The following is a 542,674-nucleotide window of genomic DNA, read 5'->3' as shown; positions in this document are numbered from 1 at the left end:
CTTTATTTAACCTGGTAGGCTAGTTGAGAACAAGTTCTCATTTACAACTGCGACCTGGCCAAGATAAAGCAAAGCAGTGCGACACAAACAACAACCCAGAGTTACACATGGAATAAACAAACATGCAGTCAATAATACAATAGAAAAAGTCTATATACAGTGTGTGCAAATGAGGTAGGATAAGGAGGGCAAGACAATAAGTAAGCCATAGTGGTGAAATAATTACAATATAGCAATTTAACACTGGAGAGATAGGTGTGCAGAAGATGAGTTATAAAGACACTGTGGTACAAATATAGCAGTGTACAGGAAAAAAAATATTTGTGCCTGTGTAAAAGGGGTTGGGATTACTTACTAGGGTCTGTAGAATATACAGTGCCAGGTAATATTCAGAACCCTTGACTTTTTCCATATTTTGTTACATTACAGCCTTATTCTAAAATGTATTAAATAAAAATGTTCCTCATCAATCTACACACTATCCCATAATGACAAAGCGAAAATATGTTCAGAAAATGTTGCACATTTATTATAAATATAAACAGAAATACCTTATTTACATAAGTATTCAGACCCTTTACTATGAGACTTGGAAAGGGTACCAAAAAACTCTGCAGCATGAAGGTCCAAGAACATAGTGCCCTCTGTCATTCTTCAATGGAAGAAATTTGGAACCACCAAGACACGTCCTAGAATTGGCCGCATGGCCAAACTGAGCAATCGGGGGAGAAGGCCCTTGGTCAGGGAGGTGACCAAATACCCGATGGTCACTCTGACAGCGCTCTAGAGTTCCTCTGTGGAGATGGGAGAACCTTCCAGAAGGACAACCATCTCTGCAGCACTCCACCAATCAGGCCTAGAGTGGCCAGGCGGAAGCCATTCCTCAGTAAAAGGCACAAGACAGCCCTGGCACCATCCTTACCGTGATGCATGGTGGTGGCAGCATAATGCTGTGGAGATGTTTTTCAGCGGCAGGGTCTGGGACACTAGTCAGGATCGAGGGAAAGATGAACGGAGCAAAGTATAGAGAGCTCCTTGATCAACACTTGCTTCAGAGTGTTCAGGACCTCAGACTAGAGACGACGGTTCACCTTCCAACAGGACAACGACCATAAGCACACAGCCAAGACAACGCAGGAGTGGCTATTGTGTGTAGATTAATGAGGAGGAAAAAAACTATTTAAGCCATTTTATAATAAGGCTGTAACGTAACAAAATGTGGAAAGGGGTCTGAGTACTTTCCGATGGCATTGTATATACACACTACACGAAAAAAAGTATGTAGACACCTGCTCGTTGAACATCTCATTCCAAAATCATGGGCATTAATATGTAGTTGGTCCCCCCTTTGCTGGTATAACAGCCTCCACTCTTCTGGGAAGGCTTTACATTAGATGTTGGAACATTGCTGCGGGGACTTGCTTCCATTCAGCCACAAGAGCATTAGTGAGGTTGGGCAGTGATGTTGGGCAATAAGTCCTGGTTCGCAGTCAGAGTTTCAATTCATCCCAAAGGTGTTCGATGAATTTGATGTCAGGGCTCTATGGAGGCCAGTCAAGTTCTTCCACACCGATCTCGACAAACCATTTCTGTTTGTGCACGGGGCATTGTCATGCTGAAACAGGAAAGGGCCTTGAAACTGTTTCCACAAAGTTGGAGGCACAGAATCGTCTAGAATGTCTTTGTATGCTGTAGTGTTAAGATTTCCCGTCACTGGAACTAAGAGGCCTAGCCCGAACCATGAAAAATAGCCCCAGACCATTATTTCATTATTACAGGTTGCAATATGCATTGGGGCGTTCTCCTGTCATCCGCCGAACCCAAAATCGTCTGTCGGACTGCCTGATGGTGAAGCGTTATTCACCATCAGGGTAGGGCAGGGTAGCCTAGTGGTTAGAGCGTTGGACTAGTAACCGGAAGGTCGCAATTCAAACCCCCGAGCTGACAAGGTACAAATCTGTCGTTCTGCCCCTGAACAGGCAGTTAACCCACTGTTCATAGGCCGTCATTGAAAATAAGAATTTGTTCTTAACTGACTTGCCTAGTTAAATAAAGGTAAAAAAAATAAAAATCACTCCAGAAAACACGTTTCCACTGCTCCAGAGTCCAATGGCGGCAAGCTTTACACCACTCCAGCCAACTCTTGGCATTGTGGACTCAGCAGTGTGTGTGATTATATATATATACTGTACATACAGTGGGGCAAAAAAAGTATTTAGTCAGCCACCAATTGTGCAAGTTCTCCCACTTAAAAAGATGAGAGAGGCCTGTAATTTTCATCATAGGTACACTTCAACTATGACAGACAAAATGAGAAAAAACATACAGAAAATCACATTGTAGGATTTTTAATGAATTTATTTGCCAATTATGGTGGAAAATAAGTATTTGGTCAATAACAAAAGTTTATCTCAATACTTTGTTATATACCCTTTGTTGACAATGACAGAGGTCAAACGTTTTCTGTAAGTCTTCACAAGGTTTTCACACACTGTTGCTGGTATTTTGGCCCACTCCTCCATGCAGATCTCCTCTAGAGCAGTGATGTTTTGGGGCTGTTGCTGGGCAACATAGACTTTTAACTCCCTCCAAAGATTTTCTATGGGGTTGAGATCTGGAGACTGGCTAGGCCACTCCAGGACCTTGAAATTCTTCTTACTAAGCCACTCTTTCGTTGCCCGGGCGGTGTGTTTGGGATCATTATCATGCTGAAAGACCCAGCCACATTTCATCTTCAATGCCCTTGCTGATGGAAGGAGCTTTTCACTCAAAATCTCACGATACATGGCCCCATTCATTCTTTCCTTTACACGGATCAGTCGTCGTGGTCCCTTTGTAGAAAAACAGCCCCAAAGCATGATGTTTCCACCCCCATGCTTCACAGTAGGTATGGTGTTCTTTGGATGCAACTCAGCATTCTTTGTACTCCAAACACGACGAGTTGAATTTTTACCAAAAAGTTATATTTTGGTTTTATTTGACCATATGACATTCTCCCAATCTTCTTCTGGATCATCCAAATGCTCTCTAGCAAACTTCAGACGGGCCTGGACATGTACTGGCTTAAGCAGGGGGACACGTCTGGCACTGCAGGATTTGAGTCCCTGGCGGCGTAGTGTGTTACTGATGGTAGGCTTTGTTACTTTGGTCCCAGCTCTCTGCAGGTCATTCACTAGGTCCCCCCGTGTGGTTCTGGGATTTTTGCTCACCGTTCTTGTGATCATTTTGACCCCACGGGGTGAGATCTTGCGTGGAGCCCCAGATAGAGGGAGATTATCAGTGGTCTTATATGTCTTCCATTTCCTAATAATTGCTCCCACAGTTGATTTCTTCAACTGTGTCCTTTGATAGGTTGTGGACAGGTGTCTTTTATACTGATAACAAGTTCAAACAGGTGCCATTAATACAGGTACCGAGTTCTTAAAGAAGAAGTTACAGGTCTGTGAGAGCCAGAAATCTTGCTTGTTTGTAGGTGACCAAATACTTATTTTCCACCATAATTTGCAAATAAATTCATTAAAAATCCTACAATGTGATTTTCTGGATTTTTTTTTCTTCTCATTTTGTCTGTCATATAGTTTCCTGTCTTAGGTCAGTTAGGATCCCCACTTTATTTTAAGAATGTGAAATGTCAGAATAATAGTAGAGAAGGATTTATTTCAGCTTTTCTTTCTTTCATCACATTCCCGTTCGGTCAGAAGTTTACATACACTCAATTAGTATGTGGCAGCATTGTCTTTAAATGGTTTAACTTGTGCCAAATGTTTCAGGTAGCCTTCCACAAGCTTCTGACAATAAGTTGGGTGGATTTTGGCCCAATCCTCCTGACAGAGCTGGTGTAACTGAATCAGGTTTGTCGGCCTCCTTGCTCGCACAAACTTTTTTAGTTCTGCCCAGATATTTTCTATACGATTGAGGTCAGGGCTTTGTGATGGCCTCCAATATCTTGACTTCGTTGTCTTTAAGCCATTTTGCCACAACTTTGGAAGTATGCTAGGTGTCATTGTCCATTTGGAAGACCAATTTTTGACCAAGCTTTAACTTCCTGACTGATGTCTTGAGATGTTGCTTCAATATAGCCACATAATTTTCTTTCCTCATGATGCCATCTATTTTCTGAAGTGCACCACTCCCTCCTGCAGCAAAGCACCCCCAACACATGATGCTGCCACCCCCGTGCTTCACGGTTGGGATGGTGTTCTTCGGCTTGCAAGCCTCCCCCTTTTTCCTCCTAACATAACGATGGTCATTAAGGCCAAATAGTTCTATTTTGTGTCATCAGACCAGAGGACATTTCTCCAAAAAGTAGATATTTGTCCCCATGTGCAGTTGCAAACCGTAGCCTGGCTTTTTTATGGCGGTTTTGGAGCAGTGGCTTCATTCTTTCTGTGCAGCCTGTCAGGTTATGTCGATATAGGACTTCTTTTACTGTGGATAAAGATACTTTTGTACTTGTTTCCTCCAGCATCTTCACAAGATCTTTTGCTATTGTTCTGGGATTGATTTGCACTTTTCGCACCAAAGTACGTTCATCTCTAGGAGACAGAACGCTCCTCCTTCCTGAGCGGTATGACGGCTGCGTGGTCCCATGGTGTTTATACTTGTGTACTATTGTTTGTACAGAATGTGGTACCTTCAGGCATTTGGAAATTGCTCCCAAGGATGAACCAGACTTCTGAAGGTCTACAATTGTTTGTTCTTGTTGAGGTCTTGGCTGATTTCTTTTGATTTTCCCATGATGTCAAGCAAAGAGGCACTGAGTTTGAAGGTAGGCCTTGAAATACATCCACAGGTACACCTCCAATTGACTCAAATGATGTGAAGCTTCTAAAGCCATGACATCATTTTCTGTAATTTTCCAAGCTGTTTAAAGGCACAGTCAACTTAGTGTATGTAAACTTCTGACCCATTGGATTGTGATACAGTGAATTATAAGTTAAATAATCTGTCTGTAAACAATTGTTGGAAAAATGACTTGTGTCATGCACAAAGTAGATGTCTTAACCGACTTGCCAAAACTACAGTTTGTTAACAAGAAATTTGTGGAGTGGTGGAAAAACTAAACTTCCGACTTCAACTACATATATACAGTGCCTTGCGAAAGTATTCGGCCCCCTTGAACTTTGCGACCTTTTGCCACATTTCAGGCTTCAAACATAAAGATATAAAACTGTATTTTTTTGTGAAGAATCAACAACAAGTGGGACACAATCATGAAGTGGAACGACATTTATTGGATATTTCAAACTTTTTTAACAAATCAAAAACTGAAAAATTGGGCGTGCAAAATTATTCAGCCCCCTTAAGTTAATACTTTGTAGCGCCACCTTTTGCTGCGATTACAGCTGTAAGTCGCTTGGGGTATGTCTCTATCAGTTTTGCACATCGAGAGACTGACATTTTTTCCCATTCCTCCTTGCAAAACAGCTCGAGCTCAGTGAGGTTGGATGGAGAGCATTTGTGAACAGCAGTTTTCAGTTCTTTCCACAGATTCTCGATTGGATTCAGGTCTGGACTTTGACTTGGCCATTCTAACACCTGGATATGTTTATTTTTGAACCATTCCATTGTAGATCTTGCTTTATGTTTTGGATCATTGTCTTGTTGGAGGACAAATCTCCGTCCCAGTCTCAGGTCTTTTGCAGACACCATCAGGTTTTCTTCCAGAATGGTCCTGTATTTGGCTCCATCCATCTTCCCATCAATTTTAACCATCTTCCCTGTCCCTGCTGAAGAAAAGCAGGCCCAAACCATGATGCTGCCACCACCATGTTTGACAGTGGGGATGGTGTGTTCAGTGTGATGAGCTGTGTTGCTTTTACGCCAAACATAACGTTTTGCATTATTGCCAAAAAGTTCAATTTTGGTTTCATCTGACCAGAGCACCTTCTTCCACATGTTTGGTGTGTCTCCCAGGTGGCTTGTGGCAAACTTTAAACAACACTTTATGGATATCTTTAAGAAATGGCTTTCTTCTTGCCACTCTTCCATAAAGGCCAGATTTGTGCAATATACGACTGATTGTTGTCCTATGGACAGAGTCTCCCACCTCAGCTGTAGATCTCTGCAGTTCATCCAGAGTGATCATGGGCCTCTTGGCTGCATCTCTGATCAGTCTTCTCCTTGTATGAGCTGAAAGTTTAGAGGGACGGCCAGGTCTTGGTAGATTTGCAGTGGTCTGATACTGCTTCCATTTCAATATTATCGCTTGCACAGTGCTCCTTGGGATGTTTAAAGCTTGGGTAATCTTTTTGTATCCAAATCTGGCTTTAAACTTCTTCACAACAGTATCTCGGACCTGCCTGGTGTGTTCCTTGTTCTTCATGATGCTCTCTGCGCTTTTAACGGACCTCTGAGACTATCACAGTGCAGGTGCATTTATACAGAGACTTGATTACACACAGGTGGATTGTATTTATCATCATTAGTCATTTAGGTCAACATTGGATCATTCAGAGATCCTCACTGAACTTCTGGAGAGAGTTTGCTGCACTGAAAGTAAAGGGGCTGAATAATTTTGCACGCCCAATTTTTCAGTTTTTGATTTGTTAAAAAAGTTTGAAATATCCAATAAATGTCGTTCCACTTCATGATTGTGTCCCACTTGTTGTTGATTCTTCACAAAAAAATACAGTTTTATATCTTTATGTTTGAAGCCTGAAATGTGGCAAAAGGTCGCAAAGTTCAAGGGGGCTGGATACTTTCGCAAGGCACTGTATATATATTTATATATGAGTGCCGTGTTTGATTTTGGTTGTAGATATGATAATATTCAGTATCAAAAATATGATAAATTTGAGAAAATTAGAAAATGGGGCAAATACTTTTTCATGGCACTGTTTATTTATAAAGCCCTTTTTACATCAGCCAATGTCACAAAGTGCTATACAGAAACCCAGCCTAAAACAGCAAGCAGTGCAGATGTAGAAGCACAGTGGCTATGAAAAACTCTAGAAAGGCAGGAACCTAGGAAGAAACATAGAGAGGAACAAGAGGTGGCCAGTCCCCTTCTGGTTGTGCCGGGTTGAGATTAAATCAGTACATGACCAAGATTTTCAAACGTTCATAGATGAACAGCAGGGTCAAATTATAATCACAGTGGTTGTAGAGGGTGCAACAGGTCAGCACCTCAGGAGTAAATGTCAGTTGGCTTTTCATAGCCGAGCATTCTGAGTTATAGACAGCAGGTGTGGTAGAGAGAGAGAGTCGAAAACAGCAGTTCCAGGACAAGGTAGCACGTCCGGTGAACAGGTCAGGGTTCCATAGCAGCAGGCAGAACAGTTGAAACTGGAGCAGCAGCACGGCTGAGTGTAGCCCACGAAGATCTCCCCCACAGCACGAGTCTTCTTGGGTATGACGCTACAAGCTTGGCACACCTGTATTTGGGGAGTTTTTCCCATTCTTCTCTGCAAATCCTCTCAAGCTCTGTCAGGTTGGATGGGGAGCTTTGCTGCACAGCTATTTTCAGGTCTCTCCAGAGATGTTCGATCGGGTTCAAGTCTGGGTTCAAGTCTGGGCTCTGGCTGGGCAACTCAAGGACATTCAGAGACTTGTCCCAAAGCCCCTCCTGCGTTGGCTTGGCTGTGTGCTTAGGGTTGTTGTCCTGTTGGGAAGGTGAACCGTCGCCACAGTTTGTGGTCTGGCAGAGGATCTCTCTGTACTTTACTCCGTTCATCTTTCCCTCGATCCCAACTAGTCTCTAAGTCCCTGCTGCAGAAAAACATCCCCACAGCATGATGCTGCCACCACGCTTCACCGTATGGAGGATGCCAGGTTTCCTCCAGATATGACCAGATATGACACTCAGAATTCAGGTCAAAGAGTTAAATATTTGTTTCATCAGACCAGAGAATCTTGTTTTCATCATCTGAGAGTCCTTTAGGTGCATTTTGGCAAACTCCAAGTGGGCTGTCATGTGCCATTTACTGAGGACTGGCTTTCATCTAACCACTCTATCATAAAGGCCTGATTGGTGCAGAGATGGGAGAACCTTCCAGAAGGACAACCATCTCTACAGAGGAACTTTAGAGCTCTAGAGCTGTCAGAGTGACCATCGGGTACTTGGTCACCTCCCTGACGAAGGCCCTTCTCCCCTGATTGCTCAGTTTGGCCAGGTGGTCAGCTCTAGGAAGAGTCTTGGTGGGTCCAAACTTCTTCCATTTAAGATTGGAGGCCATTGGAGGTGTTCTTGGGGACCTTCATGCTGCAGAATTGTTTTGGTACTCTTCTCAAGTCTCATAGCAAAGCATCTGAATACTTATGTAAATAAGGTATCTGTTTTTTGTTTTTAATAAATTAGCAAAAATGTCTAAAAACCTGTTTTCGCTTTGTCATTACAGATATTGTATGTGGATTTTAGAATAAGGCTGTAAAGTAACAAAATGTGGGAAAAGTCACAGGGTCTGAATACTTCCCGAAGGCACTGTACATGCTACAGACCCTAGTGAGTAATCCCAACCCCACTTTGACACCGGCACAAATAATTGTTTTTCCTGTACAGTGCAATATTTGTACCGCATAGTGTCTTTATAATGCCGTATGTCCACCAGAAGCACATGCGCTTTGCCTTATGTTGTTTTTGCCGGATGTCTAGCCTGCATTTTCAGTACTTGACGCACATGTGCTTTGCAAGGCTGCAGAAAGGTTTGCAGCATGGAGAAGGTTATTTTCATTGTCTCTGGGTTCCGTGCTGTGTTCGACCAAAGCACCGTTTGCTACCAGGCCCTCCATGCTAAAAATGCTGCATGGAGACACATTGCCAATAAGATTGGACTACCTGGTCAGTTGAGTGAAATAATTAGCTGAAAATTGGAAGCTAGGTGCTTGCAATTCATTTGCTAAACTATCCAGCAAAGTGGTTAGCTTTTTAATTAGATAGCTAGATAACTAGCTTGACTGTTTATGAACTTCCGTTTGTACCAACACACAGTCATGCGACGCACAAGTTGAAAATATTGAAAGCATGTGGTACACAGATTGCACCGCAGCCTAGTGTGGTATCCCCAACCTAGCGTTGAGGACTGCTTCATTGACAATTCATAGTGGATATGAGACTTGAGGATTAAGCCAATATGTAATGCATATACAGTGATTTGCATTGGGGGCATTTATTTGACATTGGAACATGTTTTAAAACCCACATTTAATGCAAATGTAAATTAGATATGAACAAATAAGTCAAGGGGTCTGAATACTTTATATGTTACTATATTATACATTGTAAAATACTAGTGAAGACATCAAAACTATGAAATAACAGAGTTGGAATCATGTAGTAACCCAAAAAGTGTTTAACTAATCAAAATATATTTCATATGAGATTCTTCAAAGTTGCCACCCTTTGCCTTAATGACGGCTTTGCACACTCTTGGCCTTCTCTCAACCAGCTTCATGAGGTAGTCACCTGGAATGCATTTCAATTAACAGCTGTGCCTGGTTAAAGGTCAATTTGTGGAATTTCTTTCCTTCTTAAATGCATTTGAGCCAATCAGTTGTGTTGTGACAAGGGAGGGTTGGTATACAGATGATAGCCCCATTTGGTAAAAGATCAGGTCCATATTATGGCAAGAACACCTCAAATAAGCAAAGACATTCCATCCTTACTTTTAGACATGAAGTTCAGTCAATCTGGAACATTTCAAGAACTTTGAAAGTTTCTTCAAGTGCTATCGCAAAAACCATTAAGTGCAATTATGAAACTGGCTCTCATGAGGACCGCCACAGGAAAGGAAGATCCAGAGTTACCTCTGCTGCAGAGGAAAGGTTCATTAGAGTTACCACCCTCAGAAATTGCAGCCCAAATAAATGCTTCACAGAGTTCAAGTGACAGACAACTCAACATCAACTGTTCAGAGGATACTGAGTGAATCAGGTTTTTATGGCCGAATTGCTGCAAAAAAACCACTACTAAAAGGACTCAAATAATAAGAAGAGACTTGCTTAGGGCAAGAAACACGAGCAATGGACATTTAACCAGTGGAAATCTGTCCTTTGGTCTGATGAGTCCAAATGGGAGATTGTTGGATCCAACCGTGTCTTTGTGAGACGCAGAGTAGGTGAACGGATGATCTCCATATGTGTGGTTCCCACCGTGAAGCATGGAGGTGGTGGTGTGATGGTGCTTTGCTGGTAACACTGCATTCTGCAGCGATATGCCATCCCATCTGGTTTGTGCTTAGTGGGACTATCATTTGCTTTTCAACAGGACAATGACCCAACACACCTCCAGGCTGTGTAAGGGCTATTTGACCAAGAAGGAGAGTGATGGAGTGCTGCATTAGATGACCTGGCCTTCACAATCCCCCGACCTCAACCCAATTGAGATGTTTGCATTGAGTTGGACCGCAGTGTGAAGGAAAAGCAGCCAAGAAGTGCTCAGCATATGTGGGAACTCCTTCAAGACTCTTGGAAAGGCATTCCAAGTGAAGCTGGTTGAGAGAATGCAAAGCTGTCTTCAAGGAAAGGGTGCCTACTTTGAAGAATTTGTACAACACTTTTTGGGTTACGACATGATTCCATATGTGTTATTTCATAGTTTTGATGTCTTCACTATTATTCTACAATGTAGAAAATAGTCAAAATAAAGACCCTTGAATGAGTAGGTGTGTCCAAGCTTTTGACTTGTACCGTATATACAGTGCATTCGGAAAGTATTCAGACCCCTTCCCTTTATCCACATTTTGTTACATTACAGCCTTATTCTAAAATGGATTAATCCAAATCCTCATGAAACTACACACAATACCCCATAATGACAAAGTGAAAACATATATATTTTTTTAATTTTCACAAATTTACAAAAATATATATATACAATGAACAAAAATATAAACGCAACTTGTAAAGTGTTGGTCCTGTAAAGGGATTCGTCCTCCTCTGATGAGGAGTAAGAGAGATCGGACCAATTTGCAGAGTGGTAAGTGTCCATATTGTATTTATTATATGAACACAGAACAGAAAATAATCACCCACGAAACACGGGTGGGGAAAGGCTACCTAAGTATGATTCTCAATCAGAGACAACTAACGACACCTTCCTCTGATTGAGAACCATACCAGGCTAAACGCAAAATACAACATAGAAAAACAAACATAGACTGCCACTCCAACTCACACCCTGACCATACTAAAACAAAGACAAAACAAAGGAACTAAGGTCAGAACGTGACAGTACCCCCCCCCCCCTCAAAGGTGCGGACTCCGGCCGCAAAACCTGAACCTATAGGGGAGGGTCTGGGTGGGCATCTGTCCGCGGTGGCGGCTCTGGCGCGGGACGTGGACCCCACTTCACCATAGTTTTTCTCCTCCTCTTTTCCGCCTCCGTGGTCTCTTAAAAACGGCGATCCTCGCCGCCGACCTCGGACTGGGACCCTAGCCCCGGGTCCCGAATGGAAGGGAGATTCCGACTGACGGCTCTGGCAGCTCCTGGCTGACTGACGGCTCTGGCAGCTCCTGGCTGACTGGCGGCTCTGGCAGCTCCTGGCTGACCGGTGGCTCTGGCAGCTCAGGATAGACGGGCGGCTCTGGCAGCTCAGGACAGACGGGCGACTCTGGCAGCTCAGGACAGACGAGCGACTCTGGCAGCTCAGGACAGACGGGAGACTCTGGCAGCTCAGGACAGACGGGAGACTCTGGCAGCTCAGGACAGACGGAAGACTCTGGCAGCTCAGGACAGACGGGAGACTCTGGCAGCTCAGGACAGACGGGAGACTCTGGCAGCTCAGGACAGACGGGAGACTCTGGCAGCTCAGGACAGACGGGAGACTCTGACAGCGCTGGGCAGGAGGAGGACTCCGGCAGCACTGGACAGGCGGCACGGTCTCGAACAGGTGGCACGGTCTCAAACTCGAACCCAGCTTGTTAACCTTCGGCATTTCGGTCACATTAGCCATCTTACTTATTGCTAAAGCCAGGCCAAGCAATTAGAAGAATAACTAACTGTTCGTGATTAGGAATCTTATGAGCACCATACAAACTTCAGTACACAACGTCGAGGGGGTGAGCACACTCTGCCATTAAGGGACCATTTGGTTGGCGCAACGTAAAATAATTGTTTTTTTTGTAGAGGGAATCATTCCTGTTCAAACTAAGGTAAAAAGTGGAATAAATGAAGGAATGAATACGAGCCTCACGCTGATCACCTGTGGAAGGCGGGGCTTCCAGAGAGGCACGGATTTCATTCACCTGGTCAGGCGTGATTGTAGATAACACGCCCCCCTCAGAGAGAGAGACAGAGCTTAATGTGAGCTCTCACATCTTTCAACATGTTTTTTACAAAAGGATAGATTTGGAGTTAGATAAACTTGGATTTTTCGGAAGGTACATATGCAGGATGCTACTCTCCACAGCATGGCCTTTGCTCCAGATCAGAACTCCAAACCTACAACCTAATTTTGACCAAAATTAACAGGAGAGATAACCATTTCCAAGGGATCCTTTTTCCAAGCTATACAGAGGGTGCTCTAGCAAACAGCAGAGACCTGAAGACACCATTCCAACCTGGAACTGAGCTCCCAGGCTTGAAACGACAGATCAGATACAAACTAAATTACCACCAAGGTGTGAAGTAAAAGGGCTTTTGGCCCAACAAGCATCCTCTGAAGCCCCCTCCTGCTGTTCAAAGACCATTCACTGGCATTTTCTACAAGAGATCTGCCTCCAGAAATGAAAGCTTCTTCCAAGTGGGTGTGACACAAACCTGCTGCACTGCTGCTTGGATTCCACCTAGCGATCTGTTCACCGTCTTGCCCTGTCCTGTCCTGTCTCCCCCTGTCTGGTACAGGTACCTCCAACACACTCACCCCTCTCTCCCGAGCTGTCGCTCGCCTCCAGCACACACGCACTGCTGGGGCAAGTGACTCTGAACTTACAATGGCTAGCCCCAAGTCGATTTATACATTAAAACAAAATATTGTGCATTTTGCTATTTGCCTCATGACTCCTGCATACTTTGTTGACTACAAACTTTCTTTACCCAACCGTGTGACGGTGTAACGATTTTCTTCTATTTCCTCCTCTGACGAGGAGGTGTAGCAAGGATCGGACCAAAATGCAGCGTGGTTGTTATTCATGTATAGTTTTTCTTCATTAAAAAACCATGAATAACAACCACGCTGCATTTTGGTCCGAACTAAACAAAACAAGAAAAGTGAAAACCTAAACAGTCCTATCTGGTGCAAACACAGAGACAGGAACAATCACCCACAAAACACTCAAAGAATATGGCTGCCTAAATATGGTTCCCAATCAGAGATGTGGGGGTAAACCCAGGCCCTGCATGTCCCCAGGCACCCTCATTTATTGACTTCTGTGATCAAAAAAGCCTTGGTTTCATGCATGTCAACATCAGAAGCCTCCTCCCTAAGTTTGTCTTACTCACTGCTCTAGCACACTCTGCTAACCCTGAAGTCCTTGCCGTGTCTGAATCCTGGCTCAGGAAGGCCACCAAAAATTCTGAGATTTCCATACCCAACTATAACATCTTCCGTCAAGATAGAACTGCCAAAGGGGGAGGAGTTGCAGTCTACTGCAGAGATAGCCTGCAAAGTAATGTCATACTTTCCAGGTCCATACCCAAACAGTTCGAACTACTAATTTTGAAAATTACTCTCTCCAGAAATAAGTCTCTCACTGTTGCCGCCTGCTACCGACCCCCCTCAGCTCCCAGCTGTGCCCTGGACACCATTTGTGAATTGATCGCCCCCCATCTAGCTTCAGAGTTTGTTCTGTTAGGTGACCTGAACTGGGATATGCTTAACACCCCGGCAGTCCTACAATCTAAGCTAGATGCCCTCAATCTCACTCAAATCATCAAGGAACCCACCAGGTACAACCCTAACTCTGTAAACAAGGGCACCCTCATAGACGTCATCCTGACCAACTGGCCCTCCAAATACACCTCCGCTGTCTTCAACCAGGATCTCAGCGATCACTGCCTCATTGCCTGTATCCGCTACGGAGCCGCAGTCAAACGACCACCCCTCATCACTGTCAAACGCTCCCTAAAACACAGGCCTTTCTAATCGACCTGGCCCGGGTATCCTGGAAGGACATTGACCTCATCCCGTCAGTTGAGGATGCCTGGTCTTTCTTTAAAAGTAACTTCCTCACCATTTTAGATAAGCATGCTCCGTTCAAAAAATGCAGAACTAAGAACAGATATAGCCCCTGGTTCACTCCAGACCTGACTGCCCTCGACCAGCACAAAAATATCCTGTGGCGGACTGCAATAACATTGAATAGTCCCCGCGATATGCAACTGTTCAGGGAAGTCAGGAACCAATACACGCAGTCAGTCAGGAAAGCTAAGGCCAGCTTCTTCAGAAGTTTGCATCCTGTAGCTCCAACTCCAAAAAGTTTGGGACACTGTGAAGTCCATGTAGCTGCCCACTGCACTGAGGCTAGGTAAACACCACCGATAAATCCATGATTATCGAAAACTTCAACAAGCATTTCTCAACGGCTGGCCATGCCTTCCGCCTGGCTACTCCAACCTCGGCCAACAGCTCCCCCCCCCCCCCCCCCCCCCCGCAGCTACTCGCCCAAGCCTCTCCAGGTTCTCCTTTACCCAAATCCAGATAGCAGATGTTCTGAAAGAGCTGCAAAACCTGGACCCGTACAAATCAGCTGGGCTTGACAATCTGGACCCTCTATTCCTGAAACTATCTGCCGCCATTGTCGCAACCCCTATTACCAGCCTGTTCAACCTCTCTTTCATATCGTCTGAGATCCCCAAGGATTGGAAAGCTGCCGCAGTCATCCCCCTCTTCAAAGGGGGCGACACCCTGGACCCAAACTGTTACAGACCTATATCCATCCTGCCCTGCCTATCTAAGGTCTTCGAAAGCCAAGTCAACAAACAGGTCACTGACCATCTCGAATCCCACCGTACCTTCTCCGCTATGCAATCTGGTTTCCGAGCCGGTCACGGGTGTACCTCAGCCACGCTCAAGGTACTAAACGATATCATAACCGCCATCGATAAAAGACAGTACTGTGCAGCCGTCTTCATAGACCTTGCCAAGGCTTTCGACTCTGTCAATCACCGTATTCTTATCGGCAGACTCCGTAGCCTCGGTTTTTCGGATGACTGCCTTGCCTGGTTCACCAATTACTTTGCAGACAGAGTTCAGTGTGTCAAATCGGAGGGCATGCTGTCCGGTCGTCTCGCAGTCTCTATGGGGGTGCCACAGGGTTCAATTCTCGGGCCGACTCTTTTCTCTGTATATATCAATGATGTTGCTCATGCTGCGGGCGATTCCCTGATCCACCTCTACGCAGACGACACCATTCTATATACTTCCGGCCCGTCCTTGGACACTGTGCTATCTAACCTCCAAACGAGCTTCAATGCTATACAACACTCCTTCCGTGGCCTCCAACTGCTCTTAAACGCTAGTAAAACCAAATGCATGCTTTTCAACCGTTCGCTGCCTGCACCCGCACGCCTGACCAGCATCACCACCCTGGATGGTTCCGACCTTGAATATGTGGACATCTATAAGTACCTAGGTGTCTGGCTAGACTGTAAACTCTCCTTCCAGACCCATATCAAACATCTCCAATCGAAATCGGCTTTCTATTCCGCAACAAAGCCTCCTTCACTCACGCCGCCAAACTTACCCTAGTAAAACTGACTATCCTACCGATCCTCGACTTCGGCGATGTCATCTACAAAATTGCTTCCAACACTCAACTCAGCAAACTGGATGCAGTTTATCACAGTGCCATCCGTTTTGTCACTAAAGCACCTTATACCACCCACCACTGCGACTTGTATGCTCTAGTCGGCTGGCCCTCGCTACATATTCGTCGCCAGACCCACTGGCTCCAGGTCATCTACAAGTCCATGCTAGGTAAAGCTCTGCCTTATCTCAGTTCACTGGTCACGATGGCAACACCCATCCGTAGCACGCGCTCCAGCAGGTGTATCTCACTGATCATCCCTAAAGCCAACACCTCATTTGGCCGCCTTTCGTTCCAGTTCTCTGCTGCCTGTGACTGGAACGAATTGCAAAAATCGCTGAAGTTGGAGACTTTTATCTCCCTCACTAACTTCAAACATCTGCTATCTGAGCAGCTAACCGGTCGCTGCAGCTGTACATAGTCTATTGGTAAATAGCCCACCCATTTTCACCTACCTCATCCCCATACTGTTTTTATTTATTTACTTTTCTGCTCTTTTGCACACCTGTACATAACCATCTGATAATTTATCACTCCAGTGTTAATCTGCATAATTGTAATTATTCTCCTACCTTCTCATGCCTTTTGCACACAATGTATATAGACTCCCCTTTTTTCTACTGTGTTATTGACTTGTTAATTGTTTACTCCATGTGTAACTCTGTGTTGTCTGTTCACACTGCTATGCTTTATCTTGGCCAGGTCGCAGTTGCAAATGAGAACTTGTTCTCAACTAGCCTACCTGGTTAAATAAAGGTGAAATAAATAAAAAATAAATAAAAGAGACAACGATAAACACCTGCCTCTGATTGAGAACCACTCCAGACAGCCATAGACTATGCTAGAAACCCCTACAATAATACAAACCCAATACCTAACAAAAACCCCAAGACAAAACACAACACACACACAAAACCCATGTCACACCCTGGCCTGACCAAATTAATAAAGAAAACACAAAATACTAAGACCAGGGCGTGACATGGGTTTTGTGTGTGTGGTGTGTTTTGTCTTGGGGTTTTTGTTAGGTATTGGGTTAGGGTTAGGCTTCCTGTGCGTGTTCTCGGCCCAGTACCACCAGTGCCAGCACCACGCATTAGGCCTACAGTGCGCCTCGCCTGTCCAGCGCTGCCAGAGCCTTCCTCCTTTCCAGCGCTGCCGGAGTCTCCCGCATATCTAGCGCTGCCAGAGCCTTCCTCCTCTACAGCGCTGCCGGAGTCTCCTGCCTGTTTAGCGCTGCCAGAGCCTTCCGCCTCTACAGCGCTGCCGGAGTCTCCCGCCTGTTCAGAGCTGCCAGTCTGCATAGAGCTGCCAGTCTGCATAGAGCTGCCAGTCTGCAAGGAGCTGCCAGTCTGCAAGGAGATGCCAGTCTGCAAGGAGCTGCCAGAGCTGCCAGTCTGCAGGATGCCGCCAGAGCTGCCAGTCTGCAAGGAGCCGCCAGAGCTGCCAGTCTGCAAGGAGCCGCCAGAGCTGCCAGTCTGCAAGGAGCAGCCAGAGCCGCCAGTCAGCATGGAGCAGCCAGAGCCGCCAGTCAGCATGGAGCAGCCAGAGCCGCCAGTCAGCATGGAGCAGCCAGAGCCGCCAGTCAGCATGGAGCAGCCAGTCAGCATGGAGCAGCCAGTCAGCATGGAGCAGCCAGAGCAGCCAGTCAGCATGGAGCAGCCAGAGCTGCCAGTCAGCCAGGATCTGCCAGAACCGCCAGTCAGCCTGGATCTGCCAGTTCCATTAACCTGCCTGAGCTTCCTCTCAGTGCTGAGCTTCCTCTCAGTGCTGAGCTACCCCTCAGTCCCGAGCTACCCCTCAGTCCCGAGCTACCCCTCAGTCCCAAGCTACCCCTCAGTCCCGAGCTGCCCCTCAGTCCAGTGGGGCCCTTGGTGAGGACTACTAGGCCAAGGTCGGCGGCGAGGGTCGCCTATCTAAGGACGCAAGGCAAATGGACTAAGACTTTGTTGGAGTGGGGTCCACGTCCCGAGCTGGAGCCGCCACCGTGGACAGACGCCCACCCGGACCCTCCCCTATGGGTTTAGTTGTGCGGTCGGGAGTCCGCACCTTGGGGGGGGGGGGGGGGGGGGGGGGTTCTGGTCTTAGTATTTTGTGTTTTCTTTATTAATTTGGTCAGGCCAGGGTGTGACATGGGTTTTGCATGTGGTGTGTTTTGTCTTGGGGTTTTTTCGTACGTATTGGGATTGTGGCTTAGTGGGGTTTTCTAGGTAAGTCTATGGCTGTCTGGAGTGGTTCTCAATCAGAGGCAGGTGTTTATCGTTGTCTCTGATTGGGAACCATATTTAGGCAGCCATATTCTTTGAGTGTTTCGTGGGTGATTGTTCCTGTCTCTGTGTTCGTTGTCACCAGATAGGCTGTTTAGGTTTTCACACGTTTATTGTTTTGTTAGTTTATTCATGTATAGTTTTCCTTCATTAAAAACTATGAATAACAACCACGCTGCATTTTGGTCCGCCTCTCCTTCACCTAAAGAAAACCGTTACAGACGGACTATGTTTGTTCCCACACTCGGGACTCTCTATTGTTTACACAGACTTTTGGCCTCCCATCCTATTCTAACCACCTCTCGCTGGCTTTGTATTCATGTTACCTGATGAAATTGCTGTACAATATGATCTTGTTGCCATCTGATGCACATTCAGATGTCATAAATCAACCTCTCCCTGTCCTATGCCGTGCCTTGATGGTATTACTGTTGATATCTGGAAATGTGCATGTACACCCTGGCCCACCTAATGTTGCTAGCCCCAATTCTGACTTGTGCTCTGATATCTGCTTCACTGATTTCTGCTCTTGTAAAAGCCTGGGTTTTCTGCATGTTAACACGAGAAGCTTATTACCTAAAATGGATCAATTGAAAGTGTAGGTTCACAGCTCCAATCCAGATGTGTTGGTCATTACCGAGACGTGGTAAATCATGCAGCGCCTTGTAAATCATGCAGCGCCTTGTGTCAAGATCGCAGATTTTAGAGAAACAACAAATCTCGGTACATATAAAAGTGTCTTATATGGTCTGAAAGCTTAAATTCTTGTTAATATAACTGCACTGTCTAATTTACAGTAGCTACTACTGTGAAAAAATGCCATGCTATTGTTTGGGGAGAGCTAACAACAAAACACTTTTTTTCACTGCGATGGGTTTGATAAATTCACCTCTGAAGGTGAAATGTGTACTTACATTCTGAAATCTTGCTCTGATTTATCATCCAAAGGGTCCCAGTGGCATCATCAAGTGTCGTTATGTTAGATAACATACTTTTTCATATCCTAAAAAGGTCCATATAGCATGCACAATCGATATTGTATTTCCACTTGTTCAATTTGCAAAGAAAGGAATCTGTGAAAATCTCACCCTTAACGTTGTTTCAATGAGTCAAATGTATTCCTCAGAGATCGTAGGACATAACAAGATTTCACTATATACCATTAGGGGTGTAGTATATCCTATAGGACAACCATATTTGGTCAGAGAGCGGTCAGAGAGCGACGCCTTCATGGCACGCCAATGACGAGGGTGGTCTTGAACAACTCTAACTTTGTAAAATAAGCACCAAAATAAGCACCATAAGCTGGGCTTTATGGGAGTATCCAGAAACTCTGTGTCTGTTGCAAAATGTAGGTGCTAACCTTTTGCGACAACAGGCCTTTTCCTTTTGGACAAAAATTATACGAATATTCAGAGTTATGAAGTTATGAAAACTGGTTGTTTTGCAAATGTTGAACTTATAAAACGGCTACTAATACTGGAAAAGCTAAATCAAAGTCCAAGTATACAGATTTGACGATATTCTTGCAGAAAAATGTAATATGAATGTCTCCTTCACGATTTGCCCATGTGTACCTTGGTGACTTCACACTAAATGTCATGGAGAACGCTCATACTTCAAGTTATCCGTCTGAAACGTTGCACATACACTGCTGCCATCTTGTGGACACCATCGGAATTACAACCAGAGTGATGGCTAGAACTGGGACCTTTCTCTTGCATTTCAAAGACGGTGATAGAAAAAAAACTTTTGTTTTTTTCTTTGTATTTCTTCTACTAGATCTATTGTGCTATATTCTCCTACATTCAATTCAGATTTCCACAAACTTCAAAGTGTTTCCTTTCAAATTGTACCAATAATATATATATCCTTGCTACAGGCAGTTAGATTTGGTATGTCATTTTAGGCAAATATTTTTTTTTAAAGGGAGCTATCCCTAAGTTAACCTTTTTGGTTATAACCTTTTTCGGCAATCTTTACCAAGGATCACCTTCAGTGCTCGGTTGTGTATACCAAGTCTGTCCCCAAACAATTTGATTTTCTAGTTTTAAGCATTAAACTTTCAAATAGCTCTTTGTTTGTTTGTTTGATTGTTTCTGGGTGCTATCGTCCTCCATCAGCACCGGCCTGTCCTACCTGCCCTAAGCTCTCTCCTGGCCCCTTACACTAAGTTTGAATTTGTCCTGCAAGGTGACCTAAACTGGTACATGCTTAAATCCACCTGACCAAGTCCTAAAGCAGTGGGACTCCCTAAATATTTCTCAGATTATCACCAATCCCACAAGGTATGACTCCAAACACCCAGAAAGGCTAATCTCCTCGACGTTATCCTCAAATAATCCTGATAGGTATCAGTCTGGTGTTTTCTGTAATGACCTTAATGATCACTGTTTTACAGCCTGTGTTCTTAATGGCTGCTCAGTGAAACGACCGGTCCTGATTTGTCATAGACGCTTGCAAACCTTTAATGAGCAAGCCTTCCTTCATGAACTGGCCTCTGTAAAATGGTATAGAATCAGCTTGATCCCCTCTCACTAAGACGCTTGGACCTTCTTTTTAGACATTTTCAGTGGTATTGTCAACAAACATGCCCCCATGAAAAAAATGATAATTAAAAATAGGTTCAGCCCCTGGTTCGACCGCGATCTTGCAGAGTTACTCCACCTCAAGAATTGCATTTGGTGAAAGGCTTGGCACACGCATACTCTGGCTATTGTCCAGGCAAATTAGAAATAAGTGTACTCAGGCTATCTGGAAGGCCAAAGTTAGTTACTTTAATGAGCAGTTCTCTCTCGGTGGGTCTAACCCCAAGAAGTTCTGGAAAACGGTTAAAGACCTGGAGAATAAACCCTCCGCCTCACAGCTGCCCATGTCCATTAATGTTGATGATGCGGTTAATGACAAGAAGCACATGGCTGGGCTCTTTAATCACCACTTGATTAAGTCAGGATTCCTATTTGACTCAGTCATGCCTCTTTGCCCATCCAACATGTCCTCATCTCCCACCCCTTCTAATGCGACTAACCCAATGCTTCTCCCTCTTTTTCCCCTTGCCCCGCTACAAAGTTTCTCTCTGCAGGCAGTCACTGAGTCCGAGGTGCTAAAGGAGCTACTTAAACTTGACCCCAAAAAAATATCTGGATCAGATGGTTTATACCATTTCTTCTTTAAGGTTGCTGCCCCTATCATCGTAAAGCCTGACTCTCCTTTCTGGGGAGGTTCCCATTGCTTGGAAGGCAGCCACAGTTCATCCTTTATTTAAAGGGGAGATCAAGCTGATCCTAAATAATAGGCCTATTTCTATTTTGCCCTGTTTATCAAAAGTGTCAGGCAACTTGTCAAAAATCAACTGACTGGCTTTCTCGGGTATGCAATCTGGTTTCCGCTCAGGTTATGGATGTGTCACTGCAACCTTTAAAAGGTCCTCAATGATGTCACTATTTCCCTCGATTCTAAACAATATGGTGCTGCTATTTTTATTGACTTGGCCAAAGCTTTTGACCATTCCATTCTTGTGGGCTGGCTATGGGATATTGGTGTCTCTGAGGGGTCCATGGCCTGGTTTGCTAACTACTGTACCTCTCAAAGAGTGCAGTGTATAAAGTCAGAAAATCTGCTGTCTCAGCCACTGCCTGTCACCAAGGCTCATTCCTAGGCCCCACGCTCTTCTCAATTTACATCAACAACATAGCTCAGGCAGTAGGAAGCTCTCTCATCCATTTATATGCAGATGATACAGTCTTCTACTCAGCTGGCTCCACTCCGGATTTCATGTTAAATGCTCTACAACAAGCTTTCTTAGTGTCCAACAAGCTTTGTCTACCCTTAACCTTGTTCTGAACACCTCCAAAACAAAGGTCATGTGGTTTGGTATGAAGAATGCATCTCTCCCCACAGGTGTTATTACTACCTCTGAGGGTTTAGAGCTTGAGGTTGTCACCTCATACAAGCAATTGGGAGTATGGCTAGACAGTGCACTGTCCTTCTCTCAGCACATATCAAAGCTGCAGGCTAAAGTTAAATCTAGACTTGGTTTCCTCTATCGTAATCACTCCTGTTTCACCCCAGCTGCCAAACTAACCCTGATTCAGATGACCATCCTACCCATGCTAGGTTATAGAGACGTAATTTATAGTTCGGCAGGTAAGGGTGCTCTCAAGCGGCTAGATGTTCTTTACCATTCGGCCATCAGATTTGCCACCAATGTTCCTTATAGGACACATCACTGCACTCTATACTCTTCATCTCTGTATACCCATCACAAGACCCACTGGTTGATGCTTATTTATGAAACCCTCTTTGGCCTCACTCCCCCCCTATCTGATACATCTACTGCAGCCCTCAACCTACACATACAACACCCGTTCTGCCAGTCACATTATGTTAAAGGTCCCCAAAGCACACACATCCCTGGGTCGCTCCTATTTCAGTTCGCTGCAGCTAGCGACTGGAATGAGCTGCAACAAACACTCAAACTGGACAGTTTTATCTCTATCGCTTCCTTCAAAGACACAATCATGGACATTCTTAATTGACAGTTGTGGCTGCTTTGTATGATGTATTGTTGTCTCTACCTTCTTGACCTTTGTGAGCAGAGTTTGTGGATGAGGTACGTCACTTGGCCACTTTCGCCTACCCTAATGTGGAGTTGGCACTGCAAGACCAGCTAGCCACTGATGCATTTCACAAAAGTAGGCTACAAGGTCATGAACCAGGACCCCAGCTCACTGGTGTCGGCTCAAAAGCTAGCTGAGGCCCATGAACATACTGTAACTACCGATCCACACTGGCATGTGAGCTTGATGGGAAGAGAAGGACCAGGTGCATTACTTGGGTGGAAGAAGGTCATGTGACCTGCAATCCACCTCCAGTAACTCGGAGAGTTGAAGCCCTGACCTATGTGACAACTGATCAGTTCGTGGTCCTCATGGAGAAGATCGAGAACATGCAGTCAAAACCCGACCTCCAGGACAGGAGGAGAGAGAAGGGCATTAGCGATCACAGCAGGGATATACAGTGGATTCGAAAAGTATTTAGACCCCTTGACTTTTTCCACATTCTGTTACATTACAGCCTTATTCTAAAATGGATTAAATAAATAAAGATCTCATCAATCTACACAAAATAGCCCATAATGACAAAGCGAAACAGGTTTAGAAATGTTTGCAAATGTATAAAAAAACGTATACCACATTTAAATAAGTATTCAGACCCTTTGCTATGAGACTCAACATTTTGCTCAGGTGCATCCCGTTTCCATTGATCATCCTTGAGATGTTTCTACAACTTGATTGGAGTCCACCTGTGGTTATAATTGAATTGATTGGACATAATTTGGAAAAGCACACACCTGTCTATATAAGGTCCCACAGTTGACAGTGCATGTCAGTGCATGTCAGAGCAAAAACCAAGCCATGAGGTCGAAGGAATTTTCTGTAGAGCTCCGAGACAGGATTGTGTCGAGGCACAGATCTGGGGAAAGGTACCAAAAAATGTCTGCAGCATTAAGGTCCCCAAGAACACAGTGGCCTCCATCCATCTTTAAATGGTTTAGTTTGGAACCACCATGACTCTTTCTAGAGCTGGCCGCCCAGCCAGGGAGGTGACCAAGAACCTGATGGTCACTATGACAGAGCTCTAGAGTTCCTAAGTGAAGAAGGACAACCATCTCTGCAGCACTTCACCAATCAGGCGGTTATGGTAGAGTGGCCAGACAGAAACCACTCCTCAGTAAAATGCACGACAGCCCGTTTGAAGTTTGCCAGAAGGCACATAAAGGACTCTCAGACCACGAGAAACAAGATTTTCTGGTCTGATGAAACAAATATTGAACTCTTTGGCCTGAATTCCAAGTCAGGATCTAGTCAGGAAAGATGAACGGAGCAAAGTACTGAGAGATCCTTGATGAAAACCTGCTCCAGAGCACTCAGAAGCTCAGACTGGGGCGAAGGTTCACCTTCCAACACCTTCCAACTAAGCACAAAGCCAAGACAACCCAGGAGTGTCTTGCTTTGTCATTATGGGGTATTTGTCATTATGGGGTATTGTGTGTAGATTGAGGGGAAAAAACGTTTTAATCAATTTTAGAATAAGGCTGTAACAATTTTTTGGGGAAAAGCCAAGTTTCCGAATGCACTGTACATCAACTGAACCCTAACCAGTTCAAGTACACTTACATGGTAATCCATGCACTAACACGGTTCGGAAGTCCATGGTGGAGGATTGGTCAGGAGAGGTCTGACCAATCCTAGGATTTTAAGATCCCCACCAAGTACAGCCTGTGATTGGCTGACCAGGTCACATGACTCTAGCTAGGGAGGGTGTTCTGGAGGGGGCTTTGACAACCACTTAGCAAAAGTAGACATGGCCAGAGGTGTGAAACCGGGGGATGGTAGCCTCTGCTGGGGCCAGAGAGTCTTTAAAACCTGTTGCCACTCTAGGGGCAGTATTTTCATTTTTGGAAAAAAAACGTTCCCGTTTTAAATGGGATATTTTGTCAGGACAAGATGCTAGAATATGCATATAATTGACAGCTTAGGATAGAAAACACTCTAACGTTTCCAAAACTGTAAAGATATTGTCTGTGAGTATAACAGAACTGATGTTGCAGGCGAAAGCCTGAGAAAAATCCAATCTGGAAGTGCTCCAGGTTTTGAAAGCGCTGCGTTCCAATGAGTCCCTATTGAGCTGTGAATGTGCTATCAACCAGCTTACGCTTTCTACGTATTCCCCAAGGTGTCTACAGCATTGTGACGTAGTTTTACGCATTTATGTTGAAGAATAGCCGTAGACGGCTACATTGCGTAAGTGGTCACCTGATGGCTCCCAGGGTGACTCTCGCGTAAAATACAGAGGTAGCCATTACTCCAATCGGTCCTACTGAAAAACGAATTATCCGAAGGCATAATGCTATGCTAGGCTATCGATAAACTTACACAAATGCTTGTCTAGCTTTGGCTGTAAAGCATATTTTGAAAATCTGAGATGACAGGGTGATTAACAAAAGGCTAAGCTGTGTTCCAATATATTTCACTTGTGATTTTCATGAATAAGAAGATTTTCTAGGAAGATTTATGTCCGTTGCGTTATGCTAATTAGTGTCAGTCGATGATTACGCTCCCGGATCCGGGATGGGGAGTCACAAGAAGTTTTAAGTTTGTTTCTAACCCCCCCCCCCCCCCCCCCCCCTACAATTAGTGTGCTCTGCTCAGTGCTCACACAATCCAATCCTCACCCATTAGTCCTTCTGGTCCTTCTGGAGGCAAGCAACACTGAAATATGCATGCGAGCATCAGCTATTCCGGACAACTGTGATCACCCTCTCCGGAGTAAAACCATTAAACAGGTCATCATTCACATGGCCGCAGGGCCAGACGGATTATCAGGACGTGTACTCAAAACATGCGCTGACCAACTGGCAAGTGTCTTCACTGACATTTTCAACCTGTCCCTGACCAAGTCTGTAATACCAACATGTTTCAAGCAGACCACCATAGTCCCTGTGCCCAAGAACACCAAGGTAACCTGCCTAAATGACTACCGACCCGTAGCACTCACGTCGATAGCCATGAAGTGCTTTGAAAGTCTGGTCATGGCTCCCATCAACACCATTATCCCAGAAACCCTAGACCTACTCCAATGTGCATACCACCCCAACAGATCCACAGATGATGCAATCTCTATTGCACTCCACACGGCCCTTTCCCAACTGGACAAAAGGAACACCTATGTGAGCATGCTATTATTGACAACAGCTCAGTGTTCAACACCATAGGGCCCTCAAAGTTCATCACTTAGCTAAGGAGCCGGGACTAAACACCACCCTCTGCAACTGGATCCTGGACTTCCTGACGGTCCGCCCCCAGGTGGTGAGGGTAGGTAATTCTCAACCTGGGGGCCCCTTAGGGGTGCGTGCTCAGTCCACTCCTGTACTCCCTGTTCAACTATGACTGCATGGCCAAGCATGACTCCAACACCAACATTAAGTTAGCCTATGATGCAACAGTGGTAGGCCTGATCACTGACGAGACAGCCTACAGGGAGGAGGTCAGAGTCCTGTCAGTGTGGGGCCAGGATAACAACCTCTCTCTCTATGTGATCAAGACAAAGGAGATAATTGTGGACTACAGGAAAATGAGGACCGAATAGTCCGGCTACCCGGACTATTTGCATTGTCCCCACCCCATTTTTACGCTGCTGCTACGCTCTGTTTATTATCTATGCATTGTCACTTTACCTCTACATATTACCTCAATTACCTCGACTAACCTGTGCCACCGCACATTGACTCTGTACCGGGAACCCCCTGTATGTCGCCTCACTACTGTTATTTATTGTTGCTTTATTGTCTATTTTCATCTATTTATTTTTACTTAAGTTTATTTTAGTAAATACTTTAACACTTATTTTTCTTAAAATACATTGTTGGTTAAGGGCCTGTAAGTAAGCAAGGTGATATTGTTGTATTCAGTGCATGTGACAAATAACATTTGATTTAGATTTTTTTAATTGACAAAGAATATAATTTCTCAAACACAAGTTAAGTGACATGGTCAGTCTGAGGCCTTCGCAGAGGTTAATCCCACGAAGGATCACAGTCACCACCTTAAAATTCCTGAGTGACGCAGCGGTCTAAGGCACTGCATTTCAGTGCAAGAGGCGTCACTATAGTACATGGTTCGAATCCAGGCTGTATCACTTCTGGCTGTGATTGGGAGTCCCATAGGGCGGTGCACAATTGGCCCAGCGTCGTCCGGGTTTGGCCGGAGTAGGCCGTCATTGTAATTAAGAATTTGTTCTTAACTGACTTGCCTAGTTAATTTTAAAAAAGCATTTGAACTATTTGCAGTTGCACTTAAACTGATCAACCAAATATATTTGCTCTCTGTCTCTCTGATACATATTTCCACCCACAACTTACTTATTTTCGCCAGGCCATACTTTTAGCCATGGCTAAAAGTATGCAAATAACGATGCATCTCTTCTCTGTCCTCACAGCTCCCACATGCCCTTGTGTATGAGGATGCAGTGCAGGTGGACAGCACTGTTTGGTCCTGGAGAGCAGGAAGAGCAGAGGATTATGGGGAGTTTCACCTCAAGAAAAGGCTCTTTGTGCTCAATTCCCTCATAGAGCGGGCGTGTGAAGAGAAGTGGTACATTGAGGATGATGTCTTCACTGTCAAAAAATTATACTCACATGAGCAGGAACATTACACAGAGAAAGATCGATTTTGTCTTGGGGAAAGAACTGTCCATGTTCAGAAGGGCTTTTGGCATGGCAGTGGCAGAAACCTTGAAGTGGAGGACATTGAGGAAGTGGATGAGGATGATGACTATTATGATGACAATGACAGCGATTACGATGGCGATATTGATTGAAGGATAGATTAATGAGGCTGAGAGTGAGGCGGGGGGGTCTGCCTTGTCTATTTGTTGTCATTTTTTTGTTTTATTTAACATGTCCATTCTGTTTTAATTTAGGTAATTTTATTCCTTGTTTTTGTTTAAAATGTTATGTTTTATTGCTCTTTTTCAGTTAAAAGATTAAAAGAAGCACTAAGGATCTGTGGACATTTCTGTTTAATTGTTAGATGCGATGACAGGCCATTGTTGCAAGTCATTTACCATTTATGTCATTGTGAGGGGAACCTGAAGTGTGCCTGGTATACCCCAACCTGAGTCTAATGGAATAGACAGGTTTGCTTCCTCCTAGGTATTGTATTTTACATTTACCTGTTAGTTGTGGAGTTTGTAAATATCAATTTAGATTATTTTGTAAATATTGTAATTTGAACATCTAGATCACCATTATCATCTTTAAATAAAATAACTTCTGCACCTGCAACATTTAACGGTCCCAAAATGGGTTTAGCAACTAAGGATTCTGGCTTTAAGCGTTAAGTATGTAGCCTACAGCGAAATCAATTTAGAGATCAAGCCTTGTAGACTTGTAATGTCTGATAAATTGACTTTGCTGGGGAGAGGAGACTCAAGGCCATGATGTGGTCGAAGTAGCATAATTATTCTAAACAAACCACAAAGGGGTTAGAACTTCCGGTCGCCGCTGCAGGACACGATGCAACTTGAAACAGGCAGTTCTAGTTCTTCACAGAAACGTGGCCATTTTTGTTTAGTAATCACAAAACACCCCATAAACATATTATATAAGGTTCCCTGGGAGGGGTGCGTCACTTGAGTGGGTTGAGTCACTGATGTGATCTTCCTGTCTGGGTTGGCGCCCCCCCCCCCCCCCCCCCCCCCCCTCAGGACTACCTGACATGATGACTCCTTGCTGTCCCCAGTCCACCTGGCCGTGCTGCTGCTCCAGTTTCAACTGTTCTGCCTTATTATTATTGGACCATGCTGGTCATTTATGAACATTTGAACATCTTGGCCATGTTCCGTTATAATCTCCACCCGGCACAGGACTCTTAGTGGTGAATTTTATTTTTGATAAATAGGCCTATAGCCTTTTAGCTAGGGTTGAACATGCTCATCAGTAAACTTTCTAAACAGCTTGATTGTACTACTAGACACTTTTAATGATAAGAATAAGCATTTATATAAAATGGATCAGATGGGTTATGTCCACATGCCAAGGCAACAGGCTCTGGGCAAGTGCTTAAAACAAAAGTTTTCACTATCTGAACGCCTGAATCACTACATAGGCCAGGCTACACAGTCATATACAGCATACATAGGCCTACAAGTTGTAGGTCATACGAGTTTTAGGTCAGAGGCATGGTGCCGTGAGGCGTTGCCTCACTTGAAGCTAACTGCTGCGTTCCTGAGTGACCCAAGATAGATGGTCATACAGAATTCCCTTCTGAACTCTGACCTCTCCTACCTGCTGTGGATGAAACAGCTTTAGCGGAGACTGCATTCTCGGTAAATGCTGCATATGTCGGCTCAATCTAAAATTACCTTAAAATATGTCTATGTCTAAAGTATGTCTCAGATGTGATTCTTTCAGAACTTTCTGATTAATAAATTATTGTTGTTCTATCGTTGTTTCGTTTGATTCACAACTACGTTATCGTATATGGATTGTTTTAAATAATGTACAGTGGGGAGAACAAGTATTTGAAATACTGCCGATTTTGCAGGTTTTCCCATTTACAAAGCATGTAGAGGTCTGTAATTTTTTTATCATAGGTACACTTGGCCCACTCCTCCATACAGACCTTCTCCAGATCCTTCAGGTTTCGGGTCTGTCGCTGGGCAATACGGACTTTCAGCTCCCTCCAAAGATTTTCTATTGGGTTCAGGTCTGGAGACTGACTAGGCTACTCCAGGACCTTGAGATGCTTCTTACGGAGTCACTCCTTAGTTGCCCTGGCTGTGTGTTTCGGGTCGTGGCTGGAAGATCCAGCCACAACCCATCTTCAATGCTTACTGAGGGAAGGAGGTTGTTGGCCAAGATCTCGCGATCTTACTGAGGGAAGGAGGTTGTTGGCCCCATCCATCCTCCCCTCATTACGGTGCAGTCGTCCTGTCCCCTTTGCAGAAAAGCATCCCCAAAGAACGATGTTTCCACCTCCGTGCTTCACAGTTGGGATGGTGTTCTTGGGGTTGTACTCATCCTTCTTCTTCCTCCAAACACGGCGAGTGGAGTTTAGACCAAAAAGCTCTATTTTTGTCTCATCAGACCACATGACCTTCTCCCATTCCTCCTCTGGATCATCCAGATGGTCATTGGCAAACTTCAGATGGGCCTGGACATGCGCTGGCTTGAGCAGGGGGACCTTGCGTGCGCTGCAGGATTTTAATCCATGATGGAGTAGTGTGTTACTAATGGTTTTCTTTGAGACTGTGGTCCCAGCTCTCTTCAGGTCATTGACCAGGTCCTGCCGTGTAGTTCTGGGCTGATCCCTCACCTTCCTCATGATCATTGATAGCCCACGAGGTGAGATCTTGCATGGAGCCCCAGACTGAGGGTGATTGACCGTCATCTTGAACTTCTTCCATTTTCTAATAATTGCGCCAACAGTTGTTGCCTTCTCACCAAGCTGCTTGCCTATTGTCCTGTAGCCCATTCCAGCCTTGTGCAGGTCTACAATTGTACCCCTGATGTCCTTACACAGCTCTCTGGTCTTGGCCATTGTGGAGAGGTTGGAGTCTGTTTGATTGAGTGTGTGGACAGGTGTCTTTTATACAGGTAAAGAGTTCAAACAGGTGCAGTTAATACAGGTAATGAGTGGAGAACAGGAGGTCTTCTTAAAAAAAACGAACAGGTCTGTGAGAGCCGGAATTCTTCCTGGCTGGTAGGTGATCAAATACTTATGTCATGCAATAACATGCAAATGAATTACTTAAAAATCATACAATGTGTTTTTCTGGATTTTTGTTTTAGATTCCGTCTCTCACAGTTGAAGTGTACCTATGATAAAAATGACAGACATGATTTGTAAGTAGGAAAACCTGCAAAATTGGCAGTGTATCAAATACTTGTTCTCCCCACTGTATGTAACAAATAGGCTAACAACTGACATTGTTATAGACACCAGAAGAAATGTGAACTACAAACATGGCACCGTTTTGTAGTTTCTCCTAAACCTATTTGTTTACAAATCATTAAAGTGTGGTTACAATTGACCGTTGGGGTCGCCACCAAGGGTTATAGGGTTGGAAAATTCTCTCAGAATCATCCCAAAGATGTATTTGTGCCAAACCCTAAGTCTGAGCTACAAAATACAAGAAAGATCTGGCTTGAGAAACACATAGGGTTTTAAGGCATCAAAAGCTGAATGATAGGCCAAACAAGTAACCAAAATTATATCGACATTAGAGCCTCAAAAAAAAAAAAAAAACTATTTAGTCTTTATATCATATGTGTGGACATTAAACCTCCTATAGCCTATACTGGCACATTATCATAGGCCCTATGTATATTTAAGATATTGCTTGACAATGATGCACTGAATTCATTATCATGCAAATAGAGGGCCATGATTTTTGTTTTAACTTTTGATGATGTTTGCCAAGGACAAGTAGGGCTCAAGCAGATGGGTACATGTTCTCCACCCGCATCAATTACCTATAAGCTGTAGCGCCATATGATGCATACGTTAGAACATAGCCTATATTAAAACCATGCAAATAAGTGTGTTGCCATATAGATCAATGTCAAGTAGTAGCCTATAGAGCCCAAGCAGACATGCACCTATCGCATCCTTGAGCCTATAATAAACTCCACTATAAAGATGTGCTTATTATCGCATAGGCCGATAGCCTACGCAATAGCCTATTTGAAGGTAAGTCGGCCATATAACAACATCGACTGTTGTTCCTTGTTACGAATCGATTCAACATATTGGCCTTAATACAATTAGCCTAATATTATGGAAAGTGAACTACCAGTGGTTCATTCTGTACCGCAGCTCCGTGTTTTGGATGTTAGGCCGATAATTTGTCTTTATCCTTTTTTGACGTTGCTTACTTGCTGTATATTTCTCTGACTTCTTGTCTGTCGGTCACCCATGCAAATTCATCAGGAGAAAGTAATACTACGGGAGGTGCCCGGCTTGTACTTAATGGTGCATCATTCAGCCCCTCCAAAACGCCCCAATTCATTTGACATACCCCTCACGCAGATCCAATGTCAGAATCACTATTTAAATTTCAAAATGCAACATTCTCATACATTTAGGATTGTTTCTCATTTAGAGACACTCACTAAGAGGCTATAAATTGTTCAGACCAATGTGCTGCGCTAACATAGTAACATCATGCCATGTGACTATACTGTAGCCTACATCTATAGTCTACTGTAAAATCATATGCTGCTTTAGGCTAAATACTAGTTTGTGTGCTTCAATAGGACAAATGGAAAGAGTACCTACTGTATGTCCTACCATTTGAAATTGTGTTGTAGTGTACCTACAATACACTGCTTAAATGTATATGTTGGGTAACATTCCACTGACTAGGAGTGATACGGTTGGATAGGCCTTACTATTGTTGGATTTGGAAAGTCACATTTTAGAAAGGTATTATTGTAGTGTTGCAATGGGCAGAAATGTATTTATACAGCAAAATAATTCACACATACTTACGTGGATGATGTCTCCATAGTCTAGGACTGGAAGGAAAGTTGACCGAATTATCTGCTTCTACTACTTAGCGAGAGGCCATTTTCCTGCTGCTCCTATGAGCCCTTCTGGCTTGCACAAGCCAAGGCTCCTTCTTACTTACCGACATGGAGCCATTTGAACCCTGAAGCACACTCCACCACACCATTTTCTTTATCTGGTGAGATGTTGTAGATCATAATATACAGCCCATTAGTTAACATCCTAAATCAACGAGAAAAATGCAGTTTAAAGTAATTTACCAAATGGATTGAGAAACGAAGATGCTACGTCCATCGCAATAGAGCAGCACATGATTTCTATCTGGTTTATGTATCTCTAAATATATTGTGACATTTTCATTGTTCTCATAGCCCTTTAAGTAATGACATTAAGGACAGTGACCGTAATATAAGGTAGTATGCATGTGTGCTATGCCTACTGCTTCCAGAATTTATAAGAAACGTTTACAGTGAATGTCATTTTATCTGGACCATGGATGACAGCGCTGACAGTTTTAAACATATGGCTCAGTTGGTATGAGCAACACAAATACTTATATGCCAACAAAAACAAATGGGCAGATTGTTTAAAAATGCTTTTCTCTTTATTAACAATATGCATACATCCTATTCATAATACTGTACATGCAACCAACTGATTGCAGCATTACTGCAAAAAAAGAAGGCAAGTGAAAAGGGGAGAAAGTAGAGAACTTGTCTGTCTACCCTATATTAACAACCAAAATACAACTAGGAAGATTTGTTATATTTGAAATGTTCATGAAGTTGGGCGATAACCCCAGACACCCTGGTGACATTAGACATCTGTAACAAATGTATTAGGACTCATAAACAACTGCATATTTAATGTATATTTATGAAATTGACTAAAATAGTAACATGTACTGCCTTGCAGTTAAATATTATCCCACGCATAACATGTAAAAAAACAATTAATTTATTTCATTCATATATCACATAAACAGCAGGTAGATTCCATCCTCATGATGGAAGCATTTCATGTCAATTTTTTGTACACTTAATTTTGGCCCATCCTACCCCTCACCTTCCCATGCATGCAAATGGGCCAAAGTTTGATGATGTAATAGAGTTTGTGTTTTCAGTCAACTTGCTTGGTAAAAGAAGTGCCAATAAAGAAATACAAACTGCTGAAAGAAGTAGTAAAGGACAACATAGCTAAAATGAAAGAACATATAAATTCCTAGGTTAGACAAAATACAGCTAGGAATGCGTTCAGCCCAACGTTAGCTAATTCTTTACACGCAAATGGACTTCCAAGTGCAAATTCAAATCAAATGTGATTTGTCACATGCGCCGAATACCTTACAGTGAAATGCTTACTTACGAGCTCTCAAACGATTTCCCCTTTAAAAGCCTAATGACAAGTAGCTAGCTAACCAGATTTGATATGTCCCCTGTTGAAGGGTATTGTTGAACATAGGGAGAAGTCATCATTCAGTGGGAACAGATACATTACATGTAGCTACAACGTGATGAGGATAGCTAGCTAATCTGTTTATAGCTAGCTCCTGTAACTAACATTATTTTGGCAATACTAGCTAATTTAGCTAGCTCAGAGACTATAAAATAATTCAAGCATGCTTTTATACGAATCATGCTAAACCTAAATACGATAGAATATATCATTGCAAGTGACATAATTACGTTGTAGAAGAAGAACTTTCCCTTCCTGTAAATATTACACTGTACACCCCAGGTCAAAAGCTCAAACACAATTTCCCGCGAAACCCAGGAAAGTGATGGTAAAAACTCCCTGGAAACGTTTCGGCTTTGGGTTCTATGAAGCACACAGTACGATGGATGTGTAGTTCTGAATCACTATTAAAAGGTAACGCGAACCAGACATGTGGGGTACTATATGAATGTGATATGTACGATGATTTCCTCCTTTTAATGGGGTGATTGTCGTCTAATCAGGTGCGAGCATACACAACACTCCGGACCGCCCCACCGTTTACTCACTCAGTAACAACCAGGGGCCGGCTTCACAAAACCTTCTTATTAAGAAGAATTGTATTCTTAACTGCCATTTTTTTCCTTAACTATAGACTTAAAAATAAAGTTAAGCAAAGTTGTTATTGCTTTAAAAATGTTGTTGGAAAGTCTCTTGCGCTATTACTTATGTTTCTCCTGAAGCAAAAAGTTTAAAAGAAATTCGATTCTTGAAAATAAAGTTCTTGGAAATGTTCTTAAATTCCAAGATAGCTAAACCCTTGTTTTAAACTCAACCCCTGGGCCCTGCTCACTGCCTGATACATACATATATATATATATACGGCCATGGGATTTCTCATAAAAAAAATATATAATTATTTCAACCCTGACACTATGGCGCCGCCGGTAGAGGGCGGCTTGGCATCGCAACTATATTAAGAAGTTGAAGGAAAACATCAACTCAAATAGCTCCTTTTGTAATGACCACCCAGAAACAGTTGTGCATCTTTTTTGGCATTGTATGCATGTAAGAAAACTGTGGCAAGACATCAGTAGGTTTATAATTGAACACATTTATGAAGATTTTACACTATTGTGGAGAGATGTACTGTTTTGATTCTTTACATACAATAGAAATAAGCGGAATCATTTTTATGTAATTAATTTCACTATTCTTTTGGCCAAATTTCATATACACAAATGTACATTTACAAACAGAAAACCACATTTTAGTACCCTAGAAAAAGAAATGTAACTGTATTTTAAGACGGTTAAATGCTCTACTAACAAAAAAGCTGTTAGAATTGTAAGTATATGCATGTCCCTTAAGGTCCTTGTGTAATTGTAATGTGATATTGTACCCCCTAGCTCGATTGTCTATTGTTTGTAATCTATGTATGCTTGTGTTCCCTCATGTGCTTTATGTATTGATTTGATATTAAAAAAAAAAATTAAGAAAAAAAAAAGGCTTGGCATCGCACCTCCGTCACGTGACGTGGCAGAGGTGCGACCTATGAATACACAGAAGCCTGATTTACCATGCACACTTATCCTCTCTTATCAGCACAATCAAACTTTACATAAAACCTTTCAATATTCTACCTTGACATGAGTGAATATATGTGTGTAATATGCACTGCACAACTAAGTCATCAACTTCTGACAAAAGTTCCTGTCTTTCTGGTCAGGCGCAGTCTGTGGGCAGCTAAATTTGGGCTCCGTCTGTTGATTCTAATAGCCGTTTTCCGCCATCTGCCTCTTGATTAATATCCACGATAGCTATCTTGACTCGAGGAGGTTGCAGCGTGTTCCTTCAGAACCATGGCGTCAGGCGAACCAAGAGCGAAGAAACTCCGACTGTTAGATGAGAAAAAGGAGAAGAAAACCCCAGAAAAGAAGACCCCAGAAAAGAAGACCCCAGAGAAAACTCAAGAGAGTTCAAGGAAAGCCCCGACCAAACTGGGGTAGCTATAGTTAACTCAATGCAGCTCTGCTGAGCATGGCTACTGACTACACGAGTCTGGCTGCAGCTATAGCTAGTTAAATACTTTACACGTGCTTATGCTTTAGATGTTTGCCAAAACCTTGAGGCGTGGGCCAAAACCTTGAGGCGTGGGCCAAAACCTTGAGGCGAGGGCCAAAACCTTGAGCCGAGGGGCTAGCTTGTGAACTCTGAATCAATGAGATATCGATCAAGCATTTAAACTTCTGCATCGTTCATTCATTATTAGTCTGATCACGTCAATGGAAAGAATGTAACATCAGCTAGCTAGTTTATGCAATGCGTACATGTTTTGTCCGCTAGCTGTGTGTGGAAGCATTATTTAGTTGTGCCTTCAGAGTATGTCACACAGTATGACATACTCTAAATGACCTAAAATTAAATAAATCTCATATCTTTCACAGTCAGGCCAACCCAATGTGTACTGTGCAAGAAGCAAATAGTAGGCCTACTATTGAAACGGATATATTAGGCTGTCAACTGAGTAAGAAATTCACAGGTTTCAGATTGTCCCTTTTTTATTGTTCAGGTTTTCTCTCTTCCACTCTTTAGTTTAAAAATGGAAAGACTGAACAAACTTGGAAGTTCTACATCAGTGCTTCCCAACCAAGGGGTACTGGCACCCCTAGGGGTACTTGGCCTATCCACATGGGGTACTTCAGAAGACTCATGAGACCATAGGCTGGTTGGTCTCTACTGCTAAAATACACTTGAGGGGTTACTTAAGAGAGAATCCGGGCAGAGCAAAATTCAGTTGGTGGTACAATAACTGAAAACAGTAACAATGTTTAGACCACTTTTGAGGTCTGAGAAACATGTACAAAATGTAGATTTGAGTGACCCTTTCCCTTACAGAAAAAATAAGATTATCATAAACCTTTATTATAAGAATATTATAGTACTGGGCTCCACCTCTTCCCGCGGCATTGTCCATTATTTCCAACTTAATGTACAGAACGTCAGCGTTTATCCCTTATGGATTCATAGGCCTAAATAGCCTATAGGCTACTGACATTACAAATCATGTCTTATAGTTAATAAACATGTTTATTATAATTATTGAACAATTCGTCAAGCAAAGAAGATTAAATTACTGAATAAATGTATAGGCCTATCAATCACAATGTAGATCTATATGATTTGGCTTCATTGTTGAGCTTGGACCTCATTATCTGTGGTTGAGTATTGGTTAAGTGGGACACTTACGCTTTGTAATGGATATCTTTAAATGTGTACAATAACAACCAACCATCAATGACTGTTAGTGAGGAAGTATGTGATGATAAAATGCGTTTGATGGGTGTGCCGCCGTCATTGTGGGCGTGGTATCCCGTGTAATGACACGTGTCTCTAGAGTCATAGGCTGCATTCCAAACACTTAACAGACACACGCTCAGCCCTCAAATTAAGTGGACACTTTTGATAACTTATGACGTCTGATGAGTTTACACTTGCAGAGCAAGGGGTGAGGGAGGAAGGAATACATTTTAAATGGACTGCCCTTGCCCGGAAATTCGTCACTCGTTCGTCCTGCGACGATTGTGTTTTCAGCCACCTGTAGCTTGTGGTGCTCTATATGCGTTACAGTCAATTATAATTGCATGTCTACTTATATTAACTATATAATTATTAATATATGCCTACTGTATGCCAGCTAGCAAATTAATTAGCTAACTAACGTTAGCCTGTCAAGCTGGAACTTCTGAAGAAAGAAAATGTTTTCTTTGTAGAATTTCCAAAAGCTAACCAAACAAAAACATAATTTCATACTTTTGAGAAGTGTTTGTGCATTAGTAGCACAATTTCGAACTTATTTACATTCGTTTTTACTTACACTTGTTTGTTGACTCCATGTTGAGATTAAGTTTTAGCTGACTTTTCTAGCGGATGTACAATCATCGCAAATTGAATTATAGGACGTTTCAGGCCCCGATGTGAACATAATTGTACACTCACAAACTCCAATAAAAACGAGGCTGAGGGGCTTACGTTGCAATCTTCTCTTGCTTGGCTAATAACTTGGACCAACAACAAATATGGCTTCAGGGATTATCCCACAGGCATAAGATGAGGGTAAGTGGATGAGGGTGTGTCATTTATGAGTTTGAAACACTGCCTGGTAAGGAAAATGAAGGGTTCTGAGGTAAATAATGTAAGGGTTATAAAAAAACTAAGGATATTCAGTGTCTCATTACAACATATTTTGTAATGGGATGTAATTGTAAGTCATAATGACTGTTCATGCTTTCTGTACTACTCACACCTTTTTAGAATATTGACATTTTGACAGTGTCCCAGTATTCCAATCGCCTACTGTCAAACTGGGACACTCCTCTAGGCCATTTTTTTTAATGCAGACAAAATATTTTGGTGGACTATGAAATACCAGTGCCGTGTATTCATGGATGCCAAGTGAAGCCAGGCTTCTCAAAAAAATGGACCAAGAAAACATCAAATAATTTATCTTTCGTCTTTGTATTTTCATAATTTTCCTTCAATTCCCAAGAGGCTGAATGTATCTCACCAGAGAAAGCATCCGAACGGGAGAAACAGCATGACATTGTTGCCACCCGTAGCATTAAATGCAATCGAAGCAAGCCTCCCTTGATAAATGGAATTTGGCCTCCCTTGATAACATTTTTTGTATAAAATAATAGCCAATCAGCGTTGAGTTCAACTGGGTGAGCTCAACTGTGAATGGTCCTGAGCACCAAAAAAAAGTGTCATGGGAAGCCAGTTTGTATTTGGCATCACTCCTATCGCATCAAGAGAAATACGTTGTTGTCCTCCAGTGGCTGGCAAGCTAGCTAAAATTGTTCTTTTCCTAAATTAGCCATGGATGGAGATGGGGATTTGGACTTGTGGTAAAAGCGTGTAGGCCTATGTATGGCATAGTCCGATTGTTTCGTCATCATGAAAGAGAGGAGGGTGGCATTGGCGTTTCTCTACAAGTAGGGTGAGTCAACATGATTTTTTTCTACTTGTACGAACGCAGACACACACAAATCAGAACCGTGGACAGCCACATCATATTTAGTGTACATTGATGGGACAATTGTTTTGGTTATCTTTTAGTTGTCACTGTATTAGACTAAGCATAGATGATTTGATGATGTTGAAGTTGAAATGGTGCTGGAATAGTGGAGGCTTTGCGACTTGCGGTAACTCTCAGTGGTTCTAAATCAATAGTTGTTTAGTAGTCCAAAAATGATGAACATTAACTTGCTTGACCATGCTGTAGGTCATGTAACTGGTTGTTACACGCAGTATGCTTTGTGGACCACCGGACAGAGGTTGCTCTCCGGTTTTGTGATGAAAAAAAAGGTGGTTGAATTTATTCTGCCTGCCATGGTCTTATTGTATCGGTCTTAGGCCTATATATCACAGTCGCAAGGTATATGAACAGGTTATAGAGCAAACAACGCAATTATCATAACACATAGCTTCTAATATGTGACGCGTTTCAGGAAACTAGGCATATGTCACAAGTCATGACTTCACAGAAAATACATTTTGAAAGTTTGTTTTTAATCTAAATGCATTTTTGGGCAGAAATGCCTTCTGGAAAATGTGAATTTTCATGTGCCTTAATAACAAACTTGTATGAAATCTGTAAATACGAATAAAATTGTTAAATTACGAGCTTGTTCAGTTTGTCTCAATTGTTGAATCTTGTTATGTTCATACAATTATTTACACATGTTAAGTTTGCTGAAAATAAATGCAGTTCTTTTTTTGCTGAGTTTATATGGCAAACCAATTCGAACTCCTCTTTCGGCATGTCCAGTTCACTCATTATCTCAGCCAAACACGGCTCGTGGGAAGGTTGCCGTTTTTTTCTGTGGCTTAACTTGGCTTAGATAATGGCTTAACTTGTTGGTTAAGCCACAGAAAAAAACGGCAACCTTCCCACGAGCCGTGTTTGGCTGAGATAATGAGTGGACTGGACATGCCGAGAGAGGAGTTCGAATTGGTTTGCCATATAAACTCAGCAAAAAAGAACTGCATTTATTTTCAGCAAACTTAACATGTGTAAATAATTGTATGAACATAACAAGATTCAACAATTGAGACATAAACTGAACAAGTTCCACAGACATGTGACTAACAGAAACTGAATAATGTCTCCCTGAACAAAGGGGGTGGAGTCAAAATCAAAAGTAAGTCAGTATCTGGTGTGGCCAGCAGCTGCGTTAAGTACTGCAGTGCATCTCCTCATGGACTGCACAAGATTTGCCAGTTCTTGCTGTGAGATGTTACCCCACTCTTCCACCAAGGCACCTGCAAGTTCCCGGACATTTCTGGGGGGGAATGGCCCTAGCCTTCACCCTCCGATCCAACAGGTCCCAGACTTTCTCAATGGGATTGAGATCCGGGCTCTTCGCTGGCCATGGCAGAACATTTACATTCCTGTCTTGCAGGCAATCACAGAACAAATGACTGGTGGCATTGTCATGCTGAAAGTGTACCATATGAGGGAGGAGGATGTCTTGTTCCCTGTAACGCACAGCGTTGAGATTGCCTACAATGACAACAAGCTCAGTCCGATGATGCTGTTACACACTGCCCCAGACCATGACGGACCCTCCACCTCCAAATCGATCCCGCTCCAGAGTACAGGCCTCGGTGTAACGCTCATTCCTTCGAGGATAAACGCAATCCGACCATGACCCCTGGTGAGACAACCGCGACTCGTCAGTGAAGAGCACTTTTTGCCAGTCCTGTCTGGTCCAGCGACGGTGGGTTTGTGCCATAGGCGATGTGGTTGCCGGTGATGTCTGGTAAGGACCTGCCTTAAATCAGGCCTACAAGCCCTCAGTCCAGCCTCTCTCAACCAATTGCGGACAGTCTGAGCACTGATGGAGGGATTGTGCTTTCCTGGTGTAACTTGGGCAGTTGTTGTTGCCGCCATCCTGTACCTGTCCCGCAGGTGTGATGTTAGGATGTACTGATCCTGTGCAGGTGTTACACATGGTCTGCCACTGCGAGGATGCCTCCTTGCAGCATACCTGAGGCATGTTCACACAGATGAGCTGGGACCCTGGGCATCTTTCTTTTGGTGTTTTTCAGAGTAAGTAGAAAGGCCTCTTTAGTGTCCTAAGTTTTCATAACTGTGACCATAATTGCCTACCGTCTGTAAGCTGTTAGTGTCTTAATGACCGTTCCACAGGTGCATGTTCATTAAATGTTTATGGTTCAGTGAACAAGCATGACGTGTGATTTTATACGTTTACCTAGCTAGGTTCATTGTTTACCTAGCTAGGTAAGTGTCTTAAGCTGAAGTGTACTGTTAGCTAGCTAATGTTAGCTGGCTGGCTCCCTAGCTGACGTTATTATTCGTATTCCAGAGCTGTTTGTTTTCCTAGTTAGAGCCTAATGTTAGCTAACAGATTCATGCATGGTAGTAACGACATGATTTGGCACTATGTTCATTGTTGTTTAATTAGCTAACGTTAGCTGGCTGGCTCGTTAGCTAACTTTATGTGACGTGTGTTATCTTACACGTTGTTTACCTAGCTAGGTTCATTATTTACCTAGCTAGCTACCTACATGTCTTAAGCTAAAGTGTACAACACCAGTTGAATATGGCCGGTGTTAGTAAACGTCGGCAAAAAAGCGTCATGAAATTGTTGCCAGCAGAGCTGGTTAGGCTGTTTTCATATTATCCAGAGGTAAACAAATCATTGGCCAGAGCGTCAAGTGTGTGTGCTCTGAACGCTCTGACAGCGAAACAAGATTTGTGGGGCTTAAGCTTAAGAGGGTGTGATTGATGCTTAATGGGTGTAGACAAAGAAGAGCTCTTCACTAGATACCAAAACATTCAAAAGGGATTTTGTCTAAAGTGAGTTTACAAGTTATCAACTTTCAAAGCATAATTACTTTGCCATTGTTCCTCAAATGCAGTGTATGATATACTGTTTGGTAGCTCTGCGTCTCTACTTTCATCAAATATAAAATACACCATTTCAAATTTTGCTACAAAAGACCGAATCCAAGTGGTGAGCCTTTTAACTGGATTTGCTTCTCCAATTATTTTACCCACCACCGCCACTGTGAAATAGTGTACATGTTTTTGTAACAGAAATCCATATTCTAAATGCACTGAACAAAAATATTAACACAACATGCAACAATTTCAAAGATTTTACTGAGTTCCAGTTCACATAAGGAAATCAGTCAATTGAAATAAATTCATTAGGCTGTGATCTATGGATTTCATATGACTGGGAACACAGATATGCAAAAAAAAAAAGTTGGGGCTGATCAGAAAACCAGTCAGTATTTTTGGTCTGACCACCATTTTCGTAATGCAGTGCAACACATCTCCTTTGCATAGAGTTGATCAGGCTGTTGATTGTGGCCTGTGGAATGTTGTCACACTCTCACAAAGCTGCGCGAAGTTGCTGGATATTTGAAGAACTGGGACGTTTTCAGCTTCCAGGAATTGTTTTCAGATCTTTGCGACATGGGGCCGTGCATTATCATCCTGAAACATGAACCGATAAATGGCACGACAATGAGCCTTAGGATCTCATCACGGTATCTCTGTGCATTCAAATTGCCTTCGATAAAATGCAATTGTGTTCGTTGCCCGTAGCTTATGCCTGTCCCATACCATAACCCCTTCACTAACTACCATGGGGCACGCTGTTGACATACACACCCTGCCATACAGTTTTATAAAAAAATAAATGTAACTCCTTCTCCCCAATTTTGTGGTACCCTCCCCTAACCCGGACGACACTGGGCCAATTGTGCGCCGCCCCATGGGTCTTCCGGGTCACGGCCGGCTGCGACAGAGCCTGGACTCGAACCCAGAATCTCTAGTGGCACAGCTAGACTGCGATGCAGTCCCTTAGACCACTGTGCCACTCGGGAGGCCTGCCCGGTACAGTTAAAACCGGGAATCAGTCGTGAAGAGCACAGTTATCCAACATGCCAGTGGCCATCGAAGGTGAGCACTTGCCCACTGAAGTCGGTTACAACGCCGAACTGCAGTCAGTTCAAATCAAATCAAATTTTATTTGTCACATACACATGGTTAGCAGATGTTAATGCGAGTGTAGCGAAATGCTTGTAGTTCAAGACCCTGGTGAGGAAGACGAGCACACAGATGAGCTTCCCTGAAACGGTTTCTGACAGTTTGCAGAAATTCTTCGGGTGTGCTAACCTACAGTTTCATCTGCTGTACGGAGGGCTGGTCTCATACGATCCCCAGGTGAAGAAGCAGGATGGGCTGGGCTGGCGTAGTTACATGTGGTCTGCGGTTGTGAGGCCGGTTGGACATACTGCTAAATTCTCTAAAACGATGTTGGAAGCGGCTTATGGTAGAGAAATGAACATTAAATTCTCTGGCAACAGCTCTGGTGGACATTTCTGCGTTTAGCATGCCAATTGCACGCTCAATCAACTTGAGACATCTGTGGCATTGTGTTGTGTGACAAAACTGCACATTTTTAGAGTGGCCTTTTATTGTCCCCAGCACATGGTGCATCTGTGTAATGATCATGCTGTTTAATCAGCTTCTTGATATGCCACACCTGTCAGGTGGATGTATTATCTTGACAAAGTAGAAATGCTCGCTAACAGGGATGCAGAGCTACATTTTACTTAAAGATATTACCTCACCAACATGTTTTATTTTGCTGTATTTGAGGGGTAAGGTCTTTCTGGTTTCATTCTACAAAATATCCACTAGAGTTTAGTGTTGAGAATGTTGAGCTGATAGGCCTAGATTTATTTTAGATGTATTTTATTTATAGGCTATTCAATTACATAATTTATATGATGATAATAATAAATTATAGTTATTAATGTTCCACAAAAATAACTAAAGAATGTTATAATAGATTTAATTTGTATGAATAATTGAAGTTTATCATAAAAATATAGAAATTGCTTTTATAGGCTCTAATTTATCCGTCTTTACAATAAAGAATTATGTGTCCCACTTTGCCAATATGCCAGTATTAACTGAACAAATGTGGTCTCGGGACAATTTGGGTTTGAAGAGCCATCCATCCTGTGTGTTTTTAATATTTCTTAATTTTGTGTAGGAAAGTTCTTGAGCTATTTAGAATGGTATCATGTTGGGGGTTAAAACAATGGGATGATTCTCTAAGGTGTACCGGAAAGCACATTTTCAGAAAGTGTCCCACATCACCAATACTCACACTATTGCTTCCTTTGTGCTCATGCTTGGGCACACTTTTATTACGCAGGCGGTAAAGAATAGAAACCCGATTCAATGATAATGCACTCAAATAACAATTCAGACCTGCCAACTTGTGTACCCGACTCCGCTATATTTCGCATTTCTTTGGCTTTCTTTTTTATTGAAGTATCCGCTTAATCGGGAGCTGTGCTCTCCAGCCAAAGCAAAGATAATTTGTGGGTGAGTGAAGCCCCTTCAGACAATTGTTATAACGTACAGCCTACGATGACTATTAGTTAATTTGTTACATTTATTGTTAACCAAAAGCATATCTTTAATTTCAAACCACATAGTTACGGTCCATGCTAAACACAATTCTTGGGGAGTTGAGCTCTTGATCTCTCCAGCCGAAGATCTGTGCGACAAGCGCAAGTCTAGCATAAAAAGGGAGGCATTTCACTGAACCCAGCAAACACATACAGTACCAGTCAAGTGTGGACACCTACACATTCAAGGGTTTTTCTTTGTTTACTATTTTCTACATGTGTAGAATAATAGTGAAGACATCTATGAAATAACATATATGGAATTATTTAGTAACCAAAAAAGTATAAAAAAAATCAAAATATATTTTAGATTCTTCAAAGTAGCCACCCTTTGCCTTGATAACAGCTCTGCACACTCTTGGCATTCTCTTAACCAGCTTTACCTGGAGTGCTTTTCCAACAGTCTTGAAGGAGTTCCCACATATGCTGAGCACTTGTTGGCTGCTTTTCCTTCACTCTGCGGTCCAACTCATCCCAAAACATCTCAATTGGGTTGAGGTCGGGAGATTGTGTCAAATAGCCCTTACACAGTCTGGAGTCATTGTCCTGTTGAAAAACAAATGATAGTCCCACTAAGTCCAAACCAGATGGGATGGCGTATTGCTGTGGTAGCCATGCTGGTTAAGTGTGCCTTGAATTCTAAATGAATCACAGACAGTGTTGCCAGCAAAGCACCATCACACCCCCACCTACATGCTTCACTGTGGGAACCACACATGCAGAGATCATCGGCTCATCAGACCAAAGGACAGATTTCCACCGGTCTAATTTCCATTGCTTGTGTTTCTTGGCCCAAGCAAGTCTCTTATTCTTGGTGTCCTTTAGTAGTGGTTTCTTTGCAGCAATTCGACCATGAAGGCATGATTCACACCGTCTCTGAACAGTTGATGTTGAGATGTGTCTATTACTTGAACTCTGTGAAGCATTTATTTGGGCTGCAATTTCTGAGGGTGGTAACTCTAATGAACTTATCCTCTGCAGCAGAGGTAACTCTGGGTTTTCCTTTCCTGTGGCGATCCTCATGAGAGCCAGTTTCATCATAGCACTTGATGTTTTTGCGACTGCACTTGAAGAAATCTTCAAAGTTCTTGAAATTTTCCGCATTGACTGACCTCCATGTCTTAAAGTAATGATGGATTTGTTTCTCTTTGCTTATTTGAGCTGTTCTTGCCATAATTTGTACTTGGTCTTTTACCAAATAGGGCTATCTTCTGAAAACCAACCCTACCTTGTCACAACACAACTGATCAACTGATTGGTTCAAACACATTAAGAAGGAAATAAATTCCACAAATTAACTTAACAAGGTACACCTGTAAATTGAAATGCATTCCAGGTGACTACCTCATGAACCTGGTTGAGAGAATGCCAGGATTTCAAAGCTGTCATCAAGGAAAAGGGTTGCTACTTTGAAGAATCTCAAATATAAAATATATTTTGATTTGTTTAACACTTTTTTGGGGGTTACTAACATGATTCCATATGTGTTATTTCATATTTTTGATGTCTTCACTACAATGTAGACAATAGTAAAAACTAAAGAAAAACCCTTGAATGAGTAAGTCTGTCCAAACTTTTACTATATATGTCATGGGATAACAAATAGGCATAATAGGCCTGGTGTGGGTGAACAAAATCAACTTGCACGTGATTGCGGTTTGGTCAGCATGTAAGCTGTTGCTTGAAGTTCTACCTGCTACACAGAGTGCGTTGTTTTGGGAGAGGAGCAGAGGGGAAGAGCATCTTTATTATATTTTCCCCTACTGTACTAAATTAATCTATGTGTAAGTACAGTAGATTTGGTCCAGTTTTCTGCAAGTACTCATTACATTTTTGTGAGTGGTTGTACTAAATTATCCTCTAATTGCACAAGTTGCATTTGTTTACATTGTGAACCTAGCTAGTCAATGTAGTAGCAGTAGTAGTAGTAGCAGTAGCAGTAACTTCAGAAATCTTAGTAAAATAACCAGTGGTGTATGCAACCAAAATCAATTTCATTTCTCATTATTTCAATTCACAAGATGGAATGGGAAAATGTATGGAGTAAAAAGTATTATATTTTCTTATGGTATGTATAATAGTAAAAAAAAAAAAATGAAACCCATCCAAAATAACGACTAAAGTACTTTACACTACTGCTAAATGTCCATGAATGTTTCTACCTGTCCCCAAATTAATGTAGTTGGTGTGGATGTACAAAATCAACATGCGCACGCGCGTGGCCGGTGTAGTTAGCGTGTGAAGTTATCTGCGTTCATAGTAGGTCAGGGGTAGGGGCTCAGTACACTGTCACCCAAGTCTCGGTCTGTCTGTGACTCAAAGTCCTTGAAGCACCGACGAAACTAATGTGTAGTCTGAGGCAGAGTAGCGCTTTCCTCTGCATAATTTCAATGTCACTCGTGTCACAGGGAACTAACTACCCACTCCGCTAGCTCGTCGTCTAGGCTCGCTAACGTCAGCTAATTATAATTTACAGAATGTGTTTTCTGAGTTGCTCTAATAACGACTTAAACGTTATTTAGTACATGCAAGCATGCCTCCCGCGTGTTCACAATTGAATCATTGCATCATTATTATGCGCAATTTTCTAAAGACTTGTACATCTCCCTCTAATTTAGTTAGTTATTCTGATACTTGGTGTGTTTCTATCGCGAAAGTGTCTGAATATGATCTCTGCACATTTTGTCACACACATTACGCTCTAATAATGAACGCCCGGGAGACAAAATAGTGAAGCTTACCAATCACAGATCCAGACAGCAGTACTTTGTCACGCCCTCTTCTCGCGTAGCCTATCAGACCAGGTCGAAAGGAGGGTTCAGGCTTTCAGAAAAAAAATCGATTCAAGCGATTCATCAAGGGAGATTTTAAACCCGAGGTTTGGGACGGAGAGTCCTTTTTGGCTGGTTTGTCTGAGGCGGCCAACAGGTCTGTTACACAGAGTGAAACTGTTACTGAGACAAAAAGACGCACACCATGCCAGCAGCACGGTAAGGACACTAGACTAAGGAGAGGACCTGATGTGCATTGTGTTATATAGTCTGTAAAGTACATGGTTCAATGCTGAGCTGTTGGGTCTATCTATACAGTGGATGGTAGGATGCTGAAATGATGGTGTAGCTGGTCTGCTGGTAGGGAAATTGGCTCACCACTCTGTAATCTTAAACGAGCAGATGGAGAGTTTGTTCAGTAGGAACCTATGTGTATTAAGGGTGGGGTGTCAATGAAACACTGATGATTATTTTATTAAGAACGGGCCAACTCCCTATAGGCCTATTAACATAGTGTATTAATGAAGACTATATAAGCTACATTTTATTAAAGTGTCACTGCACACTGATACAATTTGAGAATACAAAATACAGATTTTTTTTTAAACTACATTGTGGACCACTCAGAGTTTTGAGACACTAAAAAACAACCATAATCAAACATGGTACATATTTCCTTTGGTGTCATAATACATGTAATCCTCTATAGTGTATATATTAGTATCAGTTATTATACATTATATCATTTATAAACATGTATGTAAAACAATTAAGTACAGTAGATGAAAGGACATTTATAAAGAAATGACTCCGTTGGAGGATAAGGTAGCAGGCTTAGGCGCAGGAATTTATGTTATTGTTACCTGATACATTTTCACACTTCTACAAGGCTGTGCAGAAAGCAAACGACTGAAACGGGGAGGGAATAACCTGAACTTGTCCATCAATAAACACTTATTTTCGTTTTGCTACGGTGTGCAGTGTGCACTAATGAATACACCCCAGATGTACAGTAGCGAGAGAGAGTTCAACAAGGTTCATTCACCCTGACCCTGCACAGCCTGTCCTCTTTTATTTTTCTTAAGGTTGAATATTATACCTAAGTGTGTGTGTGTGTGTGAACTGAAGCCTGATTTAATATGCTTATCACTCTGGCACTGTGTCCCTCGGTGGTGTCAGTCTTTTGACCCGTAGCTGAAACTCCCTGACACTCTCCCACACACAAACGCAGGCAGGCAGGTTTGTTTGTTCAGTCTTCTGTTTTACTATTGGGTCTCAGAGGGGGAGGAGAGGTGGGTAAGGAGAGATGTTGGTTTAGAAACATGTTTGGGATAACGCTCGTCACAAGACTCTACAACTGTTACAAAATAAAGCTTTGTGTTCAACTCGTCCCTGGAAGACACACTGCTATCCTCCTGATTGTGCCTTTTTGTGAAATATGTCATGTGATGATGCATGCATGCATGAATGAATATAGGGCTTCTATCACATCTGTGTTAACACCATCTGTGTTCACAGTCCATATTCTCACCTATTGACGTGAGACGGTTTAGGCCTACCTATAATTCTGCCGTTGCGTGAATGGTACACTTCAATGGGACGCATAGACTATGTTATTCCACCATATGCATATGACATTATCTTATGGTTTGTAACAATACAAAACTAATGTTGTGACTGATAATAATTGTGTGTGTTTTACAGCCCTAATTCTCTGTTCGGGATGGGGAACCCCCTGCTGGACATCTCAGCCGTCGTGGACAAGGACTTCCTGGAGAAGTGAGTCACTGGGGAAGGGGCATAGGTGGCTTTCACACCTAGTTGGTTAGGATTTTTGTTTTGTTTTTTACTCTGGTGCGTTTACCCCCTATGTTTGGTTCGTTTGAACAGGTGTGAACACCATCTGGACTCTGATGTGCACTACACAAGCGCACAGTTAGTTGAGGTAGTATGTACATGTAGGTAGAGTTATCACCTGCAGTGGTGTGAAGAGGGGGGGAGGGGGCATTGCAAATAGTTTTGGTAGCCATTTGACTAGATGTTCAGGAGTCTTATGGCTTGGGGGTAGAAGCAGTTTAGAAGCATCTTGGACCTAGACTTGGCGCTCCAGTACCGCTTGCGTTGCGGTAGCAGAGATAACAGTCTTACTAGGGTGGCTGGAGTCTTTAACAATTTTTAGGGCCTTCCTCTGACACTGCGTGGTATAGAGGTCCTGGATGGCAGGAAGCTTGGCCCCAGTGATATACTGGGTCGTTCGCCCTGGGCCGAGCAGTTGCCGTACCAGGCAGTGATGTAACTAGTCAGAATACTCTTGATGGTGCAGCTGTAGAACCTTTTGAGGATCTGAGGACCATGCCAAATCTTCTCAGTCTCCTGAGGAGGAATAGGTTTTGTCGTGCCAGCTTCACGACTGTCTTGGGGTGCTTGGACCATGTTAGTTTGTTGGTGATGTGGACACCAAGGAACTTGAAGCTCTCAACCTGCTCCACTGCAGCCCTGTCAATGCTCGGCCCTCTTTTTCCTGTAGTCCACAATCATCTCCTTTTTCTTGATCACGTTGAGGGAGAGGTTGTTGTCCTGGCACCACACGGCCAGGTCTCTGACCTCCCTATAGGTTGTCTCGTCGTTTTCGGTGATCAGGCCTATTGTTGTGTCATCTGCAAATTTTAATGATGGTGTTGGAGTCGTGCCTGGCCATGCAGTCATAAGTGAACATGGAGTACAGGAAGGGACTGCGCACGCATCCCTGATGGGCCCCTGTGTTGAGGATCAGTGTGGCGGATGTGTTGTTACCACCTGTGGGCGGCCCGTCAGGAAGTCCAGGATCCAGTTGCAGAGGGAGGTGTTTAGTCCCAGGGTCCTTAACTTATTGATGAGCTTTGAGGGCACTATGGTGTTGAACGCTGAGCTTGGTTGAAATTGGTTGTTGATCATTGATAGAGAACTGTTTAAGTCTTTCCATAGATTTTCAAGCAGCCTTAAGTTAAAGCTCCCGAGTGGCGCAGCGGTCTAAGGCACTCTCTCAGTGCAAGAGGTGTCACTTCAGTCCCTGGTTCGAATCCAGTCCGTATCACATCCGGCTGTGATTGGGAGTCCCATAGGGCGGCGCACAATTGGCCCAGCGTCATCCAGGTTTGGCCAGGGTTGGCCGTCATTGTAAATAAAAAATGTGTTCTTAACTGACTAGTTAAATAAAATAAAAATACAATTTAAAAAACTAACTCAGCCACTCTGGAACATTCACTGTCTTCTTGGTAAGCAACCAGTGTAGCTTTGGTCTTGTTTTTTAGGTTATTGTCCTGCTGAATGGTGAATTCATCTCCCAGTGTCTGGTAGAAAGCAGACTGAACCAGGTTTTCCTCTAGGATCTTTCCTGTGCTTAGCTCTATTCCGTTTCTTTTTTTATTCTACAAAAACTCCGCAGCCCTTAACGATTACAAGCATACCTATAACATGATGCATCCACCACTATCTTTGAAAATATGGAGAGTGGTACTCAGTAATGTGTTTGGGGCAAATGCAATACAACTCCTTGTATATAGGACAAAAAGTGGGGGGGAAAGCCACATTTTTTGCAGTATTACTTTAGTTACTTTTTGTACCAGGATGAATGTTTTGTAGTATTTTTATTCTGTGCAGGCTTCCTTCTTTTCACCCTGTCAATTAGGTTATTGTGGAGTAACTACAATGTTGTTGATTCATCCTCAGTGTTCTCCCATCACAGCCATTAAACTCTGTAACTGTTTTAAAGTCACCATTGGCCTCATGGTGAAATCCCTGAGCAGTTTCCTTCCTCTCTGGCAACTGAGTTAGGAAGGACACCTGTATCTTTGTAGTGACTGGGTGTAATGATACACCATCCAAAGTGTAATTAATAACTTCACCATGCTCAAAGGGATATTCCAATGTCTGCTTTTTCTATTTTTACCATCTACCAATAGGTTCCCTTATTTGTGAGGAATTGGAAAACCTCCCTGTTCTTTGTGGTTGAATCTGTGTTTGAAATTCACTGCTCAACTGAAGTACCTTAAAATGATCTGTATGTGTGGGTTACAGTGATGAGGCAGTCATTTAAAAAATAATGTTAAACACTTATTGCACACAGTGAGTCCATGCAACTTATGTGACTCCTGAACATATTTAGGCTTGCATAACAAAGGGGTTGAATACTTATTGACTCAAGACATTTCAGCTTTTCATTTTTTATTAAGTTTTAGAGAAAAATGTAGAGAAACATCATTCCACTTCCAGTGACAAAACATTTTATTTAATCAATTTTAAGTTCAGGCTGTAACGCAACAAAATGTGGAGAAAAGTCCAGGGGTGTGAGTACCTTCTCAAAAGCACTGTATAACACACTTTTCAATGTAAATTTGGTCGGATCAACCAAAAAGTTGTTTATTGCAGCTTTTAACCATTGTATGTCAAAATAAATCATTTAGATCCAATAATAAAAACAAATAAACAGTTCTACAACTGAACATCAATAATCAAGAAAGTGCCTGCCCTGCAACAAAATGCTGAGTGATACAGCGTATTTAAGCAATAAGGCCTGAGGGGGTGCGGTAAATGGTCAATATACCATGGCTAAGGGCTGTTCTTAAGCACAACGCAACGCAGAGTGCCTGGATACAACACTTAGCCGTGGTAAGCTGTTTAGCTGTTCATGAATAAACGTTTTTGGAAGTGATCCATGCTAAAAGAGTTCCTTAAACCTGACTTTGACCTCAGATGGATTAGACCCTTTCTTCTTAAAGGTTGCTGCCCCTATCATCGCAAAGCCTATCTCCAACCTTTTTAACCTTTCTCTCCTTTGGGGAGGTTCCCATTGGTTCCCTTTATTTAAAGGGGGAGATCAAGCTGATCCTAACTGTTATAGGCCTATTTCTATTTTGGCCTGTTTATCAAAAGTGTTGGAAAAACTTGCCAATAATCAACTGACTGACTTTCTTGATGTCTATAGTATTCTCTTGGGAATGCAATCTGGTTTCCGCTTGGTTTGTGGATGTGTCACTGCAACCTTAAAGGTCCTCAATGATGTCACCATTGCCCTCGATTCTAAACAATATTGTGCTGCTATTTTTATTGACTTGGCCAAAGCTTTTGATACGGTTGACCATTCCATTCTTGTGGGCTAGCTAAGGAGTATTGATGTCTCTGAGGGGTCTTTGGCCTGGTTTGTTAACTACCTCTCTGAGTGCAGTATATCAAGTCAGAAAATCTGCTGTCTCAGCCACTACCTGTCACCGAGGGAGTACCCCAAGGCTCGATCCTAGGCCCTACGCTCTTCTTAATTTACATCAACAACATGCTCAGGCAGTAGGAAGCTCTCTCATCCATTTATATGCAGATGATACAGTCTTATACTCGGCTGGACTCTCCACGGATTTTGTGTTAAATGCTCTACAACAAAGCCAACTTGCTTTCTCTGGTAGTCACCTCATACAAGTACTTGGGAGTAATGCTAGATGGTGCACTGTCCTTCTCTTAGCACATTGCCTTTTGGTAGGACATCATTGTAAATAAGAATTTGTTCTTAACTGACTCGCCTAGTTAAATAAATAAAAAATGCTCAATCACGCACAATCATACGGCCTCCCGAGTGGGGCAGTGGTCTAAGGCACTGTATCGCAGTGCTAGTTGTGTCACTAGAGATTCTGGGTTCGAGTCCAGGCTCTGTAGCAGCCGGCCGCAATCGGGGGTGGCGCACAATTTCCCCAGCGTCGTCCTGGTTAAGGGAGGGTTTGGCCGGCAGGGATGTCCTTGTCCCATCGCTACTCCTGTGGAGGGCCGGGTGCAGTGCACACTGACACGGTCGCCAGGTGCACGGTGTTTCCTACGACACATTGGTGCGGCTGGCTTCCGGGTCAAGCAAGCATTGTGTCAAGAAGCAACTGTGGCTTGGTTGGGTTGTGTTTCGGAGGACGCACTGCTCTCGACCTTTGCCTCTCCTGAGTCTGTACGGGAGTTGCAGCGATGAGACAGGACCGTAACTACCAATTGGAATACTGGGATAAATTGGAGAGAAAAAGGGGTAAAAAAATAATAACCATTAGGTGAGAAACAATTTCATTTGGCCTTTTAAGGGAAGGGCTGTTATGTTAACATGGTAATTTGGGCACTCCCTGGTCTGTGATTTTGTTTTAAATCTGACTGCAATATCTTCCTAGCAGCAGACAGTTGCAACAAACTCAAACTAACTTCGAAAAACAACCTATCATGTGAACAAAATGATTTAACTGACCAAGAAACACGTCAACATTTCGTCATTTCGACCTGCTTCTTTCTAACTTGGGCTTTGGATTATTATTATTTTTTATTGTTCCCAAAAGCTCTGTGTGACCACCTGCCAACGTGGTTGGCGGAATATACATTCATACAAAATCTACCCTCATTTGGCTGGTGTTAATTTCCAACCCTGGTGACAATATTATCAAATTGAGAATGAAGAGACTGATGACCAGCGCAGCATGCATTGACTAAGAAGGGAACAGAGTTTACCAAATAGCACTTCTTTCATATCCTCCTACAGAAGTCGATGCAGGACAGACGTTTTGATTGCTATATCCTATCTGAAAGAGAAGATTCCAAGGTTTCCAATTAACCTATTTTTGCCAAACAACTCTACAAATTTTGCTGATGGTCTCTCTGTTTCATAACTTTTTCCTAGAATAACCATGGTGACAATCAGCAACAGCTATACAGGTGACAATCAGCAACAGCTATTTGGGATTTTATTTTTCTGTTATATTCCATTATATATTTACTGTAAAGTATGTGTTGACTGTGGTAGGGCATGGCGTAGCCATAGATTTCCATGGCTCAGCCATGCACAGATAAATACAATTATGTAATCACTAATTGTGAATGAAGAACAGGGTGGGCCATTCTATTGTATTAATATTTTCTAATTATACTCTCAAAACAGTTTACCCTTTATCAGTCCACCAAATCCAAACAGTCTTATTAGTTTACTCTAGGTCTATTTGAAGTAGGTTACACAGTGAGCGCGTGCGTAATTTACAATAAGAAGAGCAAGACGAATGGATGAACATGCTGCATTAGCGTTACTACAAGATTTGAATGAGAACGACTTGGATGGCGGGGAAGAAATGGATCACGACATCTCTGATTATCCTTCTGATTTAGTGCTGAACAGCTTTCCATATCTGGGAAAGACCCATATCGGGCAGCAGGTGAGCGAGTGTTGGATAATGTGGTGGGGATGCTTGTGGAACCTTACATTGGCAAGGGGCAAAATGTCACCATGGACAATTTCTTCACTGTCATTGGCAAACAAGCCTGGTCGGCACCATGAACAAAGGAGATGGGAGCTCCCTCCCTTAGTGCAAAAATAAGGCAACTGCACAGTAACAGTTTCCCACAACCTAGTTAAATAAAGGTTAAATAAATAAATAAATATTCAAACAGTGCTTCGGAATTGCAAGCCAACACTCGCACATTATCAAGGCAAGAAATAACATTTGAGTCTTGAGCACCATGCATCCGACAGTCGACAGTTGCCATTGATCGGGGCACAACGAGAAAACCGGAGGCTATTGCACACTGCAACGAACAAGGTATGTCACTATTACGTAATACACATCGCCATATATAGATAAACATATGCAATGCATTATGCTCTTCTGTATCACACTTGTTGTTTTTCCTATGAGAAAATTATCCTCACCTTTTTTTATTCTATTCCATAGGTCGGTGCGGATCAGATGCCACTGCTGTACTCGGTGAAAGGTGGAACTCGCCGCTGGCTTGTTGCTGTGTTCTACAACCTGCTTGACTTGGCTGCTAACAACGCACACGTGGTGTTCAAGCAGTAATTTAACAAAACCATGAGCAGGAGAGACTTTATCTGGCACACGGGCTACGTGAGAGACATATGAGGGCCAAGGCAGCAGCAAAGATTCCACGCGAGCCATTGCGCAAGCAAAATTGCATACAGCTCCCGGGGAAGAGAAACTGCCAGGTGGGCAGATGCACTCGGAACAGAACCCGCAACACCCGTTTCAGCTGAAAGTGACTTGTTTGTGGGAAGTGTTGCAAGTGAAAGTGACAAAGATTTGTGTCGACTGTTAGGACAAGGGATTGTTATCCCTAAATGAGATCCAGCTGTTGCGTGAAGACGCACACCATACTGTAAGCGCGAGCGAAGCAAAAAATGTGTCCAATAACTATTATATAACTAATATACTAGTTTGACCGCTGTCTTATGGACACTTAAATTAATTATAAATCCATTATAACTTTTGTGCTGATTTTCACTTCACACCCACCCACACATGGCACTTATACTGATGTTTAGGCTACTGATATTTTCTTCATTGAATGCGTATCTTGCGTCATGGTTTGGTTATTTTTATTTGTTTTGTCGTTATAAAAATGAGATTTTACTGTGTTCCAACGTATATTTTTGATTCATAGTTGTAACAAAGGCACTCTACAAATAAAATGTATTTGACACTTGAAATTCTGTTTATTTTTTTATAGATATTTTTTTACATATAGCCAGCCTACAGTAACATAAGGAAAAGTTATGTTCTTTCAAATATAAATGTTTCCGGATTGTAATGTTACCTAAGGCCTTTAGAAACCCAACCAAATGATTATATTTCCAATCGCATATATTTAATATATTTATTAGACTGTTAGGAAGTTGACATCCAGAAGAGGTGTCATTGGCTGCTATTGGTACTCGTCTTGGCCCTGCTATTCTACTGTTCAATATATGCATAAGGTCGTGTCATGGCTCTTTTGAGAATGAAATGCTTAAAGTTATTGTATTTTATGATATTTATCTCAAAGTACTCCTATAGTGTAAAATACACCATATTTAGGGAAAGTCAGGGACTGGTAGGTTAAAGGTTTTTATTGAAATTAAGTCATTCAAATTACTAAATTGAAAATGGTCAGATTGACCATCTTGGCCGTTTCTACTATCTTTTGGTATTTTTTTCATTGGCCCATTGTTGATACAGTCCCAAAATGTTTTGAATGTCAGCAGTCAAGTTTTCAAGATATAGGATTTTAATTTTCACTGCGTTTTGCATCATGGTGATACAATTTTCATTATGATGTGGCAAGTGAAACTTTGCTTCTTGAAAATTGTATATCTTTAAAACTTGACTGCTGACATGCTAAACATACTGCAAGATAGTTTGAGTGGATTATTTGTTTAAGCCTAGCTATCGCACGGTCTACTTGAAATGAATGTAGCCCAGTAATAACCAGGCAATTGATTTAAACAATATTTATTATTCAACAGCTTGTACTTTGTCAGTACAACTTTTTATATAACCATCCCGAATTAAGCATAAAGGCTAACCATGATATAATTCTACATGGCTTGACCTAGCAATTTGAAAATAGGTTTGAAATACAGCTTTCCCTTTGCTTTTTTCAACAAACATAATTGTTCATGGATAGCCTCCCATAATTCAAACAATGAAAATACCAAGACATGCCTATTTTCTTTACTTCCGCCACCTATAAAACAGAGGAATTCACCTCATCTCAATGTTTTGAGATGCTAACATGAATTGACCAGGTAGATAACCTCTTCCAAAGAAGTCACACATTTCTATCTTACAATTATTTGGCTACATCGCACTCTAGATTGGGAGGAATAGGCTAAGTACTGTGACAACCAGCCCCGGTCTCCCCTATTCACAGCAATCAGCGGTTATTGCGTTTCCTCCCGCATGTTGTTGCTGTCTTTTATATTAATTCCCAACCTTTTGGACAGACACCACACCCATACGCACCTGAGTGGGTGGAAGCCGCAACTGTCAGCCACTGAGCAGGTTAGGGTAACAGATGATCCATCCTCAAGGCCACAAACTGCAGTAGGTGGCCCCTTCTCTGAAGTATATTTTCTTAGTTTAACATAATGTTAAACAGTAAGCCTACATGTTACACAAACCTTTTTGGGGGGGCAGTTTTGGAAATGCTATATTGTAAAACTGAATAAACAGAAACTGACTTGAACTGGAAGTTTGGAACAAGAACCCTTTTTGCTCACGAAAGCTACCTGCTCCGCATCAGTTGCTAGCTACCACTTACCCAGTCTACCCTGACTGAGACCATGCCCCAGTGCTCCACAGCGTGCGTGGAAGGAAGTGTCCTGTACTGACACGTAGGGCTGACCGTCCGATCATTCCAAAAGGCCAGGGCCAAACTATTTCACTGGCCTCATTTCTCCCCCACTATTCGCCCTCTCTTCATCCCCCCTCTCCTCCCGTACCCCTGTCCTATCAGTGGCGTCTTGGCTGGCATGGGCTCAGAGATGTCACGTGTACACTATCGGTCAAAAATTTAGAACACCTACTCATTCAAGGGTTTGTCTTTATTTTGTACTATTTTCTACATTGTGAAATAATAGCGAAGACATCAAAACTATGAAATAACACTAATGGAATCATGTAGTAATATTTTAGATTCTTCAAAGTAGCCATCCTTTGACTTGATGACAGCTTTGCACACGCATTCCCTCAACCAGCTTCATGAGGTAGTCACCTGGAATGCATTTCAATTAACAGGTGTGCCTTAAAAGTTCATTTGTTAATGTGTTTGAGCCAATCAGTTGTGTTGTGAGAAGATATTTGGCAAAAGACCAAGTTCATATTACGACAGTCATATTACGACAGTCCATCATTACTTTAAGACATGGAGGTCAGTCAATACGGAACATTTCAAGGACTTTGAAGGTTTCTTCAAGTGCAGTCACAAAATCCATCAAGTGCTATGATGAAACTGGCTCTCACGAGGACTGCCACAGGAATGGAAGACCCAGAGTTACCTCTGCTGCAGAGGATATGTTCATTAGAGTTACCAGCCTCAGAAATTGCAGCCCAGAAATTGCAGCCCAAATAAATGCTTCAGAGTTCAAGTAACAGACATATCTCAACATCAACTGTTCAGAGGAGACTGTGTGAATCAGGCCTTCATGGTCGAATATCTGCAAAGAAACCACTACTAAAGGACACCAATAAGAAGAAGAGACTTGCTTGGGCCAAGAAACATGAGCAATGGACATTAGACCGGTGGAAATCTGTCCTTTGGTCTGGAGTCCAAATTTGAGATTTTTGGTTCCCAACGCTGAATCTTTGTGAGACGTGGTGTGGGTGAACGGATGATCTCTTCATGTGTATTTCCCACAGTAAAGCATGGAGGAGGAGTTGTTATGGTGTGGGGTGTTTTGCTGGTGACACTGTCTGCAATTTATTTAGAATTCAAGGCACACTTAACCAGCATGGCTACCAAAGCATTCTGCAGCGATATCCCATCTGGTTTGGGCTTAGTGAGACTGTCATTTGTCTTTCAACAGGACAATGACCCAACACACCTCCAGGCTGTGTAAGGGCTATTTGACCAAGAAGGAGAGTGATGGAGTGCTTTATGAGATGACCTTGCCTCCACAATCCCCCGACCTCAACCCAATTGAGATGGTTTGGGATGAGTCGGACCGCAGAGTGAAGGAAAAGCAGCCAACAGGTGCTCAGCATATGTGGAAACTCCTTCAAGACTGTTGGAAAAGTATTCCAGGTGAAGCTGGTTGAGAGAATGCCAAGAGTGTGCAAAGCTGTCATCATGGCAAAGGGTGGCTACTTTGAAGATACTCAAATATAAAATATATTTTGATTTGTTTAACACTTGTTTTGTTACTACATGATTCCCTATGTGTTATTTCATAGTTTTGTTGTCTTCACTATTATTCTACAGTGTAGAAAATACACTGCTCAAAAAAATAAAGGGAACACTAAAATAACACATCCTAGATCTGAATGAATGAAATATTCTTATTAAATACTTTTTTCTTTACATAGTTGAATGTGCTGACAACAAAATCACACAAAAATGATCAATGGAAATCAAATTTATCAACCCATGGAGGTCTGGATTTGGAGTCACACTCAAAATTAAAGTGGAAAACCACACTACAGGCTGATCCAACTTTGATGTAATGTCCTTAAAACAAGTCAAAATGAGGCTCAGTAGTGTGTGTGGCCTCCACGTGCCTGTATGACCTCCCTACAACGCCTGGGCATGCTCCATTATTGTCAATCAGTGTTGCTTCCTAAGTGGACAGTTTGATTTCACAGAAGTGTGATTGACTTGGAGTTACATTGTGTTGTTTAAGTGTTCCTTTTATTTTTTTGAGCAGTGTAGTAAAACATTAAGAAAAACCCTTGAATGAGTAGGTGTTCTAAAACTTCTTACCATAGTGTATGTGTGAGATATAGCTAGCAGGCTGGCACGGAGACGGCCATAGTAAGGGACCAGATTGCGTGTGTGTGTCACTCCTCTGGCCTGTACCATCATGTCACAGTGCTATGAAGTTGTATGTCACCAAATGAAGAGAAAAGGGGAGAGATGATGAGTTCAGAGTGGAGGAAATGTATCTGGACTGAATCATTGGGGTTATTGGCCTGCTGCACTAGACCTGTAACTTTTTCAGAGCGTGAGACGCTCCTCGATGCACTGGTGTAGCTCCTATGTTGGTGTAGTAGCTGTATGTAGTGAGTGCATGTTAAGGGTTAGATGGGGTTTGGATAAAGTTTATATAGGTTTAATTAGTGTTTAGTAGTTGTATGTAGTGGGAGCGGATCAAATGGCTCTGCTAGATTACAGCCCCGAGACCAGTCTGTCTCAGACCACTTACGTAAACAATGGATTAGAACTAGAATGTGACCAAACCTTGAACATTCTTTGGTTTTATGGAACAATCATTTTAGTCTAGACACACACACACACACACACACACACACACACACACACACACACACACACACAAACACAAACACACAAACAAAGCTGATAAATCCAGAGAGAGCTGTGGTGTAAAGTAATCAACTAGATCCTGATCAAAGTGGAGTGGGTTTTAATCACCTTGTTGTGTGCGTATGTATATAATCAGAGGGGATTTCTTTGTGTCGTAGAAAATGACATTTAAAGGGCACAGACTCAGACTTTGTTCCCTGAAGCTCTCCTGTTTTTTCATCCTCAACGACTGAAAGATACTCATCTCTTTCTTTCGTTCCCTCTCCCCCTTCCTGCCCCTTCTCTCTCATTCTCTCTCTCAGGTACGGTCTGAAGCCCAACGACCAGATCCTGGCCGAGGACAAGCATAAAGCATTGTGGGTACCTCCTACCACTCACATTAATTCAATCAATCATTCAACATCGTCCGAGGTTCATCTAAAGTCTTAGTTGCCTCACATTTGCCTTATTTCTTTGTTGCATGAAGAAGTGTTTTTCCATTTTAAACTCCTGATTGTCTGTGGTCGCTGTTCAGGCACACACGCACACATATAGGGTCCGTAAGTTCACACACTGAGCTGTTCTCTTTCCTGGAGTGGGCTGGACAGAACAGGCACGTTCTAGAATTCACCAGGACGAGTCTAGCCAATGATGGGGCAGGAGGTTCAGAACTAGCCAACAGAAGGGCAAGAGGCCTAACCTCCCCCACCTTGCCGGGCCAAAGCAGTTTGAGGAAGAAAGTCTACATTTAATCACATAGAGATAAGAAGACAGCTGCGGTGAAGGAAAGGACCGTGGAGGTTTTCCCCGTGGTTCAGTAGGGTAAAACCAACGTTGTCTTCAGATCAGATCTGTATATCATATGAATGTTGTACCATAAAACATTGAGCACTTCTTTTGGCATTGGGAGATTAATTTGGCATGTAGCTAGCTAGATAAGCATTTAGCTTGCTTCATCAGATATTAGGCTTTTGGAAAGAGCTTGACATCAGCAAGTTCTCGTCCTGGCAAAGTTGTCAGTCGGACTACTGTCATCACCATTATAGATGGCAAGCAAATCAATCAATATTTGGATATAGCCATCTAGTTTATTTCCTGAAAGTTAGCTTGTTAACTACTCTACCGGTCAAAAGTTTTAGAACACCTACTCGTTCAAGGGTTATTCTTTAATTTTTTACTATTTTCTACATTGTAGAATAATAGTACATTGTAGAACAATAGTGAAGACATCAAAACTATGAAATAACACATATGGAATCATGTAGTAACCAAAAAAGTGTTAAACAAACATTAAGAAGGAAAGAAATTCCACAAATGAACTTTTAAGTAGGCACACATGTTAATTGAAATGCATTCCAGGTGACTACCTAAGGACCTCATGAAGCTGGTTGAGAGAATGCCAAGAGTGTGCAAAGCAGTCATTAGTTCTACTTACCACTATGTGTAGCCAAATGTACAAAGTTTATACCGGTACATTGCAAAGTAAACATTATCAGACAACAGTACATCGCCAAATGCGCCCTTCTGCTGCTTGACAGGCAGAGCCCACAAAGGATGGGAAATTAAGCTAAACCACTCATACTTGTCAGGTATAGTTCACTTTTATTTTATATCACTCAAACATCAAATTAATGGTGGCTGATATCGTGAGGCTTCCCTCGCGTATCTGAAATTACACGATCAATTGATGTTTACTGATCATGAAAAGCATGCAGTTACTTGCTGTATAACTCTGATGATAAAGCTAAATGTGAGCAATTGTTTTGCATCAAGTAATTGGAAATGTGTAGTTCTGGCTATGCTCTTCAATAGGTGATGATATTCCAACTAAATATTTAACATTTATTTAACAATCCATTGAAAACGACACACAGTTGTCAATAGTTTTAGCGGAGCTGGGAGTCTCCTTGCCCTCCAGCAAGCAAATTATTGATAAGGACCTATTAACTAAGCGTCTCAGAGAAGGAGTGCTGATTTGGGATCAGTTTTGCCAATTAGATCACAATTAATATTTTTTTTTATTTTTTTATTTATTTCACCTTTATTTAACCAGGTAGGCTAGTTGAGAACAAGTTCTCATTTGCAACTGCGACCTGGCCAAGATAAGGCATAGCAGTGTGAACAGACAACACAGAGTTACACATGGAGTAAACAATTAACAAGTCAATAACACAGTAGAAAAAAGGGGAGTCTATATATACATTGTGTGCAAAAGGCATGAGAAGGTAGGCAAATAATTACAATTATGCAGATTAACACTGGAGTGATAAATGATCAGATGGTTATGTAAAGGTAGAGATATTGGTGTGCAAAAGAGCAGAAAAATAAATAAATAAAAACAGTATGGGGATGAGGTAGGTGAAAATGGGTGGGCTATTTACCAATAGACTATGTACAGCTGCAGCGATCGGTTAGCTGCTCAGATAGCAGATGTTTGAAGTTGGTGAGGGAGATAAAAGTCTCCAACTTCAGTGATTTTTGCAATTCGTTCCAATCACAGGCAGCAGAGAACTGGAACGAAAGGCGGCCAAATGAGGTGTTGGCTTTAGGGATGATCAGTGAGATACACCTGCTGGAGCGCGTGCTACGGATGGGTGTTGCCATCGTAACCAGTGAACTGAGATAAGGCGGAGCTTTACCTAGCATGGACTTGTAGATGAGCTGGAGCCAGTGGGTCTGGCGACGAATATGTAGCGAGGGCCAGCCGATTAGAGCATACAAGTCGCAGTGGTGGGTGGTATAAGGTGCTTTAGTGACAAAACGGATGGCACTGTGATAAACTGCATCCAGTTTGCTGAGTAGTGTTGGAAGCAATTTTGTAGATGACATCGCCGAAGTCGAGGATCGGTAGGATAGTCAGTTTTACTAGGGTAAGTTTGGCGGCGTGAGTGAAGGAGGCTTTGTTGCGGAATAGAAAGCCGACTCTTGATTTGATTTTCAATATGATTACATGGACACGGGGAACCTGATCCTAGATCAGCACTCTTAGGGGGCTTTTCACGTCAAATTGTTTTGGAGCGTTTCTTTTACAACTCTAGTGCGTTTCCCCCCTAATTCGGTTTGTTTGGACTGGTGTGAACACTATTGCACTCGGGAGCGCACTAAATAATGCACCGTGGTTCACTGCAGGTGAGAACTTATGATTGGTTGCAAAATGCATGCATCATCATAACTTGACATGTCTGAAACATTCTGAGTAGAAACGCATCCGATTAGGGGCGATGTGGGCTATAGGGTTAGGGTTGGAGTGGCTATTGCTCAGTTTCCTCCCGCATGTTGTTGGAAGACCAAAGCGAAAGTATTATGAAGATTGGGACACGCAAGTGTTGCTCACAGATGGATTTAACATGAGCATTTTTTCCAATAAACAAATGACTTGCATGGACACGTGGTTTTTGTTTAGGACTTTTTTTTAGTTTGACATTTGGCAATGTGAAACCAACTGGACCAAAAAAAAGAAATACAATGTAACAAAGAATCAGACTCTGATTCAAATTATAGCTCAAAACTATGTGGGAAAGCCCTTACTCTGAGACATTTGATTCATTCTGCCCCAGAAAATCTGTACATAATTAGTATATCTGGAGCATGTCCAGACAGAGGGAGCAACAGTCTCAGCTGTGCAGAGTTTTGTTGTAGCCTTGGGAGTTTCCCTCCGCTCTAATCCAGGCATTCTTATTGGTCGAGGAGAAACGTCTCACTGCAGGAGGCTTATTGAGACTAAGAAGTGTAACATTCATGATGTTGCAGATATAAATTAGTCGATTTATTCTACTCTTCAGACAATCATGTATGTTCTACACAATACATTTCTATCTGAACGTTTTGTAACTTTGTGTCATTCTGAACGGACCCCAGGTTTAGGTGTTTGAGCTGTGTCCTAGGTTTGTTGGCCCCCTTCCCCCCCAGCCTTAGTCCATTCCTGTCCAGATGTTTGAGTTGTGACCAATACTGACCTCAGCTGTTCTGTTAGCACACAACCACCCTGCTCTAGTTGAGTCAGCAGACAGACTGGGCAGTAAACAAACCACTAAGGTTGGGAAATAGCTGTGCTGGAGGGGGAAGGCATCTGATTCACTCCTGTGCGTCTCTTTCAGCCAATGGCGCAAACAGTCTCGCAAAATCTCATCCTCACCTCCTTAGCTCTGTTCTGCTGGGCCAGCCCTATTTTAGTCCGTTTAACATGCATCCCCCCATTAATACACACGTGGACCCGCATATGTACGCACGCAAACACCTCCCTCTTTCCCCCTCTACCATCCCCTCTCCATCTCTCACACTCTCTCTGTCCGTCTGTGTGTGTTATCAGTAGGTGATAAGGCTCCTATATATAGAGAACAGAACATGTTACTTGGAGCTACTGGGGCCATAATGGTCTTTAGCTCTGTCTCAGAAGAAAAAATATTATGTTTCTCATACCATATGTACTGAATCCTGGTAAAGCTTGAAACCATACAAAAAACTTCCCTGTTGTCTTAAACATTGTACGTGCATGTGTGTTGTAGGTTTGAAGAGATTGTCAAAAAGTTTAAAGTAGAGTACCATGCCGGAGGAGCTACACAGAACTCTATAAAAATCGCCCAGGTATGAGACGCACACACACACTTAGTCATTACACTATCCCACTGTACCTTTTTCAAAATGTGTAAAGGTTGCCCAGGTATGTTTCATTCAGACACACTGACACACACCACACGTGCTAACCTACTTAAACACACACACAGTGGATGATCCAGGATCCCCACAAGGTGTGTACGTTCTTCGGCTGTATCGGAGAGGATAAGTTTGGGGAGATTCTGAAGCAGAAGGCAGACGAGGCCCACGTGGACGCCTACTACTATGAGCAGACAGAGGAGCCTACAGGGACCTGTGCCGCATGCATCACCGGAGACAACAGGTAAACACGTCACTCTCTCACTCTCATAATACACACACTCAAAGGACAACAGGTCAAGGCTCCACTCCATCTACAGTGGCAAGATAAAGTATGGGAACCCTTTGGAATTACCTGGATTTCTGCATAAATTGGTCATAACATTAGTCACAACAATAAATAAACACAGTGTGCTTAAACTAATAACACACTGATCATTGTATTTGTATTGTATATATTGAATTCATCATTTGAACATTCACAGTGTAGGTTGGGAAAAGTATGTGAACCCCTAGGCTAATGACTTCTCCAAAAGCTAATTAGAGTCTGGAGTCGGCTAACCTGGAGTCCCAATCAATGAGACAAGATTGGAGATGTTGGTTAGAGTTGCCCTGCCCTGTAAAAAACACTCACACAATTTGAGTTTGCTCTTCACAAGAAGCAATGCCTGGTGTGAACCATGCCTCGAACAAAGATCTCAGATGAAGAACTGTTGACTTGCATAAAGCTGGAAAGGGTTACCAAAGTATCTCTAAAAGCCTTGATGTTCATCAGTCCACAGAAAGACAAATTGTCTCCAAATGGAGAAATTTCAGTACTGTTGCAACTCTCCCTAGGAGTTGCCGTCCTGCAAAGATGACTGCAAGAGCACAGCGCAGAATGCTTAATGGGGTTAAGAAGAATCCTAAGGTGTCAGCTAAGACTTACAGAAATCTCTGGAACATGTTAGCATCTCTGTTAACGAGTCTACAATATGTTAAACACTAAACAAGAATGGTGTTCATGGGAGGACACCACGGAAGAAGCCACTCCTGTCTGAAGTTTGCAAAAGAGCACCTGGATGTTCTACAGCGCTTCTGGCGAAATATTCTGTGGACAGATTAAACTAAAGTTGAGTTGTTTGGGAGGAACACACAACACTTTGTGGAGGAAAAAAAGGCACAGCACACCAACATCAAAACCTCATCCCAAATGTAAAGTATGTTGTTGGAAGCATCATGGTTTGGGGCTGCTTTGCTGCCTCGGGGCCTGGACAGCTTGCTATCATCAACGGAAAAATGAATTCCCAAGTTTATCAAGACATTCTGCAGGAGAATGTAAGGCTATCATCTGTTCGGCAATTGAAGCGCAACAGAAGTTTGTTCATGCAACAGGACAACGACCCAAAACGCAGAAGTAAATCAACAACAGAATGGCTTCAACAGAAGAAAATACCCATTCTGGAGTGGCCCAGTCAGAGTCCTGAACTCAACCCGATTTTAAAATGCTGTGGCATGACCTCGAGAGCGGTTCACACCAGACATCCTAAGAATATTGCTGAACAGAAACAGTTTTGTAAAGATAAATGGTCCAAAATGCCTCCTGACTGTTGTGCAGGTCTGATCCGCAACTACAGAATATGTTTGGTTGAGGTTATTGCTTTCAAAGGAGGGTCAACCAGTTATTAAATCCAAGGGTTCACATACTTTTCCCACTCTACACTATGAATGTATTCAATAAAGACATGAAAACGTATAATTGTTTGTGTGTTCTTAGTTTAAGCAGACTGTGTTTGTCTATTGTTGTGACTTAGATGAAGATCAGATCAAATTTCATGACCAATTTGTGCAGAAATCCAGGTAATTCCAAAGGGTTCACATACTTTGTCTTACCACTGTAACTCCACTGTGTCCCTCTCATCAACTCCACTCGTTCTTCTCTTCCTTCCCCCCTTCCTCTCTCAGGTCCCTGGTAGCTAACCTAGCGGCAGCTAACTGTTATAAGAAGGACAAACATCTGGACTTGAAGGAGAACTGGAAACTGGTGGAAAAAGCCAAAGTTTACTATATCGCTGTATGTAACAAAGACCACATACACACACACTGAGTAGCATTGTTGACAATAGTAGCATTGGTTATAACATACTGTGTAGCATGGATTATAACAGGCTGTGAATAATTGATTATAACAGGTTTAGTAGCATGGAATAATAACATACTGTGTAGCATGGATTATAACAGGCTGTGTAGCATTGATTATAACAGGCTTAGTAGCATTGGTTATAACATACTGTGTAGCATGGATTATAACAGGCTGTGAATAATTGATTAATACAGGCTTAGTAGCATTGATTATAACAGGCTTAGTAGCATGGAATAATAACATACTGTGTAGCATGGATTATAACAGGCTGTGAATAATTGATTATAACAGGCTTAGTAGCATTGGTTATAATATACTGTGTAGCATGGATTATAACAGGCTGTGAATAATTGATTATAACAGGTTTAGTAGTATGGAATAATAACATACTGTGTAGCATGGATTATAACAGGCTGTGTAGCATTGATTAATACAGGCTTAGTAGCATGGAATAATAACATACTGTGTAGCATGGATTATAACAGGCTGTGAATAATTAATTAATACAGGCTTAGTAGCATTGGTTATAACATACCGTGTAGCATGGATTATAACAGGCTGTGAATAATTGATTATAACAGGCTTAGTAGCATTGATTATAACATACTGTGGAGCATTGATTATAACAGGCTTAGTAGCATGGAATAATAACATACTGTGTAGCATTGATTATAACCGGCTGTGTAGCATTGATTATAACAGGCTTAGTAGCATGGAATAATAACATACTGTGTAGCATTGATTATAACAGGCTGTGTAGCATTAATTATAACAGGCTGTGTAGCATTAATTATAACAGGCTGTGTAGCATTGATTCTAACAGGCTGTGTAGCATTGATTATAACACGCTCAGTAGAATTGGTTATAACATACTGTGGAGCATTGGTTATAACATACGGTGGAGCACTGATTATAACATACTGTGTAGCATTGATTATAACGGGCTCAGTAGCAGCATTGGTTATAACATACTGTGGAGCATTGGTTATAACATACTGTGGAGCATTGGTTATAACATACTGTGTAGCATTGATTATAACAGGCTTAGTAGCATTGATTATAACAGGCTGTGTAGCATTGATTATAACATACTGTGGAGCATTGATTATAACAGGCTTAGTAGCATTGGTTATAACATACTGTGAAGCATTGGTTATAACATACTGTGGAGCATTGATTATAACATACTGTGGAGCATTGATTATAAAATACTGTGTAGCATAGATTATAACATACCGTGGAGCATTGGTTATAACAATGTGGAGCATTGGTTATAACATGCTGTGTAGCATTGGTTATAACATACTGTGCAGCATTGGTTATAACAGGCTGTGTAGCATTGATTATAACAAACTGTGGAGCATTGATTATAACAATGTGGAGCATTGGTTATAACATACTGTGTAGCATTGGTTATAACATACTGTGTAGCATTGGTTATAACAGGCTGTGTAGCATTGATTATAACAAACTGTGGAGCATTGATTATAACAATGTGGAGCATTGGTTATAACATACTGTGTAGCATTGGTTATAACATACTGTGTTGCATTGATTATAACATACTGTGTTGCATTGATTATAACATACTGTGGAGCATTGGTTATAACATACTGTGGAGCATTGGTTATAACATACTGTGTAGCATTGGTTATAACATACTGTGTTGCATTGATTATAACATACTGTGTTGCATTGATTATAACATACTGTGTAGCATTGGTTATAACAGGCTGTGTAGCATTGATTATAACAAACTGTGGAGCATTGATTATAACAGGCTGTGTAGCATTTAGTATAACATGTTGTGGAGCATTGATTATAACATGCTGTGTAGCGTAATACAGGCTCTGTGTAGCATTACAACTGGCTGTGTAGCAGTGATAACAGGCTTTATTATCTCCTCCGTAGGGTTTCTTCCTGACGGTGTCTCTGGAGTCCATACTGAAAGTGGCCAAACACGCTTCTGAGAACAACAAGCTGTTCACTCTGAACCTCTCCGCTCCCTTCATCTCTCAGTTCTTCAAAGATGCCCTCATGGAGGTCATGCCCTATGTGGACGTGCTGTTCGGCAACGAGACGGTACACACACACACACTCATTCATTCATTTATCCAGTATCTAGGTACTTCTGGAGAGAGAGAGAGCGAGAGACAGACTGAATGGTAGAGGGAGAGAGTGATGGAAAGAAAGAGACCAACGGGCAAATAGGCAGAGAAAGGGCGACAGACACAAGTAGACAGATGGGGAGCGAGAGGACGATGGAGAGAGAGACCGACAGGCAGACGAGATAGGACGACATGGAGAAATACACTGAATGTACAAAACATTAGGAACACCATCCTTTTGCCCTCAGACTCAATTTGTCAGGGCATGGACTCTACAAGGTGTCGAAAGCGTTCCACGGGGATGCTGGCCCATGTTGTCTCCAATGCTTCCCACAGTTGTGTGAAGTTGGCTGGATGTCCTTTGAGTGGTGGACCGTTCTTGAACTGTTGAGCCTGACAAACCCAGGAGCGTTGCAGTTCATGACACCATACTCCTTTCGAAGGCACTTAAAATCTTTTGTCTTGCCCATTCACCCTCTGAATGGCGCGCATAAAACTCCATGTCTCAAGGCTTAAAATTCCTTCTTTAACCTGTCTCCTCCCCTTTAGCTACACTGATATGAAGTGGGATTTAACAGGGGAAGTCAGTAAGGGATCATAGACTGACCAGGTGAAAGTTATGTCATGAAAAGAGCAGGTGTTCCTAATATGTTTTGTACACTCCCGTGTAAATGGAAACGAATGGGATATTTCTGTTTTTCAGGAGGCGGCCACGTTTTCAAAAGAGCAAGGCTTTCAGGTGAGTGGACTGCGATTTGAAACACAAACACACACACTCTTGTATATTAGTATAGCTTGTTTGTGACTATGGTGTGTGTTTGTAGACTGAGGACATCGAGGAGATTGCTAAGAAGGCCGAGGCTCTGCCCAAAGTCAACAAGAAGAGACCGAGAATCGTTGTCTTTACTCAGGGGAAGGACGGAACCATCATGACCAAAGGTAACTACACACACACACACACGTTGACAGGCACACACACTGTCACTCGCACACTGATTTGAGTGCAGAAACTAGCCTGCCTTCAGCAACTCGTTGGAATTGGCCATTATGTATAAGGCCAAATTGAAATGTTTCTTACACAAGAAATATGAAACAATATGCATAACCATGGTAGCAATTTAACGGGAACAGTTTGGAGATATTCAACTAAAGGTGAGGACACAACAGTTCACCGGACGCAAGACTGAATCCGAACATTACACTGTTGATTTTATGTGCATTTTACATTTACCATACTTTTCGCCACATTTGTTGATAATGAAATCTGAAAACACTGATTCAATAACATAAGACTATTCCTGAAAAAGGTGTGGTAGGTGCAACATAAGACAACTAAAATTTCAAGGGTTTGAGTGAGAGGACTAACTGGTGTCTGTCTCCAAGTGGCCACACACATCGACAACGTGTGTACAGTTTCTAAGCAATTTCAATGCACTTTTATGACTCAAAGAAGATTCTTCAACTATAAGATGCTTTTTTGGAGCTCTCCTAGCTGTGCATTTGAGGAACTAGACCAAGCACACGTAGTAATTGTTTTGTTTGGAACACAATCCTGCATCCCTGCCATCAAACAATTACTTTTTACGTTATCCCAAAACGGGTCCATTATAAATCACAATCTGGGTCAGGTGGGCATCATTTGAAAGCATGTTCTTTTGCCAACATATGTTATAAAATATGATCTTACAGTGTTAGGCTTTCACAAGGCAATTCAGAGAAACAGATCGTAAACTTGGTGCTCCTAGAAAGGAGTTATGAGTGCATTCAGGTGCATGTGCTGCAGTGAATTTTCTTCACAATAAACAAACATGGGCTCATTCTGTTCGGAACAACCCAGAGTATGACATCATATCATCATGTATCTGTACATCAAACATGGATCATAAACATTGACACTGTAAATGACATTATTTATTTCCTCACAGGTATGGCTTGCTTGTATGACATCAAAGCATTATTTATTCTCAACGTCTCATCATTCAAAATACATTGAGTCATCGCAATTTACATCATTGCACTCACTGACAACAAAATAAATTGTGCGCAATGCTTAAATTCAGAACGACTGTCAGTCAACACCCATAAAGATGTAGGATCTTAACTTGATCACTCTTTTGTTGCCGTGATTTACCTGCACAGCAAGAAATGCATACTTGTATTGTAGGTTTAAAATGGCTTCTAAAGTTGGTAATTTCCACTTTAAAATGTTCAACTTGAATTGCCCAAACATGAAAATGTATTAACCCCTACAAACAATGTTTGTTAATTATAATACACATAATAATTCACAGTTCCTGTTGCTGCAGGAATATTTTCAAATTATGATCCTATATCTGTACAGCGCTGTGAAGCGTAGAGCCAGAGTTCTGACATGTATAGCATGATACTGTACAGCCACTACATTCCAATTAAGGTGCCTATTAGTGCCCAAATTTGCCATTTTCAACCCGTATACCGTGTGTGTGTGTGTGTTTTGCTTTGCCATTTTCAACCCGTATTGTGTGTGTGTGTGAAGGAGGTGACAAGGTGGAGACGTTCCCAGTGCTGAAGATTGACCAGAAGGACATTGTGGACACAAATGGAGCCGGAGATGCCTTTGTAGGAGGTACGTGTCCCTGAGTGTGTGTTTGTCTATGTGCATGAACATTTTGGGTGGCTTTCTGTAGGGATATTTGTCTGGTCCTTGGAGTTGGTCCTTGAGAAAGTTGAATAAGTGTGTGTGTGTCATGCAGGATTCCTGTCAGAGTTGGTCCAGGACAAGGAGTTGGAACAGTGTGTGAAAGCAGGACACTACGCTGCCAACGTCATCATCAGACGAGCAGGATGCACCTTCCCCGAAAAACCAGACTTCCACTGATGACCTGTAACCTTAATTGCTGACCTCTTACCCCTACCCCATCCACCCTTACCTTCCAACTGAATGAAACCAGGTCCCCCCTGTCCTTTTTTTTCTTTCAACCATCCATCTATGCCTTCATCCAATCTATCCATATATCTGTCATTGCTTTCATCCCTTCTTCCCTTGTCTTTCTGCAACCAGACTTCTGTGCCTATTCTTCTTGTCCTACGCTAGGGGATGCTCTCGGGCCACACTGCCTGATACAGCAGTATCTGTTTATACTGATGTTCAACTGCCCTCCCCAAGGACTGCTGAAGACTACTGCCCTCTGTAAACACAGTTTTAGACCTTAGGTACCAACGTAATACTGCCGATTCACAGTTAACTATTAGCCTCTCAATAAACTAATGTTTAAACACACTGCAGGATGCTGCTGGAATCCGACTGCTGTCCAGTCTTCTCCTTGGAGACCGAGCTAAAGACCAAGTTAGTGAGTCAGGATTAGGTAATAGGTTAGGGACATGGTTAATGGGTTAGTTACGGATGGGTGAACACTGCGCATAGAAATTAGATAGGCGGTGTCATTGTGGTTTAGATTTGATCATTGTTTTCATTGATTTATGTTTTATTGTGACTGGAGGCTTATTGAAGCGGAGAAGTGTTGTTGCAGGGTAGTGTTGCTGTAAAACCAAACAGATTCCTTAACCTTAAAGCGCACAGTACAAGTGTAAAGTTCTCTGTACACTTTGTAAACGTGTCAAAGCCTCTTGAGTCATTAGTGATTTTTATGGCTGTTTTACAAATGATTCATATTTAAATAATGCATTTTAAAGTGATGCGGGTGTAGCCTGTAGATATTGGCTAATAAACACATTTCAGTTGGTCTAAAACAAAATATCATAATAGGCTTTTTGTAATTTTATAAACAGCCTGTGTATAAGTCTCATAACACTCTAGGAACCTTTGTGCAAATGTTTAGTTTGTAAATGGGGAACTTGGTCTGCAGGGGCTGTGAGGCTTAGGGCAGAAGTAAGCACCTCTCCTCATGTGTATGGTTGTTGATATCATTGAGTCTGCGTGTGGTATTGTGACTTGCTGCTTCTACAGAATACTTCACTCATTGTCCATTGACACAGGCTAGCGATACATTTTTAAAAAATAAAATCACTGTTATGATTCAGGAAAGGATCCTATGTATCCTCGATATGAGCTGCTAACCCAAATTACCAAGGATATTTAATTAACACATTTATTTTTGTCTTAATTTCCCCAGGTAAATTGAGAACACATTTATTGATAGGCGCCATCGCCATATTGCTTTCAAAATATGAATGAAATGACAATATGGTTGATTTTTTAATAGTGTATTTACTGTGTAATAATTTAACAGTATGGCAATATACACATTTAACAAAGTACAATGGAGTTGAACATACAAGCAGTGAGCATTCAGACAGATTATTATAGTTTCTTCCATTCATGTTGTTATAGTCCATCTCCTGTTTGCTTCTCTACTGATGAATGTGTGTGTGTCAGTGTCTTAGTATGTCCTCCTGTAGTTGTATATCCAGGTCTGTCAGTTGTTTGAGGAAGCCTCGATTGGGCAGGACGTAGTGTCGACCAGTTCCCTCACTCGATCATCATATACCCCAGGACCAGCGCCCCTGACCCGTCACACAGTGCACCAAGATCTTGCCTGATTTACAGAATTGATATGCACTCACGGGCATAAATCTGAGTCTGAACTTTTTGCTCACTACCACTTCCCCTTTAACAACCACCTCTCTTGGTTACAGTGTCTACTGATCTCTCTCTACTCCAGGGTTCCCCAACTGGTGATTTTATTTGCTCCCCGAAGTTTTCTGGACACCAGCCAATCAGCTCCAAGTCATATTAATTTGGGAAATCTATTCCAAAGTATTCCCACGCATAATAGATCTGGTATTGTGAAAAATCACTTACGTGTAGTAAAAAGATAAGTATTTTTTTTAAATAAGAAAATGTTTCTAAACACTACATGAATGTGGATGCTACCATGATTAGATAATGTTGACTAATGATCAATGACAAAGTTAGACGCACAAATGCTAACCTCCCCTGTTATTGCAATGGTGAGAGGTTAGTATGTCTTTGGGGTATATTTGTGCATTTGTAGCCTTCTCACTCATTATCCACGATTCATTCTGGATTATCCGTAATCATGGTAAACATCCACATTATTGTAGAATTGTTTAGAAACATATAATTTACAATAAAAGTGACTCAAATGACACTACATGATTTACCATTCAATTTATATTGGGCACAAAATGATCTGAAACACAAACAGCAAACGATTTCAACAAATGTGTAGAAACGCAAGCTTGATGTAGTCATTGCGTGCTATGAATATGCGACCAAATATTTCACCTTTCACTACTTTAATACACACAAGTTAATTTGTCCCAATACTTTTGGTCCCCTAAAATGGGTGGTCTATGTACAAAAAGTGCTGTAATTTCTGACCGGTTCACCCTGACAGCCAGGTGTAAACAGAAGACTGTATGGAACGTCGTTTGGTACTATATACTGCTGCAACCTATATGCATCATCCGGGACTAGCCTTCATAAGCATTAAAACCACATAAACATGGCGGTGGAAAATGGTTTCATAAAGAAAGTACACATATCTTGCCCAATATTTTTCACGATTTCTTGCCATTAAATCCAGTTAAGGAGGAAATCGACACCTTTGCAGCATGAATGGAGAATGTTTTAGATACACCCCGTGGAAAGGTTTGTAAGAGTTTCTTGGCAGCTGCAAACTGCGTTTGGACGGTAAAGACAAACGATTCAACATCGCCATCTGCCGGGGAAATGGGAAAGAGTACTCCTTTGCCCTGTAAACAAATCAGATTGAACAAAATTATTTGGAACATTTTTCATTCGCTGGCTATACCGATCACCAATTCCGTATATTTAAAATGAGCGGTAATTCATAACTCGCACATTCCTGAATTAACTAGTTAGTTTAATTGTGATTGTTCGTCTAAACTGACGAGATCACCTGCTAGCTATTTCGTTAGTGTCCAACGTTAACTAGCTTGGCTAGTAGGTCAATGTCAAACGTAAACACTCGTTTCATGCCCCAATGATCGAATTTTACATTCAGAGGAAAGTCATTTGTTGAAAATGTTCACATAATATGTTGACTAACATTAAAGTCTTCTACCAGGAAATGGCCAAATGAAAATTATATGTCGTCACTCCGCACGTCACGTGACACAGAATTATCCCAGTTTTCTTCGATGAGGTTTAACGGCGGTTGGCATCCAATATGTTGCATTACCGCCACCTACTAGACTGGAGTATAACTCCCTTATACTTTTCTTTAAAAATAAATAAACAAATACCATACCATCTAAATAACACTAAACTCCCTACATAAAAAATAAATAACACCACCCTACTCCACTATTTAAATCTATTTAGTTCTACCTCATGCCAACAACCTGAAAGGATGGGACATCACCACTTAATACCTTAGTAACTCTTCTGATGTCAAGTCTCACACACCCAAATACTACTCTGCTGTTGCCACCACAACCACAATTTTCCGTGACTTATGTTCCATCCCTGCAGTACAGTTGATAACCATGGCTAAAATAGCAAAGAATCCAATCTTACTGAAACATACAGTGCCTTGCGAAAGTATTCGGCCCCCTTGAACTCTGCAACCTTTTGCCACATTTCAGGCTTCAAACATAAAGATATAAAACTGTATTTTTTTGTGAAGAATCAACAACAAGTGGGACACAATCATGAAGTGGAACGACATTTATTGGATATTTCAAACTTTTTTAACAAATCAAAAACTGAAAAATTGGGCGTGCAAAATTATTCAGCCCCCTTAAGTTAATACTTTGTTGCGCCACCTTTTACTGCGATTACAGCTGTAAGTCGCTTGGGGTATGTCTCTATCCGTTTTGCACATCGAGAGACTGAAATTTTTTCCCATTCCTCCTTGCAAAACAGCTCGAGCTCAGTGAGGTTGGATGGAGAGCATTTGTGAACAGCAGTTTTCAGTTCTTTCCACAGATTCTCGATTGGATTCAGGTCTGGACTTTGACTTGGCCATTCTAACACCTGGATATGTTTATTTTTGAACCATTCCATTGTAGATTTTGCTTTATGTTTTGGATCATTGTCTTGTTGGAAGACAAATCTCCGTCCCAGTCTCAGGTCTTTTGCAGACTCCATCAGGTTTTCTTCCAGAATGGTCCTGTATTTGGCTCCATCCATCTTCCCATCAATTTTAACCATCTTCCCTGTCCCTGCTGAAGAAAAGCAGGCCCAAATCATGATGCTGCCACCACCATGGTTGACAGTGGGGATGGTGTGTTCAGCTGTGTTGCTTTTACGCCAAACATAACGTTTTGCATTGTTGCCAAAAAGTTCAATTTTGGTTTCATCTGACCAGAGCACCTTCTTCCACATGTTTGGTGTGTCTCCCAGGTGGCTTGTGGCAAACTTTAAACAACACTTTTTATGGATATCTTTAAGAAATGGCTTTCTTCTTGCCACTCTTCCATAAAGGCCAGATTTGTGCAATATACAACTGATTGTTGTCCTATGGACAGAGTCTCCCACCTCAGCTGTAGATCTCTGCAGTTCATCCAGAGTGATCATGGGCGTCTTGGCTGCATTTCTGATCAGTCTTCTCCTTGTATGAGCTGAAAGTTTAGAGGGACGGCCAGGTCTTGGTAGATTTGCAGTGGTCCGATACTCCTTCCATTTCAATATTATCGCTTGCACAGTGCTCCTTGGGATGTTTAAAGCTTGGGAAATATTTTTGTATCCAAATCCGGCTTTAAACTTCTTCACAACAGTATCTCGGACCTGCCTGGTGTGTTCCTTGTTCTTCATGATGCTCTCTGCTCTTTTAACGGACCTCTGAGACTATCACAGTGCAGGTGCATTTATACGGAGACTTGATTACACACAGGTGGATTGTATTTATCATCATTAGTCATTTAGGTCAACATTGGATCATTCAGAGATCCTCACTGAACTTCTGGAGAGAGTTTGCTGCACTGAAAGTAAGGGGGCTGAATAATTTTGCACGCCCAATTTTTCAGTTTTTGATTTGTTAAAAAAGTTTGAAATATCCAATAAATGTCGTTCCACTTCATGATTGTGTCCCACTTGTTGTTGATTCTTCACAAAAAAATACAGTTTTATATCTTTATGTTTGAAGCCTGAAATGTGGCAAAAGGTCGCAAAGTTCAAGGGGGCCGAATACTTTCGCAAGGCACTGTACCTGCACTGTGATAGTCTCAGAGGTCCGTTAAAAGCGCATGAAGAACAAGGAACACACCAGGCAGGTCCGAGATACTGTTGTGAAGAAGTTTAAAGCCGGATTTGGATACAAAAAGATTTCCCAAGCTTTAAACATCCCAAGGAGCACTGTGCAAGCGATAATATTGAAATGGAAGGAGTATCAGACCACTGCAAATCTACCAAGACCTGGCCGTCCCTATAAACTTTCAGCTCATACAGGGAGAAGACTGATCAGAGATGCAGCCAAGAGGCCCATGATCACTCTGGATGAACTGCAGAGATCTACAGCTGAGGTGGGAGACTCTGTCCATAGGACAACAATCAGTCGTATATTGCACAAATCTGGCCTTTATGGAAGAGTGGCAAGAAGAAAGCCATTTCTTAAAGATATCCATAAAAAGTGTTGTTTAAAGTTTGCCACAAGCCACCTGGGAGACACACCAAACATGTGGAAGAAGGTGCTCTGGTCAGATGAAACCAAAATTGAACTTTTTGGCAACAATGCAAAACGTTATGTTTGGCGTAAAAGCAACACAGCTGAACACACCATCCCCACTGTCAAACATGGTGGTGGCAGCACCATGGTTTGGGCCTGCTTTTCTTCAGCAGGGACAGGGAAGATGGTTAAAATTGATGGGAAGATGGATGGAGCCAAATACAGGACCATTCTGGAAGAAAACCTGATGGAGTCTGCAAAAGACCTGAGACTGGGACGGAGATTTGTCTTCCAACAAGACAATGATCCAAAACATAAAGCAAAATCTACAATGGAATGGTTCAAAAATAAACATATCCAGGTGTTAGAATGGCCAAGTCAAAGTCCAGACCTGAATCCAATCGAGAATCTGTGGAAAGAACTGAAAACTGCTGTTCACAAATGCTCTCCATCCAACCTCACTGAGCTCGAGCTGTTTTGCAAGGAGGAATGGGAAAAAATTTCAGTCTCTCGATGTGCAAAACTGATAGAGACATACCCCAAGCGACTTACAGCTGTAATCGCAGCAAAAGGTGGCGCTACAAAGTATTAACTTAAGGGGGCTGAATAATTTTTCACGCCCACTTTTTCAGTTTTTGATTTGTTAAAAAAGTTTGAAATATCCAATAAATGTCGTTCCACTTCATGATTGTGTCCCACTTGTTGTTGATTCTTCACAAAAAAATACAGTTTTATATCTTTATGTTTGAAGCCTGAAATGTGGCAAAAGGTCGCAAAGTTCAAGGGGGCCGAATACTTTCGCAAGGCACTGTATATATATATATATATATATATATCACAAAAGTGAGTACACCCCTCACATTTTTGTAAATATTTGAGTATATCTTTTCATGTGACAACACTGAAGAAATTACACTTTGCAGACGTCTAGTAAGGGACCGTACATTTGCAATATGGAGATCCTCATCAATCATACAGGTAATGCCAGCGTCCCTTATGCTGTGTAGGTACAAGAAAAATAATTTCTGCCATGTTCACAAAAAAGTGCAGAATTATGTTTTTGAAATTCGTGACCCAGAAACGGTGTCTCCCTTCATTGAGAAACCACCGTTATGCCGTATAGGTACTAAAAAATATATGTTCTGCCATGTTCACGAAAAAGTGCAGAAAAATACATTTCAAATTCCTAAGCCAGAAACGATGTCTCCATCATGACAAACTAGCGGCATGGGGCCTAAAAAAAGATTTTCAAAAAGTGTCAGAAAATAAGTTTCAAATTCGTTTCCATACATTGTTCTAACATGCCAGAGGCTGTTCACTTTGGAGACCTGCTGTGGATATGGGTACGGCCTGGCGGGAGATTTACAGCCTCTCCCCGGATTTTCAAGGGCCAGCGAAAGCTCACCCACCATACGCCGCCGGAACCGTGATGCTTTCCAGGGCTTGGGCCCCTCTCTCGGGGCGAACCCATTCAAGGGCGCCCTGTCCTTCACAAAGAAAAGAGAACTCCACCCGGGGCTCCCGCCAGCTTCTCCGGGATCGGTCGTTTTACCGCACTTGACACCTCGCGGCGGATTCAGTGATCTGAACCCGACTCCCTTTCGAACGGCCGGGGGCGACGGAGGCCATCACTCCCTTCCGAACGGCATCCGCCCATCTCTTAGGATTGACTGACCCATGTTCAACTGCTGTTCACATGGAACCCTTCTCCACTTCGGCCTTCAAAGTTCTCGTTTGAATATTTGCTACCACCAAGATCTGCACCCGCGGCGGCTCCACCCGGGCCCTCCACCCGGCCCTAGGCTTCCTTGCTCACCGCGGCGGCCCTCCTACTCGTCCTGACATAGCCCTCGAGGCTCCCGTGGCCGGCGACGGCCAGGTATGGGCCCGACGATCCAGCGCCATCCATTTTCTGGGCTAGATGATTCGGCAGGTGAGTTGTTACACACTCCTTAACGGATTCCGACTTCCAAGGCCCCAATCCTGCTATCTATATTGACCAACACCTTTTCTGGGGTCTTATGAGCATCGGCATCAGGCGCCTTAATCCGGCGTTCGGTTCATCCCACAGCGCCAGTTCTGCTTACCAAAAGTGGCCCACTGGGATTCTTACCCATTTAAAGTTTGAGAATAGGTGGAGATAGTTTCGGCCTCAAGACCTCTAATCATTCGCTTTTCCAGATAAAACTGCGAGACTTCGAGCGCCAGATATTCGGAGGGAACCAGCTACTAGATGGTTCGATTAGTCTTTCACCCCTATACCCAGGTCGGACGACCGATCTGCAAGTCAGGACCGCTACGGACCTCCACCAGAGTGGGTTGCCGACATCGCCGCTGACCCCTGGCGCCAGTTTACGTGAGCCGATCCCCGCCCTGGCGACGCAACGCGGTCGGGTGCGCACTGAGGACAGTCCGACGCGGTTGACAGTCGCGCCGGGGGCAGGTGTCCCCTGGGTTAGTTTCTTCCAAACTGGAAGTCTTCCGACTAGCTTGGAAGGACAGTCCCGTGCAGTATCGAAGAGTTTCTTACTGCTGCTCAATCATCCTATTTTTCCAACTTAATTGAGGAAAATAAGAACAATCCAAAATGTATTTTTGATACTGTCGCAAAGCTAACTAAAAGCAGCATTCCCCAAGTGAGGATGGCTTTCACGTCAGCAGTAATAAATTCATTAACTTCTTTTGAGGAAAAGATCATTATTAATAGAAAGCAAATTACGGACTCCTCTTTAAATCTGCGTATTCCTTCAAAACTCAGTTGTCCTGAGTCTGCACAACTCTGCCAGGACCTAGGATCAAGAGAGACACTCACGTGTTTTAGTACTATATCTCTTGACACAATGATGAAAATAATCATGGCCTCTAAACCTTCAAGCTGCATACTGGACCCTATTCCAACTAAACTACTGACAGAGCTGCTTCCTGTGCTTGGCCCTCCTATGTTGAACATAATAAACGTCTCTCTATCCACCGGATGTGTACCAAATTCACTAAAAGTGGCAGTAATAAAGCCTTTCTTGAAAAAGCTTGACCCAGAAAATATGAAAAAATATCGGCCAATATCGAATCTTCCATTCCTCTCAACATTTTTAGAAAAAGCTGTTGCGCAGCAACTCACTGCCTTCCTGAAGACAAACAATGTATACGAAATGCTTCAGTCTGGTTTTAGACCCCATCATAGCACTGAGACTGCACTTGTGAAGGTGGTAAATTACCTTTTAATGGCATCAGACCAAGGCTCTGCATCTGTCCTCGTAATCCTAGACCTTAGTGCTGTTTTTGATACCATCGATCACCACATTATTTTGGAGAGATTGGAAACCCAAATTGGTCTACACGGACAAGTTCTGGCCTGGTTTAGATCTTATAGAAAGTTTGCAGCCATCCACTTCCTTATGTCTGAAACACAGGCTTCTCGCGAGGGTTTCATTGAAATGTCAGGCTGTGTGTCATCCGCATAGCAGACAGAGAAAGTTAACATTATGTTTTCGAATGACATCCCCAAGAGGTAAAATATGTAGTGAAAACATTAGTGGTCCTAAAACGGAACCTTGAGGAACACCGAAATTTACAGTTGATTTGTCAGAGGACAAGCAGACAAACTGATATCTTTCTGACTGTCAGGATCCCTCTGTTGACAAGGAATATTGTCTGGTGTGTCTACTCCTGCTAACATTATTTATTCAATTTCACTCCTTTCTTCCACTCTTCTCAGACCTCCACATAGGAGACATGCTGGACAGTCCTTATTCGTACCACCTCTGTCTCCTTTACCCTAACCGGACACTTCAGAAATTTGGGTGCATGTTCACTACCACAATTGTAGCATTTAAGCTCAGCTGGCATACGATACCCCTCCCGTCTACATAAACTTGAGACTCTTCATAAAAAACAATAGAATGGATGGATTGGCATTCCTCACTCCATCCACCATGTGGGTCAGTCGGTGTGCACCAACCACTTGATCCAATTCTTCACATAGAGTGACTTCGGATAGTTTTATGACCCATTGACTTTTTCCACATTTTGTTACGTTACAGCCTTATTCTAAAATGTATTACATTGTTTTTTCCCCTCATCAATCTACACACAATACCCCATAATGACAAAGCTAAACAGGTTCAGAATGTTTTGCTCATTCACTAAAAATAAAAAACTGATATCACATTTACATAAGTATTCAGACCCTTTACTCAGTACTTTGTTGAAGCACCTTTGACAGCGATTACAGCCTTGAGTTGACAGCGATTACAGCCTGGAGTCTTCTTGGGAATGACGTTACAAGCTTGGCACACCTGTATTCGGGGTGTTTCTCCCATTCTTCTCTGCAGATCCTTTCAAGCTCTGTCAGGTTGGATGGGGAGCGTTGCGTCTCGAAGCCACTCCTGCTTTGTCTTGTCTGTGTGCTTAGGGTCGTTGTCCTGTTGGAAGGTGAACCTTCACCCCAGTCTGAGGGCCTGAGTGCTCTGGAGCAGGTTTTTATCTCTGTACTTTGCTCTGTTCATCTTTCCCTCGACCCAGACTAGTCTCCCAGTCCCTACCTCTGAAAAACATTCCCACAGCATTATGCTGTCACCACCATGCTTCACCGTAGGGATGGTGCCAGGATTCTTCCAGACGTGACGCTTGGCATTGAGGCCAAAGAGTTCCATTTCGGTTTCATCAGACCAGAGAATTTTGTTTCTCATGGACTGAGAGTCTTTAGGTGCCTTTTGGCAAACTCAAAGTGGGCTGTAATGTGCTTTTTACTGAGGAGTGGCTTCTGTCTGGTCACTCTACCATAAAGGCCTGATTGGCGGAGTGCTGCAGAGATGGTTGTCCTTCTGCAAAGTTCTCCTATCTCCACAGAGGAACTCCAGAGCTCTGTCAGAGTGACCATCGGGTTCTTGGTCACCTCCCTGACCAAGACCCTACTCCCCAGATTGCACAGTTTGGCTGGACGGCCAGCTCTAGGAAAAGTTTTGGTGGTTACAAAATTATTCCATTTAAGAATGAATGAGGCCACTGTGTTCTTGGGGACCTTCAGTACTGCAAATGTTTTGCTACCTTTCCCCAGATCTGTGCCTCAACACAACACTGTCTCTGAGCTCTACGGACTATTCCTTTGACCTCATGGCTTGGTTTTTGCTCTGACATGCACAGTCAACCTTATATAGACAGGTGTGTGCCTTTCCAAATCATGTCCAATCAATTAAATTTACCACAGATGGACTCCAACCAAGTTGTAGAAACATCTCATGGATGATCAATGGAAACAGGATGCGCCTGTGCTCAATTCCGACTCTAATAGCAAAGGGTCTGAATACTTATGTAAAAAAGGTATTTCTGTTTTTTATTTGTAATAAATTAGCAAACATTTCTAAAAACCTTTGTCATTATGGGGTATTGTGTGCAGATTGCTAAGGATTTTGAAAAAATGTAATCAATTTTAGAATAAGGCTTTAACGTAACAAAATGCAGAAAAAGTCAAGGGGTCTGAATACTTTACCGAAGGCACTGTATATCCTTTGCTTTTACTTCTAGTGCCATCCCAGAGATTACACCCTTGATAGGCGCCCAGCTTCGTTGATCCACAGACAACACATTTCAATCCGATATCTTCTTGAAATGCAGAGCACGCTCCTTCTGTTCCATAGATACACTAACAATTTTAATAAGCCCACTTCTCATTACTCACATCGACGACATCTCATCCAACACATCCAGAATTTTAATAGTCTTCAATCGGATCTCCCAGGTAACAACATCGATCAAACCCTTACTCTGACTAAAGAAATATCTGAACTAGGTTTGGATTTACTAGATTTCACGACCACTTTACTTCTCTTATTTCCTTCTGCATTCGCCACTGTAATCCAATTCTTCTCACTCTCATCTCCACTCGACACACCATCTGATTCAAACATAACATCCACTTCTGACATTTTCTCGGCAGGAGTTCTCCTCGTACTCGACCCTCTCCATCTTTGGAGGAAGCAGCTTTCAAAGATTTGGCCTTTATTGGTTGACCTGTCACCTGTCATGATATATTGCTTGTTTGTTTTTTGCTTTTGAAGCACTTTCGGATGCTTTGAAAAGTGAAATAGAAATGTAATTATTATTATATTTACTGATCACGAAAAGAATGCAGCTACTCTCCTTGCCCCTGCAGCCGAATCGAATGCTCTGCACCGTATTGGGATGTTTTATTGATAATGACCACATGGTTTGAGCAGAGGCTGCGCTCATTACAACTGAAAACTTGGAATTCCAATTTGGAAACTTGGGCCTCTTTCTAGAGCTCCGACTTTCTGACCTGAATATCACTGACGTCATGATTTGACCTTGTTTTTTTCCAAGTTCCCAGCTGTTTTGAAAGCACTAAGAGGGAGGATAAACGTGAAAAATCTATCCCCACACTTGATCCTGCCCACTCGGCACTAGTCTCCCATTGGAAACTACAGGATGCGGTCTATCTTGGGTTAGTTTAAAAAAATCTTTGATATTACTTAATGTACTGTAAGGCCAAACCAATTGGCACTTTGGCATACAAACTCCAGTCATACTATTACCATTAAGCATACTACATGCTCAATTTACGTCACGAATAGTACGGTCTGTGCGGTTACAATGAGTATTCGAACAATGAGTATTCTGTGGGTAAAGTGCGCGAACGCCAACATACAGAAGAAGAACAATAACCCATACTCAGACCAGCAAACTGGTGAAAACAAAATATGACGTCATTTTACCCCTACGCAAAGCCTGCTGGGAGCATACGCTTTCCAGAGGACATTTTGGATTTAAAGGGACTGGTCCAGCTGTTAGTCTCAGCTCTCGGTGAGTCCAAGTTCGATATTAATTTTATTTTTCTTCAAGTCAACGTGTGACTGCCATAAACGTATATTATTAGAATAAGTCATGTCACTCAATTATTGTGGTTTGCTGGTGATTTACAGTTTATTCTCAGGTTGTGGTGAAACCATTGTCTAGCTTGATAATGCTAGCAAACATTCATTAGATAACGTTAGCTTTCTCTGAACTGGCGTGAAGCATTTCGCATTGTTTTTGTAGCAATCAATTTTAACGCATTAGGTATGTTCTAGTAGCTACCTATAATCTTAATGGATAAAATAGGCTGCTAAGTGGTATAACCACATATTTAGTCATTGTTCTAGCTGTGGTATAACTACTACAGCTACGATTGGAAGTTCATTTTTCGTAGCAGGTAAGGAGAACTTACGCAGCAAATTAAGATAATGAACCTAGCTAACTAGGTGAATTAGGTTAAGGTTAGGAAAAGGGTTAGCGAAAATGTTCTCCTAACCTGATACGAAAAGTCACTACCAGTCGTAGTTGTACTCAATCAATGCCCCGTTCACAACAACTGGGAACTTGAATATCTCTGACTTGTGATTTGAACGGTTATCCAACTCGAACTCGGACCTCTTTCTAGAGCTCCGACATCAAGATAAAGGACGTCATTATTTGACCTTGTATTTTTCCAAGTTCCCTGTTGGATAACCGTTCCCTGTTCCCTGAACGCATCTAGTGGTTGTGACTAGTGCCATTTATATATTTTTTTCTCATTTTGTCATCAGTTTCTAAACCAAGAGATGCAGCATCACAATACTTCCAGGAATGGTTGTGATTCAGGCTAAAGCCATGTTCGCGTTGGCAGTTTGAAGTGACTCCAATCCTATTTATTTGCATATTGGAATCTTATTTTTCCTGCAGTCTTAACATCCAAAAAATAACATGAAATTGTATATTTCAAGCCACATTTCAAACCATCTTAATAGGAAATCTAGCCTCAGATACATATCTGATTCCTGGCCATGTGACTTGTCTGAATGGTCAAATCTGATTGATTTGTTTTTTTTAGGTTATTTAGCATATCTTGTTGCTTGCTAGCGACTCAAATAAAATGGTATTTGTCACATGCGCCGAATACAACAACCTTACCATGAAATGCTTACTTACAAGTCTTTAACCAACAACGGCAGTTTAAGAAAATATTTACCAAATAATCGGTCAAAAGTTGCACAAAATGACAATACTGGGGCTATATACAGGGGTACCGGTACCGAGCCAATGTTCGGGGGTACAGGTTAGTCGGTAATTTGTACATGTAGGTAGGGGTAAAGTGACTATGCAAAGATAATAAACAGCGAGTAGCAGCAGTGTAACCTTTTTGGATTAATTGGTTAAGCAGTTGTCAGTGATCAGGCCTACCACCGTTGTCGTCAACAAACTTCATGATGGTGTTGGAGTGCTTGCCCACACAGTCGTGGGTGAACAGGGAGTACAGGAGGGGACTAAGCACATACCCCTGAGGGGCCCCAATGTTGAGGAGCAGCGTGGTAGATGTGTTGCCTACACTTACCGCCTGTCAGGAAGTTAAGGATCCAGTTGCAGAGGGAGGTGTTTAGTCCCAGGGTCCTTAGCTTAGTGATGAGCTTAGTGGGTGCTATGGTGTTAAAAGCTGAGCTGTAGTCAATGAACAGCATTCTCACATAGGTGTTCCTATTGTCCAGGTGGGAAAGAGCAGTGTGGAGGGCGATTGAGATTGTGTCATCTTTGGTATGCAAATTGGATTGGTTTTCCGGGATGATGGGTTTGTGAGCCATAACCAGCCTTGCAAAGCACTTCAAGGCTACTGACGTGAGTGCTACGGGGCGCTAGTCATTTAGGCAGGTTACATTCTCTTTCTTGGGCACAGGGACTATGGTGTTCTGCTTGAAACATGCAGGTATTAGACTCGGTTAGGGAGAGGTTGAACATGTCAGTGAAGACACTGTATTAGACTAAGCATAGGTGATTTGATGTTGAAATTGTGCTGGAATAGTGGAGGCAGCTCCTGTTTTCTTTACGACTTACGGTAACTCTCTTCTAAATCAGTAGTTTAGTGGTCCGAAAATGTTAGGAACATTAACTTGCTTGTCCATGCTGTAGGTCATGTAACTGTCTGTTACTGTACATGCAATATGCTTTGTGGACTTCACTGGACAGAGGTTGTTATCCAGTTTTGTGATAAAACAAAGGTGTGGTTGAATTTATTCGGCCACTGTCTTATTGTGTCGGCCTTTAGACCTATATATCACGGGTCACAAGGCATATGCATTTAAAGGTTATAGGCAAATATTGTTTTCTCTGTCTTCATATCTGTGCATATGAAGTCAACCATCACTATATTGTAAACAAACAATACGTGTACAGAGAAGCCAACGAATATGCTGTGCCATCTGATTTGCTGCACATCTGGCTCGCTTTAGCAATACACTTAACTCTTTTGATATTTTATCTGTGAGGCCACTGTCTGTACTACAGAGAGAGCACAGTGTCTACCAGCCTACCTCAAACAGACCCCATCAAACCTGCCATATGTGGAAAAATCTTCCCTAAAGCGGTCTGGCAGTGGCTTATAGGGCAGATTATTGAATTGGAGCTGTGTCATGGGCACTTCTCTCTCAGCTGTCCCATGTCCTGCCACACCCTCCCAGTTGGCTGACGTTTCTTTGTGTCTCTGGTACCACTGGGGAGGAAGAGATGTGTGTGTGTGTGCAGTAAACAGGAAGATTGAATTATCTACTGGTGTTCAGCAGCCAGAGCAAGTGGACAGGAAATGCTTCTCTGGAGAGATGGTACAGAGGTCTTGGTTTCAGTCAAACTGGCTTGTTTTTGAAGTACTATTGTTCTCTCTTTTTATTGTTGTAACAAATGGTAATTTTAAGATTAATCTCATGGCCTATTGATGTTTTGGCTATACCATGGGTGGTGAGTTAGTTCAAAGCTGAGATGTCAGGTTAAAGCGTACCACACCCAAACAGCAGGGTGACATGTATTGTCAATAATCTTGCCCTGGAGGCAGCTTTGCGAAGTGGCCACTAGCCGGAGTCAACCAGCCACAAAATCATAAAATAAGATTTGAAACCTAACCTTAACCACACTGCTAACACTAATGCCTCACCTTAAATTAAGACTGAAAAGCACATTTTTAGTCTTCATACATTTTTATGATATAGCCCATTTTTTTTACTTTGTAGCCGGCCCATCTGGTGGAAATCGCTCAGTTCTGCCTCCAGGGCAGGATTCAAGACAGACGTCAACCTGCACCCAAACACTCACTATCAACTAAAAGTTTAGTTGTTATTTTTGCTTGTGTGCTTATGTTTCTAGCTCCAACAGTGCAGTAATACCTAGCAATACACACATAATCCAAAATCGTAAAGTAAATAAATATAACAAATTCATAAAGAATAAGCAATGTTGGTCCGTAATATACGGTACCAGTCAAAAGTTTGGTCACGCCTACTCATTCCAGAGTTTCTTTATTTCTACTATTTTTCTACATTGTAGAATAATAGTGAAGACATCAAAACTATGGAATAACACATGGACTCATGTAGTAACCCAAAAAAGTGTTAAACAAATCACAAATATATTCGATATTCTTCAAATTAGAGGTCGACCGATTAATCGGAATGGCCGATTAATTAGGGACGATTTCAAGTTTTCATAACAATCGGATATTGGTATTTTTTTTTGGACGCCTTTATTTAATCTTTATTTAACTAGGCAAGTCAGTTAAGAACACATTCTTATTTTCAATGGCGGCCTAGGAACGGTGGGTTCACTGCCGCGTTCAGGGGCAGAACGACAGATTTTTCACTACAACGCAATATAACAACCTGCCTCTTGTTGCACTCCAAGGAGACTGCGTGTTACGCGAATGCAGTAAGCCAAGGTAAGTTGCTAGCTAACATTAAACTTAACTTATAAAAAACTATCAATCAATCATAATCACTAGTTAACTACACGTGGTTGATGATATTCCTAGATATTATCTAGCGTGTCATGTGTTGCGTATAATCTCACTGAGCATACAAGTATCTAAGTATCTGACTGAGCGGTGGTAGGCAGAAGCAGGCGTGTAAACATTCATTCAAACAGCACTTTCGTGCGTTTTGCCAGCAGCTCTTCGTTGTGCGTCAAGCATTGCGCTGTTTATGACTTCAAGCATATCAATTCCCGAGATTAGGCTGGTGTAACCGAAGTGAAATGGCTGGCTAGTTAGCGCGCGCTAATAGCGTTTCAAACGTCACTCACTCGCTCTGTGCCTTGGAGTGGTTGTTCCTCTTGCTCTGCATGGGTAACGCTGCTTTGAGGGTGGCTGTTGTCGTTGTGTTCCTGGTTCGAGCCCAGGGAGGAGCGAGGAGAGGGACGGAAGCTATACTGTTACACTGGCAATACTAAAGTGCCTATAAGAACATCCAATAGTCAAAGGTTAATGAAATACAAATGGTATAGAGAGAAATAGTCGTATAATTCCTATAATAACTACAACCTAAAACTTCTTACCTGGGAATATTGAAGACTCATGTTAAAAGGAACCACCAGCTTTCATATGTTCTCATGTTCCGAGCAAGGAACTTTAACGTTAGCTTTCTTACATGGCAAATATTGCACTTTTACTTTCTTCTCCAACACTTTGTATTTGCATTATTTAAATAAAATAAATTGGCCGATTTAATCGGTATCGGCTTTTTTGGTCCTCCAATAATCGGTATCGGCGTTGAAAAATCATAATTCGTCGACCTCTACTTCAAATAGCCACTGTTTGCCTGGACAGCTTTGCACACTCTTGGCATTTTCTCAACCAGCTTCATGAGGTGAGGAATGCATTTCAATTAACAAGTGTGCCTTGTTAATTTGTGGAATTTCTTTCAATGTGTTTGAGCCAATCAGTTGTGGTAAAATAGTCCTATTTGGTAAAAGACCAAGTCCGGATTATAGCATGAACAGCTCAAATAAGTGAATAGAAACGACAGTTCATTACTTTAAGACATGAAGGTCAGTCATTCTGGAAAATTTCAAGTTTTTTCAAGTGCAGTCACAAAAACCAACAAGCGCTATGATGAGAGGACCGCCACAGGAAAGGAAGACCCAGAGTTACCTCTGCTGCGGAGGACAAGTTCATTAGGTTTACCAGCCTCAGAAATTGACAATTATCTGCACCTCAGATTGCAGCCCAAATAAATGCTTCAGAGTTAAATAAACACATCTCAACATCAACAGTTTTTTTTGGGGGGGGTTCACCTTTATTTAACCAGGTAGGCTAGTTGAGAACAAGTTCTCATTTGTAACTGAGACCTGGCCAAGATAAAGCAAAGCAGACTGCGTGAATCAGGCCTTCATGGTCTAATTTCTGCAAAGAAACCACTACTAAAGGACATCAATAAGATGAAGAGACTTGCTTGGACCAAGAAACATGAGCAATGGACATTAGACCGGTTAAATTTGTCCTTTGGTCTGATGAGTCCAAATGTGAGCTTTTTGCTTCCAACCACCGTGCCTTTGTGAGACGCAGAGTAGGTGAACGGATGATCTCTGCATGTGTGGTTCCCATCGTGGGGGTGCTTTGCTGGTGACACTGTCAGTGATTTATTTAGAATTCAAGGAAAAAATTAACCAGCATGGCTACCACAGAATTTTGCAGCGAGACTCCATATAAAGCCAGTGACCTTGATCTGTGCAGCCAATAGCCAAAAAAAACAATATCTGGGGAATTACTTTTAATGCTATATTTATATTAAATGTAGCAATTATATGACAAGGGAACAACATTCCCACTTTTTTCATTATCAATAACAAAATGTTGCCCATATTATTGATGCAGAATGTCAAACTATAATAACCAAAATAGCACTGCCAATAGCTTTATATTGAAAATAATGTGATTTAAGAAAAATTGTAGTTCGCCTACGGTAGCCTAGGCAATGTGTTTGTGTATTCTTTGTGGCCTGAATGTCTGTTTTTGTTAAATAGCCTGCGTTATGTCTGCATGACCTTACTCCACCTGGATAATGGTATGTGAATGTGAACTGGCAAACGTGCCCAAACCTGTGCGTGCAGATTCCCAATATTGCTAGTGTTTTGTGCATGGTGGTGGCTGCAGAGCAGAGGCAGTGTCTGCTCTCTTGATCAGGACAGCTCCCTCTCCCCTCCCCCTACTCCCACCTGACCTGCTCCTTTGTGAGGGTGGGGCTCCACACTCTGATGCCTGCTCCGTCACCACATGCTGAGGCTGGCCGTTCTCAGTCAGTGGGAAGGTCACAGTCCTGCAGGCACAGTGCTCTCCCATCCTCTCCACCACAGACACGCACTCCTTCCTTTCTATCCCTGCAGTGCCTAGCTGTTTCCATCCATTCAGTGATTCTCTTCCCTCATCCAAAGGAGCCTCACTCAGTCTCTTTCTGTTTGGATTAACCTTCGTCTTTCTGTGATGCTGTTGCTATGGTGATAGTGCTTGGGTCTATTGCTGGTGACAGTCATTATTTCAACAGCCTGTCCTTGTGTCGAGCGATGAGGATCTGATCATCTGTTGCCGAAACAGAGGTTTGTTTTCTGATCCACTGAGTTAGCTTTATTTCAACGTCGGTACATATTAACGGTACAGGGACTTAATAGATTGTGTTTAGTGCCGGTGTTTAGGAATCACTCTTGGACCAGGACATTTTGGGATGAGGTTTCTTATGAAACACATTTTCTCAGCGTTTTAAATGGTTTTCTCTGCGTCTGTTTTTTTTTCTGCTGGAATATTTAGATGTGGGCCTTTCTACGTCGTCCATGTCAAGTTAACTGAAAACACTGGGGAGATGTTTTGATAACCAAATGTCTGGTTAGTGTCATGTCTAGAAAAATACTGCCAACATGTCATTTAGCCAAGTATTTTGCCTGAAGAATGTTCTGATGGAAATTATACTCACTGATTTTCTTGTGTGATTTAGATTAGACCTAGGTTAAAAATCGGTAAAGTTTGTTCCTAGGTTAGATGTAAGCATCAGGATAATTACGTAGGACTTGATTCATCTAACCTTTCTTCTACAATGTAGCTACTTTGCTTGAACTGCTTGGATATCATCATTATTAGCACATGGGCCACCATCTCCCACTTTTCTTATCCCATCTGCTTATTAACAGAACTAGCAAGTCTTTAGCCTACATATGGGCAGGAGTAGGCTATCATGCAGTGACCTGCAGTGTGGTGTAACTAACGCTTTCTCATTAGGAGTGTCGCGTGATAGCCGGTGTTTTTGCTAATAGGTGTAAGCATGTCTAAGCATGCCTGCAGACTATTGTAGTAGCTACTGTACTGTGCAAACTTCATTGCCTCAGATAAACCTACAATGGAATTCCGTGGCACCCTGAGGGGATTATAGACCTGCTCTGACTTGAGGGTGTCATTTTATATATAATGGCTAACTGCACATGGACTAACATCTTCCGCAGGTAACACCTCACAAAGCAACTGTTTTGATTATGCAGAGGTTGTTGATTCTGCTCTTCACAAGTCTTTTGTGACCCCCCCCCCCCAAAAAAAAAAAATTGCGCTTAGAACAGGGCACTCCAACCCTGTTTCTGGAGAGTTATCCTCCTGTAGGTGTTCTCTCCACCCTAATCTAGTGCAACTTGATTCTAACAATTATCTTTTTGATAAGCTGACTCAGGTTAGTTACAACAGGGGTTGAAACAAGCCTACAGGAGGGCAGCTCTCCAGGAACAGGGTGGAGAGCCCTGCACTAGAGCCTACTTTACCATAATCACTGGAGACCCTCTGGTGCTGGTATGGGAAAAAGGTAATTAACGCTACTTGCTTGTATCTATTACACCACCTTAGTACCTGGTAATCAATGGTAATGACTAGGTCACATTGTAAACAAAAAAAATAAACCCCCCCAAAAAACACTTGTTTGGAAAGAATATAGCCTAGGCCTAGAAATGTATTCTGGTACGTGATTGTCTAATGCTTACCCTACAAAGCAACTTACCCCCTTCCCTAACGCAGGTTGGCATTTATTGGGATGACTCCAGTACTGGAGGCAGCACTGCAGTGGTCACGAGCTGGTACAGCCACAAAGTCATAACATCTGATTTTAAACGTAACCTTAACCACAGTGCTATGCCTAACCCTAACCTTAAATTATCATGTTTTCATACATTTTTATAGTATAGGCAATTTTTACTTTGCAACTGGCCGATCTAACAGAAATCACCCAGTTCTGCCTCCTGGGAAATACTCATGACAAACTTCAACTTTTTGTTGGTTATTTTGCATTTTAAATGGTTGGATTCTAGACGAGCCCTTACATACCAGTAAGAATTCTGTTTGAGCTTTCACAGCTCTTGATGATCTAATAGCCATTTACTGGAGTAGCTAGAAGTCGTAATCATACCTCATGTGGGTTTGTTCTTACACTGTTGCACAGTGATGCCTTACCGCTTGAAACAATAGCTCACGCCTTTTTTGTTGTCTGAGACCCTGGTTAGTCTGGCGCTGCTGTGAGCCTCTGAGACTTGTATCCTTTCATCCATAGCAGTGGAAGTCTCACAGTGAGACTTTATTATCCCCAACAGCCTGATTTGTGAATGTGTTTCCTCGTTTGAGCTCAAATAGCATAGAAATATTCGCTTGGGAAGCTTTGAGCACCACATCAACCAGAAACATAGCCTTAGCTTCTGTGGCACTGCTGTTTCATGTTTGTAATCCCTTTTTTTCCCTTTCAGTGCAACCTTGGTGAGAGGCTTGTATTATTCTCTCACTCTATCCAGTGTTTCTCTAAATCCCCCTTCTCCTCTGTTCACTGGATTCAAGTTTGTGTGTGTGTGTGTGTTAGCAGTTGATTTTCAAAATCTACCCTAATCGTTTGGCTCCTCCTGGCTTAGTTTGACTGTAATTTTCTGTTCAGGTAGAAATTTGTCATATAGCCTAGGCAAGGAGAATTATACAGTCATTTTGTTTGTAAAGCAAGATAAGGCCTATAGACTACTAGCCTATGCAAAGTTATTCTTCGCACACAGCCACATCCTTCTCTGCCACTGACGTTTTAACCTTCGATAAGAAGTCAAACTACTGGAGTCCAGCCCACCCACTGGGGAGTCAGGCCCACCCAATCACATTGCGCAACAACAACAAAAAGTTATTTTTTTATGCTCTACTTGTCAGTGTTCCAAATGGGACATTTATTTTTTACCTAAACATGCAAACACCATCAGAATTCATAGCAGTGCACTGAAATTACATTCAGATGAACTTGAATGACATTCACTCTCATGGGATTTGTGGCCAAAAATAAGCTAAAAGCCACACCCGCAATAAGCCACAAATATGACTGCATTAAGGCATATGTTACTGTGCTTCTTTGGCTGTATGCACCATGCCACTGCCTACTTAATTTGTTCACTTAGCAAACAAAACTGCTCATAATCCATTGCCTTTATCACTGTCAACACACACCTATAATTGAACTCTAATTAGCTTTAAAACAGCACTATTTTCTCTCAGCTTCATGGCAAAATGTGTAGAATTGCATGAGATTAGCTATAAAACTGCAAATGTTTCTCTTTGCCCAATGGCAAAGTGTGTAGAAGTCAGAGGTTCTGCTTATGCTACTGCTGGAGTCACCTGGTATTTCATTAGCCTACAGGATTAGCCTGTAGTTTCAAAGAAGCAGGTTTTGCAGGTTTCTTGTCTTGAAAAGTAAACACACCTTGATGTAAGCCATCACGCTATTTCTGTACATTTTGTAGGCAATTCTAGCACTCATAAAAACATGTTTCATCTTGTCTGGCTTCATTTTGAGACTTTTTAAAAACGTTTCCTGTTCATTCATGGCCCGGCCCTTCTGAGATACACTAGAATAATTTTGCACGCCCAATTTTTCCGTTTTTGATTTGTTAAAGAAGTTTGAAATATCCAATAAATGTCGTTCCACTTCATGATTGTGTCCCACTTGTTGTTGATTCTTCACATAAAAATACAGTTTTATATCTTTATGTTTGAAGCCTGAAATGTGGCAAAAGGTCGCAAAGTTCAAGGGGGCCGAATACTTTCGCAAGGCACTGTAGATATATGTGTGTGTGTATATGTGTGTGTATGTGTATTTGTAGTAATGACAATTACAACAATACTGAATGAACAATGACCACTTTTATTCTAACTTAATATAATACATCAATTTAGTCTCAAATAAATAATGAAACCTGTTCAATTTGGTTTAAATAATGCAAAAACACAGTGCTGGAGAAGAAAGTAAAAGTGCAATATGTGCCGTGTAAAAAAAAAAAAAAGAGTGGAAAAAAAAAAGAATAAGAAAAAAAAAGCTAACGTTTAAATTCCTTGCTCAGAACATGAGAACATATAAAAGCCAGTGGTTCCTTTTTTAACACGAGTCTTCAGTATTTCCAGTTAAGGTGTTTTAGGTTGTAGTTATTATAGGAATTATGACACGTCGACTATTTCTCTATACCACTTGTATTTCATATACCTTTGACTATTGGATGTTCTCATAGGAACCTCAGTTTTGCCAGCCTAATCTCGGGAGTTCATAGGCTTGAAGTCATAAACAGCGCTGTGCTTCAAGCATTGCTAAGAGCTGCTGGCAAACGCAGTAAAGTGCTGTTTGAATGAATGCTTACAAGCCTGCTGCTGCCTACCACCGCTCAGTCAGACTGCTCTATCAAATATAAAATCATAGACTTAATTATAATAAACACACGGCAATACGAGCTTTTGGTCATTAATATGGTCAAATCTGTAAACTATAATTTCGGAAACAAAACGTTTATTCTTTCAGTGAAATACGGAACCGTTCCGTATTTTATCGAACGGGTGGCAACCTTATGTCTAAATATTGCTGCTAGTTTGCACAACCTTCAATGTTATGTCATCATTATGTAAGATACGGTCTTTGTTAGGAGGCCAAAACTACTGCATATACCCTGACTCTGCTTGCACTGAACACGAGCAGTGACAATTGCCTGCTAACATTTATTTTAACTAAATATGCAGGTTTAAGGAAATATACTTGTGTATTGATTTTAAGAAAGGCAGTGGTGTTTATGGTTAGGTACATTTGTGCAACGATTGTGTTTTTTTTTTCTTTGCAAATGTGCTTTTGTTAAATCATCACCTTTTTGGCAAAGTTGAAGTTGACTGTGATTCGGTGATAAATTAACAGGCACCGCTTTAATTATATGCAATGCAGGACAAGCTAGTTATCCTAGTAATATCATCAACCATGTGTAGTTAATTAGTGATTGTTTTTTGTAAGTTTAACACTAGCTAGCAATTTACCTTGGCTCCTTGCATCCACAAGGTCCTTTTGATGCTGCACTCGTGTAACAGGTGGTCAGCCTGCCACGCAGTCTCCTCGTGGATTGCAATGTAATCGGCGTCCAAAAAGGCAGATTACCGATTGTTATGAACTTGATATCGGCCCTAATTAATCAGCCATGCCGATTTAATTGGTCAACCTCTAATCTGTGTGCCCTCAGTCCACAGCCGGCCAACTGCAGCCCTGTCCTGCTCTGAACCTGGTGTTATTGGGATTGGCCCAAAGCATTCCCGCCTGCCAGCCTATCCACTAGAATTTGCCTATCCCATTCTCCCCCACGGCTGTTCATCATGGAAAGCAGGTCTATACAGGTCTTGTATAGACAAGTTCACCTTCCATATACTGTAGTGTACATGAAGTCTATACAAATTATAGGAATAAGAGCACCTGAGAAGTAAACAAGGCCAGTGTTACAGGCCTACAGTTTGTAAAGAATTTGTCTCGTCTGTTTTTGCATACAATTTTCTTAATTGTTTTGCCGTTGTAGTTATCTGTGATAAGGCTGGGTCTAACATTCTTCTATCAAGGCCACACAGAACAGTGAGTAATGTCTTTCATAGGGTACTCATTAAGGCTGCAGTAGTGACTCACTTTGGGCAGTTAGTAGCCTAGCCTAATCCTAGTACATTTGTTAGTCATGGCATAATTTTAACAGCATACAAGTAATGACCCATCTCACTGATGAAGTCTCTGAATCCTTTCATCTCTTATTGTATGTCCAGAAAATCTGTTAATTTGTCAGTCACGCATCCTCAGTCTTACGCTTACTGTGTCATGACTGGAGCAGAGAGATGACATCGTGCCTGCCTGTCACTGAAGGGCGGGTTCACTGAGCCACTGAGATGTAGACTGATGTTTTGTGTTCATGTTTTTTTTTCATCTACATTAAACAAAAATATCAATGCAACATGCAACCATTTCAAATGTTTTACAGAGTTACAGCTCATATAAGGAAATCGGTCAATTGAAGTAAATGAATTAGGCCTTAATCTATGGATTTCACATGACTGGGAATACAGATATGCATCGGTTGGTCACAGATAGCTTTAAAAGAGAACCAGTCAGTATCTGGTGTGACCATTTGCCTCATGCAGCGCATCACATCTCATTCGCATAGGTTTGATCAGGCTGTCGATTGTGGCCTGTGTAATGTTCTCCCACTCTTCAGTGACTGTGAGAAGTTGCTGGATATTGGCGGGAACTGGAACATGCTGTTGTACGTGTCAATCCAGAGTATCCCAAACATGCTCAATGGGTGACATGTCTGAGTATGCAGGCCATGGAAGAACTGGGATATTTTCAGCTTCCAGGAATTGTGTACAGATCTTTGCGACATGGGGCCGTGCATTATCCTGCTGAAACATGAGGGGATGGCGGCGGATCTTGTTACGGGATCTCTTGTCCATTCAAATTGACATTGATAAAATGCAATTTTGTTCGTTGTACATAGCTTATGCCTGCCCCGTACCATAACCCCACTGCCACCATGGGACACTCTGTTCACAAAAGTGACATCAGTAAACCGCTCGCCCCCACACACGCCATCTGCACAGGTACAGTTGAAACCGGGATTCATCCGTGAAGAGCTCACTTCTCCAGCGCGCCAGTGGCCGTCGACGCTGAGCATTTGCCCACTGAAGACGATTACGATGCCGAACTGCAGTCAGGTCAAGACCTTGGTGAGGACAACGAGCATGCAGATGAGCTTCCCTGAGACGGTTTCTGATAGTTTGTGCAGAAAGTCTTCGGTTGTGCAAACCCTCATTTTCATCAGCTGTCCAGGTGGCTGGATGTGGCTTATGTTACGATGTTGGACGGAGCTTATGGTAGAGAAATTAACATAAAATTATCTGTCAACAGCTCTAGTGGACAGTCCTGCAGTCAGCATGCCAATTACATGCTCCCTCAACTTGATACATCTGTGGTGTTGTGTGACACAACTGCACATTTTATTGTCCTATTATCCCCCGCACAAGGTGCACCTGTGTAATCATGCTGTTTGTCAGATTCTTGATATGCCACACTTGTCAGGTGGATGGATTATCTTGGCAAAGGAGAAATGCTCACTAACAGGGATGTAAACAATTTTGTACAAAGAAGTTGAGAGAAGCTTTTTGTCCGCAAGGAACAATAACGGGCTCTTTTTATTTCAGCTCATGAAACATGGGAAGAACACTTAGTGTTGCGTTTTGTATATTTCTGTTCAGTATAGATTTGACAGTACCCAGCTCCACTCCTGTCATACCTCACTGACTGCTGAGACAGTGCGCACTGATCAGTAGTGTGAAGATTGAATCCGTTGTAATTGAGGCCAGAGGTTGAGGCTTTAACTTTGACATGCATAGCATGGAAAGTGAAGGAGGTGCTGTACTTTGGCTCTGGAACTTCAATCCAGTCAAACCCTCTCCTGTCTCTCTGTGGATAGGGACTGTTAGGCTTATACACAACCCCACTTTCAAAATCCTAACATCGCTGAGACTCTCAATTTAAACAACCGTCTTTCCTGTCCTGCCAATGTAGTGGTGTGCACATTAAACAATGTTGTACAGACGGGTCACTTAATACAAGATTCTTCATCTCGATACCACGCTGTCTCGCGAAAACAGTGATTTTAGATTGTTTGAACTTCAGAGATGTAACGATTTGACGCTTTGGTTAAAGGCAAGTACGAAATCATACTAGTAGTAGTCATCGCTCCTGTTCAAGTGTCTACACATTCTGGTTGATGCGATAACTTCGTCTCTGGCGTGCTCATTGGTTATTGCTCATCACAGTTCTCAAAACTTGCAGTTGCACATCTCACACTACAAGCGTATTGCAGATTTTGTGCCGATGTTTAATTTTTGATCAAACATGTTTTGAAAATATTGGGACGTCTGGGGAGGCTCCGACGGGATTGGTAGCCCTCAGATTGTGTCTCTGACCCCATCACATTAAACGAGCGTCGGTGACGTCAGTGTGCCCCGAGTGGCAACGACATGGTGATTTTGGATATGATCTCAAACTTCTCTGCGACAGCTAAATCGGGGCCATAATTATGTATTGTACGCCCGGCTAAATAGGCTCTGTGTAAATGAACTCTGCTGTGTCGGAATACTAATCAAATGTGTTGTTTACTTGTCTTCTAATATGCCCTGCAATAATTGCCCCACTTGGATGCATAGTTTTATTTAATTGACATTTCTTTTCACCTGACATTGAGTGGGCCCATCTACCTTGCAAAACTTCAGATTCTGGGGAGTCTTCCAACCAAGTTTTTTTGAAAGCCTGGGAATTTTGCAACCATATATATATATATATATATATATATATATCTCCTCTCTTCCAAGACATCAACCCACCCTTGTCCTCCTGTTTCCCCCTTCCTCTCCCCCAGGTCCCCCCTACGGTAGACTAGACGATGTCCACGATGGTGTACCCAAGGGAAGAGAAGCTAGAGAAGCTGTCCCAGGAGGAGATAATCTCCAACACCAAGCTGGTGATCCAGGGCCTGGAGGCACTGAAGAATGAGCACAACTCCATCCTGCACAGCCTGTTGGAGACCATCAAGTGCCTGAAGAAAGATGAGGCTAACCTGGTGCACGAGAAGTCCAGCCTTCTGCGCAAGTCTGTGGAGATGATCGAGCTGGGCCTTGGAGAAGCACAGGTATGTAAGCCTGAGGGAGGAGCTGAGTAGTTTGGTCTCATATCTATTTAATGCTGTCTTGCAAAATGTATTTGGTGTTAAAATTACCATTGGCTAGAGATAGACAGTATAACAGATCTGGGATAAGGTTCTCTGCAAATGACTCAAGTTGGTTGCTGCTTTAACTTCTGAGGGTACTTATATTACACAGCAACTTCATCTACAGTATATTAGACCAAGCTTAGGAAATCAGTCATGATTCACCCTTAACACAGCTGTCTGTTGTCTGTTAGGGTCTCTGTCTTTCACAAGGCTCTCTCTGCAATTGCCTTGTTCTCTTACCTCTAATGCTATTTCTCCATCTGAGGAACCAGGGAGAACTAGGATGAAAGCGGACTGAAGAGAACCATGGACAGCTACTGATGTGCAGTGGTTTGATAACCTCCTCCCCCCTTCTCCTCAGGTGATGATGGCCCTGTCCAACCACTTAAACGCGGTGGAGTCTGAAAAGCAGAAGCTGCGAGCCCAGGTGCGTCGGCTGTGCCAGGAGAACCAGTGGCTGAGGGACGAGCTGGCCAACACACAGCAGAAGCTGCAGAAGAGCGAACAGAGCGTGGCACAGCTGGAGGAGGAGAAGAAGCACCTAGAGTTCATGAACCAGCTCAAGAAGTACGACGAGGACGTCTCACCCACTGTGAGTTAACAAATGTGTGGATTCACGTATGCACGTACAATACCAGTCAAAAGTTTGGACAAACCTACTCATTCAAGAGTTTCTTTATTTTTATATTGTAGAATAATAGACATAAACTATGGGATCATGTAGTAACCAAAAAAGTGTTAAACAAATCTAAATATGTTTTATATTTGAGATTCTTCAAAGTAGCCACCCTTGAGGACAGCTTTGCAGACTCTTGGCATTATCTCAACCAGCTTCATGACGTAGTCACCTGGAATGCATTTCAATTAACAGGTGTGCCTTAAGTTAATTTGTGGAGATTCATGCGTTTGAGCCTATCAATTGTGTTGTGACATGGTAGGGGTGGTATACAGAAGATAGCCCTCCTTGGTAAAAGACCAAGTCAATATTATGGCAAGAATAGCTCAAATGAGCAAAGAGAAATGAGCATCATTACTTTAAGACATGAAGGTCAGTTAATGCGGAAAATTAAGAACTTAACGTTTCTTCAAGTGCACTCACAAACCATCAAGCGCTATGATGAAACTGGCTCTCATGAGGACCGCCACAGGAAAGGAAGACCCAGAGTTACCTCTGCTGCAGAGGATATGTTCATTAGAGTTACCAGCCTCAGAAATTGCAGCCCAAATAAAGTAAGACATCTCAACATCAGCTGTTCATAGGAGACTGTGTGGCCTTTATGGTTGAATTGCTGCGAAGAAACCACTACTAAAGGACACCAATAAGAAGAAGAGACTTGTTTGGGCCAAGAAACACGAGCAATGGACACTAGACCGGTGAAAATTTAGAGATTTTTGGCTCCAAACGCTGTCTTTGTGAGACGCAGAGTAGGTGAATGGATCATCTCCACTTGTGGTTCCCACCGTGAAGCACGGAAGAGGAGGTGTGATGGTGTGGGAGTGCTTTGCTGGCAACACTAAGTTATTTAGAATTATAGGCCCACTTAACCAGCATGGCTACTACATCATTCTGCAGCGATACGCCATCCCATCTGATTTGCGCTTAGTCCCACTATCATTTGTTTTTCAATGACCCAAAACACACCTCCAGGCTGTGTAAGTGCTATTTGGCCAAGAAGGAGAGTGATGGAGTTCTGCATCAGATGACCTGGCCTCCACAATCACCCGACCAACCCAATTGAGATGGGTTTGGGTTGAGTTGGACCGCATAGTGAAGGAAAAGCAGCCTACTAGTGCTCAGCATGTGTTGGAAAAGCATTCCAGGTGAAGCTGTGTGATAGAAGGCCAAGAGTGTGCAAGGCTGCCATCAAGGCAAAGAGTGGCTACTTTTGAAGAATCTAAAATATATTTTGATTTGTTAACACTTTTTGGCTACTACATGAGTCCATGTGTTATTTCATAGTTTTGATGTCTTCACTATTATTCTACAATGTTGAAAATAGTACAAATAAAGAAAAACCCTTGAATGAGTAGGTTTGAAACTTTTGAGTGTGTGTGTGTGTGTGTATATACATACATGCATACATACAGTTGAAGTCGGAAGTTTACATACACCTTAGCCAAATACATTTAAACTCAGTTTTTCACAATTCCAGACATTTAATCCCAATAAAAATTCCCTGTCTTAGGTCAGTTAGGATCACCACTTTATTTTAAGAATGTGAAATGTCAGAATAATAGAAGAGCGAGTGATTTTTATTTCAGCTTTTGTTTCTTTCATCACATTCCCAGTGGGTCAGAAGTTTCCATACACTCAATTAGCATTTGGTAGCATTGCCTTTTAAATTGTTTAACTTGGGTCAAACATTTAGGGTAGCCTTCCACAAGCTTCCCACACTAAGTTGGTTGAATTTGGGCACATTCCTCCTGACAGAGCTGGTGTAACCGAGACAGTTTTGTAGGCTTCCTCGCTCGCACATGCCTTTTCAGTTCTGCCCACACATTTTCTATAGGATTGAGGTCAGGGCTTTGTGGTCAGGGCTTTGTGATGGTCACACCAATACCTTGACTTTGTGGTTCTTAAGCCATTTTATCACAACTTTGAAAGTATGCTTGGGGTCATTGTCAATTTGGAAGACCCAATTGCGACCAAGCTTTAACTTCCTGACTGATGTCTTGATATGTTGCTTCAATATATCCACATAATTTTCCTCCCTCATGAAGCCATCTATTTTGTGAAGTGCACCAGGCCTTCCTGCAGCAAAGTACCCCCACAACATGATGCTGCCACCCGGTGCTTCATGGGTGGGATGGGATGGTGGAATTGATTTTCACTTTTCAAACCAAAGTACTTTCATCTCTAGGAGACAGAACGCGTCTCCTTCCTGAGCGGTATGACGGCTGCGTGGTCCCATGGTGTTTATACTTGCGTACTATTGTTTGTACAGATGAACGTGGTACCTTCAGGCGTTTGGAAATCGCTGCCAGACTTGTATATTTTTTTTAGGTTTTGGCTGATTTTATTTTTATTTTCCCATGATGCCAAGCAAAGAGGCACTGAGTTTGAAGGTAGGCCTTGAAATACATCCATAACTCAAATTATGTCAATAAGCCTAACAGAAGCTTCTAAAGCCATGCCATAATTTTCTAGAATTTGCCAAGCTGTTTAAAGGCACATTCAACTTAGTGTATGTAAACTTCTGACTCACTGGAATTTTGATACAGTGAAATAATCTGTCTAAACAATTGTTGGAAAAATTACTTGTCATGCACCAAGTAGATGTCCTAACCAACTTGCCAAAACTAAAGTTTGTTAACAAGACATTTGTGGAGTGGTTGAACAACTAGTTTCAATGACTCCAACCTAGGTGTAAGTAAACTTCGACTTCAACTGTATATGCACACACACACACACACACACACAGGTTATGGTGTGAGATTAATGCAGCCATCACGTCTTTACCGGGAAGGGGAAATGACCTGCATGGCCTTCCTGGAAAGTGATTGGTCAGGGCCTCATTGATCCAGTGGTTGGAATGAATCCCCCTGGGTCATGTTAACTAGGGTATGCAACGTGTTTTACAACAAAAAATAAATGTTTCTTATTGGACAAGTCTAGGTTGTCGCTCCCTTTTTCAGTCCTTTCTTTGTCTTCTGTTTAATGCATATTGAAAATGACCCTGGCTGTATTCGTGAGTCTGTTTTAGAAGGTTGCAATGTTAACAACATTCAGATAGAACTGCATTTTGTAGGACAGATAATTTTCTGTCATATAGAATTGGCAGTTGTCAGGTTGATTCATTAAATGTATATCTGCAACGTTGTCACTGAATGTCATTGAATGCACCAGACTTTCTCCTTAGTCAGTCACTGAAGCTGTAATGGCCCACGCAATTACTGCTGCTTAACTCAGCAGGACCCGTTCCAGATTAATCTCCTCTGGGACTACAACCCTCACCCTGCTATTTATTTTAAGGTCTTTGAAGAGGTTGCCTGACTAAGAAAATGTTTAAATGCATATGGATGTGCGATTTTCCCCCTAGGGTTCTTGAAGAACGCTGACAATATAGAATTTAAAATCTCTTCTGGGTCGTGTCATTAGTTCATAAAACGTAACTGAATTTTGAAAAGGAATCAAATGGTTCAGGTTTTTTCCCCCACTGGTCTTGAGATGACTATGAATGAAAAATTATCTGGTTTTCAGAATATCTGAAGAATAAGTACTGATGACATTCTACTGAATGCAAGATTTTTCCAACATGGCTGGTAAAGAAACCGCATGACAGCTGCTCAGACAGACATGCCTCAGAAATGGCGTTCTGTCATGCGTTCAGGACGCAGCTGTTTAGATAATTAGGAGAATATGCTTGTCATTCTCGGTCTCTCTCTATTCTAGTGTCACTTGACTGAATGATTGCCATGAGTGATTTTAATATTGTAGCGGTCAGGGGTGCCGGGCTTGCCCACAAGTGTGAAGTAGCACAAGCTCAGACCAAGGTGGACCTTTTCTCCAGGGAAACTACCCAGGACTTTTATTCATTAACAGAATGTGCCATCGTGCTGGGTAACAATAAAACCAAACCAAAAACCTAGCTCTTCCTTTGAGCCTTTCTATGTGTTTTTCTGGTCCCTCTGCTACCGGACAGCTAAGCTGTTTACCGGCATATCAAACAAAATAAAACATTTATCTAACATACTTCTCCTTACTGGGGTCAGGTCTACAGCCAATTAACGGCCGGTAAGTTCTTGTCCCGTTTTGGTCTGATATCCCTTTCAGCATTAGAGGGCTCAGCGTTTCAGCTCTTGCTGCTCCAGGGACACAAGCAGATCTGGCCAAAGCCAGGTTAAAAACAGTCTCCACCCAACTTCCAAGTGAATTATTTTCAGGTGTGTAACTTACCCTTTCAGGCCACCCCCCTCTCCTGGCCAGCTGATGTAGCCAACGAGAAGGAATATAGTGGCCATCTCACACATCCACCCTTTCTGGGTAGGGTGGTCGTCGTCCACACAGCGTTCCAGCGGGACAGTGCGTCTGCATTCCCGTATTTTGATCCAGATCTGTGGACGTGAGAGAAACCACCTGGACACTATTGTTGGTCTCCTTGTTCCTGGACATCCAGACCAGAGGAGCATGGTCTGTGACCAGCGTGAGTGTCGTCCCAGGAGATACTTTAACTTCTTCAATGCCCACAGCACCCCTAGGCACTCTTTCTCCACTGAGTATTTGGTCTCGTGGATACAGCTTCCGGCTGATTTATATAGGATGGTATGCTCCTCCCTGCATATTTATTGGGACAAGCCTGCGCCCACCCATTTGTCTGAGACATCAGAACTGGACCACCATCTCTCCCCCAAAGTCCGGCATCACCAAGACCAGTCTGGAACACAGGGCCTCCTTTGGGTTCTGGAAGGCTTCTTCCGCTTTGTCAGTCCACCTGACCAGGCTGGGCTGGGGCTTTTATGGTCAGGTCTGTGAAAGGACCAGCTACAGTTGCATAGTTAGGAATGCTGGTTAGCCTATCAAAGGTTTTTACCTGAGACTTGGTTTGTGGCTGTGGCCACTGTTGTTGGGCTTGAGCTTTCTTCTCTAGCAGTTTGACTTTGCCCCTCCCGATGGTGATGCCAGGTACTCTCCTTACTCAAGTCCCAGCCTGCATGTTTTTGCATTGGCGGTTGGACCTGCTCTGCGAAGTACCTCCAAGACAGCTTTGAGCTGCTTCAGGTGAGATTCCCGCTTTGTGTACAGCCCTATCACGTTGTCCAAATATGCTGTGGGGCAGTGGTTCTTAACCTGGGTTCGATCGAACCCCAGGGGTTCGGTGAGTCAGTCTCAGGGGTTCGGCGGAGGTCAAGACACACATTCGATTAATATGATTTGTGATGACACGCTCCGCTTGGCCATCATTGGCTGCAGGTGATCACGCTACATCGCTTGGCCTATCTGTGCTGCAGGGAATTTGGTGCGCTCAGTAGTCGACTTGTGATTTCTTTCTTAATATTTTAATCCCTTCATACTTACTATGTCGAGCAAAAAAATAAAGTGGTCGGACGAATATGTACAATATGGATTTACATGTATAACCGAACGTGATGGGAGTCAGTGTCCTAACTGCATGATTTGCAATGCCAAGTTGAGCAATTCTAGTCTAGCACCGGCAAAACTAAGAGAACACCTTCCTTAAGCTGCATGGAGATGGAAAATACAAGAACACAACGCTCGCTGAATTCAAGGTGAAGAGAGCCAGATTCGATGAAAAGGCTACTCTGCCTGTTCTCGGCTTTGTACCCATCAACAAACCGATCCTCACAGCATCGTACGAAGTTGCTTACCTGATCGCAAAGCAGGGCAAACCACACACCATTGGTAAAACACTCATAAAACCAGCTGCGTTGAAGATGGCGAATATCATGCTGGGAAAAGAGGCCGAAGTTAAGTTATCCCAAATTCCTCTTTCAAATGACACCATCAGCGACAGAATAGAGGACATGAGCAAAGACATCTTGGCTCAAGTAGTTGCAGATCTGATTTCAAGCCCGGCAAAATTCAGCCTTCAACTCGACGAGACCACAGACGTTTCCAATCTAAGCCAGCTTGCTGTATTCGTGCGCTATGTGAAAGACGACGTGATAAAGAAATAATTTTTATTTTGTAAGCCTCTTACAACAACAACTAAGGCAGCCGATGTGAAGAAACTTGTGGATGACTTCTTCAAAGACAACAATCTTTCGTGGGATATGGTTTCTGCAGTTTGTTCGGACGGAGCTCCAGTCATGCTGGGAAGAAAGTCTGGTTTTGGTGCGCTAGTGAAAGCCGATGCACCACACATCATTGTTACGCATTGTATTCTGCACAGGCATGCGTTGGCAACAAAAACCTTGCCTCCAAAACTGGCAGAAGTATTAAAAATTGTAGTGGAATGCGTGAACTATGTGCGAACTAGTGCTCTGCGGCATCGCATCTTCAGTGAGCTGTGTAAAGAAATGGGCTCTGAATTCGAGGTACTTCTGTACCATTCTAACGTTAGGTGGTTATCCCGGGGACAGGTGCTGAATCGTGTTTTTGCCGTGCGTGTGGAATTAGCCCTGTTTTTGCAAGAGCACCAACATTGTCATGCAGATTGCTTCAAAAATTCTGAGTTCATTCTCATTTTAGCGTACATGGCCGATATCTTCGCAGCTCTCAATCATCTCAATCAAAAGATGCAGGGCGGTGGAGTCAACATCATCGAAGCGGAGGAAAACCTGAAGGCTTTTCAAAAAAAGCTACCGTTATGGAAATGACGAACAGAGAACAATAACTTCGCAAACTTTCCCCTGCTGGACGACTGTGTAAGTAAGATCGAAGATGTATCTGGAATCGGAGACATTTCTGTACCCGCTGAACTGAAGCAAGCAATTGCCACGCACTTAGATGAGCTTGCAAATTCTCTCGACGGATACTTCCCTACAAGAGAGTCATATCCAGCATGGGTGAGACAGCCGTTCACGTTTAGTGTTGAGACAACAGATGTCAATTATGAATACCTCGATGAAATCATTGAAATTCAGCAGAGCCAGGTTCAACAGCAAATCTTCAGAACAACAACGCTTTCATCGTTTTGGTGTCAACAAATGGTAACGTACCCTGTTATTGATAAGAAAGCTCTGGAGATTTTCATACCGTTTGTTACAACATATCTTTGCGAGCAATCCTTTTCGAGGATGCTGGACATAAAAACGAAGAAAAGGAACAGACTTTGTTGCGAAAATGACATGAGAGTGGCACTTGCCAAGGTGAAGCCGCGCATTTCTTTTTATTTATTTTTTTTACCCCTTTTTCTCCCCAATTTCGTGGTATCCAATTGCTGTAGTACCTACTATCTTGTCTCATCGCTACAACTCCCGTACGGGCTCGTGAGAGATGAAGGTTGAAAGTCATGCGTCCTCCGATACACAACCCAACCAAGCCGCACTGCTTCTTAACACAGCGCACATCCAACCCGGAAGCCAGCCGCACCAATGCGCCGGAGGAAACACTGTGCACCCGGCCACCTTGGTTAGCGTACACTGCGCCCAGCCCGCCACAGGAGTCGCTGGTGCGCGATGAGACAAGGACACCCCTACCGACCAAGCCCCCCCTAACCCGGGCGACGCTAGGCCAATTGTGCGTCGCCCCACGGACCTCCCGGTCGCGGCCGGTTACGACAGAGCCTGGGCGCGAACCCAGGGACTCTGATGGCACAGCTGGCGCTGCAGTACAGCGCCCTTAACCACTGCGCCACCCGGGAGCCAAAGCCGCGCATTTCTGAACTGGTCTCTGAAAGGCAACAGCAGAAGTCACACTGATTTGCAGTAAATATTCATTATTATGTTTTTGTTTTTGTGTGAAAATGATCATCTGTGTGAAAATGTTTTGATGATTTTGTTCTTTGAACACAGTGATGTTGATGCACGGTTCATTTTGTGCACCAGTCAAATATATACCTATGTTTTGAATTTGATTTTTTTTTCAATTAAGAAGGGTTCGGTGAATGCGCATTTGAAACTGGTGGGGTTCAGTACCTCCAACAAGGTTAAGAACCACTGCTGGAAGGTCTCAGGACCCTAGCCGTTATCCTCTGAAAAGTAGGCGAAGCTCCATGCAGGCCGAAGGGTAAAACCGTGTAATGGGACAGCACTGTATGTGTGGCAAAGGCAGTCTTCTCCCCCCTTTTTTTGAGCCACGGGAACCTGCCAGTACCCCTTAGTAAGATCCAGGGTGCTGATATACTAGTCGCTGCCAAAGCGGTCAGTCAGCTCATCTACACCGGCATAGGATAAGCGTCACATCTTGATATCTTATTTAGTTTTCAGAAGTCAAAATCAAAACAAATGTATTTATATAGCCCTTCGTACATCAGCTGATATCTCAAAGTGCTGTACAGAAACCCAGCCTAAAACCCCAAACAGCAGGCAATGCAGGTGTAGGAGCACGGTGGCTAGGAAAAACTCCCTAGAAAGGCCAAAATCTAGGAAGAAACCTAGAGGAACCAGGCTATGTGGGGTGGCCAGTCCTCTTCTGGCTGTGCCGGGTGGAGATTATAACAGAACATGGGCAAGATGTTCAAATGTTCATAAATGACCAGCATGGTCAAATAATAATAATTACAGGCGGAACAGTTGAAACTGGAGCAGCAGCACGGCCAGGTGGACTGGGGACAGCAAGGAGTTATCATGTCAGGTAGTCCTGAGGCTCAGGTCCTCCGAGAGAGAAAGAAAGTGAGAATTAGAGAGAGCATACTTAAATTCCCACAGGACACCGGATAGGACAGGAGAAGTACTCCAGATATAACAAACTGACCCTAGCCCCCTGACACACACTACTGCAGCATAAATACTGGAGGCTGAGACAGGAGGGGTCAGGAGACACTGTGGCCCCATCCGAGGACACCCCCGGACAGGGCCAAACAGGAAGGATGTAACCCCACCCACTTTGCCAAAGCACAGCCCCCACACCACTAGAGGGATATCTTCAACCACCAACTTACCATCCTGAGACAAGGCCGAGTATAGCCCACAAAGATCTCCACCACGGCACAACCCAAGGGGGGGAGCCAACCCAGACAGGAAGATCACATCAGTGACTCAACCCACTCAAGTGACGCACCCCTCCTAGGGACGGTATGAAAGAGCCCAAGTAAGCCAGTGACTCAGCCCCTGTAATAGGGTTAGAGGCAGAGAATCCCAGTGGAAAGAGAGGAACCGGCCAGGCAGAGACAGCAAGGGCGGTTCGTTGCTCCAGAGCCTTTTCGTTCACCTTCACACTCCTGGGCCAGAATACACTCAATCATATGACTCACTGAAGAGATGAGTCTTCAGTAAAGACTTACAGGTTGAGACCGAGTTTGCGTCTCTCACATGGGTAGGCAGACCATTCCATACAAATTGAGCTCTATAGGAGAAAGCCCTGCCTCCAGCTGTTTGCTTAGAAATTCTAGGGACAATTAGGAGGCCTGCGTCTTGTGACCGCAGCGTACGTGTAGGTATGTACGGCAGGACCAAATCAGAGAGATAGGTAGGAGCAAGCCCATGCAATGCTTTGTAGGTTAGCAGTAAAACCTTGAAATCAGCCCTTGCCTTGACAGGAAGCCAGTGTAGGGAGGCTAGCACTGGAGTAATATGATCACATTTTTTGGTTCTAGTCAGGGTTCTAGCAGCCGTATTTAGCACTAACTGAAGTTTATTTAGTGCTTTATCCGGGTAGCCGGAAAGTAGAGCATTGCAGTAGTCTAACCTAGAAGTGACAAAAGCATGGATACATTTTTCTGCATCATTTTTGGACCGAAAGTTTCTGATTTTTGCAATGTTACGTAGATGGAAAAAAGCTGTCCTTGAAACAGTCTTGATATGTTCGTCAAAAGGGAGATCAGGGTCCAGAGTAACGCCAGGGTCCTTCAGTTTTATTTGAGACGACTGTACAACCATTAAGATTAATTGTCAGATTCAACAGAAGATCTCTTTTGTTTCTTGGGACCTAGAACAAGCATCTCTGTTTTGTCTGAGTTTAAAAGTAGAAAATTTGCAGCCATCCACTTCCTGAATGTCTGAAACACATGCTTCTAGCGAGGGCAATTTTGGGGATTCACCATGTTTCATTGAAATGTACAGCTGTGTGTCATCCGCATAGCAGTGAAAGTTAACATTTATGTTTTCGAATGACATCCCCAAGAGGTAAAATATATAAAGAAAACAATAGTGGTCCTAAAACGGAACCTTGAGGAACACCGGAATTTACAGTTGATTTGTGAGAGGACAAACTATTCACAGAGACAAACTGATATCTTTCCGACAGATAAGATCTAAACCAGGCCAGAACTTGTCCGTGTAGACCAATTTGGGTTTCCAATCTCTCCAAAAGAATGTGGTGATCGATGGTATCAAAAGCAGCACTAAGGTCTAGGAGCACGAGGACAGATGCAGAGCCTCGGTCTGATGCCATTAAATGGTAATTTACCACCTTCACAAGTGCAGTCTCAGTGCTATGATGGGGTCTAAAACCAGACTGAAGCATTTCGTATACTTTGTTTGTCTTCAGGAAGGCAGTGAGTTGCTGCGCAAGTCCTTGCAAAACCTTACTGACCCGTCCAGCTTTGGCACTAAGAAGATGAGGCTGCACTATATACTCTGGGACGGCTCGATAATTCCCTTTCTTTAGCATCTGGTGGTCCTCCTTTTTGATGGCCTCCAGTCTGGCCTCTAGGACCCTATAAGGCCATAATGTTTCCTTTCTGGGTTCTGTGTGGATGTGGTGGTGCTTCAAGGTTGTGCACCCTGGGAAGGGAGAGAGGTCCCTGCTCTGGTCCACTAGTTCCCCCATCTCTTGCCGCTGTAGTTTTGTAAGCTGCGTGTTGATTGCAACCTCCTTTCGAGCTGCTTCTGTGCGGACAGGCAACTCGTCTGAAGAACAACACCAGTCCCTTGGCAATCCCTTTCGAGGTTATAGTTCTTATGGGAATGGCCTATGGTTAGTGGGTGGCATAGTCTAGAATCACCAGGATCTATTGGTGCCCTTTGGTGGACTTCACCAGGGGCCCCAGCAGGTCCGTTGTGATTCTCTCAAAGGGGACATCTATAATAAGAAGAGGGATTAGAGGATGTGTGCTTTAGATGCACTGAGTTTCCATTCGGGACACAACGGACAATAGTCCCCCATGGCTCTTACTACTCCCAGCCAGTAGAAGCGCCAGAGGATCCTGTCCTTTGTCTTCTGGACCCCCAGATTGCCTCCAAGGACATCAGAGTTGGATAATTTGCAATATGGTGGGGTCATACTGCCTTTGGACCAATAACAGTTCGTTAACTTTAGAATTGACTTATTTAGCATAATACAATAGCTGCCTCTTAATCACAAATCAAGGATATCTTAATTCGCTCACCCCAGGGATCATCTTTCCATCTACTTCAGTGACCTGGCTCCTCGCTTGGGAGCCCTCAGTCTTGTCTGTCTTACCAGCTTTCAGCATATCCATTGTGGTCTGGTGGCACTCCACTAGGAGGACTAGTTGGTACATGGATTGTGGATTGCCCTGGCTGGCCACCTTCTTGGCCCGTAGGAAGTGGTCCATTACCACTCTCCTCCACACTAGGCCCTGAGGGGTCACTCTGCAAACAGGCCTTCGCCAGCCACATAAGGTAGTGCATCTGGGCCCTAACTGACTGGATGGGGACAAAGGTCCATTCATGGAACTCCAAGACCTGGCTAATCAACGTGTAGCCATGCTGCGCCAGAATTGCTGCCTAACCACCTTGTTACCTTTTAGCTTGATCATCTGATAGGTCATAGTAGGACCGGTGTGCATCTCTAGCCAGGAAGGGTCCATGCAGCCCAGCCCAGGTGCTCTCGGGCCAACCCTCCCATGTTGCGGTTCTCTGAGGCAAGAGGTATTCTCCACCAGTGTAGCGGTCAGGGGTGCCGGGCTGGCCCACAAGTGACGATAATGTGAAGTAGCACAAGCTTAGACCAAGGTGGACCTTTTCTCCAGGGAAACTACCCAGGACTTTTATTCATTAACAGAATATAAACCAAAAACAGAATCAAAACCAAGCCTTTCTACATGATTCCTCCGGTCCGTCTCTGCTACTGGACAGCAAAGCTGTTTGCCGGCATATAAAACAGAAATCTAGCAGTCTTGTTCTTACTGGGGTCAGGTCTACTGCCAAGTAACGTCCGGTTGGTTCTTGTCTCGTTGGGTCTGATATCCCTCTCCGCATTAGAGGGCTCAGCATTTCAGCTCTTGCTGCTCCAGGGACACAAGCAGATCTGGCCAAAGCCAGGTTAAAAACAGCCACCACCCAACCTCCAAGCTAATTATATTCAGGTGTGGTTAATTAGGCTCTTACCATTCCGGGCCACCCTCTCTCCTGGCCAGCAGATGTAGCCAACAAGCAGGAATATACCGGCCATCACACACACACCCTCACTCGATCACAATATAATATTCAGATTTTACATTGCTCTTACTCCATCACAATATAATATTCAGATTTTACGTGGCTGTTCATGGTAGTCGAGTGCTTGTGTTAATTGGGCTAATGACTGGTGATGTGTATCTCAGCAGGAGGAGAAGGACGGCGAGCCACCAAAGGACTCTCTGGATGATCTCTTCCCCAACGATGAAGAGGAGCAAGGCCAAGGCAGTAAGAACCATTGACATCATTACTAGCCGTCCATGACATCTCTGTACTTTTTAGGATGCTTCCCAAATGTAAACGAGATGTTAATCTCAATGTGACCTCTGTGGTTAAATAAAGGATAACAATGTCAGCCTACCCTCAACCCTATCAAGTGCACTACTTTTGACAAGGGCCCATAGGCTGCCATTTGGGACACAGTCTTAGATATAATTGTAGATCCTTGGCTTGTAATGTATTATTGGAGTTCTGCTACTCAACTGCAATAAAAAAAAATGCACTGTTGTAGAAAAGATTTCTCCCTCACACACACACACACACACACACAATTACCTCTGCACATTGTTTATTGTGGCAACATTTCAGTCTTTCACTTTCACTGCACTGTTCGGTTGACCTTGTTATTGGTAACAGTGTCCTTCGTCTTCTTGTTGACATGCTCTGTGTCCCCTCCTTCCTTCACCCCCACAGTGCAGCACCAGCACAACAGTGCTGCGGTGGCCGCAGCCCAACAGGGAGGCTATGAGATCCCAGCCCGCCTGAGGACCCTCCACAATCTGGTGATCCAGTATGCCTCCCAGGGGCGCTACGAGGTGGCCGTGCCCCTCTGCAAACAGGCCCTGGAGGACCTGGAGAAGACCTCCGGACACGACCACCCTGATGTCGCCACCATGCTCAATATACTGGCCCTTGTCTACAGGTGAGGCCTGGCATTCTCGTGATCTATATCAGGGTCGTGTTCATTAGGGCATCTAGCAGACAATGATTTAAAGACCCAATGCAGACATTTTTTTCTAAATCAAATCATTTCTGGATAACAATTGAAGTACCTTACTTTAAAATGGGCGTAAATAGCTTTTTAACATGACACTTTTCTCATGCAAGAATTTAGCTAGGACAGTCTGAGAGTAGTCTGAGTTGGGAGGGGCAAACTGAAAACTATGTTATTGGCAGTGGTTTGGAACTCTTATTGGCCTGTTAACCAATTTACCGCATGGTGATGTCACTCCTGCCCATGCAAACCTGCTGATTAGAAGGTCCTGTGTAGGTCCTGTGTAAATTTGTATTTTCAACTGGCAACTATCAAGAAATAACACTGATCAAATGTTCTCACACTTTTACTGTTAGTTTCATCAGCAGTTGTACAATATCATGCAAAACACAGGAAAGACTACATTTTGACTGCACTGGGCCTTTAAAGTGTTTTGTAACAAGTTTTTATATTGGACAAGACTACAAAGTCCCACCCTGTTTCATTCAGTTTTCTTCCATTTTGTTTGTGCCTAGGGACAATGCTGCATGGTTTTCCTGTTATTTTGTTCAGTTTGCCTTGCTAGGTTTTCCTATTTGCAGTATTTGTAGGATTTGTAGTATTAATCCTTCATTGCTTATATACTATACTGGCTTAATTTCTGCATTTCAATGCATGCAGTGAAGACGGCGCATTATGACTTTGCGGTGTGCTTGTATGCTGAGATTATATTGGATCTCGCGCTCTCCCTCTCTCTAGGGATCAGAACAAATACAAAGAGGCTGCCCATCTGCTCAACGACGCTCTGTCCATCCGGGAGAAGACTCTCGGCAAAGACCACCCTGCTGTAAGCAAGGACCCTCTTCATGACAACCACACTATGTGGACAGACTGACCCATATGTGGAATAAAAAGATTTGTCATCGGGTGTTAGTTTATAATAGCCAGAATGGCTTGGTGAGCTTTGTCACTGGGGAGCCAATAATGTACAAGCCCGCCTTACTTACCGTCCCACACTACGTCTGTATATGCATTTCTTGCTTTATCCACATCAATTCCTGATATGGATTTATGTTGCTAGTCTCTTACCTGAGGGTCATCAATCACAACTGTTCAATACCCTTTCACCTAAACCCACAACTAATGCATTTCCAAAACAACCTCACACACAGAGAAATGGTCCTTAGGTGTTTATGACCACTTCATCAACATCCATGAGAATGATCCATAACAATCGGCTGCATCCCAAATGGAACCCTATTCTCTATTTAGTACAATACTTTTGACCAGGGCCCCTAGAGTGCTTTATGTAGGGTGCCATTTGGGACAAAGACTCGTATGCTGCTGGTGTAGTCAAGACAAAGGAAGGATGACTATGTTTTTGTTGACTTCCTCCAACCCTTATTCTTCAATTTGAAGCATGCGCTAGGTGCCATGCCCCGAACTCCCCCTCCCTCTCTCTCCCTGGTCCTCTAGACAAACTAATGAAAACACTGTTGGCTATAGGAATCTCACTTATACCAGACCCAAGTGACGGATAGCTAAAACATGTTAGACTGGGCAATATCCATGTTATGGTCTTGATACATCACCTGATGACATAGATGGAAATATTGATATTATATAAAAATGGTTACTGGTTAGTGACAACTCCAAGTAGTCTAATCCTTGTTGTGTGTGTTTGTTCCTGTCATCCAGGTTGCTGCTACACTCAACAACCTGGCCGTGCTCTATGGAAAGAGGGGCAAGTACAAGGAGGCCGAGCCACTGTGCAAGAGAGCTTTGGAGATAAGAGAAAAGGTAGATCATATCCCTGGACCTCTTATCTATTGCTACCCTGACATAATATTGCTCAGATAACCTGAAAACACACACTTATCTAGGCTTCAGTTCTGATAGAAACTCTCGCAGAATATATTCCTGTGACGTGATGATTATAATTACCAGGGAGGAGAGAGGGGTTTGGAAGAAAAGAGAGAAAGAACAGTGCGGCCGTAACGTAGCAGATACGTTCTGTGCCTCAGAGCCCCAAACAGCTCGCTCCATATTGATCTGGGTTTTATTAGATTTGCTTCTTTTGAGTGGAGAAACCTTATGTTGACTGCTGGAAGAGACTTGGGGATATTATTTAATTAAGCAGATTAGAACACAATCAAAGGTTGAGACATACTTGAATGTTAAACAACAAAACAGTTAAGCTCTCTGCCTGCAGCACTAAGATAGTTGTATAATATGCTTAGAAAAAGCTACTGACTTGTGTTAATGTTTTGGCAGTTGTTATTTGACCGTTTTATAACGGTTTTGGTTGAATTTCTGTTATTTTGCCATTTTAATTAAGTGATTCGTTCATGCAACCACATAGATAATTACATGGATACTGTATTGACCTTCCTGGTTGCCAGACAACATATAAATACAATACCTCTTATGTTTTTGTCCCTCTCAGGTGCTGGGCAAGGACCACCCAGATGTGGCTAAGCAGCTGAACAACCTGGCCCTGCTGTGTCAGAACCAGGGCAAGTATGAAGAGGTGGAGTACTACTACTGCCGCGCCCTGGAGATCTATGAGTGCAGACTGGGTCCCGACGATGCCAATGTGGCCAAGACCAAGAACAACCTGGTGAGTACTACTGGGCAACACTCGGGTGGTGTTCAATAGGCACCAAACCAAATAAAATTTACTGAAACAGGGAGAGGGACTACCTGGACTTGTCCAATTAGAAAACAAATGATCATGTGCATAGTCATTCACTTACAAAATCACACCCATATAAACCATGTGTGGATTAGTTTGAATTTGCATGTTTGGTTAGAGTCAGGGTTTCTGTGTCCCTAGATTAGTTATGTTCCTGTGGGAGTGGCTTGTAATTACAGTTGTAGATGCTTAAGATGCTTGCCCAGAGTTTTGATAGATAGAAGCATCACTTCACATTCAGCTGTGGAGTTTCAACGTTCGTATTCTGAAAGACACAGAATTTTATTCAGTCAGGATGAACCATCTATATTGGATACTTTTAGATTTTGCTTCACATTCAAAGCATGATTGACACACAATGGCACCTTTGCTTTGTAGTTAATTGAACTTGTCGCTCTAAAAAGTGGGAAAACGGTCTCAATTAGTATGTAAAGCAAACTGGTGCACTGCACAAGGTCACTAGAGCTTTGTCTATTCTCCGCCAGCTTTCAGAGTCCCGTAAGCTAGTCTCGTCCGCCCATTCATATCTTGTCTGCTTTATGATTCATTGAGGTGTTGTATTGAGACCCAGAGGCAGGTGCAGCAGTGCTATATCATTGTTCATGAGCCCCTGATCTACACTGGGGAAATATGTGGATGGATGGATTGGCCATGTTCTTTCAGGGAACACAGTGTGATTCAATACCCTCATTTTGATACAACATTGATACCTTTTTTCTCTCCTCTTTTCTCTCCAGGCATCCTGCTTTCTCAAGCAGGGGAAATACAAAGAGGCTGAGATTCTGTACAAAGAGATTCTGACCCGTGCCCATGAGAAAGAATTTGGATCTGTCGATGGTAAGAAGAACTGAGTTCTACTGTATGATCCAACGCATCTGATGGGTTCTGATTTGATATATTGTTAATCATCAGGGAACCTATGGAAAGGAGGTCCACAGTCTGGTTGTTACACCAGAAGTTAATGGTTATCTGTAGGAGGAATGTATATGGTGGAGTCAATTAAGGTTGGATATGAGCCAAATTGCATTTCCTACGTCAATGCTTTTCAATGAAGCTCTTACCTCAGAAGGGGAATATACAGGTAACTGCCCAAATAAAGGAAACCCCAACAAAGTCAATCAATCAAATGTATTTATAAAGCCCTTCTTACATCAGCTGATGTCACTAAGTGCTGTACAGAAACCCAGCCTAAAACCCCAAATAGCAAGCAATGCAGGTGTAGAAGCACCCTAGAAAGGCCAGAACCTAGAGAGGAACCAGGCTACGAGGGGTGGCCAGTCCTCTTCTGGCTGTGCCGGGTGGAGATTATAACAGAACATGGCCAAGATGTTCATAGATGACCAGCAGGGTCAAATAATAATAGTGTCTTAATGTCTTAGGGTGTTAGGCCACCATGAGCCAGCTTAAATGCACCTTGGCATAGATTTATACAAATGTCTGGAACTCTACTGGAGGGATGCAACACTATTTTTCCATAAGAAAGTCCATAATTTGGTGTTTTGTTGATTGTGGTGGAAAACACTGTCTCAGGCACCACTCCAGAATCTCCCAGAAGTGTTCAGTTGTGTTGAGATCTGGTGACTGAGACAGCCATGTTATATGGTTTCCACTGTGTTCATGCTCATCAAACCATTCAATGACCACCCGTGCCCTGTGGATGGGGGATTTGTGATCCTTTGGTGGCATAGCCATAGTAGCTAAAATGAATGGCCTGCCCGGCATTTTTATACATGACCCTAAGCATGATGGGATGTTAATTGCTTAATTAACTCTGGAACCATACCTGTGTGGAAGCACCTGCTTTCAATATACTTTGTATTCCTAATTTATTCAAGTGTTTCCAATATTTTGGCATTTACCTGTAGTTTTCCATAATCAAGATATGAGCAGAACTGATGGAGGTGGTAGGGCAGGGCTCCCTTAGAAAGATGTCATGTTTTTACAACATGCAAATCTTCTCGATATGCCTCTTGTCTTACTGCTCGTCTTTCCCCAGCTAACAGGGTCACTGACGGACACAGGGTTAAAAAATGGACAGTGTTCTAAACAGTGACGTTGGTTCGTCAAGGCAAGGCTCGCCCACCAGGATAGGATTTTTCAAGAGACCATTCTGAACAAAATAAAGAGGGGTTTTCCTGGTTTAACATGAACTTTCCTTGCTCTTATTCTTTTTACAATAAACTTGGTTAAACTCTGCTATTTAATGGTCTGCCTCAAGCGATTCGATATCCTACTTTGGAATGTCGCTTTGGTACAAAAATAGAAAGAGTGCGACTTGGCACAAGGGAACATTAACGCTGACAGAGCAAAACTAAAAGAGTTTGGTGGATTCTCGAAATTGCCTCGAGGCTTGTTCATGAATTGGGACAAGGCTCTCTTTGTTTCTGTTGGTTTCGTGAAGTTTAGACAAAGTAGGTGCAGTATAACAATTTTACCATGTGCCATATATTATCTTTGTCTTTTTATTCTTAAAATGGACTATATTTGTGACCTCTGTCTCAATTTGCAACATAACTTACTTGATTGGTCCAGTTTCAATGAGAGCAACTGTATTTAGCAGGTTACATTTAATCTCTAGGAGAAATGTTAATGGTACAGTCAATTTCTTGTGAAAGTCCCAAGTCTTGATCGTTAATAGTTCAGAATACCTATTGGTTTGAAACAATGACACTTTAAAATGACAGCTTTTATTCCGTCTGAAGAGTGCTGCGTCACACACTTTAAAGAATAGAAATGAGAGGTGCACTGCCTGGTCCTCAGAGCATATACAGTGCATTAGGGGTCTGAAAACTATCAGAGACTTTCTCCACATTCTGTTACGTTATAGCCTTCTCTGAAATGGATTAAATAGTTCCCCCCCTCGTCAATCTACACACACTACCCCATAATGACAAAGCAAAAATGTATTTTTAGACATTTTTGCAAATGTATAATTTGAGGGGGAAATATTACATTTACTTAAGTATATTCTGACCCTTTACTCAGTACTTTGTTGAAGCACCTTTTGGCAGCCTGAAGTCTTCTGGGTATGATGCTACAAGCTTGGCACACCTGTATTTGGAGTTTCTCACGTTATTCTCTGCAGATCCTCTCAAGCTCTGTCAGGTTGGATGGGGAGCATCGCTGCAGAGCTATTTTCAGTTCTCTTCAAAGATGTTCAATCGGGTTCATGTCCGGGCTCTGGCTGGGACATTCAGAGAATTGTCCCAAAGCCACTTCTGCGTTGTCTTGGCTATGTGCTTAGGGTTGTTGTCCTGTTGGAAGGTAAACCTTCGCCCCAGTCTGAGGTCCTGAGAGCTCTGGAGCAGGTTTTCACAAGGAGTTCTCTGGACTTTTCTCCGTTCATCTTTGCCCCGCTCCTGACTAGTCTCCCAGTCCCTGCCTCTGAAAAACATTTCCACAGTATGATGCTGCCACCACCATGCTACACCGTACGAATGGTACCAGGTTTCTCCAGACGTGACGCTTGGCATTCAGGCCAAAGAGTTCAAGATAATCTTTTTTCTTGTAGTCTGAGAGTCTTTAGGTGTATTTTGGCAAACTCCAAGTGGGCTATCATGTGCCTTTTACTGAGTAGTGGCTTCCGTCTGACCACTCCACCATAAAGGCCTTATTGGTGGAGTGCTGCAGAGATGGTTGTCCTTTTGGAAAGTTCTGACATCTCCACAGAGGAACTCTGGAGCTCTGTCAGTGTCCATCGGTTCTTGGCCACCTCCCTGACCAAGGCCCATCTCCCCCAATTGCTCAGTTTAGCCGGGCGGCCAGCTCTAGGAAGAGTCTTGGTTGTTCCAAACTGCTTCCATTTAAGAATGATGGGAGGCCACTGTGTTTTTGGGGACGTTCAATACTGCATAAATGTTCTGGTACCCTTCCCCAGATCTGTTCCTCGACACGATCCTGTCTCTTAGCTCTATGGACAATTCCTTCGACCTCATGGCTTGGTTTTTGCTCTGACATGCGCTGTCAACTGTGGGACCTTTATATAGACAGGTGTGCTTTTCTAAATCATGTCCAATCAATTAAATTTACCACAGGTGGACTCCAAATTGTAAGAACATCTCAATGTTGATCAATGCAAACAGGATGCACCGGAGTTCAATTTTGAGTCTCATAGCAAAGGGTCTGAACTGTGTGTGTGTTTGTAACACTGTTTTTGCTTTGTCATTATGGGGTATTGTGTGTAGATTGCTGAAGTTTTTAACTTCTTAGGGCTGCGGGATTGATATGACAACAGCCAGTGAAAGTGCATAGCGCCAAATTCAAACAACAGAAGTCTCATAATTAAAATTCCTCAAACATACATGTATTTTATACAATTTTAAAGGTAATCTTGTTAATCTCACTACAGTGTCCAATTTTCAAATAGGCTTTACAGCGAAAGCACCACAAACGATGATGTTAAGTCAGAGCCAAGCCACAGAAAAACACAGCCATTTTTCCAGCCAAAGAGAGGAGTCACAAAAAGCACAAATAGAGATCAAATGAATCACTAACCTTTGATCTTCATCAGATGACACTCATAGGACTTCATGTTACACAATATATGTATGTTTTGTTCGATAAGGTGCATATTTATATAAAAAAATATCAGTATACATTGGCGCTTTATGTTCACTAGTTCCAAAAACATCCGGTGATATTGCAGAGAGCCACATTTTACAGAAATACTCATTATAAATGTCGATGAAAATACAATTATTGGACATGGAACTGTAGATACACTTCTCCTTAAATGCAACCGCTGTGTCAGATTTCAAAAAAGCTTTATGGAAAAAGCAAACCATGCAATAATCTGAGTACAGTATTCAGACAAAGCAGCCAAAAAGATATCCACCATATTGGATAGTCAACATTCGTCATAAATAGCATTATAAATATTCACTTACCTTTGATCTTCATCAGAATGCACTCCCAGGAATCCCAGTTCTACATTAAATGTTTGATTTGTTCGATAATGTCCATTTTTGTCCAAAGAGCTACTTTTGTTAGCACGTTTGGTAAACAAATCCAAAGTCATGAAGTGCGTTCCCTAGTTGCAGACGAAATGTCAAAAAGTTCCGTTACTGTCCGTAGAAACATGTCAAACGATATATGGAATCAATCTTTAGGATGTTTTTAACATAAAACTTCAATAATATTCCAACCGGGGAATTCCTTTGCCTTCAGAAAAGCAAAGGAACGCAGCTCCCTCATGTGAAATGTGCGTGACCAGCGTGTGACTGCTGGCAGACCTCCGACTCATTCGGTCCCACATCACAGTAGAATTTTCAAACAAGTTTCTAAAGACTGTTGACATCTAGTGGAAGCCTTAGGAAGTGCAACAACCAATATCCCACTGTGTATTCAATAGGGGCTGGGTTGAAAATCAACCAACCTCAGATTTCCCACTTCCTGTTTGGATTTCTTCTCAGGTTTTTGCCTTGCCATATGAGTTATGTTATACTCAGACATCATTCAAACACTTTTAGGAACTTCAGAGTGTTTTCTATCCAATACCAATAATATGCATATATTCGCAGCTGGGACTGAGGAGCAGGCAGTTTACTCTGGGCACCTTTCATCCAAGCTACTCAATACTGCCCCTGCAGTCATAAGAAGTTAATCCATTTCAGAATAAGGCTGTAATGTAACAACATTTGGAAAAGTCCAAGTGGTCGGCGGCCAAGTCCAAGCGGTCGGAAAGTATTCAGAAGGCACTGTATACGTTTGTCTGTGCTCTCTTTATCTGCAGCTGAGAACAAACCCATCTGGATGCACGCCGAAGAGAGAGAGGAGATGAGTAAGGTGGGTTTTGTGTATTTGCCTACGTTGATCTCACATGTGTACCTAAGGCCATACTAGGTGGAGCTCTATAACACCTACCTGTTTAACGGCATGAATGTTATAGTTACTGTCTGAAGTTCCACTCATCTCTTGCCACTTCCATTCGTGTCTCCTTCTCCCTTTAAAGACTTCTCTTTAATTACTACACTGTTGGAGCTAGTAACATAAGCATTTCGCTGCACCTGCGATATCATTGGAAAATCTGTGTATGCGACCAATAACTTTGATTTGATTCCAGGGCAAGCACAGAGACAACACCCCGTACGGCGAGTATGGAGGCTGGTACAAGGCCTGCAAAGTGAACAGGTGAGCCAAGAGCCATGAATTTGGATGACTTAGCGGAGACAACACATGAAGTCATTAGTCTTGCCCCTATTCAAACATACATTGAGATTATGTATTTCAAAGGTTTCAATATAACAGGGCAATGTAGTTTTGTCAGTTATGCATAGCGTTATTAAGAGATTAATCTCATGTTCTGAATTTGCAAAACTACGGTGTACCCTACTGAACACACACCTGTCATCATTATGAGTGACCACTGCTGTCTGTTGGCCCTCTAGCCCGACAGTGAACACCACCTTGAGAAACCTGGGAGCTCTGTACCGCCGACAGGGCAAGCTAGAGGCCGCTGAGACCCTGGAGGAGTGTGCCATGAGGTCCCGCAAGCAGGTCAGGATAATACTGTAGCTATAAATACTCACACAGTGTGTAATGTACACAAATGACCACGAATGACACTGTTAACTCGGGACACTAAGGGGTTAAAATGGGTTTAATTGTAATTTTTTTGTCAACAATCTACACAAAATATGCTCTAATTCCAAAGTGGATGAAACATTTAAATATTTCTTAAAGATTAATGAAAAAATAAAACATGAATATACTTTGATTAGATTAAAGTATTCACCCCCCTGAGTCAATGCATGTTAGGAACACCTTTGGAAGCGGATCAGTCTCATAAGAGCTTTGCACACCTGTATTGTGCAATATTTGCCAATTATTATTTTCAAAATTCTTTAAGCTCTGTCAAGGTGTTGGGATCATGGCTAGACTGCAATTTTCAAGGCTTGCCATAGATTTTCAAGCAGATTTTAGTGAAAAGAGTAAATTGGCCAATCAGGAATATTCACTGTCTTATTGGTAAGAAACCGTGTAGGTTTGGCTTTGTTGTAGGTTGTCCTGCTGAAAGGTGAATTCCTCTCCCAGTGTCTGGTGTAAAGCAGACTGAAGCAGGGTTTCCTCTATGATCTTGCCTGTGCTTGCCTCCAAGTTTATTTTTATCCTGAAAAACTCCCCAGGCTTTGCCGATGTCAAACATACCCATACCCTGATTAATCTACCACCATGCTTGAAAATACTGTAAATAGGCAGTTACTCAGTGTTGTTGGATTTGCCCCAAACATAAAGATTTGTATTTAGAAAAAGTGTATTCCTTTTCTCTGTTTAATGCAGTATTAATTTAGTGCCTTGTTTCATACCTATGCATGTCTTGGGATATTTTGTGTTATTTTCACTGTCATTTAGGTCATTATTTTGGAGTCACAACAATGTGTTGATCCATATTCTCTTTTCTCCCATCACAGCCATTGAACTGTTTTAAAATCACCAATGGTCTCATGGTGACATCACTGATGTGTCTGGGTGGTTTAATACATCATCCACAGCATAATTATTTACTTGACCATGCTTGAAGATATATTCAATGTCGGATTTATTGTTACCCATCTACCAATCACTGCCCTTCTGAGGCTTTCGAAAAGCTCCCTGGTCTTTGTAGTTGAATGTGCTTGATATTCAAGGAACCTTACAGTTGTTGTATGGGGGACAGAGCAAGGGTTAGTCATTCAACAATCATGTCAATCTCTATTTCACACAGTCAATACATATAACTTGTGATTTGTTAAAGGGAAATGTATTAAAAAAAAATGCCAGCTTCATATTCGTCATCTCCAGCACCACCCCAACATCAACATATGCGAAAAAAGAATTTAAGCCACATTTGACTGCTGAACTAATTTAGTTTTGTCTAAACAAAGGTGGTGAATACTTATGAAATTACTACTTTAGTTAAAGAAAAAAAAATGAAATCACTTTGACATTATGGAGTATTTGGTGTAGATCAATGAAAACAATTACAATTCAATCTATCTCAATCCCAAAATGTGAAAAAAGTTTGAGGGATGTAGACTTTCTATAGTTACTGTATATGCCTAAAGCTACAATGCTTTTGTGATACTTGAATACTTGTATGATTTGAATAAATATTTCCTCATATACCAGTAAACTATTAGTGTACATCTATTGCGTAAGTGTGTACAGTATGCACTACCTGCTCATAGGCTGGGCAAAGAATCTCATGCTATTTTTTCCTCTCTCTACCATGCTTTGGATGCAGATCAACACAGTAAGTGGTTTAATTATAACTGGAACAGTCAATAGTCTCCATGTATCCCTACTAACATCACTCTCATGTAACTGTCATTGTAGTGTCCATGTCTCTGTAGTGGCTCCATTGTCTCCATGCACCAGCAGAATGCCTGAGGCAGTGGAACGAATATCACATAACACCCCTGTAATTCCACTCTAATTTCACAGCCTATCTGTACCAGATTTCTTAAAGTGTGTGTGTGGTGTGTGGTGTGTGTGTGTGTGTGTGTGTGTGTGTGTGTGTGGGGCGATTTATCTTTGGAACCTCCCCCAGGGCATAGACCCCATCCAACAGACACGTGTGGTGGAGATCTTAAAGGATGGCGAGGGGGACAGGGAGAGGCGGAGGAGCCGGGACAGCCTGTCCAGCGTCAAGTACGAGAGCGGCTCTGAGACCGTCGAGGAAGTGAGTATGGGCGTAGAGTGGAATGGGGTGAGTACAAATCCACAAATTTATTCAGTCCCCTAAATTTCAGTGGCCTTAATGATGGACAGAGCAGTTATACACAGTACACTGCTGAGCTGATGGGCTGGTACAGGTTGCACACCCCCCGCAGCCCTAATCATAAACACTGCACACTGCATACAGTGGTTGTGTACCAATTCTACACACTTTTCCTGGCGTGTGTACTTGCACACTATCTATCATGGATTTAAAAGCATTGGATTGGTGTGTAAGCATTTTGCTGGAGGGAGTTAAATCCATGAGAGGGAGTGTACCGTTGTCTGAAGCGCACATTTCGGGTGAAGCATGAAACATAGTTGGGAGGCTGACAGTGTCATCAGTAGTCAAGTATGTGTGCAAGGCAATCAAGGCTGTTCACTCCTGGTCCTGGAGATGCATCTATAAGGAATTGTATTATTGTGTATATGTGTGTGTATATATATATATATATATATATATATATATATACTGTATCAGTCAGCCAGCTCTCTGTATTATTGCCCTGTCCTCACCAAAGCGTCACCTCTAAATCCTTTTTGGAAAGGCACAAAGCTGATTGAATGCTGGCATAACCTGATATGTAACTCCTGTTCATTTTAACTGCTGGCTTTGAATGTGTTACATTTTTTGGGTGGCGCTTGTTGAAGTATTTTATTTCTCGTTTTAATATCCAACGGTTTTGTTAAATGTTGCCGATGTTGCTTAAACAGAGGAGAAACAAATGGCACAGGTTCACTCTGGGGCATCCTGGGAAGGCAGAATCCCTTTTTACAGAATTCACAGGGCTATACTGTTTGTCCTACCTTACATAGCTAATGTGTCAATCTGATAGCTCACAGCTTGATTAGTATAGGGGTGGCAGGTAGCCTGGCGGGTAGAAGTGTTGGACCAGTAACCGAAAGGTTGTTGGATCGAATCCCCGAGCTGTCAAGGTAAACTGAACTGCCTTGTTCAGGGGCAGAATGACAGATTTTTACCTTGTCAGCTCAAGGATTTGATCCAACAACCTTTCGGTTACTGACCCAACGCTCTAACCACTAGGCTACCTGCCACCCCTAGTAGTATCTAACAATACACAAATCTAAAAGTAAAATCATGGAATTAAGAAATATATATAAATATTAGGATGAGCAATGTCGGAGTGGCATTGACTAAAATACAGTAGAGTAGAATACAGTATTAACATGAGTAAAGCTGTATGTAAACATTATTCAAGTGAGTAGTGTTCCATTATGAAGTGGCCACTGATTCCATGTCTATGTATGCCCTGTGCAGCAGCCTCTAAGGTGCAGGGTTAAGTAACGCCGAGGAATTTGAAGCTTTCCACCTTCTCCTGTCGATGTGGATAGGGGCGTGCTCCCTCTGCTCTTTCATGAAGTCCACAATCAGCTCCTTCATTTTGTCGACGTTGAGGGAGAGGTTATTTTCCTGGCACCACTCTGCCAGGGCCCTCACTGTTCCCTGGGCACTGACGACTTGGATGTCGATTTAAGGCAGTCCCCCGCACATCTCTGATTCAGAGGGGTTGGGTTAAACGTGGAAGAAACATTTCAGTTGAATACATTCAGTGACTAGGCAGAACCCCTTTCCTTTCACTCATCCTTGTTTGGGGAAGTTCCATTTCAATGCACTCAATTCAGAAAGTTGAATGGATTTAAATGCCATTGACCCCAACCCTGGAAGGGCCCAAACCTGGTTAGAATCCAAACCAATTGAGCCTGGCAGTGAAATGCCTCTGTTAGATGCTGGCTGCTTGTCCCTGTTTGGACATCTGGACTTCCAATTCTGGCGTGTGCTTTAATCCCCTTCTCACTTACTGCACTTAATGGGCTATTTCTGCGCAGGCAAGTCAGGCTACAGATCTGCTGCCGATGGGCCATGACTAAACCGGTGCGGGATAGTGAGAAGGGATTCTGCCGATAGGAGCAAATAGGGAGAGTTTACTGCTAGGGTGCGTCCAAAATAGGCACTGCGACCTCATCGTTAGTGTAGGGGAGGAGGGAGGGGGGGGGGGGGGGGGGGGGGGGGGGGCATGGTAGTGGGCGTGGCCAATGGCATTGTCTCCCAAACATTTTTAGAGGCCCTCTTGGCCTCTAAAAGAAATGTTTTGTTTTAAAGCTAATTTCCTGCAATAATACACATTTTGCCATGGTTTAAGACATGCTCTTATGTTATCTGAGTGACTCAAACATACAGTGGCAAGAAGAAGTATGTGAACCCTTTGGAATTACCTGGATTTCATACAGTTTGATCTGACCTTCATCTAAGTCACACCAATAGACCAACACAGTGTGCTTAAACTAATAACACATAAAGTGTTGTATTTTTCTTGTCTATATTGAATACATAATTTAAACATTTCACAGTGTTTGGCAGCGGCTGCCAAATGGGTATAGGGGAAACACTGTAGGGTGCCATTTGGGATGCCCGTTTCTGGTACTGCCCTGAGATCCCCAGTCTGAGTCTGTGCCTTCTTCTACTAGCACACCCAGCCACTCCTCACTGCAGCCCTCCCACTTCAAACGCGCATGTTCCACAACTGCTAGCCTGCGAGGCACAGCTTTTTTTTCACACAGTCCAGCAATATTTAACGTGTTGTGTTCTGTTGGTTTGAACTGCACTACATTACCCATTTAACCACCTGCTGTGCTACGGCTGATTCATGTGTCATCATAATCCTTTCTGTTATTTTCTGCATATGCTCATGTAATTATTTTCAGATCTGGAATTCATCTTCTAATGAAGGGTAGAGCATATATTTGTTGAATCGTGTATGATGGCTGAACAAATATGATGCTTGCTATCATAGTCTGAACTCAATTATTCGGATATGCAGAGGGTTTAAAAATATATATTTTCCATATCATAGTACCATATCATCAGACCTTTCACATGGGTGTAATTAATGATCTTGTAAGAAGATTACAAAGCTCACTCATCCACTTGAGTTCTGCCAATGAGATTGCTACAAATTGATTTTGATAGATCGCACTATTAAATTGTCCAATGAGGTTCACAGCAGCCCATACATTTATTGAGGTTTGTGCCGGTCTCCTCAAGGTCAATCTTGTTTGGCGAATGCTCGCGTTTACCATCATTGTGATGGCCATAGCTGTTGAAATAATATCATGGCAATCGCGGGGGAAACTCTTCAGATTCAAGAACATGTTTCTCCATCCATCCATTGCAATGAATAGAGAATCAATCAATATTTCATACATGTACAACTGTAAGAACATGTCAAATTTTACAATAAAAGGTTCCTTCTAAGCATAACACATTTTGAGTATGGGATGCTCATCACTTCCCATGTATAATTCTGGTGTGGTACTTACTACCAGTTCATCACCTACATTGATTTATAAACTGATGTGTCTTTTTCATTCAATCTTTTTTTGACTCCTCTTGGGTCCGTATTTCAGACGTCTTTCACTTTGAATCGTTCAAAGTGCAATACAGTTGGTTTGTTGAAACGTGAACTTGTCTTCTGGATTCTGACTCCTTTGTGCAGTTTAAAGGCCAGTGTGTGACTCACTGAGTATACAAAACATTAGGGACACCTTGTTCCATGACGTAGTTTTCACCTGGTATGTCTATGATCCCTTATTGATGTCACTTGTTAAATCCACTTCAATCAGTGTAGATAAAGGGAAGGACTTTTAAGCCTTGAGACAATTGAGACAGATTGTGTATGTGTGCCATTCAGAGGGGGAATTGGCAAGACAAAAGTGCCTTTTGAATGGGGTACGGTTGTAGGTGCCAGGCGCACTGGTTTGTGTCAAGAACTGCAACACTGCTGGGTTTTTCACGCTCAACAGTTTCATGTGTATCAAGACTGGTCCACCACCCAAAGGACATCCAGCCAACTTGACACAACTGTGGGAAGCATTGGAGTCAACATGGGCCAGCATCCCTGTGGAACGCTTTCGACACCTTGTGGAGTCCATGCCCAGACGAATTGAGGCTGTTCTAAGGGCAAAAGAGGGGGGGTGCAACTCAATATTAGGAATGTGTTCTTAATGATTGGTGTACTCAGTGTATATTGAATAGCCTATTTACTGCATTATCAGTTATGAAAAAATACAAGTATGCTGAAAACAGCATTGTTGGCACAAGGTCCCTTCCCTCTTACATCCTTACTCCTTTCTCACTGTGTTGAACAAGTGTTTGAGAGCGGTACACGGAGGGTAGTGGGGATTTTCTGTGCAGCATGAAAGCAGGTGTTGTCTTGTGGTCGTATCCTGTAGTTATGTGGAACTTGTCTCAGTATATGTTTGCCTGTTAAAAATGCATGATTTGAATGTGCGTATGTATTCTGCTTGTGATGTAGGTGCCTTTTTTGCATCGTCTATGCATGTCATCCTCTTCAAGTTCCCTTTTCTTTCTGTTTGTGCAACTATTAACCTACCCTTTTGATGATTACCCTTGCCATGGCAACCAATCAGCCTGTCCATCAAGTGTTCCTCCTTCGTTCAGTGGATTGTACTCTTCCTCTTGATTCTGGTATTCTACTAAGGTTGGACCAAAGCTGGGGGGGCTGGGGCGGGGTCTTTATGTCAGAAAACAGACTACAATATCAGAGCTATTATATCTTGTGTATTATAATGTAGCCTAGTACGGGGTGTGGGTTACAATTTTGGCTGTTATCACTTAATATAGACTACCTTATGTTATTGAACATATCTATAACCAAAATGTTTATTTATTAATTTGTAAGGTATGTTCATAACAATTATCTGTCCTGCATTCATATGATCAGGTCTATACATATTCCTCTTGTGCCACTGCTAGTTTCTTCACAGCAGTATATCATATGTATAGAGAGATGGATAGATTTTCAGGTGTATTAGCCATCGTCATCCTCTCAATTTGTTAGTTCGATGACTGTGCTGCTGAAGTGCTGATGCTTGCACATGCCCTTCAGTCTGCAGTGCACAGTCACTGGCTGAGCTCGGTGTGCCAAGTCCACCCTTGCTTGTCTGCCCACAGAGACGGTACAGCAAACGGCTGAGTCACAGTGACTGACTGCACACAGACACAATAGTAGCATCACTGACCAGCACTGTAGGTGGAGGAAGGCTGTAGCACCACCCATAAACTGGCCACTGTTTATTCATTCCTCAAACAAAACACAGCTGTGATGCTGCAGGCTATTTAGGTCAGTGGATGCATTTGATGTGTTAGGAAAGGCTACTTGAATTTATTTGATTGGCAGTCATTAATTTGCTATTTTATGGTGAAGCTGTAAAAGTAAATTGATAAACGCATAGGCCTACACATTATTTCTGAGCCTCGAATAGGAAGGCAGAGCCACATCATAAGCATGCTTCCTTTCTATTTAAACATTTATACCATGCAAATTAAGATGGATTCTATTTTAAATCAAGAGTAGATCATACTGCAGTGCAGATTTGGCCAAGATCACGTCTTTTCTCATTAGGATAATTAAGATGCCCCCACCCCAGAGCTTTTTAATCATATGTTTGTTTGTGTTTTTCCTCTTTCCTTCAGGCCTAAGCCACATCAAGATTATTCCTCCATCCTTCTCTCCTCTTCCCCAACAAATAGTAAAGGATGTTTTTGTCGATCCCCTTTGGCCTTCTCTTCTCTCCTACCACCAAATGAAAAGCTCCTCCTCTGCCGTTCCTGGTGTCCTCTGCGAGACTGCTCCCTGTTGTCACATCTGTCCCTGTACTGACAACTGTTGGGATGTTTGGTTTCCTCTTCCCTCTGATCCCTCTTTCTCTTTTCACCCTTTTCTTTCACTAACCTTGCCTTGCTCCTTCGTCAGAATTTTCTCTCCCTATTCCCATAACATGAAGTCATGCCTATCACATTCTCCTCTAAAACTCACCAACTCTCCCTCTCCACCTCAGTCTTCTTCTAACATGCATCTGTAAAATTCAACTGTATTTAGTAATGGCATGATAGAAGGGGTAAGTGTTTGGAAATACGGTTGCCCGTTGGGAACACAGAGCAAAGCAGAAATGCCAGAGTGGTTTTGGACAATGACCTGCAACTGCTTCCACAGCCCTTAACATCGGCCCAAAACGCCAGTCTGTTACCATGATAACGCCTGTCCTTCTGCCTTCACAACGTAGCTATGGTTTGACTGTCTGCATCTCACATCTCCCTTCAGGACTTCACTGTTGCTTTGCATTGGCCTCAGTCTGTATTTGTGTTGGAGTGGCTTTGCCTTCTAGAGCGTACACGTACACTCCCAGGACTGTAAGCAGCTGGCAGGTGAAAATAGTCTGTGATCAAAAATGGCTTGGGGTCTGCAGTTGATTAACTTGGTGCCTGTATCTTAATAATAATTTGCTTCCTTAAAGTTAATTTCATCATTTTGAAGTGTAACCATATGCCTGAGCAGTTTTAAAAAGGTACTGTATTGTAATAAATGCGTATGACTTTGGTATATTAGGTTGGCTAACTCTGACAAAAGTGGTTGATGTTGGGGTTTCAAACTTATCCTCTTTTTATATATATTTTTCCTATTCATTTTTAATTTAGTGTGTTTTTCTTCTTATTCTTCTGTATTGACTGCCGAAGGCGGCGGTGGTATGTCAACCTATTATACTACCAATATCTGGTCTTATAGTAGCCGCTGCCTGTTTTGTCTTGATTGACTAAAACACACTGCAGCCTTTTTCAGCCTGTGTCATACAGCAGCTTTATAAGCAAACTGTCACCTTCACAATTTCCCGAGAGCTCGAGTTCTTCTTGGCTAGACTGCTCTCCCTTCTTTGATGCATAGCATTTTACACACTGTAGGCCTATTGTTTACCGTGCATCGGTTACATTTTAAAAAGGGAATAGTGGCACATTATCTGGTTAAAGGCTACTGTAACAGAACCAACATGTAACGTTGCCAAAACATCCCTGTCGAAGCAACAGCACATCTGTTGCCTTCAAATGAGATTTTCTAACCTCTTGAGACCCAAGGGCAAGTTAGTGACCACGTGGGCTCTTCATTGCCTGCTTCATATTGCCTTTGAATGTGTTGTTGAGATTATAGGACATATTAGTGTTGCCATTTGAGGAAATGTATGAATCATTGCATGTGTGTATTTGTGTGTTTTAATATGTTGCCTTCCCTACCCCTTACGTCACACAGTTCATTACAGGTGAACATTGTCCATTTTGACTAGACCTCTTTTTGAACTGAAAAAAACCATAGTCAGTGCTGGTTTAAGATCATTATCGTAAGTGTTTAACTAACTGAATGTACTATAATTTCCATATTATGCGTAAATGTAGTAATGATATTTATGGATTTGATAAGGCACTCGTCACACAGGCTTTTGAAATGTCCTTTGCCATTCCTAGCCATAAATCATACTTTCAAGAATGCAAGCAACACTGAAAAAGAGGGAGAGAAACGACAATGTTCATCATGTAATTCGGACAATATTGTTGTTATAGTGGAATGCTGATTTAATTATTAAAGTTGTCTGTAATTGATGTTATATAGTGTGAACTTCTGTTTCCTAGGGCAGAAGTAAACTCCATGGCAAGCTCTATAAGCACCATCTTAGAATGTAGGACTGCATAATATTTACCATTTCTTCTTGCATTGTGATGATTGTTGCATCAATGCTTGTTGGTATTCCCAAATAAAGTTTTTAATTTGTGAGGTGTCATTTCTCTCTGCATATCTTCCTGATTATGAACATTTACGCAGCAGGTTAGTAGAATTAACTTAGCAGGTTACGTGACTGGGGTTAAGGGTTAGCGAAAATGCTATGAAAATCACTATCGAAATGCTGTGAAGTGTCCAGTTCAAAAGATGCTACAAAGTCCTGTGAATGTCTGGTTTGGATCCAGAGGGACCTATTATGTAGGACAGACACGTCTGGATGAAAGTGATGCATGGATTGACAGGTGGAGCCCACTGTAGACCACTTCTATAGTGAAATAACAAACATTCATACCTCTTCCACTTGTGTACCTTTTACCTCTATTCCATAAAGTTGGCCACGTTACAAAAAAAAAAGGGATCCCCTGCCTACAGGAAATACTAATTGGCATCTACCTATGCCACAAGCATATTCATGTCAACTTCAATCTGAATTTGAAATTAACATAACTGATAACCCAGTAACGCCACGTCTATTTAATCAATGTGGAGTGTGTGGATTGGGCTGCAGTCTCTTTTTATTGTGAAAGTGCCTGCCAGCTTAATGAGCTGTGGTTTTCTGCAGGTCATCTGATTTGCGCTGATTGTGTAATTTGAATATGTGTATATGGGGTCCCTGATGTGTGGTTATCTTCGTGTTTACTGATTGGTTTGATTGTATATGTGAACAGTATGTGTAGGGTCATTGATGTGTGGGTGTATCTACAGGATGGTAGTGGGGCGCTACAGCGCAGTGGTTCCCTAGGGAAGCTAAGGGACGTCCTGCGTAGAAGCAGCGAGCTACTAGTGAAAAAACTACAGGGCAATGGACCTCCAGAACCAACCAGAACCAGCACCAAGTAAGAACAACACCATCACTGTCCAGATGAATATAATTAAGAACTGAGTCGTGTTCTTTAGGGCACACAACAGAAAGCATTTTGCAATGGACATAGTCCAACATCTGTTTGGTGCCTAATGAAAATAACTCAATGAAAGTCACGGGGAAAAAACGCATCAAGATGCCTGGCAAAGCTGAAACACACTTTTCACATTGACATGACAAAATCTGCTAAAGCTGGGTTAGATGGATCATAATTTGATGTCTAAAAGACTAGCAGTCACCTGCTCAGATCACAAACAACCTCTTGTGTCCTTCAGAATTGGGTTCAAATACAATTTCAATTACTTTCACATACATTTGGATATTTCTACTCTTTTTAAAATGCAAGTAGTTTAATATTTGGAAATACACAAATATTCCATGCAATTGAACCCAGGTCTTTTTCGTCCTAGGGGTATTTTAAATAATATATTTGGAAACAAGTATTTGAAAGTAGTTTCTAATACTAGGCTATTTATGGGAACTTTTACTTCTAATACTTTTTTTGAAACTAATACTTCAAATAGAAGTAGTTGATTCAGCCACATTATTTGAAAAAACTAAAATACACAATTATTTAAAATACAAATACTTAAACATGCATGTATTTGAACCCAGGTCTGGTGTTCTTAAAAGCCCAGTGTTGTCAAAAACATGATTTTTCTGTGTTGGAATAATACTGTGACAATGATAATGCCCTTTTAGTGTAAGTGCTGTTAGATTTTCTGCCTGTTTTGGTGGCAAGGCAATAGTAGACCATAATAATAGACTAATAACAGAGTTTCAATCCTCTGCCAATAACCGCTAGTTTTCAGGTTAAATATCCCTCCCACTAGGCTTGTCGACCACTCCCAGACAGTCCTAGCAAAAGTCTGGCTTGAGAAAATCTGTTGTTCTGCCCCTGAACAAGGCAGTTAACCCAAATCAAATGTATTTATATAGCCCTTCGTACATCAGCTGATATCTCAAAGTGCTGTACAGAAGCCCAGCCTAAAACCCCAAACAGCAAGCAATGCAGGTGTAGAAGCACGATGGCTAGGAAAAACTCCCTAGAAAGACCAAAACCTAGGAAGAAACCTAGAGATGAACCAGGCTATGTGGGGTGGCCAGTCCTCTTCTGGCTGTGCCGGGTGGAGATTATAACAGAACATGGCCAAGATGTTCAAATGTTCATAAATGACCAGCATGGTCAAATAATAATAATAACAGGCAGAACAGTTGAAACTGGAGCAGCAGCACGGCCAGGTGGACTGGGGACAGCAAGGAGTCATCATGTCAGGTAGTCCTGAGGCATGATCCTAGGGCTCAGGTCCTCCGAGAGAGAGAAAGAGAGAATTAGAGAGAGCATACTTAAATTCACACAGGACACCGGATAGGACAGGAGAAGTACTCCAGATATAACAAACTGACCCTAGCCCCCCGACACACAAACTACTGCAGCATAAATACTGGAGGCTGAGACAGGAGGGGTCAGGAGACACTGTGGCCCCATCCGATGACCACTGTTCCCCGGTAGGTCGTCATTGTAAATAAGTATTTGTTCTTAACTGACTTGCCTAGTTAAATAAAGGTTACTTTAAATGTAACTTTTTGGGGGGTGTTCCAACAGCATGAAGAGAGCTGCCTCCCTGAACTACTTGAACAAGGCCAGTGACCTAGATGGTTTCCAGGTAAGCGACCCTGTCTAGTAGCTCCGTGGGATGTAGAAATGAGGGAGCCATATGACTGCTACAGTAATATGCATATATTAAGGTATGAAAGCAGTGAGGCTGAGATGTTAGTAATGAAAGTGATTCTTTGTATACTTCGCCGTCCTGCAAATGGTACCAGAGCATCTTCTCTCGGACCAACAGGCTCCGAGACAGCTTCTACACTCAAGCCATAATAGCCAGACTGCTAAATAGTCAACCAATGGTACCCGAACTATCTGTATACACACACACTGTCACTCCCACACACGTCCCTCACACTTTCAAACAACGCATACAGACACAACACAAACATACATTTGCACACACACACTTTTACACATAATTTGCTGCTGCTACTCTGTTCTTTATTTTACTCTTATCTATCCAGATGCCTAGTCACTTTACCCTGCCTTCATGTACATACACTATCTACCTCTAAGTACCTCGTACCTCTGTACATTGATCTGGTACTTCCTGTATATAGCTCCATTCATGTGTATTTTATTTTATACCTCTTATGTTAGTTACTATTTCCTTTTTTAAACTCTGCATTGTTGGGAAAGGTTCGTAAACAAGCATTTCATTGTAAAGTCTACACCTGTTGTATTTGGCGCATGTGATAAATAAAATTGTATTTGTGTGGTAGCTTCTTTCCTTTAATTATGATGCATATATTGATGCCCCCCTTTCTCTAACTCCTCTTCTCTCTCTTTCTCAGGGTCCAGGCATCAGCAGGCTAAAGGAGAGCCGTGGCCTGAGCTCCAGCACTGTAGATCTGTACAGCGGAAACTGAGAAATGAGCAACATACTAGCACACGTTACTCCTGTCTCAGCCCACCATAATAACCACTGCCCCAAAGAAACATCTACCTACTACACCAAGTCATCTCCCAGAGCCAGAAGCCCAAAGATTCAGCGACACCTCGATCTCTGCTACCACAACCACTTCCCTAAAGACACATCCATGTTGCTCTAAAGTCTTCTGAGCCTTGAACCCAAGGCAACCATGCGGTTGCCTGTTTCTTTCAGATACTCTGGTCCCAAAGACATGCCCGCTTCTCCCTCTCAGTAATCAGGACCTCCTCCCAAAGACCCCCCTGCCACACCCTCCACTGGTGAGGGAATGTTTTCTGGGCTAGAGGTATACAGGGCATGTTGGCTATGGGACACATTAAAAACAGGGCATTTCCTGAAACAGGCGTGTCCCTATAGGCTATTGGGATCAGACTGGGAAACTACCCAGCAAGAAACACACCTCTTGTGAAATGTTTCCTGTATACCCTTAGTAAATAACTATAGGTGTGTGTGTGTGTGTGTGTACACGGTTTAGTTACATCTGGAATCTCTGTTGCCATTGCTGTGCTTTTCTGTAATTGCGATATGTTATACATCTCTGTAAAATACTTTTTTTTCATTGTGCTTAATCCTACAGTTTTGATTTATTATTCCTGTGCCGCTATTCCTTGTTTTAACTTTGCAAATTGTTTTGCATTTTTACCTTGTAAAACAAAAACGGACCACCCCCCCCCCCCCCCCCCCCCCCCCCCCCAGATAGAGCTTACTACATGTTGGTAGGAAATTGGTTAGCTGTCATTCTGGCAGGATTTAAGTAACCTTAAGATTTATTAACCCTTTAGTTGCCTATTGAGATTGCTAGGGAGACAGGGTGTTGGTAGAAAGCTTTGGATAATAGGGCAAAAAATATGAAATACTGTGTGACTAGTATAGGAGGGTGTCCTAAATGGCATCCTATTCCCTACATAGTGCTCTACTTTTGACCAGGGCCCTCCTATGGGCCTTGGTCAAAAGTAGCATACTAAATAGAGAATAGGGTGCCATTTGGGAAGTAACCATAGATAACAGGGTTGATGTTAAGCACATTGCTGCCACCCACTGGTGCCATGGTGCCATCTGAAGTAAGATGCTTGAAAAGTCACTGAATTCACCAGATGGCTCCACCCAGAATGAGGTCATTGAATTTTACTGTCTGATGTTATGATCACCACCAGCAGGCACTCTCTTAAGATTATGGTTTAAATTAGAGTTACTTAGGATGATACATTTCTAAATGTGTATATATGATTCTTTTTTTGGGGTGATAATTTTGCACAACTCTTGGATGGGTCTCTATTTTTTTATTTACATTTTACTCATTTAGCAGACGCTCTTATCCAGAGCGACATACAGTAGTGAGTGCATAATTTTCATATTTTGTTTGTACTGGGCTCCCATGGGAATTTAACCCACAACCCTGGTGTTGGAAGTGCTACACTACCAACTGAGCCACATGGGATCAACTGTAATGTAAAGAAAATCAACATTGAACATAAATGGCATGTTATGTGATTGTAAAGGAGTTGCTTGGCTTGTTGTGTGTTTGGTCATATTCACTAGGCACAAAATGAAAGAAAGCACCTCCCCGTTTGACTGTTATCTGAAAATGTACAAAAGGAAACACTTTTTCGTTTGACGTTACACAAAGTCTTGAAACGTTTTGAAACAGTGTGCCCTAATGAATACAACCTTGTTCAACACTTTGTTTTCGTTGTCCTTTTAACACTGGTACATATTGGGTATCTGCGTAGTAGTTTGACAGATACAGTGCCTTGCGAAAGTATTCGGCCCCCTTGAACTTTGCAACCTTTTGCCACATTTCAGGCTTCAAACATAAATATATAAAACTGTATTTTTTTGTGAAGAATCAACAACAAGTGGGACTCAATCATGAAGTGGAACGACATTTATTGGATATTTCAAACTTTTTTAACAAATCAAAACCTGAAAAATTGGGCGTGCAAAATTATTCAGCCCCTTTACTTTCAGTGCAGCAAACTCTCTCCAGAAGTTCAGTGAGGATCTCTGAATGATCCAATGTTGACCTAAATGACTAATGATGATAAAAACAATCCACCTGTGTGTAATCAAGTCTCCGTATAAATGCACCTGCACTGTGATAGTCTCGGAGGTCCGTTAAAAGCGCAGAGAGCATCATGAAGAACAAGGAACACACCAGGCAGGTCCGAGATACTGTTGTGAAGAAGTTTAAAGCCGGATTTGGATACAAAAATATTTCCCAAGCTTTAAACATCCCAAGGAGCACTGTGCAAGCGATAATATTGAAATGGAAGGAGTATCAGACCACTGCAAATCTACCAAGACCTGGCCGTCCCTCTAAACTTTCAGCTCATACAAGGAGAAGACTGATCAGAGATGCAGCCAAGAGGCCCATGATCACTCTGGATGAACTGCAGAGATCTACAGCTGAGGTGGGAGACTCTGTCCATAGGACAACAATCAGTCGTATATTGCACAAATCTAGCCTTTATGGAAGAGTGGCAAGAAGAAAGTGTAGCTGAACACACCATCCCCACTGTCAAACATGGTGGTGGCAGCATCATGGTTTGGGCCTGCTTTTCTTCAGCAGGGACAGGGAAGATGGTTAAAATTGATGGGAAGATGGATGGAGCCAAATACAGGACCATTCTGGAAGAAAACCTGATGGAGTCTGCAAAAGACCTGAGACTGGGACGGAGATTTGTCTTCCAACAAGACAATGATCCAAAACATAAAGCAAAATCTACAATGGAATGGTTCAAAAATAAACATATCCAGGTGTTAGAATGGCCAAGTCAAAGTCCAGACCTGAATCCAATCGAGAATCTGTGGAAAGAACTGAAAACTGCTGTTCACAAATGCTCTCCATCCAACCTCACTGAGCTCGAGCTGTTTTGCAAGGGGTAATGGGAAAAAATGTCAGTCTCTCGAATACAAAGTATTAACTTAAGGGGGCTGAATAATTTTGCACGCCCAATATTTCAGGTTTTGATTTGTTAAAAAAGTTTGAAATATCCAATAAATGTTGTTCCACTTCATGATTGTGTCCCACTTGTTGTTGATTCTTCACAAAAAAATACAGTTTTACATTTTTATGTTTGAAGCCTGAAATGTGGCAAAAGGTCGCAAAGTTCAAAGGGGGCAGAATACTTTCGCAAGGCACTGTATCTGTTCACACTTTTCATAATCGGGGTTTGATTCATCTTTTGTACTTAAAAGCCATTCAGGTTCAGCTGAACAATATGCTGCAATGCATCTGCTCTAGTAAGGTTCTGTCTGTCTTGTATCTATTTTGGTTCTTACATGTTATACTGGATATGTCATCTGTACATCTGACTTTTCCACTGTCGGTTCTGCCTTTCTGTCTACCAATAAAAATGTGTTCCCCTGCCCATTGTGCCTAACTCTCTTGCTCTCTGTTATATTACATTTTAGAAAGTGACGTGTATTCGACTGGCAGACACCTGAGGGGTGTACTATGAAGCTGGATAGAGGACTTAGTGAGCTAACGTTACGACCAGGAATACGACATTGCCGAAGCTGATCCTTTGTTCCACCACCCAGGGCATTTGATCTGATTCCAGAGGCCGACCCAAAACAACGTTGCCGCAGAAGAGGTAGATTGGGCGGCCTCCTGGTCAGGCTTCGAAGGCGAGCACACCACCCACCGCTTCCGAGTATATTACTCGCCAAAGTCCACTCTCTAGGTAACAAGGTAGACAAAATTAGGGCAAGGCTTGCTTTTTAGAGAGACATCCGGGATTGTAACATTCTCTGTTTCACAGAAACATGGTCCTCGGGATATGTTGACGGAGTCGGTACAGCCACCGGGATTCTTTATGCGTTGTGCCAACAGAAATAAACATCTCTCTGGGAAGAAGGGTGGGGGTGTATGCTTCATAATTAATGAGGACCATAATTAATGAGGACCATATTATCTCCCAAGAGAATTCTCGTTGGGTTATTTTCACAGCCGGGTATATCCATTCTCAAGCCGATACCACAACGTCCCTCAAGGAATTACACTGGACTCGATGCAAACTGGAAACCATATATCCTGACGCTGCATTTATTGTAGCTGGGGATTTTAACAAAGCAAATTTGAGAACAAGGCTACCTAAATTCTATCAGCATATTGATTGTAGCACTCGTGCAGGCAATACACTGGATCACTGCTACTCTAACTTCTGCGATGCATACAAGGCCCTCCTCTGCCCACCCTTCGGCAAATCCGACCAACTCCATTTTGCTCCTACCGTCCTATAGGCAGAAACTCAAACAGGATGAATCCGTGACTAGAACTATTCAACGCTGGTCTGACCAATTTGAATCCACACTTCAAGATTGTTTTGATCACGCAAACTGGGAAATGTTTCAGACAGCCTCAGAGAATAACATCGATGTATATGCTGATTTGGTGAGTTTATAAGGAAGTGCATTGTAGATGTTGTACCCACTGTGACTATTAAAATCTACCCTAATCAGAAACCGTGGATAGATGGCGGCATTTGCACAAAACTGAAAAGTGCGAACCACTGCATTTAACAATGGAAAGATGACTGGGAATATGGCCGAATATAAACAGTGTAGTTATTCCCTCTGCAAGGCAATCAATCAAGCAAAATGTCGGTATAGGGACAAAGTGGAGTTGTGATTCAACGGCTCAGGCACGAGACGTATGTGGCAGGGTCTACAGGCAATTACGGACTACAAAAAGAAAACCAGCCATGTCACAGACACCGACGTCTTGCTTCCAGAAAAACGAAACACCTCTGCCAGCTTTGAGGATAATACAGTGCCACAGACGTGGGCCGCTACCAAGGACTGCGGCCCTCTCCTTCTCTGTGGGCCAACGTGAGTAAAACATTTAAATGTGTTAACCCTCACAAGGCTGCCGGCCCAGATGGCATCCCTAGCTGCGTCCTCAGAGCATGCGCAGACCAGCTGGCTGGTGTGTTTACAGACATATTCAATCTCTTCATATCCCAGTTTGCTGTTCTCACATGCTTCAAGATGGCCACCATTGTTCCTGTTCCAGAAGGCAAAGATAGTCATTTAGCTCAGTTATCGCCCCGTAGCACTCACTTCTGTCATCATGAAGTGCATTGAGAGCCGAGTCAAGGATCATATCACCTCCAACTTACCTGCCACTCTAGACCCACCTTAATTTCCATACCGACCCAATAGGTCCACAGACGATGCAATCGCCATCACACTGCACACTGCCCTATCCCATCTGGACAAGAGGAATACATTGGTAAGAATGCTGTTCATCGACTACAGCTCAGCATTTAACACCATAGTACACTCCAAGCTCATCACTAAGCTTGAGGCCCTGGGTCTAAACCCCGCCCTGTACAACTGGGTCCTGGACTTTCTGACGGGCCGCCACCAGGTGGTGAAGGTAGGAAACAACATCTCCACTTCGCTGATCCTCAACACTGGATCCCCACAAGGGTGCATGCTCAGCCCCCTCCTGTACTCCCTGTTCACCCATGACTGCGTGGCCATGCATGCCTCCAACTTAATCATCAAGTTTGCAGACGACACAACAGTAGTGGGCTTGGCCTCCCGAGTGGCGCAGTGGTCTAATGCACTGCATCGCAGTACTAGCTGTGCCACAAGAGATTCTGGGTTCGAGTCCAGGCTCTGTCGCAGCCGGCCTTGACCGGGAGACCCATGGGGCGGAGCACAATTGGCCCAGCATCGTCCGGGTTAGGGGAGGGTTTGGCCTCCTGTCAGCAACGGGTGTGGCTGAAATATCCAAATCTACTAATTGGAAGGGGTGTACACATACCTATAATTTCAATCCATTTTTCTGAAAAAGGTAAACGCGTTTACCCTTCACTAGGCCTACACTGCCGGTAGCCTACCATCTCAATGGAGGCAATTTTACACACATGAACACACGCAGAACGGGTAGCCTACATTCAAGATAAAACATGAGTTGTATCAAAACATGTTTAAGACCCTAGTTCATGTGACATAAAACTCTACCTTTCTTTCCATACATGAATGACATTTATGACAATGTTCTTTGTCAAGAATTTAACAATTGAATTAGGACATTGAACTTAAACCCTGTACGAATCATGGATCTTGGAGATCTCAGAAAATGCACCGTAAGTGTAACAATACCTAAGTAACATTTAATTACGTATGTTTCGCTGTGTTTCGCTGTCGGTTTGGTAAAAAGCGACCGCTGTGCTTTCAATACAAACTTGAGCTTGTCAACTTTCTTTGAACTAAGCGTGCTCTTTAGCGGATAGGTTTCTTTGAACTTGGATGGTGTGCTGCCGCTCCACCTTAACCCTTTTTGCGAGCGCTACAGCCAACAAATCAGGCAAATCCTTTCATCCTTAACTACGGTGAACAGAAAACCGTGTCCCCATTCTACATGAAAATACGTTTTTTTTGCTTTTTCCGTTGTGCCTCCGCTGTCGTTTCGTTAGCTTGCGTATTGTTAGCTTGCGTATAGCTCGTGAGCGTTACAACAAGTGTCTTTGAGCTAGTCAAGGCGGATATACCCCTCTCCCGCCCCTCGACCCTCGTCACTACACACAGGGCTCACACGGGGCGCATTTGAAATTAAATTCATAAATAATAATAATACATTTAAAACATTTAGACATTTATGATTAAAAAAATAATAATCTCTTCGTGATTGACTTGGAATGCTTCCAAGATCGGCTTGTCGACAGTGATCAACGGGTTGGTGACTCCTGGTTTAAACCATGACAGAGTGTTTATTTCATTTGGAAGCTTTTATTTTAATATTTATCATTATAAAACATATTTTCGACTAGATTTTAAACAAATATGAGAATGGTTTAATTTGCATTATTTAGAGGCCCCCCAAAGTTGGACTTTTGTTGCTTTTAGGGGAGCTAATGTCTCACCATAATTCGCACCTTGCCTAAATAATATTCAATATCAGAGTATCTTTAAATCAACCAATTGGTGCTGAAAAGGAGACAAATATGTGTGTATTTACATGGCTTTCTTTCATTGATCCCTACTACACTGCTCAAGAAAATAAAGGGAACACTAAAATAACACATCCTAGATCTGAATGAATGAAATATTCTTATTAAATACTTTTTTCTTTACATAGTTGAATGTGCTGACAACAAAATCACACAAAAATTATCAATGGAAATCAAATGTATTAACCCATGGAGGTCTGGATTTGGAGTCACACTCAAAATTAAAGTGGAAAACCACACTACAGGCTGATCCAACTTTGATGTAATGTCCTTAAAACAAGTCAAAATGAGGCTCAGTAGTGTGTGTGGCCGGTATGACCTCCCTACAACGCCTGGGCATGCTCCTGATGAGGTGGCAGACCTGGACTAAAGCATCCGCCAACTCCTGGACAGTCTGTGGTGCAACGTGGCGTTGGTGGATGGAGCGAGACATGATGTCCCAGATGTGCTCAATTGGATTCAGGTCTGGGGAACGGGCGGGCCAGTCCATAGCATCAATGCCGTCCTCTTGCAGGAAATGCTGACACACTCCAGCCACATGAGGTCTAGCATTGTCTTGCATTAGGAGGAACCCAGGGCCAACCGCACCAGCATATGGTCTCACAAGGGGTCTGAGGATCTCATCTCGGTACCTAATGGCAGTCAGGCTACCTCTGGCGAGCACATGGAGGCCCCCCAAAGAAATGCCACCCCACACCATGACTGACCCACCGCCAAACCGGTCATGCTGGAGGATGTTGCAGGCAGCAGAACGTTCTCCACGGCGTCTCCAGACTCTGTCACATGTGCTCAGTGTGAACCTGCTTTCATCTGTGAAGAGCACAGGGCGCCAGTGGCGAATTTGCCAATCTTGGTGTTCTCTGGCAAATGCCAAACGTCCTGCACGGTGTTGGGCTGTAAGCACAACCCCCACCTGTGGATGTCATGCCCTCATACCACCCTCATGGAGTCTGTTTCTGACCGTTTGAGCAGACACATGCACATTTGTGGCCTGCTGGAGGTCATTTTGCAGGGCTCTGGCAGTGCTCCTCCTGCTCCTCCTTGCACAAAGACGGAGGTAGCGGTCCTGCTGCTGGGTTGTTGCCCTCCTACGGCCTCCTCCACGTCTCCTGATGTACTGGCCTGTCTCCTGGTAGCGCCTCCATGCTCTGGACACTACGCTGACAGACACAGCAAACCTTCTTGCCACAGCTCGCATTGATGTGCCGTCCTGGATGAGCTGCACTACCTGAGCCACTTGTGTGGGTTGTAGACTCCGTCCCATGCTACCACTAGAGTGAAAGCACCGCCAGCATTCAAAACTGACCAAAACATCAGCCAGGAAGCATAGGAACTGAGAAGTGGTCTGTGGTCACCACCTGCAGAACCACTCCTTTATTGGGGGTGTCTTGCTAATTGCCTATAATTTCCACCTGTTGTCTATTCCATTTGCACAACAGCATGTGAAATGTATTGTCAATCAGTGTTGCTTCCTAAGTGGACAGTTTGATTTCACAGAAGTGTGATTGACTTGGAGTTACATTGTGTTGTTTAAAAGTTCCCTTTATTTTTTTGAGCAGTGTATGTACACCAAATTTAAAAGGATGGCTTTAAATACATGTACTGAAAACCCTATTGAATGAACACTCCAGGAAAAACGTGTTGGCCAGCAAGTGGGAGGTTTTTCAGCAGTTAAATTAAATGTATTCAGCGTCCGCAAGGGAGCAACACCTGCAAAGCCCATTATGCATCTGTACAAGGTAAGTCTCCTAACACGCTGTGTACTACTCCCTTCACAGGACAGAGCAAACTGGCTCTAACTAGAATAGAAAGAGGAGTGGGTCTCAACATCAACAGTGAAGAGGCGATTCCGGAATGCTAGCCTTCTAGTCAGAGTTCCTCTGTCCAGTGTCTGTGTTCTTTTACCTGTCTTAATCTTTTAGTTAAATTGGCCAGTCTGAGATATGGATTTTTCTTTGCAACTCGGCCTAGAAGGCCAGCATCCCGGAGTTGCCTCTTCACTGATGATGATGGTGTTTTGCGGGTACTATTTAATGAAGCTGCCAGTTGAGGACTTGAGGCATCTGTTTATCAAACCAGATACTCTAATGTACGTGTCCTCTTGCTCAGTTGTACACCAGGGCCTCGCACTCCTCTTTCTTTTCTGGTTAGAGAACATTTGCGCTCTTCTGTGAAGGGATTAATACACAGCGTTGCACGAGATCTTCAGTTTCTTGGCAATTTCTCACATGGAATAGCCATTTCTCAGAATAGAATAGTCTAAAGAAGGCCAGTTTTATTGCTTTAATCAGAACAACAGTTTTCAGCTGGGCTAACATAATTGCAAAAGGGTTTTCTAATGATCAATTAGACTTTCAGTTGGCCTATGTACAGTTGAAGTCGGAATTTTACATACACCTTAGCCTAATACATTTAAACTCAGTTTTTCACAAATCCTGACATTTAATCCTAGTAAAAATTCCCTGTCTCAGGTCAGTTAGGATCACCACTATATTTTAAGAATGTGAAATGTCAAAATAATAGTAGAGAGAATTATTTATTTCAGCTTTTATTTCTTTCATCACATTCCCAGTGGGTCAGAAGATTACATACACTTAATTAGTATTTGTTAGCATAGCCTTTAAATTGTTTAACTTGGGTCAAATGTTTCGGGTAGCCTTCCACAAGCCTCCCACAATAAGTTGGGTGAATTTTGGCCCATTCCTCCTGACAGAGCTGGTGTAACGGAGTCAGGTTTGTAGGCCTCTTTGCTCGCACACACTTTTTCAGTTCTGCTCACACATTTTCTATGGGATTGAGGTCACACCTTTGTGATGGCCACTCCAATACCTTGACTTTGTTGTCCTTAAGCCATTTTGCCACAACTTTGGAAGTATGCTTGGGGTCATTGTCCCTTTGGAAGACCCATTTGCGACCAAGCTTTAACTGATGTCTTGAGATGTTGCTTCAATATATCCACATTATTTTCCTATATTGATGCCATCTATTTTGTGAAGTGCACCAGGCCCTCCTGCAGCAAAGCACCCCCACAACATGATGCTGCCACCGACGTGCTTCGCGGTTGGGATAGTGGTATTTTCCTCCAAACATCACGTTGGTCATTATGGCCAAACAGTTCTATTTTGTTTCATCAGACCAGGGGACATTTTTCCAAAAAGTATGATCTTTGTCCCCGTGTGCAGTTGCAACCCGTAGTCTGGCTTTTTTTTGATGGCGGTTTTGGAGCAGTGGCAGTACCTGTTTCCTCCAGCATCTTCACAATGTCCTTTGCTGTTGTTCTGGCATTGATTGGCACTTTTCGCACCAAAGTACGTTCATCTCTAGGAGACAGAACATGTCTCCTTACTGAGCGGTATGACGGCTTCGTAGTACTTGCGTACTATTGTTTGTACAGATGAACGTGGTACCTTCAGGCGTTTGGAAATTGCCCCCAAGGATAAACCAGACTTGTGGAGGTCTACAATGTTTTTTCTGAGGTCTTGGCTGATTTCTTTAGATTTTTCCATGATGTCAAGCAGAGGCACTGAGTCTGAAGGTAGGCCTTGAAATACATCCACAGGTACACCTCCAATTGACTCAAATTATGTCAATTAGCCTATCAGAAGCTTCTAAAGCCATGACATCATTTTCTGTAATTTTCCAAGCTGTTTAAAGGCACATTCAACTTAGTGTATGTAAACTTCTGACCCACTGGCATTGTGATACAGTGAATTATAAGTGAAATAATCTGTCTGTAAACAATTTTTGGACAAATTACCTTTGTCATGTACAAAGTAGATGTCCTAACCGACATGCCAAAACTTTAGTTTGTTAACAAGAAATTTGTGAAGTGGTTGAAAACAAGTTTTAATGACTCCAACCTAGGTGTATGTAAACTTCCGACTTCAGCTGTATATATATTCGTATTCCGGGCTCTGACATTGCTTGTTCTGATACTTCTTAATGTCTTCATTTTTATTTGAGGGATTTGTGTGAATTGTTTTGTACTGTTAGGTATACTTCACTGTTTGAGATAGAAACATAAGCATTCAGCTGCACCTGCGATTACATCTGCAAAATATGTTACGCGTCCAATACGATTTGATTTGAGATGTTATAGCGGGTGCAGCGACATGCTTATTTTACTAGCTCCTAACATTACAGGAAAATGTTAGGTACACAAATAATAAAATAAATAAAGATTGACAAGAAATGTCTGGAAAAAAAATCCAATACCAACCCAAATAGCACTGTAACAGTAATCCGAATGCAATCCATACGTACCTACACCAGATGAATTTACACAAGATATCCTAGGCATGATATGTATAGCAGTAGATATATTTGAGTGAGCTATGTCAAGAATCCAGTATATAAATAAATATGCGGTGAGTATAAACAGTGGAACTAAAGTGCCATGTACAGTAGTAGAAATATTAGAATGAGCTATGTCGAGAAAACATTATATAAATAGACAGTACAAATCCCCATAGGAAAATGTATGGAATTGCAGGAATTTAGCTTCAAGGATAAGTAATATATATGTGAATGGTGTGTATAGACATTATGAACAGTATGTGAATAGAAAAGGTGAGTATAGCAGTATTTATAGCATGAGCCATGACCAGAACACACTATATACTGTATAAACTGTGTTAAATAGTGTGTAAACATTATTAAAGTGACCAATGTTGACTATATGTACATAGGGCATAGGGATCTAAGGTGCAGGGTAGAGTGCCGGGTGGTAGCCGGCTAGTGAAAGTGTCTGAGGTTCAGGGCAGGATACTGGGCAGAGACCAGCTAGTGGTGACTGTTAAACATTCTGATGGCCTGGAGATAAACAGATTCTATCAGTCTCTCAGTCCCAGCTTTGATGCACCTGTACTGTCTACGCCTCCTAGAAGGTAGCGGGGTGAACAGGCTGTGGCTCGGGTGGCTGGAGTCCTTGACGATGTTCTTGGCATTTCTGTGACACCGGTTGCAGTAGATATCCTGGAGGGCAGGCAGTGTGCCCCAGATGATGCAATGGGCTGTCCACACCACACTTTGGAGAGCCCTGTGGTCTCTGACGGTGCAGTTGACGTACCAAGCGGTGACACTGCCCGACAGGATGCTCTGTATAAATTTGTAAAGGGTTTAGCGGCCAAGACAAATTTCTTCAGCCTCCTGAGGTTGAAGAGGCGCTCTTGTGCCTTCTTCACCACACTGTCTGTGTGAAGGGACCATTTCAGGTCGTCAGTGATGTGTGCACCGATAAACTTGAGACTTTTGACCTTCTCCACAGCCGCCCCGTCTATTTGGGTGGGGGTGTTCTCTCTCTGCTGTCTCCTGTTGTCCACAATCAGCTCCTTCGTTTTGTTGACGTTGAGGGAGAGGTTATTTTCCTTTCACCACTCCGCCAAGGCATTCACCTCCTTCCTGTTAGGCTGTCTCGTTGTTGTTGGTAATCAGGCCTACCACTGTTGTGTCGTCAGCAAACTTGATGATTTGAGTTAGAGACGTGCATGGCCATGGAGTCATGGATGAACAGGAGGGGGCTGAGCATGCACCCCTGTGGGCCCCTGTGTTGAAGATCAGTTGTTGTCTATCTTCACCACTTGGGGTCGGCCTGTCAGGAAGTCCAGGACCCAGTTGCATAGGGAGGGTTTCAGACTGTAACTAGCCTCTCAAAGCACTTCATGATTACAGAAATAAGTGCTACGGGGAATAGACATTTAGTTCAGTTACCTTCGCTTTCTTGGATACAGGAATGATGGTAGACATCTTGAATCAAGTGGGGACAACAGACTGGGATAGTGAGAGAAGGCTGTAAACACTCCAGCCAGCTGGTCTGCACATGCTCTGAGGATGCCGCTTGGGATGCTGTCTGGGCCGGCAGCCTTGCTAGTCTTAACCCGCATACACGCCTTACTCACATTGGCCACAGAGATCAGGAGCACATAGTCCTCGTGAGTGCTGGGGACCCATGTCGGCAGCTCATGTTGTTATCCTCAAAGCAGGCGAAGAAGGTGTTTAGCTAGAAGCGAGGTGTTGGTGTAGGGATGTGGCTGGCTTTTCCTTTATTCACAAGGTCTATTCATGAGATGAATGCCAATCAAGAAGATTATATTCTTGTGCCTTTCCTAACTTGTAGGCTAGTAATGAAAGTGTTACTACAGAAGTGTCCAAGAGTGGACAGACTCTCAGTGTAAACTTGACTCTTTGATCGCCAAAGTCCAGGATGCATAAAGGTAACAAGGTAACAAGCATTTCACTACACACTCAATAACATCTGCTAAACATGTGTATGTGACCAATACATTTGATTTGTGTTGAATTGCGCCTGGCTGAGAAATCAAAATAATTTATGCTAGGCTATACAAACTGTACATTTAGGAAATGACCCATTATTTTAGGTTATTTTGAATAATTTGCAGTGGAGTTATAGTATTTCCATAACAATTAAGTTATTTAATACACGTTGAACAAATCTCTCCTGACTACTTTCAACCAGAGGGAAGCAGCATTGTATTCTTTATCCCTAGCATGCGATTACCAGCCTAGGTACCGGAAGCGACGGCAATGGGAGTGAGTAAGAGTGCGCGTTGTAGGAGAAAAAGACGAGTTCCAGGCACCGATGATCGAGACTCATGTGGGTTCAGGACTGAACAGGTCTTTTGATCGGATTTCTAGGTGGACGGAACATAAGAGAGAGGTGGAGTACGAAATCAACTAAAATATTGTGCAAATACTAGATTAATAGTCCCAATCTACATTTCTATTACAGACTACAAGAAGAACATGGGATATATGGCAAACTTGTTTTCCAAATTTATCTAACTATTCAGTCATATCTAAACAGTGCTCTTTTACGTGGTTGTCTTCCCTCTTGGTGTTCCCGGAGAGGTGGCTGAAGTAGGTTGTCATACCTTCCATACCTTCTGCTCGACCTGCATAGGTTGTGCTCTTTTTGCGCAGACGTTGACGTGCGGAGTTCCCTGTTTTCCTTTTGTCGCTACAGTCTCTAGTACCAAGTAGCTGACAATCATGGAACTATCTACGAAGAATGCCCGACAACGGCGAGAAGGCAATACAAACTCTAAGGTTACCAACACCAGAAAGCCACTGGTGGCTACTTTCCTCTCAATTGGCATTATTTGCATGAAAGGTAAGCTATAAACTCGCAAGGCATTCACTGTCTGTCACACGAACCGCCTATTAGCTTAGAAAGTATTGTCCGAGCTAAGGAATTCAAGCGCGGGATTTCTATACATTATTTGCCATTTTTTGTCAATTGTATTTAACCTTTTATTTAACTAGGCAAGTCAGTTAAGAACACATTCTTATTTACAATGATGGCCTACCCCGGCCAAACTCGGAAGACGCTGGGCCAATTGTGCGCCGCCCTATGGGACTCCCAATCATGTCCGGATGTGATACAGTCTATCTAGATCAAGTTTGACATTAGCTTCTTCATCGGGGTTTCGGTAGATAACTGCCCAAGGTTGGCTGCCTGTGAACTACAATCCGACGCTGTGTTTTAATGTTTAGAAATGTTAATAAACATGCTGATATGCCCCTTCTCTTAGCCTGAAATAATCTTAACAATAAAAAGATACTGTAGCAGACATAGCCCTGGGAAGTAGGGGTGCTTCAGCACACCCATAAGAAGGGAAACATTTATATATATATATAAAACAAATAAAATAATATATATATTACAAAAGTAGTGCACCAGCCCTTACAAGTATTAGGGACAGATATAGACATCTGTAGGGTGGCATTTTTTTCCCACCTCATCTCTGCTTTGGCAAAAAAAGTAGTTGTATAATTACTCGATAATGCCCGAGAAGCCGGTATTTGGAGGATATATTGTCACCGGTGTTGTTCGTCTCGGGCCTGCAAACCGTGCCAATATATCCTCCAAACACCGGCTTCGAGGGCATTACCACTTTAAACAACGGGTTACCATCATATTACAATAATGATTTACATATTTCCATTAAAAAAACTTTTTTTAAATGAATTTATTCATACTATTTCATTCTTGCACAAGATATAGCTCCTGTATCTATGGACGGGACCCAGTCATTTGTTCCATATTTTCCACTTACAGTCGAGTCAAACAGTTCAGCCAGAATAACAACAAAGTAGCTGTATTTGTGTTTGTTTAAGCTGTTTTCTAGTGACATTTATTTGGATACATCCATAATAATGAGCTAATGATGCGCAATTTCGCCTGGCATAAAACATGTTCTTTCTTGTCAGGACACTGTTGTTCAGAGGAGCTAGCCAACAACACACCTACCACAATCACTTCAAACTGAAGTTGGAAAGACATCAAACTAGCTGCATTTTGTTTTGTTTTACCTGTTTTCTATTGTCCTTGTATATATCCATAACAATGATGCCAGATAATTCACGATTTCGACTGGCTGCCTTGCCTGCCTGTCTGTCTCCTCCCGACTCCAGGGATGTTCATTACTATGGGGCAGCTGGAGATCGAATTTCAATTTTGAAACAATGTTGCAAATGTCGGAGAGACAGTCAGCAAGGTTTATACAAATCTCCGCTGTTGAAAATCAAATGCTAGTCTAAAAGAAATGGGAGATGATGCTTTTTAAAGTCGAGATCAAGTTTATAAATTGCCTGGCTGGGCTGATGAGACAGTGGATTGCGCAGTGAGATGGAACAGAGTAAATAGGCTTTTCAACGTCATAGCTTTAGTCGGTGGTTAACTTGTGGAATAGACACCGGCTGGAATGCGGTTTTAACCAATCAGCATCCAAGATGAGACCAACCGTAGTGAACTTAAGAACTTAAGTCTTGCAGGATTCAATAATTGGGATTGTAAGAGTTGTTGCCCTGTCCCTTTCTCTGCAATTGTCATTCTAATGTAATGTTTTTGCTTCTACATCCCTCCCCACATCGGCCCAAAAAATCGCAGCCCCCCCCCCACCCCAAAACTACTTCCCGTGATTATGGTAGCAGATTTTGCACAGATCCTTATGCTGTGTGTTCCTTCAGTTGACAAACTATACTTCCTCCCCAGTTACGCTTACACACAGGTTTTCGGAGCACGCTAAATAGATAATAATTGGCATCTCAGACAGAAGACAATCTACCGTAAACAAGCGCTGTAACATACAAGCACTGTAACGTGGAGATATGACCATGTGGGACTCTAACCCTGTAAATGTGTAGTAATTAAACTTTTTGTAAAAAAAACAAACATTTAGAGCAGCAAATGTTTAAACCAAACCCTTAACAAAAGTACCCCGGGAAGAATATAACTTTGTCAATTGCATCTATAAATGGGTTAGTTCGACAAATCCATAATAATATACTTCTGGTTCCATACATTGTGCTCCATGATCAAGGCATGACAGTCAACCGATATTTGTTCGGAACTTTGTCACCCGTTTCTTTACATTTACCTACATCCGGCTGTCATGTTGCAGTATGTAAAAGTACGCTACCATTTCTATCTGAAGAAAATAAAGTTGAAATGTTGAGGTTCACACTCAACTTTAAAAGGCTCACACCGGGCATATGCAACATTGTAACATAGCCTACCTAAAGATTGGAAGTAGTTTACCTGCTGAGAAGAATGTAACATAGCTTTATTTGCAACACATATCTCATCTAATACTATGGTGGCATTGCACCTTAGAGCTTAGTACTATTTTATTGCTCTTGTAAACTGTATACTCTTGATGGTATAGGCCTAACCTTATTGTAAATGGAAAAGATGGGGTTACAAAATTATATTGTGTTTGTATCCCATACTGGAAAAGACGTTGTTCTCCTCCATGTTGGAATGCATGCACTGTGCATGATGCACTACATTCCTCAAATACACAGACAAGATTGGCTTTCATATTGGCTTATTAGCATATTCATTCAGATAGTTGCTATTTTTGCAGGTCTGTCTTCTTGGCCAACTTGCCATGCTTTTCTTAGCTCCAGCCATATGTATGCTATGGAGTACAGCTTTGGGGGGTCGGTGCCAATGAAACAAAGTACAAAGAAAACAAGAGGGATAGAAAAAAGATCAGAATCCTCCCAACCAGTTGATAAAGACTTGAGAGTTCATAACCTCTGCAGGGTGTTACAAAGCCAAGAAAAAGCCATGGATCCTTCCTAGTTTTATGAAAGGAATGTTCTTATCCTGCCCATTAACTCTTAACTCTCATGTCATATTTAGGGTATGTTTTGATCTCTGCCTATCAAATGAGCTGCAATGAAATGTAGTTGGCTGCATCATGTGTATTCCTTCCAGGTGTATGTGTTCCTTTAGAGGAATTCACTCTGCTGAAGTTGAGAGCAGGATCGCCCCTCTTTCTCCACTCCACTCTCTGCACTAGGCCTCTGAAGGGAATGGCTGTCTGTTCTGTTAGGGAGATGAATAGACCAGAGCTAGGTACACTCACAGCCAGATCACATTCTAACACGCTTCAGTAATGTCCCTCATGCACATGATCAAGGAGGTAGGGTAGAGTTGTCAAACTTTCTTTTGTTGCTTTCTTTTGACCTCCCTTTGTGGAGGGATTTTTCTAAAATCACACAATTCAAAAAAAAATATTGGGCACATGGGAGGGTAGTGCATTTCCCCCCTGTTTTACAGTCCCCATTTTGCAGTTTTTACTATGTAATTTATTCTATATTGCCAAATGTTCTCATCTCCTTGCATGCGCCTCTCCTATCAAGGTGTTTTGGTACTTCCCTTATGCACTACGCTTTTCTTTTTCGCTTACTATACAGTCACCTCTATCCTGTCCTCTATCCATAGCGACAATAGTGGTAGGTGGATTGTTTGTCCAGATCTTAACTAACAATCATACCACACATAAAATCAGTCAATCTGCACCAATTTTCTGTATAAATCCACAAGAACATAAAGGAATAGCGGAGAGGCCAGGTGCCTCATTGCGCATGAATGTCAAGACAGCCAAGACATGAGACACGCAGCTCAAAAAGCTCTTGTTTAGGCCATACAAATGTAATTGACTCGAACCCAGAATCTCTAGTGTCACCCAGCTAGACCACTGCGCCACTCGGGAGGCTCTCAATTGAAACTGTTGTTAGAAAGTACAACTTGTTGGAAGATAATTTGAAATTGACAAGTTGAAACAGCCTATAGATAATTAGCAGGCAGCGGGTGTTAACTGTTGTGTTGCGTAACAATCACTTTTTGGGACAGTTGGTGCAGTTTGACGTCACGTGCATAAAACAACTCACGCTGGGGCAACCGTTAGATATATTTGGAATTCGCATGTGAAAAGGTTAAATAGATAAAAAATGATGCACAAAATAATTTAGGCAACAGGGATCTTGATCCAGGAGGGGATTGAATGTCTCTGATGTATCTTAACATCAAGCCACTTAGCCAGCAGGTTAGCAAACCATATGCATAGCTGGAGCCATGAGCTGGATATAATTTATTTTACACATCTTAGATGGTATAAATGGTATATCACCCAAGCCTACTGGTCCCTGTGACTGTCAATCCAAAACCATTATACTGTCATAATCCTTGCTATATGAGCCATGATACAATTCCTACCAAGTGGGCACAATGCAGAGGGTGTTTGCCTTTCATGCCAGTGACGCGGATTCACTTCCTTGTCCTGCCGTTTAGGAATAGTAGGAATAAACAAAAGGTTGAAATTTCTTGGTGAGTTTGCTAGGTTTTGTACACGGGTTGTTTTGTATTATTTCAAGGGGTACAACATTTTTTGTAAAATAATTAGTATGATTCATTTTTTTTTTGTTGCTGGCTCACCTCACAAAATCAAAAAAAATCTGTTATACAGTTAATCCAATCTGTATGGCCTTGTGGACAATACTATTATTCTACCTAGACTAGCCTACAACACCATAATGCAATGAATATTGCATTATTGTTTTCAAGTGAGTACAATTGGAAACTGTATTCAAATGTAATTTGAATAATGTCAAAAAGCCCTGTTATTTGAATGTTTCATTTCATCCATTCCATTTGAATCAGTTGTGGGTCTACTCTCAACATATTATAAGATTTAAAAAGGTCCAATAGGACAGTCTGGCTCAGGGTTTCCATTAACCGGTAAAAATGTTTTTAAGCAGATAAATAAAAATGTTGCTGGCTAAATTCACTCTGAGGAAAAACAACAGTTGACACGCTATCAGTGTGTCACCCAACACTTTACAATGTGAGCTGGAGGCAGTATGCATTTTGAAAACATACTTAATTGTGTGAAACCTGAATGTTTTACTTTCACATTATGAGGCATGCCTTACAGTGTTCGTACGGTTATGAACATCCTGGAAAAGTCATGACATTTTAAAATAGTGTTTTCCAAGCCTGGAAAAGTTTTGGAAAAATCATGGAAATGTATTTAATCATTTCTGTGAATGTAATTTATTTAGGCACAGTTCTTTAAATATTTGATCAATCAAATAAAAGTAAACTTATTAGCCAGTATCAGAATGATACTAGGGAGTCTGTGTTTGTGTGCATCACCTGCATAGTGTGAGACAAGTGGGCCGTTGCACAAGTGGAGAGACAGAAAGGACATTACAGCAGCAGGTAGGCCTATCCAATAAAATATGATAGAGAACAAATGAACTAGGTAGCCAATTAAAAACACGTTTTGTACCCTCTAGTTACACGTATTAATGTTTTCGTCATGTTCCAAAAAACCTTTCACCAACACTCGCGAATAAGGCCATACAATTAAAAAAAAAAAAACTACTCATATGGTTCTTTTAAGCAATTATTTTTGACTAAATGATCGATTCACTTCACCATTGTATTAGTTGGGATTCGGTAAATCAAAATAATAATTTGTGAATTGTGAACACATTTTGGGGAAAAAAAAGATTATTTTGGATTATGTGGCTTCAAAACTTGTTTTGTTGATACTTCTAGTTGATATGGGCATCCAATGTATGGGACATTTGCAACTCAATTATATGAGTCAGCCTGCAAAGTAAACACTTCTAAAGTAGCTAAGATAAATATGACTAAACTAGAAAAGGTACATTTCCAGAAAATGTGTCAAATCAAATACAACTTTATTGGTCACATGCTCCTAATACAACAGGTGTAGACTTTACAGTGAAATGCTTACTTAAGAGCCCATTCCTAACAGTGCAGAGTTAAACAGTAACTTTACTAAATAAAAAAGGAAATAGTAACTCAATAAAAACAGTACCAGTACTGAGTCAATGTGCAGGGGTACGAGGATTTGAGGTAGTACAGTATGTACATGTGGGTAGGGGTAACAGTTACTAGGCATCATAGTGCTAAAGGCGTCACTACAGTCCCGGGTTCAATCCCGGGCTATGCAGCCGGCTGCGACTGCGAGACACGAGGTTGCGCACAATTGGCCCAGCGTCGTCTGGGGAAAGGAAGAGTTTGGCCAGCTGGGATGTCCTTGTCCCATCGTGCTCCAGCGACTGCTTGTGACGGGACGGGCGCATGCACGCTGACATGGTCGGCAGTTGTACGGCGTTTCCTCCGACACATGGCAGGGTCGTGTTTCGGCGGACGCATGGCTCTCGAACTTCGCCTCTCCAGAGTCTGTATGGGAGTTGCAGCGATGGCACAAGACTGTAACTACCAATTGGATATCACAAAATTGTGGCAAAAAGGAGATAAAAAGTATCACAAAAAAAACAAGTGACTAGGCACATGCCTTTTGGTCCCAGATTTAGAGTGAGGTCTGGGTAGCCCTTTTGATTAGCTGTTCAGGAGTCTTATGGCTTTGAGATAGAAGCTGTTAAGAAGCCTTTTGGACCTAGACCTGGCGCTCCGGTACCGCTTGCCGTGCGGTAGCAGAGAGAACAGTCTATGACTCGGGTGGCTGGAGTGAGTCTTTGACAATTTTTAGGGCCTTCCTCTGACACCGCCTGGTATAGAAGTCCTGGATGGCAGGAAGCTTGGCTACGATCACTACGATCTGTAGTGCCTTGCGGTCGGAGGCCGAGCAGTTGCCATACCAGGCAGTGATGCAGCCAGTCAGAAAGCACTCGATGGTACAGCTGTAGAACCTTTTGAGGATCTGTGGACCCAAGCCAAATCTTTTCAGTCTCCTGAGGGGAATAGGCTTTGTCATGCCCTCTTCATGACTGTCTTGGTGTGTTTGAATCATGATAGTTTGTTGGTGATGTAGACACCAAGGAACTTGAAGTTCCACTGCAGCCCCGTCGATGAGAATGGGGCTTGCTCCGTCCTCTTTTTCCTGTAGTCCACAATCATCTCCTTTGTCTTGATCACGTTGAGGGAGAGGTTGTTGTCTTGGCACCACACGGCCAGGTCTCTGACCTCCCTTCTTCCTATAGGCTCTCATCGTTTTCAGTGATCAGTCCTACAACTGTTGTGTCATCGGCAAACTTCATGATGGTGTTGGAGTTGTGCCTAGCCATGCAGTCATGAGTGAACAGGGTGTACAGGAGGTGACTGAGCATGCACGCCTGAGGGGCCCCCGTGTTGAGGATCAGCGTGGCGGATGTGTTGTTCCCTACCCTTACCACCTGGGGGCGGCCCGTCAGGAAGTCCAGGATCCATTTTCAGAGGGAGGTGAGCTTTGAGGGCACTATGGGTGCTGAACGCTGAGCTGTAGTCAATGAATAGCCTACTCACATAGATGTTCCTTTTGTCCAGGTGTGAAGGGGCAGTGGAGTGCAATAGAGATTGCATCATCTGTGGATCTGTTGGGGCAGAATGCAAATTGGAGTGGGTCTAGGGTTTCTGGGATAATGGTGTTGATGTGAGCCATGTTTAGCCTTTCAATGCACTTCATGGCTACAGATGTGAGTGCTACGGGTCGGTAGTCATTTAGGCAGGTTATCTTAGTGTTCTTTGGCACAGGGACTATGGTGTTCTGCTTGAAACAGGTTGGTATTACAGACTCAGTCAGACTGGTTGAAAATGTCAGTGAAGACACCTGTCAGTTGGTCAGCGCATGCTCGGAGTACACGTCCTGGTAATCTGTCTGGCCCTGCGGCCTTGTGAATGTTGACCTGTTCAAAGGTCTTACTCGCATTGGCTACGGAGAGCGTGATCACACAGTGTGTCAAGAAGCAGTGCGGCTTGGCAGCTGATGCTCTCATGCATGTTTCAGTGTTACTTGCCATGAAGCGAGCATAGAAATAATTTAGCTCGTCCGGTAGGTTTGTGTCACTGGGCAGCTCGTGGCTGTGCTTCCCTTTGTAGTCTGAAATAGTTTGCAAGCCCTGCCACATCTGGCATCGGAGCCGGTGTAGTACAATTCAATCTTAGTCCTGTATTGATGCTTTGCCTGTATGATGGTTCGTTGGAGGGTATAGCGGGATTTCTTATAAGCTTCCAGGTTAGAGTCCCGCTCCTTGAAAGCGGCAGCTCTACCCTTTAGCTCAGTGCGGATGTTGCCTGTAATCAATGGCTTCTGGTTGGGGTATGGTACGGTCACTGTTGATGAAGCAAATGACAGATGTGGTGTACTCCTAAATGCCATCTGAAGAATCCCGGAACATATTCCAGTCTGTGCTAGCAAGACAGTCCTGTAGCTTAGCATCTGCGTCATCTGACCACTTTCTTATTGACCGAGTCACTGGTGCTTCCTGCTTTAGTTTTTGCTTGTAAGCAGGAATCAGGAGGATAGAATTTTGATCAGATTTGCCAAATGGGGGGTGAGGGAGAGCTTTGTGCGCGTCTCTGTGTGTGGAGTAAAGGTGGTCTCAAGTTTTTTTCCCTCTGATTGCACGCTTAACCTGCTGGTAGAGATTAGGTAGAACGGATTTGAGTTTCCCTGCATTAAAGTCCTCGGCCAATAGAAGCGGCACCAATGGATGAGAGTTTTCCTGTTTGCTAATGGCCGTATACAGCTCATTGAGTGTGGTCTTAGTGCCTGCATCGGTCTGCGGTGCTATGTAGACAGCTACGAAAAATGTTGATATAAACTCTCTTGGTAAATAGTGTGGTCTACAGCTTATCATGAGATACTCTACCTCAGGTGAGCAAAACCTTGAGACTTCCTTAGATTTCGTGCACCAGCTGTTGTTTACAAATATACATAGGCCGCCACCCCTTGTCTTACCAGAGGCCGCTGTTCTTTCCGCCCCAAAAAAGCTTAAAACCCGCCAGCTGTATGTTAATCATGTCGTTGTTCAGCCACGACTCGGCGAAACATAAGATATTACTGTTTGTAATGTCCTGTTGGTAGGATATACGTGCTCGTAGTTCGTCTATTTTATTATCGATTGATTGTACGTTGGCTAATAGGACCGATGGTAAAGGTAGATTACCCTCTTGGCGACGGATCCTTACAAGGCACCCGGACCGTCGTCCATGATATCTCCATCTTCTCCTCCTGCAAATGATGAGATGATGAGGGCCCTGTCGGGCGTCCAAAGTTTCCTCCAGTTTCGGTCATAAGACATGGTGGAAGAAATATTATGTACAAAATAAGTTGCAAAAAACATACACAATAACACAATTGGTTACGGGATCGTGAAACGACAGCCATCTCCTTCGGCGCCATTATCATTAATATTGCTACTTTTTATTTTAATACCTGCAGTCAACTTGTGCAATACATTAGGAGATAAAGCAGATTGCATTCTTAATTTCACCAGTCACATTATTTTTACATTATGAAGCTTACCGTAGTTCCCGTGAACAGTTGAGGCAGTCACGTGTTGGTTTGTAAATAGCTCAACAGTATAATGCAGGAGCTGGTGAGTTTATAGTGTTCTATATCTATCGGCGAGACTCTGTTGTGCGGCACACATAAGGGGATGAAGTTGCACTTGTATGCAATTCACTACTAAACGCCATCACATTTCCCATCAGATATCTTATAATGGCTTTCAGCCAGAAGTTGAAAAGCTCTGGATGAGTTATCTGTTTTTTTTCCTCCTCTGTTCTCCCCTACGCTCTGTGTACACATTCTGATCTTACTTCTGAAAAGCAGACATCACAACTTTGTTCATTTGCACAATTTCTCTCATTCACTTTCGCTTGTAAATATTCACACTTACTGAAAATGAACATTGGTAGCTACTAGCTATGCTTGTATAATTTTATGAGCTGGATTTGCCTGTCTTTGCAATTAGTTATGTTTCTTTTCACTAGTTAGTATTTAGCTAACAGCGTCCCTGTGATTTCGCTATTAGTTTGTGCTAATTTTGTTAGCATTCTGCTCATAGAGGACCAATGAGCTGTTCTTGCGTTTTCAGCGCCCCCTTGTGTGTTATGTTGGTAATATCATAAATCCCGGGATTAGAGAAGGACTGTATGACGAAATGCAAATCTGGATACCCCCCAAGCCTATCAACGACAGGAGATGGTACATCGGATCAGAGAGCAGCTTCCCAGTGTCGATACCACATTGCACTTACTTTTTTATATGTACATAGAGAAGCCGCCAATAGTTGGTCATGGATATTTGTTTAAAAGTCATGGAGAAGTCATGGAATTCCAACTGCCCAAATTTTTAAGAACCCTGGTCTTACCTTGCTTGAAAATCCGACCGTAGAAAGGTGGAGGCAATTATTTTATAAAGACTAAATAGGCGGTGCGTGAGTTTCAAGTTTGGAGAAGCATAAAATGTATCCTACCATTGCTAGTGACCTGCGTGCCAGTTATCATATTCATATCGTGGAACAGTTTCATTTCAATAATGACATATATGTTTCTAAAAATCATTATCACGTGGTTAATCATAAAAATCTGAATTAAAATTATAAAAATGTCAAAGTTAAAATTCAACTAATGTGAGAGCACCAGCCTCTGTCATATAGGCACATTGATTCACCGTGATCATTAGCGGCTAACTAGCCTGAATGAGCACATGGAACTCAGAGAAGGCAAATGCAGCCGTTGGCCACTTCCATTTTCAACTAATTAAAATACATAAAATAAAAACAGTAGAACATATACTAATGAAATTCTGGTTCTTTCAATCACATTTATGTCTCTTCTCAGCCTTTCTGCCTTCCTTTCTATCTGTCTTGACTTGAGCTATTGCTAGTGAAGTGCAACATTCTATCAAATCAATCACTGGATCCCGCATGAAGCGGTCTCTAGTGATCTTTCAACATCATATCAACTAGCCTATTCAGGGCCCTCAGTTTCCAGTGCCAGTGATCACGCTCAGGACTGGATATATGTGTAACTATGTGCGCTGAGAGTCGGGAAGCAAGTTCAGGGAGTGAGTGTTTTAATAAATAAACACAACATAATACAAAAATAAGAAACACGACCAACGCGCAGACATGTCACAGGAACAGAAACAACGCATGGGGAAGGAACTAAAGGGAGTGACATATATAGGGAAGGTAATCAGGGAGGTGATGGAGTCCAGGTGAGTCTGATGATGCGCAGGTGCGCGTAACGATGGTGACAGGTGTGCGCCATAACGAGCAGCCTGGAGAGCTAGGAGCCGGAGAGGGAGCACACGTGACAATATGGGATCGTTAGATTATTATATTTTGCTCTTTCACACCAAGGCTTTGTGATTATCGAGGGGGAGGTTGTTGGACTTTTTTTTCCCAAATAGGCCTACTGTGAAAAAAAACCGGACTTCGTTGACTTACAGTGTGAGGTGAATAAAAAATGACAGAGAAGCTCAGCTTATTGGTGGTGGACATGGTGTCTAAGACAATCAGATATCAAACGTCCTGAAATGGGCACTTTCCTACATTTGCGCACAGCAGGCCAGGTAGCCCTTCTACGCATGTTCAGGCACGCGCGCCCCCGAAACTTTAACAAGGTCAGACAAACCAGACCCATGCTCATTGCTCACATAGAGCACTCCAAATAAAAACAATGAAAATATTGACAACTCGATGGTTATTAAATAAATCAAAGCTGGTTTCTCATAAGTGTAGCTGGCTGTGAACTCTGCAAACAATGTTTCCACTCCGAGAAGGGTAAATGACTCTAGGCCTAGTTAGTATTACAATGCATCTTTAGATTCACCTTCTAAGTTTCTAAAGGTGATTTTCATTTCTATCATACAGTGCATTCGGAAAGTATCCAGACACCTTTACTTTTTGTTACGTTATAGCCTTTTCTAAAATGGATTAAATAGTTTTTTCCCCTCATTATCCTACACACATTACCCCCATAGTGACAAAGCATAAACAGGTTTTTAGAAATTTCAGCAAATGTATAAAAAAAAAACGTGAAATTTCACATTTACATTAGTATTCAGACCCTTTACTCAGTACTTTGATAAAACATGATTATTGCCTCGAGTCTTCTTGGGTATGAAGCTACAAGCTTGGCACACCTGTATTTGGGGAGTTTCTCCTATTCTTCTCTGCAGATCCTCTCAACTCTGTCAGGTTGGATGAAGAGCTTCACTGCACAGTTATTTTCAGGTCTATCCAGAGATGGTTCCATCGGTTTCAAGTCCGGGCTCTAGCTGATCCATTCAGCGGCATTCAGAGACTTGTCCCAAAGCCACTCCTGTGTTGTCTTGGCTGTGTGCTTAGGGTTGTTGTCCTTTTAGAAGGTGAACCTTCACCCCAGTCTGAGGTCCTGATTGCTTTGGAGTAGGTTTTCATCAAGGATCTCTCTGGACTTTGCTCTGTTCATCTTTCCCTCGATCCTGACTAGTCTCCCAGTCCCTATCGCTGAAAAACATCCCCACAGCATGATGCTACCACCAACATGCTTCACCGTAGGGATGGTGCCAGGTTTCCTCCAGACGTGACGCTTGGCATTGAGACCACAGTTCAATATTGGTTTCATAAGACCAGAGAATCTTGTTTCTCATGGTCTGAGAGTCCTTTAGGTGCCTTTTGGCAAACTCCAAGCGGGCTGTCATGCCTTTTAATGAGGAGTGAATTCCATCTGTCCAGTCTACCATAAAGTCCTGATTGGTGGAGTGCTGCAGAGATTGTTGTCCTTCTGAAGGTTCTCCCATCTCCACAGAGGAACTCTGGAGCTCTGTCAGAGTGACCATCCGGTTCTTGGTCACCTCCCTGACAAAGGCCCTTCTCCCCCGATTGCTCCTTCTGGCTGGGCGGCCAGCTCTAGGAAGAGTCTTGGTGGTTTTTTACCATTCCCCAGATCTGTGCCGCGACACAATCCTGTCTCGAAGCTCTACAGACAATTCCTTCGACTTCATGACTTGGTTTTTGCTCTGACATGCACTGTCAACTGTGGGACATTATATAGACAGGTGTGTGCCTTTCCAAATCATGTCCAATCAATTGAATTTACCACAGGTGGACTCCAATCAAGGTGTAGAAACCTCTCAAGGATGATCAATGGGAACAGGATGCACCTGAGCTTAATGTTGAGTCTCATAGTAAAGGTTCTGAATACTTATGTAAATAAGGTATTTCTGCTATTTATTTGTAATACATGTGCTAAAGTTTCTAAAAACCTGTTTTCGCTTTGTCATTGAGGGGTATTGTGTGTAGATGGATGAGGAAAATGTTTTATTTAACCCATTTTAGAATAAGGCTGTAACGTTACAAGATGTGGAAAAAGTCTGAATTCTTTCCCAAATGCACTGCTTGCATCAGGTGCACTGTTTAGAATAGTGTTTCAAGTCCGGGCTCCTGCCAATTGCATTTTGGCAAATGTTTGAAAATGTACGTTTTGTTGGCTCCCTCATTACAGGAGTTGCATGTTTGGTTAAGATGAATTACCATAATATAAATGTGATTTCTGTCATTCTGAAAGCCGTGGGTGGATGCCCAAATGGGTTACACACTCAATGCATCTGTGTCCGGTAAATTTCTCAAATGGACGGTAAGTTTAAAATCTTCCCGGTCACGTTGTCAGGTGACATATTTTCTTAACTGAAACCGTGGCCTGGCTGTATTTCTGTACTTCTGATACTGATGCCCTGTCTGTTGCCGTTCTGTGGCCACAAAGACCTATGCTCCCAGCAGGTCCAGTTATTCAGGAAAGCTTAACGCTTGTTCTGCCTCCTTTCCGTTCCGAGCGGCTACTACTCGACCTCGAACGTAAGGCTTCAATATAGCCTAAATATTTGTCATTTCATTTTTACACTTGTATTACCTTTTTATGTGCGGCATAAACACAACCAGTTATAATGTTTTAATCTGATTACGCTACTTCAAAAGTCTCCTGTAGGCTACCTGTGCACGTTCTTCCACTCCACTCTAATAAAATCCCAGCATCCAAACGGCATACCTGCCATTTGATGAATGGAGAGAGACATCTGTTACAAAACACCAAAAAGTTGAATGACATTCGGCGATTGTTAAGCCAGGCGTTTGATACTGAGTAGGGAGAGATGCATTTTCTGTTTGTCGAGATTTACATACTCTTTATTTCATTGTGATTTTGACAACAGAGCAGCTCACAGATTATTGCACCTGTACATGGCCCACCTATAATTTAGCCCAAACAACTACCTCTTTCCCTACTGTATTTATTTTATGTATTTATTTACTTTGCTCCTTTGCACCCCATTATTTTTATTTCTGCTTTGCACATTCTTCCACTGCAAATCTACCATTCCAATGTTTTACTTGCTATATTGTATTTACTTTGCCACCTTGGCCTTTTTTTGCCTTTACCTCCCTTATCTCACCTCATTTGCTCACATCGTATATAGACTTGTTTATACTGTATTATTGACTGTATGTTTATTTTACTCCATGTGTAACTCTGTGTCGTTTTATGTGTCAAACTGCTTTTCTTTATCTTGGCCAGGTCGCAATTGTAAATGAGAACTTGTTCTCAACTTGCCCACCTGGTTAAATACAGGTGAAATAAAAATAAATAAATAAACAACGCAAACCACGATGAAGCGCTCAGTCGTTAATTTGCAGTTTTGCATTGTTTATTTGTGTGTGGTTCATTGGCTGTTGGTGGAACATTTGTAGCATATATTTTATATATACTGAACAAAAATATTAGTGTTGGTCCCATATTTCATGAGCTGAAATAAAAAATGCCAGAATTTTTCCATATGCACAAAAAGCTTATTTCTCTGTTATGCACAAATTTGTTTACATCTCTGTTAGTGAGCATTTCTCATTTGCCAAGATAATAATCCACCTGACAGGTGTGGCATATCAAGAAGCTGATTAAACAGCATGATCATTGCACAGATGCACCTTGTGCTGGGAACAATAAAAGGCCACTCTAAAATGTTCAGTTTTGTCACACAACACAATGCCACAGATGTCTCAAGTTTTGAGGGAGCATGCAATTGGCATGCTGACTGCGTTAATGGCCACCCCATTTCTCTACCATAAGCCACCTCCAACATTGGATTCGAGAATTTGAAAGTATGTCCAACCGGCCTCACAACCACAGACCACGTGTAACCATGCCAGCCCAGGACCTCCACATCCGGCTTCTTCAACTGCGGGATCGTCTGAGACCAGCCACCCGGACAGCTGATGAAACTAAGAAGTATTTCTGTCTGTAATAAAGCCCTTTTGTGGGGAGAAACTCATTCTGAGGACCCTAGCCTAGGGTCCCCCAAACTTGTTCACTTGTTCCCCCTTGTGTGCACAATTTGTTTTTTGCCCTAGCACTACACAGCTGATTCAAATAATCAAAGGTTGAAGATGAGTTGGTTATTTCATTCAGCTGTGTAGTGCTAGGGCCCTGCATGGCATCGACTGTGCCACAAAAACATGCTGAAGTCGTCAAGTCGATATCCATATTTATAATCACAGGGTTGCTAGCGTTATTGTAATTTCTGGTGGTAATCATTATTTCTGAGTACCTTTTATGAGGGGGGAGGTGGCACAATTTTTTTGTACAGCAAAAGGGAAGAGATGTGAACATATTTTTCACGTTGGGGATGGGGGATACGATTTTGGGGAGACACCTCGAGTTGGACCAGACCCGAGTTTATCATAAGACATGAACAGAATGTGTCAGTGATTCGTATTTCCTGCAACTTTGTAAAGAGGCAATGAGACCCCCCCCCCCCCCCCCCCCCCGTTCCTCTACGAATCACTGACGCATTCTGTTCATATCTTATGATAAACTTATGCAAATTAATAAATGTTCTTTACATTTAGTTGATTCCCTACTTAAATTCAATGTACACTGCTCAAAAAAATAAAGGGAACACTTTAACAACACAATGTAATTCCAAGTCAATCACACTTCTGTGAAATCAAATTGTCCCCTTAGGAAGCAACACTGATTGACAATACATTTCACATGCTGTTGTGCAAATGGAATAGACAACAGGTGGAAATTATAGGCAATTAGACACCCTCAATAAAGGAGTGGTTCTGACCACCACAGACCACTTCTCAGTTCCTATGCTTCCTGGCTGATGTTTTGGTCACTTTTGAATGCTGGCGGTGCTTTCACTCTAGTGGTAGAGTCTATAACCCACACAAGTAGCTCAAGTAGTTCAGCTCATCCAGGATGGCACATCAATGCGAGCTGTGGGAAGAAGGTTTGCTGTGTCTGTCAGCGTAGTGTCCAGAGCATGGAGGCGCTACCAGGAGACAGGCCAGTACATCAGGAGACGTGGAGGAGGCCGTAGGAGGGCAACAACAAATGTGCATGTGTCTGCTCAAACGGTCAGAAACCGACTCCATGAGGGTGGTATGAGGGCCCGACGTCCACAAGTGGGGGTTGTGCTTACAGCCCAACACCGTGCAGGATGTTTGGCATTTGCCAGAGAACACCAAGATTGGCAAATTCGCCACTGGCGCCCTGTGCTCTTCACAGATGAAAGCAGGTTCACACTGAGCACATGTGACAGAGTCTGGAGACGCCGTGGCGAACGTTCTGCTGCCTGCAACATCCTCCAGCATGACCGGTTTGGCGGTGGGTCAGTCATGGTGTGGGGTGGCATTTCTTTGGGGGGCCGCACAGCCCTCCATGTGCTCGCCAGAGGTAGCCTGACTGCCATTAGGTACCGAGATGAGATCCTCAGACCCCTTGAGACCATATGCTGGGTTCCTCCTAATGCAAGACAATGCTAGACCTCATGTGGCTGGAGTGTGTCAGCAGTTCCTGCAAGAGGAAGGCATTGATGCTATGGACTGGCCCGCCCGTTCCCCAGACCTGAATCCAATTGAGCACATCTTGGATATCATATCTCGCTCCATCCACCAACGCCACGTTGCTCCACAGACTGTCTAGGAGTTGGCGGATGCTTTAGCATGCCCAGGCGTTGTAGGGAGGTCATACAGGCACGTGGAGGCCACACACACTACTGAGCCTCATTTTTACTTGCTTTAAGAACATTACATCAAAGTTGGATCAGCCTGTCGTGTGGTTTTCCACTTTAATTTTAAGTGTGACTCCAAATCCAGACCTCAATGGTTTGATAAATTTGATTTCCATTGATCATTTTTGTTTGATTTTGTTGTCAGCACATTCAACTATGTAAAGAAAAAAGTATTTAATAAGAATATTTCATTCATTCAGATCTAGGATGTGTTATTTTAGTGTTCCCTTTATTTTTTTGAGCAGTGTATATATTTTTTAATTGTTAAATTCCATTTTATTTTCTGGATTGCTTAATTCCTTCCACAATTTCCATTTTGTAGATTTTATAGGGCCTTAGGAAAAACAACTCTGATCATCATGCGTGTTGATAAGGGATGCTATGCTAGTTCTGTTTCTCAGGGGTCCACCCCTGTTTATCGTAATGTTTTGTCTCTATGAAATGTATGTTTTTGCCCTTTTTAAATGCAGCTGGCCTATCTGCAAAGCCTATCCCTGGCTTTCGTTTGGATTCTTTATCTCGATCTTGTATCCATTTGAAGCTGAAAAGTGAAGGGCTCTTGACGCAGCACTCTCAGCCTAGATGAAAGCCACTTATAAAGTTAAACATCCATAATGTAAATGTACCTTACCAGTGTGTATTGTGTGCCCCACAGCCCCATGTTATCCCTGCTTGTTTTTTCCCCCTCTCCTTGGGTTTTTACATTCCCAGAAAAACTACTTCATCATCAAAGCATATTTCTCTGCAAATCTGTCATTTTAAATGCCCAAATGCAGCTGTATTTATCTCAATATCAAATAATTTAGTACTAATATGTACTTCACTATGATTAAAAAAAAAAAAAAAAATGGTCAAAAATAAACAAAAAGCAAGGTTAGCAAGGTGCAAATTTTTCAAGCAAGAATTTTGATAGAAATGTCTGAGTAGGGAGGGGAAAACTGAAAATGTGCTGTTGTCGGCAGGGAGGTTTGGAACTCTCTTTCTTATTGCTCTATTAACTCATTTACCGCCTATTGATGTCACCAGGCAGGCCAAAACTCTATCCCACCATAACAGGCTGAAATTTCAGGCGGCCTTTTCAAACAGCTCTTACACTAAAAGGTCATTATCGTTATTTTCACAATTTCACAGTATTATTCCAACCTCCTTGTGCGGAAATATAAAACACAGGGCAATCACATTTTTGACCGCACTGGGTCTTTAATTTCACAAGATGACTGGAGTAGCAGCTGGGTGGAGATAGAGAGAGATGGACTTGAAGTGTTTAGTTACCATCCTCACGCAATGCAAGCTATTCCTCCCAGGCCTGTCTTTGATCTAATGCAAATGGGTGGCTGGAGAGGATCTGTGGTTCAGACCAATCCTTATACAATTTCTCCTCATTTTTGAAGAGGCAGCATAGCCTACTTACAGTAGTACCGGATGTTTTAAACCATGAATGTATGTTATTACCATATAAATAGTAATATTGTTTAATACTATGGTTATGGAACCTGGTACAAATCATTTTTTTCATGTTGATTACCCCCCCCCCCCCCCCCCCCCCCCAAAAAAAAAATATATATATATATAGTGCCCCAGTATAACAAGTAACAGTGGTTTTCCACAGTATACAGTTGTTCAGATGTCCTATTCAACAAAGCAAGCTCTGCCTCAGGGTTGTATACAGGAACCAGACATGGTCTGTGCAGCAGAGAGGAGTACTGAAAACCATATTTGGATTGTCGTTTACACTGAAGTGGTTCCGCTGCCATGATTAGAGGATCCATGTGGTCATCTAGAACGTTTGTACTCCACTGCTTTATTGTGTACCGCTTCAAGCTCTCAAATGCCTAGCGGTTAACAGCGTTGGGCCAGTAACCAAATGATTGCTGGTTTGAATTCCCGAGCTGACAAGGTGGAAAAATCTGCTGTTCTACCCTTGAGCAAGGCAGTTAACCCAAGAACAACAACTGCTCCCCGGGCGCCGATGAGGTTGACTAAGACAGCCCCCTGCACCTCTCCGATTCAGACACATTTTGGCTGAATGCATTCAGTTGTGCAACTGACTAGGTATCCCCTTTCCCTATAAACTATTTGTTTCTCCACAATCTACCCATGATCCTTTTTAAAGAGGCACACACACGTTTTGTTCTTCTATCCTCGTGGGGACCTAAAATTAATTTAAATTCATAATCCTATTTTCCCTAACCTTAACCCAAACCTAACTCCTAAACCTAACCACTAACCCCTTAACCTAAACCTAACCCCTAAATTTACAATAGCCTTTGTCTTCATGGGGACGTGGGAAATGTCCCCACGAGGGAGAATTTTCCTTGTTTTACTATCCTTTTGGGGATTTTTGGTCCCTACAAGAATAGAAGAGCATGACGGCAAACACAGTCGTGTATGCTGCTTTTGAGGGAGCAAATCAAACTAGGCTACATAATGCTCATGCTATTACACACTGAGATCTGTGGCCTCAAGGGTTCCATTGTTTTGGCCTTATTGTATGATGTGTGGTTGTATAGACGGTATAAGGGGAATGTCATTTTTTACCTCAGGATATCAAAGGTTCCTCCCTGTTGTGTGTGTGTCTTTGGAGGCCAGGGGTCTCGAACACTGATGTGGTCCTGCAGTCTCCAGTCAATAAACAGGCCAAAGACAGAGGCCCCTGCAAACACTCTTTACCCTTTTATCAACATGACCCTTATGACCAGAGTGGGCTGTGTAGGAAGACCATTACATTCCCCATGAAATGTCAGACCTGACCCAGCACATCCAACGTTTCCTCTACATCATTTCAGTTTGCGACAGCAGTAAAATATATCCAATCTGGTCTCACAGCATTTCATATTATTCTGTATGTAAATCCGAGACACACATTTAGTATGATATGTTACGTTTTGTATGTTATGTATTCATTTGTGGATGACCATCACCCATTTCGTATGATATGTTACGAATTACAATTCGTATTATAAGTTACGGAATTGTGCCCTCAAATCTCATCAATAAGTTAAGGACACTGGGACTAAACACCTCCCTGGATTCTGGACTTCCTGACGGGCCACCCCAGGTGGTAAGGGTAGGTAACAACACATCCGCCATGCTGATCCTCAACAATGGGGGCTGGCTTCGGGAAGTTTCTGAATGTCCTTGAGTGGCCCAGCCAGAGCAGGGACTTGAACCCGATCGAACATCTCTGGAGAGATCTGAAAATAGCTGTGCAACGACGCTCCCCATCCAACCTGACAGAGCTAGAGAGGATCTGCAGAGAAGAATGTGAGAAACTCCCCAAATACTGGTGTGCCAAGCTTGTAGCTTCATACCCAGAAGACTCGAGGCTGTAATCGCGGCCAAAGGTTCTTTAACGAAGTCTTGAGTGAAGGGCTTGATTACTTATGTAAATGTTGTTTTCAGTTATTATTTTAAATTTTTTTACCAGTTATTTTTTTGTCATTATGGAATTTTGTGTGTAGATTGCTGAGGGGAAAAATGATTTAATCAATTTTTGAATAAGGCTGTAACGTAACAAAATGTGGAAAAAGTCAAGGGGTCTGAATACTTTCCGAATGCACTGTATATCTGCATTTTTTTTTTTCTAAAAGAGCTTCATTGTACAATTAAAGGTAAAATACATGGGAACATATGGCAATAATCTTATTTCAGGGTTTGTGAAATTACACCAAGGCTAAATATAAGCCTTCCGCAATCATAAGACCCACTAATAATTTCATTAATTCATCAAAATAGTTTAAACTGCTTCTTTTTGCAATAATAACAGATATGGCTTTCAAGTCCGTCTATGAAAATGCCCTTTACAAATATAACCAGAACCATGCGCATTCACTTATATTTACCAACTTCTTGTAGCAGGCATAGAAAATTAACACAGCTAGGTCTCATAAACAATCTCTCATGCACAAGCCCATGTGCTAGTGAGTAGCCAGCTAATCTTTATATTTGAAGTCTAGCCAATTTTGGTCTATTTGATAGCTAATGAGGCACACTACCGGTCTAAAGTTATAGAACACCTACTCATTCAAGGGTTTTTCTTTATTTCTACTATTTACTACATTGTATAATAATAGTGAAGACAACAAAATTATGAAATAACACCTATGGAATCATGTAGTAACCAAAAAAGTGTTAAACAAATCAAAATATATTAATCTTTGATATTCTTCAAATAGCCACCCTTTGCCTTGATGATGGCTTTCCACAATCTTGGCATTCTCTTATCCAGCTTCACCTGGAATGCTTTTCCAACGGTCTTGAAGAAGTTCCCACATATACTGAGCACATTTTGGCTGCTTTTCCGTCACTTTGCGGTCTGACTCATCCCAAACCATCTCAATTGGGTTGAGGTTGGGGGATTGTGGAGGCCAGGTCATCTGATGCAGCACCATCACTCTCCTTCTTGGTCAAATAGCCCTTATACAGCCTTGGGTCATTGTGTTGGGTCATTGTCCTGTTGAAAAATAAATTGTATAAATTATATATATTTTCTATATATAGAAATTATATATTTTACCTTTATTTAACTAGGCAAGTCAGTTAAGAACAATTTTCAATTTTCAATGACAGCCTAGGAACAGTGGGTTAACTGCCTTGTTCAGGGGCAGAACAAAAGATTTGTCCCTTGTCAGCTCTGGGATTCGATCTTGCAACCTTTCGGTTACTAGTCCAACTATCTAACCACTAGGCTACGCTGCCGCCTCAAGTCCCACTAAGCCCAAACCAGATGGGATGGCATATCGCTGCAGAATGCTGTGGTAGCCATGCTGGTTAAGTGTGCCTTGAATTCTAGATAAATCACAGACTGTGTGACCAGCAAGCAACCCCACACCATAACACCTCCTTCTCCGAGCTTTGCTGTGGGAAATACACATGCGTAGATCATCCACACCGCGTCTCACAAAGACATGGCGGTTGGAACCAAAAATCTCCAATTTAGACTCCAGACCAAAGGACAAATTTCCACCTGTCTAATTTCCATTGCTCGTGTTTCTTGGCCCCAGCAAGTCTCTTCTTATTATTGGTGTCCTTTAGTAGAGGTTTCTTTGCAGCAATTAGATGAAGGCCTGATTCACGCAGTCTCTTCTGAACAGTTGATGTTGAGATGTGTCTGTTACTTGAACTCTGTGAAGCATTTATTTGGGCAGCAATTTCTGAGGGTGGTAACTCTAATGAACGTATCCTCTGCAGCAGAGGTTACTCTGGGTCTTTCCATTCCTGTGGCGGTCCTCATGAGAGCCAGTTTCATCATAGAGCTTGATGGTTTTTGTGACTTCACTTGAAGAAACTTTAAAAGTTCTTGACATTTTCAACATTGACTGACTTTCATGTCTTAAAGAATAATGGACTGTCATTTCTCTTTGAGCTTTTCTTGCCATAATTTGGACTTGGTCTTCTACCAAATAGGGCTATCTTCTGTATACCCCCTACCTTGTCACAACACAACTGATTGGCTCAAATGCATTAAGAAGGAAGGAAATTCCACAAACTTACTTTTTAAGAAGGCACACCTGTTAATTGAAATGCATTCCAGGTGACTACCTCATTAAGCTGGTTGAGAGAATGCCAAGAGTGTACAAAGCTATTATCAAGGCAAATGGGGGCTATTTGAAGAATGTCAAATATAAAATATACTATGATTTGTTTAACACTTTTTTGGTTACAACATGATTCCATATGTGTTATTTCATAGTTTTGATGTCTTCACCATTGTTCTACAATGTTAAAAATGAAGAAGAACCCTTGAATGAATAGGTATTCTTAAACTTACGGTAATACGGTAATGTATTACAATTGAATTGTTATGAACATACCCTTCCAACTGTAGTCTCCAACTGTTTGATCAGCATGTTAGCCTGTCCACTTTGTTCAGAGGTTGAAATCGAGTGGCCTACCTTATTTTTCAGAATGAGAATGAGTTGTAAGTAAGCATTTCACAAATAAGAATTTGTTCTTAACGGACTTGCCTAGTTAAATAATGGTTACATTTTACATTTTTTATTACTTGTTAGATATTACTGCACTGTCGGAAATAGAAGCACAAGCATTTCACAACATCTGCTAAACATGTGTATGTGACCAATAACACGGACCCAAACCGGCTGCGCGTGTGTGCCATCGTGCATAAATATATTTTGTCCCCCCACACCAAACGTGATCACGACACGCAGGTTAAAATATCAAAACGAACTCTGAACCAATTATATTAATTTGGGGACAGGTCGAAAAGCATTTAGCTAGTTAGCTTGCACTTGCTTCTAATTTGTCCTATTTATCTAGCTTGCTGTTGCTAGCTAATTTGTCCTGGGATATAAACACTGAGTTGTTATTTTATCTGAAATTCACAAGGTCTTCTACTCCGCCAATTAATCCACACATAAAACGGTCAACCGAATCATTTCTAGTCATCTCTCTTCCTTCCAGGCTTTTTCTTCTCTTGACTTTATATTGCGATTGGCAACTTTCATAAATTGGGTGCGTTACCGCCACTGACCTCGTCTTTCAGTCACCCACGTGGGTATAACCAATGAGGAGATTGCACGTGGGTACCTGCTTCTATAAACCAATGAGGAGATTGGAGAGGCAGGACTTGCAGCGCGATCTGCATCAGAAATAGAAAGGACTTCTATTTTAGCCCTTGGCAACGCAGATTCTCGTTGGCGCACGAAAGCAGTGTGGGTGCAATAATTGAATAATATAGATTTCTACATTTATTTTGAAACGCTCCCACACGCGACACGAGCAGTGTGGTCAGCCTGTGAGATTTGATTTTGATATACAGTTGCTTGAAAATGGTAGGGTGTGTGTGCTGGAAGAGGTGGCTGTGGAGAGGGTTAATGTTGGAGAGGGGCCCGGCCGGGGCCCCTGGTTGTCTCAGGCCTGTCACCCTGGCCTGGTGCAAACTGACACTGAACAGATTCATTCCCCAGGGCCCCTGCCTGGGTCGCTGCCAGCCCTATCTCACGTCTGGTCTGGGGGAGTATATAATCAGACCCCCCATCCCAATATCCACTCCCACCACCAGTACCACCTTCTTATAGCAGACACTCAATTGGGCTCTGTCTGTTTCAAGGGTAAAGTTTTCTATTGTAAACTGTACTTGACTTTGAGATTTTTTTCCTCATAATTTGTAATGTACACTTCACACCTCGATGCTTAATTTGAATAGTACAGATGCAGCCGTTTTAATTCCAGGTGTCCCATTCAGGGCGAGTTTCAGTGACTTAAGTGCAGATGAGCGTTGAATGCCTTCACTTGATCTCAAAGTGGCAATGATGCGAAATCAAACAATGTGTGTTTTATTCTCATATTCAGAGACATTGTTTGCTCATCTATCTAGATTCACATTTTCCCTCTGTACTGGGGTGTTCACTCTACACATCACATGGGATTCAGGATCCCTATCTACAAAATGTGGTTGGATCCAAGTATAGCTAGTATTGTTTAATGCCACATAAACACATACAGCCCCTGTAAATCCATCACATTAGACCTTTTTCCCTACAGCTCAGGTGTTAGGCCAGGAAGTACACTCCAGAGAGAGCTTCAAATGCAGTTGATTAAAATGCACGTATTGCCTAATTTGGCCTCACCCCGTGTGAAGGGCAGAAAAGAGGAGGGGACAAATGAAGTGTTGCGTAATCCCAGCCATTAACCCCCCCTCCTTCATTTCCTCCCTCCCTCCTAAAGGTGAATGAACTAATCGTAGCAATAGCTCAGTAGCATGGCTGACATGATTCAGCGCTCAATTGCCCCTCTGCTCCTCCACGCTAATCCTGTTTTATTTACAGCGGGCATTTGACATTCCCACACAAAAGTATTCACTGTAGTGTTTTTACTGTTGCTTTTACTGTCCTTAAGTTGTCCCTATGGCAGCCTACAGTGCTGTACCCTAACCCTCAATTAGGCTTGGGTGGTATACCATCTATACTGTATACCAGGGTATTTGGAAATAGCCACGGGATGGTTTTTCAATACCAACAATACCGTTGAAACAATTTCTTAGAAGTTTTTAATAAATGTTTATATTTGTCGCTTGCACCTTGTAGCTTCATTTCACCTTTCACATTCTTTTTCATGATGAAGCTTCCCATTAGTCCCCAGTCACATAGTATTTGTTTACAAGCACACAACAATGAGAGAACGGAGCCTTGAGTCACTGACTGTTGTGGAGCATACACCAGGTGGTCTAGTTACAGTATGCAATTCACAACTAACTGCCAACTAGATGTCTTATAACTACACTGAACATAAATATAAAGGCAACATGTAAAGTATTGGTCATATGTTTCATGAGCTGAAATGAAAGATCCCAGAAATGTTCCATAAGCACAAAAAGCTTATTTCTCTAAAAGGTTATGCACACATTTGTTTACAACCCTGTTGGTGAACATTTTTCCTTTGCCTAGATTATCCATCCACCTGACAGGTGTGGCATATCAAGAAACTGATTAAACAGCATTATCATTACACAGATGCACCTTGTGCTGGGTAGGTCTCTCTAAAATGTGCAGTTTTGTCAAAAACACAATGCCACAGATGTCTCAAGTTCTGAGGGAGCATGCAATTGGCATGCTGACTGCAGCAATGTCCACCAGAGCTGTTGTCAGAGAATTGAATGTTAATTTCTCTACCATAAGCCTCCTCCAACGTTGGTTTAGAGAATTTGGCAGTACGTCCAACCGGCCAACCAACCGCAGACCATGTGTAACCACGCCAGCCCAGGACCTCCATATCCGGCTTCTTCACCTGCGGGATCGTCTGAGACCAGCCACCCAGACAGCTGATTTAAATGTATTTTATTTAAATTTACTGCTTTCCTTAAATGAACTGTAACTCAGTAAAATAGTTGAAATTGTTGCATGTTACGTTTATATTTTTGTTCAGTATACTGTAGTTATCTAGCTAACTGGTTAGCTTCTTGCAAAATCAATCTTATCTTGGTAACAGCAGTGAATCCTCTCTTGCATCAAGAGCCTTGCTGTCTGATATTTGTTTGGTGCGTGCAGCAAACTATGAGTAGCATGTCTGTCCTGCGAACAGAGGTTGGAACCAAAATTATGTTCCAATTGTTTCGTTCTGAACAGAACCATTATTTTTGGGTTCCATTCCACTGCAAAACCTGCAAAATAATGTTATGAACCGGTCCGAACCCCCAAAAAAGTACTGGTTCATTGCATTCCTTTCTGTTCCTTTTTAAACCTCTGAAATATATATTTTTTTACATTTAGCTCCATGTTAAATTACTTCACCAATCAGTGCGGATAGAGCAGCTGGCTATGGAGCGGGCAAGCTATAGAGTATATTTGTTTATATGCACGATGGACAGATAAGTGTAGGGTGGATGAGGATGCTTTGACTGAAGCGCTGGGCATGTTGTTATGATTTGCATTATCTGAATTAGGTCCACAGAATTATACCTACAGAGGAGTGAGTGGCTTCTATGGAGGAAGTTTGAATGTCTTTGAACTTCTGAGAGTTGGCTTAACTTTGGACCAGAGCTAGCTAACAGGCTTGTGTGTGCAGAGCGGCACCAGAAATTAAAAACATCTTACCTTTTTGTAGTTAATAAATCCAATGTGGAACGTGATACATATAGTATCCTTAACTAGCATTGAAAAAGTGAATCCGTTCTTCTGTAGTTAAAATAAATATTTCCCTAATTTCTGAATCAGCTACAGTAGCCTATGCTTTTGGAGGGGGAGATGCAGGTAGCCGACACATGCACTGGCAAAGATTTTTAGCTGACAGGCAGACACTGGAATACGTTTCTGAGTGACAGAGTGAGGGCTTTGCATAGATTGCTTTGTTGCATTTTTTGCGGGACTGAAAAAATTGGCCAGAACGTAACATTTTTTATTAACCAGTTGTCACGACCTGACCTTAGAGAGCTTTTTAGGTCTCTATTTTGGTTTGGTCAGGGTGTGTTTGGTTGGGTGGGCATTCGATGTTCATTTTTCTATGTGTTGTATTTCTTTGGTTTGGCTGGGTATGATTCTCAATCAGGGACAGCTGTCTATTGTTGTCTCTGATTGGGAACCATACTTAGGTAGCTTTTTCCCACCTATTTTTTGTGGGTAGTTGTTTTCTGTTTAGTGTTCTGCACCTGACAGGACTGTTTCGGTTTATTTAGTTTCCCACTTTGTTATTTTGTTCTAGTGTTCAGTTTTAAATAAAATCGCGCTTTGGTCCGATCCTTCATGCAACGACGACCGTTACACCAGTTCCCATGCTTTAAAAAAGAACAGTTCTGTTCCGGAACAGTATAGATCACTTTCGTTCCAGGTTATGATTCTGTTCCTCAAAAAAGTATTTATTTTTGGGTTTCTAGTTCTGGTCCCTGAACCGGTTCCATTCCCTGCTTGCAAATAGTTGCACTCATTTAGCATTTAGCTAGCATTTTCTATGGGATTTGACATGTGCTTGTTAGCATTGCTAACCTTTTGGATTACAGAGGCTCATCGGGCTTTGAAGTGCCCCTTGTGTTCAGTGCCGGTATTACATAATATCCCAGGATGGTACAAGGTTGGTATGAATGTATGACAATCTGGGTATTGCCCAAGCCTACGCTCAACCCCACATGCACAGGCTCGCCCCTAGCCGCCCACTGTGGAGCTGGGGATTACTATAGGATAGAGTGTAAAGGAGAGTGTAAAGGAGGACTCTGCACCATTGGCACAGAGTTCATATGAATGTTTAGAGCTTTCTGATCTCTGTCCCAAAAGGTGCCCTATTCCCTATGTAGTGCAATAAATAGGGAAGAGGGAGCCATTCGGGACGCACCCCTTGTGCTTTTGAAGCTACTCTCCTCATACATATTGGACCAGAACCAAAAGCCACAGTAGCTCCAGTGTTCTTACAGACTTTGGAAAAGCACGGTTGCAGCTTTTGAGCAGCAACTCCTTGCAAAGAGGAATTTCTTACAAATATATTTATTCTAGAAGTTAGAAGTTTGCAGTTCTCAGAGTTTCAAAAGGGGGCTTTTGTGTGTATGCCTCTTTGGCACTGGGAAACCATGATTCAGTGTACATAGGATTGTGGATTTGGAGGAAGTCTTACTGTAGTTTCTTTTCCCCCGCTCTCACTGTTTTCATTCCTTTAAGTGAGAGAAGTTTGGGGAGTTAAACCATCTGACTCTATGTGTTTTTGGTATGTCAGGTGATCCTTTAACCATGTTGACTTTGGGAAACAAAGCCAGTTGTTGGCATACATTTTCTGGCTAAATCTTATTGTTACTGTTCTTCTGAAGGTGGGATGAATGAAATGGAATGAAACATGCAGAGAGAGGAGTCTGTGCCCGTGGAATGTGAGGTTTAACAGAAGAGAGGGAGAGAGACAGAGACCGAGAGAAAGAGTTTCACAGCCCCCTACAGTGACTACTCTCAGCTAGCGTAACTACAAGCCGCTCATTCTTACTGTTAGCGTGCTGGCTTCAAACACACCTGAGCTTACCTTTGACAATTTTCTGTTTTTCACAACTCTCTCTTTCCAACTCTCTCTCTCTGTGTGTGTTAAAATGTCAGTCAGAGGTTTTCAAACTGTTTCTGAAATGAACAGCTGAATCCCCTGTCAGTCTTGCTCTCTACCACCTTTTCTCCTTTTCGCTCCCTCTCCCTCTCTTTTTCTCGCTCTCTGCACACACTGCAGAGGCTGACTGCTTGCTACCCTGCTTTGTAATTGTTTGTGTATGGATTTGTGTATGGATTTGTGTATGGATTTATTTATTAGCCTATGGGAAAGACAGTCCAATGGTACTGCAGCTCTGTTGACCTGTGATCTCAATGTGGCCTCACTGGCCTGGTGCTAGCAGTGTTTAACTTACATGTCCCCATCCATTGGATTTTCAGTGAGCATTGCATTCACTTCTTATTCCCCATTGTGATGCGTGTCAAAGTAGTGTAGTGGAGGTATACGGTAGTGATGCACCGATATGACATTTTTAGCCGATACCGATATCCAATATTGTCCTTGCCAAAACAAACGCTATCGATGACCAATATTTAAAAAATTGAGGCCTTTTAAGCATTCTAGTACAGTTAAATAGTTACCACACACACACATGGATGCAGCGGTCTAAGGCATCAGTGCAAGAGGCGTCACTACAGTCCCTGGTTCGAATCCAGGCTGTATCACTTCCGGCCGTGATTGGGTTTCCCATAGGGCGCCACACAATTGGCCCAGATTCGGCTGGTCTGTCATTGTAAATAAGAATTTGTTCTTAACTGACTTGCCTTGTAAAATATAGGTTACACACACACACACCACACTGACCAAAAAGTTAATTTGTTGGCATTTACGTATGTCCCCATGACCAGTAAAACATCATCAAAACCTATTTCTTTCACTTACTTGCTGTGCTGTTTCATTGTTCATTTGTTCAGTCATTTCATTCTCAACCAGGATTTCTATGGAACGCTGTTTGAGTCTTTGTGTGTCAAAAAAGATACACATCAAATAACACTATTTGAAGTGTCAAATAATACAACATAATCTGTTTCAGTAGCTATAGTTAGCTAGTCGGAACCATCTATGTGAAGCTAGCCACAATAAGGATTAGCCACAATAGTAGACTTTCCAGTTAGCCTTCAAAATAAAAGTATGGCATAATTCTACTATTTGTATTCATTTGCATCACTGTCAATGACATACTTTTATTTTGAAGGCACACCGCAATTCCACTATTGTGCCTAATCCTTATTGTGGCTAACTTCACAACACATAACCTGGTCCGGTTGAACCTCACTAGTCAGATGAAGCTAGCTGGCTGCTTATAATGTTAGCTTTGGGCAACAGGGTTAAGTTCAATTTCAATAGGTGAACAACATGTGCTAGGTAACAAGCTAGAGCTAGCTACTCCGGAAGTTGCGGTTGAACAAATGAGGCTTTATTACCAACGCGGTATTGTAAACACATCGTTCGTGGTCGGTGCTTGCTTGTTTGCTGACTTTTTTGTACAGCTTTGACAGTGCTACTGTGTCTTTTTTGACACGCAAAGACTCAAACGGCGTTCCATAGTATGTATGTTGTGAAGCTAATAGCATTGACGCTATTACTGTGATAATCCATCGAAAAAATTGCGTACTTGGTAGTGTTAACCGGTGCTCGACCAGTCGGCGAAAGCCAACATCACTCAGGACAGAGAACGGTTGATTGTCAATGGCAATTCATTCCATTATCTTGGCTTTAATGGATTTCACCTTTGAGTTGTCTCGTTGAAATTTTGACTTGTTGACTGCTCGATCCACACAGCAGACATTGTGGGCTAATTTAGGAATGCTGTGTTGCACGTATAGCGCAATTTTTTTGCATTACATCATGTCCCTTCATTATATAGGTATGCACGTCAGCTTTAACATCGGTTTTGCACATCGGGCGTTAAACTAGACATCGACCTATACCGATGTTGGCATTTTTAGCTAATATTGGCCGATTCTGATATGCTCATCGATATATCGTGCATCCCTAGTATACGGCTTATCAATTATGTAGTTCAGTAGAGAAATCATGCACAAAGTAGCTTACACAATCGCAAAGCACATTCGCAGCAAGAGTGTGCAGTTAATTGTCTCATGGAGCTGGTAGGTAGGAAAGACCATTAAACTTATGATATCTACCTGTAAAGGCTAAGGCCACATTGGGTATGCAATCCAGTTGTTGAAAAAGTTTGGTCCGGTCTTGGTTGGATCTTTGCGATGCACAATTCAATCATCATCCGCTGTTTGAATGAACATTTCCAAATGCTTTCCCCAAAAAACTTCCCAATTAATTGTTGACTGCAAAGGAGGCCTACCTGGCAAAATTATTACATGAAGATTTGAATCAATTGGGAGGGCATTTGTTTTGCAAACTCTACCATTACACATAGCCTACACTGTAGGTCTGCATTGTCGTACAGCATAGAAACACAGCTAGAAAAACAGTCTCTTGCTAAGTGCACATTTGAATTAAAGGGAAACTACACCCTCCCTCAATGAAATTTTTCCCAGACCTAAATTTTTTTCTCCTGATGTGGTATACGCATTAGAACATCCTTTTGTTGCTGTCTTTCTATAAAGCAAATATATTTTGAGAGTGAAAACCTGAAACTATAGGAAAACATATTTTTTCACACAGTGGGCCATTTTGGATTTATTTTTCTAAATTAGAGTATGGTCTGGTTATACGCAATACTGCTTTAGCCCATAATATACAGTATGTCCTGTTTCAGTGGGCAGTAATTAGACAAGCGGAGCGAGGAGCTCGATAACAAGCAGCGAATCATTCTCCCCGCCGCCTCAATTGCGTTAATTAAACAAACCAGGCCTCCCGAGTTGCACAGTGGTCTAAGGAACTACATCGCAGTGCTAGCTGTGCCACTAGAGATTGTGGGTGCGAGTCCAGGCTCTGTCGCAGCCGGCTGCGACCGGGAGACCCATGGGGCGGCGCACAATTGGCCCAGCGTCGTCCGTGTTAGGGGAGGGTTTGGGCGGCAAGGAGTTTCCTTGTCCCATCGCGCACTAGCGACTCCTGTGGTGGGCCGGGCGCAGTGCACGCTGACACGGCGTGTCCAACTTGTCCCAACGTGTCCCAACCTTGGCTGTGTCCAACTTGATTTGTTCCCACAGAGGAATCGCGCAGCAGAGGTTGAATAATTAAAATGTAACTTCTTTTTTTAAACACAACACTGTCAACTCATTGCTTAGGGATTTTGGAGGTGGTTATTTTTTCCTTCTAATGTGATGTGTGCTGAAATGACCTTGTGTTCTGTTCTGTTATTAAAGTCAGCAGAGCCCCATCTGGGCTGCTTTTGTAAAGTTGCCTCTCTCCAAAAACATCCACCGTCTCTCCCCAGTCTTTATTGACACTATGGAGCCTCTTGTTTTGCTCCGCTCGGCTCTGTGAGAGCTGGCTTCTCTGGCTAGCTCTGACAGGGTCTGGTCCAACAACCACAGCTTCTGACTGCAGGGCCCACTACAGGAGATGAAATCAGCCAACCAAAGCCTGCTCTTACACAAACCCTCCTCTGTGATTGGCTCTCCACAGCACGGCTAAGAGGTCAAACGCGGGCCCATGTAACAACATCATGTTTTTTCGCCACGAAATGGATGAAAACGGACTGAAACGCAGAGGGAACCCGGGCTTATCCAATAAGAAATGAACATTAAATGTTTCTGTTGCAAAACATTTGAAAACGTTTTTATAATTAACACTACGCTGCCATGTCAACCTGTTTCCTGTTTGTCCTATACGATCCCTCCTCTCCTTACATCCCAGTGCTGCTGTTCATTGGTTATGCCTGGGCCTGTATCCCAGAGGGCAGCACACAAACAATGGTCTGTCCATGCAGGTGCAGGCTAACACAGCCTTGCTGATCAGGGAACACATTCAGGCCTCGTTTCCTCTCCTTATCTACCATGGTGATGACATATATATATAGAAAGGCCAACGTCAGTGTTGTGTCTGACCTGACAATGGGCTCCGCTCCGCATTATGTGCCAGGCCAGCAGAGGAAATGTATGTTTTTGTTTGTTTTCCTTTTGATGTTGCATCAGTGGGCACATAGCTGTGCGGCCTGCCAGCCCCCCACGTCCTGCCTTTTACCACTGTTCCCCCGACAGGAACAGAATTGGCAAACAAGGTCATGTTACAATGTCTTCCAGTGATACAGCGGCTCCTGACCTGTGGTTCCTGTGTGGTCGGGTGGTCAGGGACCCAGGCTCGGCTGTGTGTGTGTGTGTGTGTGTGTGTGTGTGGTCAGGAGGACCACACAGCTGGGGTTGTTCCCCTAAGGCCATGGAAGGTTAGCCGGTGGTAGTGGGACTTCTGCAGCTGTTTTGCTGTTGACTTCCTGTGTTGCAGATGGAGTGCCACACACTCTCCATACGGGGTTTCACTGCAGGACACAAACAGGCACAAACAGGCACACACAGGCACAAACAGGCACAAACAGGCACAAACAGGCACACAGACAGGCACACAGGCACACAGACAGACAGACAGACAGACAGACAGACAGACAGACAGACAGACAGACAGACAGACAGACGTCATAGGAAAGAATGTCTCTGCTTATGTTTGTGTTAATGCTTGTGTGTGTTTTTTAGCATTTGTATTCATTTTTTTTTCAATCTTATCTTTAACTCTGCGTTGTTGGAAAAGGACCCGTAAGTAAGCATTTCACTGTTAGCCTACACCTGTTACCTACGAAGCATGTGACAAATAAGATTTGATTTGATGGGTATTGTCGGTCTCTTTGCCTCAGTGTGTGTATATGTGTGTGTGTGTTGTGCTTGTCCTGGAGTGCATCTGCCCTGACAGTGTTGGTGTTGGGGCAGACACTAATGCAGCAATGGCTCCCTGTGTTTCCATTAGAAGTGGGTAGTATGGTACCCTGGAGTATACATTGAAGTTCATACAGTACGTACGATCTCCTTCACACACATTTACTCGCCTTTTTTATTCATCCCCTCTTCCTTCCCCCCCTCTTTCCAGACCTCTTACCGTTCACAAATAGTTGGGGATGCCTCCTCGTGGTATAACTTTAACCATAGTTCCATGGTCAAATGCAGAGCCTCAGACTCAGCCTTTGCTTAGAGGCACTGTAGTTGGCTAGGCTGGTGGTCTGATGGTTTTATACTCAACCAAACTAGGACATAACTGACATTGAAGTAGTCCAAATTATATACTTTTTTATTTAGCACTGTATTAAAATATTGTTATATACCGGTATGGATTTTTACAATAGCATATGTCGATCCGTACTGGTATTCACGATATCTCCCAACCCTAACACACACACACGCACACACACACACACACACACACACACACACACACACACACACACACACACCCTGTCTTTAGATGTCAAGCTGTGAGGAATACAACATGCCAGTTTTCAGTAATGGAGGAGCTCTGTATTCCTGAATGTTGCGTTTTTGTCGAGTGACTTCACCACAGTGCTTTCATCTCTGCGGATGGTTTCCAGGAAGATATTTCACTCTGATTTGTGTGGGCCGTTCTTTTTTTTCTATCGTTTTGAGAAAGAAAAGAAAATGGGGAGTGAAAGAGTACACCCCTGCCTTCTCCACAACCCGGCATGTCCGTCTTAAAATGAGGTCAGGTGACACATGAGCCCTGGGTGTATCTCTCTCTCTGTTCAGAGGACGAGCCGCTTCCTGTCATCTATCTGCTCTCTCTCTCTCTCGCTCCCTCTTTCTGTCTCTCTCTCTCTTTGTCATCCCCTCGTGCTCTTTGAACGTGGCGAGGCAGGGTAACAGGCATGAAAAGAGAGACGCAGGAACCAAAGGACCCTCTCTGACTGACTCAGGAACAGTGACTGCCATTTCCTTTGATGTTCAACCAACGTAATTACACCAGTAAATAGTACTATTTTGTTATACCCATGGTATACTTCAGTGATAATGCCCAATAATCTGGTGTTTGAGGGGATTATCACTTTTATACAATGGGTTACCAACATATTCAAGTAATGATTGACACATTTGAATTAACTTCTCTAGGGTAGGGGACAGCATTTGGAATTTTGGATGAAAAGCATACCCAAATTAAACTGCCTTCTACTCAGCCCCAGAAGATAGGATATGCATATTAGTAGATTTGGATAGAAAACACTCTATAGTTTCCAAAACTGTTAACATAATGTCTGTGAGTATAACAGAACTGATTTGGCAGGCGAAAACCTGAGAAAAATCCATTCAGGAAGTAGGATTTTTTTGTTGTTGTTGTAGTTTTCTATTCAATGCCATTACAGTATCCATTGACTTAGGACTCAAAATTGCAGTTCCTATGCCTTCCACTAGACAGTCTTTAGAAATTGTTTCAGGTTTGTATTCTGAAAAATGAGGGAGTAAGAGCAGTCTGAATGAGTGGACCCTGCCGTGTCACAGAGCTTTTTCATGTGCGCGACCGAGATTGCCTTTCTTGTTTACCTTTTATATTGACGACGTTGTTGTCCGGGTGAAATATTATTGATTATTTAGGCTAAAAATAACCTGAGGATTGAATGTAAACATTGTTTGACATGTTTCTATGAACTTTACGGATACAATTTGGATTTTTTGTCTGCCTGATGTGACTGCGTTTGAGTCTGTGGATTACTGAGGTTTTCGGATATAAAGAGAGACTTTATCGAACAAAAGGAACATTTATTGAATAAATGTCTTCTGAGTGCAAACATATGAAGATCATCAAAGGTAGGTTATTAATTGTATCTCTATTTCTGACTTGTGTAACTCTTCTACTTGGCAGGTTACTGTTTGGAATGATTTGTCTGCTGGGCTATGTTCTCAAATAATCGTAAGGTATACTTTCGCCGTAAAGCATTTTTTAAATCTGACACCGTGGTTGGATTCACAAGAAGTAAATCTTTAAACCTATGTAAAATAGTTGTATATTTTCTGAATTTTTATAATGAGTATTTCTGTATACTCGTTCGTTATAAATGTTCCATTGCCATACTGGCTGGCAACATTCTTATCCCTTCCTTGCTAGCTAGCCAGAATTAAAAGTGCAGCCAGAATAACAGCAAAGTAGCTGCATTTGCATTTGTTTAAGCTGTTTTCTAGTGACATTTTATTTGGATACATCCATAACAATGAGCGAATGAGGCGAGATTTCAACTGGCACTGAAAACAACACAGCTAACACAATCACTTAAAACCGAAGTTGAAAAGACTGCAAACAAGCTGCATTATAATTTCAGTTGACCTTTTTTCAATTTACATTTTGTAGAAAATTATGTGTTACATTGGCCATAAACTGGTTACCAATGTAATTAGAGTAGTAAAAATAAATGTTTTGTCATACCTGTAGTATACGGTCTGATATACCACGGCTGTCAGCCAATCAGCATTCAGGACTCGAACCACCCAGTTTATAATTAATCAATAAGGCACGAGGGGTTTTGATATGGATTCAACCCTTAGCCGGGGTATATTGGCCATATACCAAAACCTGTGAGGTGCCTTATTGCTATTATAAACTGGTTACCAATGTAATTAGAGCAGTAAAAATAAATGTTTTGTCATATCGTTGGTATACGGTCTGATATACCACGGCTGTCAGCCAATCAGGATTCAGGGTTTTAACCACCCAAGTTTATAATGTCTGATATACCACGGTTTTCCGACGATCAGTATTCAGGGCTCGGACCACCCGGGTTATAATTACCAGACTACTGCTTTTGATTCAGTCTTGTTTGAATTTGACATTTTCTATGGAGTGCCAATTCCTTCTCCTGGGTGATTTAAGGACTGATTAAAAGTGAACAGTTTTTTTTGAAAGCAATATCACTTGGTTTTGAGAAACTTACTGCACCAGCAATAGACTTCCTCATTGCTCGTTCTGCAGTTTGGGGGCCACCGCAGATGAGGCTGGTGGGAGGAGCTATAGGAGGACAGGCTCATTGTAGTGGCTAGAATAGATTCAATGGAATGGTATCAAACACATCAAACAAAAAGAAACCACATGTTTGACTCCATTCCATCAATTAATTCCATTCCAGCCATTACAATGAGCCCATCCTCCTATAGCACCATTCACAAATTTCACAGTATTATTCCAACCTCAAAGTGTGGAAATAAATATAATACATATAATATAATACATGCAAATCACGTTTTTGACTGCACTGCCCCTTTAAGTGCAAAGCAGCTTGAGTGGAAATTGCAGCATTTCTTCCATGAGTGTTTTCCCAAATGGAAGGAAATGCTGAGAAATGTTCAGTGAATATGCTGAACACGGCAATACGCGTCAAGCCACAGAATGGCTTGTAGTTTTCCACAAGCTATTAGGGCCATAGTTACTACTGTATGCTTCCCTCGGTAAACATACAGCAATTTACTTCAATAAACATTTTCCTTTTTCGGGTAACCGAGTTCAAAGCAATGCCTTCATTGTATTAGCATTTGGTGTTATTTTTCAGCTATTTTATATGTAATCTCAACAAAAATAAGTGTTTCAATTTATAACATTTATATAACTTATATATAAAAAATATAAAAACACCCTTTATTATACTTATATGAAGGGTAATACGATGGATGTGTAGCTGTTTACTTACCTGAATTAGGCTTAGTTAACGGTACTTACCTCATGAAGGTCCGGGGGCCATCAGCTACGACAGGACGACTTCTTATATAACATACTTTTCTTATTACAGTCTCCTGGTGCAAATAACACGTCCCCTTTCCCAGACATGTTCTGTGGTACTAAACTCAGCGAGTCTTGTGTCCTCTACGTTACATGGAGCTCCTGGTTAGTTTGGTTAAGAGGAAGACATAGGCTCACAAAGCAAGCAGAACTCTTGGCAAGGCTCCAACATCAACTATCACTGCGGTCTGTAGTCATTCCTGATCAAACCGTCACTCAACAAGCACCTCATGTGATCCTAGTGCTGTCATACACTTAAATGATGACGGGGGGGGGGGGGGGGGGGGGGAGCAACCATGTAAGCCCCTCTTTTGAGCTGACCTCAAAAATGTTACCTAAAAGAAAAGGACCCCAGGCCACAACTTGGAGAAGGTTATGAGGCCATTTGGAACCACAAAACAGCCCCAAAATGAGGGTAGTCTCAAGTACATCTTCTGTGAAACCCACAATTCACTAGTCACAGATTTGTTTCAATCTCTGATTTATGACTCGATGTCAAGAGATGAACCTCTTCATCTTGTTCATGTTCCAGCTGGTAACCTGAGTTAATCAAGGAGGTTTGGGCCGAATAGAGTATTTCAAAGTAACTTTTACTACCTCTGGCTTCCTGTTGCTTGGTTTGTCCAACAAAACTTAGGGTCTTTGGACTGGAGAGAGTTATTGCTTGCAGTTGAAGGCTTCCAGCCTCCTTAATATGACATGGATTGTGGTTTTGTATATTCTGGTAAACACTTTGTGAGACTTGAGCCTAGAGTTGGGCTGCGCTTAGCCAGCACAAGATTTGGTTCTGGCTAGCTAGCCAGCTATGCATGTCTGTCACTAGGGGCTGCCCTCTGTGGTGACCCATTCAATTGGTCAGCAGGAAATAAGACCATTAGGGAGGGAGGTGAGTAACAGGCCTGGGGTCAACCCTGAAGGAGTCAGAGACACTCATGTTTCACAACAGATGGTCTGTTATAATAAGCATTACGTCTTGATACATGGTGGGAGATGGAGATGTTTGATGCCACTACAAGTGTGAGCCCCCAAGCGGAACTATGGCAAGATTTAAAAGCTAGATGACATTTCTACCAGAAGTGGTAGCTGAAAAGGTTATCTGTTTAGGGAATTGGTACCTAGATGTATTTCCTAGAGAGATGCTTCATGGTGGTGGTACCACAACTACCTACTTCAGCAATTTCATCACACAACTTTTGTATTGATGTGGACAATTCTTTAGAATGTACTGTAAAGTCCTAGTCAGTATTAAATAGAATCTTGAGTCCCCTCCCGCCTTGGGGGAAAAACACCCATGGTCACCTTGGTTACCCCATTGGCTCACAGCAAAAACAATTTTCTTGTTGTCTGCTTGTTTAAGTCAAAAAATAGACTGCTCACGAGCATTCTCACTACTTAGAAAAACATAATATTGCAGGGCTTCCCTCATGCCCCTTTTCATGATGGTGCTAGCAGCCACATTAGTGAGTGCTAGTTAGCTACCAGCCGGAACATTAAGCTAGCCAATACCAACAACGCACAAAAACAGAGTATACAGATGCAGATACTGAGTGGATTTACAAACATACGATACTAAACAAGTTATATGTCTTACCTGTTGTTAAATGTTTTCCACACACATAGCTACGTTTAGCCTACTTAGACACCGGGTCTCCACAATTTCACACTCACCCACGCTAAATAGCCTGAAGCCACAGGGCTCTTTTAGCAGTCTCTGTTTCCCTACGTGGGAGCAAAGCGAACCGTAGGTTTTGTTTTTGACCTAGTCACATGTACATTGAACTACACGCCAGCTTTTTTTTGTGCTATTTATGTATAACTAAAAATCAGTGACGAAGTTGGCCTTTTTACAGTGGGGGTCAATGGTAAAGAATGTTTGTTTTCCCCAATTTGTGGCCGTGGTCGAGGGAAATTCTGTATTATTATGTGAGTCCGAGTATATACAGTAGATGATTGTATACAGTATATTAATGAGTAGAATCTTCATTCCATTCCTGCCTCAGATCTGTCATCTCTATCTGGCTTCAGTGTACTGTGCAGCGATCCTCTGATCATAATCTGATTTTCTGTGTGGATCAGGAGATGTGAGAGACCCCGGGGCCTTTGTCTGACAGAGCTCAGAGATGAGTGTGTTTGTACAGAGCTTTCCCACCACAGCTCTTTCCTACCACATGGAAGCACTTTGATCCTACTTCTGACACCAACAACTCACCTTGTGGGAAGAGGTGCATAATGGGTATTTTGATCAGGATTTCAGCTTCTACAAAACTTTCAGGCAAACTTGTTATATTGCCTGGCTCTGGTTTTTGTTTGAGCTGTCCTTTTTTTGTAGTCTGCCTAATTGAAAGATGTCTCATTCCTTCTTATTCTTACATCATTGATCTCACTGGTGTGAAACTCCTGGAAACAAATCCTGAGACGAAACTCACCTCTGGATGCGTTGCATAAATCACTATTTTCAAAGAAATAGCCTAGCAAGCTGTTAATAATGCCCTTTGCCCATAGAAGGAATTCAACTAAGAATCCGTGTTTTCTCTGCGGGAATTGTCAGTCTTCCGATGTAATGCGTGAAGAGGCTTTATAGATTGGATTAACGTAACAGTATATCTGGGGTAAAGCTAAATACATGTTTGTATTAAGTCATCCTGTCATTCAGATTACCCAATGGTATTAGTTCCCGCTTGACGGCCTCTGTATTGCGGCTTCATACGCATTTTGTTTGTCTAGTTATTTATTTGCCGACCTCTAATGTAATTTGTTTCACATTTGTTGGTGTAGTTTAATGTTGTGTTGTGTGGATTCCAGCAGGTTACTGGTCCAAGGTGAATCCCTATTTCTAAAAGCTTCTGCTTTATGACTTAACTGTGTTCATGGACTTTCCATCCCTCTCAAGCGCTGGAAAGAGATACTCCTTTTGTTGTGTGGTCTGATGTTCCTTCGAGGTCTGTTATGATCCCGGGCTGCTCTTTGGTGACGGGTTCCTGAGGTAATTCATTTTTAGCTGTGCGGTGAGATTATTCGTTGCTTCCCTGGAAGAATGTCAGTAGAGAACAAGTAGTTGTTGTCAGCAAGAACGGAGGAAAAGAGGCTATGACTAAATGTAAGCCCATATGCTTTTCATTTGGGTGCAAATCTTTTTTTAAATCTTAGCTAATTTTAGCATTGCCAAAACATTATTTTAAGTCATGAAGAACAGGCTAGATCCCAAAGTGTTTTTTATTTTTTTTTATATATATTAGGAAAATACATCAAATAAATCATAACTGACTCGAATGTGCATTTTCCAATAGCGTTTCGGTTTTCAAAGAAAAGCTTAATTAGTGAGGTTTCCCTCAGACCTCAAACAGCAGAAACCAGTGCAGTGATGAATTATCACTACACCCATAAAACATTGCCCTACTGTATATATGATGACGAGGGCTTGATAAAGTGTCATCATTGATAAAAGTAGCATCTTAATTATGTTCATATGATGATCTACGATTCTACGTGGTCTGATCAGGACACTTTTGTATAGCATTAACGTCTTAACCTTGTTATCCTCCTCCCAAAACACAAAACCATCATTCAGCGGTGTCCCTACTGCCCCTTGGTGCTCTTATGGCAGTCAATCATAATGTTGTTTCCTAGAACTTTATAAGTCAAGATGAGAGCAGGTGGCTTGGTGGAAAAGAGATCTGTAGCGATTTGAAGGTATGTTGGGGGTACAAACGCTCAAGTGTGCTGTTACACTTGGCCGCACACCAGTGAAACACTGAACGGTGCTAACACAAATGAAGCAAGGCCTCTTCTCTTCCACTTCAGGACAGCCTGCATATTTTTCTGCTCTGCTTGTTTGACTTAGTGGGTAAGTTGTTGGTTGATTGAAACGCTTAGATTTTTCTGAAGAGAGGTGGAGGGAGAGAGAGAGGGGGAAATGGAGAGAGAGATCGAGTGAGAGAGAACTACAGAGAGAGAGAGAGAGAGCTGCTCAGAGAGACGGCAGGGAATATGGATTGTAGAAGAAGCCCCGGAAAGGCATGTTCCCTTGTTGAGCCTCAGTGTTCTACTCTGTAAGGGGTAGAACTGTGGATCATTGAAATGACAGCATGCACATTGACACAGGAACAACACATAAGAGACACTCTAAACTCCAATATATCTAAAGACTCTGGCTGGCTGTCTCTAGCTACAGTTTGCGGACCCTCAGGTTTTGGGCTTGGATCAGATCAGTGTGTCTTTGTTGGCCTAGATTAGGGAAAATGTTTTCTGGCCCTCCATGCTCAGAAAGGGCTACAAGTCCATGTCTGAGTAGTTAAACTGACCCCAAGTGCTAAAAATGTCAGTCAGAGTTAGAGGTCTGACATTTAGGGTCACCAACTCAGGGCATTTTGTTTCAACCTTCGACCCAGAAACACTGGGTTTGGCGTATAATGGGATTCCTTCTCATCTCGGATCAAGCAATCTTGTTACAAGGTCATTATCTGCGTATCCCCACTATATCAATTCACACAGGAAACTCCATCCCAACAGCCTTCAGCAATGTTGTATTTATGTTGTATATTCAACTGGAGATGAAACCCTAACAAAATGTGACTTTTTCCAAACAGTTGGCATGGTTTTCTTCCTGCTATTGTCTTGACTGTTGCAATCCAGTGGTTTGTTTATATGCTTTGAGGTATAAATTCCTGCGTTGTTAATTCTTGGTGATGGACTTTCGAAAGGCTATCTCAGCTGTAAAATGCATTTAGTCTCATAACCCAACTCTGTTGACATGATGGTCATCCTTGGTTTCTCTTCCCCTCTTTCTCTCTCTCTCGCACTCCCTCTCTCTTTCTGTTTTGTTGGTTGAGAACTCAGTCGAAGCCAACCTTGTCATGCATACCTTCCCTTCAACCTGTCCATTGATTTTCCACAGAACACCACAGCCTCTTTTTAGGCTAGAATGTATAAACCTGGGTGACTGACAGTGTATATGCCAGGGTGTCTTCACTTGTTAGGAACGCACAAAAATAATGCTGCAGGTCTCCTTCAACCCTTGACAATGTTTTACAAGGTCTTATCGACTTGACAGTCAACCTTATTTGACAGACAACATTTGGACGTAAATAAGGCATTTCAATGTGAAGGAACAACAGGAAGTCGAGACGAAAGAGAAAAACTGATTGTGGGTGATGAATAGCAGGTCTGGGTGGAAAGTGTCCCCTTTCGGACGACAGAGGATCAGCCTTTTTGTCCTGAACTGTGAGCTTGTTGCTGCCACAGTATCCACAAGGGAGAGAGAGGAAGATAAGATAAAGAAAATGAGAGGAAGAGAAGATATAAAATGGCTATTATGTTACACGGATGCCTTGGGGTGAAGAGTTTTAGGGCGGCTTTGGAGGATTGTGTTAGTTTGGAAAATGGGAGTTGTACTGAGACCGAAGTAAAGTGGCCCCTTATTACTGACTGGCTGACTTGACTACAGGCTAGCTTTTATAATGATTCTCATCCACTTTGGGCTGAGTTCCTCTTTGTCTGTCTGTCTGTCTCTGTCTGTCTCTCTCTATCTCTGTGTGTTTCCCTCTGTGTATTCATCTTTCTCTCTCTCTCTCTGTGTTCTTGGTCTCTGCCTCTGCCTCTGTCAGTTCAGTGTGTGAGAGGGAGAAAGAGCGGGAGAGAGATAGTGGAAAGAAAGATGTGAAAGAGAGCAGGTTTCTGTTGACACTGTGTGATGTCATGTGATGGATGGGAGTCTAATCTACTTTAGCTGTGTCATTGATGGATCTGAGTTGCTGAGATGGATACTGTATAGGCTCATTACCATGTCTGTGCCCCAAATGTCACCCTAGTACAGTACAGTACAATGTAGTGTACTCAACACTAGAATGCTCTACTTTGTACTGTTCTGAACTATACCCTACTTTTCTTCACTGTGATGTCCAAACTTGTGAGCCCAACTGTGGTTTGTTACTTCTAGGATTTCCCATTGTAGCCAATTCAATTGCAGAAATTGAATTGATTTGGAAATTGAATTTTGAATTTTAATCACTTAGTAATTCATAAGCAGAATGTGTATCAGTAAAAACACTTATGTGAACACTCCATTATCCTCCCTCCACGTGAGGGAGAGAAATTAGAAAATATCTTAAAGATATGTAGGTTTTTGGTAACGGAATTACAAGACACAAGACAATGTTACTTAAACTTACATAAAGGCAGAAAAATGTAGCCAAAACTAAATATAAGTGTTGATATTAGTTGGCAGGGGTCTTTACTTACAGTGGGGAGAACAAGTATTTGATACACTGCCGATTTTGCAGGTTTTCCTACTTACAAAGCATGTAGAGATCTGTAATTTTTTATCATAGGTACACTTCAACACAGAATCTAAAACAAAAATCCAGAAAATCACATTGTATGATTTTTAAGTAATTCATTTGCATTTTATTGCATGACATAAGTATTTGATCACCTACCAACCAGTAAGAATTCCGTCTCTGTTAGTTTTTCTTTAAGAAGCCCTCCTGTTCTCCACTCATTACCTGTATTAACTGCAACTGTTTGAACTCGTTACCTGTATAAAAGACACCTGTCCACACACTCAATCAAACAGTCTCCAACCTCTCCACAATGGCCAAGACCAGAGAGCTGTGTAAGGACATCAGGGATAAAAAGGCAAGCAGCTTTTTTTTTTCTTCAGGAAAATAGGCAAGCAGCTTGGTGAGAAGGCAACAAATGTTGGCGCAATTATTAGAAAATGGAAGAAGTTCAAAATGACGGTCAATCACCCTCGGTCTGGGGCTCCATGCAAGATCTCACCTCGTGGGGCATCAATGATCACGAGGAAAGTGAGGGATCAGCCCAGAACTACATGGCAGGACCTGGTCAATGACCCGAGGAGAGCTGGGACCACAGTCTCAAAGAAAACCATTAGTAACGCACTACACCGTCATTAATTAAAATCCTGCAGCGCATGCAAGGTCCCCCTGCTCAAGCCAGCACATGTCCAGGCCCATCTAAAGTTTGCCCATGACCATCTGGATGATCCAGAGGAGGAATGGGAGAAGGTCATGTGGTCTGATGGGACAAAAAGAGAGCTTTTTGGTCTAAACTCCACTCGCCGTGTTTGGAGGAAGAAGAAGGATGAGTACAAGCCCAAGAACACCATCCCAACCGTGAAGCATGGAGGTGGAAACATCATTCTTTGGGGATGCTTTTCTGCAAAGGGGACAGGACGACTGCACCGTATTGAGGGGAGGATGGATGGGGCCCTGTATCGCGAGTTCTTGGCCAACAACCTCCTTCCCTCAGTAAGAGCATTGAAGATGGGTCGTGGCTGGTTCTTCCAGCATGACAACGACCCGAAACACACAGCCAAGGCAACTAAGGAGTGGCTCCGTAAGAAGCATCTCAAGGTCCAGGAGTGGCCTAGCCAGTCTCCAGACCTGAACCCAATAGAACATCTTTGGAGGGAGCTGAATGTCCGTATTGCCTAGGGACAGCCCCGAAACCTGAAGGATCTGGAGAAGGTCTGTATGGAAGAGTGGGCCAAAGTCCCTGCTGCAGTGTGTGCAAACCTGGTCAAGAACTACAGGAAACGTATGATCTCTGTAATTGCAAACAAAGGTTTCTGTACCAAATATTAAGTTCTGCTTTTTTTTTCAAAATTAAATTTGTATTTTTTATATATTATATATTTTACCCCTTTTTCTCCCCAATTTCATGGTATCCAATTGTTTTAGTAGCTAATGTCTTGTCTCATCGCTACAACTCCCGTACGGGCTCGGGAGAGACGAAGGTTGAAAGTCATGCACAACCCAACCAAGCCACACTGCTTCTTAACACAGTGCACATTTGGATAACCCGGACGACGCTAGGCCAATTGTGTGTCGCAGAGCCTGGGCGCGAACCCAGAGTCTCTGGTGGCACAGCTGGTGCTACAGTACAGCGCCCTTAACCACTGTGCCACCCGGGAGGCATGTTCTGCTTTTCTGATGTATCAAATACTTATGTCATGCAATAAAATGCTAATTAATTACTTAAAAATCATACAATGTGGTTTTCTGGATTTTTGTTTTAGATTCTGTCTCTCACAGTTGAAGTGTACCTATGATAAAAAATTACAGACCTCTAGATGCTTTGTAAGTAGGAAACACTGCCAATTTTGCAGGTTATCAAAGACTTGTTCTCCCCACTGTAGGTATTTCTAATAGGACTGACCCCATTTAGTCGACTGGTCGATTGTTTGGTCGATAGGCTCTTGGTCGACCGAGATTTCTTAAGTCGAGCAGTAGCAAGCAAAGTTTTTTAGATACATATCATGGTTTTCAAGACACCTGTCTGAGTGGACTAATATATTGTGGAGGCTGTGGGGATGGCACAGTCCATCACTCTAAGCCATGTGCTACTGAAAATGTATATGCATATATTACATAAGAACAATTGTGCAACACTAATACAAATATTTTTTATAACAAATGTGCTCTCCCACCGCTGTCCGCGGTTCTGAAACACATCAGTGCGCTGTTGAATTGGCGCCTTTTCCTAGACCATGTTGCTATGTGCATAATATCAAAGTTAACCAGCATATTGGTGTTGAGAACAATGCGGCAGAGGCAGCTGCAGAATGAGAAGATGAGAAAACATTCCTTGATAAGATAAGTGAGGAGAGAGGAATCCCAAATGAAGCAGGTAATCAATAACTTTTTTTTTAACTGTTAAATGTGCCTGGCTTTATAAATCATCAATATATCTACAGAAATAAGACAGATCCTGCTATTGTTGCCTGTTTGAGTGTTTGTTTAATAGCCTACTGATTCAGTGAGCACCAACCTTCACACAACATGTCAAGTATACAATTTCACTAATTCGGCTGTTTTTAAACTTTGCTTTGCTGTAATAAAGGCTTTACACTTTTTTCCCGTTAGAACAGCCTTTCTGGTATTATTTGTAATTTATTTAGTGTTGTTTTCACTGTTCCAAATTGTCCGAAATTATTTATTTATAATAATAATAATAACAATCTTTTCATTTTATTTTGTTGTTATTATTACTATTGTTATTATGATCATAGGTAATGTCTTTATCATTAGTAGGCTTAGTATAGCAGCCTTCGGAGCTGTAGGCCTAAGAACACATCCTGTTTAGTCTTAATGCGATAACTTACTTTGGCCTATATTTCAATACTTATATAGGCTACTGTATCAATAAATCATTAATTAGTTAATGTCATTACACAGCATACAATACATTCATGGTTTGAAATGCAATCAAAATTTTAGTTTTAAAATAAAATAAAGTGAGCCTTGAATAATTTGCTTAAAAAGCAAATAAACCATTCCATTTTGTAGAAATTGCATTCGCGAATGAATGCGACTGTCTTTGCTGTAATAAAGGCTTCACAAAAAAAACCATTAAAACACTCTCTGGTACGCTAATGAGCTATTTGGTGTTGTTTACATTGTTCCAAACGGTCAGAAAAATGATGTTGTAATCAGTACAGGACCTGTTTGGCACAGATAATATGCAGGCAGAACTTGCTCCTTACCTTCTTTTTCTTGATCTCTAGTATTTTCCACAACGAGTCATCTGTCTTCTCCTTTACCTCCTGAGCAACCAGTAAACATTCCCCCATTTCGAGTTTATTTGTCACGTCCTCTGCATCCATTTAGCTGTCACACGTGTTACGGTGTCCAGAGTTTGTTATAACCAATTATTGGTGTGATTATGATATGCTGTAGGTCAGGCCCTATTGTGTCCTATTTGGACGGGATTAGTGTTACTGGGGGAGATTGGGTAATGTCATTATGTGCACAAGCACAAAACAGCACATTATCATTTTTGTCCTGTCCGAATCTGCCATTTCAGTAATTGTTACATGACAGGAGAGTAACAATTCCAGCCAGAATACCCTACTGCTTTTTGGCAAACTCCAAGGTCCTCTGATAATACTAGTCCTGTGCGAGTCGACATCCCTGTTTTTTGAGAAAAATGTCTGTGTTTGAGATGTTTTGCTCGCGGTTTGCACAAGAAAGCAATAACTGATTCAATAAATTGAACTAAGTGCTGCGCATAAGCTATATATGAATGGCCTACATGTAGCCTATCAACTTTCACAGTGAATGTTTTTGTTTATATGTTTTGTGCATATGAATTGAATATTGCCAAATGCATCAGTAAAAAATATTGATTCTATTAAATGCAACCCTTGATGTTAATAGATCGTAAGGCAGCTTACAACTGACCCAAACGTTTTGAAATGATAAGTTAAAGTTCTCATCCATAGCCTTAAAACGCATCTCAAGTGCAATTGAGTGCAACTGTTTAGCTCAAATCTGAAGGCTGGTGGCCATTTAGGACGTACTGCGGATCGCTAAAATATCCTTATGTGTCAGGAATCAAGACCCAAGTGCAGACTGTGTGAAGTAACAATGTTTATTGTAACCACAGGGGCAGGCAAACGACAGGCAGGCGGGTCGATAATCCAGAGCAGAGGCCAAGGTAAATGATGGCAGGCAGGCTCAGGGTTAGAGACAGGCAGTGGTCAGGCGGGCGGGTAAGGGTCAGGACAGGCAAAGGTCAAAAATCAGGAGGACGAGCAAAAGAGAGACAAGAGAAAAACAGGAGCTGAGTAGATAACAGGAGCTGCTGGTAGGCTTGAACAAACAAGACAATCTGGCAACAGACGGACAGAAAACACAAGTATAAATTTAGAGGGGATAATGGGGAAGATGGGCAACACCTGGAAGGGGGTGGAGGCAAGCACAAGGACAGTTGAAGCAGATCAGAGCGTGATACTAATGACTATGATCACACCTCAATTCAAATATTACGCCGACACTATACCAAAGATGGTTTGGTATGGTTTAGAAACTTTGGAACCAAGCTCGAGCTATCAGTGTGACCCTATCACCTGAAGATGTTGAAATACTGTATCTTCACGCCTAGAATAAAAACCTCCAGGCTTCTGTCATAACTGTGCTAGTCACACAGTCACTTGCTGTCTTTTTCTTTTTTAACACAGCACAGCAAGTTTGAGCTGGCCCCGGCACAATCAAATCAATTGCTGATCGGGCTCTCTCTAGTCATTTCTGTGTCTTAATTATTTACTCAAAGAGTGCTTAACGCATCAGACAAGCTCCGTGAATATAGTTGATTGAATTAAATCACATAGGATGTGTCATTATATGGAAAAATACACATTTTAAAATGTTGACCAATCGATTGGTCGAAAGAACCGACTACACTTGGTTGACCTAGAAAATTGGGTCGGGGACAGCCCTAATTTCGAATACATTTTAAGAATTTTTCTGCTAGATGTTTTTTAAGACCCCTTTTCCATTTGTTTTGCTTGAAACATGGTGGAAAAATATGCCTTACGGAGGTGGTCCCTGCACAGGAACAGCTCAGCGGAAATTTCAGAGCGCCACCTATAGTACTCAAGTATAGTACTCGATAAATCTCAAACTTTCATAAAAATACACATGCAAGGTACTGAATTAAAGCTACACTCGTTGTGAATCTAGCCACCAAGTCAGATTTGTAAAATGCTTTTCGGCGAAAGCATGAGAAGCTATTATCTGATAGCATGCACCCCCCCAAAATACCAGCACGACACGTAAACAACAGATTTTGCGGTAGCCGGCGCTACCCAAAACGCAGAAATAAAATATAAAACATTCATTACCTTGGACGAGCTTCTTTGTTGGCACTCCTATATGTCCCATAAACATCACAATTGGGTCTTTTTCCCGATTAAATCCGTCATTGTATACCCAAAATGTAATTTGCTGAAGGCCAGTCTGATGCTGCAAAAAGCCCATTTACAAGACGCAACGTCACTTTTTAAAATTACAAAAGTCGCCTATAAACTTTTACAAATCACTTTAAATGACTTTTCTAAACCAACTTTAGGTATTAATAAACGTTAATGATGTATCAAATTGATCACGGGGCGATCTGTATTCGATAGCAGCAAGTCTGGAAATCATCGTCCATTTTTTCAGTTTCACAACATACTGTGGTGCGCCTCAAGAAAGGAGGGGTCTATTCGTGTTGTAACCAAGGATAAATGAGTCAGAAATTGACAGCAATGGCGACATTGTGTGGAAGCTGTAGGCGTACAGGGGATCCTCATTTATTTTAGGTCGCCTTAAACAATACATTGAATGGCGGACAAATATTTTTTTTGTGTTTTTGGTAAACAGTTTTACCAGGGATTTTTACTCCTAAACACGTTCTGTTATAGCCACAGACCCGATTTAACCAGTTTTAGAGACTTCAGAGTGTTTTCTATACACACATACTTATCATATGCATATACTATATTCCTGGCATGAGTAGCAGGACTTTGAAATGTTGCGCGATTTTTTACAAAAAGCTGCGAAAATTTGCATCATCCATAACAGGTTATTAATAAATCAAAAATATAGACTCTCATTTTGATACGCTGCTATGAACTTCAAAGGTAGGTAGGTGCGCATGGGTCCTTTTACATGGAAATGACCATATTCCATACAGTCCAGGATGTGAACTCTCAACCCACTGCACTGGGACACAATCTGAGATGTACCAGCCACTTTAATAATGGAAAAATTGATGTAATCAATTTATCACTAGCCAATTTATATAATGTTTACATAACCTACATTACTCATCCCATATGTATATACTGTACACTATACCATCTACTGAATCTTGCCATCTTGATGTAATGTATCACTAGCCACTTTAAATAATGGCGCTTTATATGTTTCATACCCTACATTACTCATCTCATATGTATATACTGTTCTCTTACCATTTACTGCATCTTGCCTATGCCGTTCGGCCATCACTCATTTATATATTTTTATGTACATATTCGTATTCATTCCTTTACACTTGTGTGTATAAGGTAGTTGTTGTGGAATTGTTAGGTTACATTACTTGTTAGATATTACTGCATGGTCGGAACTAGAAGCACAAGCATTTCGCTACACTCGCATTAACATCTGCTAACCATGTGTATGTGACAAATACATTTGATTTGATTTGAATACCACAGACCCTTGAAAAAACAAGGCATTTCTAGGTCCAAGGAGACAGTACTTCTAGGGCTCAGGAAAGCAGTGACGATGCTTACTCTACACACATACAGGACAAGCTCTCTATGTACTACTATGGTCTATGAGTGTGATTTTATTTAGGCTTTAGTGTCTGAATTAATCTCCTCAAGCCATGTTTCTCAAATTCTCAAACCATCATGAATCAGGGGATATTCCGACCACATTAGGACCTTTCCAACCCTTTTCTCCGAACTGTGACCCAGCTAAGACACATCTAAGCATGCCTTACTGATTGATGTAGGTGTTCAGCCCTGCACAGTGGTTCAGCACACACACACACACATCTATGTCTTACTATACTTGCAAGGACGTTTTGGGGACCAACAATTGATTCCCATTCAAAATCCTATTTTCCCTTACTTAAACCTAACCCTAAATCCTAACCCTTAACCTAACCACTAACCCCTAATAGGCTTGGGTCGTATCCAGATTGTCATACCTTCATACCGACCGTGTGCCATATTGGGATATTCGGTAATACCGGCACTGAACACAAGGGACACTGTTTTCAAACCCCACTGATACGCTGTAATCCGAAGTGCATGTAAAATCCCATACAAAATGCTAACTAAATGCTAACGAGCGCATTGCAAAAATTTTATACAGCCACCCTAGTCATAGACTCAAAAATGCTAGTTGCGGTTTGGTGCACACACAAAACAAATATTTGACCGCAAGGCTCTTGATCCAGGAAGTGATTCTCTGCTGTTAGATAGCTAACTAGCTACTAAATTAGCAAATCAAATGCACAACTGCAGGGAATTTAGCACATTTGAGACAGTTAATAGATATCTAGCTGGCAAACATTTAATTGTAAATTCCATACTTAGATCACCTGGTGCATGCGGCAAAACAGTGAGTGACTCACAAGGCAGTGCTTGTAAACAAACACCATGTAACTGGGGACTACTGGTAAGCTTCATAATGAAAAATGTGATAGGTTAAATTAAGAACGTAATCTATCTCATAACTGCAGGTATTTACTTACAAAGTAGCTACAAATATTCAAATGTATAAAAACCATCCTGTGCCTTTTATGCGATATACCGCCCAAGCCTAACTCCTAACACACGCGCACACACACACACACACACACACACACACACACACACACACACACACACACACACACACACACACACACACACACACACACACACACACACACACAGGTGGTAAGGGTAGGTAACAACACATTCACCATACTGATCCACAACACCGGGGCCCCTCAGGGGTGCGTGCTCAGTCCCCTCTTGTACTCCCTGTTCACTCATGACTGCACGGCTAGGCACGACTCCAACACCATCATTAAGTTTGCCGATGACACAACAGTGGTAGGCCTGATCACCGAAAACGATGAGACAGCTAATAGGGAGGAGGTCAGAGACCTGGCCGTGTGGTGCCAGGACAACAAGCAGTCTCTCAACATGATCAAGACAAGGGAGATGATTGTGGACTACAAGAAAAAGAGGACCGAGCACGCCCCCCTTATCATCGACGGGGCTGCAGTGGAGCAGGTTGAGTTCCTTGGTTAACACATTAGCAACAAACAAACTTGGGCCTAGCACACCAAGACAGCCGTGAAGAGGGCACGACAAAACCTGTTCCCCCTCAGGAGACTGAAAAGATTTGGCATGGGTCCTCAGATCCTCAAAAGGTTCTACAGCTGCACTATAGAGAGCATGGTTGTCATTGCCCCCCCCCCCCCCCCCCTCTCTTACCCTGCTGCTACTCTCTGTTGTTATCATCTATGCATAGTCACTTTAATAACTCTACCTACATGACATATTACCTCAACTAACCGGTGCCCCCACACATTGACTCTGTACCGGTACCCTCCTGTATATAGTCTCACTATTGTTATTTTACTGCTGCTCTTTAACTACTTGTTACTTTTATTTCTTATTCTTATCCGTATTTTTTGCATTGTAACTGCATTGTTGGTTAGGGGCTTGTAAGTAAGCATTTCACTGTAAGGTCTACACCTGTTGTATTTGGCTAACACACCTGTTGCATGTGACTAAAAACATTTGATTTGCATGTCTGAAGGAAGAACAGTATGGTGTACGGTGTTTCCTCTGACACATTGGTGTGCCTGGCTTCCAGGTTAAGCGTGCATTGTGTCAAGAAGCAGTGCTGCGAGTAGCAGTGATGGGACAAGACTGTAACTACCAATTTGGGTTTGATGAAATTGGGAAAAAGTAGGTAAAAAAAGTTATATTATAAATACATTTGCAGGCCAGAGTCATGTTCATTAAGCACCGAACAGAAGAAAACGGAATTAAACAGGGATAGACTACCTGGACTTGTCCAGTAAGAAACACACATTTTCATTTTCCGTTTTTTTTGTTGCAAGCTCTAATGAGCACGACTCAAGAAACCACACTCCCACAGGCAGAAAGTCCTCTGAATTTCCTTGGGTCTGCCACAACATCAGCTGCAGCTGCAGAGTAACTACTCCAGTGTGAGTTTGTGTGTGTTTGTGTAGCCCCCTCTACATTTGAGTGTGCGTGCATGCGTACACATTGCTGTGTGTGTAGCCCACTTCTCTAAAGGGCCTTTTCTCCATGCTAATGTGAGCAGGGCTATTTGCAGAGCTGCATTGGTTGGAGAGCTCATTGAAGGACTAGTGGAGGGGGGTTGGGCTGTCACCCTCTCATTGAGCAGGCAGTGGAGCACGCCCCAACACATCTTATTTCAATACAAAGGGAGGCTGTGATGCACATACAAATGAGCCAATAATAGGTGGTTTTGTCACTCAATTCCCTCCAAGTTTAATCTCACGAACAAACTCCCTCTTTGTGCATGGTGAGTTTGTGTGTGTGAGTGTGGGGGGGGGGGGGGGGGGGGGGGCTGTATTTCAGTGTGTGTGTGCTTGCATGTGTGTGTGCATGGATTGAGTGGATTGGTGTGTGGGCAGAAACTCCTCCTTCGCCCTTATCCCCTCCCCTCAAAGCTAATGCATGGGAATGTAACAGAAATGCACTTATTCCCGGTGTGCATGACCTGCACAAAATTGTGTGCAACAGGAAATAATTAGAGATAATTGTTCCTCTCTAATCACAGAAACTGTGTGTTTCTGTCTGTGTATATGAAGGTTATTATAGTATAGTGATCTTCTATTAGCTTCAGTTCGTTTTCAGACTTGATTTACTAGTTTTTATTCAGTTTCAGTTTGATAAAAACCTTGCTATTTCATTTTTATGTTATTTTGTTTTAGTGTTAGCGACAGTAATTTGCCTTATTCACGTGGGCTAGGAGCCATTTACAGTTGAAGTCAGAAGTTTACACACACTTAGGTTGGAGTCATTAAAACTTGTTTTTCAAACACTCCACAAATGTCTTGTAAACAAACTATAGTTTTGGCAAGTCGGTTAGGACATCTATTTTGTGCATGACACAAGTCATTTTTCCAACAATTGTTTATGGACAGATAATTACACTGTATCACAATTTCAGTGGGTCAGAAGTTTACATACACTAAGTTGACTGTGCCTTTAGAAGCTTCTGATCGGCTAATTTACATCATTTGGGTCAATTGGAGGTGTACCTGTGGATGTATTTCAAGGCCTACCATCAAACTCAGTGCCTCTTTGCTTGACATCATAGGAAAATCAAAAGAAATCCGCCAAGACCTCAGAAAAAAAATTGTAGACCTCCACAAGTCTGGTTCATCCTTGGGAGCGATTTCCAAACGCCTGAAGGTACTAAATTCATCTGTACAAACAATAGGACACAAGCATAAACACCATGGGGGACCACACAGCTGTTATACTACTCAGGAAGGAGACGCGTTCTGTCTTCTAGAGATAAACGTACTTTGGTGAGAAAAGTGCAAATCAATCCCAGAACAACAGCAAACGACCTTGTGAAGATTCTGGAGGGAACTGGTACAAAAGTATCTATATCCACAGTTAAACAAGTCCTATATCGACATAACCTGAAAGGCCGCTCAGCAAGGAAGAAGCCACTGCTCCAAAACCGCCATAAAAAAGCCAGACTATGGTTTGCAACTGCACATGGGGACAAAGATAGTACTTTTTGGAGAAATGTCCTCTGGTCTGATGAAACAAAAATAGAACTGTTTGGCCATAATGACCATCATTATGTTTAGAGGTTAAAGGGGGAGTCTTGCAAGCCGAATAACACCATCCCAACCGTGAAGCACGGGGGTGGCAGCATCATGTTTTGGGGTGCTTTGCTGCAGGAGGGACTGGTACACTTCACAAAATAGATGGCATCATGAGGGAGGGAAATTATGTGGATATATTGAAGCAACATCTCAAGACATCAGTCAGGAAGTTAAAGCTTGGTCGCAAATGGGTCTTCCAAATGCAATGACCCCAAGCATACTTCCAAAGTTCTGGCAAAATGGCTTAAGGACAACAAAGTCAAGGTATTTGAGTGGCCATCACAAAGCCCTGACCTCAATCCCATAGACAATTTGTGGGCAGAACTGAAAAAGTGTGTGCGAGCAAGGAGGCCAACAAACCTGACTCAGTTACACCAGCTCTGTCTGGAGAAATGGGCCAAAATTCACCCAACTTATTGTGGGAAGCTTGTGGAAGGCTCCCCAAAATGTTTGCCCTAAGTTAAACAATTTCAAGGCAATGCTATCATATACTAATTGAGTGTATGTGAACGTCTGACCCGCTGGGAATGTGATGAAAGAAATAAAAGCTGAATTTAATCACTCTCTACTATTATTCCGACATTTCACATTCTTAAAATAAAGTGGTGATCCTAACTGACCTAAGACAGGGAATTTTTACTAGGATTAAAATGTCAGGAATTGTGAAAAACTGAGTTTAATTGTATTTGTCTAAGGTGTATGTTAACTTCTGACTTCAACTGTATGTGTCGTAGGCCAATAGCAAGTACTATTTGGGATAGTCCACATACATTTCCTAGGTGACAAAGGTTCGGATGGGTATTGTAATTTATTAGCATAGTAGCAAACCCTCATCTCGCAACCCATGTGAACACAAACTCTTCACACCTTTCTTGTTGGCAGAGAGAACAATTAGCAAATGTTTTTTGCTCATTTTTGGCAATTCTACACATTATGCATTGAGCAAGGAGAAAATGTAGCAGTTTTAACACTCATTTCCTGTAATTGTGTTTGTGTGTGCACACACACATGTGTAGACCTGTTGCTTTAGATAATGCACACAGAAGGTGCTTTGTTAGTTACAGAGACTGAATGGCAATGCATGGGGACGTGATGCCCTTGGTTAGTAACCAACCACTCAATGAATGCAATAATATTGGATTTGTGACGCAGTTCAAGAGAAGGGGTTAGCATAACCCCTTCTCTTGAACTACGTCACAAATCCAAGATAATTCCCGCACAGTAACAAAAATTCAACACTGTCAAACACACTCAATGTTCATGAGAGTTTCTGTCCAATTACATGCAGGTGTTTAGGTTAGCCAGAGCAGGGTTGAAAGCTATTATGAAGTCGCATACCTCAATGCAAAATGGCTGTTGTAAGATTGGCCGTGTAGCTTTGACACAGTGTTCAGAAGCTTGAGTCTCACCGAAAAGCTTCAGAACTAGAGGGTCAACACTTCTGTTGACCTTGGTGTGACTTGTGTATCCTAGTTGCTCATCTGGGCCATATATTTGTGGGTGCGTTTAACAGTGTTTGGATTCTGTTGCCGTTTGTAGTGCTTTGCTCTCCGTGTACTCTTTGGTTTGTTTAATGGTACATGCGTCCTTTAGACATCACCGATGTTCTGTTTCGTCTCAAAAGGTTAGCAAATGTCCTCCAAGGATATTACCTCTGACCCCAGCTTTGTCCGTCTTTACCTTTGACCTTTTTTACCTTTCCCCCGCATCTGGTATATGCCCATTCCTGACCTTTTCTTTATGTATCTTTCACTCTCTCTCTTCCCATCTTTCACTCTCTCTCTTCCCTCTCTTCCCAACTCTGTTCATCCACACATGCATCTCTGCCTGCTTCTACCGTTCTCCCCCTCCCTCTCCATTTCTTCCCGGTGGTTCTCACTGGGATACCTGTAGTTCTCCCTAGGGAGCTCACTCACTCGCTCACTCACTCACTCAATGCTACTTATCTGAAGGAGTGATGCAATGCTTTGAAAAATGCCACTTTTCCCCCCTTCACTAACCACTGTTAGAGCAGAGGAATATATCTGTATAGATTGTGATACATGGCATGCTGGTTTACACTAAACGCATCGAACTTGTGACAGGGGAATGTTGTCCTCACGATGCAGCTCCATGTGGCTCTCACGGTGCAGCTCGCTCACATGGAGCTAAATGTGGTCCTCACGGTGTAGCTCGCTCCTACAGTGCTGGGTTTCTGGCCTCTAATTGCCAGGGGAAATAGGACAGCCGTGCTGGGAGGTTTCCTTTTCTTGTCAAGACAATTAACGCTCCTTTTTTTTATCCTGGCGTCGCCTTTGAAAAGAGACATTGTGTTTGGCAGCTTGGCGAACACAAGAATGGGGGTAGAGCTGTTAGCGACAACCAGCGCTCCACCAGAGGGGAGAAGGAAGGGCAAGGGAAGAAAGGGGTGTATAGTGTTGTGGGGACGATTGCCTGTCCGTGTCGCGTACCCAGTGCTGAAGGAGACCGGCAGGTCCCCAAAGCTGTCAGGTCCAATAACTTTTATGTGGTCTGTCTCTTGGCCTAGATGGGAAACGGTTCATGCTATAGGAACGGACAAGAGGTGTTTGTCCTCGCTGCAACACTCAAACTGTTTCTGAACTGATTTGTCTCTCTCTCTCTCTCTCTCTCTCTCTCTCTCTCTCTCTCTCTCGCTGAGGCCATACTCTACAGGTGTCAGCGTTTAGCCTCAACTCAGTTTTAATTGCCTCATTTGAGCAATGAGCTGCTTGATCCCATGCCTGACTTTTTATTGTTCTGTACGTAGACTAGAGGCCCTATTAAAGCTTGGTGGACTAAGGCCTACAGGTCCTTGGGTAAGAAAATCCGGACCAAGGTCCTCAATCACTGCTTCTCCTTCTCTCAGGAGGTGGCTAGATTGGTATTGGGGGGTCATGCCAGGGGCATAGACGCCTTCCTGGCTGCTGGGTTAGAACCAGCTTGGGGGAGCTGTGGGGGGTCATAAGCTCTGAGTTGGCGGTGGTAACGTTAGGGGGGGGGGGGGGGGTTGTCAGAGACAAAACTCCATCCTGTGAAGTTCTACAGAGGAGCGTGTGTGCAAGCCTACTACTATGCATATCTGGCTGCTAGTGGAGTGGAAAGGGGCCGGGCTGGGCTAGGCCAGGGTGGTGGAGAGGTGAGCAGGGGGATTCAGTTGGAAATGGGGGGTAGTAGGGGGATGTGGAGGGGTTAGTGGGGGGGCTCACAGCCCTCCCAACCGGCACGCTGTGAATTAGGAACTGACACAGACAAAATTACTTCAACATGTGAATGAGCCATCACTTAATTTGGCAGAACTAATCCCTGGAGCCCCCTCCCCCCCCCTTCCCTCCATCCCACCCTCTATTCTAACTCTGTCCAGCCATGCTCGGGCTCAGACTCCTCACTGTCATCACACTCGTAGGCCCTGGGATGATTGAAAAAGCTGAAAGGAATTCCTCATCCATACTGTGGACTCAGCCTTCTTCAGGTTTCATCCCCTCCCATCTACATTTAATTAAAACATCAAAGAGGAGTAACCGTTGTAGCAAGGAGAATTAGGCCGTATGTTCAACAGATAAGTCGTTAGAGGAACATTTGGGGAGCGTTGGCGTACTGTAGTAGTACTCCTGTAGTTTTCTGACCCAGTTATTCGTTCACCAGTCTCCCCTTCGGGGAATCTACTTCATCTACACTTTGGAAGGGAGCAGTTCACATATTTTAAGCTGTTACTGCATTTAAAATGTTAATGTGGAAGTGTTGGGTCTCATCCAGGGAAAATAATTGTCTTTTGTACTCGCAGTACTGGAATTTGGGGTAAAGAAGACACCTGTACTGAAACTAGGAATTGTTGTAATATGATGCTTCGTGCTACACTTTTATTTTACCAGACAATTGAACAGATATTTCATACAATGTGCAATAAATCACCTGCCCACTGTCTTTTGCACAGCTGTCAAGAGTTGTTCCCATTCACACACAGATAACACACTTGACTGCATCGTGCATCCCTTCCGTGCTGGAGAAAGCATGGGGAAAGCACGCAATTTCATCATGAGAGAATGACAATGGTGTCTGTTGGTCTTTACAGTGGTGAAATTCCAGGTTTGTGATTTCTGGGGAGGATGCATGTTAACCCCACATGTTGTTAGCTCTGGTCCATCCACCCCCCTGAAGGCAGTTCACGACCTCCATGGTTGAGATATAGCCCATTGGTGTACTGCATCTGTGTGTCTGACACTGATTCTTGTGTAACAGTGTCTGGTTGCCGGTTGGTGGTAGTGGTGGGATAGAGGCTAGTCTACTCAACCTCAGTCTCCCTCCCCTCTCTCCCCACCCACTCAGTTGGAGTAGGGTTGACGGGTCAGTAGCTTTCCCTGTGAATGCCTACCTTTGTCTCCCCGTCTGTCTCCCGGAACACTAGCTGGCTTGGGAGTCCTGGCTTGGGAATCCTGGCTGGGGTTCAGAAACTATTTAGGGCCAGAGATTAGCAGAGCATGGCAGCCTCTGTGATAACTGACACCCTCATGCAGGGAGATGTCTGAGCCCATCTCTCCCTGGATGGGCTCACACACACACACACACACACACACACACACATACACACACACACGCACAAAATTATCCGATACCATCTAAATAACTCCCCCAGTAAATGTCAGTTAGCCTGAATTAGCCGTAAAGTATCTCCTGATGCGGGTCTATTGCATTGCACTCAATGCACTGTGTGAAGTTAAATATTAAAGGTTGTTTTGACCCCCCCCTCCTCGATATGCTTGTTGGGTATTGGGCTTAATAAGGCATGCATATAGAATAGAGGTCGACCGATGATGATTTTTCAACGCCGATACCGATTATTGGAGGACCAAAAAAGCCGATACCGATTATTGGAGGACCAAAAAAGCCGATACCGATTAATCGGCCGATTAAAAAATATTTGTAATAATGACAATTACAACAATACTGAATACACTTATTTTAACTTAATATAATACATCAATAAAATCAATTTAGCCTCAAGTAGATAATGAAACATGTTCAATTTGGTTTAAATAATGCAAAAACAAAGTGTTGGAGAAGAACGTAAACGTGCAATATGTGCTATGTAAGAAAGCTAACATTTCAGTTCCTTGCTCAGAACATGAGAACATATGAAAGCTGGTGGTTCCTTTTAACATGAGTCTTCAATATTCCCAGGTAAGAAGTTTTAGATTGTAGTTATTATAGGAATTATAGGACTATTTCTCTCTATACCATTTGTATTTAATTAACCTTTGACTATTGGATGTTCTTATAGGCACTTTAGTATTGCCAGTGTAACAGTATAGCTTCCGTCCCTCTCCTCGCTCCTCCCTGGGCTCGAACCAGGAACACAACGACAACAGCCACCACATCGAAGCAGCGTTACCCATGCAGAGCAAGGGAAACAACCACCCCAAGGCTCAGAGCAAGTGAAGTTTGAAACACTATTAGCGCGTGCTAACTAGCCAGCCATTTCACTTCGGTTACACCAGCCTCATCTCAGGAGTTGAAGTCATAAACAGCACAATGCTTGACGCACAATGAAGAGCTGCTGGCAAAACACACAGAAGTGCTGTTTGAATGAATGTTTACGTGCCTGCTTCTGCCTACCACCGCTCAGTCAGATACTTAGATACTTGTATGCTTGTATGCTCAGTCAGATTATATGCAACACAGGACACGCTAGATAATATCTAGTAATATCATCAAACATGTGTAGTTAACTAGTGATTATGATTGATTGTTTTATATAAGATAAGTTTAATGCTAGCTAGCAACTTCCCTTGGTTTACTGCATTTGCGTAACAGGCAGTCTCCTTGTGGAATGCAAGGAGAGAGAGGCAGGTCGTTATTGCGTTGGACTAGTTAACTGTAAGGTTGCAAGATTGGGTCCCCCGAGCTGACAAGGTGAAAATCTGTCTTTCTGCCCCTGCACGAGGCAGTTAACCCACCATTCCTAGGCCGTCGTTGAAAATAATAATGTGTTCTTAACTGACTTGCCTAGTTAAATAAAGATGAAATAAAGGTGTAAAAATAATAATAAAAAAATTGGCAAATCGGCGCCCAAAAATACCGATTTAAGATTGTTATGAAAACTTGAAATCGGCCCTAATTAATCGGCCATTCCGATTAATCGGTCGACCTCTAATATAGAAGTCACCCACAGGGAGGTTGTCGTATCAAATCAAGTTGTATTGGTCGCATACACATATTTAGCAGATGTTATTGCAGGTGTAGAGAAATGCTTGTGTTCCTAACTCCAACAGTGCAGTAATATTTATTTATTTAACCTTAATTTAACTAGGCAAGTCAGTTAAAAATACATTCCTATTTACAATTACGGCCTACCCCGGCCAAACCCTGACCCGGGTAACGCTGGGCCAATTGTGCTCCGCCCTATGGGATACACAACAATACACACAAATCTAAAAATGAAAAGAATGGAATTAAGAAATATAGAAATATTAAGACAAGCAATGTCGGGGTCCGGAGTATAAATAAATATATACAGTATATAGGTGATGGGATGTATAGACAATATGGACAGTATATGGATAGAATATATAGTATACAGTGCATTCGGAAAGTATTCAGACCCCTTGACTTTTTCCATGTTGTGTTACGTTACAGCCTTATTCTAAAATGTATTAAATTGTTTTTTTTCCCTCAGCAATCTACACACAATACCCCATAACGACGAAGCAAAAACTGTTTTCTAGAAATGTTGCAAATTTATATAAACCCCCCCCCCCCCCCCCCAGAAATATCAAATTTTACATAAGTATTCAGACCCTTTACTCAGTACTTTGTTGAAGCGCCTTTGGCAGGGATTAGAGCCTCGAGTCAATGTCATGTCTCATAGCCAAGGGCTTGAGTACTGATGTAAATAAGGTATTTCTGTTTTTTGTTTTTATACAATTTGCAAAAAATTCTAAAAACCTGATTTTGCTTTGTCAATATGGGGTATCGTGTGTAGATTGATGAAGACATGTTTTTATTTTATACATTTTAGAATAAGGCTGTAACGTAAAAAAAATGTGGAAAAAGTGAATACTTTCCCAAGTCTCTGAATGTCCCTGAGTGGCCCAGCCAGAGCCCGGACTTGAACCCGATCAAACATCCCTGGAGAGACCTGAAAATAGGTATGCAGCGATGCTCCCCATCCAAACTGACAGAGCTTGAGAGGATCTGCAGAGAAGAATGGGAGAAACTCTCCAAATACAGGTGTGTCAAGCTTGTAGCATCATACCCAAGTAGACTCAAGGCTGTAATCGCTGCCAAAGGTTCTTCAAGAAAGTACTGAGTAAAGGGTCTGAATACTTATGTAAATGTGATATGACTTTTTTGTTGTTGTTATAGATTAGCAAGCATTTCTACAAACCAGTTTTTGCTTTGTCATTATGGGGTATTGTGTGAAGATTGATGAGGGATTAAAAAAAAAAACATTTTAGAGTAAGGCTATAATGTAACAAAATGTGGAAAAAGTCAAGGGGTCTGAGAACTTTCCGAAGGCACTGTACGTATCGTGTCTGAGCCTTTGAATTGCAATTCCATTTTGTCTGTACTTACGTTTTCCCTGTTTGATTGCGTTATGGAGGACATAACTGGACTGTTTGTACTCAACCATATTCCCATGGTTTTTGGTTTGGACAGGTTTTAATCATCACAGTAGGAATAACATCCCCTATACACTTCTTGATTAACTCAGTCACTGAGTCAATGTTATTATCAGAGGCAACCTAAAATATATCCCAGTCCGCATGATCAAAACAATCTTGAAGCATGGATTCCAATTGGTCAGACCAGCGTTGAACAGTCATTACCATGGGTACTTCCTGTTTGAGTTTCTGCCTATAGGAAGACAGGAGCAGGATGGAGGCGTGATCTGATTTGCCGAAGGGAGGGCGGGGGGCCTTGTAGCTGTCCAGGAAAGGAGATTAGCAAAGGATGAGAGTTTTTGAAGCGCAATTGGAGCAGGTGACGTGTTAATAAAGCTTTGGCAGCTTTTCCCTTAGATTAGCTTTTTTAAAGTCCCCAGCCACAATAAACGCGGCCTCAGGATATGCGGCTTCCAGTTTGCACAGAGTCCAGTGTAGTTCCTTTAGAGCCATCTTGGTATCGGCATGAGGGGGAATATACACAGCTGTGACGATAACCGAAGATAATTCTCTCGGGAGGTAATGCGTCGGTGTTTATTGTGAGGGATTCTATGTCGGGTGAACAGAAGGACTTGAGTTCCTGTACATTACCACAATCACACCATGAGTAATTAACCATGAAACATACACCTCCGTCTTTTTCCCGGAGAGTTCTTTATTCCTGTCTTTGCAATGTACAGAAAACCCTGCTGGTCATAAGTATGGGGACAGTATATCTGGAGCGAGCCATGATTCCGTGGAACAGAGTATGTTACAGTCCCAGATGTCTTTCTGGAAGGAAAGAGAAAATGCTGGTGATCCAGGGAAATGCTGGTGATTTACCATTGCTCTAATATCCAGAGGGATTGGCTGAATTGCCTGGAGGTTTAGGTCATTTTAGTGGCTTTTTTAAAGGTATCTTTAAGATTCATCTAACATGTTACCGTCTCACTTTTGGCCCCTCACTAACTCCATAGCCTCAATCTCATAGACTCTTAGAACAGTGTTTTGGCTTTAGGGGGTTAACACTTTAAAGCCAACCGCCTCTGATATTGCTTTTGCGTTCCCTCAAGTGTAAATACTCTCAAGTCAAAAAGATTGACTGCTTCCCAAATGGTACCCTTTTCTCTTTATAGTGTACTACTTTTTAATGTATTTTTTATATATTTTTGTTGTTGTTGAATTTTACCCCTGTTTTCTCCCCAATTTCATGGTATCCGTCTTGTCTCATCGCTTCAACTCCCGTACGGGCTCGGGAGAGACGAAGGTCGAAAGCCATGCGTCCGCCGAAACACAACCCAACCAAGCCGCACTGCTTCTTAACACAGCGCGCATCCAACACGGAAGCCAGCCGCACCAATGTGTCGGAGGAAACACCGTGCACCTGGCGACCTGGTTAGCGTGCACTGCGCCCGGCCCGCCACAGGAGTTGCTAGTGCGCTATGAAAACAAGGATATCCCTACCGGCCAAACCCAAAACTGCGATGCAGTGCCCTAGACCACTGGGAGGGCCACCCGGGAGGCCCTAGTGTACTACTTTTGACCAAGGATCACACGGCCCTGGAATACCGGGAATAGGGTGCCATTTGGGATGTATCCACCCACTGTCTTGACTCTCCAGTCTAGGCTTATCCAGGTCAGACAGACATCATTAGATTGATGTTACTGTTTTGTTGTCAAGCAAGAGTAATGGTCCAGTAATGGGTTTGTGAATATTGAGGGTAAACATCATGGGGTTGACTGATATTTTATAGGGCTCTGTGACTGAAGATGTCTTGTGTGCCTATGTGCATGCATACGTGCTTCCGTGCCTGCCTGCGTGTGTTTGAGAAAGGGCTGCTGAGTGTGAATTCTAATAAAGCGAAGCCGGTTCAGAAAGGAAACCCAAGTGTAGTGGCATCAGCTGATTGCATTAGTGGATATTGCACCACTTGAAATCACACTGTACTTACATGCTGTCTATTTAAGTTGACCAGTTTTACACCTGCTTCCTCAATGCCATGTGCACGCATGCGCTGGTGTCTCTTACTTCCATTGCCATTGCTGCTGTAACTAGCTGTTACTCGCTATGCTTGCTGTTTTCTGATATCCCACCACCACCCCAGCCTCCACCTGTCTGGGTTCTGTGTTTCTTCCTTCAGGGGATTTGGTATAGCATATTTTGCTCACTGTCTGTAGTTATTTTCTCATCTTTATATGACTTTTCGCTCTGGCAGTGAGCTACCCTGAAGGAGCAGAGCCTAACACCAAGACTATGCATTGCACTCCTTTCTAATAAACGGTTAAACATACACGTACGTGGTGTTTCCTTTCTGAAATGAGAATCAAGGGAGGACCTTCCTGCACATACAAAATTAGATGATCTCAGCGCATAATTGTAATAGATCTATGACAAATTGCCATGAAGCCGACGTTTTGTAAAAATGAATGAATGTCACAAAATACTGTCCCATTGGCAATCCGTAACCACTGACTGAACAGTGACCGTCTCCCTGTGAAGGGTATCATGTTGGAGAAAGGATGAACCCCATCCTCTCTGGTTGCCTTGGGAACCATGTTGCTACAAGATGTAGTCAGGACAAGAGCCAGATGGAGACAGAGAAGGGATGGATGAGCTGGGTGTCTCCATGTGCCCTACCCCCAATCCATCTCTCCTCCTCTTCCTATCTGACATCCACACATACATACTGCACATGCTGCTCTCTAAGGTAGGCTTGTGCAATTACATGCACAAAAAAAAGCAGACTGTTACATTTTCTCTTTTGTAAAATGTAGTCATTAGTACTTTCTGTATTTTTCACTTTGCATATTTTTTTCTGATCTCAGAACCTATTCCCTTCATACCGAATTAAAAGATGGAAGAAGAGCCCCCTCCCCCCATAAACCCACATTTAATTTGGCCATTACTGACCCGTAGGCCTGCAGCTATGGTCTTAAAGGTCCTGTGTGTTCTCTCTCTTGTATCACTCTGCTTAAGGGAGATTTCTAGGTATCCCTCATTTCAAGTGTAAACTAAGCCCAAGGAGCTGCCTAGAAAAATGGATCAATACCCACTGATTAAAAAGATAATGGAAACAAACAATGCAATGTGTTAAAAGCCTTCCGGACATGGAGCCTCACTGCCTGTCGATACTTACCCAGAGGCGTGAGCTCTGTTTCAGACCTAGAGGGGGCTATTATACCCCCACCCCACATTTACAATCATTTAGCAGACACTGTAATCCAGAGCAACAGCTTACATTTGGTCATACTTTTTTGTACTGGTCCCCCATGGGTATCAAACCCACAACCCTGGCATTGCAAGTGCCATGCTCTACCAACTGAGCCACATGGGACACACAATTTTTGCATGTACACACAGCTGGCCCTAAGGGTCTGGGTTTAGCCAGATGGAGAGAGAGGTGAGACTGCACTCTAAACGCGAGAGGAGGGCCAGGGGGCTGCAAATTAGACATGGTGTGGATCAGGATGGTATCTTTTTTTCTCAGCACTACAATCTACCATATGACTTTATCCTTTGCCAATTTGACCTTTCAAGATGTGGTTTGGGAGAGGTATTTTTAGTTTAGCTTTAACCTTTATTTTATCAAAAGGTAAACCATCCCTGGCTTATAAGAATTAGGCAACGACAACTGTTTTCCAACCCCCTGTCGTCTGAGAGTGTCTACTCAACATTAAATCATGGTCTATCTAAGGAAGCGGGCAGGTCTTTCCATTGATGTGGTAAAGGAGAGCTTCTCTTTGTGCCACTGATACAGGGCTGGGGTTCTGGGGGAGAGGGGACTGGAGATAATGCTACTGTGGGTGTATTCCTTTTCACTTAATGTAGCTCCAGGCATGCAAGATTTATTAGCCATCTTAATTTGAAGATCGTTAAAGATAAATGCAGGATGTGGGACCCAAATAATTTTTTATCTCCGTCCATGTTAGGTTAGGAAGCTGGGGCCGTATCAAGCGTCTCAGAGTAGGAGGCCTGATTTAGGATCTGTTTTGTTGTTGTTGTTGATCACAATGAATACGTTTTCATGGATAGGGGGGCGGCCTGATCCTAGATCAGTACATACAGCCCCTGGGCCACTGTGTCTGTATAGAGCCCCTCCTGGTTACTAGGCTGCATTGCAGTGGGAGTGAATTGTGGTTAGAAAATGGCCTATAGAATGAGGAGGTCGTCTGCGGACCCTTGTTGTCCGGAAGCAATTTAGTAATTTATTGTAGTCATTGCGATCTGTAGAGTTGCTATTTTCTCAAGGTTTCTCATCTCAATTAAGTCTTGTCATTCCTAGATTATATTAATATTCATTATATTAATTAAGTCAGAGTTAATTAACAGATACGATGGTCAGTTGAAAAAAGGTTAAGGGTACAAGACTGTGTACAAACAGTGCCTTGCAAAAGTATTCATCCCCCATGGTGTTTTTCCTATTTTGTTGCATTACAACCTGTAATTTAAATAGATTTTTATTTGAATTTCATGTAATGGACATACACAAAAATGTCCAAATTGGTGAAGTGAAATGAAAAAAAACGTGTTTTAAAAAAAATCTAAAAAATTACAAACAGAAAAGTGGTGTGTGCATATGCATTGTGGTCATTGCTATGAAGCCCCTAAATAAGATCTGGTGCAACCAATTACCTTCAGAAGTCACATAATTAGTTAGATTGCACACAGGTGGATTTTATTTAAGTGTCACATGATCTGTCACATGATCTCAGTATATATGCACCTGTTCTGAAAGGCCCCAGAGTCTGCAACACCACTAAGCAAGGGGCACCACCAAGAAAGCGGCACAATGAAAACCAAGGAGCTCTCCAAACAGGTCAGGGACAGAGTTGTGGAGAACACAGATCAAATTTGGGTTATAAAAAAAGATCAGAAACTTTGAACATCCCAGGGATCACCATTAAATTCATTATTAAAAAATGGAAAGAATATGGCACCACAACAAACCTGCCAATCATGGACCAGGCAAGGAGGGCATTAATCAGAGAAGCAACAAAGAGACCAAAGATAACCCTGAAGGACCTGCAAAGCGCCACAGCAGAGATTGAAGTATCTGTCCATAGGACTACTTTAAGCCGTACACGCCACAGAGCTGGGCTTTACAGAAGAGTGGCCAGAAAAAAAGCCATTGCTTAAAGAAATAAATAAGCAAACACGTTTGGTGTTCGCCAAAAGGAATGTGGGAGACTCCCCAAATGTATGGAAGAAGGTACTCTGGTCAGATGAGACTAAAATGTAGCTTTTTGTCCGTCAAGGAAAACACTATGTCTGGTGCAAACCCAACACCTCTCATCACCCTTGGGGAACCATCCCCACAGTGAAGCATGGTGGTGGCAGCATCATGCTGTGGGGATGTTTTTCATTCTGCAGGGACTGGGAAACTGGTCAGAATTGAAGGAATGATGGATGGCTCTAAATACAGGGAAATTCTTGAGGGAAACCTGTTTCAGTCTTCCAGAGATTTGAGACTGGGACAGAGCATACAGCATACTGCTGAAGAAACACTTGAGTGGTTTAAGGGGAAACATTTAAATGTATTGGAATGGCCAAGTCAAAGCCCAGACCTCAATCCAATTGAGAATATGTGGTATGATTTAAAGATTGCTGTACACCAGCAGAACCCATCCAACTTGAAGGAGCTAGAGCAGTTTTGCCTTGAAGAATGGGCAAAAATCCCAGTGTTTAGATGTGCCAAGCTTATAGAGACATACCCCAATAGACTTGCAGCTGTAAGGTGGCTCTATAAACTATTAACTTTGGGGGGGTGAATAGTTAAGCACGCTCAAGTTTTCAGTTTTTTTGTCTTATTTCTTGTTTGTTTCACAATAAAAACTATTTTGCATCTTCGAAGTGGTAGGCATGTTGTGTAAATCAAATGATACAAACCCCCCAAAAATCCATTTTAATTCCACGTTGTAAGGCAACAAAATTGAAAAAATGCAAAAGGGGGTGAATGCTTTCGCAAGCCACTGTATCTGGCTTGCAAAATCACTACATATCCCATTGAGCCAAGCGGGGAGAGGCTGCCCATAGTCACAGTTCCAAGACCAGTCAGAAGTGCCCAGCTAACCCTACGCCAATTCGCCGGTGGATCTCAAAACTGGACTTCGATCTGCCTTAAGAAGCAACGATATCCTTCACCACAGTCATCTTATGACAGACATGTCAAATAGTCATGACTATCATGACTATTCAACAAAACAATAAAACAATACAAAATGTAAGTTTCTTTCAAATTTCTTAGTTCCGTGATTGTATAACCTAGCAAAGAAGTTTTGAAGTTGAGGGTGCAGTGTTTTTTAAGTTTGGCAATGAGGATGAAAACTAGCATAGTTCTAGGGAAACCGGGGGAAACGAGCTTGGGCCTAGTGCGCATGTGCACTAGCTGGACGCACATGCCCACTAGGCTAATTCAGGAGACAGATTGTAGTTTTTATGCCCTGATATCAGGAGCTGGCAGCGTAAAGTTTGATTAAACAATTCAGAGACTGAAACAAATAAATCAGATGACTTGTATTTAAGTAGAGCAAATCGATATGCAATCCCGAAATCAGCTGTAACTGTCATTAGTAAAACAAAGCTTCAAATGACATTTGAGTGAACCCTCAATACATAAAATGTATGCTGAATTTGCTTCCGGACACGTTAGACTCCTCTTCCTCACCACTCTATAGAGACTCAATAGTGTATTAGGCCAGATTCAGCTGTTTTCCTTTTACCATTCCTGCTCAGTAGGAGTCTGAATAGGACGGCTGGTCTGGTTTTGTAGGTGTCAGTTGTATGTACCTTCCTTTGAAGATGTGTACTTTAGCCATTTGATCCCTGATTCATTGAATGAGGAAATTCTTTCTTAAAGACACAAAGTTTTTGTTTGTAATTGTAATGTTGCTATAATCTATAGGCTATTAAAGGTTGGGCAACCTTCCTCAAAGACAGCCTTAACCCAATAGAGTTGATGTTTGTACCCCCGTGTAAATTAGCATAATACAAAAATCCCCATAAAAATCGGTCAGTTTAAGCTAGAGATCTGTTTCTTTTTATTGGATGCGTCTCAATCCATCACATCTGCCGATGTCACACTTCCCATCTGCAGTGAAAGGTGACAGACCTAGAGGGGTGTTTGTCAGACCATGAGACATCCCCAAAATCGGTCTTCTCACAAAATCATCTGTAGAGTCCTGACGGTTTGACCCCTCTATGGAAAGATGAGACTCTCACGAACACTGTGTGTGTGTGTATGTGTGTGTGCGTGTGCGTATCTTGCTTTGAAGTTGCCTACTTTAGCCATTTGATCCCTGATTCATTGAATGAGGAAATTATTTTTATAAAGGCAATGTTTTTGGTTATAATTGTAATGTTGTAGTAATTTATAAGCTATAAAGGTTGTGCAACTTTCCTCCAGGAGTACTTTAAAGGGGCAGTGTTGTATTTTGTCTGATTCTCTTTATGGTAATAGGACTATTAATGATAATACATTTGATTTTATAAAGTGGTTCCTTGCATCATACAACCCAATTTACATTTTTGCCCATTTTTTGGGTGATGTGAGCTTTTGAAAAAAAATCCCGTCCTACTTTTCCGAAAGACAAGTGGCTGAAAAAATTAACATTGAGCCCCGTTTGTGTGAGTTAATGTTAAGCCTTTTTTGTCTGTCTGAGTGTGTACCATATGTGTCTGTAGGTCGACTAATCTTCCCAAACCCCACCTGAAAGCAGCTCCTCCTCCTGAGCACATTGGCCCTGCCCTGTCGCATGGCACCCGGCAGCCATATTGGACTTATCTTACTTTGTGCTTTTCCATTTGTGCCGTCACAAAGTGCTCAGATGAGCAGAAACGCAGACACTGTCCCATGGATCCAAAACACACAGACAGACAAGCTGGTTTATGTTGGACTCCTCCTTACCATGGCAGGCTACATGATGTATACACGGAATGTTCAAAACATTAAGAACAGTTCATCGGGGCATGGACTGTACAAGGTGTCGAAAACATTCCACATGGATGCTGGCCCATGTCGACTCCAATGCTTCCCACAGTTCTGTCAAGTTGGCTGGATGTCGTTTGCGTGGTGGTCCATTCTTGATACACATGGGGAAACTGTTTCGTGCGAAAAACCCAGCAGCGTTGCAGTTCTTGACACACTCCTGGCACCTACTACCATACCCTGTTCAATGTTTTGTCTTGCCCATTCACCCTCTGAACAGCACATGTATACAATCCATGTTTCAATTGTCTCAAGCCTTAGAAATCCTCCTTTAACCTGTCTCCGCTACACTGATTTGAAGTGGATTTGAGAAGTGACATAAATAAGGGATTATAGCTTTCACCTGGTCAGTCTGTCATGGAAAGAGCAGGTGTTCCTAATGTTTTGTACACTCATTGTATGTGTTGTATTGTGCCGCTAATGGTTCCTCCCCCTGAGGCTAAGAGTTCTGGCAGAGACGGAGCTCTCTCCCGCCGTCTTTCTTTCTCCCCGTAATCCTTTTATAAATAGGCCACTGTGTCTATTTTACAGCCAATAGAGCAATGTGTTCAGAGCATGTGGTGAGGTATGGGTGGCGGCCTCCCGCTATGGCAAAGGTCGGCTCCCTTGGTGGCGCAAGATGGATTCCTACCTCTTCCCATTTTCAATGTACCATTTTGTTTTTTGTTTTTTGTGTCCCAACACAGTGGGAAGATGGATGGAGAGAGAGTAAGGGAGGAACACAATTATTTATACTGGTCTGCTCAGGGGCCTTTTAGAGAATGTTCATTCCTTTGAGAGAGAGAGAGAGAGAATGTCTGAAGTGACCTTAGATGCTCTGTGCTGGATGACAGCACTACCCAGAAGCCTCTTTTTTGACTTCATGCCCACGTGATTGGGTGCTGGAGCTCAGGTTGGTTTCCAACGCCTCCAGTAAGTTCTGCATCATAAATCCATCATGGCCATCCAATTTTAGGAAACTTTCATGAGTGATGAAAATAATCTGGATTGATTTATCTCTCCTTCTCAGATGTGTGGGGTTTCTGCACCAGTAGCGATATCTCACTGTTATCAACGTGATGTATTGTGTGTGAGATGTGAGACACAACATGAAATAACAGCATGTGAAATGTCTCGTTGCCCCAAGGTTACACTCAAGCTGAAGTATTGCTGTCTGAAATACCCTCTTCTCTGTTTTGTAGTCAATGTGTAAAATTAATTTATGTTGAGCCTGTGGCTAATGTTCTCTTTTCTTTTCTCTTCATTCTCCCCATGTCATCCCTACCCATGCGGTTGTCACTGATGCTGCTGTCCCCATCAAAGGTGAGTTTACACACTGCATCTCCATGGTCTCCAAGCCTAACAGATTGTATCTGAAATGGCACCCTATATAGGGCACTACATTTGGGCTGAACCTTTGAAATGGCACCCTTTACCCTATTATCCCTCATAAGGCTCTAGCCAAACAAAGTCCACCATAAGGGGGATTTGGTGCCATTTCAGAAACACTCCAAAAAACAAGGTGCCTTTTTTGGTGCCCTTAATTAAAGTCAACGTGCCGGGATCATTCTAATAGTTGTTATTGCGGCTGGTGACCCAATGATGGTCTTCCAGGGAGACGAGGGGAGATGGTGTTCTCAGACAGGAAGCTGTATTGTCCAATCCCGTTTTAAAGAGGTCATGGCTGGAAGGGATCCAGCTTTTGTCTAATTAATATCAGATTTGACTTTTCATAGCACGTTAGGAAAACTTACGCAGCAGAATGGGAGAATGAACGTAGTAGGTTAGGAGAATTAGGTTGAGGTTAGGAAAAGCACAGGGTTAGCTATTTAAAACAAAAAAAATCTAGGTCAACTTTCAATGTTAATTTGACAAAGGCTGGATCCCTTCTACAAGAGGGGTGGGGGGGTTCTGGGAAATAGGCCCAGGCTCAGACACAGTGAATTGGTTGGAAGCATAGAGACGGCACAGCATGAGACCTTTCTCGCTCTTCTTTCGCTCTTCTTCCTCTCTTTACCTTAGAGCGGATGCTCATCACAACAGCTGCTGCCATGTCCTCCTCAGTATTCCCCCCCCCCCCCCCCCAATGAACTGGTGGCAATTAGCGGCCTTAACGCGAAGAATAGGGACTCTGTGTGTGTCTGTCTGCCTGTGTCTCACTGTGGGTGTCACCGCGTGTGAAGGTGTCATTACGTTAGCTCTTATGGAGCCCGTGACCTCATGCTGTGAGGTGTCTCCCCCTGTGTCTTGAGTGGCACTGGGCTTTCAGGGGGGGACCTTTGTGTCCGTTAGGCCTCAGTGGTTTGCAATGCCATTTACATTGAGAGGAAAGGAAATCATTACGGGGGTTTTGTATGGTGACCACGTCGAATTTAACGACTTAGGAAAACGCAGTCAATCCTAGTATATACTGTAGCTATAGGAAGGGATTAATGAATTTGGTCCGCAGATTAAAATGTTTATTTGAGATTACCCAGACGAGCACAGTGCAGAATATTGTAGTGATTTTGAAATGTTTTTTACATTTTTTATTGGCACTCAGAACCTTTTAAGGGCTAAAACAGGGTCACACTGAGTGCTTCTTGGCAGTCTTAAACACATCTACTTTTAAACAAAAGTATACACCTCACACACATAAAAGAAAAGATGAGACCTGTACCATATTTAGATATAAAATGACACTTCTAGTTTTATGTGAATGTAAATAGCCTGGGTGGCCATTTGATTAATTGTTCAGCAGTCTTATGGCTTGGAAGTAGAAGCTGTTAAGGAGCCTAGACTTGGCCCTCCGGTACCGCTTGCCGTGCGGTAGCAGAGAGAACAGTCTATGACTTTGGTGACTGAAGTCTTTGACCATTTTTTGGGTCTTCCTCTGACACCGCATAGTATATAGGTCCTGAATGGCAGGAAGCTTGGTGAAGTACTGGGCCGTACACTCTACCCTCTGTAGTGCCTTACAGTCTGATGCGGAGCAGTTGCCATACCAGGTGGTGATGCAACCGATCAGGATGCTCTCGATGGTGCAGCTGTAGAACGTTTTGAGGATCTGGGGACCCATGCCAAATCTTTTCAGTCTCCTGAGGGGGAATAGACATTGTGGTTCCCTCTTCATGACTGTCTTGGTGTGTTTGGACCATGATAGTTTGTTGCTGATGTGGACACCAAGGATCTTGAAACTCTCGACCCGCTCCACTACAGCCCCGTCGATGAGAATGGGGGCATCCTGCTAAGTAGAAAATAGTAAAAATAAAGAAAAACCCTTGAATGAGTAGGTGTGTCCTAACTTTTGACTGGTACTGTACATCACAGAAGACTGAAATTTAACAACACTGTTAGCCATAGAAACATTGAACTTTCATCTGTTTAAAAAAAAAAAAGTATTTATTAATGACCAAATTATGAAAAATGTTAATAACATTCCACTAATGAGGCAAAGAGGCTGCTTTTGGTCATTGGCTGCAGGAAAGGGCTACATGACTTGGCATCATTGCCACTCAAGCAATTGCACTCAACTCCTCAGTCTACAGAGAGCAGGAAGTCATTCAGAGGCGTAGTTCCTTCCTTCCTGTCTCTTAAGTGGGGAAACATCGCTCTCTTTCATTATGTGCTCAGATGGAAGACTTGAGACTTCACTCCCTCCTGGAGAGGAGTCCTTGGCTTTTATGAACCATACTGAATGACTTATCCTTTGTGTTCTGCCCTCTGTGGCCCTCCAGGGGAGTGGGGGAGCTAGCTTCAGTAAGTTACCCTACCACCACACTACCCTAGTCAGAATCTGAGAATCCCTCCAGAGCTTTCCTCATTATCCCAGTCATGTAGGGAAGCAGGCCTCCAGATGGTTCCAGACTCACTCTTTGATAGCCATGAAACATCCCTAAAGAGAATCCTCCAATTTGCCAGCAGTCTCCAAACAATGGCGATGAAAAAGAGAGTGGAGCCGAAGGGCACGCTTGTAGCCTTGTATGCATGCAGGCACATATACACACACACACACACACAGAAAGAAAAAAATAAATAAAGAAAAAAATAAATGTACTCATTATGGTGTGGGTTGGGGCCAGGCAGTTTGTTGACCAGATGTAGGGATGGATGTCAGGTTTGCCACAGAGGGGAGTCCAACTCTGTTATGAAGGATGATGACTGGAATGACCATAGGGACCTGCACACTCCTGTTAAGACTCCATACAGTCAAGGATAACTGCTTGGAAAGACATTAGGGGAGAAACTTAATCTTGGAGGCTAATCAACATGGTTTTCCACCAGTCCTCCTCATCATAATTCATCACAATTCTACAGGGAGATTTGTTTTATAGTGGTCCAACATTTATAAGAAACTCGCATTGTGTGTTACCTTATCTGAACCAGTTTTCTTTGTAAAACTGAGTGTAGCTGTGATTAGGTTGGTTGACTTTGAACACCTGTTTGTTGAAAAGTTGGAAAAAACGTTACTTCTGTGTTGAAGGTTGATGGTGACTACCTTTTTGTTTCTAGGGTAGCTTCAGTACCGGAGAATTGACAGTGTGTGTTTTTGAGAGTGGGTTTGTTTGGTCTTGCTACAGTCTAAAATGTGACCCCTCACGACGAGAATAATTTTGTGGCCCCCGTCCCAGTTAAAGTTGCCCCTCCCTGGATTAGAACACTGTCACAAGTGGATGAAGAAGGAGAAGGTGAAAACCTGTTGAACATTGATAGAACGGAGCCTTTAGCTTGTTTGATCATAGAGGCCATGCCATTCGGTCTAATCACACTAACCACACACACCCCACCAACCCATTGTGCTCTGTGATTCGTTATCCTTCCCACAGGAAGTCTGACATCTCTCATCATGCCCTATCACTGATCTCTATGCTGTCTGTGTTAGCTTATAGATCAGTATCGGGCGAAAAATACCCGGACAAACACTCGGGCTGTGGACACTGTAACGAGACCAAACATTTCATGTGAGACATCATCTGATCTCTGCTGAAGCAACCAACACAGACCAGGGACAAAGCTCTTTTCTTACACAGGCCAGATCCTTAACCTAGAGACTATGGCTATGTGCCTTCTGGAGTGATTATGATTAACGCATAGTCACCTTGACCATGTTCAGCTGTACACTTAGAAATAGAATAACTAGAACATGCAAAGCCCCTCAGACCATGGGGCATTTCCATCGAAAAAGGACCCATAAGCATCAACATGTAAAGTTAATAGGAGCATATCAATTTGGGTATCAAATGAAGGCTAAGAGTCTATGTTTTGGGGACATGGAGGCATAGATACATTTTTCAACCATTTTCCATAAAAAAAAGTGGCATAATTAAAGACTTTGATTTCTGCATAAACAGATGGAAAAGTCTTGAAAAAATATGGAAAGGTCTTAGAAAACATCTACAAGAAAAAGTCTTGAAAGGTATCAGAAATACATCAAACCCTAAGAAATATTGCCTTGTGCCTTGCCATTTCCAAAAACCCACATATTTTCAAGATATTTTCAAATTTCTCTCCCTCAAGAGGAGGGAGGATAATGAAAGTTTACAGAAGTAACAATTAACGGTAGACCTATCAATTATAGTGATTTTATGATTTCAGTTTAATATATGAATTATTAAGTGATTAAAACTCGTAATTCCATTACCAAAAAATCTGTACAAACAACAGTTGGGTCACCTGCTACTGTGATCCATTCAACTGGCATGTTATGTTCAGCTGATAACTGGTTTCTATGTCTTTCTGTCATCCGGCGATCAAACCAAGAGTGTTAAAACAGTCAATCTGAATAACCTCTCTCTCTTTCTCTCTCTCGTTCTCTCTCTCTTTCTCTCTCTACCCCCCCCCCCCCCCCCTCCCCAATTAACATCACCTCTCACAGCTCTTACTGACACCTCCCAATGAGCCCCCTCTCTTTCCATTTACAGTGCCTTGCGAAAGTATTCGGCCCCCTTGAACTTTGCCCAATTTTTCAGTTTTGGATTTGTTAAAAAAGTTTGAAATATCCAATAAATGTCGTTCCACTTCATGATTGTGTCCCACTTGTTGTTGATTCTTCACAAAAAAATACAGTTTTATATCTTTATGTTTGAAGCCTGAAATGTGGCAAAAGGTCGCAAAGTTCAAGGGGGCCGAATACTTTCGCAAGGCACTGTACTTTAACCAGCATCGTCACCCACTGAGCGCCGACCGGCACGGGATATCCATGGACGTTGAAATTTGGTCAGTCCACCAGCATTGGCCTTGATGTTAATGTCCACAGATGGACCTAACTGGACCAAATCTGACATATGTTTCACATGTTTAAATAGTGCAGTACTGCAGGGGTTCCCAGACTTTTCCAGCATTGGGGAACATCCCGCGCCCCCCTGCGAGCACGTTCCACGTCTATTTCTATGTCTCTGTTCACACCCCTCTTCTTGGTGCAGAGAACATTTGGCAGGTTTAAAGCTTATTCCCTGCAATTCTACACATTTTGTAATGGGATGCAAGAGAACATTTTCTCTATACATTTTGCCATGTCTAATGTATATTCATGTGATATTTGACTGACTTAAACATTACAACAAATTATATGGGCTAACAAACCTTATCTAAAACGTTATCTAACATGGGCTACTTGATCTGGACATTTCTGACAAGTTATAAATAGCACTCTAAGGTATGCAATGACTGACGAGAGGAAAACGTATGATACACTACCCAATTTTGAAATGGACCTCTTTGGGTGGCGCACCCCACAGTTTGGGTACCACTGAAGTGCAGTACAGTGAGTAGAGCACAGTAGAGTACAGTACAATACAATACAGTACCAGGGCCGGCGCCAGAACGAAGCAGTTGGACGGGCATTTGATTTCAATAGGCCGGTTAGTTTTTTATCACAGGTCCTCCTGTGTTCACACGCTTGTTAATGGGTGTTATAATAATAAAGACCCTAGTCCACAATTTATCCTATTTCTACCAACAGTATCTGCCTGCCAAGTTATGAAAATTTGTGCATTTTTCGTGTAACAGTTTATTTTCAATAATATCATTTTTGTGTCTCAAAATAACTGCCACGTATTTAATCATGCAAATCTGAATTATGATAAATGATAAATGATAAAAATCTAAAAGGTCAAATTCAACTAATGCAAGAGCACCGGCCTTTGCCATATGGACACATTGATACTCCGTGATCCATTGGCAGCAATAGAAACGAGGTCATGAAACTCAGAAATAGCCTATAGGCCAATGCAGCAGTCGGCCTATAACTTCCATCATCAACTAGGTAAAATACATAGGCCTAAAGCCGACTAATAAAAACAGTAGAAAATATCCTGATGAAAATTCTGGTTCATTCAATCCCATTAATCTCTCTACTCTGCCTGTCTGCCCCCCTTTCTATCAGTCTTAACTTGAGCTGTCGCTAGTGATGTGCAACATTGTATCAACTCAGGAGGTTGGCGTGCTCAGGTGCGCACACGCTCCCTCAATGTTATCAGGACAGAGAAACCAGACACATGTTCATTGCTCCCATGGTGCACTCCAGACAAAAGACAATGAAAACAATTACCAAACTCTTAAATGATGGCGATGAAATAAACCAAAATGTGTATTTCACAAGTGTAGCAAGTTGTCAACTCTGCAAACAACGTTTCCACTCCGAGACTGAGAACGGTAAATGACTGTAATGAATACATGCATTAACATAAATGAATGTAACCAAATGACAGGGATTGACGGTACATTTACTAGACATACTGATTACAAATCTAATGGGGAATTGGTCAAAATTAACAAAGAGCAAATAATTCACACAATGAAACAATGAATGTGCAATAATTGGCGGTAGACAGCAGTGCACATTCTGGAGAGCTGAGAGCATGCATTCTGTAGAGAGACGCCTCTATCTTTGCCACACAACCCTCCCTTTTCTGCTGTTCTTGTTCATTAATGTTCCGTATTATGTCATGCTTCATGTTTTGTGTGAGCCCCAGGAAGAGTATCTGCTGCTTTCGCAACAGCTAATGGGGATCCTAATAAAATACCAAATACCCTTGTTCTTGTCTCAACATTTAAAATTATTCTCAAGGCACATTATCTTCACACGTTTTAGATGCTTTTCACTGATAAGTATTTTGAATGATTTTATTTATAGTAATGATATAATTTTGGCAAAACATACATTTACCTTTGGAGAAGCCAGCATCCGAACAGTGCACTGTGCACCCGCCAACTTTCCTTTCTAAATTGCAAGTGGCTGAAGAGATCTGTATATAATGTCCGTGTTGCCCAGCAAACAGCCCCAAAACATCACTGCTCTAGAGGAGATCTGCATGGAGGAATGGGCCAAAATACCAGCAACAGTGTGTGAAAACCTTGTGAAGACTGACAGAAAACGTTTGACCTCTGTCATTGCCAACAAAGGGTATATAACAAAGTATTGAGATAAACTTTTGTTTTTGACCAAATACTTATTTTCCACCATAATTTGCAAATAAATTCATAAAAAATCCTACAATGTGATTTTCTGGATTTTTTCTCCTCATTTTGTAGTTGAAGTGTACCTATGATGAAAATTACAGGCCTCTCTCATCTTTTTAAGTGGGACTTGCACAATTGGTGGCTGACTAAATACTTCTTTGCCCCACTGTACATGGCATACCCATATGGAGACAGAGGAGCGCTGTTTCGCTCGCTAGGTTGCTTTATCTTAGATTGTTGCGTCTTTTTGTCGGTCGTACCACTTGGTCAGATAAATGATCACTATTTCAACATTTTGTTTGGACGGGAGGTACAGTACGTCGGGCCAGGCCACCTAGGGCCCACCCATAACACAGACCCTGTACAGTACAATGAGTAGAGTACAGAAGAGAACAGTCCAATACAATCAGGGGTTGGAACCGGTTCAGGGAATGGAAGCGGAAACCGGAAAATAACAAACATTTTCTATACCGTTCCGGAACAGCGCCTTTATTTTAAAAGCAAAGTTGACCTATTCTATGCAAGAAATAAATATTCCAAACATAGTCTGGGACAGTTGTGGGATGCGATAGATCCCAAATTAATACAACCAAAACCTTTTCACACAATGTCCCTGACGCAACAGATCAGAACAATTTAGCTTAAAATGTTGATAAATGATTAGGCCATTTCTTGACATTATAAGTGCAGCAATGCGCACATGGTAGTAGGATATGAGCGTGAATGTTCCATTAGCGGAAAAACATGATCAAAAGTGACCGCAAAGGCAATTATGTATGTAATGCTTTTATTATAGGTGCATTTTTATGGTGGAAAGGATCTTCCCCAAACTTGAAACTCGTATGTATTCCAGTTAGGCTCTTACACCCCTTGTAAAGCAGATTAATGGGCAAAATTTTAAGAAGTTATTTCGCCACTTTAGTTGTGATACAAACCTTATTAAAACATATAGGCCTATGGGCTAGGCTACATGAGGTGTGACACCAACCTTATTAAAACATATAGGACTATGGGCTAGGCTACATGAGGTGTGATACTAACCTTATTAAAACGTATAGGCCTATGGGCTAGGCTACATGAGGTGTGATACTAACCTTATTAAAACATATAGGACTATGGGCTAGGCTACATGAGTTGTGATACTAACCTTATTAAAACATATAGGCCTATAGGCTAGGCTACATGAGGTGTGATACTAACCTTATTAAAACGTATAGGCCTATGGGCTAGGCTACATGAGGTGTGATACTAACCTTATTAAAACATATAGGACTATGGGCTAGGCTACATGAGTTGTGATACTAACCTTATTAAAACATATAGGCCTATAGGCTAGGCTACATGAGGTGTGCGAATATTATTAGAAAAAGTAGCAAAAAAAAGGCATTGTTTCTTAAGCTGATGATATATATATATTTAACTAGGCCTGTTGTAAATATAACCAATGTGCTTAATATTAGGAAAGTTGATAAATAAATATAGTAGGCCTAGCCTATAGAAAACTGATGGGATCCTCCTCTTTTTATTAGCGACCATCACTCTGTTTTCTGGCGTAATTGCATAGCCTATAGAAATAATGCACAACATGAGCTCATGGGCTCTCATGAAGTGTTTGATTAGATTTTTGAATAGATTTGCATTGATGTCAGAGTGATTAGAGGGACTACAGAGTGCTGAGCACCAGGCAGTTAGCAAGTTTGGTAGGCTACTAATGACCATCAGTAACAATATAAACCTTTTACTTTTTTGGGGTTTGAACCAGTTAGAACAATATTTTGCTGATCGGGAACAGTGGAACAGAACAAAAAAAATGATGGTCCTGTTGAAAACGAAACGATTGGGAAATAATTTTGGTTCCAACTCCTCAATACAATACAATCCTGTTCTGCACCGTACTACTGTAAAGAAAAGTATGGTAGAGTAGAATACAGTATATTGTACTGTACTGATCTATACTCTACTTTAATGAGCTGTACTGTACTGTAATGTACTCTACTGTCCTGAACTCTACTCTACACTACTCCTCTACTGTGCTCTGCTGGGCTGCACTGCTATGTCCAAATTTGTGTTGTACAGATCAGTGACCCATGATGTAATTCTGTTCCCGTAAATCCACTTCACTTACTGTAGTTCAATATACAAAGGATTTTTTTATAACTTAAGGTGCCACGTCATAGCTGACACCCCATTCTTTCTGGATACATCTTTTTGAATCTTATTTCCGAGCTTATATTGAAGAGTTTAGAGGAAATGACCAATCTGCACAGTTCTTCCACTGAATTGATGAGTTTTAGTAAATGTTTCAGAGGAAAATGGGTACACTGCTGAAATGGGCATGGCTATGTCTGATCTATGGGGGGGGGGGGGGGACATAACAGGTGACAAGACATGATATATGCCTTGAGTAATGGCACATTAATGATTTGACAGGTGGAACAGAAGGTGCATTTTTTTCAGATAAAAATGCAAGCGCTTGACTTTGAGTTAACCCAGTTGTTTATCAGTAGTGCTGATCTACATCTGGAACTTTTTCCTACTGTTTTCTCATTTAACATAAGTACAATCAGCAGGATTCCTGCATCTCTCATTTAACCTCTGTTATAGGGAGCAATCAATGAATATTGATTGACTAATAAATGTCATAGCGATAATGAATGGGAGAGTATATCAACTATTCATTTGAGATGCCTGGTAGGGATAAAGAGGGTCTTTGGGGTCGGACTGATGCTTCTCTCTCTCTCTCTGTCCTATCGCTCTCTCTCTCTCTCTCTCTCTCTCTCTCTCGCTCTCTCTCTCTCTCTATCTCTCTGTCCTCTCTCGCCATCACTCTCGCTCTCTCCCTCCCTCCTCTCTCTATCTGCCATTCATCGAGTTTTAAAGCAAATGTTAGATACTCTTTATATTAATCCAAGAAATGCCATCACACAGTGGCATTCACAAATGGGGGCCCACATGTGGCCGTAGATCTGATTTTACCTCTGGTATTCCAATGACTTGATCACCTGGAAATGTCACATGCCTAATAATGCATAATAAATCAGTACTTTAGTTACCACAATGATATGCATCACATCTTAAACGTGCTGTTCCCATGAATAAACCAGGATTTTTTGGGGTCTCTTAGATGTGCTTCTTCGCTGTTCTCCAACGAATTTGAAGACAACTGTTGCTACTGTGTATTCTGAGAGGGATTCCTCTCTCCTACATATTGTAGGAAAGCTATTGCCAGATGCTCACAAACACACACGCGTACAACCCCCTGTCAGCTTTTATTCTCTTAAAATGCACAATTAGTTCCTTGTGTTTCCCATGCGTCACTCCCTCTTGTATCTTTTCATGGGAGGTTGCTTGACAAGGTGTATGCTATGAATCAAGGAGTCATAGCATACCCCCAACTCCTATCTGTTACACTAGAGGCCTGGCCACATTCATTAGGTCGCAGTCTGACCCCGGCACCTATCTTTTATCCTCCATAGGTTTCTCACACACGTTATTATAGCACTTACGGAAATGCATTTACTGCGTTTACCTAATGATCTCTGAAAGGCCCTCATCAGAATATTTGTCAGCATTAGCACTATCAAGTTACCTACAAAAAAGCACTTTACAGAAATGCTTAGTTCACCACTTACACAAGACGTACAAAGATGCATACACACACTAACAAAGCGCTACGTGTTATGTTGAGGAATCCCTAACTGTTCACTAGTTGGTAGTTGATTATAAGAAGAAGAAGAAAAAGAAGATGCATTTATTGTCCAATGTACACGGATGTCCAATAGAAACGTACTCCAGCCCCTCCGAAAGAGATATACACATACAGCGGTTGGAGAGGCTGGAGCAGAGGATTTCTTGTGGACTTCTCAGTCCACATACTGTCACCTTAACAGCCCTACAACACTTTTACCCCTGTTGCCCAATCTTCATCCTCTCATTGGAAAGGAAGTCATTATCATGCCTGTAGAGCCCCACTCAGGTTTAGAGAGCAGGGGGTTCTGGGTAATTAAGCTTTTATGACTGCACAGTGCTGCTTACTCACCGGATCCAGCCAGGCTCTTCTAGGAAGAGAGCCTGCATTGTATGACCGCAGAGCTGCCTGGAAAATGTCTGGCCTCCAGGTTTGTTTGATTTGGTCCAGCCAGAGGCAGCATCTACGTGTGTGTGTGTGTGTGTGTGTGTGTGTGTGTGTGTGTGTGTGTGTGTGTGTGTGTGTGTGTGTGTGTGTGTGTGTGTGTGTGTGTGTGTGTGTGTGTGTGTGTGTGTGTGTGTGTGTGTGTGTGTACGTGTGTGTGTGTGTGTGTGTGTGTGTGTGTGTGTGTTTGTGTGTGGGTGTGACAGAGACATCAGCCTTAAATCTCCACAGACCCACACTCATCAGAGGCTACCCGTGTTTTCCTCCCGGGTTGTGTTCATTAGGGCATGCAGCGTTTTGCAATGAGAAGTACAAAATGAGCGTTTCATATCGAACAAGTCTGTCCCTGTTGTAGTCGGTTTTCTTCTGTTTGGTGGAATGAACGACCCTGGATTCCTAATAGAAAATGAGGATGGGAAAACACTTGAGTGCCTCCCTTTCCTTCCCACCCCCCGGGTCTGTATATTGAATGCCATGTCTTGTTTATTTATTGAGCCCCACTATGACCATGCTCCCCTAACAGGCCCGCTCAAATGAAATAACATTTTATTCGTCACATGCTTCATAAACAACAGGTGTGGACTTACTTCCCAACAATGCAGAGAGAAAGAAAATAGAGAAATAATAGAAAAGTCAAATGCATTATAATAAAAGTAACAATAGGTACACAATGAGTAACGATAACTTGGCTATTTACAAGCAGTACCAGTACCGAGTCCATGTGCAGGGTTATTAGGTAATTGAGGTAGATATGTACTGTACATATAACTAGGAATAAAGTGTCAGATAGTAAACAATAGCAGCAGCGTATGTGACGAGTCAAAAAAGGGTCAATGCAGATAGTTCGGGTAGCTATTTGGTTAACTATTTAACTAACTATTTAGCAGTCTTATGACTTGGGAGTAGAAGCTGTTCAGGGTCCTGTTGGTTCCAGACTTGGTGCGTTGGTAACACCGTGTGGTAGCAGAGAGAACAGTCTATGACTTGGGTGGCTGGAGTCTTTGACAATTCTTAGGGCCTTCCTCTGACATCGCCTGGTATAGAGGTCCTGGATAGCAAGGAGATCGGCCCCAGTGGTGTACTGGGCAGTATGCAGGGATGCCGGAAGCGAGCATTCATTCTCATGAAAACAATGAATATTGCCTTCTGATCACTTCAATAATTCCATTGGTTGTTGATCATTGCTTATGCCACAGGGGTTAGAGAGGGTTTTTAAGAAAATGCTCCGTACTGATAACGAGGGGGCGGGGGTTGGGGCTGTTTTCCTGCCGGATTGCTACCATGGTGATGTGTAAGGCCTTATAGTTGAAAGGGGGAGGTGTGTTGGTATCGTTTGTATGTGAACGGTGTCTGTGCGGGAGAAGTTGGTTGATCTGTCATATTCAGGTTACAGTATGAGGCTCTTATGCATTAGTGGAATGGCGGAACATATTTCACCACGGAGGCTCCTGCAGCTTGAGTGGAGGAATATCTGGCCCAGAGCCGAGTGTGCTTGTGCGAGTGTGTGTGAGTTTGTGCGTGTGTGTGTGCAAACCCTACAGTTAATCTTTCCAAGGAGCTCCATCTCTCTGACAAAACCCATGCCCATTCAGCCATCCTTTCACTCCCAACCCGTCTCTGGCACTAGATCAGTGAGCTAATATTGGTGTGCTCACAGGAATTTAAGTCATTATCTCACTGTTTTTAATTATGCAACTGAAGACATATTAGGTGTTTGTTTGATGTGTATGGCAAAAGTCTGACTTTGGATTGACTTAAAATAAGGCTGTACTGGAATAGACAAGCGTACAGGCTGGGGATGTTTTTATCCCCCCAACCTACCTAGCCTCCTCCAGTCTCCCCTATCCTTTAAGATAGTGGCAGAGTAATGGGTATTACAGACACTCCGCCCTCCCCCTCATCCCCAACAAAGCCCAAATGTCTCTCTGAGGCAAAAGATCCGCTGGCAAGCAGAATGAAGGAAATTAGGAATTCAGACTCCTCTCTTCCCCAGTTACATACCTCTAGTCCTCTCCTCTTCCTCCCCTTCCTCCCTTCTTTCTACCCTCTTTACTATTCTCTACATTTCTCCGCTGATCTTTCTCCTCCTTCATTCCTTCTCTCTGCTTTGCTATTCTTCCTCCTCTCTTCTTCCTTCCTTCTTTCCTTCCTCCTCTCTACCTGCTTCACACATCTCGCTGTTGGCACACAGATCTGGCCGGAGACCAGGTGCACACATGAGCCATGTCAGCCTGCAGAGAGCGAGGGGAAAGGGACAGAGACCTAGAGAGACAGAAATAACAAATTTGAGGCCAGGACCAGGACAGACAGCCAAGGATATTCATAGTCCATCTGCTGCCAAACAACACCACTGAGGGGAGCATCAGTTATCACCACCACTGATGCGAGTAGCATCTTCTGCCATTCTGACGACTTATTGCTCTGGTGCCTGATCCCAGCAGCCCGTAGTGTCTCTGACTGTCCCTAGCTGACGGTTAGTTTTGCAGAGCTAATCACAGGTCACAACACTCTGTCTCTGCTTCTTGATGCTGTGTCTTTCCTTTCATCTTCCTTCACTCTCTGTTTAAACCGTTGGCAGTGCTAATCCTCACAGATTGTATTTCAGAGTAGAGCTGGTGCGATAAATTTAAAATTAACGACACTGACAAAATCAAACCAGTTAATAGTATTGTGGGTATTTTGCTGTTATTGTAAATTATGATAAATAACCTATAGGGCCTTACAAAAGATAATTGAAGTTTAAAATTGATTTATTTTATTTATTTTATTTCACCTTTATTTAAACAGGTAGGCAAGATCAGAACAAGTTCTCATTTACAATTGCGACCTGGCCAAGATAAAGCAAAGCAGTTCGACACATACAATAACACAGAGTTACACATGGAATAAACAAATATACAGTCAATAATAGAGTAAAAAAATAAGTCTATATACAATGTGAGCAAATGAGGTGATAAGGGAGGTAAAGGCAAAAAAAAGGCCATAGTGGCGAAGTAAATACAATATAGCAAGTAAAACACTGGAATGGTAGATTTGCAGTGGAAGAATGTGCAAAGTAGAAATATAAATAATGAGGTGCAAAGGAGCAAAATAAATAAATACAGTAGGAGAAGAGGTAGTTGTTTGGGCTAAATTATAGATGGGCTATGTACAGGTGCAGTAATATGTGAGCTGCTCTGACAGCTGGTGCTTAAAGCTAGTGAGGGAGATAAGTGTTTCCAGTTTCAGAGATTTTTGTAGTTCGTTCCAGTCATTGGCAGAAGAGAACTGGAATGAGAGGCGGCAAAGGGAGGAATTGGCTTTGGGGGTGACCAGAGAGATATACCAGCTGGAGCGCATGCTACAGGTGGGTGCTGCTATGGTGACCAGCGAGCTGAGATAAGGGGGGACTTTACCTAGCAGGGTCTTGTAGATGACCTGGAGCCAGTGGGTTTGGTGACGAGTATGAAGTGAGGGCCAGCCAACGAGAGCGTACAGGTTGCAGTGTTGGGTAGTATTTGGGGCTTTGGTGACAAAATGGATGGCACCATCCAATTTATTGTTATTGTTATTGTTTTGGAGGCTATTTTGTAAATGACATCGCCGAAGTCAAGGATCGGTAGGATGGTCAGTTTTACAAGGGTATGTTTGGCAGCATGAGTGAAGGATGCTTTGTTGCGAAATAGGAAGCCAATTCTAGATTTAACTTTGGATTGGAGATGTTTGATGTGAGTCTGGAAGGAGAGTTTACAGTCTAACCAGACACCTAGGTATTTGTAGTTGTCCACTTATTCTAAGTCAGAACTGTCCAAAGTAGTGATGCTGGACGGGCGGGCAGGTGCGGGCAGCGATCAGTTGAAGACCATGCATTTAGTTTTACTTGTATTTTAAGAGCAGTAGGAGACCACGGAAGGAGAGTTGTATGGCATTGAAGCTCATCTGGAGGGTTGTTAACACAGTGTCCAAAGAAGGGCCAGAAGTATACAGAATGGTTTCGTCTGTGTAGAGGTGGATCAGAAACTCACCAGCAGCAAGAGCGACATCATTGATGTGTACAGAGAAGAGAGTCGGCCCAAGAATTGAACCCTGTGGAACCCACATGGAGATTGCCAGAGGCCCGGACAACAGTCCGGCAATAATTTGAGAAACCAAGGTTATTGAGTCTGCCGATGAGGATGTAGTGATTGACAGAGTCGAAAGCCTTGGCCAGGTCAATGAATACGGCTGCACAGTATTGTTTCTTATCGATGGCGGTTAAGATATCGTTTAGGACCTTGAGCGTGGCTGAGGTGCACCCATGACCAACTCTGAAACCAGATTACATAGCTGAGAACATGTGGTGGGATTCGAAATGGTCGGTAATCTGTTTTTTGACTTGGCAGGGTAGGATAGATATAGGTCTGTAGCAGTTTGGGTCAAGAGTGTCCCCCCCTTTGAAGAGGGGGATGACCGCAGCTGCTTTACAATCTTTGGGAATCTCAGACGACAGGAAAGAGAGGTTGAACGGGCTAGTAATAGGGGTTGCAACAATTTGGGCAGATAATTTTTAGAAAGAAAGGGTCCAGATTGTCTAGTCCGGCTGATTTGTAGGGGTCCAGGTTTTGCAGCTCTTTCAGAACATCAGCTGACTGGATTTGGGAGAAGGAGAAATGGGGAAGGCTTGGGCGAGTTGCGGTGGGGGGTGCAGTGCTGTTGACCGGGGTAGGGGGTAGCCAGGTAGAAAGCATGGCCGGCCGTAGAAAAATGCTTATTAAAAATCTAAATTATAGTCGATTTATTGGTGGTGACAGAGTTTCCTATCTTCAGTGCAGTGGGCAGCTGGAAGGAGGTGCTCTTATTCTCCATGGACTTTACAGTGTCCCAGAACTTTTTTGAGTTTGTGTTGCAGGAAGCACATTTCTGCTTGAAAAAGCTAGCCTTGGCTTTTCTAAGTGCCCATGTATATTGGTTTCTAACTTCCCTGAAATGTTGCATATCATGGGGGCTTTTCGATGCTAATGCAGAACTCCACAGGATGTTTTTGTGTTGGTTAAGGGCAGTCAGGTCTGGAGAGAACCAAGGGCTATATCTGTTCCTGGTTCTAAACTTCTTGAATGGGGCATGCTTATTTAAGATGGTGAGGAAGGCATAACAATAAAAAAACAGGCATCCTCTACTGACGGGATGAAGTCAATATCCTTCTAGGATACCCGGGCCAGGTCGATTAGAAAGGCCTGCTCGCTGAAGTGTTTCAGGGAGCGTTTGACAGTGATGAGTGGAGGTTGTTTGACCGCTGACCCATTACGCATGCAGGCAATGAGGCAGTGATCGCTGAGATCTTGGTTGAAAACAGCAGAGGTGTATTTAGAGGGCAAGTTGGTTAGGATGATATCTAGGATGATATCTAGCCCGTGTTTACGGCTTTGGGGTTGTACCTGGTAGGTTCATTGATAATTTGTGTGAGATTGAGGGCATCAAGCTTAGATTGTAGGATGGCTGGGGTGTTAAGCATGTCCCAGTTTAGGTCACCTAGCATCATGAGCTCTGAAGATAGATGGGGGGCAATCAGTTCACATATGGTGTCCAGAGAGCACAGCTGGGGGCAGAGGGTGGTCTATAGCAGGCGGCAACGGTGAGAGACTTGTTTTTAGAGAGGTGGATTTTTAAAAGTAGAAGTTCAAATTGTGTGGGTACAGACCTGGATAGTAGGACAGAACTCTGCAGGCTATCTCTGCAGTAGATTGCAACACCGCCCCCTTTGGCAGTTCTATCTTGTCTGAAAATGTTGTAGTTAGGGATGGAGATTTCAGAGTTTTTGGTGGTCTTCCTATGCCAGGATTCAGACACGGCTAGGACATCCGGGTTGGCAGGGTGTGCTAAAGCAGTGAATAAAACACACTTAGTGAGGAAGCTTCTAATGTTAACATGCATGAACCCAAGGCTATTACAATTACAGAAGCCATCAAAAGAGAACGCCTGGGGAATAGGAGTGGAGCTAGGCACTGCAGGGCATGGATTCACCTCTACATCACCAGAGGAACAGAGGAGTAGGATAAGGGTACGGCTAAAATATATGAGTATTGGTCATCTAGGACGTCCGGAACAGAGAGTAAAAGGAGCAGGTTTCTGGGGGTGATAAAATAGCTTCAAGGTATAATGTGCAGACAAAGGTATGGTAGGATGTAAATACAGTGGACCTTAAATAGGTTTGCAAATATTATTTATGTGACAATTGATAGCTACAACATTAAAATTAGTAGCTGTAGTTTTAAGAGTAATATAAAAAAATATTCTAACTCTGGTGCACATTAATGTTATAAACTTGGTGTTCAATTTATCGTTATCGTGATATGGATCCCTCTCCTTCCCTTTCCATACCCCCTATCCTCTCCCTTACTCTGCTTCATCTCAGAGCTGTAATATTACTCATTAAAGTCTACAGTATCTCTGTAGGGGAAGGATTTTAGCGCCACACAAGTTAGAGTTCTGGGTTTTTCCCCTAGCACTGGGCCATTTCGGCCTGGATAATCTATCAGCAGTCATATTGATCTTTCAAAGCTACTGTATTTCTGTAGGGGAATGATTTTAGCCTGATACCAGTTGGGGTTCTCCCCCTGAACACTGAATAACTTGGTCTGGAATAACTGTCTGTTTAATGGGCACTGTTTGCATGGACACATAATGCTGATCTCTTCTGTTGTACAGTCTCCTAATCTTCCAGCTCCCAATTCTGGAAAAATGTTGGAATGTTGATTATTGTGCCTTTTTATTTTCAGTCTGATATGAAATCTGTGAAGTTAGCCTTCGCTTTAGTCTGAGCTGTTAACACTTTATCATGTAAACAGCTTGTAGTAGATTTTGACCGTGTGTACATTGTATGTGTGTAGAACAGTCCTCTCTTTGAGATATAAACACCAGGGTCGTGTTCATTAGGACAACCCTGTAAACCATAATGAGTCGGTTGGACGTCCGCGGATCATCACATAATTTTCTTGGGACATTGTGTATTGTTCTCATGGAGGTTTGGTGTAGTTCCCAGTTTGTCCCGGGGACGTCCCCAAGGACATTCTTGGGATGTTGTGTCATGGTCTCCTGGAGGTTTTGTCTAGTCCCGGAGATGTCTCCGAGGATGTCTTAAGGATGTTTTTGGGATGTTGTGTCATGGTCCCGTGGAGGTTTTTTGTCTAGTTCCTGGTTTGTCCCTCGGACGTCACCCGATTGAATCAAATAAACATTAACATTAAAACAGAATAATATGCCCCACCAACATCAGACCACTATACTAAAAACCCAAACTCAAATAGCTGAAATAAGTCAATGAAAGCAATGAGAAAATATTTAAATACTGATAATTAAAATAGCAGTGCATGTGGTCAGTACTAAGTGATCATGTAAAATGTAATCATATTGTCATAGAGTAAAGATTTTTACACTATTTTAGCTAAACAGCGTACCACTTACCTTAAAACCCTGATACTATTTAATTACTTTACTTATAATGGTTTGGGATACCTGGGACCATCACGTGACATAAACCTCCAGCGGACCATGACACAATGTCCTAAAAACGTCCCCGGGACAAACCGGGAACTATACAGGGGATTAGGACACAATGTCCAAATAATGTCCCGAAAAACATTAGTGAGATAACGTTGTGATGAAACCCTAAAGGGACCTAATGGGAATGTTGCCGAATGTCCTTAGGACACCCACTGTTTGCTGCGATTACATTTCTTTTATGCTTTGCAATGGAAAAGGAACATTTGCATTTTTGTAGTCCGTTTTCTTCCATTTGGAGCCAAATGAACATGACCCAAATAGTCCTGTAGGCCATGTTTTCCTCCAACTTTGGGAGGAAAAAGAGACGGATGGCAACGACAAACCAGCTCTACTGTACCTGAGTGAATCCTAATCCAGCCTAATCTACTAATTGTCTCTATATTCACTATATACTGTATATATAGTGAATATAGAGCCAATATATACACACACACAGATAGACCGGAGGTAATGGGTTCTTTAATAACACTGTGCAGACACACACACACTCACTCATACACTGACTGTCACGCACCATGTGTAATAACACCACAGCCCTCTTTCATGGCCAGGATCAGATACTGTCTGCGAATGGAGCATGGGCATGTTTTTCTCCTCCTCTTTCTCTTTTCCTCCTCCCCGACGCCTGGTGCTCCATACTGGGTTGTATAACCTCCTGTTCCTGCATTCCCCTCCTGGATAGCTCATGTTCGGTTTTCCAGGGCTACTGAATGTGCTGCGTGGCACTCTAGTGGGATGCATTAGGCTGCCGTCGCTTCAGCACTCAGCCTTTTTATGAGTGGGTGTTGAAAACCGTTGAGAGCTCACTGTGCACTGACATCTCTATTTTAGATAGGCTGTGACAGACTTATGAGGGGAAGTGGAGAGGGATAGAGAGAGTGAGGTAGGACGATGAGCGATGACGCCACTCACGTCTCTCCTATATCTCTCATACTGCATGGTACCCTTGGCGGGTCAGTCACTTGCAACAGGAAAATCGCAAATGCCACTCAGTTCTCCAGAATAGCACTGTCCATGGCTCTCCAGGGGTTGGTACGGGCAGTGTCAAAAGAAGGCCAAGAGGATCGTTAAACCCGAAAGGGTTAAGCCTTTGGGGGGGGGGTCTGCTAATCTAATATATGGTTTTAATATGTTCATACCATTGATCATTTAGCTATTTGATTTCAAATGTTAGGACCCCTGTACGTATAAAAACAAAATCCTCAAATATTAGTTAGCCTAGTGGATAGAGCGTTGGATTTGCAACCGAAAGGTTGCAAGATCGAATCCCGAGCTGACAAGGTACAAATCTGTCGTTCTGCCCCCTGGACAAGGCAGTTAACCCACTGCTCCTAGGCCGTCATTGAAAATGAGAATTTGTTCTTAACTGACTTAGCCTAGTTAAATAAAGGTAAAATAAAAATAAAAAATGAAATTTGGCCTTCACTACTATAGCCCATAGAAACACATTGACTAAGAGATTCATAAATGTGAAACAAGACAGTCAAAAAAGAAATCATGAGGAATAAGGTTTTGAAGTGTCCGTCCTATACAGTGCATTCGGAAAGTATTCAGACCCCTTGACTTTTTCCACATTTTGTTACGTTACGGCCTTCTAAAATGTATTAAATCGTTTCCCCCCTGTAATGATTCAATTGTTTTCCCTCCCCATTTTTCAGTCTACACACAATACCCCATAATGACAAAGCAAAAACAGGTTTTTATTCCATTTTGCTAATTTATAAAATATTGAAAACTATCACATTTACATAAGTATTCAGACCCTTTACTCTGTACTTAGTTGAAGCACCTTTGGCAGTGATTACAGCCTCGAGTCTTCTTGGGAATGACGTTACAAGCTTGGCACACCTATATTTGGGGAGTTTCTCCCATTCTTCTCTGCAGATCCTCTCAAGCTCTGTCAGGTTGGATGGGGAGCGTTGCTGCACAGCTATTTTCAGGACTCTCCAGAGATGTTTTATCGGGTTTAAGTCCGGGCTCTAGCTGGGCCACTCAAGGACATTCAGAGACTTGTCCCAAAGCCACTCCTGCGTTGTATTGGCTGTGTGCTTAGGGTCGTTGTCCTGTTGGAAGGTGAACCTTCGTCCCAGTCTGAGGTCCTGAGCGCTCTGGAGCAGGTCTTCATCAAGGATCTCTCAGTACTTTGCTCTGTTTATATTTCCCCCCTGATCCTGACTAGTCTCCCAGTCCCTGCCACTGAAAAACATCCCCACAGCATGATGCTGCCACCACCATGCTTCACCGTAGGGATGGTGCCAGGTTTCATTCGGACGTGGCACTTGGCATTCAGCCAAATTGTTCAATCTTGGTTTCATTAGAACAGAGAATCTTGTTTCTCATGGTCTGATAGTCTTTTAGGTGCCTTTTGGCAAACTCCAAGTGGGCTATCATGTGCCTTTTACTGAGGAGTGGCGTCTGTCTGGCCACTGTCTACTGTAAAGAACTGATTGGTGGAGTGCTGCAGAGATTCCCCCATCTCCACAGAGGAACTCTGGAGCTCTGTCAGAGTGACCATCGGGTTCTTGGTCACCTCCCTGGCCAAGGCCCTTCTCCCCCGATTGCTCAGTTTGGTCGGGTAGCCAGCTCTAGGAAGAGTCTTGGTGGTTCCAAACTTCTTCCATTTAAGAATGATGGAGGCCGTTGTGTTCTTGGGGACCTTCAATGCTTGCAGACATTTTTTGCTGCCCTTTGACCTCAAGGCTTGGTCTTTGCTCTGAAGTGCACTGTCAACTGTGGGACATTATATAGGCAGGTGTGTGCATTTCCAAATCATGTCCAATCAATTGAGTTTACCACAGATAGACTCCAATCAAGTTGTAGAAACATCTCAAGGATGATCAATGGAAACATGATGCACCTGAGCTCAATTTGGAGTCTCATAGCAAAGGGTCTGAATACTTATGTAAATAAGATAGTTCTGTTTTTTATTTCTAAAAAAAACATTTTTATTTTTTTATAAAAACCTGTTGTTTTTATACTTCGTCATTATGGGGTATTGTGTGTAGAAAAAAAATGAATAAGGCTGTAACATAACAAAATGTGGAAAACGTCAAGGGGTCTGAATACTTTCCGAAGCACTGTGTCTACTGCTGTATATACATTTGTTATTAGTTGATCTTGTGTAAATTCTCCCAGTGTTCATACGTATATATTGCATTTGACTACTGAAGCAGTGCAATTTGAGATTCGTGTTTTTTTGTTTCCCTTACATTTGAATTGTTTTACATTTTACTGCATTGTTAGGAGCTGGTAACATAAGCATTTCGCTGCACCCCCTATAACACCCGCTAAACTATGTATGCGACCAATAAACTTTGATTTGATATGTTAGGTACAGTATGGAGGTTGAATGTGTTCTGTATTTGTATGGCTGCAATGCAGGCTAACATGTTTTGGGCAGATTCTCAAATCCTCTCTTCTCATTTGTGTCATCTTGCCTGAAGCAAAAGTCATATTTTGTCCTGCATCAATAATGTGTGAGGCGCCTTTTTAGTACTCAGTCTATGAATGATGCCGTGCTTCCCTTCCTCCTGACCCTGTTGGATAGATAGTTAGATAGATCTCCAATGGAGTCCCCCATGGTTCAGCCAGGCTGGGAGGGAGCTCCTGTCCACGTCCCTGGTGTGGGCCTTGGTAATGAGGCTGTAATGAGGCTAGTCTGGGTGGCTATTAAAGCTCACTCAGAGGAACACACACACACACACACACACACACACACACACACACACACACATAGATAGACATAAGTTTTTTGTAAAGTTTTGAAAAGCAACATTTTCATTTGATGTTTACTCAATGGTGAAAGCTATTCCACGGTACCGTTCGGTTACTGCATGATTGAGTGGAACAGAACAGAATAGAATGCTCTGTGATCCACCGGGTCTCATTGAGGACGGAAAAGAGAGGGGACGATGGTCCACGGATGAACAGAAAAAGGGAATGAAGGATTTGGTTGCCATGCCAATGTTGCCTAGCGATACCGCCGGGGGTCTTGGTTAGTGTTTGTCTTAGTGCTCGTTCCCTGCTGTCAGTGGAACAATGAGAAATGGCAGTAAATTGATAGTGATCTCAATTGGTGGTACATTGTAATTACCCTGGCCATGCCTCAACACTGGAGCTGCAGCGCTGCCTTTCAGAGTGCAGCCCCTCGATGTAGCAATTACCTGCTCAATAAGAGCAATGATTGAATTAGACTGGAGGGGTTTGCATAGCAGTATTTCAACCAGCGCTCATTTCAAGCAGCAGGTTTGGTTCTCCTTCCTTGGAGCATCATTTTCAATTTGAGACATTGAAATGAACATGTCGGGGAATATGTGGGTTTGTAATGTAGTATGCCTTACAGGAATGAAAAATACATGAAAGAACCTGGTGTTGGATAGCCTCTAAATCAGGGATGGACAACTGGCGGCCTTGTAGGTCCGCGGATATCTTTTTTTAAAGAACTCAGTCGTGGTCTCAGCTTACTGTTGAGAGTTAGAATAGTATAAATTGACCACCCCTGCTCGAAATGGATAGTCTCTACTCAGTGAGCACCAGTGAACACCTGGGCTGTATCTGAAAATGTTAACTAGCTGCCAAATCCTTGCTTCCTCTGTCCTTGTTTCCTCCAATTCCTTACCTCCCTCTCCTATTGAAAGAGAGGATCCAAGGTCCCTCCTCCAGACGTCCTCATCCAATGAGCTTTTAAAGGCAAGTAAGGAATTAGAGGAAACAAGGATAGAAGAGGCTTTGCGGGCAAGTAACTTTTTCAGATACAGCCCTAGTCGGGACTGTGAGGGCCAGTCCCCTGCTCTTACACTTGAGTTTTTGTCCTGGGCTGATTTGGTCTGGCTTGAGGTTGATAGCAGTCTGTGTTTGAACAGACCATACCGTGTAGACTGTGGTGGACCATACTCTGTCACTGGCGTAAAGATGACTGAGTAGAGAATGGAATCTGGAGTTGACTTTAGACCATAATGACAAAGTTGGTCTGTGTCCGCTCTTTTTAACTTTCATTCTCAACCCTCAAATGAGAGCTTGAGCTTGAGCTCTATATTTTGTCGATTTGGGAGGAGAAGCGGAATGGCACAGCATGGAATTTCCCATGTGATCTCACTCAAACACATACTCTCTTGCTAAAAAATTCTCTGAAATGAAGCATAAAATGCTTCACCAAATAACTTCCTTGTAGAGATGACATAAGCATCTGTGGTGACGACTTCTCCAAACTTTGCTGACTTATACTTTTTATTTGGCGAAGTTTCCCGCCTTAGTCATGTCTCAACAATGGAAATGTGCGTTTTAACTGGTGCTCTTAATTAAAGGTTTGTCCAATGTTGTGACAAAGTCACGTACGGGGTTGTCAAAGTGTTGTTAGAAAGTTGTAATAGGTCACTGGGGCCCACAACTTCGAGTCAACATTGAGACACCGTCGTGTGGTGGATTTGTGTTTGCTGGGATGAGTCATGTTTCCCCACTATAAGTCATATAGAGCTTGCGTCTGAGTTTTCAGTCTTTTCTATTGGCCATGGAATGTTTCCCAGGTTGTGACCCTGTTCTAATGCTTTACTAAAACACAATAACGTTTGTAGAGGAATCCCTACCAATCCCATTTGGAACCCTGGGACATCAGTTCAGCCAGTGGAAAACCACAGCATTGCGATCCATACCTTCCCAAAGTCTGTTTTCTTCAGTGTTATGGCTTGAAGGGATGGATAGGCCTTTGGCTTAGGAATTAGTGTCCTCTTTCTCTGTTCTTCAGTTGTTATCACCTTTGCTTGATGAAGGGAAGCCACACGCACTTACGCAAGCAGCACTTGCAAACGCGGACACGCACACACATACGCACCACTCACACACATACGCACCACTCACACACATACGCACCACTCACACACATACGCACCACTCACACACAAGGTGATGACAAACCACTAGAGAGCCTGTCAGTGGATGGACTGTGTTGTGTTTTCTTCTCTGGCGGCAGAGGAGTTTTTCCTTTCATTCTTGCCTTATTCCCATTTCTTTCCTTGACATCTCAGTCTACAAAGAGCTAGTGATGAAGACGTCATGCTTGGAAACAGAGTGTGGGAGATTTTAGTTGTCTTTAGTATGTACTGTGTTCAATCTTTCTAATCGAGTACAACTAGGGATACTTCCAGCCATGCCATTAGTCAGAGACAAAGATAGATAGTGATGCGTATTGGCACACATTGCCAGTACATTACAGTTATCTTATCAATGTTAGTAGGTCAATATTTCATATCATGTATTCTAACAAATCAAATTTTGACCATGTCCTGTCGAAATCTTCTTGAGATTTGCTTTCAGAAAGCTAAAGGCATCTGACTGATGTTTACTCAATGGTGAAAGCTGTTCCACAGTACCATTCGTTTTACCTTTCCACTACCGTTCCCTCCACCCACAGCCAATGTGCTCTCCTCCCATTCCTTCCACCTCCTGGTTAGTTGGAATGCTAATCTCGTTAGCCAAGCACTCCAGAGCAAGCGGGCAGGAATTTGCGATGATTGCTAAATTGCGTAGGACATAAAATGTTTAACTGCGTTGTGACTGCTGCCGCCAGCCCTGTGCTGCTGGGTTAATGGGCCACTTAGACTAGACTGTGTTAGTCTGGCTGGGGATGACATCACAGCATGCGTCAAACGCTCCCCTCTCACGTGACTGCTTTATAAGGATTTTATAGAGGTAAATCTACATACATGCAAGGGTTTTAAATTCTAGATGTCAGCTCGGTGCCTTGATAAGGTTTACTTGAAAATAGGTGCAGTACATGTTAGATTTACAGATACAGATAAGTGGGTTTTCCATTAGGATACTGAACCATACCATGCTGAAGCTTGTGCAGATGCACTTCTTTTTTCATTGGCCTCAGTTTGGTTCCCATTTAAAAGTGAACCTGTACGATACAGTACGGTGCAGTACCCATATGGAGAATAAATAGATTATTATATGACCCTAACACAAATTAACGTTTACAAAAAAAAAAATACGCATACTCCCTTTCTGTTTTGAAGTGATGCCTGTCAATCAGGATGAAGCTATTAATCATTTGAAACTGTACTCTGTTTGCAGTCTGTGTTCCAGTGTAGTTTAGGGCCTTGATGTTATCTGGAGTCTTGCTGTTTCACTCTAATTGGGTTATGTGGAGTTGGAGGCTGGGCCGACAGACTGTATAGAAGATATCGACTGTGAGACTGAATGATCAGTCACATCTTCAGTCACAGGTGGAGAAGTGCAGAGGACGATGGTTGTTTCAGACAGACGTGTCTGTTTCTCAGCTCTTGGACATGCGTCATGTATGATGTCCCTCTGTCTAAACAAATGCTTCATGTTTGGACACACCAGTAGTGTCACCGGTACAGTACAGTGCTGGGTGGTGGTGTGTAAAGTATGTGTGAGCGCGTACGTGTATGTGAGTGTACACAACCATCTCCTGTTTTATCTCTTTCACAGGAGCTGTCTTATTGAGATGTAGTTCATTGAGAGGGTGCTAAATCACAATCATATTGTTGCTAGGTGTGTGTGTGTGTGTGTGTGTGTGTGTGTGTGTGTGTGTGTGTGTGTGTGTGTGTGTGTGTGTGTGTGTGTGTGTGTGTGTGTGTGTGTGTGTGTGTGTGTGTGTGTGTGTGTGTGTGTGTGTGTGTGCGCGTGTGTGCGCGTGTGTGAAGCTCTATCAGCTGCCTCAGACATGCTCCTGATCTCTGTCCTCACCCTGGCCTGAAATGACTCTTTTGGGGAAAGTTTCAGATACCATCTCTCCTGTCTTTTGTCTGGCTCTCTGGGAGGAGAAGAGGAGAGGAGAGAAAGTGTGGGGAGGAGGAGAGGAGAGAAAGTGTGGGGAGGAGGAGAAGAGAGGAGAGGAAAAGAGAAGAGGAGGCAGGAGAAAGTGCCACCACACGTTGAGTCCGTTGAGACTCACCCATATGGCTGTCATGACTTTTCAGTTTTCACGCTAAATTGAACATGAGACAGCACAGCCTCCGCCTGTTACCTCCCCTCTGTAGAATACATCAGACACTGCATGTCTATGACCTTTCACCTTTATTGAGAATGCTCAACCAAGAAAAAATCGGATTAAGAGGGAAGCAGTCAAAAAAGCAAAACTCATGATTACAGAATGCCAGTCAAGTCTACCCTGGCCAGCCAGCCATTGGCTGCCAACCACATCCCAAAACAACATGGCAGAACTAACTGGCTGCCCCAGTGCTGCTCTGCATTGTGTGTGTGCCAGGATCTCTGTGTGCATGATGTTTTCCTTTTAAAGATCAAACAGACGCTCACTTATCTGATTAATTATCCTTTTCCTGCCACTTTCAAGGAGACGGTTGGAGTACTCCAAGCAGGACGACTGTGCACAGCTCCTGTACATGTCAGCTACGTTTGGGTTTCCCTTTCATCCCTGTACTGTTACAATATGGCAGTTTTGTGGAGAGGGAATTTGATTAAATTCACCCGTTTCTCTGTGGAACAGTTTGGCTGAGAGAGGAAATAAGGCAGGTTGATGTCCACATATCTCTGGTTCTGCCTGTCATGATCCTGACACTCCAACACTAGACTCCGTATTACCTGATAGCTAGTTGGAAAGAGCTAGGAACATAGTGGGGGCATAGCTGAGTTTAATAGATCCCTACTGCAGGGATATTCAGGAGGAGAATCCCCTCTGCAGGATTTATTTTACATCTCTCTCTCTCTCTCTCTCTCTCTCTCTCTCTCTCTCTCTCTCTCTCTCTCTCTCTCTCTCTCTCTCTCTCTCTCTCTCTCTCTCTCTCTCTCTCTGCTCTCTCTCTCTCTCTCTCTCTCTCTCTCTCTCTCTCTCTCTCTCTCTCTCTCTCTCTCTCTCTCTCTCTCTCTCTCTCTCTCTCTCTCTCTCTCTCTCTCTCTCTCTCTCTCTCTCTCTCTCTCTCTCTCTCTCTCTCTCTCTCTCTCTCTCTCTCTCTATATATATATATATATATATATATATATATATATATATATATATATATATATATATATATATATATATATATATATATATATATATATATATATATATATATATATATATATATATATATATATATATATATATATATATATATATATATATATATATATATATATATATATATATATATATATATATATATATATATATATATATATATATATATATATATATATATATATATATATATATATATATATATATATATATATATATATATATATATATATATATATATATATATATATATATATATATATATATATATATATATATATATATATATATATATATATATATATATATATATATATATATATATATATATATATATATATATATATATATATATATATATATATATATATATATATATATATATATATATATATATATATATATATCTCTCTCTCTCTCTCTCTCTCTCTCTCTCTCTCTCTCTCTCTCTCTCTCTCTCTCTCTCTCTCTCTCTCTCTCTCTCTCTCTCTCTCTCTCTCTCTCTCTCTCTCTCTCTCTCTCTCTCTCTCTCTCTCTCTCTCTCTCTCTCTCTCTCTCTCTCTCTCTCTCTCTCTCTCTCTCTCTCTCTCTCTCTCTCTCTCTCTCTCTCTCTCTCTCTCTCTCTCTCTCTCTCTCTCTCTCTCTCTCTCTCTCTCTCTCTCTCTCTCTCTCTCTCTCTCTCTCTCTCTCTCTCTCTCTCTCTCTCTCTCTCTCTCTCTCTCTCTCTCTCTCTCTCTCTCTCTCTCTCTCTCTCTCTCTCTCTCTCTCTCTCTCTCTCTCTCTCTCTCTCTCTCTCTCTCTCTCTCTCTCTCTCTCTCTCTCTCTCTCTCTCTCTCTCTCTCTCTCTCTCTCTCTCTCTCTCTCTCTCTCTCTCTCTCTCTCTCTCTCTCTCTCTCTCTCTCTCTCTCTCTGTCTCTCTCTCTCTCTCTCTCTCTCTCTCTCTCTCTCTCTCTCTCTCTCTCTCTCTCTCTCTCTCTCTCTCTCTCTCTCTCTCTCTCTCTCTCTCTCTCTCTCTCTCTCTCTCTCTCTCTCTCTCTCTCTCTCTCTCTCTCTCTCTCTCTCTCTCTCTCTCTCTCTCTCTCTCTCTCTCTCTCTCTCTCTCTCTCTCTCTCTCTCTCTCTCTCTCTCTCTCTCTCTCTCTCTCTCTCTCTCTCTCTCTCTCTCTCTCTCTCTCTCTCTCTCTCTCTCTCTCTCTCTCTCTCTCTCTCTCTCTCTCTCTCTCTCTCTCTCTCTCTCTCTCTCTCTCTCTCTCTCTCTCTCTCTCTCTCTCTCTCTCTCTCTCTCTCTCTCTCTCTCTCTCTCTCTCTCTCTCTCTCTCTCTCTCTCTCTCTCTCTCTCTCTCTCTCTCTCTCTCTCTCTCTCTCTCTCTCTCTCTCTCTCTCTCTCTCTCTCTCTCTCTCTCTCTCTCTCTCTCTCTGTCTCTCTCTCTCTCTCTCTCTCTCTCTCTCTCTCTCTGTCTCTCTCTCTCTCTCTCTCTCTCTCTCTCTCTCTCTCTCTCTCTCTCTCTCTCTCTCTCTCTCTCTCATACTGCGTCATCCTCTTCCTTATTTTTAGGGAGTAATTGAAATACATTGGGAATATGAGCGTATTTAAATGAAATCTGTTAATATTGCATGACTTTATTTTCATTTGGTTGTGTGCGTTAGTGTATTCTCATTCTCTTCTTTTCCTATCATTTCTAAGCTTCTTTGAATTGACTTGTATCAGCGCTTGGCCTTTCTCTGCAGGAGCCACTCCTCTGAGCCAGCTTGCAACACTGCAGCCTGCATCTCTCTAGATTAGATGTATCACCAGATCAACAGATTAGCCTCTGTCTGTCACATCTGTGAATAGGCACCATTGCCTTAAACTATAGGCTTGATTTTTGCCTTTGTTGAGTCTGGTGAAGTTGCATTAATGGGCAAATGAATTTTACATACAAAAAAAAAAATCAAAAGCACATCTTTGAATGAAGGGTATTTTGTCAACAGGGATGTCTTGAAACGTACATACAGTGAAATGTTTATAATGTTTAATTGAGGGCTACAATATGGTATTCATCAGATAGTTTAACATTCTCTGTCCCCTCCCTCCCCCATCCTCCCTTTATTAGACTTTAGTAGGTATGAGAAAATAAACCTGCCACAGCCATCCCCTCTCCTCTATCTCCTTTTATCTCTCTGTCACTCTCTCCAGCTCTCTCTCTCTCTCTTTGAAGGGCCCAGTCAAGGGGTGTAAATAGCTTTTGGTTATCTCAGGGAAATGTCACATTGAGTGGAAACAGGGACATCTCTCTCCTCCATTCTTTAGATAATGACACATGGACAATTATGGGCTTAAAAAAAAATGATATTTTGGTCTGTTGGTGTGAACATGATTGATCAAATCTACAGCGGGTCCAAGATTATTGACACCTGTCACGGATCCCTCCGGAACTTTCATTACGCACACCTGTCCCCACTGATTAGTACTTAATACTTAAGTGTGCCCTTTGGTTTCCATTGGGCTATCGATTATTGTTACAATGTCTGTTGGTGAATGTGAGTACGTGTGCTGTGTGTTTTGGCTTTCGTGCCATTGTGAATTGCTCAGATGATTGCGGGTCTCGTCCCATGTGTTAATCATTGTGCGCTTGTGTTATTTATTCGAGGTACTCCTCGCTCTTTTGTTTGGGTTTCAACCCTGTGTTTTGATTAGTGTTGGTTTGGTCTTCATCCCCGTGCCTTTACATGGCACGCCATAATTTGGGTGCAATAAAAAAAACTATTATGCATTTCTGCATCTGTCTCCCGGCTCAATGATACCAGTGTGACAACACCCTTGATTAAGATAAGCAAAAATTACTGCAAAAAATGTATAATTCTTATTTTATAATACTAATACAATTGCTCAAAATAGATTTTGTTTAACAAGTAATATATTTTTTCTTTCTCAAAAAGGTAGGGGTGAAAATGATTGACACCTCTGTTTTCAATACATTTTAATACCTCACCTTGCGAGGATACTGGCACAGAGCCTTTTTCTCCAATTATTTTTGAGTTGGAGAACACAATGGGAGGGATCTTAGACCATTCCTCCATACGGAATCCTTTCAGATCCTTGATATCCTTAGTCTGCACTTATGGACTACCTATTGAAAACCACAGGAAGAATTTCACGTCTGGAGACAGATGGCCATTGCAAAATGTAGATTTTGTGGCCAATTAACCATTTCTTTGTAGATTTTGATGTGTGCTTGGGGTTATTGTCTAAAATGTCCTGGTACTGGGTAAAGTTCATGATGCCATTGACCTTAACAAGGGCCCCAGCACCAGTGGAAGCAAAGTAGCCCCATAACATTAAAGATCCACCACCATATTTTACAGTAGGTATGGGGTTCTTTTCTGCTCATGCTTTCTCATTTCAACGCCAAACCCTCCACTGGTGTGCGTGGCAAAGAACTATATTTTCATGTCATTCAACAAATGTAAATGCCTGGAGTTTGCTTAACGGCATTGTCACTTGGATTGGAACCCATTCTTTGGTCAGATGACATGAAAATAAAGCTCTTTGGCCACTCACACCAGTGTTGTACCCCTTTTCTTATCTGACACCATTGCACGACAGCTTGGAAATGACTTGTGCTTTTTACATTTGTTGGCCCTGAGGCCACATCTTTTCCCCAATAAACATGCACATACTGTGTCTTCGGAAAGTATTCACACCCCTTTTCCCACATTTTAGTATGCAACAGCCTGAATTTAAAATGTATTAAATCTAGATTTTGGGTTACTAATCTACTTTTTAAAAAATTGTATATTCAAAGCTGAAATGTCTTGTGTCAATAAGTATTAAACCCTTTGTTATGGCAAGCAAAATAAGTTCAGGAGTAAAAATGTGCTTAACAAACAAATCACATAAGTTGCAAGGACTTATTTTGTGTTCAGTAATAGTGGTTAACATGATTTTTGAATAACTACCCCATCTCTGCACCCCACAATCGAATAGTGAATTTCAAGAACAGATTCAACCGCAAATACCAGGGATGTTTTTCAGTGCCTTGCAAAGAAAGACACCGATTGGCAGATGTCTAAAAATATAGCAAACACTGAATATCCCTTTGAGCATGGTGAAGTTATTAATTAGGCTTTGGATGGTGTATCAATACACCCAGTCACTACAACTGTCACGAGTTTTGGACCTGGGAGGACATGAGACCCCTACGCCAAGGAGCATAGGGGGACGGCGACTACGCCTGGGACCGCGGCCACAGAAGCCTCAAGATTAATTATTTTTTGGGGTGGGGGGCACATGGGGCGGACGGCTGAGCAGCGGAGAGTGCCAGAGCCCGAATGGGAGTCTCTGGAGGAGTTCAAGGAGGGATACCGCAGAGAGGTTTTGGCTTGGAGTATGCTGCAGCGCAGGTGTTTGGAAGAGTGTGATACCAGTCCGGTGCCATCTGCGCCAGCTCCCCGCACTCACCCTGAAGAGCCAGAGACCGTCAGGGAGGCAATGGAGAAGTTGGGAGAGAGAGAGAGGAGAGCGATGTTATGTAGGTGTGTTCTGCACAACATTCAACCTGAGGATCCTGTCAGCAGTCTAGTGAGTCCTGGGCCAGCTCCCTGCACCCTCCCGGAAGTGCGTGTCATCAGTCTGGTGCCACCTGTGCCGGCTCCACGCACCAGGCCTCCAGTGTGCCTCCCCAGTCCGGTACATCCTGTGCCAGCTCCACGCACTCGACCTGAGGAGTGTGTCATCAGTCCGGTGCAACCTGCGCTGATGCCCAGTCCAGGCACGGTGTCCAGTCCCGCTCCCTGGCAGGAGCCTTCCTCTGCGCCGGTGATCATAATAATAATAATGGGGAAAATATTGTACAATCCAGGTGTGCAACATTCTTAAAAATACTTACCCAACAAGAATCAAATCTACAATCGCACCAAAGTGGCGCAGCACTGCCGTGATCGTGAGTCCCATAGAGCGGTGCACAAGTGGCCCAGCTTCGTCCGGGTTAGGGCCGGGGTAAACCGTCATTGTAAATAAGAATTTGTTCTTAACTAACTTGCCTAGTTAAATAAATATATATATTTTTTTTAAACAGGCGCTTCTACAAAATATTGACTCAGGGGTGTGAATACTTATGTAAATGAGATATTTATGTATTTCATTGTCAATACATTTGCAAACATTTCTTAACATGTTTTCACTTTGTCGTCAGCAAACTTAATGAGGTATGAGGTATTGTGTGTCGATTTTTTTTATTTTTTATTAATCCATTTTGAATTCAGGCTGTAACACAACAAAATGTGCAATATGTCAAGGGGTATGAATGCTTTCTGAAGACACTGTACATCAGTGTAGTGGTTAGTATAGGTAGAGGTAGAGGTAGAGCCTCTCCCTGAGAAATAAGAGAAGACCATTGAAATACAGTGCCTAGTGAAAGTCTACACACCCCTTGCACAGCCTTCACATTTTGTTACATTAAAATGACATCTAAAATGGGACCACATCTACACAACCAGGTCTACATTTTAAAAGTAAAAGAAAGTTACAGAATATTGTCAACATTTATTGCAAAAAAGAGTACAACAAAGATGTCTTGATTGAGTATGTCTTCACATCCCCGAGTTAATGCTTGGTGGAAGCACCTTTGGCAACCATTACAGTTGTGAATAATTTTTTATAAGATTCTACAAACTTTTTACAAATCTTCATGCAACATAGATCCGTTTTTTTAAATTGCTCAAGCTCAGTAAAGCTCAGGAATCATTGATAGATAGCAATATTCAATTCTTGTCTCTGACATTCAAGACAATTTAAGTCAGGACTGAGACTAAACCACTCGGGAACACTCAACTCCTCCTGGAAAGCATTCTAGTGTGTCTTTGGCATTGCAATTTGTGTAATTGTCTCACAAAAAAATACAACTATCCCAAGGTGTCACGTTCGTCATAACGAGGAGACCAAGGCTCAGCGTGATAAGAATACATACTTCTCTTTAATGAAGAATAAACACTGAACAAACTATACAAAACAACCGTGACGCTATGAGACGCAAGTACTGACAGGCAACTACACATAGACAATAACCCACAAAACCAAACATCTCTATTTCTTGAACTGTATTGTTGGTTAAGTAAGCATTCGGCGCATATGACAAATTAAATTGGATTTGATTTGAATATTGCTGTCCATCAATGATTCCCGAACAAGTTTACTGAGCTTGAACAATTTTGACAAAAACAATGGACATGTGTATTTTGCCCTGATGGTTGTGCAAGGTTGGTAGAATATTATTCACAGCTGAGCTGTAATGGCTGCCAAAGGTGATTCTACCAAGTATTCATTTTAGGCTGTGAAGACATACACTGTCAATACATTCTCTTTTGTTATTTCTTTTTGTGGAAAATGTTGTATACTTTTTCTTTCACTTTTAAAATGTGGAGTAGGTTGGTAGGATAAAAATAAATAAATGTAAATCCCTTTTTTTATTGAATTTTAAGGCAGCAAAATGTGAAGCCTGTGCAGGGGGTGTGTAGACGTTCACTGGCGACTGTATAATAGAATAAAAATTATATTTCTAGACTATATTGATATTCTATTAATTATATTTTTATGGAGGAGACCCCCTTACTCACTGGGCCAGCAGCATACCACCCTGCATCCCACTGCTGGCTTGCTTCTGAAGCTAAGCAGGGTCTTGGTTGGTCCCTGGATGGGAGACCAGATGCTTCTGGAAGCTGTCTTTTGGATGGGACGTTAAACGGATGTCCTGACTCTCTGTGTTCAGAGATGGCCCATGACACTTATCGTCAGAGAAGGGGTGTTAACTTCGGTGTCCTGGCTAAATTCCCAATCTGGCTCTCAGTCACCTAATCATCTCCAGTTTACAATTGGCTCTTTCATCCCCCTCCTCTCCCCTGTAACTATTCCCCAGGTTGTTGCTGTAAATGAGAATGTGTTCTCAGTCAACTTACCTGGTTAACTCAAGCAGCCCTGTCACCTTACTAGGTGTTCCCACTTCTTCCACCTTCCCCCACCAACTAGTGGACTTGGCAGTGCTCACCTGTGTTTTTTTCTGCCTCCCACGGCCAGCTGCAAGGAGACAAAGGCCGGACTGAGGGGAGATGAGGGAGGCCAGGTGAGGAGGTGGGGATGGGATGGGAGATTACCTCAGCTCATCTTGATTTAATCCTCCTGAAAGATTCTCCTTGGCTTCAACCCAGACAGAAGCATTATAGAGGCCGCATTGCAGCTCACGCTGAGGCAACTTTAAACAGCAGCCTGTTATATACTGAACAGAAATATAAACACAACATGCAACAGTTTCTAAGATTTTACTGAGTTGAAAGGAAATCAGTCAATTGAAATAAATTAGGCCCGAATCTATGGTTTTCACATAGGAATACAAATCACAGAGACCTTAAAAAAAAGATAGGGGTTTGCATCAGAAAACCAGTCAAGTATCTGGTGTGACCACCATTTGCCTCATGCATCGCGACACATGTCCTTCACATCAATAAGATGTCATTCTGTTCATGGTCCGTAGCTTATGCCTACCCATACCATAATCACACCGCTACCATGGGGCTCTCTGTTCACAACGTTGACATCATCAACACCACTCGCCCCCACAACGCGATACACGCGGTCAGCGATTGTGAGGCCTGTTGGACGTACTGCCAAATTCTCTAAAACGACATTAGTGGCGGCTTCTGCCAGATAAATTCATATTAAATTCTCTGGCAACAGCTCTGGTGATCATTCCTGCAGTCAGCATGCCAATTGCACGCTCCGGCAAAACTTGAGACATCTGTGGCATTGTGTTGTGTGACATTACTACACATTTTAGAGTGGCCTTTTATTGTCCCCAGCACAATGTTCACCTGTGTAATGATCATGCCGTTTAATCAGCTTCTTGATATGCCAGGCTTGTCAGGTGGATGGATTATCTTGGCAAAGGAGAAATGCTCACTAACATTTCAGAAAAACAAGCTTTTGTGCGTACTGTATGGAACATTTGTGGGATCTTTTATTTCAGCTCATGAAACATGGGACCAACACTACATGTCACGTTTATATTTTTGTTGAGTGTATGGCAATGTCGGGATGACTAGCAATTAAGATCAGTATGAATAATGGTCTCGATGGCTTGCACAAATACAATTGGCAAAAAAGGAATCCGGTGCGTGGCCAGAATGCTCAGAACTAGAATTCACATATAAGCGAAGTTACTTAATCATCTCGCATCGGACCAATACAAAAGCCCTTTAACCCACATGAGCCCAGTCCTTGATGAACAGAGAAACCATACACACACTCAACTAGGTGTATTTTAAGTTTACGTCAACTCTGCCAATGGACCTTTCACTTTGATAATACACTTTGCCACAGACCATGACGTGAAAACTCATAACAACACTCAGTGGGACATGATTTAGTGTAGGCCTACTGAGAGGCCTGGAATGCATCCCAAATGGCACCCTATTCCCTACATAGTGCACTTATTTTGACCAGAGCCCTTTAAATGCCACCCGCCCCATCCCTTATTTCTCACTGTTTGTCCTATGGTCAAATTTAGTCTGTCACATTTTGATATAGATCAACTTATTCCCATCCTTTTCACTGCTCCTCAAATCATGGAGACATTAGTAAATAGGGCAGAAAATATTTCTCTATAGTGCTGGGAGTTAAGTGCGTGTGTGCTCACGGTATGTCTGTGAGCTGATGGAACATGACCGTGAGGAAGGAGAGGATGTGTGTCAGAAGTCTCTCTTTCCTTCTCCCTCTGTTCTCATGAAACACAGCTCTTTCATGAGACAAGCCTGTACTGCAGAAGAAAAAAAACATATAGAAAGGGCTTGAATTATTTGTCCAATACATTCGGGAATGAGAATCTACTTTTCTTTATCCTTACAACATTTTAGAAATACATTTCAGTTTTCAATTCAGCTGTCCGTTTCCTGACAATGTTTATTCACTGGATTAAGACCTACTATTAAACAACATTTAAATGTCTTGAATGACTCGAATCAAACCTTTTAATGGCTTCATTACTCAAGACCAAATGTTGTTGTGGTACAATGGTGACTAATGGAAACAGCAATAAAAAATGTACTATTGTGGTCAGTGGTAACCTAATTTCAACATTATCTCTCTCTCCCTCCCCACATTGTCCCTCCCCTCCCCATCTCTCCTCTATTTCCCTCAGTTCTTTGCATCCAGGCAGCACCTATCCAGTTCACCAAGGAGCCCAAATCCCAGGATGCATTGCATGGCCGCAGTGCCATGCTCCGCTGTGAGGTCAGCGACCCAGCAGACATCCAGTATGGCTGGCTAAACAACGGTCAGCCCCTGGATGACACCGAGAGGCGGTTCCGCGAGGTCAGCAACCTCAAGTTCACGGCGGTGGACCGGAGAGTGGACGCTGGCAACTTTGAGTGCGTGGCCACCAACACGGTCACAGGAGAGGAGGCCCACTCTACTAATGCTTCTTTCAACATCAAATGTGAGTGTTAATACATGTCCCCTACACTTGGGGTTGTGTTCCTTGAGGTGCAACATTCAGAATAGATGTTAAATGCTGCAGATAAAAAATGTATGAATATAGTTGACATGGTGCCCGGGTCATCATGACAGAAAATCATATCTGTTACAAAAATGCATTTCTATCTAACCGTTTTGCAACGTTTGCACCCTTTTGAACAGACCCGTAACCATGCGCTGAACATGTGCAAGATTTTCCTCATGGACGTTAAATACAGCCCACAAGTTTCAGATATGCAACACTGGTGGATTGTTATGTCTCAAAGCAGTCTACCTAAATTAAAAAGCCACATAAAAGCCTCAATATAGAATGTCCTGTAAGGTTTGTACAAGATGAGAAAATGTTTCTATACCTTGTGGGTACCTTGTTCTTTGTTGCCTCCCTCCCATTCAAAAGGAAACTTGATATGTGTGCCACCAAGCATGTGTTTCTTGTTTCTTTTCTCCGTTGTGTAACACTCACTTTTCCCACAACCCCTCAAAAGGCTTTTGTGTGTCGAAATTACTGAGGAGTGAAACTCACTTTACAGCCATATCATTACTTACGTTCTAGATTAACAGTGTCTTGTTTCGACACATTATTCATTCATGTTTTTCTCAACTGCCCCAAAAACCCAAACCCTGTGCCGTTTTAAGGCCTCTTAGTACTCATTGATCTCTTACTAAAGCAAATCAAAGTTTATTGGTCGTGTACAAAGATTTGCAGATGTTGTCACAGGTGCAGGGAAATGCTTGTGTTTCTAGCTCCAACAGTGCAGTAATAATACCTAGTAATACAAAACAATACGCACATAATCCAAAAAGTAAAGAGAAAGAAATTAAGGAATATCAGAACGAGCAATATATGTACACATACATACAGTGCATTCGGAAAGTATTCAGACCCCTTGACTTTTTCCACATTTTGTTACATTTCAGCCTTATTCAAAAATGTATTAAATTAATTTCATCATCAATATATACACACAATACCCCATAATGACAAAGCAACAACAGGTTTTTAGAAATGTTTGCAAATGTATTACAAATAAAAAACAGATACAGTGGGGCAAAAAAGTATTTAGTCAGCCACCAATTGTGCAAGTTCTCCCACTTAAAAAGATGAGAGAGGCCTGTAATTTTCATCATAGGTACACTTCAACTATGACAGACAAAATGAGAAAAACATTGTAGGATTTTTATGAATTTATTTGCAAATTATGGTGGAAAATAAGTATTTGGTCACCTACAAACAAGCAAGATTTCTGGCTCTCACAGACCTGTAACTTCTTTTTTAAGAGGCTCCTCTGTCCTCCACTCGTTACCTGTATTAATGGCACCTGTTTGAACTTGTTATCAGTATAAAAGACACCTGTCCACAACCTCAAACAGTCACACTCCAAACTCCACTATGGCCAAGACCAAAGAGCTGTCAAAGGACACCAGAAACAAAATTGTAGACCTGCACCAGGCTGGGAAGACTGAATCTGCAACAGGTAAGCAGCTTGGTTTGAAGAAATCAACTGTGGGAGCAATTATTAGGAAATGGAAGACATACAAGACCACTGATAATCTCCCTCGTTCTGGGGCTCCACACAAGATCTCACCCCGTGGGGTCAAAATGATCACAAGAACGGTGAGCAAAAATCCCAGAACCACACGGGGGGACCTAGTGAATGACCTGCAGAGAGCTGGGACCAAAGTAACAAAGCCTACCATCAGTAACACACTACGCCGCCAGGGACTCAAATCCTGCAGTGCCAGACGTGTCCCCCTGCTTAAGCCAGTACATGTCCAGGCCCGTCTGAAGTTTGCTAGAGAGCATTTGGATGATCCAGAAGAAGATTGGGAGAATGTCATATGGTCAGATGAAACCAAAATAGAACTTTTTGGTAAAAACTCAACTCGTCGTGTTTGGAGGATAAAGAATGCTGAGTTGCATCCAAAGAACACCATACCTCCTGTGAAGCATGGGGTGGAAACATCATGCTTTGGGGCTGTTTTTCTGCAAAGGGACCAGGATGACTGATCCGTTTAAAAATTAATGGGGCCATGTATTGTGAGATTTTGAGTGAAAACCTCCTTCCATCAGCAAGGGCATTGAAGAGGAAACGTGGCTGGGTCTTTCAGCATGACAATGATCCCAAACCCACCGCCCGGGCAACAAAGGAGTGGCTTCGTAAGAAGCATTTCAAGGTCCTGGAGTGGCCTAGCCAGTCTCCAGATCTCAACCCCATAGAAAATCTTTGGAGGGAGTTGAAAGTCCGTGTTGCCCAGCAACAGCCCCAAAACATCACTGCTCTAGAGGAGATCTGCATGGAGGAATGGGCCAAAATACCAGCAACAGTGTGTGAAAACCTTGTGAAAACTTACAGAAAACGTTTGACCTCTGTCATTGCCAACAAAGGGTATATAAGTATTGAGATAAACTTTTGTTATTGACCAAATACTTATTTTCCACCATAATTTGCAAATAAATTCATAAAAAATTGGATTTTCTGGATTTTTTTTCTCTCATTTTGTCTGTCATAGTTGAAGTGTACCTATGATTAAAATTACAGGCCTCTCATCTTTTTAAGTAGGAGAACTTGCACAATTGGTGGCTGACTAAATACTTTATTGCCCCACTGTACCTTATTTACATAACTATTGATTGGATATGATTTGGAAAGACACACACCTGTCTATATAAGGTCCCATAGTTGACAGTGCAACCATCTCTTCAGCACTCCACCAATCAGGCTTTTATGGCAGAGTGGCCAGACGGAAGCCACTCCTCAGTACAAGGCACATGCCAGCCTGCTTGGAGCTGTTGCGCCTTCTTCACCACAATGTCTGTTTGAAGTGACCATTTCAGGTCGTCATTGATGTGCATGCCGATGAACTTGACGCTTTTGACCCTCTCCACAGCCGCCCCGTCTATGTGGATGGGGTGTGCTCTGTCTGCTGTCTCCTTTAGTCCACAATCAGGAGGGGGCTGGGCACACACCCCTGTGGGGCCCCCATGTTGAAGATCAGCGTGGCTGAGGTGTTGTTGCCCACCTTAACCAATTGGGGTCAGGCCGTCAGGAAGTCAAGGACCCAGTTGCACAGGGAGGGGTTCAGACCCAGGGCCCTGAGCTTAGTGATGAGCTTGGTGGGTACTATGGTGTTGAAGGCTGAGCTGTAGTCGATAAACAGCATTCTTACATAGTTATTTCACTTGTCCAGGTGGGATAGGGCAGTGTGCAGTGCAATGGCGATTGCGTCGTCTGTGTATCTGTTGGGGCTGTATGCGAATTGTAATGGGTCTAGGTTGTCGGGTAAGGTGGAGGTGATGTAGGCCCTTAACTAGCCTCTCAAAGCACTTCATGATGACAGAAGTGAGATCTACAGGGCGATAGTCATTTAGTTCAGTTACCTTCGCTTTCTTGGGTACAGGAACAATGGTGGACATCTTGAAGCAAGTGGACACAACAGACTGGGATATGGAGAAATTAAATATGTCCTTAAACACCAGCCGGCTGGTCTGCACATGCTCTGAGGACGCGGCTTGGGATGTCGTCTGGGCCTGCAGCCTTGCGACGGTTAACACACTTAAGTGACTTACTCATGTCGGCCGCAGAGAAAAAGAGCACACAGTCCTGTCACATAACCAGTCCTGTCACAATATGTTCCTGTCACATAACCAAACCACAGCAGCCCTCTTGTGTTTCAGTATGAAAACCAAGGGAACTCTGTCCAGCTGCACTTCTGATACAAGCAGCAGCCTTATTTAGTCCTGGGGGTGAAGCCCTCCAGGAAGGGACTGGTGAAAAGGCTTTATTTCTCAGGAACTCAGTTGATATATCGGAACGTATGTCCCTTTTCCCACATGATGGCCTTTAAAAACAACTGATGGCTTTTTAGAAAGCAGCTGGATAAGGCAATGCCCAGATGATTCCACTGTTTCCCTTCAACGTGTTGGCTGGGTGGTTTTGACTGTGTGGTCAAGGCTAGGTTTGTCCTGTAGCTCCTGAGCACAGAAGAAGCAGATGAGCATTAGATTGCAGAGTAATGGAGCAACACAGAACACACGGGCATGCTCGTACGCACGCACGCACGCACACACACGCACACACACACACACACACACACACACACACACACACACACACACACACACACACACGTCAATGAGGCTGTGGCGTTTGCTGCCTTGGCTCTGCTCCTATTACTGAAGGACAGCCTGTTATCCCAAAGAAACATTATTTTATGAGGCCCTCGTCTGACCTGAAGGAAAATGCTTTTATGTCCTTTAATTAAAAGTGATTTATCGCTGCAATAAAAGCGTAGACTGACTCACTGAAAGAGATAAAAACAAGTTAAACATGAACTACCAGTTGTCATAACCCAGAATAAACTAGATGATCTTCCAGGTCACGATTGTCAATTCAAAGAACTCAAGAATGCTTTTATGTGTTAATCATTATTAAATATGGTGAACGTTTTTTCTTCTAATTAAAAATGGACTTTTATGGGTCTCCCGAATTTGCGCAGTGGTCTAAGGCATTGCAACTCAGTACTAGAGGCATCACTACAGACATCCTGGTTCAAATCCAGGCTGTATCACAACTGGCCGTGATTGGGAGTCCCATAGGGCAGGGCACAATTGGCTCAGCGTCGTCTGGGTTTGGCCGGTGTAGGCTGTCATTGTAAATACGAATTTTCTCTTAACTGACTTGCCTAGTTAAATAAAAGATTAAATGTGTAGCTGACCTGAAGTTCTATGCTTGTGTATGTGCAAGTGAGAGAGACAGGAGAATTCAGGAGTGAGAGAGACAGGAGAGTATTAAGTGTATTTATGAACTTTTGTATGAGCTCATGCATGTACAGTATGTGCATACGCTCTGAGTGGTAGTTGTATATAGTCCACTTTTCCTTGACACAGGGGTGTGCGAGAACATGTTTATAGGTCACCCTATATCAAACAGGCTACTCGGTAGTTCAGGAGGCCAAAGGTTGTACGTGTACAGTGCTTTCAGAAAGTATTCAGACCCCTTGACTTTTTCCACATTTTGTTACATTACAGCCCTATTCTAAAATGGATGACATAAATTACAAATCCTCAGCAATCTACACACAACACCCCCTAATTACAAAGCAAAAACAGGTTTAGAGATTTTTTTTCTCCAAATGTATTAAAAATAAAAAAGCAGAAAAACCTTATTTACATAAGTATTCAGACCCTTTGTTATGAGACTCAATTGAGCTCTGGTGCATCCTGTTTCCATTGACCATCCTTGAGATGTTTCTACAACTTGATTGGAGTCCACCTGTGGTACATTCGATTGATTGGGCATGATTTGTAAAGGCACACACCTGTATATATAAGGTCCCACAGGTGACAGGGCACGTCAGAGAAAAAAACAAGCCACGAGGTCGAAGGAATTGTCCGTAGAATTCCAAGACAGGATTGACTCGAGGCACAGATCTGGGGAAGGTTACCAAAAAATGTCTGCAAGCATTGAAGGTCCCCAAGAACACAGCGGCCTCCATCATTCTTATATTGAAGAAGTTTGGAACCACCACTACTCTTCCTAGAGCATTCTCAGCAATCGGGGGAGAAGGGCCTTGGTCAGGGAGGTGACCAATAACCTGATGGTCATTCTGACAGAGCTCTAAAGTTCCTCGGGGGAGATGGGAGAACCTTCCGGAAGGAAAACCATTTCTGCAGCACTCCACCAATCAGGCCTTTACGGTAGAGTGGCCAGATGGAAGCCACTCCTCATAAAAAGGCACATGGCAGCCCGCTTGGAGTTTGCCAAGTGGCACCTAAAGACTATCAGACCATGAGAAACAAGATTATTTGGTCTAATGAAACCAAGGTTGAACTCTGGCCTGAATGCTAAGCGTCTGGAGGAAACCTGGCACCATCCCTACAGTGAAGCATGGTGGTGGCAGCATCAGGGAATGATGAACAGAGCAAAGTACAGAAAGATCCTTGATGAAAACTTGCTCCAGAGCGCTCAGGACCTCAGACTGGGGCGAAAGTTCACCTTCCAACAGGACAACGACCCTAAGCACACAACTAAGACAACGCAGGAGTGGCTTCGGGACAAGTCTCAGAATGTCCTTGAGTGGCCCAGCCAGAGCCCGGACTTGAACCCTATCGGGCATCTTTGGAAAGACCTGAAAATAGCTGTGTAGCAAAGCTCCCCATCCAAACTGACAGAGGTAGAGAATCTGCAGAGAAGAATGGGAGAAACTCACCAAATACAGGTGTGCAAAGCTTGTAGCATCATCCCCAAGAAGACTCAAGGCTGTAATCGCTGCCAAAGGTGCTTCAACAAAGTACTGAGTTTTATAAATGAGTGAAAATGTATAGAAACCTGTTTTTGCTTTGTCATTATGGGCTATAGTGTGTTGATTGATGAGGGGGAAAAAATTATTGAATCAAGTTTAGAATACGGCTGTAACGTAACAAAATATGGAAAAATTCAAGGGGTCTGAATATTTTCTGAAGGCACTGTATGCACACGTCTCTGAGTGTGCGTGTCTATGGTGGTGGGCATGTATTTTTGCATTTGTCCTACACACTATGGACAAGAGGGTGTTGATAGAGCATCCTATCAAACAGGCCTTTCTGAGGGCTAATCGCTTAGGCCCTTTGAGGTTGGCTGGTGGATGGATGAGGCTTCTGTCAGAACAAGGGTGAGGGTTGGCCGGGGGTCCAAATAGAGAGACTCATGGTGTTTGGGTCTGGTGGGTCTGGAGACCGATGCCCTTCCCAGCACAGCCCTGCTCTTCCCCTCACTGCTCACTATAGCTACACAACATACTCTGATGCATGTCCTCTCTGATGCACTGCTGAGAGTCAGTTATTACATGGGCACAGATACCAGGGTGAAAACACTGATCAGATAACTATAGTAGTAATTTCAGTTTGATAAGAGAGGGGAAGAGAGGGAAAGCCACCAGACTAGAATGATCTAATATGCCTTCAGATATGGCCCATTTTGCAGTATATCCAGACTTCCGTGGCCTATTGTAAATAATCTTAAGGCTAGGCGTCCCGCTAGCGGGACAACTTCTGGTGACACTGGAGGGCGCGCAATTCAAATAAATAATCATATAAATGATGGATATTAAACATGTAGGTACATACAAGTGTCTTATATCGGTTGAAGGCTTAAATACTTGTTCATCTAACTGCACTGTCCGATTTACAGTAGCCATTACAGCGTAAGAATGCTATGTGATTGTTTGAGGACGGTGCCCCGCGTCAAAATATTTCTCCACCGGCACAGGTTTCATAAATTCACAAATCGCGATTTAAAATATTCACTTACTTTTTGAAATTCTTCCTCTGATTTGTCATCCAAAGGGTCCCAGCTATAACATGTAGTGTTGTTTTGTTAGGTAAAATCCTACTTTATACCCCAAAAAGTCAATTTAGTTGGCGCCATCGATTTGATTAATCCACTCCATACCGCTAAACGTTGTTAAAACAAGTCTATTGACTCCTCAGATACCATAAAATGTTATCAAACTATAATATTTCATACGGAAAGAAGTATGTTTAATAGGAAAACGATATTAGCAGGTGCATCTCGTCTTCATCGCGCGTGCATACACAAATTTCCAATAGTGTGTCCCAGTACTAAAACTCAGTACTGAAACCTTGAACATTCAATTCTGACACCCAGTGGAAGCCATAGGAATTGCATACTGGGAGGTAGATTGAATTATTTCCCTATACTTTCCACTGTAAGAGCATGGGCTCTCAAAAAAAAACAAATTCTGGTTTGTCTCTGGATTGTCTACTACCATATCTAGTCTCCTATATTATTTTAACATTTCCCCAAATTTCAGATTGTTTTCTTTCCAATGGTACCAATTATATGCATATACTGGCTTCAGGGCCTGAACAACAGGCATTTTACTTTGGCCACGTCAGTCAGGCGAAAACTGAGAAAAAGGGACCCTAGCCTGAAGAAGATATATATATATATATATATATATATATATATATATATATATATATATATCTTGGAGGAGTTCCCACATCCGTTCACCTACTCTGCATCTCACAAGGACATGGCGGTTGGAACCAAAAATCTCAAATTTGGACATATTTCCATGGTCTAATGTTCATTGCTCATCTAATGTTCATTGTTTCTTGTCCCAAGCAAGTCTCTTCTTATTATTGATGTCCTTTAGTAGTGGTTTCTTTGCAGCAATTCTATTGGCCTAAATTATTGATGGACTAACTAAATAATCATGCAATTACACAAACAGGATAGCTTACACATTGATTACTACACAATGCAATGAAAAGTCCCTAGTGGAATAACCCAATATGATGGCTTGTTAAAAAAATGAAAAGGGCATGTAAGAAAGAGCCAGAGAAGAGACCAAGGACTTTACCTACAGTTGAATAATACGCTCATCGTAAATATGGATATTTAGCACCCCAACAACCACTCATTCGGATTTTGAAATGCTTGTAAATATTTATGATTGTATGTCTTTGTTGTCTCTGTTGAAATCGCTGGTCCATCTGGGGAGAGTAGTTCAACAGAAGTCTCTGGTTTGTCCCCAAAGGTCACAATGGTTTTTGTAGTTGAAGCTTTTTGGTTTCGAAGTGTCTGTGAGAACGGATCTTCCAGAGGAAGTGTTCGTTAGAATGGATCTTTAAAGTGCCACCCAGTGGTTCTCAGTCGAGTTTACTAGACTAAAGTACTTAAACAGCTGCAGACTGAATGTTCACGTGTATTCTTCTTCTTTGAGAGAGTTTCAGAGTTTCTAACCATTTCAACGTGCAACTACACTCCGTGTTTTTCTGGTCTCATAGAGTCGGACCATTCGTGACGTCTGGTTCAACACTGTCCGTCTGCTTGGTCTGATATGTTAATTCTTCACAAGGGGTTTTATGCACTCTGGCAAAAGGGGCATTCCATGACGCCTACATAATGTCTGTGCTCACGTGGTTGTGGTCACTGACTGGGTAGAGCTTTTATATGAAAAATAATTCTAATTTAGAAGGCTAACATCACATTTCATCTTCTCACAGATAGTTTCATATTTAATCATATAAGTTCCACAACATTTAGATGTAAATCTGATAAATGGGAAATACGTATACACATTCAGAAATACAGCTATGTTGTTAAACCATCCTTAATGAGATCCCAAAACACGATCTGAACTGACATAATTGTTCTTTCAGTGCCCACGGACCGTTCCAACTGTTTGGATTACAGAAATATTGTTTCAATATCCATCAATCTTGGATGTCACAGTCCTACAAAATCTCTCTGTTGTAACAAAGATATTTCTAACTTCCATTTGCAGAGCGGGAGAGAGAGAGTTCCTGCAGGTTTTTACAACCATCATAAAACGGCCAACTTCACCCCTCTCTCCTTCTGCAGGAGAGAGAGGGCGCTGCAGAGTGGACCCACTGTAACCTGATCCTTCAGATATTCACAGGAGAGTCATGACACTATTTTTAAAAAAAAAATGTATTTCACCTTTATTTAACCAGGTAGGCTAGTTGAGAACAAGTTCTCATTTGCAACTGCGACCTGGCCAAGATGAAGCATAGCAATGTGACACATACAACAACACAGAGTTACACATGGAATAAACAAAACATACAGTCAATAATACAGTAGAAAAAATAAAACAAAAAGTCTATATACAGTAAGATAAGGGAGTTAAGGAAATAAATAGGCCATGGTGGCGAAGTAATTACAATATAGAAATTAAACACTGGAATGGCAGATATGCAGAAGATGAATGTGCAAGTAGAGATACTGGGGTGCAAAGGAGAAAGATAAATAAATAAATAAATAAATACAGTATGGGAATGAGGTAGATAGATGGGCTATGTACAGGTGCAGTGAACTGTGAGCTGCTCTGACAGCTGGTGCTTAAAGCTAGTGAGGGAGAAATGAGTCTCTAGCTTCAGTGATTTCTGCAGTTCGTTCCAGTCATTGGCAGCAGAGAACTGGAACGAGAGGAGGCCAAAGGAAGAATTGGCTTTGGGGGTAACCAGTGAGATATACCTGCTGGAGCGCGTGCTACGAGTGGGTGCTGCTATGGTGACCAGTGAGCTGAGATAAGGCAGGGCTTTACCTAGCAGAGACTTGTAGATAACCTGTAGCCAGTGGGTTTGGCGAAGAGTATGAAGCGAGGCCCAACCAACGAGAGCGTACAGGTCGCAGTGGTGGGTAGTGTATGGGGCTTTGGTGACAAAACGGATGGCACTGTGATAGACTGCATCCAATTTGTTGAGCAGAGTGTTTGAGGCTATTTTATAGATGACATCGCCGAAGTCGAGGATCGGTAGGATGGTCAGTTTTACGAGGGCATGTTTGGCAGCATGAGTGAAGGATGATTTGTTGCGATATAGGAAGCCGATTCTAGATTTCATTTTGGATTGGAGATGCTTAATGTGAGTCTAGAAGGAGAGTTTACAGTCTAACCAGACTAGTTGTCCACTTATTCTAAGTCAGAGCCGTCCAGAGTAGTGATGCTGGACAGGCGGGCAGGTGCGGGCAGTGATCGATTGAATAGCATGCATTTAGTTTTACTTGCATTTAAGAGTAGTTGGAGGCCACGGAAGGAGAGTTGTATGGCATTGAAGCTCGTCTGGAGGTTAGTTAACATAGTGTCCAAAGAGGGGCCAGAAGTATACAGATTGGTGTCGTCTGTGTAGAGGTGGATCAGAGAATCACCAGCAGCAAGAGCAACATCATTGATGTATACAGAGAAAAGAGAATTGAACCCTGTGGCACCCCCATAGAGACTGCCAGAGGTCCGAACAACAGGCTTGACACACTGAACTCTTATCTGAGAAGTAGTTAGTGAACCAGGCAGGCAATCATTTGAGAAACTAAACTAAGGCTGTCGAGTCTGCCAATAAGAATGTGGTGATTGACAGGGTCGAAAGCCTTGGCCAGGTCGATGAATACGGCTGCATGACCTTCATGTCTTAAAGTAATGATGGACTGTCGTTTCTCTTTGTTTATTTGAGATGTTCTTGCCATAATATGGATTTGGTATTTTACCAAATAGGGCCATCTTCTGTATACCACCCCTACCTTGTCACAACACAACTGATTGGCTCAAATGCATTAAGAAGGCAAGAAATAAAGAAAAATCTGTGTCCAAACTTTTGACTGGTACTGTAAGTCTACCATCCATATGTGCATTGTATATGAGTATATTTAGACCTAGAAACCCACTACCCACATTTGTTCAGCGATACAGTTGAGTGCAGCTGGGGTCTGGAAGAGTAGACCTGCGTTCCAAACGGCACCCTATTCCCTATATTATGGCCCTGGTCAAAATGGCCCTGGTCAAAATTAGGGCATTGTATAGCGAATAGGGTGCCATTCGGGAAGCAGCCTAGCACTAATCTATTTCAGACTCAATGGAGGCTCCTCTAATCCCTTCAATTCAGAGCAGTAATTTAGAGTACAATTAAGCCCTGTGTTTTCTAATGAAGGCTTAGCCTAGTCCCCTCTGCTAGCTCTTTGTTTCAAGGTTTCACGTTTTAATGTCACGTGCACAAGTACAGTGAATGTCACGTTCTGACCTTAGTTATTTTGTTATGTCTTTGTTTTAATATGGTCAGGGCGTGAGTTGGGTGGGTAGTCTATGTTCCTTTTTCTATGTGGTGTTTTGTGTTTGGCCTGGTATGGTTCTCAATCAGAGGCAGGTGTCGTTAGTTGTCTCTGATTGAGAATCATACTTAGGTAACCTTTTCCCACCTGTGTGGTGTGGGTGATTATTTTCCGTTTCAGTGTTTGCACCATTCGGGACTGTTTCGGTTTTCATTTTGTTTTTGTATTCTGTATACACATTTTGTTTTTGTATTCTGTATTCACTCTCATTAAATTACATTATGGATACATACCACGCTGCATTTTGGTCCTCCGATCTTTCCTACTACTCCTCCTCAGAAGAGGAAGAAGAAAGCCGTTACAGAATCACCCACCAACCAAGGACCAAGCAGCGTGGTATCGGGCAGCAGCGATCTCCGGACTCCTGGACATGGGAGGCGATTCTGGACGGCAAGGGACCCTGGGCACAGGCTGGGGAATATCGCCGCCCCAGGGAAGAGCTGGAGGCAGCCAAAGCAGAGCGGCGGCATTTTGAGGAGTTGGCACAGCAGCGCAACAGAAACGAGAAGCAGCCCCAAACATTTCTTGGGGGTGGCACACGGGGAGTGTGGCTAAGTCAGGTAGGAGACCTGAGCCAACTCCCCGTGCTTACCGTGGAGAGAGGTGGACCGGGCAGGCACCGTGTTATGCCGTGAGGCGCACGGTCTCCCCGGTGCGCAGGCATAGTCCGGTACTTTTAAATAGCAGCGCCTCGTATCGGCCGGGCAAGAGTGGGCATCGAGCCAGGTGCCATGAAGCCGGCTCAGCGCATCTGGTCTCCAGTGCGTCTCCTTGGGCCGGGGTACATGGCACCAGCCCTGCGCACGGTATCCCCGGTTCGCCAGCACAGCCCAGTGCGGTCTGTTCCACCTCAGAGAGTATCCAGCCAGGTAGGGATGTGCAGGCTTGGTGCTCGAGACCTCCAGTGCGCCTCCACGGTCCGGTCTATCCGGTGCCTCCTCCACGCACCAGGCCCCCGGTGGCATCCCCCCGCACCAGGCTGTCTCTCCGTCTCCTCCCTACAGGTGCTCCCGCCTGTCCAGCTCCCAGCAGATTCATGCAGTGTACTAACGACATGATTTGGCACTATGTTCATTGTTGTTTAACTAGCTAATGTTAGCTGGCTGGCCTGCTAGCTAAAGTTACGTGATGTGTATGATCGTTGTTTACCTAGCTAGGTTTGTTGTTTACCTAGCTAGCTAGCTAGCTACATGTCTTAATAAAAGACTCCACTACACAAGTAACCATTTCGGGTGTGTTCGTAAATTCAGTCTGAGTATGCCAGAGCGCAGAATAACTGATGAATTTATAAACGCACAACTCCCGTTGAATATGGCCAGTGTCAGTAAACGTCAACAAAAAAGCATAATGAAATTGGTGCCAGCAGAGCTGGTTAGGCTGTTTTCATGTTATCCAGAGGTAAATGGAGGTAAACGTGTGCGCTCTGAACGCTCAGAGAGCAAAACGAGATGGGTGGGGCTAAAGCTTAAGAGGGTGTGAACGATGCTGAATGGTTGTAGACAAAGAGGAGCTCTTCACTAGGTACCAAAACATTTAAAGGCCATTTTCTCAAAAGTGAGTTTACAAGTTTATCAACTTTCTAAGCAGAATTACTTTCCCATTGTTCCTCAAAAATGCAGTGTATGATATACCATTTTATAGTTATCTACTTTTATTCAATGTAAAAAAAACACAATTTAAAATTTAGCTACATAAGACGATTTGAGCCGTTCGGTCAAATATTTTCATTGTGCAGGGATACTGGAGCGATAGAGGTGGATATTTATAGGGTTAAGGTGACTAGGCATCAGGATAAACAGAGTAGCAGCAGCATAAATTATGATTGTATGTGAGTGTGTGTGTGTGTGTGTGTGTGTGTGTGTGTGTGTGTGTGTGTGTGTGTGTGTGTGTGTGTGTGTGTGTGTGTGTGTGTGTGTGTGTGTGTGTGTGTGTGTGTGTGTTTAGAGTCAGTATAAATGTGTGTGCATGTTATGTGTGTGTTAGAGTGCATAGAGACAGAGCAAAAATTAAAATACAAGGGTCAACTCAGCTCAACTCCGTGTAGCCATTCTGTTAGCTATTTAGCAGTCTATGGCTGGGGATAGAAGCTTTCAGGAGCCTGTTGGTGTCAGACTTGATGCAACGGTACCGCCTGCTGTGCGGAAGCAGAAAGAACAGTCTATGGCTTAGGTGGTTGGAGTCTTTAGCAAATTTCCGGTCCTTCCTTTCACACCGCCTGATATAGAGGTCCTGGATGGCAGGGTGCTTGGCCTCAGTGATGTACTGGGCTGTCCATACCACCTTCTGTAGCGCAATGTGATCGAGGGCGGTGCTGCTAATTACTCCAATATGGAAGATCTCCAGCAATCCAATTCACAGGCAGGATGAATGAATCACAAAAAGGAGAAACAGACAGTCCATCACCCATAGTCACTTCCTGTTGAACATAGAACGAGGGAGAGTTCGGTTTTGTTGTTTTGAAAAGTTTGTTGTTTTGAAAGTGTATTGGAAAGTTTCTTCAGTATTTAGCTAACTTTTTAGTTTGTATCTCATGACGCAGATGGCCTCAATTGCTGGGACTGCTAGTCTCTCTCCAGTGATCTTTCCAACCAAGGCCAGTTCTGAAGAGCTATTTGGCGTAGCAGTTAGCCTAGCTGCTAGCTAGCTGCCTATCAAGCTGTTTGGCCATAATGACCATTGTTATGTTTGGAGGACAAAGGGGCAAGCCGAAGAACACCATCCAAACCGTGAAGCACGGGGCTGTGGCAGCATCATGTTGTGGGGGTGCTTTGCTGCAGGAGGGCCTGGTGCACTTCACAAATTGGATGGCATCATGAGGGAGGAAAATTATGTGGATATATTGAAGTAACATCTCAGACATCAGTTAAAGCTTGGTCACAAATGGGTCTTCCAAATGGATAATGACCCCAAACATACTTCCAAACAGGTTCCGCTAACGGAACCTCCCCCCAACATTCCACTGAAAAGGCAGTGCGGGAAATTCAAAAATATTTTTTGAAATATTTAACTTTCACACATTAACAAGTCCAATACAGCAAATGAAAGATAAACATCTTGTTCATCTACCCATCGTGTCCGAATTTAAAACTATTTTACGGCGAAAACACAACATACTGTATATTTATGTTAGATCACCACCAAATCCCCAAAAACACAGACATTTTTCCCAGCCAAAGATAGAGTAGCGAAAGCAGAATTAGAGATAAAATTAATCACTAACCTTTGATAATCTTCTTCAGATGACACTCATATGACATCATGTTACACGATACATTTATGTTTTGTTCGATAATATGCATATTTATATCCACAAATCTCGGTTTACATTGGCGCCATGTTCAGACTCAACTCATAGGGCAGGCAAACTTCCAAACAGAAGTGGAAATTCTGGGGCTGGTTGATTTTCAACTCATCGCCTATATCTTATTTGGATTTCAATAGGCGATGAGTTGAAAATCAACCAGCCCCAGAATTTCCACTTCCTGTTTGGAAGTTTGCCTGCCCTATGAGTTCTGTTATACTCACAGACATAATTCAAACAGTTTTAGAAACTTCAGAGTGTTTTCAATCCAATAGTAATAATAATATGCATATATTAGCATCTGGGACAGAGTAGAAGGCAGTTCACTATGGGCACGCAATTCATCCAAAGTGAAAATGCTGCCCCCTATCCCTAAAAGGCTAGGGTGTCTGGAATGATGGAGTTGATGTGTACCATAACTAGCCTTTCAAAGCACTTCATGATTACAGATGTGCGTGCTACAGGGCGTAAATAATTGTTGCGTGAAGCCTGAGAGTTATTGGGAACAGGAAGTATTGTATTCATCTCAAGACATGTGGGGATTACAGACTGGGACAAAGAAAGGATGAAATTTACAGTGAAAATGCCAGGTGATCTGTGCATGCCCTGAGAACGCGCCCTGGAACAGGCCTTTGTATCCAAGCCGGCCAACACTTGATCTCACTGGTAAAGAATGGAGGCGACAGGAAGCCTATTGTCAGCTTGTTTGTTAGTCCTAGGGTTTGTAGGGTTGAACTTGATTGATTACTGTACCGAGATGTGGAATTACAGTGGGATGTGGAAAGATGGGTAATCTGAAAATTTTGATTTTTAAACACCTTCGGTGTATGTGCATGCATCTGCACACATCCAAATGTGCCCGTGCGCACACACACACACACACACACACACACTCCTCACCGTCACATTCGGACTATCTCCCTAATAGAATTCCATGTTTTATTTTCCCCACAATGCACCACAGCATCTCAGAGCTACCTGGGAGAGCAGCATCTGTGGTGTTTGATAGCAGAATTACAGAGTCTCCCAGGACCCCCTACACCTCAAGCTCTTTTATTTCCTGTGGTTGGCTGTCAAAATAAGTCCCCCATGTGTATAGGTGTAATGATCCAGACAGTGCCTGCCTGTATGTGATATGGCCCAGGGGCCTCATTTATAACCGTAGCGTAAATTTCACACTAAATATTTGCTTGTGCCATTTCTGAAAAGACTGCACACATACAAAAATATTGAGATTTATAAACTTGGTGCACTCCATACATACGCATGTTTCCCGTTAAAAATCACACCCGCCCTGAAACTGTGCGCGCGTGAACAAACATTAAAACTACCCTTATTTGCTGTACAATTAGGAAGTATTCGAATTAGGACGAGGCAATAGCGAACTTGATCAAATGTCTTTGGAGCTGATGGCAGAATGTTAATCTTTTGCAGTGATATTTGCTGTAGGTCTAGGTTGTCTTACATACACAAAGTGTTTAAAGACAACAATGTTTTGCATTGACTTTTTCTCGAATCTTTGCTGCACTGCCCGCAAATTCTGAAACATTTTCTACTTACGGTGGTTGCCATAAGTAGGTTAGAGTCAGTTTGGTTAGAGCCAGTTTGCGCTGTTCTGTGAAGGGAGAAGTAACACAGCGTTGTACGAGATCTTCAGTTTCTTAGCAATTTCTCGCATTGCAAAAGGGTTTTCTAATGATCAATTAGACTTTTAAAATGCTACATTTGGATTAGCTAACGTGCCATTGGAACACAGGAGTGATGGTTGCTGATCATAGGCCTCTGTACGCCTATGTAGATATTCCATAAAGAATCTGCCGTTTCCAGCTGCAGTAGTCATTAACAATGTCTACACTGTATTTCTGAACAATTTGATGTTATTTTAATGGACAAAAAATATGCTTTTCTTTCAAAAACAAGGACATTTCTAAGTGACCCCAAACCTTTGAACCGTAGTGTATTTTGGAACATTGCGGCGTGGACTTGCTTCCATTCAGCCACGAAGCAGCCCCGAACCATGATGCTCCCTTCACCATGCTGTACAGTTGGGATGAGGTTTTGATGTTGGTGTGCTGTGCTGTGCCTTTTTTTCTCCCCACATAGTGTTGTGTGTTGATTCCAAACAACTCAACTGTCTGTCCACAGTTTTTTTTCCAGTAGCGCTGTGGAACATCCAGGTGCACTTTTGCAAACATCAGACGTGTTTTTTTTGGACAGCAGTGGCTTCTTCCGTGGTGTCCATTCTTGTTTAGTGTTTTACGTATCGTAGACTCGTCAACAGAGATGTTAGCATGTTCCAGAGATTTCTGGAAGTCTTTAGCTGAAACTCTAGGATTCTTCTTAACCTCATTGAGCATAATGCGCTGTGCTCTTGCAGTCGTCTTTGCAGGACGGCCACTCCTAGGGAGAGTAGCAACATTGCTTAACTTTCTCCATTTATAGACAAATTGTCTTACCGTGGACTGAGGAACATTTAATTATTTTTATTTATTTAACTAGGCAAGTCAGTTAAGAACAAATTCTTATTTACAATGACGGCCTACCCCGGCCAAACCCAGACGACGCCGGGCCAACTGCGTGCCGCCCTATGGGACTCCCAAACACGGCTGGATGAGATACAGCCTGGATTCGAACCAGGGACTGTAGTGATGCCTCTTACACTGAGATGCAGTGCCTTAGACCACTGCGCCCCTCAGTAGCACAAACATCAAGGCTTTTAGAGATACTTTTGTTACCCTTTCCAGCTTTATGCAAGTCAACAATTCTTTGTCTTAGGTCTTATGAGATCTCTTTTGTTCGAGGCATGATTCACATCAGGCAATGCTTCTTGCGACTAGCAAACTAATTTTGTGAGTGTTTTTTATAGGGCAATGCAGCTCTTACCAACATCTCCAATCTCGTCTCATTGATTGGACTCCAGGTTAGCTGACTCCTGACTCCAATTTGCTTTTGGAGAACTCGTTAGCCTAGGGGTTCACATACTTTTTCCAACCTACACTGTACTGTAAATGTTTAAATGATGGACAATATAGACAAGAAAAATACAATAATTTGTCTAATTATTTTAAGCACACTATATTTGTCTATCGTGACTTTTTTTAAATGTGTCTATTGTGACTATCGTGATCCAATTTGATGACCAATTTATACAGAAATCCAGGTAATTCCAAAGGGTTCACATACTTTTTATTGCCACTGTATGTGTATAAGTGCAATATTGTCTACTCGAGGAATTTGAAGTGAAAGTATTCAGACGTAATAAGAATACAGAAGTAGCATACAACCAACCGTCTGTTCCACGTTAATAAACTGTGCTTTGGATCAGATTACATAGAGCAAAATATTTCAACTAGCTTATCTGTTTACTACTTTGAAGTGGATCCAATTAAACGAGAGATGGGACGAATGGTTTCCTTGTTGCTGGCCTATTGGCTACCTCTTGAGTATGAAACCATCACAGAAAAGGTGAGGAATTGAACTTTTGCATGGAAACTGGGGCACGCATGTTTTGGTGGTATATTTTGTACTTAAGCACGGTTTATAAATGAGGCCCCGTTAGAGCAGCTCAGTCAGTGTGAGCCCTTCGATCTCCAGTCTTCCAGTGTCTGTCAGACCCACACTGCTAGACTGGCACTGAGCAGAGAGACAGCATTAATGTGTGTGTGTGTGTGTGTGTGTGCGTGCATGTGTGCCAGACAGCAACGCTCTGGGTTGTTTTTAACTTGCCATCGATTCACTTGTCTACTTTCTGTCACTCACATCAGAAGAGTATGGACACCTCCCCCAACAGAGAGCACTGGCTCCACAGCACCAAGCTATGTTTGGCGACAATAGAAGATTAGAGATGGGTAAAGCACATAGTATTGTATGGATACATAGCCTACAGTATGTTTTAAGACATTGTATTGTTTCGTGTAATTTCACGTCTCATGTTTAGAAAGCTGTACGTGTATCCTTCTTTTTTTAACCCTTATTTTACCAGGTAAGTTGACTAAGAAGAACATATGAAGAGCTTATTTCCATAATGCCATATCCACACATTTTTCACATTTGTGTTTTTTCACCACATATTATTGCTTAAGGGTACCTTCATTGTGTGTGTGTTTTAAAAATATTGCTGTTCTCAGATTTTTAATTCAGATATTTTAGGTGTGCATCGAAATGTTTTTTTTTTGTTGCAAAAAGCTATACATCTATTGTTTAGCTGGAATGGAATATTCATACACTGTATATTTTACTGTGATATGTTGTTGTCTCACCTAGCTATCTTAAGATGTACTGTAAGTCCCTCTGGATAAGAGCCTCTGCTAAATGACTAAATGTCAAATGTAAATGTTTTACATATAGATCTCATATTACTAGTTAGATTTTTTTTAAACAATGTTTTTTTTGTGTCGATGTCACAAATGTATCACTTATGCAGTTATTTTATGTAGTTATTTGTTACATTTGACTGTGTAAAACCTAGCAGTACTACTTATTTCTCTGAGAGTGAAGCGGATATATAGCGTTTAGCAATAATTATTTGTCTCTCTGAAATGAAACCATCAAGTGACAGATTTCAAACAAATACATGTCTGTCATTGAACAACCCGATGTGATGATTAGATGGTGAAAAAACACAACACCCACTGGGCACAGACGTCAGTTAAATGTTTATTCCAGGTTGGTTCAACATCATTTCATTGAAATGACGTGGAAAATGTGTTGATTCAACCAGTGTGTGCCCAGTAGGCAATCTCTTTCATAAGTTCTTTAAACAATAAAAACATATTTACCAACATTTCTGAAAAGGGATATATAGTGTTTTGGAAAGAAACTGTTCATATTATCTTTTGCAACAACGACTTGGGGAATAGTTGCAGGAGAGTCTGTATTCATCATGTCCATACCCATCTGAAATGTTTTTCATTTTACCATAATACAGTAGCCAGTTATGTCTATTTTTCTGACCAAATCCACCCGTAACTCAGGTTACTGTGGGTTGACTGCATCAGGGAAACCATTCACCATGGCAACAAATCATCACATTGAGTGTAACCCATACATACACACACATATTGGTCCCTTGGTGCGCCGAGGCGTGAATAACCCTAAGCCTCTGTCCTAACAATGTCCTAGCATTCATCTCTGTTATTAACACTAGCGATGCAGACCTGGCGTTCTGCCTGCCTCCTAGCTTTTATAAAGCCTTGTTGCTCCTAATGGGTTGTGGTTGCCAGGTTTCTCCTCTTTCCCCCCCTTTTCATTGCCCTGGTTCCTGTCTTGGTTGAGCATTCATTGTCAATAGAGTTTAAAAGTCAGATAATATCTGTCTGTAGTAACGGATGTATTTTGTAGAGGGAAGGTGGCTGTCATATTACCAAGCAGACTGACAAGGCATGGCAGCCATATGGATGAGTATTTGTGGACTGTGTGGTGTTGTTACTTTCTCCTCTCCTCTCTCCCTTTGTGACTCACTGTTTCCTCTTGGTTGGAAGGTTTGCCTCATCCCTCCTTCTCAGCACCCCCTAATGACAGGTCTGTGTGTGTCTGGCCCCAGGTCATAGTGAGAGCCCCATCTCACCCACTCATAACAGTAGAGGACTTGACTGAAAGCCATAGCCAATCAGCATCCCTAAGTCCATCATCAGACATACTGCAAACACACACACACACACACAAAGACACACACAGACGATGTAGCACTAGGGCACGCTCTGTCACGGTTAGCTAATTCAATCAAATGCTTCAAAAACAACAGGTGTAGTAGACCTTCAGTGAAATGCTTACTTACGGGCCCTTCGCAACAATGCAGAGAGACAGAAAATAGAGACATAATAGAAAATAATAATAATACAAGTTATAATAAATACACAATGAGTAACGATAACTTGGCTATACACACAGGGTACCCGTACCAAATCGATATGCAGAGGTAAGAGGTAATTGGGATAGACATGTACATATACAAGGAATAAAGTAACTAGACAACAGGATAGATAATAAACAGTAGCAGCGTATGTGATGAGTCAAAAAAAGTGATTGCAAAAAGGGTCAATGCAGATAGTCCAGGTAGCTTTTTGGTTAACTATTTAACTAACGATTTAGAACCGCTTGCCTTGCAGTATCAGAGAGTATCAGTATCACAATTTTTAGGGCCTTCGTCTGACACTGCCAGGTATAGAGGTCCTGGATGGCAGGGTCCTTAGCTTAGTGATGAACTTGGAGGGCACTATGGTGTTGAACGCTGCTGAGCTGTGGTCAATGAACAGCATTCTCACATAGGTGTTCCTCTTGTCCAGGTGGGAGAGGGCAGTGGAGTGCAATAGAGATTGCATCATCGGTGGCTCTATTGGGATGGTATGCGAATTGGAATAGAACTGGGGTGTCTTGAATGATGGTGTTGATGTGAGACATGACCAGCCTTTCAAAGCTTTTCATGTCAACAGTTGGTATTACAGACTGGGTCAGGGAGAGGATGAAAATGTCAGTGAAGACACTTGCCAGCTGGTCAGTGCATGCTCTGAGTACGTGTCCTGGTAATCCGTCTGGCCCTGTGGCCTTGTGAATGTTAACCTGTTTAAAAGGTCTTACTCACATCGGCTACGGAGAGTGTGATCACACAGTCGTCCGGAACAGCTGGTGCTCTCATGATGTTTCAGTGTTGCCTGAGTCGAAAGCAAGCATGGAAGTCATTTAGCTCGTCTGGTAGGCTCGCGTCACTTGACAGCTCGCGGCTGGGTTTTCCTTTGTAATCCGTGATAGTTTGCAAGCCCTGCCACATCCGATGAGTGTCAGAGCCGGCGTAGTAGAATTTAGATCTTAGTCCTGGATTGACACTTTGATGGTTCGTTGGAGGTCGTAGCGGGATTTCTTATAAGTGTCCGGATTAGTGTCCTGCTCCTTGAAAGTGGCAGCTTTAGGCTAGCTGTCACAAACCGGCTCGAAGTTCAGAACAAATGGGAGACAACATGGAGATAAAGAATAACAAAATATATTTATTAACTGAAGTAAAGTAAATACAATTAACAATTGTGTTTGTAATCAGTAGTGTGAGTAGTGTTGAAAGGTGCCAACGCAAACAAACAAAACATCCACATAAATGCCACCCGAGCCCAGGTGTGTCCCATTTCTCTGACGACCCTCCCGGCTCCACCCACCGACATCCTATTAAGGAAAACAAGAGCAAAGAGAGAGAATTCGGCAGACAGAGTGGGAGGGACATCACACTAGCTCAGTGAGGATGTTGCCTGTAATCCATGGCTTCTGGTTGGGATATGTACGGACGGTCACTGTGGAGACAACGTCGTCAATGCACTTATTAATGAAGCTGGTGGATGATGTGGTAAACTCCTCAATGCCATCGGATGAATCCCGTAACATATTCCAGTCTGTGCTAGCGAATCAGTTTTGTAGTTTATCATCCAATTCACCTGAGCTGGTACTTCCTGTTTGAGTTTTTGCTTGTCAGCAGGATTTCGGAGGTTAGCCTGATGACGGGTTAGGGTTCCCTTTTGGGAACGACCCCTCCCACGTTCAGCTGGAACGTGGCGCATGGAACGCAAAAATATTCTTAGAAATATTTAACCTCCACACATTAACAAGTCCAATACCTCAAATGAAAGATAAACACCTTGTTCATCTACCCAGCATGTCAGATTTGTTAAATATTTTACGGCGAAAACACACCACATATTTATATTAGACCACCACCGAAACGAAGACAAGAGGCAGCCATTTTGTCCCAGAAAATATAAAATTATAAAAGCAGGATTAAAAAATAAATCATTCACTAACCTTTTGAAAATCTTCATCAGATGACAGTAATAGGACATGTTACACAGTACATTATTTTTTTTTCTCAATAATATGCCATTTATATCCATAAATGTCCATTTACATTGAATTCATGTTCAGAAAATACTCAAAAATGTCCGCAGAAAATATAGGTAGCTCCGCAAGATAACGTAAATAGACATCATAAACTTTGACTAAATATACATGTTCTACATATAGTTAGAAAGATACACTGCTTCTTAATGTAATCGCTTTGTTACATTTCTTTTTAACGTTACAGAAATCGCTCACTATTCAATATTCTGAGACGGCGCTCAGATATAAGCAATATTTCTCCGCTATGTTGGAGTCAACAGAAACACACAATTTCAGCATAAATATTCCCTTACCTTTGATGGTCTTCGTTCAGAATGTACTGGAAGGGTTCATACTTACCCAAAACATTGTTTGGTTTCAAGTCTTGTGTCTTTGTATTAGCATCTGCTAACAATATCAGCTGAAATGCACCCAAAATGTCCTCTGGTCCGGAAAAGTTGCGCATCAAAACTTCAAAATTACATATTATATGTCGACTAAACAGGTCAAACTACGTGCAGAATCAAGCTTTAGGATGTTCTAAACATACAAAACAATTTTCAATTCAACCGGTCATTGTTAGTTCTCCTCCGGAGTGCTGGAACAAAGGAATGGCTGGGACCAATTCGCGCCCTAACGCACAGGTATTTTCTCATGGCACTCACTCAATTCACTCCCATAGGGCCAATTCTCGCGGGATTTGAACGATTAAACGCTCTACTGAATGAGGACATCTAGTGGAAGACATAGAAAGTGTCCCCAGATCCATAGCTGGTTGGGAAGGGTGGGGGCGATCATGTCAAAGTTGCCCCAACTTTCATGACCACAAAACTAGTTTGGAAGAATGCCTGCCCTGTGAGTTCTGCTATACTTACAGACATAATTCCAACGGGTTTAGAAGCTTTAGAGTGTTTTCTATCCAATAATTATTATTATATGCATATATTAGCAATTTTTGACAGATTTTCTTTCAGTTTACTATGGGCACGCAATTCCTCCAAAGGGGGCAGTATTCTGCCTAGCCCTAGTTATGGTCAGATTTGCCAAATGGAGGATGAGGGAGAGCTTTGTATGTTTTTCTGTGTGTGTAGTAAAGGTGATATAGAGTTTTGTCATCTCTAGTTTGTTTCACAGGTGAATTGCTGGTAGGAATTACGTAAAATGGATTTCAGTTTCCCTGCATTAAAATCCCCTGCCACTAGGAGCGCCACCTTGCACCTCTGCATATGTTTTCTTATTTGCTTTTGGCCCTATACAGCTCTTTGAGTGCGGTCCTAGTGTCAGTATCAGTTTGGGGTAGTAAATAGACAGCTACGAAAAATAGAATAACTATTTTAGTACATAGTATGGTCTGCAGGTTATAATGAAGTATTCTAACTCAGGCAAGCAGAACCTCAAGACTTCCATACTCTGAGTGATTGCGCACCAGCTGTTGTTAACAAAGACACACACACCTCCCCCTTGAGCCTGCTGTTTGGTCCCGCTGATGCATAGAAAAACCAGGTAGATGTGCAGTTGAAGTCGGAAGTTTAGATACATTTAGGTTGGAGTCATGAAAACTCGTTTTTCAACCACTCCACAAATTTCTTGTTCACACACTATAGTTTTGGCAAGTCTGTTAGGACATCTACTTACTTACACAAGTAATTTTTCCAACAATTGTTTACAGACAGATTATTTCACAATTCCAGTGGGTCAGAAGTTTACATACGCTAAGTTGACTGTGCCTTTAGAAGCTTTAGAAGCTTCTGATAGGCTAATTTACATAATTTGAGTCAATTGAAGGTGTACCTGTGGATGTATTTCAAGGCCTACCATCAAACTCAGTGCCTCTTTGCTTGACATCATGGGAAAATCAAAAGAAATCAGCCAAGACCTCAGAAAATGTTTTGTAGACCTCCACAAGTCTAGTTTATCCTTGGGAGCAATTTACAAACGTCTGAAGGTACCACGTTCATCTGTACAAACAATAGTACGCAAGTATAAACACCATGGGACCACACAGCGATCATACCGCTCAGGAAGGAGACGCGTTCTGTCTCCTAGAGATTAACGTACTTTGGTGTGAAAAGTGCAAATCAATCCCAGAACAACAGCAAAGGACCTTGTGAAGATGCTGGAGGAAACAGGTACAAAAGTATCTATATCCACAGTTAAACAAGTCCTATATCGACATAACCTGAAAGGCCGCTCAGCAAAACCGCCATGAAAAAAACAGACTACAGTTTGCAGCTGCACATGGGGACAAAGATCGTACTCTGGTCTGATGAAACAAAAATAGAACTGTTTGGCCATAATGACCATCGTTATGTTTGGAGGAAAAATGGGGAGGCTTGCAAGCCAAAGAACACCATCCCAACCATGAAGCACGGGGGTGGCAGCATCATGTTGTGGGGGTGCTTTGCTGCAGGAGGGTGCACTTCACAACATAGATGGCATCATGCGTGGAAATGATGTGGATATATTGAAGCAACATCTCAAGACATCAGGATTAAATGTCGGGAATTGTGAAAAACTGAGTTTAAATGTATTTGGCTAAGGTGTATGTAAACCTCCGACTTCAACTGTAAGCACGGTTTGAAATTATTATGTTTTGATCAAATCTTATATCTGTTTGTGATTCTTGGGGTCAAATTGCGGTCTACAAGTGATTTGTAATTATGTTCCAGCCCCCCCGGCGATCCACTCTAGAAAGAATTGGCCCGCGGCTGAATCTAGTTGATGATCCCAGGTTTACAAAACATCTAATCATGATCAAACATTTTCTATCCAACAAAGGGGAACACTTACTGTAGGTATATCGTTTTCTCTTCTTTCTTTTCATCTCGTTGCCTTGTCAGTGCGTTTATTCCCCCGTTTGGTTAATTAACTTTGATAAGCACATGGGTCAAAACCTTTTTAGTTCCCTGTCTACGATTTCTGACGATACCCCCATCCTTTTGAGACATCGTTTCACACTTCTCTTGATAGTAAAGTCCAAGATAAAATGTGTTTTGCTCAAGTAGTGGTATGAATATTGTACGTTTCTATTTTGAAAGCAGTCTGTGAATTTACAAATAGTTGACAAATCTTATCCATTTTGCCAACACAGCCAAATGAAAGCTGAACTGTGCTGTATTCTCAGGTGGGCTTGACTTGAGCCTTGCTACTAACACACACACACACACACACACACACACACACACACACACACACACACACACACACACACACTGGCTAAATGGATGTGCCCTCATTACGTCAAATGCATACATTTAAGCATGACAAATATGAAGGCACGTATTACTGTATATACCATTATATGAATGAGCGTAGTCTACACGCTCAGTTAGTGCCAATATAGAGGTTGCATCCCAAATGGAATCCTATATTCCCTATATAGTGCACTACTTTTGACCAGAACCCTGTTCCCATTGGGAAGCAGGCTGTCACACAACACAGCAGGGGTGAATCAAAGACTAAGAAGCGCTATCATTATGAAAATCAATTGGTTACACTTCAGTTGGAATGGATCCGTGAGGGAGATTCATGCTGCTTCATGCTGTCAATCTCTACTGACTCCCCTGGTTAGATGAAGGTTAAATAAAAAAAGAGCTGTGAGGGAAGTTTAGCCATGCTTCACTATAATCTGCCAGTCTCATTTTATCATACATCATAGATACATGCCAGTATGGTGGATTAATCTGATATAATGACAGATATGTGCTATTTTTGTTGAATTTTCCTTATACATTGGAATTGGGTCAAAACTGGAAAGGAACTTTTCTCAGTGTGGCTGCTACCATTAACATCACAGTTAGCCTGGATACTGTGTTACAGTGTGTTTCATGAGAAGTGACGCAGCATAAGAATACCACTTATCTAAATTTTCATCCTGTCCCTCTCATCCTCTCTCCCTCTTCTCTCTCTGCTCTTTCTCCCTCTATTCTGCTCTCTCCTCGCTGCAACACGCAAACTGTTTCTGAACTGAATTCTCTCTCTCTCTCTCTCTCTCTCTCTCTCTCTCTCTCTCTCTCTCTCTCAAACTCTGTCATGCGCACTTTCTCTCTCTCTGTCATTCTCTCTCTCTCCCTCCCCCTCCCCCTTTAACAGGGTTGGAAAGTGGGGGTGTGACCCTGAAGGAGCCAACCACGGAGGCAGAGATCGAGAGCTCTGCACCAGTGACATTGCGGTGCCACATTGACGGACACCCACGGTGAGCCCCTCCACCTCTCTTCCTTTACCTTGAATTCAGAATTCAAGGGGTGCATGTACAGTGCTTCGGAAAGTATTCAGACCCCTTGACTTTTTCCACATTTTGTTACGTTACAGCCTTAATTCTAAAATGTATTACATTTTAAAAAATCCTCAGAAATCTACAAACAATAACCCATAATGACAAAGCGAAAACAGGTTCTTAGAAATTTTAGCAAATTATAAAAAATAGAAAACAGATACTTTATTTACATAACTATTTTGACCTTTTGTTATGAGACTTGAAATTGAGCTCTGGTGCATCCTGTTTCCATTGATCATCCTTGAGATGTTTCTACAACTTGATTGGAGTCCATCTGTGGTAAATTAAATTGATTGGACATGATTTGAAAAGGCACACACCTGTCTATATAAGGTCCCACAGTTGACAGTGCATGTCAGAGCAAAAACCAAGCCATGAGGTCTAAGGAATTGTCCGTAGAGCTCCGAGACAGGATTATATTGAGGCACAGATCTGGGGAAGGGTACCAAAATATTTCTGCAGCATTGTAGGTCCCCAAGAACACAGTGGCCTCCATCATTCTTAAATGGAAGAAGTTTTGAACTACCACGACTCTTCCTAGAGCTGGCTGCCCGACCAAACTGAGCAATCGGGGGAGAAGGGCCTTGGTCCAGGAGGTGACCAAGAACATGATGATCACTCTGACAGATCTCTAGAGTACCTCTGTAGAGATGGGAGAACCTTCCAGAAGGACATCCATCTCTGCAGCACTCCACCAACCATGAAGCACGGGGGTGGCAGAATCATGTTGTGGGGGTGCTTTGCTGCAGGAGGGTCTGGTGCACTTCACAAAATAGATGGCATCATGAGGATGGAAAATGATGTAGATATATTAAAACACATCTCAAGGCATCAGTCAGGAAGTTAACGCTTGGTCACAAATGGGTCTTCCAAATGGTAATGACCCCAAGCATACTTCCAAAGTTGTGGCAAATGGCTCAAGGACAACAAAGAGTGGCCATCACAAAGCCCTGACCTCAATCCTACAGAAAATGTGTGGGCAGAACTGAAAAGGCGTGTGTGTGAGCAAGGAGGCCTACAAAAGGCAATGCTACCAAATACTAATTGAGTGTATGTAAACGTCTGACCCACTGGGAATGTGATGAAATAAATAAAAGCTGAAATAATCATTCTCTCTACTATTATTCTGACATTTCACATTCTTAAAATAAAGTGGTGATCTTAACTGACCTAAGACAGGGGATTTCTATTAGGATTAAATTTCAGGAAATGTGAAAAACTGAGTTTAAATGTACTTGGCTAAGGTGTATGTAAACTTCCGACTTCAACTGCATATTACAGTATGTGTATTGTAATATCAAATACGGATTTTTACTCTCCCCTGAACTGCCTCCTCTATTCTCCTTCCCCCTCAGGCCTACGTGCCAGTGGTTTCGGGATGGGATGAGGTTGACAGAGAAGACCCATCAAATCAACAACAAAGAGCGCACCCTCACCTTCAAGAGTGCCAGCCCCGACGACAACGGCCTGTACTACTGCTGTGCCAAGAATGCAGCCGGCCATGTGTGCAGCAACGCCAATTTCACCCTCAACATCATAGGTATGTGTGGGTGGGGGAGTGTGTGTGTGTGTGTGTGTGTGTGTGCGTGCATGCATGCATCTTTTTTGTCTGTGCACGTTTATCCTGTGTGTGTGTTTTAGTATATGTGCGTGTGGGGGCTCTGCTTCTCAGTAAATGCTGCTTCATAATCCTGTTCTCTTTGTTGACATCGCACACACTTGGGCCCCCTGGCAATTTGGCCCCATTACTGAGTTGCATTTTCTCGTTCCTACCTTTGCAGCATGGTCTTCAAAGAACACACACACACACACACACACACACACACACACACACACACACACACACACACACACTGTGCCTGCTGCTCTGTTGAGCCAGGCAACAGTGTGACGTTAATAAAACCAAATAAAGGTTATGGCGTGTTAGCATATTTTCCACTTTTCATAAATATTTTCACACCTGTCATGGTGTGTTTCGTCACCTGATAGGCCTGTTAGAGGCCTGGCGGCACTATGAGATTTGTTCTGCAGTGAATGTGTAGCTGTGGACCGTTAGTGTGAAGAGAGAGCCTGTAATGTGATTACTACAGGGCCTACCGTTATGTAAGTTATGTAAGTAGCCACAGCCACTCTCTCACACGCACTATAAATCACAAATCCACTTATTGTAAAGGTACTGTACATGTAAACATTAGCTTCCTCAGTTTATTCCCCGAAATTCCATTTAACTGGTATGTTCAATTTTTGGTGATTCTGTTCTATTTCAATAAGCACAATTTCACAGTGCGAGTCCCTGTATTTTTGTCCTGGTTTCTGTATACATTTTTGCTCATTACACAGTATGTGTGTGTGGAAATGTGCCCCGGAGTACATCACCACACAAAATAGAGTACTCAGTCAGGAGCACATCTATGGGAGGAACCTGATCTCCACTCCGATTAGCCACCTGCTCTGCTTACACACACGCATGCACGCATAGACACACCACACCGCACGCACATCAGATTAGCACTTGGATGGAGAGAAGAAATAAATAAATAAAAAGATAATTGTTGAGTTTCCACCCGCTGCACAGTGCACTCCCATAGTCCTTCAGTATGAGTGAATAGTTGACAGACAGCTTTGGACAGGTTCCTAAGTACAGTATGGCCTGCTCACATTGTGGGTGGCACAAGTTCAAACCTAGGGTTCAAATAATGTTTGAAATCACGTCCAACGCTGGACTGAGCTTGCTTGTTGTGTAACCAATTGTCACGCCCTGACCATAGTTTACTTTGTATTTTCTATGTTTTGATTGGTCAGGGTGTGATCTGAGTGGGTATTCTATGTTTCATGTCTTGTTTGTCTATTTCTATGTTCAGCCTGATATGGTTCTCAGTCAGAGGCAGGTGTTCGTCATTGTCTCTGATTGGGAACCATATTTAGGTAGCCTGGGTTTCACTTTGTGTTTTGTGGGTGATTGTTCCTGTCTATGTGTTTTTTCACCAGATAGGCTGTTTAGGTTTTCGTTACGTTCGTTACGTTTTGTTTTGTAGTATTGTATTGGAGATTCGTGTTTCGTATTATTAATAAACATGGATCGTAAACCACACGCTGCATTTTGGTCCGACTCTCCTTCGTATGAAGACGAAACTCGTTACAGAATCACCCACCACCAACGGACCAAGCAGCGTGTCAACAGGCAGGAGCAGCGCGAGGAGAAGCGCAATAAGGATTTCTGGACATGGGAGGAAATCCTCGACGGGAGAGGACCCTGGGCTAAACCAGGGGAGTGTAGCCGCCCAAAGGTGCAGCAGGAGAAGAGGCAACAGGAGCAGCCCAAAGAGGAGGTATGGACATGGGAGGACGAATTAGAAGGAAGAGGACCCTGGGCTCAGCCAGGAGAATATCGCCGCCCCAAAGAAGAACTGGAGGCGGCGAAAGCTGAGAGGCGCAGATACGAGGAGGCAGCACGACGTAGCGGATGGAAGCCTGAGAGGCAGCCCCAAAAATTTATTGGGGGGGGGCTAACAGGGAGTATGGCTATGCCAGGTAGGAGACCTGAGCAGACTCCCTGTGCTTACCGGGGGGCTAGAGAGACCGGACAGGCACCGTGTTATGCAGTGGTGCGCACGGTGTCTCCAGTGCGGGTGCATAGCCCGGTGCGGTATATTCCAGCTCCGCGTGTCGGCCGGGCTAGATTGAGCGTCGAGCCTAATGCCATGAAGCCGGCTCTACGCAGCTGGTCCCCAGTGCGTCTCCTTGGGCCGGCTTACATGGCACCAGCCTTGCGCTCGGTGTCTCCGGTTCGCCTGCATAGCCCAGTGCGGGCTATTCCACCTCGCCGCACTGGCAGGGCGACCGTGAGCATTCAACCAGGTAAGGTTGGGCAGGCTCGGTGCTCAAGAGCTCCAGTGCGCCTGCACGGTCCGGTTTTTCCAGTACCACCTCCACACCCCAGCCCTCCGGTAGCAGCTCCCCGCACCAGGCTTCCTGTGCGTGTCCTCGGCCCAGTACCACCAGTGCCAGCACCACGCATCAGGCCTACAGTGCGCCTCGCCTGTCCAGCGCTGCCAGAGCCTTCCTCCTTTCCAGCGCTGTCGGAGTCTCCCGCCTGTTTAGCGCTGTTAGAGCCTTCCATCTCTACAGCGCTGCCGGAGTCTCCCGCCTGTTCAGAACTGCCAGTCTGCATAGAGCTGCCAGTCTGCATAGAGCTGCCAGTCTGCATGGAGCTGCCAGTCTGCAAGGAGCTGCCAGTCTGCAAGGAGCTGCCAGTCTGCAAGGAGCTGCCAGTCTGCATAGAGCTGCCAGTCTGCATGGAGCTGCCAGTCTGCATAGAGCTGCCAGTCTGCATGGAGCTGCCAGTCTGCAAGGAGCTGCCTGTCTGCAGGATGCCGCCAGAGCTGCCTGTCTGCAAGGAGCCGCCAGAGCTGCCAGTCTGCAAGGAGCCGCCAGAGCTGCCAGTTAGCATGGAGCAGCCAGGGCCGCCAGTCAGCATGGAGCAGCCAGGGCCGCCAGTCAGCATGGAGCAGCCAGGGCCGCCAGTCAGCATGGAGCAGCCAGGGCCGCCAGTCAGCATGGAGCAGCCAGTCAGCATGGAGCGGCCAGTCAGCATGGAGCAGCCAGAGCAGCCAGTCAGCATGGAGCAGCCAGAGCAGCCAGTCAGCATGGAGCAGCCAGAGCTGCCAGTCAGCATGGAGCAGCCAGTCAGCATGGAGCAGCCAGAGCTGCCAGTCAGCATGGAGCAGCCAGTCAGCATGGAGCAGACAGAGCTGCCAGTCGACCAGACTCTTCCAGATCTGCCAGTCGACCAGACTCTTCCAGATCTGCCAGTCGACCAGACTCTTCCAGATCTGCCAGTCGACCAGACTCTTCCAGATCTGCCAGTCGTCCAGACTCTTCCAGATCTGCCAGTCGTCCAGACTCTCTCAGATCTGCCAGTCGTCCAGACTCTCTCAGATCTGCCAGTCGACCAGATTCTCCCAGATCCGCCAGTCGACCAGATTCTCCCAGATCCGCCAGTCGACCAGATTCTCCCAGATCCGCCAGTCGACCAGATTCTCCCAGATCCGCCAGTCGACCAGATTCTCCCAGATCCGCCAGTCGACCAGATTCTCCCAGATCCGCCAGTCGACCAGATTCTCCCAGATCTGCTAGTCGACCAGGATCTGCTGAAACCGCCAGCCAGCCAGGTTCTGGTAGTTTCTACTACCTGCCTGGGCTTCCTCTCAGTGCTGAGCTTCTTCTCAGTGCTGAGCTTCCTCTCAGTGCTGAGCTACCTATCTGTCCCGAGTTACCTCTGTCCCGAGCTGTCCCTCTGTCCCATGTTATCATTGTGGTGGGTAACCTATTTAGGGACGTTTAGGAGGGGGATTAAAACTGTCATGGAGTGGGGTCCACGTCCAGCGCCAGAGCCGCCACCGCGGACAGATGCCCACCCAGACCCTCCCCTATAGGTTCAGGTTTTGCGGCCGGAGTCCGCACCTTGGGGGGGGGGTACTGTCACGCCCTGACCATAGTTTACTTTGTATTTTCTATGTTTTGATTGGTCAGGGTGTGATCTGAGTGGGTATTCTATGTTTCATGTCTTGTTTGTCTATTTCTATGTTCAGCCTGATATGGTTCTCAGTCAGAGGCAGGTGTTCGTCATTGTCTCTGATTGGGAACCATATTTAGGTAGCCTGGGTTTCACTTTGTGTTTTGTGGGTGATTGTTCCTGTCTATGTGTTTTTTCACCAGATAGGCTGTTTAGGTTTTCGTTACGTTCGTTACGTTTTGTTTTGTAGTATTGTATTGGAGATTCGTGTTTCGTATTATTAATAAACATGGATCGTAAACCACACGCTGCATTTTGGTCCGACTCTCCTTCGTATGAAGACGAAACTCGTTACACCAATAACAAAATTCCCAAATGCCCAAACCCCGTCCACCTGGCACTCTTAAGGCAGGCTTAAGCAAACATTTCAAATAGTATTTGAATCAAGGTCTGCCCCAGGTGTGTCCTGTTCTGCCCAGTTAGCGTTCAGCTTTTCTCTGTTTTGAACACCCTAATGGGGTTTCTGGCACCCACATCTCTTTATGGCTGTGAAATCTGAAGAGCCTTATCCATTAGACCTGGATTAGGGGCATTAGACACGAATGTCCAAAATCATATTTAAAGCGCTGCAGTCTGCACTTTCTGACCTAAGCTGTGGCTAGGTGTTTAGAGGTAAACCCTGTGACTCTGACACCTCACTGGGCACGCCAAGCCAGCTGCAGCCCGAAACAGGGCCTGGAGAGTGGGTGTGTTTGGCAGGCAGACAAGTTCTGGTGGTGGAGGAGGGGAGAGAGGATGCCCTGTTAGGCCCCGTTGTCTTGCAACACGATCCGCAGTCCCTAAACGAATGTTGTGCTAACTGACGTAAGACCATTAGGGCCTGATGGTAAAAACAGAGTTTAGAATCTGGGCCTGCCTTTAATTACAGTGTGACCATCAACTAATCAAAGAAGACATTCTGGAATCTTTCTAACAATTACAAGATTAATTTAATTTATCAAAGGACCTATTGGTATAGGGTAGAGAAGATAGGGGAGAATGTCCTGTGTGGTTCTTGGGATGTAGGGGGGGGGGTGCCCTGTCATGGTTTTGCCGTGAGCCTAGTTATGGAATGTGCTTACTGCCCTCATTACGTCTCCCTGGGGCCAAGAGGTGTTGACATCCTGAACCTCCTGAAGGCCCCTGCCTACCTCACACTGCTGTTAGCAACGTTGAGTAAAACCTGGTATGAAATGTGTGTATGTGAGTGTATGTGAGTGTGTGTGTGTGTGGGTGTTTTGCATGTGTGAGTGTGGGTGTTTTGCATGTGCATCTGTGCGGCATGCGTGTGCATGTGTTGTGTTTTTATGGACTGATGCCCACAGATGTAGTGATGTGTCTATCTCTCTGTCTCTTTCTCTCAGATAAGAGTTTCCCCCGGCCAGTAGTGACTCCAATGGACCAGGTTGTCCTGAAGAATGAGGAGGCTGTCTTCCACTGTCAGTTCACCGCTGTCCCAGAGCCCACTGTGGAGTGGTACTATGACGCTGAACTTCTCACCAACAAGTCCCGGTAGACACCCGTCCTCTAACCTCCTTTTCACCTTGTTTACGCCTTCTCCCTCCATTCCCCCTCCCTCTCCTCTACCTCTTCCTCCATCTCTTCTTCCAACTCATCCTCCTCCACCTCTCCCCCTCCCCTCCACAACCTCAATCTTCCTCCACCTCCTCTTCAAATAGCCCATTGTCCAAGGCTATCTGTCCTCCTCTGTCTGTGTGTTGTATGTGTAACTGGAGTCCTTTGAGGCCCAGTGAGGTGGAACCCCGGTGAGGTGGAACCCCTGTGTTGGCGTCTATAGCTCTTTGTTTGTTATCACAGCTCAGGCCTTAATGAATTGGAAGGGTAATGTTGCATGCTAAGGAATGTTATTTCTGGAACTGTGCAGTGTAATGCAATTTTACAGTGTCTGCGTCCCAAACGGCACCCTATTGCTTCTATGTACTACTTTTAAACCAGGGGGCGCTGTGAGGGTTATTTAACATACTCTTCAATGAGGTAGGGTTTCAGGCGTTTTCGAAAGATGGGCAGGGACTCCACTGTCCTGACTCTAGGGCGAAGCTTGTTCCACCTTTGGGGTGCCAGGACAGAGAAGAGCTTTGACTGGGCTGAGAAGAAGCGTCCCTCCCGTAAGGGTGGGATGGCCAGGATGTTGTAGAGCATGAACCTACAGGAGCGGGTCACTGCTTTGATGTTTGCAGAGAATGACAGGGTTTTGTCTGGGGTCATGCCAAGGTACACCAGTTGTGAGCGCACAGGGTGCAGACACAGATTCTCTCCACGTCACCTGGTAGAAGCAACCTGCCAGGTAGGATGCAATCCAGGAGTGTGCAGAGCCTGATCCGCCCAACCCTGAGAGGGCGGAGAGGAGGATCTGATGGTTCACGGTGTCGAAGGCAGAGGATAGATCTAGGAGGATGAGAACAGAGGACAGAGTCAGCTTTGGCAGAGCGGAGAGCCTCTGTGAAATAGTGTAGAGCGGTCTCAGTTTAGTGAGCCGCCTTGAAGCTTGACGGGTTAGAGTCAAGAAAATTATGCTGAGTGAGATAACGAGAGAGACCGCATGCTCAAGTGTTTTGGAAAGAAAATAAAAAAAGAGTTTCTAGTCCGTTGTTTTTTTACGTCAGAGGGGTAGAGTGTTGGTTCCTTGAGGAGGCGAGCGCAGCCAGTTGTCAGGGATGAGTTGATGAGGAGAAGTGAAGAATGGGAGAAGGTCTCCAGAGATGGCCTGGAGAAGGTGGATTGGGTCGGGTAGGCAAGTTGTCGGGATTTGAAGGAGCTTTCAAAGGTTCCTCATCACTGGTGGCAAACCTGTTGTCTGGCTGACACCAAACTCGAAGTCCTGCGGACTTCAGAGTCTGGAAAGGCTGTTTTGATTTTGTCGGTACGATGCCGTGCTTTTTTACTGATTGGTTCTCCTCTGTGTCTTTCTCACTTAAACACCCACATGGACAGCCCCAGAGCACTGCCCCCTTTCAAAACGACTGTTGGATTTTCAAATCGCCCCAGGAAAAATTCACATTTGAGAGAACCAATCAAAGCTCAAGATAATTTTTGCGTGAATATTGCACCAACAAACAAATTCCTGTCCAGACCACTGTGTCACAACTCTCCCTCACTGTGTAACAGGTGAGTCACATCAGCCAGGCTAGTAAACCTGAGGCCTTGTGGATACAAACAGCCTGACAGAAGGTTTTATGTCAACCTGTAAGAATTTCACCAATTCATTTTACACCTACCATTCACCTCTCTGTGACGCTGTCCCAAATGTTTTTTTTAGATCCACTTTACTGGTTTTTATTCAGTTATGTTTTATAAAAACATTTCTATTTTGTTTTGATATTATTTCGTTTCAGGGTTAGGGTTAGGGACAGAAAGTAGCCTCTGCAATGGAAGCTAGGAGCCATTTATTAGGGATGTTAAAAAAAACACTTTGGTCCTTGATTCAAATGTTTAAGATACAAGTACATAATTCTGCGGACACCAAAACGATCCAAATGTAGCATGCATTGGTCAGAAAATCGATTTAAATGTTACGAATAGCCGGTTCACGTTTTTTGGGGGGCTCATATTGTATTTTTTTTTTACCTTTTGAAAATACCTCTTATTTTTTGACAACTGATTTGTCCTCTCTTTGAGTGTCGAACTGCATGTAACTGTGTTGACAGTCATTGATCTGCAAGTCATTTTGCATGCCGAACAACCCCAGGTAGAGGGCTGCGGGTCCCGACAGAGATCACTGCAGTGTAGTCAGCATTTTTCATGTTGCGGTTGGAAGTGGGCGGTCAGACAGACAAATTTGGGATGAAAATATTTTTGTTGTCCTGCAGATTATTCTGCCCTACCAAGTAAAAAGGGCAGTAAATGCTCATAGCGTGGAACTGAAAAAAATTGCTTATGTTTACCTTGGTTTTAGAGTAACTTTATGCAATTACTGCTAACATAACCCACATTTTCTCCAGAACACAATACAATAGAGGCAGGATACTTGTCCACATGATTAACCATGTATTTAATGTAGAAAAAATTATATTAACTAATTTTAGACCAAATGAGCAGTTACTGTCTTTTTGCTTCGTAGGGCAGTATTGGAAACGGTCGTTTTTCTGCTTTGTATGCATTATCCTACCTATTGTATTAAAAGCACATACAGTTGAAGTCAGAAGTTTACATACACCTTAGCCAAATACATTTAAACTCAGTTTTTCACAATTCCTGACATTTAATCCTAGTAAGAATTCCCTGTTTTAGGTCAGTTAGGATCACCACTTTATTTTAAGAGTGTGAAATGTCATAATAATTGTAGAGAGAATTATTTATTTCAACTTTTATTTCTTTCATCACATTCCCAGTGGGTCAGAAGTTTACATACACTCAATTAGTATTTGGTAGCAATGCCTTTAAATTGTTTAACTTTGGTCAAACGTTTCAGGTAGCCTTCCACAAGCTTCCCACAATAAGTTGGGTGAATGTTGGCCCATTCCTCCTGACAGAGCTGGTGTAACTGAGTCAGGTTTGTAGGCCTCCTTGCTGCACACACTTTTTCAAGTCTGCCCACAATTTTCTATAGGATTGAGATCAGGGCTTTGTGATGGCCACTCTAATACCTTGACTTTGTTGTCCTTAAGCCATTTTGCCATAACTTTCGAAGTATGCTTTAACTTCCTGACTGATGTCTTGAGATGTTGCTTCAAAATATCAATTATAATATCAACTAATTGATGTCAATTAGCTTATCAGAAGCTTCTAAAGCCATGACATAATTTTCTGGAATTTTCCAAGCTGTTTAAAGGCACAGTCAACTTAGTGTATGTAAACTTCTGACCCACTGGAATTGTGATACAGTGAATTATGAGTGAAATAATCTGTCTGTAAACAATACTTGATTCCAACCTCTCTTTTAAAAAGCATGTGAAAAAGGTCATTCAGATAACCAAATTCAACCTAGCTAATTTCCGATTTATACGAAATTGTTTGACTACAGAGGTAGCAAAACTGTACTTCAAATCTATGATACTCCCCCAATAAACATACTGCATGACTAGTTGGGCCCAAGCTTGCTGTACAACATTAAAACTTATTCAGTCTGTCTACAAACAGGCTCTCAAAGTGCTTGATAGGAAGCCCAATAGCCATCATCACTGTTACATCCTCAGAAAACATGAGCTCCCGAGTTGGGAAAATCTTGTGCAATACACCGACGCATGTCTTGTATTCAAGATCCTAAATGGCCTGGCTCCCCCTCCACTCAGTATTTTTGTTAAACAGAAAACCCAAACATATGGCAGCAGATCCACAAGGTCTGCCATGAGAGGTGACTGTATAGTTCCCTTAAGGAAAAGCACCTTTAGTAAATGAGAGCTTCCCATGTCTGGAATACACTGCCATCAGACACACATAACTGCACCACCTATCACACTTTCACAAAATGTATGAATACATGGCTAAAGAAAGGTCAATCAGATTTGTAATCATAATCCCTAGCTGTGTATTGCCGCTTTCTATGTTGTCTGTAGCTTGTGAGGTGTGGAAACACTTTGTTGCTTTTCCAAATTTTGTCTTGCTGCTTTTTGTTCTATGTTGCTCTGTCTGTATGCTACGTCTTGCTTGTCCTATGTTGCTCTGTCTGTATGCTACGTCTTGCTTGTCCTATGTTGCTCTGTCTGTATGCTATGTCTTGCTTGTCCTATGTTGCTCTGTCTGTATGCTATGTCTTGCTTGTCCTATGTTGCTCAGTCTGTATGCTATGTCTTGCTTGTCCTATGTTGCTCTGTGTGTGCACACTACTCAATGATTGTTTATATTGTTTTTAATAACCTGCCCAGGGACTGCGGTTGAAAATTAGCCGGCTGGCTAAAACAGGCACTTTTACTGAAACGTTGATTAATGTGCACTGTCCCTGTAAAAATAAAATAAACTCAAACTCAACTCAACATGTATGTGTAAATTCGCACATAGCGCAGCATGTAGTCAGCATGTAGTCAGCATGTAACATGGTGCAAGCGCGTGCCTGGTCTGGTCACCATGTAAGGGTTAAAATTACTTAGACTTTTTCTTGGTGTTGTAGCCTGTCCTCATTTAACTTTTAGTTCTGCAATTTCAATTCCATCTTCCATAGGTTAAAGTACACTTCGGTTCAAAAGTTTGGGGTCACTTAGAAATGTCAGTGTTTTTGAATGAAATGTCAATTTTTTGGTCCATTAAAAAAACATCAAATTGATCAGAAATACAGTGTAGACATTGTTAATGCTGTATGTAGATGACTATTGTAGCTGGAAACGGCAGATTTTTTTAATAGAATATCTACATAGGTATAGAGGCCCATTATCAGCAACCATCACTTCTGTGTTCCAATGGCACATTGTGTTAGCTAATCCAAGTTTATAATTTTAAAAGGCTAATTGATCTTTAGAAAACCCTTTTGCAATTATGTTAGCACAACTGAAAACTTTTCTGCTGAGTTAAGAAGCAATAAGAATTTTATCTCCTTCACCAACTTCAAACATCTGCTATCTGAGCAGCTAACCGATCGCTGCAGCTGTACATAGTCTATCGGTAAATAGCCCACCCAATTTACCTACCTCATCCCCATACTGTTTATATTTATTTACTTTTCTGCTCTTTTGCACACCAGTATCTCTACCTGTACATGACCATCTGATAATTTATCACTCCAGTGTTAATCTGCAAAATTTGTATTATTCGCCTACCTCCTCATGCCTTTTGCACACAATGTATATAGACTCTCTTTTTTTTCTTTTTTTCTACTGTGTTATTGACTTGTTAATTGTTTACTCCATGTTTAACTCTGTGTTGTCTGTTCACACTGCTATGCTTTATCTTGGCCAGGTCGCAGCTTCTCAACTAGCCTACCTGGTTAAATAAATAAATAAAAAATAAATAAATAAAAAATAAAACTGGACTTCTTTAGACTAGTTGAGTATCTGGAGCATCAGCATTTGTGGGTTCAATTACAGGCTCAAAACGGCCAGAAACAAAGCACTTTCTTCTGAAACTCGTCAGTCTATTATTTTTCTGTGAAATTAAGGCTATTCCATGCGAGAAATTGGCAAGAAACTGAAGATCTCATACAACGCTGTGTACTACTCCCTTCACAGAACAGCACACACTGGCCCTAACCAGAATAGAAAGAGGTGTGGGAGGCCACGGTGCACAACTGAGCAAGAGGACAATTACATTAGAGTGTCTAGTTTGAGAAACAGACCCCTCACAGATCCTCAACTGGCAGCTTTATTAAATAGTACCTTCAAAACACCAGTCTCAACGTCAACTCCGGGATGCTGGCCTTCTAGGCAGAGTTGCAAAGAAAAAGCCATATCTCAGACTGGCCAATAAAAATAAAAGATTAAGATGGGCAAAAGAACACAGACACTGGACAAAGGAAGATTGGAAAAAAGTGTTATGGACAAATCTAAGTTTGAGGTGTTCAGATCACAAAGAGGAACATTTGTGAGACACAGAAAAAATGAAAAGATGCTGGAAGAGTGCTTGACCCCATCTGTCAAGCATGGTGGAGGCAATGTGATGGTCTGGGGTGCTTTGGTGGTGGTAAAGTGGGAGATTTGTACAGGGTAAAAGGGATATTGAAGAAGAAAGGCTATCATTCCATTTTGCAATGCATGCCCACTTATCCAAGATGGCCTAGCAGTCGGATGTGTGTTTTTGTCTTTTCCCGTGTATATATCGTTTCCTTCAAATATATTTTAATCTCACTTTCTATCTATGGACTGAATATACACTCCTGCAACCCGCCTCACCCAATGTGGTACGGATCTGCTATTTTTATACTTTAGAACCAGAACCACCTTCAGAAGCTAGCTAGTTAACTAGCTACTAGCTAATAGTCAGTTAACCACTGCTAGCCGTCCTCGCCGTTAACTCGGACATTAGCTAGCCTCAACCCGGTCAATTCCTGCCAGTCTGCACAGCGCGTTATCAACCCAGAGCATATTGGACTGCTTTTTCTATATCACATCTCCGGATTCCTACTGCAAGCACTGAACCTTTACACCGGATCATCGCAGCTAGCTAGCTGCTATCCGAGTGGCTACTCCTGGCTAACATCTCTGTTCCGAAGCAAGCATTAGTTAGCCTGGAGCTAGCCTCAAGCTAGGCCCATCTCCCAGCTAGCCAAAAACATCCACCAGCCAATTATTGGGCTACAATACCTCTTTTGCCATTTGGCCTGGACCCTTTACTGCCGACACGGAGCCCCGCCGATCCATCACGACTGGTCTGCCGACGTAACTGTCCGAGGTGGTTTCAACAGGCTCTTCCGCTGCAACGTCAATGGATGCCCATCAGCTAGCCTTAGCCCGCTAGCTGTCTGAATCGCCGTGTCTCCAGCTCGCCTAGCGTAGCAGCGACTACAGAATTGGCTCCCTGACTCATCTAGTGCTACTTATTGGAACCTATGATCACTCGGCTACACATGACTCTCACCTAATGTCAATATGCCTTGTCTATTGCTGTTTTGGTTAGTGACTATTATCATATTTCACTGTAGAGCCCCTAGCCCTGCCCAATATGCCTTAGATAGCCCTTTTGTTCCACTCCCCAAACATGCAATGACCTCACCTGGCTTAACTGGTGAGTCTTGATACAAAACCGCTCTTATCGTCACTCAATGCCTAGGTTTACCTCCACTGTACTCACATCCTACCATACATGGTCTGTACATTATGCCTTGAATCTAATTTTCCGCGCCCAGAAATCTGCTCCTTTTACTCTCTGTTCTGAACGCACTAGACGACCAGTTCTTATAGCCTTTAGCGTACCCTTATCCTACTCATCCTCTGTTCGTCTGGTGATGTAGAGGTTAACCCAGGCCCTGCAGCCCCCAGCACCACTCCCATTCTCCAGGGGCTCTCATTTGTTGACTCCTGTAGCTGTAAAAGCCTTGGTTTCATGCATGTTAACATTAGAAGCCTCCTCCCTGCTTTCCACCTGGCTACCCCTACCCCGGCCAACAGCTCAGCACCCCCTGCAGCAACTTGCCCAAGCCCCCCACTGCTTCTCCTTCACCCAAATCCAGACAGCTGATGTTCTGAAAGAACTGCAAAATCTGGATCCCTACAAATCAGCTGGGCTAGACAATCTGGACCCTCTCTTTCTAAAATTATCAGCCGAAATTGTTGCAACCCCTATTACTAGGCTGTTCAACCTCTCTTTCGTATCGTCTGAGATCCCCAAAGATTGGAAAGTTGCCGCGGTCATCCCCCTCTTCAAAGGGTTAGACACTCTAGACCCAAACTGTTATAGACCTATATCTATCCTGCCCTGCCTTTCTAAAATCTTCGACAGCCAAGTTAACAAACAGACCCACCGTACCTTCTCCACTATGCAATCTGGTTTCTGAGCTGGTCATGGGTGCACCTCAGCCACGCTCAAGGTCCTAAACGATATCCTAACTGCCATCGATAAGAGACAGTACTGTGCAGCCGTCTTCATCGACCTGGCCAAGGCTTTCGACTCTATCAATCATCTCATTCTTATCGGCAGACTCAATAGCCTTGGTGATTCTCTGATCCACCTCTACGCAGACGACACCATTCTGTATAACTCTGGCCCTTCTTTTTATTAGCTTTTAAATGCTAATAAAACTAAATGCATGCTCTTCAACCGATTGTTGCCTGCACCCACCTGCACGACTAGCATCACTACTCTGGACAGTTCTGACTTAGTATATGTGGACAACTACAAATACCTAGGTGTCTGGTTAGACTGTAAACTCTCCTTCCAGACTCGCATCGAGCATCTCCAATCCAAAATTAAATCTAGAATCAGCTTCCTATTTCTCAACAAAGCCTCCTTCACTCATGCTGCCAAACATACCCTCGTAAAACTGACTGTTCTACCAATCCTTGACTTCAGCGATGTTATTTACAAAGTAGCCTCCAACACTCTACTCAGCAAACTGGATGTAGTCTATCTCGTTGGCTGGCCCTCACTTCATATTCGTCGCCAAACCCACTGGCTCCAGGTCATCTATAAGTCTTTGCTAGGTAAAGCCCCACCTTATCTCAGTTCACTGGTCACCATAACAACACCCACCTGTAGCACGCACTCCAGCAGGTATATCTCACTGGTCATCCCCAAAGCCAACACTTCCTTTGGCTGCCTTTCCTTCCAGTTCTCTGCTGCCAATGACTGGAATGAATTGCAAAATCACTGAAGCTGGAGTCTTATATCTCCCTCTCTAACTTTAAACATCAGCTGTCAGAGCAGCTGACTAATCACTGCACCTTTACACAGCCAATCTGTAAATATCACACCCAACTACCTCATCTCCATAGTGTTATTTATCCTCTTGCTCTTTTGCACCCCGGTATCTCTACTTGCACATCATCATCTGCACATTTATCACTGCAGTGTTAATGCTAGCCAGGTCGCAGTTGTAAATGAGAACTTGTTCTCAACTGGCCTACCTGGTTAAATAAAAGTTAAATAAAATAAGCCCTGTGGACGGAGCTTAATTGGAGCCTATTTCCTCCTACAACAGGACAATGACCCAAAGCACAGCTCCAAACTATGCTATAATGGAGTGGCCAGCACAGTCAACGGATCTCAACCAAATTAACTTTGACGCTACCCATCCCTTAAGCGGGATAATTGTCATCAGCAACCCCTGAATAGCATAGCGCCTCAGTCAAATAATATTACTAAAAATATTCATATTCATGAAGTGCAATATTGCAAAACACAGCTTAGCCTTTTGTTAATCCACCTGTCGTCTCAGATTTTGAAATGATGCTTTACAGAGAAAGCAATCCAAGCATTTGTGTAAGTTTATCGATTGCAAGACAAAACATTAAGTACAATTAGCATCAGGTAGCTTGGTCACGAAAATCAGAAAAGCAATCAAATTAATTGTTTACCTTTGATGACCTTCGGATGTTTTCACTCACGAGACTCCCAGTTACACAACAAATGTTCCTTTTGTTCCATAAAGATTATTTTTATATCCAAAATACCTCCGTTTGTTTGGCGCATTATGTTCAGAAATCCACAGGAAAGAGCGGTCACGACAACGCAGACAAATTCCAAATTATACCCGTAATGTCCAAAGAAACATGTCAAATGTTTTTTATAATCAATCCTCAGGTTGTTTTTAAAATATATACAGTGCCTTGCGAAAGTATTCGGCCCCCTTGAACTTTGCGACCTTTTGCCACATTTCAGGCTTCAAACATAAAGATATAAAACTGTATTTTTTTGTGAAGAATCAACAACAAGTGGGACACAATCATGAAGTGGAATGACATTTATTGGATATTTCAAACTTTTTTAACAAATTTAAAAACTGAAAAATTGGGCGTGCAAAATTATTCAGCCCCCTTAAGTTAATAATTTGTAGCGCCACCTTTTGCTGCGATTACAGCTGTAAGTCGCTTGGGGTATGTCTCTATCAGTTTTGCACATCGAGAGACTGACATTTTTTCCCATTCCTCCTTGCAAAACAGCTCGAGCTCAGTGAGGTTGGATGGAGAGCATTTGTGAACAGCAGTTTTCAGTTCTTTCCACAGATTCTCGATTGGATTCAGGTCTGGACTTTGACTTGGCCATTCTAACACCTGGATATGTTTATTTTTGAACCATTCCATTGTAGATTTTGCTTTATGTTTTGGATCATTGTCTTGTTGGAAGACAAATCTCCGTCCCAGTCTCAGGTCTTTTGCAGACTCCATCAGGTTTTCTTCCAGAATGGTCCTGTATTTGGCTCCATCCATCTTCCCATCAATTTTAACCATCTTCCCTGTCCCTGCTGAAGAAAAGCAGGCCCAAACCATGATGCTGCCACCACCATGTTTGACAGTGGGGATGGTGTGTTCAGGGTGTTGCTTTTACGCCAAACATAACGTTTTGCATTGTTGCCAAAAAGTTCAATTTTGGTTTCATCTGACCAGAGCACCTTCTTCCACATGTTTGGTGTGTCTCCCAGGTGGCTTGTGGCAAACTTTAAACAACACTTTTTATGGATATCTTTAAGAAATGGCTTTCTTCTTGCCACTCTTCCATAAAGGCCAGATTTGTGCAATATACAACAATATATACATATATTGTTGTCCTATTGACAGAGTCTCCCACCTCAGCTGTAGATCTCTGCAGTTCATCCAGAGTGATCATGGGCCTCTTGGCTGCATCTCTGATCAGTCTTCTCCTTGTATGAGCTGAACGTTCAGAGGGACGGCCAGGTCTTGGTAGATTTGCAGTGGTCTGATACTCCTTCCATTTCAATATTATCGCTTGCACAGTGCTCCTTGGGATGTTTAAAGCTTGGGAAATCTTTTTGTATCCAAATCCGGCTTTAAACTTCTTCACAACAGTATCTCGGACCTGCCTGGTGTGTTCCTTGTTCTTCATGATGCTCTCTGCGCTTTTAACGGACCTCTGAGACTATCACAGTGCAGGTGCATTTATACGGAGACTTGATTACACACAGGTCGATTGTATTTATCATCATTAGTCATTTAGGTCAACATTGGATCATTCAGAGATCCTCACTGAACTTCTGGAGAGAGTTTGCTGCACTGAAAGTAAAGGGGCTGAATCATTTTGCACGCCCAATTTTTCAGTTTTTGATTTGTTAAAAAAGTTTGAAATATCCAATAAATGTCGTTCCACTTCATAATTGTGTCCCACTTGTTGTTGATTCTTCACAAAAAAATACAGTTTTATATTTTTATGTTTGAAGCCTGAAATGTGGCAAAAGGTCGCAAAGTTCAAGGGGGCCGAATACTTTCGCAAGGCACTGTACATGACACCTGCCTCTGATTGAGAACCATACTAGGCCGAAACATAGAAATACCCAAATCATAGAAAATCAAACATAGACTGCCCACCCAACTCACGCCCTGACCATACTAAATAAATACAAAACAAAGGAAATAAAGGTCAGAACGTGACACTATCATCTGTCAATTATATGCATATTCTAGCATCTGGTCCTGAGAAATAGGCCGTTTACTTTGGGAACATTATTTTTCCAAACATAAAAATAGTGCCCCCTAGCTTCAAGAGGTTATGCTGTTTTGGGAGCAGCTTGACCGTATGGTACGTAAAAAGTGCCCATAAAACTTGTGGGAGTTGCTTCAGGATGCATGGGGTGAAATCTCTTCAGATTACCTTGACAAATTGACAACTAGAATGACGGAGGTCTGCAAGGCTGTAATTGCTGCAAATGGAGGATTCTTTGACGAAAGCAGTTTGAAGGACACAATTATTATTTCAATTAAAAATCATAATTTATAACCTTGTCAACGTCTTTACTACAATTCCTATTCATTTTGCAACTAATTTCATGTATGTTTTCATAGAAAACAAGGACATTTCTAAGTGACCCCAAACGGTAGTGTAGATGTCTCCTAATAACTTGCCACATGGCTCTAGCTCTATGATTGTAGCCTTTGATGACTCGTGATTGGACGACAACAACAACAAGCTACATGCACCACTCTTGTGAAAAGCAAGAGCACCAGCAGCATAAATTATACAATTTTCACTCTCCGCGTGGGAAGTGCGATGAAGACCATCTTAATTGTGAATTCCAGTGGTGGAAAAAGTACCCAATTTTTATACTTGTGTGAAAGTAAAGATGATGTCGGTCTGTGACTATAATTAAATGTGAAGTCTGTTATTTTATCAAATCAATTCTCTATGTGTAATTATTATTACGTGATTAAACTAATCATGTCAACTTTAATTAACTAGGAAGTCGGGGCACCACGGGAAAATGTTTATAGAGTCTCTATTTCCCAAATCAACTCTACAGCTATTTTCATATCTTCTCGATTAGTCTTCTATTAATGTGTCATTATTACCTCATCAGTTCTCATTACTGAACGTCGCAAACCCTTGGATATCTGCACGAACCCTAGTCTCCAAAATGAATCAGCGATATACAAATTGGCCTAATTTTTTATTTACTGACTAAGTAAACAAATCACAGAAATACATAAACAAACAATATAGTTATTGGTTACTAACACAATGCATTGATAAGTCCCTAGTGGGCTAAACCAGTATGATGGCTTGGTAGACAATGGAAGGGGTGATAATGGAAGGGGTGGGGACAGATAAAAAGCGGGAATGACAAAATGGATTCACAACACACAGTCGATAATTATAGTCATTGAAATGCTAATCCTTTGCACATGAACGGCCGCTCATTTGGAAATAATTGGAATGTATATATTTACGCCCGTATGTTGTCGTTGTCTTCTCTGATGGAATCGCCAGTCCGTCTGCTGGAGAGTCAGTTCATCAGAGAGTCTATGGTTAACGTCCCCAAAAGTTACAATGTCTTTCGGAGTTGTTGCTTTCTCTGCTGCTCTGGATAGTGTCTGTTGTTATGGATACGCCAGGCGTACAGATGGTTGTTGGATAGAATGGATGCTTCCGCGGTTGTCGGTATTCTCGTACTAGATTTACGTAATTTCCAGCTGCAGACTAGTAATTCTAAGTCTAGGGTTTGCTCATATTCTGTAGTGATCGATAGTCTCATAGTTTCACAATTTCCAGCCGGGTAGCCAACACTACACGCTGTCTGGTCTCCTAGGTCTATACAGTTGTAGTTCTTAACCATTTCAACATGTAGCGTCAGCTCCATATTTTCTGTTCTGATGGCCCATAGAATTGTAGCCGTTCCAAAGTGGGGACTCCATACCGGCGTTCTCTGACTTAATGTACATTTTGTTGGAAGTGGGTTTTATTCTGTGGAAGAAGGGGCGGTTCTATAACGCCTAATGTGATGTCCGTGCCCACGGGGCTGTGACCACTGACTAGTAAACTGTATATGAAAATCCATGCTCTCATCTTTTCACAAATAGTTTAATATGTAATCATATATTTTACACAACCATCAGATGTAAACCCCATAATTGGAAGGTGTACACAACCAGAGATACAGTAATGTGGGTCTCCTCTCTTTCATGAGGTCACCAAATGAAACAACTTTGACAGGATTGTTCTTTAAATACCCCTGGACCATTCCCACATTCTCAAAAATATAAATATTGCTTAATTATTCAAACTTTTGATTGTCCAAGTGTCTCTCTGTGTTCCACAGTTTACATTCCAAACTCGAACACTACAGAGCATGGGGGCAGCGTATTTTACGACCACCATAAAACAGCCGACTTCCCGCTCTCCCCCTCTTCGAGAGAGATAGCACACTGTAGAGTGGACCCACTGTAACTGTCACACCCTGACCTTAGAGAGCCTTTTTTATGTCTCTTTTTGGTTTGGTCAGGGTGTGATTTGGGTGGGCATTATATGTCCTTTATTTCTATGATTTGTGTTTCTATGTATTTTCCGGGTATGGTTCTCAATCAGGGACAGCTGTCTATCGTTGTCTCTGATTGGGAATCATACTTAGGTAGCCCTTTTTCCCTCCTTTCGGGGTGGGTAGTTAACTTTGTTAGTGGCACTTAGCCCTGTAAGCTTCACGATTGTTTCTTTCGTTTGTTGTTTTGTTGGCGACATTTTAAAATAAAAGTAAATGTACTCTCACCACGCCGCACTTTGGTCCACTTCTTTTGACGTCCGTGACAGAACTACCCACCACCAAAGGACCAAACAGCGTGGTAAAGAGGACTCCTGGACATGGGAGGAGATCCTGGACAGAAAGGGACCCTGGACGCCGGCTGGGGAGCTAAGGCGGAGCGGCGGCGATATGAGGAGGCAAGTCAGCGAATGACTTGTGGTGTCTCGAGTGAGCATTCACAGGCTGGTGTGCTCTGTGCCAGCGTCCCGCATTTGCCGGGTGGAAGTGGGCATCTAGCCAGAACGGGTTGTGCCAGCTCTGCGCTCAAGACCGCCAGTGCGCCTTCACGGCCCAGTGTATCCAATGCTCACCCACGCACCAGGCCTCCTGTGTGTCTCTCCAGCCCGGTGAATCCTGTGCCTGCTTCAAGGACCAGGCCTCCCGTTTGTCTCCCCAGCCTGGTGAGTCCTGTGCCTGCGCCCAGGAAGAAGCCTCCAGTGATGATCCATGGCACGAAGCCTCCAGTGATGATCCATGGCACGAAGCCTCCAGTGATGATCCATGGCACGAAGCCTCCAGTGATGATCCATGGCACGAAGCCTCCAGTGATGATCCATGGCACGAAGCCTCCAGTGATGATCCATGGCACGAAGCCTCCAGTGAGGAGTCATGGCACGAAGCCTCCAGTGAGGAGTCATGACACGAAGCCTCCAACGATGTCCTCCAGTCCGAAGCCTCCAGCGACATCCTCCAGTCCGAAGCCTCCAGCGACATCCTCCAGTCCGAAGCCTCCAGCGACATCCTCCAGTCCGGAATCTCCAGCGACATCCTTCAGTCCGGAGCCTCGAGTGACGGCCTCCAGTCCGGAGCCTTCAGCGACGGCCTCCAGCGAGGGTGCCCTCCTTTCGGGGTGGGTAGTTAACTTTGTTTGTGGCACTTAGCCCTGGAAGCTTCACGGTTGTTTCTTTCGTTTGTTGTTTTGTTGGCAACATTTTAAAATAAAAGTAAATGTACTCTCACCACGCTGCACTTTGGTCCACTTCTTTTGACGGCCGTGACAGTAACCTGATCCTTCATATCGTCACAGGAGATTTATGACAAAACCTTAATAGAAAATTACTCAAGTAAAAGTGAATGTCACCCAGTAAAATACTACTTGAGTAAAAGTAAATAGGTATTTGGTTTTAAATATAATTAAGTATCAAAAGTAAATGTAATTGCTAAAATGTACTTAAGTATCAAAAGTCAAAGTGTAAATATCAATAATTCCTTATATAAAGCAAACCAGACTGCATCATTTTCTTGTTTTTTATTTACAGATAGCCAGGGGCATGCTCTAACACTCAGACATAATTTACAAATGAAACGTGTGTTTAGTGAGTCCGCCAGATCAGGAGCAGTGGGGATGACCAGGGATGTTCTCTTGATAAAAGCGTGTGAATTAGACCATTTTCCTGTCCTGCTAAGCATTCAAAATGTAACGAGTACTTTTGGGTGTCAGGGAAAATGTATGGAGTAAAAAGTACATAATTTTCTTTAGGAATGTAGTAAAGTAAAAGTTGTCAAATATAAATAGTAAAGTGCAAAAAACTACTTAAGTAGTACTTTCAAGTATTTTTTTACTTAAGTACTTTACACCACTGGTGAATTTACATGAAATGTTATGTTTTTTTCTTATTATTTTTATGTGGGGGAAATGTCTGTTTAAACGCCCTGTAAGCTTCACGATTGTTTCTTTCGTTTGTTGTTTTGATTATTTAAAGTACTATTTGAAGAGGTGTGGTTTCAGATGTTTTCGGAAGATGGGCAGGGACTCTGCTTTCCTAGTTTCAGGAGGAATCTGGTTCCACCGTTGGGGTGCCAGGACAGAGAAGAGCTTTGACTGGTCTGAATGGGAGGTGCCCTCCCTTAGGGGTGGGAGGGCCAAGAGACCAGAGGTGGCAGAATGGTCTGTTGATATAGTTGTCTCTTAGAATAGTTGTAGTTTTTCAAACATGTTTGTAAATTATTTTATTTGAGTTTGCTAAAAAAAAATGTTATAATCTTTGTTACTTTTTTTATATCCAATTGGTAGTTACAGTCTTGTCCCAATCGCTGCAACCCTGTCAAGCCACACTGCTTCTTGACACACTGCTCGCTTAACCCAGAAGCCAGCCACACCAATGTGTCGGAGGAAACACTGCTCAACTGGCGACCGGCCGGCAACAGGAGTCGCTAGAGCGATGCAGTGCCTTAATTAAACCACTGCGCCACTCGGGTGGCCCCGCTAAATATTTTTTTGTTATGATTAATTTTCCTTTACTATAATAACCCTGGCACACGCGCACACACACACAGCTTATATGTTCAGCTGTGTTTGTCCTGTACACACATCTCTTGCTGTCTCCATTGAAGTGAACAGGGATCTCAGGCTGCGGTGTCTTAGAGCAGCCTAAGGGGTTTGTGTGTGTGTTTGTGGGTATCTGGGTTTATTGATCTCTTCTGGGGTAATATCTGGGGAGCACTTCTTTCTTGTAGGGGTTTTGACTGCTGGCCTTGTACCTGGATGGTAGACACAGCTGAAGGGGATATATGTGAATAATATTTGACGTTCATTTGATTCAGATGCTTGAAACCAAAGAGAACCTGGAATCTCACTGGATTTTCAAGGTTGTTTAGAGTTGAGAAAAAAATAGGATTTTAGCCTCATGGGCGAGATCATTGGTGTACCAAAATAAAAGCTACCAAAATAGAAGGGTTTGTTCAAAGCTGCTGAAATGTGTGTGTGTGTGTGTGTGTGTGCGCATGCGTGTATGATTGTGTGTGTGTGTGTGTGTGTGTGTGTGTGTCTGTCTGTGTAGACATGGTGTGTTATCAGAGAGTAGAGATGGGGTTTTTAAATAATTTCACTAATTTAAATTATTTTTTGGTTGAATATCCAGCAAAGAAGACAAATAAGAGCTCTCCAGTAGGTGTACCAAAACATTCAAAGGCCATTTTCTCAAAAGTGAAGTTACAAGTTTATCAACTTTCAAAGCAGAATGACTTTCCCATTGTTCCTCAAATGCAGTGTATAATATACCACTTTGTAGCTCTGTGTCTCTGCTTTTATCCAATGTCAAAAAAACACTGGATAAAAGCAGCTACATCTACATAAGACAGAATCAAGGTGGTCGGTCACATATGTGGGAACTCCTTCAAGAGCATTCCAGGTGAAGCTGGTTGAGAGAATGCCAAGAGTGTGCAAAGCTGTCATCAAGGCAAAGGGTGGCTGCTTTGAAGAATCTCAAATATAAAATATATTTTGATTTGTTTAACACTTTTTGGATTTACTATATGTTTCTATGTGTGTTATTTCATAGTTAAGTTGTCTTCACTATTATTCTACACTAAAGAAAATAGTAAAAATAAAGAAAAACCCTTGACTGAGTAGGTGTGTCCAAACTTTTGACTGGTACTGCTGCGCGAGGGGGAGAGGCGGGTACTTTATGCGAAGGGGGTGGTATGTGTGAGATGGGAGCGAGCTAAGGAGTGAGCAGATGGAGGAAGAGCAAGCCAGCTGTATCTAGCTAGGCTGATTGAGGCCATATGTTGCGCTTTCTCCCCAAACCTATTCAGATAAAACAACAGCCTACCTGTTGATGGCTCGTTGTCGCTTACTCCTTCTCATTTCCTTCTCTCCTTCTCAATTCCTTAATTTTCTTCCATCTTGCATTGCATTAGTGAACTCTCACTTGACTTGCTACACATTGAGCCTCTTTGCCGCTTTGATTGGCCAACATAAACAACAAGCTACACACGTGAAGGCTAACGGTCGGCTACCAGTCTTTATATGGGGCTGGACCGTGTACATCATATGCTGAACACAAAAAGAAATGCAACATGCAACAATTTCAATAATTTTACTGATTTAACATTTCATGTAAGGAATTAAAGCAGAATGAAGCAGAATTTAAATTGAAATAAATACATTAGGTCCTAATCTATGGATTTCACGTGACTGGGCAGGGGTGGGCAGCCATGCTGGGCAGCCATGTTTGGGCAGTTAAGGGCATAGGCCCACCCACTTGGGAACCAGGCCCACCAACTGGGGAGCCAGGCCCAGCCAATCAAAATAAGTTTTTCCCCACAAAAGGGCTTTATTACAGACAGAAATACTCCTCAGTTTCATCAGCTGTCCGGACGGCTGGTCTCAGACAATCCCGCAGGTGATGAAGCCGGATGTGGAAGTCATGGGTTGGCCTGTTTACATGTGGTCTACGGTTGTGAGGCCGTTTGGACGTACTGCCATATTATCTAAACCGACGTTGGAGACGGCTAATGGTAGAGATAGAAACATTCAATTATCTGGCAACAGCTCTGGTGGACATTCCTGCAGTCAGCATGCCAATTTCACACTCCCTCAAAACTTGAGACATCTGTGGCATTATGTTGTGTGACAAAACTGCACATTTTAGAGTGGCCTTTAATTCTTCCTAGCACAAGGTGCACCTGTGTAATTAATGATCATGCTGTTTAATCAGGTTCTTGATATGCCACACCTGTCAGGTGGATGGATTATCTTGGCACAGGAGAAATGCTCACTAACAGGGATGTAAACAAATGTGTGCACAAAATTGGAGAGATATAAGCAGGACAGACTTAGTTATTTTCCTGCAGATCTTTTAGCCCTTTATAGAACTAGTTTTGTTGATCGAGTGGTAGAGTGTAGTGCTTGATACAGTACATATTCCTCTTTCGCATTGAGGTTTGCAGTGTTATTCTGTCTAGTGTTAGCCATGCTACAAGCTTGTTGTGAGCTAAAAAATGAGTTCGCAAACACAACCTACACCCGCCTCCCGAAAACAAGCTCCGCCGGTGAAATGGCAAACACACACAATCAACACACATGCACCAGTACGATAAACAGAGAGAAGGCGGAGAACTTGCTCACTGTATGGATCCTGGCTGCACTTTACTAAACGAGCGGGAGATTACCACCTCGCAAGTTAGTGCTGTGGATACAAGCAGTATGCGGGGCAGTAAGCCAAACACCGGTAAAAGATGCTTGGGAGAGACAGTGGTAGGAGCATTCACTTTCCCACGGAACGAGCAGCGTAAACAATGTCAGAGTCCTTCCGGGTTGGAGTTAAGATCAGAATGAATGGTGGATTGCCATGCACATCCCTATCAAAGAGATCGGGAGCTGGGTGATTACTTTTTTTAGGTTACAAACAGTGTTGAAAATAGTCCCTACTTTTGTATCATTTTCCCAAGTGTATATCAATAAAGTAATACTCTAATGTACTCTAAACGAACAAAAACGTATATAATATAAAGGCTTAATATAGGCAATTCATAAAGCATGCATAAGCACAACATAAATGCTTCACAAATCATTTATATGCAAGTCATACTACATACATGTAGTATGTGGGACCTAAAAATTGTATCTATGTGTATTACATGGCACTAGCCTTGGCGATAGCATTTCTCTCTCACTGCATATTTCACTTCCTTTAAAGCTACATTTTGGTATTTAAAAAAAAACTAACATTCAAGAATCAATGGCTATATATCATTCATTTAAAAGTTTAAAAACAAATACATCAATCTTAGGCTGTAGCTTTAAATGGCAGTCCGTCTAGTAGCTAGCCAGTGAAACCTAGTATCATATTGCTATGAGGGAAGAATAGATAATGATGGTGTGCCAGTCTGTCTTGCTCTCTGTGTTGTTATTGGATGTGAAGCTCCTTAGCTGTCAGACTTTGAGCTGACAAAAGGTCAGACAGTTAAGAGTCTTTATCCTCTCCATCACACACACCGATACTCCTCTTTCCCTACCAGGGGCCAGAAAAGGGGCATGGCGTACACTGGGCCCGATAGAATAGACACATACCCTTTTCACACTGAGCCGAGCCAGGCTGTTGGCCTGGTTACGAATCCACCACAGCTGGAACCCTGCTGGAAAGGACCATTTGAAAAGAAAATATCCAAGCCTGCAAAGCCAACACAGTATGGTTCAGGTCGGCATGGTAGTGTGAAAAGGGTATTACCCTGAGTGCATACTGTAAAATCACCTATTCAAAATATGTCTTTGCATAGCTAAACCTGTTCTATTAAAGGAAAACTCCACCCAAAAACAATATTTTGGTATTGGTTTCATTAGTCCATTGTTGACATAGTCCCAAAATGTTTTGCTTGTCAGCACTTAAGTTTTCAAGATATGTAACTTTCAAAATACAGAAATCATCCCTGTATGATGCATTTTGGGACAATTTTGGGGTGAAATGTTCCTTTAATGTACGTACCTTCTTCAGTTTCTACATTCGTACGATGGTTTGGTTGAGAGTATCAGCAAGTGAATGGCAGTATTGATGTTCATCTGAGTACTACCTGTGTCCCCTTTCCTCTCCTCTCTCCATAGAGTGATCCTGTACACTAACGGCACCCTGCTAATCACCCAGGTGAAGCCCAGAAACACTGGCTCCTACAGGTGTGTGGGTAGAGGGCCCCGGGGCCCCGACGTCACGCTGGAGGCCTCCCTCCTCATAGCAGGTACTACACTAACATACACACAGATACACACACATGCAGACGTAAACACACACACACCTGATTGAATGTGTGGAATGGAGGATATATGGCAGTGTTGAAGCAGCAGCTATACTTCCTGGGATCCACACAAAAACATAAAACACGACAAGTAACAAAACACCAATACACTGATAGAATCAAATCAATCAATTAAATGTTTTATTTGTGACATGCTTTGTAAACAACAGTTGTAGACTAACAGTGAAATGCTAACTTACGGGTCCTTTTCCAACAATGCAGAGTTGAAGATAAATGTTTTTTTTTATTATTTTTTTATTATAATGGCTCAAGGAATAATTATGCAGTGAGTGATGAATAACACAAACGATTAAAAATAACATGGCTACTGTGCCTTTTCAGAAAGTATTTCATACCCACATTTTGTTGTGTTACAGCCTGAATATATACAGTGCCTTGCGAAAGTATTCGGCCCCCTTGAACTTTGCGACCTTTTGCCACATTTCAGGCTTCAAACATAAAGATATAAAACTGTATTTTTTTGTGAAGAATCAACAACAAGTGGGACACAATCATGAAGTGGAACGACATTTATTGGATATTTCAAACTTTTTTAACAAATCAAAAACTGAAAAATTGGGCGTGCAAAATTATTCAGCCCCCTTAAGTTAATACTTTGTAGCGCCACCTTTTGCTGCGATTACAGCTGTAAGTCGCTTGGGGTATGTCTCTATCAGTTTTGCACATCGAGAGACTGACATTTTTTCCCATTCCTCCTTGCAAAACAGCTCGAGCTCAGTGAGGTTGGATGGAGAGCATTTGTGAACAGCAGTTTTCAGTTCTTTGCACAGATTCTCGATTGGATTCAGGTCTGGACTTTGACTTGGCCATTCTAACACCTGGATATGTTTATTTTTGAACCATTCCATTGTAGATTTTGCTTTATGTTTTGGATCATTGTCTTGTTGGAAGACAAATCTCCGTCCCAGTCTCAGGTCTTTTGCAGACTCCATCAGGTTTTCTTCCAGAATGGTCCTGTATTTGGCTCCATCCATCTTCCCATCAATTTTAACCATCTTCCCTGTCCCTGCTGAAGAAAAGCAGGCCCAAACCATGATGCTGCCACCACCATGTTTGACAGTGGGGATGGTGTGTTCAGCTGTGTTGCTTTTACGCCAAACATAACGTTTTGTATTGTTGCCAAAAAGTTCAATTTTGGTTTCATCTGACCAGAGCACCTTCTTCCACATGTTTGGTGTGTCTCCCAGGTGGCTTGTGGCAAACTTTAAACAACACTTTTTATGGATATCTTTAAGATTTGCAGTGGTCTGATACTCCTTCCATTTCAATATTATCGCTTGCACAGTGCTCCTTGGGATGTTTAAAGCTTGGGAAATCTTTTTGTATCCAAATACGGCTTTAAACTTCTTCACAACAGTAGGTCCTAAAAGCGCAGAGAGCCTGCCTGGTGTGTTTAAAGCCCAAAAAGATTTGTAAACATCTTCGATAATATTGAAATGATGCTCTCAGCGCTTTTAACGGACCTCTGAGACTATCACAGTGCAGGTGCATTTATACGGAGACTTGATTACACACAGGTGGATTGTATTTATCATCATTAGTCATTTAGGTCAACATTGGATCATTCAGAGATCCTCACTGAACTTCTGGATGTGAGAGTTTGCTGCACTGAAAGTATTAAAAGGGGCTGAATAATTTTGCACGCCCAATTTTTCAGTTTTTGATTTGTTAAAAAAGTTTGAAATATCCAATAAATGTCGTTCCACTTCATGATTGTGTCCCACTTGTTGTTGATTCTTCACAAAAAAATACAGTTTTATATCTTTATGTTTGAAGCCTGAAATGTGGCAAAAGGTCGCAAAGTTCAAGGGGGTCGAATACTTTCGCAAGGCACTGTATATATTTTTATGCTTACCATCTACACACAATACCCCATAATGACAAAGTGAAAACATGTTTTTAGAAATGTTTACAAATGTATTGAAAATTAAATACAGAAATATCTCATTTACATAATTAATCAAACCCGTTTGTAGCAGCACCTTTGGCAGCGACTACAGCTGTAAGTCTTTCTGGGTAAGGCTCTAAGAGCTTTCTACACCTGGATTGTGCAACATTTGCCCATTTTTACTTTTCAAAGTTCTTCAAGCTCAGTTAAATTGGTTGTTGATCCTTGCTAGACAAGCATTTTCAGGTCTTGCCATAGAAGTCTAAGCTGTAACTCGGCCACTCAGGAATATTCACTGTCTTCTTGGTATGCAACTCCAGTGTAGATTTGGTCTTGTTTTTTAGGTTATTGTCCTGCTGAATGGTGAATTCATCTCCCAGTGTCTGGTAGAAAGCAGACTGAACCAGGTTTTCCTCTAGGATCTTTCCTGTGCTTAGCTCCATTCCGTTTCTTTTTTTATTCTACAAAAACTCCCCAGCCCTTAACGATTACAAGCATACCTATAACATGATGCAGCCACCACTATGCTTGAAGTGGGACTCAGTAATGTGTTGTATTGCATTTGCCCCAAACATAACTCTTTGTATTCAGGACAAAAAATGAATTGCTTAGCCACATTTTTTGCAGTATTACTTTAGTGCCTTTTTGCAAACAGGATGCATGTTTTGTAATATTTGTATTCTGTACAGGCTTTCATCATTTTCCCTCTGTCAAGTAGGTTAGTATTGTGGGTTAACTACAATGTTGTTGATCCATCCTCAGTTTTCTCCAATCACAGCCATTAAACTCTGTAAGTTTTTTAAAGTCACCATTGGCCTCATGGTGAAATCCCTGAGCGGTTTGTTTCCTTCCTCTCTGGCAACAGAGTTAAGAAGAATGCCTAAGGCCTCCCGTGTGGCGCATCGCAGTGCTAGCTGTGCCACTAGAGATTCTGGGTTCGAGTCCTGGCTCTGTCGCAGCTGGCCGCGACCGGGAGGCCCATTGGGCGGCGCACAATTGGCCCAGCGTCGTCCGGGTTAGGGGAGGGTTTGGCCGGCAGGGATATCCGTGTTTCCTCCAACACATTGGTGCAGCTGGCTTCTGGGTTGGATGGGCATTGTGTCAAGAAGCAGTGCGGCTTGGTTGGGTTGTGCTTCGGAGGACGCCTCTCCAGAGTCCGTATGGCAGTTGCAGCAATGAGACAAGACTGTAACTACTACCAATTGGATACCACGAAATTGGGGAGAAAAAAGGGGTGAAAAAAAGAAGAAGAATGTATCTTTGTAGTGACCAGGGGTGTAGTAGTGCTGCCGGAGAGCGGATGAGCGGCGTTCCCTCATATTTTTCAATTTGAGAATAAGCAGAGCTGGTAAAACTATTTCAGGGAAATTAATTTGGATACATTCTAAATGAATTCTATTTAATTACAACATGTTCATAAAACTCCATGGACCCTCTCTTGTGCAGTGGAACTCAGAATGATATTTGACCACTTGGTTACAGTGCCACCATTCTGACGAGGACACCCACAACCAGAGTGGCCACGGCAAAGCCCAAGGAGCCTGACCCTCTGTGGAAGTTGCTGTTGCCCTGCTTGGGATGTTTAGCTTGTAATGGCTATTGGTTGAATATATCCAAGTTGGAGGTAATAATGCATTTAGGTTCTAGTTTATTGAGATGCATTACACCACACCAAAAGCTTGATTTTATTGCTGTTTTTAAATTAATTTCCTTCAATTCTGCGTTGTAATGATTTTATTTTCACTACTTGGTCAATTGATTTGATGATTTAATCTATGCAAATGAATTCTATGAATTGATAGTTCACCTCAGTTAAAAAAAAATGTATTCTGTAATAAGGTATATTGTAACCATGTGTTCAAGCTAATCAAATCAACGTTTATTTATTATACATAGTGTAAGCTAAAACAATACAATAAAATGCCTACTCGCAACTAAAGCTCTCCTCGCATACAGTGCTATATTTATTTGTATTTACATTAGGCTATAGCCTACAACTAGCTATACCACGTAGACTTACACTTATTACGCTTTTTCCTTAAGTGGCCTAATAGCAGAACTATCATTCAGCTATCCTTCAACTTCTATTTCATCATTGCGTGATCTTGGTGTTGTCCATTCAGAACCACGAAGAGTGCTCCAATCGTTTAAAATAACACTCATCAAGATTCGTTTGCCTACGCCTGATAGTCCTACTTATTATTATTGTTATCATTACAAATAGAAGACGATCACTTCTCACAGTGGTGCTCGTTTAGTCAAGTTAGATCAAAGCTGAATCAATGTCTCGCAAGATGACATAACGATTCATTTGTATTTTACAGAACAGAATATAATAGCAGAGTAGGACTATAACAATCCTTTTACACCAAAAACATCTGCTCATTTTAGGATGGTCAGCTGAAGCTGAATAGTCCCCAAAAAAGGGTCATGCGCCAACACTCAACAGAGCCCGCCACTATTCAGGATGTATGCTTTGACTGAAACAAAATAAAAGGCTAATAGCGTTTTACATTTTTTAAACATTTGCTCTAATCCGCTCAAAAAATAATAATTCAATAAGATAGAAATGCATTGGCTTTTTCCATGACACTGATTTGAGATCAATCAAATGATTGGCATGCAGATGCAGTTTCACCAGTAAAACGTGAGTAATTATCATTCACAGTTGACAGTGATGATGGTCTATTTTGAAATGAGGTATGTCTAACTTGGTGTTTGAGGGTATCATTGTTGAGTGGTCCCCTGCAGCGTACCATCGCAAATATGTGATTGGAACAGTAGCAACAGAACGTATGATGCCACAAACACGTCTAAACAGCGTCGTTGTCTGAAAAGCATCTAAACAGTGTTTTGTACTGATTGGAAATAAAGGACTTCACAACTTTATTCCTCAAGTTCACCTTTTATTGTAAAAAATAAATGCGAACTTCATCATCCAAGCATCACAGGGAACACATCCACAGCCAAACTCATTCCATAAACCAGTCTAAATAACAGGTTGCGCTGAAACGGAAAATAACCACCTACAAACAAGAGGGGGAAAACAGGCTACCTATGTATGGTTCTCAATCAGAGACAACGATTGACAGCTGCCTCTGATTGGGAACCATACCAGGCCAAACATATAGAAATATAAACACAAGAACAAAACATAGAATGCCCACCCCAACTCACGCCCTGACCAACCTAAAATAGAAACATACAAAAGGAACTAAGGTCAGGACGTGACAACATCTTTGGTGAGTACATGGGAAAATGTAATATTGTTTAGAAAAGAGATGCGTGTAAACTAAGTTAACAGCAGCTACATTCTTTACATTCTTTTAACTAAGTCCGAAAAATATTAACTTAGTTTAGCCACTTTTCAACATATTACAAATCTTTGATGTACTTGTTACAGTGTATACAAGAACCGGAGCACATTACTTAAGTCGTTTACAGTTTTTGACAAATCACAAATAAGATCAAATTTCATCACCTCACAGATCATCACCTCAAATACAAGCCTACTGCCTAGCCTAACTGTAGTGTGAAAGCTAAACAGGGTTGGCAGATTTTGGTGAAACTATTTTAGGAGGGTTTGTGGGTGGGTTTGTTTAATTTGTGGGATATTTCAAGTCCATGATGGGTAGGAATGGGGAAAGGTATCCTGGGGGGATATGATGCAGGAAATAGTACTGTTATTATCAGTAAATATGGGGCAAACACAGAGGATGTCTGCAAGCTAAATCAAAATAAAACCCCTGGAAAGGGGGCTCTGAGCTGACAACCCTGAGTAACGATATTTACAATCTAAGTCAGTCGAGTGAACCATCCCTTCACCTCGTTTTGTTATAACATCTTTGGTCTAACAGATGTTTATGTGACAACCAGAATGCATTGTATGATGTCATCAAACATGGCGCCACACATACAGTATCTGTCATTTCGTTTAGCATTAGCTCATCATAATCAGTACAATCTTCAAAAAGTATTTTGTACCCAGTACTTGAAAACATGTGAATAAAACAGTAAATACATTATGCTCCATACATACATACTGTAAATACATACAGTACCAGTCAAAAGTTTGAACACACTCATTCCAGGATTTTTCTTTATTTTTACTATTTTCGATATTGTACAATAATAGTGAAGACGTCACAACAATGAAATAACATATATGGAATCATGTAGTAACCACAAAAGTGTTAAACAAATCAAAATATATTTTATATTTCAGATTCTTCAAAGTTGCCACCATTTACTATGTCACAACTCAACTGATTGGCTCAAATGCATTAAGGAGGAAATCAATTCTACAAATTAAGGTACACCTGTTAATTGAAATGCATTCCAGGTGACTACCTCATGAAGTTGGTTGAGAGAATGCCAAGAGTGTGCAAAGCTGTCATCAAGGCAAAGGGTGGCTACTTTGAAGTATCTCAAATGTAAAATATATTTTGATTTGTTTAACACTTTTTTTTAGTTACAGTGCCTTGCGAAAGTATTCGGCCCCCTTGAACTTTGCGACCTTTTGCCACATTTCAGGCTTCAAACATAAAGATATAAAACTGTATTTTTTTGTGAAGAATCAACAACAATCATGAAGTGGAACGACATTTATTGGATATTTCAAACTTTTTTAACAAATCAAAAACTGAAAAATTGGGCGTGCAAAATTATTCAGCCCCTTTACTTTCAGTGCAGCAAACTCTCTCCAGAAGTTCAGTGAAGATCTCTGAATGATCCAATGTTGACCTAAATGACTAATGATGATAAATACAATCCACCTGTGTGTAATCAAGTCTCCGTATAAATGCACCTGCACTGTGATAGTCTCAGAGGTCCGTTAAAAGCGCAGAGAGCATCATGAAGAACAAGGAACACACCAGGCAGGTCCGAGATACTGTTGTGAAGAAGTTTAAAGCCGGATTTGGATACAAAAAGATTTCCCAAGCTTTAAACATCCCAAGGAGCACTGTGCAAGCGATAATATTGAAATGGAAGGAGTATCAGACCACTGCAAATCTACCAAGACCTGGCCGTCCCTCTAAACTTTCAGCTCATACAAGGAGAAGACTGATCAGAGATGCAGCCAAGAGGCCCATGATCACTCTGGATGAACTGCAGAGATCTACAGCTGAGGTGGGAGACTCTGTCCATAAGACAACAATCAGTCGTATATTGCACAAATCTGGCCTTTATGGAAGAGTGGCAAGAAGAAAGCCATTTCTTAAAGATATCCATAAAAAGTGTTGTTTAAAGTTTGCCACAAGCCACCTGGGAGACACACCAAACATGTGGAAGAAGGTGCTCTGGTCAGATGAAACCAAAATGTAACTTTTTGGCAACAATGCAAAACGTTTTGTTTGGCGTAAAAGCAACACAGCTCATCACCCTGAACACACTGTCAAACATGGTGGTGACAGCATCATGGTTTGGGCCTGCTTTTCTTCAGCAGGGACAGGGAAGATGGTTAAAATTGATGGGAAGATGGATGGAGCCAAATACAGGACCATTCTGGAAGAAAACCTGATGGAGTCTGCAAAAGACCTGAGACTGGGACGGAGATTTGTCTTCCAACAAGACAATGATCCAAAACATAAAGAAAAATCTACAATGGAATGGTTCAAAAATAAACATATCCAGGTGTTAGAATGGCCAAGTCAAAGTCCAGACCTGAATCCAATCGAGAATCTGTGGAAAGAACTGAAAACTGCTGTTCACAAATGCTCTCCATCCAACCTCACTGAGCTCGAGCTGTTTTGCAAGGAGGAATGGGAAAAAATGTCAGTCTCTCGATGTGCAAAACTGATAGAGACATACCCCAAGCGACTTACAGCTGTAATCGCAGCAAAAGGTGGCGCTACAAAGTATTAACTTAATAATGAATTAACTTAATAATAATTTTGCACGCCCAATTTTTCAGTTTTTGATTTGTTAAAAAAGTTTGAAATATCCAATAAATGTCGTTCCACTTCATGATTGTGTCCCACTTGTTGTTGATTCTTCACAAAAAAATACAGTTTTATATCTTTATGTTGGAAGCCTGAAATGTGGCAAAAGGTCGCAAAGTTCAAAGGGGACGAATACTTTCGCAAGGCACTGTATGTCACATATCAAATCAAATCATATGTTATTAATCACATGCGCCAAATACAACAGGTGTAGTAGACCTTACAGTGAAATGCTTACTTACGAGCCCCTAACCAACAATGCAGTACAAATAAGAATAAGAAATAAAAGTAACAAGTAATTAAAAAGCATCACTAAAATAACAATAACGAAACTATATAGGACCCATGTCAAATCTTTAACAGTCTCATGAGCGGGAATAGGTTTTGTCGTGCCCTCTTCTCGACTGTCTTGGTGTGCTTGGACCATGTTAGTTTGTTGGTGATGTGGACACCAAAGAACTTGAAGCTCTCAATCTGCTCCACTTCAGCCCCTCGATGAGAATGGGGGCGTGCTCGGTCATCTTTTTCCTATAGTCAACAATCATCTCCTTTGTCTATACTCGCTCTCCGACGTTTGAGGTGGCCAGTCTGTTTATTATTACGCACACCTGTCACCATCGTTACGTGCACCAGCACCTCATCAGACTTACCTGGACTCCAGCACCTTCCTGATTACCTTCCTGATTACCTCCCCTATAACTGTCACCCTTTTTGGTTCTTTCGCTAGATGTTATTGACTCTGTTTGTGTTCCATGTCTGTATGTTACTTGTGTTTCTTGTTTTGTTCTATGTTAATTTATTCAATACACACCCCATACTTGCTTCCCGACTACCAGCGTACACGTTACAGAATAACGCCTCACCAAAGGGGAGCATCAGGGAGTGGTTTTTGTTTTTTGTTTTGTAGGTGACGTCGGGTCCGGGTTTCGCTACCGGAGCTACCAGGGATGCCTAGGCTCGCTCATAGGGCTTCCATGCCTCTGCTGGCTCGTCAGGTTTTCAAGACTCGGTTGGCCCATCACGCGTCCGTGGCCGAAGTTACCGAGGATGCCTCAGCTAGTTCGTCAGGCTTCCTTGCCTCACCTAGCTCGACAGGTTCACGAGACTCGGTTGGATCATCAGGCTCCCATGCCTCAGCCGATTCGTCAGGCTCCCATGCCTCAGCTGTCTCAACAAGTTCCCACTCCTCAGCAGAAGCGATCGGCCCGCTCCTGGTCCCTGGGACTGTCCCTCTGGTCGGCGTCCTGCGGCTGGAGCCAGTCTGCTTATTGTTACGCACCCCTGTCACCATCATTACACACACCAGCGCCTCATCAGGCTCACCTTCCTGATTACCTTCCCTATAATTGCCACTCCCTTTGGTTCTTTCCCTAGGCGTTATTGACTCTGTTTGTGTTTCATGTCTGTTCGCTACTCATGTTTCAAGTTACTACATGATTCCATATGTGTTATTTCATAGTGTTGATGTCTTCACTAATGTTCTACATTGTAGAAAATAGTAAAAAATAAAGAGAAACCCTTGAATGAGTAGGTGTGTCCAAACTTTTGACTGGTACTGTAAATGTTTTACATCTTCAACAAAAGAGCCCTGAGAAAACATTTTGTAGGTTTTTTTAATAAATTACTTTAGGTCCAACTTTTGGCATTTTGGCTTTCCTAGTTCTTGCCACAATGTTATGGTCACTACAGCCAATGGGAACTGATATTGCTTTGGTGCAAAGTTCTGCAGCATTTGTGAAGATATGATCAATGAGAACGGATGTCACAGATCAAACACAGTTGGTATGCACTATATGTAACGGCTCTCATTGGTGGTAGGAAGAGTAGACCAAAGCGCAGCGGGGAAAGTGTTCATGATACTTTTATTCAAAAAACACTCAAACAAAATAACAAAAGCGAAAACAAAAGCGTACAGTTCTGTCAGGCTAAGACACTAAACAGAAAACAAGATCCCACAACCTAATGGTGGGAAAAATGGCTGCCTAAATATGATCCCCAATCAGAGACAACGATAGACACCTGCCTCTGAACCACACTCGGCCAAAAACAAAGAAACAGAAAACATAGAATTTCCCACCCTTGTCACACCCTGACCTAACCAAACATAGAGAATAATAAGGATCTCTAAGGTCAGGGCGTGACACTATAGTTGGTTTAGTGATAACCTGGGTTATATTAGTCACAATTAGAAGCTTTAGAGGACAGCTTGTTCCTAACCAGTCAATGCTCAGGTCACCCAGAAAATAAACCTCTCTGTTAACATCACACACATTATCAAGCATTACAAACATATTATCAAAATACTGACTGTCAGCACTTGGTAGCCTATGCAGGTGACCTCTTTTCTGTAGATGTTATAAACTTGTATTGCTACTGCTGTAACATCAAATTAACATCAAATTATCTTAGTGAGTTTCAGAGATGGCCAGTATATGAATGTTATTGATTTCATTAACATTATTTCTAAGACTACATATATTAATATAGGCTATTATTAAAATGGGCTACCCTTTCCTGTGTAGCTTATCATAGATAGACATAATATGGAGAAGAACATAAAATACAAATACAAACATTGTTTGGCTAATAGAGTCAGTCAATCAGGCACTTGAGTGTCAGTTGGTGTATGTGTGTGTTTGTGATGAAGCTACTGACCCAGAAGTTTAGCTTAGCTTTTGGGAGGGAGGGTGGACAATGAGCTTGTCGTAGCGGATGTAAGCACGCTCTTTGGCAGCCTTCATATGGATTTTAGTTATTGTGTATAAACATACATTTCACTGGAGATGCATCTATTAAGCAGCTAATCTGGGTTGTGTTCATTAGGGCACACAATGCAAAAAGGTTTTAAACGCAACGGAAGACTAAAATGAACGTTTCTGATTAGACAAGTCCAGGTAGTAGTACCTCCCTGTTTCAGTCCATTGTCGTCCATTTTGTTCCTAATGAACATGACCCAGGTAATTTTTGTTTTCTGATGATGGATCAAGTGTCACACCCCTCCCAGGCCCTAGTGTACCTCGGTTACTGTGGCCCCCGGGACTTTGTATGGGCCCTAACTGGGCCCCATACAGGGGCCTCTGCAGTCTTCACCCAGTGAACCACACTCCATTTACATACCTTAATTCACCTAATCTGTTGTTAATCCCTGAAGGCATTAAACTGGAATTGTGTCACATCGACCCGGGTTCAGCGTATTTGGGACAAGTTTAAACAGTCACTCTGTTTAAACACACACACACACAGGCATCAACAGGCACACACAGGCACGCACGCACACACACTCCCTTTCATCTGCTGAAGAATGTGGTGCGTTTTTTACATCTTAACTATAATGAGTCTCAAATGGCAGTCTATTCCCTATATAGTGCACTACCTTTGAAAAGGCGAGAGATTGGGACTATAAGGTTCTATCTGCATTTTTTATTGACATATTCTATTTTATTGATATATTCTGTTCCTTATTCTGTTCTACGTTCTCTACCTACATAGGACTCTAAATACCCCAATTCATGTTAAGTTCAAAAGAATACAAGATAAACATTTCTGACACCATTCAAACCATTGAGGGTTCAGAAATATAAAGCCAATTATCTCAGAATCATCTTTTTGCAGATAGAACCGTACAGTCCCAAGCTCTCAAAGGGCCCATTGGTCCCTGGTCAAAATGTGTGCACTATGTAGGGAATAAGGTGTCATTTGAGACTGTGTTTATATTAACCTGGGAAGGATCAGGATCAAACTGGTGACCTGCTTTGAGAGGCATGTTTGGCAATGCACAGCTAATGACTTCCAGTTAAGAGCTGCACCTACTGTAGTAGCTCACAGTAGTAATGAAAGAAAGAGAGGCAGTCTTGTGAGTCTTAACTGTAGAGCTCCTGATCGCATTCCACTTACTGTATACTGAGTTGCCTGCCAGTTGGAATGGACGATATATGGCAGTGTCAGCCTCCCTCCCTCCCTCCCTCCCTCCCTCCCTCCCTCCCTCCCTCCCTCCCTGTCTGTCTGTCTGTCTGTCTGTCTGTCTGTCTCGTGTGTCTCGTGTGTCTCGTGTGTCTTTCTCACTCCTTCACTTAGGGGCAGATATCTCCTGTGATAATCTCATTCCCTTATTGACATACGCCCCAGCTGTATCCTCCACAGGCGGTGTGCTGCTTCCTGCTCTCCTCTTCTCATCTCCTCTCCTCCCTCAGAAGCTGTTTCCTCCCCTGCTTCCTTCCTCCCTCTCGCCTTCCAGCTGTTTCAGACTCATTGTAGAGACCACACACACACGCATGAGCTCACATGCGTGCATGTACTCACACACACACACACACACTATCATGTATGGCTTTGTTAGGAAAGAGAATGTGGGATGATTTGAATAGAGCAGTTAGTGGGAGACATGGGGTGTCATGTGGCAAGTTGACAGCAGGTGAGGTATGACCTAAATTGCCTAAATGAATATCAAATGGGTTTGAGTAATTGTGTGTAAAAAAAATAAATAAAAAATAAATAAAAAAAAACATGTCACTGGAGATTAAATTAAAATGCAACGAAAAACAAAAATGTACGTTTCTGATTGGACAACTCCAGGTAGTAGTACCTCCCTGTTATAGTCCATTTTCTGTACCTGGGCCCTAACTGGGTCTCATACAGGGGGTATCTGCAGTCTTAACCCTAGTGAACCACAGCTCCATTTAAATACCTTAATTCACCTAATATCTTGCTAATCCCTTAAGGCAGTGGTTCCCAAACTGTGGGACAGGCAGGGGGGGGGGGGGGCTCAATTTACTCTTCAAAGTTGTAATAGTGGAAGGCACAATTTGGAAATTGGGTAGTGCATCATCATTTTTCCTCATCATGTTACATACCATAGAACTATTTATAACTTGTCAGAAATGTCCAGATCAGCCCATGTCAGCTAACATTTTTTTAGCTAGGTTTTTTTGGCCCAATAGATTTTGTTGTAATGTTTGATACACATTAGACATGGCGAAATGTATATAATTGCAAGTAAATTAGATTTAAAATGGCATTGAAATATACTGTATATATACTGTATATATATACTGTATACTGTACTGGATGTATTTCAAGGCCTACCTTCAACCTCAGTGCCTCTTTGCTTGACATCATGGGAAAATCAAAAGAAATCAGCCAAGAGCTCAGAAAAAAAGTGTAGCCCTCCACAAGTCTAGTTCGTTATTGGGAGCAATTTCCAAACGCCTGAAGGTACCACGTTCATCTGTACAAACAATAGTACGCAATTATAAACACCATGGGACCACGCAGCCATCATACCGCTCAGGAAGGAGACGCGTTCTGTCTCCTAGAGATGAATGTACTTTGGTGCGAAAAGTGCAAATCAATCCCAGAACAGCAGCAAAGGACCTTCTGAATATCCTGGAGGAAACAGGTACAAGGTTATCTATATCCACAGTAAATTGATTCCTATATCGACATAACCCTAAAAGGCAGCTCAGGAAGGAAGAAGCCACTGCTCTAAAACCGCCATAAAAAAAAGCCAGACTACGGTTTGCAACTGCACATGGGGACAAAGATTGTACTTTTTGGAGAAATGTCCTCTGGTCTGATGAAACAAAAATAGAACTGTTTGGCCATAATGACCATCGTTATGTTTGGAGGAAAAAAGGGGAGACTTGCAAGCCGAAGAACACCATTCCAATCGTGAAGCACGGGGGTGGCAGCATCATGTTGTGTGGGTGCTTTGCTGCAGGAGGGACTGGTGCACTTCACAAAATAGATGGCATCATGAGGGAAGAAAATTATGTGGATATATTGAAGCAACATCTCAAGACATCAGTCAGGAAGTTAAAGCTTGGTCGCAATTGGGTCTTCCAAGTGGACAATGACCCCAAGCATACTTGAATGGCAAAATTACTTAAGGACAACAAATTCAAGGTATTGGATTGGATTGGCCATCACAAAGCCCTGACCTCAACTTACAGAAAATTTGTGGGCAGAACTGAAAAAGCGTGTGCGAACAAGGAGGCCTACAAACCAGACTCAGTTACACCAGCTCTGTCAGGAGGAATGGTCCAAAATTCACCCAATTTATTGTGGTAAGCTTGTGGAAGGCTACCCGAAACGTTTGCCCCAAGTTAAACAATTTAAAGGCCAGGCTACCATATACTAATCAAGTGTTTGTAATCTTCTGACCCACTGAGAATGTGATGAAAGAAATAAAAGCTGAAATAATCATTCTCTCCTCTATTATTCTGACATTTCACATTCTTAAAATAAAGTGGTGATCCTACCTGATTTTATACAGGGCATTTTTACTAGGATTAAATGTCAAGAATTGTGAAAAACTGAATTTAAATGTATTTAAATGTGTTCCCCTGGAAGGTGGGCCTGAGTGAAAATGTTTTGGAACCCCTGCCTTAAGGCATTAAACTGGAATTTTGTCACACCGATCCGGGTTTAGCGTTTTTGGGACAAGTTTAACCCTTCACACTCGTACATTTATACTGGTTGAAAATGGCCGATTTGGACACTGATAAGCTCCTAAATTGGAACATAGTGGCCATACATTAACATGCTATACATTACATCAGAACTCTGGCTCTGAGCTTCACAACCGTTCTGAAATTGAGCACCGCACGCAACAAGAAGTTACCCCCATCCCTAATTGTGCAACTTTTGCAAGGGTTTTGTTGTCTGAGTGAGGGAAATTCTGTAAATTAAAAGGACTCTATGTATTTTGAAATATGAGACGTTGTGGATTATAATAAATACCGCTTTGATGTCATATAAGCAAGCCAACCACCCATGAGTCCAAATTTGCAGTTACAAGAGGACATGGCATCATACCCTGGGTTGTTGTTTGTTGTGAAGACAGTTATCCGCGCACCAAAATTGCGATCGGTTTCTCTGAATTGCCTTGTGAAAGCCTAACACTGTAAGATCATATTTGATGTTTTAGCTAGTCATATTGGCAAAAGAACAAGCTTTGAAGTCATGCCCACCTGACCCAGATTGTTATTTATAATGGACTGTTTTTGGATTATGTGAACAACAACAGTAGTTGTGTGATGGCGGGATGCAGGGTTGTGTTCCAAACAAAACAACTACAAGTGTGCTTGCTGTAGTTCCTCATCGGCACAGCTAGGAGAGCAAAAATAAAAGTACCTTAGCGTTGAAGTTTTAAAAGTGCATTGAAATTACTTAGGAACTGTGCCCACTTTGTAGATGTGTGTGGCCACTTGAAGACACCAGTTAGTCCTCTCACTCCAACCCTTGAAATTTTAGTTGTCTTATGTTGCAACTACCACACATTTTCCAGGAATAGTCTTATCTGACAGATTTTGTTGTCAACAAATGCGGCGAAAAGTAAAGTCAATGTAAAATGCACATCAAATCAACAGTGGAATGTTTGGACTAATCATTTCCCCAATTATCTCAAAACTGCTGTTCCCTTTCAATTGCTACCATGGTTATGCATATGCTTTTCATATTTCTTCTGTAAGAAACATGTCAATATACACCTATCCATATAGGCCAATTGTAAAAGGTTAAACAAGTGTAAAAGGTTAAACAGTCCCTCTATGTCAGCCCCAAAACACACACAGGCATGCACACACACAATGCTCTCTTTCATCTGCTGAAGAATGTGGTGCGTTTTTTCCCTCTTAACTCTAATAACTTTATTTCAAATGGCATCCTATTCCCTATATAGTGCACTACCATTGACAAGGGCCCGTAGGGCTCTGGTCAAAAGTAATGCACTAGGTAGGGAATAGGGTGTCATTTGGGACTCTTCTTATGTTCACCTGGTAAGGATCAGGTTCGAACTGTTGACCTGGTTTGAGAGGCATGTTGGGCAATACACTGTAGTAGCTCACAGTAGTAGTGAAAGAAAGAGAGGCAGTCCTGTGAGTCTCAACGGTAGATCGCATTCCACTTACTGTATACACAGTCGTGGTCGAAAGTTTTGAGAATGACACAAATATTAATTTTCACAAAGTCTGCTGCCTCAGTGTCTTTAGATATTGTTTTGTCAGATGTTACTATGGAATACTTAGTTTTCAAGACCTCTGCAAAACATCAATATTTTGGGTCCATGGCCAGGAAACTCCCAGACCTTAATCCCATTGAGAACTTGTGGTCAATCCTCAAGAGGCGGGTGGACAAACAAAACCCCTCAAATTCTGACAAACTCCAAGCATTGATTATGCAAGAATGGGCTGCTATCAGTCAGGATGTGGCACATAAGTTAATTGACAGCATGCCAGGGCGGATTGCAGAGGTCTTGAAAAAGAAGGGTCAACACTGCAAATATTGACTCTTTGCATCAATTTCATGTAATTGTCAATAAAAGCCTTTGACACTTATGAAATACTTGTAATTATATTTCAGTATTCCATAGTAACATCTGACAAAAATATCTAAAGACACTGAGGCAGCCGACTTTGTGAAATTAATATTTGTGTCATTCTCAAAGCCTTTGGCCATGACTGTATACAGTCAGACATACATAGACCTGGGTTCAAATATTATTTTAAATAATTTCAAATACTTTAGCTGGGCTTAATTGAGCTTGCCTGGAGCAATACAACCATTAGGATATCAGCAAAAATGCAGACCACACACATCTGGCACTCCAGGCTGTCTAAAGCAAATGCTCAAAGTATACGGAAGATAGTGTATGAAACTAGTATTTCAAAACTGTAACGTCTTCTTCCAACTCACACTCTCAAACACATAGATCCCCTGAACGCATCTCACTTTCCAGCCCACTTTCCAGCTCACACTCTCAAACACATAGATCCCCTGAACGCAGCTCACTCTCCAGATCCCAATCACCTGAATTCTGATCACCTGTTCACACACCTGTATGTCATTATCACACACTATTTAGTTCAGTTCTTTGCACCCCATCAATGTCAATGCTGTGTTTCCCCATAATTTATCCTCCCGCATATGATAGTTTTTGCCTGCCTCATTATCGACGCCTTTTGCCTATTCCCTGCCTGTACCTCGGATTTCCTGTTATCAACCTATTGCCTGATCTCCCAGATGACGTTACTAGCCTTTTCCCTGCCGGTACTGTTGCCTTTTTAGACCCCCTGTGTATGACCTTCTGCCTGCCCCTGGACCCAGCTACCTGCCTCCTCCTGTGGTCCTTCACAATAAACACCTGCTGCGCCCTGTGCTTGAAACCCGCTCTGTCTCCCATCGTGTTCATTACAAATACAATTCAGGATTTGTCCTCTAATTGCTGTTCCCTTGCTGTACAGTGCATTCAGAAAGTATTCAGACCCCTTGACTTTTTCTACATTTTGTTACGTTACAGCCTTACTCTAAAATTGATTAAATTGTTTATTTTTCTCATCAATCTACACACAATACCCCATAATGACAAAGCAAAAACAGGTTTTGAATTTTACCTGTTTCTTTGTGTGTTTCTTTTTACTGAAATATGTAATTTACATAAGCATTGAGACTCTTTACTCAGTACTTTGTTGAAGCACCTTTGAGAGGGATTACAGCCGTAAATCTCCTTGGGTATGACACCACAAGCTCGGCACACCTGTATTTGGGGAGTTTCTCCCATTCTTCTCTGCATATCCTCTCAAGCTCTGTCAGGTTGGATGGGGAGCATTGCTGCACAGCTATTTTCAGGTATTTTCAGAGATGTTTTATCAGGTTCAAGTCTGGGCTCTGGCTGGGCCACTCAAGGACATTCAGAGACTTGTCCCGAATCCACTCCTGCATTGTCTTGGCTGTGAGCTTAGGGTCGTTGTCCTGTTGGAAGGTCAACCTTTGCCCCAGTCTGAGGTCCTGAGCGCTCTGGAGCAGGTTTTCGTCAAGGAACACTATGTACTTTGCTCTGTTGATCTTTCACTTGATCCTGACTAGTCTCCCAGTCCCTGCCACTGAAAAACATCCCCATAGTATGATGTTGCCACTACCATGCTTCACCGTAGGGATGGTGCCAGGTTTCCTCCAGATGTGACGCTTGACATTCAGGCCAGAGTTCAATCTTGGTTTCATCAGACCAGAGAATCTTGTTTCTCATGGTCTGAAAGTCCTTTATGTGCCTTTGGAAAACTCCAAGTGGGCTGCCTTTTACTGAGGAGTGGCTTCTGTCTGGCCACTCTACCATAAAGCCCTGATTGGTAGAGTGCTGCAGAGATGGTCGTCCTTCTGGAAGTTTCTCCCATCTCCACAGAGGAGCTTTGCCAGAGTGACCATCGGATTCTTCTCCCCCAATTGTTCAGTTTGGCCAGCCGGCCAGCTTTAGGAAGAGTCGTGGTGGTTCCAAACTTCTTCCATTTAAGAATGATGGAGGCCACTGTGTTCTTGGAGACCTTCAATGCTGCAGAAATATTTGGGTACACTTCCCCAGATCTGTGCCTCGACACAATCATGTCTCTGAGCTCTACGGACAATTTCTTCGACCTCATGACTTGGTTTTTGCTCTGACATGCGCTGTCAGCTGTGGGATCTTTTGTAGACAGGTGTGTTTCTTTCCAAATCATGTCCAATTGTCACGGTTTTCTAGGTGTGAAGGAGAGTCGGACCAAAATGTGGCGTGGTAAGTGTCCATGGTAAATCCTTAATAAAGAAAGTACTGACACTGCATACAAAACAATAAACCAATAACGACCGTGAAGCTATAAATGAGACCTGTGCTGACACAAGCCACTGACATAGACAATCACCCACCAACAAACAGTGCAAACCAGGCTACCTAAGTATGATTCTCAATCAGAGACAACTAATGACACCTGCCTCTGATTGAGAACCATACTAGGCCGAAACATAAAAATCCGCAAATCATAGAAAATCAAACATAGACTGCCCACCCAACTCACGCCCTGACCATACTAAATAAATACAAAACAAAGGAAATAAAGGTCAGAACGTGACACCAATACAGCTGGACTCCAATCAAGTTGTAGAAACATCTCAAGGATGATCAATGGAAACATGAATCACCTGAGCTCAATTTTGCGTCTCAAAGCAAAGGGTCCCAATACTTATGTAAATAAAGTATTTCTGTTTTATATTTTTTATACATTTGCTAAAATTTCTGAACCTGTTTTCACTTTTTGTGTGTAGATTGAGGGGGGGAAATTTATTTAATACATTTTAGAATAATGCTTTGACATAACAAAATGTGGAATAAGGCAAGGGGTCTGAATACTTTCAGTAGTTGTTTCTTAAAAATAAAATAATGAATTTTCGGCGTCCCTGAATAGCATTTCAGACTGAAGACAAGTATGCTAATGCCTCTGAAATTCAAATTCGAAAAATGCTTCATTGGCATGAAACACATTTTGATTATTATCTCCTGAGACTACAGTAGTTTAAATGTAAATCAATTTGAGCATTAAAATAATGCCACATTCTCTCTCTCTCTCTCTCTCTCTCTCTCTCTCTCTCTCTCTCTCTCTCTCTCTCTCTCTCTCTCTCTCTCTCTCTCTCTCTCTCTCTCTCTCTCTCTCTCTCTCTCTCTCTCTCTCTCTCTCTCTCTCTCTCTCTCTCTCTCTCTCTCTCTCTTTTTTTTTTATTTTTTTTTTTTTTACAGAGATTGAGGATATGTCCCCCAGACAGTCCCGGGTCTTCACAGCAGACACCATGCAGCGTGTGTCCTGTACAGCCCCGCGTGGAAAGCCCCAGCCTGAGGTGTGGTGGGAGCGGGAAGGGGTGCGGGTCCCCACGGAGGGACGGGTGTACCAGGAAGGCAGTGAGCTGGTCTTCAGCCCCACCGAGCAGGGCGACTCAGGCTCCTACACCTGCGTGGCCCAAAACAAGGCGGGCCGCAAGACCCAGGAGCTGACCTTCACAGTTGCCAGTGAGTCAGGCCACCGTCTTCTGACCTATTACATCATGGCTAGGGCCAGCAGTGTGTCCTGACCATGCAAAACTCTGGTCCCTATTATAGGGTTGTGCTTTAGTCGTTACTTGTCCATTCTGTTCCTAAGCAAGGGGTAAATTTGGGATTCAACATGATTGACTCTGGCTTGTACTAGAGTAATAATTATTCATTTGTGTGTGTGATTCAGCTGCCCCAGTGTGGGTAACCAAGCCCCAGGACAGCAACCTGGAGGAGGGAAGACCAGGCTACCTCCATTGCCACGCTCAGGCTACCCCTGAGCCTGAGGTCACGTGGCACCGAAACAGCATTATGGTCATGCCTGAGGTCAGTATCTCTCTCTTTCTCTTTCTATCACACACAGACACATGCACGTATGCACACACACACACACACACACACACACACACACACACACACACACACACACACACATAAAAAAAACGGTATCTAGGCCATTCCTCTCCATTCTCTTACCCTTCTCCCTCTCTTCTTTATCAGGACCCACGCTTTACAGTGTTCCCCAATGGTACTCTTCGCATCAATAATGTGGAGGTGTATGATGGTCAGATGTATGCCTGTGTGAGCAGGACAGAGGGAGGCAAGCTGTCTGGAAATGCCAGAGTCTATGTACTGGGTGAGCTGGAACTACATGATGTGCGTGCGTGCATGGGAGAGAGCATGTGTTTGAACGTGATCAGCCAGTTTAATTCAGTTTAACCTTAGATGTTCCCCTGGTGCTGCTGTTCTAGTGTTGTTAACATGGGTTGTCTAATTCCTGACTTGCTTTGTCTACCTCGTCTTTGTTTTGGTGATCTAAGATCCTGATACTCTTGTGATTCTTCATTCAGCCATGTGAACGTGTGTGCTTGCATCTGCATGTTCTTAAATGTGTCTGAACATGCTGTAAATAGCTTTGTATAGTGTACCATGGGGTGTACCTGGGACCAGGCTACTCTCTCTTAGCTGTGTGGGTCTTGGTGTGTTTGACCTTTTTACCTGTGTGTTCCAGAGAAACTGAAGTTCACCCCTACGCCCCAGCCATCTCAGTGCCTGGAGCTGGACAAGGAGGTCAACATCCAGTGTTCTGCCACAGGCAGAGAGATCCCCACCATCAAATGGACCAAAGCAGGTGAGTGCAGGGTGGTCTTACTCAGTGCTAGACCACAATATCCTAGATGCCATTTCCTGCCATTGTGCCCTTGGGAAAAGCACTTAACCCTTGAACTGCTCCAGGGGCGCAGGACTGAGACTGGCCCTGTGTTCCAACCTCTCCGTAGGTGTGTGTATGTGTGTTTCCAGGGGTTGGGATAAAGCCATTGTCACAGCTCACAGAAATAAGAAATACAATGTCTATGTCCTGTGACAATAGACAATAAAATCTTCTTATAACATCAGATTATGGATAATGTTAGAATACGGAATCATTTCAGAAGGGATGCATTGTAGATAGAATCAGATGAATGAAAAGTGAAGACAGGATTACAAGAAGAAAGCCATTTCTTAAAGATATCCATAAAAAGTGTTGTTAAAAGTTTGCCACAAGCCACCTGGGAGACACACCAAACATGTGGAAGAAGGTGCTCTGGTCAGATGAAACCAAAATGGAACTTTTTGGCAACAATGCAAAACGTTATGTTTGGCCTAAAAGCAACACAGCTCATCACCGTGAACACACCATCCCCACTGTCAAACATGGTGGTGGCAGCATCATGGTTTGGGCCTGCTTTTCTTCAGCAGGGACAGGGAAGATGGTTAAAATTGATGGGAAGATGGATGGAGCCAAATACAGGACCATTCTGGAAGAAAACCTGATGGAGTCTGCAAAAGACCTGAGACTGGGACGGAGATTTGTCTTCCAACAAGACAATGATCCAAAACATAAAGCAAAATCTACAATGGAATGGTTCAAAAATAAACATATCCAGGTGTTAGAATGGCCAAGTCAAAGTCCAGACCTGAATCCAATCGAGAATCTGTGGAAAGAACTGAAAACTGCTGTTCACAAATGTTCTCCATCCAACCTCACTGAGCTCAAGCTGTTTTGCAAGGAGGAATGGGGAAAAATGTCAGTCTCTCGATGTGCAAAACTGATAGAGACATACCCCAAGCGACTTACAGCTGTAATCGCAGCAAAAGGTGGCGCTACAAAGTATTAACTTAAGGGGGCTGAATAATTTTGCACGCCCAATTTTTCTGTTTTTGATTTGTTAAAAAAGTTTGAAATATCCAATAAATGTCGTTCCACTTCATGATTGTGTCCCACTTGTTGTTGATTCTTCACAAAAAAATACAGTTTTATATCTTTATGTTTGAAGCCTGAATTGTGGCAAAAGGTCGCAAAGTTCAAGGGGGCCGAATACTTTCGCAAGGCACTGTAACTTATTTATTGAAATAGGTTATAGCAAATAGGAATAGATTAGTCATTGCGAGTCGCAGTTTTTTACTGTACAGCGCCAGTATAGCTCAAATAGGCTAAACCATCGTCTGTCACGCCAATTAGTCGTCACCGTCGACGATGGCGGTCAATAATTGTCGATAGACGATGGTATATCGTCCAAGCCTACGTCCATTACACTCATAACCTTTTCACAGTACTGAGCCAAGCTGTACTGCACTGGCCTGGTTACACATCCACCACAGTTGCACTGGATAGGACCATATTAAAGGAACATGTCCAACCAAGTATGTATCGGGACAGCGCGATAGTGGGTAAAGGGTACCACAGTACTGTAGTTTCTCAGCCCCTCCCCCCATTGAGCTCCTCTCTGACACTATGTCGCCCCGTACAGATGGTGGAGAGCTGCTTCCTCATGTGGAGATGAGGAATAGCCAGCTCCACTTCACCAAAGTGACGCGCAGCGACGCAGGAAACTACACCTGTATCGCCTCCAACAGCCTACAGGGGGAGATCAGAGCCATGGTCGGCCTCACTGTGGCAGGTAAGGCGCGTGTTTTCTTGTGCGTGTGTGCATTTGAGTGTGTGTGCGTTTGAGTGTGTGTGCATTTGAGTGTGTGTGTGTGTGCGCAGCGTGTATGTGTTTGATTAACTGTAGTTCACTTTGTATTTTCCTTTGCAAAAGCGAAAGAGACTGTGCACAGCAGTGTGTCTAGAGGAGATCCAGGTGCTGGTTCAAATCAAAATCAAATTTGATTGGTCACTTACACATATTTTGCAGATTGTGGGTTGTTGCGGGTGTAATGCTTCTGTTCCTAGCTCCAACAGTGCAGTAGTATCTTACAATACACAACAATACACACAAATCTAAAAGTCAAATAATGGAATTAAGAAATATATAAATATTATATTGAGGAATGTCGGAGTGGCATTGACTAAAATACAGTACAATAGAATACAGTATATACATATGGGATGAGTAAAGAAGTATGTAAACATTTTTTAAACGTTATTGAAGTGGCCAGTAATTCCAAGTCTATGTATGTAGGGCAGCAGCCTCTAAGGTGCAGGGTTGCGTAGCCGGGTGGAAGCCGGCTAGTGATGGCTATCTAACTGGTTTGGGCTGGCGCAACTAATTGACGACTGACCTTGACTTCAATCAAATAAAATAAAACATGCGCCTTGCAATAAAAAATGAAAAAAGTCACGCACATTCGTCTACTGGTGTGCGTTTTTTACACTAGTTTAGGGGTTTGTATTTTCCTCACCGTCCTCATAACGGCAATCCTTTGGGATCACTGTTTGTCTCTTCTCTTAGTTGATGCACTGTTTATAATCAGCTTTCCAATGACCATTGTCGATGTAGTTGTTCTCTTTCATTCATCCATGCACTAGAAGGCCATCTGGCTGCCATGTAATGAAACTCCATTAGGTGTTGAAGACACTTGTGGTTGACACAAAGAAAGCCCACCACAATGTAGAACTAGCTGTTCGATATGGACAAAAATCCCACATTGTTATAAATTGCCTGAATTGATGCGATAACGATAAATAGAATGATACGTTTATAACATTAATGTGCACCACAGCTTTTTTTATTTATCATCCTTTAAACTACTACTACTAGTTTGATGGTAGTAGCCATCAATTGTCCCATTAACAATCACCCATATCAGCAAAAGTATTTAGTTTCGAACGTAACATTTCTCTAGTATAGGCTACCTATCGCAATGAATGATATCAGCAAAATGCCCGCGATAAGTTATCTGTATGGTCGGCCTCGATCATTTTCGGGTTTATTGTCCCAGCTCTACAACACTGTCACCACAGTGAGTCTATAGGAAATCAGTTTCCTGGACTTTGTTTAGAGATGGAGTGTGGTATATTAACTGTGTGTGTGTGTGTGTGTGTGTGTGTGTGTGTGTGTGTGTGTGTGTGTGTGTGTGTGTGTGTGTGTGTGTGTGTGTGTGTGTGTGTAGTGTATATCCGCTTTAAGCTGGAGCCAGAGAACACCACAGTGTACCAGGGCCACACAGCCATCCTACACTGCCAGGCCACAGCAGACCCTGAGCCCCGTGTCCAGTGGATGGTCAAGGATAAGGTGCTGGACACCAGCAGGAGAAGGTAAGGCTTTACCCACAGAGACGATAATAACACACACACGACAACATTGTCTTCCTTTGTGGTGCTCTGGAATTTAAAAAAGCACTGGATTCTAATTAACACAAGTTGTGACATAACATACACCACCGTTCAAAAGTTCGGGGTCACTTAGAAATGTCCTTGTTTTTGAAAGAAAAGCGACAAAAAAAATTGTCCATTAAAATAACATCAAATTGATCAGAAATACAGTAAATGACTATCGTAGCTGGAAATGGCTGATTTTTAATGGAGTATCTACATAGGCGTACAGAGGCCCATTATCAGCAACCATCACTCCTGTGTTCCAATGGCACGTTGTGTTAGCTAATCCAGGTTTATCATTTTAAAAGGCTAATTGATCATTACAAAACACTTTTGCAATTATGTTAGCACAGCTAAAAACTGTTGTGCTGTTTGAAGAAGCAATAAAACTGGCCTTCTTTAGACTCGTTGAGTATCTGGAGTATCAGCATTTGTGTGATCGATTATAGGCTCAAAATGGCCAGAAACAAAGAACTTTCTTCTGAAACTCGTCAAGTCTATTCTTTTTCTGAGAAATGAAGGCTATTCCATGCGAGAAATTGCCAAGAAACTGAAGATCTCATGCAACGCTATGTACAGTCATGGCTAAAAGTTTTGAGAATGACACACATATTAATTTTCACAGTCTGCTGCCTCAGTTTGTATGATGGCAATTTGCATATACTCCGAAATGTTATGAAGAGTGATCAGATGAATTGCAGTTAATTGCAAAGTCCCTCTTTGCCATGCAAATGAACTGAATCCCCCAAAACATTTCCACTGCATTTCAGCCCTGCCACAAAAGGATCAGCTGACATCTTGTCAGTGATTCTCTCGTTAACACAGGTGTGAGTGTTGATGAGGACAAGGCTGGAGATCACTCTGTCATGCTGATTGAGTTTGAATAACAGACTGGAAGCTTCAAAAGGAGGGTGGTGCTTGGAATCATTGTTCTTCCTCTGTCATCCATGGTTACCTGCAAGGAAACACGTGCCGTCATCATTGCTTTGCACAAAAAGGGCTTCACAGGCAAGGATATTGCTGCCAGTAAGATTGCACCTAAATCAACCATTTATCGGATCATCAAGAACTTCAAGGAGAGCGGGTCAATTGTTGTGAAGAAGGCTTCAGGGCGCCCAAGAAAGTTCAGCAAGCGCTAGGACCGTCTCCTAAAGTTGATTCAGCTGCGGGATCGGTGCACCACCAGTACAGAGCTTGCTCAGGAATGGCAGTGAGTGCATCTGCATGCACAGTGAGGCAAATAATTTTGGAGGATGGCCTGGTGTCAAGAAGGGCAGCAAAGAAGACACTTCTCTCCAGGAAAAACATCAGGGACAGACTGATATTCTGCAAAAGGTATATGGATTGGACTGCTGAGGACTGGGGTAAAGTCATTTTCTCTTAAGAATCCCCTTTCCGATTGTTTGGGGCATCCGGAAAAAAGCTTGTCCGGAGAAGACAAGGTGAGCACTATCATCAGTCCTATGTCATGCCAACAGTAAAACATCCTGAGACCATTCATGTGTGGGGTTGCTTCTCAACCAAGGGAGTGGGCTCACTCACAATTTTTCCTAAGAACACAGCCATGAATATAGAATGGTACCAACACATCCTCCGAGAGCAACTTCTCCCATCCATCCAGGAACAGTTTGATGACGAACAATGCCTTTTCCAGCATGATGGAGCACCTTGCCATAAGGCAAAAGTGATAACTAAGTGGCTCGGGGAACAAAACATGCATATTTTGGGTCCATGGCCAGGAAACTCCCCAGACCTTAATCCCATTGAGAATTTGTGGTCAATCCTGAAGAGGCGGGTGGACAAACAAAAACCCACAAATTCTGACAAACTCCAAGCATTGATTATGCAAGAATGGGCTGCCATCAGTCAGGATGTGGCCCAGAAGATATTTGACAGCATGCCAGGGTGGATTGCAGAGGTCTTGAAAAAGAAGGGTCAACACTTTGCATCAACTTCGTGTAATTGTCAATAAAAGCCTTTGACACTTATGAAATGCTTGTAATTATACTTCAGTATTCCATAGTAACATCTGACAAAAATATCTAAAGACACTGAAGCAACAAAGTTTGTGGAAATTAATATATGTGTCATTCTCAGAACCTTACTCCCTTCACCGAACAGCACAAACTGGCCCTAACCAGAATAGAAAGAGGAGTGGGAGGCCCCGGTGTACAACTGAGCAAGAGGACAAGTCTCACTCTCTCTCTTTCTACCCCCTCTTGCACTCTCTCTCTCTCTTTCTCTCTCAGGTTCCAGTTAATGGTCAATGGCTCTCTGGTGATAACAGATGTCACCACGGATGACACAGGCAAATACACCTGCATTGCCGGAAACAGCTGCAGCATCAGTGACCGTGTGGCACAGCTCTACGTAGTGGGTAAGTCTCTCTCTCTCATACAGATGCACACACATACGCACAAAAGTATGCCACCCCCACCATGTTACTGTGTGTGTGTGTGTGTAGCAATCACGAGGACTGGATGAGGACTGCAATTAACCACTCAGCCATCTGAGCATTCTAATAACCTGTCTCGCCAGAGTCATTGGTGAAGTGACAGGGACAGACCTTAGATTGAATCAACCCTCTCTCACATACACTGTGGCTCCTCCTTGTGCTTGGGCTAGTAGTTTAAAATAGGATGTTCAGGGTTTTGTATTATTCAAACCTCTCCCTGTGAGGGGTTAAGGGAGGCAGACCGTTTAGTTCGCAGAAGTAGTTAATTGTAGGACAGAGGAATTCATTCAGCATTTTGTTCCAGTTTCTAAGGCTCTGGTTAGAAAAGGATGATGTGAGTGTGAAATCTTTGGAAGTTTTTTTCTGTGCCAGTTTCCTTAACAAAAACATTCAAGAAAAGAAAGCTTGGAACTGACAGCTTGGAACTGTAGCCTTTTACACTCGTACTGTACCCGTATACGGATTTAAATTTGAATTTGGGCACTGATAAGCTCCTACATTGGAACGCAGTGGCTGTGCAGTAACATGCTATAAATTACGTCAGAGCTCAGGCTCTGCGCTTTACAGAGCTGTATGGGTTTTGACTGACAGCCATTCTGAACTTCAGCACCGCACGCAACAAGGAGCTGCCCCCATCCCTCCAACTAACTGGGAAACTTAAAAAAAAAATGTTTTGTCTGAGTGGGGGAAATGCTGTAAATTATTATGGTTTTTCTATTCGCTGCAGAATATACCTATGACTCATTTCAATGCACAATAAATGACAATCTGTTTCTCTGAATTGCCTTGTGAAAGCCTATCACCGTACAGTGGTATTTTGTAACTTAGCTGGTCTTGTTGACAATAGAACAAGCTTTCAAATGATGCCCACCTGACCCAGAATGCAATTTATAATGATCCGTTTTTGGATTGCGTGAACAACAACAGTAATTGTGTGATGGCGGGGATGCGGGGTTGTGTTCCAAACAAAACAACTACAAGTGTGCTTGCTCTAGTTCCTCAACGGCACAGCTAGGAGAGCTCCAAAAACACCTTATAGTTGAAGACTCTTCTTTGAGTCATAAAAGTGCATTGGAATTACTTAGCAACTGTGCACACTTTGGAGAGGTGTGTAGCCACTTGGAGACACCAGTTAGTCCTCTCACTTAACATTTTTTCTTATGTTGCCCCTAGCCCATATTTTCCAGGAATATTCTTATCATGTTACTGAATGTATCCACATTATTTTCAGATTTCGTAATCAACAAAGAGGCGAAAAGTACAGTAAATGTAAAATGCTCATAAAATCAACAGTGGAATGTTTGGATTCAGTCTTGTGCCAGGTGAAATGTTGTGTCCTTAAATTTGGTCTAATACATTTCCCAGAATCTACAAACTGTTCCCTTTCAATTGCTACAATGCTCATGCATTTCATGTTTCCTCCGTAAGAAACATTTGAATCTAACCCTGTTCATATAGGCCAATTCCCACAAGTGTAAAGGGTTAATGATCCACATGATGTGTATTCAATATTACTTGGATGGACACACAACACTCTTTTCTCAAGCAGTGGGTACCAGATTGAAGAACATACCAAGCCAGAGATATGTCTACCCATGTTCAATACCATCTGTTGTGTATATGTCTCAATCCCAAATTTGAACTACCACTACTCACTCCTCTGTTACAGCAAACCAGGCTGCTATTGTTAAAGTGAATGTATTCTCAATAACCTACATGGAGAAATACAAGTAACATCTGATGAACTATCACTTATTCAACTTTAATTAACACAGCTCATTCTGATAAACAAAGAGGATGTGCTCTCATCAACCTACCTGGATAAATTAAATTAAATAACCCTAATGTCCTTTTCTCCTCTGTCTTTGGCAGAGAAACCGGTGCAGACATTGGTGGACCACGAGGAGAAGGCACCCTATAAAATGATTCAGACTATAGGTTTGTCTGTGGGGGCAGCCGTGGCCTACATCATCGTGGTGCTGGGCCTCATGTTCTACTGCAAGAAGAGACGCAACGCCAAGAGACTGCAGAAGGGCCAGGAGGGAGAGGAGCCCGAGATGGAGTGTCTTAACAGTGAGTTGGGGGGGATAGGGGTGTGTGTGTGTGTGGGGGGGATTCACAAGTGGCTAGTTTGCATCAATACCTTAACTAAAACCACTACAAAGGTTTTTGCTTGCAAACTTAAGTTTTGAATCGCGACGTTCTGGCATGTCTGCCTCTCGATTTGTTGGGAGACTCCCCGATTCCCCCCCCTTTACTTATCAACGTAGGCAGTGACGTAGTTCCTCTATGCCAAAAGAGTCCCTCGTTGAAACCAGACCCTATTCACTGTTGCCTAGGGTCTGGTTTTCCAGACTAAGCGTCAATTCCCGGTGGGTTTCTGAGTAAATCCACTGTTTGCTATAATCTTTTGTAGGCTACATGTCTGGCAAGTAGTTGTGTCTTTGTGAGTCACAGAAGAAACATTTATTTATGAGTCTGATGTGTGTCTGAATGCTCTTGCCTACATCATGCTCTGCCCGTACATGTTGAACATTTGGTGCTCATTCATACCCAGTTGACTTGCTACCACCTTGTGGCTGCCAAGAGCATTGCAAGGAAAGTGCAAAAGTCACCATAGTCAAATACCTGGGTTTTGAGTTGTTTTATATAATTTGGTAAAACTCTTTAAGATTAACTAAGCAAAACTGGGGTTCTCTCCTTACAAACTAAATATGTATCTTTGTGAAGTTAATCTAGATATAATGGCTCCATTTGTTCTCATCTGTACAACCACACTAAGGCCGGCAGCATACCACTCTGCAACCCACTGCTGGCTGGCTTCTGAAATATCTGAATGCCCTAAGGCAGTGATTAGGGACATTGACCTGTGTAGGGTGCTGTCTTTTGGATGTGATGTCCTGACTCTCTGTGGTCACTAAAGATCCCATGGCACTTATTGTCAGAATAGGGGTGTTAACCCCGGTGTCCTGGCTAAATTCCCAATGTGAGTGTCATGGCCACCTAATTATCCCCAGTTTACAATTGGCTCATTCATCTCCTCTCCCCTGTAACTATTCCCCAGGTTGTTGCTGTAAATGAGAATGTGTTCTCAGTCAACTTACCTGGTGAAATAAAAAATGCTCAGTTTTGGCACTGAAGTGCTCAAAGTAGGGGGTTACAGACTCAGGGAACTTTTCTCTCAGATGTCAAAATATTAGCATTATTATAAAATGGTTATTAAATATTTATAATCATCAAACTGGAGTATGTTTGAATTGTGTTGTGCAATATCTGCCCACATTACTGTCTGCACATTTTCTTGTGGAGTTCACATCACATTTTGGTATATTGGTATTTTATGACACAACATTCGGTGTCTTTCAGGGGATCATTTTGACCAAGGCGAGGTGCAGAATCGCTTATCTTGACCACATAATGAGTAGTTATTTGGGATGCAAGGTGATTTGTACATCAGTGATTCTGTGCAGTCCGACTGCAATGTAGTCAATCTCAAACATACACATTGTGTAATGTGGTTGATGTCCACCAGGGGGGGCTGTACAGCAGAATGGCCACACCACCGCTGAAATCCAGGAAGAGGTGGCTTTGACCAGCGTGGGCACCACAGCGGCAGCAGAGAAACGCCATAGCAGTGCCAACGAAAAGCTCCAGTTCCCCCGAGAAGACCTACACACCATCACGACACTGGGTAAGATGGTCATGTGGGTATGAGGAGTGAGTCTAATTGAGAACGTGCCGAACAGCTGTGCACTGTAACTGGAGTGAACACATTTTCATTCACTTACTTAATTTCACCTCTATTTACCAGGTTTGTCTTTACTCCTAACCCTGGAAGAAAATGTTGGCATATCTGAGTGACCCTCTAATCTCTGACCTGTGCATGTGCGTGCCTACCTGTCTGTCCGTCTGTCTTCCTGCCTGCATCTGTCTGTGTGTAGGGAAGGGTGAGTTTGGCGAGGTGCTGCTGGCCAAGGCAAAGGGCATCGAGGAGGGTGAGGAGGAGACAGTGGTGTTGGTGAAGAGCCTGCAGAGCAGAGATGAGCAGCTACAGCTGGATTTCCGCCGTGAGGCCGACATGTTCTCCAAGCTGAGCCACGGCAATGTGGTGCGACTGCTGGGACTGTGTAGGGAGGCCGAGCCCCACTATATGATCCTGGAGTATTATGACCTGGTAAACACACAAATACATGTGCGCAAAAAGACGCACACACACACACATACAGTTGAAGTCGGAAGTTTACATACACTTAGGTTGGAGTCATTAAAACTAATTTTTCAATCACTCCACAAATTTCTTGTTAACAAACTATAGTTTTGGCAAGTCGGTTAGAACATCTGCTTTGTGCATGACACAAGTAATTTTTCCAACAATTGTTTACAGACAGATTATTTCACTTAGAATTCACTGTATCACAATTCCAGTGGGTCAGAAGTTTACATACACTAAGTTGACTGTGCCTTTAAACAGCTTGGACAATTCCAGAAAATTATGTCATGGCTTTAGAAGCTTCTGATAGGCAATTGGAGGTGTACCTGTGGATGTATTTCAAGAAATTGTAGACCTCCACAAGTCTGGTTCATCCTTGGGAGCAATTTCCAAACGCCTGAAGGTACCACGTTTATCGGTACAAACAATAGTACGCAAGTATAAACACCATGGGACCACGCAGCCGTCTTACCGCTCAGGAAGGAGACGCATTCTGTCTCCTAGAGATGAATGTACATTGGTGTGAAAGTGCAAATCAATCCCAGAACAACAGCAAAGGACCTTGTGAATATGCTGGAGGAAACAGGTACAAAAGTATCTATATCTGTAACATCTGAAGAGTGAGGGGTGTGGAGTCAGGCGCAGAGAACAGAAGATTCAAGGGAAAAACCTCACCCATTTTTGTACCAGGAACAGGTACAAAAATGGGTGATGCCAAAACACAGGTGCAAACACAACCCAAAGACCACTGGTAAATAAACCGGACAGCGAAAACCCAAATAAACAATACACCTCTTACGTACAACGACAACAAGCCCGCACAAACACAAGCAGGCTAAACAAACTTAAATAATACCCACCCCAAAACCCCAACAAGGAACAGGTGAAAACAATTAGACAAAAACAAACAAAAAGGAAAAAGGGATCGGTGGCAGCTAGTTGACCGGCGACGACGACCGCCGAGCGCCACCCGAACAGGAAGGGGAGCCACCTTCGGTGATATTCGTGACAATATCCACAGTAAAACGAGTCCTATATCTACATAACCTGATAGATCGCTCAGCAAGGAAGAAGCCACTGCTTCAAAACCACCATTAAAAAGCCAGACTATGGTTGGCAACTGCACATGGGGACAAAGATTGTACTTTTTGGAGAAATGTCCTCTGGTCTGATGAAACAAAAATAGAACTGTTTGGGCATAATGACCATCGTTATGTTTGGAGGACAAAGGGGGAGGCTTACAAGCCAAGGAACACCATCCCAACCGTGAAGCACCGGGTGGCAGCATCATGTTGTGGGGGTGCTTTGCTGCAGGAGGGACTGGCGTCATGAGGTAGGAAAATTATGTGGATATATTGAAGCAACATCTCAAGACATCAGTCAGGAAGTTAAAGCTTGGTCGAAAATGGGTCTTCCAAATGGACAATGACCCCAAGCATACTTCCAAAGTTGTGGCTAAATGGCTTAAGGACAACAAAGTCAAGGTATTGGAGTGGCCATCACAAAGCCCTGACCTCAATCCCATAGAAGATTTGTGGGCAGAACTGAAAAAGCGTGTGTGAGCAAGGAGGCCTACAAACTTGACTCAGTTACACCAGCTCTGTCAGGAGGAATGGGCCAAAATTCCCTCAATTTATTGTGGGAAGCTTGTGGAAGGCTTCCCGAAACTTTTGACCCAAGTTAAACAATTTAAAGGCAATGCTACCAAATACTAATTTAGTGTATGTAAACTTCTGACCCACTGGGAATGTGATGAAAGAAATAAAAGCTGAAATAAATAATTCTCTCCTCTATTATTCTGACATTTCACATTCTTAAAATAAAGTGGTGATCCTAACTGACCTAAAACAGGGGATTTTTACTCTGATTACATGTCAGGAATTGTGTGAAAAACTGAGTTTAAATGTATTTGGCTAAGGTGTATGTAAACTTCCGACTTCAACTGTAGATGCACACATGAGCGAGCGCACACACATACGCACGTGAGCAAGCACAGGCGCATGCACACACACACGCACACACCCGCACACACACACACACACACACACATAGTGTAACACTCTTATCCATGATTTATATTCATGTAGACTATAACAATAGTCTATGCAACGTTGATGAAGTTGTGCAGTTTTATTTGGTACATGCCTCCAAGTGTGTTCTTTTTATTGTTATGCTTCCTACATTTACAAAGTGAATGTTTTTGACCTTTGATTCTTTCTTTTTTTTTATATCTCTTTCCTTTCTCTATTTCTATTTCCTTGGAAATAGGGAGATCTGAAACAGTTCTTGAGAATCTCCAATAGCAAAGATGAGAAAATCAAGTCTCAACCTATCACCACCAAGACCAGAGTAAGTAGCATTCACTACACTTTGGATGAAATTTGCTCATTTCATTTGAAAAACAAGCACATGACACATGCCATTATGCCCCCTTTAATGGAAACATTATGTTCCAGCTTGAGGGCACACGGGTTTCTGCATTTTGATGCAAACTAGTCCTCTTTTCTTTTGACAACTCAAAAAAAAAAAACTAATATGTAAAACCTGTTTGATTCAGGCCATCCCATGTTAAGCTGCTTTGTATTATATGCTAATGCCATTTCTCTCTCTCTCTCTCTCTCTCTCTCTCTCTCTCTCTCTCTCTCTGTCTGTCTCTCTCTTCATCTACCCAGGTATCCATCTGTGCCCAGGTGGCTCTTGGGATGGAGCACATGTCCAATCACCGCTTCGTTCATAAAGACCTGGCTGCTCGTAACTGCCTGATCAGCGGCCAACGCAGCGTCAAAATCTCAGCTCCCAGCCTCAGCAAGGATGTCTACAACAGGTAAGAGATGGGGCCTGCAATTCTATTTTTTATTTAACCTTTATTTAACCAGGTAGGCTAGTTGAGAAAAAGTTCTCATTTGCAACTGCGACCTGGCCAAGATAAAGCAAAGCAGTTCGACACATAAAACAACCCAGAGTTACATATGGAATAAACAAACATACAGTCAATAATACAGTAGAAAAAGTCTATATACAGCATGTGCAAATGAGGTAGGATAAGAGAGGGAAGGCAATAAATAGGCCAAGTAATTACAATATAGCAATTAAACACTGGAATGGTAGAGGTGCAGAAGATGAATGTCCAAGTAGAGATACTGGGGTGCAAAGGAGCAAGAAAAATAAATAAATAAATACAGTATGTGGATGAGGTAGTTGGATGGGCAATTTACAGATGAGCTATGTACAGGTGCAGTGATCTGTGAGCTGCTCTGACAGCTGGTGCGTAAAGCTAGTGAGGGAAATATGAGTCTCCAGCTTCAGTGATTTTTGCAGTTCGTTCCAGTCATTGGCAGCAGAGAACTGGAAGGAAATGCGGTTAACCAGTGAGATATACCTGCTGGAGCGCCTGCTACGGTTGGGTGCTGCTATGGTGACCAGTGAGCTGAGATAAGGCGGGGCTTACCTAGCAGAGACTTGTAGATGACCTGGAGCCAGTGTGTTTGGCGACGAGTATGAAGCGAGGGCCAGCCAACGTGAGTGTACTGGTCGCAGTGGTGGGTAGCATATGGAGTTTTGGTGACAAAACGGATGGCACTGTGATAGACTGCATCCGATTTGTTGAGTAGAGTGTTGGAGGCTATTTTGTAAATGACATTGCCGTAGTCAAGGATCGGTAGGATAGTCAGTTTTACGAGGGTATGTTTCGCAGCATGAGTGAAGGATGCTTTGTTGCGAAATAGGAAGTCGATTCTAGATTTAATTTTGGATTGGAGATGCTTAATGTGAGTCTGGAAGGAGAGTTTACAGTCTAACCAGACAGCTAGGTATTTAGAATATGTGGACAATTACAAGTCAGAACCGTCCAGAGTAGTGATGCTGGACGGGTGAGCAGGTGCGGGCAGCGATCGATTGAAGAGCATGCATTTAGTTTTACTTGCATTTAAGAGCAGTTGGAGGCCATGGAAGGAGAGTTGTATTGCATTGAAGCTCATCTGGAGGTTAGTTAATAAGAACTTCTTATGGCTGAGATCCCGCTAACGAGATCGATATGACAACAGCCAGTGAAAGTGCAGGGCGCCAAATTCAAACAACAGAAATCTCATAATTAAAATTCCTCAAACATACAAGTATTTCACACCATTTTAAAGATACACTTCTTGTTAATCCCACCACAGGGTACGATTTCAAATAGGCTTTACGGCGAAAGCACCACAAACGATTATGTTAGGTGAGTGCCTATTCACAGAAAAACAAAATTTTTCCAGCCGAAGAGAGGAGTCCCAAAAAGCAGAAATAGAGATAAATGAATCACTAACCTTTGATCTTCATCAGATGACACTCATAGGACTTCATGTTACACAATACATGTATGTTTTGTTCGATAAAGTTCATATTTATATACAAAAAATCTCAGTATACATTGGCGCGTTACGTTCAGTAGTTCCAAAAACATCCGGTGATTTTGCAGAGAGCCACATCAATTTACAGAAATACTCATCATAAATGTTGATGAAAATACAAGTGTTATACATGGAAATTTAGATAAACTTCTCCTTAATGCAACCGCTGTGTCAGATTTCAAAAAAGCTTTACCGAAAAAGCAAAGCATGCAATAATCTGAGAACAGAGCTCAGAGACCAAAACAAGCCATACAGATATCCGCCATGTTGTGGAGTCAACAGAAGTCAGAAATAGCATTATAAATATTCACTTACCTTTGATGATCTTCATCAGAATGCACTCCCAGGAATCCCAGTTCCACAATTTTGTTAGCGCGTTTGGTAAACAAATCCAAACTCACAACGCGCGTGCAAGTTCAGTGGAAAGTACGAACGAAAAGTCCAAAAAGTTTTATTACAGGTCGTAGAAACATGTCAAACGAAGTATAGAATCAATCTTTAGGATGTTTTTATCATAAATCTTCAATAATGTTCCAACCGGAGAATTCCTTTGTCTGTAGAAATGCAATGGAACAGAGCTTGCTCTCACGTGAGCGCGCGAGACTGAGCTCGTGGCACTCTGGCAGACCTCTGACTCATTCCCCTCTCATTCCCCCCTCCTTCACAATAGAAGCATCAAACAAGGTTCTAAAGACTGTTGACATCTAGTGGGAGCCTTAGGAAGTGCAACATGACCAATATCCCACTGTGTAGTCAATAGGCCAAGAGTTGAAAAACTACAAACCTCAGATTTCCCACTTCCTGGTTGGATTTTTTTCTCAGGTTTTTGCCTGCCATATGAGTTATGTTATACTCACAGACATCATTCAAACAGTTTTAGAAACTTCAGAGTGTTTTCTATCCAAAATCTACTAATAATATGCATATTTTTGCTTCTGGGACTGAGTAGCAGGCAGTTTACTCTGGGCACCTTATTCATCCAAGCTACTCAAGGGGGATCAGAGAATCAGCAGCAGCAAGAGAGACATCATTGATGTATACAGAGAAGAGAGTCGGCCAGAGAATTTAACCCTGTGGCACCCCCAGCGGTCCGGACAACAGGCCCTCCAATTTGACACACTGAACTCTATCAGAGAAGTAGTTGGTGAACCAGGCGAGGCAATCATTTGAGAAACAAAGGCTGTTGAGTCTGCCGATAAGAACGTGGTGATTGACAGAGTCGAAAGCCTTGGCCAGGTCGATGAATACGGCTGCACAGTAATGTCTGTTATCGATGGCGGTTATGATATTATTTAGGACCTTGAGCGTGGCTGAGGTGCACCCATGACCAGCTCTGAAACCAGATTGAATAGCGGGGAAGGTACGGTGGGATTCGAAATGGTCGGTAATCTGTTTGTTAACTTGGCTTTCGAAGACCTTAGAAAGGCAGGGTAAAATAGATATAGGTCTGTAGCAGTTTGGGTATAGAGTGTCTCCCCCTTTGAAGAGGGGGATGACTGCGGCAGCTTTCCAATCTATGGGAATCTCAGACGATACGAAAGAGAGGTTGAACAGGCTAGTAATAGGGGTTGCAACAATTTTGGCAGATAATTTTAGAGAGCGTCCAGATTGTCTAGCCCGGCTGATTTGTAGGGGTCCAGATTTTGCAGCTCTTTCAGAACATCAGCTATCTGGATTTGGGGAAATGGGGAGGCTTGGGCGAGTTTCTGTGAGGTTGGAGGGCTGTTGATCGGGGTAGGGGTAGCTAGGTGGAAAGCATGGCCAGCTGTAGAAAAAATGCTTATTGAAATTCTCAATTATAGTGAATTTATCGGTGGTGACAGTGTTTCCTAGCCTCAGTGCAGTGGGCAGCTGGGAGGAGGTGCTCTTATTCTCCATGGACTTTACAGTGTCCCAGAACTTTTTTGAGTTTGTGCTACAGGATGCACATTTCTGCTTGAAAATGCTAGCCTTAGCTTTCCTAACTGCCTGTGTATATTGGTTCCTAACTTCCCTGAAAGTTGCGTATCACGGGGGCTATTCGATGCTAATGCAGAATACCACAGGATGTTTTTGTGCTGGTCAAGGGCAGTCAGGTCTGGAGTGAACCAATGGCTATATCTGTTCCTGGTTTTAAAAAAATGGAATGGAGCATGCTTATTTAAGATGGTGAGGAAGGCACTTTTAAAGAATAACCAGGCATCCTCTACTGACGGGATGCGGTCAATATCCTTCCAGGATACTCGGGCCATGTTGATTAGAAAGGGCTGCTCGCTGAAGTGTTTTAGGGAGCGTTTGACAGTGGTGAGGGGTGGTCCTTTGACCGCAGATCTATTACAGATGCAGGCAATGAGGCAGTGATCGCTGAGATCTTGGTTTAAAACAGCAGAGGAGTATGGTTAAGATGATATCTATGAGGGTGCCCATGTTTACGGATTTGGGGTTGTACCCTGGTGGGTTCACTGATAATTTGTGTGAGATTGAGGGCATCAAGCTTAGATTGTAGGATGGCCAGGGTGTTAAGCATGTTCTACTTTAGGTCACCTAGAAGCACGAGCTCTGAAGATAGATGGGGGGCAATCAATTCACATATGGTGTCCAGGGCACAGCTGGGGGCAGAGGGAGGTCTATGGCAAGCGGCAACGGTGAAAGACTTGTTTCTGGAAAGGTGGATTTTTAAAAGTAGAAGCTCGAATTGTTTGGGTCCAGACCTGGATAGTAAGACGTGTGTAGTTACGGTCTATCATGTGAGAAAAAAGTATAGCAAAAGTGTACTAGGATGATCCATGCAGCCATTGTTAAGTGTAAAGTCAAGACAAAATAGTAACATGGTTTAATTATGTGCATGATAACATCTTGACATTCTATCTCTCTGTTTGTCTCTCTTTCTGTCTTGACTGTCTGTCTGCAGTGAGTACTACCACTACCGGCAGGCGTGGATCCCCCTGCGCTGGCTCCCGGCCGAGTCTGTGTTTGAGGATGACTTCTCCACCAAGTCAGATGTCTGGGCCTTTGGGGTGCTCATGTGGGAGGTGTTCAGCCACGGGGAACTGCCATACACCAAACTCAGTGATGACGAGGTGCTAGAGGGTCAGTATAAATCAATAGAAATGTACTTAGTGCCCACCAATCTGTGTGCTCCAATGGCTGAACAATCACTGTTCAGATACAGTGGGGCAAAAAAAGTATTTAGTCAGCCACCAATTGTGCAAGTTCTCCCACTTAAAAAGATGAGAGAGGCCTGTAATTTCCATCATAGGTACACTTCAACTATGACAGACAAAATGAGAAAAAACATACAGAAAATCACATTGTAGGATTTTTAATGAATTTATTTGCCAATTATGGTGGAAAATAAGTATTTGGTCAATAACAAAAGTTTATCTCAATACTTTGTTATATACCCTTTGTTGACAATGACAGAGGTCAAACGTTTTCTGTAAGTCTTCACAAGGTTTTCACACACTGTTGCTGGTATTTTGGCCCATTCCTCCATGCAGATCTCCTCTAGAGCAGTGATGTTTTGGGGCTGTTGCTGGGCAACATAGACTTTTAACTCCCTCCAAAGATTTTCTATGGGGTTGAGATCTGGAGACTGGCTAGGCCACTCCAGGACCTTGAAATTCTTCTTACTAAGCCACTCCTTCGTTGCCCGGGCGGTGTGTTTGGGATCATTATCATGCTGAAAGACCCAGCCACATTTCATCTTCAATGCCCTTGCTGATGGAAGGAGGTTTTCACTCAAAATCTCACGATACATGGCCCCATTCATTCTTTCCTTTACACGGATCAGTCGTCCTGGTCCCTTTGTAGAAAAACAGCCCCAAAGCATGATGTTTCCACCCCCATGCTTCACAGGAGGTATGGTGTTCTTTGGATGCAACTCAGCATTCTTTGTACTCCAAACACGACGAGTTGAATTTTTACCAAAAAGTTATATTTTGGTTTTATTTGACCATATGACATTCTCCCAATCTTCTTCTGGATCATCCAAATGCTCTCTAGCAAACTTCAGACGGGCCTGGACATGTACTGGCTTAAGCAGGGGGACACGTCTGGCACTGCAGGATTTGAGTCCCTGGCGGCGTAGTGTGTTACTGATGGTAGGCTTTGTTACTTTGGTCCCAGCTCTCTGCAGGTCATTCACTAGGTCACCCCGTGTGGTTCTGGGATTTTTGCTCAACGTTCTTGTGATCATTTTGACCCCACGGGGTGAGATCTTGCGTGGAGCCCCAGATAGAGGGAGATTATCAGTGGTCTTATATGTCTTCCATTTCCTAATAATTGCTCCCACAGTTGATTTCTTCAAGCCAAGCTGCTTATCTATTGCAGATTCAGTCTTCCCAGCCTGGTGCAGGTCTACAATTTTGTTTCTGGTGTCCTTTGACAGCTCTTTGGTCTTGGCCATAGTGGAGTTTGGAGTGTGACTGTTTGAGGTTGTGGACAGGTGTCTTTTATACTGATAACAAGTTCAAACAGGTGCCATTAATACAGGTAACGAGTGGAGGACAGAGGAGCCTCTTAAAGAAGAAGTTACAGGTCTGTGAGAGCCAGAAATCTTGCTTGCTTGTTTTCCACCTTAATTTGCAAATAAATTCACTAAAAATCCTACAATGTGATTTTCTGGATTTTTTTCCCCATTTTGTCTGTCATAGTTGAAGTGTACCTATGATGAAAATTACAGGCCTCTCTCATCTTTTTAAGTGGGAGAACTTGCACAATTGGTGGCTGACTAAATACTTTTTTACCCCACTGTATCAATCTTGCAAAGGGTACTGGGCCTGTCCGAATACCCATACTTGCATATTAACTAGTAGGCTGATTGGGTATGAGAAAATAGAATGTTTTATAGTATGTGAAAATTTCAAAAATGTAGTATGCTTTAAATGCAAAGATGTCATACTCATTCGTGGCTCTTCATCCAATATGAATTCGCTGCACACAATTGAGGACCCACATGTGTTTGACAACACCCTATAATCAGATAAGGTGATGCGCTGTACCAAAATGAACGAATGGAAGGAAACAACACAATTGTGCATTAGATGATACATTCTCAGTATGGACAAGTCTAGTATGTTAATATTTTTTTGTATTACATACGTTTTTACTAAACAGTCAATTCTAAATAGTATGCAGTTTTAGTAAGTAGTAGGCAAGACAGATTTCAGACATGGCCACTCTTCTATTCTTGGGGTAACTTTTGAAGTGGCTATTCTCAGTCTCAGAACTGTGATGAATCATTTTCATGGTTCTGTTAGGGGAACACGTATTTGGTTGACATTGTATTGACATGCACTGTACTATAGGCCACCTTGACAAAGAAAGTGGCACATACAGTATCATCATGTTATTATCAAGCTGGGGGCAGGCTGTCTGTCCAATCATTTTTATGAATCCCATACCAGAAACAGCTTTACACCATTCTTATGATGATTTCACTCATTGTTCCATAAGAATGGAGTGAATGAGTCAAATCACCTTGACCTGTATGTTCTGTCTCCCAAGTCTAACCTCCCCTGTTTCTCTGCTCCACTTTTCTCTCCCCAGGTCTGCAGGCCGGCAAGATGAAGTTACCCGTGCTTGACGGCTGCCCCTCCAAAGTCTACAAGCTCATGTGCCGCTGCTGGGCCCCAAGTCTCAAAGAGCGTCCCTCCTTCAGCGAGGTTGTCAACACCCTGGGGGATCTGTCCTCCGACAGCAATGTCTGAAAGGAGGACAACTGAACCCACCCCACCCCAAGGAGTGACATCTCCCCCCGCCCCCCCCCCAAATAAAAAATAAACACAGAAATTCTGGATTCTGAGTCACACACATTTCAGGGACCAGGAGTTATTATTTAAAAGGGTGTGTGGATAAGAACAAAACACTTTTGTTATACCAATGGATTGGATACATACCGTTGAGTGTGTGTAGATGGTTTCATGTGAGGAGGACACGAGTGCCAGGAGTTTACATTTGCCTTAATTGCAGCATGGAAGGCATGCCCGCTGACACTGTCCCTTTTGGCCCATGTGGTTCCAGTGGGCCCATGCCTGGCATGGGTCTCTCAGGGCTGGTTTGTCCCAGAGACGCTCTCCCTCTCTTTTTGACCCGCGCAGCACAGGAACCATAAAAACTAAAGTGCCTCTCCTTGCCAACCTGAACCTCAATCTACCAACTCTAAAGTCCCCCCAACCAATCCAGGAGATCCTAAGCTACTTTTATCCATCAGGGGGAACTTTCTGTATGTGCTGGACTGGACTCACCCCCTGAAAGCTGTATCTAGTGTGATTCAGACTTGGAATTTGCAGCCTCTAATGTGTGCCACTGATGCTGTTGTTCTGATATCTATTGAAGAGGTAAGATCTGAGTATAAGCACCAACGGACAAGATTTTTACAGAGTTTTAAACTTGAAAGTCTGTTACGCATTGTGTCTGGGGAACTCAGTGGATTGACTTGTCTGTGTTAATTATATACTTTACAGGAACAAATGTACTATCAAATGTATAGCCAAGGAATATTTTTGAGTGAGTGAGTTAAAAAACAAAAATCTCTTATGAGTGTGTTACAAGTGACATTTTAACTCTGAAGTGCTCGATGTTGACCATTACTGATGGGATTACCGTATAATAGACCACATATTAGCTGTATAACCATGTTATCACTTTATCAGTCTGTCATTATTAAATGGCCGACAATGCTGTATTTTCAGAGGTCCAATCACAATTCCCTTTTTTTTCTAGCTGGTCCAATGATTTTGTGCAATGTTGTAATGTGGACCATCCCACAAGGCAATGTGTACATAATGTAGAAACCATGCACTATAACTTCACTTAAAAATATCCCTTTTTATTACTATCATATTGTAAAAGGATGTACCTACGGGAACCTCTTTATTTATTATGAAGGTCCCGTCTTTTTACCCATTTGTTTTCTTCATAAAAAGGTACTTTGATGATCACTTAATGCATTTGCATATGTATTCAGTCTTGTATGATACATCTCAGTAACACAGTCAGTTTGGTAATACATTTGTTGTTACCATGAGCAAAGACGGATGAGAGAGAATCACCAATGCTCTTCAAGGGACTCTTAAGTGCCTTGTAAATGAAGGATTATTAGCTGTTTTTCCGCTTTCCTTTTTCTCAATATCTAATCAAAATGCAATGGTCTTTTTTGTTTGCAAAGACCTTGTTTTTATATATTGTTTTGAGTGCAAAACTGTTTTATGGATGCTAGGCGCTCACACCTAGGCCTCTTTCTAATCCCCTTCGACTAATAATCACAGTAACCTCAATGTATACAAGCTGCTCTCAATAAAGGATCACGTTTTTTTTTTAACTGAGGAGTCTTGGCTGTCTTAATTGCTGTGTAACATAGAACTCACTCTGATTGGCCCCATACACACTCAAGTTGTACAACTGATGTACAATGCATTTTGCATGTACGGGATACAACAGAGTTCTTCTACACATAAATGATTACACAAGCATTGTGGAGACACCACACAATGGTTGTGTAAAAATTTTTGTGCAGACAAACTCTCCACCGTGTTGCAAAATATCAGTTGTGCCACAACCATTGTGTCAAATGCGTTGTACAGTTGACCAACCTGAATGTGTACAGGGCCATGTAGACTGGAGAGATTGGAGATACTGAAGAGCTAACACTGTAACATGCTGACCAAACTTGCTTGCCATCGCGTGCATGTTGATTTTGTACCCCCACACCAGACACGATCAGGCCACGCAGGTTGAAATATCAAAACAAACTCTGAACCAATTATATTTATTTGGGGACAGCTCGAAAAGCATTAAACATTTATGGCAATTTAGCTAGTTAGCTTGCTGTAGCTAGCTAATTTGTCCTGGGATAAAAACAATTGGGTTGTTATTTTACCTGAAATACACAAGATCCTCAACTCTGACAATTAATCCACAAATAAAACGGTAAACCGAATTAGTTTCAGATGAAACGGTAAACAGAATTTGTTTCGGTAAACTGAATTTGTTTATCGTCTGTCACGTCCTGACCTTAGTTCCTTTTTTATGTCTCTGTTTTAGGTTGGTCAGGGCGTGAGATGGGGTGGGCATTCTATGTTTTGTAGTTCTATGTGTTTGGCCTGGTATGGTTCCCAATGAGAGGCAGCTGTCAATCGTTGTCTCTGATTGAGAGCCATACTTAGGTATCCTGTTTTCCCACTTTTGGCTGTGGGTGGTTATTTTCCGTTTCAGTGTTCTCACCATACGGGACTATTTCGGTTTTCCTTTATTCTCTTGTTCTTTTGTATTTTTTATTCATTCTTGATTAAAAGGTATTATGGATACATACCACGCTGAATTTTGGTCTACTCCTTCTTCCACCAATGACAGCCGTTACATCGTCATCTCTCCTCCTTCCTTCCGGCTTCTTTTTCTTCTTTGGACTTTATATGGCAGTTGGCAACCAACTTTACGGTGCATTACTACAACCGACTGGAGTGTGGACGTCAGTTCATCTTTCAATCACCCACGTGGGTATATGCTCCTAAAAACAAATGAAGAGATTTGAAAGGCAGGACTTGCAGCGTGTTGAGCATCACAAATGTTTGTGTTTTTTGTTTTTTAACCAGGTAGGCTAGTTGAGAACAAGTTCTCATTTACAACTGCGACCTGGCCAAGATAAAGCAAAACAGTGTGACACAAACAACAACCCATAGTTATACATGCAATAAACAAACATACAGTCAATAATACAATAGAAAAGGTATATATACAGTGTGTGCAAATGAGGTAGGATAAGGGAGGTAAGGCAATAAATAGGCCATAGTGGCGAAATAATTACAATATAGCAATTAAACACTGAAGTGATAGATGTGCAGAAGATGAGTGTGCAAGTAGAGATACTGGGGTGCAAAGGAGCAAAATAAATAAATAAAATAACAGTATGGAGATGAGGTAGTTGGATGGGCTATTTACAGATGGGCTATGTACAGGTGCAGTAATCTGTGAGCTGCTCTGACAGCTGGTGCTTAAAGTTAGTGAGGGAGAAATGTGTCTCCAGCTTCAGTGTTTTTTTTTGCAGTTCGTTCCAGTCATTGGCAGCAGAGAACTGGAAGGAAAGGCGGCCGAAGGAGGAATTGGCTTTGGGTGTGACCAGTGAATTATATCTGCTGGAGCGCGTGCTGCTATGGTGACCAGTGACCTGAGAAAAGGCGGGGCTTTACCTAGCAAAGACTTAAAGATGACCTGGAGCCAGTGGGTTTGGCGACAAATATGAAGCGAGGGCCAGCCAACGAGAGCGTACAGGTCGCAGTGGTGGGTAGTATATGGGGCTTTGGTGACAAAACGGATGGCACTGTGATAGACTGCATCCAATTTTCTGAGTAGAATATTGGAGGCTATTTTGTAAATGACATCGCTGAAGTCAAGGATCGGTAGGATGGTCAGTTTTACAAGGGTATGTTTGGCAGCATGAGTGAAGGATGCTTTGCTGCGAAATAGGAAGCCGATTCTGGGATTTAATTTTGGATGCTAGATGGTATAATGTGAGTCTGGAAGGAGAGTTTACAGTCTAACCAGACAGCTACAGTAGGTATTTGTAGTTGTCCAAATGTTCTAAGAACCGTCTCGAGTAGTGATGCTGGACGGGCGGGTGGGCAGGTGCGGGCAGCGATTGGTTGAAGAGCATGCATTTAGTTTTACTTGCATTTAAGAGCAGTTGGAGGCCATGGAATGAGAGTTGTATGGCATTGAAGCTCGTCTGGAGGTTAGTTAACACAGTGTCCAAAGAAGGGCCAGAAGTATACAGAATGGTGTCGTCTGCGTAGAGGTGGATCAGAGAATCACCAGAATCAAGAGCGACATCATTGATGTATACAGAGAAAAGAGTCGGCCCGAGGATTGAACCCTGTGGCACCCCCATAGAGACTTCCAGAGGTCCGGACCACAGGCCCTCTGATTTGACACACTGAACTCTGTCTGAGAAGTAGTTGGTAAACCAGGCAAGGCAGTCATTTGAGTGACCAAGGCTGTTGAGTCTGCCGATAAGAATGTGGTGATTGACAGAGTCGAAAGCCTTGGCCAGGTCAATGAATACAGTTGCATAGTATTGTCTCTTATCAAGGAAGGTATATTGTTTAGGACATTGCGGATGACCGCGGTAGCTTTCCAATCTATGGGGATCTCAGACGATACAAAAGAGAGGTTGAACAGGCTAGTAATAGGGGTTGCAACAATTTTGGCAGATAATTTTAGAAAGAGAGGGTCCAGATTGTCTAGCCCGGCTGATTTGTAGGGGTCCAGATTTTGCCGCTCTTTCAGAACATCAGCTATCTGGATTTGGGGTGAAGGAGAAATGGGGAGGCTTGGGCGAGTGTCTGTGGGGGGTGCAAGGCTGTTGACCGAGGGAGGGCTAGCCAGGTGGATAGCATGGCCAGCCGTAGAAAAATGCTTATTGAAATTCTCAATTATCGTGGATTTATCGGTGGTGACAGTGTTTCTAGCCTCAGTGCAGTGGGCAGCTGGGAGGAGGTGCTCTTATTCTCCATGGACTTTACAGTGTCCCAGAACTTTTTGGAGTTTGTGCTACAGGATGCCAATTTCTGTTTGAAAAAGCTAGCCTTTGCTTTCCTAACTGCCTGTGTATATTGGTTCCTAACTTCCATGAACAGTTGCATGTCGCGGGCGCTATTCGATGCTAACCAAGTTCTATTTTAATGCCTGGCCATCCAGACTCTCGCAGTCACGCGCGAGCAGAGTGGGTGCAATGATTGAATAACATGTATGTATACATTTATTTTGCAACTGTCCGGTCTGGTCAGCATGTAAGGAACTTTTGTAGAAGTTAAATAAATATTGTATAAAGATGTATCTGATCTATTATAGATGGCTAGCCAGCGAATTAATCTATTGAACATGAATGGTTGCATTTACCATGCCTGTCATGGTATATGAGTATGAATGATTACAGTGGATATTCTGTCACGGGTGTAAATTTTTATAAAGTCTTTGATGTAGCTGAATTCAATTTTCAGCTGAAGAGTAGACCATTTTCTAGGCTTACCCACATCCACTCACAAAGTAATCTTAAAGCTCCACCCCGTGAATCATCTCATCATTGTGCTGATAGAGACCATTGTGTGGATAGAGAGCAGTGGGTGTGGGCGTTTTGACATGCAAATGTGGCCTTTCCGTTACCACTCTCTTCAGCCTCTTGGTTCATTCTCTCTTTCACATGGGGATCATCATTATACACCTTCAGGCCATGTGACTCATTATCATGTAGCCCTGTGTGGCATGAAACTCTGGGACTGTTCACGTTGACCTACTGCTTATCATAAATTATGATATTGACCCTTGATTGGCCTGATAACGCAATCTCAATTGCACTTCACACTGCTCTCTCCCATCTGGAAAAGAGGAACACCTATGTGGGGATGCTGTTCATTAACTACAGCTCAACGTTTAACACCATAATCCCCTCAAAACTCGTCACCAAGCACGGGACTGTCCAAGCTCTGGACTCTTCTAAAAAAATCTCTGAGAGCTTTCCACATCTGGATTGTGCAACATTTTCCCAATTTTTCTTTTCAAAATTCTTCAAGCTCTGTCAAATTGGTTGTTGATCATTGCTAGACAACCATTTTCAGGTCTTGCCTGTAGATTTAAGTCAAAACTGTAGCTCAGCCACTCAGGAACATTCACTGGCTTCTTGGTCAGCAACTCCAGTGTAGATTTTGCCTTGTGTTTTAGGTTATTGACCTGCTGGAAGGTGAATTAATCTGCCAGTGCCCTAAACATAACACTGTATTCAGGACTAAAGTTAATTGCTTTGCCAAATTCTTTGCAGTATTACTTTAGTGCCTGTTTTGGAATATTTGTATTCTGCTTCCTTCTTTTCACTCTGTCAATTAGGTTATTATTGTGGAGTAACTACAATGTTGTTGATCCATCCTCAGTTTTCTCCTATACAGCCATTAAACTCTGTAACTGTTTTAAAGTCACCATTTGCCTCATGGTGAAATCCCTGAACGGTTTCCTTCCTCTCTGGCAAATTGAGTTCGGAATGACGCCTGTATCTTTGTAGTGACTGGGTGTATTGATACACCATCCAAAGTGTAATTAACAACTTCACCATGCTCAAAGGGATATTCATCATCTGCTTTAATTTTTTTTACACCGCTACCAACATGTGCCCTTCTTCGAGAGGCATTGGAAAACCTCCCTGGTCTTTGTGGTTGAATCTGTGTTTGAAATTCACTGCTCGACTGAGGGACCTTACAGAGTATTGTATGTGTGTGGTACAGAGATGAGGTAGTTATTCAAAAATAAATTTTAAAAAAGCCCATGCAACTTATTATGTGACTTGTTAAGCAAATGGTTACTCCTGAACTTATTTAGGCATGCCATAACAAAGGTGTTGAATACTTTTTGACTCAAGACATTTCAACTTTTCATTTGTAATTAAATGGTAAAATTTCAAAAAACATAATTCCACTTTGACATTATGGGGTATTGTGTCTAGGCCAGTGACAGAAAAAATCTCAATTTAATCCATTTTAAATTCAGGCTGTAACACACCAAACGTGTAAAAAGTCAAGGGGTGTGTGAATACTTTCTGAAGGCATAACTTACATTTTGGTGTGTTTTATTTCTCATTTGTTGATCTTTATCTGACCAAGTGTTGTTTCCGTGCCTTTTTAAAGATCTTTTTCTATTTCGTACCTCTGATTTTGAACTCTGCATTGTTGAGGAAGAGCTTGATAGCATTTCACTGTATGGTTTACACCCGTTGTATTCTGCCATGTGACAAACTTTAATTTGGTATAGTGTACAATAAACTACTGAGGGCTTGTAGTCCATGGCCCTTGGTGGAAGGTGACTAATGGTGTTAAATACCTCTGATATAATGTTAACTCTTTATTACTAAGTGTTTAACATAGGACTGTCAAATGATTTCAAAAATATATTGAGTTCATCGCATTGTTTTCTGTGCGATTAACTTGATTATTAATCAAATTTTTTGAAATTGTTCAAATTTGATTGAAGCGGCCTAATTGAAGCGGCAATCAGCAGTTGAAACAATAGCAAAGCGTTCTACCCACCCGCTTCGGTAAAAAGCCGAGGGATGGGCAGAGAAACTGTAACCACTCTCACTGTACACTGAACAAAAATATTTACGATTTTACTGAGTTACAGTTCATATAAGGAAATCAGTCAATTTAAATGAATTAATTAGGCCCTAATCTATGGATTTCACGACTGGGAATACAGATATGCATCTGTTGGTCACAGGTACCTTTAAAAAAAATAATATGGGCGTGGATCAGAAAACTAGTCAGTATCTGGTGTGAACACCATTTGCCTCATTTACATGAACAAGGCAGTTAACCGACTGTTCCTAGGCCGTCATTGAAAATACGAATTTGTTCTTAACTGACTTGCCTAGTTAAATAAAGGTACAATTTTTTAAATAATAATAATAATTTTAGCGTGACAAATCTCCTTCGCATAGAGTTGATCAGGTTGTGGATTGTGGTCTGTGGAATGTTGTCCCACTCCTCTTCAATGGCTGTGCAAAGTTGCTGGATATTGCCAGGAACTGGAACACGCTGTCGTACACATAGACTCAGAGCATCCCAAACATGGTCAATGGGTGACAGGTCTGGTGAGTATGCAGGCCATGGAAGAACTGGGACATTTTCTGCTTCCAGGAATTGTGTAGAGATCTTTGCGACATGTGCATTAACATGCGGAAACACACTGGTGATGGCAGCGGATGAATTGCACGACAATGGGCCTCAGGATCTCATCATGATACCTCTGTGCATTCAAATTGCCATCGATAAAATGCAATTGTGTTCATTGTCTTTAGCTTATGCCTGTCCATACCATAACCCCACCACCACGGGGGACTCTGTTCACAACTTTGACATCAGCAAACCGCTCCCCCACACAACGCCATACTGTCTGCCATCTGCCCGGTACAGTTGGAAATTGGGATTCATCGGTGAAGAGCACACTTTTCCAGCGTGCCAGTGGACATTGAAGGTGAGCATTTGCCCACTGAAGTCAGTTACGATGCCAAACTGCAGTCAGTACGCAAATTAGCTTATCTGAGATGGTTTCTGACAGTTTGTGCAGAGATTCTTCGGTTGTACAAACCCACAGTTTCATCAGCTGTCCAGTTGGCTGGTCTTAAATGATCCCACAGGTGAAGAAGCCGGATGTGGAGGTCTTGGGCTGGCGTGGTTACATGTGATCTGTGTTTGTGAGTCCTTTTGTTAGCTACAGTGGGGCAAAAAAGTATTTTGTCAGCCACCAATTGTGCAAATTATCCCACTTAAAAAGATGAGAGAGGCCTGTAATTTTCATCATAGGTACACTTCAACTCTGACAGATAAAATGGAGAAAAGAAATCCAGAAAATCACATTGTATGATTTTTAATGAATTTATTTGCAAATTATGGTGGAAAATAACTATTTGGTCACCTACAAACAAGCAAGATTTCTGGCTCTCACAGACCTGTAACTTCTTCTTTAAGAGGCTCCTCTGTCCTCCACTCGTTATCTGTATTAATGGCACCTGTTTGAACTTGTTGTCAGTATAAAAGACACCTGTCCACAACCTCAAACAGTCACACTCCAAACTCCACCATGGCCAAGACCAAAGAGCTGTCAAAGGACACCAGAAACAAAATTGTAGACCTGCACCAGGCTGGGAAGACTGAATCTGCAATAGGTAAGCAGCTTGGTTTGGAGAAATCAACTGTGGGAGCAATTATTAGGAAATGGAAGACATACAAGACCACTGATAATCTCCCTCGATCTGGGGATCCACGCAAGATCTCACCCCGTGGGGTCAAAATGATCACAAGAAAGGTGAGCAAAAATCCCAGAACCACACGGTGGGACCTAGTGAATGACCTGCAGAGAGCTGGGACCAAAGTAACAAAGCCTACCATCAGTAACACACTATGCCGCCAGGGACTCAAATCCTGTAGTGCCAGACATGTCCCCCTGCTTAAGCCAGTACATGTCCAGGCCCGTCTGAAGTTTGATAGAGAGCATTTGGATGATCCAGAAGAAGACTTGGAGAATGTCATATGGTCAGATGAAACCAAAATATAACTTTTTGGTAAAAACTCAACTCGTCGTGTTTGGAGGACAAAGAATGTGAGTTGCATCCAAAGAACACCATACCTCCTGTGAAGCATGGGGGTGGAAACATCATGCTTTTGTAACGGAAGTGAAACGGCTAGCTTAGTTAGCGGTGGTGCGCGCTAAATAGCGTTTCAATCGGTGACATCACTTGCTCTGAGACATTGAAGTAGTGGTTCCCCTTGCTCTGCAAGGGCCGCGGCTTTTGTTGAGCGATGGGTAACGATGCTTCGTGTGTGACTGTTGTTGATGTGTGCAGAGAGTCCCTGGTTCGCGCCCGGGTATGGGCGAGGGGACGGTCTAAAGTTATACTGTTACATTGGTGCCGTGACCCGGATCACTGGTTGCTGCGGAAAAGGAGGAGGTCAAAAGGGGGGTGAGTATAACGGATGTGAAACGGCTAGCTTAGTTAGCGGTGGTGCGCGCTAAATAGTGTTTCAATCGGTGACGTCACTTGCTCTGAGACCTTGAAGTAGTGGTTCCCTTTGCTCTGCAAGTGCCGCGGCTTTTGTGGAGCGATGGGTAACGATGCTTCGTGGGTGACTGTTGTTGATGTGTGCAGAGGGTCCCTGGTTCGCGCCCGGGTATGGGCGAGGGGACGGTCTAAAGTTATACTGTTACACTTTGGGGCTGTTTTTCTGCAAAGGGACCAGGACGACTGATCCGTGTAAAGGAAAGAATGAATGGGGCCATGTATCGTGAGATTTTGAGTGAAAACCTCCTTCCATCAGCAAGGGCATTGAAGATGAAACGTGGCTGGGTCTTTCAGCATGACAATGATCCCAAACACACCGCCCGGGCAACAAAGGAGTGGCTTCGTAAGAAGCATTTCAAGGTCCTGGCGTGGCCTAGCCAGTCTCCAGATCTCAACCCCATAGAAAATCTTTGGAGGGAGTTGAAAGTCTGTGTTGCCCAGCAACAGCCCTAAAACATCACTGCTCTAGAGGAGATCTGCATGGAGGAATGGGCCAAAATACCAGCAACAGTGTGTGAAAACCTTGTGAAGACTTACAGAAAACGTTTGACCTCTGTCATTGCCAACAATGGGTATATAACAAAATATTGAGGTAAACTTTTGTTATTGACCAAATACTTATTTTCCACCATAATTTGCAAATAAATTCATTAAAAATCCTACAATGTGATTTTCTGGATTTTTTTTCTCATTTTGTCTGTCATAGTTGAAGTGTACCTATGATGGAAATTACAGGCCTCTCTCATCTTTTTAAGTGGAGAACTTGCACAATTGGTGGCTGACTAAATACTTTTTTGCCCCACAGTATTTAGCAGTCTAATGGCTTGGGAATAGAAGCTGTTCAGGAGCCTGTAGACTTGACTTTTGTGCAAATTAAGTTTTTGCTGTCATCTAAAGAAATGCCTAGGAATGTGTTTATGGTTGAATTTTCTGTAAGTTTTCCTTCAAAACTGTTGCTCAATGCTGAGCACATTGTGGATTTTTAAGCACCACAAAAGAGACAGACAGCTCTACAGCAGCTGCTAGCTACTGAGACCCAGAGCACACAGCCATAGATTACAAAGATGGGCAGAAACTGCTTCTCCAGTAGAAATCCCCTGTTGTCTTGTGCTGAACTAAGCATGTGTGCAGGCCATCAAATCAAAGTCAGTCCTTCAAAATAAAGATTTTGATTCGATTTTTGAAGTTGTTTTTTACAAAAATTAAAAGGTATCAGTCGGTCACTTTGATGAGGTTGGAGTAACAACATGTTCAACTACTTAAGACATTGGCTCGAATCTAGGTTGTACCTTTAGATTTCGAGAAACTAAGGTAAAATTTCACTGTTCTCTTTGACTTCTCAAACTCCAAAACCCAGCCTGGTCTGCTTCGCAAGCGTTCCCGGAAGTTTTGCGAGGTTGCGCCTCTCGGTTTAAAAACTCTGTGGAATAGTAGAGCGCGTTGTGTGTTGCGCTCTAAAGGGTCCGTGCGGAAACACGGTTAAGGTGACGCAACAACTAATGGTTGCGTGGCACGTCATCAACAGTGCCGATTAACAATAACATATGTGGTTAAATATTAATTTTTTAAACATATAATGTGGTTAGCTGATATCTAAAATACCTATCCAGGCATTGTAAGATCTGTCATGCCTCAGCAACGTCTATTGGTGCTTTCAAGACAACTGAGAACTAGGGGGAGAAAAACGAGATCAGTGATTTTGGGAACATTTCTAGAGCTACAAAGTTTCTAACTGGGAAATCAACTCCATCAAGTTGGATGACAGTTCGAAACAGTCGGAGATCGTTTTTTATTTTTTTTGCGCCCTTGTAGTCGGAAATGTCTGAGTTCCGAGTTGAACGCTGCATAGGCATCGGAAGAAGACCAACATCTCCTTGCCAGTCCACAGTGTACAGCAACCATTTTGGTATTTATTCTAATGAACATGCCCCATTGACCAATGGTAGCTCAACCTAGATCCCAATCGGCCAATCCGTAGACGACGCTGTGACTCGCCAAATAAGGAGATACAACTCCATAAAAGGAAACATTGTATCTCTTTATAAGGAGGAAAGTAGATCTTGGGTTGTAGTCCGCTCTCGAATACATTATTTAAAAAATACATCAGTTTTGTGTGAAAATGCACGACTGCAAGACTGATATTCGATGAAATATCTGCAGCCTTTGTGAATTGAAGGCGGATACCGACGACATTTTACGCGATTATGGTGTGAACTTACATGACATGGCGGAGTAATAACGAATGCTCTCTTCGATTTTCCCTCTTTTTTGAGAAAGTGCTCTGAGTTTTGGAAATATAGGAGGTTGAGCTAAACTGAACCTGGCTGAAAGGTCTCAGGGGCAGCGTCACTTTTGAAAGTTTGCTTTAGTGGTTTCAAACAGATGACAATTTTGCAATGTCCGCAATTTCGTTGTTTGTTTACCTTTTTGGTGGTTGGGTTTTATGAACCGTGCTGTAATTTTTACTGACCCGCGCTCCAGCAGTCGGCTGACGATTTCAGGGACCGGGTCCTCTAACTAGAATGCTACCAAGCCAGGCTGGATCAGCACAATCTGGAAACGGGTTAGCGTCTTTCAGGGAAAACACAGGTCACGGTTCTGGGGTGATTGGGATTCGCCCTGTGTTGGTCAGAGCAAGGCAATCGAAAACTCGGGTCAGCGACAGCATCAGTGCGGTGGGGATGTTGGGAGGCAACGGTCCAGGAGTGGGTGCAAGAGGTGGGGCGAGACCAGGGAACGGGACGGGACCGACGATTCCACAGACCGCTGCTCAGGGAGGCATCGGTCTGAACATGGGAATTGGGGTTCGCGGAAGCAGCCGCTACGACCCGGACAAAGAGTGTGCGCCAATGGGTTGCAGTGGGTCGGACGCTGATTCAGACTCGGGGGATGAAGACGATCCGATGAGTTCAATCGGGGACAACAGAAGAAGTGTGAAGCGGGAGAGACTGGAGATGGAGGCTGCGGTGACAGGGCAGGAGGCCGGGATACCACCGGGGGGTTATGGTGTGGTCCCCCAAGGTGTCGCTGGCGCAAAGCCAGGGAAGAAGACACGTGGGCGCGTGAAGATAAAAATGGAATTCATCGACAACAAGTTGAGGCGATACACAACTTTTAGCAAGAGGAAGACTGGTATAATGAAGAAGGTGAGTGATCACAGTGACACTCAGGTGTGAGGGGACACTCCAAAGTTTAATTTGGTCATACAAGATGTTGCATTGATTGATGTGTATGGGGCACCTATAGACTACACTGACAGATAATGTAATCACTAGGTACATATCTCAACTTTCTTGTACAATAACCTTCCCTTCTGTCACTGACTTATGATTTTTAACCAGTGGAAGGCCCATTCAACCCCAAATCACACACACAATTTGTCATAACCTGATGTAATAAGACTCCCAGACATAATGTGTAAATAACCAAGTGGGACATGTCATCTCTGCCAACAGTCATGACTGGCTCTGTCCTTTAAATAGACAAGAGCAACTGACATTTCGATTTCTGACCATGACCCTCTACGTACACACCTCCTGTCCGTCTAAACTATTTTCAATTTATATTAATTTAATCATGTTTTCAAAGAGCCGTTTGTACTCCGTAGTTGAATGTTTTTCATTCAACCTTTTTAAAGTAACTATATTACCTAATTGAGTAAAATAAGATGTAGGAGTACTGCAAACTAAGGTTGGTAAATTACTAAACACTCACTCACTACTGTACATTCACTACTGCAGCCTTTGGTCAGCTGTTCAGATCACAGACCCCCTGGCCTACAGTGTGTCAGGCAGAGCCAACAGATGACTAAACCCCAGAGTCAGAGGTCAGTCAAAGGGCACTAGGCAGACTAAACGGGCCACTGCACCACTGTAAGGAACACATGATGCTTCCATCATGCTCTAGCTCTCACATACAGTAAGTCATCAGAGGAGGTCTGAAAGTGAAAACCCCATGGCTGCATCTGAAGTTGTGGCCGGTGTAGTCAGCATGTGATGCTGTTTGGACAAAAATACAATGATGTCATTCTTTTTGGCAAGACGGTATCAGATACAGTGCAATCAGAAAGTATTCAGACCCTTTTTTTTCCACATTTTGTGACATTACAGCCGTATTCTAAAAGTGATTAAATATTTTTTCCCCTCATCAATCTACACACAATACCCCATAATGACAAAGTGAAAAGTTATTTAAAAAAAAAAATGTATTAAAAATAACAAAACAGATACCTTATAAGTATTCAGACCCTTTGCTATGAGCCTTGAAATTGAGCTCAGGTACATCCTGTTTCCATTGATCATCCTTGAGATGTTTCTACAACTTGATTAGAGTCCACCTGTGGTAAATTCAATTGATTGGACATGATTTGGAAAGGCACACACCTGTCTATATAATGTCCGACAGTTAACAGGGCACGTCAGAGCAAAGACCAAGCCACGAGGTCAAATACATTTTCCGTAGAGCTCCGAGACAGGATTGTCGCACCGATATGTGTAGGGGTACCAAAAAATGTCTGTCCGCATTGAAGGTCGCCAAGAACACAGTGGCCTCCATCATTCTTAAATGGAAGAAGTTTGGAACCGCCAATACTCTTCCTATAGCTGGCCTCCCGGCCAAAATGAGCAATCTGGAGAGAAGGGCCTTGGTCACGGGGGTGACCAAGAACCCGATAGTAACTCTGACAGAACATGACAGCAGCACAACATGGTAGCAGCACAAAACATGGTACAAACATTATTGGGCAAAGACAACAGCACAAAGGGCAAGAAGGTAGGGACAGCAATACATCAGGCGACGTAGCCACAACTGTCAGTTAGTGTCCATGATAGAGTCTTTGAATGAAGAGATGGATATAAAACTGTCCAGTTTGTGTGTCGCCCCCCCCCCCCCCACAACTTGTTCCAGTTGCTAGCTGCAGCGAAAAGAGAAGTGAACTGAAAGTGACGCAGGGATGTGTGTGCTTTCTATGGAGAGACCTTAAAATAGCTGTGCAGCGACGCTCCCCATCCAACCTGACAGAGTTTAAAAGGACTTGCAGCGAAGTATGGGAGAAACCCCCCAGATACAGGCGTGCCAAGCTTGTAGTGTCTTACCCAAGAAGACACAAGGCTGTAATCGCTGCCAAAGGCGCTTCAACAAAGTACTAAGTCAGAATACTTATGTAAATGTTATTTTTTTTATATATTTTTTGATACATTTGTAAAAATTCTATGAACCTGTTTTTGCTTTGTCATTATGGCGTAATGTGTGTAGATGAAGGGGGAAAAACAGCAATTTAATCCATTTTAGAATAAGGCTGTAACGTACAGTAACAAAATGTGGAAAAAGTCAAGGGGTCTGAATAAATTCCGAATGCGTTGTAGCTAACTACATCTATGGGCTTTTATGTTTTGCTGTCGTGTGTAATGTACAGTAGCCTATATCATAAATTATATGTATTGGATAACCGCACAAAAATTTTTTTTTGGGGGGGGGGCTTTGGATCATTAAATATCTTTTAATGTAGGGCCCATAAAATGTGTTTAATGTATGGCTCAGGTAGCATCAGGCCTGGATTTTCAATTAAACCTCTAATCTAATCCAGACAGGTCTATTTATATGCTTTATATAATGCTTTTGAATGACACTTCCAGTTTTGGTGGGAAATACCAGGTTAACCAGGAGAAAAGTGATTTACTCTTGGAATGGAACATTTTGTGAAATAGCTGGAATATATTCAATCCTATCTGTGCCCCACCTTGGCCATCCCAATCAAAATGTTCTGGACAAGTCACTGATTCAGTGGATTCATAATCTGTCATCAGTTATACTACGTACCATGAAGGCTCTAGTATCCAAGCATGCACATGGAATGTAGGCTACTCACTATTCCCTGTACCATCGTATCCAAGATCACTCATTATGTTTCAATTCAGACATTACCGTATGTCTGAAGCAGATCAGCTCTTTGTCGAGCCAAGAGGCATCTGTTATCTCTCTCATGAAAGATACGTTTGAGAACTGCTGCAATGCAGACCAACAGTCTTTTTGGATTGTTTCACCAAAATAATTGTGATACCACTGCATCTGACTGATGAGCACGTCCCTGCTTTGCTTGTGCTTTATTCCCTTTGGCATCCTCCTTTGTTGTCGTGGAAACTGAGGTTTCTGTATTGTACAGTGGGCTGCATGATTGTTCTGTGCCTTGAGTCGGGTTATGACAAAGTATGACAGGATTTACAGTGCCTTCAGAAATGATTCATACCCTTTGACTTCTTCCACGTTTTGTTGTTACAGCCTGAATTCAAAATGGATTCAAATTATTTCTCTCACCCATCTACACACAATACCCCATAATGACAAAGTGAAAACATGTTTTTAGAATATGTTGCACATTTTATGAAAATTGAAGTACAGAACTGTCTAATTTACATAAGTATTCACACCCCTGAGTCAATACTTTGTAGAAGCTCCTTTGGCGGCAATTACAGCTTTGAGTCATCTTGGGTATGTCTGTATCAGCTTTGCACATCCTGGATTTGGGGATTTTCTCCCATTCTACCTTGCAGATTTTCTCAAGCTCTGTTAAGTTAGATGGAGAGCGGCGGTGAAGAGCAATCTTCAAGTCTTTCCACAGATTAAATCGGATTCAAGTCTGGGCTTTGGCTGGGCCACTCAAGGATTTTCACATTCTTGTTCCGAAACCATTTGTGTTGCTTTGGCTGTGTGCTTGGGGTCATTGTCCTGTTGGAATATAAATCTTCACCCCGTCTAAGGTTGTTTGCATTCTGAAGCAGGTTCTCATCAAGGATTTGCCTGAATTTGGTTCCATTCATTGTTCCCTCCATACATTCTTCCAGGAAAGCTATTGTCCAATGGATTGATGATCATATCATGAGCAACAAGATCTGCTCTTTTATTCAGTGGAGGAGGTGTTAAGCCTGTTGAAGTCATTACCTGATGGTAAATCTACAGGCTATGGTCTTATGGATAATATTTTGCTTCGCTGTGCTGCTCCCCAGATTGCAGTTCCACTGAAATACATATTTAATTGGTCACTGGAGAAGGGGATGTTTGCAAATGTATGGAAGCATGCGAAACTGTGTCCTATTCCGAAAGACAGCAAAGAACCCATTACTCCTGCCAATAGTCGACCAATTAGTATACTCCCTACACTCAGTAAGATATTGGAGGGTATTGTGAGTAGACAAATATGGGAGTACATGGAAAAGAATGATCTGATTACAGCCAATCAGCATGCTTATCGTAAAAACCATTCCACAACCACTGCATTGGTTGATATGACTGACCAGAGGCTAAATTCTATGGATAATGGCAAGTTTGTGGGTGTACTATTTTTAGATTTCAGTGCAGCATTTGATTCAGTGGATCATGAAATAATTTTGATAAAATGAATGCATTATGGTTTTAAGGAGGTAGCATTGAATTGGGTACAGTCATATCTAACTGACAGGAAACAGTCCACCTATATCAATGGTTAATTTTCTTCCCCTCGTGTTAAACTGTGGAATACCGCAGGGCTGCTGCCTTGGGCCACTTCTTTATTTAATATATACCAACGATCTTCCCTATGCCTTAGCTGAAACTCAAGCTACTATATTTGCAGATGATACTACAATTTATGCAGCAAGACAATCGGTTAAACGGGTACAGCAAGCTTTACAAGGAGATTTGGAGAATATCAGGGAGTGGATTTGCCAAAACAAACTTGTTTTAAACATAAAGAAAACCAAAGTGATGTTGGTCTGTTCAACTAGGAAAAGGCCAAAACAGCATGGGATACAATTAAGTATGGGAGGAGTACAAATTGAAGAAGTGGCAGAAACCAAACTATTGGGAGTGCAACTAGACTGCTTATCATGATCGTCACAAATAACTAATCTATGTAAAACATTTTAAAAAAAGATTAAAACAGCATGCATAATCAGAAGGATAGCTAAATATTTACCGGGAAAAATTCTTCAGCAAATAACACAAGCATTAATTGAGCGTCAGGTGAATTACTGTTCTGTGGTCTGGGGAAATGTATCATTAAGTGAAGTTAGGAGGTTGCAGAATGCACAGAACAAAGCAGCAAGGATTGTTTTAAGGTGGAGATATGGTTCTTCTGTTGCAGTCATGCGCAGTGTTGTTGGTTGGTCATCAATCGACAGGATAATTGAAAAAAAACATGCTTATTTTATTTCATAATATACATAATTTAAAATGGCCAAGTTCTATTCACAACGGTATTCAGTTGGTAAGAGACAGACATTCCGTAAATACTAGGAATAGATTGTCCACCATCTATGCGTTATCCTGACAGAAAAGAGAAATAGGCAAAATAACATTTAGATTTAGAGCAATACAGAAATGGAATAAATTAACTGAGCAAACTAGAAACCTTTCAATATATAAATTTAAACATTATTATAAAACAATTTAAATATAATACATAAACTTTGTATGACTATATAGTAGATGAAGAATCAATATTTTTTAGATTGAGTATTTATTGGGTCATTGTGTTAGTATATTATGTATGTTTGTAATATGTGAACATGTGGTCGTATTATAAATTGTATTTTAATGTTTAAGGACTCTTGGCAGGTTAGTCCAAATGGGGACTAAAAGATATCCCTGCCGCTCATAAGCATCCCCATAGCATGATGCTGCCACCACCACGGTAGGGATGGTGTTAGACGGGTGATGAGCTGTGCCTGGTTTTCTCCAGACATAGCGCTTTGCATTCAGGCCAAATAGCTACATTTGTGTCACAGATCACAGAATCGTTTGCCTTATGATCAGACTTTCACATGCCTTTTAGCAACAAAAAAAAGTGTCCTGTCATGCCTTTTTCTCAGGAGCGGCTCCCATCTGGCCACTCTCTCATAATGCCCAGATTGGTGAAGTTCATTTATTTAATTTTTTTAACCTTTATTTAACTAGGCAAGTCAGTTAAGAACAAATTCTTATTTTCAATGATGGCCTAGGAACAGTGGGTTAACTGCCTGTTCAAGTGCAGAACGACAGATTTGTACCTTGTCAGCTCGGGGGTTTGAGCTTGCAACCTTCCGGTTACTAGTCCAACGCTCTAACCACTAACCACTAGGCTACCCTGCTGCCCCAGAGAATGGTGTCGGAGGAGATGGCTGACGTTATACCGGCTCCTAACCAATTGCGCTATTTTGTGAGTGTGTGTTTGTGTGTCCCACGTTGTTTAACTTATTTGGTACATAATGTTTCTTCCACCATCTCTTATGACCAAAAAGAGCTTCTGGATATCAAAACAGCATTTACTCACCTCAAACTGGAAGAATATTTTTTTTAATGTGTTGGGACACTAAGGATTTACTCCAGAAATGGACAGGCCCAAATCCCAGTCATTTGCATGAAGGAAAGATACCGATGCAGGTCCGGGTGCCCTTTTTAGAATTCGTTGGGCAAGTGGATAACCCACCTCTACTATCCGTCCTATTCGCCAATGTGCAATCATTGGAGAATAAACTGGATGAGCACCGTTCAAGACTGTCCTGCCAACAGGACATTAAAAACTGTAATATCTTATGTTCAGTTGTGGCTGAACGACGACATGGATTATATACAGTTGGCTATTTTTTTCTGTGCATCGGCAAGACCGAACAGCTGTTTCCTGTAAGACAAGGGGTGGCGGTCTGTGACTATTTGTAAATAACAGCTAGTGTACGAAATCTAATATATTAAGGATGTCTTGCCTGAGGTAGAGTATGTCATGATAAACTGTAGACCACACCATTTACCAAGAGAGTTGATCTATATTTTTCGTAGCTGTCTTTTTACCACCACAAACCGATGCTGGCACTAAGACCGCACTCAACAAGCTGTATAAAGCCATAAGCAAACAAGAAAATGCTCACCCAGAGGCGACGCTCCTAGTGGTCAGGGAATTAAATGCAGGGAAACTTAAATCTGTTTTGCCTAATTTCTACCAGCATGTTACATGTGCAACCAGAGTGAAAAAAAACTCTAGACCACCTTTACTACACACAGAGACGCATACACAGCTCTCTCACCCTCCATTTGGCAAATCGGATTCCTGCTTACAATCAAAATCTAAAGCAGGAAGTACCAGTGACTCGCTCAATACGGAAGTGGTCAGATGAAGCAGATGCTAAGCTACAGGACAGTTTTGCTAGCACAGACTGGAATACAGTGTATTTGGAAAGTATTTAGACCCATTTACTTTTTCCACAGCCTTATTCTAAAATGTATTATTTTTTCCCCCTCAGCAATCTACACACGTACCCCATAATGACAGCAAAAAACTGAAATATGACATTTACAAAAGTATTCAGAACCTTTACTTAGTACTTTGTTGAAGCACCTTTTGGCAGCGATTACAGCCTTGTGTCTTCTTGGGTAAGACACTACAAGTTTGGCACACCTGTATTTGGGGACTTCCCCCATTCTTCTCTGCAGATCTTCTCAAGCTCTGTCAGATTGGATGGGGAGCGTCACTGCACAGCTATTTTCAGGTCTCTCCAGCGATGTTCGATCGTGTTAAAGTCAGAGCTCTGGCTTGGCCACGCAAGGACATTCATAGACTTGTCCCGAAGCCACTCCTGCGTTGTCTTGGCTGTGTGATTAGGGTCGTTGTCTTGTTGGAAGGTGAACCTTCGCCCCCAGTTTGAGAACCTGCTCCAGAGCGCTCAGGTATTCATCAAGGATCTCTCTGTACTTTTCTCTGTTCATCTTTCCCTCAACCCTGACTAGTCTCCCAGTCCCTGCCGCTGAAAAACATTCCCACGTCATGATGCTGCCACCACCATGCTTCACCGATGGTGCCAGGTTTCCTCCAGACGTGACACTTGGCATTCAGGCCAAAGAGTTCAATCTTGGTTTAACTTCTTAGTGATCCCTTCGCGCGCCAATCCCCATTAACGGGATTGATTTGACAACACCCAGTGTGCGCGCCAAATCAAAAACACTCATAATAATAATAATAATAATAATAATAATAATAATAATAATAATAATAATAATAATAATTCATAAATCATACAAGTGTAATAGACCGGTTTAAAGATTAACTTCTTGTTAATCCAGCCACAGTGTCAGATTTCAAAAAGGCTTTATGGCGAAAGCAAACCATCAAACATACACATGAAAATCAGAATTCAACCCGCCAGGCACAACACAAAAGTCAGAAATAACATATAATTCATGCCTTACCTATGAAGATCTTCTTCTGTTGGCACTCCAATTTGTCCATTAACTTCTTGTGACTCTCTCAAACCCGGGTCCGGGAGCGTAATCATCGCCTGACACTAATTAGCATAACGCAACGGACATAAATCTTCCTAGAAAATCTTCCTATTCATGAAAATCACAAGTGAAATATATTGGAACACAGCTTAACCTTTTGTTAATCACCCTGTCATCTCAGATTGTCAAAATATGCTTTACAGCCAAAGCTAGACAAGCATTTGTGTAAGTTTATCATAGACTAGCATAGCATTATGCCTTGCTAGCAGCAGGCAACCTTGTCACGAAAATCAGAAAAGCAATCAAATTAAATTGTTTACCTTTGATGAACTTTGGATGTTTTCACTCCCAGGTAGATAGCCAAATTTAATTTTTTCCCAAAATATTATTTATGTAGGCGAAATAGCTCCGTTTGTTCTTCACATTTGGCTGAGAAATCGCCCAGAAATTGCACTCACGAAAACGGTGAAAAATATTCCAAATTAGCTCCATAATATCGACAGAAACATGGAAAACGTTGTTTATAATCAATTAGTTTTTCAGTAGGACCGATTGGAGTAATGGCTACCTCTGTATTTTACGCGAGAGTCGCCCTGGGAGCCATCATGTGACCACTTACGCAATGTAGCTGCCTACGGCTATTCTTCAACATAAATGCGTAAAACTACGTCACAATGATGTAGACACCTTGGGGAATACGTAGAAAGCGTAAGCTCGTTGATAGGACATTCACAGCTCAATAGGGACTCATTGGAACGCAGCGCTTTCAAAACCTGGGGCACTTCCGGATTGGATTCTTCTCAGGCTTTCGCCTGCAACATCAGTTCTGTTATACTCACAGACAATATCTTTACAGTTTTGGAAACGTTAGTGTTTTCTATCCAAAGCTGTCAATTATATGCATATTCTAGCATCTTGTCCTGACAAAACATCCTGTTTAAAACGGGAACGTTTTTTTTCCAAAAATGAAAATACTGCCCCCTAGTACCAACAGGTTAAACATCACAAATGGTCCTTTTGTTCGATTAATTCCGTCGTTATATCCCCAAAATTATTTGGCGCGTTTGATTCTGAAAATACACCAGTTCCAACTCGTGTAACATGACTACAAAGTGTCTAATAAGTTACCTGTAAACTTGATCCAGACATTTCAAACAACTTTCCGAATACAACTTTAGGTATTTTTTAACCTTAATAATCAATTCAAATTTAAGATGGGATAAACTGTGTTCAATACAGGATGAAAAAGTGGAGCGTGCTTTCAGGTCACGCGCCTCTAACAAATAGTACACCTCACTTGACCCTCATTCTGAACTGCCTTACTTCTTCATTTCTCAAAGGAAAAACATCAACCAATTTCTAGAGACTGTTGACATCCAGTGGAAGCGATAGGAACTGCAAGCAAGTGCCTTAGAAATCTAGATTCCAATTGAAAACCATTTGAAAAGAGTGACCTCAGTTTTAGAAACTTCAGAGTGATGTCTATCCAAATCTACTATTATTATGCATATCCTACCTTCTGGGCCTGAGTAGCAGGCAGTTTACTTTGGCCACACGTTTCATCCGGACGTGAAAATACCCCCCCCAGCCTAATGAAGTTAATCAGACCAGAGAATCTGGTTTCTCATGGTCTGAGTCATTTTAGGTTGCTTGTCATGTGCCTTTTTACTGACGAGTGGCTTCCATCTGACCACTCTACCATAGAGGTGTGATTGGTGGAGTGCTGTAGAGATGGTTGTCCATCTGGAAAGTTCTCCCATCTCCACAGAGGAACTCTGGAGCTCTGTCAGAGTGACCATCTGGTTCTTGGTCACCTCCCTGACCAATGTCCTTCCCCGATTGCTCAGTTTGGCCGGGCGGCCAGCTCTAGGAAGAGTCTTGGAAGTTCTAAACTTCTTCCATTTAAGAATGATGATGGAGGCCACTGTGTTCTTGGGGACCTTCAATGCTGCATAAATGTTTTGTTACCCTTCTACAGGTCTGTGCCTCGACATAATCCTGTCTCTGTGCTCCAGAGACAATTTCTTAGACCTCATGGCTTTGTTTTTGATCTGACATGCACTGTCAACTATGGGACCTTTAATGTAGACAAGCGTGTGCCTTTCCAAATCATGTCCAAACAATTGGATTTACCACAGGTGGACTCCAAGTTGTAGAAACATCTCAAGGATGATCAATTGAAACAGGATGCACCTGAGCTCAATTTTGAGTCTCATGCTAACATTTCTAAAAAACGTTTTTCTCTTTGTCATTATGGAGTGTTGTGTGTAGATTGGTTAAAAACATTTATTCAATCAATTTTAGAATAAGGTTGTAAAGTAATGAAATGTGGAAAAAGAGAAGGGGTCTGAATACTTTCCGAATGCACTGTATGTTCCGGGACTCCTCCGATGGCATTCAGGAGTATACCACATCAGTCACCAGCTTCATCAATAAGTGCATCGATGCTGTTGTCCCAGCAGTGACTGTACGCGGAGTTGAAGTCGGAAGTTTACATACACCATAGCCAAATACATTAACTCAGTTTTTCACAATTCCTGACATTTAATCCTAATAAAAATTCTCTGTCTTAGGTCAGTTAGGATCACCACTTTATTTTAAGAATGTGAAATGTCAGAATAATAGTAGAGAGAATTATTTATTTCAGCTTTTATTTATTTCATCACATTCCCAGTGGGTCAGAAGTTTGCCTACACTCAATTAGTATTTGGTAGTATTGCCTTTAAATTGTTTAACTTGGGTCAAACGTTTTGGGAAGCCTTCCACAAGCTTCCCACAATAGGTTGGATGAATTTTGGCCCATTCCGCCTGACAGAGCTGGTGTAACTGAGTCAGGTTTGTTGGCCTCTTTGCTCGCGCACACTTTTTCAGTTCTGCCCACAAATGTTCTATAGGATTGAGGTCAGGGCTTTGTGATGGCCACTCCAATACCTTGACTTTGTCGTCCTTAAACCATTTAGCCACAACTTTTGAAGTAAGCTTGAGGTCATTGTCCATTTGGAAGACCCATTTACCGACTAAGTTTTAAGTTCCTGACTGATGTCTTGAGATGTTGCTTCAATATATCACATCATTTTCGTTCCCCATGATGCCATGTACTTTGAAGTGCACCAATCCCTCCTGCAGCAAAGCACCCCCACAACATGATGCTGCCACCCCCATGCTTCACTGTTGGGATGGTGTTCTTTGGCTTGCAAGCTTCCTTTTTCCTCCAAACATAACGATGGTCATTATAGCCAAACAGTTCTATTTTTATTTAATCAGACCAGAGGACATTTCTCCAAAAAGTACAATCTTTGTCACCATGTGCAGTTGCAAACCGTAGTTTCGCTTTTTTTATGGCGGTTTTGGAGCAGAGGCTTCTTCCTTGCTGAGCGGCCTTTCAGGTTATGTCAATATAGGACTCATTTTACTGTGGATATTGATACTTTTGTACCTGTTTCCTCCAGCATCTTCACAAGGTCCTTTGCTGTTGTTCTGGGATTGATTTGCACTTTTCACACCAAGGTACGTTCATCTCTAGGAGACGGAACGCATCTCCTTCCTGAGCGGTATGACTGCTGCGTGGTCCCATGGTGTTTATACTTGCGTACTATTGTTTGTACAGATGAACTTGGTACCTTCAGGCGTTTGGAAACATACCCCAACCAGAAGCCATGGATTACAGGCAACATCCACACTAAGCAAAAGGGTAGAGCTGCCACTTTCAATGAGCAGGACTCTAACCAGGACGCTTTTGATAAATCCCGCTATGCCCTCAGACAAACCATTAAACAGGCAAAACCTTAATACAGGACTAAGATTGAATCCTACTACAAATCAAATGTATTTATATAGCCCTTCGTACATCAGCTGATATCTCAAAGTGCTGTACAGAAACACAGCCTAAAACCCCAAACAGCAAGCAATGCAGGTGTAGAAGCACGGTGGCTAGGAAAAACTCCCTTGAAAGGCCAAAACCTAGGAAGAAACCTAGAGAGGAACCAGGCTATGAGGGGTGGCCAGTCCTCTTCTGGCTGTGCCGGGTGGAGATTATAACAGAACATGGCCAAGCTGTTCAAATGTTCATAAATGACCAGCATGGTCAAATAATAATAATCACAGTAGTCGAGGGTGCAGCAAGTCAGCTCCTCAGGGGTGAATGTCAGTTGGCTTTTCATAGCCGATCATTGAGAGTATCTCTACCACTCCTGCTGTCTCTAGAGAGTTGAAAACAGCAGGTCTGGGACAGGTAGTACGTCCGGTGAACAGGTCAGGATTCCATAGCCGCAGGCAGAACAGTTGAAACTGGAACAGCAGCACGGGCAGGTGGACTGGGGACCGCAAGAAGGAGTCATGCCAGGTAATCCTGAGGCATGGTCCTAGGGCTCAGGTCCTCCAAGAGAAAGAGGAACAAAAATCAAAAATTTAAACTCATCAGACCAAAGGACAGATTTCCACTGGTCTAATGTCCATTGCTTGTGTTTCTTGGCACAAGCAAGTGTCTTCTTATTATTGGTGTCCTTTAGTAGTAGTTTCTTTGCAGCAATTTGACCATGAAGACCTGATTCACGCAGTCTCCTCTGAACAGTTGATGTTGAGATGTGTCTGTTACATGAACTCTGTAGCATTTATTTGGACTGCATTTTCTGAGGCTGGAAACTAATGAACTTATCCTCCGCAGCAGAGGTAACTCTGCATCTTCCTTTCCTGTGGCTGTCCTCACGAGAGCTAATTTCATCATAGCGCTGGATGGTTTTTGCGACTGCACTTGAAGAAACTTTAAAAGTTCTTGACATTTTCTGCATTGACTAACCTTCATGCCTTAAAGTAATGATGGACTGTGCAAAAGTGTGCAAAGCCGTCATCAAGGCAAAGTGTGGCTACTTTGAAGAATCTCAAATATAAAATATATATTTTGGGTTTCTACATGATTCCATACAGTGGGGCAAAAAAGTATTTAGTCAGTCACCAATTGTGCAAGTTCTCCCCCTTTAAAAAGATGAAAGGCCTGTAATTTTAATCATAGGTACACTTCAACTATGACAAACAAAATTAGAGAAAAAAAATCCAGAAAATCACATTGTAGGATTTTTAATGAATTTATTTGCAAATGATGGTGGAAAATACGTATTTGATCACCTACAAACAAGCAAGATTTCTGGCTCTCACAGACCTTTAACTTCTTCTTTAAGAGGCTCCTCTGTCCTCCACACGTTACCTGTATTCATGGCACCTGTTTGAACTTGTTATCAGTATAAAAGACAACTGTCCACAACCTCAAACAGTCACACTCCAAACTCCACTATGGCCAAGACCAAAGAGCTATCAAAGGACACCAGAAACAAAATTGTAGACCTGCACCAGGCTGGGAAGACTGAATCTGCAATAGGTAAGCAGCTTGGTTTGAAGAAATCAACTGTGGGAGCAATTATTAGGAAATGGAAGACATACAAGACCACTGATAATCTCCCTCTATCTGGGGCTCCACGCAAGATCTCACCCCGTGGGGTCAAAATGATCACAAGAATGGTGAGCAAAAATCCCAGAACCACACGGGGGACCAAGTGAATGACCTGCAGAGAGTTGGGACCAAAGTAAGAAAGCCTACCATCAGTAACACACTACGCCGCCAGGTACTCAAATCCTGCAGTGCCAGACGTGTCCCCCTGCTTAAGCCAGTACATGTCCAGGCCCGTCTGAAGTTTGCTAGAGAGCATTTGGATGATCCAGAAGAAGATTGGGAGAATGTCATATGGTCAGATGAAACCAAAATATAACTTTTTGGTAAAAATTCAACTCGTCGTGTTTGGAGGAGAAAGAATGCTGAGTTGCATCCAAAGAACACCATACCTACTGTGAAGCATGGGGGTGGAAACATCAAATTTTATTTGTCACATACACATGGTTAGCAGATGTTAATGCGAGTGTAGCGAAATGCTTGTGCTTCTAGTTCCGACAATGCAGTAATAACCAACAAGTAATCTAGCTAACAATTCCAAAACTACTACCTTATAGACACAAGTGTAAGGGGATAAAGAATATGTACATAAATATATATGAATGAGTGATGGTACAGAGCGGCATAGGCAAGAGTCAGTAGATGGTATTGAGTACAGTATATACATATGAGTATGTAAACAAAGTGGCATAGTTAGTGGCTAGTGATACATGTATTACATAAAGATGCAGTAGATGATATAGAGTACAGCATATACGTATGCATATGAGATGAATAATGTAGGGTAAGTAACATTATATAAGGTAGCATTGTTTAAAGTGGCTAGTGATATATTTTAACATCATGCTTTGGGGCTGTTTTTCTGCAAAGGGACCAGGACGACTGATCCGTGTAAAGGAAAGAATGAATGGGGCCATGTATCGTGAAATTTTGAGTGAAAACCTCCTTCCATCAGCAAGGGCATTCAAGATGAAATGTGGCTGGGTCTTTCAGCATGACAATGATCCCAAACACACTGCCCGGGCAACGAAGGAGTGGCTTCGTAAGAAGCGTTTCAAGGTCCTGGAGTGGCCTAGCCAGTCTCCAGATCTCAACCCCATAGAAAATCTTTGGAGGGAGTTGAAAGTCCGTGTTGCCCAGCAACAGCCCCAAAACATCACTGGTCTAGAGGAGATCTGCATGGAGGAATGGGCCAAAATACCAGCAACAGTGTGTGAAAACCTTGTGAATACTTACAGAAAACGCTTGACCTCTGTCATTGCCAACAAAGGGTATATAACAAAGTATTGAGAAACTTTTGTTATTGACCAAATACTTATTTTCCACCATAATTTGCAAATAAAATCATTAAAAATCCTACAATGTGATTTTCTGCATTTTTTTTCTCATTTTGTCTGTCATAGTTGAAGTGTACCTATGATTAAAATTACAGGCCTCTCTCATCTTTTTAAGTGGGAGAACTTGCACAATTGGTGGTTGACTAAATACTTTTTTGCCCCACTGTATGTGTTATTTCTTAGATTTGATGTCTCTATTTTACAATGTAGAAAATAGTAAGGTGTGTCAACTTTTGACTGGTACTTTACATTACCTCAATTACCTCGACTAACTTGTGCCCCCCGCACATTGCCTCAGTACTGGTACCCCCTGTATATAACCTTGTTATTGTTATTTTATTGTTGCTTTTATGTTATTTTTAGTTGATTTTTGTAAATATTTTTTCTTAACTGCATTGTTGTATAAGGGCTTGTAAATAAGCGTTTCATGGTAAGGTCTACTTTAATACAATTTGATTTGCTGTAGAGACTGTTGTCCTTCTGGCAGTTTCTCCCATCTCAGTCAAGGAACTGTCAGAGTTGCATTTGGGTTCTTGGTCACCTCCCTGACCAAGGTCCTTCTTGCCCGGTTTCCCAGTTTGGTCAGACGGCCAGCTGTAGGCATAGTCTGGTTAGTTCCAAATGTTTTTCAATTTCCCAATGATGGATACCACTGTGCTCTTGGAAACTTTCAACTCCCTAGAAATTGTTTTATACCCTTCCCCAGATAAAACGTACCAGTCAGAAGTTTTGATACACCTTCTCATTGCAGGGTTTTTCTTTATTTTTAAGATTTTCTATATTGTAGAATAATAGTGAAGACATCAAAACTATGAAATAACACATATGGAATCATGTAGTATCCAGTGTTAAACAAATCAAAAATATATTTTTGATTCTTCAAAGTAGCCACCCTTTGCCTTGATGACAGCTTTGCACACGCTTGCCATTCTGTCAACCAGCTTCATGAGGTGGAATGTATTTCAATTAACAGGTGTGCCTTGTCAAAAGTTCTTAATGCGTTTGAGCCAATCAGTTGTGTTGTGACAGGGTAGGGGTGGTATACAGAACACAGCCCTATTTGGAAAAGACCAAGTCCATATTATGGCAAGAACAGCTCAAATAAGCAAAGAGAAACAACAGTCCATTATTACGTAAAGGTCCAGTCAAGAACTTTTAAAGTTTCTTCAAGTGCAGTTGCAAAAAGCATCAATCGCTATGATGAAACTGGCCACAGGAAAGGACGACCCAGAGTTACCTCTGCTGCAGAGAATAAGTTCATTAGAGTTACCAGCCTTAGAAATTGCAGCCGAAATAAATGCTACCACAGCATTCTGCATCGATACGCCATCCTGTCTGGTTTGGGCTATCATTTATTTTTCAACAGGACAATGACCCAACACACCTCCAGGCTGTGTAAGGGCTATTTGACCAGGAAGGAGAGTGATGGAGTGCTGCATCAGATGACCTGGCCTCCACAATCACCCGACCTCAACCAAATTGAGATGGTTTGAGATGAGTCGGACCGCAGAGTGAATGAAAAGCAGCCAGCAAGTGCTCAGCATATGAGGGAACTCCTTCAATACTGTTGTAAAAGCATTCCAGGTGAAGCTAGTTGAGAGAATGCCAAGAGTGTGCAAAGCTGTCATCAAGGCAAAAGGTGGCTACTAACACTTTTTTGGGGGGGTACTGCCATATGTGTAATTTCATAAGTTTGTAGTCTTCACTATTATTCTATAAGGTAGATAATAGTAAAACATAAAGAAACCCTTGATTGAAAATTCAAGTCAAATTTTTGACTGATACTGTATGCCTCATCACAATCTCTGAGATATACGGACAGCTTCTTGGACTTCATGGTATAGTTTCTGCTCTGACATGCACTTTCAACTGTGGGGCCTTATACAGACAGGTGTGTTTCTTCCTAAATCATGTCCAAACAGTTGAATTGGTCACAGGTGGACTCCAAGTTGTAGTGACATCTCAAGGAGGATAAAAGGAAATTGGAAGCACCTGAGCTCAATTTTTGTCCTAGAAAAGGGGTGCGAGTACTTATGTCAATTTTCAATACATTTGCGCACAAAACAAACAAAAAAAATGTTTTCACTGTCGTTATGGGGTATTGTGTGTGTGTGTGTGTGTGTGTGTGTGTGTAGATGGATTAGAAAAACAGATATTCAATACTTCTTTGAATTTGGGGTGTAACACAACAAAATGTGGAATAATTCAAGGGGTATGAATACTTTCTGAAGGCACTGTAGCAGGCAGGTTTCAGATCTCTTTGAGGGTGCGGGCCAAGGCCGTGTGATACAATTGCAATTGATGGCCTGCTAGAGCCGCAATCTGACTGGTTCTGAAAAGGATCTGCAGGTTCATTCAAATGGACTTTCAAGTCTGCACACGCTCTAGCAAGTTGAGTTCTCCATGTCCAGGATTTCACTACTGCCCCTGAGGTTTAATCGATAGATGCACACTGTTTTCATACAGTAGATAGACCTGTATGACTGTTAGGATGTGTGAGCTATGCATTGCTCTGTTTTTGAAGCAGGCCATTTGTAGTCTTCAATGGTTACACATGCCCCATAGCTTTACATGTAAGGCCAGAAAGGGAGCTTACATGAATACCTTGGCTGGGTGGATTGCCTCTTCTGTTCTCCTCTCTCATTTTCAAAATGATGTAGTTATCAAGCTGTGCATTTGGGTATTGACCAAGCCACCCTGACGCAGCCTGACCCACACATACTGTAGACGTGCAATGGCTGAGACAGGCTTGCCACACAGTTCTTTGTACATGAAATCATCTATGTCATTGAGATGATTGACATGTTTAAATGATGGTGAAATCCTTTGGAAGTGTTACTGAGAGCTGCATGCTCGCTCCATTTCTAAGAATGCTTCTGCAGAACCCACTGAAGCAACTACAGGTCTCGTCTTCGCTGTTCTTCAGAGCATGAAAACATCTCCAGAGGCTTGCTGTCTTTGCTTTTATTTGTTAATTTGACACCGCAGCTCTGGAGGTGAAGCATGCACCGCTGGACTGGCAAGTGTGATGGACACAGTGTCGGAAGTTGCTCACACCCATCTCTGCCCCTCTACCTTTTCATGTGGGGTTGCATTTCACTACAGCCAAAAGATGATTAGATAAGTAGCTTCAGCATTGTCCAATTGCTACATTAACTGGAGTACATTATATCTACAAATGAGATGATTGAGGCCAATAATGGACAAATGAATACGTTGCCACACTTCCAAACCTTGTGACGTCTGAAAGTTCCTTGAAAGCTGGAAAACGGGAAGTTCCTTGAAGGAGAATTTAACTTAAAGAAGCTGTGACGCGTTTAGTTCTGTTTCGATTGAGATTGCTCTTGCAGTAACAGCACTATAGTTTAATAACAGTATATAGACCCTATGATTTCGCATAGGCTATTTGATGTAGGCCTAAGCAAGGATATGATTGTTGGTTGTGTTTGACAGCCATCCTCTAGTCCTCCTTACTCTGCATGTCTGCCAGAATGATGCCCGGCGGCTAGCAATGAAATCATTCATCAGCCAATGTTTAAATTGTATTCACTAAGGTAATGGTAGTGTCTACTCTCCCTCCCTGTCCGCCAGAAGCATCCTGGACATTACCGATGACTGACGTAAATCAAAAGGCTGTCTCAGTGAGTGCACAAGGTTCACTCCAAGTGCAACAATAAGTGTGTGTGTGTGAGAGAATAGCGCATGATGTGGGTTTAATTTCTGATGCAAGATCTTTGCATTATTTGTGGTTCACTACACTACTGACGGTGTGTTTTGTGAGTGTCTGGTGTAATGAATGACAAGGTGGGAGAGCTCACCCTCTCATGTTTCACCGCCACCTCTGCCTGTGAGAGGAGCCATTGATCTTGTCCTCCTTTTAAGACCTATATGGTTATTACCTCTACCAGTTCCCTTTCTCTCCCTTACAACCAAGACCCCCTGTCGCAAGGAACGAATTCAGTATCACTTTATCACCGACGCTATTCTTGGAGGCTTATCTCATGTTATTTTAGCTACATTTGTGCTATACGTCAGACTTCACCACAGAGGTATTTTTAGACTTGGAGTGTGTTTCTTGGCTTGTTGGCTGCAGTTTTAACCCGTTATCTGTAGGTAGCACCATCTGGGACTCAGTTTTTTCCTATTCCTATTTGAGTCTGTGCAATACACATAATAGTGTTAGTGAGAAAGTAATTTACCGTAAAACTTCTATTTAATAGCCTGAATGTTTTATTTGCTTAAATCACTGAACACAACAGGCGCTTATTAGAGACGGGCTTATTTTTTATTTTTATTTTTTATTTGCCGGGCAATGTGTGCCATTGCCCGGCAATTAAAAAGGACAGGCGGCTTGAGACTTTAAGTTTTACGGTACTCTTGATTTGAGTTGTTTTAAACAGTTTGTTTTATACTGAACCAAAATATATAAACGCAACAATTTCAAAGATTTTACTGAGTTACAGTTCATATAAGGAAATCAGTCAATTGAAATAAATGAATTAGGCCCTAAGCTATGGATTTCACATGACTGGGCAGGGGTGCAGCCATGGCTGGGCCTGGGAGGGCATAGGCCCACCCACTTAGCAGCCAGGCCCACCCATTGGGGAGCCAGGCCCAGCCGATCAGAATGAATTCTTCCCCACAAATGGGTAGTATTACAGATGGAAATACTCCTCAGCACCCCCACCCCAAACCCCCCTCAGACGATCCCGCAGGTGAAGAAGCCGGATGGCGTGGATGTACTGCCAAATTCTCTGAAACTGTTGGCAGCTTATTGTAGAGAAATTAACATTACATTTTCTGGCATAGCTCTGGTGGACACTCCTGCAGTCAGTATGCCAATTGCACACCCCCTCAAAACTTGAGACATCTGTGGCATTGTGTTGTGTGACAAAAATCAGCTTCTTGATATGCAAAACCTGTCAGGTGGATGGATTTTCTTGGCAATGGAGAAATTCTCACTAATAGGGCTGTAAACAAATTTGTGGACAAAATTTGAGAGAAATAAGCTTTATGTACGTCTGAAACTTTCCTGGGATATTTTTTATTTCAGCTCATGAAACATAGGACCAACACTGTACATGTTGCGTTTATATTTTTGTTCGGTGTAGTTAAGAATGTGGTGGAATGTCAGCTTACCCTGTTTATTTAGGCACATTCCTCCAAGATGCTCATGCTGATTCTAATGCTGATATGCATGTTGACATTCTTATCTCCCTCCCCCCATGGCAGGCCTATGAGCTTTCCACGTTGACAGGAACCCAGGTCCTGCTACTGGTGGCCAGCGAGACGGGCCATGTCTACACGTTTGCCACGCGGAAGCTCCAGCCCATGATCACCAGCGAGACGGGCAAGGCCCTCATCCAGACGTGCCTCAATTCTCCAGACTCACCCCCCCGCAACGACCCCTCCACTGACCAGCGTATGAGCGCCACAGGCTTCGAGGAGACGGACCTTACCTATCAGGTGTCTGAGTCAGAGAGCCTTGGAGAGACCAAGGTGAGTTCTGATGCTGCTCTTCACCGTAAGGACCAGGGTTGTATTCATTAGTCACCAAACTAGTTTTGTAAACCCGACCCTAGGCAACAGCAGTCACTACTGGGGTGTAACAGTTCACCAAACTACGGTTCGGTACATTTTGGTGTCACGTTTCAGTACAGGAGGAAAATGAAATGCCAACAGTTACTGTAGTTAATTTTTGTTTATTTAAGCTGCAAAGGGCTGCTTGAATTCAGAGGGTAGACAGTTTTTTTTGTGTGTGTCTTGTTCTGGTGGTAGGAATACTGGGGTGACGTCGCTGTAAATGTGTCAACATGTTTGAGGTGTTGGCAGCTGCACAGGCTATTCTCGTCGAGTAGTACTCTGTCTATCGCTGTTGTAATTTACTGGGAAACCAAAATGTTCCCAAACTGTAGATTTTAAACGATGATGGCGAGTCCTCCACTACTCGCCATCGTACAGAACTAAACTCAGCAAAAAACGAAACGTCCCTTTTTCAAGACCCTGTCTTTCAAAGATAATTCGTAAAAATCCAAATAACTTCACAGATCTTCATTGTAAAGGGTTTAAACACTGTTTCCCATGTTTGTTCAATAAACCGTAAACATTTAATGAACATGCACCTATGGAACAGTCGTTAAGACAAACCGCTTACAGACGGTAGACAATGAAGGTCACAGTTATGAGAACTTAGGACACTAAAGAGGCCTTTCTACTTACTCTGAAAAACACCAAAAGAAAGATGCCCAGGGTCCCTGCTCATCTGCGTGAACGTGCCTTAGGCATGCTGCAAGGAGGCATGAGGACTGCAGATGAGCCCAGGGCAATACATTGCAATGTCCGTACTGTGAGACGTCTAACACAGCGCTACAGGGAGACAGGACAGACAGCTGATCATCCTCGCAGTGGCAGACCACATGTAACAACACCCGCACATGATCGGTCCGTCCGAACATCACACCTGCGGGACAGGTACAGGATGGCAACAACAACTACCGAGTTAAACCAGGAACACACAATCCCTCCATCAGTGCTCAGACTGTCCGCAATAGGCTGAGAGAGGCTGGACTGGGGGCTTGTAGGCCTGTTGTAAGACTGGCCCTCACCAGACATCACTGGCAACAACGTTGCCTATGGGTACAAACCCACCGTTGCTGGACCAGACAGGACTGGCAAAAAGTGTTCTTCACTGACGAGTCGCGGTTTTGTCTAACCAGGGGTGATGGTTGGATTCGCGTTTATCGTCGAAGGAATGATCGTTACACCGAGGCCTGTACTCTGGAGCGGGATCAATTTGGAGGTGGAGGGTCCGTCATGGTCTGGGGCGGTGTGTCACAGCATCATCGGACTGAGCTTGTTGTGATTGCAGGCAATCTCAATGCTATGCGTTACAGGGAAGACATCCTCCTCCCTCATGTTGGTACCCTTCCTGCAGGCTCATCCTGACATGACCCTCCAGCATGACAATGTCACCAGCCATCCTGCTCGTTCTGTCCATGATTTCCTGCAAGACAACACTGAATGTCAGTGTTCTGCCATGGCCAGTGAAGAGCCCGTATCTCAATCCCATTGAGCACGTCTGGGACCTGTTGGATCAGAGGGTGAGGGTTAGGGCCATTCCCCCCCCAGAAATGTTCAGGAACTTGCAGGTGCCTTGGTGGAAGAGTGAGGTAACATCGCACAGCAAGAACTGACAAATCTGGTGCAGTCAATGAGGAGGAGATGCACTGCAGTACTTAATGCAGCTGGTGGCCACACCAGATACGACTGTTGCTTTTGATTTTGACCCCTACTTTGTTCAGGGACACATCATTCCATTTCTGCTAGTCACATGTCTGTGGAACTTGTTCAGTTTGTCTCAATTGTTGAGTCTTTTTATGTTCATGCAAATATTTACACGTTTAGTTCCTGGCTGTGGCTCACTAAAGGACAGTCTGAAAAGAGCCAATTTAAGATTTTAATTTTGATTACAATGTGCGCATAAGCTTTAGTAGTTTTAACGCACTAGCCTAAAATACTTTTTTTATTTTTTGTTTTTTAGCTCAGATTTTCTCGAAGCATACAATGCAGTGTACGCATAGCCTATAGGCCTAGTGTTTTTAGAAATGTTTACAAATGAATTTAAAATGAAAAGTTGAATTTCCTTGAGTGTTGTTAGATTTTCCTCAAACAGAACACATCACGGAGTACCGCTCTTGATATTTTCAACCGTGGTGGCTGCATCATGTTATGGGTATGCTTGCCAACGTAATAGAGCTAAGCACAGACATAATCCTAGAGGGAAATCTGGTATAGGAAAATAAAGGGAGGATACAGTGCCTTTCAAAATAATTCATCCCCCTTGGCGTTTTTTCCTATTTTGTTGCGTTACAGCCTGTAATTTAACTTGATTTTTATTTGGATTTCATGTAATAGACATACACAAAATAGTCCAAATTGGTGAAGTGAAATTTAAAAAATTACTTGTTTAAAAAAATAATCATAATGGAAAAGTGGTGCGTGCATATGTATTCACCCCCTTTTCTATGAAGCCCCTAAATAAGATCTGGTGCAACCAATTACCTTCAGAAGTCACATAATTAAATCACATGTATTTATATAGCCCTTCTTACACCAGCTGATATCTCAAAGTGCTGTACAGAAACTCAGCCTAAAACCCCAAACAGCAAGCAATGCAGGTGTAGAAACACGGTGGCTAGGAAAAACTCCCTAGAAAGGCCAAAACATAGGAAGAAACTTAGATGAACAATAGCCGCAGGCAGAACAGTGGAAACTGGAGCAGCAGCACGGCCAGGTGGACTGGGGACAGTAAGGAGTCATCATGCCAGGTAGTCCTGAGGCATGGTCCTAGGGCTCAGGTCCTCCGAGAGACAGAAAGAGAGAATTAGAGAGAGCATACTTAAATTCACACAGGACACCGGATAAGACAGGAGAAATACTCCAGATATAACAGACTGACCCTAGCCCCCTGACACATACACTATAGCAGCATAAATACTGGAGGGGTCAGGAGACACTGTGGCCCCATCCGATGATATCCCCGGACAGGGCCAAACAGGACGGATATAACCCCACCCACTTTGCCAAAGCACAGCCCCCACATCACTGGAGGGATATCTTCAACCACCAACTTACCATCCTGAGACAATGCCGAGTATAGCCCACAAAGATCTCCGCCACGGCACAACCCAAGGGGGGGCACCAACCCAGACAGGAAGACCACGTCAGTGACTCAACCCACTCAGCACCCCTCCTAGGGACGACATGGAAGAGCACCAGTAAGCCAGTGACTCAGCCCCTGTAATAGGGTTAGAGGCAGAGAATCCCAGTGGAGAGAGGGGAACCGACCAGGCAGAGACAACAAGGGCGTTTCGTTGCTCCAGAGCCTTTCCGTTCACCTTCACACTCCTGGGCCAGGCTACATTCAATCATATGATCTACTGAAGAGATGAGTCTTCAGTAAAGACTTAAAGGTTGAGACCGAGTCTGCGTCTCTCACATGGGTAGGCAGACCATTCCATAAAAATGGAGCTCTATAGGAGAAAGCCCTGCCTCCAGCTGTCTGCTTAGAAATTCTAGGGACAATTAGGAGGCCTTCGTCTTGTGACCGTAGCGTACATGTAGGTATGTACGGCAGGACCAAATCAGAGAGGAGCAAGCCCATGTAATGCTTTGTAGGTTAGCAGTAAAACCTTGAAATCAGCCCGTGCCTTAACAGGAAGCCAGTGTAGGGAGGCTAGCACTGGAGTCATATTATAATTTATTTTTTGTAGTCAGGATTCTAGCAGCCGTATTTAGCACTATCTGAAATGTATTTATTGCTTGATCCAGGTAGCCGGAAAGTAGAGCATTGCAGTAGTCTAACCTAGAAGTAACAAAAGCATGGATTAATTTTTCTGCATCATTTTTGGACAGAGTTTCAGATTTTTGCAATGTTACGTAGATGGAAAAAAGCTGTCCTTGAAACAGTTTTGATATGTTCGTCAAAAGAGAGATCAGGGTCCAGAGTAACGCCAAGTCCAACGCAATAACGACCTGCCTCTCTCTCGTTGCACTCCACAAGGAGACTGCCTGTTACGCGACTGCAGTAAACCAAGGTAAGTTGATAGCTAGCATTAAACTTATCTTAGAAAAAAACAATCAATCATAATCACTAGTTAACTACACATGGTTGATGATATTACTAGATATTATCTAGCGTGTCCTGCGTTGCATATAATCTGACTGATCATACAAGTATCTAAGTATCTGACTGAGCAGTGGTAGGCAGAAGCAGGCGCGTAAACATTTATTCAAACAGCACTTTCGGGCATTTTTCCAGCAGCTCTTCGTTGTGCGTCAATCATTGCGCTGTTTATGACTTCAAGCCTATCAACTTCCGAGATGAGGCTGGTATAACCGAAGTGAAATGGCTAGCTAGTTAGCGTGCGCTAATAGCATTTCAAACGTCACTCACTCTGAGCCTTCTAGTAGTTGTTCCCCTTGCTCTGCATGGGTAACGCTGCTTCGATGGTGGCTGTTGTCGTTGTGTTGCTGGTTCGAGCCCAGGGAGGAGCGAGGAGTGGGACGGAAGCTATACTGTTACACTGGCAATACTAAAGTGCCTATAAGAACATCCAATAGTCAAAGGTTAATGAAATACAAATGGTATAGAGGGAAATAGTCCTATAATTCCTATAATAACTACAACCTAAAACCTCTTACCTGGAAATATTGAAGACTCATGTTAAAAGGAACCACCAGCTTTCATATGTTCACATGTTCTGAGCAAGGAACTGAAACGTTAGCTTTCTTACATAGCACATATTGCACTTTTACTTTCTTCTCCAACACTTTGTTTTTGCATGATTTAAACCAAATTGAACATGTTTCATTATTTACTTGAGACTAAATTGATTTTATTGATGTATTATATTAAGTTAAAATAAGTGTATTCAGTATTGTTGTAATCATTATTACAAATAAATAAATAAAGAATCGGACGATTAATCGGTATCGGCTTTTTTGATCCTCCAATAATCGGTATCGGCATTGAAAAATCATAATCGGTCGACCTCTAATAGAGATATCCGTTTATTATGTTCAACGTACAGTAGGAGGGCCAAGCACAGGAGCCAGCGCTTTCAGTAGTTTAGTTGGATTAGGGTCCAGTATGCTGCTTGAAGGTTTAGACGCCATGATTATTTTCATCATTGTGTCAAGAGATATATATATATATATATATTAGTACTAAAACACTTGAGTGTCTCCCTTGATCCTAGATCCTGGCAGAGTTGTGCAGACTCAGGACAACTGAGCTTTGGAGGAATACGCATATTTAAAGAGGAGTCCGTAATTTGCTTTCTAATGATCATGATCTTTTCCTCAAAAAAGTTAAGGAATCTTTTACTGCTGAAGTGAAAGCCATCCTCTCTTGGGGAATGCTGCTTTTTAGTTAGCTTTGCGATAGTGTCCAAAAGAACAGATGACTGGTAAACTGGTCAGAATTGAAGGAATGATGGATGGCACTGCCTTTTGACTTCCACGTCTTCGGCGCCCGGGGAACAGTGTGTTAACTGCCTTGCTCAGGGGCAGAACAACATATTTTTACCTTGTTAGCTCGTGGATTCGATCCAGCAACCTTTCGGTTACTGGCCCAGCGCTCTAACCACTAGTTTAGTCTGCTTTCCAACAGACACTGGGAGACACATTCACCTTTCAGCAGGACAATAACCTAAAACACAAGGCCAAAGATACACTAGAGTTGCTTACCAAGATGAGATTTGAATGTTCCTAAGTGGCCTAGTTACAGTTTTGACTAAAGTCACCTTGTAAATCTATGGCAAGACTTGAAAGTGGCTGTCTAGCAATGATCAACAACCAACTTGACAGAGCTTGAAGAATTTAAATAATAATATGCAAATATTGTACAATCCTGGTGTGCAAAGCTCTTAGACTTTCCCAGAATGACTCATAACTGTAATCGCTGCCAAAGGTGATTGTAGCGTGTATTGACTCAGGGGTGTGAATACTTTTTGTAAATGAGATTTCTATTTCATTTTCCATTAATGTGCTTGTTTCTACAAACATGTTTTCACTTTGTCATTATGGGGTCGATGGGAATTGTTTAAAAAAAATATTTAATCCCTTTTTGAATTCCGGCAGTAATGTAGTTCCTCTATGCCAAACTGACGTTCTATTATGTACAGACGCCGGACATTGTGGGAAAATTTAAAATTGTGGGAGGCGACCCAGGTGTCTAGAGCGACCAAATGAAAACAGACCGAGGAACACCAATAAGAAATCCTCATTTTTGTTTTCCCTTGCAAAACAAAGCCAGAACAAACTGGCTTTGGAACAGAAACAGAATCGCATCTGCATGTTCTGCTCATCAGGTTACCTGTACTGTAGTGCTGGCCTGTTCCCAAGTGTTTACAAAATTTAAAAACAACCCCACATCTCTAGCTTAAACTGACAGATTTCGATGGGGCGCGTCAATATAAAGATGAAGCACCAGAGCGCAACTACTAGATGCTCCACCCAGAATATTCCAGCCAAGCACAGCAGAGGAGATCTAGACTTGTTCATCAGATACACATTAAGTTATGGAAACTCAGTTTACCGGTATGCGTAAACCTCTGAGTGTCTATTAAACTCGAGGCGACCTCTTTTGGCTTGTTGCTCGCGGTTTGGTTTGATTTGTCTACTAAATCATCTTTAATTGGCTCAAACAGCCTGGTTAATTATCTTGTGGCAGGAAGCAGAGGTGTAAAGACGGACCAAAAGTAGGTTATCTTCTCTCTACCTCGCTGAACCTCGGCACAGAAAAGTCTCCAAACGCCTGCCTATAAACCTGTAGATCAAGGCAGGTCTGGGTTGTGTTACGCAGAAGCATAACGCCTGTTGTTGTAATATTCCAGTGGGGATTTTTCCAATAGACACAGGTCATGTCCACTGTATCAATGAAATAATGTTTTTTCATGATACTATTCTAAAGTAGTAGGCTTTGTAAAGTGCAGTGGAGAGAGATTGCAATGTTCTAAAGCCATTTGGACAGCTTATTTATAGTTAGATGTGCTTCATTACACCATGGAACACCTTGCTGCTGTTGCTCATACAGTCACATGCTAGCAGCCAGGATTTCCACACTGTAGACTTTGATTTAAGTACACTTATTTGAAGAGGAACACATCCAATCCCTATGTGATCATTTCATGTTTTCACCAGCCAGTTATAGATACGTGCTGTCTACTTCGAGAATGGTGATTGACCTTTGGGTTGTTAAGTCACTCTAATGCCCACTTCATTCATTGATACAAGTGTTATTCTGCTTCCATGTCCATATATGGTATGGTTTCCCTGCCTGGTCTCTTGGCTGAGGCCCCTCACATTCCTTATAAGCTGCTGCTGTCTTGCAATTGTTTTTTCTCATTTAGTGATGTGGTGGGTTTCACATTTGAGTTGGGGGGTATAGATGGAATGAAAAGATTTGGCTGTTATCAATGATCTGTCCCCTTGGATGCCATTTTTCCTTGAGACTAAAGTTGGTTGGTGATGACTCTGAGAACTTGGTACTTGGAGAGCGAGAGACTTGAGTATGGTTTGTCATTGTGAAGTCCATGTAACTTTAATACATGTGAGGATCAACGCTCCTATAGTTAGACCCCGGTAGATGGTTACTGTAGCCATGATGAACTCTTCGTTTTCAAAATTGCTGCTTTATGCTTCCCTGAAGTCTCTGGATGCCATTTGTCTTGAACAGTATGTCATACATACTGTAGAAGCTAGTCTAAACAATTCACCTTTTGGTCTGGTTGGTGTTGGGAGAGGGGGGAGATGAGGGGAGGGTCATGTGCAAGGCTCGGTGAAGCAGAAGAGTTGGGTCAGCAGCAGCCATGTGACAAGATGCAGTCGAGCATCATGTGACATTTGGAAACCTGTAGCCTGATGTGTGTACTACTGTACATCAGGATTCTTTCTGACCCCTCACTTTCAATAGGTCTTCTCTGCATCTCTGTCACATCTGGATCCTTTAGCTTTTTTTGTATTTCTCTGTTCCCATCTGTTAGTGGGATGAAGTAAGTAACCCAAGACACTGAGAAAACAAGACGCTGATCTAAGGCAAGTGTTGTGTTTTTCTCCATAACAGTTACTTCAGAAAGTATTCATACCCCTTAACTTATTCAACATTTTGTTACAGCCTGAATTCAAAATGGATTAAAGATAATTTTTCTCTCCCATCTACACATAATACACCATAATGACAGTGAAACTTTTATTTTTTATGTTTGCACATTTATTGAAAATGAAATAAAGAAATATCTAATTGACAATACTTTGTAGAAGCACCTTTGGCAGCGATTACAGCTTTGAGTCATCTTGGGTATGTCTAGCAGTTTTGCACATCTGGATTTGGGGATTTTCTCCCATTCTACCTTGCAGATTTTCTCAAGCTATGTTAAGTTAGATGGGGAGTGGCGGTGAACAGCAATCTTCAAGTCTTTTCACAGATTTAATGGGATTTAAGTTTGGGCTTTGATTGGGCCACCTTAAAGGACTTTCACGTTCTTATTGTGAAACCATTCCAGTGTTGCTTTCGCTCTATGCTTTGGGTCATTGTTCTGTTGGAATGTAAATCTTCACCCCAGTCTAAGGTTGTTTGCACTCTGAACCAGGATCGCACTCAGAACCAGGATCTCATTAACGATTTGCCTGTATTTGGCTCCTTTCATTGTTCCCTCTATCCTTACCAATCACCCTGTCCCTGGGAGACTAGTCAGGATTGAGGGAAAGATGAACGGAGCAAAGTACAGAGAGATCCTTGATGAAAACCTGCTCCATAGCGTTCATGACCTCAGACCGGGTCGAAGGTTCACCTTCCAACCGGACAACGACACTCGGCACACAGCCAAGACAACGCAGGAGTGGCTTCGGGACAAGTTTCTGAATGTCCTTGAAAGGCCCAGCCATAGCCCAGACTTGAACACGATCGAACATCTCTGGAGAGACCTGAAAATAGCTGTGCAGCGACACTCCCCATCCAACCTGGCAGAGCTTGAAAGGATCTGCAGGGAAGAATGGGAGAAACTTCCCAAATACAGGTGAGCCAAGCTTGTAGCGTTATACCCAAGGAGAGTTGAGGCTGTAATCGCTGCCAAAGGTGCTTCAAGAAACTATTGATTAAAGGGAATATTTAGGTAAATGTCATATTTTTATTATTTATTTATTTTCTCATAAATATGCTAAAATTTCTAAAAAAAACTGTTTTTGCTTTGTCATTATGGGGTATTGTGTGTAGATTGATGAGTGAAAAAACCCCCCCCCGATTTAATCCATTCCAGAATAAGGCTGTAACAAATTGTGGAAAATTTCAAGGGGTCTGAGTACTTTCTGAATGCACTGTAGATGGGTGAGAGAAAAATCAGTTTTAATCCATTTTGTATTCAGGCCGTAACACAACAAAATGTGGAATAAGTCAAGAGGTATGAATTCTTTCTGAATCCACTATAAGTTTAAGATTTGGGGAGGGTAAGCTGACCCTAGATCTGTGTGTAAGGGTAGCATCCTAGTTTCACCATGCTCCCTCTTTCTCTGCCTGGTTGCTAGTACTGTTGTAACTGTTATTATGGTGGTTTTATTTCTTTCCATCTCGTTAATGCAGATCACGTTTCCTTACCACCACTGTTGCATTCTTCTCACTAGAAGGCCAGAGAATGCCAATTAGGATTTAACATGTTTGTTTTTATAGATAGATCAATTAGTTCAGCTATACATATTTCTCAAACTTCCCCAGAAATAATTCCCCTCTCAAAGATGACGGAAGTTTATTTAGTGGTGGAAAAAGTACCCAATTTTGAGTAAACGTAAAGAAACCTTAAAAGAAAACGACTCAAGTAAAAGTCACCCAGTAATAAACTACTTGAGTAAAAGTCTAAAAGTAATTGGTTTAAAGTGTACTTAAGTATCAAAAGTAGAAGTATAAATAATTTTAAACGTCTTTTATTAAGCAAACCAGACAACACGATGTTCTTGTTTTTTTGTTAATTTACGGACAGCCAGGGTCACTCAGACATAACTTACAAATGAATAATTTGTGTTTTAGTGAGTCTGCCAGATCAGAGGCAGTAGTGATGACCAGGGATGCTCTCTTGATAAGTGCGTGAATTAGACAATTTTCCTGTCCTGCTAAGCATTCAAAATGTAACGAGTACTTTTGGGTATCAGGGAAAATATAAGGAGTAAAAAACGACATTAATTTCTTTAAAAATGTAGTGGAATAAAAGTAAAAGTTGTCAAAAATATAAATAGTGAAGTACAGACCCCAAAAAATAACTTAAGTAGTACTTAAGTAAAAATACTTTCAAGTACTTTACACCACTGAGTTTATTGTGTTTAACTTATTTTGTACATAAGAGACAGTAGCAGCATCAATATGACCGAAAATAACTTCTGGACATCAGAACATCAATTACTCACCACGAACTGGTAAAGAGTCTGAGTCTGACGTGAAGGATATACTGCTTTCCCGGGAACAGGCCCAAATCTCTGTAATTTGCGTGAAGAGAGGTCGGTCTGCCTTCTGGGAATTTGTAGGCGACAACAGCCTCTCCCTCAACGTGATCAAGACAAAGGAGATGATTGTGGACTACAGGAAAAGGAGGACTGAGTGAGTAAAGCCCCACTGCCATCTGTTCTATTGGCCAACGTGCAATCATTAGAAAATAAAATCGATGACCTACTAGCAAGATTAAACTACCAACGGGACATTAAACTGTACTATCTTCTGTTTCACCGAGTCGTGGCTGAACGTGACATGAACAACACACAGCTGGCGTGTTTTACATTGTATCGGCAGGATAGAACAGCAGCCTCTGGTAAGACGAGGGTTGTCAGTCTATGTATATTTTGTAAACAACAGCTGGTGCACGGTATCTAAGGAAGTCTCAAGGTTTTGCTCACCTGAGGTAGAGTATCTCATGATAAGCTGTAGACCACACCATCTACCTAGAGTTTTCATCTGTATTTTTCGTAGCTGTCTCCATACCACCACAGACTGATGCTGGCACTAAAGCCGCACTCAATGAGCTTTATACTGCCATAAGCAAACAAGAAAACGCTCACCCAGAGGCGGCGCTCCTAGTGGCCGGGGACTTTAATGCATGGAAACTTAAATTTGTTTGACCAAATTTCCAGCAGCATGTTAAATGTGAGGGGAAAAAAACTCTAGACCACCTGTACTCCACACACTGAGACCAGTCCTCTTCTGGCTGTGCCGGGTGGAGATTATAACAGAACATGGCCAAGATGTTCAAATGTTCATAAATGACCAGCATGGTCAAATAATAATAATCACAGGCAGAACAGTTGAAACTGGAGCAGCAGCATGGCCAGGTGGACTGGGGACAGCAAGGAGTCATCATGCCAGGTAGTCCTGAGGCATGGTCCTAGGGCTCAGGTCTTCCGAGAGAAAGAAAGAGAATTAGAGAGCATACTTAAATTCACACAGGACACCGGATAGGACAGGAGAAGTACTCAAGATATAACAAACTGACCCTAGCCCCCTGACATAAACTACTGCAGCATAAATACTGGAGGCTGAGACAGGAGGGGTCAGGAGACACTGTGGCCCCATCCGATGATGTCCCCCGGACAAGGCCAAACAGGAAGGATATAACCCCACCCACTTTGCCAAAGCACAGCCCCCACACCATGAGCGGGATATTTTCAACCACCAACTTACCATCCTGAGACATGGCCGAGTATAGCCCACAAAGATCTCCGCCACGGCACAACCCAAGGAGGGGCGCCAACCCAGACAGGAAGATCACATCAGTGACTCAACCCACTCAAGTGACACACCCCTCCCAGGGACGGCATGAAAGAGCACCAGTAAGCCAGTGACTCGGCCCCTGTAATAGGGTTAGAGGCAGAGAATCCCAGTGGAGAGAGGGGAACCGGCCAGGCAGAGACAGCAAGGGCGGTTCGTTGCTCCAGAGCCTTTCCGTTCACCTTCACACTCAATCATATGACTCACTGAAGAGATGAGTCTTCAGTAAAGACTTACAGGTTGAGACCGAGTTTGCGTCTCTCACATGGGTAGGCAGACCATTCCATAAAAATTCAAATCAAATCAAATCAAATTTTATTTGTCACATACACATGGTTAGCAGATGTTAATGCGAGTGTAGCGAAATGCTTGTGCTTCTAGTTCCGACAATGCAGTAATAACAAGTAATCTAACTAACAATTCCAAAACTACTGTCTTGTACACAGTGTAAGGGGATAAAGAATATGTACATAAGGATATATGAATGAGTGATGGTACAGAGCAGCATAGGCAAGATACAGTAGATGGTATCGGGTACAGTATGTACAAATGAGATGAGTATGTAAACAAAGTGGCATAGTATAGTATAAAGTGGCTAGTGATACATGTATTACATAAGGATACCGTCGATGATATAGAGTACAGTATATACGTATGCATATGAGATGAATAATGTAGGGTAAGTAACATTTATATAAGGTAGCATTGTTTAAAGTGGCTAGTGATATATTTACATCATTTCCCATCAATTCCCATTATTAAAGTGGCTGGAGTTGAGTCAGTGTCAGTGTGTTGGCAGCAGCCACTCAGTGTTAGTGGTGGCTGTTTAACAGTCTGATGGCCTTGAGATAGAAGCTGTTTTTCAGTCTCTCGGTCCCAGCTTTGATGCACCTGTACTGACCTCGCCTTCTGGATGATAGCGGGGTGAACAGGCAGTGGCTCGGGTGGTTGATGTCCTTGATGATCTTTATGGCCTTCCTGTGACATCGGGTGGTGTAGGTGTCCTGGAGGGCAGGTAGTTTGCCCCCGGTGATGCGTTGTGCAGACCTCACTACCCTCTGGAGAGCCTTACGGTTGAGGGCGGTGCAGTTGCCATACCAGGCGGTGATACAGCCCGCCAGGATGCTCTCGATTGTGCATCTGTAGAAGTTTGTGAGTGCTTTTGGTGACAAGCCGAATTTCTTCAGCCTCCTGAGGTTGAAGAGGCGCTGCTGCGCCTTCTTCACGATGCTGTCTGTGTGAGTGGACCAATTCAGTTTGTCTGTGATGTGTATGCCGAGGAACTTAAAACTTGCTACCCTCTCCACTACTGTTCCATCGATGTGGATAGGGGGGTGTTCCCTCTGCTGTTTCCTGAAGTCCACAATCATCTCCTTAGTTTTGTTGACGTTGAGTGTGAGGTTGTTTTCCTGACACCACACTCCGAGGGCCCTCACCTCCTCCCTGTAGGCCGTCTCATCGTTGTTGGTAATCAAGCCTACCACTGTTGTGTCGTCCGCAAACTTGATGATTGAGTTGGAGGCGTGCGTGGCCACGCAGTCGTGGGTGAACAGGGAGTACAGGAGAGGGCTTAGAACGCAACCTTGTGGGGCCCCAGTGTTGAGGATCAGCGGGGAGGAGATGTTGTTGCCTACCCTCACCACCTGGGAGCGGCCCGTCAGGAAGTCCAGTACCCAGTTGCACAGGGCGGGGTCGAGACCCAGGGTCTCGAGCTTGATGACGAGCTTGGAGGGTACTATGGTGTTGAATGCCGAGCTGTAGTCGATGAACAGCATTCTCACATAGGTATTCCTCTTGTCCAGATGGGTTAGGGCAGTGTGCAGTGTGGTTGAGATTGCATCGTCTGTGGACCTATTTGGGCGGTAAGCAAATTGGAGTGGGTCTAGGGTGTCAGGTAGGGTGGAGGTGATATGGTCCTTGACTAGTCTCTCAAAGCACTTCATGATGACGGATGTGAGTGCTACGGGGCGGTAGTCATTTAGCTCAGTTACCTTAGCTTTCTTGGGAACAGGAACAATGGTGGCCCTCTTGAAGCATGTGGGAACAGCAGACTGGTATAGGGATTGATTGAATATGTCCGTAAACACACCAGCCAGCTGGTCTGCGCATGCTCTGAGGGCGCGGCTGGGGATGCCATCTGGGCCTGCAGCCTTGCGAGGGTTAACACGTTTAAATGTCTTACTCACCTCGGCTGCAGTGAAGGAGAGACCGCATGTTTTCGTTGCAGGCCGTGTCAGTGGCACTGTATTGTCCTCAAAGCGGGCAAAAAAGTTATTTAGTCTGCCTGGGAGCAAGACATCCTGGTCCGTGACTGGGCTGGGTTTCTTCCTGTAGTCCGTGATTGACTGTAGACCCTGCCACATGCCTCTTGTGTCTGAGCCGTTGAATTGAGATTCTACTTTGTCTCTGTACTGGCGCTTAGCTTGTTTGATAGCCTTGCGGAGGGAATAGCTGCACTGTTTGTATTCGGTCATGTTACCAGACACCTTGCCCTGATTAAAAGCAGTGGTTCGTGCTTTCAGTTTCACACGAATGCTGCCATCAATCCACGGTTTCTGGTTAGGGAATGTTTTAATCGTTGCTATGGGAACGACATCTTCAACGCAAGTTCTAATGAACTCGCACACCGAATCAGCGTATTCGTCAATGTTGTTATCTGACGCAATACGAAACATCTCCCAGTCCACGTGATGGAAGCAGTCTTGGAGTGTGGAGTCAGCTTGGTCGGACCAGCGTTGGACAGACCTCAGCGTGGGAGCCTCTTGTTTTAGTTTCTGTCTGTAGGCAGGGATCAACAAAATGGAGTCGTGGTCAGCTTTTCCGAAAGGGGGGCGGGGCAGGGCCTTATATGCGTCGCGGAAGTTAGAGTAACAATGGTCCAAGGTCTTTCCTCCCCTGGTTGCGCAATCGATATGCTGATAAAATTTGGGGAGTCTTGTTTTCAGATTAGCCTTGTTAAAATCCCCAGCTACAATGAATGCAGCCTCCGGATAAATTGTTTCCAGTTTGCAGAGAGTTAAATAAAGTTCGTTCAGAGCCATCGATGTGTCTGCTTGGGGGGGGATATATACGGCTGTGATTATAATCGAAGAGAATTCTCTTGGTAGATAATGCGGTCTACATTTGATTGTGAGGTATTCTAAATCAGGTGAACAGAAGGATTTGAGTTCCTGTATGTTTCTTTCATCGCACCATGTCACGTTAGTCATAAGGCATACGCCCCCGCCCCTCTTTTTACCAGAAAGATGTTTTTTCCTGTCTGCGCGATGCGTGGAGAAACCTGTTGGCTGCACCGCTTCGGATAGCGTCTCTCCAGTAAGCCACGTTTCCGTGAAGCAAAGAACGTTACAGTCTCTGATGTCCCTCTGGAATGCTACCCTTGCTCGGATTTCATCAACCTTGTTGTCAAGAGACTGGACATTGGCAAGAAGAATGCTAGGGAGTGGTGTGCGCTGTGCCCGTCTCCGGAGTCTGACCAGAAGACCGCCTCGTTTCCCTCTCTTTCGGAGTCGTTTTTTTGGGTCGCTGCATAGGATCCACTCCGTTGTCCTGTTTGTAAGGCAGAACACAGGATCCGCGTCGCGAAAAACATATTCTTGGTCGTACTGATGGTGAGTTGATGCTGATCTTATATTCAGTAGTTCTTCTCGACTGTATGTAATGAAACCTAAGATGACCTGGGGTACTAATGTAAGAAATAACACGTAAAAAAACAAAAAACTGCATAGTTTCCTAGGAACGCGAAGCGAGGCGGCCATCTCTGTCGGCGCCGGAAGTGTGTATCTATAGGAGAAAGCCCTGCCTCCGGCTGTTTTCTTAGAAATTCTAAGGACAATTAGGAGGCCTGCGTTTTATGACCGTAGCGTACGAGTAGGTATGTACGGCAGGACCAAATCAGAGAGATTGGTAGCAGCAAGCCATGTAATGCTTTGTGGGTTAGCAGTAAAACCTTGAAATCAGCCATTGCCTTGACAGGAAGCCAGTGTAGGGAGGCTAGTACTGGGGTAATATGATATTATTTTTTGGTTCTAGTCAGGATTCTAGCATCCGTAAACTAAAGTTTATTTAGTGCTTTATCCAGGTAGCCGGAAAGTAGAGCATTGCAGTAGTCTAACCTAGAAGTAACAAAAGCATGGATTAATTTTTCTGCATCATTTTTGGACAAAGTTTCAGATTTTTGCAATGTTACGTAGATGGAAAAAAGCTGTCCTTGAAACAGTCTTGATATGTTCGTCATAAGAGAGATCAGGGTCCAGAGTAACGCCGAGGTCCTTCACAGTTTTATTTGAGACGACTGTACAACCATTATGATTAATAGTCTGATTCAACAGAAGATCTCTTTTGTTTCTCGGGACCTAAAACAAGTATCTCTGTTTTGTCCGAGTTTAAAAGTAGAAAGTTTGCAGCCATCCACTTCCTTATGTCTGAAACACAGGCTTCTAGCGAGGGCAATTTTGGGGCTTCACCATGTTTCATTGAAATGAACAGCTGTGTGTCATCCGCATAGCAGTGAAAGTTAACATTTATGTTTTCGAATGACATCCCAAAGAAGTAAAATATATAGTAAAAACAATAGTGGTCCTAAAACGGAACCTTAAGGAATACCGAAATTTACAGTTGATTTGTGAGAGGACAAACCATTCACAGAGACAAACTGATATCTTTCCGACAAATAAGATCTAAACCAGGCCAGAACTTGTCCGAATAGACCAATTTGGGTTTCCAATCTCTCCAAAAGAATGTGGTGATCGATGGTATCAAAAGCAGCACTAATGTCTAGGAGCACGAGGACAGATGCAAAGCCTCGGTCTGATGCCATTAAAAGGTAATTTACCACCTTCACAAGTGCAGGCTCAGTGATATGATGGAGTCTAAAACCAGACTGAAGCATTTTGTATACATTGTTTGTCTTCAGGAAGGCAGTGAGTTGCTGCGCAACAGCCTTTTCAAAAATTTTGGAGAGGAATGGAAGATTCGATATAGGCCGATTTTAGTTTTTTATATTTTCTGGGTCAAGGTTTGGCTTTTTCAAGAGAGGCTTTATTACTGCCACTTTTAGTGAGTTTGGTACACATCCGTTGGATAGCGAGCCGGTTATTATGTTCAACATAGGAGGGCCAAGCACAGGAAGCAGCTCTTTCAGTAGTTTATTTGGATTAGGGTCCAGTATACAGCTTGAAGGTTTAGAGGCCATGAATATTTTCATCATTGTATCAAGATATATAGTACTAAAACACTTGAGTGTCTGTCTTGATCCTAGGTGCTGGCAGAGTTGTGCAGACTCAGGACAACTGAGCTTTGAAGGATTATGTAGATTTAAAGAGGAGTCCGTAATTTGCTTTCTAATAATCATGATCTTTTCCTCAAAGAAGTTCATGAATTTATTACTGCTGAAGTGAAAGCCATCCTCTCTTGGGGAATGCTGCTTTTTAGTTAGCTTTGCGACAGTATCAAAAATAAATTTTGGATTGTTCTTATTTTCCTCAATTAAGTTGGAAAAATAGGATGATCGAGCAGCAGTAAGGGCTCTTCGATACTGCACGGTACTGTCTTTCCAAGCTAGTCGGAAGACTTCCAGTTTGGTGTGGCGCCATTTCCGTTCCAATTTTCTGGAAGCTTGCTTCAGAGCTCGGGTATTTTCTGTATACCAGGGAGCTAGTTTCTTATGAGAAATATTTTTAGTTTTTAGGGGTGCAACTGCATCTAGGGTATTGTGCAAGGTTAAATTGAGTTCCTCAGTTAGGTGGTTAACAGATTTTTGTCCTCTGACGTCCTTGGGTAGACAGAGGGAGTCTGGAAGGGCATCAAGGAATCTTTGTGTTGTCTGGGAATTTACAGCAAGACTTTTGATGCTCCTTGGTTGGGGTCTGAGCAGATTATTTGTTGCAATTGCAAACTTAATAAAATGGTGGTCCGATAGTCCAGGATAATGAGGAAAAACATTAAGATCCACAACATCTATTCAATGGGACAAAACTAGGTCCAGAGTATGACTGTGACCGTGAGTAGGTCCAGAGACATGTTGGACAAAACCCACTGATTCGATGATGGCTCCGAAAGCCTTTTGGAGTGGGTCTGTGGACTTTTCCATGTGAATATTAAAGTCACCAAAAATTTCAATATTATCTGCTATGACTACAAGGTCCGATAGGATTTCAGGGAACTCAATGAGGAATGCCGTATATGGCCCAGGAGGCCTGTAAATAGTAGCTATAAAAAGTGATTGAGTAGGCTGCATAGATTTCATGACTAGAAGCTCAAAATACATTTATTTTTTATTTTTTTTGTAAATTGAAATTTGCTATCGTAAATGTTAGCAACACCGCCGTCTTTGCGGGATGCACGGGGGATATGAACACTAGTTTAACCAGGAGGTGAGGCCTCATTTAACACAGTAAATTCATCAGGCTTAAACCATGTTTCAGTCAGGCCAATCACATCAAGATTATGATCAGTGATTAGTTCATTGACTATAATTGCCTTTGAAGTAAGGGATCTAACATTAAGTAGCCCTATTTTGAGATGTGAGGTATCACAATCTCTTTCTATAGTGACAGGAATGGAGGAGGTCTTTATCCTAGTGAGATTGCTAAGGCGAACACCGCCATGTTTAGTTTTGCCCAACCCAGGTCGAGGCACAGACACGGTCTCAATGGGGATAGCTGAGCTGACTACACTGACTATGCTAGTGGCAGACTCCAATAAGCTGCCAGGCTGGCTCACAGGCCAGCTAGGATGGAGTCCGTCACTCCTCAGCAGGTCAGGCGTGGTCCTGTTTGTGGGTGAGTCCCAGAAAGAGGGCCAATTATCTACAAATTATATATTTTGGGAGGGGCAGAAAAGTTTTCCACCAGCGATTGAGTTGTGAGACTCTGCTGTAGAGCTCATCACTCCCCCTAACTGGGAGGGGGCCAGAGACAATTACTCGATGCCGACACATCTTTCTAGCTGATTTACACGCTGAAGCTATGTTGCGCTTGGTGACCTCTGACTGTTTCATCCTAACATTTTTGGCATCACTGCCTGGTATGGCAACTGCTCGGCCTCCGACCGCAAGACACTACAAAGGGTAGTGCGTATGGCCCAGTACATCACTGGGGCCAAGCTTCCTGCCATCCAGGACCTCTATACCAGGCGGTGTCAGAGCAAGGCCCTAAAAATGGTCAAAGACTCCAGCCACCCTAGTCATAGACTGTTCTCTCTGCTTCCGCATGGCAAGCGGTACCAGAGCGCCAAGTCTAGGTCCAAGAGGCTTTCTAAACAGCTTCTACCCCCAAGCCATAAGACTCCTGAACTTCTAATCAAATGGCTATCCAAACTATTTGTATTGCCCCCCCCCCCTCCCCTTTACACTGCTGCAACTCTGTTATTATCTATGCATAGTCACTTTAATAACTCTACCTAAATGTACATATTACCTCGACTAACCCCCGCACATTGTCTCTGTATCGGTATATCGGTATATAGCCTCGCTACTGTTATTTTACTGCTGTTTTTTAATTATGTTACTTTAATTTCTTATTCTTATTTGTATCCATTGTTGGTTAGGGCTTGCAAGTAAGCATTTCACTGTAAGGTATTCAGTTCATGTGACAAATAACATTTTATTTGATTTATAATGGTCTCATTATTCCAATCATTCAAACCTTAATTGTCCCTTTTTAGTCGTCATTCTTCATATAGTAATCAATCATCGCTGTTGTATTATTCCAGTAAACTGTCAACTGCTGTTGGGCAGTTCCATGGATAATAGTGACACTGAGACTCAGATTTTTCTCTTTACAATGTATGTCAAACTAAATCCAATGATTGCACAGTTAAACAAACCATACAACCCTATGCACAATTTACTTTGAACAATTTCCTCAGGAAATTTGACAAAAACACATTTACTTGAAGAACAGTGCAGATGCTAACAGAATGACTGCACCAGCAGCACAAACCGTCCTTCTGTTACCAAATTTTGCATCTGCACTGTTCTTCAAGTAAATGTGTTTTTGTCAAATTTTCTGCAGAAATTGTTAAGTTGGCCTCAGTTTGTTTAACTTTACCATTTATTGTTTTTTGTTTGCCATACATTTTAAAGTGAAGAATTGACTCCGTATCACTCTGTAACTATGGAATTGCGCTGTAGGCCAATGTAGTATATATATTTTTTTTCTGCTCCCCCACTGTATTGTCTCTCTGGACACAATGTGAGCTTTGGAGGGCTGCAGCAGGGCAGAGGGCTGAATTACCCTGTGACAAGTGAGTGTCATTGAGATAATGGAAAGTTAATTTACTCAGATATGCAGTCTTATCACAAGGTTACTCCTGGTGAAATGGAGAGAGAGTATGACACATTTTAGTGGATGTGGGAGAGGGGTGAGAGCAATGTGTCACTCTGCCAGAGGGGGAGGGTAGGGCTGCTACGTTAGGTCATTCCCTTTATTTTACAGCGAGCAAGTGGACAGGTCAGCTGCCATTGGCTGCACCTCCCCTTGGGCTGCCTTGCCTTTTTTAGCAGTCCCATATAGAGCCATGAATTCCATGTGGCTGGCAGGGTGCCAGAGCGCAAGATTGGGAGCCAGCAAATGGGAGATTATGAGGGGGACAGACGGCGACCAGTGTGGTTTGCTAGCTACAATGGGCACTCAAAGCAGAGCAGGGTCTGAACTAGTGGGCTGCCAGTTGTCATCTTCATTTGGGATTTATTTAACCTCCCATTAAGATGGATATTTTTTTATTATTATTATATATTTTTTTACATATTTGGACAAATGGATATTTGAGCTAAATTCCAACCACATTCATTGATAAAGGTAACATAATTTAACAAATCACACAAACAAATGTTACTAAATATGTTATGTAATTAAAATAAATAAAAATGCAATTTCCTTATGCGGAAAAAGTTGGTAGACCCCGTGCATTTACCATATCATAAAATGGCTAAAATTAGAATCAGGTGTACCAAAGCAGGTGCAAATGATTAGAGAGTAACTTGGGGAGGGTCCAGCCATCCATAAAGATTAGAAACTTGGTCTGGTTTGGTCTTAACCATATGGGTGTGTGGTAATACATCATGCCAAGATCAAAATACCTATCTGAGGCCCTCAGAAGAAAAAAAGGTGATTGAATCACATTGATAAGCGTCTTACATGGCTTACCATGTCTTACAACATGGTGGGCTGCCCTATAGGAGGAAATCATGTGCCGTCTACGGAAGCAGACATTTTAAATTATTTTTTCTTTTAGAATTTTTTTAATATTGTGGCAAATTAACTACTATTTGAAGTATTTTCAAATAATTTACTTGTGACTAGGGTGGGCATTCTATGTCCTTTTTTCTATGTTTTGAATTTCTATGTCTTGGCCTGGTATGGTTCTCAATCAGGGACAGCTGTCTATCGTTGTCTCTGATTGAGAACCATACTTAAGTACCCTTTTCCCCCACCTGTTTTGTGGGTAGTTAACTTTGACTTTGTTCGGGGCACATAGCCCAAAGCTTCACGGTTTGGTTTTGTTCTTTGTTTTGTCGGCGTCATTTTTAATAAAAAGAAAATGTACGCTTACCATGCTGCACCTTGGTCCAGTCCTTCAGCCAGCCGTGACAGAACTTCCCACCACCAACGGACCAAGCAGCATGGTAAGGTGGACTCCTGGACATGGGAGGACGTTCTGGACGACAAGGGAGTCTACACATGGGAGGAGATCCTGGCGGGAAGGCAGCCGGAGAGAGGAACCAGCGATATATGGGAACACGGCTGGCAAGGAAGCCCGAGAGGCAGCCCCAAACATTTTTTTGGGGGGGCACACGGGGAGTGTGGCAGAGACAGGAAGCAGACCTGAGCCAACTCCCCGTGCTTACTGTGGCGAGCATGGGACTGGTCAGGCCCCATGCTGTGGGGTGATGTGCACGGTACCGAGGCAGAGTATTCACAGGCCGGAATGCTTGGTGCCAGCGTCCCACATTTGCCGGGGGGAAGCTGGCATCCAGCCACAACGGGTGGGGCCAGCTCTGCGCTCGAGACCTCCATGGCCCTGTGTATCCGTTGCCTCCATTACGCACCAGGCCTCCGGTGGCAGCCCCACGCACCAGGCTGTCTCTCCATCTCCTCCCTCCAGGTGCTCCCGCCTGTCCGGCGCTGCCAGAGCCTCCCGCCTGTCCGGCGCTGCCAGAGCCTCCCGCCTGTCCGGCGCTGCCAGAGCTTCCCGCCTGTCCGGCGCTGCCAGAGGCGCCCTCTACGAGGGTCTTCAGTCAGGGGCCCGCTGCAACCTAAGCGGCGGCACGCTGCCACCTAAGTGGGCCAAGACTGAGGTGGAGCGGGGTCCACGTCCCGCACCCGAGCCGCCGCCGTAAGAAGGCCCACCCGGACCCTCCCCTTTAGAGTCAGGTTTTGCGGCCGGAGTCCGCACCTTTCGGGGGGGGGGGGGGGGGGTTCTTTGCTTTGTCTGCGTCATTTTTAATAAAAAGAAAATGTACGCTTACCATGCTGCACCTTGGTCCAGTCCTTCAGCCAGCTGTGACATTACTATAAATACTAGGCTATTTGAAACTATTTTCAAACAAACAAACCTGGGTTCAAATGTATGGAGTTTTAAAATATTTGTATTTGAAAATACACGTCTTTCTATTTGAAAATACACATCTGTGTATTTGAGTATTTTCAAATGCATGCCAATAGTCTCCAAATACATTTCATAATGCATCTACTTGTATTTTCAAAGAAATTCTCCAAATACTTACTTCGAAATGTATGTGAAAGTAATTGAAATATTTAAAATAGTTTTTCAATCAGCTGCCCCATGCTTCAGAAGAAGGAGGTGGACTCCTGCAAGATGGGCCATTCTGGTTCGAATGAATGCAGTCTTTTTTTCTTACCGCCACTGTCAGACCAAAGGGCTGTGACATGACGTCTGTTCAGGCTGTGGCCTGTGGCCTTCTGTCCTGTTGTCCCAGCTGGTGTGGAAAGGGTTAACTCTCCTCTCGGGGTGCTCAGGTTTCCTGCCTTCCCACCAGCTGTCTACTGCCCCCTCAACTGTTTATACACCCACCCTCGTCCTCTTCCTGTCTCCTGCCCCAACCACGGCCCACATGGCCCTCCCTCCAGAATAACTCAGACATTCCTCACGCCCTCACTCTCTCTCCCTGGTCTGGCCGGCTAACAACTGGTGCTCACTGCTCATAACCCTGCCACTCTCTTTTTAATCCCAGGCTAAAGCAGTATATTAGTTATTCAAAGCTTTTGATTAGCTCTAGTAGAGAAGCTGCGCAACACACCTCCCACACACCCCCTCCCCCTATGCTGTTTAACTAGAGAGGGGAAAAAACCTTGGGCAGAGCTCTCACTCTTTCTCTGTGGATTAGACTTGTGGTTTGGACACTGCTCTGCTTTGCATTTAATTGAGTTTATGTAGCTCCCTTCTGCTGGCAACCAGGAATACTAATTTGTGTTTGTCTCTGGTAAGGAACTTGTTTACAAATTATACATGTCTGCGGGTGGCCACTACTCCTACAGTGCATTCGGAAAGTATTCAGACCCCTTTGCCTTTTCCACATTTTGTTACGTTGCAACCTTATAATACCATTGATTCAATTGTTTTTTCCCCTCATCAATCTACACACAATACCCCATAATGACGAAGCAAAAACAGGGGTTTAGACATTTTCCAAATGTAGAAAAAAAACTATGGATATATCACATTTACATAAATATTCAGACCCTTTACTCAGTTGAAGCATCTTTGCTAGCGTTTACAGCCTCGAGCCTTCTTGGGTATGACGCTACAAGCTTCGCACACCTCCCGCCCTCCAGGGGCAACAGGTAGCCTAGTGGTTAGAGCGTTGGACTAGTAACCGAAAGGTTGCAAGACCGAATCCCTGACCTGACAAGGTAAACATCTGTCGTTCTGCCCCTGAACAAGGCAGTTAACCCACTGTTCCTAGGCCGTCATTAAAAATAAGAATTTGTTCTTAACCGACTTGCCTAGTAAAATAAATATTTATTTAATTTCTCCCATTCTTCTCTGCAGATCCTCTCAAGCTCTGTCAGGTTGGATGGGGAGCGTTGCTGCACAGCTATTTTCAGGTTTCTCCAGAGATGTTCGATCAGGTTTAAGTCCGGGCTCTAGCTGGGCCACTCAAGGACATTCAGAGACTTGTCCCGAAGCCACTCCTGCGTTGTCTTGGCTGTGTGCTTAGGGTCATTGTCCTTTTGGAAGGTGAACCTTCGCCCCAGTCTGAGGTCCTGAGCGCTCTGAGCGCCACCACCATGCTTTACCATAGGTATGCCAGGTTTCCTCTAGACGTGACGCAAGTTCAATCCTGGTTGCTTAGTTTGGCCAGGCCAGCTCTAGGAAGAGTCTTGGTGGTTCCAAACCTATTCCATTTAAGAATGATGGAGACCACTGTGTTCTGAATATTTATGTAAATATGGTATTTCTGTACATTTTATTTTTTTTATATACATTTGCAAAGATTTAAAAAAAATATATATATAGATATGTTTTTGCTTTGTCATTGTGGGGTATTGTCTGTAGATTGAGGGGGGGGGGGGGGACAGACATGTAATCCATTTGAGGATAAGGCTGTAACGTAACAAAATGTGGGAAAAGGGAAGGGGTCTGAATACTTTACGAATGCACTGTATATCATTTATTGAACCTCTGCAACTGGTGTTGGTGATAGCCCCAAAATAACCCCCTTTATTTTCCTGTCTACAACTTGGTACTGTGTGTTTTTATGTTTTGAGTGTTTGTATATTTATTTATGTGTGTGTATGCTTGCGTGTCCACGTGTGTCTCGCCCACATGCAAATGTGTGTGTGAGAGTGAAGGGCCTTAGCATGGGGCTGTCGTCCATGGGGCGTCTGGTACCTCTAATCCACTCAATCAGTCACATATAAAACCCAACAGGGGTCTTACTCAGGTTTGCCTTTGGCTGCTTCAGCACTGGTCTGCACTGTTCACTAGTCACTCACTATTAGGTCTACTCTGTAATTAATAGATTGAGTTGGGACTCATATTTCTTCTGCATTCAGCATGCAGTTTGCTCTGTCTTCCCTGTGTTTTGGTAGTCTGAGTACCAGTCTCTTTAGCTAACAGTCCACTGGTGTAGTTTACGGCAATACAGATTAGAGGTCGACCGATAATGATTTTTCAATGCCGATAACGGTACCGATTTATTGGAGGACCAAAAAAAGCCGATACCGATTAATCGTCCGGTTTTTATTTATTCATTTGTAATAATGACAATTACAACAATACTGAATGAACACTTATTTTAACTTAATATAATACACAATAAAATCAATTTAGCCTCAAATAAATAATGAAACATGTTCAATTTGGTTTATATAATGCAAAAACAAAGTGTTGGATCGAAAGTAAAAGTGCAATATGTGCCATGTAAGAAAGCTAACGTTTAAGTTCCTTGCTCAGAACATGAGAACATATGAAAGCTGGTGGTTCCTTTTAACATGAGTCTTCAATATTCCCAGGTAAGAAATTTTAGGTTGTAGTTATTATAGGAATTATAGGACTATTTCTCTTTTATACCATTTGTATTTCATTAACCTTTGACTATTGGATGTTCTTATAGGCACTTTAGTATTGCCAGTGTAACAGTATAGCTTCCGTCCCTCTCCTCGCTCCTCCCTGGGCTTGAACCCGGAACACAACGACAACAGCCACCCTCGTAGCAGCGTTACCCATGCAGAGCAAGGGGAACAACTACTCCAAGTCTCAGAGCGAGTGATGTTTGAAACTCTATTAGCGCGCACCCCGCTAACTAGCTAGCCATTTCACATCGGTTACACGAGCCTAATCTCGGGAGTTGATAGGCTTGAAGTCATAAACAGCGCAATGCTTGACGCACAACGAAGAGCTGCTGGGAAAACGCACGAAAGGGCTGTTTGAATAAATGTTTACGAGCCTGCTGCTGCCTACCACCGCTCAGACTGCTCTATTGAATCATAGACTTAGTTATAACATAATAACACACAGAAATACTAGCATTAGGTCATTATTATGGTCGAATCCGGAAACTATCTCGAAAACAAGACGTTTTTTCTTTCAGTGAAATACAGAACCGTTCCGTATTTTATCTAAGGGGTGGCATCCATTAATCTAATTATTCCTGTTCCACTGCACAACCTTCAATGTTATGTCATAATTACGTAAAATTCTGGCAAATTAGGCGGCCCAAACTGTTGCATATACAGTGGGGCAAAAAAGTGTTTAGTCAGCCACCAATTGTGCAAGTTCTCCCACTTAAAAATATGAGAGAGGCCTGTAATTTTCATCAACTATGGCAGACAAAATGAGAAAAAAAATCCAGAAAATCACATTGTAGGATTTTTTATGAATTTATTTGCAAATGATGGTGGAAAATAAGTATTTGGTCAATAACAAACGTTTATCTCAATACTTTGTTATATACCCTTTGTTGGCAATGACAGAGGTCAAACGTTTTCTGTAAGTCTTCACCAGGTTTTCACACACTGTTGCTGGTATTTTGGCCCATTCCTCCATGCAGATCTCCTCTAGAGCAGTGATGTTTTGGGGCTGTTGCTGGGCAACACAGACTTTCAACTCCATCCAAAGATTTTCTATGGGGTTGAGATCTGGAGACTGGCTACTGGCGACTGGCCACTCCAGGACCTTGAAACGCTTCTTACGAAGCCACTCCTTCATTGCCCCGGCGGTGTGTTTGGGATCATTGTCATGCTGAAAGACCCAGCCACGTTTCATCTTCAATGCCCTTGCTGATGGAAGGAAGTTTTCACTCAAAATCTCACGATACATGGCCCCATTCATTCTTTCCTTTACACGGATCAGTCGTCCTGGTCCCTTTGAAAACAGCCCCAAAGCATGATGTTTCCACCCCCATGCTTCACAGGGGGTATGGTGTTCTTTGGATGCAACTCAGCAATCTTTGTCCTCCAAACACAACGAGTTGAGTTTTTACCAAAAAGTTATATTTTGGTTTCATCTGACCATATGACATTCTCCCAATCTTCTTCTGGATCATCCAAATGCTCTCTAGCAAACTTCAGACGGGCCTGGACATGTACTGGCTTAAGCAGGGGGACACGTCTGGCACTGCAGGATTTAAGTCCCTGGCGGCGTAGTGTGTTACTGATGGTAGGCTTTGTTACTTTGGTCCCAGCTCTCTGCAGGACATTCACTAGGTCCCCCCCGTGTGGTTCTGGGATTTTTGCTCACCGTTCTTGTGATCATTTTGACCCCACGGGATGAGATCTTGCGTGGAGCCCCAGATCGAGGGAGATTATCAGTGGTCTTGTATGTCTTCCATTTCCTAATAATTGCTCCCACAGTTGATTTCTTCAACTGTGTCCTTTGATAGCTCTTTGGTCTTGGTCGTGGAGTTTGGAGTGTGACTGTTTGAGGTTGTGGACAGGTGTCTTTTATACTGATAACAAGTTCAAACAGGTGCCATTAATACAGGTAACGAATGGAGGACAGAGGAGCCTCTTAAAGAAGAAGTTACAGGTCTGTGAGAGCCAGAAATCTTGCTTGTTTGTAGGTGACCAAATACTTATTTTCCACCATAATTTGCAAATAAATTCATTAAAAATCCTACAATGTGATTTTTCTGGATTTTTTTTCCCTCATTTTGTCTGTCATAGTTGAAGTGTACCTATGATGAAAATTACAGGCCTCATCTTTTTAAGTGGGAGAACTTGCACAATTGGTGGCTGACTAAATATTTTTTTGCTCCACTGTACACTGACTCTGCATGCAATGAACGCAAGAAAAGTGACACAATTTCACCTGGTTAATATTGCCTGCTAATCTGGATTTCTTTTAGCTAAGTATTCATGTTTAAAAATGTATACTTCTCTGTATTGATTTTAAGAAAGGCATTGATGTTCATGGTTAGGTACACATTGGAGCAATGATACGCACCGCATCAATTATATGCAACGCAGGACACGCTAGATAAACTAGTAATATCATCAACCATTTGTAGTTAACTAGTGATTATGATTGATTGTTTTTTATAAGATAAGTTTAATGCTAGCTTGCAACTTTCCTTGGCTTACGGCATTCGCGTAACAGGCAGTCTCCTCGTGGAGTGCAATGAGAGGCAGGTGGTTAGTGTTGGACTAGTTAACTGTAAGGTTGCAAGATTGAATCCCCCAAGCTGACAATGTGAAAAACTGTCGTTCTGCCCCTGAACGAGGCAGTTTACCCACCGTTCCTAGGCCGTCATTGAAAATAAGAATGTGTTCTTAACTGACTTGCCTAGTTAAATGAAGATTAAATAAAAGGTGTGTAAAAATATTTTTAAAAATTGGTGTCCAAAAATACAGATTTCCGATTGTTAAGAAAATTTGAAATCGGCCATTCCGATTTAATCGGTCGACCTCTAATACAGATATCACTTATTATGGATATCTACATAGCGCATTGATGTGAATCACACTACTGCTCTCTCATTTAGATATTTGTATCTTACGGATTATGGTTGTTGTGGATTGTTGTTCACAAATCTAGAGGGGTATTTGAACCCAATAATGCTTGAATTCAAGAAGTTTAAGTTGCCTAGCAATCTTTGTTTTTGAAACCAGTCGACAGCCAGCGAAAATGTGCTCTTGCAACAGCTGTAAAGTGCCGATCCGAGCCTATGGACTAAAAGTGGGGCTTTTATTGTTCAATCTAATTCATAGTGATAAAAACAATAATCCATGGGCCTAATGGACACATGCTCAAACCTTGAATGAGTAGGTGTGTCCAAACTTTTGACTGGTACTGCATATATCCATTGATTCTTGAATATAACTTCTAAATGCCTCATGAGTTTAGTTCAAAGGTCACACTCCATGAGAACCCAACATATAAACTTGTTTTACTCCAATGTTTGTAAACATTGTAAATGTAAACAAACACCCTATAGCCTCATAACATGGTTAAAACAATAATTTTGTTATCATGAATGGTCAGTCCTTGCATCCATAGCTCTGTCTATTAATCTTAGTGGTAACGTTTTCTCCAGGCCCATCCCTCAGCTTTTTACCAAAACAGAGGCGGGTCGACCATTTCGTTATTGTTTCGTCTGTGGATTGGCCCTTTAAACAGCTGCATATTATCAAGATATTAAAGTGTCGCCAACAAAGGTAAACAATAGGCCTATAGCAAATGTAGAATTTGGCATACATTTTTCACATGTAAATAGCACTTTTCAGTAGTGCTCAAAGCATGCCATTCCATGAGCGCAGCATTTATTTAGCTGCAGCGAAATGTCTCCACACATCAGATAGTGCCCGTTGCATTTTCCTATAAAGATTAGAAGAAAAAACACATACAATTCCATGTACAGATAAATAGTTAAGCAGTTAGATTAAGAATGCACTGTGAATGCAGACAGTTGCAATTCCATTGAATAGGGGATAGTTTAACCAAAATATGCCACGACCTAGAATTGCCTTACATGGAAACCAAACCGGCTGCGCGCGTGCGCTATCGTGCATAAATGTATTTTGTCCCCCTACACCAAACGCGATCACGACATGCAGGTTAAAATATCAAAACAAACTCTGAACCAATGACATTAATTTGGGGACAGGTTGAAAAGCATTAAACATGTATGGCAATTTAGCTAGTTAGCTTGCACTTGCTAGCTAATTTGTCCTGGGATATAAACATTGAGTTATTTTACCTGAAATGCACAAGGTCCTCTACTCCATTTAATCCACACACAAAACAGCCAACCGAATCGTTTCTAGTCATCTCTCCTCTTTCCAGGCTTTTTCATCTTTGAACTTATATGGTGATCACTTTCATAGTATTACCACGACAACCGGCAAAACAGTTTGTCTTTCAATCACCCAAGTGGGTATAACCAATGAGGAGATGGCACGTGGGTACCTGCTTCTATAAACCAATGAGGACATGGGAGAGGCAGGACTTGCACCGCGATCTGCGTCAGAAATAGAAAGGACTTCTGTTTTAGCCTTTTGCATCGCAAACGCTCTTTGGCCCAATAATTGAATAACATGGATTTCTTCATTTATTTTGCGACACTCCTGCACACGACTTGTGGTCAGCATGTTATGTGTATCCCACAAAAAAGGTTCACTTGTTATAAGCTAACTTTTTTAATGATTTTAAGCAAAATTCCCAAAAGTCCTGGGCTTAACTTCCCATGGAAAATGGGATCCTTTGCAACCCGAGCTATGTCTCTCTCTCTCTCTCTCTCTGCCCTGTAATATACTAGGGTGCAGAGGGTGTACTTGTACATTTAGCTGCCTCAAGCTACAGAAACAGAAGATGGGCTCTGCCCTATGGACTGTTCTGGCTCCTCCAAGGCTACTTCTCTCTGTTGTTGTTAGCTGCTGAGGTGGACTATCATGCACAACATTGCTTCTCCAGGTCGGAGGGTAGAACTGCTAAGGGAACTAACTAAGATGACTTGTTTGGAAACAATTACACTGAACAAAAATATAAATGCAACAATTTCTAAGATTTTACTTCAACCACATACTGAATAAAAGGTCTGAATACTTATGTATTGTGTCTACAAACCGGACATGCTGTGGCGATGTTTATATACTCCATCACTCTCCTTCTTGGTCAAATAGCCCTTCCACATCCTGGAGGTGTGATGGGTCATTTTTTTGTTGAAAACAATTGATAGTCGCACTAAGCGCGAACCAGATGGGATGGCGTATCACTGCAGAATGCTGTGGTAGCCATGCTGGTTACGTGTGCCTTGAATTCTAAATAAATGACTGACTGTGTCACCAGCAAAGCACTCCTACACCATCACACATCCTCCTCAATGCTTCACAGTGGGAACCACACATGAGGAGATCATCCGTTCAGTTATTATGCGTCTCACAAAGACACGGCGGTTAGAATCAAAAATCTCACATTTGGACTCATCAGACCAAAGGATAGATTTCCACCGGTCTAATGTCCATTGCTCGTGTTTCTTGGCCCAAGCAAGTCTCTTCTTCTTATTGGTGACCTTTTAATAGGCCTGATTCACACAGTCTCCTCTGAACAGTTGATGTTGAGATGTGTCTTACTTGAACTCTGAAGCATTTATTTAGGCTGCAATTTCTGAGGTTGGTAACTCTAACTTATCCTCTGCAGCCGAGGTAACTCTGGGTTTTCCTTTCCTTTGTCGGTCCCCTTGAGAGCCAGTTTCATCATAGTGCTTGATGGTTTTTGCGACTGCACTTTAAGAAACTTTCAAAGTAATTGAAATGTTCCAAATTGACTGACCTTCATGTCTTAAAGTAATGATGGACTGTCATTTCTCTTTGCTTATTTGAGATGTTCTTGCCATAATATGGACTTGGTAAAAGGCCATCTTCTGTATACCACCCCTACCTTGTCACAACACAACTGACGCACTAAGAAGGAAAGAATTTCCACAAATTAACTTTTAACAAGACACACCTGTTAATTGACCTCCTTGACCTGGAATGCATTTCAATCTCATGAAGCTGGTTGAGAGAAAAGCTGTCATCAAGGGAAAGGGTTGCTACTTTGAAGAATCACAAATATGAAATATATTTTGAGTTGTTTAAAACTTTTTGGGGGTTTACTTCATGAGTCCATGTGTGTTATTTGATCATTTGAATGTATTCACTATTATTATACAATGTACAAAATAGTAAAAATAAAGAAAAACTCTTGAATGAGTAGGTGTGTCCAAACTATGGACTGTGTGTGTGTGTGTGTGTGTGTGTGTGTGTGTACAGTCCATTCGGGAAGTATTCAGACCCCCTTTTCCACATTGTTACGTTACAGCCATTTTCTAAAATGTCTAAATAGTTTTTCTTCTCTTATCAATAGACACAATACCCCATAATGACAAAGCAAAAAGTGTTTTATTTTATTTTGCAAATGTATTACAAATAAAAACTGATATCACATTTACTTAAGTATTGAGACCCTTTACTCAATACTTTGTTGACGCACCTTTGGCAGAGATTACAGCCTCGAGTCTTCTTGGGTATGGCTACAACCTTGGCACACCTGTAGTTTGGGAGTACCCCTCTCTGTAGATCCTCTTGAGCTCTCAGGTTGGATGAGGAGCGTTGCTGCACAGCTTTTTTCAGGTCACTCCAGAGATGTTCTATTGGGTTGAAGTCCGGGCTCTGGCTGGGCCACTCAAGGACATTCGGAGACTTGTCCCAAAGCCAATCCTGAGTCATCTTTGCTGTGTCCTTAGGGTTGTTGTCCTGTTGGAAGGTGAACCTTCGCCCCAGTCTGAGGTCCTGAGCACTTTGGAGCAAGTTTTCATCAAGGATCTCTCTGTACTTTGCTCCGTTCATCTTTCCCTCGATCCTAACTAGTCTCCCAGTCCCTGCAGCTGAAACATCCCCACAGCATGATGCTGCCACCACCATGCTTCACCGTAGGGATGGTGCCAAGTTTCCTCCAGAAGTGACGCTTGGCATTCAGGCCAAAAGGTTCAATCTTGGTTTTGTCAGACCAGAGAATCTTGTTTCTCATGGTCTGAGTCCTTTAGGTGCCTTTTGGCAAACTCCACGCGGGCTGTCGTGCCTTTTACTGAGAAGTGGCTTCCATCTGGCCACTCTACCATAAAGGTCTGATTTGGTGGCGTGCTGCAGAGATGGTTGTCCTTCTGGAAGGTGCTCCCATCTCCACAGAGGAACCCTGGAGCTCTGTCCGAGTGACCATTGGGTTGGTCACCTCCTTGACGAAGGACCTTCTCACCCGATTGATCAATTTGGATGGAAGGCCAGCTCTAGGAAGAGTCTTGGTGTTTCCAAAGTTTTTCCATTTAAGAATGATGGAGGCCACTGTGTTCTTGGGGCCCTTCCCCAGATCTGTGCCTCGACATAATCCTGTCTGGGAGCTCCACGGACAATTCCTTCGACCTCATGGCTTGGTTTTTTTCTCTGACATCCACTGTCAACTGTGGTTCCTTATATTGACAGATGTGTGCCTTTCCAAATCATGTCCCAAACAATTGAATTTACCACAGGTTGACTCCAAGTTGTAGAAACATCAAGGTTGATCAATGGAAACAGGATGCACCTGAGCTCAATTTCTAGTCTTATAGCAAAGAGTTTGAATACTTATGTAAAAAGGTATTTCTGTATTGAATTTTTTATACATTTCAGAAAACCTGTTTGCGCTTTGTCATAATGGGGTATTGTGTATAGATTGAGGGGAAAAAATGATTTAATCCATTTTAGAATAAGGCTGTAACATAACAATGTGAAAAAATGGGAGGGGTCTGAAATACCTTATGCACTCTATATGCACTCTATATGCACTCTATATGTACAGTGCCTTGCGAAAGTATTCGGCCCCCTTGAACTTTTCGACCTTTTGCCACATTTCAGGCTTCAAACATAAAGATATAAAACTGTATTTTTTTTGTGAAGAATCAACAACAAGTGGGACACAATCATGAAGTGGAACGACATTTATTGGATATTTCAAACTTTTTTAACAAATCAAAAACTGAAAAATTGGGCGTGCAAAATTATTCAGCCCCTTTACTTTCAGTGCAGCAAACTCTCTCCAGAAGTTCAGTGAGGATCTCTGAATGATCCAATGTTGACCTAAATGACTAATGATGATAAATACAATCCACCTGTGTGTAATCAAGTCTCCGTATAAATGCACCTGCACTGTGATAGTCTCAGAGGTCCGTTAAAAGCGCAGAGAGCATCATGAAGAACAAGGAACACACCAGGCAGGTCCGAGATACTGTTGTGAAGAAGTTTAAAGCCGGATTTGGATACAAAAAGATTTCCCAAGCTTTAAACATCCCAAGGAGCACTGTGCAAGCGATAATATTGAAATGGAAGGAGTATCAGACCACTGCAAATCTACCAAGACCTGGCCGTCCCTCTAAACTTTCAGCTCATACAAGGAGAAGACTGATCAGAGATGCAGCCAAGAGGCCCATGATCACTCTGGATGAACTGCAGAGATCTACAGCAGAGGTGGGAGACTCTGTCCATAGGACAACAATCAGTCGTATATTGCACAAATCTGGCCTTTATGGAAGAGTGGCAAGAAGGCCATTTCTTAAAGATATCCATAAAACGTGTTGTTTAAAGTTTGCCACAAGCCACCTGGGAGACACACCAAACATGTGGAAGAAGGTGCTCTGGTCAGATGAAACCAAAATGGAACCTTTTGGCAACAATGCAAAACATTATGTTTGGCGTAAAAGCAACACAGCTCATCACCCTGAACACACCATCCCCACTGTCAAACATGGTGGTGGCAGCATCATGGTTTGGCCCTGCTTTTCTTCAGCGGGGACAGGGAAGATGGTTAAAATTGATGGGAAGATGGATGGAGCCAAATACAGGACCATTCTGGAAGAAAACCTGATGGAGTCTGCAAAAGACCTGAGACTGGGATGGAGATTGTCTTCCAACAAGACAATGATCCAAAACATAAAGCAAAATCTACAATGGAATGGTTCAAAAATAAACATATCCAGGTGTTAGAATGGCCAAGTCAAAGTCCAGACCTGATTCCAATCGAGAATCTGTGGAAAGAACTGAAAACTGCTGTTCACAAATGCTCTCCATCCAACCTCACTGAGCTCGAGCTGTTTTGCAAGGAGGAATGGGACAAAATGTCAGTCTCTCGATGTGCAAACCTGATAGAGACATACCCCAAGCGACTTACAGCTGTAATCGCAGCAAAAGGTGGCGCTACAAAGTATTAACTTAAGGGGGCTGAATAATTTTGCACGCCCAATTTTTCAGTTTTTGATTTGTTAAAAAAGTTTGAAATATCCAATAAATGTCGTTCCACTTCATGATTGTGTCCCACTTGTTTTATACAGTTTTATATCTTTATGTTTGAAGCCTGAAATGTGGCAAAAGGTCGCAAAGTTCAAGGGGGCCGAATACTTTCGCAAGGCACTGTATATGGAGGAAACTAGCTACCTGCTGAGACTAAAGCAATGGTAATTGCTTGGTTATGAACGTCCTCTCTACCCCACTAGCTCTAGTGAATGGTGCTGCCTTGGAGTAAGGTTTGTGGAATAAAATATTTATGTGACTCACTCAACATGATATGATTTGTTAGTAAGTTGTTTTTAGTCCAGCGTATAAGAGCCCAAAATCCCCCAAAATAATAAAATCTGTAGAATGCATGAATCTTGCTATTTTGACAGCCACACTCATAATGCATATTGTTTGTCCTTCCCCAGGACCAGCTAAAGCCTGCGTTTACAGTGGCCAGCCTCCCGGGCACCAGCAGTACCCACGCACCTACGGCACCCACCACATCCACCACCATGCAGGTTAGCAGCGGGCCCTCCTTCCCCATCACCAACTACCTGGCTCCCATCTCCGCTAGCAGCAACGTCAACGGCACAGTCCTCAAGACCACCGGTGCCTCCGGAGGGCAGGTCATGCAGCTGCCCAGCGGCTTTACCTTCATGTCAGGTACCTACAGCAGGAGAGACACTGGCCTTTATGCTATGCTATACATTACTATAATGTAATTAAGCAATAAGGCCTGAGTGGGTGTTGCATATTGGCAATTATAAACTGGGTGGTTCGAGCCCTGAATGCTGATTGGCTGACAGCTGTGGTATATCAGACCGTATACCACGGGTATGACAAAACATTTATTTTTACTGCTCTAATTACCTTGGTAAGTAGTTTATAATAGCAATAAGGAACCTTGGGGGTTTGGCCGATATACCATGGCTAAGGGCTGTGTCCAGGAACTCTGCAATGCGTTGTGCGTAAGAACAGCCCATAGCCGTGGTATATTGGCCATATACCACACCCCCTCGTGCCTTATTGCTTAATTATACCTGTTCTTAGCCACGACGTGAAGCGGGATACCTTATCGCCCCAACAATTGTATATGCATCGGTTGAAGCTCAATGTTAAATTCAAATGTCCCTACCATCATATCTAAGCCAATATGTCACCAATGTCGAGGAAATTTCCAAAATCGACTTGATTGGAAGAACACAAAAGATTATTCACCTCTCGTCATGATCCGTCCTGCCATTACTGAGAATCACTATACCAGATTTTTGACAGGGTCGATAGCATTAGGGTCATCAGACAATTGTTTTGCCCAAACCTAGCTCAAATTCTAGAAGTGGGATTAAAAGCAGGCTACAGCATCCATAAGGTGACAATTAGACTTGGATCCATTTTGACTGAATACGTTTGTCGGTTCAACCGTTTTTATTAAATTTATAATTTTTCGCTCTCGTGGACATTTCAGACCAACAATGTGTTACTGGTTTGTAGCATTTCTGACAATGCTAACATATTTTCAGCCGAATCTCAGAGTTCTAAAACCGGGACCAACAACTTGGTTGCTGCACAACAGCTGCAGCTAGCTAGTAGCAGCTGTAGCTAGCTAACACCAGTAGAAGAGAAGCAAGCTACAAGCAAAGGAGACTAGATAGCTAGGTATATTTAGCTATGGAAGGTTTTTCATATGGCTGAAGTCATCTGTGTAAACTAAATCAGAGCACAAACAAATAAGCTAGCGAACATCCTTGGCTGCTAGCCAGTAGTTACAAGCCAACGAAACTCTACTATAGCTGTATAGATCGTGCACCAACCACAACTCAATGTTGACAATATTTCCTAGCTAGCTATAGTACATTCTTCCATAAAGCTTCGCTGTCTAGCTAAGTAAAGTTTATAGTCAACACCAAACACTTAACTTATAAAACATGGAATAGGCATTGCTCATCAAGCTACTCCGGCATGATAAACTGGCTAGATAGCCTCCACTTTTCTGGGAAGGCTTTCCACTATTAGTGTGGAAAAGCCTTCCCAGATTTATCTGTTGGACTGCCAGATGGTGAAGTGTGATTCATCACTCCAGAGAATGCGTTTCCACTTTTCCAGAATCTAATGGCGGTGAGCTTTACACCACTTCAGCCGACGCTTGGCATTATGCATGATGATTTGTAGGCTTGTGTGCAGCTGCTCGGCCATGTAAACCCATTTCATTAAACACCCGACGAACAGTTCTTGTCCTGATGTTGCTTCCAGAGCCAGTTTGTGACTCGGTAGTGAGTGTTGCAACCGAGGACAGACGATTTTTCTGCGCTTCAGCACTCGGCGTTCCCATTCTGTCAGCTTGTGTGGCCTACCACTTGACGATTGAGGCATTGTTGGTCCTAGGCGTTACAACTTCACAATAACAGCAATTACAGTTGACCGGGATAGCTCTAGCAGGGCATACATTTTGCAAACTGACTTGTTGGGAAGGTGGCATCCTATGATGTTGCCACATTGAAAGTCACTGAGCTCCTCAGTACGGGCTATTCTACTGCATGGCTGTGTGCTCGATGTTATACATCTGTCAGCAATGGGTGTGGCTGAAATAGCCAAATCACTGATTTTCCAAATGTTAAAGTTTGGTTCCTTTTATGTTCTGAATGAAAGGTGAAAAAAAAAGTATTTTCAGGAAGTTTAAAATGTATTTTACGAACGTTGAAAATACGTATTTTCCGTATGTTGATATTGGGTTAATTTTCAGTTCTGAATGAATGTTAAATACTTTCTCTAAATGTATTTTTTAAATATTTTTTTATACCCCGTTTTTCTCCCCAATTTCGTGAGATCCAATTGTCCCATTGCTGCAACTCCCTTACAGACTCAGGAGAAGCGAAGGTCGAGAGCCGTGCGTCCTCCAAAACACAACCCAGCCAAGCAGAACTGCTTCTTGACACACTGCTCGCTTAACCCGGAAGCCTGCCGCAATGTGTCAGAGGAAACACCGTACACCTGGCGACTGTGTCAGCATGCATTGTACCCGGCCCGCCACAGGAGTCGCTAGTACACGATGGGACAAGAACATCCCTGCCGGCCAAACCCTCCTCTAACCCGGATGACGCTGGGCCAATTGTGCGCTGCCCCATGGGTCTCCCGGTCGCGGCTGGCTGCGACAAAGCCTGGACTCGAACCAGGATCTCTGGTGACGCAGCTAGCACTGCGTTGCAGTGCCTAACACAGAACCCAAACCGGCTGCGCGCATACATTTATTTTGTCCCCCCACACCAAACCCGATCACGACACACAGGTTAGAATATCAAAACAAACTCTGAACTAATTACAGTGGGGCAAAAAAGTATTTACTCAGCCAGCAATTGTGCAAGTTCTCCCACAAATTACAGGCCTGTAATTTTCATCATAGGTACACTTCAACTATGACAGACAAAATGAGAAAAAAAATTCCTGAAAATCACATTGTAGGATTTTTAATGAATTTATTTGCAAATTATGGTGGAAAATAAGTATTTGGTCAATAACAAAAGTTTATCTCAATACTTTGTTATATAGAGGTCAAACGTTTTCTGTAAGTCTTCACAAGGTTTTCACACACTGTTGCTGGTATTTTGTGCCCATTCCTCCATGCAGATCTCCTCTAGAGCAGTGATGTTTTGGGGCTGTTGCTGACACGGACTTTCAACTCCCTCCAAAGATTTTCTATGGGGTTGAGATCTGGAGACTGGCTAGGCCACTCCAGGACCTTGAAATGCTTCTTAAGAAGCCACTCCTTTGTTGCCCGGGCGGTGTGTTTGGGATCATTGTCATGCTGAAAGACCCAGCCACGTTTCATCTTCAATGCCCTTGCTGATGGAAGGAGGTTTTCACTCAAAATTTCACGATACATGGCCCCATTCATTCTTTCCTTTACACATATCAGTCGTCCTGGTCCCTTTTGCAGAAAAACAGCCCCAAAGCATGATGTTTCCACCCCCATGCGTCACAGTAGGTATGGTGTTCTTTGGATGCAACTCAGCATTCTTTCTCCTCCAAACACGACGAGTTGAATTTTTACCAAAATGTTATATTTTGGTTTCATCTGACCATACGACATTCTCCCAATCTTCTTCTGGATCATCCAAATGCTCTCTAGCAAACTTCAGACGGGCCTGAACATGTACTGGCTTAAGCAGGGGGACACGTCTGGCACTGCAGGATTTGAGTCCCTGGCGGCGTAGTGTGTTACTGGTGGTAGGCTTTGTTACTTTGGTCCCAGCTCTCTGCAGGTCATTCACTAGGTCACCCCGTGTGGTTCTGGGATTTTTGCTCACCGTTCTTGTGATCATTTTGACCCCACGGGATGAGATCTTGCATGGAGCCCCAGATCGAGGGAGATTATCAGTGGTCTTGTATGTCTTCCATTTCCTAATAATTGCTCCCACAGTTGATTTCTTCAAACCAAGCTGCTTACCTACTGCAGGTTCAGTCTTCCCAGCCTGGTGCAGGTCTACAATTTTGTTTCTGGTGTCCTTTGACAGCTCTTTGGTCTTGACCATAGTGGAGTTTGGAGTGTGACTGTTTGAGGTTGTGGACAGGTGTCTTTTATACTGATAACAAGTTCAAACAGGTGCCATTAATACAGATAACGAGTGGAGGACAGAGGAGCCTCTTAAAGAAGAAGTTACAGGTCTGTGAGCGCCAGAAATATTGCTTGTTTGTAGGTGACCAAATACTTATTTTCTACCATAATTTGCAAATAAATTCATTAAAAATCCTACAATGTGATTTTCTGGATTTTTTTTCTCATTTTGTCTGTGATAGTTGAAGTGTACCTATGATATACATTACAGGCCTCTCATCTTTTTAAGTGGGAGAACTTGCACAATTGGTGGCTGACTAAATACTTTTTTGCCCCACTGTATATTAATTTGAGCACCGGTCAAAAAGCATTAAACATTTATGGCAATTTTGCTAGTTAGCTTGCACTTGCTAGCTAATTTGTCCTATTTATCTAGCTTGATGTTGCTAGCTAATTTGTCCTGGGATATAAAAACGGAGTTGTTGTTTTACCTGAAATGCACAAGATCCTCTACTCCGCCAATTAATCCACACATAAAACGGTCAACCAAATCGTTTCTAGTTCTCTCTTCCTTCCAGGCCTTTTCTTCTCTTGACAACTTTCATAAATTAGGTGCATTACCGCCACTGACCTCGTTCGTCTTTCAGTCACCCACGTGAGTATAACCAATGAGGAGCCTGCGCGTGGGTACCTGCTTCTATAAACCAATGAGGAGATGGGAGAGGCAGGACTTGCAGCGTGATCTGCATCAGAAATAGAACTGATTTCTATTTTAGCCCTTGGCAACTCGAGCAGTGTGGGTGCAATAATTTGATAACATAGATTTCTAAATCGCGCCTGCGACGTGAGCGGTGTGGTCAGCCTGTTAGACCACTGCACCACTTGGGAGGCCTTTCTAAATGTTTTTACTGTAATGTACTGCACTCTGCTGTGCTCTACTGCAGTGGTTCTCAAACTTCTCCTCGGAGACCCTAATCGTTTCATTTTTTTTCTGTACCTCTGAACTAGCTATTCAAGAGCTTGAGGATTTAGTACACCTTATTCAACTTGTCAACGATCACTGGAATAGATCAATTACATTGAACTGCCTGGGGTCCCTATGGAGAGTTTTGAGAACCACTACTGAACTATGCTGTGCTGTCCAAACTTGTGCTGTCCAAACATGGATGTCTATGATTGGTTCAGATTTAAACATCCGTGGACGAGATTCCCTAAAAACAAGTTAGGAGAACATACGCAGCAGGTTAGAATTAACACTGCAGGTTAGGTGAATTGGGTTTAGCGAAAATGCTCTCTATTGATATTCACACCCTCCCCTCTTTAAAGTGAGAATCCATATGTTTTACAAACATGCAAATAGCCATGTCTATGAAGTAATAGCCAGGGCTCGTTTTCATGATAGTGATGGAACTTAAGGTTACGAGTGTTTTAACGATGCATCGTTTCTATAAAGGCCGCAAAAATCGCATGCGTTTCCCAAAACATCACGTAGGGAGAACCTTCAGTAAGTGCGTTGTTAGAGCATATGTCGATACTGATAAGATCAAAAGAAAGGCGGCACTGCTCTTGGATCAGCGTTCTCCATTCAAATGTTACCTTAACATTCAATTCTGACAATGGATCAGCTCCTAGAAATAAATGATCACCTTCAGAAAGTATTCATGCCCCTCCACATTTTGTGTTACAGCCTGAATTCATAAATGGATTTAATTGATGTTGTTTCTCGCCCATCTACACACAATACCACACAATGACAAAGTTAAAACATGTTTTTAGAATTATTTTGCAAATTTATTGAAAATGAAATACAAAAATATCTCATTTACATAAGTATTCACACCCCCGAGTCAATACATTAGAATCACCTTTTGCAGCGATTACAACTGTGAATCTGGGTAATTCTCTTAGCTTTGCACACCTGGGTTGTACAATATTTGCACATCATTATTTAAAACATTCTTCAAGCTCTGTGAAGTTAGTTGTTGATCATTGTTAGACAGCCATTGAAGTCTTGCCATAGATTTTAAATCTGATTTAACCAGGAACATTCAATGTCAAATTGGTAAGCAATTTGTGTATATTTGGCCATGTTTTAGGTTACTGTCCTGCTGAAAGGTGCATTTGTCTCCCAGTATCTGTTGGAAAACAGACTAAACCAGGTTTTCCTCTACGATTTTGCCTGTGTGTAGCGCTATTCCATTTATTTTTATCCTGGAAAAACTCCCTAGTCCTTGCCAATGACAAGCATATCCATAACATGATGCAGCCGCCGCCATGCGTGAAAATATTAAGCGTGGTACTCAGTGACGTGTTGTATTGGATTTGCCCCCAACATAACGCTTTGTATTCAGGACAAAAAGTAATTTTCTTTGCCAAATCATTTGCAGTTTTACTTTAGTGCCTTATTGCATACATGTTTTGGAATATTTTTATTCTGTACAGGTTTCCTTCTTTTCACTCTGTCATTTAGGTTAGTATTGTGGAGTAACTACAGTTGTTGATCCATCCTGTCACGTTCTGACCATCGTTCGTGTGTGTTTTCCTTGTTTTAGTGTTGGTCAGGACGTGAGCTGGGTGGGCATTCTATGTTGGATGTCTTGTTTGTCTATTTCTATGTCTGGCCTGATATGGTTCTCAATCAGAGGCAGGTGTTAGTCATTGTCTCTGATTGGGAACCATATTTAGGTAGCCTGGGTTTCACTGTGTGTTTGTGGGTGATTGTCCTTAGTGTCCTCTGTGTTAGTTTGGGGGGGCTAACAGGGAGTATGGCTACGCCAGGTAGGAGACCTGCGCAAACTCCCTGTGCTTACCGGGGGGCTAGAGAGACCGGGCAGGCACCGTGTTATGCTGTGGTGCGCACGGTGTCTCCAGTGCGGGTGCATAGCCCGGTGCGGTACATTCCAGCTCCGCGTATCGGCCGGGCTAGAGTGAGCATCGAGCCAAGTGCCATGAAGCCGGCTCTACGCATCTGGTCCCAAGTGCGTCTCCTTGGGCCGGCTTACATGGCACCAGCCTTGCGCTCGGTGTCTCCGGTTCGCCTGCATAGCCCAGTGCGGGCTATTCCACCTCGCCGCACTGGCAGGGCGACCGTGAGCATTCAACCAGGTAAGGTTGGGCAGGCTCGGTGCTCAAGAGCTCCAGTGCGCCTGCACGGTCCGGTCTACCCAGTACCACCTCCACACCCCAGCCCTCCGGTAGCAGCTCCCCGCACCAGGCTTCCTGTGCGTGTCCTCGGCCCAGTACCACCAGTGCCAGCACCACGCATCAGGCCTACAGTGCGCGTAGCCTGTCCAGCGCTGCCAGAGCCTTCCTCCTCTTCAGCGCTGCCGGAGTCTCTCGCCTATCTAGCGCTGTCAGAGCCTTCCTCTACAGCGCTGCCGGAGTCTCCCGCCTGTTCAGAGCTGCCAGTCTGCAAGGAGCTGCCAGTCTGCAAGGAGCTGCCAGTCTGCATGGAGCTGCCAGTTTGCAAGGAGCCGCCAAAGCTGCCAGTCTGCAAGGAGCCGCCAGAGCTGCCAGTCTGCAAGGAGCCGCCAGAGCTGCCAGTCTGCAAGGAGCCGCCAGTCAGCATGGAGCAGCCAGGGCCGCCAGTCAGCATGGAGCAGCCAGGGCCGCCAGTCAGCATGGAGCAGCCAGGGCCGCCAGTCAGCATGGAGCAGCCAGGGCCGCCAGTCAGCATGGAGCAGCCAGGGCCGCCAGTCAGCATGGAGCAGCCAGGGCCGCCAGTCAGCATGGAGCAGCCAGAGTCGCCAGTCAGCATGGAGCAGCCAGTCAGCATGGAGCAGCCAGAGCTGCCAGTCAGCATGGAGCAGCCAGAGCTGCCAGTCAGCATGGAGCAGCCAGAGCTGCCAGTCAGCATGGAGCAGCCAGAGTTGCCAGTCAGCATGGAGCAGCCAGAGTTGCCAGTCAGCATGGATGGAGCAGCCAGAGTTGCCAGTCAGCATGGATGGAGCAGCCAGAGTTGCCAGTCAGCATGGATGGAGCAGCCAGAGTTGCCAGTCAGCCAGACTCTTCCAGATCTACCAGTCAGCCAGACTCTTCCAGATCTGCCAGTCAGCCAGACTCTTCCAGATCTGCCAGTCAACCAGACTCTTCCAGATCTGCCAGTCAACCAGACTCTTCCAGATCTGCCAGTCAACCAGACTCTTCCAGATCTGCCAGTCAACCAGACTCTTCCAGATCTGCCAGTCAACCAGACTCTTCCAGATCCGCCAGTCAGCCAGGATCCGCTATTCAGCCAGGATCTTCCAGATCCGCCAGTCAGCCAGGAACTGCCAGTCAGCCGGGATCTGCCAGAACTGCCAGCCAGCCGGGATCTGCCAGAGCCAACTACCTGCCTGGGCTTCCTCTCAGTGCTGAGCTTCCTCTCAGTGCTGAGCTTCCTCTCAGTCCCGAGCTACCCCTCAGTCCCGAGCTACCCCTCAGTCCCGAGCTGCCCCTCTGTCCCGAGCCGCCATTAAGGGGGGTCGCCTATCTAGGGACGCTAAGGAGGTGGACTAAAACTATTATGGAGTGGGGTCCACGTCCAGCGCCAGAGCCGCCACCGCGGACAGATGCCCACCCACACCCTCCCCTATAGGTTTAAGTTGTGCGTCCGGAGTCCGCACCTTGGAGGGGGGGTACTGTCACGTTCTGACCATCGTTCGTGTGTGATTTCCTTGTTTTAGTGTTGGTCAGGACGTGAGCTGGGTGGGCATTCTATGTTGGATGTCTTGTTTGTCTATTTCTATGTCTGGCCTGATATGGTTCTCAATCAGAGGCAGGTGTTAGTCATTGTCTCTGATTGGGAACCATATTTAGGTAGCCTGGGTTTCACTGTGTGTTTGTGGGTGATTGTCCTTAGTGTCCTCTGTGTTAGTTTGCACCAGTTTAGGCTGTTTCGGTTTTCACATTCCGTTTATTGTTTTTGTAAAGTTTGTGTTTCTTTATTATTAAATAAACATGGATTGCAATAGCCACGCTGCATTTTGGTCCGACTATCCTTCACACCTAGAAAACCGTTACACATCCTCTGTTTTGTCACAGCCATTAAACTCTAACTGTATTACAGGTGGAATATGCAGAAATCGCTTTGCCATTTCCTGGTTGCTAAAATTCTAATAGTGGCCTAACTTCAGTTTATGTGACAAAACAAGCAAGTATAGTGTAGAGAATCATTGTCCCATGTAAACCGCTGTGAAGTATATATATTTTTTGTCTTACAGGGGCAGTGTTGTATTTTGAGATGGGCTTGAACAAGCTAAATAGCCAATATGCAGAGGGTAGCATAATTTGTCTGATTCTCTGTAATAATGTTATGGGAATAATAATGCATTTTATTTTGGAAAGTGGTTTATTGCATCAAACAACATTTTCAGTCACCTCCTTGTCTGAAGGACAAGTAGATATCAGGTAAATGTCAAGACCTGCGTGTTTTTTTTCTTCAAATGTCTCATGGAATGTAGGTATACATTTAACTCCACACATTGGCTGCTACTGTAGGCTGAATGATATAACTGATTTGTCCGTGTTAAAATGATATGGGATGCATTTTATCCATCGTTTTTCTATGGTAGGCCACTCTAGTAGGCCTACATTTTGATCAAATAGCCACAGTAGCCTACTTGGCCACTGTTAAAACTAACTTTAAAAATAATACTACCAACCCATCCTCTTCGGAGGACAAATCTTTGAAAAAATGAAGAGAAAACAACCTAAATAATATCATAAGACCAGTCCTTTTTTAATGTCCATTACATGCAAGACATATTTCATGTTGTCCTCATTATATCCTGTTGTATTCCTGACAAAAAAAAGGTAGAAGGAAAAAGGAACATAGATTTTAATGACTGCAAGTAAAAATATGTCTTGGGTATTCCTTTATGGGCAGCCTAAGTTTAACTTACAATCGACTCTGACACAGCCATGGCACGATAGCCAAAAATACATGCTGTACTGACAATCCAGAGTGAGTAAACCTGTAAAACCAACCCTCTCTCAACCCACACACATTTTGTTTTTATTCCAGGGTCGTTGCTCTATCACCATAGCATTAATAGCTTTTATATAAATATATAATATACCTTTCTCTCACTTAGAGAAGTGCTTCCATAAGCCAGTTACTGTAATGTGCTACCGTTAAATTTAATCACTTTATCCCAGTGTTAACCAGCCTGCCACACACTAGAGACAACAACCCTGTTGACAATACCCAATCCATTTGCTGGTGTGTATCGGAACAATAATCCTCATTTACATGTTTTACATTGAGATTTATTTTTTTAAATGTAAAAGAGTAATAACACCAATTATTTTAGGAGCATATAGGCCTATTCCAATAAAGAACCTAGGCAGGTTTTTCATTATATAATCCTTTGTCCTAGCCCTATAATAAATCTATTCATATTTATTAAGTTTTATCTTAAAAGCAAATCGTTCCGATTCACATCGTCGAACAAGAGCCCCACTATAGAAAAGGGAAAGGAAATGGGGTCTACCTAGTCAGTTGTACAACTGAATGCATTCAACTGAAATATGTCTGCCGCGTTTAACCCAACCCCTCTCAATCAGAGAGGTGCTGGGGGCTGCCATAATTGACAGCCACGTCTTCAGAGCCCGGGGAACAGTGGGCTAACTGCCTTGCTCAGGTCAGAATGACAGGTTTTTACCTTGTCAGGTCGGGGATTCGATCCAGCAACTTTTCGGTTACTGGCCCAACGCTCTAACCACTATATATAACAGCTTTTAAGTCATAGTATACCCGACCTCTACAATTAGGCCATGTATCATATCAAACTAAAAAAACAACCTTGGTATTTCTAATGTATAATCTTCAAATTAAATAAATACAAATTCATAAAGAAAAAAGGTAATCCTTACCCATCTTCGCCTTCCCTTAAATCTAAACCTAATATTACGTCCATATAGTCCAAAATTCAATATAGCCTAAATAGAAAAAGGCTAAGTTCATCATACCCATTCTGCATTACCATAAATCCAACTTTATTTGAAGTCCATGTTTCCATACTGCATGAATAAACATAAATTAAGTTGTTCATGTAAAAATGATTGCGGTAAAAAACAAATGAATCCATATTTGTACTGTGTAATGCAGTGCAAATATGTATCGGGACTACTTCAACAACAGGGGGTAGCTATATCACTCACAGCCATGTTGTAATCTTCCAAGTCCTTGAACATTTGGTTATTTACATATCATTTATCGACCACTAGACGAACATTCTGCTTCTCTGCTTGGAGCCTTTTGATATTGGGGTACAGGGCACGTCGTCTCCACTATTTCATGGGGAAATTGTTCATTAATAGAGAATGGGGTGTTCTTCAATTCCCTACCCTGTGTTGTAACAAGGCAATTTTCATTTTGTAGTGGGTTAGCATAGCTACGATCGGACGGGACCTTCCCCTCTGCTCTGCCACCGAAACGATGTGCCCTTTTGAAAATCAATGGTTTCCACCTGTTCGTCCATCATTTTGAGATTACGTTTCATGAACACCATGACTTTTTCCTCCGTTGACTGATAGTTTTTGTTTTCATCCTCCTTTATTCCCATTATAACAATATAATTTTCCATACTTCTGCTCTTTAGATCAAGTAATTCGGCTTTCATTGTTTTATTTTCATACCGTAGCTCTCAGTAGAGTCCACGGTAGTTTTCAATGTCTTATTATCCGCTCATATTTCTTCCATTTTATTACTGTAACCCATTCCTGTTTTTAAGACCTCAACCTTCCCCAGTAGCACAGGTAATATATCCAGTTTTATAACTGCTCGTTCATACTTGTAAGCAATGCTATCTTCTGGAGGCAGAGTTATAAAAACGTCCCCTTCCGGTGTTAAATTTGGAATTTTAGACGGCGGCTTCCCTTCAGTTTCGCTCGCAGAACTCGAGGAAGGGTCTTCTCTTGTTCACTTCGATGTATCCATTTCTTTTTTCGAGCATATCAAAATGCTGCTCAATAAATAGTTCCAGATTCTCTATATTATCCAGAATGCTTTTTTCATAGTTATCAGCTAATCCTCCATTTTTGTGATTAAAACTTCTTAGGGCTGAGATCCCGTTAACGGGATCGATATGACAACAGCCAGTGAAAGTGCAGGGCGCCAAATTCAAACAACAGAAATCTCATAATTAAAATTACTCAAACATGCAAGTATCTTATACCATTTTAAAGGTAATCTTGTTGTTAATCCCACCACAGTGTCCGATTTCAAATAGGCTTTACAGCGAAAGCACCACAAACGATTATGTTAGGTCAGAGCCAAGTCACAGATAAACAGCCATTTATCCAGCCAAAGAGTGGAGTCACAAAAATCAGAAATAGAGAGAGAATTAATAACTAACCTTTGATCTTCATCAGATGACACTCATAGGACTTCATGTTACACAATGCATGTATGTTTTGTTCGGTAAAGTTTATATTTATATCAAAAAATCTCATTATACATTGGCGCGTTAGGTTCAGTAGTTTCAAAAACAACCGGTAATTTTGCAGAGAGCCACATCAATTTCCATAAATACTCGTAATAAACATTGATCAAAGATACAAGTGTTACACATGGAATTTTAGATCCACTTCTCCTTCATGCAACTGTTGTGTCAGATTTCAAAAAAGCTTTACGGAAAAAGCAAACTATGCAATAATCTGAGTACGGCGCTCAGAGCCCAACAAGCCAAAAAGATATCCGCCATATTGTGCAGTCAACAGAAGTCAGAAATAACATTATAAATATTCACTTACCTTTGATGATCTTCATCAGAATGCACTCCCAGGAATCCCAGTTCCACAATAAATGTTTGATTTATTCATTTATGTCCAAATAGCTACTTTTGTTAGTGCGTTTTGTAAACAAATTCAAAGTCACGAAGCGCGTTCACTAGGAGCAGAAGAAATGTAAAAAAGTTCAGTTACAGTCCGTAGAAACATGTCAAACGATGTATAGAATCAATCTTTAGGATGTTTTTAACATAAATCTTTAATAATGTTCCAACCGGAGAATTCCTTTGTCTTCAGAAAAGCAATGGAATGTGAATGCGCGTGACCAGCTCGTGGCTGCTGGCAGACCTCCGACTCATTCCCCTCTATCATTCAGCCCCCCTTCAAAGGGGAAGCCTCAAGCAAGTTTCTAAAGACGGTTGACATCTAGTGGAAGCCTTAGGAAGTGCAACATGACGAATATCTCACTGTATCTTCAATAGGGGCTGAGTTGAAAATCGACCAACCTCAGATTTCCCACTTCCTGGTTGGATTTTTTCTCAGGTTTTTCACCTGCCATATGAGTTCTGTTATACTCACAGACATCATTCAAACAGGTTTAGAAACTTCAATGTTTTCTATCCAAATATACTAATAATATGCATATATTAGTAACTGGGACTGAGGAGCAGGCTGTTTACTCTGGGCACCTTATTCATCCAAGCTACTCAATACTGCCCCCAGCCATAAGAAGTTAACTAACTAAGTGCCTACAACGCTGGCGTGGGTACATGGCGTGGGTACAGCCTCAGTGTTCACAGTAAACACGAGCTGGAAGTTGTACAGAATTTTCACAACATTCAAGTTTGCGCTTAGCAGACCTGTTTGGTTCTAGGGTATTTGAAAATAGTTTAAAATAGTATTTATAGGAAATTATTTAAATACTTCAAAATGTATTTGCTGATTTGGTTATTATTTAAAAATATATATAATTTGAAAAAATATATACAAATACTTGATTAAGCATGTATTTGAACCCAGATTTGGTCCGTCAACATGATTTCAATTTGAATCATCTTGCCACGACGTCGAGGTGGTTTGTGGCAGTAGCGTGACTTGCGTTTCCACTTAAACAGCTGTTTATATTTTTCTGCGTTTCACATCTCCAGGAAGCCCTTTCAGCTTGGTTATATTTGACATGTATTACAAAGCCCCAGTATCCACGAAGGGAACATCTACATCCAATGGGCTCATGCCTTTGATTTTCATTCTAGAAGAGGAATAATTAGGAGGTCCAACACAATGGCCATCCCCGAGTCGGCTGCCGATCTCTGCCTATAATTGGTCATGAATATTCAGTGAAGATTAGGCAGTTCAATTGTGAAATTATCATTTATTTTTAATTCATGGAGCCCCTGCTCAAACAGAGCCAGATGTGCCCCTTGTAATAGGATTTGCTATATTGATATTAAAAGAGATCAAATTAGTACAGGAGGTCCAGGTCTACTAGTAAAAATTACCATCAATTTAAGACATGAAATGGTAGCTGCTGTTACAGCCATGTAATACTGGGAAATAACCACCTTAAAGCTTAAGAAGTCTTAGTTTGATTTAAATAAAGGTAAAAAAAAAGGTAAAAAAAATGGTTCATGTAGTGGTGCAATCACGGACATTCTAAAGTATTGTTGTTGCCCTTGTTGTGATGTCTGCTTGTAGTGATAGTGTGGCTAACCGACTGAGTAGCGCAGAGATGTTGTTCTGGGTCCCGACGTAGCAGAGCTTTGTCTCCGGCTTCTTTTCTCTCCCATTATGACAGCAGGCTGAATCTCTCTCACTCTCTCACTCACTCATCCTTTTTTCCCTCCTGCAGCAGGCACTTCTCTCCCTCCCGGCACCCCCACCATTCCGCTCAGCCAGCTGCACCAGCACACCCTGGCCATCCCGGGACAGCGGGGCCAGAAGCTCACCGCATCACAACTGACACAGCAGGGCCAGCAGGCCGTCTTCCGATTCCCCGCTGCAGTCTCCCTAGGTCAGTCTGTCGAGAGAAAGAGACTAGTCTGTGTCTGTTGAGAGACTAGTTTGTCTGTAGGTCGACAGAGACAAGTTTTCCCCTTCTTCTATTAATGGGTAAGCGGGCATCCCGGAGCTCTGTAAGGGAAGTCCCTGCCCCCAGTTGATTTTTGAGATTCGCAGGATGATAAGGTTGGTGTCTTGTGGGCTTTATAAAACACATTTGGGGGGGGGGGGGGGGGGGGGGGGGGGGTTGGGTATAGGCCTGTCTGTCTGGCTGCAGAGGGGGGTGTACAGTTGTGGCCAAAAGTTTTGAGAATGACACAAATATTAATTTCCACAAAGTTTGCTGCTTCAGTGTCTATAGATTTTTTTGTCTGATGTTACTATGGAATACTGAAGTATAATTACAAGCATTTCGTAAATGTCAAAGGCTTTTATTGACAATTACAGGATGTTGATGCAAAGAGTCAATATTTGCAGTGTTAACCCTTCTTTTTCAAGACCTCTGCAATCCGCCCTGGCATGCTGTCAGTTATCTTCTGGGCCACTGATGGCAGCCCATTCTTGCATAATCAATGCTTGGAGTTTGTCAGAATTTGTGGGTTTTTGTTTGTCCACCCGCCTTTTGAGGATTGACCACAAATTCTCAATGGGATTAAGGTCTGGGGAGTTTCCTGGCCATGGACCCAAAATATTGATGTTTTGTTCCCCGAGCCACTTAGTTATCACTTTTGCCTTATGGCAAGGTGCTCCATCATGCTGGAAAAGGCATTGTTCGTCATCAAACTGTTCCTGGATGGATCGGAGAAGTTGCTCTCGGAGGATGTGTTGGTACCATTCTTTATTCCATTCTGTATTCTTAGGCAAAATTGTGAGTGAGCCCACTCCCTTGGCTGAGAAGCAACCCCACACATGAATGGTCTCAGGATGCTTTACTGTTGGCATGACACAGGACTGATGGTAGCGCTCACCTTGTCTTCTCCGGACAAGCTTTTTTCCGGATGCCCCAAACATTCGGAAAGGGGATTCATCAGAGAAAATGACTTTACCCCAGTCCCCTGCAGTCCAATCCCTGTACATTTTGCAGAATATCAGTCTGTCCCTGATGTTTTTCCTGGAGAGAAGTATCTTCTTTGCTGCCCTTCTTGACACCAGGCCATCCTCCAAAAGTCTTTGCCTCACTGTGCGTGCAGATGCACTCACACCTGCCTGCTGCCATTCCTGAGCAAGCTCTGTACTGGTGGTGCCCCGATCCCGCAGCTGAATCAACTTTAGGAGACGGTCCTTCTTCACAACAATTGACCCGCTCTCCTTGAAGTTCTTGATGATCCGATAAATGGTTGATTTAGGTGCAATCTTACTGGCAGCAATATCCTTGCCTGTGAAGCCCTTTTTGTGCAAAGCAATGATGATGGCACGTGTTTCCTTGCAGGTAACCATGGTTGACAGAGGAAGAGCAATGATTCCAAGCACCACCCTCCTTTTGAAGCTTCCAGTCTGTTATTCAAACTCAATCAGCATGACAGAGTGATCTCCAGCCTTGTCCTCGTCAACACTCACACCTGTGTTAACGACATGATGTCAGCTGATGTCAACTGGTCCTTTTGTGGCAGGGCTGAAATGCAGTGGAAATGTTTTAGGGGATTCAGTTCATTTGCACGACAAAGAGGGACTTTGCAATTAATTGCCATTCATCTGATCACTCTTTATAACATTCTGGAGTATATGCAAATTGCCATCATACAAACTGAGGCAGCAGACTTTGTGAAAATGTATATTTGTGTCATTCTCAAAACTTTTGGCCACAACTGTACAAGGAATAACAGGCATGAGGCAGGCATGAACTTTAGTTGACTGTACATAGGTGTATGAAACCATGTCCAAAACTGTATGGGGCAAACTAATATTCCTACCATTTATAAGAGTTCCGACAGAATATTAGAATAGTGTACAGGTGAGTGATCAGCTGTTTTGTGTTGCCTGTTCCCCTCCAGGGGGAGGGATGACCCAGCAGCTGCAGGCCATCCAGGTACACCCCACCACACACACCAACGACAGCAGCTCGGAGATCTCCCAGACCTCGACTGTCTCCACTGGTAACTCTCCTCTGTCTAGCACAGGGCTGTACAACCCTGGTTATGTGTGATAAGTTAGACTCTGGATAGAGCTTATCTCTCTTGAGTGAGCGGAAGGTTGTACTCTACAATACTGTTATGAGGGGTCAACTTCAGTTGAACAGAATTGAATTTTCCCTCAGTGATACAGTGCCATCTGGTGGGCAATGTCTCTTCTAAACTTCTTACTTTGTCTTATACACTAATATCTTTTCCCCACTCCCCCAGCGACCATTGTCACATCGTCTGTGCCCACGTCCATGGCGGGGCACATGATGTACACCAACCCCCACACAGTGATGTACGCGTCCAGCCCCTCGGCCATGCAGGTGTCCCACGGACAGGGCCAGGACACAGGTGAGACCACGCTTGACTACAGTAGGCTACGCTGGGACACAGGTGAGGCTACACTGGCTGTGGGTTGATGGGGGAGGTTGATTGATATATGATTCAGACCTCAGTTCAATTAGTATTTTTTTCTTTCATTTTTTTTTTTTAGCTGGGTGTGTTGAGTTTAACCTATGAAATGCTCCAAAAAGTGCAACCTATCCTATCTGGCATTCCAGGCAGGCTTAATCAAATGCTCAAAGGATGAAAACGCATACTGTTTTAACCCAGATCTGGTATGAATATAGCTATATAGTCGGGAGGTTGACTGACAGGCTAGTGTGTTTGACCCCGACCCAAAGTGAGGTGGTATAGCCTATACAGCATGCACATAGTCTCTGTATATATTCAGTGGTAAAATGTTAGTTTAGATAAGAGGGCTGTGTTCATGTTTGTATGTGTCTGTCTCTCTCTGGCTAGGTGCTGTCCCTCAGGTATTCCTTACGGCACCCTCGGGCACCATGCAGATCCCTGTTTCTGCAGTGCAGCTACACCCAGTACGGCAAGACCTACATTTTACAAGTGAAACTCTCATATTCTCTCTGCAACCAGCATGCCACTGACATGCACTAATGCATCCGGACAGAGCACTGTTTATCACTGTGGAGGGGAGGGTTTGGCCTGCCTCCTGTACTGTTACTGTATGTGGACTCCTATGACATTTGGGGCTCCAGAGTGGTGCAGCGGTCTAAGACACTGCATCTCAGTGATAGAGGCGTCACAGACCCTGGTTCGATCCCGGGCTGTATCACAACAGGCTGTGATCGGGAGTCCCATAGGGCGGCGCACAGTTGGCCCAGTGTCGTCAGGGTTAGTGGAGGGTTTGGCCTGGGGTAGACTGTCATTGTAAAATAAGAACTTGTTCTTAACTGACTTGCCTAGTTAAACAACCGTTAAATAAAAATGAAAATCATGTTTGGACAACACTGCACGGAACATTATTGAAAGCCATATGTTCTTTGGAAAACTTTTTTTTATTTGTATTGAGGAAGTCATTCAAAGTCACGCAGGATTGAGATTTCAATAGATTGGCTTTTTTATAGAGGTGAATGTGAGTGAATGACTAAAGTTTAGGAACAGAATATAATCCATTGTGTTTCACAGAGCCTTAGTTGGAGTACAATAGCTACCGTACACTATAACAACACAAATGACCAAACTCATGCAAAGTGATGCTTTTAGAAAGAGCTTTCTTATCAAAAATAGAGGATTTTTGTTAATCAATTTAATGTCAATAATTATGTGCTTAGGCAGCAGGGTTGGGGTCAATTTCAGTCAATTCAGGAAGTACACAAAAATTAAAATGATCTTCAATGCTTTTCAATTAGGAGCATTTTGAATTTGAATTTGGTTTACTTCCTGAATTACCTAGAATTGAAATGGAATTGACCCCAACCATGTTAGGCAGGTGTATTGTCTGGCAATAGTCTACTCAACAGTGCAAATTAAGGCATGCAAAGTGGAACCAAAGATGTTTTATAATTAACCCAAGATAGACCACAGCCTGTCGTTTCCAATGGGAGCAAATTAATCATAGTGGGCAGAACAAGCAAGGAGGTGGGCAGAGCCAAGCATGAGCTATTGCGATCCTATTGCCTCGTTCTGGCATGTATTTGCATATTTCCGTTGGGCAACGCCTACTCTGTCAAGTGCACGTGTGCAATAACTCAATTTGCCCTTGCACTCCTAAACAATGAAATTTAAAAACAACTTTGGCAAAGTGTAAAGTCTACAAAACTGTTTTAGGAACAGAAAACTGTATTGATATCAACCGTTTCATCGATGAGAAAATTCGTAGAATGTCGGGCAAAATCCATCTTCTCCCCCTGGCGGCCACTGGGATTCCTCTCATCACCATATTTGGTGCTGAGTGGAAATGCCAACCGAATGGTTCAGATTTATACATCTAGCTCATTGTTCTATCTGTGGTGGACCCATGCTGAGCAGAGTTATGTTCTCTCTTCTTTCTCAATGTCACTTTAATTTTCTTTGACTTTGATTGGTCTTCAGTGGCACATGCTGATGTTGATGTGCTGTGTTGCAGATGGTGATTGGTCAGCAGTTGAGCAGCAGCAGCAGTAACCTGACAGAGCTGCAGGTGGTCAGCCTGGACACCACCCAGAACACTAAGAACGACTGACAGACACACTGAGGCCCAGACATCTCTATTTATTGATGCCTTCCATCAGCATTTCATTTTACAGCTCTGTGGGTTGCATTTACATTACAATTATGTATGTATGCACACGCATGGAAGGGTATGTGTGTCGCTAAGCTTTGTATGTGAGTAGATGTTTGAAAATACGTATGTATTCATTCAGTAAAGCATAGAAAGGAATTGAGATATTCACTAAATCCTCCTTTTGGAATACCTTGTCTATAGTATTATTTTTGGGGGGGGGGGTGGGGGTCTGTAATTATTTGTCAAGTGCACATGATGCAGGTGCTGCAGCTCCACACGTCAGCCAAAGAGACATTTTTGTGTGTGTGTGCGCGTAAACGTGGGATTTATAAATGGGAAGGGTATGGTGGCTTTGGGGTTAAAGACATTTGTAAATGTACATAATTATTTTTTAATTGAATCAAATTGTATTTTTTGCCTGTTTGTGCGATGGCATATAGTTGTTTTGTATATGCAAGTAATTTGCATATAGAATAAATTAATTATTTATACACTATGTACACCTGCTCTTTCATGACATACACTGACCAGGTGAAAGCTATGATCCCTTATTGATGTCACTTGTTAAATCCACTCCAATCAGTGTAGATGAAGGTGAGGAGACATGTTAAAGAAGGATTTTAAGCCTTGAGACAATTGAGACATGGATTGTGTATGTGTGCCATTGAGGGTGAATGGGCAAGACTAAAGATTTAAGTGCCTTTGAACGGGGTATGGTAGTAGGTGGCAGGCGCACCAGTTTGTGTTAAGAACTGCTGGGTTTTTCACGCGCAACAGTTTTGCGTGTGTTTCAATAATAGTCCACCACCCAAAGGACATCCAGCCAACTTGACCCAACTGTGGGAAGCATTGGAGTCAACAAGGGCCAACTTCCCTGTGGAACGCTTCCATGTAGAGTCCATGACCTGAAAAATTGAGGCTGTTCTGAGGGCTATTTCTTATAGTTGGCGAACTAACCTTACAAGATAATGTATTCTGAAGCGTAAAATATTTTCTGGTAAAAATGTATAATTTAATTATTTAAATTGAGTTAGCTGGATAAGCGGATCCTGCATTGTGAAATATAAGCCAGCTTGTGCCAAACTGACTGACAAGGGTGACATCTTTCTAGAATGAATCACAATGACCTCTTCACACCTTGCCAGTCACAGTGCTGAAGGACTGTGTCTACTGGTGCCTGTATGGCCATGTAGGTTACTGAAAGTTATTTTCGCTAGTCTGGGCAGTTGGTAGCAGGGCACTAGCAAGCTGTGTCGGTTAAGAATTGGACATAATGCCAGGGTAAAACACTGAACTCGAATGGTTTTCTGCTATTCTCTGAAATAAAAAGGGTATTTTCTCTAGGTGTCAGTACTGTATGAAGGGTTTGTTAGTCTCCTTATAACCATACCTGGATTCATGTATTATATATGCTTAATTATGCTAGGTGGGTGGGGTTTGCACTTTTGAGACTTTTATATTGGTTCCATCACAACAGGCAGGCTCAATCAAGCACAACTTATGTATATGAACCCAGGTCTGCTTATAACATGGTTGATCAATCATCCAATGTCATATTGCCTCTGAACCATTTAAACATGCTATGCTGGCATTTTCTTAGGAATTTACATTTAACTGTGTTCATGAAGAATAGTGAGGTTTTAAAGGGTACTTCAAAAAGTTAGTTAACCCAGTTAATCCACTACAAGTTTTAAAGGAAGCCTTATATAACTTCATAGTATTTATTTGGAGAAATAATGGTATTTTACCCAGTTAGGACCCACTTTACCAAGGTGGATTGGGGATAGTGAGAGCACCATTTTCTCTCTACCAACAGGGCCTCTTTTTCATAGTTGTGGGTTTACGTTCTCATGAAGGGAATTGAAATGCCTGTTTATTCTGCAAACCATCACGCAAGAGCCTTGGACCTTAGCTTTTACTGTACATTAAACTCATGTATTTCTCCCATCCCAGGAAATTGTTTCTCCAGTCAGTGGAATATTTTTGTGTATATATGGACAGAGCTGACAATGTATTGAGCAAGTTCATGTAATGCTTTTTTTTTCTTTGAATTTGCAATCAAAGGCCAAGATTCAAGCCGATCATGTTTGTAGACATTGCGTCTTTTAAAGGCAATGTTGCGGAAATCACGTTCAGATTTCGACCACTCAATTGGAAATTCTTTAATGTCAAGCGCGCTATATTGAGGTTTTGGATGGAATCCCAGCCAAAGTCTTGTGGGTTAGAAGTTGACACTTGTTATCTCAGATTCTTCTAATGGATCTCAAAAACAAAAACTTTTAAAAAAGGAGATTATGAATAAATGGAAGTGCAGTCATGGTAAAAATATTAAAATGGTTATTTTGTGCAGTTTTGTTTTCGTACTTTTGAATCTAAACGTCACCATATGTACAAAACTTTTGTAATAAAAACTAATTAAACCTTCCAATGCATTTTGTCCATAATCCAATTTGTTAAATTTGATTCAACAATAACAACCAAACAACTTGATGAATAAAGCTGTATTTTTATTGGGGACGGAAGATGTTAAACAAAGCCATAATGTCCTGTATGATTTCTCACACACACACACCGAAAAGTAGCACGCATAAACCAGAAATGGCAGATGAGAATGAAAACGTGATGCCCCTGAGTGTATGAGAGAAACTGCAGAAAAGAACCCACCCTGTCGGCGATAGTTACTTTCGAGACACTGATCATGAGCATCAAGAGGCGTGATGAGGAATGAGCATGCAACTTAATATTACATTTAAATACCATTGCACTAATCACAGAATAAATCATACTGGTCAAGAAAAAGTCCAAAAAGGTAACCCATTTCACACCCAGTTTTAGGTTAACAATTAAATGCAGCAAACATGTTTTACCAAAGATATACAGTGATTGGTCTAAGCGGATACAGAACAGGAAAATAAACTAAGTTGGCATCAGATTTTTTGAATACTAGACTCTTGCACCCAGACAAGGAAATTCAGTATGCCTTTCACAAATAGAGCATCCAATGTGTGACAAACAAACCCAAGCCAAGCAGTGAAACCATTAATGTCACAATGTGAAGTAAGGCATCATTGTATTTCCTTGTCAGTGTCTTCAGAAGAGGAGCAAAGTGCTGACTGCTAAGAAATCATCATGGATGGGAAGGGAGCCTGGTCACAGATCTGTTTGTGCAGTCTTCCCAACTCCTATGGTCATTAGTGTGACAATGGCCATAGGAGTTGGGCCAGAAGGCACAAACAGATCTGGTCCTCGGCTAGGAGAGAGATGCTGCTTTCATAATTACAATAAATGATATGCATGCATTTACACCTGGCAAATATTACTATTGTACACGTATAGCCTATATACACAGGTACAGAAAGGTTGGAAACGTTGATCACAAAATGTGCATGATTAAGAATTTTAAAAAAAAATTCATCCATTAAAGTAGACAAATCACTCCTGAAAGGTGCATCCTAATATTTTTTGGGGAGTTCATGATACAAAAAAAAAAAAAAAAAAAGCTTTTTAGTATTGGTATATGTACAACATATGAACAAGAATGAAGACGATGTGCAAATCTGATTTCATGCAAACGTTTGCATAATTCGGCCAGAGGGGTATACTACAATGCAGGACAACCAAGGTAGACAGCTAACTTTAATCAAAATGAAATAACGTATTATCTGGTTCATTTATAAAGCTAAAGCGGTCAAATGGGTTGTTCGTGGAATCAATCAGATGTCCATATCTTCCTAGAGATTTATCCAGATAACATTCAAACAAGTTAGCTGGCTAACAAGTTGATCCTATTTTGTGACATACTCCCCCAGGTGCTGTATAGGGAAGCCAACTTGCTATGTCAACTTAGCAGGAACAACAGCACTAGCCACTAAGTTCAGTGTCCCGGCTAATGTGGAGTATTTCAAACTCCTGACCTCATGGAGATTCATCCAGCCTGCGTACTACAGCAAGCATTCACACAGACACACACCAACACACTCATCCCCTATAACACAACCACACACACACACTGGGCACCATCCATGTACAAACCCAAAGCGTTCAGGCAAGCAACACATCCCCAGCACCGGTTTTGTCGTGTAGTTCCCTAATTCAGACCGATTAAAATAATTAAGTGTAAGTGTCCAACCTCCACAAAATTACTCCAACAGGTACTTGCAACGAACCCTGGTTACACAATCTTCTAACCTACACAGCACACACACACAATAGTGTCCTCCATCATTATATATATTTTTTTACATTAAGGACACAGAGTCCTTTCCTCTGCGTCATCAAAGATCATGCTGGAAAACAATACTATTGGTAAATGAAATACCTCTTATGGAAACAAACTGTGTATCCAATTGCATTTATAAAATGGTAGCTTACGAAGGAACATATCAAATTCATGTACTGTGTTCCCATACATTTACATGTAGGCCTACATGCCACAATGTAAGCTAACCAAGACAGAATTATTTATGTAATAGGACCACTTTGAGGACCACCCAACCCCAAAATTAAGATTACCTCCTATAAATAAACAAGTAATGAATAACATGTAAGATCGCTGAAAGATGGCCATGCCACTACACTAGTACAGATTAAAAGACAACATAAGTGTACAATGTAGCAGAGAACATTTTGAAACGGCAATAATGATTACTGTATTAAACGATAACATTGTCACAGAGGCAAAAGAAGAAGAAATGCGGCGTCACTTTCCTCAAAAGCCGACGAAGATCCGAAAAGAAAGCAAAGATTCTGATATATGTAATGAGTGCAAATGTACATAGAAGTCCATGTCCAAATCCAGTTTGTTTTTCAGGATCCACATTCTACACAATGTGATGTCACATTACTCTATAATGTTATCCCATTGCTAGTGAGGTTGACGGTGCAAACAATAAGAAATACACAACCATTGACATGGTTAGGTAGGTAGCCTGAGCAATGTTAACACGAACATCTCCACGGTGAAGTTTACTAGTCAGGGACAATTCAAAACTTGACACATTTTCTGCAAATTAAGTTGCATTGAGAGTTCCTTGTCTACCTTGTCTATTAAATTGGTTAAAAATGGTTTTCTTTCTTTAAAAATGCATATCTGACAGTTAAAAAGGCAACCTGAAAGAAACTGTGAAAATAAATACAGGGACTTTCCACTTCTGCCACACCGTGACTAGTATCTTATTATCTCAGACATTACAGTGAACTTCTTCATACATTTTTTGTTTGTTAAATAAGAAAATTTTACATTGTATTGTATGTACTTTTCTTTTTAACGAATCGGGTGAATTACCTGATTTTGGTAAGCAATATGGGTGCTAATTAGAGGGGCTGTCTTGTCCACAGATTTTTTGTGATTTGACATTGATAATCTGACAGAAGAAGAATATATTAGAGATGTGGGCTAAAGATAAAATGTTTCACTAGGAAACAAACCTCCTGAAAGAGTGACTGAAAAGGCGTAATAATCCAACACTAAGGCATTGACGCTTACAAACAGCAGAGTATGAAAAAAAATTAAATTACTACACATACAGAAAAAACATTTCTCTCCCTATGACACACATAGTGAAGGGGTGATCATATTTGTTTAGGTTGGCGAGAAAGACAGAAAGGCGAGAGAGAGAGAGAGAGCACGCAGGGACTCTGCAGGCCTTGCCCAGCTCAAACCATCTTGAGAATGTCCCCTCTCCTATCGCATCCATCCACACATCCTCTTCCTCACCCTGAAAGCCTCTAGCCCCAGATTGCCAGCCTTACTGTTGTTCTGGTTAGGGCATGGGGCAAAATGCTTTATCTGTAGTCCCAAGACATTTGATGAAACATATCCTGCTTACAGTATGTCTTTGGGGCACAATCGATTTTAGGGATGACCAGTGGAAAGTAACCAGTCGTTTGTTGATCCTGTCCTCTCCCTGCCCGCACTCCCCTCCCCCCACCCCAGTCCTGGCCTGTCTGGCCGGTTGGATTAGGGGGAGGTGGAGGCAGACGCGTGGAACTTGACAAAGGCAATGGCAGCCAGCTCCTTGCAGAACTCCTCCAGTACAATCACCCCCTCCAGCAGGGTCATGTGGTCGATGCTACATGGGAAAGACCAGGCAGGCACAGTGTCAAATTTTAACACATCCCCTTCAATCAAATACTTTGGTCTACCTGAACTAGGTCTAAAATGTGTTTATGTGGCCAATGCTACACAGAAAAGGGGAAGGGACAGGGGTTGGTTGAGGGTTGGGGAATGCTGTCAGCATGGCCACTCCTCTTTAAATGTGTCACTCATTGTGTCAAGCCACACCCCGCCACACAAAAAAATGGAGCAAAAGTAATAAAGTTTTGGGGAAACATTCCATACAAACCATTTCGTACCATGATTACGGATAATCCTGGACGAATCGTGAATAAATAATAACGATTATTTGCGATTCATTCAGGATTATCCATAATCATGGAGGCATCCACATTAATGTAGAAGTGTTAAGAAATCATATATTATCATTTACAAGAAGGACTTCAAAATGACAAATTACATGATTTACCATTCATTTCCATTGGGCAACAAATGATCTGAAACCAGTGGAGGCTGCTAAAGGGGAGGACGGCTCAAAATAATGGCTGGAACGGAGCGAATGGAATGCCATCAAACACGTGGAAAACATGTGATTGATGTATTTGATACCCTTCCACTCATGCCATTACCACAAGCTCGTTCTCCCCGATTAAGGTGCCACCAACCTCCTGCGTCTGAAACACAACCAAAACTAACTGCAAATACATCCAACAAGTTTGTAGAGTCACACCCTTGATGTAGTCATTGCATGCTAGGAATATGAGACCAAATACTAAACTTTGGACTATTTTCATTTTAAGAATCTTTAGGGCTTTCAAAACATTTGGAACCGTGCCTTTGAGAGAAAATAAAGTATTACTTGTTAAAGAACATACAGTGGGGCAAAAAAGTATTTAGTCAGCCACCAATTGTGCAAGTTCTCCCACTTAAAAAGATGAGAGAGGCCTGTAATTTTCATCATAGGTACACTTCAACTATGACAGACAAAATGAGAAAAAACATACAGAAAATCACATTGTAGGATTTTTAATGAATTTATTTTCAAATAATGGTGGAAAATAAGTATTTGGTCAATAACAAAAAAGTTTATTTCAATACTTTGTTGTATACCCTTTGTTGGCAATGACAGAGGTCAAAAGTTTTCTTTAAGTCTTCACAAGGTTCACACACACTGTTGCTGGTATTTTGGCCCATTCCTCCATGCAGATCTCCTCTAGAGCAGTGATGTTTTGGGGCTGTTGCTGGGCAAATCAACTCCCTCCAAAGATTTTCTATGGGGTTGAGATCTGGAGACTGGCTAGGCCACTCCAGGACCTTGAAATGCTTCTTACGAAGCCACTCCTTCATTGCCCGGGCGGTGTGTTTGGGATCATTGTCATGCTGAAAGACCCAGCCACGTTTCATCTTCAATGCCCTTGCTGATGGAAGGTTTTCACTCAAAATCTCACGATACATGGCCCCATTCATTCTTTCCTTTACACGGATCAGTCATCCTGGTCCCTTTGCAGAAAAACAGCCCCAAAGCATGATGTTTCCACCCCCATGCATCACAGTAGGTATGGTGTTCTTTGGATACAACTCAGCATTCTTTCTCCTCTAAACACGACGAGTTGAGTTTTTACCAAAAAGTTATATTTTGGTTTCATCTGACCATATGACATTCTACCAATCTTCTTCTGGATCATCCAAATGCTCTCTAGCAAACTTCAGACGGGCCTGGACATGTACTGGCTTAAGCAGGGGGACAAGTCTGGCACTGCAGGATTTGAGTCCCTGGCGGCGTAGTGTGTTACTGATGGTAGGCTTTGTTACTTTGGTCCCAGCTCTCTGCAGGTCATTCACTAGGTCCCCCGTGTGGTTCTGGGATTTTTGCTCACTGTTCTTGTGATCATTTTGACCCCACGGGATGAGATCTTGCGTGGAGCACCAGATCGAGGGAAATTATCAGTGGTCTTGTATGTCTTCCATTTCCTAATAATTGCTCACACAGTTGATTTCTTCAAACCAAGCTGCTTACCCATTGCAGATTCAGTCTTCCCAGCCTGGTGCAGGTCTACAATTTTGTTTCTGGTGTCCTTTGACAGCTCTTTGGTCTTGGCCATAGTGGAGTTTGGAGTGTGACTGTTTGAGGTTGTGGACAGGTGTCTTTTATACTGATAACAAGTTCAAACAGGTGCCATTAATACAGGTAACGAGTGGAGGACAGAGGAGCCTCTTAAAGAAGAAGTTAGAGGTCTGTGAGAGCAAGAAATCTTGCTTGTTTGTAGGTGACCAAATACTTATTTTCCTCCATAATTTGCAAATAAATTCATTAAAAATCCTACAATGTGATTTTCTGGGTTTTTCTTTCTCATTTAGTCTGTCATAGTTGAAGTGTACCTATGATGAAAATTACAGGCCTCTCTCATCTTTAAGTGGGAGAACTTGCACAATTGGTGGCTGACTAAATACTTTTTTGCCCCACTGTATCTTTCTCTGAGCAACTGTATTAGTATAAAATAATGTAATTTAGCTCAGTATTTTAATTATTGATTTTATAATTGCTCATCTTGATCAAGGGTGTCAATAACCTCACTATATACACTGAGTATACAAAACAATTCTGCTGGGTTTTTTCACGCTCAACAGTTTTCCGTGTGTATCAAGAATGGCCCACGGTCCCAAAGGACATCCAGCCAACTTGACATAAATGTGGGAATCATTGGAGTCAACATGGGCCAGCATCCCTGTGGAATGCTCGACACCTTTTAGTCCATGCCGACAAATTGAGGCTGTTCTGAGGGAAAAAAGGGGTTCAACTCAATATTAGGAAGGTGTTCCTAATGTCTTGTACACATATATATTTTATTTATATTTTGAATCATTGATTTTATAAATGATTGAATTTGTGTATGTGTGTGTGTGCAGTGAATTATAAGTGAAATAATCTCTGTAAACAATTGTTGGAAAATTACTAATTGTGTGCATATATATGCACACAATTAGTAATTTTCCAACAATTGTTTACAGAGATTATTTCACTTATAATTCACTGCGTCACAATTCCAGTGGGTCAGAAGTTTACATACACTAAGTTGATCGTGCCTTTAAACAGCTTGGAAAATTCCAGAAAATGATGTCATGGCTTTAGAAGCTTCTGATAGGCTAATTGACATCATTTGAGTCAATTGGAAGTGTACCTGTGGATGCATTTCAAGGCCTACCTTCAAACTCAGTGCCTCTTTACTTAACATCATGGAAAAATCTAAAGAAATCAGCCAAGACCTCCAAACGCCTGAAGGTACCACGTTCATCTTGTACAAACAATAGTACGCAAGTATAAACACCATGGGACCACGCAGCCGTCATACCGCACAGGAACGAGATGCATTCTGTCTCCTAGAGATGAACGTACTTTGGTGCGAAAAGTGCAAATCAATCCCAGAACAACAGCAAAGGACCTTGTGAAGATGCTGGAGGAAACAGGTACAAAAGTATCTATATCCACAGTAAAACGAGTCTTATATCGACATAACCTGAAAGGCCGCTCAGTAATGAGAAGCCACTGCTCCAACACCGCCATAAACAAGACAGACTACGGTTTGCAACTGCACATGGGGACAAAGATCGTAATTTTTGGTGAAATGTCCTCTGGTCTGATGAAACAAAAATAGAACTGTTTGGCCAAAATGACCATCGCTATGTTTGGAAGGAAAAGGGGGTGGCTTGAAAGCCGAAGAACATCATCCCAACCGTGAAGCACGGGGGTGGCAGCATCATGTTGTGGGGTGCTTTGCTGCAGGAGGGACTGGTGCACTTCACAGAATAGATGGCATCATGAAGGAGGAAAATTATGTGGATATACTGAAGCAACATCTCAAGACATTAAATCAGGAAGTTAAAGCTTGTTTGCAAATGGGTCTTTCAAATGGACAATGACCCAGAGCATACTTCCAAAGTTGTGGCAAAACGGCTTAAGGACAACAAAGTCAAGGTATGAGAGTGGCCATCACACAGCCCTGACCTCAATCCTATAGAAAATCTGTGGCCAGAACTAAAAAAGCGTGTGTGAGCAAGGAGGCCTACAAACCTGACTCAGTTACACCAGCTCTGTCAGGAGGAATGGGCCAAAATTCTTATGGGCCAAAATTAACTTATTTTGGGAAGCTTGTGGAAGGCTACCCGAAACATTTCACCCAAGTTAAACAATTTAAAGGAAATGCTACCAAATACTAATTTATGGTGCGAGTCAGGGTAGCCTAGTGGTTAGAGCTGAACAGGCAGTTAACCCACTGTTCCTAGGCCGTCATTGAAAATAAGAATTTGTTCTTAACTGACTTGCCTAGTTAAATAAAGGTAAACATTTAAAAAAATTGAGTATGTAAACTTCTGACCCACTGGGAATGTGATGAAAGAAATAAAATCTGAAATAAATCATTCTCTACTATTATTCTGACATTTCACATTCTCAGGAATTGTGGAAAACTGATTTTAAATGTATTTGGCTAAGGTGTATGTAAACTTCCGACTTCAACTGTGTCTATACTACCGTTCAAAAGTTTGGGATCACTTAGAAATGTCCTTGTTTTTGAAAGAAAAGCACACCTTTTGTACATTAAAATAACATGAACTTGATCAGTGTTAATGTTGTAAATGACTATTGTAGCTGGAAACCGCAGTTTTTTTTATGGAATATCTACATATGCGTACAGAGGCCCGTTATCAGCAACCATCACTCCTGTGTTCAAATGGCACGTTATGTTAGCTAATCCAAGTTTATAATTTTAAAAGGCTAACTGATCATTAGAAAACCATTTTGCAATTATGGTAGCACAGCTGAAAACTGTTGTCCTGATTAAAGAAGAAATTCTCGGCAGAGTTGCAAAGACAAAGCCATATCTCAGACCGGGCAATAAAAATAAAATATTAAGATGTGCAAAAGAATACAGACACTGGACAGAGGAACTCTGCCTAGAAGGCCAGCATCCCGGAGTCACTGTTGACGTTGAGACTGGTGTTTTGGGGGTAACTATTTAATGAAGCTGCCAGTTGAGGACTTGTGAAGCGTCTGTTTCTCAAACTAGACACTATAATGTACTTGTGTCCTCCTGCTCAGTTGTGCACCAGGACCTCCCACTCCTCTTTCTATTCTGGTTGTGCTGTTCTGTGAAGGGAGTAGTACACAGCTTTGTATGAGATCTTCAGTTCCTTGGCAATTTCTCGCATGGAATAGCCTTAATTTCTCAGAACAAGAATAGACTGACGAATTTCAGAAGAAAGTTCTTTGTTTCTGGCCATTTTGCACCTGTAATCAAACCCAAATGCTGATGCTCCAGATACTCTACTAGTCTAAAGAAGGCCCATTTTATTGCTTCTTTAAATCAGCACAACAGTTTTTTAGCTGTGCTAACATCATTGAAAAAGTGTTTTAATATTATACATTTGGATTAGCTAACAACGTGCCATTGGAACACAGGAGCGATTGTTGCTGATAATGGACCTCTGCACGCCTATGTAGATATTCCATAAAAATCTGCCGTTTCCAGCTACAATAGTCATTTACAACGTTAACAATGCCTACACTGTATTTCTGATCAATTTGATGTTATTTTAATGGACGAAAAAAATGTGCTTTTCTTTCAAAAACAAGGACATTTCTAAGTGACCTCAAACTTATGAATGTGTATTTATATTTAATCCTGTTTTCCCTTTGTCATTATGGGATAGTGTGTGTAAATTGATGATTCTTTTTTTTTTTAAATCAATTTTAGAATAAAGCTGTAATGTAACAAAATGTGGAAAAAGTCAAGGGTTCTGAATACTTTCCGAAGACACTGCATGTACGTACTTAGGCAGCCCGCTTAGGTGGCCCACCCAAGGGTTTAAATGGCAGAAAAAATCCCTGGAGAAACTGTCAAACCTTAACACATCCACTTCAAATTAAATACATCTGGCTAGTAGCTACCTGACATAAACATATCTTTTCTACCTGAATTCAACACATCTTACTATATTTTGTGAAGTACAGAAACCTTTCACAGAGTACTTACTTCAGACCCTCTGGTTCGAGGCCAAGCAGTCTCTTTCTTACCAGCAGGAGTTTGGGTGTGAAGTCTGGGATGCGCTGAATCCTCAACATGAGGTCCCCAACCACCTGACAAGAGTGAAATGCACAGGGGCAAATCAGTGTTACAGTATAAAAAGGCTCAGAGCTGGTTCAATACCGACAATAGCTGGGTTTCCATCCAATTGGCAAGAGATTTTCATGCGAATATTCTAAAATAAGCATAAAACAATATGCACATTTTCCCACCAGAGGAGTTTCCATCAAACTGACTTGTTGCAGATAAAAGGGGCTGTGTGACGACGTAGTACATAGAAAACACCTTTTGCAGTTAAATTCCCATGTGCCAAATAAAAAACACAACTTAAATGGGTTTCCATTGCATTTTCAACTCTACTGAGTGGTTTCCTCACAACAACAAAAAAATGTCTGCGTTATCTAGTAGCCAACAGCTCACAGGTACAGTAATGGCTAGAGAGCACGTATAGCCTACATGATGAGATTATTATGATGAGATCGTTTTTATTTGTCAGGTCACCAGAATAAGACCCTCAATGTTGATTGGAAAGGAGCATCAAGCTCATCACCTTGCACTTTCACCACCCTGTGAAGTTCATCGTAACTTAATTCATTTGTAGCTTGATAAATAAACTGCATGCTTTTCCGACTCATTGTGGGAGGACCACACAACATGTCACTGCGTGACTCCAAGTTTACTTTGATATGATGGTCGTTATATACATATTTGCGCATAAAAACGTTTCCACCGACATTTCTCACATTAATTCATTTTACTGACACCTTGTCTCGCATATTTAGTTTTGTCGACATTTGGAAAGTCGACCGGAAAATGTTTCCATCAGGCCTGTCATAACATTCTTTATCCAACATGTACTTTGCTCGCATAAAATGGTTGGAAACCTGATTGAGGAAATTGTTATGTTTACATAAACATGACTACAACATAATTGCCCTAACTAAATTGATACTCAAGATTGACTCTACTCAACAAAGATTGTTCCTCCATAGGCCCACAACCTTAACTACCTTACTACAATAACTTCAATATCAATTCATGAGAGATCAATAGAGGGTATCTGAGTATCTGCTCATGTTGATTCCTCAACATACCCTGACGATGACGGAGAAGAGGGACCTGCAGCAGGGGCCCAGGTTGATGTAGGGATCCAGCAGGTACTCATGAATGTGTGGGTGGGGTAACAGAGACAGCTTGGACAGCACTGACGTCACATGCAGGTTCACATCATAAGGCTGGAGGACAGAGAAAGGACAGTCAGTGAGCTCAGGTACACCATGATGAGTCAAGATTACCACAATATCGCTAAACTCACAAAGCAGATTTAAGTATTTAATCCAATTGATACCCTGTCTGAACATTCTGGGCCGGTGTTCCTGACACAGATTAAACCTAGTCTTGGACTAAGAAGCACTTTTAACAGAGAATCTTCTGGAAATCTGAGATCTTTCCTTGACTTCAAACTCACCTGATCCAAAATACGGCCCATTCTGTCGAAGAGGACTTTGAGGAAGTGGCCCTCGAAGAAGGGACTGTCCAGGTCACACTTCTCCATGGCCTTGGGGGTGCCGCGCCAGTCCCATCTCTGACAGATCCCACAGTAGTCCCTGAACTAAGAAAAGATGAGGACAATGATGATGTTGAGTTATGACATTGGGTAGACAACATGCCATCCATTCAGTGTTAGTAACAAATCAGAGATCCATGGTCGTGTTCAGTAGGCTCGAATCAGAAGCAAACAGTTCAAAACCGAGTGACACAGGGAGATACTATTTGAACTGATATAAGAACAATAAGAAACACGTGCAAAACGGTTTCCAACGGTGTACCCTAATGAACATAACCCAGATCTCTAATGAATTCAGTGAATTAGAAGCTAGAGAACATGAGACCTGGAGAACTCACCTGTCTGTGTGCGTCTCTTAGGTAGGTGTCATAACCCGTTCCCTCCACATGAGATGAGGATTTGGCTTCATCAGGCACCAAACACAGGAAACTGAAGCAAACATAATAAAAACATTATAGGGTTACATGATGCAGGTATCTTACTTCCAAAAAGTTTTAAATATGTAACAAGATAAGGCACATGTTTCCTAGGAAATACTGTGTACCTGTTTACAATCTTGTGGACCTCTGTCTTTCCATCAGGCTTAGCGTGGTAAGGACTGTGTGTTGGGGAGTTGCTCAACCAATCAGGGCTGGACAACCTGTTCTCTGGAGAGAAGTCGTCGACAAACAGAGGGTCCTCTTCAAGGTCTCTGAAAGACATAACAAAACATCCATTGGCAGATTCAATGTAAAATGCATTCCATTACATTTTACATCACTAAGGTAATTGGTTACAATAAGCTTAGTGATTTTACATCAAAAGGAGGAGTCTCTGACAATATGCTTGTATGCTTTCATTTTGTTGGATTTCAACCTAATGTTTGGATACTAGGCGTGGGTATTGCATTTTCTAATTTAAAGAGAGTAGTTCACACAGATATGAAATCTGTTTTATTAGGGTTGTATGTTTGTCTTAATGTGAACAGATTGAAAAAGGAATAGGCAGAATTCATTAAGGAGTGATATTCCATGGAATTTGCATTAGTTGCCCCTACTAATCTCAGCCCCCAGAACAAAATCTCACATCATGCGCGCTGGCCAAGCCAGTTAATTCTTAATCTGTCACGAAGGACTAGGCCCCACCATACTGAGGAACCATTTCATATTCGGAATTCCATGATTGCTATGCTCAAGTTACTTTTTGTGGTTGTTGTAGTGCATTGCCATTTAATTCATGGTTCCAAGTTAGACACACCATCTGTGAAGTATTATGTATTGTGGCACCTAATGAGGGAATACATTTTTTATTCATTTTTATTTCCACTACAATTCTAAATGCAGTTATATAGTTAGAACCCCAGAGCCCTTGCAGCCAGAGGACAGACTCGGCAGAGGGATCCCTTACATGAAGTCGTGGGGCTGGCCGTTCTCCACGGGCTCCCTCTCCTCCTGGGGCTTGTTCTCCAGGTAGTTCCTCTCCTCCAGGCTGCGTAGCATCAGACTGTGGAGGATGTGCTGGTTGGGCTTCTGGATCAGCTGCTCAAACAGACGCAGGGTCATGATGCTGATCTGTGGGAAACATATTTGGAAGCTATGAGCACAAAGGAAGGAACTGAGTTTCAACAGTGAGTTTGTGAGACAAATTTAACGCAGGACACGCGGTCACTTCTGGGTGTCATTTTAACGGTTTAAAGCAAGACTCAGTTATGTCATTTGTGTCAGGGTGACAATTTTACTTATTTGTAAACAAACCCAGGCAAGACGTGCTCTACCTGAGAGTTCTCAAGCGGCCGCTGGGCCAGCCATCCTTTGTGATCAGTATCAGCCCGTATTAGTTACAACAACCATGTAGGCTACTACTGTATTACAAAAATGTATAAATAGGTTGAGTCAGCTATGAACATTACTGAAGTCAAATGTAATTGGATAAGAGCGTCTACCAAATGATTCAAATGTAAAATAAAATGTACAGTGCATTCGGAAAGTATACAGACCGCTTGACTTTTCCCCCATTTTGTTATGTTACAGCCTTTTTCCAAAACGTACTCAATTGTTTTGCCCCCTTCATCAATCTACACACAATACCGTAAAAAAGTAGATATTTTTGCAACTACACACACACACACACATATATATTTTTTAAAACTTAATGATAACATTTACATACAGTACTAGTCAAAAGATTTAGAACACCTACTCATTCAAGTTTTTTTTTTTTTTTTTTTTTACTATTTTCTACATTGTAGAATAATAGTGAAGACATCAAAACTATGAAATAACACACATATGGAATCATGTAGTAACCAAAAGTGTTAAACAAATCAAAAATAGATTTTATTTTTGAGATTCTTCAAAGTAGCCAGCCTTTGCTTTGACAGCTTTGCACACTCTTGGCATTCTCTCAACCAGCTTCACCTGGAATGCTTTCCATCACTCTCCTTGTTCAAATAGCCCTTACACAGCCTGGAGGTGTGTTTTGGGTCATTGTCCTGTTGAAAAACAAATGACAGTCCCACTAAACCCAAACCAGATGGGATGGAGTATCTCTGCAGAATGCTGTGGTAGCCATGCTGGTTAAGTGTGCCTTGAATTCTAAATAAAATCACCCCCACATCTCCTGCTCCCTGCTTCACGGTGGGAACCACACATGCGGAGATCGATGAGGATTTGTATTTATTTAATCCATTTCAATATAAGCCTGTAACGTGGAAAAAGTGAAGCGGTTTGAATACTTTCCGACTGCATTGTATTATCACTTGTGAATGATGCCCAGCAAAGGCAAGGAACTTTTTCAAATCATAGTCGCACACCTCATTTAGCCTAGCTCATAGGCCTATATATTTTGATACGGTTTGTATCACAACTAAAGTGGCCAAATTACTTCTTAACTTCTTATGGCTAGGGGGAAGCATTTTCACGTTTGGATAAAAAGCGTGCCCAGAGTAAACTGCCTGCTCCTCAGTCCCAGTTGCTAATATATGCATATTATTAGTAGATTTGGATAGAAAACACTGAAGCTTCTAAAACTGTTTGAATGACGTCTGTGAGTATAAACAGAAATCATATGGCAAACGAAAACCTGAGAAAAATCCAACCAGGAAGTGGCAAATCTGAGGTTTGTAGTTTTTTTTTTTTTTAACTCTTGGCCTATCGAATACACAGTGTCTATGGGGTCATTTTGCACTTCCTACGACTTCCACTAGATGTCAACAGTCTTTAGAAACTTGTTTGAGGCTTCTACTCTAAAGGAGGGGCTCATAAGGGCTCTTTGAGTCAGTGGTCTGGCAGATTGCCACGAGCTGGTCACGCGCATTCACATGAGAGGTAGCTCGCGTTCCATTGCTTTTCTGAAGACAAAGGAATTCTCCGGTTGGAACATAATTGAAGATTTATGATAAAAAGATCCTAAAGATTGATTCTATACATCGTTTGACATGTTTCTACAGACTGTAATGTAACTTTTCGTCTGAACTTTTGCCTGGACCTGGCCGCGAGTCGTGAGTTTAGATTGTGTACTGAACATGCAAACCAAAAAGGAGTTATTTGGACATAAATTATGGACTTTATGGAACAAATCAAACATTTATTGTGGAACTGGGATTAATGGGAGTGCATTCTGATGAAGATCATCAAAGATAAGTGAATATTTATAATGCTATTTCTGACTTATGTTGACTCCAAAATGGTGGATATCTTTTTGGGTTGTTTTGGTCTCTGATCGCTGTACTCAGTTTTTTTTTTAAATCTGACACAGCGGTTGCATTAAGAAGAAGTATATCTTTAAATCTGTGAATAACACTTGTATCTTTTATCAATGTTTATTATGAGTATTTCTGTAAATATGTGTGGCTCTCTGCATGTTTTGGAGGCAAAGCCAAATGTAAACTGAGGTTTTTGGAAATAAATATGAACTTGATCAAACAAAACATACATGTATTGTGTGACATGTTGTCCCGGGAGTGTCATCTGATGAAGAATATCAAAGGTTAGTGATGAATTTTCTCTATTTCTGCTTTTTGTGACTCCTCTCTTTTGTTGGAAAAATCACTGTATGCTTTGTGACTAGTTGCTGACCTAACAATGATATGTTCTGCTTTCGCCGAAAAGCTTTTTTGAAATCGGAAACTGTGGTTGGATTAAGGAGAATGTTTCTTTAAAATGGTGTCTAATACTTGTATGTTTGAAACAATTGAATTATGAGATCTCTGTTGATTGAATTTGGCGCCCTGCAATTTCATTGGCTGTTGGCGAGTCCTAGACAGGTTAAAATGAAGCCCATTAATTCACTTTACAATGGGTGTAGAGCCTGTCAGACATACGCAGCGCAGCACGAGTTTCATTTTTGGGGAAGATCATTTTCACCATAAAAATGCACCTTTATAATAGAAGCAGTATATGCATAATCTCACTTGTGGTCACTTTTGAGAATGGTGTTTTCGAGCTAATGGAAGATTTTCACTTATATCCTACTGCCGTGTGCGCATTGCTGCACTTATAATGTGAAGAAATGACCTAATAGTTCAACATTTTAAGCTACACTTTCTCATCCGTTGCATCAGGCTCATTGCTTAAAATTTTGGATCTATCGCATCACACACCTGGAATATTTGGAATATTGGATTTCTTGCACAGAATAGGTCAACTTTAGTACTATGGGGGATAGTCGACAGTTGACAGACTAGTGCTTTTGCTGTTCGTTAGGCCTACTCATCTTGTTGGCTGACGAAAAGTAAATGTGGACAGTTCTTCCAATATGCGCCTAATAATTGGATAAGGACGCGAAGTTGTGTGTCTTCACTTGTAGCCTGTGAAAAGACCTGATCACGTAAAGGAGAGCCATGTGAGTGAGGTGCTTCGGCACACAGCCTGGAGAAGGAAATTATAATTATTATATTCAGCCTAAGGCCACACAATGGGGATGCAGCCGGGAAATTCAAGGCATTATCAAGTGCTTCTCAAATTGTGAATGAGACTGATGAAGTGTGCAAGAAACAAAGCAGAGCCCATGCCTTTCATGCACATTTTTCCAAATCATCATTAGAGTTGCATCATGCAGTGTTAGAATGTATTCAAAATCAAAACATATAGTCCAACGTTTGTATCACAACTAAAGTTACATACAGTGCCTTGCGAAAGTATTCGGCCCCCTTGAACTTTGCGACCTTTTGCCACATTTCAGGCTTCAAACATAAAGATATAAAACTCTATTTTTTTGTGAAGAATCAACAACAAGTGGGACACAATCATGAAGTGGAACGACATTTATTGGATATTTCAAACTTTTTTAACAAATCAAAAACTGAAAAATTGGGCGTGCAAAATTATTCAGCCCCCTTAAGTTAATACTTTGTAGCGCCACCTTTTGCTGCGATTACAGCTGTAAGTCGCTTGGGGTATGTCTCTATCAGTTTTGCACATCGAGAGACTGAAATTTTTTCCCATTCCTCCTTGCAAAACAAACAACTCAGTGAGGTTGGATGGAGAGCAATTGTGAACAGCAGTTTTCAGTTCTTTCCACAGATTCTCGATTGGATTCAGGTCTGGACTTTGACTTGGCCATTCTAACACCTGGATATGTTTATTTTTGAACCATTCCATTGTAGATTTTTCTTTATGTTTTGGATCATTGTCTTGTTGGAAGACAAATCTCCGTCCCAGTCTCAGGTCTTTTGCAGACTCCATCAGGTTTTCTTCCAGAATGGTCCTGTATTTGGCTCCATCCATCTTCCCATCAATTTTAACCATCTTCCCTGTCCCTGCTGAAGAAAAGCAGGCCCAAACCATGATGCTGCCACCACCATGTTTGACAGTGGGGATGGTGTGTTCAGCTGGGTTGCTTTTACGCCAAACAAAACGTTTTGCATTGTTGCCAAAAAGTTCAATTTTGGTTTCATCTGACCAGAACACCTTCTTCCACATGTTTGGTGTGTCTCCCAGGTGGCTTGTGGCAAACTTTAAACAACACTTTTTATGGATATCTTTAAGAAATGGCTTTCTTCTTGCCACTCTTCCATAAAGGCCAGATTTGTGCAATATACAACTGATTGTTGTCCTATGGACAGAGTCTCGCACCTCAGCTGTAGATCTCTGCAGTTCATCCAGAGTGATCATGGGCCTCTTGGCTGCATCTCTGATCAGTCTTCTCCTTGTATGAGCTGAAAGTTTAGAGGAACGGCCAGGTCTTGGTAGATTTGCAGTGGTCTGATACTCCTTCCATTTCAATATTATCGCTTGCACAGTGCTCCTTGGGATGTTTAAAGCTTGGGAAATCTTTTTGTATCCAAATCCGGCTTTAAACTTCTTCACAACAGTATCTCGGACCTGCCTGGTGTGTTCCTTGTTCTTCATGATGCTCTCTGCGCTTTTAACGGACCTCTGAGACTATCACAGTGCAGATGCATTTATACGGAGACTTGATTACACACAGGTGGATTGTATTTATCATCATTAGTCATTTAGGTCAACATTGGATCATTCAGAGATCCTCACTGAACATCTGGAGAGAGTTTGCTGCACTGAAAGTAAAGGGGCTGAATAATTTTGCACGCCCAATTTTTCAGTTTTTGATTTGTTAAAAAAGTTTGAAATATCCAATAAATGTCGTTCCACTTCATGATTGTGTCCCACTTGTTGTTGATTCTTCACAAAAAAATACAGTTTTATATCTTTATGTTTGAAGCCTGAAATGTGGCAAAAGGTCGCAAAGTTCAAGGGGGCCGAATACTTTCGCAAGGCACTGTATATAACTCTAAATTAAGCATATAGGAGTACCAGTTTCTTTGTTAACTGCTCAACACAGAGTAGCCGCATGTGCGCACACCCTCAAATCCTTAGGATAATATTTTTTATATATATATCAATTGTATTCTTCGTAATATAATAATATAAAACAACACCATGGAATTCTAAGCAAATCTTTTCTGCTAAATGAACTAGTGTAACCCACAGCCATACTGCATAGCCAGATCAGGGCCTAACATACGGACAACTCCGAGTATGCTATTCTGTTCTGAAATAGACTACATTTCCTTCATATCATGTTTCTTTAGACCTGCCTAAAATAAATAATGTATGTATGTATTGTGGTGTAGGCTATATTACATGGATTTATTAGACTTTTTCAAATGTTCTAAAAGGGTTGCATCAGTGGCTTGTAGGCTATACGTGGAACCCAGGAGCCGCTAAATGTGTTTATGTTAATCCGGTCAATTACCTTGAGACCAGAAGTTATTTGCTTGACAACCACCAGCTGACAAACTTTCATGACTTCCACAGCCCTAACAGAGGAAATCTCAGGAATTTATTTTCCCCACCATCATTCGCCTCCTCCACCCTACAGCCACAATGTTACGGATTTGCTGAGTTAAAGGCTAAAATCAACACCATCCGACAGAACATTGTATCCTCCAACCTCAACCCCACACTGGCTCCACGCCCACCACCCATATCTAAGTGACTTTGCTCTAGTCTCACCTGCTGTTGTGTTCAAAATCACCTAAACTACCAGTGGCACCCTCGACCCTATTTCAACATCACTGTTCAAAACATGATCAGCTGCTCTCATCCAGTTTGTAACCAACCTGTTCAACAAGTCATTCCGCACTGGGCATGCTGTTCAAAATCGCATCACCCCTCAAGAAATCATCCCTTGACCAAGACCTCTCAAACTACAGGCCCATTTCCAACCTCCCATTTTTATGTAAAGTCCTGGAGAAGATATTGGCATCTCAGCTTCAGTCACACCTCAGTGCTATCCATCCAACTGAGACAGCCCTGGTGAAGGTTGTCAATGACATCCTTATGGCTGCAGATACAGGATCCCCCACCATCTTGATTCTTCTGTACCTCAGTGCGGCTTTTGATACAGTAGATCGCACCTCAGAGAGCACACTGGCATCTGTGAGACCACCCTAAACTGGATCACTTTCCTACCTCTCTAACCGCAAGCAGTACATTACCCTCGGAGAGGCAAGACCCTTGCAGTGACCCACAAGGGTCAGTGTTAGGACCTATCCTCTTCCTACATGTTCCCAGTTGGCCAGATCTTAAGACAAGTGTCCAATTCCACTGCTACGCAGGTGACACAAAGGTGTCCATTAAAACAAAGCCTGACACAACATCTGCTCTGTTAACATTGTCCAACTGACTGGAAGAGGTAAAATCTTGGAGGCGGAACAGCTTCCTACAACTCAACAGCAGCAAGACAGAAGCAATGCTGATAGGCACCCCCTAGCAGATCAACTCCTGCAGCATCTGCCCTGTCATAAATGGCCACATCATCCCCTTCTCGTCAGTCATCATTAATTTGGGTTTGAAATTCGACCCTGCCCTCTCCTTCAATGACCACATTAGTCACATTTGTAAAACGTAATTCTTTCATCTGAAGAACATCTCCCGCCTAAGACTCTCTCTCACCACATCTGAAGCAGAAAAGCTCATTTTCTCCAGAATTGATTATGGGAAGAGTACTTTGGGGCCTGCCTGCAAATTCAATTCATAAACTACAGCTCATCCAAACTCAGTGATGCAAGGATTCTGACACACAAAAAAAAAAAAGTCTGCCCACATCAACCCCATCCTTGCTGTTCTCCATTGGCTACCTATTTCTCAAAGAATTGACTATAAAATTCTCTGCCTCACCTATAAAGCCGTAAATGGCATCGGACCATGCAGATGGCTATATTGGGTGCTGGAGCACCCCCAGCACTCCTACCTCCCGCAGCTATGTGGATTGGTAAGGCAATAATCCAATAAGGTCTTTATGAGAAGAGAAATATAATGGCAAAGCATTTAGGCCATGTTATCCTGATGATGATACAATGTCTAAGGCCAGTTGTCATGGTAACACATCAAAATACAGGGACAGCGCACTTAACTTATTCATGACAATTTGGACATCCTGTAATGCCCATTCGTGTGACACATGCGTTTAGACTGGGGTTAGTGCTTTGGCATTGAGTGCAGTACAGATGTAGGATCTTCAATGCTTCCTACAGTTGTGTAAAGTTGGCTGCATGTCCTTTGGGTGATGGACCATTCTTGTTACACATGGGAAACTGTTGAGCATTAAAAACCCAGCAGCGTTGCTGTTCTTGACACACAAACTGGTGCGCCTGGCACCTGCAACAATACCCAATTCAAAGGCAGTTCAATATTTTGTCTTGCCCATTCACCGTCTAAATTGCATACATATTCAATCCATGTCTCAATTTTCTTTAACCCGTCTCCTCCCCTTCATCTACACTGATAGAAGTAGATGTAAAAAAGAAAGAGAGAAAGAGCAGGTCTTCCTAATGTTCTGTATACTCAGTGTATTTCTTAATTTTTGTTTTTCTATTTTATGCATGTATAATGAAAAGCACTTGATTCTTTACAAATTATTAGACACATTTAGTGAAGGCTACAGGCCTGAAAGCCATTGAATAGAACAAACATGTATCTGTCGCTAACAAAAACAGTCATGGGTGGTAACTACAATTCATTCAAGGCAAGGCACACTGGGAAATATGCAAATAAGGTAGAATAAAATCTCAAGTTGAATTGTATGTTTACTCAATCTAAAATTCAAAGTTGAGTGAAAATTCACCAAACTCACAATCCTATATATTATTTTTACTGTGTAGACAGCTAGCTGGCTTTTGTGATTATCATTGGCACTGTCCACAGCAGCATGCTGGCACTAATTGTGAGTCTAAAACATGGTCCAGCTCCAGCAAGTGGAAAATATTTTCCAATTCTTTCCTGAAAAAAATAAATCACCCACAATTCCTGTTTCAACCAGAATATCAAGCTAGTACTTGACTGTCATTCAAAAAAATATTTATTGGATCAGCTGATGATTGAAAACTACCCTATGCCTGACTAAACAGCTGGATACCCAATGTGCAGTCAACAAGAAGCCATATTAGCCTATGCATATTGAGAACCATGCAAGGCAAGTGACTTTTGGTTAAAGCATTCAATTTTGCAATCGCATATAACGTTATGGATTTGTATGCCCATGAAAACTGTAAAATATCAACATGGACATTTGATAAAATGGTGCTGCCATTATTAGCGAACCATCTCATAGACTATCTCATAGCAATACTTTTGTCCCGCTGACGGCTCATAAGGGCTCGATGGGTTTCTGTTGTATTCGTGATGGATTAGAATTAAGCTTCAGAACATTCACACCTAGCCTAATGGTCTATCAGCCTGGACACCTTCCTACCTGTGCAAATTGAAAGAAAAACAATTTTTACAAGGTTGAAATATACACTGCTCAAAAAAATAAAGGGAACACTTAAACAACACAATGTAACTCCAAGTCAATCACACTTCTGTGAAATCAAACTGTCCACTTAGGAAGCAACACTGATTGACAATAAATTTCACATGCTGTTGTGCAAATGGAATAGACAACAGGTTATTAGCAAGACACCCCCAATAAAGGAGTGGTTTTGCAGGTGGTGACCACAGACCACTTTCAGTTCCTATGCTTCCTGGCTGATGTTTTGGTCACTTTTGAATGCTGGCGGTCGGCGTAGTGTCCAGAGCATGGAGGCGCTACCAGGAGACAGGCCAGTACATCGGGAGACGTGGAGGAGGCCGTAGGAGGGCAACAACCCAGCAGCAGGACCGCTACCTCCGCCTTTGTGCAAGGAGGAGCAGGAGGAGCACTGCCAGAGCCCTGCAAAATGACCTCCAGCAGGCCACAAATGTGCATGTCTGCTCAGACAGTCAGATACAGACTCCATGAGGGTGGTATGAGGGCCCGACGTCCACAGGTGGGGGTTGTGCTTACAGCCCAACACCGTGCAGGACGTTTGGCATTTGCCAGAGAACACCAAGATTAGCAAATTCGCCACTGGCGCCCTGTGCTCTTCACAGATGAAAGCAGGTTCACACTGAGCACATGTGACAGACGTGGCAGAGTCTGGAGACACCGTGGAGAACGTTCTGCTGCCTGCAACATCCTCCAGCATGACCGGTTTGGCGGTGGGTCAGTCATGGTGTGGGGTGGCATTTCTTTGGGGGGCCGCACAGCCCCTCCATGTGCTCGCCAGAGGTAGCCTGACTGCCATTAGGTACCGAGATGAGATCCTCAGACACCTTATGAGACCACATGCTGGTGCAGTTGGCCCTGGGTTCCTCCTAATGCAAGACAATGCTACACATCATGTGGCTGGAGTGTCAGCAGTTCCTGCAAGAGGAAGGCATTGATGCTATGGACTGGCCCGCCCGTTCCCCAGACCTGAATCCAATTGAGCACATCTGGGACAGCATGTCTCGCTCCATCCACCAACGCCACGTTGCACCACAGACTGTCCAGGCGTTGGCGGATGCTTTAGTCCAGGTCTGGGAGGAGATCCCTCAGGAGACCATCCGCCACCTCATCAGGAGCATGCCCAGGTGTTGTAGGGAGGTCACACAAGCACGTGGAGGCCACACACACTACTGAGCCTCATTTTGACTTGTTTTAAGGACATTACATCAAAGTTGGATCAGCCTGTAGTGTGGTTTTCCACTTTAATTTTGAGTATGACTCCAAATCCAGATCTCCATGGGTTGATAAATTTGATTTCCATTGATAATATGTGATTTTGTTGTCAGCACATTCAACTATGTAAAGAAAAAAAGTATTTAATAAGATAATATTATCTTATTATAATATATAATATTTCATTCATTCAGATCTAGGATGTGTTATTTTAGTGTTCCCTTTATTTTTTTGAGCAGTATATTTTCTTTCAGTTTCTCTGTTTCCTAAATTGAATATGTGCATGTTTTACATTCATTCATTGATGTATTAGTAGGCTTGGATTACATTTTCCAAATTATTCACCCAACCTGGTTTTATTTATTCTGTCTAAAAGGAAGGCAGAGAATGCAGAGCATAGGAAATATCACTATGATAAGGCTACTAGGTTTACAACTGTTTTTACCCAGGTTAAACTGAGTTTTCCTGCCAAAACCACCAGCCTGATGTTTCTCAGCCAATGTGGTGAGAGAGCAGGCCCAGGCTGGCGGGTGCCCGGACAAAAGACTTCGCTGACAGAGAGTTCCATGAAGGAGCAGCTTTCGCACTAAAATATAACACGTTGGGGCATTGATTTGAATAGGAGATCAAACAGTCTTCTCTACTTCCGTAGCATCACCTTGGAAAAATACAGTATATTTGTCCCCATGTCAAACCCAACCACCAGAGGCAGAGTGTGTGTATCAAGGTGTAGATAACAGTGTATTATGCATGAATATGGGTGGTCACCTCATCTGACAGGTGGTCACAGTGCTCTATGAGTCTGTGTCGGAGGGGGTTTTGGGCAATGCTGGCTAGGGTCTCTGGTCCTTTCTCCTCCCCTAGGAGGAAGTAGACCATGTCCTGCAGCAAGGCCTCCGAGGTCACCTGGCGGATGATCCTGTTAAGCAACGCCGTGGAGGTCAGGATGCCCACCTCCGACCTAAAAGGGGGACAGAAGGGACACTGTCATCCACTGACACAGCAAAATTACATTGCAATCTTTCATTGTCAATGGATCTAGTCAGGGGCAGACATACAGTGCCTTGCGAAAGTATTCGGCCCCCTTGAACTTTGCGACCTTTTGCCACATTTCAGGCTTCAAACATAAAGATATAAAACTGTATTTTTTTGTGAAGAATCAACAACAAGTGGGACACAATCATGAAGTGGAACGACATTTATTGGATATTTCAAAAAATTTTAACAAATCAAAAACTGAAAAATTGGGCGTGCAAAATTATTCAGCCCCTTTACTTTCAGTGCAGCAAACTCTCTCCAGAAGTTTAGTGAGGATCTCTGAATGATCCAATGTTGACCTAAATGACTAATGATGATAAATACAATCCACCTGTGTGTAATCAAGTCTCCGTATAAATGCACCTGCACTGTGATAGTCTCAGAGGTCCGTTAAAAGCGCAGAGAGCATCATGAAGAACAAGGAACACACCAGGCAGGTCCGAGATACTGTTGTGAAGAAGTTTAAAGCCGGATTTGGATACAAAAATATTTCCCAAGCTTTAAACATCCCAAGGAGCACTGTGCAAGCGATAATATTGAAATGGAAGGAGTATCAGACCACTGCAAATCTACCAAGACCTGCCGTCCCTCTAAACTTTCAGCTCATACAAGGAGAAGACTGATCAGAGATGCAGCCAAGAGGCCCATGATCACTCTGGATGAACTGCAGAGATCTACAGCTGAGGTGGGAGACTCTGTCCATAGGACAACAATCAGTCGTATATTGCACAAATCTGGCCTTTATGGAAGAGTGGCAAGAAGAAAGCCATTTCTTAAAGATATCCATAAAAAGTGTTGTTTAAAGTTTGCCACAAGCCACCTGGGAGACACACCAAACATGTGGAAGAAGGTGCTCTGGTCAGATGAAACCAAAATTGAACTTTTTGGCAACAATGCAAAACGTTATGTTTGGCGTAAAAGCAACACAACTCATCAGCCTGAACACACCATCCCCACTGTCAAACATGGTGGTGGCAGCATCATGGTTTGGGCCTGCTTTTCTTCAGCAGGGACAGGGAAGATGGTTAAAATTGATGGGTAGATGGATGGAGCCAAATACAGGACCATTCTGGAAGAAAACCTGATGGAGTCTGCAAAAGACCTGAGACTGGGACGGAGATTTGTCTTCCAACAAGACAATGATCCAAAACATAAAGCAAAATCTACAATGGAATGGTTCAAAAATAAACATATCCAGGTGTTAGAATGGCCAAGTCAAAGTCCAGACCTGAATCCAATCGAGAATCTGTGGAAAGAACTGAAAACTGCTGTTCACAAATGCTCTCCATCCAACCTCACTGAGCTTGAGCTGTTTTGCAAGGAGGAATGGGAAAAAATTTCAGTCTCTCGATGTGCAAAACTGATAGAGACATACCCCAAGCGACTTACAGCTGTAATCGCAGCAAAAGGTGGCGCTACAAAGTATTAACTTAAGGGGGCTGAATAATTTTGCACGCCCAATTTTTCAGTTTTTGATTTGTTAAAAAAGTTTGAAATATCCAATAAATGTTGTTCCACTTCATGATTGTGTCCCACTTGTTGTTGATTCTTCACAAAAAAATACAGTTTTATATCTTTATGTTTGAAGCCTGAAATGTGGTAAAAGGTCGCAAAGTTCAAGGGGGCCGAATACTTTCGCAAGGCACTGTACATACACATTCAAAACAAAGAGAGGCACCTATGAGTGTTCCTCTGAATAGGGACTTACGTCTGCATCAGCTGGGGCTCCATGACCGCCACAAAGAACCTCTCTCTCACTGCTTTAGCCAACACTGCAGCCGCCGTCTTAGGGTACAAGACCCAAGAAATGTTTCATTACTACAAAGTCACTTTGATATAAAAACTATAGATGTATGTAATGTGAGTCTTGTATATATAGCTAATTGTATTATCTTATGTTTTTGCTGAATTAAATTCTAACAAGTCGGTGTACTATTTAAAGAATCTTCCAGCCGATGGTGAGTCAGTGGTGTTGCTCATTACCTTCTGAGCCTCTTTGATGAGCTGGTCGCAGTAATCGAGCCAAGATAGGAAGGAGATGAGTGCTCGCTTCCCAGTGAAGATGGCAGCATCATCCTTCATGTTATACACATCCAGTCTGCAACAGACACAATTAGATATTATACTTTTCTGATGCCGATTCTTAATTGATCAAGATGCATATTCATTCTATAGTTGTGTGTGTCATTCAGAGGAAGAATGGGCAAGACAATGCCTTTGAACAAGGTATGGTAGTAGGTGACAGGCGCACCAGTTTGAGTGTGTCAAGAACTGCAATGCGGCTGGGTTTTTCACACTTAACCATTTCCCGTGTGTATCCAGAATGGTCCACCACCCAAAGGACATCAAGCCAACTTTACAACTTTGGGAAGCATTGACGTCAACATGGGGCAGCATCCCTGTGGAACGCTTTCGACACCTTGTAGAGTCCATGCCCCAACAAATTGAGGATGTTCTGAGGGCAAGTCAATATTAGGAAGGTGTTCCTAATGTTATTTTTGTTACACGGACATACACAGAGGACCAGCTCATGAGCTCCATCAGCAGCATATTGGAATTTATACTGAACAAAAATATAAACGCAACAATTTCAAAGATTTTACTGAGGGACAGTTCATAAGGAAATCAGTTAATTGAAATAAATAAATTAGGCCCCATTGATTTCACATGCTGGGCATTTGCCTCATGCAGCGTGACATGTCTTCTTCGCATTAAGTTGATCAGGCTGTTGATTGTGGCAAGTGGAATGTCCCACTCCTCTTCAATGGTTGTGTGAAGTTGCTGGAAATTGGCTGGAACTGGAACACGCTGTCGTACACTTCGATCCAGAGCATCCCAAACATGCTCAACGGGTGACATGTCTGTTGAGTATGTAGGCCAAGGAAGAACTGGGACATTTTCAGCTTTTAGGAATTGTGTACAGATCCTTGGAACATGGGACTGTGCATTATCATGCTGAAACATGAGGTGATGGCAGCGGATGAGTGGCATGACAGTGGGCCTCAACAAATGTTAGTACATTGAATCGTATCGCATCGATTCTTTCTCTAATCAAACCGAATAGTTTCAAACTAAAATGTATCGTTCCTGTATTGCATCGGAACCCATGTATACATATCGAATCGTCTTGAAAGGGAAAGATGCACTTCCCTACAATTTTCAATTGGCACTGATTCTAATTGAGAGAGGGGGTATGCTGCAGATGTGTCCCAAACGCACCCATATAGTGCAATAATTTTGACCAGAGCCCATGAGGCTCTGTTCAAAAGTAGTCTATGTGCCCTAATCTCTCTTGGACAGACACACTATATGTAGCATTACAGTGCCTTCAGAAAGTATTCATATCCCTGGACTTATTCCACAGTTTGTTGTGTTACAGCCTGAATTCAAAATAGATTCAATATATTTCCCCCCTCAACCATCTACACACAATGCCCCATGATGACAAAGAGAAAACATGTTTTTAAACATATTTGCTAATTTATTGAAAATTAAAGAGAAATATCTCATTGATAATAGTATCACACACGTTATAATCACCTTTGGCAGCGATTACTGCTGTGAGTCTTTCTGAGTAAGTGTAAGAATGTTGCACACCTGGATTGTACAATATTTGCACATTCTTTTTAAAATTCTTCAAGCTCTGTCAAGTTGGTTGTTGATCATTGCTAGACAGCAATCTTGAAGTCTTACCATGAATTTTCAGGCCAATTTAAGTTAAAAATGCAATTAGGCCACACAGGAACACTAAAACGTTGTCTTGGTAAGCAACTCCAGTGTATATTTGGCCTTTTGTTTTAGGTTATTGTTCTGCTGAAAGGTGAATGTCTTCTTGTGTCTGTTGGAAAGCAGATAACCAGGTGGTACTCAGTGATGTGTTGGATTTTCCCCAAACATAACACTTTGTATTAAGAACGTTAATTGCAAACAGGATGCTTGTTTTGGAATATTTGTATTCTGTACAGGCATCCTTCTTTTCACTCTGTCATTTAGGTTAGTTGATTCATGATCAGTTCTACAACAGCCATTAAACTCTGTAACTGTTTTAAAAAGTCAACATTGGCCTCATTGTGAAATCCCTGAGCGGTTTCCTTCCTCTCCGGCAACTGAGTTAGGAAGGACGACTGTATATTTGGGGTGACTGGGTGTACCAGTCAAAGCAGAATTTATAACTTTACCATGCTCAAAGAGATATTAAATGTCTGCTTTTATTTTTATTTGTACCATCTTTGACTGAGGGACCTTACAGATAATTGCATGTGGAACCTAAATGAGGTAGTCATTCAAAATGTATGTTAAACACTTAATGCACACAGAGTGTGTCCATGCAACTTATTATGTGACTTTACTCCAGAACTTATTTAGGCTGGCCATAACAAAGGGGTGAATACTCATTGACTCAAGTATATTCAGCTTTTACATTTTTTTTATGAATTTGTAAACCTTTCTAAAAAATATAATTCCACATTGACATTATGGGATAGTGTATAGGCCAGTGACACAAAATCTAAATTGAATCAATTTTAAATTCAGGCTGTAACAACAGAATTAGGAAAATCCAAGGAGTGTGCATACTTTCTGAAGGTACTGTCTCTCTGACAAAGCAGAGGTAGCATGAGGAGTGGACAGCAAAGCCTCACCCCCAGTTGACTGACTCCACTGTCTCAATGTCCAGGGGATCCATGGACATGGGGAGAGCCTTGTAGAAGGCTGACAGTCTGTCAGTCAAGAGTTCACAGAGCTCAGTGTTCTCCGTCAGACACTTGGCCGCGGCCGGCTCAGGCAGACTGACCAGCAGCATGAGGCCCTCGCATGCCTTCACCACTATCCTGCCATCCTGAGAGACAGAGAGAGAGGAAAGCATGAATATAGATGCTACTCAAACAACACAGTTAAAGCTACATTAAAAACACCACTAAGCCTATTCCCACTGCAACCTCAAATCAAAACAGACTATATCAATCATCAGTGTGGTATGAGTAACCTGGTCTCAGATCTGTGGTATGAGGAGGTACTGACCGGACTCTTGGTGAGGTTGAGGAGAGACGTGACTATGTTGTAGTTGTTGTTGTTGGACTGGGCAGCAGCAGACTTGGGCTCCTCAAGTGATTCAGCTGCCTGTCCCTCTGCCTGGGGCTGACCTGTGTCTGGTGAAGCCAAGTCCTCCCTAACCCCCTCTACACCAGGCCTCTTTGGGTCAGGCCTCTTCACTTTATTCTGTGAACCAGGAGATGCAAGGGGGAAAAAAAACTATTGAAGGATTCAAACTGTGTGACGTCAGTTCAGCCGTCTCTCAAGTCTCCTTACTGAAACGTCCTGACTCGTTTTCATTAGGGTACACTAACAAAACGTTTTGCAACATGAAAAAAATAAGCCAAATTTTATTTTTTTGGATAAGTACAGATAGTAAGTACCTTTCTATTTGAATCCATTTCAGAGCATTTGGTGCCCAATGAAGACAACCCTGCTGCCTCTTATGGTAGAATCTTATGGACATCATACTTACCTCCAGGAAGAAGTTAACGAGGTAGGGGTCCTGCTTTAGTTTGGCACAGACAATGCAGAGGAACTGGATCTCCTCGTTCTCCGTGGGAGCAGCCAGGATCTCTCCACACAGACGGATGAGTTTCTGAGGAGTCAACCAGAGAGACACACTACTTCACACTGAAACAGTGTACAAATGACATCTACATAGTAAACACATCCACGTGTTAAAACCATCCATATCTACAAATTAAAACGTATTGGATCTCACCTGTACAGGTCTATGGACATTGATGTGGGGCAGAAGAGGCTGGTGAATGCGTCCTAGCAGCTTGGTGTAAAAACTCAGAACCTGCTGCTTCATTCCCGGAGGACACTGATGGAGACAAAACAACCCCAATAGATTAAGAAACAACATGGTACTTTTCATACTTGATCTGGTCTTTCTAACATGATTTAGTATAGGCTAACTATCCAACAGAGTGCAGTGAGGTCTTTTACTTTTTTCTCACTACTGAGCAAAGTCTTGCTGTACTGTGCTCGCCTGGTTACACATCCACTAATGTTGCTGAAAAGGACAATGTGAAGAAAAAAAATGTCAGAGCCAGTTCAGTGTGGTTTGAGTTGGCATGATAGTGTGAAAAGGGCATTGTTCCCCTTACGTCGGCCTTGCCCAGGGTGAAGAGGGTCTCTAGGATCTTGTGGTGCAGCAGGTACTCCATGCAGGGCCCAGTCTCTCCAGACTCCCTCTCTGACTCCTCCTGCGTCAGGATGTCCAGCATCTGCTCCAGATGGGACGGGATGTTGGTGTCTGTCACAGGTGCTTTGTCATCTGACACAGAAGAAATAAACAAACAAATTTGCTTTCGAATCACATTGTGGTTACAGGTAACACATCATTGATAACATATCTCTACTCCATGTCTGTTTACAGTGATTTGAAACTCGTACTTGATGTCTATTAAGTGTTGTTTATTGGTCTTACCTGATGTCTCTATGTAGTAATGTGTGATGGCTTTCCAGTGATACACAAAGTCCTCCTGCAAGGGCAGTGAAGGTGCAAGCTGGAACAGAAACAGAAATCAAAACCCTGTTAATCACACAATTTTGTCTGATTAACCAGTGTCTGATTAATTAGTTTAGCAATCTTTACTACAGGCCTGCTGCCAGTCTGTGTGTAAAGCAACAAGACTCTCTTGACCAGGCAAGACGCACAAACTTGTCATCTGCTTGAGCAGATCTTTTCACTCTCTGCACATTGGACATGTCGGCCTACTTCTTGTAGCCCCCAAATGTAGTGTCTTATAACAGTATATATATATATATATAGTACAGTCAATCTCGTTTGCGCAACACCGACAAGTCATCTTATCAACAAGGGTGTGGAGAAATCTACCAGATATCCAACCCTTGCTAACGTTTGAAAGCAGATGAAAACGTTCAGCAGCCGACTAACTAGACTCGCATGTACATCACAACAATCAATTAGCCTTTCTCGCTTGACGGGAACCCCGTATGGTAACGTCAAAAAGTCAGAGGGGTATACAAAGCAGGTTTCAGACAAACAGACAAAAATAACTTATATGCCGACCTTTGGGCTAACGTAGTTAGTTAGGAAAGCTAAACTTAGATTTGTTTTCTGTGGTGTTGACTCAATTAGACCATACCCATTTCAAGCGTTTTCTTTTTTTTTTTTACAGATTGCAGAGATGTAAACATTAGCTTGCTAACGTTAGCTAGCCCGGCCATAATCAGGGCAGTGTAGCTAACAGCTTTAGCTAATTATTTCAATCACATTGCTTAATATGAAATGAAACAAGCCTGGAAACCAGAGCGAAAGTTTTAGCTAGCCAACTAACGTTAGCTAGTTAGGCTTTGTTGGACACCTCTACTGTTAGCGTTAGCAGCACCTACGATCACATCTGGCAAAGCTAGCTGGCATCCGCTAACAGTTACGTGGTTAACTTCAATAGAACATCCAGTTAGGCCCAATTGTCCCCGACCTCGATTGAACCTTTCTTCCAGAGGTTTGACATCTTCCACATAAATGAAAACTCACCGCCTCGACTGCGTGCTGTAGAATCGATGTAAATTTGGAGAACATTTTGTTCTTCGACTGGACCAGTTTGTCACGAGAAGACCTAGAGAATTCCTCTATCTTCTTCCTGTTGTTAGCGCTTCGATCCAGATTGGAGTTTTCATATAATGATCCTTGAAGGAAAATAAATGCAAACAATAAAACGCACAGCGGACTCTATCTCACAACCACTGTCACAACACAAACTACTGTAACGTTCACCTCTGTTGGACACCGTGGCACTTCCCCAGCCAAGCAGTAATATAACAGATAGAACAATGAGCCAGATATTTTAACGGATGTATAAATGTGAAGCATCTGGGCGTTTCCACTCACTAACAAATATGGTGATGATAGGAAGCCCAGTGGACGACAGTGGGAGAAGATGGAGCGAGATGGATTTTGGCCGATATTCCTCTCATTTTGTCATCGATGAAACAGTTGATCTCAATACAGTTTTCTGTTTTCAAAACTATAATCTGTTACGAACAGAGTGGACTAAGTGTTGTAGACTTTGCCTTTTGCTTTCTTTAGAAGGAACGCAAGGGCGAATTGAGTTAATGCACACGGTGCACTTCACATAATAGGCTTTCCCTAACGGAAATATGCAAATACATGCTAGAGCGCGCCAATAAGATCTCGCTAGTTCGTTCTTGGCTCTGCCACCTCATTGCTTGTTTTAGCTACAACAGGCTTTTGTCTATCTTGGGTTACTTATAAAAAATCTTTGGCAACATCTTTCTTCTGTTTCTTCGTCTTCTTTTTCTTATTTTGTATCATGGCGTTCATACATTTTGTTTGTACATGCCGCCACCTACTGTGCGGTAGTGTGTGGTCACTCACGTTACATTTTGTGATACAAAAACTTAAATGGAAAGGGAAAAAATGCACCACCAACTTACCCTACACATACAGTGTTTCTTCCACTTCCCATTATTATTAATATATATATATATATTTTTACCTTTATTTTAACTAGGCAAGTCAGTTAAGAACACATTCTTATTTTACTAGTCCAACGCTCTAACCACTAGGCTATCCTGCCGCCCCATTATAACAATTGGATTACTTTTTGTGTTCCAGTAAGCAACAATTGGTTGCCTTCGTTAGCCTACTTTATTGTGAAAAATTCATACGTAACTCTGCCAAGCATACCAACAAGAAACTGACGATACAACAATGCAACAAATACATTGATCATCAGTAAGGTTTTACCCGTGGTCGCATGAAAATCCTTCCCACTTGCGATGTATTCGATACTCCACAAAGTTTTACACAGTGTCTGTTCATCAACATCTTTTTGCTTTCGTTAATAAAAGAACGATAAAAAATACTTTAATAATGCAGATGTTTATTTCAACTTACTGTGCAGTACATCTCAGCTACATTTTAGTTGCACTTCCCCGGCTCCACGACCAAGCCGGGCTGTTAAACTAACAGATCGTCTCTCCGAACTCATTAACACGCGTTACTGTGTGTGTGTGTGTGTTTCGATTCTCTCTCTCACATACACACACGCACTTGCTGTCTTGACCTCTGAATGCTCGGCTATGAAAAGCCAAATGACATTTACTCCTGAAGTGCTGACCGGTTGCATCCTCTACAACCACTGATTATTATTTGACCCTATTGGTCATCTATGAATGTTTCAACAGCTTGAAAAATGATCTAGCCTTTATGACCATGTACTCTTATCTCCAACTAGTTCGGATTTAAGTATACATTTTTTTAATGACTGATACCTTGAGTGAGAGGTCTAATGCTTTAATATTTAATCATTACTGCCCTCCGATTTCATATTCATTATATAAAAAGGCCCATGTGCACCATCATCAGATGAACCACGTCATGTTAGCTAAAGCTATTTAATTCATGAATGCATTGGAAATTCTGTGTTTTTATTTACAGAAGTGATGGATAGCTGGAGGCATTTTGTTTTTCACAAGCGTGGTTTTAGAGCACTTAAGTACTTAACTCCGGGATGCTGGCCGTCGATGCAGAGTTCCTCTGTCCAGTGTCTAGTGTTCTTTTGCCCATCTTAATATTTTATTTTTATTGGCTAGATATCGCTTTTTCTTTGCAACTCTGCCTAGAAGGCCTGCATCCCGGAGTCTTCACTGTTGACTTTGAGATTGGTGTTTTGCGGGTACTATTTAATGAAGCTGCCAGTTGAGGACTTGTGAGATATGTGTTTCTCAAGCTACACACTCAAATGTACTTGTTCTCTTGCTCAGTTGTCCACCGGGGCCTCCCACTCCCCTTTCTTTTCTGGTTAGCGCCAGTTTGTGCTGTTCTGTGAAGGGAGTAGTACACAGCGTTGTACGAGATCTTCAGTTTCTTGGCAATTTCTCGTATGGAATAGCCTTAATTTCTCAGAACAAGAATAGACTGACAAGTTTCAGAAGAAAGTTCTTTGTTTCTGGCCATTTTGAGCCTATATATACAGTGCCTTGCGAAAGTATTCGGCCCCCTTGAACTTTGCGACCTTTTGCCACATTTCAGGCTTCAAACATAAAGATATAAAACTGTATTTTTTTGTGAAGAATCAACAACAAGTGGGACACAATCATGAAGTGGAACGACATTTATTGGATATTTCAAACTTTTTTAACAAATCAAAAACTGAAAAATTGGGTGTGCAAAATTATTCAGCCCCCTTAAAATTAAATACGTAATAATCTTTATACATTAAGCATGAAACAAAATGTGTACACTATTTTAAAAACCTAATCTTGTGTTTACAGCTGACAGCCCCCAGACAAGAATACCCGAGGCATTATGGCATTGAATGACTTTGAGGGTAATGAAAGCGACGATATTCTACCGTTCTGTACGGCCGGCTTTGACAAAACTCAAAACACCCCAAGAATCGAAGATTTGCCATACATATACACACCTCCAAGCAGCCCCAGCCATTCGTTGAATAATCCTGCGCCTACAACAAGTCCTGCACGGCTCCACAAAACTGTAGTGCCAATACACAGAACTGCATCACCTCTGCCCGAGAAGGCCGACTAATCTGAAAACAATTGGATTCAAGAGCATGCTCTCTATGGATACGGTGTGAACAGTTTTTATTACAGTTTTTCATTTTTTGGAAAGAATATGTTTAAACAATTTCAAATAATGTTTTTTTTTTCAGACTCCGACGATACCTATACGAATCATGCAGAGTCTATACATCAAGAGGACATCGGGATAGGAAACGCATCTAGGATTCCTCAGAAAAACAGCCATCAAACAACTAAAGGTAATTTAACTAAAAACCAAGGCCTAACAGTGAGATACAGAAACAAGGACTTAGGTGATGTGTTATTATATTTTAAATGTACTGTTTAAAAGAAAAAATAAGCTTGTTCTCTTTTATTAACATTTTTGGTTATTTAATATAATGTATATATATTTAATTTTTAATAAGCTATTTTGTATATATTCTTCTTTCAGACTTCACCCAGGCCTATACACACATAGGACAATGAGGATACTGATCATGATATAGAACTTCAAGTTCTCACAGCCTTTTACAGGGCTCTAAAAGCCAGAGAGGTCCAGCTACACACAGGTATGGTTGCTTTACTAAGACGTCAGTACAATCAAAATCTATCCTTCTGGCATAACACCATGCCACCATGATTAAAAAACGCCCAAACTAATGATAAAAGACGTATGTAACATGGACACTTCTAGAATACCGGCAGAACTGATCTCCTTAATTAACCAAATGAATGAGAGCCCCCCCCCCTTCAACAACAACCCCCACACAACACCTCATATAACTCATACACATGATCAACCATTATCACAGGACCTCCCCCACAAATGATCTCCTTAATTAGTCATATTAATGAGAACCCCTCTCCTACACCATGTGAGGATTGTCATCGTACATGTCGATCCTCTTACTGCTACGAAAAACACAAAATTGAAACATGGCACCTCAAAGCTTGTAAATTTGTAAGCAGTTGTGACATTAACAAGAAATGTCCAAAATGCCATTGCAATTACGACCTTCAAATAGACAACCCCCAACCTTAAAATAGACAACCCCCAACCTCACATATGTGGGATGATACACTGTGTGATCTGTAAAGGGGCTTTGAAAAGCAGAGACATGGAACTGGTTCAAGATGGGGCAGATGAGTGCTGTATTCAGCCCTTGGCTGAAGATGAACATTCAGAGAAATATGTGTTTTATGACTTTGAGTCTAATCAGGAATCAGGTGTTCATTTGCCTATTTTTGTATCTACCATGACTTTCAAGGGGGGAAAGTGGACGGCAGAGGGTCCAAATTGTGCACTACACTTTCTCAAACATTTCCGAAAACCCCAGTACAAAAACGTAACTTTTAAAGCTCACAATTCTAGAGCCTATGACTCCTATCTTCTTTTGAACCCCTTGATACAACAAGGCGTTGCACCCAGGGTCATAGCGCAAGGTAATAAAATCTTGTCTTTTGTAGACCCCGCCTTCAACCAGAAATACATTAACCGTTTAAGTTTCTTACCCATGAGATTGGCTCAAATGCCAGAGGCCTTGGGCTTTGAAAAGTCTGTGGTTGGTTTCCTAATTTCTTCACATCTGAGGAGAATCTACATTATGCTGGATCTTATCCCAGCCCCGAAATGTACGGGTGTGATCAAATGTCTCACAAAGAGCGAGAGAGTTTCATGACTTGGTATGAGGCAGTACGTCATAATACCTTTGATTTCCATAAAGAGATGGAATTATACTGTGACAATGATGTGGTTATCCTGTGTGAAGGATGCCTCAGATTCAGAGAAGAGGTAATCAAAGATGCCGGCATTGACCCCTGGAGTTGTACAACTATTGCATCGGCAAGCATGAAAACCTATCGTACACACTTTTTAACTCCAGCATCTAAAGCTATACTATCACATGATAACTACTGCCGACAATTCAAGTCATACTCTAGTGGGTCCATTCAATGGCTGGAGTACTTGTCCCAGGCTAAAAACATTTTTATTCAACATGCTTTGAATAAAGGGAAAAATGATTGGACCCTACCATGTCAATGGTTACACACAGATTGGCGGTGTTGAGACATTTTTTGAGTACAACAGTTGTTTCTTCCACAGTTATAAATCTCAAAAAGTCTGATCCTCATGTTTGAGCTTTCCTTTCCACCTTTGACATACCTGAACCCCTGGAACCCCGTCAGGCCTTGTTTGGGGTTTGTACCAACGCTTTGACATTACGGTACCTGATGAGAAAATTGGACATGTATATTTTACATCCCTTTATCCTCAGGTAATGAGTTCCTCTTGTTACCATATAGGGCATCCTGAAATTATTCACCGGGATTTTGACTTACCACACAACTATTTTGGTCTGATAAAAGCAACTGTTTACCCTCCTTGGGGCTTGTTTCTGCCTGTATTGCCTTACAAGGGACCTCAAGGAAAACATTTATTTCCCTTTGTCGCACCTGCTGTGAAAACAACAACCAGGAAAAGCCTTGTGATCATTCAGATCAAGAAAGAGCCTTGACCGGTGTACGGTTCACCGTTGAATTCTCTAAGGCTATAGAGAAGGGGTATCGTGTGGCCAAAATCTTTGAAGTGTAGAACTTACCCAGGAAATCAGACCCTCTTTTTAAAGAGTACATCAAGACCTTCTTGAGATGCAAGCAAATGGCTTCAGGGTATCCTGTATCAGTCACAGATCAAGAGAGCAAAGACAGATACATTCAGGACTATCATGACAAAGAAGGCTTTGTATGTTGGTCGCGGCCGGTTACGACAGAGCCTGGGCGCAAACCCAGAGTCTCTGATGGCACAGCTGGCGCTGCAGTACAGCGCCCTTAACCACTGCGCCACCCAGGAGGCCAAAATCAAGTTTGTTGAAGGAATACCCGTATCCCTGTCTGATGATGAACTTTTACCTCATAAAAACAATCTGCTGGTTTTGGATGATATACTTTTTGCCAGTAGTGAACATCCTGAAATAGCACGACAATGTACTCATCATTGAAACCTGTCCGTGCTTTACTTGGTACAAAATGTGATTCACCAAGATAAAAATAGCCGTATCATTAGTTTGAACGCCAATTACTTGGTTTTGTTCAAAAACCCTAGGGACAAACTACAAATAAACATTCTAGCTCAGCAGATGTACCCTGGAAGGAAATCCTATTTTATGGAAAGCTATGAGGACGCTACCAAAGCACCATTTTCTTATTTAATCATGGATTTCAAATAAAAAACTCCAGAACACCCGAGGCTCCGAACAGGATTGTTTCCGTGGGAGTGGCCGACAGTTTATATTCCGAAAAAGTTAAAATATGTCTCTGCGTTTAAAAAGAAACCTACCACTCTTGAGATCCCTAGTTGGGGCTACCCCTAAAGAACGTAAGGCCATCTTTGGTCATTGTTCTTCAGATCTCATATTATCACTATGTGAGATTGCTGTGAATCTTCTCATAGGCCGCATTCCACTCACACTGACCCAATTAAAAAAAATAAAGAGACAAAAGACTGTGATCAAACTCTTTGCCAATAAAAGGGCCAGTCTTCAAAAGAAAAGAAAACCCCCAGACTGTTGTGTGGTATTTCTTCTACCTTTACTAAATATAGCCATGCCCTTCATCACAAGCCTTATTGCTGCCAGACATGGTGTTTAAACACAGAGTGTGATGGCAAATAAAATGTACTTAGTGCCTCAACAAGAGTTGGATATATGTAAACAGCAATTACAGGGTACTGAAAATATCAGACAAACAGCGGGAAATTATTTGGATATGGCCATGAAGGATATTTTGAACATAAAAGGATTGAATCCCTATGATAAGTCCAAAAATACACAAACCTCTTGCAAAGGTATTTGGTCTTGGTAAAACAAGGTGACAGACCAACCATTTATCGCTTTCCCTACCGGACCCTTAGAGGATGAAGAGCATAGAGAGAGCCATGCCCCTGTAATGCCTGGACCGGAGATCAAATGCATGTTGAAGATAATGCTATGCATGACATGTTGACACATGTTCCAACACATAACAGGAAAAATGTTAGATACATTATGAACAAAATAAAAGACTCAAAGGGGGCCGCTACTTGGAATGACAAAGGAGAGTTTATCTTTCAGGGGGACGTTGTCAGGGGTTTTCATATGATGGACTTGCTTAAAAGTACTACAGCAGCCCACAAGGTTGCTGATGACCGAAGACCTCCTGGGTGGCGTCAGTTTCTTAAAACCTTGGCAGTCCTCAACATTCAATTCTCAGGCACAGTTGAACAACCCCTTTCTTCCCCGGCACTCAATCTGTCTTCTTCAGATAGCTTAACAGTTCAAAGTGCAAAGTTCTAATAGGCTTTGATTAGATTTCCAATATCCCCGTCCATATGGAAAAGTGGTCAAGGATAATGTCCCAATTTCAATATCTAAGGAATAATCTGAATTTTTGGAATGGATCTCTCTTCATGCTCACTCCACGTGGACTCCTGTCGCACTTCTAAGAGAAAAAGACATGAGAGAAAAGGCACTTGATAGCTTCGACTGGATGCTGTGTACAGGTTGCTGGCTCGGACTCAGGTCTCACGATAGAAGTGGTGCAAGACAGGGCCGTATTGAACGCCATTTCTTCAGCCGGTTAGAGGGGGTTTTGAGGTCCACACCGAGGTCCACATGTTATCCCTTCCAGGCATCTATACACCACCTGCATCTACTCACCACAATCTTGAAAGAGGACAGATCAGAACAACAATTTAGTTCAGTTAATTTCTGATTCAGGAAATCCAGAAAAGCATTGACTGCATGACAAATTATTACTTTTACTAACATTTTTGATACCAATTCCTACGACAAGAAGAATAAAGCATTTTGAAGAATTGTTTTACCCTTATCACACTTTCGACCTCATCACAGAGTCACAGGATCAGGAAATTAGACCGCAAATCCTTAGGCAGTAATCTCGATCATCTAGCAGACCCAATCTGGTGAGATTTGTATCAAAAGAAAACAAACACACTTCTACATATCACTTAAGTTGTGTAAACTTCAATCCAAAAGCCTCAAAGGACTGGTAAATTCCCTCATTTTGACACACGACTCACAACGTGATTAATGTGTAAAAAAAAGCAAACAGCAAATCAAAGTAGAATTACTACCCTTAATAAAGAAAAATTGTACCCAAGGAATATAAAAATAGACTAGAGACAGGTCTATCCTTCACGTGGTCCTATTAATTATAAACTTCTCAGTAATTATGAGTATTACAAATTACCTTCAAATCAGTATCACATATGACCTTTAAATCATCATCCAATGTCTCCAGCTTTCCAGTGAAGGTGATCAAACCAAACTAGAAAGTCATGACAGAGTTCAGAGCTCATTCAAACCCTTCAAATAAATGTTTCTTTCTCTATTAGACTAATTATATAAAAACAGTGAAACATTTCATTTATTTTGTGTCCCAGGTTCACAGTAAGTTTCTTCAGTACATTTATTATCAAAATAATTCACGTGTTTAATTCAATTTCAAATTCCATGTGTGTGCCCCTTTAAGATACATATTCTCTAACCCGTGAAAAACCTACTAAAACCAAATGAAATAGACCACTCAATAATATTCATAATTTGGGGTAAAAACAAAATAAATTTGACCGGCCTAATTTAATGTGGGAGCTCCCTCTACGGCCGAATCGGGTACCTTTATACTTGATATAAGTGCAGAATTTCGCTAATTGCTCTTCCAAGACAATAGTCTTGAAAATATCTCACAGAGATAAAATGCCTACCCCCATTCTCCTGGAAGAGAAAGTGTACATTTCTTTAGCATTCACGATATTACATCTTAAATTAGCAACGCAAACATTTTAATTACGAACAAAACATGAAGATAATTCCACTGTACTCCCTCCAATCATTAATCGTTTGTCTACCCCAGTGGTTCCCAAACTTTTTATAGTCCTGTATCCCTTCAAACATTCAACCTCCAGCTGGGTACCCCCTCTAGCACCAGGGTCAGCGCACTCTCAAATGTTTTTTTGTTGTTGCCGTCATTGTAAGCCTTCCACACACACACACCATACGATACATTTATTAAACTTAAGAATGAGTGTGAGTTTGTCACAACCGGGCTCGTGGGAAGTGACAAAGAGCTCTTATAGGACCAGGGCAAAAAGAATATAATAATCACACATTTTGCTCTTTATTTAGCCATCTTAAATATAAAACCTTATTTGTTCATCGACAATTGTGAATAACTCATGACAGGTTAATGAGAAGGGTGTGCTTGAAAGGATGCACATAACTCTGCAATGTTGGGTTGTATTGGAGAGAGTCTCAGTCTTATATAATTTTGTCACACACAATCAAGAATCAACTCTCACATACAGTGGGGAGAACAAGTATTTGATACACTGCTGATTTTGCAGGTTTTCCTACTTACAAAGCATGTAGAGGTCTGTAATTTTTTAAATCATAGGTACACTTCAACTGTGAGAGACGTAAACTAAAACAAAAATCCAGAAAATCACATTGTATGATTTTTAAGTAATTAATTTGCATTTTATTGCATGCCATAAGTATTTGATACATCAGAAAAGCAGAACTTAATATTTGGTACAGAAACCTTTGTTTGCAATTACAGAGATCATATGTTTCCTGTAGTTCTTGACCAGGTTTGCACACACTGCAGCAGGGATTTTGGCCCACTCCTCCATACAGACCATCTCCAGATCCTTCAGGTTTTGGGGCTGTCGCTGGGCAATACCGACATTCAGCTCCCTCCAAAGATAGTCTATTGGGTTCAGATCTGGGGAATGGCTAGGCCACTCCAGGACCTTGAGATGCTTCTTACGGAGCCACACCTTAGTTGCCCTGGCTGTGTATTTTGGGTCATTGTCATGCTGGAAGACCCAGCCGTGACCCATCTTCAATGCTCTTACGGAGGGAAGGAGGTTGTTGGCCAAGATCTCGCGATACATGGCCCCATCCATCCTCCCCTCAATATGGTGCAGTCGTCCTGTCCCCTTTGCAGAAAAGCATCCCCAAAGAATGATGTTTCCACCTCCATGCTTTCCGGTTGAGATGGTGTTCTTGGGGTTTTCTCATCCTTCTTCTTCCTTCAAACACAGTGAGTGGAGTTTAAACAAAAAAACTATATTTTTGTCTCACCAGACCACATGACCTTCTCTAATTCCTCCTCTGGATCATCCAGATGGTCATTGGCAAACTTCAGACGGGCCTGGACATGCGCTGGCTTGAGCACGGGGACCTTGCGTGCGCTGCAGGATTTTAATCCATGACGGTGTAGTGTGTTACTAATGGTTTTCTTTGAGACTGTGGTCCCAGCTCTCTTCAGGTCATTGACCAGGTCCTGCTGTGTAGTTCTGGGCTGATCCCTCACCTTCCTCATGATCATTGATGCCCCACGAGGTGAGATCTTGCATGGAGCCCCAAACCGAGGGTGATTGACCGTCATCTTGAACTTCTTCCATTTTCTAATAATTGCGCCAACAGTTGTTGCCTTCTCACCAAGCTGCTTGCCTATTGTCCTGTAGCCCATCCCAGCCTTGTGCAGGTCTACAATTTTATCCCTGATGTCCTTACACAGCTCTCTGGTCTTGGCCATTGTGGAGAGGTTGGAGTCTGTTTGATTGAGTGTGTGGACAGGTGTCTTTTATACAGGTAACGAGTTCAAACAGGTGCAGTTAAATACAGGTAATGAGTGGAGAACAGGAGGGCTTCTTAAAGAAAAACTAACAGGTCTGTGAGAGCTGGAATTCTTACTGGTTGGTAGGTGATCAAATACTTATGTCATGCAATAAAATGCTAATTAATTACTTAAAAATCATACAATTTGACATCCTGGATTTTTGTTTTAGATTCCGTCTCTCACAGTTGTAGTGTACCTATGATAAAAATTACAGACCTCTACATGCTTTGTAAATTGGAAAACCTGCAAAATCGTCAGTGTACCAAATATTTGTTCTCCCCACTGTAGGCACGTGGTTGCAAAGGGCATGAGCATCTTAATAGCGCAATTTGCCAAGGCAAGAAACTCTGAGCTCAGCCCTATTCAGAAGTCTGGCAGTGGCTTCTGATTAGATTAAATTCTCACAGAACCGCTTGTTGCAATTTCAATGAGGCTCTCTTGTTCAGATATCGGTAAGTGGACTGGAGGCAGGTCATGAAAGGGATAACGAATCCAGTTGTTTGTGTCGTCCGTTTCGGAAAAGTACCTGTGTAATTGCGCACCCAGCTCACTCAGGTGCTTATATATCACATTTGACATTGTCCGTAAGCTTGAGTTCATTTGCATTAAAAAAATCATACAACGATGGAAATACCTGTGTGTTGTCCTTGTTAATGCGGACAGAAAAGAGCTCCAACTTCTTAATCATAGCCTCAATTTTGTCCCGCACATTGTATATAGTTGCGGAGAATCCCTGTAATCCTAGATTAAGACCATTCAGGCGAGAAAAAACATCACCCAGATAGGCCAGTCGTGTGATAAATGTCATCATCATACAAGAGGTCAGACAAGTGAAACTTTTGGTCAGTAAAGAAAACTTTAAGCTCGTCTCTCAATTAAAAAAAACAAGTCAATACTTTGCCCCTTGATAACCAGCTCACTTCTGTATGTTGTAAAAGCGTGACATGATCGCTGCCTATATCATTGCATAATGCATGAATGAAAGGATTGATAATTGAGTCCAGTTGTTTATGAAAGGATTTAGGTATGAAAACTGGGATGTTCTGATATAGGTAGAGCAGTTGTGGGAGGAAGACCATTTTAATGGCATTAATTCTTCTGAGCAGAGAAATTGGGAGAGTTCTCCAAAATAGTATGTTTGCTTTGAGTTTTTGTATCAGAGAGGGGAAATTCTCTTTAAATAGTAAGGAGTATTGTTTGGTAACTACAATTCCTAGGTAGGTAAATTTTTCTCAAGATAACTTAAATGGGAGATGTTCTAGCCAGGAGGTGTTTTGCGACCGTATGGGCATTAATTCACTCTTGTTCCAATTTATTCTGTATCCCGAGAAGGTACCAAACAAATTGATCACATCAAGAATAGCTGGGATACTAGCCTGGGGTTCTGTTACATAGAGGAGGATGTCATCTGCGTATAGGGAGATCTTATTTAGAGTATCTTTAGTATTATAGCCGTGTATTGCTGCATGAGATCTAATCGTCTGAGCGAGCGGTTCGATAATTAGGGCGAAGAGCATAGGCGACAGCGCACAACCCTGCCTTGTCCCCCTGTTAAGGTTAAATCGGGGCAACAATGATTGGTTAGTGAGTATTCTGGCACATGGGTTCCTATATAAAAGCTGGATCCAATTTATGAACCCATCTCCAATATTACATTTCTGTAGGACCTTGAATAGATAGGGCCACTCAACTTGGTCAAAGGCCTTTTCGGCGTCAAGAGATATGACGGCAAGGTCCACGTTGGGTAACCTCTGAGAATACATAATATTGAAGAGGTGCCTGAGATTGAAGAATGAGTTTCTGTTAGGGATAAAGCCGGTCTGATCCGAATGGACCAATTTGCCAATTAAAGTGCTAAGCCTGTTAGCCGGAGTTTTTGCTAAAATCTTTTGGTCTGTATTAAGGAGAGATATTGGTCTGTATGACCCTACCTCTTCTGGATCTTTACCCTTCTTATGTATAACTGTAATGAACGCTTCGTCCAAAGTAGAAGGGAGAGCTCCATCCTCATTGGCCTGAACCAACATTTTGTGCAGGTAGGGAGAGAGCATGTTGCTGAATGTTTTATAGAATTCACCAGGGTATCCATCTGGGCCCGGGGTCTTTCCACTCTTTAGAGATTTAATTGTTTCTCGAATTTCATCAAGAGATATTTCCTTATTCAGGAAGTTAGAATCTTCCTGGTTCAGGGCAGGAAGATTACAGTCCTCCAAAAATGTTTGCATAATTAAGGGGTTAGGATCCGCTTTAGATGTATATAGAGTCTCATAAAACTGCCGGAATCTGTCATTGATGTCTTTGGGGGAAGAGAGTAATTCCCCAGATGCAGATTTAACCCTGAGAATCATTCGGTCACTCACATTTTTTCGAAGTTGTCTTGCGAGTAATTTGTGTGGTTTGTCACCAAACTCAAAATATATTTGCTTGGCATAGAGAAAAGATTTAGCAATTTTAGCTGAGAGAATCTGATTATATTCAAATTTTAAAGAGGTCATTTTTTTTTAATGTTTCTCCATAGATGGGTGGCTAGCATTCTCCCTATCCAGTAAGTGAATTTGTCCTTCCAGTTCTTCCAGTTTTCCTCTGTTTTGCCTACTCCTGGCAGCCTGAACGGAGATGATACAGCCTCTCAGATAAGCCTTCAGTGTTTCCCACAATAATGCTGGGGAGGTCTCTGTGTAATTTGGTCTTTAAGATATTCACAGAATGTTGGTTCTGTGAGGAGCTGAGGATTCAACCTCCAGACCCTCTCGTTTGGTACAATGTCACCCAATCTCAGGGAGAAGGTGAGTGGACTGTGGTCCGAGATTATAATATCATGATACCTCACATTACAGGTAGTCTAGCATCCAACAAAAAGTAGTCAATTCGAGTGTAAACCTTGTGAACATGAGAGTAAAAGGAGTATTCCCTACCCGTAGGGTTAGCGATCCTCCATATATCAAATAAGTTCGAATTTTTTATGTAGGTTTTCAAGAATTCGCTTGAATAGGAGGTAGGGGTTCGCCGGGTAGAGGATCTATCAAAATATTGGTCTAGCACACAGTTAAGGTCCCCTCCAATGTCCAGGTTAGTATGGGAGATATCTGGAAACAGGGCAGGGACTCTTTTGAAAAAAGAGGGGTTATCAATGTTTGGCCCATAGATATTTAGTAGAGTTACTGAGGTAGAGTGGATTTCTCCTATTGCGATCACATACCGACCCTCTTTAACCGCAATAGTGGTTTTATGTAGAAAGGGAATTCCTTTCCGTACCAGAATCGCTGTGCCTCTCGTTTTGGCAGAGAAGTTAGAGTGATACACTTGCCCCACCCACCTACACTTAAGTCTGCTATGAGAGTTATTCTTCAGATGGGTTTCTTGCAAAAATATAATATCAGACGAGAGTGCTTTCAAGTGGGCTAGGACCTTGCCCCTCTTAATTGGTTTGTTTAAACCCTTGACATTCCAGGAAGTGAATGTAAGCCCCGCCCTCCTCTCGTTTGTAGTTCCTATGGTGGCCTGCATACCATGTAACTTGATAAAAAGGTAAGAAAGCGCACCAAACCATCACGATCAGCATATGTAGCACCTACACCCGAGCAGTATCCAACCCACCCCTCCGCCCCTGCAAGCACCTTTACTTCCCACCCTGTTCCCCAAATTCCCCCCCCCCCCCCCATCAACCCACATTTAACAGGCATGCACAAACAGGAGAGAAAAAAAAGGAAAAATAAAAATAATAAACACATTGTCTGGCCGATGCCAAAAAAGCACGGCGCGACCTCGAACAAGAGGTAAAACAAAAATAAAATCCCAACTATACGTTCACCTCTCACTATCCTAGAACTTCTACTAACATATGAACTGAGGAGGCTCCCGCGAATTAAGTGTTCAGTTAGCATCTAATAAACCTAAACAGAATAAGTTGCAACTTAAACATATTGAGCATTTAAGCGTCATCCTGGGTCAATCCCAGAGATAAGCAAGATATAGCCTCAAGATTATATTGTTAAGCACTGCCGGTCAAAAAATAAACCATCCGCAACCGACATAGTCAGCCGTACCTTTATATACTGTGGGTCAGGAGATCGGAACAAGGATTTGTTAAATTAAACGTTCCCCCCATTAAAAAAAAAGTTTAATAAAAAATAAATACAAATATATATATATATATATTTCATCTCTAGGAGACAGACCTGAGCGGTATAACGGCTGTGTTGTCCCATGGTGTTTATACTTACGTACTATTGTTTGTACAGATGAACTTGGTACCTACAGGCTTTTGAAAATTGCTCCCAAGGATGAACCAGACTTGTGGAGGTCTTCTGAAGTCTTGGCTGATTTCTTTTCATTTCACCATGATGTCAAACAAAGAGGCACGTAGTTTGAAGGTAGGCCTTAAAATAAATCCACAAGTACACCTCCAATTGACCCAAATTAAGTCAATTAACCTATCAGAAGATTCCAAATCCACGACATCATTTTCTGGAATTTTCCAAGCTTTTTAAAGGCACAGTCAACTTGGTGTATGTAAACTTCTGACCCACTGGAATTGTGATACTGTGAATTATAAGTGAAATAATCTGTCTGTAAACAAATGTTGTAAAGATGACTTGTGTCATGCACAAAGTAGATGTCCTAACCGACTTTCCAAAACTATAGTTTGTTAACAAGAAATGTGTGGAGTGGTTGAAAAACGAGTTTTAATGACTCCAACCTAACTGTATGTAATCTTCCGACTTCACCTGTATAAGAACGGGAGAAAGAGATTATTAAAACCAAAGTGAATGACACAAGAAACACAGGGGAAAATGATAATTCAAATATTTAAAGAAACAGGCGATAGGAATGCATTGTTGAAAATGGTTAGAATATGAAGATATACAAAGAAAAAGACAATCATTAAATAGTAAACATAAAAATCCCAGTTAAGATCATTAACCAAAATAAGGAGTATTAGTTGAAGGAAGCTAGAGGGAAAGAAGTGACAGGAAGATAAATAAAAATCCAGAATTAGAGGTAGTACACCCTAACTTAAGAACAGAACCACATTTAAGGCTAGCATCAGGAAGCCCATTATACAGGTGATAGAAATGGAAGGAACACCAGTAAATATGTTGGGAAAAAGATTCCCATTATCTATGGAGGAAATTGAGGAAACCTCTGAAAAATGGGAAAAGAGAACTAAAAAGATGGTAACAAAATGGCCAAAGGAGGGAACATTTGATGTCTCAGTGTGTGAGGAGATGGATACAGTAATAGAAAGTTATAAAACAGAAAAGTAGAAAAATAAAGAAAAAAGAGAGTAAGGGAAGTATTGAGAATGTTTTGGGAAGAAGGAAAGGGCTGGAGAAAAAGCATGGCCAAGGAAGTAATACAATAGAAAGACAAGGTAGCAAAAAATACCTGGGTGAGTGCTCCTCCACCCTACAAGGAAGGAGGGCAATGTCCCCAAGTAACAGGAACGGTGGAAATAAAAGGGGAAATACAAATGAATGAGAATAGTGGAGTACCCCAGATGTTCACACCAATGGGGGAGAGAGAAAGGGAAAGGCAGGGTTTTGAAATGGATTGCTATGGAGGCCTGAGGGAAATGTTGTAAAGATTGGAGAATCAGGAAAGGGACTATTATCATCAGGATGAGGAATGGGAGGAGGATAGTGAACAGGAACAGGAGGAATTGAGGGAATTGAGAAGCTCAATACACGAGGAAGAAAATAAAACTGGAAAAACAGCTGGAAAAATGGGGAGAAAGAACAGAGAAGGGTTCTATGGTGAGGAATAAAGTGCAGAGCTACAGAAAAATCTAGAAAAAAAACAGAACCAAGGAGTGGGTCTAGGCAAACACTGAGAAAACCAAACAAATCCAAGGCACAGTGTCCAATCCTGAAAAAGGGAACACAGGGACACTAAGTGCCATGGGGATCCCAGGACCTGGAGGGCCAGACTGCCAGACTGCCAAACATGCATGAGGGAGCAGGAAAATGGATCAGAGCATTTGAAGAACAAACCATGGGGAAAATGCTGGCAGTAGGGGACCTAAAGGCACTGCCTGCTAGTGTGGTGTGGACAGCCTAAATAGAGAGTGTGTTGAGTGTGACGTGGGACAGGGTGTAGGAACAGTGATGGGATGGAATGACATTTGACACCTACCGGCCCATGGTATGGAGGACTCTAAGGAGAAATATCCGGCCAAGATAGACCCGAAAGCACTGAAGGGGGAGCCACTGGTGGATAAAGAAAAACCGGCAAGATAATTACATGAACAACTGAAGACAAGAAACAGAGAAACCCAGAAGGGGACCCACTAATAACTGTGCTGTTTTGAACATCCCTGGTGGATGCAATGCCAATGCCAGTCAAGAGCGGACTAGAGGATGTAGTGGGACTGACATCAAAGTCACACAAGGAATTCTGTGACCACGTCATACATGCAGTACAGAAGTACCGAAAAGATGAACAAGACTGACAGACCAGGGAAGGGATATACAAAGGAAGCTGTCACAATTACAGCTGGATGAACTGACAAAAAAGGACAAAAAGAGATCTCAAGCCCCACTGACCACACCACCTGCCGCTGAAACAGGCACCATGGCACCGGTCACCCAGGGAGGCATACAACCACCACAACAGCAGCAGAGCCAGGGACCACCTGCCCCACCAGTGGTAAATGTGTACACACAGCACCCCAAAAATTTGAAAAATAAAAATAATAGAAACAGGCCCAAAAAATCAAGGGCAGCAACAGCAATACCCACAAGGCAGAAGTCCAAGAGGACCACCTGGGGTATGCTGGGGATGAAATCAACCAGGCCACACAAGGGGAAATTGCTCTGTGAACCTGGGATTGCCTAGGGAGACAGCCCAGGGACATTGGCAAAGAAATAGCCCAAATGAAGCACCATGGCAGCAGTCTCAGGCACAGGTCCCTCAGGGTCCAGTGAACCCCCGAGGAGGACCAAATAAAGGTTACTGGGCATGCCCAGAGAATCTTGAAGGGGTGGGTCAGCTGGTAACAATAACAGTACAGGTTGATAAAGAACCAATGCTGCAGGTTCAGATAAATAACAGAGGCACACCAATGATGGTAGATACTGGGGTAACTTACTCATGTTTAAGTCCAAATTTTGCCTCCCCATGTCAGGCAAATATGCCAAAACAGTAGGATTCTCAGTACCAACGCAGCTAATACAGCTCCAGTAAATCTAGCAGCGGGTTTGTGGTTCTACTCACATACCAATATTAGTATCAGAACACACTCCAGTAAATCTATTAGGTTAGAGGTGCTCTGTGTAAGATGGGTATACAAATGAAACGTACCCCGGACGGGGTGCTAACAGAGCAAGTAGGCACATGTACACAAATGTTGATACATAGGGAACAAACAGACAGTGTGTACTGGATAGAGAACACAGTAAATCAGTAAAACAGGTCATGGATAAATGGGGAAAGTTAATGAAGGCTCAGGTTCCACAAGCAAGAAAACCAAAGTTAGAATCCCATTGTACGTTACAATAGGACCCATATCAGGATCCTAGGTTAGAACAACTGTGGTTGATGTTGGCGTTTGGTAAACCAGACCCAATTGAGTCACAGTGTCTAATTACAGGAAAATAAGGAGCAGCAATGGAAGCACAAGATGCTTTAGGTTCATATATATATATATATAAAAAATGGTTCCAAATACCAGGTGCTGAACCTCACATAAAATTGTTTGTCAATAAAGGATGATGCAAAAGATCTGGGACCAATGATGAAAAAAATTAACATGAAATGAAAATGATTACATTTCTAACAAGAGTAGTAATGCCAAGATTTCCAACAGAAATAAGCTCAGACAATGGTTCAGCGTTTATACAAAAAACGTTAAAACAAGTAATTCAGCAGCTTAGAACTAAGCAAAGGCTGGGGTGTGTGTACCATTGGCAAATTGCAAGGATTGGTGGAAAGGGCGAATGGTACAATGAAAGCAAAAATTAACAAGATATGTACAACCACAAGACTGAATTGGGTAGATGCACTCTCATTAGCACTAATGCATTATCGCATGGAAGCTAACAGAACAATGCATTTAACACTGCATGAAATGCTTACGGGTCGACCCATGCCTGTACCTGTACTAAGGGGACCATATGATGGACCTCCATTAGAACAGCAAGAAATGAAGTTAAGAGAATACATCATGCAATTAACCACTATACATTAGGTTATTTTTTAACAGGAAAAAAGCAGTGTTCCAGCGCCAGAAGGGAACCAACCGAGGGCTGTGGAACCAGGGACCGAGGCGGAAGGGTCCCTACAAGGTGTTCTCAGCCACACCAACTGCCGTGCAGGGAGAGGGGAGCACCATGTGGTACCATCTAAACCACTGCACCAGAGTTCCGAAGGGGACCGGTGATTGACCATCGAGCCATGTGGAAGGAGAGGATACTGATACAACAAGCAGGAGCCCGGAAGGAAAGGGAGGAGAGGATGCTGATACACCAGGCAGGAGCCTGGAGGAAACAGACGGAGAAGAGGATCAAAGCGCAACTCCCAGTAGCCAACAGACACTCCCTGCTGAAGATCCGGGGAGTCAAGAGATGGGGAGGAGTGACATGCCTGTTACTCCTGATGACATACCTACTCTGGCAGACACCTCTGACGGAGGCGCTGTCCAAGGGCAAAAGAAACAATGACAGGAGAAGGGGGAGGAGACTTCCCTACCATCGACTTCTCGGCCCTCACCTGGTCTCCCCAATGGAAAGTGGAAACCAGAACAACTAAAAAGTGGTGGAATGGCCTCAACAGCAACAGTGGCAAACCTAGGAAAAATGGTAACAGATACACCTACAATCATACTGTACGCCAAAAGTAGGATAAGAAAACCATTTTTTTTTCTAATTCTCTGTTGAAAAAGAATAGGATTAGTGTTTTTTATTCCCGCCCAAGTAATGACAGGAGTAGAAATCTGAAAATCCTTCTCAATCAGGTGAAGTGAAACTTTGCTCGAAATAGCGCTCTGTGGATGGACTCATCATCCAACGATGAGAGAAGCCATCTGGGATTCAAAGGGATGTGACCTAAAAGTAAACAAAGGAAATAGTGTAACGGTTATCCAGCTTGACCCCGCCCTAGAGACTTTAACAAGACCAAGACGAGGTACAAAATCAGTAAATTCGACAATGACAACCCAAGCACCTCCCTCTAGCAATACTACACTGACTACGACAACAGTAAAACCACAAGAAAGTGATGTGTTGCAGAAAATCTGGATTTGATACCCATGCTTGGGCTGGACTTAACTTTGGGAAAATGGGGAGCAATGTTTACATTTTTTTTTAAATGGTAGGTGTTCCACTGGTGGTCATGGGAATCGTTTTTGTTGTGTCTTACCATTCTTAAAATTGTTCCTGATAAAGACCACAGTAAAACAAATGGCTGTGGGAAGGGGTGTTTATGACCCACCTAAGGTGGTAAATTCTGTGCCGGGGGCTCCTGGACAATATACAGACTTATATAAAAGCATGCAACGCCCATGGAGGGCCATTGGACTGTCCTTTTGGAAATCCGGAATGTCTATACATCGGAAAACTCAGAAGTGTATGAGTTATTTTGTTAACCTTTATTTAACTAGGCAAGTCAGTTAAGAACAAATTCTTATTTACAATGAAGGCCGACCCCGGCCAAACCTGGACGACGCTGGGCCAATTGTGCACCGCCCAAATGAGACTCCCAATCATGGATGTGATATAGCCTGAATTCAAACCAGGGACTGTAGTGACACCTCTTGCACTGAGATGCAGTGCCTTAGATCCCTGCGCCACTCGGGAGCCGAGTAATATGAGTCTATGGAAATCCCATTGGTGTGATACAATATAGTGGTGTATCTTCTTATAATATATAATAAGTAATTGTAATATTATAGGAAAATGTGTAAAATGCAAAAAAAACAAGAACCATTTCATTTGCAGTGAAAGCCATGCCCCTAATAAGCCATGCCCCTGAAAATAACCTAAGTATTACCTTCAAAAATACCCAGATGCTAGGTTAACCCAGCAGGAGAGTAAAAAATACCCAACTAGCTGGGTAAAAATAAACCAGCATATGTTCTGTCCAATATTTACCCAGTGTTAGGTAACCATAAAACCAAATTTGTTCATTTTTAACCCATCATTATTTGTACCAGTGACTAACACTGTTCCGTACATATTTTGGGCAACCGCGGCATTCAAACAAGGCTGCAATGAAAAACTAATGGGACTGTAGCAACTGTGTTGGCATCAAAATCCGGGGTGAACTAAGTTTCTATTCAGTGTTGATTGACATGGTAATGGACCAATAGTATTAGAGAAAAGATGACACTGTACGTTAAAGTGTGACCTGTCACACGTTATAGAACTCATTCTGTGACATACTGCCTCTTTCCACCAGAGGTAGCGCCTCTCTCACAAAATAAAAACAAGAATGATCAATCTTGAGTGTAAAGTGAATTACTCGTGAGCTCATCAATAGTTAATTCAATCAATTGCTCATTTTTGTATCATCACTGCGAGCCATCATGACTCTCAAAAAACGTTTACAGCAGCAGTTTATTTGTGAAGATAAATTTAGCGCCGCCCTAAAAACCCTATTAAAATGTGTCACAAACATTACAAATAGGTTTGTAATGAGACATTATATAAACTCTTTATAGTGTTTAATTTTTATTTTAGAGGTGATAAGTTCGAGTTTCCCCACACAACATATCTCCCCCTTTCACTATCATGCAGTATCTTTCGCTTGTCCACCTGCCATTTTTAAAAAGACCATGAAGACCTCGTCAGGGTATAAATTGTGCTTTAAAATGGCACTCATATTACAGTTGCCCTGGAAGTATTATATTTTTGGGGCGCTAAAATAAGGTCAAGTGTACGGAACAGAGCAACGTACAAAAGTTTGTTAGCTAACATTATTTGGAACCATTTGGTTCAGTGAAAAATAACCTTTAGAGTTCTATATTTGGTTCAATGAAGAAGAACGCCTAGGGTTCTGGTCTATATAGAACTTTTAGGGGTTCCATATATGAAGCAAGCAATAGAACCCTTTTTGGTTCTATTTATAACCTTTTTTTCTAAGAGTGTATTTGCAATATAATAGTCTGAAGAAAATCAAACGTCTTTATTAGCATGTTCAGGAGAAAGAAGCATTCAAATATGGAAAGGAAACTCCAACAGAAATACTTCTGTTAGTGCAGGGAGCCAGCACAGAAACGGTATACCCATCATCTTGCAAGGTGCAATCAATAAAAAGTGAAATCTTTAAGTAGTTTTGTGTGGTTGACCCGTACCCGGCTCCTTGAGGGGGCAAACTTGCTTACCCCTCAGTTTTTGTTTTTTGTCCCTATATAAAAATAGCAAAACATTTCAAATTATTAAGTGACAGGTTGGCACCCCAAAAAATCTGAACCTCATCTGTACTATGTCAACACAATAGACAGAGTGTGACACGGTGTGTGTTAAGGGGCTATGGAAAGCCACTGTGGCGGTTAGAATTTTACTCCTTTGGGTGTCCATAAAAAAAGTGGGAAAAAAACAATTCCTCTTTTCTGTAGTAGGCTAAGAGAATAACGTGATACGCCTCCGCCTGCAATGATTTACAAGGGCAAGGTCAAGTTTACAAGTCGTGCCCTGGTGAGGACGTCGTGTTGTAGGCGGAACTGTCTCCGCCCTGCTCCTCTGCTGTTCCTATGGGAGGCGCTCTGCAGGAGTGTCTGCCCTATGATGGGGTGTGTGTGGTTCTAATCATAACTGACACTGAATTGATTATGACCGAGCTCTTTCCGGAACATGGAGAGGAAAGGGTGTGCTCTGACACTTTCCTCTAGCTTAGAGAGAAAATGACCGCAAAATGTTTTTGGGTGTGGCACAGAAATTGTGTCACTACTGGGATGTCTGGAAACAACCCCAGTGTCCACTGTTTATTGTTCGGGAAAGAATGCTCTCTTACCTGCTTAAACAAAGGCCCATGAGAGGAAGTTTCTGACCCGCATCGCCACAAGGTTAGTGAACAGTGGGCAAAGTGTGAATCTGCCTCGGGGCAACTAATATGATGTTCCTTTATTTGCTGAACAAAAATATGAGCGCAACATGTAAAGTGTTGGTCCCATGTTTCATGAGCTGAAATAAAAGATCCCAGACATTTTCCATATGCACAAAACATTTTTCTCTCAAATGTTGTGCAAAAATTTGTTTACATCCTGTTTGTGAGCATTTCTCCTTTGTCAAGATAATCCATCAACCTGACAGGTGTGGCAAATCAAGAAACTGATTAAACAGCATGATCATTACACAGGTGCACCTTGTGCTGCTGCCAATAAAAGGCCAATAAAATGTGCAGTTGTCACACAACACAATGTCACAGATGTCTCAAGTTTTGAGGGAGCATGCAATTAGCAAGCTGACTGCAGGAATGTCCACCAGAGCTTTAGCCAGAGAATTTAATGTTTATTTCTCTACCATAAGCCGCCTCCAACGTCGTTTTAGAAAATTATTTTTGCACGTTTTTGCACTTAATAGCCTGTGTGCCTGACACCTTCTTGGGGTCTTGCAGCACTCCTGATTGGGTTACAGAGACTGCAGAAATGTAGTAGGTTGCCTAGCATTTCATGCATGCTGTCCATGAAATTGTGTATTTAATAAAGATAATTGTTTGTTATATCTTTGTTGAGTTTTGGTGCGTCATATCCTTGGACACTGGACCAAACCTGTGATTTTCCCCCAAATCCTGTTTTAAATTTTCCCAAATTATGTTCTCAGTTTATTTTTCCTAGTTTTGGATTTGTTTAGTTTTTCACTCTCAAAATTACAATTGTTCATAGATAAACAATGAAATTGGATGTTCTGAGTCCATGTCTAGAAGAAAACTGTAATTCCCCTTTAATTGCACATCTGGCCCTTTATTTGTGCATCTAGCGAGTGTGGAATGTGCCATCTTATACAATGGCTGGGTCTAATCCTGAATGCTGATTAGTTAAAAGCGCATTCCGGCCGGTGTCTATTCCGCAAGTTACCACCGGCAAAATACATGACTTTAAAATGCCTATTTACTCTGCTCCATCTGACTGCGCAATCCACTGTCTCATTAGCCCAGCCAGGCAAATTATTAACTTGATCTTCACTATAAAAGCATCTAGACATTATCTCACATGTCTTTTAGACTAACATTTAGTTTTCAACAGCGGAGATTTAAATAAACCTTGCTGTCTGTACCTCCGACATTTGCAAGACTGAATTTGTATATTGAAAAAATCTCCAGCTGTCCCATAGTAATGAACGTGATGATGAATGATGATGGCGCCGGGGGAGATGGCTGCCGTTTTACGGTCTCCTAACCAATTGTGCTATTATGTGGGGTTTTTTTTGCGATATTTGTAAATAATTTTGGACATAATGTTTCTGCAACTGGCAGAAAATCTTACGGCAGAAAATAGTTTCTAGATATCAGGACAGCGATCACTCAACAACAACAGCAGCAAGCAGGACTCACACGATATTCTCCAAACACCCCACAGGGCAGACATCCCAATTATTCGCAAAAGGAAGCGACGCAGAGGAAGAAGAAGATGCCTCATCCGGGCCCGTAGAAGACAACTAGGAAAGCTGCCGTTACCGTCAATATTACTCGCCAACGTGCAATCATTGGACAATAAACTAGACGAGGTACGATCACGAATATCCTACCAACGGAACATCAAAAACTGTAATATCCTGTTTCACGGAATCATGGCTGAATGACGACATGGATATTCAGCTAGCAGGATACACGCTGCACCGGCAGGATCTAACAGCACACTCTGCCCAGGGGGGACGGTCTGTGCATATTTGTAAACAACAGCTGGTGCACGAAATCTAAGGAAGTCTCTAGATTTTGCTCGCCTGAAGTAGAGTATATTGTGATAAATAGCAGGCCACACTACTTCCCTAGAGAGTTCTCAAGATTGCAAGATCAATTCCTTGAGCTGACAAGTTAAACATCTGTCGTTCTACTCCTTATCAAGGCAGCTAACCCATTGTTCCTAGGCCGTCAATGAAAATAAGAGTTTGTTCTTAACTGACTTGCCTAGCTAAATAAAGGTACAAATAAATACACAGATTGGCTAGATACACAGTCATACCGGTATTTTTATCCTCCACGGCACAATAAGCAAGAACATAGGTAGTTACGTTATTTCATCTATCTGCAAGGCAAGCATACAAATTTGTACATTCAATTTGCAGTAAATGCTTGAGCTAGCTAGATTCTTTACATCCACTGTTTCACAAGACGGCAGCCTGGTTTGCTGGTTGTTTCAGGAGTCCTTAAAACATTAAACAACCAGAATTACAATTTCGTACTCATGTCACAACACAAATAAAGCTAGCCAGCTATCTGGCTTATGTTAGCTAGTCAGCTAGCTAGCTAAATCATGATTTTCATAACTTAACTTTATGATTAAAATATATGCATAATCGTTTTTCTCTACATTAACTAACATATTTCTGTCAACTGTAAATTTTTTGCATGATTTGTTATGACGTTAAAATCACTTACATTTGCTTCCATCCTGGTATTTTTGTCAGCCATCTTTGCTGAAGAAAGTCTCCAGCCTTGGGTCGCATAGCGTCAAATTCATCATGGGAACCACTCGGTATGATTAGTCAATAGCCCAGCGGTCACCACCTTTCACCGCCCAAAGGACCCCGCCCTCTCCACTTCTCACCGCTTTCCTTCCATTGAAATGAATGGGGAGCGGTGTTTCACCGCACAGCATCCTGTGCTAGTGTATCATGCCTGTGACTTGGCGAGTTCCAACTCCAGAAAGTTGTGGAAGAAAATAAAGGCCTTCTCAATCCAATATTTTTGTACAAGTAAATTTCGCAAAATAGAGACTGAGATCTAAAAATCATAGTTGTTGTATACAGCGTCCACCTTCACATCAAAAAGATTTACTTCTGTAAACAGGATCAGGGTCATTAGAACATGAAAACTCTCAAAATCTCAAGGATCACACATACAAACGGACAGACTGATTGGCTACCATCTCGGATTTGCTCAATATCAGATATGTCTATGTCCTGGGAAGTTTTCTTGTTACTTACATCCTCATGCTAATCACATTAGCCTACGTTAGCTTAACCGTCCCATGGACGGGACACCGATCCCGAAGAAGTACATAAGAAAGAATGAGTAGTAGGCTGTATGATGAATATAAACAAAAAGAGCTGAGAATACATTGTGTCTTCCAGCACATATTAAAGGCATGTTATAAATAATTTACTTAATTATTCCAGAATTTCTGCAATCAAGCTGACTGCAGTGATACAGTTCTACAAGGAACATGGTGTGGCTCAAAGGAAGAAGCGGTGTGGAGGTCATCTCGCCAGCAAACGGGTGCTGTCCTACGAGGACATTCAGCGAATCATCCACTATGCCAATAACTTCACACAGGTCCGCACGATGCCTCTCCCAGGATGGATCCCTGGATTTAAAAGGGCAGGCATACTGACATTTGAGACCAAGTCCTCTGTTTTATTTTACCTTTATTTAACTAGGCAAGTCAGTTAAGAACAAATTCTTATTTTCAATGACAGCCTAGGAACAGTGGGTTAACTGCCTGTTCAGGGGCAGAACGACATAATTGTACCTTGTCAGCTCGGGGATTTTAACGTGCAACCTTTCGGTTACTAGCCCAACGCTCTAACCACTTGGCTACCCTGCCGCCCCAATCTAGCTGTGTGGCGGAAGTAAAAACACTCTGATGAGTGATCATGGTAAGTGTATTCCTAAATCTTGCTGATTTTTTATATTAAACTTTGTCAGCTCATGGCAGTGGACCAGCGTCAAAGACTCCAACCAAAGCCCACACGAATCGGATCCAAAGAGACTGTTTAATTGTTTATTTCACTTTTGTATATTATCTTCTTCCCTTGCTTTGGCAATGTTAACATATGTTTCCCATGCCAATAAAGCCCCTTGAATTGAACTGTATCGGATCCAAAGAGACTGTCAGTCCTTACTGGTGACGTGTGTGTTGAGTCTCCCCCTGGGAGAAAGTTGCAACCGGTACACAACCTCCCCTACCCTCTCCAGGACACTGCAGGGCCCAACCCAGTGGCTGTCCATATTGGGGCATTCCCTGCCAATGCAGAGTTTGAGGTACATACCTTAAGGGAACATTTCGGCATTTCGTGTATGATCAGTGAAAAAGTCCATATTGCAAATGTACGGTCCCTTACTAGACGTCCGAAATCGTTTGTAAAATTCGCGGTCGGCGTCGGGCCGTGCGGTAGGGCCGGACCTACCGGGAAGTCATCAAATGAACTTTGTCGGACATTCGGTTTCCGTTTTATAAAATAAACAAGTTTTTGACCGTTTTTCCGCTATCCCGGAAATTCCCACAAGAGGGCATACGGAATCATATGGCAATTTGGCAAAACATCACGAATCACGACGGGGCCTTATCTCGAAAACAGAAAATATTTCGAAGCCGAAACTTGGTGAGCGTAGGTTTGGCATAATGGGCAGTTGGCCCCGAACAAGATGGCGTCTAGGCCTCGACGGTTTTTGAGTTATGGCCATTTTTCTGGGATTAAAGGTCCAAAATGGAAATAGAGAAATTATTTTTCCACTTCAGGTCAAAGTCAAGGAGCCTCCGGTGTCAATAAAAAAAGAACCAGCCATTTATCTATCGTCATTTAAGAGAAACAGAACAATGACAACTTGGTGATGTTCACAAATAGGCGTTTTTTTTCCCCAACGGTTACAGATCCAGTTGCAGGGTGTTCATACGAATCTTTTTAAAGTGTGCTGCGGAGCTCTGCGAGATTTCTGTGATTTTCTATGATTTTCTGAAATAACACACACATACTAAACCCTCCGTAAATAACTCAGTTCTTAACGTAAAGACTTAAAACTCAGGATTATGTAAAAGCATACCCCAATGAGGATATTTGGTGACTTATAGCTTCCTGTGCCAACCGGAAGTGCCATAATTGGTGTCTCAGGGGCTGTTTCGAAGGGTTAAAAAAGTCTGATCTCTCCAAAATTTCATACGTGTGATTAGGCAACCCCCATGAACTGTAAATCAGTCATTTTTCCCCCAAAAAATCAAAGGAAAAAAAAATCACACTAAAACACAACTTGGATGGAGGGACGTATTGGGGTGCGTAGAGACAGACAGTGGCTGCAATAGTTAGCTTTGTTCGAGCTAAAAAAGAACCGTCAGACCTAGAGTTCCGAAACTTTAGAAACCTGTTCTAGACCTCCGGTCGATGGTGCGTGGTGAGTTACGTGGCTCTAGACGGTTCTCGGACCGAGAAACAGCCTCGTACATTTGCAATACCTTCAATTCATTTTGACCATTACGAAAATGACGACGTTTAGAAAAGTCTCAGAGACGCAAGGCTAGGTGCATTGAAACCGGCTCGGCCCATAGAGACGGACCCCAACGTTTCTGCCCGATAGCTCGTTCAAGGACCCCATAGCAAGGCATGGAAAAAAGTGGATTTTCAGCACCAATTAGGGTTTTTCTCGGACACCAAATGACCTATCGAGCCGAAACTCGGGATTCGGGGTCGCCTCACATAGGACTTCACATAATGTCCGAACTGGACCCGCAGCTAGAACGTAACTATGTGTTTTACCTTTTTATTATGTTTTAAACTAAAGGCGCTGTGAATTATGGGACTGCTCTGACATATGTGATAGTTGGCTTCTAAATGAGTAGGAAAAAGTGGGTTTGGTGTCATAATGACATCTAATTGACTGATGGACACTGACTTGCTAGTTGACTTTTGTGCATTTGCAATATGTTTAAACGGAGAGGGACCATCACCAAAATGGCATTCTGAAATCAACACAAAAAATGGCATCACCATAGTCTCCAAACTGTGACGAGTTCAACGAGACGCCCCGCTTGACCGTAGCTCGTTCTGAGTGCAGCGAACTTGAAAAAAGGAAGGCCCAAAATGAAGCCTGACCCACAATGTCATTTGATTTTGGGTGGCAGTGAGAGAACCGTTAGGGTGAGAAGCACAATTCGACCTCAGGTACGTTCCTGAGGTCCTCCCGATCCATGCAAGCCTAACCTTGACCGTGTGGCATTAACCCTTCACAGTAAAAAGAAGGTGTTTACTTGAAACAGCTTGCTTTGACTTCTCTCCCCATAGGAATACATTGCCTGCACCTCTAAATTCAACCTGAAGCCTATGTGGGTTATGAATGCCTTATGAACCTGTCTTCTATGACAGTCCATCAGACCACTATGAGGTCTACCTGTGTCGAATCTAAGCTTCCTGGAGCAACCGGAAGTGGTTAAAATCACCCTAAAAGTGTTTACCCATACCCTGCCTGCAGTTTGATAGACATAGTGCATTCAACCCTGTGTAGATCAGTCAATTCTTAACGTAAAGAAACTCAGGATTCTGTAAGTGGCTATGTCAATCAAGATATGTGTTGACTTATAGCTTCCTGTGCCAACCGGAAGTGCCATAATTGGTGTCTCAGGGGCTGTTTCGAGGGGTTAAAAAATTCTGATCTCTCCAAAATTTCATATGTGTGACTAGGTAACCCTTCTGAACTGTAAATCAGTCATTTCTCCCAACAGATGTCAAAGAAAAGCTCCCTCACACACACACAGGAAGGATGGAGTGATAAAGTGCGATGCTTAAAGACACAGAGAGCAGGAAATGGCATTACCATAATCCCTAGGCCGTGCCGAGTTCAACGAGATATCCCGCTTGACCGTAGCTCGCTCGGTCTAGGCGCAGCGACCATTAGAATAGTAGGCCCAAAATGAAGCCTGCCCCACAATGTCATTTGATTTTGGGTGAGACTGAGAGAACCGTTAAGGTGAGAAGAAAAATTCCACCACAGGAATGTTCCTAAGGTCCTCCCGATCCGTGCAAGCCTAACCTTGACCGTGAGGCATTAACCCTTAACAGTAAAACAGTGTTTTTTGATCTCACAGATTACAGTGTCATCTCTCCCCATAGGAATACATTGCCTGCACCCCTAATTTCAACCTGAAGTCTATATGGGTTATGAATGCCGTATGAACCTGTCTTCGGTACCATTCCATCAGGCCACTATGAGGTCTACCTGTGTTGATTCTAAGCTTCCTGGACCAACCGGAAGTGGTTAAAATCACCCTAAAAGTGTTTACCCATACCCTGCCTGCAGTTTGATAGACATAGTGCATTCAACCCTGTGTAAATCAGTCAATTCTTAACGTAAGGACTTAAAACTCAGGATTCTGTAACAGCATACCCCAATGAGGATATGTGTTGATTTATAGCTTCCTGTGCCAACCGGAAGTGCCATAATTGGTGTCTCAGGGGCTGTTTCGAAGGGTTAAAAAAGTCAGATCTGTCCAAAACTTCATATATGTGATTAGGCAACCCCCATGAACTGTAAATCAGTCATTTTTCCCCAAAAAATTCAAAGGAAAAAAAAATCACACTAAAACACAACTTGGAAGGAGGGACGTATTGGGGTGCGCAGAGACAGACAGTGGCTGCAATAGTTAGCTTTGTTCGAGCTAAAAAAGAACCGTCAGACCTAGAGTTCCGAAACTTTAGAAACCTGTTCTAGACCTCCGGTCGATGGTGCGTGGTGAGTTACGTGGCTCTAGACGGTTCTCGGACCGAGAAACAGCCTCGTACATTTGCAATACCTTCAATTCATTTTGACCATCACGAAAATGACGACGTTTAGAAAAGTCTCAGAGAAGGCTAGGTGCATTGAAACCGGCTCGGCCCATAGAGACGGACCCCAACGTTTCTGTCCGATAGCTCGTTCAAGGACCCCGTAGCAAGTCATGGAAAATAGTGGATTTTCAGCACCAATTAGGGTTTTTCTCGGACACCAAATGACCTATCGAGCCGAAACTTGGGATTCGGGGTTGCCTCAGCTAGGCCAACACATAACATAAGAAATGGACCCGCAGCTAGAACGTAACTACGTGTTTTATGTTTTTTTTATGGTTTGAACCGAAGGCGTTGTGAATTTTGGGCCAGCTCTGAAGTATGTAATAGTTGGCTACTAAACGAGTTGGAAAAAGTGGGTTTGGTGTCAGTTTGTATCAGTTTGGTGTCAGAATGATATCTAATTGACTGATGGACTCTTGTCCACTTGACTCTTGTACATTTGCAATATGTTTAAACAGTGAGGTACCATCACCAAAAGCGACATTCTGAAATCTACCCTAACGAGTGATTGAGATGAACCAGAATCACTGCAAAGCCATCCCGAGTTCATCAGGCCAGTCAATTTCACATTCCTGCAGGATTTTTATAGCATGACCAATTCGTGATGGTACCTGCCCATTGAAACATATTGCAAATGCACAGTGACTTTGAAAAAGTAAGGAAACATAAACAAATGGACATAATGAAATCAACATTTTTTTTATTTTTGGGTGACCAGTTGCACGTGCATTTGCAATATGATTCTATAGTGAAAAAACATCACCAAAAGCGACATTCTGAAATCAACCCAAATGAGCGATTGAGATGACCCAGAATCACTGCAAAGCCATCCCGAGTTCATCGGGCCAGTCAATTTCACATTCCTGCAGGATTTTTATAGCATGACCAATTCGTGATGGTACCTGCCCATTGAAACATATTGCAAATGCACAGTGACTTTGAAAAAGTAAGGAAACATAAACAAATGGACATAATGAAATCAACATTTTTTTAATTTTTGGGTGACCAGTTGCACGTGCATTTGCAATATGATTCTATAGTGAAAAAACATCACCAAAAGCGACATTCTGAAATCAACCCTAACGAGCAATTGAGATGACCCAGAATCACTGCAAAGCCATCCCGAGTTCATCGGGCCAGTCAATTTCACATTCCTGCAGGATTTTTATAGCATGACAAATTCGTGATGGTACCTGTCCAATAAAACATATTGCAAATGCACAGTGACTTTGAAAAAGTAAGAAAACATAGAATCAATTTTTTTTTTGGGTTACCAGTTGCACATTTCAGATCACCAGTTGCACATTTCAGATCACCAGTTGCACATTTCAGATCACCAGTTGCACGGAGGAAAATCGTTACTTTTGACTTTGACTTTTGACTTCCTATGACATCATATTGCAAATGGACAAAACATATGCCTTATGCACAAGTAAAACAAAAAAAAATTATGATAATACAAGTTGACAAAGGTATAGTTTGAGCAAAGTATAGTTTGAATTTTGAGCATGACAAATTCGTGATGGTACCTGCCCATTAAAACATATTGCAAATGCACAGTGACTTTGAAAAAGTAAGGAAACATAAACAAATGGACATAATGAAATCATTTTTTTTTTTTCGGTTACCAGTTGCACGCGCATTTGCAATATGATTCTATAGTGAAAAAACATCACCAAATGGACATGATGAAATCAACACAACGAGTGATGGAAATGAACAACTATCACTGCCCGGCCGTCCCGAGTTCATCAGTTCAGTCAATTTTGGCCCCAAAAAAATTGACTTTTGACTTTGACTTTTGACTTCCTATGAAATCATATTGCAAATGGACAAATCATATTCCTTATGCACAAGTAAAAAAAAAAAAATTATGATAATAACATTTTACAAAAGTATATTCATACACTTCTTACACATGATTAATTGTCTTAAAATCGAAACAATTTCGAAAAACGGTCCAGAAAGCACTTTTTTTTTGTTTTTAAAGTTAAAAAAAAAATCAAATTTTCGACTTTTGACATCCTATTAAATCATATTGCAAATGGACAAAACATATGCCTTATGCACAAGTAAAAAAAAAAAAAAAATGATAATAAAGTATGACTAAAGTATGTTGATAAAGTTCTTATACATGTGTAATTGACACAAAAATTGAAAGAATTTTGAAAAACGGTCCAGAAAGCACTTTTTTAAGGATGTGTGAAGTTTTTTACCAAATTTTGACATTTTTGACTTTTGACTTTTGACTTCCTATGAAATCATATTCCAAATGGAGAAAACATATGCCTTATGCACAAGTAAAAAAAATAAAAAAAATGATAATAAAGTATGACTAAAGTATGTTGATAAAGTTCTTATACATGTGTAATTGACATAAAAATTGAAAGAATTTTGAAAAACGGTCCAGAAAGCACTTTTTTAAGGATGTGTGAAGTTTTTTACCAAATTTTGACATTTTTGACTTTTGACTTTTGACTTCCTATGAAATCATATTGCAAATGGACAAAACATATGCCTTATGCGCATGTAATTAAAAAAAAAAAAATATGATAAAAAAATTGGACAAAAGTATATTCATACAGCTCTTACACATGTGTAATTGACAAAAAAATCGAAAGAATTTCGAAAAAAGGCCCAGAAAGCACTTTTTTAAGGGGTGAAAAGTTTTTGAAAAAAAAATCATTTTTTCAAAATTTTGCTTTTGGATGTTGACTTGGGTTGCATTTCCAATATGAAAAACCCAGGTGGAGCGCACTCGCCCCCTGTTGGATTTTTGAAGTGTTACAATTGGCAATTGCCATATGGCATTTGCCATATACTTTGCACGAATCAACGCCGCTTTGGGTGGTATTGGACATCGTGTATATGGTTTGTCCAATGCCAATATCTTGCCATTCATTTTTGTCCAATTCAGGGGGGTATTCCCTTACTAGTTTTAGGGGCTGGATGTAATTTCAAGTGTATTACATTTGAATCAATATCCTTTTTCGTGGAAGTCAGATATCCTACATTTTGGAGGTTTTCCAAATGAAAAAATGTTGTGGGACATTGAACCAACTAGTGCAAATCACCATAGATTAGTAGTCCATCGCCTTAACCATTCAGCCACCTCGTCCTGTGCCCAAGAGATAGCAGTTGGCTCTCCGACCAGTGGCCCAAGATCTGCTTGTCTGAGCTTGTTTTAAAGGATTTGCAAAAGGGCTCAAATTGGATTTGAACCCCGGACCTCTCACACCCTAAGTGAGAATCATACCCCTAGACCAACGAGCCTTATATGATTTTTTAAATTTTCTTTCTGTAGCATAGACAGTGAGGATATCGATTGACGTGTCCACAGTGCTTTGAAAGATTGAACCTCATATGAGTGTTTGTGAGAATAACATTCTTCCAAACTGTTGACCAGGCTTCAGTTCAAATCTTTTGTAGTCCATCTGCTGTGTTCTGTCTGGGAAGTTTCCGCCTTGGTCGCTGTTGATGGACTCTGCAGCTCCAAAGCAGCTCCAAAACTGCTGAGCTGAGCTGAGCATGAGAACGGCCTGGAAGGCCCTTTCTCGCTGTGCAGATGTCACAGCGGTGGCAAAAGTCCTCCACATCCCTCTTGTGCTGCCCCAGTAAAAGCCCTGACGGAGGTTGCGGAGGGTTTTTGTGACCCCAAAGTGTCCGGTCCCCACCTCCCCACGAGTGACCTGGAGCACAACCTCCCACAGTGCTTTTGGGACCACCACCTGCCACCTCTCCTTTCCCATAGCTGGCTCCTTCCATGCCCGCTGTAGCACGCTATCAGCCAACCGCAGTCTCTCAAACTTTGACCACAACCCTTTGGTCGCGAGTGAGAGCGCTGCCACCTCTTCCCATGGTGGTCTCAGCTGCACCTCTACCCACTGAGGCACAGGCTGTAGGTCTGTGTCCCGTCCCTTCTTCTGCCCCCATTCAGCCACGTCGACAGTCTGCAGCTCACGACAGGTCCGCTTGTCAGACACACTGTGGGACAGACCCCCTCCTCCGCACACAGCGTCTCTCTCATGGCCCTCTCTCCGCTCACAGTGGCAGCACCTGTCTGCAGTACAGGGCCAACGGGACATGGCGTCGGCGTTGGAGTGGACTGCCCCTGCCCTTTGCCCCACTGTGAAGTCGTATAACCAGCGTGCAACCTGCCCCTCTGGCTCTTTGAAAGACATGAGCCACTGGAGAGCAGAGTGGTCAGTCCTTACAGTAAAGAGAAGGCCACCCAGGTAGTACTTGAAGTGTTTGATGGAAGCCACAACAGCCAGGAGCTCCCGCCAGGTGACACAGTAGCGGCACTCATGTTGTTGAATGTTTTGCTGAAGTACGCCACCACTCTCTCCCACTCTGGCCCAGCACCCCACCCATGCCCACATTGCTTGTGTCCAGGATAAATGGCAAGGTGAGGCCGGGGGGCAAGTACAGGGGCCTCGATCAGTGCATGTTTGATTGTGTTGAAGGCCTCCTCGCACTCCACTGTCCAAGTGAAGAACTTGTCCTTTGGCGGCAGGTGGTTCAGGGGAGCAGCGATACTTGAGAAGCCCCGTACAAACCTCCTGTAGTACAAGCCAGTCCCAGGAAGAGATTGTCTGTTGCCTCCTGGTGTGCCAGCGGGATATGGCGGGGACGCATCTTGATGGGCCGAGCATCACCTGTTTCGATCTCATGCTGCACCAGATGAGTCTGACCCACCTCTTCCTCACTCAGTGCAAAGCTGTTTCTGAATTCAAACAGTAACTGCCACAACCGTTCCCGCTGCTCAGGGTCAAGACCAACACTGTTCCTCCCCCATATCTCCCTCACTGCAGACAGTGTCCTCTCCTCTCCCATCTGGGGTAGCTCGGCTGGGGGGAGGAATGTGTTGTGGTGGTAGCTGGGGGAATGTAATACACAGCCCTAGGTGATAGAGGGGCTGGGGAAAAGTCACACACAGATGTGGGAGAGGTGTCAGACATGAGTATTTTACTTAGGACAGCTAATTAGCCAATCAGGTGATTGTCCGGGAGGTGAGTTTCTCTTCCTTGTGTTGAGATTCAAAGTTCAAACCACTTTAAATGTGCAGCTGCAGCTTGACACTTTTCTGGTCTGGTAAGTCTTTACTCATAATTTATACAGTTTGTTTGAAAGGGGCGGTTCCGTCAGGCTGACACGCTCTCTTAACTCACTCGGGGGAGTGACTTGTCACTTGTACAAAGTTATGTAAAACAATTCTCTTATAGTTTCTCAAATCACATCCTTACCTTAACAAAAACACTTTCTGAATCTTTCATATTACATGCACAACGCATAGTATGGAACGTTGTACATGTAGTGGGTATACTTTCCATGTTACAGTGTTTCCTTCATAACATTTTTAATGACATGACAAAATAACAAACAAAATTACATTCGTTTTCTATAGATCGCCTCCCCACGTTCTATAGATCATTCCCCACGTTCTGGTGTAGAAACATTGTTCCAGTAGTTGCTTTTGAACATGTTAGATTTTCAGAAGGAAAAAGGTATGTTGAGACAAAGCACATTCCTTTGGTGAATTTGAAGAGGGAGACCTAAATTGTCACCTCTTGATTTACAACAGGACAGGAGTTGTTAATCCCCACTAGTTCTCCCCCCCCCCCCATACACTTTGGGTGAGAGGGGGTCTGATTGAAGTTCTTATTGCAAACCTGATCCGACCTATTTAGATTCTCTTGGACAGTCATGTCAATTACCCCATATATTCCAGGTTAAAGTAACCTGTGATACATCTCAATTCAAATATATCAGAGTCTGCAGGTGTAATGCTTTAGTTACAAGCATGTGCTGTATGAGCCTTGATAATCACTTATTATAAGGCGTATAATATCTTATGTCTCTCTATCTAGGCTAGGGCATTTTCAACCGATTCAAAATTACTGTTATCTAAAAAAACTTTTTTTTCTTTGTCATTATGGGGTATTGTGTGTAGTTTGCTGAGGATTTGTAAATGTATTTAATCCATTTTAGATTAAGGCTGTAACGTAACAAAATGTGGGAAAAGTTATTTTTCTGAATGCACTGTATGTACAGCCCCTTGCTAAAGTATTCAGACCCGTTGGATTTCTTCACAATTTATTGTGTTACAAAATAGGATTCAAATTGATTTAATTGTCATTTGTCAATAATCGACACAAAATACTTAACTAAATATAATCATTGCATAAGTATTCAGCCCCTTTGTTAAGGCAAACCTAAATTAGTTCAGGAGTAAAATTTGTCTTAACAAAACACATAAATGACATAGACTCACTCTGTGCAAAATAATAGCGGTTGACATTATTTTTCTTATGACTAACCCTTCCTCTGTCTCCCATATATACAACATCTGTAAGGTCCCTCAGTCAAGTATTGCATTTCAAGCACAGATTAAACTACAAAGAAAATTGAACTTTTTGAAAGCCTCATAAAGAAGGGCAGTGATTTTTAGATTGGTACCAATAACAAATCAGTGAGTGGCCAAGTTACAGTTTTGACTTAAATTTGCTTGAAAATCTATGGCAATACTTTTTTTATGACTAACCCTTCCTCTGTCTCCCATATATACAACATCTGTAAGGTCCCTCAGTCAAGTATTGAATTTCAAGCACATATTAAACTTCAAAGAAAAGGGAACTTTTTGAAAGCCTCATAAAGAAGGGCAGTGATTTTTAGATTGGTACCAATAGCAAATCAGTGAGTGGCCAAGTTACAGTTTTGACTTAAATTTGCTTGAAAATCTATGGCAAGACTTGAAAATGTCTGTCTTGCCATGATCCCCTGTCACGCCCTGGCCTTAGTATTTTGTGTTTTCTTTATTATTTTGGTCAGGCCAGGGTGTGACATGGGTATTTATGTGGTGTGTTGTGTCTAGGGGTTTTTGTAGGTTATGGGATTGTTGTTTAGTATAGTAGTCTAGAAAAGTCTATGGTTGCATGGAGTGGTTCTCAATCAGAGGCAGGTGTTTATCGTTGTCTCTGATTGGAAACCATATTTAGGCAGCCATATTCTTTGAGTGTTTCATGGGTGATTGTTCCTGTCTCTGTGTTTGTTTGCACCAGATAGGGCTGTTTTGGTTTTTCACGTTATGTTTAGTTTTTTGTATTGTTCGTTATTATTTTTATTTAAGATGTATCGAGATAACCACGCTGAAGTTTGGTCCTCCTCTCCTTCACCGGATGAAAACCTTAACATCCCCAACATCTTGACAGAGCTTGAAGAATTTTAAAAGAATAATGGTAAATCTAGGTGTGCAAAGCTCTTACAGACTTAAGAAAACTCACAGCTGTAATCGATGTCTAAGGTGTATCTAGCATGTTTTGACTTCAGGAGCTCAATACTTATGCAACAACTATATTTTTGTTATTTAATTTCTAACATAATTAGGGAGCCAAGGTTAAGTTCACTGATAACGATTGGCTGGTTGAACACTGAACAGGCTTTAAGCGATGCTAATCACATCTGCATACCACTGGAGACTGCCTAACTTGAGAGCTCTAAGCTGCATCGAACCCCAATAACAGGACATTATGGCCTGTATGCAGCCAGACAGACATCAGGGATGTGGTGATCAAATAGCTCCTTCAATACAGAGTCAGCTATTCCAGAGAAACCCTGGGAGTAAATGGCTGTGAGTCTGACTCTGTCTGTGTCTGTGTCTTTATGTGTGTCTCTTTTGACCCACCCCTTTGTTCAGGGACACATTATTCAATTTCTGTTAGTCACATCTCTGTGGTACTTGTTCAGTTTGTCAGTTGTTGAATCTTGTTATGTTCATACAGATATTTATGTTAAGTTTGCTGAAAATAAACGCAGTTGACAGTGAGAGGAAGTTTTATTTTTTGCTGAGTGTTTATTTATATATATATATATATATATATAATAAAATAGTTTTTTATAAATATCTTTCAGGGTTTGCTGCAGAACCCACAACACCCGACTTCCCGCGGCTATAGGCCTATGGAGATGTTTCCCTGGTAGGCAATAGAATAGTCAGGGATGTCTTCTTGTCTCCCTTCCCATCCTTAAATCCCCAGTCCTGCACTCCTCTTCCTCAAAGCCCCACCCTTCCTCTGGGAAGGCCCAGCAAGCTCTCCCTACCTGTTGCACTGCAGCAGAATCTGTCTGACTCGGAGTCGGTTTTGAATGGGAACGCATCGCACCACAGCAGTAACCTAATCCCCTGGCTTCTCCTTAGTCTGACAACAGGACAGGGTTTCTGCTCACACTCAGCAGCAAGAAGACCCTCCGCCTCAGCACTTTTCTGTCTGCATGTGTGTGCGCGTGCATTTGGCTTTGTGTGTGACTCTTGGTGTGTGTGTGCCTCTGTGTGTGTGTCCGTGCAAAAGACTGCATTATTGAGGAGAAGGGGAAGGAAGAAGTGAAACGGTGACGGGACCGTGTGTGAGTGTGTAGAAGAGATGGGAGAGAGGAGTACGGTGCAGCAGCACAAGCAGCCTCCCTATGATGGTGGGCTCTGCAACTACGCCCAGAAAATCGGCTCCTGCTTCGGACTGGACGGTAAGAGAGAGGGGGGTTTGTCCTGTACAGTGTGGAAGGAAGGAACAGGCCAGTGACTGAGGATGTATGAGATTAATTTCTCTCAATGATCCAGATGTCTAGGATAACAAAGGGATACTGTATTTTGTGTCTAATCATGGTGTGTTTGTGCGAGTGGGTCTTGAAGTGTGTATTTATTTGTGTCGGTGTGTGCGGTGGGAGCAAGGGTGTTTACATGTAGTTAGCTGCACCCAAAGATAGACAAATGAATAGAGGAGCAGGGCTGTGCCCCACTGCAGCAGAACACACCAGCCTATCCTCTAACAGACCCAGCCTCTGTCATCAGCCCGTGTGTGTGTGTGCATGCGTGTGTGCATGCGTGTGTGCGTGTCCTCTGCCTTGTTCTTTTTCATGCTATATGCTTTTGCATTCATTTTATTGGACTCTTTACTGTACAGTACATCGGATGGATGAGGAATTGATGTAGGCTAGATTTGTGGGTGAAAAATAGACATATAAATAAAACATTGATGTCAGTAGTAGCATGGTCAGGCTCAGCCTAGAGCTATGGCAATCCTCCTGTGTCCGTGGAAATGCTGTGACAAAGGAGCAATGCATTTAATTAGAAATAGAGGCCAAGCCCTAGTTCTCCTCTCAAGTCTGTTTCTGCTCTGTCATCATCATCCTCGCTTGTATCATGATTTTCAAAAGCTTTAGAGTGGGTAGTGTAAGGTACAGTATATGTGTGCAGTGTGTATTGTACAGTTTCTGTTTTGTGGACAGTATATTCCTGTAAGAGAGATGTTAGTAAAAAAAAAGATTGGTTTATATAAGAGTGTTGTTTGTGACCTTAAAGTCTTGTTCACACTGCAGTCTGAACAGTGAAAAATGCACATAGAATCGGATATTACAAGCCACATTTCAAACCACCTTCATAGGTGGTTTGACATCAGATACAAATCTGATTGCTGACCATACTGACTTGTGTCTGAACAGTCAAATCTGATTTATTTGCCCTCAAGTGGTTTTTAGACTTATTTGGCATATCTTGTTCCTTGCTAGCTACTCTGTTGACAGTTTGACAATAACATGTGGTAGCTAACTAGCGAGTTCATTGTTTACAAACAAATTAGTGAATGTGCTAGAAAGCTTAAACAGCTACCTAGCTAGCTAGTTGACTGGTGGCTAGCCAAAAAGGACTTGTTTTGAAAGTTGGATCATCTTATCCTTTGAGGCTTAAAGGGTTTTGACACTGATTCTGAACATTCAAAGCAACTGGGAAACGTTCATGACAGGCATTGTTGTCACCTTAGCTTGCTACATAAATTATAAGTAATAGGAAGCACGAGAACCAATCAGCCTACACCACTGCTTACACACCCATCGTTACTATGACAACTAGCGTAGCCATGTCAGGAAATTACTGCTAAAACGGATTTAAAAATCTAAACTGATTTGAGCATTAAAGCCTGCAGTGACGGTGTTCAGGTAGCAGTAGCGCGTCAATAAATATGTTCACCTTACAGACCAAAAAGCTTATGGTTTATCTCATATTTTATATTCAATCAGTGTTTATCAACATTCCCTATGAGCATGTTTATTTCTCTGTAGGTTTTTCCCAATGGATATTGGTATGAAAACAGTTAACTTTCTCTGCCTGTTCATCCCACATATAACCTCTCACCAGGAGAATTGGTTGACTCTCTAAATTTGGCATAGGATGGAAAATCCAGTCCTTAATCAAGGAGACAGAAGGTATCGTCTTTAACTCACAAATTCTCAGGGAAATAATTTTATTATAAATCATTTTTGGGAATCTTAGCAAAACACATTCCCCCCCCAACATAAGATGGCTTCAAGATTACAAGACCAATCCAGGACTCTACATAGTCTATATCCCCTAATCCTGTGGTTCAGACTGTGTGTGTGTGGTGTGTGTGTGTGTGGTGCTCATGGTCTTGAAGAAGTAGAGGCAGCAAAGGTGTTTTATTTGGAATCAAGTTGTTGAAATCAATGTAAATGTGACTTGGATCAATGTGGTCCTGTGTGCCCAAGTTGGTAAAAGCATTGCGCTAGCATCTCCAAGGTTGTGCGTTCAATTTCCTCAGGGATCACATACATAATGAAAATGTATGCACTCAGTGTTTGGATAAAAGCTTCTGCTAAATTGCACATTTAGAGCATATTATAACTAGAGTAGTTTAGATCGCAATAACGGAAAGATATGGTCCACTAATATTGGGCTTTACTGTTTATACAGTCCCGCTTTAAACAAAGTGTAACTTATGATGGCTTCATAAACCATTCATACATAAAGGCTTCATAAGCAAGACATAAATGGGTCACACGTAATCTCTAACCGTATGTCATGCTCTATAAAGGATTCATAAATGTATCATAACCATGTGACATAACTGGAAATGTCAAATGTGACACAACCCACTGTAATTTATGATATAGACCAGTGTTTATTAAAGGGTGACATAAGGACTGCTTAGTAAAGGCTTTATAAATCATAATAAATTGAGACTTTACAAAGCTAGATAAGGCGATCCATAGATTATAGATCCATAACTTTGTCAATTCACCCCCCCCCCCCCCCCCAAATATAGGATGGTTATGATGACATGCAAAGGTTTCCCTGATTGTTTAAACCTTTGTTTATACAACAGCTAAATACATTGTCATGACGTTGGCCTCTTTGGGTATAGCAAGCCCATCCCCCTCTCCCTGCCTCCCCCTTTCCTCCTTCAACTAGGTTGCTGTGGTCAGAGAGACGTCATAAATTCCTGAGAATCTCCTCATGGACACATAGTAGAGAGAGTAGAATTTCATGGAGCACAAAGGAATTTATTCCACCTCAAAGAATTTGAGGTATGAACAAATTTCATGTTCCGGAGAAAGTATAAAAGATCGGTGAAGAATCCAGCTACGAACTGGTCCGTTTGTCACAACTTTGTTTACATCTAATTGTTGTATAAGATGAATGAGTGAGTATGATACTGTAATCCCGTTAACGGGATGATATGACAACAGCCAGTGAAAGTGCAGGGCGCCAAATTCAAAACAACAGAAATCTCAATTAAAATTCCTCAAACATACATGTATTTTATACCGTTTTAAAGGTAATGTTGTTAATTCCACCACAGTGTCCGATTTCAAATATGCTTTACAGCGAAAGTACCACAAACGATTGTTAGGTCACCACCAAGCCACAGAAAAACACAGCCATTTTTCCAGGTAAAGAGAGTCACAAAAAGCACAAATAGAGATCAAATTCATCACTAACCTTTGATCTTCATCAGATGACACTCATAGGACTTCATGTATGTTTTGTTTGATAAAGTTTACATTGGCGCGTTACGTTCACTAGTTCCAAAAACATCCAGTGATTTTGCATAGCCACATCGATTCAACAGAAATACTCATCATAAATGAGAGACATAAATTGTGACGACCCTCCCACTCTGTCTGCCGTATTCTGTCTTTGTTCTTGTTTCCTTATTAGGATGCCGGTGGGCGGAGTTGGGAGGGTCGACAGCTACATGGGAAACACCTGGGCCAGGTGTGTCCCAGGATAAATAGACCTCTTCCACATTCATGGAGAGACTCTCTCCATGCAGACACCTTTGTAGATTGTGTTGTGGTTCTTGGTGGCCTTTTGTTTGTTTGCTTTGGCACCTTTCAACACCCTGCATTATCACATTCATGCATGCAAAACACTCACTTACACTACTGATTACTGATTACACACACCATTGTATATTTTCCTTAGTTGCTTTAGTTAATAAATATATATTTTGTTACTCCTTATCTCCACGTTGTCTCCCTTTGTTACGGGCTTTGAGCCGGTTCGTGACAACATGAAATTATAGTTATACCTCTCCTTAATGCAATCGCTGTGTCAGATTTCAAAATAACTTTACGGAAAAAAACAAACCATGCAATAATCAGAGACGGTGCTCAGAAAAATAATCAAATTAGCCGCCATGTTGGAGTCAACAGAAACCAGAAATTACATGATAAATATTCCCTTACCTTTGATGATCTTCATCAGAATGCACTCCCAGGAATCACAGTTCCACAATTACTGCTCGATTTGTTCGAAAATGTCCATTATTTATGTCCAAGTAGCTACTTTTGTTAGCGTTAGGTATACATATCCAAACGCTCGTGCAATACTTCGGACAAAAACTTTAAAGTTATATTACAGGTCGAAGAAACATTTCAAACTAAGTACAGAATCAATCATTAGGATGTTTTTATCATAAATCTTCAATAATATTCCAACCGGAGAATTCCTTTGTGTCTAGAGGAGCAACGGAACGCAAGTCGATATCATGTGGAATGCGCGTGACCAGGAAATGGCTCTCTGCCAGTAACCTGACTCATTCAGCTCTTATTCAGTCCCACAACACAGTAGAAGCCTAATTCAAGTTTCTGAAGACGGTTGACATCTAGTGGAAGCCCTAGGAAGTGCAACTTCATTCATATCCCAATGTGAATGCAATAGGGCCTGAGTTGAAAATCGACCAACCTCAGATTTCTCACTTCCTGTTTGGATTTCTTCTCAGGTTTTTTCCTGCCATATGAGTTCTGTTATACTCACAGACATCATTCAAACAGTTTTAGGAACTTCAGGGTGTTTCCTATCCAATACTAATAATAATATGCATATATTATCAACTGACACTGAGGAACAGGCCGTTTACTCTGGGCACCTCTGGGCACCTTTCATCCAAGCTACTCAATACTGCTCCTGCAGAAATAAGAAGTTAAACAAATTAGGTTTCTTCTGACAATTGAGATGAACGATGAGCGGATAAGAGGCATTCTGTAATTTCGATTAAGACATTAATGAGCGAGCGACGACGGACGTAGTCAATATAACTATGTGTTCAGCACTTTTGAAATGTACAGAGTCAGAATGCAGAACATGGCCTGCACTTACAATATTTTCCCTGTACACAAAGTCAGAACCGTAGGATAAATAGAGGGGGCATATAACAGACAATGAAAGCTCTGACAATATTAGATGACATATATCAAAAACAGGTTACAGGCTACATGTGCAGCACCACTGCGTCAGAAGAGTAACGTTAGGTGAAATTATAAAATTATTGAAAATAGACCAAATTATTAGGGTTAGGCACATGGGCTACTAACAGCTTACTACACAACATACACTTAGTATTACTTTCTTAGCTACAGTATGCATATCTCCCTTGCATATTACATAATTTATGCAGAAGCATATAAGACATTTTTGGACTCACTTTGGCTTGTGATGTGCTCACTTAAACATGAAGGTGGAGTGCCGGTTTTGTCATCAAACTTTGTCATTAAAATCTGGCATTCTCTGGATTAAAAAAAAACACACAGCCACTCCATTGAATAGCAGTCCACTGGTTGCTTTGCACTGCTTGCAGTTAGCCACTGATTCCTTCCAAATGAGTCATTGTTGAATTTGCGATTTCCAAGAGGACAAGTACATTAGTGTCTAGTTTGAGAAACAGATGCCTCACAAGTCCTCACCTGGCAGCTTCATTAAATAGTACCCGCAAAACACCAGTCTCAACGTCAACAGTGAAGAGGCGACTCCGGGATGCTGGCCTTCTAGGCAGAGTTCCTCTGTCCAGTGTCTGTGTTCTTTTGCCCATCTTCATATTTTATTTGTATTGGCTGGTCTGAGATATGGCTTTGTCTTTGCAACTCTGCCTAGAAGGCCAGCATCCTGGAGTCGCCACTTCACTGTTGACGTTGAGACAGGTGGTTTGCGGGTAATCCCTGCTGCAAACCTGGTCAAGAACTACAGGAAATGTATGATCTCTGTAATTGCTTACAATCTCTGTAATTGTACCACATATTAAGTTCTGCTTTTCTGCTGTATCAAATACTTGTCATGCAATAAAATGCAAATTAATTACTTAAAAATCAAACAATGTGATTTCTGTTTGAGATTCCGTCTCTCACAGTTGAAGTGTACCTATGATAAAAATTACAGACCTCTAAATGCTTTGTAAGAAGGAAAACCTGCAAAATCGGCAGTGTATGAAATACTTGTTCTCCCCACTGTATATATATATATATATTATATTATTATTTTTTGCTAAAAATGTGGGGCTCAAAACAGGTGAGTCTGCCCACCTGCCTTGAATGACGAGTCGCCACTGCATGCACCTACAGTGGGGCAAAAAAGTATTTAGTCAGCCACCAATTGTGCAAGTTCTCCCACTTAAAAATATGAGAGAGGCCTGTAATTTTCATCATAGGTACACTTCAACTATCACAGACAAAATGAGAAAAAAAATCCAGAAAATCACATTGTAGGATTTTTAATGAATTTATTTGCAAATTATGGTGGAAAATAAGTATTTGGTCACCTACAAACAAGCAAGATTTCTGGCTCTCACAGACCTGTAACTTCTTCTTTAAGAGGCTCCTCTGTCCTCCACTCGTTATCTGTATTAATGGCACCTGTTTGAACTTGTTATCAGTATAAAAGACACCTGTCCAAAACCTCAAACAGTCACACTCCAAACTTCACTATGGCCAAGACCAAAGAGCTGTCAAATGACACCAGAAACAAAATTGTAGACCTGCACCAGGCTGGGAAGACTGAATCTGCAATAGGTACGCAGCTTGGTTTGAAGAAATCAACTGTGGGAGCAATTATTAGGAAATGGAAGACATACAAGACCACTGATAATCTCCCTCGATCTGGGGCTCCACGCAAGATCTCACCCTGTGGGGTCAAAATGATCACAAGAACGGTGAGCAAAAATCCCAGAACCACACGGGGGGACCTAGTGAATGACCTGCAGAGAGCTGGGACCAAAGTAACAAAGCCTACCATCAGCAAGGGCATTGAAGATGAAACGTGGCTGGGTCTTTCAATATGACAATGATCCCAAACACACCGCCCGGGCAACGAAGGAGTGGCTTCGTAAGAAGCATTTCAAGGTCCTGGAGTGGCCTAGCCAGTCTCCAGATCTCAACCCCATAGAAAATCTTTGGAGGGAGTTGAAAGTCCATGTTGCCCAGCAACAGCCCCAAAACATCACTGCTCTAGACGAGATCTGCATGGAGGAATGGGCCAAAATACCAGCAACAGTGTGTGAAAATCTTGTGAAGACTTACAGAAAATGTTTGACCTCTGTCGTTGCCAACAAAGGGTATATAACAAAGTATTGAGATAAACTTTTGTTATTGACCAAATACTTATTTTCCACCATAATTTGCAAATAAATTCATTAAAAATCCTACAATGTGATTTTCTGGATTTTTCTCATTTTGTCTGTCATAGTTAAAGTGTACCTATGATGAAAATTACAGGCCTCTCTCATCTTTTTAAGTGGGAGAACTTGCACAATTGGTGGCTGACTAAACACTTTTTTGCCCCACTGTATGTGTTAACACAAACTTGCTTGAAACCAAAAATCCACAAGAATAAACCAGCAGATCAGTTGATTTCTTGTTACCGTGTGAAGTGATTATGATACCAAACCGCTGCATCTACGTTCTCTATTCCTGCCCTAATTAAATTTCAACATGGGAACATTGAAAATCTCAAGACTGGTAATTTATTTCAAATAGCAAACATTTAATATTGAATTTCAACATAATTAGAATATAATGTGTCATTTGAAATAACTTGATGAGACTGCAATTTAATTAACACATATTTAGTCAATAATGATTAGCTTGATTTAGTTGCACATTTTAGATATGGACAGTTCAGGGATATTTTATTTTCGCCCCTTTGTTAAAAATGACCATAACTCATGATTGGTGGTCTTTCCATTCATAAAATGTGAATGGTAAATTGCCACAGTAGATTGCTTTGATAAATGAGGAAATACTTTTGTCATTTGTATAGAATTATTGTAAAAGAAATCCTTGGGCTGCCAAAACATTTAGGTTTAATTTACACCAATGATAATACCCCCCAGAGGAGCAAATGTCTTCAAATATGTTCACAGCAACCAGGACAAAATAAAACACTGATATAATTTTGAGGGAGCAGCTACGACGGCAAATGATGGTTGCAATTTAGATCAACTGGGTGATTTCAGCGCGTATTGCTGGTTTAACAATATATTACCTTGTGTTAGGTATACTGGCCATACAGTTATCTGCAATAATATTTTGTACAGTGTGGCTAGATGATGTATTATAGATATAACACAAAGAGAGGCATGACCAGCTGTCAACATGCTACTTTGGAAATTATGTCATTTGAGGGCATTGTGAAAATTCCATAATCGTAAAAACTATTTCGCCCTCTGGTATCATCGGAAACGAATTAATTCAGCTTTTTTAGCAGTCTAAGGGTGATTTATCTACAATTGATTTTGACAATCATTCTGTACAACTGAAATAAAGTGTTTCCTCATTGACAACGGCAAATCTACTGTGGCAATTTGACAACTTGTATAAATAGAAAACTACTTTGTAGCCCTTACAAAAAAAATATTTCACTCTAACTGCAGTTACACTGGAAAATTACTGCAGTAAAAAAAACAGTGTTATTTTGGATGCAGTATTTGCAGCATACTGCAATTATACTGCATTCTGACTGCAGTCTTTTTTTCAAAAGGGAGCCTATTCTTATGTTTTTTTGTTTCCAATTTATGTATCCATTAATTACAACTTGTCTTTAAAAATAAACTTGTCTTTAAAAAGTATGGCCATTTCTTATCAAGACGGACAGGAAAATATCCCTAGACTGTCAGTATTTGAAAGGATGTAACTAAATCAAGTCAATCATAATTTATCTTTTTAAATCAAATGGAGTCTTATAGAGTTATTTCAAATAGCACATATTATATTATTTTGCCATTTAAGGTGAAACGTTTGAATAAAATATAGGCCTACTACTTTTATATTCTAGGCCTACTGCTTCTAGTATTTTTGCGTTCGTCACCCTATACACCTGACAGGTCAGGTCAGTTTGTTCTAACATTTCTAAATGTTGTGTAGAACTGCAGAAAACTTGCTTTAAAACTGCAACAATTTCTCTACCCCATGGAAAAATGTGTACAATTTCAGGAAATGAACTCTAGAACCAGAAATGTTCTCTTCGCAGTCAAGAGAGGTGCCACTAGGATGACATAAAACAATCCAGGTAAGTCTGCGAAGGTACGACATGATGGAGAGGGAGTTGGATTGGCCATTGTTGATGACATGGACTAAGACAAGATTGTCTGTGTGGAAAACTCTCTTCTGGGACCGGTGATCATGGGGTATAGTTTGAAGTGCTGAGGATGGGGCTAGGGAGTCAAGAAAGGTCAACCCTGCAGGCTACTCAGAAGAGAACCATCTCCCTCTGTAGTAGCCTCCAAAGCTGAGGGAAGGGGCAGCGCCGGTGAAGAGCTGAAGGTCTTTGGTTGAGGAGATGTGGTTGTAATAGAAGAGTGTGATACCGTTCCAGTTGGTGAGGAGGAGATGCCAGAGGCGTAGTTACATTCGACAGGGGTCATTCAAGGTGATGTTGTGGTGGAGGGAATTAACGGAAGATGATAGGCCAAGTAGGTTGGAGATGAAGGAGCAACCCTGGGGGATGACACGCTTGGCTTAGTTGAGGTGGCCGAGGAGGGAGAGAAACAGTTGTTTATTAACAGTGGGGTTTTTGGAGGTGGTTGGAGAGGATGACGTGGTGAGGTTGAGTATGTCCGGAGGTAGTGAAGCTTGGAAGGAGACTGTGTCGAGGGTGATGTCTAAATTCTAGGGAGGCGGATGGACCTTCTGTTTTCTCCAGAGAAAGGGGGATTCCGATGGGGTTTAAAGCAGATGTGACAATGTTGAAACCTTGAGCACGAGGGGAAGATGGGGAGTTGACGGCCAGGAAGTCGTACAGAGGTGGAGGACGTATGGCACTTTGTAATTGTTGGTCAGGATCCAGCACTGCTTCCAAAAGGAAGTCAAAGAGCCTGGGGCTGCTCTTGCAGCTGAAGGCGAGGTGAACCGCAAAGTAGAACTGGCCCTTCCAGCAAACCCCAAAAATATGCCCAAATTCTGAGGCCAGAGGAGGAACCTTGAAGGCACTGATGATGTTATCTTTGGTGAGCTAAGCACCACATCTCGCAAGCTTAATCATAGAAATGTTGTGGATGACTGTGTGGTACTCTAAAGAGAGGGCTTGGCTTGGGATGAGGCTGTTGATACTACGGATGTGGCTGTTGTGGGGGCAGAGAGGTCGATAATGATTTGTTTCTTTCTGGAGTACTTACGTGACGCTAACCCTATGGGGCTGATTCTGTAGATGGGAAAGGATGGTGATGAGAAGGGGCTGATCGTTAAACATTCTTTGATCTTCTTAGCAAGAACAGTTTCCATTGATGTGTGATTTGTGCTTGCGGGTATGAAGGTTGTGGCATGTGAAGGATGATTATGGCTGGGGGAGAAACCATGAGTGAGGCATTTGAGGAGGAAATGAAGGAAGGGGGTATTGGGGTAAGATGAAAGTTTGGCTGGATGTTAATGGGGATAGAGATGTGATTTGTCAGTCATAATTGCTTGGATTTGAAGGGGTTGCGGGTGTCGTGGTTGCGGGGGCAGTTATGATGGGTGTAGGCCATGGCGCAGATGGAGAAGACATTGAGCAACTTGCCAGAGGAGGCATTGCAGCTGAGTGCAGCATGCGGCCCCCGGCAATGTTCCTGCAATATAGCTCGTTATCGATGGTACCCTAATAGGTGCCTTCATTGAACTGTTGCACCCATCCGGTGGCCACGGTGAAGAACAGGTGGTAGGTATTGAAGGTGGAGCCGCCAAACTGGGCACCCAGGTTGAGGATGATTGTGAAGTAGTCGTCCAGCTCTGACTGTCTGGAGGGAAAGGCTTTACAGGAAGAAAGCATGGGCAAACTCTAAGGAAGTGAGGATCCTTGGTTGATGAGAGCTTGGAGAGGAGGGGTGACTTTGGCAGAGCTGGACTTGGAATGACAGGAGCCGTGGGAGGGTAGGAGCAGGCCAGCTAGATTGATGTTGTTACCATTTATGGTCTGCTGGTGAAGAGCAGGTGAGACTGGAGATGGTCTGGATAGGGAGTGGTTGCAGTGTTGGCCAGAGGCTTGGCAGTGGCGAAGGAGTAGGCTGTCGATGGAGCGGGGGTGGGGGTTCACGTCTCTACGGGGCCAGCCAATGTTGATGGTACGTGTGGAAGGAAAGAGGGGGATGGGAAATAGGGAGGTTGGGGGCGTCCATCCATGCAGCCATACCCGTTAAGGCTTGCGAATGCTTCGGTGTGTGTTCGTACACTACCTTAAAAGACCATCGCTTGAAAAATGTGGCAATAGTACTGTTTGCCCATCTTGAGACACCGTAGCCAGTATACACTTCCACAAAATAGTCAGTAAAATAGTCAATAAATCATTATTAATTTTGACGGTTTTGCAGAGGAGTTCTTAGTCGCACAGTTTTTCATCTAACTAAGATATCTGGTGCAGTGTTGCTCAAGGGAAGAAATTGCATGAAAACAAGTCTTCTATTGTTGAATGACAACAAACACGTCATTGAAGAATCCCTAATGTTGACCAGTCACCGACCAAGGGGTGTAGACTTTGGCTACCAGAATTTGTCTTGCTTAGAGGATGTTTTTTTGTGTGCCCAAAAAAACTTACTGAAGACCAAATTGAACATGTCGTCACAACATGTCGTCATAATATATGCCTGAATGGTTCCAAACTGTTTCAGATGGACGACCTTAGAATAGAAGGAAGATTAGTAGATGGGACAATTGGTGTAGTAAGGGAAGGGTTTGTGGCCTCGGGGTACTGGGATGAGAACAAGAACAACAGGGAAGACATAAACTAAATGCACAAAACATTAAGAACACCTGCTCTTTCCATGACATAGACCAGGTGACTACAGGTGAAAGCTATAATCTCTTATTCATGGCACTTGTTAAATCCACTTCAATCAGTGTAAATTTAGGGGAGGAGATAGGTTAACCTCTCTTGGGTAGGGGGCAGTATTTTCACATCCGGATGAAAATCATTCCCAAAGTAAAACTGCCTGTTACTCAGGCCTAGAAGCTAGGATATGCATATAATTTGGATAGAAAACCCTCTACATTTTCTAAAACTGTTAAAATTATGTCTGTGAGTATAACAGAACTGTTATGGCAGGCAAAACCCGAGGACAAACCATCCCCCCCAAAAAGAATTTCAGCCTACCACTGTTTTCAATGGCTGTCACTTTTATTATAAGGCAAAATCCTCCCAGATTGCAGTTCCTAGGGCTTCCACTAGATGTCAACAGTCTTTAGAAAGAGTTTCATACTGGTTTTTGGAAAAATGAGCCAGAAATTGTAGTTTTTCTAGGTGTTTCCAAGCGCGTGGAAGAGAGCGCGTTCTTTGGTATTTTTCTCCAGTAAAGACAATAACGATTCTCCGTCTTAAATTTGATCGTTTATTTACGTATTAGGGTACCTAAGGTTTGATTATAAACGTTGTTTGACCTGTTTGTAAAAGTTTCTTAGTAACGTTTGGAATTCATTTAGTTGGCATTTTGATGGAGGGAAACTGGGTGGATTATTGACTGAAGCACGCCAGCTTTACTGAGTTTTTATGTATATAAAGAAGGACATTATCGAACAAAAGGACCATTTGTGATGTAACTGGGACCTTTTGGAGTGCCAACAGAAGAAGATCATCAAAGGTAAGGCATTTATTATATTTCTATTTCTGACTTTTATGACGCACCTGCCTGGTTGAAATATGTTTTTCATGCATTTGTAAGCGGGGCGCTGTCCTCAGATAATCGAATGGTGTGCTTTCGCCGTAAAGCCTTTTTGAAATCTTACACCCTGGCTGGATTAACAAGAAGTTACGCTTTATTTTGATGTATTACACTTGTGATTTTATGAAAGTTAAATATTTAGCAGCGCTAGCTGTGCCACCAGAGACTCTGGGTTCGCACCCAGGCCGCGACCGGAAGGTGCGTGGGGCGACGCACAATTGGCCTAGCGTCGTCCGGGTTAGGGAGGGCTTGGCCGGTAGGGATATCCTTGTCTCATCGGGCACCAGCGACTCCTGTGGCGGGCCGGGCGCAGTGCACGCTAACCAAGGTCGCCAGGTGCACGGTGTTTCCTCCGACACATTGGTGCGGCTGGCTTCTGGGTTGGATGCGCGCTGTGTTAAGAAGCAGTGCGGCTTGGTTGGGTTGTATTTCGGAGGACGCATGGCTTTCGACCTTCGTCTCTCCCGAGCCCATATGGGAGTTGTAGCGATGAGACAAGATAGTAATTACTGACAATTGGATACCACGAAAATGGGGAGAAAAGGGGGTAAAAATTATTATTATTATTATTTTATTTTTTTACAATTCTGTAGTCTGAATTTGGCGCTCTGCAATTTCAACAGATGTTGGCCAGGTGGGACGCTACCATCCCACCTGCCCATAAGAAGTTTTAAATAAGTATTTTTAGGCCTTGAGACAATTGAGACATGGATTATGAATGTGTGCCATTCAGAGGGTGAATGGAAGAGACAAAATATTTAAGTGCCTTTGAACGGGGTGCGGTAGAAGGTGACAGGCGCACCAGTTTGTGTCAAGGACGGCAACACTGCAGGGTTTTTCATGCTCAACAGTTTCCCGTTTGTATCAAGAACCCAAAGGACATCCAGCCAACGTGACACAACTGTGGGAAGCAATGGAGTCAACATGGACCAGCATGCCTGTGGAACCCTTTCGACACCTTGTAGAGTCCATGCCCCGAAGAATTGAGTCTGTTTGGAGGGAAAAAGTGGGCGGGGGGTTGCAACTCGATATTTGGAAGGTGTTCTAAATGTATTCTACACTCAGTGTAGACACTGCTGTGTTGGCTGCAGGGGGAGCAGCACCGGAATCGTTGGGAACCTGCATCACTGGGCCAGTAGAGGGAGCTGATGTGTTATTGTTGGAAACAGCCGGGCCAGCAGGGAGAGCATCGACTCTCGACTCTGCCACTTGGCAGTCGGGTGTTTGGCGATGGTGAATGCGCTAAAGGGGGCCCTCTCGGCCGAGGGAGCTGGTTTAAAATGAAAACAGCGAGGCTTTGGGATCCCACCAGCAAAAAGGGATTGCCCGCTAAAACCCTTGGAGGCAGACAGGGTCTGAAATGTACTTTTTGGCCTACCTGCCAAGGGGACTGGTAGATTAAAAAATCCACCAGCCAAGCATAATTTTTACTGGACAAAATAATAAATTGCCTTTTTGAGTCACGTATACATTCATTTCAGTACATTTCATTGAGATAATAAGTTATTTTGTTGAATACAAACTTAAAGAAGAGGCCAGAGCAACATTTTAAACCAAATTATTTTAATATATTGATCAACGGTTAATCAAATCAAGTTTATTTGTAGAACTCATTTAAAAACTGTAGTTGACTGTAGTTGACCAAAAACACCAAACAGTGGGCACACTATTAAATAAACAAAACATATCAGATCCAATGAATATGAGTACATAGAAGTCAAAACAGGGCAAGAGCAATGGTAAGATACAATTATGAGAAAGAAGTGCAGTGGACACTGATACAAAGGGGAAACAGGGAAAGCAGGTCTACAAATCCTTTACTTTGAGTAGAAATACCCTGATAAAATACAGGTAAAATAGAGACTTAGCAGATGCTGGTTAATTTTGGCTGTGGCTAGATTTAGTTCCCCAGACTGAATACAACTGAAGAAGTCTTGAACTCAAAATTCTACTGAAGTATTTGCTATTAAATGTACTTAAGGATCAAATATAAAAGTACATTTGAAGGTTTTCTAAAACCTATCAGATGCTTAATCATTTTAATCAACTTAAACCTCCTCATCAGACTCCTCACTCTCTACCGCAATCACCCTCTTTGCACGGTCCATGAAGTCTGGCCTCCTGCTCCTGACAGAGTCCTGAAGCCACAGCATCACAGCTTTTATCGGATCACACTCCCTGATCTCTGGAGAGAACAGCTGGACCATAAGGAGATCTGATAGTGTATCAGGCTTTAGGTTGGACCGCCAATTGGTTTTCACCTGTTTCATGGTATTAAAACCTCTTTCACATTCAGTTGTGGAGGCAGGGAAGGACAGGACCAGGACAACCAATGCCAGCAAATCAGGGCAGGAATGCTGATGGCTCATGTAGACACGGAACCAGGGACTGAAGCTCTTGGTACATACAGCACCTTCAGGACAGTCCACTGGTCAGGGATCCTTTCAACATGGATGCCAGAGGTCTCCAGGACAGTCCACTGGTCAGGGATCCTTTCAACATGGATGCCAGAGGTCTCCAGGACAGTCCACTGGTCAGGGATCCTTTCAACATGGATGCCAGAGGTCTTCAGGACAGTCCACTGGTCAGGGATCCTTTCAACATGTATGCCAGAGGTCTCCAGGACAGGAAGTGGTCCACCAGGGTTTCCAGTTCAGTGTCTCCAAAATCTAGAATAACTGTATACATTACATTACAACAAGCATCATGCAGTTTTAATTCTCAAACTATAAAAATATGATCATGAACTTGAACCCAACCTGACTGCCCTGTAATACAAAACATAAAGTAAACTACTGCTTCATCTCCTGACTCTGGCTAGCTGATGAATCTGACCAGCTTGTTGGCACACAGGACCCCTACACTGGCGTCCTGGAACCTGTCAGTCATACTCTCGACTAACCTAACGAGCATTTCGTCCTGTGATGTGACAAGGGTCTTGCTGTCACCTCTGGCCAGCGAAATTCCTTCTGTTGGCCATTGTGGCCTTCATCACGGGCCCTTCTCTGATGTGAAAAGGCTCATTTGACCATCCTTTCAGAATGTTCCTTTACAACACACTCTCACTCACTCACACTAATCCTAATCCTTTCTCTTAATTCTCTTAAGGTAAGTATATCTTATTGCAGCTTAAATAAACATACCTGGATTTGTACTTCTTAAGTACTGCCTGTGTTGAGCACAAGGAGCTGTGGGCTTCTGTTATGGTGATGGTGGACCTCTGCAGACAGACAGACTGGTCGCTCAGGTGTGTTAGTGTGTCATGCAGGAAGCCACAGAAGCAGATAACAACAGCCTCCCTCGCAGTACTGTAGTATTTCCTGGCTTTGGCTTACTGGACACCTGGGACATTTTGGGCATCAGCAGATTGAATCTGAAATACATGAAGAACAAAGACATACAAATAGACAATTAATTTCTGTCACAAAAAAACTATAATAGATATGACATATTTTATCAGTGCATAAAGCATTAAAACATGATGTTACCAATTGTAACCGTATTGAATTTTTCCACAATTGCTTGTGTTACAGCATGAATTTAAAATGTATTAAATTGAGATTTTTTGTTCATTGGCCATTTACATTTGTCAATACCCCATAATGTCAAAGTGGAATTGTTTTTAGATATTTTTAATGTCAATAATTATCAACCCCTTTGTTTATGGCAAGCCTAACTAAATAAGTTTTAAGAGTAAAAATGTGCTTAAGTCAAAATTAGCTGCATGGACAAATAGCAATATTAGTTTTTAACATGATATTTTTAATGACTACCTCATATCTGTACCCCATCAGGTCCATCAGCTGAGCAGCGAACTTCAAACACAGTTCCAACCACAAAGACCAGGGTAGTTTTCCAATGCCTTGCAAAGAAGGCCACCTATCAAATGAAAAGCAGACACCGAATATCCCTTTGAGCATGACAAAGTTATTAATTACACTTTTGATGGTGTATCAATACACCCAGTCACTACAAAGATACAGGCGTCCTTACTAACTCTATTTTTGTTTATTGCACTCCCACTTTCTTACCAGAAAAGTATCATGATCCATTTGTTAATTTCAATTATTAGTAATGTTTCCATCTAGTCTGTATTTAAATAGATATGTCCATTTTTTATATGATATAATAATTTACAGATAGCATTTTGCACCTCTGTTGCCACAAGATGAATGGTTTTGCTTCCCTCCCGAATGCAACTGTTTTGGTTCAGTGCAGTTAGAAAGGACGAGTTGCACCAACGGTGTTTAAAATGAAAAGTCACCTGCAAAATAAAATGGTTTATCCATTTTATTGTGCTGTTACGTTTGCATCGTTGTTTCATATCAGGCTGTTGTTACATATTATTTGAGCTGCGTGCACCACAAGATAATAGTGTCATTTAATTTTGCCTGTACGAACCATATTGATCACGGCATGTGACAGACTGCGGTCCAACTTGACCGCAGGCCTAATATTACATGATTAAATGTGTCCAAAAAAATTCCCCCCAAGCTGTTTACAGGCATTTAATACCATTCTGCTTTTGCCATCTATTTTCCCAACATCAATCGGTTAAATCATATTGTTAAAATGTTTTCATTCAGTTAGCATTTTGTATTATTCACGCCATTTAGTGTGATATATTATGTTTAGTATGGTATGCATTCATTTGTGGATGTCCATCATCCATTTCGTATGATATGTTACGAATTTACAAAATGTATAATATGTTACGGATTCCAATTTCATGTTAGCCACCTAGCTAATGTTAGTAACGCTAATGGTAGATAGGCGTTAGGGTTAAGGATAGGAGTTAGGTTAAAGGGTTAGCTAAAAGGGTTAATAATGAAGTGGTGAGTCGGGAAGCAGGTGCAACGTTTAATAAAACAAAAAACAAGAACGAGACAAATCCATGTGGCTACAAGCTGGTAAACAAGAACAATACCAACTGGTGAGTGAACATAAGCGAGTGTTTGCCCTCTGGATGGGATTACGGGTGCCCTCTGGATAGGAACCTCTCCCGAATCGTAGATAAGGGACAGAGCATCGGCCTTGATGTTCTTCGAACCTGGTGAAGAAAAGTGCCCACCTGGCTTGGCGCGGTTTCTGTCTCCTCGCTGTCCGTATGTACTCTAGGTTCCGATGGTTGTACTCTAGGCTCCTCTAACGCTAACTTCCCCGCCAGGAGCTCCAACGTCATAATTCCTCTCTGTGGAGGATACAAATTCAAAGGGTTACCCTGTCTTTGTGACAAAACTGCCCCCACGCCAACCTCAGATGCATCTACTTTAACCACAAAAGGTAGTGTGGGATCTGGGTGTTTTAGCAAGGAGGCGGAGGTGAAACGCCCCTTGAGGAGACGAAAAGCCTCGTCGGCTGCTGGAGACCACACCAGACTACGAGGCCCACCCTTGAGGGAGGTGAGAGAGGCAGCGACGGCGCGAAGGTTCCTGATGAAATGACATTTTCACAGAACTGCTTGTTGCAATTTCAATGAGGCTCTCTTGTTCAGATATCAGTAAGTGGACTGGAGGCAGGGCATGAAAGGGATAACGAATCCAGTTGTTTGTGTTGTCCGTTTCGGGAAAGTACCTGCGTAATTGCACACCCAACTCACTCAGCTGCTTCGCTATATCACATTTGTCATTGTCCGTAAGCTTGAGTTCATTTGCACACAAAAATCATACAATTATGGAAAGACCTGTGTGTTGTCCTTGTTAATGCAGACAGAGAAGAGCTCCAACTTTTTAATCATAGCCTCAATTCTGTCCTGCACATTGAATATAGTTGCAGAGAGTCCCTGTGATCATCGATACAGATCATTCAGGCAAGAAAAAACATCACCCAGATAGGCCAATCGTGTGAGAAACTCGTCATCATGCAAGCTGTCAGACAAGTGAAAATTAAAGAAAACTTTAAGCTTGTCTCTCAATTCAAAAAAACGTGTCAATACTTTGCTCCTTGTTAACCAGTGCACTTCTGTATGTTGTAAAAGCGTTACATGGTTGCTTCCCATATCATTGCATAGTGCAGAAAATACACAAGAGTTCAGGGGCCTTGCTTTAACAAAGTTAACCATTTTCACTGTAGTGTCCAAAATGTACTTCAAGCTGTAAGGAATTCCTTTGGCAGGAAGAGCCTCTCGGTGGATGCTGCAGTGTACCCAAGTTGCGTTGGGAGCAACTGCTTGCACACGCGTTACCACTCCACTATGTCTCCCTGTCATGACTTTTGCACCATCAGTACAGATACCAACACATCTTGACCACCATCGTCCATTTGATGTCATAAAGCTGTCCAATACTTTAAAAATATCCTCTCATGTTGTCCTGGTTCCCAGTGGTTTGCAGAAGAGGATCTTTTCCTTAATTGACCCCCCCATAAACGTAACTGACATATACCAGGAGCTGTGCCAGGCCCGCCTCATCTGTTGACTTATCCAGCTGTAACGCATATAATTCACTGGCTTGTATGTGAAGCAGTAATTGTTTCAAAACATCTCCTGCCATGTCAGTGATGCGTCGTGAAACAATGTTGTTTGATGAAGTCATTGTCTGTATAGTTTTTTTGGCCTTTTCCACCAGGATTGTCCCAGTCATATCCGAGGCGGCAGGAAGAATTAAGTCCTCCACAGTAGTATGGGGCTTGCCTGTCCTAGTCACTCAGTAGCTTACCATATAAGACTCTTCTAGCCCCTTCTTATTAATGGTATCTGTTGCTTTTATACATGTCTTACTACTCGAAAGTCGTCTTAATTTTCGCTCATTTGTTTCCAAATGTCTGCGCAAGAGTGAAGGTTTCATCGAGTTGTGAGATAGTACTTTTGCACATATAACACGGTGGCTGAGGAAAGACACTACTCCCAATATAAGTGAACGCCAAATCAATGAGGTTCTCATCATATTTGCGCCTCGTTGATGTCCCAACGTCCCTGTCTGTTGTTCAGTGTTTCCTGGGTAAGGGGGCAGTAGCTCTTCGGCTGCATCAGATTCACAACTGTCTGATGCTAGCATTGGATGTGCTCGTGGAAGCACAACAATTTGTGTCGTCGACAGGTGCAGGTGTAGTACTGCTTGAGGTAGCAGTACTACCAGTAGAGTTGGTATGTGTCTCTATGGATGCGGGCCTTACTTTTTTTTAACCATTTATCCATTTTCGGGCAAACGGAATGAGGAGCAGCTACGTTTGGCTACATACGGACCGTTAGTGGAATTCCCACGAGAGATTAAAGGTTAATGTGATTAGATGTTAGTTATTTGAATAGGCTACATGTATTTGACATTGTTAAATGTCAAATGTCGAGAAATAAAACCTTGCCCATTGGAAAATATATAATGTACTGTTTGGAAATGTGAAGAAGTTTTTATTTAAAAAAATATGCATATTTTAAAATGTGAATCACATTTTTATTTGGCGTACCACCGTCGTTATTGCGCGTACCCCAGTTTGGGAATACCTGAACTGGTTGATTGAAGTAGGAAAATAAAGTGGGGCAAAAAAGTATTTAGTCAGCCACCAATTGTGCAAGTTCTCCCACTTAAAAAGATGAGAGAGGCCTGTAATTTACATCATAGGTACACTTCAACTCTGACAGACAAAAAAAATCCAGAAATCACATTGTAGGATTTTTAATGAATTCTTTTGCAAATTATGGTGGAAAATAAGTATTTGGTCACCTACAAACAAGCAAGATTTCTGGCTCTCAAAGACCTGTAACTTCTTCTTTAAGAGGCTACTCTGTCCTCTGCTCGTTATCTGTATTAATGGCACCTGTTTGAACTTGTTATCAGTATAAAAGACACCTGTCCAAAACCTCAAACAGTCACACTCCAAACTCCACTATGGCCAAGACCAAAGAGCTGTCAAAGGACACCAGAAACGAAATTGTAGACCTGCACCAGGCTGGGAAGATTGAATATGCAATAGGTAAGCAGCTTGGTTTGAAGAAATCAACTGTGGGAGCAATTATTAGGAAATGGAAGACATACAAGACCACTGATAATCTCCCTCGATCTGGGACTCCACGCAAGATCTCACCCCGTGTGGTCAAAATGATCACAAGAACGGTGAGCAAAAATCCCAGAACCACACCTAGTGAATGACCTGCAGAGAGCTGGGACCAAAGTAACAAAGCCTACCATCAGTAACACACTACGCCGCCAGCGACTCAAAATCTGCAGTGCCAGATGTGTCCCCCTGCTTAAGTCAGTACATGTCCAGGCCCGTCTGAAGTTTGCTAGAGAGCATTTGGATGATCCAGAAGAAGATTGGGAGAATGTCATATGGTCAGATGAAACCAAAATATAACTTTTTGGTAAAAACCCAACTCGTCGTGTTTGGAGGACAAAGAATGCTGAGTTGCATCCAAAGAACACCATACCTACTGTGAAGCATGGGGGTGGAAACATCATGCTTTGGGGCTGTTTTTCCGCAAAGGGACCAGGACGACTGATCCGTGTAAAGGAAAGAATGAATGGGGCCATGTATCGTGAGATTTTGAGTGAAAACCTCCTTCCATCAGCAAGGTTATTGAAGATGAAATGTGGCTGGGTCTTTCAGCATGACAATGATCCCAAACACACCGCCCGGGCAACGAAGGAGTGGCTTCGTAAGAAGCATTTCAAGGTCCTGGAGTGGCCTAGCCAGTCTCCAGATCTCAACCCCATAGGAAATCTTTGGAGGGAGTTGAAAGTCTGTGTTGCCAAGCAACAGCCCCAATCATCACTGGTCTAGAGGAGATCTGCATGGAGGAATGGGCCAAAATACCAGCAACAGTGTGTGAAAACCTTGTGAAGACTTACAGAAAACATTTGACCTCTGTCATTGCCAAGAAAGGGTATATAACAAAGTATTGAGATAAACTTTTGTTATTGACCAAATACTTATTTTCCACCATAATTTGCAAATAAATTCATAAAAAATCCTACAATGTGATTTTCTCGATTATTTTCTCTCATTGTGTCTGTCATAGTTGAAGTGTACCTATGATAAAAATTACAGGCCTCTCTCATCTTTTTAAGTGGGAGAACATGCACAATTGGTGGCTGACTAAATACTTTTTCCAACAAAAACAATGAGCTGCAGTTTTGGAATAATTGCGTCCTATCTATTTTCCGCTTAGGCTACTTTGCAAACTGCTAGTGCAATTCAGGATATGTTAGCCTAGGGTTATGCCTGGGTTTCCCAAACTTGGTCCTCGGAACCCCGAGGGTGCACGTTTTGGTTTTTGCCCTAGTAATACACAGCTGATTCAAATAATCAACTAATCATCTGAATAAATTAAAGCGAAAGTCTGTATATCGAAAAGAAGATAGATTTTTATTTGTAACTCTGAAAAAGTATTTAAACTCGCCAAATTGAGCCCCGTTTTAAATTATCACTATTTGAGAATAGCTGTTCCAGGTATGAGATTTGCATCACTTCGCACTTCCTACTTTTTTCATTTGGAAAAATATTATAGTTTATTCTATTATATTACATTACATTTTTTACTCTAAAATAGGTATGTCTTGACTGTAATAAGGGCTTAGGAAATAAGAGCATCTTCTCTGCTAAATTAACAAAACAGCAATAGGTTTCTACAAGAAAGCGCCTGCTGAGGTTATTGCTTTTCTGAAGATTGTGTTCCATGATATAATATAACCAGTTAATATTTCGATTTTCAATAAATTAATCTTAAATGGCACTTTGTATTGACTCAATTTAGCAATTAGTATTTGTTATCTGTAATGGTTATGATAAATTAGGCATTGTCGTGAACTGTTGGCTTATAGGACTAGATAAAAGCTCTAGAATGTTTTTTTTTCACTCGAGTACTCCAGTTCAATATAATTCATTGTGTCAGAATCCAAGAAATATTGTTGCATTCTGTTCATAAATATGCAGCCACCCCGTGAAGAAACAGTGTAGAGGGGCAGCAAATGGTAAAAATATGCTTGATTCCATTTTTGTCAAAACAAATGCACCCCCACTTTCAGACAAAGTCAGGTGTCCATCCTTTCAGCAGGACAATAACCTAAAACATACAGCTTGAAGAAATTTGAAAAGAAAAATTGGCAAATGTTGCACAATCCAGGTGTGGAAATCTCTTAGAGACTTAACCAGACAAACTCACAGCTGTAATCACTGCCAAAGGTGCTTCTACAAAGTAATGACTCAGGAGTGTGAATACTTATGTAAGATATGAGATATGTCTATATTTAATTTTCAATACATTTCAAAAAACATATACTCTTAAGTATATAAGAGAATCATTGTTTATTATCAGTGAAATTACTGGTGCTACCCAAACTATAAAATTGTCAAAAACATCTTATTCAATTATTCATACCCATGTCCCAAATTTCCCCAATGTGTCTCTTCCGGGCTGTTTGAGTTCAGTGTGTACTGACGGCATTCTATTGTTCCACAGGAAAGTTCTCTCTAACTCAAACAACAGATGACATAAACACGAGAGCAGTGGACCAGGCTTTGAAAGTGAGCAGCCTCTAATTTAATATCAGTCCCAATGCTCAATCCCTCTGTTCATCATGTGACCTTATATTGAAACATTTACTTCTTCATATTACGAAGACATTGCATTATTAGACTGCTGTGACCTTGTATTGAAATATTTACTTCTTCAAATTAGGAAGACTTTGTATTGTTAGAATGCTATTTGAAAGCCAATTACCATTCACTTTGTTACTTTCACCTGTCTCTATATCTGTTTCCCAATAGGAAGACCACATTCAATACTGCTAATACACCCAGATCACTCTCAAACAATGTTCTGGTTTTCCCCAGATTGCAAGGTTTAAAACAAAACAACACAAGCATGAAAACTTTCTCCATATTGAAGGCATTGTTTTCATTTTAGTATACCTTCAAAAAGTGACTATATTTTATTACCAATCTCTGTTGGATATTCACTTTCTGCTTCAATATTTATTATATGTCTATTATTTTAAGATTCATGTGTAATTCTTTGGAGCAATATGTATCAATATGTAATAACTGAGCTGACACTGTCTACCGGTCCCCTATCGATGGCATGCTCTGTCCATTATAAGTTTTACTTAGCACGTTAAATGGTTGAGTAGAGAAAATCATTGGTTCTGTTTAACAGGTTCAAATACAAAATGTACTACTAGGATGGAGGAAATGTCATGTGTTTATAGTTTTATTGGTCAGGGGTAAGTCAAGTCCCGTGCAATTCTTTGATCTTATCCTTATCAAATGATCCATAAAGGGACCACTTTGAACATTTCTCAGAATACTTTTTACGCCACTTACGTACATCTACGTGTGGGCGTGCAAGTTGTATATTATTATTATGTTTATCCATTGTTACTTTATCTCTAGTAACCCAGGATATTTTCACCAATTCCTCCTTTAGACTAGTGTTTTATTCATACAGGGGTTTAGATGTTTATACTTGTTGTTCTATTTAACAGCATATTCAGGAATAATTCTCCATTCTTTCATATCGCCATACAGAATCCCTATATAATGTTATACATCTTTAGTAATTCACATCCACATCGCAGCAACGGCCACAGCAGAGCAGCCCGAGAGGTACACATATCTTTCATATCGAAGAAATCAGTGTTACCCTCTCAAATCTTTCAATGGCTTCTCCTGTCAGTGCTCACTACCTGTAGATCGATGCGCGTTGGTGGACAGAACCCCTAGATAACATTATAGATCTAAAAACTCAGCTCACAGAACTGGTTGGGGTATTCATTATTTTTCTATACAACTATATTTAGGTATTCACACCCACACCACTCCATGTGCGTCGATGCACCATATGTAGAGTTGAAGTCGGAAGAGTCATTAAAACTAGTTTTTCAATCACTCCACAAATTTCTCGTTAACAAACTATAGTTTTTGCAAGTCGGTTAGGGCATCTACATGACACAAGTAATTTTTCCAACAATTGTTACAGACAGATTCAGACAGATTTCACTTATAACACCTCCCATTCTGTTAATACAACATAAGCATACTCAATTATTCTAATACATCAATCATTTGGAACAGCTCCAATCATGACCCCTAGGTGAACTCCTGACACGCCACTCGGGAGATCCTAGAACATTTCTAGAGTATGACATGACAAGGTTATAGCATCAACGTAATATGATTCATAAAGCCTTTATTAAGCGGTGCTTATGTCACTGGTTCATGTCATATTTAACATAATGAGTTATGTCACATTTGACACGGGTGGTTATGTCACACAGTTATGCCACATTTATTAATCCTTTATAGAGTATGACAAATGGTTATAGATGATTTGTTACCCATTTATGTAGGTAGTGCTTATGAGAGCTTACTAAACAGACAATAACAATTTGTTTAATGGTATATTCTCTAAAGTGTAATAGACAAGATTGGCATTGGAAATAGGATTTAGTTCTGTTCTAATATTGTAGACGTCACAATTTCACAACCTTAATTGGACCGATGTGACTGTGAACAACAGAGTCAGCCATTGATGAGTTATGTAAAAAATCTGAAACTATAACAAAAAATCTAAGTATGAGAGAAAAATCACAACAAAGCATGACGCAATTACTAATCTTGTTGAAGTGATCTGTTCCCAGTGAATTATTACGACCAGTGGCAGTCGACCAGTCGCTTTCTCTTTTTAACGTCGCTGTCCCAGAGCACCCATCAGGTATGAGAGCCATCGAGGTTGACAATGACATACATTGTAAAGGAAAACTGTCATCTATATGGTACATTTGTGTAATTTCAAAAGTAAAATGGTGTGAAACCTTTTACTGCAGAACACTGTAAGTTATGGTGCATTGTGGGAAAATGTTTTGAATTGTACTGTAAAAAATTATGGGTTTTGGGTTTGGAGTGATGAAAAGTAGCTAACAGCTAACTGCTCTCTCATGTCTCTTCATTGAGCATAGCAGCTCAAACGGAACCATTGCTATAGACACTCACAGACTCAGAAACACCATGAGCAGAGTGCATGCAGAGCAAGCTGCACGCAGGGTATGAGTGACAGACAGAGAGGAGCAACTAATGGATTTACTAATGGAGGAAATTATTTCTGATTTCGGGCAAGGCCGGGCCTTGAATTTGGCAGAAGGAATCTAGGTAGGGCCTAGGTATGATAGGGCCTGAACGTTGTGGGCATGGGTAGGACTTAAAGGTCATGAACAGTCAAAATCGTGTTTTTCATGAAATTGGATGATACTGTATTTGAATGAAACCAGATCAAAGTATGATGACCAAAGTATTCAAAATTACTGTTGCTTGTACATTGATAAAGTGTGATCATAAAGTTTCTGGTCCGCTCCCCATGTAAAACACTTAGATTTAGAAGGCGGGATTAATAATGGGATAGCTAGATAGCTACTCTGCTAGTGCCAGAATCTGACTGTCGGGTGTCAGCAAATACACTAGATGGCCAAAAGAATGTGGACCTCTGCTCATTGAACATTTCATTCCAAATTCATGGGCATTCATATGGAGTTGGTCCCCCCTCTACTGCTATAACAGCCTCCATCCACTCTTTTCTGAAGGTTTTTCACTAGATGTTGGAACATTGGAACATTGCTGTGGGAACTTGCATTCAGCCACAAGAGCATTCAGGTTGGCACTGATGTTCGGCGATTAGGCCTGGCTCGCAGTTGGCATACCAATCCATCCCAAATATGTTCAATGGGGTTGATATCAGCAAACCATTTCTGTATGGACCTCGCTTTCTGCATGTGGTCATTGTCATGCTGAAACAGGAAAGGGCCTTCCCCAAACTGTTGCCACAAAGTTGGAAGCACAGAATAATCTGGAATGCCATTGTATGCGGTAGTATTAAGATTTCCCTTTACTGGAGCTAAGGGGCCTAGCCCGAACCATAAAAACGCCCCAGACCATTATTCCTCCAAACTTTACAGTTGGAACTATGCATTAGGGCAGTTAGCGTTCTCGTGGCATCTGCCCAACTCAGATTCGTACGTTGGACTGTCAGATGGTGAAGCGTGATTCTTCACTCCAGAGAATGTGTTTCCACTGATCCAGGGTCCATTGACAGCGAGCTTTACACCACTCCAGCTGACGCTTGGCATTGCTTATGGTGATCTTAGGATTGTATGCAGCTTCTCGGCCATGGAAACCCATTTCATGAAGCTCCCTACGAACAGTTCCTGTGCTGACGTTGCTTCCAGAAGCAGTTCGGAACTCAGCAAGAGTATTGCAACCAAGGACAGACTATTTTTACGAGCTAAGGGCTTCAGCACTCGGTAGTCCCGTTCTGTGAGCTTGTGTGGCCTACCACTTCGCGGTTGGGCCGTTGTTGCTGCTAGATATTTCCACTTCACAATAACAGCACTTACAGTTGACTGGGGCAGCTCTTGCAGGGCAGAAATTTGATGAACTGACTTGTTGGAAAGGTGGCATCCTATGACGGTGCCAAGTTGAAAGTCACAGCTCCTCAGTATGGCCATTCTACTGCCAATGTTTGGCTATGGAGATTGCATGGCTATGTGCTCAATTTTGATACACCTGTCAGCAACGGGTGTGGCTGAAATAGCCGAATCCACTAATTTGAAGGGGTGTCCACATACTATTGAATATATAATGTATAATAAAAGGTTTACACTCTTCATCTATGACATAGATACTTATATGTCTCCCCTTTCATCTGTGTCTGGTGTTAGCTAGTTACTGGCTAGCTAGGTCTTCAGCTGGCATGGAATAAAAGGGGAGGATTTTTTATTAGATTTATTTATTTATTTAACCTTCATTTAACTAGGCAAGTCAGTTAAGAACAAATTCGTATTTACAAGACCTCCCAAAAGGTCGGGACAGGGGATAGGATTTCAAAAAATAATAATTTTTAGGACAAAACACACATCACGACAAGAGAGACACCACAACACTACATAAAGGGAGACCTAAGACAACAACATAGCATGGCAGCAACACATAACAACACAGCATGTTAGCAACACAACATGACAACAACATGATATTAACACAACATGGCAGCTGCACAACATGGTAGCAGCACAACACATGGTACAAACATTATTGGCCACAGACAACAGAACAAAGGGCAAGAAGGTAGAGACAACACTACATCACTTGAAGCAGCAACACAATTGTCAGGAAGAGTGTCCTTGATTGAGTCTTTGAATTAAGAGATGGAGATAAAACATTCCACTTTGAGTGTTTTTTGCAGCTCGTTCCAGTCGCTAGCTGCAGTGGAGCGACCCAGGGATGTGTGTGCTTTGGGGACCTTTAACACAATGTGACTGAAAGAACGGGTGTTGAAGGTGGAGGATGAGGCTGCAGTAGGTATCTCAGATAGCGGGGTCCTTTAAAACCGTGTATTTTTCTATTGTATTGTCACTGACCTGGTGGCTCAGCAGGACATTCAAGTAGTTACCAACCAATAGCTTGTGAGTTCAAATCCTATGTGATGTATAGTCCCAATTAATTAGCACTCAGCAGTAAAAAAAAAAAAAGTATTTTCACGGTAACCAGTAGCCGGTAGTGTAACGTAAACTTACAGAAAAGTTTTAACAGCGCAGTTACCGCAAAAAAACGGTACCAAAGATTACAATAAGAATAAATGACTGTAAAAACAGTGTAGCAGCCAACCTGCTTGCACCAATCCAATGTTATTACAGTAAAATACTGTGAAACATAAATCAGTTAATTTGTTAATTCACTACGAGTACCGTAGCATTTACTTTAGTACAGTACAATACAGTCCAGTTTACTGTATTGTACTGTGTTGTAGATTACAGTAGGTATAAATTACTGTCAAATTCACGGCAACCCCTTTACAGTGTACCCAGGTCACCTAACCCCACCCTGAAGATAATCATGGAGTCTACGTCAGCCCTAAGCTGCTTAGTGAAGAGGGGGAAGAAGCTGGCTGATCTGGCTGGGTGGAAGACACAGTA

The 542,674-nt window shown here is 42.4% G+C and overlaps 5 protein-coding genes and 1 non-coding gene across 27 annotated transcripts; 4 read left to right on the top strand and 2 right to left on the bottom strand.

Annotated features, from left to right (window-relative positions):
• Positions 1 to 35,194: 35,194 nt before the first annotated feature.
• Positions 35,195 to 71,674, top strand: LOC139409156 (adenosine kinase-like). 2 transcript variants are annotated; one of them, XM_071153932.1, is made up of 11 exons: positions 35,195 to 35,465; positions 48,460 to 48,534; positions 59,853 to 59,906; positions 64,035 to 64,113; positions 64,254 to 64,426; positions 66,127 to 66,235; positions 68,216 to 68,386; positions 69,116 to 69,151; positions 69,237 to 69,351; positions 70,928 to 71,017; positions 71,145 to 71,674. In XM_071153932.1, the coding sequence occupies exons 1-11, from the start codon at positions 35,323 to 35,325 to the stop codon at positions 71,267 to 71,269; spliced, it is 1,170 nt and encodes a 389-aa protein (XP_071010033.1). In that variant the 5' UTR covers positions 35,195 to 35,322; the 3' UTR covers positions 71,270 to 71,674. The 2 variants fall into 2 exon arrangements, with proteins under 2 accessions (XP_071010033.1, XP_071010042.1); XM_071153941.1 differs by lacking the exon at positions 35,195 to 35,465 and adding an exon at positions 46,815 to 46,974.
• Positions 71,675 to 83,745: 12,071 nt separating this feature from the next.
• LOC139409486 (kinesin light chain 1-like) lies at positions 83,746 to 138,596 on the top strand. Of its 14 annotated transcripts, none has more exons than XR_011634414.1 (16): positions 83,773 to 83,825; positions 98,538 to 98,807; positions 99,250 to 99,480; positions 111,962 to 112,040; positions 112,506 to 112,734; positions 113,545 to 113,632; positions 114,484 to 114,585; positions 115,232 to 115,405; positions 116,218 to 116,317; positions 121,212 to 121,264; positions 121,542 to 121,609; positions 121,867 to 121,989; positions 124,008 to 124,166; positions 132,526 to 132,656; positions 134,289 to 134,349; positions 135,089 to 138,596. XR_011634414.1 is itself a non-coding variant. In XM_071154714.1 (16 exons), the coding sequence occupies exons 2-16, from the start codon at positions 98,562 to 98,564 to the stop codon at positions 135,161 to 135,163; spliced, it is 1,908 nt and encodes a 635-aa protein (XP_071010815.1). In that variant the 5' UTR covers positions 83,773 to 83,825; positions 98,538 to 98,561; the 3' UTR covers positions 135,164 to 138,596. The 14 variants fall into 14 exon arrangements, 8 of the variants coding, with proteins under 8 accessions (XP_071010846.1, XP_071010863.1, XP_071010815.1 ...); XM_071154714.1 differs by having other exon boundaries at positions 111,959 to 112,040; positions 121,867 to 121,975; XM_071154705.1 differs by having other exon boundaries at positions 121,867 to 121,975; positions 135,089 to 137,472.
• A 10,146-nt stretch (positions 138,597 to 148,742) lies between these two features.
• Positions 148,743 to 355,142, top strand: LOC139409150 (protein tyrosine kinase 7b). The gene is made up of 20 exons (XM_071153919.1): positions 148,743 to 149,319; positions 257,508 to 257,804; positions 284,720 to 284,822; positions 286,259 to 286,443; positions 291,822 to 291,969; positions 312,345 to 312,475; positions 331,920 to 332,186; positions 332,398 to 332,534; positions 332,709 to 332,844; positions 333,220 to 333,339; positions 335,000 to 335,149; positions 336,585 to 336,729; positions 339,039 to 339,166; positions 341,117 to 341,317; positions 342,777 to 342,935; positions 343,186 to 343,418; positions 345,723 to 345,803; positions 346,127 to 346,278; positions 350,730 to 350,908; positions 353,369 to 355,142. Exons 1-20 carry the CDS (start codon positions 149,199 to 149,201, stop codon positions 353,527 to 353,529), a joined length of 3,234 nt encoding a protein of 1,077 aa, XP_071010020.1. The 5' UTR covers positions 148,743 to 149,198; the 3' UTR covers positions 353,530 to 355,142.
• On the bottom strand, positions 214,568 to 214,641 carry trnaa-ugc (transfer RNA alanine (anticodon UGC)). Its single transcript has one exon. It is a non-coding gene; the product is annotated as a tRNA-Ala (tRNA).
• A 9,765-nt stretch (positions 355,143 to 364,907) lies between the features above and the next one.
• On the top strand, positions 364,908 to 443,838 carry LOC139409125 (serum response factor-like). Of its 8 annotated transcripts, none has more exons than XR_011634362.1 (9): positions 364,908 to 366,562; positions 386,649 to 386,915; positions 421,895 to 422,132; positions 436,580 to 436,741; positions 438,720 to 438,821; positions 439,068 to 439,196; positions 439,647 to 439,723; positions 441,271 to 442,150; positions 442,186 to 443,838. XR_011634362.1 is itself a non-coding variant. In XM_071153891.1 (8 exons), exons 1-8 carry the CDS (start codon positions 365,939 to 365,941, stop codon positions 441,364 to 441,366), a joined length of 1,695 nt encoding a protein of 564 aa, XP_071009992.1. In that variant the 5' UTR covers positions 365,441 to 365,938; the 3' UTR covers positions 441,367 to 443,836. The 8 variants fall into 8 exon arrangements, 4 of the variants coding, with proteins under 4 accessions (XP_071009992.1, XP_071010009.1, XP_071009979.1 ...); XR_011634363.1 differs by having other exon boundaries at positions 365,441 to 366,562; positions 439,647 to 439,748; positions 442,186 to 443,837; XR_011634360.1 differs by having other exon boundaries at positions 365,445 to 366,562; positions 439,068 to 439,238; positions 439,647 to 439,748; positions 442,186 to 443,837.
• A 60-nt stretch (positions 443,839 to 443,898) lies between these two features.
• LOC139409118 (FHF complex subunit HOOK interacting protein 2) lies at positions 443,899 to 475,940 on the bottom strand. Its single transcript, XM_071153852.1, has 18 exons — positions 475,509 to 475,940; positions 475,155 to 475,306; positions 474,081 to 474,159; positions 473,758 to 473,927; positions 473,367 to 473,471; positions 473,118 to 473,240; positions 472,631 to 472,828; positions 472,252 to 472,448; positions 469,595 to 469,709; positions 469,320 to 469,396; positions 467,342 to 467,534; positions 456,497 to 456,660; positions 455,655 to 455,801; positions 455,449 to 455,539; positions 455,012 to 455,155; positions 454,638 to 454,778; positions 453,493 to 453,596; positions 443,899 to 447,479 (listed from the first exon to the last, which is right to left on the bottom strand). The coding sequence occupies exons 2-18, from the start codon at positions 475,197 to 475,199 to the stop codon at positions 447,368 to 447,370; spliced, it is 2,205 nt and encodes a 734-aa protein (XP_071009953.1). The 5' UTR covers positions 475,200 to 475,306; positions 475,509 to 475,940; the 3' UTR covers positions 443,899 to 447,367.
• Between the last annotated feature and the right edge of the window lie 66,734 nt (positions 475,941 to 542,674).

The sequence above is a fragment of the Oncorhynchus clarkii genome, chromosome 1, assembly GCF_045791955.1.
Source record: "Oncorhynchus clarkii lewisi isolate Uvic-CL-2024 chromosome 1, UVic_Ocla_1.0, whole genome shotgun sequence".
Taxonomy (NCBI): domain Eukaryota; kingdom Metazoa; phylum Chordata; class Actinopteri; order Salmoniformes; family Salmonidae; genus Oncorhynchus; species Oncorhynchus clarkii.
This window is presented reverse-complemented; position numbering and strand designations above follow the sequence as displayed.

Excerpts from the sequence above, each read along its gene's own strand:
- LOC139409156 (XM_071153932.1), top strand. The coding sequence starts at position 35,323 with ATGGCGTCAGGCGAACCAAGAGCGAAGAAACTCCGACTGTTAGATGAG. Across the intron at positions 35,466-48,459 it reads AAAGCCCCGACCAAACTGGG|CCCTAATTCTCTGTTCGGGA; the intron begins GTAGCTATAGTT and ends TGTGTTTTACAG. Across the intron at positions 69,352-70,927 it reads CGGAACCATCATGACCAAAG|GAGGTGACAAGGTGGAGACG; the intron begins GTAACTACACAC and ends GTGTGTGTGAAG.
- LOC139409486 (XM_071154714.1), top strand. The coding sequence starts at position 98,562 with ATGTCCACGATGGTGTACCCAAGGGAAGAGAAGCTAGAGAAGCTGTCC. Across the intron at positions 115,406-116,217 it reads CCAAGACCAAGAACAACCTG|GCATCCTGCTTTCTCAAGCA; the intron begins GTGAGTACTACT and ends TTTTCTCTCCAG. Across the intron at positions 132,657-134,288 it reads CCAACCAGAACCAGCACCAA|CATGAAGAGAGCTGCCTCCC; the intron begins GTAAGAACAACA and ends GTGTTCCAACAG.
- LOC139409150 (XM_071153919.1), top strand. The coding sequence starts at position 149,199 with ATGGAACTATCTACGAAGAATGCCCGACAACGGCGAGAAGGCAATACA. Across the intron at positions 257,805-284,719 it reads TGCTTCTTTCAACATCAAAT|GGTTGGAAAGTGGGGGTGTG; the intron begins GTGAGTGTTAAT and ends CCCCTTTAACAG. Across the intron at positions 332,845-333,219 it reads TGCCAGAGTCTATGTACTGG|AGAAACTGAAGTTCACCCCT; the intron begins GTGAGCTGGAAC and ends TGTGTGTTCCAG.
- LOC139409125 (XM_071153869.1), top strand. The coding sequence starts at position 365,939 with ATGCTACCAAGCCAGGCTGGATCAGCACAATCTGGAAACGGGTTAGCG. Across the intron at positions 436,742-438,719 it reads CCCCGCTGCAGTCTCCCTAG|GGGGAGGGATGACCCAGCAG; the intron begins GTCAGTCTGTCG and ends GTTCCCCTCCAG. Across the intron at positions 439,239-439,646 it reads TAGGCTACGCTGGGACACAG|GTGCTGTCCCTCAGGTATTC; the intron begins GTGAGGCTACAC and ends CTCTCTGGCTAG.
- LOC139409118 (XM_071153852.1), bottom strand. The coding sequence starts at position 475,199 with ATGTTCTCCAAATTTACATCGATTCTACAGCACGCAGTCGAGGCG. Across the intron at positions 473,472-473,757 it reads TCACCCTGGGCAAGGCCGAC|TGTCCTCCGGGAATGAAGCA; the intron begins GTAAGGGGAACA and ends TGTCTCCATCAG. Across the intron at positions 455,156-455,448 it reads TAAGAGACGCACACAGACAG|TTCAGGGACTACTGTGGGAT; the intron begins GTGAGTTCTCCA and ends ATCTTTTCTTAG.